Raw genomic sequence first — 576,716 nt, 5'->3', positions numbered from 1 at the left:
TAGGGACTTCTCAACTGGGCACACAGCAGAGGGAAGGATGGGATACATGCACCCCCACAGTGTCTGCTGTGTTGTTAAGTTAGGATGTTTCGTTTTTCTAATCTCAGGGAGGAAAGCACAAACTTTGGAATGAGCAAACTTCCTTTAGGGAACAAAACCCTCCAGATGTATCTATCTTCTAATAAAAGGATTGGTAACTAAGTACTGCTGCTGGAAAAGGTGCTAGGCACAAATTTGTCCAATCCACTCCCTTACTGTATTACTATGGTTTTGCCCAATCTCTGAAAACTCAGGGCTCAGTTATAATTCTAGGTTTATTAAAAAAAAAAAAAAAAAAAAAAAAAAAAAAACTATGCATTAAGTCCATTGTTGGCATATACTTTGAAAAAAACAAAAAACAAAAAACAAGGAATGTTATTTTTCTCCTGAGAATTGGATTAAGGAAGCTGGGTCTTTGTTAAAAGAAACCTAGCTCCTTATAGAGCTGGAGTCTTAACCTTCAAGACTCAAGAGTAATGTTTATATTCTCATTGGATCCTGGTACTTCCTGTGTTTTATGAGAACATGCTGAGTTTTTATGCTGGTAACTGAGGGTAAAACCCAGGTAAATAAACACCATAGAAGGCTGAAATTGGGGTGGGGTTGGGGGAGACGTGACTTCAAGCAGGAAAGCACAATTCTTTTAAAGCAGGAAAAGAAAGAAACAAAACAAATGCCTCTTAAAAGCACAAATGGACAAGTCATTAACCAGCTCCTTTGGTCTTGTGTAACAAATCCCTTCAAAGGATTAGATGGGGACTTCAAAGGAATAAAAATTCAAAACCAGACAGCTAATGACTCTTAAAAGGGCATTTGTGTTGAGGAAAAATGATACCTTAAACACCCCTTACTCCCCACCTTAACACTAGAGAATGGGTTGGGATATAGGTTGGGAATAGAGAATGTTCAATCCAAAGCAGTAGAGGGTTCAAAAAATAGCAGCACATGCTCATTAGAGCTCTGGTTCCCCCACCCCACAAACCTCTGAAAGTATGACTTAAAAAATAAAAACAAAAACAAAAACCCCAAAACTTGTGAGACTTCGCTCCCCCCTCCCCCAATACATCAATACTACACAAAATGGGCCACTAATTTTCAAGGTTCATAGGCCCTCATGGATGGATTCCGGGTGGGGGGCAGTATATATACCCAAATTAATTCCGGATTAGCTGTTCTAGAAGTCTCTGGGGCCCAGAGCAAGCTCCCAGGTGAACAGGTGGACCCTCTCACGCGCGGTTACCCGCGCTGCTGACAGCCGCTCCACCTGCGGACCCGGAAGGGGGCCGTCGGGGACTCCGGAGGCCTTCACTAGAAATGTCCCCCTTTCCAGGACCAAATGGACAAAGAGAAAGGGAGCCGAGAATGAGCAAGAAGGGAGAAAGGAGCAGAATCAAGACCAGAACATTCCCCGGGCTGCACCTGCGCTCCTCCGAGCTCCCCAGTGCCCGCGCCAATGCAAACTTTCTGGCCCGCGGTGGCTTTGGGGAGCGTCCCAGGTAGCCCGGAGGGGGCCCGCAGAGGTACAGGGCCGAACCCGGTTCCTGCCGCCTTCCGCCCGGTGGGTCTTCTGGTGCCCCCAGAGTCACTCGTGAGGAAGGGGGAGCCCCGAGCAAGGCAGAGGGGTCCAAGGACACTATGCGGGCGCGCACCTGGAGCCCCTCTCGGGCCGCCGGCGCCACCCTGCTGCTCCGGGGCGCGCGGCCGCGGACACCGTGGGTGGCAGGGGCAGGGGAGCCACACTTACTCAGAAGGGTCCAGGCTCTTCCTCTCGATGGCCGAGGACATTGGGGAGGGAGGCGGCGTGCCGGGCGGCGGGGGCGCTCCCTTTGTGGCGCGGGGCTGACCGGCTGCCGGGACTCGGACCCCCTCGGGTGCTCGGGCGCCGCCGCCGCCGCTCCTGCGCCTCCTCTTGCTCCGGCGCTCCGGCGGCGAGCTCGCCCCTCCGCGCTCAAGGACAGTCACCGCGCTCCCTTCAAACGCCAAAGAGAGAGAGCGAATCACCGGGCTGCGGGCGCGCTGCGGCCGAGGCGGGGGCCGGGGAGCGCAGCCTGGCCCCGGGCGGCTGCAGCAGCTGCTGCTACTCAGGACTTAACCTTCCATCCCGGTCCCGCCGCCGCGCCGCCGCCGCCGCCCGGTCCCGCTCGCGCGCTGTCGCCAGCTCCGCGTCGCCCGCGGGGATGGTGCGCGCCCGCCCGGCTGCCGGGAGCCCCTCGCACCTTCGGCCAGGGTCGGGGCGCGCCGCTCGCCGCCGAGGGCAGAGAGGGGGCGGCGGCCTGGGGGCGGGGAGGGGACCAGGCGTCTCTCCCCGGGCTTCCTCCTCTCTCGGGAAGGTCTATTTTAGCTCAGCTTCCCTCTGTCTCTGGTTTCATTTCCTTTTTCCTGATCACCATTCAAATACAATAGAAGGAAATCACATTTAAAGAGACAGCTGCCCGTCCCCCCTCCCCTTTTTTTTTCTTCCTTTTTTTTAAACGGGGCTCCTGGGGATTAGCAATACAAACAGCAGCAGCAGCAGGACTGACTTGCCTTCTTAAAGGGGCCAGCGTTGGGGACAGAGTCGCTCAGTGAACACCTATCCTTGGAGAGGAGGCTGGGCTGCACTAAATCATTCTTGAGGGTTTCCCCTCTTCCGCGTTTCCCTTTTGGTTTAACTAAGGCTGAAAGTAACCACCCGGCATCTCAAGCAAGAAAGAATGTGAAATAAGCACCTACAGAAATGCAGGCGTTCCGAGTGGCTCTCTCGTGCGCCCGTCCCGGGTTCGAGGTCCCAGGTCCACGGTCGCGGTGCGCGCGGATGCCCGGGACAGCGCGGCTCTGCTGGCGGCCGGCTTGTAGCTGCGTCTGCGCTCCACAGAGGCAACTGGAGCTGTGCGAGCAGGGAACGCACCGGCTGGGTACGCCTGAGCAGTGCTGGGGACAGCTAAGCCTGTAGGGAGGGTGGCTGGGAGGGACCACGTCGGTCTGGGTCTCCTCTCCATCTGCTGGCGGCAGAATTCCCTCCCTCAGCATCTTTCAAAGAGCGGACTCCTGCGGTTAGACTGGCCCCCTGTAAAGTGCCAGTAATACCCGACCAGAGAAAGTGTTTTTCCAAAGATCAAGAGCATTAGTTGAGAGATGATTTTGCTCTAAGTCAAAGAAAAAGAAGGCAGGCCTCATTTGGGGATTCAGGTTTCTCCTTCAAGCTCGAGGTTAAGTTCTAGGAAGAGAAAGGAATGCTGAAGGGGAGAGGGGGAGGCAAATAGGCTGCCCTTCCTTGGAGAAAAACTTGGGTTCCTCTGGGCCTCAGAGTTCCGTGAACATGTCTGCGTTCAGAAATTATTATTCATGGCCTATTTGATGCAACTCATCAAGCTTGTAAAGAGGAAACGACCAAGTACTTTCAGAATTTGTAGTTTTTGTTTGAATAGCTTGGATCACAGTCACAGACATTTTATTCCCATTTGAAGCTTCATCTTCCCTGTTCAGAACCAGGTCCTCACATTATGACCTGGAATTACCATTGTCTTTGGGTTCTTATCATTTTCTTCTCTCCCTGTGCTAAGGCTTGGGTCCCTAATGGGTATGATTAAAATCTTTGTGTATGTGTGTCCAAGGAAGCCTCGCCTAGGCAACTTTGGGTCCAAGGTGGACCTTCAGAATATAAAATGACAATTTCCTGATCAGACCTTGCTTTCAACTTAAAGAAAATCTGTAGAATTTTTAGCCAAGACTAAATCATGCGATAAACATGTAAATATGATAAACAGGTAACCACTCTACCTTCATTTCTATCAGAAAGGAAAATAAACATATAGGTTGTGACTGGCACTCTACTTGTAATCAGTCAATGTGATAATTAAATATCAGAACTCTGGAATCAGGCTACCTGGATTAGATTTAGGCTCTTAACTCATCAGCTAGTGTGACCTGGGAAAATGACTGATAAGTGGTTGAGTAGTCCAGCTGACTCTATTCTAACAGACTTTGTACAGGATCCTAACAACAGGATCATCATCTATAAAATGAGAATGACAGAATTAATTGAATGGGTTGCTGTAAAAGTTAAACACAAATTAATGTGTGTAAAGTGTGGCACCTAGATTTGTAATGGAATTGGGGTAATAATTGTTACAAAAAGAATTGCATGGAAAGCATTGGACATATATTAGTGATCATAAATGGCTATGTTCTACCAAAAAATATCATTGAGATAACTTAAAACAAGTTGAAACTAAATGTAAAGTTTAAATGGGGATTTAAAATAATTTCTCACTCAAATTTAAAAAACAAAAACAAAAACAAAAAACAACTATTCCCTGGTGGGTTTCTGTTTTTGTTTTTGTTCTTTTTCTTTTGGTTTTTGAGACAGGGTCTGACTATGTTGCCCAGGCTAACCTCAAACTCACTATACCCCTCCTGAATAATTGGAACTACAGGCACACCCCACTGCCCCCAGAAACTTATTCCCTGTTTTTTAAAAGCAAATAGAGCAAGGTCACTTTGCCTCATTCCCTACTGCTCCAAAAACATAAATGCCTTTTCCTTTTTAATGCTCATTAAAATGGAACGACTAGATGCTGTGTGTGCATCTGCTTGCTTTTATTAAACCTGATAAAGTTGTTACTTTCTTTGCTACAGTTTTCCATGGGGCTCAAGTCGTTGTTAAAGTATCCTTGGGTTCCACCAGGTAACCTCAAAATGGCCAACTTTTGGGCATAAACTTTCCTTTTAATAATATGCTTCTGCTTTGATGAGTGTGTAAAGAGAAAGAGATGACTGCATATGACTTTGGGTCAGTTTCTTATCTTTCACAACTCTTTGGGGAGAACTTCCTGGGGAAGGTGCATATTTGAAATGGTATCTTAAGATTTCAATTTCACACACGGTGGTTGTAAGAAATAACTTCCTACTGACGGGATTTCATTTCTATTCAACGGGCAATTAAATCTCTCAAATTTAAGTTTAACATTTAGAATCAAGTCTCAAAATGTGTTTTTATTATGAATAATTTTAAAGCAATCATGACCTTATTGTATCCTCCCGTAGCAACCAGAGCCTTCTTTATGCAGCAGAGAGAGTCAGTCACCATGAGGCGATTTGAACATGTAAAATGGTTCTTGAGAGTAGAGGAAATCTGTTCTTGATCCCTACACAGTGGGACTGAAATTTAATTCCTTCTCCCTCTCCCCTGACTCCTTGCAAATCTCAAATACCCTGAAATTTAGAAATGTCCCAAGTTTTCCTTCCTGAATAAGAATGTTGGAAGAAGACCGAATCAGTGTGCATGATGAGTCTGACCCCAGATGGATTATATTTGTCCCAGTGGGCATTTGCTCTTCTTTTTTGCTTATTAAATTTACAATGATTTTCTAGGGAAGAACAGTTTCAAGTGACTTAAGACTACATTCCTTTGCTAAAGTAGACTTCTGATAGAAATGCAAATGCAAATGTCATTGCGAAAATGCTAACGATGACAATGTACCTCTTTTTTCTCCAACCATTAGAAGCTAAGTTGAGCATATGCCTTGCTAGTAGTTACATTCACAGAAATAAAAATATCTTTTAGTGTGGCTGCAGCTCCCATGCAAAATTCTTTAAACTATCAGGTTGTCCCAGGCAGCTGGCTCCCGAACTCATTCAGAACATTTCAGGGTCAGTTGATGGATGTGTTTGCACTAAATGTTAGTTCTATTAGTAACCTCAGTGATAAATAAAGTTTGGTTCTCTATACAATAGAAAAGAACCCTGAATAAATCTTCTTAAAAATACCCACATCAACTGTTAGGAGAATGAGTACAGGAGTCACATAGCTAGAGCTCAACTGTTTACTTGCTGTGCGATGTGGGAGAAGTTCCTTCACCTTTCTGAACCTCAGTTTCTATAGGTCACATGGATATACTGTAATAGTAAAACTCAGCAGAGCCAGAACTAGGGTGAACCATGGGGATGCCTACTCACCTCACAGGAGTTTTCAGAGGATTCAATATGATAACCTGTGTAAAAATGCTTTGCCCAGCAGTGATGCATGGAAGATGCTCAGAAAAGATAGCTGTTGCCATTACCCCATATTTCAGAAATAATCACTACTGTATCAGGAAGCAACAATCTCCCAGCCAATCAGGACATCCGCCAGAGAGTGTTAAGACTGGAGATGTAGCAGAAGAACCAAAGCGAGCCTTCAGAATCTGGGAGCTCTATCTTTCAGCCATCAACTTAGCACTGTGCCCAGCTGGGCCCTGGATAGGCTGCTACAACTTCATTACTTCAGTCACTTCCCTGATTTGTTCGTATGATTTTCTCCCTTCTAATCTTTTAGGATTAAAAAGAGGCAAAACCAAGTGCTAAAAGAACTTTCCCCAAATTCACAATGCCACAGCCAGCTCTTAGCTCATGGCATGTCTTAGTGGCAGGAGCCTGAGAATGTGATTTCCTAGCTGGCTCCTTGGAACAGGAGCTCAAAAGCGCCTCCCTCCTGGGCTTCACCCACCCCTTTTCCACATGCAGCAGCTCTGGATTTATTGACCTTGACCTCTGCACTTTAGCTTTCCCGTCTGTAAAGTGGGAATATTCAGCGTATTTATCTCACAGAGCTTTTATAGGACTCTGTGAAATGAAACAGATAAGGTGCTCAGAGAGGAAACAGGCATAGAGTAAGTTTCTATGGAAATTTGGAAGCTTCCATAGCCATCTTTTATGCAATATCTTAAAGAGATTCCAGGTTTAAGATAGTTGAACTCCCACTGATAATTCAAACCCTTTGATGGGCGAGGCAAACGAGACATAGAGTCAACAGTTTCCTCTTCCGATGTGGCCGCCATCAAACCCTTTTCCACTCTCTTTTGGGTACTGGACCCTGAGCTTATTTGTTGTTTTGAGTTCCAGTTGAGAGTCACAGCTGGGTGAGCTGACTTATGGAGTGGAGCTATCTCTGTGCTCTGTCTTTGCAATCTCCCTCTTCTCTGTAGCCACGTGGAGGCAGACACACCCCCCCCCCCTTGAGTGACACCCCACAGTGTCTAGGACCCTTGATCACATATTTGAGATCCAAGCTCCTAACTGTGGCCTGGCAGGCCCTATCAGCTGGTCTCTCTTATGCTTCTGATCTCTTCTCCAGCACATCTCCTCACTTCCTGCAGGAATCACACTGGCCTTCTTCCTACTCCTTAAAACAAACGGAGCTGATGTCTCCTGGACAGCTTTCACCTTTGCACTTTTGTCTGCCTCAGATACTCTTTCTCTACATCATTCCATAGCTCTCATGTGCTTCATGAAGGTTTCTGTTCAAATGTTTTATCCTCAGAAGGGCCTTTTAAAATCCCACTTTTCATCATTTGCTAGCCCCCTAATTCTGCTTTACTTTTTCTCCCTATTATCACCATGACTTCCTCTTCAGTACATATGCATTTGTAGGGTTTTATTGTCATCAGGTTTTGTTTTGGCCTTTCTTCTTGATGAGAATGTAAATTCCGTGAGGATAGAAATTCTTTCTGATTTGTTTCCAGCTGGGTCTTTAGCACCCAAAATCTGTCTAGCTCATGACTGGCCCTCAATAAATATTCATTGAGTCAATGAATGAATGAATGTACAAATGGTAGCCTTCCCCCCTGGACAAAGCATGCCAGAGCAATGCTTTTTGGGTAAAAGTGGAGAAGGAATCTAAAGGTACCTTTTCTTTTTTGAGCATCCTTTTTGGAATAAGAACACAAGCCCAGATACCATTAAGATTTGGGCCTAAGATGGAGTGTGTGTGTGTATGTGTGCGTGTGCACACACGTGTGTTACTGGGGATTGAACCCAGGGGCACTTAATCACTGAACCACATCCCCAGCCCTTTTTTATATTTTATCTAGAGACAGAGTCTCACTAAGTTACCTAGGGCCTCACTAAGTTGCTGAGGCTGACTTCAAACCTGTGATCTTCCTGCCTCATCCTCCTGAGCCACTGGGATTACAGGCATGCGCCACTGCGCCAGGCTAAGACTGATTTTTTTTTTTTTTTTTTTTTTTTTTTTTTTGACAGAGAGCAGGCTAGGAATGCTGAGGCATTGTCAGAAAAGATGGCATTCTGACACATGACCCTCTACTGCAGGCCCCCCTCCCACAAAGACTCATGTAGATGACAATAAATAATACATGCAAAAGTACAGGCTTCCGAGACAGGCTTGTGTCTGACTCTTGGCTCCTTGACATGGTTTTAGGCAAATTATATAACAGCTCCGAGCCTCAGTTTCATTATGTGCAAAATAGGGATAATGATCTCTTTATCACAGGGTTGTACGAATAAAATGAGATCATGCATGCCAAATGCTTAGCACAGTGATCAACATGGAGTAAGCGCTCGATGGTGGCAGCTATTATTAGAATTAATTAAGCAAAGAGAACCTCAGTCAGGAAGAGAGTCAATCAGGGCAGGCTATTCTTGGCTGGAGATATATGGATGATGAATTGTGCCACATGGGAGCTCAGCCCAAGCAGGGTGGGGTCAATGTCCTTGCTTGGGGTTCTTGTCTTACCTTTCCTGCTATGGCAGCTTGTGGGACAGGTGGGTTAAGTTCATAGAGGCCTAGCTCAGCCAAGTTCAGGGAGGCAACATAAAGAGGAGGTCCCAGGAGCCAAGAGTCAGGACCTCTGGTGTGAGACACTGTACCCTGGACCCCTGGGACCAGGCCACTGCTGGGGAAGCTGAGTGTCCCAGCATTCCTTCATAACTGAGGGCACTGAGCCTGCCAGGGGAAGGCGACTCTGCCCTTCATGAGGACATCTGCCTTTGGCAACCTGTCTCCACGTCTTCCTGAGTGACAAACCTCAGTGAGAAGGAGCAGAGCTAGAATCTCATGTATGGTGCTTTCTAGAAATAACCATCAACTGAGGGGGGTATCCTTCAGCAAAAACCAGGAAAAGAGCTGTTTGCTTCCTCATGCCCGTTTCCTCTGCTTCCTTCAGGCCCCTCTCCTCTGTCTTACTGCTCAACTCTCTGGAATACCATTTTCTTCCCTGTCAGCACGCAACTCAAGGATTTGCAATGATTCCCTATTGCCTGTGACCATTCACGCGTTGCTTAACCTCTTGCGGCCTCAGTTTTCTCTTTTTCCTAGAGGGAAGAGGTGGACTAGAAGGTCAGAGCTGAAACTCTCTAGGTGATTCTGTCAGTCTAGCAGATCAAGGCCCAATTGCCCATGCTTCCATTAAGGTGCCCATAACCCTGTGCACTACACAGGCCCAGCTTTCTATCCTGCAAGTCTAGACCCTGAGCCCTGGCATCCTGGTCTCAGACTCTGTGCTTCTGTCTATTTCTGTGTGTGGCCTACTCTTTTCAACTTCGTCCTTGTTTCATGGCCTTGGTGCTAGAATAATAGAATGACTAAGTGTAGAGGCTCTGATATAAATAAACCTGATTTCTGAGTCTATACTTCAGAACTTACTGGCTGAGTAATCTGAGGCAAATCTAAGCTTCAGTGTCTGCAATGATAACAAAGAGGCAATGACAAATACAGGATTTGGAGTGGTCATTGAGATGTACAGTGGCAGAACACAGTGCCTATCACATAGTAAGTGCTCAGTAAATGGCAATCGTTACTACAGTGGATACAAAAGCAACCCTCCCCCATCAACCTACACCCAGCTCAAGCTACATCTTGTTTTGCTTTTAAAAAAAAAAAAAATTTCATATATATTTTCAGTTGGTGATGGGCCTGTATTTTATTCATTTATTTATTTGTGGTGCTGAGAATTGAACTCAGTGCCTCACACATGCTAAGCAAGTGCTGTACCACTGAGCCACAAGCCCAGCCCCTCAAGCTACATCTTTATCCCTAAGGTTTCTTGTCCCTAAAGCTTGTGGTGATCACTTCTTTCTGAGCTCTCACAGCTCTTGGCTCTGGGACCTGGTTAGGTTTCATGTGTGCACAGTGTCTGTCCACTTCAAAAGAGGACTCTTGCCTTGAGTTCTTATAGAAGAGAAGTCATGATTTTTATTTTTTGCTACCTCACAGGATACTGATATAATTTTTTTATATATATTTAAACATTTTTTATTTGATATAATTTTAATACATGAGTGCATGTTCAATATTTTTTTTAACCAAAGGACAAATGATCTCGCTGATATAAATTCGAAGATACTCAATACTTCTTTTTGAATCAAAGGCTTTCAATATCATACCATGTTATCAATTCTTGTTTTTAAACATTTTTTTAGTTGTCAATGGACCTTTATTTTACTTATATGCAGTGCTGAGAATTGAACCCAGTGCCTCACACATGCTAGGCAAGCGCTCTACCACTGAGCCACAACCCCAGCCCCCCTTAATTCTCAATTTCTATATTCACAGAGACATTCACAAAGACCTAAGGGTATCCACATTAGTGAGGATGGTCTCCCCAGAATCAAGACTGAGGATGGTTCATCATTGTTAGTCACAGACCTCTTACAAACCTGGTAGCTAAAATTGTAACACTCCTACCAGAAAACAGGGAGAAAGTTTCATGACATTGGATTTGGCATTGATATCTTGGATGTAACACTAAAGTCACAGGCAACTAAATTAAAAATGGACAAATTGAACTATATCAAAAAGACTTCTGAGCATCCAAGTCTACTTTACAGTGGACTGAAAAGGCAACTCCTGGAAAGAGATCACACATCTACAAATGATCTGTCTGATGGGATATTAAGATCCTGAACATAGAAAGAACTCTTACAACTGAACAACAACCCCATTAAAAAGTGGGCCAATAACTTGAATAGACATTTCTCCAAAGAAGACATAAGTGGCCAATAGCAATGTTGAAAAAAAAAAAAATGTTCGATGTCACTAGCCGTTAGAGAAATGTAAATCAAAACCACAATGAAGCCTGCGGTTGTGGCTCAGTGGTACAGCACTTGCCTAGCATGTGTGAGGCACAGGGTTCGATTCTCAACACCGCATATAAATAAATAAAGAAAAATAAAGGTCCATCGACAACTAAAACAAAAATATTTAAAACAAAACAAAAACCACAGTGAGATAACACGCCCATTAGGATGGTTATTATTTGAAATAAAAAATATCAAAATGAAAAACAGGGGTTGGGGGTGTAGCTCAGTGGTAGAGTGCTTGCCTCGCATGAGGTCTTGGGTTTAATCTGTGACACCGAAATCAAACAAAAACCTAAAACACACATACACACACACACACACAAACCCAACAATCAGAAAATAACAGGTGTTGGTGAGGATCTGGAGCGATGGGAACACTAGGACACTATTGCTGATGGGGATGCAAAATGGCAGAGCCCCAATGGATAAGAGTATGGCAGTGTCTCCAAAACTTAACAATAGAGTTACCATATGATCCCACAATTCAGCTTAAAACAGGGACTCGGACAGATGATTTGTGCGCTGTTGCTCATAGCAGCATTATTCACGATAGACAAAATGTGGAAGCAACCAAGAGTTCAGAGAGGTGAATGAATTAGCAAAGAGTGGTGTCTGTGTCCAGTGCAATATTATCCACTCCAAAGGGGAGCAAGTTCCAATACATGCTACACATATGGATGGACTTGAAGACACTGAGCTAGGTCAGATAAGCCAGGCAGGACAAACTGTATGATTCCACATTTCTGAGGACCCTAGAGTTCCTAAAGATAAATTCTTAAAGACAGAAAGTAGTATGGTGGTTGCCAGGGGCTGGGGGCAGCGGGGACTCAGGGTTGAATGGGTACAGCATTTTAGTTGGGGAAAAGAAAAAAAAAATGCTCTGGAGATAAATGGTGGTGATGGTTGTGCAACCATGTGAATGTGATCACTGCTGTACTTGGGAAGGGTTAAATGGTAAATTTTATGTTACATGTGTTTTACCACCCGCACCAAAAATACCTGGTAAAAGTTAAGGACTATTCCCTGTGTGCACCTGAGTCCTAGGTGCAGAATTTCACATATGTCAGGAAGCCCATAGCCTCACGAGTTCATGCATGGACCTTCTTAGCACCCGCAGGGTTATGGCAGGGCCAGTCCCAGGAGCTCTGACACATTCTTCAGGTCCCCAGTGGTGATCTCTGCCCACTTAAGTCTTTGTGAACAGTGCCAGTCCTTCGCGCCTGAAGAACCTTCCTTGTGGAAGAACACTGGGCTCCAAGTACAGGGACAAAGTGTGCGGTTTGTTATTATGTAAAACCACATCATTAAAGGAACTCAACACTCTCTCGTGTGTCTGCTCTCTCTGAGAATCCCAGAGCGCAAGTGTAGCGGGCACTGGCTCCATTGTGGGGCAGGGGAATCTTATATGTAAAATATCTTTGTGTGTGTGTGTGTGTGTGTGTGTGTGTGTGTGTGTGTGTGTGGCACTAGGGATTGAACCCAGGGACCCAGGGGTGCTCTGCCACTAAGTATATCCCCAGCCCTTTTTATTTTTATTTTTTTATTTTGGGAAACAGGATCATGGCTAAATCGCTGAGGATCTCACTAAGGTTGCTGAGGCTGGCCAGGAGCCTGTGACCCTCCTGCCTCAGCCTCCCAAGTCTCTGGGATTACAGGTGTGCACCACCACACAAGCTGTTAAAGTGTCCCTAATGCCCTTTCAGTCCTCAGCCCATTTCCAAAGGCAGCAGAGCTGCTCAGGGGCCAGCTGAACTTCTCTCACGCTTTCAGGTTGCTATGCCTCCCCATCTTATTGCAGAAGGCACCTTGGGCCATATCCTGCAAAGGATGAGCTATTTTAAAATATTCCGTTTGTATTTACTGCATGGCCCTCCATCTGGAAATACCTTTTATCTAGCAACTTTTGCAAAGCGAACTGAATCTTGAAGGAGGTCCTGGCAGTTTTATGCTGGCTCCCCTATCATTCCAACAAGTCGTTTCTGTCCTGACCTTTGCAAGGGTCGAGCTATCGTGACTCGGTATTGGAAACGGGACTGGCATGGAGTGGCAGCAAGTCTTCTGGGTCCCAAGAGGCATCTTTTTAGCCCTGAAACACCCACTCCGAGGACATGAAGTCTGGCAGATTGCGGTACACGCTCTCCTGCGATTGAGCATTACTTCCTTAGGCAGGTCCTCCCCACTGTGCCTGCCATGACTAGGTCAGGACCCACTGTACTGATTCTGCTCCAAGTCCAAGTCACAATTTTTAATTCCCCATTTCATCATTGCTAGATTTTGTCTGACTCCCCCCAAACCTGCAAGCTCCTTCTGCTCAGAATTGAACCTGTAGCTCAGTACAGGGCACACAGTAAATACTTATTGAATGAATGAATAAGTTAAGCAATTAAATCCATCTTACCTGCATCTCCACCTGTTACTTCAAATCCAGGTTGAAAAATATCTTCTTTCCAGAAAATGATAGGAAACCTCTGGTTTAGGAAAAAGAGAAAGAAAGGGGAAAAAAGACTCCTTATCTTCAGTTGGAGGAGTGTTTCCACAGGTCCTTGATAAACTAGGGGAAAATGCCCTCAGGGCTTTCTGATAGGGGACAGTGTCCTTGATACAGCACTGGGTGGGGCAGGCGGAGCTTTGGCACCAGGCTAAGGGATGGATTCTAACTGTCTTCTTGCTGGTTGAAGGGGCTGCTTCCTGCCCAGCTGCTGCTGCTGCTTCTTCTTCTTCTTCCTCCTCCTCCTCCTCCTCCTCCTCCTCCTCCTCCTCCTCCTCCTCCTCCTCCTCCTCCTCCTCCTCCTCCTCCTCCTCCTCCTTCTTCTTCTTCTTCTTTCTTGTAGCAGCTCAGCTTACAAGTGGGAAAGAGTAGCCCCCTCTCCATATATTGGGGGCAGCCTGTCAGGAGTTGTCCTTATCACTACTATGTGGCCTTTCAGTTGGATGCTGCCTTAGGACGGGTTCTGTTTTGTCTCTCACATCCCTTTGCATCTCAGCAATCCCCTGCTGGGGAGTTGGCGAGGGCAGCTAACTTCCCATTTGATAGGAGAGGAAATTAGACCAAAGCCTTTCAAATCTTAAACCTGCCTAAACTCAAGAATCCCAGGGCACCTACTCATTAGACACTGGCATTCTTCTCTTTGAGAATTTATTGAGATAAAACTCAATACAGAGACCACATCACCTAGTAAGTGGCATTTGTTGGGTTTGCCTTTTGAATAGTTGGGACAAAAACTAACAGTTACAAATAGATATGTCTGTTGTTAGATAATAGCTACCTTTTTTTCAGAACTTATTATGTGCCAGGCAATTTTTAATGTTTTGTCTTATTTAATTCTGATAACAAGCTTGGTGGTTGTATTAATTCCAACATTACAGGTATAGGAACTGAGAGAGAAGTTCAATAACTGGTCTGGGGACCTACAAACTGCACAAGTACAGGAGATCCAATTTAAGCCTAAGTCTTCTGACTCTATACCTCCACTGTCTTCACCATGCTGATGTCCCCTGAATTTCCTACATTTGCCTGTTAACATATTCTTAGGCCCAAGTCTACCAGATGGAAAACCTTCAGAGGCCTCAGAAGGCCTTTCCCAGTCTAAAGCAGCCTCCCCACCAGATACAAACACACCACTATTTTATTTTCATTGCTACACTTACCACTATTTAATGTTTTCTTTTTCCCGTATTTTATATTTTCTGATTTATGTATTTGCATGTTGTCTTTCTTATCCACTAAGGAGTAAGCTCCATTAGTACAGAGACAAGACATCCAAATTTTTCTCTCCCAGATATTGAACACAGCGGGGTACCTAGTAAGTACTTAATATACAGACATTGAATAAATTAGTAGATACTGTCCAAAGCACTGTGTAAAGAATTATGAGTGTGGATCCCAGACTCCAATGGGGGAAAAGAAGATCATAGAGAACACCCATGTGTCTCCTGAGGCTGTGGAGAGGCACATGTTAGCACACAGGCTAGGTATTTTCCATCCTAGAGAAAGAAACTCAATCCTAAGAAAGTTGAGTCCAAGCCAGGAGCAGTGGTACACACGCGTAATCCCAGTGGCTTGGGAGGCTGAGGCAGGAAGATCTCAAGTGCAAAGCCAGCCTCAGCAACTTAGTGAGGCCCTGTCTCTAAATGAAATATTAAAAGGTCTAGGGAGTGACTGTGGTTGAGGGCCTCTGGGTTCAAACCCTAGGACCAAAAAAAAAAAAAAAAAAAGAAAGAAAGAAAAGAAAGTTAAGTCCAAGATGACATGGCGAATCAGGAAGAGAGCTAGGCCAAATGCGGTCCTTTCCTTCGAGGACATTTCTCTCTTACTTGGGAAGTCAAAATGAGCACACATGTCATGGAGAACAAATGCATGATGCACAGCAAGATTCTAAGACTACAATTAGAGTCGGGTAAGGAGCAGTCAGAGAGGGAGGGGGCCTGGAAGCCACCTGGAGGAGGTGGCCGTGGACCTGCCCCTAGATAGGTGAACACGCTGGAGTTCCTCATATCAGGCTGTACTAAGATCTTTGCACAGCGTTTTCTGTGGTCCTTACCACCCCCAAAGAAGTAACTATTGTGATCATAGTTCTGTGGCCTAGAAAACTGAGGCTCAGACAGGATAAGAAACTTGCTCCAGTTCACAGAACTGTCAGACTAAGGAGGGATTAACAGTCGGTGACTTCTGAACTGGCTCTCTCTTAACCAAACCAGCAGGCAGAGGAGGTATGTTTGTCAGAAAACAACCTAGGTAAGGATGCGGGTGTGGATTGGGGGCTGGAGGTGTAGCACGGGGTGATGGAATAAACCATCCAGGACCACAAATTGACCTGATGTTCCCTCCTTTTTTTTTTTTTTTTTTTTTTTTTTTGCAGGGAACCAGGTTTGGTAAAATCAATCAATGCCCTTTCAGTCTGGCACAGCACAGGAGACAGCGAGGCCTAAGCCAGTATCTTTTGGTATTGCGGGGTTTCTGGCACACGTGAGGGAGTGGCCTGTTCATGGGGGAAGACAGCAGACCCATCATTGCATGAAATCCAGCTACTGGAATGTGGCCTTAGCCAGGTGTATCTACAAATTCGCCCGGTGACAACTTTCAGCAGCAGGCTTGCTTTGGGAGGCCCAGGACGAGAAGGAGGTTTATTATGCCCAAAGGAGAGGGGAAGGGAGGAGAGATTTATTATTTTTGTCTGTCTGGCAGCTAACTCTCTCAGATATGTGACATGCTGCGTGGGGTGTCCCACTAAGGAAGGATGCTTGTGCCCTGGCAGGGGGCACTGTGGTGGATGATGCCGTCTTCCTCGGGGTGTGATTGTCTGGGCTGTGGTCATCACCTGCAGTGGAGCAGGGGACTTCCTGGGCCTGCACAACTGTTAAGTCACATGCAGGTCAGGAGGCCACAGGTTGACCTGGGGAAAGTTGTCACAAAGATGTGCAAAGGAGATGCTTGGGGGCACATTTAGCTCTGCCCCGAGCTGTCAACAGGCATCCTAACTGTGGTAAAGGTAGCTGAGCAACCTGGAGGTATCTAGAAGTGCAGGCCACACCCCTTTTGTTTGTCCTGATGGCCACTCAGGGTCATGAAATCCTGCTGGTCTGAATATACACGGAAGAAGAGTTGTATATTTCAAACAGACAGGGGTGCCACCATGAGGGCAATATTGCCCAGGTGTCCTGGCATTGTATAGGGGAACTGTCCCAGACCCAGGCCATCAGCTATATCAGGCATGGCCAGGTAGTGTTCACCGAGAGACTCCTAAATCACATTTTTAGGTTTTAAGTCTCCATAATAGCATTTAGGGCTGCCCATTTACAATGACAAGGGACATCTGCATCCCACAGCTGTGAGTGGCTGTCCACACTTTGGCATCTGTGGTAGGAACAGATAGCCTCAGGCGTGCCGTTTTAGAATATTGGTGTTGGCAACCAGGAACTCTTTTGTCTTCTCCAAGATCCACATGGTGATGGGTATCAGTCCAGGGGCTAATATTTCTGTCCCCTGTGTGATGGTTACTGGGTTAGCCAGCCTGAAATCCATGATAACTCGTGGATGTTTTAGGGGACAGTAGTACCTGCTTTCCAGACTGGTAGAAATGTACTGTCAGGCATTTTGCTCTTCCTTCTATAGCCAGCAGATTTTTAATAATTATCTTCCCTTAGTCTGGCACTAATCCTCTGTGAGTAAAGCTCACATTCTAAAAGGCTAGAGAGTCACAGTGGTGCACGTCTGTAATCCTAGTGGCTTGGGAGGCTGAGGTAGGAGGTTCACAAGTTCAAAGCCAGACTCAGCAATGTAGCTAGGTCCTAAGCCACTTAGCGAGGCCCTGTCTCTAAATAAAATATAAAAGGGCTGGGGATGTGTGTTTCGGTGGTTAAGCACCCCTAGGTTCAATCCCTGGTACCAAAAAAATAAAAATAAAAACAGGAAAAAAAAAAAAAAAAAAAAAAGGCTAGAGGAATGGAGGAGCAGAGGAACTTGAACTTGGAGCAGACAGTCAGATACAGGAACTCATCACTTGGAGCCTGGCTAGGGCACACAAGGTTGCCCAGGGAATCAATTTGCTATCACAAGTGCAGGCAGTCCTGCTGCCATTCTGCTGGGAGTGGCATATTGTGTCCAACTCTGTTTCTCCATAGATCTGCTATATGTCTGGGGTGGCAGTAGAAATGGGTGGAAAGGTAACGTAGCATGGTCTTGTGGGAGACCTTGAAGGCTGTCTCCAGGGTGTAAATTTAACGAGTCATTAGTCCGATGAAGATTTTGGGGGCGAGGAAGGACAAATGGCATTGCACTTGAGTTGGACTGGAGTGGGGAGCGGTGGGAGGCAGTGCCACCATGCAAGGGCTTCAACATCAGCGAAAGGCTGAGAAGGAGGTATGCGGCAGAGGGCATGACTGATGGGCAAGGGCAGGGGGGACCCTGTGTAACTGGCCCAGACTTGCCCTTGGAAATAAGGCAGGTGCAGCCAGCACAGCCCTAGCAGCCTCCTGGGTTGAGCACTTACCCTGTGCCAGGCTTGTCCAAGCACATTAGTGTATCATCTCATTTGTTCCTCACACTAACCCTGGGAGGTACCAATGACTGGCCTCCTGCATGTGTGTCAGCAACACAGGCCATTCTCATGCCAATGCCAGAAGACTTCTTTACAACCTATGTCAGATCATCTCATGGCTCTGCTTGAAGCTTTCGAAAACTTTCCTTCAAGTCAGAGCAAAGCCAAAAGCCCTGCATGTCTGACCCTGACCCCCTCTGGGCCCCCTACACTCCATCCTTCTGCTTCAGCCGCACAAACCCCATTAGTGATCCTTTAAATGATCTTTAGGATTTTTCTTTTCTCCTTCTCTCTGGAACATTCTCCCCAGGTGCCAGTTGATCTTGTTAGAAAGGTCTTCTTTCATCACCTGAATAAGATGCTCACAACCCTAGTACCTTTTCCCTGGCCCTTGCTCTGCCCACCTATGTTATTTTTGACCACAGCGCATATCACCTTCTGACATACCATATGTTTACTTGCTTATTCATTCAGTCTGTCTCCCTCTAGCTTGTAAAACTCCATTCAGGCAAGATCAATGTGTACCTTGTTGACATCTATGTGTCCCCAGTTCCTGGAATGGTTCCTGCAACATATTAGGTACCCAATAAATGCTTGCTGAATGAATAACTAAAGTAATTGTTGTCATCCTGATTTGATGGCAGGGGAAACCGAGGCTTGGGAAGGGTAAGCAACTTGACCAGGCAGGACAGCTTGTGGTTGCCAAAGCCAAGTTTAAGCTCAGAAAGTCTGGTCACTGGTCTGAACTCCTTTCCATTATGGTGGAATACTCTCAAGGAATCTCAGACCTTCATAACTGAAAAAAGAGGTGGCTAATAAACATAAGTGGGAAAATTGAATAGGTTTGGGTGATGATAAAGGAAAGATGGTAAATTCATGTGGGACTCTGCTCCTCTGATTCTGGCTAAACCTCAGAGTCAGGGGATAGCCATCTGAGCACTTCCTGTGTGCCAGGTGTGATGCTGGACACTAAGGATTTAAGAATAAATAAGACTGGTCCCTTGAGGACAATGACACCTTACCCCTAGACGATGAAGTGTCAAAGACACATTCACTGAGTTCATGGTGCAGTAGTTAAACACTGCCAGCAAGGAGACAGGCTCAGAGCCAGACCCTACAGGTCAGACACTGACTGGGTAGCAGCACTGAACTTTCTGCATTTATTCAACAGAGCAGCTACATTGTGCCAAAGTAGGGACAATGAGAGATACAGAAGCAGATCAGACAAGGGGCTATACTCAGGAGCTCACAGAAGTGAGGTGCAGACAAATTTAGTCATGTGCCACCTAAAGATGTTTCAGTCCACAATGAGCCACATATGTGACAGTTGTTCATAAGATTATAACAGAATTGAAAAATTCCTATCACCTACACTATATTTGCATGTTAAACGGTTTTATTCCTAAGAAGTCAAAAAGTTTAAAAATGTTCAAGTTTATGGAGTAAGAATATTACAGTAAGTTGACAGCTATTTTACGCAAGAAAGAAATGTTTAAGTAAACTTATCATAGCCTAAGGACACAGGGTTTATAAAGTCTACAGCAGTACAGTCATGTCCTGGGCCTTCCCAGCCACTCGCGACTCACTTAATGACTCGCCCACAGCAACTTCCAGTCCAGCAGGCTCCACTTATGGCGAGTGCCCTATATGATAGCATCAGTTTTTATCTTTGATGGCACATTTTTACTCTAACTTTCCTGTGTTGAGATACACAAATACTTCCTATTGTGTTACAATTGCCTGCAGAATTCAGTACAGTCACGTACTGCACAGGTTTGTGACCCAGGAGTAAGAAGTTACCTTTGACCCAAGTCTGTAGCAGGTTGCATCACAGGCTTGGGTAAGTACTGTCCACACAATGATGTCCACACAATGATGGAACTGCCTGGTGATGCGTTTATCAGAAACTCTTCCTGTCGTTAAGTAATGATTGGTTGTACCTTCATTGATTCCTCCATTTACCAGCTAGGAAATGAGTGCTCATCATGTGCAGAACACACCCAGGCTCTGGGTATAAAATGATGCAAGGAATTTACAACCTAGGGGCAAGTCATTGCAATAAGTGATATTATTATTATTATTATTACCATTCTTCACAATGACTACAATAACTAACAAGGACTAAGTGCCAGCCACTGTCCAGGCCTTTGCTTGATTTCTTTCACTTATTCCTCAGGAAGCCTATGGGTAGCTCCACACTGTGTCACAGATGAGGACACAGAAGCTACCATCTCCCTGAAGTCCAAAACAATTTTCCAGGAGCACAACAGAGAGCTTCACTCATTTAACCAGATAAAATCAGGAAGGTTTCATAGAAAATTCCACTTTCCAGGTGACGCCTAAGGAGGATGGGTTTGTCTAAGCAGAAACATCAGAGCAAGACCCTGGAATAATGAAAGTATGATATATTTTTCAAATGGGAATTGTGAGATGTCAGCAAGATAAGATATGTAAAACCTAGCACTGTGCCTGGACAGGGTAGGGGTACCAAATGTGTGCTCCCCTTTACTGGTCCTCTGGGCTGGCTGCACCTCTCCATTGTGTGTGTACACACACAGAGACACTGTTGCTAGGGAGATCGTGGTAAACACCAGCTTCTCTTTTGGATCAGAATAATTGAGTGGTCTCCCTTTGTGGTTGGTATGGAGGAACAAATTAGATGGGTAAATTGGCAGTTCCCAAAGACATTAGCAACCGCCAGCTAGCACAGCGAGCGCCGGGCACGCTGTGGGCCTCTCCAGTCTCAGTCTGTGCTCTGTCTCCCTCCACAAGAGAATCCAGAGTGTCCAGAACGCCATGGGGGAACCTTAAAAGCATGTGCCCCTTCGGAATCTTTTTATTTTAAAAGGCAATTTTAATTACTACTTCTTCTGGCTCCTTGGAGAAGAAAGGCATTCCCTTGCAATCCTCCGTGAGCGGGAAAATGCTTGAAGCCTGCTCCCCAGCAGAGGATGCAAGCCCAGCGGTTCCTCCATCCGATGGACGCTGTCTACCCCCCTGACACCTTCTGGGCTCATTGCCCTGCTTCGCACCTGTTCCTTCTTGGGGGGCACTGGCACCCCAGCACCTGGTGCCAGCACCACCTCTTTTCTTTGCCAGGATCCCTGCAGGTCCCTGCGGACAGCAAAGTCCACTCTACAGCCCTGGGGAGGGGCATTTTGTTCTCACTTCTCAAGGCTGGGTGCTGTTCTTTGAGGGTGTGCAGACCCAGAGTTTGGAGGGCTGGACCTGTCAGCAGTGGTGAGCCTGTCCATCAATAGGGTGGAGCCTTTGCCCGTGCACTGGGCTTTCTTGGGCCAGAAGCTCACTGTGCCAAATCCCTAGGCCACTGGAGAAACCCGATGCTGTGCCAGACAGCAAGCCCTGCATGGCCCAGTCTAACTCAGTCCCTCCTCCTCTGGCTCAGAGTGTGAAGGAGTCTCGGATCCTCAGCTCTGAAGGGCTCCAGGGGATCCTGCCCTTCTCAGGAAGCCATCTTGACTCTGCTCCCACGTTGCTCCCTTTCCCTCCCAGGCCTCCTTCCTCTGGCCGATGTTACTTTTCCCTCTTGCTCAGTGTAGCACTCTATTAATTTGGTAAAGAAAAGCCGCAGAGTCTTACCAGAAAGTTCAGAGACTCATACGGACTTAGATTGAAATCTTGGCTCAGCCGCTTACTAGCTGGACAAACTTAGATGAGATACACAGCCTCTGGAAACCTCAGCACACTCTCTTGTAAAACAGGGACAACAGTGCCTACTTTGCAAGGTCGTTGAGTGGCTTAAATGAGCTGGAGAGTTTGCCCAAGTGCCAGTATTATGTAATACATGCGGCATTGTCTTACCCAGTGATAATTTCAGTTTATGGACTTGATCATCTCTTAAATAGATATTAAATTCTTTTACCTTGATGCTTCTTTTGACACCCTCAGGGTCTGAAGCAGTTATAAATGTGTAAGAAGTCGCTCATAAGTAGTTGCTTCTTTATTAGTTGAATAAAAGGAGACTCTAGACTTATTTTTTTCCTCTTGCCTTCATCACAAAGCTCTTATCAGCTGTTCTCTGGGACCTGCCTCCTTGATCCTAGACTTTGGGGCTGGTGCAGACTCTCCTTCCTCTGTACACTTCACCCCACCCCCACCCCCAGAACTCCCTGGGTCCTGAAGTCCTGGTGTGCACATGATCCTTGCCATTCTCTGAAATGACGGCCTCATCTTCTCAGCTGCCTCCCCTGCTTACGTTGTCTGTTTGCTGGGCCAGGCCCTATCCCAGGGTGACAGCTCCCCCAGTCTCACCCCCAAGTCTCTTCTAAGCATTAGCAGCCCACCCTGGTCCAAAGATAACTTTTAGAGTTGATCTCTGATGGCACCTCCTACCTTCCAATTAGGAGCCTGTCAACACCTGGGCCATCACTCTTCCTGCAGCGGCTGACAACAGAGGCTTCCAGCGAGGCTGTGCTGGGAGAGTCGAGCAAAATTATTTCCACGTTGGTGACGGCATTGAGCACAAGAGTTGGAATCAAGGTGAATCTGACGCTAGTCCAGCCTCCTCCTTCTGCAGGGAGGGATTTTATTCCTCTTTGAATCTGCAGTGTAAATGTGGCACCTGGCACATGGTAGGTAGGTACCCGGTCCATGAATACACAGGAATTGGAAAGACACATCGTTAGCTAGGGGATCCCCTTTCTCAGTGTCTGCTGAGGTCCACTTTATCTCTTTCTCTTATATAAGCAAATAAGAAAGTTAACTCAGAAGTGATCTTTCACCAACTTTCCTCTCCTTGACTTCTGTGGCTGAAAATAAACTTACACCAGAAGAGAGAGAGAGCCCCTTTGTCCCCCCCTTCCATCCTCTCTGGATCCTCAGGTCATGGTGAGGCGCTCTGACATTCAGAGCCATTTTCAGAAACTGAAGCTGTGAAGGAAGTATGACACAATCCAACATTTTCTTATCTGGCAGTGTGGTCTGGTGGTTTGCATGGGGGCTTTGCAAGTCGGAAGTCTGGTTTTCTATTTCTGGGGCTGAAGGGAAACCGTGTAACAACAGTCTTTGTGGATCCGCTTGCTTGCTTTCTCTTTCTCTGGGTCCATGTCACGAACCTGCATTGGATGTGCTTATAGGTCGGTATTCAGGCAAGACCGGAAAGCCACCACCCTTCTCACCCTGCCTCAGCCTTGAGTGAGGCTGGGAAGCCTAGTGGTAATGGATTCAAGATAATGCAAAGAAATGGAAATTGAGGTTGCTGAGCAGGAGGGTGTGAGGGTATGACTGGAGGACTCCCTCCAACACTACCATTTCTCCACCACCACTAGTGAGCCTGCAATCGTGGGTGGCTCTCAGAGGTGGACCTCTGACTGGTTAAGGAGCATCCTGAGTTCCTGGCAAAGACACTAGGGAGGAAGCTAACCTGGTTTTGCCCTCCATGGAGCAAATCCAGAAGTGAGGAAATGGACAAGTTCTTTGATCTGAAGTAGAAAAAGGTGGGGAAGAAAGGATCAAAAACAAGAGTGACCACAAATTCAATGGCATCAGAAAGGGACGGAGAGAGCAAAGAACATGAATCAGGACCTCCGAAAGGCGAGAGCTGTAATGACACACTTTCTTTATTGCTGGACCAGGACAGTTTACACGGAGGCTTCAGAGAGGCCTACAGAGGGGTTGTCTGCAGAGATAGAAACAGAAACCTCCAAGGAACTCTGTCGCACCCCAGACTTCGAAGTATGTAGAGCTTTGAACAGCCTTGAAATCAATAGAAAACTTTCAACATTTGATCCATCAAATTATTGCAACTATAACTACTCGAGATCTTGGGCTTTCACTAGAAAGAACAGGGCGAGATGGGGGAAAATAGTCATTTAAACATGCCATTTCCTTCCTCATTTTTACTCCACAGATCTTGAGGTCTCCATTCCTGCTACGGCAGTTGTTGTTTTAACAACCAGAAAGCTGTGAGTCCTTTTTGGGTTCTCTTAAAAGTAAGATCCTGCAGAAGTTTTAGGCTGACACTTGGGCTGGGTGATCTGTGGCATTTGCTATGGGCTAACGATTGCTCTGGGGTCCTGAGCATTTTTCTCTCCATAAGGAAGGTTTGTACACTATGCCTTCCAGGTTAACTGCATGTGCAGTACAAAGAACATCAGGCTTTGGTGGCAACATTGGGTTGTGTGGGATCCCAGTGTTCATATCTCAGCAAAGGCCAGCTGGCAAGGTGCAATCTGGGGTGTTTGGAAGGAAAAGCAATTTTCTCTGAAGGGGTGACATCAAGAGAAAGATGCTAGCTTTGTAATCAGAAAAACCTGGATTTGAATTTCATCTCAGCCACTTACTCTTTCCACCTTCACTTTTTTCATCAATAAATGGAGATTATTGCTAAAAGAATTTAGTAATCTATACAATATATATAATTAGTAAAATTTTTGGTATATCTTGAGTTTTAATATTTTGCCCCCCTGTCCCAAGTGTGTCCTGAGACTAATTTTTTTTTTTTTTTTTTTTTTTTACAATTTTTATTCATTTGCTATGCTGGTCTTATTATGCTACCCAGGCTAGTCTTGAACACCTGGGTTCAAGTGATCTGCAGGCCTTAACCTCCCAAGTAGCTTGGACCATAAGTAAGGAAACCACCATGCCTGGCTCAAAAATTAATTTTCAAATACAAAAAAAAAAAAAAGTTTATACTGGACTCCCAGCTTGTTGATATTCATGAAGAAAAAACTTTCAACTGTTGGCTCTCAAAGTGGCTGAGCTGATTTCAGGATAGTGACCATGCCCCGTGATGTCCTCCTATTAAATGGAGTCCAGCTGTGTTAAGCAAGGACCCCGTGCTGCTCTTCTGGACGGTGGGCAAGAACTTGCCTCCTTTGCTTTCCAGTGTGTTTCCATCTTTATTGACAGACAAGGTAGCTTTAGCTGGGTCTAGACTTGTCTGAACCAAGCTGGATGCCCACAGGGCACTCTCCACACCCCAGCAACTAATTACTGCAGGATCGGGGGACTTTTCAGAGGACAACTTGTCCTAAGGAAAAACAAAGTTGAAGGGGGCATTTGTCTCATTTGAGGACAACAAGGAAGAACGGAGGGAGGGCGGAAATGTTTCTGAGTGCAGCTCTGGGGCCCCGTGGAGTCCTGGAGCAAGTAGCTATAATAAGAGGGAGTGAAAATTGAATCAAAGGCTGTTCACTGACACGTCCGGGGAACAGCAAGGCACAGGCATTGGGGCTGGCTGCCGGGCTGTGAACAAAGACGATGGCACTGGTGGCTTCAGAAGATGGTGCCCTGAGGGCCAGGTTCAGTTGCCTTGGCTTTGGGCGACAGCACCCAATTCTAAGGTCATCACCGACTCACTGACAGGTTCATTCATTCTTTCAACACATTTTTTGACTACCTGTTATGCTCCAGGTTGGACATCAGTGCTTTTGGTGAAGAAATCAGGGCCCTTGATACATGTGAGTGTCCATGAAGCATTCCTGGGGATTTGCTCCCCAAAACCATAGGGGGAGGAGGAGGATGTGATGTAGGGTCTGGAGTACCCACAGAGCAGGCACCAGGGAACAGTCAACTCCTGCCTGGTTACTATCTCTGCCAGACTATTGTTATCTCCTGGCTTGTGTGGTTTAGGGCTGACCCATGTTGCTCATCTGTAAAATGAATTGGCTCCATTATGTTGGCTCCTAAGATCTATGTTGTATTTAAACTCGAACAGATTGGAACTCCAAGTCCTTATCATAAGCAATAATGAATTATGAACCAGGCATTTTAAAAGCAGCTGATATTACCTTGTGATCCTGCTCTGGATTACCAGTTTCTGGAATGATCCGCATCCTCGTTCCTTGCTTTTCCCCCTCTTTGTGGTAGGATCACGGGTTTCCTTACTTCAGACTCTTGCTACCATGCCGATTCACAGGCTCAGAAATAATAGCCAATCTGGATTTCAAAGCAAATTCTTCTAGTTTTTAAGTAAGTATTGGCAAATAATTTTTAAATCTTTTAAATTATTTAAGCATCCTTCCTCTACCCAAAACTGCCCATCCCATCAAATCCTGCTAACCCTTCAGGCCTAGATCAAATGACAGCCCCCTACATTCTCTAGGTGGACACATTGACCTGTCATACCACTCTTAGCACCGATTCCAGGCGGGTATTGCCTTGGTGTCTCTCCTGCTCAGGTGTGTCAGCGAGCAGGAAGCTCTTTCGTTCATCTCTGTGCCTCTAGGGCCTGTGTTAGAAAGCTGCAACTCTGAAGGGAAAATCTCAACACTGTCATTGAGTGGGTCCCTTGTGTAACAATATTTCAATATTATTAATCTCTTCTAATAATTTAATTTTCAATCATTCAATATTTTTCAATATAGTGCCTCAGACGCAGAGTGCCCGGTGCCTCTCTGAGCCCTGCTAGGTGGGTCCTATTTTCTCCAACTCACCACTGAGGGGACAGAGGTCCCAGGAGGGGCAGTCAACTACAGTGGCTGAGCTAGGAAATGGCAGAGTGACTTGGACAGAGATCCTTCTGACCCTGGGGCCCAGGTGCCACAGTAAGTGTGGTACCACAGCTCCGTTTGCGTACTCTGGGCAGGATGAGGAGTGCCGACGGGCAACTGCCCCTTGGGCACACGGATAAACGCCTTTTTGCCGCTGGCAACCCCAGAGGAGGACAAGGCTGGAGAGAGGGTGTGTCCCTGGGAGTCTTTTGCAAGCTTCGTATCCAGCTGGTGACCCTTCCCTTCTTCTAACTGCACTGGGGAAAGGCACCTTTGCCTCGCTGGCTGGGGACACGTTTCCCCAGCTTCTGCCTTTGCCTGGATTTCAGATCGGAAGCTCGTCTGGGTCCACAGAGGCACAATTTCCACAGTAGGGCTAGGAGAGCTGGTTGTTTTTATGATGACAGTTAAAAAAATATCTTTTTCCTTCCCACAAGGAGCTTTTAGCTTGACTGTCATAACTAACGCTGGACGTCTTGTTACAAAGCTCTTCCTGCCTGGGGAGAAACGTTTTGCACTCAAAACTCATTAAAATGAGTGGGGAAACCGGGGGAGGGGAGAGGAAGCCCCAGTTATTGAGCACAGCCTGTCCACCCGCACCCCACGGTTGCACAGGGCTCTGGGGGCATCGCTGAGGGGCCACAGCAGTGAGTGGCCGTCAAAGCTCAGGCCTCTGTCCTCCCACCTGGGCTCTCTCTTTTTCTGCCCTTGTCCTCCTTCCTCTTTGAATTCTCATTTTCTTATTTCCCATTTTCTCTCACCTCCTCACAGGCCTTAAATCTCTCAGGCATTGCATGGCCCCACTGGGGGTACTCAGCCCAGAAAATATTTTGATGTGGTTTCCGAGCTCCAGCTGACCACGTCGGGGGCCCCCTCCCAGCCCACAAGCACCTTCCCCATTAAAGGCTTTGAGGTCCAGATTCTAGATGAAGTACAAAAGGTCAGAGTCAGGAGTCAAGACCCACATTTGAAAAGGGAAAGGCTTGCCTTTAAAGAGCCAGGTTGATCCAGAGTGATCATCTTTCTCTCCAATCTGCCCTGTATCAGTTATTCTAACCTTGGCTTCCTGATTCTGAGCCCCTGTATTCCTGGTCTGACTCTGTCCCAGTTTGTGACATTGGTTAGAACTAATCTTTTTTTGTGTGGGGGGGAGGTATTGGGGATTGAACTCAGGGGCACTCAACCACTGAGCCACATCCCCAGCCCTATTTTGTATTTTATTTAGAGACAGGATCTCACTGAGTTGCACCGAGCTTTTGCTGAGGCTGGCTTTGAACACACAATCCTCCTGCCTTAGCCTCCAGAGCCGCTGGGGTTACAGGCGTGTACCACCACATCCAGTGGTTAAGACTAATCTTTAGGTTAAGACCAGCCTGAAAACAGTTGCCAACTCCAGGAAGTGCTTCTGCTTTGGTTTGGCATTTTCTATCTGGGACTGTTCCCTGGCTGTTTAAGCCCTTTAAAGGATATCAACCTCTGCTCCTAAAACTAAGCGCTATAATGGAGAGGTTAAGATTGAACCCAGGCCAGGAGCCGTGGTGCATGCCTATAATCCTAGCAGTTCAGGTGGAAGGATTGCAATTTAAAATCTAGCCTCAGAAAAAGCAAGGTGCTAAGCAACTACAGTGAGACCCTGTCTCTAAATAAAATGTTTAAAAGGGTAGGGGATGTGGTTCACTGGTTAAGTACCACTGAGTTCAATCCCTGGTACCACACACACACACACACACACACACACACACACACACACACACACAAAGAACCCTGGCAAGCTCTACCACTGAGCTAGATACCCAGCCTTTTTATTTTTTCTTTTGAAACAGGGTCTCACTGAATTGCCCAGACTGGCCTCAAACTTATGATCCCCCTGCCTCAATCTCCCAACTAGATGGGATTACAGGTAAGTGTCACCATGCCCAGGATAATATCAGCTGTTATCCTCTTTAGAGATATTTTCTTTTTTTTTTTTAATTTATTTTTATTGTAAACAAATGGGATACATGTTGTTTCTGTTTGTACATGGAGTAACAGCAAACCATTTGCATATTCATAAATTTACATAGAGTAATGATGTTTGATTCATTCCATTATTTTTTCCTCCCCCCCCACCCCTCCCACCTCTCTTTTCCCTCTATACAGTCCCTCCTTCCTCCATTCTTGTCCCACTCCCACCCCCCATTAAGTGTCATCATCCGCTTATCAGTGAGATCATTCCTCTTTTGGATTTTTGAGATTGGCTTATCTCACTTAACATGATATTCTCCAAATTTCATTCATTTGCCTGCAAATGCCATAATTTTATTATTCTTTATAGCTGAGTAATATTCCATTGTATATATATACCACAGTTTCTTTATCCATTCATCAATTGAAGGGCATCTAGGTTGGTTCCATAGTCTGGCTATGGTGAATTGAGCCGCTATGAACATTGATGTGGCTGTAGAGATATTTTCAATACTTTATAAATAAGAAACTAATTTATTCATTTTTCCTGAGATCTAAAAGTTTTTAAAAGATGCTTTTCATGGAAAACCTACCACTAAAGGATTCTGAATTTCCCTGAGATGAAAGACAGATGGAGGGTCTTGCCCATGTAGGTGACATTAGAGAGAAATAGTTCATGGCTGCCCCCTGGGCCTCTGGGAAGGCTACAGTGCTTCTGCTTGCTTCCACCTGGCTCAGGTGTTTTCTGCACCTAAAGGTACAGCATCATGCTATGACCTGAACTCAGCACCTGCTTTCTTCTTGGTACTCGGTGTGGTTTGCCTTTCTGGTGATACAGTCCTTGAGAGTCCTTGGGGTGCCAACCCTTTCCCCTATCCTCACTCCCTGTGCTCTGGGTGGAGTTCCCACATCCCCACAGAGATGGCCATGTGACCATACCTGTCCAATCACAGCCTTGTGTGTCCCCAGTCACTGGAATCCATTCAGAGAACAGTCACTTGAGGTAGCTGATGTGACTGCAGCCATATTGCCACCATGTGGTGCCAAAACTGAAGGACGAAGAAAAGCAGAGTCAAGAGGAGAGGCAGAAGAAGACCAGGTCCTAATGACATTGTTGGAGCTTTTAAATCCAGCTGTGCCTGGAGCCAGCCCCTGCCCCTGGGTCTCTCAGTGCCGTATGTCGATGCATTCCCTGTTAGCTTAAATCAGCTTGATTGAGTTTTCTGTGACTTTTAACCAAAAACATCTAACTGAAGGTTGAAGTAGTTGAAGAGAGCCTATTTCCAGACCCCATTTGCTCATTCATAGAGAGCAAGTTCCTGGGGTACTATGAGGCAATGTCCATGGTCTCCGTAAGCCTCTGACAGCAGGTACCTGACATTACTGGGGGCACTCTGGCAGGTCTTTGTTAGCAGGGCAGTGACCAGGAATACAGAAAACGATGGTCTTCCTGATATCTTTCATCCTTTCTTTCTGCTCTAATATTTCCATCTTCTATTGAAGAAGTTCAGTTGATCAGCACCATTTTGGAGGACATGATGAACAATTACACTTCACTTTCAAAAAAATATCTGTCTTTCATCTACCCTATCTATATTGCCATGGAAGAACCAAGATGGAGAAAAGTGTCAATATGATCCTACTGGGAAAAGGCAAGCCCCGGGGGCCGGTCATAATGAGCACCCCAACTCCTCTGAGCTTTCTCATCTACGACAAATAGAAGGAGTCACTGCTGTTAACTAGGTTATTTTTCCTCATTTCTTCCTTCCTACCAGCATAAAGTTGAAGATCTAGTTGTTATATACAGTTGAATTAGGATAACTAGTGAAACAACAGATCTCAAAATGTATAACGACTCAGCACGATTGAAGCCTACCTCTTGTTCCCATAATGGTACTGAGTTGCCAAGGAGTTGGCAGGGTGGGTTTCCTCTGTGCAGTCACTCAGAGATCCTGGCTGATAGAGGCTCTGCCATCTTCAGCATTGAGGTCCCCTCCTTTCCGGTCAGTTGTGTTGGGAAAGGAGCACAAAGGAGCAGTGTATGGGGCCAGACTTGAAGGTGATGGGTATAACTTCCAATCTCATTCCATTGGCCAGAATTTAGATGGCGGCCATAACTGAATGCAAGAGAATCTGGACAAGGCCTGTGTGCCCAGGAAGAAGAGCAAAACATGGATCTGGTGAGTGACTAGCAGTCTCTGCTATGCCGGATGACGTTTCTTTTCTGAATCTGACAGATGCTTGAGCTTGCAATTTCTTTTTAGTTTTTTTCTTGAAGAATGCTAGCTAGATTTGGGGTGATAAGGCCCACCCTAGAGAAGCCAATTATTTCCTTTTTTGTACATTCAGGTGGATACTCAATTCAGATTTGTTGAATGGATAAGTAAATCCAAAAAGATAAAAAGAAATGGAGCTTGTTAAAGGGAATATGCTGTTTATCAGATCAAGCTGTTTCAGTTGTAAATAACAACTAGAAATCTACCTTTCTTTGAATTTTTCCACAACTGGTTATCTTCTTTCATCATCTTAGGTTTTTTGGGGGGTAAGGGGGCACTTTACCACGAAGTCCTTTTTATTTATTTATTTATAATAAATAAATTGTTGTTTGTTTAAATTTTAAGACTGGGTCTTGCTAAATTGCAGAGGCTGAACTTGAACTTGGTATCTACCTGCCTCAGTCTACCAAGTTGCTGGGATTACAGGTGTGCTCCACCAGACCTGGCACCATCTTAGTTTTATAGATACATAAATATTATAGGAAGAGTTAAAAAATGTAAAGCAGGTATAGCTGTTCTTTGCTGTTAAACTCATCTATTACCAAGTACCTTTCCACTGGGGTATTTCTTTGCATATCTAAGGAAACAGTGCCCTTTATCCTTGGTGCCCCCAGCATAAAAGAGCCCTGAACTCTCAAATGATTAGAGTCTCCTGTACGCCTGCCAGGGCTAGGATGTTGAAAAATCACATGTCCCTGCCTCCCGCTCCTTTGTGTTTATCCACAAGAATTAAGCCAGCTTACTTTAGAGATACGCACATACCCACGCAGCTCAATTCACGATAGTCAAGTTGTAGAACCAACCCAGGTGTCCATCACCAGATGAATGGATAAAGGAAGTATGGTCTAGACGCACAAGGGAGTTTTATTCAGCCATAAAGAAGAATGATATTATGTCCTTTGCAGGAAAATGGATGGAACTGGAGAACATAATTTTGAGTGAAAGAAGTCAGACTCAGAGAAAAGTATGATTTTTCTCATAGGTGGAAACTAGAAGAGACAGGGAAAAGGAAGATGCCATGAAATTAGAAGAGAGACCATCAGGGTAGAGGATGGGGATGAGGAGGAATAAGGAGGAAGGGTGGCAGAGGTAAGGGAGAGTGATATTGATCAAATTCTGATATACAGAGAGATAGGTATATATCTCTATATATCTGATATATAAATATACCTGATATATAGACATATATATGCCACAATGAAGCCCATCATTCTGTATATGTACCAATAAAAAACAAATTTATTTCTCCATGTTTTTATTGGTGCATTACAGTTGTACATAATGATGGGAAAAAAATTAATTTAAAGACCTTTTTTAAAGAAGTGTGTTTAATTTCCAAATTTAAAAAAGAAAAAGAAAATCTGCATGTGGGCTTTTCAATAGCATGATCTCCTCTTGCGATATTGGCATCTTAACTTCTCATTCTAAAACACTGGCTTAAATGCTTTTTGAGTTGTTTTTATAGCCAGGATCTTATTCAGTCCTCAACACCTGTGAAGGGGATGTGAGGTCATCGTGATTGCCAGTACCTGCAAGGTGGCTGGGGCACGCGCTGAGGTGGCCAATGAGCTAGAGCTAACCTAAGTCCTCTGCCTGCCCACTAGACCAGGCCCAGAAGAGGGCTGCTGTATTAATATCAGATCACCACCCCACGCTGCCCTCAGTCCTTACTCCTCTTTTCTATCCTAAGTCAGAAATAGAAAAAGAAAAAAGACCAAAAAAAAAATCAAGATCAAGCTAGCCCTCATTTCCTCTACTGAACACAGCATCTGTATCCCACCTGGAAACCAGTCCCCTCCAATAGATCAGGAGTTTGTCCACTCAACCTCCTGCCTACCTTATTTATCAACGAGAAATTTGCATGACTTCTCCTTCTTGTGAGCTCAGAGCCTTTCTATTGTTATAGGCTGCCTCTCACAGAGTAGACCCATTTCCCTCTAAACATTTAGAAACGTATTTTGAATATAGCAGAACAGGGTTTTGATTTGATTTGTTTTTTAAATTACACAGTGGCTTCTTCACTTCTATAATCACAAGTCACTTGTTGGCACTGTATCACTAGGGGCTTACAGAGAGAAACTGGGTGATTTCAACATAATGATCCAAATAAAAAAGAATGAGAAATGAACCCTGAGCCACCAAGCCCACAGCAGTGTATATAACTGGTTTATGTTTAGCAGCGACCATGGCAAGTTTCTCTGATTTGTGAGCACAAAAATAAAGCATTTTTCCTATGGATTATTTCTAACCTGCACATTTTTTTCCATAGCCAGATTTGCCTTGACCCCAGGAGTGAACCTTTAGAGAGCAATGCCTCTCACTAGTAGTTCCCATGATGCTATTAATCCTGTTGTAAGGCCAACAATTAATTATAACAATGAGAAAGACATTATTCATCCAGACCTCCCTTCCTGCTCTTAAATGCATAAAACTCCCTGATACCCGGACAGCTGTTGATGCGTGTTTCTGTGTGTGTGTGTGTGTGTGTGTGTGTGTGTGTGTGTGTGTGTGTAGCATGCATGCACCCAAAATAACCCAAATAAAATTGGGTGTAAAATACCAAGTGAAAAACTGAAAGAAAAAAACATCAAAATAATGAAAGAGGCTGTATAAAAGTGATACTGTTAATGAAAGATGTGTCTTTTACTGTGCTCTCTTTGTCTAAAATAATTGCATTGTGGTTTTATTACTTAAATAATGAGAATTAGTATTATTAATTTTAGATTCATTCAGCACAAAAAAATTTCAAGCACTTTATTATTCCTTCAGTGTTAATTGAGTATCTACTATGCACCACGGTCTCCATGGTAAAGGGGCAGGGTACATAAGACACAGTTCCTTCACTTATGAGGGTTCTACTCAAATAGGGGAGACAGGTCATAAACAGTGATTAGGTAATTAATTAATGTAGTCAACAAATATTTATTGAGACTCTACTATGTGCCCAAAATGTCTTTAGAATTGCAGATCAGCAATGAACAAAGCAGGCAAATACCTTTGCCTTCATGGAGTTTGCATTCTAACACATGAAGATATTGTTGATTCTCAATTAGAATAAGAACCATGAAAATGAAGCGCTTGGCAACCTAGTCTGAAAGACCAGAATGAATTCCCCGGGGAAGCAACAATGATTTTTTAAGGACTCAGATAAAACAGGACTTCATTTTGCAGTCCAGGACCGGAGAGCTCCCGGGGAAGTGGTGGAAGTTCCAGGGTGATTGAATCCTGAGGGATGCTCCCTGCTGGTGTCTCTGGGTTCCATCCGCTGCAGAGGAAAGCCTGGTGCAAGAGCTGCCCAGGGCGACACGTGGCCTCCAGGCCTTGGGCTGGCAGTGCACAGGGGGATTTCGGAGCTGAGCTTCCATTAGTAGTCTCTGTCCATTTTTGCCACAGTGCATTGTTTCTGGGAAGTCCTGATACAGAAACCAGCAAGGCTATTCTTCCCTGGCAGCGCAGACAGTAACTAATGGGCCTTCCTTCCGCAGACGGGAAAACTGGAGCAGAGAAGACAAATCCAGCCTGAGCCGGGGGCCTCTGCTTCGCTGGTCAGGAGCAACTCGATTTCTGGTCTGCGTCTCCGAGCGCAGAGCTCTGGGTCACCAGCCTGAACCGCTTAATGCACATCACGCCTGGGTCTACTTGGAAATGGCTGAAGGCGCTTAAATGGAACTCCCAACCTTTGTCCTCAGCCCCGAAACCACAGGTAAGCATTTCGGTCTGTGTCGTATCGATCATGCCTCCCACCGGCACCAGGAAAAATGCTATGAAGCAAGTCAACTTCCCAGTGACAAGGGAAGTCATTCTCCTAATCCGCTCTCACTGGACAATCAGGTTGACAAAAACCATTAAGTTTTCTGAGATTAGAAATTCACTGTCAGAGGGAGCCGTGTAGAGAGTTTTCCACTCCATTACACCCAGGACAATAACCAGAGGCCAAGTGACAGGAAAAGGCTGGGACTTTTTCAAGTTTCCTGTGTCCTTGGGTAGAAGGAAATAAATTCACAAGTGTCTCTTTTTGTACGACAAGGGATATATATTCTCTCATTAATCAATGCTACAACCGGTGAGGTGGGGTCTATTTATTGCATTTGACAGCAGAATAAACTGGGGCTCAGCAAGATCGGGGGGCTAAGAGCACCCCAGCTACTTCATGGAAGACAGGGCTGAGGATCAGAATCACTGGACTGGAGGAGCCTAGAGGCTAATCACCTACTTTCCTCTAGGCAGACCCACACTTTAACTGCCCTTGAACCTGCTGCCCTTTGAAAGATTCTGCAATTCTGTAGCAAGTCCAAGCTGGCTGGGAAGTGACTAAGACCACAGCTGTGATGACTGCCAGATCTCTCTGCCTCCTGCTGTGTGACTTTGAGCAAGTTCCTACACCTCTCTGAGCTTCCTCTTCTCTCTCTTACTCATGAGGTGATAATAACCTAAAACATAAGGGCTCTGAGAATTAAATGAGATCACGTAAGCATTTCTCATACTGGCACATGGCAGGTACTTTGAAAAGGAGTCAGTTGGTAATAGGAAGTGGCTTTGCTGCTCATATTTTTGCTATAAACTTATATAACCACATAACTGAACGTTTGGAAAATACAAGAAAGAAAAAAATCACCATTTTCATACCAACTGCTATCATTATGTGCTATTTCTTCTCGTATTTTTTCCAGCAGATCTATTTTCCACAGATAATTTTTTTTCTTTGTAGCAATGCATCCTGCTCTTTTTCACTGAGCATAGATTAAAATCACTTATTCAGGTTGTTTCCATTTTTATCTTAATAGCTGTACAATATTCCATCCTGTGGATATTCCATAATTTACTTCTCTACCGCCCCATTCCCTGACATTCAACTCTTTCAGGTACGTTCCCTCATTGTAAGTAATGCCTGGATGAGCCCTTCTGTGCACCTGGTATTTGCACATTCCTCTATCTGAACAGGTACCACACTGGATTGGAATGGTTTGTTTGTATGCTGCCTTCTCTAAGAGACTGGAAGCTTCTGGAAGCCAGGAGTGAGTGGGTTTCCTTATCACCGTACCTCCAGCATTGAGTACAGATCTGACGCTGAGCCTGAGAGTGGGTTGAGTCAAACATTTTCCCCAAAAGGCACACTCATATATTGCTGGTGGAGTTGCAAATTGGTGCAGTCACTCTGGAAAGCAGTGTGGAGATGCCTCAGAAAACTTGGAATGGACCCACCTTTTGACCCAGCTATCCCACTCTTCAATTTATACCCAAAGGACTTAAAATCAGCAAACTACAATAACACAGCAATAACAATAACACTACAATAACACTGAGCTGCTATAAACATCAATGTTTATAACAGCTCAGTTCACAATAGCTAGATTGTGGAACCAACCTAGATGCCCGTCAACAGATGAATGGATAAAGAAACTGGCATATATACACAGTGGAATACTATTCAGCCATAAAGAAGAAAAATATTATGGCATTTGCAAATAAATGGATGGAATTGGAGAATATCATGCTAAGTGAAATACGCCAATCCCAAAAAATCAGAGGCCGAATGTTTTCCCTGATAAGTGGAGAATGATATATAATGGGGGTGGGGAGGGTGGGGAGTAAGAGGAGAATGGAAGGAAATGAGAGGGAGGGGGGTATGAAAAGTGGTGGAATGAAACAGCCATCATTACCCTATGTACATGTATGATTACACGGATGGTATGAATCTACATTGTGCACAACCATAGAAATGAAATAATGTACCCCATTTGTGTACAATGAATCAAAATGCAGACGTAAAAATTTAAAAGATAAATTAAAAAAAATAAAAAGAGCAAAAAAAAATAAAAAGATCAAATTATCCAAAAAGGAAATTAAGAAAATTTTATTTACAATAATATCAAAAAGAATAAGATATTTAATCAAGGAGGTTAAAATTTTTAAAAATTTTATTTCTCCATTTTGAATATTGACTTCAGATATTTCACTCATATGGGTTCCCAGAAATAGGATTACTGAATCAAAATATATGACCTTTGGGAAGAAGTGCCAGAATGCTTTTCAAAGGGATTGCATGAATTGACCCTGTCACCAGTTAGGAGTGACTTTTCATGTTCTTTGTGAAGAAACTAAGCAGGGGGAAAACTTCCAGGACCAAACAAAACAAAACCCTAAAACACTGTTGAAGAAGAGAAGAACAAGGTGAAAGGACTTGCTTTACCAAATTTAAATGCATATAAATCCATCATAATTAAGTGTATGTCATATTAGCATAAGGATAGATAGAGAAACAAGCATGATTGAGCAGAGAGCCCAGAGATAGACCTAAATATATACCAATATTTGCTTTATGACAAAAATAGGCCTATAGAACAGTGGGTAAGGGGTGGTCTTTTAATAAATGGTGTTGGAAAAATGAAGTATCCACAAAATAGAATTGGACCCCTACCTCACACCATGCACAAACGTCAACTCCAGGTGACCTAGGCCCTAAATGTGAAAGGTTGAATAACAAAGCTAATAAGAGATAATAAAGAGCCAGGCACTATGGTACATGCCTGTTATCCCAGCAACTTGGGAGGCTGAGGCAGGAGGATGGCAAGTTCAAAGCCACCTTCAGCAACTTTGCGAGGACCTAAGCAACTTAGCAAAAACTTGTCTCAAAATTTTAAAAATTTAAAAAGGGCTGGGGTTGTGGTTCGGTGGTTAAGTGCCCCTGGGTTCAATCCCTGGCACTAATGAATAATAATGGGCAATATTTTTATAATCTCAAGGCAGAGAAAGTTCTTAAACAACACATTAAAAGGCTTGAAGTTTGACTTTAAACTTTGAAACTCCTTTTCATCGAAAGACAAGATGGAAAAGCAAGCCCCAAAGAGAAGACATTGGCAACATTGGCATATCAATGACCAAAGAATTATATCCAGAATGTGCAGAGTAAAGTTTAAATAACCCAACAGAAAAGGGGCAAAAGATTTGAACAAGTATTTCCTAAAGTAGAAATCCAAATAGCCGCCAGACATGATGGCACACGCCCATAATCCCAGTGGCTTGGGAGGCTGAGATAGGATGCCAGCCTCAGCAATTTAGTGAGATTATAAGCAACCTAGTGAGAATTCTGTCTCAAAAAATTAAATAAATAAAAATAAAAAGGGCTGGGGGAAGTGGCTCAGGGGCAAAGCTCCCCGGGGAATTTCAATCAATAAATACTTGAGCTTGTTGTGGTGGCCCACGAGTGTGATCCCAGCAGTTTGGGAGGCTGAGGCAGGAGGATAGAGTGTTCAAAGCCAGCCTCAGCAATGGTGAGTCACTAAGCAATTCAATGAGACCCTGTCTCTAAATAAAATACAAAATAGGGCTGGGATATTGCTCAGTGGTTAAGCACCCCTGGGTTCAATCCCCAGTACAAAAAAAAACCTTTTTTCTTAGCTCACAGAAGATCTAAGGCAGGTGGTGAGCCAGGATTGGCTTGTGGGCTGCAAGTTGCTGCCCACAGAAAACACCCCACTGTCCAGTAACAGCAAAATGACCAAAGCAGTAAAATAGATAAATAGAATAATATTCAGTAATTTAAATGAATAAACTAGAGCCTATGCAATATGGATAAATATTTAAAAGATAATATTGCTCCTGGTCCAGGGATCAGTAGCAATAATGATTGCTGAATAATTCTTTGGAAATGAAAACTTCTGGGTCCCACCCCAGACATAACTGAGTCAGAATCTCTAGGCAAAGGACCAGGAATGTGCATTTTTGCAAGCTTGCTGGCTATTTTCATGCACATCGAAGTCTGAGAATCACAGCCGGAGAGAAACTCATAAATATGTACACAAGAGGATATATATGTACACAAATGTTCCTAACAGCCTTATTTGAAATAAACCCAAACAGAAAACACCCCAATTGTCCAGGAACAGTAAAATGTCCAAAGCAGTAAAATAGATAAATAGAATAATATTCAGTAATAAAATGAATAAACTAGAGCCTTATGCAATGTGGATAAATATTGAAGAGATAATATTGAGAACAAAGAAATCAAGACACAAAAGCATAGTGGACTTCAAGATTCTGTACAATATAAATTTAAAAAGTAGATAAACTAAACTCTTATCATTTGAGGATGAATACTTAAGTGACAAAACAAAAAAAAAAAGAGAGAGAGAAAAGGAAGTTATCCTAACTAAAGTCAGAATCATTATCTTGGCAACCAAAGAGGTCAGGGTTTAGAGGGGGACATGGAGACTTTGTAAGAAGCCATCACTGTCCTATTTCTTGTCCTGAGTGATTGCTGCATGCGGATTCGCTTTATCATAATTTGCTAAAGTGTACAGCTATGTTTTATGCGTTTTTGTATGTGTGATATATTTCACAATAAAAAAATAAAAGGAAAAAAAATAACTGCCGGGAATGGCAACTTTCTGAGCTAGCCCTGTGTGTGGAACCTGCCAGATCCACTTCACACCTTGACTTCCTGCTTGGCCGATTCCCCATAGCCCACCCAACTGCAAGTTGCAAATTTATAGGCCAACTGAGCCCAGATGGTTTCCTGCGATAGCTGCTAGGGGCACAATAATGAATACGCGTCTCCCCGCACGTTCCTGAATGCGTTTTGGCAGGATTTTTACTGCAGGCGGTAAAACCTTGTTACAAAGTCCCTTGCTGTCTCAGGGGCTCGGCCACACTGCAGTTGAGCCACACTGCCTCCCGTTACTGGCAGCCTGTCATCCTTGTCCCACATAGCATCCTTGAGAGCTGGCTTTTGCTCCATTGTCCTAGGAGGCTGTTTGATTGATTGTTACTAATAATCATTGCATTTCAGAAACCCCGATTCCTGTCCTCACAGCTGGAACTTCCTCTTTGCACTAATTGGAAAAACATCCTCCGGGAAATGGGGCATCTTTATTGAGTCAGTCTTTGGCGATGACTGCATCAACCGGCAAGATGAAGTGTGCAGCAGGGAGATGGAGACACTGAAACCCTCCTGGTACACTAGTCCCAGACCTGAGTCCAGGAAGCCAGGCCGGCCCGACCTGTATCCAGACCCCCATTAGGAGAAACTAAGGGTCACATTAGGGAGGGGCTGGCTAGAGAGTCTCAAGTCAACCCAGGAGTCCAAGAGCCACCCTGGCTAATGGTTTCCCAATATTCTTCTCCTTCTTTCTTATTAACAGTAGCCTTGAATATTAGATGCATAATTAAAACCACATTTCCCAGACTTCCTTGCAGTTAGGTATGGTCATGTGACTTAATTCTGACTAATGAGAATGCAAGCAGAAATGGTACATGGAACTTCCAGGAAGAGTCCTTAAGGAAAGGACCCATGACCTTCTCCCTTCTTTTCCTTGCTGTTGGTTGGAATGTGACTGGAGTTTTAGCAGCCATTTCGAACGATGAGGTAACTTTGAAAATGGCATCCATGCCAATGGAGAGCAAAGTGTCATATTAGCCCTGGGCTAACTTCCTGAACTTTTGCAAAAGAGACTCTTCTACCTTCTTTAAGCCACTGCTTTGGGACTTTCTCTGTCACCTGTAGTTGAATCCAATCTCAACTGATACAAAATTTTTTTTTTCCTGCACTGGGATTGAACCCAGTGCCTCATGCATGGTAGGCAAACACTTCACCTCGGAATTATTTCCCCAGCCCTTTTTTTCAAAAAGTATTTTTATTTTGAGACAGGATTTCATGAAGTCGCCCAACCTGTCCTTGAACTTCCAGTCCTCCCATCTCAGCCTCTTGAGTAGCTGTGATTAAAGGCATATACCACAGTGCCTGGCTCTTACAAATGTTTTTTACAAGAGTAAAGAAATGGAAACAACCTCCATTTGGTCCACAAGAAAGGACTGATTAAATTTCTTCACTCATCTGCTTATGCATTCATTAAATTTTTAAAGAGTGCCTACCATGTGCTTTGCTGTGATCTAGACTCTGATCTATTGGGGATATAGTGGTAAAAGACATCTTGTCTCTACCCTCAAGAACTGTTAGGAGGCAGGAGGCATAAATAAGTGGACACCTTCAATGTAGCGTAATTAGTGGAAACATAGAGGCTGAGTAGTTAAAAAATATTTTAATGAGATAGGGAAAATGTGGGTGGCATATTGCTGAAAACAGCGGGTTATTAAAGATCATGCACAGTGAGTCCAATTTGTAAAACAGCATATATATGATTTGCAGGGAGAAGAACGCTGAGCAGATGTAGACTTCGCCCAAACACCTTGCATGGCGCCAGCACTTGGTAGGTGAACAATAAACGGTTCATGAATAACATAATCTATTTCAGGATGGAGGGCTATTTTATTCTCTATATTTTTTCAATACTTCCCCAAAGTTCCCCAATAAGTATGTATTACTTTTTAATAAGGATAAAATATCACCATTGGGAAATGGCGTGAAGGATGAAGTTGGAGATCAAGGCAGAGTTCGCAGGGTAGTGATTTTCATTAGAATGCAATCTAAGTGGTGTTAACCAGGCTCAAAAAAGAAACCCTAGCCTGAGGTGTGAGTTGGGCCTCCCCTGGGGGCGGGAGACTGCAGGGTCTGGCTGCCCACCCCATGCAGGGTCTGGAAGCAGGCAGGGAAGTTTGCCATAGGCTTTGTTCTACATTTTTAGTGGGGCAGGGCCCACTGCAGCCAAGTTATTAAGCGCTAGCCCTATCACTTCGCTTCCCATAGCTCCTCTCCCTGGGCCCCCGGCCCCCGCCATTAAGGCAGCTGTTGTTGTTTTGTGGAGGCTAATTAACTCCACACTGCATGAAGCCAGACACTAATTGGCCCACTCACTTAATCAACTTTAATGTCTCTCTTCTGTTGGACTCGGCTGCTGCTTTCTGTTCCCCTGATCACCAACAAATGCAATTCCAGGGAGCAGCAGCAACAGCCTTCAGTGGGCACGGGCAGCCTACCCCTGTCACCTACTACATTACGAGGTGGCAGCGAGACCATTTTGACTCTTCCTGAGCTCAGTGGACAGACCCTTATGTTCACGATCACCGGAGCATCTTGGGACCTGCACTTATTGCTTCTCCTCCAAGCATTGCATGATGATCTGAGTCATCAGATGGTTGGTTCCTTCAGAGAATTGGCCTCATCTCTGTCTTTGCTGACACGTATTTAAGGCTCTAAAAACCTAACTAACTTATATAACTACTACAACTACCTTTTGTCCTGTGGGGTTTTTCTCAGCAACAGACACAGGTCAAGTCCTTTCTGATGCAATGTGAACACAGTGTTGCACAGGGTAGCAGCTGAAGTATCCTATTTGTCAGATGAAGATTCTAAGGAATAAAAATGTTTACATCTGTGATTTAAATGATATGCATTTTCTTATAAGATTAGGACCAAGAAGCATTATAATCTCCATTTTGGGGAGAGGTGAAGGTTATCAGAGAGAAAAATGACTTCCCAAAGGTTATAGAGTGTGGTAGACAACCCTTTTATCAAATCCTAATCCCTAGAAGCTTGGATATGTTATCTTACGCGGCAGAATGACGTGGCCGTGTGACTAAATAAGGATCTGAGGATCCTTATTGCCCTGGGTTATAAAGGTGGGCCAAATGTAATTACAAAGTCCTTATAAGGGGAAGACAGGAGAATTAGAGTCAGCAAGAGATGTCAGAACTGAAGTTGAAGTCAGATATAAGTGCTAAGCTGCTGGCTTTGAAGATGGAGGAAGGGGCCACAAGCCCAGGAATGCAAGTAGCTGTTAGAAGCTGGAAAGAGTAAGGAACAGATTTCCTCTGAAACCTCAGGAAGGAACATAGCCCTGATCACACCTTGATTTGAGACTTCTGATCTCCAGAAATGTAAGCAGATGAATTCATTGTCTCATTTTTGTGGTAATTTGTTATAGCAGCCACAGGATACTAATACTGATTTTGTTACAGAAGAAATGGAAAATGAACATACTGTAAACAGAAGAGTTAAAGGACTTGAATTCTAGGTATCATGACATGAAATCTATTTTTGACTGAATCGACAAGATGTTCCCCATACCTAATCAGTCCATGCTAATTTTGGATTCTAGCTCCCATAAGACAAGGGTAACTGTGCAGGTGGAGCTGGGACCTGGCTTCTCCTCCCAGCCAGCATGTCAAATGCTTTCTTCCCAGCTCATTCCAGACTTGCCACCCTTCTTTGATTTCTTTATCTTTCTCCAGCATCTAAAACCCCCTCACAATACAAACATCTGGGAAAACCATGGCCTGTATCTGAAGATCAGCTTTGAATCTCAGAACAGAAGGAATCACAGAGCTTGTGGGAGTTTGGTGTTTAGGAGAGTTGGGCATTTGGATTCTAACCACCTGTTTTGGTTTGGATAAGAGGTGTCCCCCAAAACCTTCTGTGTTAATGCAGGAATATTCAGAGGTGAAACGATTGGATTGAGAGTTGTAACCTAATCAGTCCATGCTAGTTCAAATGGACTAACAGGGTGGTAACCATAGGCAAGTGGAGCAAGGCTAGAACAGTGGGTTGCTGGGGGCTGCCCTGGAAGGGCTCATCTTCCCTGTGGTCCCTTTCCCCTCTCTGCTTCCTAACTACCAGGAAGTGAGCAGCTTTCCTCCACCCTGCCCTTTGGCCATAATGTCCTGCCTCACTGTGGGCCCAGAGTAATGGATTTGGTCATGTATGAATGGAACTTTTAAAACTGTGAGCCCTAGAGAAACTCCCTCCTCTATGCTTTTCTTGTCAGGTATATTGGTCACACAATGCAGAGCTAACTAAAACACCACCCCCCATGGCTTAAAGCACTCCTCCACTTCATCTTCTATTTAAAGGGTTATTGTAAGGATGAACCAAGGTAACCCACTGTAGGGAACATTCCTCAATGTTCCCTACAGCAGTCGCTGACACCATGGTCTAAGTAAGCCAAACAGTCTGGACAGAGAAACTGAGGTAATGGTAAAGACTTGCCATGGAATGAAGGTCTTTATAACTGTTGAGGCTGAGCTAAGAGCTGAGGGGAGGCCTCGTTCTGACATGCATCACAGAAAGCTGTGATGTGAGCTGGCCCGCGCTGCCTTGCCTCATGCTGTGTGCAGGAGCTTGCCATTCCCCCAGTCCTTTGTCTCAGACCTGTTGCTGGGCACAATTGCTTAGGCATGCTTGGTTTGTTTACACTACCTGGACCCTCGACGTATAGTTCACCTATAGGCTGACTCTGTTATACTTTAACAAGCGTGTTAACCTGATTGGAAAATGTGTCTATATATGTCCTGTGCAACCTTAAATAAAATGAGATCCATGCCTTCAGAGCCCGATCTCTGATGCCTGAGTAAGCGTGCTGGGTAAGGGTAGGCATCGTTCGTCCTCACCCTTGGCAAACCCGTCTCAGAACATCTACAACCCACCTCTTATACTTAGCTAATATTGCAGTGATAAATATACAGCAGGTATCGGTAATAATAACATGGACTCAAGTCAAGCTCCTGGTTCGTGGAGTCTGAGAGGGATTAAGAATCTAAAGCAGTAGTTCTTCAACTTTTTATTATTATTATTATTGTTAGTAGTGTGTGGGGGTTTTTTTTGTTGTTGTTGTTGTTGTTTCTGTTTGTTGAATTTTGAGGGAGGGGGTCACACTGAGGATTAAACCAAGGGGTGCTTAACCACTGAGCCACATCCCCAGCCCTTTTTATTTTTTTATTTTGAGACAGGGTCTCACTAAATTTCTTAGGGCCTCACTAAGTTGCTGAGGCTGGTCTTAAACTTGTGATCCTCCTGCCTCAGCCTCCTGAGTCACTGGGATTACAGGTGTGTGCCCCCACACCAGGCTAATGGTGCTTTTTTGGTATTATTTTTGGCACTGGAGATTGAGCTCAGGGTGCTCTACCACTGCTATATCCCCAACCCTTTTTATTTTTTGAGACAGATTCTCTCTAAGTTGTGACGAGTAGCCTCAAACTTGCCATCCTCCTGCCTCAGCCTCCTATGTGACTGGGATTACAGGCATATGCCTGGCAGTGGTTTTCAAATTGTCACACTCAAGATTCACCTGGAAGGACTGAGATCCACTTCCAGAATTTCTGATTTCGAAAGTCTTTAGTGGAACACAAGTATTTGCTTGTCCGACACATTCCCAGGTGCTATGTTCTGGGTGTGGTCTGTCCCTCAAAGGTTCATGTGTTGGACATGTGGTCCTCAGGACTGTCATGAAGAAGTGATGGGATTTTTAAGGGGTAGAGTCCAGTGGGAGTTCACTGGGGAAGCTGTTCTGGAAAGGAATTTAGGTCTCATGGAACCCCTGAGTTAGTTCTCTCAAGAGCAAGTTGTTATAAAATCCTGACTCTGACTCCTGAATTACTCTCTTTGGGCTTCCTGTCTGACCATGTGATTTCTCCCTCCTGCATGTGCTCCCACCGTTGTGATCCCATCTACCATGAGGTTCACCCTAGCTGTACTGATGCCTGTGCTATACCCTTGGACCTACAGAACTGTGAGCTAAATAACTCCCCTTTCTTTATAAAGTAACCTGCCTTCAGCATTTTGTTACGGTAACAGAAAGCAGACTAATACACCAGGCAATGGGGATTCAACTGCCCCAGGGACCACACTTTGGGAACCACTGATTTAGAGCTCAAAGATGGTACCTTCTTCACAATTTTTCCCTAGTGCCAAGCACAGTGTTTGATATATAATGGGCACTCAACAAATATTTGTGGAATGAATATGTCTCCCCCACCCCCAGCCCTGTCTCCCTGAGGCTTTAAATGTCGGGAAGCTGCCCTTCACCATAAAAAAATTCCATTCTCTATCTTTTTTATCACCATCATATTTACTACAACTTGGCGCCGACAATCTCCTCTTCATAGACTCCCTGTTTTCCCCTTGAATACCCTCCATTTCCCCAGTGAGTGTCTCTCCCCTGGATCTCAACCTTTTCCATTAACTCCATGCACTGCACAGTCTGTTCCAGGACATCAAACTTTAATTTAAACAGAAAATAATCAATAAGCTTAGCAAATTGCCCATGGCAACCTCTGCTGAGTGAATCAAAGGGTTTTATAGGTAATTTAAAGGGTGTCTTCACTCATCCCTCAAGGTAAAGCTTAGTACATTGACAAGAGCCCTTTTCCGCCCTGGCCTAGGAAGCCCTGGAAGGAAACGGAAGAAAAAGGACTTAGGTCCTTGGGCTGGGGGAGGGTGGGCCAGGAAAGAAAGGCCTGTCTTTTAGGATTAAAAGCTTCTAAGAAAAAAAAGCACTTGACATTCAATATTGAACCCTATGTGAGTTTTTTTATTTTTTGTTACAAGCAAAAGAGACAGACTCAGATAACTTCAGAAAATAAAAGTAATGTCAGACTATAGGATGTAATTGAAGAAAAAAGCTTATAAATAGCTGGGTCTCAGACATATTAGAAGACAGAGTCACTCTCATAGGCACTATTGAGGGAGGCACGCTGCTCTTTTCTGTCTCTTATCTTTTGATTCAGGATTCATATTCCAAGCAACCATATACCCGTGCAGTCCCACCAAGAATGTAAAACAACAACAACAAATGTAAGTGGAGAGGGAGGGCTAGCTCCCAAAAGAATACCAAGGTGTGGAATTAAGGTGTGGAGTTATTGAAGAAGAAAATGGTAAAGACAGGTCGGCAAAAGCATGTTTCTATGGTAGAATATTTCTGGTGGTTGTGAGTTAACTTTTTCCAAGTGAAAATGCCCAATCTATGAGGATTTGTGGGCTCCTGGGGTCTGTGTTGACTTTGAAGGGCCATCAAGCACTCAGCCTTGTTATCTGCCCATGCCAGAGAAATGTCTACCATTTTCTGAGATTCTCTTCAGCCTCCTCTGAAGAGATTGTCCAACTTCTAAATTCTTTCAGGCCAGCCATTCTTCTCTTGAGGGTGATATTTAAAATTTTCAAAACTGGTTCCCCATGAGCATGGACTAATCAAAATCATCAACGCTGTTAAGAACCCATAAAGCCAGACTGGGAACTGCTAGCTTTGTCCATTTTCTGTTGCTAGCACTTAATTCCACAGACTGGGGAATGCATAAGAAAATAAAAATTTATTTGGCTCAATGTTCTGAAATTTGGGAAGTTCAAGATCAGGTGATTACATTTGGCGAGGTCCTTCTTGCTGATGAGGACCCTGCAGAGCCCCAAGATGGCACACGGCATCACACACGTATGCAAGAGGGACTGAGCATGTTAATTCAGGTCTCTCCAGTCCTTCTTAAAAATTCACAGTGACATTGAATTAGAGCCCCACTCTTACGGCCTCATTTAACTTTCAGTATTTCCCAAAGGTCCCACCACCCAATACCGTAGTCCCGTTAAGTTTCCACCCTCCTAATATCCCACAATGGAGACTTAATGTCAACAGGAGTTTGGGTGAGGACATTCAAACCAGAGCACCAGCTGACCTTCAGTTTGGTGTCTCCTTAACCTAAGTGGGGCATTGAAAACCTGTCCCTTCTGATCTCCACAGTGGATGCCTAGAATAGCTCCTCGGTCCTTGGGAGAAGTACTAGGTTCTTCTTTCCTGACTCCGAGCTTTAAAATCTCCCAAGCAGAGCTGCAAGGAAATACCATGTAATCTGCTACTTTCTTCCACCTGTTGGGTTCTGGAGACACATTGCCTGATTTGAAACCCTGCCCTGCTACATACCACCTCTGTGATCAAGGGATTCATCCCCAAAGAGCCTACCTTTTCATTTTTAAAAGGAGGTGATAATAGGCCTGCTTCATAAAGGTTGTTGTAAGAATTAAGTGAATTAAAGCTTAAAAGGTCATAGTTGAACTTGGCTCAGTTGTGCATGCCCAGCAGCTCGGGAAGCTGGGGTAGGAGGATCACAAGTTCAAAGCCAACCTCAGCAACTTAGGGAGGCCCTGAGCAACTTAGTAAGTTCCTGTCTCAAAAGAAAAAATACAAAAGGTTGGGGATGTGGCTCAGTGGTTAAGTGCTCTTGGGTTCAATCCCTGGTACCAAAAAACAATGAAAAAGGTCATAGTTGGCATTCAATAAATGCTACCTGTTGTTACTAACACTATTAACATTTATCTTCTGAAATCATTAAGAGCATAGAGTTCCAGAACTGAAAAGAATCAGGGTCCTCAAGAAAATTGGTGGGGCTGGGGTTGTGGCTCAGTGGTAGAGCGCTTGCCTGGCATGTGTGAGGCCCTGGGTTCCATCCTCAGCACCACATATAAGTAAATAAAATAAAAGATCCACTGACAACTAAAAAATATTTTAAAAAAAGAAAGAAAGAAAATTGGTGTTGAAAGATTCTTTTGAAATGAATGTATTCAGTCCCTTCCTTGGGTAGAAAGGACACTGAAGGCCAGGGACAGTGGCACACATCTGTAATCCTGGCAGCTCAGGAGGCTGAGACAGGAGGATTGAGAGATCAAAGCCAGCCTCAGCAACAGCAAGGTGCTAATTAACTCAGTGAGACCCTGTCTCTTAAAAAAAAATACAAAATTGGACTGGGGATGTGGCTCAGTGGTTGAGTGCCCCTGAGTTCAATCTGCAGTACCCCCCACCCACCCAAAAATAAAAGCAAAGAAGGGACACTGAGGCCCTGGGCCTTGAGTCATTTGCCTAAGGCCACACAGCCAGTTAATGGAGTACCTTGACTTTGAACCAGCCTGCTGCACTGCATAAGCAGCACGTGGGCATACAGTGGTGTTGGAGGTCTGGGGGGCCTGATAATGGAACGCACCTTGACACTGGCTGTCATTGTACCCTGCCGTCCCAGCGTCCCCTGCCACTCCTGGGAGAGGTGATGGGGAAGGCGAGGTGGGCAGTGAGAGACCCCAAAATTAGAATCAGAGAACCTGACTGCTCATCCTAATCTAACTTATGCCAGCCACATCCCCATGGTGCCACTAGCATTTCCGGCCACCGTTTTTCCTCTCCGTGTTTTCACATACCCTATCATCTTATTGAATTCCACTCCACCTTGCAAGATTACATATTATTAGTTCATTTGAAAAATGGGAAGGATGTTTAAGTGAGTCAGATGTAATCCACTTTTTAAAAACTTTTTTATTTTGGAAATTTCTAGATAGGCATAAAAGAAAAGAATCTCCATTTATCCATTCTCAGCTTCAGCAATGATCTCATATGGCCACTCTTATTTTATCTGTGTTCATCTGCCTCATGCTTTTTCTCGCCTACCGTAGAGCAAATTCCATACATACCATTTCATCTATAAATATAACTCTAAATGATAAGGACTCTTCTTTAAAGGTTACCACAGTACCATAATTCTTTTACATTGTCAAGTAACTTTCCTCTGGTACTTACATACTCTTCTAATTGTTTTCTTAAAACAGTAGTTATTATTTTAACTTTATATCATTAACATTTTACTCTGTCACTAAACATTTTTCTAAAATGAAATATTTACGTATGCCTGTTATTAATGGATTGGTTATTAAACCAGTCATGTTTTTAGGTACTTACATTTTTTCCAAATTTTAACTACTAGAAGTGCTTCAAATAACCACCTGTGGTCGACTTCTAGGGGTCTCCAACTATACATTTTCCCCTTATTTCTTGGAGTAAAACCCCAATTTTATTTGGTGTGACAAAAGATAACTTAAAAAGATTTGATTTCCTCTTGTAGTTCACTAAGGCCAAGTGAACAGGTGTCAGCCAGTGAGATATAAGTATAAGGGTAAATAGCCCTGAGAAGGCTGCTTTGAGGGACTCGCCCAGCTGGGAAGTACTCTATTTTTGTCTCCCTCCCCTTCTCATTCCTACTGCTTAGAATACTAGTGGAGTGTCTGGTGACAGTGGTCAGGTGCCATTTTGAGCCATTTCAATGGAAGCCACATAATAAGGTGGTTTAGCAGAAGGATAGAAAGAACCTGGGTCTCTGATGACCCCAGTGGCAGGGGTCTGTTTACCTCCCGACCTCCTCTATGTGGGATAAAGCAATAGACATCTCCTGTGTAAACCTGTGCTTATTGGGATTCTCCTTGGTATGCCATTGAACAAAGTTCTGACAAATTCTTTGTAAGTGTCATGATTATTGTGTATGACTCCTCAAATTCTTACTTTGTGCAGTTGACCTTCAAACAACATGGGTTGGAACTGTGTGGATCCTCTTACACTTGAACTTTTTTGGCAAAAAAAAAAAAAAAAAAAAAAAGTTTTTAAAAAACTTGCAGACAAACCACATAGCCTAAAGTATCAAAAAATTAGGAAAAATTAAGTACTTCATGAATGTATAAAATACATGTAGAGAAAAATCTATTTTATCATGTACTACTATAAAATATAACCAAGTCTATTGTAAAGAGTTAAAATTTAGCAAAATGTATGCACCCACACATGATGCCATTCACAGTCAGATAAATGTAAAGATTCAGTGTTAAATCATTACTGCATAAAAATAACTGTAGTGCATACTATACTGTAATGGTTTTGTAGCCAACAACCACTGTAGTAAGTTCAAGTATTGCCAGTATCCCCTGAAACCATCCTGGGACAATGATCATCTCCCCATGAACAGTTCATCTCTCTAGCAAATTACATATGGCAGTAAAAAGTAATGTCTCCCCATTCTCACATATTTTTCACTGTATATAATACATATCCAAAATATGAATGAATCAACTGTTCATGTTATCAACAAGGCTTCCAATATACTAGTAGTTACTTTTTGGCGAGTCAAAAGTTATAAATGGATTTTTGACTGTGCTGATGTCACCCCAACCCCTGTGATATTCAATGGTCAAGTATATTATAGATACTTATGTTTTCATCTACCTCTCCCACTAATCTGTAATCCTTGAGGAGTTTTATCTTTTTATCCCACATAATACCTATTGCAGTGCTTTGCACAAAATAGAGGTTCAAAAACTTTTTTTATGAATGAGCATATGAATAGGGGAATGTGTGACCTTGAGCAATTGATTTTAATTTTCTTAACTTTAAAAGGAGGTATCAATGCCTACTACAGGGACTTTTGTGAAAACTCAGTGATCTGTTATTGAAAACTAGACAGACTTTATCATGAAGGGAGACAAGAACTCTCAGTGCAGAGTACTGTGAAGAGGTAGAAACACTCTGGTCTCCACACAGAACAGCAGGACCGTCATGTACCTGGAGTAGAGTTAACGAGTGGAAGAGGGGCAGGTGTGAGATCGGAGAGGGATTTTGCAGACCATGCCAAAGACTTCTGTGTGTGAACTTGCCTCATAATGACATGAACCTCATAGACTCATTACGAGAGAAGTACCTGACAGCGCTTACCATGGCCCCTGCCCCAGTGTAGGTGTTTAAGACATGGTAATTATTGTTATTCCCATGACAGGTGATAATGTCATCACTAACAGGGAGATAGAACTGAAAGAGAATGGGACCAGGAGTCAGAAAACTTAGCACCACTGTTCAGTTGGGAAATTAACAGTCTCAAGACACTAGCCAAGTGGAGATGCAGACGACACAAAACCAGATAAATGACTGCCAAACTTACGTTAGCCTCAGGACCCTTGGCTCCAATGGAATATTTCATGAGCAGTGGATATCAAGAGATGAGAGTGAAGTGATTGAGGTAGACAAGGGTGTGGGGGTCTCGACTATCATTGCCACCTGCTTGGTATTCCCCTCTTCCTCACCTTGGTGGGCCCTCAGGGGGCTCTTAAGGCCCTGTTTAAACCAGCAGACTGATGCTGGATGCCAGTCATTGGAGAGATGCAAATCAAAACCACAATGAGGCAAAGCACGGGATTTTTTAGGGCAGTGAAATTACTCCTATAGACTAGGATGCTATAATGGTAGAGACATGTCATCATACATTTGTCAAAACTTGTGGAATGTACGACACTGTGTGTGAACCCTCATGTAAACTGGATTTGGGGTGATAATGATGTGTCAGTGTAGGTCCCTTGATGTAACAATGCAGCACCGTGGGGAGGGGTGTATGGGAATGCTTTGTATTTCTGCTTAATTTTTCTGTGAACCTAAAACAAGCTCTAAAAAGTAAAATGTATTAATTTTCTAAAAACCCATAATGAGATGCCTCTTTACATCCCCTAGTGTTGCTATAACAAAATTTTAAAAAGGAGGAGGGGATGAGAAGTTGGCAAGAATATAGAGAAATTGATTGGAACCATACCACATGGCTGGTGAAAATATAAAATGGTTTGGCCACATTGGCCAGTCCTCAAAAAATTAAAAATAGAATAACCATATGTCCAACAAATCGACTCCTAGATATATGCCCAAAAGAAGTGAAGCAGATATTGAAAGAAAAAAAAAGCATGTACATAATGTTCATAGCATCACTATTTGCAGTAATCAAAAAGTGGGGAACAACTCAAATGTTCATGAAGAGACAGACAGATAAATAAAATCTGGTATCTATATAGTAGAATATTATTCAGCAGTAAAAAGGAAGGAAGTACTGATAGATGCTACCACATGGATGAACCTCAAAAACATTACGCTAAGTGGAGAAGCCAGAGACAGAAGGTCACATACTGGATAATCTAATTTGTGTGACATATCCAGAATAGGCAAATCCATAGAGACAGAAAGCAGATTAGTGATTAGCAGCCATGGGGGGAAGAGGAGGAGGAGGAGAAATAGCTACATAATGGCTATGTTTTATTAAGTTTATTTTGACTAATAGTCAAAATAAATAATAATAATTAGTGATTATCATTAATATTTTTAATATTATTAAATATTATTGATATTCATAATAGTTATTATCATCATCATCATCTCCCAAAACCTAAGGGTAGCGCCCTGAGGGGAAAAGGATCCTGGAAAAGTAAGTTTTAAAAGGGTAAAGAAGATACAGAAAAGACCATAACATGAAAGATGGACAGGTATAAATGGGGGTTAAGTGGGGTGGGGTAATGGGCCATACCTGCAGGCCCTGGAAATTTACCGGATACCATCTCTGAGAGTAATGGAGACAATTATATAGTTGGAAGGCTAAACAGAGAGCTAATTTGTAGCCAGATCTGTAGGGCTGGGCTCTTCATTGCCAATGAAGGTGCAAACGAGATATCCTCCAGAGCTCCAAGTTGTAGAGGAAGGACTGATAGAGAACTCTAGATCTTGCTGTCTAATATGGTGGCCACAAACCACGTGTGGCTATTACGCACTTCAAATATGGCTAGTCTGAATCAAAATTTGCTATAGTATAGAGTAGATGCCAGACTTTGAAGACCAAGAAAAAAAAAAAAGCTTGTAAAATAGCTCATTAATCATGTCTTATATTGATTATATGTTGAAATGAAAATTTTTAGATATAGTGGGTCACATAAATGTATCATTTAAATAAATCCCACCTGTTTCTTTTTATTTTTTATATGGCTACTAGAAATTTCTAAATGACACACGCACCTCATATTGTATTTCCATTGGACAGCACTGCTCACTAGCATTGCGTTCTTCCTTCAGGGCAGAAGCGGCACCGTCCAGGGCCGCTTGGCAGAGTCTATCCAGCCGGAAGTGCCACCTGGGCATTCACACTTCCCACATGGTTTCTGGGAACACATGGACACATTCCAAAACAACACAACCAACAGGATCCATGAAGCAAATCGAATTTTGCTTGATTGTGGATATGAACAGGTGCATTCAAAACTTAGCCTTTTTGCTGGATGCAGTGGCGCATGCCTGTTAATCCCAGTGTCTCGGGAGGCTGAGGCAGGAGGATGGCAAGTTCAAAGCCAGCCTCAGCAACAAGCGAGGTGCTAAGCAACTCAATGAGATCCTGTCTCTAAATAAAATACAAAACAGGGCTGGCGATGTGACTCAGTGCCCCTGAGTTCAATCCCCGGTACTAGGGGGGAAAAAAAACTTAGTCTATTTAAACAATCTATCTTCTCAAAAGAATGGCGTGAGTATAAATGTAGTCTCCTTCGAGGGGAGAGGCCCCATAACACCCTTCCTCCACACCCCAATATGTCTTTCAGAGACCCAGAAGGATAAATGGAATAGAATTTGCAAAACCACTTGAGATCAGTCAGGAAACTGTGAAATATTTATTCTACGGCAGAGTAAAGATTGCACATTTTCTATCAAGATAGAAAATAAGAACAAAGATACAAATAGCCAGTCCCCTGAACCACCATCTTAGTCATAGCCTGCCTGTGCTTTTGGCTATGTTACAAAATGAAATAAATCCCTTTATAATCCTTCACACTGGCTCCCAAATATATTTTCACAAGCACCAGAGCAGACCCTTTGGGCATTTCTTCCCATAAATGCTCATCTCCACTCACTTCCCCCCCAACCCCTTTCCCCATCCTATCCTTTTACAAAAAATGGTGAACTGAAATGATTCTTTTGCAGATTGTCAGAAGGAAATGGGAAGCGGGGAAATGGCAGTGGTCCAAACAGAAATCACCCTCTCACGCTCAACATCCTTCCCAAACTCTCCATAATCCTCTCCAGATCACACACCTTGCCCAGTTTCTCCCTTCACTCAACACATTGAATATCCCATTTTCTGCCTAGCGAACATTCTCTTGCATTGTTTAACCCCTGAGTTGTTACTCAACACTTCACACAGTTCCTAGGGTCTTTGAATACTGAGACACTTCCCATTAACCTTCACCCCTGTCCCTAGCTCAGTAGGACTTCACAAAACACGCAATAAAAATTTGTGGAATGACTGAATGGAGTTGAATCTGATATTTGCCAACTCTGATAAAATAGAGGAAATCAATGTCAGTTTTTGCAGCTAGATAGGGAAACAGGACAGCTATATAAAATGATCTGTAGGAGAAATTGCTTCCAACACTTTACTCTCAGTTCTCTGAAGGAAGCTGTTATAACAATGGACTATAAATACAGGGTGAATGCTATATCAGTACAGAAGCAATTCTAACCATGGTCTGGAAGAGCCAAGAAAATCCAGCTTCTTCTCCTCACATATATACACAGGTGCGCAGAGAGGAATGAAATCCACTTAACTTGATTTTATGGACAGTGATTCATGCAAACTCAGTTCCAAACTGCTCAGCATGGCTCAGTTAAATAAATTACAGCAAGAGTAAGCCAGCCAGCAGTAAGGCAAAAGACAGAAAATAAACTCGAGGTGGAGGATTGAAATTTTAGGAGTGCCTGGTGTGCCAGAATCATCTTTCTTCTGGATGTTCCGAAGGGATCTTGGAAGTCCTTCAAGGTCGAGGCCCTGATTTGACTCATGGGGAAACTGAGTCCCGAACAGAACTGCATACATGTCCAAAGTCACTCAGAGTGTGGCTCAGACTATTACACTGGCAGAATCACCGCTGCTGGGTCACAGGTTGGAGGTTTTCATCTCAACAGGACCTTGAGTGTCTTGTTCACTGCCACAGTGCCAGGCATACCTGAGAAGCTCATCAAAGTCTGAATCTGCCAGGCAGGGGACAGCAAGGGTCAACCTGAAGGTTAGAGAGGGGAAGACAGCTCTAAGATGGAAGACCTAGCACAAATTTCCACATGTTCAGCTATGGAGGGTCCTGCTCCAAGCAGCCCTGCCCAGACCCCCATCTTCTAGCCTTCACCCCAGGGAGGCACAACCAGCCACACTTGGGGCCTTTGCTCTGCTGCTCTGTGACAGACCTACCATAGTGTCCCATCCCCTCCCTGGAGCTTCAGATCTCTGGTATCACTGCCCAGGTGTGCTGATACATCAGCAAGAGTGAGTTTCCCTCACCAACCCCTCAGCACCCACCGTCACTGAGCACGAAAGGGGACTACAGTTGCATTTTGGAGTGCTCTGTCCCATAATAAGGCAGGCTTATAATTGTCTATGTCTTTTTTTTTTTCATGCCTTAGCTTGAATTATTTATTGTTTTTCCATTGAAAAGATTCTTACACAAAGGAAATAGTCTTAGCAATTGGAAAACCTGCTAGATAAATGTAATGCATGGCAGTTTTAAAACATGGCTGCAAATTCTTTGATAATTGTCCCGTCAAGAAATGCAGTCTCGGGCTGGGATCATGGTTCAGTGGTAGAGCACTTGCCTGGCATATGTGAGGCCCTGGGGTCGATTCTCAGCACCACATATAAATAAGTAAATAAAAAGAAATGAGGTCTAAGACTGGGCTCAGAGGTGCACACCTGTAACCCCAGCAACTCAGGAGGCTGAAGCAGGAGGATCACAAGTTTGAGGCCAGCCTGGGCAACTTAGTAAGACCTGTCTCAAAATAAAAAATAAAAAGGGTTGGGGATATAATTCAAAGGTAATCATCCCTGGGTTCTATCCCTAGTATCAGAAAAAAAAAAAAAAAAAAAAGGCGGGGGATGATCTATCCTCTCCCCTGGAACCTGGGTATCTGGGCAGCCTGTGGCTCTCTTAGAGTCTGGGAGAGGTAAAGGTATATATGAGTTCCAAAAAGGAGTCATGAAAGATTACAGAATTCACCTTGCATTTCTAGATCATCCATTCTTTTTTTTTTTTATTAGAGTTTTATATTTTTACACAGTAGTTGGATTCATCCAGTCAAATTCATACTTGCATGGAATTTGACTTCAGTTCATGACTCCTCCTTCCCCACAGATTTTCCCTCCCATTTCTCTTCCTTTTCCCATGCTCCTTCCTCTATTCTACTAGACTTCCTTTTGCTCACCTATTAATTTATATTTGATTGGTTATTTCTACTTATGTGTAAAGATAAAGTTCCCAGTTGTATATTTACAATGCACACAGCATGATTTTTTTCTTTTGAGACAGGGTCTCACTAAGTTACTTAGGGCCTCTCTACATTGCTACGGCTGGCTTTGAACTTGTGATGCTCCTCTCTCAGCCTCCCAAGTCACTGGGATTTCAGGTGTGTCCCACACCGGGTTCATAACATGATTTTTTAAGAATTCATTCTGCATTGTCTCCCCTTTCCTATCCCTCCACTCTGCTTCTTGATCTCCTTCTTCTACATTACTGATCTTCCCTTTATCTTTATGTTATCCTATCCTTCCCTCCCCCTTTCCTTTATTTTACTCTAGCTTCCACTTCTGAGAGAAAACATTCAACCTTTGAGTTTCTGTGTTTGGCTTATTTCACTTAGCATGATATTCTTCCTTTTCATCCATTGACCCACAGATGCCATAATGGCTGAGCAGAACATCATTGTGTGTGTGTGTGTGTGTGTGTGTGTGTGTATCTCACAATTTTTAATCCATTCATCTATTGGGTTAATTCCATAATTTAGCTATTGTGAATTGTGCTCCTATAAACATTGAGATGGCTGCTTTACTGAAGCATACTGATTTTAGATCTTTGGAGAAAATACCAAGGAGTGGGATAGCTGGATCATATGGTGGTTCCATTCCTAGTTTTTTTTTTTTTTTTTTTTTTTTTTTGAGAAATCTCTGTACCGCTTTCCAGAGTAGTTGCACTAATCTGCAGTCCCACCAACAATGAATAAGTGTACCTTTTCCCCCCACAACCTCACCAGCATTTATTGTTGTTTGTATTCTTGATCATTGCCATTCTGATAGGAGTGAGATGAAATCTTAGTATAGTTTTGATTTGCACTTCCCTGATTGCTAGAGATGTCAAACATTTTTTCCTATATTTGTAAGCTATTTGTATTTCTTCTTTTGAAGAGTCTCCATTTAGTTCTTTTGCACATTTATTGGTTGGGTTATTTGTTTTTTTGGTGTTAATTTTTTTTAGTTCTTTGTACATTCTGGATTTTAATCCCCTATCAGAGGAGTAGCCAGCCAAGATTTTCTCCCATTCTGTGGGCTCTCTCTTCATGCTCTTCATCATTTCCTTTGCTGGGCAAAAGCATTTAAGTTTGATGGCATCTCGCTTATTTTATTTCTTGTGCTTTGGGGTTCTTGTTAAGGAAGTCCATTCCAGCACCTATATAATGGAAAGTTGACCCTAACATTTTCTTCTAGCAGTTGTAAAGTTTCTGGTCCAACTCCTAAGTCTTCAATCCATTCTGATTTGAGTTTTGTGAAGGGTGAGTGGTAGGGGTCTAGTTTCATTTTTCTATATATAGCTATCCAATTTTCCCAGAAGCATTTGTTAAAAAGGATACCTTTTCTCCAAAATACATTTTTGGCATCTTTCTCAAATACCAGACAGCTATAGGTATGTGGATATCTGTGTTTTCTATTCTGTTCCAATGGTCTTCATGCCAACACCATGCTGTTTTTGTTACTACAGCTCTATGCTATAATTTCAGATCAGGTATTGTTATGCCTTCTGCTTTGCTTTTCTTGCTTAGTAACACTTTGGCTATTCTAGGTCTTATTCTTCGAAATGAATTTAAGAATTGTTTTTTCTGTTCTGTGAAGAATGCTAGATTATCCATTCTTGACACACTGAGCCACCAAAGAAAAAGTCTAACTATCCTAAGACCTTTGGACTGTGAACATACTGTCAACAGTGCCATGAGCCCAGCCCAATCCAGGTACCAGGCACATGTGAATGAAGAAGCTCCTAGGTGATGCCAGTCCCTGCCATTCAAGTCTTCCCAGTTGAAGCCCCAGACATTCAAGAGCAGTGACTAGCCATCCCGCCATGTCCTCTCCAAATACCTGACTTGTAGAGTATACAAGCAGAAGAAAAAAGGTGGTTGTTTTATGTCTCTAAGTTGGGAGTAATTCATTACATGACAATATATAACTGAAATAGAGAGGTATAAAGGTGTATGAAAAGGGTCAAGCATAGGAAGCATGTTTAGCTGATGTACACAGTAGAGGATAGTGGAAATGCCAGTAGGAGTCTACAGATCTCAGACGCTGGCAGTCTAGAAGTGTTAGCAAAGCAGACTTGTTTTGGAGGGGCATTGCCTCCTTTGGTCTACACATGGGCCAGCTCTGGAAGGAGGTCCTCTCTAGGCAATGAGGAGGCTGACAGAGAAGAACCAGCCTGCCCCCAATGTGTCTTCTAATCCCATGCCAGTGATAGAAGGACCATGTGCTTCAATGGGTCAAGGGTGGGGGAACAGGGACATGCTATAGTCTTTCAAATGCTCCTATCCATGGAACCCAGACTCTTTGGGTTGCCAGGGATAGAAATTCAACCCAACCAGTGTGACTAGTACATGACACAGAGCTTGTGACCAAAATGAAACTTTATTTCTCCCAATCCCTTTAAACCTCATTCAGTAAGAGGTGATGGCACCACACTATTCCTGAGTGGTTCAGCAGTATAAGGCTGCTGTTTAAATGAAATCGTGTCCCCATATACTCAGGGAACATAGATCTTACATGCTTCAGAAAATAGACACTTTCCTAAGTGGCAACTTGACATTTTGCTGTATTGAGGCCACCTTGTGCTCAAGTCCATTCAGCATTTCATGACCTACTGGTTAGTGTGGCATCCATTAACATAGCCACCGCAGTAGGCATCAGCTAGCACCACAGTCATACTGCAAGGTGACCACAAAGCCTCGGTGACATGTAACAATTAACATTTTTCTCCTGGATCTGTGGCTTGAATAGGTGGTTTCACTGGGGTTAGAATGATTGATGCATCTCCAGTCACCTGTGCAGCTCGGTGGGGGAGCACTCACCTAGCTTTCCTGAGGCCTTGGGTTGGATCCCCAGCTACACGCACACACACACACACACACACACACACACACACAAGGTGTAAGACTATAGGCTACTTAATGATGCAGAAAGGATAGTGATGATTTATTGCTTAAATAAGCAAGACACTGACTGTGTATATGGTGGTGAGCTTTTTTGGTTCTTCCACACTACCCAGCACAACTGTAGGTGTGCCACAGGGTTCAATAATTCCTTGTTGGTCAATACAGAACTTCAGGAGCGGAACTCTAGGCTATCTCCTCTCCCATTAAAGTATCATTTTCCTGATTTTAACAACTTTTCAACTTTGGTCTTCATCTTATTCTAAAGCCAATGGAATATTATTCAGCAACAGAATAAAATCATGGCATTTGCAGGTAAATGGATGGAATTAGAGAATATCATGCTAAGTGAAATAAGCCAATCCCGAAAAAACCAAAGGCCGAATGTTTTCCCTGATAAGTGGATGATGAGACGTAATCAGGATGGGAAGTGGGGGCAGGGGTGTAAGAGAAGAATGGAGGAACTTTAGATTTTGTAGAGGGAAATGGGAGGGTGGAGAGAACGGGGTATGAAAGATGGTGGAAGAAGACAGACATCATTACCCTATGTACATGTATGATTACATGAACAGTGTGAATCTACATCATGCACAACCATAGAAATGAAATGATGTACCCCATTTGTGTACAGAGAATCAAGATGCAGTCTGTAAACATTAAAAATAAAAAAATCCAATCATGAATAAATGTGAAAAAGTGCTCGTTTTCATGAACAATCCAAGACAAGCAAATCAAAGCCACACTGAGCTTTGATTTTCAACACTAAGTACCTGCTGAAGTGAAAAAGATGAACAGTAGAGAGTGTTGGTGAGGAAATGGAGCAGTATTCACTTAAGAACACCTCTTGGAGAACAGTTTGGTTTGAATCATAAACCAAACATGTACACCAACTCCATGTAGGACCCAGCAGCCCACTCCTGGTTGATACTCAGCAAAAATGTGTGCACATGGGCACTAACAGATACTCGCAGGGACACTCGGAACAGCCACAAGCTGGAAACCACCCATATTGCCCTTTACAATAACATCACTAACCTGAGTTACGTTCAAGTGCACAACACTCTGTAATAATGACAATGAGTGACGTACAGCTTCAAGCAAGCAACAGAACAAAGTAGGACAAAAGAAGACCCATGTTAAAATACATATACCCACATATTATATAGTTCTGTGTATATAAAATTTTAATACCTAAAATGAAACCATAGTATTAGAACTCAGCAGAAGTCATCTTTGGGGAGCTGAATGAAGTGGTGATTGGGTAGGAGCGAGTGGGCCTTTTGGTATGCTGCTGATAATCTATTCTAGATGGAAGTCACACGGAGTTCGCTTTATAACTCGTTGAGTTGTATACTTAATAATCCATGTGCTTTCTATGAATAAGTGATATACTTTGTGATGCATTTTGAAATATGATAAATTAAAAGTCAATCATACAATAGACATGGCTTTACAACACTTTTTAGGAGTAAGTGCCTAATACACCAGCATTGACTGTCTTTTCTGATCCTCAGAGGACAAGCAGGTGTCCCTCTGTGAGTTACCTAAATGCGTAGGAACCTTGGGTGCTGCCTTAACAAGAGGCACAGCCCAGCTCCTGATGGTAGAGCCCAATCTGGCAGCAAAGTGAGACCAGCAGAAATCCCAGTTGGGGAATTTCTGCAAGGAGCACAAACAAGGTAGGAGACCCACCCTATGGGCTCTGGTGGCCCATGGGAGCCCATCTCTCTACCTGGGGTGGAGATAGGCCAGCGTTTAGAATTGAACAAAGCCCCTACCAGCCCCCACTGAAGGACTGTTTGTTTCCAAAGGCCTGATGGAACAACTAACTGTAAGCTAGGGAGAGGAAATTACACAATGGATGTTGAAATGTGGGCTTGTTGAAAAGTTGTCACTCGAGTAATGAATGCCCTATTTCCTGTTTTTTTGCCGAAAGTTAAATGTTGGGCATAATTAGCTAGTAAAAAAGCAAGCTTGGCAGCAGAACAAAAATAGCACATTTTGGGAGCCCAGGCCAATTAAAATTGTTTATGCAGCCATTTAGCAATATTTTTCTCCAAACTATTATGACTGGGAAATATGCAGCATGAGACTGTAAGGCAAGTTCCACAGAAGAAAAATGGCCCACACACTGATCCTTTAAACAGCCTGCTGTTCTCAGGGGATTTGATAATAGGAATGAGCACTTCCATCCTCCTGCTCCCTGGGCTTCCTCAAGATCTGGAGAACGGTATCACTCACTCTGCAGCGGCTAGCCCTCCACGAGGCACTGCAACCTGCTAATGTTAAGATTAGCCAAGCTCCCTGATGGGCCAGAGAGGCCAACGATTATGGATTTAGCTGCCTAATGCAGCCATTTAAATCATCTGGCCGATGCCATCATCAGACTGAGTGTTCGACGCGTTTTCGTTACTAACTGGACAGTCTGGCTGGCATTAGGATTAGTTGCTAGAACTCAGCAAAATTGCCTTTGGCCAAGTTTGTTGCCATGCCAGCTCCTTGCTCTCTCCACCACTTTTTGTGCCCCTGACAATCTTCCATCTCCAGTGCTCAGATTACATCTTTCTTTCCCTCTCCAGCCTCCCTGTCAAATCCTGTTTTCAGATTCTTCATTTATAGTAGGGTGTAATGATCTGATAACAGCTTTAAATGTTAGTGATCACAGCTTCTAGCTAAGAGATGAAGCTTTGATTATGGACTTCCAGACATTATCTAGCAGGCTCAAGGGGCAGGGTGGGCAGTTTGGAGGCAGGGAGTGTCTCAACATCCCTAAAATTTTATCCAAGGGAAGTGACCTATTTTACTTAACTTACAAGGTTAGCCCACTTGGCTGAACCCCACTGATGGCTGATAGGGGAGAGATCTCTGGAGATCTTTACTCAACTAGAGATGTCAAATGGCCCAGAGGCTCTGGCACACTTTGTCTTAGCTTGGCTATCGCCCCTGCTGGAACTCTGGAAGGCAGCTCACAGGTAGCTTCTCAGCCTAGAGGCATTGAGAGCCACTCACCCTATGGGCAGGGGTGGGACTCACTCTTTAAAGCCTTTTGTCTTTATAGTATTTGACAGAATTATTCAAACAACACAATCCGTCAATCAGATATATATATGTCAGAAACAATAATTTAGCTCGATATGAAGGGCTCTCCAGCCTCCCTGACTACTTTTTTCCTTTTTTTGTCAGAAACTTCTGGCAGCAGAAGCACACACTGTACTTTTCCACTTTTGAGCCTTGTTCAGGCTCTGTCCCCTGCCTGTGCTCCTTTCTCTGCATGACTCCAGATCTCTCCCATCATCTAAGGTCAACCTGACCCCAATTCTTATCCTCAAAGACACCTCTGGCCACACGGGTCTCCTACTCATCTGAATTCCTGAAGCAGTTATTCTTCAACCTGCCTTAGTCAACAGCTACCCTCCACATGTCCAGTATTGCTATTTAACACAGTTTTTGGTGGGTAGGAAGCATTGTAGAGGGTCAGCATTCCTCCCTCCACCCAATGAACATTTGAGTCAGAAGGGGACCCTGGTCAGCAGTTCCAGTTCAAAACTAAATGAAGTTCCTGTCTACCCTCGCACCCCTGGGTCCCCCACAGGAATTTCCTGTTAACCAGCACCCCCCCTCCTATTTCCTCTCCTCCAGGCCCCACTGCTGAATCATGAATTTCCCTGTTGGCTTCTCCATTCTCTCTCTCCCTCCACTTCAATGAGAAAACCTTAGTAGGTTCATTCCATAGACCCAAACAAGTCACCAAGAGACTTTATTCTGGTTCTTCAGGGAGACATGGGGCAGAGTCTGTAACCCTTTATAATCAGCCAACCAGTGAACCTGGAAGGTGGTCAGTCTCCTGTCATTCATTCATTTGTTCATTCAGAAAATGTTTCCTGAACCTATCTGTGTGTCATTCTCTGTGCTGGTCCCAAAGGAGATAGCAGTGAACAGGTAGCCACTGCCCTCCTTCTTCAAGGCGCTGGCGGTCCAGTGCATGATCCAGGTGGGTAAACAGGCAGTCCTCGGACAAGTTCTGCATGGGGGTGCTGGGAGAGGGCTAAGGTCTCCTATGCCCATGAAATTTTGTCTTGTTTCCCAGTACCTGTCCACAATAGGGTCCACATGCTCTTCTATAACATTTCTAGAAGCTGGAAGTTCTTCAAAAATCTCAGGTTGTTCCCATAACCTGTTAAAATTAGCAGCAATCTTAAGAGAAGCGGGGGAAAAAATAAAAGGTGTTGGTCACAACACGTAGAGGATTCTTCATGATTTCAAGACAGTAATTGGGTCATGCATCTAGTCTTCTGCCAGGTGCCTTAACTGCCCAATGTTTAAAACTATGTGACAACAGCAGTAATTTGAGCACTAATGCCACAGCTATCACTTACTGAACACGTATGTGTCCACTGCCAAGTGCTCTCCCCAGGTCCTTTCACTTCCCATACAGGACTGGCAGAGGGCGTCCGATTCAGCATACACCGGACCAGACACCTCCTTTGGGCCTCTGTCCCCAGATGTTCATCTACCAATGAACTTCCCCTGCCCTCCTCTTCTGGTCCCTCACTCACCTACTTTAGACACACACCATCTTAGTGTCCTGTCATCCTTTGGCCAAAGGGAAAATAAGTAACCAGAACTAGACACAATCAATGTCCTCTCCCTTGAACTTGAGTCCTGAGAAAGCTTGGCTCATGCTGATCTAGCCTCACTACTGAGTTCCAAACAGACTTTCCATTCTCTCTTCCTTTGTTTAAGTCCACAGAGCTGCTTTCTGTTGCTTGCAACCAACAAACCATAACCCAAACTGTCACTAATTACAACCTGGTGCTGACAAATACAAATCTTATCATTCTTGTTTTGTTCTGAAGAGAGAAAGCCTGTGCTGTCTAGAATTTGCAAACTCCCCCTCAGTGCTTTGTGGAAAAAGGAAGATTCTGGTGCCAGGGCTGTGGACCATGCAACGTTAGAGAGAGGAACTGCCTGACAAACAGCAAATGTGCCAGATGAACGCTTTCAGGGAAACAAGGGTTGCCTGAACACTATCGATTCAGGGTCCACTGATGGTTCAGACTGGGAGACTGGGTGTGAGAGCTCAGCCTCGCTCAGTGCAGTAACACACCTTCTCGTCAGGCCTGTTTTCCAGTGTCAGCAGGGAAATGGGAGACTATTAAGGAAGCACCTTATCAGGAACTGAGTTCAGTGTCACTGGGGAGACGGTGGCAATTAGTATGATGGAAGCTGTGAAGCCACCCAGCTCCTCTTGGCCAGGTGCAGAAGAAATTAGCAGGAGGCCTCTTAACTGACAGATCAGCGTAGGCTCCACTAAGGTAGGGGCCCTGGGCAAACGCTGTGCTCCGTTTTCTCTGATAGAGAAATAGATTCCCACCTATTCCTAGCTATCTTCTGATCTGTTCCCACACACACATTTGCTGATATCTACCTACATCACCCTTATCCCAGTTGCAAAAGCAATGTAACCTCTGTCATCTAAATGGTACTCTCACAATTAAGCAAGGCATACAGTGTGGTTAAGGACCTAAGCTTTGAAAATCAGAGTATCTGGGGCAAATGGGTGAATAAGAAAGACACTGTCTTTACCTGTGGGGCTTTTCATCTAGAGGAAGCTAGGAGAGAATGTGTGAGTAATCTTGTTTTGAAGAAACTCTCACATATGTGTCATTGCTTCTCTACCCTCCCATTCCAAACACACATGATATAAAGGAAGTAAAACTCATCTACAAACTGGAAGACCCATTTCCTGCCCTGCAGGAATTCACTGTGTGACCTCAGAAAAATCCCTTTGCCTCTCTGAGCTCTGGTTTTTCTGAACTATGAAATGAGGCAACTTCAATGTTCTCTGAGTTAGTCCTGCTCCCCCAAGAAGCAGAGGCCAAGAGGGGATTGGACTTGTGAGGATATAATAAGGGGAAAGGCCTGTGTGAAACACATGGAGGAGCAAGAAGATCTGAGAGAGCCTCAGACTGTGATGTAGGCCTGACTGTGAGTCACAAAGAAAGGAGGAATAAGAGGAAGCACCTTAGACCACCCTGTAGTTTAAGGAAGGTCCAGCAAGGCTCTCAGGGAGACCTTAAGTCAAAGTCAGCTCCCAGAGGAGTCTGGTGTCACCCAGGAGGAGACTTGCCTCAGAGTCTCCCTGCTACACCCTGAGATCCGGGAGCAGCCGTGTAATGTGTGGCCTCTGAGCAAACTCAGAGATAGGTCTGGAGACCTCCTATAGTTCGAGGTTAGCAAGATGCATTCTTCTGGTCACCGTGATCTCTAGGCTTCCTGGATGCTCTGGAGTTCAACATGCCAGCAGACCCAAGACCCATGGCGGTCTCTGAGGGTCTGACTGCACACCAGCCAGCGGGTGAACTCTTGACCAGCCCCTGCAGAGCAGCTGCTCTCGGGCACTCCCTGATGGCAGAGTTGGCAGGATGTTTATGTTCACTTGACACTTTGGGATCAAATGCTTCCTGTCTCTACTATTCTGGGCCTGGCTTTGGTCTTCAGAGAAGGGAAGTCAGGAGCTTTAGTTTTCCTCCTGTCGTCTTTGTTTGAAGTGAAGCCAAATGGAAGAGGCTGTACCCTGATCACATCTGTCCTGCACTTCCTGGAGACCCCCAAGCCCTGCAGCACCCATGCACGTGTCCACACATAGGAACTTCTAGATGGGTCTGGGCTCAGAAGCACCTGGACTTGGGTTTCTGCTCCACCACTTCCCAGCTGTGGAACCCTGGACAAAGATCATCTCAGTGAGCCTTAACTTTCTCATCTATAAAACAGAATAGTAGTACCTGTCTCAGAGTCGTCCTGGGGATTGAATAAGGCACAGAAAATCTTTAGCACAGGGTACATACTCAACAAACGGCTCTTATCAGGGGTGGCACTTCCTACCTACCTCCTATCCATCTCATCGTTATAACCTTCAGTATTATCTGAGACGCTGCTGTCTCAGAAACTCCTCCCATCCTTGGGAAGCATGCAGAGTAGGACAAGGACACACAGAGAACCACACTGAGATTAGCTGCTGGGACTTGCAGGGTTGTCTTGGAGAAATCTGTCACACTCAGATCTGCCTCATTCATTTCTCAATTTCAGCAGGACTTTCCTCTCGTGTCTGCATCTCTGATCTCCTGTGCTCATCTCAGACCCAGCAACACTGTAACGTGTGGAAATGAGATCAGGGGCACAGAAGGCATGGAAAGAAGAGTGGAGGCAAGAAAGGCAAAACAGGAGACAGAGGTGGGCCACCAAGTCCAGGTGACGAAGGACCTCGTAGACCACATTAAAGAACTGGACTTGATTCAGAAGGTAATGGGGGTGCTCTGATGGGTTTTCAGTAGGAGAGTGATGTCGTCAGATTTGTCTGATGGCTTCTGGTCAGTTTGCCGATGTTAGTCCCATGCCTTGGGGAGAGCTTGTCCCCTGGAGAGGAAAATATGAAGACAAAGTCCTGGTATGCCCCCACCCCTTAAAACCACTGCCCGTTCAAACTTTCCCTGACCTGTCCCATCTGAACAAAAGCCACTGGGCCAGCTGGAGAGGAGCCTTGTTGATTACTTGTTGATGACTCACGATTCCCTTCCCGAGAGGACAGGCGCTGATGTGTTTTCTCTTGATAACTCTGGCTCCTTTCGAGCAATAGGACTTCCTGTCTGATCCGAGAGCAATTGCTGTACCTCGGAGGAGAAAATGCTTTAAGCAAATCCAGTGATAACGGGGGCATTTGCTCAACCATTAGCACTGGGTTTAAGAAGAATGAGCCTCTGGGTTGTCCAGTATCCAGAGCAGTGTTTCTAGATCCATTTGGTGAAAGATTTCAGTGGCCAAAGGGAACCTTTCCCCCAGGGAAACCAGGACTTATGCTCGTGGCTCCTCTGATCCCACCCCCAGAGGCTGGCTCCAGGGGCCTGTGGATAATAACCCCAAAGTTTGTTCTACTTGAGGCAAGTCTGAGCTACTCAGGTCAAACTCTGTACTCCTTGATCTATGTGAATGAACCTTCAGGAAATCTGCATGAAGACAACAGCAGAGTGACAACTGCCTTTTTCCCTACCTTGAGAAATTTGGAAATAGAAAACTCTACCTCCAGCCAGACACAATGGCACACACCTGTAATCCCAGCAGCTTGGGAGGCTGAGGCCAGATCGTGAGTTCAAAGCCAGTCTCAGTCACTTAGTGAGGCCCTAAACAACTTAGCAAGACCCTGTCCCAAAATAAAATATTAAAAAGGGCTGGGGATGTGGCTCAGTGGTTAAGTACCCCTGGCTTCAATTCCCAGGACTCAAAAGAAAAAAAAGAAAGAAAGAAAAGAAAGAAAATTCTACCTCCATATGAGTGTTCCTACCAGAAACCATTAGTTGTCAAAACTGTAACTTTCTGGTATCTTCTAGAATATTTCTATTAAAATAGCAATATTCCTTGCTATTTTAAGACTGAGAAAAGGATAAGAGGGGGACAAGAACATTAGTGGACTCTTACACGGCAACATACCACTGTTCTAAGCACTGTGCATATGCTACAGCATGTAATACTCCTGACAATCCCACCCCACAGTACTATTTTTATTCCCATTTTCAAATGAGGGAACTGGGCACAGAGGGAGAGGGGTTAAGAATCTTGACGTTTCTAGAAGGCAGGAAGTCATCTTGCTCATCTGTGCCTCCTTGGCACTTAGCACCTAGTTGATGATCAAAGTATTTGCTGAATAAATACCATGATTTGCTGAGCACCGACCAGACACTTGACCGCCTCAGAGTCTGGGCCCCCTGTTTAGCACTCTCCCGGTTGTGATCCTGTGCTCATTACTATTCTCACGAGTGACCACTTTGTGTGTCAGCAGAGACCATAAGATTCTGTGGTCTTCTTTGGCAGGAAGTTCAGTCCAAAATAGATGCTTCATCGGTGCTATTATCTGACATTTTATCCACTTTCCTTTGTGCTGGGTGCAGTGGGTAAAATAATGCTCCCCCCAAAATGTTCTGATCCATAGAACCGATGGACACACTGTGCTGTATAGCAAAGGGGGATTACATGTACAGATAGAATTAAGGCTATTGCTCGCTGACCTTGAGCTGGGAGAGACTGCTGGACAAGTTTGCTTATAACTGAGCATAAGAGTCAGACCTGAAGACGGTACATTGCTGACTTTGAAGATGGAGGAAGGGGTCATGACCCAAGGAACTCAGACAGTCTCACTGTCTCCCAGGGGCTTCAGAAGAATACAGCCTCTGACACCTTGGTTTCAACCACATGAGACCCATTTCAGTTCTAGAGGCCAAATGCTTTTGTAAGATCATAAACTTGTGTTGTTTTAAGTTGTTAAGTTTGTGATCATTTTTTACAGCAGCCATAAAAATAAAAACTAACATGCTGGTACTGAATATACAGTGATGCACAAAATACACATGGTCTCTGTCCTTAGAGACAGCTGGTTGGACATCTCCAATGTGTAGGGACCCTGATCTGGTAACCATCCCTAATGCACATTAGGTTCCCGGAGCATATCTGGGGAAGTGAGAGATTTTCCCTTTCTGGGGCCTAGAGCCTATTGGTGGCACCAGGGCTTGCCTAGACCTATCTGACTTCTCTCCTTGGACTGCCACTCATTATTTTCTATTTGGGTGACTACACTAAGTGTTTTGCATACGTATCTAATTTCATCCTGTTCACCGTGCTCTGAGAGACATTTTAATCTCCATTTACCAAATGAAGAAACGGAGGCTCTCAGAAGCCTCCGTGACTTTCCTAAGAGGTAGCAGGTTGTGACTCCAAGACATCTGACTCTTGAGCCACACGGGCAGACCAGCTCCACCCCTCCTCCCCACCCCCATTCCCATCTGTAGACAGTTGCAGGGCCCACTCGCCAGTTCCAGTAACAGGGTGGAGTCCTTTGTTTGGGCAAAGGCTGTTCCCACCCATGTGCACAGAAGCTCAACAGAGGCTGAGATAAGCTTGAGTCAGGACAGCTCATGAGGAGCTGTTCTGGATAAAAATCCCTGGGTAGAGTGGGTGGGCCAGGGCAGCACCCTGCAGTATGGAGATGCATGCCAAGCTTGTGACCAGGGAGAAGGGCTCTGTTTTGGGGAGCGCTGACCCAGGGAATGGCCCCCAAGGAAGCTGAGACTGGAAACTACCCTGTCACCCCAGGCTGTCATGGCCAGCCAGTCTCATCCTTCCCCCGCCTTCCTCCGAGTAGAGTCAACTTGATCCAGCCCTCTGTAGACTTGCTTTGGGGGAAATAGGAAGAAATAGTTAACAGCAGCAACAACACCAATATAATAATAATAATAATGATAATAATAATAGTAATAATAGCTTAGTTAATAATAGCTTAATAATAATTGTTAAGTGTTTATGCATATTAAAGTAATCCCAGTCAATCCTCAGGAGTATTTGACATAGTCTCTGATCCTCCCTACTTGACAAATGGGGAAACTGAGACTCAAAGGATGAACTTCCCAGAATCACACAGCCAGCAAATACAGGGGCTGGTCTCCTTAATTCCAAAGCACATCCTATCGTAGGTGTTGAGGACACACTTGTGATTGCTTATATAAGAGATGTGGGAGGCTACTCCATTTCTGCCTCCATTTCTCCCATGATCCTAGCTGTGGGGAGGCTCTTGGCTGCCCCTGTTTTAGAACCTTGCTGTGGGACTTGGGACTCTCTGGTCAGCAAAGGGTGCATGTGACTAGGGGCGAGCCACGCTATCACACTGAAGTGGAGTGGAGAGGAAGTGACTCAATCATCAAAGGCCTGGTCTTCCTCGGGGAACTGTCCCTAATCATAATTATCCCACTACAATAATACCGTTTCAGAGAGGCTGCGAGCCGGGGCACTGTGTAGCCATGTAAACTGCTTCCTGTATCTGCCAAACCCAACAGCATTCGGCAATTAATAGAATCCAGCTAGGCCAACTTCTCTGATAAGGCCAGAGCCATGCTGTGGCCGGCCTTGTTGTTCTAATGACAAATCGTCCTCATGTTGCAAAGTCATTCTCAGCAGCCTGGGGGCTGGGGAGGCCAAGGACAGTCTTGCACATTCTGTTTGGTTTTGAAATTTCATGAAAAAATTATTTTCATCCTCCTGCTAAAGAAAGTTCGTGACTTTCCAGGCCATCCCCAAGACCCTGGTGTTCAATGAACACTGGAATTGAGCAGGACTCCTGCAGATCCACATGCCAGGACTCTTTATGAGGGTTTGAGGGAAGAAGGGGTAGAACAGGTTAATACAGCATGGTCTCTGGATTGTATCTGGGACATTCAAGATCCCTATAGTAACCTGCTTTTGGGGGCCTAGAGAAACACTGGAGAAAATGACCTAGCCCCACAGAAATTCTTTGTGTTGCCGTGGATGCTGTTGGAAGGCCACTTTCCCACAGTTCCAGGGCCTCCCAGAATCTCCAGTGGGGATGTAGGTTGACTAAAGATGGCAGCCGGACGCCGCTCTGCTGCCCAGAGCTCAGAGTCAAAGCCAGTGGGAGTGTGTTACTGCCACTCTTCCCATTTTCCTATTTTCCTTTGGTGACCAGCGCCCTCATTTCTTGTCACTGGGTGGGGCATTCTCATTTTCTTGTGGAGGGTCAAGTGTCCACATTCTCTTGGGGGAAAGCTGACTAATTTGTTTGACTCGCTTCAGACCCCTAGGTCACATTCCCATGAAGTCACGCCTGGTCAAGCAGAATAGGGGGTGACTCTGGTTGTCCTCTCAGGGGAGCGACTTCAGGGCTTGCTCACTTTCCCCTCCCGAGAACAATGCAAATGAAGGTGGAGGGGTTTTCGGTTTTCGACTGAGCAAGGCCAGAATAACCTTTGGGGAGGAGGGTGAGGCCCAGAGGATGTGGGTGTTTTAAAATTGGCCCTGGCTTTGCCGGAAGACTCTCTTGAAGTGATTTGCAAATAGTACCCAAGCAGGGTAATTTCCTCTGATTTAGGCCTTTTGTGTGGCTGTTCTATGTTGAGCCCATTCTGATGAATTTTCTTGGTAAAAATCTCTCTTTGAAGCTCTTTAGTTTTTCTGCCCTAATAGAAGGGAGTGGAAAAGGAAAGTGGAGACAGAAGTAAAGAAGATACTTCTGCACAATAAGAAGTAATTTGGCTGTTATGAGTTAGGTCCCAGTACTTCCTGCAGTGTGACCCTGGACGAGTCACTTACCTCTTTCCATCTCGGTTTTCTTGTCTACAGCATGATGATAATGATCAGGCTCACTGCACAGATTGGTTTTGCTTGGTGCATATAAGTGCTCAAAACCAACTAACTGAGCTACTAATGGCTTTTAATTTTTATGTTTTATTAAAGTGTCTTTCTCCTTAGCCCTCAGTATCCAGACCTTCCTCAGCAATGGCCGGTTTATAAAAAAACCCCTCACTACATGCTTAGTAGGATGGAAAATACAATTCATACCCAGTCTAAGCTTGAACACCTCCAGGGACGGGAGACTCACTCCCCTACCAGGTGGACCATTTTATTTTCAGATAATTGTAGTTGGTAGACATTTCTTCCTTTCATTGAGTCAAAGGATATATCTCTGGAGCAATCATTTTGTTCTTGCCAAGCTCTCCAGAGAAACAAGAAATTTAAGTCTGATCATTGTCCTGAATGGAAATTCTTGAAATATTTCAAGAGAATTGACACACTCCTGGGAAGTCTCCACTCGGAATTTTTTTTTTTCTGTGCTGGGGATTAAACCCAGAGGTGCTTTACCACTGGTCTACATCCCCAGCCGCCCCCTCTTTTAATTCTTTTTAGTTATAAATGGCAGTAGGGTCAATTTTGACATAGTTATACAAACGTGGAGTATATCTTATTCTAATTAGAATTCCAGTCTTGTGGATGCCCAGTGTATTTTTAGTTTTTATTTTGAGACAGAATCTCACTAAGTTGCTTAGGGCCTCACTACATTGCTGAGGCTGGTCTCAAACTTGTGATTCTCTTGCCTCAACCTCTTGAGTCACTGGGGTTACAGGTGTGTGCCACGGTGCCCAGCTCCACCCAGAATTCTTAAGAGTCCTTTCCTGAAGTTGGCCATTTTTATTGGAGCCTGACCCCATTCATCAATTTCATGGGACGATGAGTGAGATCAAAGAAATCAGAAGACTCATCCAGTTGACAGGGAGAGCTTTGCACATTTCATGTGTCTTCTTATGGAGGTGAATCTCCACTCCCATGACAACAAACCGTTGGAGGTGATTGATGGGAGGTGGCTCTGGAGACCAAGCCCACCCTAGCGCCCCTTAAACGGGTGGAGCATTTCCTTCACCAGAAGTACTGAAGGTAGCTTTGATGGAAAGATACAGGGCCCCTCTGAGGTAGGACTATGGCTCAGCTCCCCCAAGGCCAGGCGGTTGGGCCAGATAACAACTGGGTAGAGGCATCAGGGAGCCACAGGAAGAGCAGCACTAATCTCTCAGGCCAGGTTGTGAGCAACTGGAAGGGGATCTGGAAAGGGATACTATGGTCTTTGATGCCCTCGATTTGAGCCCAGGGACCCACCCACACCCTTCTTGCAGTTAGTTGCCTCAGAGGATGATCTTTAGACTCTATCACACCAAATTCAAAGGGAAAGACTGACTTTGACTTTAAGTTGCTACCTAATAAAAATTGCGTCCAAATCTTGGTTTGTTGTCATACTAAACAATCATTATTATCACACACATTAGAGCCTTAAGTTACTTTGGTGTTTTATATCCTGAGTACTTAGAAAAAAATCTATCCATCCATCCATCCATCCATCCATCCATCCATCCATCCATCCATTTACTTATTCAACAACTTGCTTCTGAGTCCCCACTGTGTAACAGACACTGGTAGTAGGCATGGGGTATTACAGCAAGTAAAACCAGACAGATTCCTGCCCTGGCAGGGTTTAAGATCTCTAAGTATTGGAAGCATTTATCGATTCAACAAATATTAAAAAAGTGTACACCACAACAAACCAAATCAAGTGTTATGAAGAAAAGGAACAAAGTTGAAGGAGCTATTCACGAAAGATCCTATGGGACTGTGGGAGTCAGCAGAGGTCTTGCCGAGAAAGCCCCCACAGAGACAGTGTGTGTCTAATTCACTCATTTCCCTCATTTCCCAGGAGCCTCGGATAGTCTCAGAACATAGTGGTATTTGATAAATTTTCATGATGCAGGAGTTCGTGCATGCGTTGACCAGTTACGGTTACTATAGTTAATAGGCTGAATGAAGATTTATATCCATGTTACTCTCTAAAGTGTATATGATTTTATGTGCATAAGTTTTTGATCCTCAGAATATGCTGAGTAGTGGGAAAGATGGGTATTTTTTTCCTTGTTTGATGAGTAAGAGAACTTACAAATTCCCCTGAAGGTGGGGAAATATGGTGGATAAATTGCTTTTGAATATGTCTATGAGCGTATTTTTTGATGAGATTGACGTATGAACTGGGTAAAGCAGACTGAGTAAAGCATATAGCCCTCCCCCATGCAAGTGGGCCTCAGCCAATCCGTCCAAGGCCTGAATAGACCAAAGAGATAGACCCTCCTGAAAGTGACAGAGAACTGTCCCTTCAAACTGGGCCATGGGTTTTTTTTCCCAGCTTTTGGACTGGAACCACACCATTGGCAATTCTGGTGTCACGTCTTGGCGCTCACACTAGAACTCACACCATCAGCTCTCCTGCTTCTCCCCCTGTTGACCGCAGGTCATGGGACTTGTCAACTTCCAAACTGTGTAACTGTAAAATAACTCCCTCTGACCTGTGTGTTTGCCCTCTTTCTTTCTGTCCACACACACACAGACACAGACACACACACACACACAAAGGGTATATAATCCCTATATCTAAGTTTGTCTCTCTTGTCTATAGCTATCTATCTCCTACTGGTTTTGTTTCTTGGGTAAGCCACCCTGACTAATTCACCTCCCTTACAGATAAGGAAAATGATGCCCGGTTCTTCTCAATTCATCCCAAACTCAAACCATCATCTTCCCTCCTGGCCACACCCCCCTGGGAGCTGAAACTAAGCATCCTGCTGTCCTCCCTGGATCTCTTTGATCTCCCAGATCTCAAGATTATCTGCCTTTGAACTTCTAGTTTTTCCTCCCTCTTTTCACTCCTGCTGTTGACCCCCACTGCCAGATCCTCAGCTCTTCCCTCTGGGTAGAGAAGGATTTTCATAGCTGCAGACCCTCCTGACCACTCACCGTCAGAGTCATCCTGAAACTCAGCTCCTTTCTATCCATGTCTTGTCAGCCATCAGGGCTTTGAATACCAGGCCTAGGGCCTACAAGTTTTTGCAGGGTCCCAACGTTTTAGGTCTCAAAAAATGTGTTTCAGCTGACACCAAACATGAAAAGAATTGAAATGAATAAATGTTCAGATAATGCCAAAAAAAAGAAACCCTGATTTACTAAACTTTATGAAATTTCACCTTAATAGAAAATATGTTCTTTTTTTATCACTTGAAAAAATTTCTGAGCATGCGTCATGATTATTGAGTCCTTACAGATAATTGTAAAAGAAATGTGTTTGTAACTAAATAATTTCATGAGTGACAATCGCCAAAATCTTGTCTGCTTTTTCTACAGGAAAAAAAAAAAAAATACATGCATGTAACGTGGGATGTGACATGCCCAGGGCGTATAAAGCTCCTAAAATACTCTCTTCATCTCCAGCCTTCTCTGCTTCAATACCTACTGCTGTCACTCCTGCACATGCTAGGCCCCTGCCCATTTTTATCCACCTCTGGTATTCAGGGTCCTCCATAACCAGCCCATCCTGGCCTGTACCATTCATTCATTCAACAAATTCAGTCGATACTTGTTGTCATGGATATTCTGACCGGGCCTGGTTCTAAGGAGGATACAGCACAAAGCAAGACCAACATATTTCCCACTCTCCAAAATCTTTCACTGGACTGGGAGGCCTACAAGAGGAATAGAACTGGAGACAGCCAGTAAGCAAATAAACAAATAATGAAAAGAAACTATCAGGTTCATTTTAAGGAAAATAAATAAGGAACTTAGGCAAGGTGAGAGGGCAGGGACCCTTTTTGGAGTGGGTGGCTAGAGAAGGCTTCTCCAAGGTTACAGCACTGAGACAAAGACAAGGATTAAACCAAGGAACCAGCCAGGCAAAGGTCTGAGGGGAGAGAGTTCTGGGCAGAGGGCACAGCCAACACAAAGACCCCGAGGTAGATGTGGGCTTGGCAGGTTGAGCAAAAGCCAGGCCGCCAGGGCAGCTGCAGCCAGAGCGAACAAGAGGCCAGTGTTAGGAATTGAGGTCAAAGAGCTGGGGTGGAGGAGGCAGGATATGCAGGGCACTGGTCAAGGCTCAGCTCCCCTGCTCTCCAGTGTGTTCCTTCAGCTGCTCAACTTGCAAATGCTGCCATGGTGTGGGAGGCACTTTAATGGCTGATTGGTTCATTAAGCAGCAGCAGCGGTTCGCAGAGCCACAGGGCATCGTGGATCTGCCAACACCTCCCTGCGACAGGCATCTCTGTGGGCCGGGCTAGCCAGGCACAAATTACCTCACTAAACAGCCACCACCTGCCAATTGCAGCAAAAGCTTTCATGGTCCCCCTTGGCTTTGTTGCCCTAAGAGTCCCACTTGATGCCCACTGGTTTCCTCTTAAATGCCAACTGCCCCATCTATGTTAGTCCCCATGACTAGGAGCCTGCTGTATTTTGCCTTGACTGGTATCACAGCGGACAGGCCAAACGTGGCTCCTTCGTGGTCATATTCGGACTTAGTATTCATGATTCTTCAAATGCAGCAAGAGTCAAATGAAAGCAATATAATTCAGCACTCTCCTGGTTTAGAAGTCTGTGGGGACTTGTAAATATTTTTCTCGTGGATGGAACACATTTGGCTTCTATTGAAAGGTGTTTGGGGTTGGATGAAATGCAGCTAAACTTGAGCAATGATATTAGCGAAGCACCTCAGTGTCAGGCACGGTGTGAGACACTGATGGAACAGTGACCAAGACACACCAAATCCTTCTGGAAGGAACTTTCACACTGCAGGGAGAGAAACAGCCAATGAACAAGTAAATAATAAATGATCCAGTATGTTTTAATAGTGATAACCCCCATGGGGAAAACGAAATGAGATGAGAGATGGTGACTGGAGAGTGGGGGCTGTCATAGGTGTGGGCAATACCTTAGATCTGGTGGCCCAGAACAGCCTCTTTCAGAGGACGACGTCCCAGAGAAGACCTCAAGGAGATCAGAGAGACAGCCATGGTCAAGACTCAACACTTAAGGGTCAGGAAGTACAAAGGCACTGAGATAGGAATGGCTTAACCCTTGGGGAACAGAGTGCCAGTGTGATCGGAAGGCAGTTGACACAGAGGAGAGGGTTAGAGAGGAAGCTGGAATGGGCACCCAACCCAGGGCTGGGCTGTGCAGGGTCTAGTGGGTCACGGTAAGAGGTTTAGATGATTTTGTTTTAAGACAGGGTCTTGCTAGGTTGCGCAGACTGGCCTTGAGCTCCCAGACCCAAGTCATTCTTCTGCCTCAGCCTCCTAAAGAGCTGGGACTACAATCCTGTGTCACCTCACCCAGCTTGGATGGTAAGGCAAGAGGATCCCTGGAGGGCTTTTAGCAAGGGACTAGTTTGCTTAGTGTTTTAAACATTCTACTATGAACATTGTACAGCAACAATTGGACCTTCTATTTATACAGTGCTTTATTGTTTACAGGGACCTTTAATGTTTGCAGTGCCATTAGCATCACATTACAAATGAGATGAATAGAATTCTTCCTGTCTTACAGATGAAAAACTGAGGCCCAGAGAGATTTATGTGACTAAGTCAGTTAAGAGAGCCAGCAAAACAGGGCTCAGTCAAAAGTACTTAGTGCAGGGCTGTGGAGATAGCTCAGTTGGTAGAGTACTTGCATTGCAAGCATAAGTCCCTGAGTTTGATCCCCAGCACTGCGCAAAAAAAAAAAAAAAAGTACTTAAAAGTTCCCTGGATATGGGTTGGAAAGAACTTGACAAGCAGTGACAGTTCTACCCATCTGCTTCTTTGCTGTGGCCAGAAACAGCACAACCATGGCTGCCTTGTTCTTTTGGCATGCCGTCAGCCAGAGGAGCACTCTCCTCTTCCAACCACCCACCAGAATGTATATCAGGATGCTTCATCATGGTTCCATAAGGAGACCCTTGTACTTTATATCATACCCATACTCTGCAGATGCCCATCCCCCCAAATTTTGTTAGTACCCACAAACACAAAGATAATTCCTGGGATATACCTGAGCATGTAATAGGTGCTCATATAAAATGCAAATCTTTCCATTGAATTAGTTATCATTTCCCGAGTGCTTCCTAGCTGCCAGGCACTAATTGTTAGTATCTTCCCAAAATTATTTCAGTTAATTCTAACAGCAACCATCTTTGAGAAAGGGACTATTATTATCACTTAATACATGAAGAGACAGAAGCTCAGAGATGTTAATAAGGAGCAAATGACTCCAAAGCCCATGCTGTTAATCTCTGTTGTACTTCCTTCTTATTGGAAGTACAGTATCTCTGTTTATTCAGCCTTGATACTTGAACTTTAAGTGTTAGAAGTAGGACTTCAAAAACAAATGGAAGTGTTTTTTGCTGCAAACACATGGGAGAGTATTGTGAAACTCCCTGAGATTAATCATTAATCCATTGATCTACACATCTGTCCATCCATCCATCCATCCAACCATCCTAGAAATCATCTTTCCCTCTGATTTATGCCAAATCTTTGTGAAAAATCTAGGTAATCCCTTTAGATCATAGGTGGAGTAATAGGGGAAACATGAATGATCTCTGGTTCTTCCATACTGCCAGCCCCTTCCTAAATTAAACCCTTCACATCTCTGAAGAAACAGAAGATTGGTGGCAGCCATGTTGAAAAACCTCCTCTTCATTATTACTGCTCCTGAAATCTGTGGGATGGGTCTGTCTGGAGCCTTTGCCTAATTTGTCAGCCCAAGGAGGCAAAGTATATCAGAAGCTCACACTCAGAAGTGCAATCTGTTGCTCATCTGGATCAGTGGTGCCCAGCAAAGCAGCAAGGACCGCAGGTGCAGTGCAGTGGAGAGGATGTCCAAGTACCTCATGGCATCTTCATCCAGCAATCCACCTGGTCCAACTGCTAACCTCCCAGCTTCATTTTCTTCACTTGTTCAATAGACTATTAGGACAGGATTTTCTCTTTCCCTCATCTCCTTTGTTTTCTCCAACACCAAGCCTCTGATATGAAAGAGGACTTCTTGTAAGATAAAATAAAGATGGGGACTTTGTTAAGCTAATACCAAGACAAAATATGACAAGGATCAGTAGGAGCTGGCAATATTAACAAGAGGCAGGTTTGTAGATTCTCTAGCTACTAATCTCTACACTGAACAAGTAAATCAGAGGAAGCAAACTAAAACATCTGGAAAGAACAGGCAGGTAAGAGAAATGAGTAAGAGCTGCGTCTCGCTACACAATAGGGATTTGATGAGCTGGGGTACATGTACCTGCAGCTCAGCTCCAAGATTCAGTGCCATATAGGTACCCAGGTCAGTGTTAACAGATCATCCTGGCTTTTCAAGAAAATCCCTAGATTCTGATTATATGCAAAATATCCTTTTTTCTATATTACCTGGTAAGTCAGCTTTTAAAACATGATATGGGTCAATAAAACATAATGTATTAAGGGAAGGTATTTATTCCCTTCTTGATGACTCCTCATTAGAAGAGATTCTATAAAGGCAACACTCCTGGCCTCTCCTGACTCTTCACTCATCCCTCTCCCAATGGGGTACAGTACCTTGTGATTGATGGGCTTGGAAGGAGAAACTGGCACCCATCAGAGTGCCTTCCTCACCCCTTCCCCTTGGGTGCTATGTGCCCACAGGAGACATGAGTTCAGTCCCGAAGAGGACCACCTTCCCCAGTCCAGCATGGGTAAGTCTGCCTAATTCTAGAATTCCGTATTCAGACTGCTATTTACTTACAGCTACAAGCTATGTTTTCCAATATTCATTTTCTTACTAAGGTAAACCATCACCTCCATCAGATTGCTAGCTAGTCTTATTTCTGAGTTGTTTCACAATAAAGGCAGAGAAAGGGGGCTCTACTCATTGGCTCTACCTCAAGACTCCAAGAGTTAGCTCTGGTCTCAGAGCTAACTGAGAGGTCATAAATATGCCTCTTATGACTATAAATAGAAGCTTTGGGTGCATGATTAGGGCCTGTCCTCAGCCATCCCATCATGGCAAAAGCCGAGTCCTTCTTAGAGCCTTGAGTATCTTTTGGTGGTTCTCCAGAATGGACCTTGAAGGAACGGGGTAGAAAAGATCCAAGAGATTGTGAAAGATAAGAAAAGAGGAAGGGGAAATACAGAAAGGGACATCTAGATACCTATCAGAGAAGGGCATTATATGGATTGAAAAGTGACTTGATGGAGAGACAAAAGAATGTTTTGCACCATCTCCTGAACATCTCGTGGGTTTGGAACCACCTAATAATGTTATTTTCTTTTAAGTAATAGTCTGTACCTATTCACCCTTCTTAAAGATAACACTAAAATAGTAACATCTCCCATGCTGCTTCCCAAGGTTGAAAGGATCAAATGAGTTATCTTTCGAGAATCTGATCATAAAACCCTTTTATCTGTATCATCAATAACATAATTCAAGATGCCAAGAAGAGTCAAAATCGCTTCTTCTAAAATTCACTTTCCAAAACCCCAGAGCCCTAAAATCATATGTTCTTTTCTTGAGGAAGATTTAACTGCCACTGGGAACAAGAGAAACTAAGACGGAGGACAAATGTTAAATAGCAAAATAAACCATTTTGAGGCTGATTCATCAGACATTTATTGAGTATTTACTACGTGACTATAACAGGTCTGTGAAATGGAGATGCAAAATTGAATAAGTTCCCTGAACAAAAAGAGTTTATGGTGGTGGCAATTTCCGGCAATTCAATGTGCTATGTTTTTGTTTTGTCTTATTTTAACTGAAAGTATATTTTTAAAGATGTTTGGGAATTATAGCCCTACAATAAAATATGTTTTGTTTCACTTCCTTTAGCTGTTATTTTATGACAGCACTGAACTTCTGACCAAAAGTGAAGTTCTGGCCTTTCTAAATATCCCATATTGGCTGGGCTTAATGGGTTTTCAAAATAAATGGATTGGATTTTTCAACCTGTCAAAATACAGAGCACAAGGGCTTTTTAAACTTGAGAGGCCTGCTCTGAGTGCAGATTCAGAGTCCACCCATCTGGCGCAGGGGAGCCAAGGGCCAGCTTATCAGCAACTTGTTATTTTTGATGGAAGCAGAGGTGACCAGAACAAAGAAATGAGCTCAGGGAGGTCAAACCAACTTAAACAGGATGTCACCTGGGGTAATCAAGGCATGAGATGCCCTGAACTCTCTCAGAAGGGAGTTTTAGAGGATTTTAGCCCAGACAGAAACCTAAGCTCCTGACAGCTCCTGCAGTATCAGCCTGGGAGGAGCCCAGGAGGGGCCCAGGAAGAGGGGGTGAGGTTGCCAGGAAGATGATCCTTGGTGCCCAGTGCACCTTAGAAAGGGTTAGCTATAAAATGATGCTCTGCATTGTCAGCAGTGGAGAGAGGGAGAGATGCTTTGGCATTGAGCCTGTCTGGATTTGTACCCAAGCCTCACTACTTTCTAGCCAGGTGACCTTGGGGAGGGCCTCAGTTTCTCCTTCAGTGCAAGGCAGCTGAATAATTGTCCCAATCTCAAAGAGCTGTCGAGATGTTCAATGTAACAGCCAAGTAGAGTAATTCCTCCCATAAATAGGCACCCAAACCAGCACCTTCTAAGTATCAGCCCGAGTATTCCATGGTCATGTCCAGGGCCTCGCAGAGGGCCAGGGGCTCTTTACAAATCAGGAAACATAAAAATGGGATCAAAGGGAAATTGTGACGCTTCGATGATTGAATTCTGCCAGTGTGATTTTGTGTCTGCATCTTAAATTCATATGCTATAATGTATAAAGGTGAATCCAAGGCCACCGGAAAAGACCCCTCCCACCCTCAGACCCTCTTTTCTCTTTGTGTGTGAGAGGACTTTATGACTTTAAGGTCCGGCGGCTCAGACCTTCTCCTCGCTACCTTACTTGCTGTGTAATTTTTAAAGACTTGATTCCAGAGCACAGGGGAAGGAGGAGGAGAGGATTCCAGAGACCATTTATGATACCACAAGGGACAGAAAAGCCTCACCAGGAGGGAGCCTCCTCTGCAGGAAGTGCCTTTATACCATTAGCAAAGGGAAAGGGAAGCCTTTCTAGAGTATGTTTCTCCCTCAAGGCCACAGGAGCTAAACCTCTTTGCCACTCAGAGGTTAAATTCATTGCTCTGAATGCATTCTAGGAGCCAATTACTCTGTGACTATGTGCTTCCTCTATTGGAACAGACTCACTGGTACTATGCCCCTTTCCACGTGAGCAGGGACTCTTGTCAAGGTCAATGGGAAGAATCCTATTTGATGAAGACCTAGAATCTTCATAAAGGGAAGTGGATAGGGGATAGCAGGCCAGACAAGAAAGGGAGGGAGAGAGAAAGGGAGTCAATTACTAACTCTGGTCGCATCCAACAGTTCATCCTATACACTTGCCAAATGGGTTGGGAGATCATGGGCACAGATCGGAAGGAGGTACATGAGAGTCCTGCTCAGACTAGGCAGCGTAGGGGGTGCAAGAGCCCAGCGGGACAATCCCACGCTTCTCTTCTGCTGGCTCTAGGTCCTAGCAGATCATTAAATGAACATCAAGAGCTGTCCCAGGTGTTGGGAATTATAGGACAGAAGGGTTTCCCAGCCAGGATGTGAAATAAATCATGGAATGAATGCCCACAAACAAAGGGAAGCACCTATCAGCACTTGGCCAGTGAACAACCTGGGAGCTACAATGGCATAAAGCAGAGAAAGTTGATGTTGCCAGTTTATATTGCTTCTGTCTAACTGTTACTATGAATTGCGGGCCGGGGAGCAATGTCAGGAGCATATTGAACTGGAAAAGCATAGTCCACGATGCTCCCAAGTTTGTCTTCTTTTTATTCTTTATTATCCTTATCACCTTGACCTTCACCAGGAGCACAGTTATCATCATTATTGATCATTTCTATCGTCATACCTTGCTGTGCACAATCTCTCACAGTTTATAGAGAACTTCTTCATCCACAATGACAATTTGATCATCACAGTAACTCTTCCAAGTGGAAAAGGCAGTATGAGTATCCCCATTTTCCCAAAGTGTAAACCAAGGCTTGCAGAAGGCAAATGGCTAGCACCAAGTCACACACAAGTTCAGGTCTTTAGTAAGTACTGTCCATTTACAACACTAAAACTTTACTCTGAGAACATCAAAATATTTAACAATTGATAAGGCATGGGTACCGACCAACTGGGACAAACACCAGACACAAGTCATGGATGTGGCTGTTCTGCTTCATGCACCTGAACGTCTCCCAGATGTTTGACTTGAGGCCCCTCCTCTAAACACTGCTATGGTGTGTCTTCGAATCCAATCTTCTCTGCCATTTAACATAAGTTCCCAAATTGAATAGCAAAATGAGGCATTAAGGGGCAAGGTAGTGGGTTATCCTAATAAAGAGGTGGTTTTCAGTCTGTCCTCTTTGACAGTCTTTGGACCTGGCAGTAAGAGAAGGAGGCATGTGGAAGGGGAGGGTAATGCGGCTATGTCATGGGTCTTTGAAGACAGTTCTTCAAAGCTGCAATGTTGAGTTCACATCAAGCCTTAAGAGTGTCCTGAGGGAACCACAGGGTTTCAGACAGAAAAACCCAGGAATCGGGAGGCAGGTGGAAATGGGACTGCAGTGAGAGCCAGACAAGAACACTATTACCTCATGTACACACATGAGTGCATGACTGATATGATCCTACAACACATACATTTAGAAAAAAAACAGGAATTATACTCCATTTATGTATGATTTATCAAAATGCATAAAATGCATTCTACTGTCCTGTATAACTAATTAGAACAAATTAAAAATTTGATTTAAAAAATTTCATGCACTAAATAAAAGGAAAAAATGAATGAAATGAGGAGCCTTTCTTCCCCACTGGAAAATAAGTCTGCTATTGCTTCTCCTAGTATCCAGAAAATGGACATATCGATCTGGCTCAGATACAGGGAAGTGGGTGGACAACAGGTAGTTGGCACTTTGATCAAAGCTAACAGAGAGGGGCTGGGGTTGTGGCTCAGTGGTAGGGTGCTTACCTAGCATGTGTGAGGCACTGGGTTCAATTCTCAGCACCGCATATAAACAAATGAATACAATAAAGGTCCCATCAACATCTAAAGGAAATTTTTTTCTAAAAAGCTAATAAAAAATGGATACAATATAAACTCATAAGTGACTAGAAGATAGTCTGCTTCAGAAACCACTCCTATTCTCCATTAATGTTACTCTCTGTTTTCATACCTAGTTTTAACAACTCCTCCTAGGTATATTATTTGAAAAGGATCTTATTCATCTCAAAAGTAATATATATTCACAGTGAGAAAAAATACAGATAAGCAAAAAAAGAAAATTAAAATCATCTATAATTTCTCTATCCAGAAATAACAACTTAATATGTTTAGAGACATCCTTTGAGACTTTACCCCATGCATAAAATGATCGTCATCATCATGATGATTTACAAAAATTCAGCTATTTTATGCCTAATATTTTGTCTACCTACTGTTCCTGAAGTTCAGAGTCACTATCTTTCTTTGACAATGTGGACTTAATACCAGGAATCTGAAAATATTTTATTGCTTGGGTATCTTGTTGATATCATAAAATCAGAGGCAGAATAATATTTATTAGAAATATCCAAGCCCAGGGCTCAGAAACAAATCGCTTGTGCCTGAGCAGCATTCTGTGTTTTCAAAGTGGCCATGTAAAACTCAAAGCTCAGTGGAACCATATATCACTACTACATAAACAATAATAACAATTCTTGATTTATATCTTCATATTTTCTGCCTTGTTCTTGCAGAAAAGTTGGTAAAGGCTGATTAGACTGTTACACCTACTTTTTTAGAAGACGAAAGATAGGAGAAAATATTACCACAATGAAAGGAGGAGAAAGCCCAAAGGAAAAATCTGTTTTTTAAAAATTGAGAACTTGTCAGCGTGATACACAGCTCTGAAGATTAGAGCAAAGCAAAACAAATGTGTGAGTTATTTCTCGGATCAAAAGTTTCAATCATCTTTTGGGCTCACTTCTTAGATATTTGGATATCTGTGAATGATAAGCAAGATGGCAAACTGAAAAGAAAATTCCAGAATGAGACTTTCAGGTGAAAGGGTCTTTAACCATGTTTCTGGCTGCAGTCATCCTCAAAAGCGTTTCTATCAGTGGGGGGGAGCAGAGCTTAACATTAAGATGAAGGTACGTTCCTTTTATGATGATAATCCTGCGGAATTGATAGGAAGCAGAAATGTGTGCAGAGATATGTCACAAAGCAAAGGGCCCCAGCCTCTCCATTTAAGCAGACAGTCACCTGTAAGAAATTATTCTGCAGGGTTTTTTAGATCACATTATTATGTGATGACTTCTCAGAGAATTTCTATATGAAAAGGATTTGTTAATTTAGTTAATTAAATTTCGTATGCCGTAGGGCCGGAACAATTTCCGAATCCATTCATTTGGAATTTATGACATTGGAAGCATAGCCTACCTGAGTCTTATTGACTTTTTTAAAGTGTTGATGATAAACCCCCTAGTGTTTATTGGGGTTTGTTTGTCTGGCACTCTGTCAGTCACAGTCTGAGGTGAAAAAGAAATTCAGTTTAGTCTGCATCTTCATTAAGAAGAAAAGTCATGTTCATATGAAAGCAAGACCAAAAGAATACTATGTTGAGTCTCTATTGAGAAAGTTTCAGAAAAGAATAATAAAATTGGTGAGGGCTGAGGAGCTGAATCCAATACTGATTCTTACATGCTAAAAGCAATAAGGAGAGAAATGAAAAGAAAAATAAAAAAATAAAAATAAAAAAAAAGTCAAAATCAATGTTCTACTCCATTGTTTCATATCCCATGAAAACAAGCAATGGAAGAAAATTCAGGCAAAAAGCAAAGTCAGATGGAGGTGATAGAATCATAGAAATAGAAAAAAGTGGGAAAGGTTGCTGAGAACAGAAGAACCATTTATAATACTCATTAAAACAAATATTTACTGAGCACCTATTAGGTACCAGGGCTAGGCATAAAGGTTAAGGAGGCAGGCGTGGCCCTGGGCCCTCCCATGAGTGGGAGGGACAAAAAAACCAAATAATCAAATCTGTAGACAAGGTGAACGTGGCCTGGGTAATGACCTTGAGAGAATCAAACAATCACGTGATGGGGAAGAAGGGGCAGTGGGGAGCCTACATTCAATAGGGCGGCCACAAAGTCTCGACAAAGAAGGTGCTTTTAAATCTAAAGAATGAGAGTAGCACCCTGACACTTTGTTTTAGGTACAGGGAACGGCAGTGCAAGCACATCAAGGCGGGAAAGGGTAGGAACTGTTAGAAAGCAGCCATGAACACAGTAAACAGGGAGCAGGAGTCCGGGAGAAAGAAGATCTTGCACTGAGGAATTTGGATTTCATTCCAAGAAAAGTGGAAGGCAGTAAAGAATTTAAACAGGCGAGCTCCAGAATCTGGTTTGTGTTTTTAAAAGATCACCTGGCCCTACATCACACCATATGCAATAATTAACTCAAAATGGATTGTAGACCTGCCGGAAACGGTGGCACATGCCTGTAATCCCAGTGGTTCAGGAGGCTGAGACAGAAGGATCAAGAGTTCAAAGCCAACCTCAGCAAAAGTGAGGTGCTAAGCAACTAGTGAGATCCCATCTCTAAATAAAATACAAAATGGGGCTGGGGATGTGGCTCAGTGGTCGACCCTGAGTTCAATCCCCAGTGGGGGGGGGGGGGGGGGGCGTATTATAGACCTAAAGTGAGAGCTAAAGCTACAAAATGCTAGAAGAAAATACAGGAGTCAATTTCTGTGACACTGGTTTAGGCAATGGTTTCTCAAGTATGGCATCAAAATTCAAGCAATAAAAGAAGAAATAGATAAACTATTGTTCTCAAAATTAAAGAATTTTGTATACTGCCCAGAAAGTAAAAATAAAGCCCATAGGATGGGAGATAACATCTGAAAATAATATACCTGATAAGGAACCTGTATGCAGAAAATATAAAGACTTCTTACAATTCCATTATAAAAAGACAACTCAATTTTAAAAATGGGCAAAGAACATCAGATATATGAATGGATAATAAGCACCTGAGAAGGTGTTCCATGTCATTAATCATTAGGGAAATGCAAATCAAAATCACAACACAGCACCAATTTATACCCAGTAGGATAGCTATATTAAGACAGCCAGGCACAATGGCACACTCCTGTAATCTCAGCTGCTTTGGGAGGTTAAGACAGGAGGATATCAAATTCAAAGCCAGCCTCAGCAAAAGCGAGACACTAAGCAACTCAGTGAGACCCTATCTCTAAATAAAATACAAAAATAGGGCTGGTAGGGCTGGGGATGTGGTTCATTGGTCAAGTGCCCCTGAGTCCAATCCCCAGGATCAAAAAAAAAAAAAGATAGGCAATAGCTAGTGCTGGTAAGGATGTGGAGAAATTATAAAACAGTACAACCACTTCGAAAAGGATTTTGGTAGCACTTCAAAAATGTCAAAAAAAAGGGATGGGGATATAGCTCAGTTGGCTCAGTTGGTAGAGTGCTTGCCTTGCAAGCACAAGGCCCTGGGTTCAATCCCCAGCACCGCAAAAAAAAAAAAAAAAAAAAAAAAAAAAGTAAAAAAAAGCCAGATGTGGTGGCACATGCCTGTAATCCCAGCAGCTAAGGAGGCCAAGGCAGTTGGATCATAAGTTCAAAGCCAGCCTCAGCAACTTACAGAGTCCCTAAGTAAGTCAGCAAGACCTTGTCTCCAAATAAAACATTAAAAGGGCTGGGGATGTGGTCAGTGGTTAAGCACCACTGGGTTCAATCCTGGATACCAAAAAAACAAGTTAAACATAGCGTTATCATATGACCCAGCAATTCCACTTCTAAGTATATACCCAGAAGTGAAAACATATGTCCCCACAAAAACTTGTACAAAAATGTTTATAGCAGCATGTTATTGGTAATAGTCAAAAAACTTTTAAAAAATTCAAGCATTCATTGGCGGATGAATGGACAAAATGTGTTCTTTCCACACATGAAATGACCATGAAAAGGAATGAAATAGTGCCACATGCTACAACATGGGTGAGCCTGGAAAAAGCAGACACACAAGCCACCAGTGATGTTACTATTCACATGAAATGTTCGGAATAGACAAATCCACAGAGAACAGAAGTTGATCAGTGGTTGCCAGTAGCACCAGGGAAGGAGGAAGAGGGAGTGATGGCTAAGGGGTATGGACTTTCTTTAGGGGGTGCTTAAAATGATATAAAATTAGTATTGTGAATATATACTAAAAAAGCACTGAATTGTAGACTTTAAATAGGTGAATTTTATGGTATATTAATTTTATCTCAATAAACAACCAACAACAACAAAGATCACCTTGCTGATCTATGGAGAAAATGGAAAAAGCATCCTTGAAGGAGTAAAGCAGAAGCAGAGTGACCCACTAAAAATCTACTGCAGCTATCAAGGTCACATGTTCACAGAGGGGTGGGTGGAGGGGAATCGTGGGGTTTCTGCTTGAGTGGAGGGTGGTCCATTTACCATCCTCCATTGATAACAGGATCAAATTTGGGTCCAAACAGGGAAAACCTACATTGAATCATGTTCCTGGCCCTAGGAGGTGGGTATGCTTGTCCCCATTTATGATTTAATAAATGTGGCTCAAAGAAGTTAAAATAAACACCCTCATAAGCATCAGTGTGATGACTAATGACACCCTGATTCTGACATGAGAAATGGGGAAAGATTTTTAAAAGAAAAAGGAGGGAGAGAGAAAGAAAGGAAAGTGATATTAGAAGGAAAGCCAACAAGGAAGGGTCAAGCATCTGTCTGGATCACTTGGGCCACTTAGTTTTGGCCTAATATCTTGCATACATTGCTGTCAGGGACAGAGGATCCAACTTTTTCCCTCGACTTCCAGTCTGTAACCAGGTGCTGTTAATATTTGCTGAATGAATTTTCAGTTAGCAGAAGATGGTTATTCATTTCTTCAATAAATATTTAGGGGTCTTCTGTGTGGCCCAAACTGTTTGGGTGCTGGCACAAAGCACTGGTGAGACAGATGTTCGACCTCACACATGGTGAAGGAACCCCTCCTCCTACATTCCCACCACATGGCCATCCCACCTCTGCTTCAAGATATGGTAAGATCACTACACTAAAAAGTAACACCTTTTAATTTTAGATAGCAACACCTTTTATTTTTAGACAGTTCCTAAATTATTTTTTTCTACAAGAGACTGGCCTCCTCCAGCCTTCTATCTGAAGACACACAACCTTGTTCTAGAATTTCGTGCATATGACAGCCTGTTGCATATCTGAATGTGATTCTTATGTCTCTCTTGGGTCTTTCTTCTAGTCTAGACTAAATTCCCTTGGTTCCTGCATCAGTTCATGCTCTGACATCTTTTCTACAGGAGACACTTTTCCTTCCCTCATTCCCTCATTCATTTAAACTTTACCAATGATTTACTAAGGCACTTTGGCTAGACCTCATGAATGAAGAAATGAAGGGCATAGTCCCTGCCTCAACAAATGCACGTTTCATGGGGGGAAAGAGGCATTTAAAGAAATAATTCGAACGTGTCCTAGGTGACAGTGCTATTATGGGGACATGGTGCTGCTGAATGGAACTACTTAGCTCTACAGCTGAATTTTAACCTGTGCAGTCTAGAATTGTTCTGTTTTGCCACATTCATATTGCATAATGACCACCAGAACTAAAAAGATGATAGGAATTCTGAAAAAGAATACCTTCACCACCCAGATCTGAAAGTTGTAAATCTACGGCTGCAGGCCAGGACCATAATTAGTCAGCTCTCCATATCCATGGGTCTCCAACCTTTGGAAGCAACCATGTACGTAGCATTTCATTCTATTAAGTATAATAAGTAATCTTGAGGTGATTTAAACATACAGGAGGCTATGCACAGGTTACAGGTAAATACTATGCAAACCTGAGCATTCATAGATTTGGGTATCTGCTGCGGGTCCTGGAACCAATCTTCCATAGATATCAAGAGACAACTGTAATTTATTTAGCAGGTGGATAACTAAAAAAAAAACCCTGGTATTAATTTCATGAACTGCTATCAGGCTCATCTTGTACTAATGAAATGAAAGAGACAGAGAGAGATAGATACAACCATTTTTATTTATTTATTTATTTATTTATTTATTTATTTTGGTACTGAGGATTGAATCCAGGGGCGTTTAACCACTGAGTCACATTCCCAGCTCTTTTTATTTTTTATTTTGGGACAGGGTCTCGCTAAGTTGCTTAGGTCCTCACTAAGTTGCTGAGGTTGGCTTTGAACTTGTGATCCTCCTGCCTCAGCCCCCCAAGTTGTGGGAATTACAGGTGTGCATCACCATGTCCAGTCATTTTTTCATTTATTAATCTCTGATAAATACCTTCTCATTTTAGTCTGGCAAAGCTCTCAGAAATAAACACCAGGCCTAGGAACCAAGGTTGAGTTTCAAGTTCTTCTACTTCGAGCTGCAGGACCTGCCTCATAGTCTGTTCAGGGAATTAAGAGAAATAATGAATAAAAGTACCTGGCATATTTGCCAGTCCCGTGGCTGGTGCTCAGTATATGCTGGCGATGTGTACACTTGGCTTCTTGGTTCCTTAGGATTCTTTAAAACCGGGGTCTGGATACCCAGTGCACGAGGTGTGCCTCAGCTTCTGGCCACTGCAAACCTTACAGTGTCTTCCCATTTTCAATCACTCCACCCCAACTCCGGCCTCATTCACATCTACTTCCCCTCAATTCCAGGCGATTCTTGGCCCATGCTTCGAGCTCTCAGAAGGTTGACAAACCAGCATCGCCACCTGGAGGACAGCATTAGAATCTGGGTAGGAAAAACAATTTCAGGGCACCAGATACACCAACTCAGCTGTTTTGAGCTGGCTCTAACGAGGCCAAGTTCACAGGTTCATCCCCAAAGGGGCCAATTAACTTTACTCTTCAGAGCGCAGCCCCAGCCTCTGCCCTTGGCCCCCAAGTCACACGTGTGTGGCTGTTGCTTAGAAAGTGGATTCATCAGGCTCAGCCCGTTCTTCATAATTCTTTAAGAAACCAATTGTAAAGCGGAGTGGAAGCAACAAAAATGAACAGGACTCACTCCCTCCTCTTAAGGAAGCATTAGGCTACAGTGGCAAAGAGTCCTGCGCCATTAATAGGAGGTCTGAGGATAAATGACTCCGGTGTTAAATTAGTTGGGAAAATGTTAATCTAATCAAGTCAAGTCAGAGCTTTTGACATGATTTTTACACATGTCCTGCTAATTTTCCAGGAAGGAAGTGTAATGTGCAAATATTCCAGATTTGGACAGCCATAGGCATCTCCCCACACACACTAATCCATCTTTAAAAAAAAAAAAAAAGAATAGTAATGAATCGTTTGGCCCAGAGCGTGGCTATTTCTACCAGAATGTCTATTTTAAGAAGCAACTCATCCACAGGGAAAGATTTATGGTCTATTGCTAAGGTTACAAGTTTTTAAAAGCACATTATAGAACAGTATCCCATTTTGAAAAGATAGAACAAAGATGTATGTGCACTTGGGAAGAAAAAAAAGGGGGCATAAGCTAAAATGTTAATAGTGGTGATCATTTTGCTTCAGTGGTGATTGTTTTCCCTTGCTTTTTTTTTTTTTTTCCCCAGATTTCTGCAGTGAACAGACATGTAAAGTTTACAATAAAACCACAAAGCATGCATTCTAGGACAGTACACGATCTCCATGTGATTATTACCATAGAACACTCTAAGAACTAACCTTTAGTGAAGGATAAGTATGGGCATGACCCATGAATTGCCAGACTATCTCATCTAAACCCCACATTTATCCAGTGAGGTATGATAGCATTTTTGCCCCAATTTAATGATAGAAAAAAAAAAAATGAAGAAACAGAAATAAACCCTCCAGAGCCAGAATTTGCACCCCTTTCATCTTTGCCATTTGTCCTCCAACCCCCAACAGACATAAATGCACATGCACACACAAAACTGTTTTGACATATATAAACATGTAGATAGATAACAGCTGGGCTCTAGCCCTTTAAGATCTGCCTTCTGCAATAATGCTTAGGCCACCTCTCTTCTCCCTCCCTTACTGGCCACCCAGATCCTCCCAGAACTATGTCTTTCCCACATTTTATTAGAGCAATTCAACCCTCTCCAGCCTCTACTCCAGTCCCCACTTGGTACAGCCAAGCACCATCCATGTGCTCCGTTAAATAGCAGCCCTGTACCCAGGCATATGCTAGTTCCTCCCACCCCCGGTTTTCTATCACTCTAGGGAAGAGCATCAAGGAAAACTCTATTTCCCCACTGATATCAAGCATGCCCACCTCCCTTAAAAGGCAGAAGTGGCTATTGTCAGTTTGGGTTTTAAATGCTGTTTTTCTTTTCCATTACACATACCTTATGCAGACTCTTTCATTACTTCCATTCTACAGGTGAGCAAATTGAGGTCAGGTAACTTGCTGAAGGCCCAATGCAGGTACATGACTGAATTGTTGTTTGAACCTCATGTCTCCATATCTCAAGTCATCAAGATTTAGAGAATGAGGACACTAAACTTCAGGACACAAAAGAAGCTGTTGTAATATGAAAAATACCTCAGCTGACTCCGTTTAAACTTCAGTCTAAGCAAGGACCAACTCATTGAAAGAGACCCGACTGAAGCAAGCATGCAGTTCTTTAGCCTTCAGGCCCATCAACCCAGTGTTTTTTATTTTTAATATCAGATATATATATATATATACACATACACTTTTATATACATACTATATATATACTTTTATATATATATATACACTTTTATTTTATTTATTTGTACGTGATGCTGAGGATCAAACCCAGTGCCTCACATGTGCTAGGCAAGTGCTCTACCACTGAGCCACAACCCCAGCCACTCAACCCAGTTTTTAAATGATTGCTTTATTGTTTACCTCCCTGACAGCAGTTGGTCCTCTAATAGAAAACCCCTCCTTTGTCCTCTGCCCTCTAACCTTATTCCTGTTTCCCCTTTTGGAGTAGGGCAATCATACATATCCAGAAATGACTTCGTTATGTTTTATTCTTTTTTAATTGTGGGAGATCCTTTTCTTTGCCCTCCTTGGGTCGGAGCAGAGGTGGTCACTAGGCCCTTTCCTTCCCTGTGTGGCAACTTTTACCCCAACCCAAGGCCCCATTTTCCTACCAAGTTGAAAAGCAAGTGTTTTGTCCTTCCCTGCCCCCTAGGTGAGCTTCCAGCCGACTTTTCCCATCAGCAAGGTCTTAAAGAGTGAACAGGGCATGGGGCAGAAAGCATCACAAAGCCATCTTAGACAACATGTGTCATTACATCTGCAAAATGCCACCAGCACCTTTGACCAAACGCTAATACTGCATGACTTTGACATCTTGTGATGTAGTAGAGTTTGAGAAATAGGACTGAGGGTTGATTGGGGTCCCCAAAATAAATCTTTTCTATTGCCGTGAAGCAGTTACAGTTGCACAACTGAAATACCAGCCCTTCGGAAAAGCTATCAAACCCACTCATGCAGTTGGGTAATAGCATCATCCAAGGCATTTCGTAGATGCCTGATCTTCAAAGCACAGTACAGACGGAGTTAAACAGACACAATCCATTATGTGAGACATTTCCAAGACAGGATATATGTTTCTGGTGCTAGCAGTGAAACGGGCTCAGACAGATACCAAAGTATCCCTCTCAGAGGCCAACATGGTATATTATAATAATAACTAACATTTATTGGGTCCCTTCCATTTGCCAGGTCCATGCTACATGTCCCACATATATTATCACATAATCCTCGGAGCAAACTTTGAGGAAGAGGCTATTATTACCCCTGGCTTTACAAATGGAGAAAAGCAGACTGCTAGCTGTTAAGTAACCAGCCTAAGATGACAAACCTGTAAACCATTGAGCAGATTCCAAGCCAAGTCCCCGGCAACGATGGTCCACACCTCGTTCACAGCGGCACACCTGTGTGTGATTTAGGTAGAGTGACTCCAGAGTGAGCTTTGGAGTTGAATGGCCATGGATTCAAGTTGTGGCCTCCTGTCTCCAACGGACCACATAGAGAACCTCTCTATGATAGTTAGCCTTCTGTTTCTGTAACAAATACCTGAGACAAATATAGTTCAGTGGAAAACCAGCTTATTTGGGCTCACAGTTTTGAAGGTTTCAGTCCATGGTCAGTTGGCCCTATTGCTTTTGGGCTGTGATGAGGCAGCCCATCATGGTAAGGGAGTGCATAAGGCAACAAAGCACTCATCCCAGGACTGGAAAGCAAAAGAGAGAAAGGAAGGGGGAGGGTCCCATGATCCCTACAAGGGCACGCCCCCTTGGGGAACAGAAGATCTCCCAGTAGGACTCACCTCGTGAAGTTTCCACCCACCTCCCAATTGCACCAAGCTGGGGACCAAGCTTTTAATACATGGGCCTTTGGGGGACATTCCAAATCTAAATTATAACACCCTCTAAACTTTAATCGCATTTTCTGCAAAACATGGTTACACTAATACCTAACTTGCAAGGAAGTAAATAAAGAGATATTTTTGCAACCATATCAATCCAAAGTCCCACGTGGATCAGTCCCAGAACCAAATCCTTTTTTGAAGTGCATAGCAGTAAGAAAAAGTCTCCTGTGTCAAAAATTGTTGTTTTGCTTCATGTACCAAACCTCTAATCCACAGTAGGCACTCAATTAGTTGTAGCTATTATAATTCTTATAAGGGAGGAAAGAGTTCTTCTCAGTGATTTTTTCCACATGCCAGGCAGTCAAAAACCAATGGGCTATCCAGAAAATTAAACTACTGGGATGTGGCTAAATCTTTCTTGACCAGAAAAATTGTCTGACCCTGGAATGGTACTTCAACCTCATCTGGGTGGTGGCTCACTGGGCCAGTCTACAATGAATGGGCTGTAACCTGTTACACAAAGAAAGCAATATGAATGCCAACCACCACTGCTACTATCCTGTATCAAATGTCATACTCAGTACTAGGTGTCAAGGCTTTATGTTCATCATCTCACTTGATTTTCACAATAAAATTAAGGTAGGTAATTATCCTCATTTAACAGAGACAAAACCAAGGTTCAGATGGAGTTGGAATAATTTGCTCAAGGTCATACAACAAACACAGAGAGTCTGAACTTCTGACACCAAAGCCCATACCCATAATCCTTACCCTCTAAGTCTTTGATTATGGGTCTCTTCATCCCAAACACACCAAATCATAGTCCCCTAAGAACTAGTACTTTTTTCTTATTCATCATTCATATAGCACAGGAACTGACACTTAGGTGGTCATTTTTGTAAAAGCATTCCTAATGCGATTACATAAGTGTTATAATTTATACACACCATAATTAATAATTATTGTCATAACACAGCACTGATGACTTTCCTTACTCCTGGCTATTTGAACTATTCCAATCTATTGATTGATCCTTACTGGAACCTAAAACAGGAGTGAGAAGTAGAAAATGAACCTAATAAAAGAAAAACAACTTCTTCTTTCATGACACTGTTCAGGGTGAATCCTGAGTTATATACTAATTACAAAAAAAAAAAAAAATAGAGAAATCATTCTGGAATTATGATGACAAAATTAACAACCTTTTCTGATAAATTTAAATATCACAATTTTCATGAGAAAAACACTCACATTTAATATATTGTAAAATGCTCACATCCTTCTCTCTAGACAAGATACAAATATTGTTCAAAAGTGAGGCAGTCTACAAATGAGAAAATACCAGAATGCAGCAACTTGGTGGTGGGGGAACGTGGCCATCTTTGAGTAAACTGAATTTGGTTAGTAATGTTCCAGAAGTGTGTGTGTGTGTGTGTGTGTGTGTGCTCCTATATCACTTTAGATCTGTGGTTTCTGGCTCAGATTTTTAAATTTGGTTACCCGAGTGTTTTTGCTAGATAACTCTCAGATGCCCTCTAGTGGAGGATATGAAGAACACTTTGGAGTTCAGAAATTCTCGAAATGAAGGAACCAATAAAGCAAATTAAAAATTCAATGGAAGGCATCACCAATAGACTAGACCACTTGGAAGACTGAGTTTCAGGCAATGAAGACAAAATATGTAGTCTAGAAAATAAAGTTGACCATAGGGAAAAGATGTTAAGAGACCATGAACAGAACTTCCAAAAATATGGGATAACACAAAAAGACCAAACTTAAGATTTATTGGGATAGATGAAGACTCATAGATACAAACCAAAGGAATGCACAATCTTTTCAATGAAATGATATCAGAAAATTTCTCAAACTTTAAGAATAAAATGGAAAACCAAATACAAGAGACCTACAGGACCCCAAATATACAAAATTACAACAGACTCACACCAAGGCACATTGTTATGAAAACGACTCACATGCAGAATAAGGATAGTATTTTAAAGGCTGCCAGAGGAAAGCGACAGTAACATTTAGAGGAAAAACAATCCGGATCGCAGCCGATTTCTCAACCCAGACCCTTAAAGCTACAAGGTCTTGGAATAATATATACCAAGCTCTGAAAGAAAATGAATGCCAGCCAAGAATCCTATACCAAGTGAAGTTAAGCTTCAGAATTGACAATGAAATAAAAACCTTCCATGATAAACTAAAGTTAAAAAAGGTTAAAAGAATTCACAACGAGAAAGCTTGTACTACTAAACATACTCAATAAAATACTTCATGAAGAAGAAATGAAAAATAAAAGTGAAAAACAACAAAGGGAAGAACTACACTAGAAGAATAGTTAATCAAAGGAGAAACTAATTTGAATTAAAAACCAGAAATAAATCAAAATGACAGGAAATAAAAACTATATCTCAATAATAACATTGAATGTAAATGGCCTAAAAGATGTAGACTGGCAGATTGGATTAAAAAACAAGACCCAACAATATGCTGTCTCCAAGAGTCTCAAGTCATAAGCAAAGACGTACACAGACTGAAGGTGAAAGCATGGGAAAAAACATATCATTCATATGGATCTTGTAAACAAGCAGGGGTTTCTATCCTTATATCAGATAAAGTAGACTTCAAGCCAAAGTTAATTGGAAGGGACCAAGGTCATTTCATACTGCTTAAGGGAATTATACATCAACAAGAAATAGCAATCATAAATATTTATGCCCTAACCAATGGAGTATCTGTATGTACCAAACAAACCCTTCTCAATTTCAAGATGCAAATGGACCACAACACAATAATACTAGGTGACTTTAACACACCTCTCTCATCACTAGATAGATCCTCCAAACAAAAACTAAATAAAATAACTATAGAACTAATGATTACTATTAATAATTTAGGCTTAACAGACATATATAGACTATTTCACCCATCGAAGACTGAATATACTTTCTTTCAGCAGCACATGGATCCTTCTCTAAAATAGACCATATCTTATGCCACAAAGCAATTCTTAGCAAATACAAAAAAGTAGAGGTAATACTTTGCATTCTATAAGATCATAAGGAGTGAAATTAGAAATCAACAACAAAATAAAAAATAAAGCTACTCTAACACATGGAGACTAAATAATACACTATTGAATGACCAATGCATGGTGGAAGAAACTAGGGATGAAATTAAAAAATACTTAGAGGTCAGTGAGAATAGTGACACAACATATTAAAATCTATGGAACACTATGAAGACCATGCTAAGAGGAAAGTTCATTGCACTGAGCACATTCTTCAAAAGAATAGAAAGCCACCAAATAATTATATCTCAAAGCCATAGAAAAAGAACAAATCAACACTAAAAGCAGTAGAAGATAGGAAATAATTAAAATCAGAGCCAAAATCAATGAAATTGAAACAAAAACAATGATTTCAAAAAATAGATGAAGCAAAAAGTTGGTTCTTTGAAAAAAATAAATAAAATTGATAAACCCTTAGCCAAGTTAATGAAGAAAAAGAGAAAACTCAAATCACTAAAATTTGTGATGAAAAAGGAAATATCACCATGGACACTATTAAAATTCAGATGATAATCAGAAACTATTCTGAAAATCTATACTTTTTGGGAGTTGCAACTGAATTTTGGGTTTTGAAACTATCCTGTGATAGAGGCAATGCCTCTCTGAGAATACTCTCAATGTAAGGGCAACATTTGAGATGGCCCAGTTGCATGGGCTAAAAGGAGGTTTAAAAGGAGGTTCTGTGCTAGTCACAGAGCCATTCAATTCTTGGCCTAGAGCTCAGACACCATGTCCCAGGGATAGAGGATTCTCAACATAGCAAGATAACTACAATGTTTCACCAATGCTGTAACCTTCAGGCCTGCTCTCTTAAAATAAACTTTGGACAATGGGTTTCCTGGGAGCAACAAGAAATACCTAGCACTGCAACAGTAAAATAGCTATAAGAAAGTTTCTAGCCCTATAACTTTCTATTGCACAAAGAACAATGCCTCTATATTCTTTAAGTTCCTGATTATGAGACCCTATATAATAAACTTGCTGGACCAGCTCTGTCACTATTTCTACATCAGAGTGCAGTGTTCCACCAGATCTCAACTTTCTTTCTATATGTGTGTGTCTTTCTTAATCCCCCATCGCCCCTCACTGGTTTGTAGGGTTTGGCCGGGCAGGTCACAGTGCATACTCCAATAAAATAATCATGATGACATTAACAGATTTCTAGAGGCATATGACCTACCCAAATTTAAACAGGAAGACAGAAAATTTAAACAGATGAATTTGAAGTAATGAAATTGAAGACACCATCAAAAGTCTACCAACAAAGAAAAACCCAGGACCAGATGAATTCTCAGCCAGGTTTATCAGGCCTTCAAAGAAGAAGTAATACCAATAACCCTTAAATTATTCCATGAATAGAAAAAGGGAAAACCCTTCCAAACTCAATTCTATGAAACTAGTATCACCCTGGTACCAAAATGAGACAAAGACACCTCAAGGAAAGAACATTTCAGACTAATATTCCCTCATAATCATAGGTGCAAAAATTCTTAATAAAATCCTGGAAAATTTCTTACAAAAACATATTTAAAAGCCGGGCACAGTGGCACAGGCCTGTAATCCCAGCAGCTGGGGAGGCTGAGACAGGAGGATCACAAGTTCAAAGCTAGCCTCAGCAACGGGAGGCACTAAGCAATTCAGTGAGACTCTGCCTCTAAACAAAATACAAAATAGGGCTGGGGATGTGGCTCAGTGGTCAAGTGCTCCTGAGTTCAATCCCCAGTACCCCAAAAAAAATTAAATTAAAAAAAATGATAGTGGGATGCAAGTGAAGCCAGAATTGAGGACAGTTAATACAGAATAAGAAATCTGGTCGAATGGAGAAATGAAGGCCATCTGAGTCTGGGAAGTTGGAGACAGCCCCTGGGAGATTGGAATGTCAGTGTCTCCAGTGTCTTTTTGATCACCAAGATTACCTGCCTAACTACCCTTCCCCCCAAAAAAAACTACAGGCAGAGAATTGCTAATTAATGCCCCCTGGGTCCCTACCTGCCTGAATCTTCCCTCCAGGCCCTCCCCCCCTGCCATCTGCTTCTCACCTTTTTTGCCATGTCACCTTTTTGCATCTCCTGGGCCTAGTAACTTCCTGCCTAGTAGGCAGGAACTATAAAGATAAGAGGGAGAGAACAGGAGAACAAAAGAAACCCTAATCTATAAAAGATGTAGGGTGAGCTCACTTCTTGGGATTCTAGAACATCAGCCAGAACTTTCTTCTCCCTCCTAGGAGAAGTCTGTATTATTACCTTTAGATAAAACCTTAATATGCTTGCCTTGGTGTGCTTCTGTAATGTTCAAACTTCGACATTTAAGGAAACAGAACTGGTCACCAATAAACAGCGGTATCACAAGGTTGGTTCAACATACGGAAATCAATAAATGTAATATATCACATCAACAGACTTAAAGACAAGAACCACATGATTATCTCAATAGATGCAGAAAAAGCATTTGACAAAATTCAAGCATCCTTTCATGTTTGAAATACTAGAAAGACTAGAGATGGTAGGAACATACCTCAACATTGTAAAAGCTATATATGCTAAAACCAAGGCTGACATCATTCTAAATGGAAAAAAATTGGAAGCGTTCCCTCTAAAAACTGGAACAAGACAAGGATGCCGTCTTTTACCACTTCTATTCAACATTGTCCTTGAAACCTTAGCCAGAGCAATTAGACAAAAAAAAAAAAAAAAAAATTAAAGGGATACAAATAGGAAAAGAAAAGCTCAAACTATCACTATTTGCCAACAACATGAGTCTATATTTAGAAGACCAAAAAAAGTCCACCAAAAAGCTTCTTGAACTCATAAGTGAATTCAGCAAAGCAGCAGGATATAAAATTAACACCCACAAATCAATTGCATTCCTATATAACAATGAAAAATCAGCTGAAAAAGAAGTCAGGAAAACTATTCCATTCATGATAGCATTAAAAAAAAATACTTGGGACTCAATCTAACAAAAGAGATGAAAGACTTCTACAATAAAAACTACAGAAAAGTAAAGAAAGAAGTTGAAGAAGACCTTAGAAAATGGAAAGACCTCCCATGTTCTTGGATAGGCAGAATTAATACTGTCAAAATGCTGTACTACCAAAAGTATTATACAAATTTAATGCAATTCCTATTAAAATCCCAATGACATTCTTCATAGAAATAGTAAAAGCAGGGGCTAGGGCTATAGCTCAGTTGGCAGACTGCTTGCCTCTCAAGCACAAGGCCCTGGGTTCAATCCCCAGCACAGAAAGAAAGAAAGAAAGAAAGAAAAGTCATGAAATTCATCTGGAAAAATAAGAGGCCCAGAATAGCCAAAGCAATTTTTAGTGAAAAAAAGTGAACCAGGAGGCATCACAATACCAGACCTTAAATTATACTACAGAGCTATAGTAACAAAAATGGCATGGTATTTGTAAGATATAAAGCCATCTTTCTCTCCCGTGATAGGAATTTCCCACCTCCCGACCACCTGTCAATCTGCGTTTCCCCGCCTCTCACATTACAGGAATTTCCGGCTTACGTTGCTTCCTGCCTCCAGCATTACGTACCACTATGTCATTGGCCCATCAGTCAGTCTGTAAGAATTCTCCTCTGCGATTGGTTCCTCTCAGCCGGGGAAATTCCTATGTCTGAGATGAACAGTACGCCATCTTCCCTCTTTGCTTTTCCCCCTTTCCCCGTGCAGACGTGAATTTGTCTGCGCAAATAAATGGTTCTTTGTATGAGACCTGTATCTGTGGAGCGTTTCTGGGAGCTAGCGACGAACCATAACTGCATGCCTCTTTTTTCCAACCTAACAGTATTGGCACAAAAATAGACTTGAAGACAAATGAAACACAATAGAAGACACAAAGACAAACCCACTTAAATACAGTTATCTCATGCTCGGCAAAGGCACCATCAACATACATTGGAGAAAAGAGCCTCTTCAACAAATGGTGGCTGGGAAAACTGGATATTCCTATGTAGTAGATTGAAACTGAACCCCTATATCTCATCCTGCACAAAACTCAACTCAGAGTGGAACAAAGACCTTCGCATTACACCAGAGACTCTGCGCCTACTAGAAGAAAAAGTAGGCCCAACTCCTCATCGTATTGTCTCAGGAACAGACTTCCTCAATAAGATTTTTTTTTTTCTTTTTTTTTTTTTTTTGTGCTGGGGATTGAACTCAGAGCCTTGTGCTTGACAGGCAAGCACTCTACCAACTGAGCTATCTCCCAGCCCCTCAATAAGATTCTTAAAGCACAAGAAGTCAAATCAAGAACCAATAAATGGGATGGCATCAAACTAAAAAACTTCTTCAGAGCAAAGGTAACAATCAAGAACATGAACAGAGAGCATACAGAATGGGAGAAAATCTTTACCACTTGCACCTAAGATAGAGCATTAATCTTCAGGATATACAAAGAACTCAAAACACTTAACACCAAAAAAACAAAAACAAAACAAAACAAAACAAAAATAATAAATAAATAACCCAGTCAATAATAAATGGGCAAAGGAAATAAACAGGCACTTCACAGAGGAAGAAATACAATCGATCAACAAATATATGAAAAAATGTTCAACAAATTCAAATTACACTGAGATTCCATTTCCCTCCAGTCAGAATGGCAATTATCAAGAATACAAAGTAACAAAAAATGTTGTCAAGGATGTGAGGGAAAAGCTACACTCTTACATTGTTGGTGGGACTGCAAATTGGTACAACCACTCTGGAAAACAGCATGGAGATTCCTTAGGAAACTTGGAATGGAAGCACCATTTGATCCAGTTATCCCCCTCCTCAGCTTATACCCAAAGAGATTAAAATCAGCATACTACAATTATGCAGCCACATCAGTGTTTATAGCAACTCAATTCACAATAGCCAAGCTATGGAACCAACCTAGGTACTCTTCAACAGATGAATGGATAAAAAAAATGTGGTACATATACATAATGGAATATTATTCAGCCATAAAAAAGAGTGAAATTATGACATTTTCCAGTAAATGGATGGAACTGGGGAATATCATGCTAAGTAAAATAAGCCAGTCCCAAGAAAGTAAAGGTCAAATGTTCTCTTTGATATATGGATGCTAACCCACCACAAGGGAGGGTAGAGTTCATTATATTAGACAAAGGGGAATGAAGGGATGGGAAGGGGTGAGAATAGGAAAGACAGTAGAATGAATTAGACATAACTCTCCTATGTTCATATATGAATACATGACCAGTGTAACCCCACATCATATTCAACACACAGGAATGGGATCAAAATTATAATGGGTTGCACCCCATGTATGTATAATGTCAAAATACACCTTACTGTCATGTATATCTAAAACCAACAAATAATTTTTTTAAAAAAGAGAAAAAATGTTTAAAATTTCCCTTTCACCACTTTCTTTTAAAACATGAGTTTAAAAATGGATGGTTTTAATCATTTAAATAGGTCATGAAGCATCTTTTCGAAGAACTCATATGTAGGTTAAAGAAAACTATTTTCATCCACATGTAAGGGGGAAAATAAAGAAACAATATAATCTAGTCATAATTTGTGTGTTAAGGAAACCTCAAAATGACATAGAAATCAACATTGTCCAAAATGTGATCTGTGAGATACTTGTCCCCAGATGGTATGTCCTCTTAGCTGACAGACTGCAGAAAATTAACTCACCTCCTCTGTTTTGGTTTCACATTCAGATCATGAACTTCTAATAATATGTCTTTTTGTGCTACTCACTCATGAGAAGAGAATGATCTGGTTCACAAGGCACAAGCTTTGCAGCTTGCTTTACAGTTCAGGTTATATTTGTGAATTTAAATGTCAGCATTCGTATTTATGCAAAAACCTCTATGCATGTGTTCTTGTATACATATTTAGTTGTTTAGCTAGTGAGTTAGTTAATAAAGTCATAATAAACACACCCAACTCTTAAGTGTGTGTTCCGTTCCCCTTTGGGGGGAGTGGTGCATGACAGTGAATAACACAGGGAACTTTCAATTTGAAAGTCATTATTTCCTATAATATTTGAAATTTTTACATTAGTCATGCTTAACTTTTAAAACCATATATGTATTTAATTGCTGTATTCAATTACAGAAATTGAGAAGTTAAAAAAATTCCTCAACAAAGTCCCCAAATGCATCTCTCAAGCTCCCACATGCCCAGACTAGCAGAAATAAAAAAAAAAAAATCTAATTTTCCTAAGCACAGTCTATCCACCGGCAAACCTACTTCTCTCCAAAACTCCCCTGCCTGTGCTTAAATCCAGAAGACTAGCCCCAGTTGGATGCTGGTTAGTCCCTAGTACCGAAGCTTTGAGCGCCCCCTTGAGGCTAAAGTACGCCACAGCGCTACCCAGCTCTGGCGGTTTGAGAAGATGCGACCCACAAAGTGATTTGGTGTCAGAGCTGAGACCCGACAGCCCCTTGAGACCATCTTGTCACTGATGTTTCTGGTGACCTTCAAGTTCTTTGTGAAAACAGTTGCTTTTACTGGAAAAAAAAATATAAAGGTTATCCTTACCAAACTCTAAACTACTAGTTCTCCCTCTCCCTCCTTCCTCCCTCATCACCCTCCTTGAGTTCATCTCTCTCTTAGTCCCCCTCCCTTCTACACACACACACACACACACACACACACACCACTGATGTCCAGTATTGTAAGCACACCCCCAAATTTATAGCTTCACTCTCAGCATGCTGACAAAATCACATTTCCACACCTACAGAATGAAGAGCAGACTCCAGGTCAGGACCAACTCATCAGTGTAAATACTATCCCCTGGGGCTCTGTCTGCAAGCTGGGCAAATTCTCCTTGTGACATTCTCTTTGTCTCAATGTGCAACAAGAACCTCATCTCGAGACTGTGGTAAAAGCTAACATTTATTGAACATTTAACATAGGCCAGGAAATGTTCCCCGAATTTATTTTTATATATTATTCATTTAAACTTCACAACATCTCTCCGAGATAGGTGCTATCCCTCTTTTCATTTTCTAGATGAGAAAACTGAGGTTCGGAGAACTTAAAGAACTGGTTCAGGTTGATGCCACAAGAGCGCTCAGCTTCTTGTAAGAAAGGGGAATGAGAGTCGGGCGTGGTGGTGTACACCTATAACCGCAGCAGCTCAGGAGGTTGAAGCAGGAGGACCGCAAGTCTCAGCAACTTAGTGAGGCCCTAAGCAACTCAGTGAGACCCTATCTTTAAATAAAGTATTAAAAAGGGCTGGGGATATGGCTCAGTGGTTAAGGAGCCCCAGGGTTCAATCCTTGGTACTGAAAAAAAAAAAAAAAAAAGAGTGGGCATGACATTTGTACAGGGTGATTCTGTCAAAATCACCTACTAGAGAGCTTTGCAGTCTGTATCTAGGATGGGTGAAGTCCAGGCTTTTCGTGCTGGGCTGCACATACTTCCTGGATAGGCAGAGTGCCATGGATTAGCCATGCTATAAGTAAATATGGTGGGTGTATCATTTGGGAGTATCAATTTTCCTTCAAAACTTTTTCAGAGATTTTTTTTTTTTTTTAATTCTATTTAGAGACAAGGTCTCACTGCGTTGCTTAGCATCTCACTGTTACTGAGGCTGGCTTTGAACCTGAGATCCTCCTGCCTCAGCCTTCTGAGAATTGTTATTTTATAGTAAAGCCAATTGATGGTTGAGGAGTACAAATGCAACATTTGAATTTTTTAAATAAAAATAAAATAAAACAAAAGTGAAAATATCCCCCTGGTGAAGGGTTGTATCATGGAATCTTCCGGGACAGTACTTCTCATTCGTTACCATGCATTCGTGCATTCGTACCACCTGTGGGCAGGGCTGGTTCCATGGCTGTGAGACTTGTGTAATTGTAGCCATACTTACTTTAATGCTCTGCTGCTACCATCTTGAAAATCTTGTGAATGTTAAACTGGGGGCTTTGCATTTTCATTTTGGATTGGGTCCTGCAAATTAGACAGCTGATTCTATCAGGGGATCTTGTTAAAATGCAGATCTTGATTATGAATATTTAGGGGAAGATTGAATTTCTGCAGTTCTAACAAGCTCCCAGTCATGCCTGCTGTTGGTCCAGGGACCATGCCTTGAGTGGGCAAGACCTGGTCTTTCTCTCTGCTCCTTTATTTGTAGTAATCAACTGGGGAAGAGGGAAGTGAATAACAGTGTTCAAAGTCACAGAAGTTAAAAACTTGGGTTTTTACTGCCACTTACTCTGTAAAATTTCACAAATTCATTGTCCTTTTTATGACTCAGTTTCCCCAACTGCAAAATGCAAACAAGAGTCACTTCGTAGGATAATTTTGAGGATTAAATGTGTGTGAAACTTTTCACTTTCAGAGTGCTTTTCACTTTCAGAGTACTTTAAATGCTTTAAATGGCAGCTAAGCTTAAGACCACAAAGAAAAAGAAAACACAATGACAGAATAACCTCTTTCATTTTCCAGTCTTTTCTCCTTGCATCTGGGAAAAAATACTCTTAGAAACAGCAATACTGTTACAGAAAGCTCACAGAACTGCTTATACTTTATGGAAATCCACTTTACCCATTCCATGGTAAATACAATCAGTCACAAGAGCTATAAATTCTGTGTGAGTTTGCTAGGATCGTTATAACAAAGTGTGCCACAGAATGGGCGGCTTAAACCACAGAAATTTGTTTTCTCATGGTTCTGGAGGCTAGAAGTTCAAAATCAAAATATTTGGCAGGATTGGATCACTCTGGCCTCTCTCCCCGACTTGCAGATGGTTGTTGCCTTTGTTTGGGATGCTGTAACAAACTGGCATTAACTGGGTGTCTTAGATAACAAACACTTACTCCCCAAATTAAGGAAACTGGGAAGTCTAAGACCAAGGTGCCAGTAGACCCAGCGTCCGGTGAAAGCCTCTTTCCTGGCTTGCAGATGGCTGTCTTCTCATGCTATCCTCACATGACAGAGGGGCAAGAAGAGGAAACAAGCTCTCTTGTGTCCCTTCTTATAAAGACAGTAATCCCAACATGAGGACTCCACCCCCAGACTTAATTACCTCCCAAAGGCCCAACCTCCTAATACCATCCCTGGGCATTAGGTTTCCAGCATGAGAATTTGGAGAGAAGACATGTGGTCCATAATAGTCACCTTCTTCCTACGTCCTCACAAGTTCTTCCCTCTGTGCATATCTGCCCTTATCTCTTTTTATTGTAAGGACACCAGTCATTTGGATTAGGACCCACCTATGTGACCTTATTTTACCTGAATTGCCTCTTTAAAGGCCATATCTCCAAACACAGTCACATTTTGAGTTATTAGGGGTTAGGACTTCAACATATGAACTGGGGAAGGGGTGCAGATACACAGCTCAGCCCATAACAAATACAGAACAAAACCAAATGGAAATAGTATCAGTGGGCCAATAGGAAAATCATTCTTAATTGTGGCATTCATTGCTGCTTATTCTTAGGTGAACACTACCTTTTAAGGATGGGAAGCTCTTTCATGGTAGCATGTGCAAAGGGCTTTTGAGTCCAACACAGCTGGTTTGGAATCTCTGCTTGGCCACCAATCACTGAAAACATGAACAAGCTACTTTTTGTGTCTGGGCCTTCATATTCTTAACTTATAAAATGAAGATAATAATACCTACTTCATAGGGTCATTGTGAAGATTAAATGAAATAATCTATGCGTGACAAATTTTTTTCCTTTCTTTCTGATTTGGCAAAAGCAGCTGTTGGCAGTTTGGTGTAGACAAACTTTGAAGATCTCTTTACAGTCTTCCTTACCTAAGGAAACACCCAGTGGGCCTGCAGTTTAATTAGCAAAGGAGATCCCTCCTGGTTTACCGGGCTCTGGGGGCAGACGGAGCTAGGCACCAGTTTGCAGAGCAAACTCAAGGATATTCTCAGGGGAAAAACTATATTCCCTTTCCCTCCTCCCAAACCTTCTCCCTGAGATGTGGGATTAGAGGGATATAATGGGGTGAATGTGGGCAACCCAAAGATAATCCCAAGAGGGAAAAGGCAATGGATCCCAGGAGGTTAATAGGTATGGGACTCATTGACAATAAACCAGAAAGGACAATGTAAGATGGCGATTCTGGGTGGGTCCTTCAAGTGCTGGATGCTGGACTGAATCTGGCCTGACTCTTCGGGTCAGTATAGTTGATAAATAAGTTGGTGGCTAAAAGCAACCCTAGAGGCTCAGCTCTATTAACGGTGACAAGGGCATCTCCACTGATGGAGGCAATTCCCTGGAAAGCTGCTAGTGAGATGCTGAGCTGGTGAGTTGGGGCCCCACTTCTGCTGCTAGGCTCTAGCCCCCTATCACAACAAAGGATCGCATCAGCCCTTCTGTGACGCTCTCGTGAAGTTCTCAAGAAGCTGGGCATCTCATCACCGCTACAGAGCAGGCTGGTTCCCTGAGGACATTCCACAAAGGAATAAGAACCTTGGGTGAGAACCCTGGCTATGAGCCCACTAAGTGAGTGTGGCCCACCTTCGAAGAGTTCCTCTACCTCCATCCACAGCAAGGTCTACATCAGCAACTGTGGTCACTATAGGAGCTGAGAACTGAGGACTTGGATTTGGCCACTGTCCACCATGGCCAGCTTCCACCACACTCAGTTCCCTTCACTGCAATCAACCCAATGAAATAAAACCAAACCAGTCTGAGCTTCACCTTGAGACTCCTGTCAGGGTTCTTGGGTTCCAGGACACCTAGAGGAAAAGGAGAATGGAGCCATGAAGCCGCGTGGTCAGGGTAATTGGACTTCAAAACTTCCAGTTCTAGCCAGAAGGTGGCGCCTCAAACAACGCAAACTGGGAACAGACCGAGAAGATTGTATCCAATCAGAGGGAAGCTTCAGCACACAGCCACCTCTCCCGCACAGTAGCTAACCTTTGAAAACCTGGTAGCTATTACTATGAGAAACTCAATTATTCATGCAATAACCTTCTCTCCCCTCCTCCGCCACCTAGTTTTCACAAAATGAAAAGAAGGAATTTCTCCCCAGTAGTGGCAGAGTGAAACTCCAGTCAGGAATAGAATTTCCCCTCAACTTTAAGGGATTGGGTAGAAGCTAGGGAAAGTCCTCCCTTGCACTTTCTCACCTCTCCTTCAACCCCCTACTCCTTAGGCTTCAGTCGCCCACCATAGCTATAACCATAGCAACCCAGCTGGTGGGAAATGATGGCAACTCCTACTCATTCTTTGAGATTCAGGTAAGTCTTTACCTTATCTGTGAAGCTATCTCTAATCCTGCCCTTCACCTTTGGAGGAGACTATTTCATTGTGGCCACATTGAGGTCCCATGCACAGCTGTATTAGGACACTCGTCTCATGGTTGGAGAACGCTGTTCACTTGTCTCCATCCCTTGTACCACGGTTTCCTTGTTCATATTTCACCCTCAGTGCAAGCAGTGCCTGGGCACACAGGACCTACCCAGAGCATTTCCCACTTCACTCGTGAATGTTGTAAACTTCAGGAGGAGAGGAGGTGACTGTATGTACTGGGGTGGGAAGGACTGGGAGTCAGGTTGTCCCAGGAATGGAGTTGAGCCAGAGTAGCCTAAGAGGGGCAGAAAAGACAGCCAAGAAGAAGATGGAAATCATCCATAGCCAGGAAAACCATGTCTGGCATGCAGGCTGCCCAGGAGAACAAAGGGAGGTAAGAACCTGGAGAAAGCAATGAGGATAGAAACCTGGGAGCAGAAGCAGGGGCAGGGCGGAGGGGGCGAAGTTGAAGTTCAGATCAGCCTGCAGGATAAGAGATTCATGACTGAGACCTGGTGAGAGGGGGCGGGAGTCCGCTTTTTAAATGGCACCAGCTGGATTGTGGAAGGAGAGATGGAATCTTGCAGGACTTCACAATAAAGTCAGGGAAAGACATCTGTGCCAAAATGTTCTTCATTGGCTCAGGGAGACGAGAAAGGAATAGATTCAGTGTGAATACCATATAATCACACTTTTTAACCTTTTAAGTGACTAAATTACAGATGTCATCTAAAAGCAGTGTGGAGTGATAGCCCAGCTACCTGGGCTCAAATCCCAGGTTTTCCACTTATTGTTGATGCAAATTTAGATAAATCACCACACGTCTCTGAGCTTCACTGTTTCCTGTAAATAGAGGATATTAAAACCTTCTTCAAAGGACTAATGAGAAAATTGAAGATAAGGTATGTAAAGTGCTTAGCACAGGGCCTGAAACAGGGAGCCACTTAACGCTAATTCCATCCATCTTCTGGTTCTTTCTTTTTGATGCCAATCAGGGTTCCTCCAATGTTTCTCCCTAAATCCATCTAAACTGCACCAAATCTTACCAGATGAGGGAGGTGAGCATTCAATATGATTGCATAATTCAAAATTAGGACAGATGTCCCTTTTCAGAGTTTGCAGAAGACCGTGTGGGTACTAGCTAGCCTTTGAACTCCATTCTTCTCTCTGTCATCTGTTAACCTGGTGGACGCAATGGATGCAATCTGTGCCATTTTCCCCCTGTTCTTTCACCTTTGAGTGATGAGGCAATAATCATTGCTGCAGGAGCATTTACTCAGCCAAGCTATTTCACCAGCATTTCATCCTCAAATATACTCTTTGTTCCCCAACTGAAAATTGGGCTGTCTTTCATGAACAGAGATGACACCGTGATACTCTCCACCTTCAATGGGCTTTGTTAGCTCTCTTAGGATAACAATAGGTAGTGGTGAGCTGTCCATAAACTGATTCCCCTGGGATCTCAACCTTATTAGTCAGAAACATGATTGGAAGGCTGAAGCAGTGGGCTAGAAATTTGTGCAATTACAGTTCCAACCTTAGCCATAAAACTGTCCTGCATCAAAGGATAGATGGGTGAACGTATAGACTGAAACTTCAAATAAGAAACCTCAAGGATGATATCATCTCTTTGTATGATAACCATCTTACCTAGGGATGGAGGGGATATTCTCTTATATATTATATCATTATCTACTCTCAGCACATCACCTGTTGTTTGTCACTCCATTATAGTAAAAATGAGATTCTGTAAGCACACTGGGACATACAAGGTCTACAAAGAATCAGTTTTCAATACATGGCCAAAACTAAGGGCAAAAGTCACATTTTATTCAGTTTACCATTGAGAGATATTTGAGGATACTCAGTTGTTTCTCTCTCTCTCTCTCTCGCTCTCTCTCTCTCTCTATTTTTTAGCTCTCTCTTTGTTAAAAAATACATTTTTAATTGCAGAAGGACACACAATATCTTTATTTTATTTATTTTTATGTGGTGCTGAGGATCAAACCCAGTGCCTCACACATGCTAGGCGAGCACTCTGCCACTGATCTACAGCCACAGCACTGTAACTCTCTTTTTGACACAAATCTGATCATTGAAAAATACCCAGTGAAGCTGGGCACAGTGGTTCAGGTTTGTAATCCCAGCAGCCCCAGAGACTGAGAAAGGAGGATCATGAGTTCAAAGTCAACCTCAGCAAAGGCAAGGCACTAACTCTGTGAGACCCTGTTTCTAAATAAAATACAAAATTAGGCTGGAAATGTGGCTCGGTGGTTGAGTGCCCCTGAGTTCAGTCCCCAGTACCCCTTCCCCAGAAAAAAAATTACGCAGTGAAATGATCAACATATCCCAATGAATTAAAGTCCACACATGCTTCATTCCCAAATGAAGGCGGGTCATATATGGATTTTGCCAGTTGTTAGACACGTGACTTTAGGCAAGTCACTTAATCTCTCTGAATCTTAGTTTTGTCTATAAATTAAGAAAAATAAGTAATAAAATAGAAAAAGAGCATTTTACAAACAAGGTACAACTATAATACTAAACAATACATATTTAGAAAGAAAGAAAGGTTAAAGAATTTTCAGGACCTTATATTTTCTAGGAATGAGATGAGTTTTGCTAAAATACTTATACCTTTTATTGAATAACCAAAGAAAGAAAATAGAATTTGTTATGGTTTGGGCATAAGGTATCCTCCAAGAAGCTCATGTGATAGACAATGTTGCAATGATCAGAGGTGAAATATCAGATTATGAGAGTTATAACCTAATTAGTGACTCAATCAAGTTTATGGATTACTAATTTGTAAGGACTACTGTACTAGGTGATAACTATAGGCAGGTAGGGTATGAGTGCCTTTGGGGTTTTTATTTTGTCCCTGGCAACTACATTGCCCTCTGATTCTGAGCTCCCACGAGCAGAGGTACTTTCCTTTGCCATGTCCTTTTACCATGATGTTCTGCCTCACTTGGGCCCAGAGCAATGGAGTTGGCCAATCATGGACTGAACCTCTGAAACCATGAACCCAAAATAAATATTTCCTCCTGTAAGTTGTTCTTGTCAGATATTTTGGTCACAGCGATGAAAAGATGATTAACATGCTATCTAACTTTTGTGTGAATAGAAGGGAGGGATACAGAAAACTCTGTCAACTCAATAAAGGTAGGAATTGAGTAAAAATAAGTGAACAAACCTTGGTAAGGAAAAACAAAATAAGATGATAGATGTGATATTGTGAAATAAGCGTTCGGTCTTCATTCTGTTTCCTGACATACAGCTCCAGAAATGCCAGAGTGATAGGAGTATCTGTTCTCCGCTAGTCAGTACACTGATGGTGGAGACCTCTACATAGCTTTGGGATGAGGGCTGCTCACTTGAAAAAAACAAGCAGTGATTAGAAGGTGGGGACCTTGAGCCCCACCTCCAAACCTCCAGGGAGGAGAAAGAGGCTGAAGGTTCAATTGATCACCACTGGCCAATGACTTAATCAGTTATGTTATGTGGGGAGCCATCCATGTCTAGCCAATCAGACTTGGCCGAGCCATGGAATACAGAGGTCTGACACCCAGCAACTGGCAGTCATGGGAGACTGTTTCAGACCACCCAGGAGTAAGTGGCCCTGTATATAGTGGCTTCACATCTGAGGATATGCTAATTCTCTAAGCAAATGACCTCCCTAACTTCACCCCAACCTGTTCCTCACAGAAGAAGCCCTTTCCAGTCCGGGCCCCTTTACCTATGTAACTATAAATAAAGGTGAAGGTGGGGTCCTCCATCTTGTTGGAGGCCAGATCTTGTATGGCCTGATCTGCTACACCCCCTTCCATTTGAAAAGAGTATTGGCTCTTGTGTTTATTGATTAGATAGGTTTATTAGTAATTGATTAATAGCCAGTACCGTCCTCCGACAGTTATCCCTTCTCTCATTCGCTGGACATGGCTGAAACCCCCACAATGTTACATGATGAGAAAAAAACCCAAAAGATTCAGGGAGCTTCCAGATAGCTGAACACATGAAGGTGTCTAGAGAGTAGTGTGTCCAGAGAGGGCATGGAAACTCCACATCCCTTCTACCGTATCTCATACGATTCATCTCTTCATTTGTCTGTTTATCTGTACCTTTTCTAATAGCCTTTATAATAAATGGGTAAATGTAACTAAGTTCTGTGAGTTGTTCTAGCAGGTTAATCAAACCCAAGGAAGGAATCATGGGGTCATCAATTAATAGCCTGTTGGTCAGAAGTACAAATCACAACCTGGGGCCTGCAACTGGCATCTAAAGCGTGAAGGAACCAGTTTTATAGGCCTGAACCCTCAACCTGTGGAATCTGAAACTATCTCCAGGTAGACAGTGTCAGAACTAACCAAGATTAGAGGATATACAACTGGTGTCCTCTGTAGAATCCACTGGAAAATTGGTTTGTATGTGGAAAAATAATCCTTACATATAGGGGTAAGTATTTTGTGTTGATTGTTGAGTTTAAGAACAGGAAAGATACCACCTTGGTTGGTTTTTCTTATGTCATCATTAGCAGAAATAACCCAATACATGTCAGTAATAGCAATAAATGGAAAAGGATTAAAACTTGCTAGTTGAAATGTAGAGGTTGAATGATAGATTTTTTAAAAGAAGAAAAAAATAACCATTTGCTCTTTAAAAAGAAATGTCTTTTAAAAAAAATAAATATCATTTTAAAAGGATGGAAGCTACTTACCTAAATAAACTACCTAAAACTAACTCTGTGGGTGTGGGGGTGCATGTGTGTGTGCATGCATGTGTGCATATGTGTTTTGCTTGTGATTAAACCCAGGACCTCATGCATGTTAGGCAAGAGATTTACCATTGAATACACCCCCAGCTCCTAAAACTAACTCTTGGACAGAAGTAAACTGAAAGAAATCTGATGTAAGTACTTTTTTATCACACAAAATAGACTTAAAAAAGTAAAAGCATCACTAGGAAAAGGCAGTATTATCATGGAGTGATAAAACAAGGAATTTACTAGATAGTTATAAACATTCCTGAACGTATATGTACCTGCCAATGTGACCTCAAAATACTTATGACAAAAAAATGGATAGAAGTACAAAAATAAATTGATGATTTCCAGTCATAACCTAGCAATTTTAATATGCTGCTTTCAGAAACTGATCTGAAACTCATCAGTCTCTGCCACAGCAGCCATTGAAGTGCAACAGCCCTGGCTCTGCACACCCCATGGTCATGGGTTTCAAACAGGGCTACAAGGTAAGCAAGCAGTGAGCAGACTGACGCACAGATGCTACTGCAGGCACCTGACCAGGCACAGCCAAGTTTGTGTGGGAAGTGGTCAAGAAGTGTGTGACTTTGCCCTATATGAGTGGTGTGCCACAGAACTTCCTAAGGTCTCTGAGGACAAATAGGCCTTCGAGTGCAAGAAAAGGGTGGGGACACACATCTGTGCCAAGAGGAAGCAAGACAGCTCAGCAAGGCTGGCTGCCATGAGGAAAGCATAGAAGCCAGAAAGCAAAGAGAGAAGGGGCTGGGATCTTAATATTCTATCAAGGGCACACCCAATGATCTAACTTTCTTCCACTAAGTCCTTTCTCTCAAATGTTCTACCACCTCCCAATAATTCTATAGATTGGTAACCCAGACTTTAACATAGACCTCTGGGGATACTTATCCAAATAATGACACCATATTAGAGGTACAATTTGATAAAATGATTGGTTATGGTTTTGCTAAAGGATTTCTAATTTCATTGTATTTTAGACACATAATGTAGTTTGAATGAAAGAAATGATTTTGTGCTTGTTGAGATGTCTCTGTGACCTAGATTTGGGTCAATTTTTGTAGATGTTCCACATATACTTAGACAGAATATATAATAATGAATTATTGAGTATAGAGTATTATATGCATTCGATTGAATTAATTTAATATTTAAGCATTCTTACTAATTTTCTTTTGTCTACACTATCAGTCTTTTGCTTTCTTCTCTTTCTCTCTCTCTTTCCTGTAAAGTTTTAATCCTTTTATCATGTACAGAGAGGAGATGGGGCTTAATTCTTCTTGGTGGCTGCTTTCTCCACCACATGCTTCCACCATGATGTGCTTTCTGGCCACAGGCTCAAAAGCAATGGACCAACTAACTAGTCATGAGCTGAAATCTTTAAAACTATGAGCCAAAATAAATCTTTACTCATTTTGATTATCTCAGGTATTTTGTTACAGTATCAGAAAGCTGACCAACACATGTAGTTAGAAATCAAATGAGAAATCATGATGGGGCTGGGACGTAGCTAAGTGGTAGAGTGCTCGCCTACCACCTAAAAATAAATAAATAAATAAAATAAAAGTATTGTGTCATCTACACACAATAATTTTTTTAAATGTAAAAAAAGAAATCAAGATGAAAATTTTTTCCATGTTAGTAACTAAATGAAAATCAAGGTACCATATACCAAAGCAATTAAAGTGCTTTTGAAGAGAAATTTATATGCTTAAATTTATATGTTAGAAAGATTAAAAAGTAATTTGCACACAACTGAAGAAATTAGGAAAAGATCCACGAGGTCATGTGACATAAAAAGAAAGTCTAGAGATAGGCACAGAAGTCAAGCATAGTGGTGCATACCTGTAATCCCAGCTACTCAGGAGGCTGAGGCAGGAGGATTGTAAATTTGAGGCCAGTCTAAGCTATTTATCAAGACCCTATCTCAATATTTAAAAAATTTTTCAAGAAACTGGGAAGGTAGTTCAGTGGTAGAACACTTGCTAAACATGCATAAGGCCCTGATTCGATTCTCAGCACCACAAACACACACACATCAAAATAAATAAATAAATAAAATAATAATAATAATAATAATAATAGGCACAGAAATTAATGAAATAGCAAATAAAGAATAAGAATATCAACAACACAGATTGTTTTGTTTTTGAAAGACTAATATAACAGACAATAATAAATAAACAGTATCAGAAGTAAAAACATATATGTAACTGTTATGGTTTGAATCTTAAATGTTCCCCAAGGCCATGAATTTAAAAGGCTTGCTCTCCAGCTTGTGGCACTGTGGGGAGGTGGTGGAACCTTTAAGAGGCGGGGCCTAGTGGAAATAGGTGAGGTCATTGGAGGTGTGCTCTTAAAGGAGATGTTGGGAGCCTGTTCTCTTCCACTCTCACTCTTTGCTTCCAGGCTGCCAAGTAGTGAGCAGCTTTGCTCCACCACCACGATGTGCCTCACCACAGGCCCCAAACCACAGTGACACGTGACTATGTACTCAAACCTCTGAAACTGTGAGCCAAAATATACATTTCTTCCTTTTAAGTTATTTATCTCAAGTATTTTATCACAGTGACAGAAAACTAACACAATAATTACAGTAAATTTTAAAATAATGAGAAAATACCATAACCCACTTTATGACAAGATATATGAAAGATAAATGAATAAGCAACTTTTTAGAAATATAAACTACCAAAATTGAATCAAGAAGAAATAGAAAATGTCAGTGGACATAAATCAATTTAAAAAAATTGAGTCAGTAATTTAAAAATTACCCATAATAAAACACTGAGAAATTATTTCTTAGTGGTCAGATGAACAAAAATCAAAATCTCTGACAATGCCAAGAGTTGTCAAAGACAAAGGGAAAATAGAATTCTCAAACTCACATAATGGGAATAAAAATTGGTGCCATCACTGAGAAAGCAATTGGCAATATGGCTAAAATTATACATCTCTACATACACTATGCCCAAGCAAGTCTACTTCCAGGAATTTGTTCTAAAAAAAGTCTGGCACATGTCTACAAGAACAGATGCACAAAACTAGCCATCATAGTTTCTTTTGATATGGTCAAAGAAAAAAAATAGAAAGTTATGTTACTTTCTATCAGGGGACTAGATGAGTAATACCTACAGTTAACTCTCTGTATCCATGGCTTCTACATCTGAAGAGTCTGCCAAGGACTGAAAATATTTGAGAATATAATTACATCAATATTGAACAGGGATTGACTCTTTTCTTGTAGTTATTCCCTAAACAATACAGTACAACAACTATTTATATAGCCTTTATACTATAGTAGGTATTATAAGTAGTCTAGAGAGGATTAAAATGTACAGGAGGATGTGTGTAGGTTATATGCAAATACTACACCATTTTATATAAGAAACTTGAGCATCTGCAGATTTTGATGTTTCTGAGGGGTCCTGGAATCAATCACCTGCAGATACTAAGGACAACCAAATACGTAATATATATGTACATGTTTATATATATATATATATATATATATATATATATATATATATATATATTGCACAGTGGGGAGGACACTATATAGTGGGTGAAATGAATGAACCCAGGGACATATTTCAACATAGATAAATCTTTTTTTTGGTACCAGGAATTGAACACAGGGGTGCTTAACCACTGAGCCACATCCCCAGTCCTTTTTTATATTTTATTTAAAGACAGGGTCTCACTGAGTTGCTTAGGGTCTTGCTAAATTGCCGAGGCGGACTCTGAACACACAATGCTGCCTTAGCCTCCCAAGCTGCTGGGATTACAAGCATGTGCCACCACGCCTGTCTCAACATAGATGAATCTTTAAAACATAACTTTGAAAAATAAGTTGCAAAAGGGCACCAACAGTATATGTGTATAAAAGTGTTAAGAACACACAAAATAATGCATTATGGATTCAGATAAACAGATAAATACATAGATAGTTTTAAAACCTGGATTGGAAGATTCAAACCAACTCTTCAATAGTGGATTCTCTAAGGAAATGGGAAGGAAATGGGATGGGAAGGTGTTCACTCACATCTGTAACATTTTATTTCTTTAAGGAAAAATAAATGCAAATGTGCCCATTTATAGCAGTGTTCATGCATATCCTTCATATGCTTGAAATGTTTATGACACATTTTAAAAATAGAGAAAAATAGTACCTGCTCTGTCTTCTTCTGTAAACATCTAGGATATTTTTTCAGTGTTCTGTAAACAGCGATCCTGACAGTGATGTCCATGACAGAGCCTGGGGCAGGGTTGGGAGCCAAGCCTGAGCTTCTCTCGCCTGCAGTTCCCACAAGGTCAATGTTAAGATCATTTCCAACCCTGCTGACATGAACTCACATGGCATGTCCAAAATGAGTATAGCAGAAGTATGGACAGCCACTCCAGAGCTAAGAAAGGGTCCAAAAGGAGATACAATGTCCCAGGAAGATGAAAATGAGAGCCCAAGGATTTAAAGAGGCAAAGAGGGAGGCAGAGAGAACAAATTCTGGAGATGAAGATGGAGGTCAGTGACAGGCAGATTGGAGGGCAGCTCCGTGGAAGGAGCCAGAAAGGAGCAGGCAGGGGACAGAGTTGTCACTCGCTCTGTGAAAAGTGTTACTTTGCAGTTTTGTGACATTAGTTTCTCTTGTTCGGGTGGCTTCATTGATGACACTTCTTGCTCTGGATTCTCAGGCTGCCTTTCTCACACATTTTGCTTTGTGTTATAGAGAAAAAAGAAAAAAGGTGATATTCCTTGTTGATTAAGAGCATGGACACCAGGGTCAAACACACTAGAAGTTGAACCCTGGCTCTAAAACACAGTAGCTGTGTACTCTTAGCAAAGTTGTTTAATTTCTCTGAACCTTCACTTTTCCATCTGTAAGATGGGGTAATAGAGAGGCCTCCAGCGCAATGATGTTGAAGAAATAACTAGCAGCGTGGTGCTGGCACGCAAAACACTGAATAAGTGTTGACAGTTTTCTGTGAAAAGTAATGATCATATCATAGATCTATGAAGACTGTGAGTCATCTAAAAAGAAAATGTATTTCACCAAATGCAGACTTTTTTCTTGTTCTAGAGGGATCATTCTAATGACCCAACTAGCAAAAGGTAATTGGTCCTTTCCAGGCCAGTCCCTTTGCAAACAAGTGCTCGCTGTGGGTTTCCAGGCAGCAGGGCCCTCACCTCTGCTGTTAGTCACAAATGATTACGGAAGCCTCGTCAGACCAGTCGATCAGCACACAAGGCTTTAAGAAATCCTTTTATAGAAAGAAAATTTTCCTTTTCTACCTAGCCAAATGTATAAACTGAGGTAACGGAGGAAGTTGGCTCTAATGCTCGATTAAAAAAGAAAGAATTAAAAGAAACTACATATTCTGGAACTAGATAGTGGTGATGGTTACACAGCATTGTGAATGTATTAATGTCACTAATGATAAATTAGTTTATAACACAATAACAGAGAGAGAGAGAGAATGATGCCAAGTTAACCCCTGAAACCCACCAGGTAGAGACACAGAATCTAGCTACAATTCCAGTAAAAAAGCAGAGGAGCTAAGTAGTCATGTGTGAACTAACGGAGATGCATGAAAAATATAAATAAATCATGCATATAAGACAAAAGTGGAACTGGGTGCAGTGGCTCACACCTGTAATCCCAGCAACTCCAGAGGCTGAGGCAGGAGGATCACAAGTTCAAGGCCAGTCTCAGCAACTTAGTGAGGTCCTAAACAACTTAGCAAGGTCCTAAACAACTTAACGAGACCCTGTGTCAAAAAAAATAAAATAAAATAAAAAGGACTGGCAATGTGACTCAGTGGGTAAACACCCCTGGGTCCAATACACGGTTAAAAAAAAAAAAAAAAAAAAGTTTGGGTAGAACTTACTTTCCTTAAGAACAGCTTAAAACTTACCAACTCCCCTTTTCCTAGAATTAAAGTCAGGCATGGGTTATATTTGGCTTCACATATTTGAACTGGAAACAAGAATATGTTAATTAGAAAACTTCTGACACGTAAGATCCTTTGCTACATGTTAAAGTATATCCAAAGCGACCCAACCTGGATTGGAACCTCACTTTTGACCTTCAAGGTCTAGCTCAGGAAGAAAAATCTCCGTAAGGGAAAGTTTCCAAGTCTGTCTCAGCAGAATCATGTGTTGCTTAATGAGGGGGATACAGTCTGAGAAATGCATTGTTAGGCAATTTCGTAGTTGTGTAAACATATGGCGTGTACTTAAGCAAACTAAGATGGCCATGACATGACTAGGCGATATAACCTTCCAGGACCACCACTGTGCATGTGATCCGTTGTTGGCTGAAATGTCATTTTTCAGTACTCAATTATATATGCAACAGTCATTACTGAGAGATTATGCTGTGCTCAGTCTTTGCTCAACTCATTACAAATGTTCTCACATTTCAATCTCACAATAATTGTAGGAAGCAGGTACTTCTTTCATTCACATTTTACGAGTCTGAGTCTGGGAGCTAGTAAGCAATTTTCCAGAAGTCTCAGTGGCCAAAAGCAGCAGAGGCGAGATTAGAATTCAGGATGCTATGACTCCAGATCTTGCGCTCTTAACTCTAGCTGTATGGCCTCTCTGTCCTCCGGAGTGGAAAATAGTTTGACATTTTTACTCCACCTCCTGGCTCTGCTTCCCTCTGGGTTGGCTTCCTTCTCACTCAGTCTTTGTCTACCCAGCAGCAAAATGGCCCAACAGCCTGGAATTGTGTGATTCTTAGCATCTGTAGTTTCCAGAGGGGAACAGGAATAACGATAGTGCTGTGGTAGGTTCCCTGCAAAATAGATCCCAGCAGTTCTTTCCTGTGTGGGCACGCTGCCCCTCCCATCAAAAGGTGGCCTCTATTTCCTTTTCCTTTGAACCTGAGAGGGTTTCTTTGACCAATACTCTTTCTGGAACGACTCAGGCCAGGCTTTTATAAGACTGGTAGCCTCTGTTTCTGCTGCCTGGGAACCTGGCTGCGGTTCCCTAAAGGAAGTCCATTATACCACTGGAGAAAAGCCACATAAGAGGTCTGCCACATGGATGGAGACTCGCAGAAGAAGATTGAGGCCGCTCAGCTGTCATCACCAGAGCCCCAGAATTTCCACTCAGCCCAGCCACCAGCTGAGCGCAGCTGTGGAGTTTACCCAGCCAATGCCACAGGGGCAGAAGAGCACTCCATCAACCCCTGGCATCAGGAGAAATCACAAATCAATGTTGTTCGAGGTCACCAAGTCCTGGGGTAGATGGTTATGCAGCAATTGACTTGGCATGGGGAATGCACCTGTTTCTACCTATCACAGTTCCTAGAGCATGCAGGATTTGGAAAAGATGTTCTTTACTTGTGTCTTCCCTTGAAACCTCTGTGAGTATCCACAGAATGCTGGGTAGATGGAAAGAAAACAAACCAAAAAACCTGTGTGCCCTTGTTTTCTGTGGGCCTCGGTTAATATAGTAGAAAGAACAAGGATTTGGAGCTCAAAATTCCTGAATGTGACTATAAGGCTCTTCCTCTTTCCAATATCACCTTTCTGTGTCTTTCTAAAAGCTAGGAATAATCTGAATTTTTCCACACAAGTTTCTTTTGCAGAGATGAAGATCTATTGCACAGATATTCACTGACAGGAGACCTGACACTATTACCTTGTAAGCTCTTTGAGGACAAGTTCTTTGTGCCATCCCTTTTTCTAAAGTTCCAAAAATAATTTTTGAATGAATGGATCATGACAGATTCTGGTGACAGAAGGCTAAATGCAGAATTGATTTCTGAAAACTCAGAGTTCATGGTAAAGAATGTGTACAAAACTACAAAGTGATATGCAAAATTTAATTATTATTATTTAAACTTTTAAATGCAATAATTCCTTAATTTATTCATTAATTTACTAACTCTTGCCACCTTATTCCAAAGAGGATTCACAGAAGTTTTTAAAAAAATCCTTAAACATAAAAGGAAAAAATGTAGATAAGAAATTAGGGCAAAGGCAAAAGAAGGGTCAGGAAAATGTTATTAATTTATAACTTAATTGCAACATACTCTGGCTTTTAACCTTAATTTTCAAAAACCAACATTCATTGCATTATTCTTATTGCAACACTGATTGTTTTAAGCTGGTACCATGACTTAAAATAATTAATCTGTTACTAGTGCCAAGATTTCTAGAAGTAACAAAGTCAGTTTAAATTAGCCAACTGTAGTTGTGCTATGAACAAATCCACTTGGATTTCACTGCACGTTTCAATTAATTTCACTTGGTAGGAGGGGTCCTGGAAAAACCACCTCTCCCCTAGTTGGGTTAAATTGGTCAGTTCAGGCTAGGAGTCTATCCACTGTGTGTTTCAGGATCAAATGGGAACCAGTAGAGACTAGTAGGTTAAAAACAAGGAAGCAGCTAGCTAGAAAACAAGCTTCAGACCCCTTCCTCTATCACTTACTAGATAGGCGACTCTGAGCAGGTCACCTCTCCAAGATTCTTTCCTTGTCAGTAAAATGTATAATAATAATACTTACATGATAGGTTTGTTACAAGAATTAAATGAAATATTCTGCATAGAACATATACTACATTTTCATAAACATTAACTTTTATTCCCATTGTAGTAGAGAGAGAATGGATTATAGAAGGATCTTTGGTTCTTGGCAGCTGTAACTTTTGTGCAAGTCTGAGCAGGTGGGTATTAATTAGGACACTGGTAGCAAGTGGATTGGAGGTGTTACTGGTAGTTTGAAAATTATTAATGTGCTTCTATATTTGGCTTGCCAGAACACATGGTTTTCACCCTAGTCTTCCTGAGAATCCTTCTGCCTAGGGAGATTTAAAGTGTTCCAGAAGAATGCAAAGAGAAAATCTAGCTTCTGTCATTCAAAAGGGGGATTTTTCTGCACCCCTCAAGCTCTGCAAGTCTGACATGAAGGAAGGATTGCATATCTTTCTGCACCTCCATATTTATTTACTGGGGTCCAGGTCAGTGCACCCCAGAGTTCCATACAGGAGGATGAAAGGAAGAAAGTTTGCCTGCCGCTTCCTGGTACCAGAGGTGTGGTGGGAGGAAGGATAAAGAAAAGGAGGTAAATCATGCATTTAAATGTGGATCCCAGTTTTCCCTTTCTGGTTTCAGCAAGAGTCTTGTGCCACATCATCTGCCTGGGTCTCTGGGGAAGAGACCTTGAGGGCTGATCTAAAGAACAAGCAGAGCAGTCACAGCCCTTAAACCTGGGGGTTCAGCTGGGTCAGGCAGAGGTGGTCTTGAAGTTTTCAGTCTTGAAAGTTTCAGAGCTGCTGTCAATCAGGGAGCTGCAAGAAACTTGTTGTCGTGGAACAAAGCTATCCATTCTGTTGCAGAAGCTGGTGGACACTGGTAGGGACACTTGGCTGGGGGCCAAAAGGAGAATGAGGCAGAGGCTCAGAGGTCTGCAGCCAAGAATGAAGAGAGGAGGCCAAGTCAGCAAAGTCAGCAAGTCACCACAACCTCCACGGCCACCTTCCAGCACCCTCTCCATAATGTGGTTCAAAGAAACCTATTTCATAAGACCTTGGATAGACCCCTTAGCCTTTCTGAGCCTCCTACCTTGTTTCAAAAATGAAGAAATAGATGGCAAAATCTCCAAATCTCCCTCTAGTCATAAATTTTGATGATTCTACAATTCAAGCCAACATCAAATCTTATCCTCATGCATACTCTTGCAGGATTAATACAACCTGCTAGAGACCTAAGGTCAAAGGCAAACCCGTTATCCCAAGAATTGCAGCAGCATCATAAAGTGTCATGATTAATGAATCTCAGATACTACCTCTGACAAACCAACCTGTTTATCATGTTCAAGTAAACGATTAAACAGAATTAACACGTTTCTACTTTATGAAGTTCAAGATCAGCTATTAAAACTACATTCCTTATTACTTAGTAATAAAAAGAAACAAACTATTGATATAGGTGACAACATAGATGAATCTTGAAATAATTATACTGGACATAAGAAAGTCCACGCCATCTAATTCCATCTGTGTAACACTTTCTGCCTATAGTGACAGAAGGTAGCTCAGTGGTCCCTTGGGGAGGGAGGTTGAAGGATCCAGGGGCAATTACAAGGAGGTATGAGGAAATTTGGAGGTGATGGATGTGTTTACCATCTTGATGGTTGTGTTTCATGGGTATATATCTATGTCAAAATCTATGAAATTGGACACTTTAAATGTGTAATGTTGATTAAATGCCATTTGCCTGATAATAAATCTGTCCTTAAAAAGATTAAAATTTAAAAAGTGAAAAAAAAAAAAACTTTATGTATTCCTTCATTTGTCAATTGCAATAGCTAATATGTACTAAAATCTATTTAACTATTTAGGGTAAAGGGAAAAGAAGGGTCAGGAAAATGTTATTAATCTATAACTTAAATACAATATACTGTGACAATTAACTATTTAATGATTATTCATAAGAGGAAATAAAAATTTAACTATTATTCACAAGAGGAAAACCAGTAAGAGAGAGAGAGCATGTGTGTGTACAGAGAGAGAGAAGGTCCAAGAAAGGACTGAAACCCCCACACTTTTTTTTTTTTTTTTTTTTTTTCAATGCTGGAGATCAAACCTATGACCTCATGCATGCTAGGCCAGTACTCTACCATTGAACTACATCCCCAGCCCAGGACTGACCCTTTAATAGGCAAAACAGTGAAATCCGATCGGCTAGACTCGACTAGAAAGTGGTCATCACACAAATTAACAAAATGTTATGATGGTATTTATCTTCTATTTCTCATGTATTCATGGCTCAAGATATTTAAAGTTCAAGGATTTAAAAAACAATTATCGTCCTTTGTTTAGGTTTCACACGTCAGTAAATGAGATGCTTTTATTTCCTTCGTATGCTTTACCTGCAACTAAAGTATGCTGTCACCAATGAGCAGTTATGTCTCAGTTATAGGTACAACATATAAATGGCAATTCTCCTACCTCAGGCTTAGTTAACCAGGAAAAAGCAGGAGAAATGAGGATTTGCCTTTAAAAGACTAAATGAAAATTCTTAAAAGTGATATTTATCAATATCGGTTATGATCATTTGTTTTAATTTAAATGGAATAAAAATTTTAGAAATCAATACTGGTTCAATCAGTAATGGTATTCTTTTCTTGCAAATTCTTAATTGTTTTATCTTTCAGTCCTCTCCTTCAGAAAGGAAAACTGTTAGAAGAAAGCACTATAGCTCAACACAAGAGCATGAAAAAGTGTGTCAGAGTGGGTGAAAACAAAAGCCCCTTGTTCTGGAGAGATCTGTGGATTCGAAAAGATTATCAGAAGACCAGCTCAGTTTATGTAAGAGCACGTACTCAATGTTAGTGAAATATGCAAGATTCCGTCTTCAAGGCACTGAATTGGTGTGCAGCAGGATTAGGGCCATTATGACAGCAATGAGGTAGTGAGGTTTTCAAAGCTAAGTTTCAGGGCACATGGTGACAACTTTTGTGGGATGGGTTGACAATTCCAGCTATATCTCAAATTCAATGAAGGACCCCTTCATTAGGGAGTAGTTGAAAACATAAACTCTTTTCTTTTTTTTTTTTAATTTGTCAATGGATCTTATTTATTTATTTATTTATATGTGATACTGAGGATCAAACCCAGGGCTTCACACATGCCAGACAAGCACTCTACCACTGAGCCACAACTCCAGCCCCAAATGTAAACTCTTAGGGTCAGTGACTATCTAGGGTCTCATCTTCCTGTCATTATATAAGTACCAATGGAGCTGGTGCATGACGCTTGCCTATAATTCCAGCAGCTCCAGAGGCTGAGGCAGGAGGATTGCAAGTTCAAAGCCAGACTCAGCAACTTAGCAAGGTCCTAAGCAACCTAGGGAGAACCTGTCTCAAAATAAAAATAAATAAATAAATAAAAAGTACTGGGGATGTGGCTCAGTGGTTAAGTACCCTTGGGTTCAATCCCTGGTACCAAAAAAAAAAAAAAAATACCAGTGGAGACTGAGGCCAGAGTACCACCTAGTGAGAAGAATTCACTGGAATATGAATGAGGAAGAAAAAATGTGAAGTCATTTCTTCTGGGATGGTGGGTGGTAAGAGGGCAGGACAAAGCGTTTGCAATGAACATTTCCTTTATGAGTAATAACTCCAGGTTTTGCTTATAAGAAAGCACTCTTCCCCTATTTCAGTCACTTGCTTTGGGTGGGATGGATCTAACTCCAATTCTATAATGAACTATAACAGCCTGAAGGCAGTTACTGTGCCCCAGCCCCCTTGGGTACTGTGGTCTTTCCAAAATAGGACCACAATGTAGTGTAAGACAACTAGACATAGGAGACATGGGGACATCTGGGTCGGGGGAGTTTCCTTTCCCACAGTGGGAGGACCACGAGACACCCTGTTCTCCCAAGGAGTGATTATGAGGCCTAGAGCTCTGACCTCTAATGGTTTCTTATTTGGACTTGTTGTTTGTTTGTTTTTAACTGAAAGCAGAGAGCCTGGAGCTGCCAGGAATTCACTTTGTGGGTAATAAAATCAGTGCAAGAGTCGGGGTGTAGCTCAGTGGTAGAGGGCTTGCCTAGAATACTGATTGCCCTGGGTTTGATCATAAAAAAATAAATAAATAAATAAATAAATAAATAAATAAATAAAATCTATCCAGCACAGGGCAGAGAAAAAGAATATGAAAAGAAACAAGTTCTTAGTTGAAATGACTTGAGCCGTTGGATTAAAACATACTCCGAAGTTAAATTCCACTGCACTTTCCTTAAGTAAACCAATAAACCCCCCTTCACTGTTTAAATGAATTTTTAAAAATGTGAACTATAAGGAGTTCTAAGTAACCACTGATTATTTTATGAGTTGTGTACAAACCTGAAAATCCAAGACAAAAATGGTAAGAATGGTAAGTTTTTATGTTATGAAAATTTTATTGCAATTTGTTAAAATGCTGCAGCATCTGGGTAGAAATGATGGGCAAGTTCATGTATCTGGAGCTTCTGAGTACCCCTAAGTCCCTGGAAAGGTCACACAGTTGTTCAAAACCCACCTTTGCATAGTCTTCCAGAAAGAATTTTTTTCTGAGCTCTGCATAGTCATTCCACCTTAATGTAGTGGCTCTTGTTGTTTTATTATTTCTGGGCCATTTGGGCAAGGGGAAGAGAGAGTAAGAGTGCTAGCTTTCAGTTAGGTACTTATTCTGTACCAGGGACTGTGCTGAGTAATTTCTGTGTATTATCTGTTTCTTTTCGTAGCCACTATGATCACCACTCCTACTCTGTAGATGGAAACACTGAGGGTTAGAGGAGGTAAGGAACTTGCCCATGCTCACAGTTGGCAAATAACAGGACTAGGACTTGAACTCCTTTGGGGCCACGTTCAAGGGTAAAGGCTCCCTTAGTAATGTTAGTTATCGGTGGAGGAAGCCAAAGAGGCTGGTCCAAAGTCTCTGAGGCATACAGAAGCTCTAGCCAACGTTTCCTCCTCTCCAGGCAACAAAAACGGAAAAACAAACAGTGGTTCGCAGCACATTTACTTCTGCATCAATTATATGAAGCTCCAGAGTCGTTCATTTCTGATGAGAAATTTCCCAAACAATTCTGCTTTGGGGAGGAAAAGGGCTGAGAAAGCTTCTGCATTAGCTGCTTTCAGATTGTCGCTGTATATGCCAAACTGAGTCAGCTTTGGGTAAAGAAGATGGGGGTGGGGCAGGACAAGAATAGGAAAAGGGGACAGAGAAGAGGCTTGAGGGATTCTGGTTGGCCTAAGGGCTCTGGGTTTTGGACATGTGCCCTGAGAACAAGGGTGAATGTGAGATGTGGCACGAGTGGCTCTCTAAGGAGATGGATGGGGGATGCCCCAAATTCTAAAATGGGCTGATTATAAATCTAAGAATAGGTAGAGACTGGTGTCCAGATCTCCAAGTCTGCCAGGAATGGCCTATCAGAATGTCCAGGCTGGGACTGATATCCACATGTCCTCACCAGAAAGAAAAAAAAAAAAAAAAAAACTTCAAGGAGCATTTGTTGAAATTGTGGTTAAGTGTGGGCACAAGGAAATGTCAACAGTGCCTAACATTTGAGATACATTTGGTGTGAAGTACCATGCAAGCTTTATTTGCTTTATCTCATTTAATCATCTTCTGCAAGGTCTGTATAGGTGAGAAAAGTGAAGCTGGGGGAGTCCATTAGCTCACCAAGATCTTCTCCAGTCTAACTATAGATACCTGCCTCTTAATATAATTTTCCTAGGGAAGGAATTGAGCTGAGACCTTGAGACTGGGAATAGCACCTTGCCTTGTTGGTCCAGGTATAGAAGCTTGAGACTGCTATGGTTTAAAACTTACCAGAGTAAGTCAGATTCTGAAGGTTCCATAATTGCAAAAGCATAATTGATTCCCTGAGTAGTCATAACTTTCATAATTTGGTCAAAAAATAATTGCTCAGCAGTATGATAACTAATACTCATAAATGATGATGACTTTGAAACTTTTTCCATCTTTTGCATCGTGTGTAGACAAATTGATTCATTTGACAAATGTTCACTGATGTCTTACTATGTGTTGGGTACTGTTCTGGCATCTAGGATTACAAAGATAAACAGGATACTCCCTGTCTTCAGGAAGCTTATCATTTACTGGAAAAAAATAAAATACTATGTATCAAGGGCTAAAAAGCGGTATATGAATAACTCTGCTACAGAAGCTTCACAAAGATAATACTAGAGCTGGGTCATGAAGAGTAAGTAAGAATTCTTCAAGAACAATACAGGAAGGAAAAATCTAGGCAGAGGAATTGGGATCTACAAGCACATGAAAGAATGCTGTCTGTTTATAGAATAGTATCATAATTTCTGAAGAGTATAGGATACTTAAAGAAGGACTTGGTGGGAGTGGGACAGGATGGAGTAGGCACAATTCCAGACCAATTCTTATGTCAAGAGGACGTTGAAATATATTCTCAATCTTTTTTCGATTGACTGAGAGGTAAGAGCAGGGTATAAGTTACGATTTGTACCAAGGTATATCAGTCTATGTATAATCAGGAAAGAGAAACCATATAGTAATTATAGCATGAAAGTTTAATATAAAATATGACCAGTGTAACAGAGGACTGAGTATCGAGAAGAGAATGCTAAAGAATGTAGGAAAAGGAGATATACTATATAATGGCAATTCTCATATATCAAATAGCCATTACCCCTAGGGCTGGGTTAGATGAGGGACACCAGGGAGTGAAATTGATCCAATTGTGCTTTTTTATATGTGTGAATATACCAAAATGAAACCCACCATTCTGAAAACAGATTTTTTTTTTTCTCTTTTCTTTTGCGGTGCTGGAGATAGAAGCCAGGGCCTCACACATGCTAGGAATATATTCTACCAGTAAGCTACATCACTAGCCCCGAAAAATACCATTCTGTGTGATGGAGATGAACCGATTAAAATAGAGAGAGAGAGAGAGAGAGAGAGTCTTGGGAATTGGTCTCCCAAGTTGACCCCAAGAACCATTTCTCCTAGTGACCACACTCTTGCACAGTCCCCACCCACAATGAATCTGGGCTGTCTTTACTACTTGCTTTAACCAATGGGATGCAACAGAAGTGACACTGTGCCACTTCTGGGCCTACGCCTTGAGACTCTGGTAGTTTCGGCATTCTACATTGAGGGGCTGAACATCGCCATGAATAGCATTCCTACTGCCCTGTTGGAGAGATCACACAGGTAGATCCCCTGACACTATGGACAGGGAGAAGCCAGGCCCTCCCAGCATGCCAACCAGACCCAGGCTTCCAGCCATCCTCGGTAGTGAGCCCTCTGAGACACTATAGCCTGAAGGAGGCCCCAAATGATCACAATCCTAGCTGTTGATTGTCTAGACTTAAGAAAGCGATGGAGAAAATACGATTAAAAGCAGGTGGTGTCTATAATGGCCATACTGTGAATGGCACAGAAGTTGGAAGGAATATTCTTCTAATATTCAAAAACTACCATCTTACTCAATAAAGAAGTTGCACATATCACTGAGAAACAAGTGGAGTTTGGACATAGGTTATCACTGTTTTAATTTCTTCTCACTAGTTAATGTAAAGGAAAATGATTGACCACTGTCCATGCTGGAGCTATGCTTGCCAGTTGTAACCACTGTTAAGAATTGGACAAAAATCAACAAAAGTATTTTGCGACAATCAATTGGCTATATGGAATTTTAAATAAAAGTATTATATGTATCTTGTTTTTAAGTTATTATTCATTACATTAAAATATAAACATATGCACACACATACATATGAATGTATGTGTATAAAGACACACACATTCTAAGAAGATAGGGAAAAACAGTTTTTCCTACCCTGCTGTCTATTCTCACATAGTCACTCAACACTTCTGGCATCAGATGGGGGACAGTTTCCCACACACTAGGCAATTCTGCATATTTGCCAGCAGAATAGGTGGGTGCCCTCTAATTCAGTGCAACTGTAACAGTACCTAAGGATAATGTCAGATCTCACAGATTGAGGCCTCAGTCCCATAAGACATCCCTCACAACTTTGGCTACTAGTCCCAAACACATTGTGACCTATGCTTCTGACCAATCAGCCGTATGTTAGGGTTCTTATGATCCCTTCCTCGGGTTCAATTAATTTGTTAGAGTGGCTCACAGAACTTGGGGAAGCACATTTACTGCTTTGTTAATAAAGGATGTATTAAAGGATGCAGGTGAATAAGCAGATAAAAAGATATATGAGGTGAGGTATAGAAGTATCCTGCCTTCACAAACTTCCCTTCCAATGCTCAGAGTTTTGCAAACCTGGAAGCCTCCAAAACCAGTTCTTTGGGGGGGGTTTATGGTGGCTTCATTACGTAAGCATGATTGACTAAACCATCGGCCACTGGTGATTAACTCAACCATTGGCACCGCTCCCCTTCCTATACCCTAAGAGGGTGGGGCTGCAAGTTGCAATTCTCCCATTACAAGGTGACCAGCTCCCATCCTACCCTATCCAGAACCCACTAACAGACACCTCACTAGAACCAAAGATGCTCTTGTCACCCAGAAAAATGACAGTTCTTAGGAGCTCTGTGAAAGGATGTGAAGACAAAGACCAAACATCAGAACAACAGGATTCTCCTAGTGCCCCTACCTATGAGTGTTTCAGGGACTCTAAACCAGGAAATGGGAACAAAGATAAAATACATATTTCACAATATTACGTGTGTGTACATACTTCTCCCCCAGAGCACTGGCTGTTAAACATTCACCAGCCCATTGCTCTTACAGTCTCTTAATATACCTTCCAGGACTTGTAGCAAAAGATCAAGTCCTCAACCTTTGTAGTCTAAACATGGATGTTCATGAGACCTTCCAGGGTAAACCTGAGTGACATTTACAAAATGCCTGTGGCCAGAAAGACAAAATAATAATAATAATAATCACTGTGGCAAAACTTCCCACGAAGATAAAAAGAACCTGAACAATGGGCTCACTTTTGCAATATGCAAAAGAAAACGAAGGTTCTAAGTCCATGAGGAGATCTGGAGTTTCAAGAAATGAAGGTGTCAATGACTCTGAGGAGCTGCGGCAGAGGGAATCCAGGGTGATCTTGGCTTAGAGCACCCAGGGTATTTTTTTTTTTTTTTTAATTTTTAATTTTTTTTCTTTTTTGCAATGCTGGGGATCCAACCCAGGGCCTCCTGCTTGCAAGGCAAGCACTCCATCAACTGAGCTGTCTCCCCAGCCCCACACCCAGGGTATTGACCATCAGTCCTGAGCCTACCCTGCCAGAGTTTAGGTGCACAGAGAAGCCCCGCTCCAGGACAACAATGTTGACCAGTATCTTGTCTTCACAGAACTTGGGTTTCAGCTGAGCAAGCAGGCAATATATAGGAGCAGATGTAGAAAAAACTGGGTTCAAGCCTCCTTCAGTGTAAAGTTCAGTTCCAAAGCTTTGGAAGCCAAGCTGTGCTAACATCCCAATTCCAGAAGGCTTTGGGCTCTAAGTTTCAGTGTTAGCTGAGATTTGTTTTCTAGTGAGGCAGGAGAAGTTTAGTTTTAAAAAGGAGGAGGGAAAGGGAACGCTGGGGTGGGGGATTGGATCTTAAGCTGGGTTCAAAGCTAGCACCATGGTAAAAAAAAAAAAAAAAGTGACAATTTTAAGATAGGATGGAATGATAATGAGGGTTCTCACCTATACAAATCTTATTAGGTTGCCAAAGGCAGTGTCTCACCAGAGGTAGGGAGATAAAGGTAGAGAATATTTCCTAAAGGAAAGAAGGTACTTAAAACATAGTCTTTTAAAATAAGAATAATAAAAAAAATTTTGCCCTAAATTTAGGTCCAATCTCAGACAAAGCCTCAGATTCTCTGATCTAAATAGTATCTCTAGATCTTAGCTAAATTACTTAAATCTCTAAATCTCCGTTCTTTATTATTGGTAAAACGGGGAGAAAAACACCTTGCTGGGTTTTTGTGCAAATGGGACCATATTTGAAGAGCTCAGCACATAGTAGGTGGACAATACATGGTAGTTGTAATTATTTCCACTTTGGCCTCTCAATCAGAATCAGGCCATCAATGTTTAATACCAGATTTTTTTTCTTAAGGGTAAGAAAATAAGACTTTTCCTAGGGTTCATTTCTTTAACATTTTCCTCTAAAATTAGTAACTGCTTCAGTAGTGATTTTTGCAGAAAGGTTATTGGGAAAGTTTTATTAGAGTAGGTTACCTAGGACCTGAGAAAAACATCTGGGTGAACAAGTACCATCATCATTCATCATTTTTATATTACCTAAATTTCAAACATGATGTATAGGAAGAAATAAATAGCCTCTGAAGGACTGTGCAAAGCAAATGCATAAAAATATCTGTATATTTTGGGAAAAAAGTGTCCCTGGAGATTCTGATATGTGTCCATAAATATTTATTTGAATGAATGGATGTCCGATCCCTCAAGCCCCACAGTGAAGAACCTCTGGGAACATATTCAAATTCTGTTGCCAAGTTGTGTTTACTTGCCCTAATTTCCAGTTAACTTTAGCTTGCCCAGAGGGTATGTGGTACTACACTTTCAGACCTTCCAACGACTCGCCAGACAAGATGCTTCATATCCTGGTGGGTCCTTGGCTCTGTAAGGTCTGCTCTACCCTAGCTCGGAGCCAGAATACACACACACAGGTATTTGTGGGTGGCCCCACTTATTTTCCCACGGTCAATTAAAGGGAAGGACCCAATATAAATCCAGTCTCATCTTGAGAAGTATAGAAGCGGGGTTAGTTCTGCTCTTTTAATGAGAGCAAAGTGTGTGTTAACTTTGGGTTGTTGGTCTCTTTTGAAGACCCCACAGAGACTGTTGTACCCTTTCAGGACATTGGTGACAGAGGGGGAAGTCTACCCACAGTCCCCAGAGATTGACTGGGCTCTGACTCAAAATGCCACTCATTTCTCTACTGTAAGTCCTACATTTTGCTCAGACTGAATTTTTCACATTCTTCTTATACTCTAGTGTCTGCCTGAAGCACTGAACATATGACTTGACTCTCCACTAACAGCATAACAGCAAACGATAGTCAGAAGTGATTCATGGAAATGCATACATTTTCCTAGGAATTTCACAAATGTTAGGAGAAAGTGAAAGTTGAGAGATGCCGTCTCACCCTCACATCAACGATGGCGAGCCTAGAGCTTTGAGATTCTGGAGTCAAGGTTCACAAGATTCCCAGAATTCTAGTGAAGTATAAATGAGGCTACTCTTGTGAAAATATTCCAAATTTCAGTTCTACAACCTCTTTCCAAATATTTCAAGGAAAACTCTGAAACACCTACTATCAACTGGGTAAGGTCTAGAGCATCAAGATTAAAGGTATTGACATAATGGTGACTTCATTCACACTCTAGCTTGTGAAGCCTGAGACCTAGGAGTTATCAGCAGCTCTACATTATTACTGTTCTAATCTGGTAGTCTGTGCCTGGCAGTCCTTGGTTGCTGCAAATACCATTGCCACTTGTCAGTGGAGCCACATGCCTGATTATATCGCTGCTGAGATTTCACAGGCTAAGCTCTGACAAACTCACCAGGGTACAACTTTAGTCTGACCTCTAATTCCACTGGACTTAGTATAAATACACTCCAATTCACAAGGTAGCAATGTTCTGTGGTAGACTCCTGAAAGGGATGTTGCCTAGTAAAGATTTCTGAGCCCAATGGTATATGCTCTGGAACTCAGGTGGTACCAGTGGAATTCAGATCAGACTTCACACCATTCCCAAGCTTCACATACGGAGGCCGTTGGTGTCAAGTCAATATCACTACCAGCAAATGGAGCCAAGCCCTGTCCATTGGCCCAGGACCTACCATCCTTCAGGAGATGGTTGGGACTTATCCACTCTGGCTTTTCATCCCTGTTTTCATTGCCACACTCATCACTGGTCTTCCATCACCTCAGTTGTCTGAAAGTGTGGTCCTTAGACTAGCAACACCCATATTACTTAAGAACTTTTCATGAAATTCTCAGGCTCCGCCCCAGATCTACTCAGTTGGAAACTCTGGGACTGGGGCCTAAGAATCTGTGTTTTAAAAAGCTCTCCCTGTAATTCTGATGCACATTGAAGCGTGTGAATGACTGTAACTACACCATCAATGCTACAGTACTGGCTTGATCTTCACTCAGCTCCTCACTATCCTCCTGCACCTCCTGTGCATGTTCTGCAGCACCTACTCTGTGATCAGTGGATTCCCCTGTACCCTTCACATCTTCCGGGAATGTTCTCCATGCCTGCTTGCCTTTCTTGCACCTGATCTCTGTGGATGTAATTCTGTATGCAGATCTATTTACTACAGGACAGACCCCTGTCTCCTTTTCTAAAGGACCAATATTTCTAAACTATTACTTGTAAAAACTCCTATTCCTTTGAGGGTCATGTCTTGTGATGATTAATTTTGTGTGTCAATTTGACTGGGATCAGGGATGCCCAGATATCTGGAAAGATATAATTTCTGGATGTGTCTGTGAGGGTGTTTCTGGAAGAGATTAGCATGTGAATCAGGAGATGGAGAAGAGAAGGCCTATCCTCACCCAGGTGGAAGGACATCATCAAATCCATCCAGGGCCCAAACAGGACAAGAATGTGGAGGAAGGGCAATTTTTCAATGTTCTGTCTTTCTTATGCACTTACACCTTATACTTAGAACTCTGTTCTAAGGGACACGGGAAGTCATTGAAGAATTTTAAGCAGCTGCTGCAAATGGCCTTTCTTTTGAAAAGAACTTTGGCTTGTGTGTAGAAAATAGAGTGTGTAGGAGGCATGGATGAGGCTGAGACACAGTGAAGAGAATTCTGTGGTCCGACTGGGAGATGAAGATGCTGGACTAGGGAGGTAGTCGTATGCTTCCTCTGTGCTTTTCTCTGAAAGCATGGTTCCAGAACAAGCGGACTCCAACCTCAGGGCAGATTCTCAGGCCTTGCCCCCCTCGCCCACCTACTTTCATTAGACTTCTAATCTTTGACGTCCTCTTTTTCAAGCAAATAACCTTCACCTCTAACTTTGGGAGGAGGGGAATAAAAACAAAAAGACTCCATTGTGCAGAAATTCCTACCATTTCCAGCCCCTGTGCCTATAAATAGCTACAGATGATTTTCTTTGGTCCATTCATTCTAAAGAAGTATCCCTCCTGACCATCACCAAGGCCTCTATCTGTGCTTATTTTCATGCTCAAATCTCTGCTTACATATTTAAAAAAATGTAAATAGGGGCTGGGGAGATAGCTCAGTTGGTAGAGTGCTCGCCTCGCAAGCACAAAGCCCTGGGTTCAATCCCCAGCACCGCAAAAAAAATAATTAATTAATTAATTAATTAAAATAAATAAATAAACAAAATAAAAAATGTAAATAATCCTCCCCCATCTCCATCTGTCATTCTGTTTGTCCCAAAGTCAAACACCCTAGAAGAAATTTTCTATAATTCCCTCTCTTTACTCTCCAATCACGTCTCCAACCTTTTTGATTCTTTTTTGGCTCCAACAACTCCACTGAAAGACCTCTCGCCAGGGTTTTCAGTAGTGTGCTCATACTTCCCGTGAAGTTGTTGAGATGCTTTCGTACCAGTTTTAAAATGGACTGTTGTCCAAAATCCCTGAATACCTCCTTCTGCCCGCTGCCTCAGACACACCCTTTTAACTCCCCAGCATCAGGTGAGTAAAGAGTTACTGCAGCACAGCAGGCTCCTTCCACCCTGCTCCTGTGTCCTGCGAACACTCACTCTAATTGGTTAGTGTCCGAGCCACACCGTAGTTAAATATTTTCAGTAAAACCCACCTCAGCTAAAACCAACAGATTTTCCAGTCTCCATCTCGCCTGTTCAAAGTTATTTAACACAGTTCAGTCTTTGAAACAGTTTCTTCCTTTGATTTCTTTTTTTTTTTTTTTTTTTTTAATTTCCTTTATCCTGCACTTCTGTTTCCTGGACTGCTTTCTTCTATTATCAGAACCTTTGAGTGTTGGTGTTGTCTTAGGTTCATTTATCTTTTTTTTTTTTTACTTTTTTTGTAGTTGTAGATGGACTGAATGCCTTTATTCTGTTTATTTTTTATGTGGTGCTAAGGATGGAACCCAGCGCCTCACAAGCGCTCTGCCACTGAGCTCCAGCCCCAGCCTCTCCTCTTATCTTTACTATCTCAACAGCTCTCATTTATTCTCACCACAAGGCTTCTAGTACACTCTATCTGAATGATTCCCACATTGAATGTTTCACCAAGACCTCTCCTCTGAACTCTATGACCTGCCTCAGTTGTGTGCTTGGCAAATCCATTTGGATGTCTCATAACGTGAATAAGAGTGAACTTCCATTTCCTAGCACCCCATCTGGTCCTTCTTGAGGGATGGTTCTACCATCCGCCCAATGCACGAATCAGAAACCTAGGCGTCATCTGTGACTCCTCTCTCTTCCTTACCACCTTCCCACATTCAGTCAATTACCATGTTCTATTTATTCCACCTCTGAAATACTGTATACATAATATATATACATTAACTCCCTTGAAATCTCTCTATATCTTCTGTAGCCCTTGGTTCACACTACCATTGCCTCTATGATTATAGTGGCCTCTTGTATTCCTGCATCCATATCAACCTCCCTTTAATCTATTTTTTGCAAAGCAGCCAGAGTGATCTTTTAAAAATGCAAATCTGATTAGACCAATATATCCTGTTTCACTCTCCTGAGGTTCAAAATGAGGTCACATACCTCTCAATGTTCAAATCAGATGACTTGGAGCCTTCAACTTGTCTCCCTTGTGTGATAACTTCAGATTCCAAAGGTTCAGGTTGTCTTAATAAATAGAACTGGAAATTTTGCTCAGATTCTTTTTGCTAGTTGTGACAGTAAAACACAAGATTCTACCTGTTTCTCTCTCCTTGTGTAGTCCTTATTTATTGCTGTGTGATCTGCTGGGACCAGACACAAATGTCCACCAAATAGCTCAGGGCAATCCTTGTTCAGTGAAAGTATTTTGATGATCTGAGGGCCCAGCAGAGTTTCAGTACTAGAAGTAGGAATAAAAAAAAAAAAAATGTATTTCTAAGTGTTACATTCAGTTATAATGACTCAGTGCCACAGTATACCTAGGATCCAAATGTTCAATCTCTTCCTTACATATCTCTTTTAGTTCAAACACAGAGACAAATAATGCTGGTAGGTGTCAGAATTTGCTTTTATTTTTCAAGGCAAAGCTTTAATGGCTTTGTGAATTAGGGCATGCAAATTGATTTGTTTCTGCCCAAGTCTACTCCAGCAGCACACAAAGCCCAAATGCATATGGCGCCACAGGAGACAGCAGACTGGGTCCCAAAACCCAGCATCAGGGGCCCTGGAAGCCTATGGAGTCAGGGTGGAGTCTCCTTCTTTCCAAGAAGTATCTATGCCCCAGTTCGTTTGTAACTGAAATGTCTCTGGTGCTTTCTAGTTTCTGTCTTTGCTTGGTGTCCTGACCACTAACTCAAGCTAAAAACAAGAACCCCACAGCAACCTCCCACTTGCCTTTTTTCTTTTTGGTGCTGGGGATTGAACTCAGGACCTAGCACGTGGCAGACAAGTGCTCTACCAGTGAGCTATATCCCCAGCCCTGAGCCCCTAATTCTTGATGACCCTATTTATGAATATCCTTAGGTTTCTGTTTTGATACTGCTTAATTCAAGCCTTTATTTGTTCTTTCACCATTTTAATCAGTTCCTATGGGTCATCCTAACTTAGTTTCCAGTTTAACTTCCATAGTGCATTCACTGGTCTTTCTAACTGATCCTGCCACTGTTCTTGAAGCTCTTTAATTAATCCCTGTTATCTGTTGCAAAGAAAGAATTCTTATTGTGAGATCCACAAGCCAGGAGTCCATATGTAAGCATCAGAAGAATTGTGACTTATTTGCAGAATTTTGTATTTGCATTTTCCCAGGGACATGTCCCTTAATTTTTATGAGAATATAAGGGGAATATATTTCCATTACAAGACTAAGAGCTACAGTTCAACTTCAAGATGTTAAACAGGATGAAAGAGGCTTTCATGATCTTGTCATTGGTAGGTCTCATCATCTCCCTCCTGAAATCCCTCCCCAGTTACTGCTCCAACAATATGGAATTGCTCGTGATTCCTAAAGCATACTGTATGATTTTATGCCTCCTTGAGCTTTAGCATGTTGCTCCCTCTTCCTGACTTGCCTCATCTCTTTTCTTTACTCACTTTTGTCTGTTTAAAAAAAAAAAAAACAAAAACTTTCAAAACCCAGCTTTGGCAACACTTCTGGAAAGTCTTTTTCTGATTCCCTTCCATAAAGAGTTAAGCACTCCCACTTACGTGCCACATCTGTTCCTGGTAGAGGCTTTTGGTTTTGCCCATTAAAAAAGAAAATATTTTAAGTTGATGTTTTAATTGAAGTATGACATACCTATACAAGTGTGCAAACTGTAAACAAATAGCTTAATTGAGTTTTATAAAATAAATACATCTGTGTAAATACAACTTTGATCAAAACACAGAATATTATTAAGCCCTCAAAAGCCTCTCTTCTCCCTCATTCCAGTTGTTACCTAACCCCAGAGGTAACCACTGTTCTGATTTTTCTTGCTATAGATTAGTAGTTTACCTATGTTTTATTGTTCTGTGTTCTTATGTGTCTAGGTTCTTCATTTGACATTATATGTGTTGTATTCATCCACGTCATTGCTAGTAACTATGATCTGTTCATTTTCACGGCTGTATAATATTCTATTAAACAAATATGCTACCTATATCCTACTATTGATAGACATTTGAGTTGTTTCCATTTCTGGTTACTAAGAACAATGTTACTATAAATATTCTTGTACATGTCTTTCATTGACTGTGCATATGCATTTCTACTAGATATATACATACAAGTGGAATTTCTGTATTATAGGATACACGAATATTCAAACTTAAGAGATAATGATAAATACCATTCTAAAATGGTGTGGGCAGTGTATGCTCCTACCTGCAGACTATGAGACTTCTAGTTGCTCTATGTTCCTTGTACATTTCAATTTTTAAAACTTTAACCACTTTGGTGACTGTGTACTGATAACTCATGCGGTATACTATCCTGAATTTTCTTTCTTTATCTATCTACTTTCTTCAACACTGATTTCCTCAAAGCCGTGGAGTTATGTCTTATTCAACATGTGAATCAACATGTATGGTGACTGACACACAAAGTGCTGAGTGCTGTTGAGTAAACAGACTTGCAGGAATTGGAGAAGTCTTCCTCATGCTACAATCAAACTTTTAGGCAAGCAATCATCTATCTTGCCTAAATTTGAGTCAAGTCCTAATTATTAGACATGCTCCCGTATCTACGCACTGCTGGTATATTCTCCTGGTACTCTCTTCCCAAAGCCTCATCACCGAGGTACTTTGTAGCATTGGCTGGCACTGTAGACATCAGAGCCGTGACAATCCTGATTTATAAAGTAAGAGACCTTGAAATTTAACTCTTTTTCCTATGTTTTCTGGTAAAACCATACTTAAATCACCCAAAGAAGGGGAAGAATCTAAATCTTGTTTCAAAATAGCCAGCATAGCAGATCAAAACCACAGTGAGATACTACTTTTCATTGTGATATACTTATTAAGGGTTGGGGATGTAGCTCAGTGGTAGAGTACTTGCCTACCATACACAAGGCACTGGGTTCAATTCCCAGCACCAAAGAGAGAGAAGAGAGAGAGATACTCATTAGCACAGTTAGGATACAAAAAGATGGATAATAACAAAGGTTGACAAGGATGTGAAGAAACCGGAACCCTCTTGCATGGTTGTTGGGAATGGAATGGCACGGTCACTTTGGAAAAGACTTTGGTAATTGCTTAAAAAGTTAAGCAGAGTTACCATATAACCCAACAATTGTACTGTAGGTATAAACCTAGGGAATTGAAAACATGTTCACACAACAAACTTGTACATGAATGCTCACAGCAGCCTCATTCATATAAATCAAAATCAAAAAGTGGAAACAATCTACATGTCTACCAGCTGCTGAACGGAGACACAGTATTATCAGTACAATGGGATATTGGCCATCAAATGAAAAACATGCTTCAACATGGATGGATCTTGAAAACACTGCTACATGAACTCATCCAGACACAAAGGCCACAGATTGCAGGGTACCATCTATATAAAGTGTCCAAAACAAGTAAATTCATAGAGACAGCAAATAGACTAGTGAAAACCTGGGGCTGGTGAGTGATTGCTAATGGAGCATGTATTATTTTGGGGGATGATAAAAATATAGCAAAGTTAAATAATGGTGATAGTCGCTTTATCCTTCAAATACACTAAAAACTACTGAATTGTACACTGTGGGGTGAATTTATGATGTTACATGAGAATAAAGTTATTATAGAACAGTTTTACTTTTTGCACAATTTATTTCTTATCTGAATTATCTGCAATATGTGTGTATGACTGGCAATTTTTTAAAAAGCAGAGGTTTAAAAAATAATTGTGATTTTTTTCTGTGAAAAAGTTACACAAATGTGTTCCTTGCCACAGTATCTTCTCTTCTTTTTCTTCTTTTTCTTCTTCCTCTTCTTCTTCTTTTTAAATTTTCTTATCAAACCAGCCTGGACCATCCTAAAGAATTGTACTCTGTTTTTCTTTAGGTGAATAGGAGCACAGTATTCATGTGAATTCAGCTTTAGCTCCAAAGAACACACAGGAATGTAATTTTGCAGTAGTACTACAGGACTGTCAGAGGCTTTGGGATTAGACAAGGCCTAGAGAAAAGGTTGCTTGTTTCTTCTCTCATTGCCCTCTGAAAGCAAAATCTGAAAAAAGCACGACTAACCTGTCCAATATAAAACAAAAACCAGCAGAAGAAAGTATTATTTTATAATACACTATATTATCTTGTATTACTTTTAAAACAATGTCTTCCCCTTAGGTTTTTCCTTACTCCTATAGTAAACATTTAAAAAAAATTGCTCTAGTTCTCTAGTTGTTAAAATGTGGTCCCCAGACCTGCAGTATCAGCATCACTATAAGACTTACTAGGTTAAAAGCGCATCATATGCAAATGTAAGCCCCGCCCCGCCTCAATCAGAGGCTTGCGGGGCGGGTCCAGCTAGCCGGGCTTCAACTAGGCGGCCCGGAGATTGGTGGAGATTGGAGGGACTCTGCGGTCTTCACGGAAGGCTCCAACCCGCCCTCCTTTTTCTTGCCTGTCAGCTTTTCCAGTGTGATGTGCCTTAGTGCGCGGCAGTCTTGCTGAGTCACCCTTCCCTTCCCTCACCCTCACCTGCTGTTCTCCATTCTGAGTGCATTCTTCTCGCTGCATGTTTCTCTCCACGTTCTCCCCTCCCCCATCTTGGAATCCATTTGCTTCTTCCGGAATCAGTACTCGGGTTTGCGGTCCTTTTCTACCTGCCTCGTCATTGTCAACCTGCCCTACTTAAGAGATTCTCTCCATACTCCCTGAGAGATGAGAAGAAACCCTGAAAAGAAGAATTTTGTTTGAATATTCTTAGCATTATTTTGTGTGTGTGTGTGAAAATGGCATGTACAGTCTACTTATATGGAACAGAGATTCACAAACTCGAATGTGCAAAGGGGAATTTGATTTTTAAAATGTATAACCCTTGATCTCAGATTCTGAGATGTAGACGCGCTACCTGGAATGGAGTTCAGGAATCTTTATTTCAACAAGAATCCTAGGTGATTTTGAAATTGGTGATCCTTGCCTACTTTAAGAAGCACAGCATCAAGGATGAAAATTAGTGAGTGGGGCTTGTCTATCTCTCCCCTTTGTAAATTTTAATCCACTGGAACTCTATACAAGTAGGAAAAAACCAAATGTAGGACCTATGTCTTTCTATAGTTTTTCATGTCGCTACAGCTCAGGGATATAGTTTCCCTGGGTTCAATTCCCAGTACTGGGGGAAAGAAGTTATTAATGCTTGAAGGGTAAACTATTAATATTGGGAGCATTGTGTTGTTATTCTCATTCTGAAATAATATATATTCTGACTAGTTGTAGGAACAATCTTGAATAAGCTAATGTCTTTATATACTCTCCCACTGTGTAACTTTGGGACACATGTTTTAATCCTCACAAAATTTGTGGAGCAGTTGTCACTTGAAGGCAATTATTTTTCTCAAATTATTGTTCACAGAGAGTTGTATTAGTAGGAGAAATGAATACATAGTACACATGCTGCCTGAGAAAGACCAGGATTAGGCATCAACTGCCAAGATGCAGGATGATGATGATCTTTTCATAATTCAGCTTTATGTTATTTCACATTTTATTTCTAATGAACTCCCCCACCCAATGTCATCTCAGTGTTTTTATTTGTGAAGTGCTAAAATGAATGACTATTGTTTTTGGTCTAAAAACAGAATAGACATTCCCAACCTTGGCATTATTGACATTTTGGCCTGAATAATTCTATGTGGTTTGTTCTATGCATTGTAGGATGTTTAAGGAACATCTTGGCCTCTATGTACTGGATGCAATTAATATCATCCTCTCTTTGATAATTATAAATACCTCTGGACATTTCCACATGTCCCTGAGGAGCAAAATCACCACAGGTTAAAGACCACTGAAATAGAAATGTGAAGTAATTACATGGAAGATTTTCGTACTATTGACCAAAGTATCTTTTTTTTTTTTTTTTTTTTGCGGTGCTGGGGATTGAATCCGGGCCTTGCGCTTGGAAAGCAAGCATTCTACCCATTGAGCTATCTCCCCAGCCCATATTTTTCTTTTAATATTGAAAAGTGTCTAGTTTTAAGACTGTTCATTAAGAAACAACAGTATTGTTGGTTATGGTTGTGTATGCCTGTAATCCCAGCAACTTGGGAGGCTGAGGCAGGAGGGTTGCAAATTCGAGGCCAGCCTCAGCAATTTAGCAAGGCCTTAAGCAACTTAGTGAGAAAATAGTATTTGGTGAAATCTGAAAAAACTCTGAACGTACTGTTTCTCTACAAAATATGAAGCTCTATTTCTAAGTGTAATATTACAATTAAGAAGAGGTGGTTTCACCAGTCTGGACAGGGGGTGTGGGGTGAAGGGATAGGGGATGGGACTGGGAAAGACAATAGAATGAATCAGACATAATTCTCCTTTGTTCGTATATGAATACACGACCAGTGTAACTCCACATCATGTTCAACAACAAGAATGGGAAGTTATGCTCTGTGTATGTATGAGATGTCGAAATACATTCTACTGTCATCTATAACTAGAAAATAAAAAGTGGGCATAAGAAAATATAAGTGGAAAGGAATGCTATCTTAGCTGATGATCACAAAATAAGAAACCAAAGAGACAGTATGGATCAATTATAATAAAATCAACACTGCACTAATGTGTTAATACATAGACAGTATTTGACAAAATATTTGTGTCAGGTATGCTATTGCCTCTGAAAATATAGAAAAAAAAAAACAGAACAAAATAATTGCTGTCTTCCCCTTGAAAAGCTCAGGTTAATGATGGCTCATGGACACATAGCTAATTTGGTTAAATTGTCACAGAAAAAAGCAGTACTGGAAAAATTACGACAGAAACATCCACTGATGATTTGTAATAAAATTAAGAACAAATCTAAGAGGTGTTAAGAGCCTTAGTTGTCTGAGCAGTATGGTTCATACTCTGGCCAGGTTTCTTGCTGTCAACCATAAGCAAAGATGCACTTCATGTAATTTAGATGAAAAACCTCTTTTGTCACAAATAAATTTGGCATTAGTTAATTGAGTGATTCAAGTTGAAGTTCGACTATTTTGCCAAAACTATCAGAATAAATAGTTCAATTATTCACTTGGTGGAAACTTTAGAGTGCTATGGACTAAGGAATTAAACCAGTGAATGTCAGTTTGGGAGACTGACATATTCATTAAAATATAATAAAAGTATAAAGAATTAAAGTATTGTGCACATTTTAGTACTAAGATTTGGAACACTTAGGAAAGTGTTTCCACTTACATGTTCTGTTTTCTCACTTGTTTGCTGAAAAATCCCTTTAAATGTCCCATTGCTTCAATGATACAATGACCCCAAACTACTGCCTGGCTTTGCATTAGGGGAAAAAAAAAAAAAAGTTAAGCTGGGTGTGCTGGCACAAACCTGTAATCCCAGCGACTTGGGAAGCTGAGGCAGGAGGATTGCAAGTTTGAGGCCACCCTTAGCAGCTTAATGTGGCCCAATGCTAGTTTGCAAGACCCTGTTTCAAAATACAATAAAACATAAAAAGGGCTGGGGATGTAGCTCAGTGGTAAAGCACCCTTGGATTCAATCCCTTGTACCAAAAAAAAAGATTAAAGCATTAAAAAACTCACAGAAATATAGCGTCAGTCCCCTTTATTTCAAATAGGAAATAGTCAAATTTGGCTTACTGAGATCATGGCACTGAGCTGGGAAGGAAGTCAGACTGAAGACACAGTTTTGCATTATACTGGTCTCCCTGGACTTGCTGACACTGCAAGAATGTCACAAAATCAAGGAAATAGGATCAAGATGACATACTATAGGAAGTGAAAGCACAATAGCTATATATATTCACTAGATATTATGGGTTCATCCAGTTTCTAACAAGGCATCTGCTAGAATAGCATCTCTTGATCCCCTTATGGTTGAAGGGGTAATGTAACTCTGGCATACACTGTCTACCTGTCTGGAGCATTTAACTACTAGAGATATTCCTGAGTTTTCTCTCCTTATGGGCACAGTTACACAGTTAACAGCAACACTTGAGATATGGCTTCTCCTCAGTTTGAATCTACTGAGTGACCACCATAAGCAGAGCCCTCTGCTGAACTATGATGGATGTGTGCCAATTATTGCTTTATGCCAAGAATTTGTGAACTCTCTCGGTAAAGGAAGAGATGGTATTTTGTCATGAACACCCTATCGTCTGTGTCACAACTATTCAACTCTTTGTGTGGCATGCACTTGATCATATTTGTACCTGATGGAATGTGGCTGTATTATTTACAAAAATAGATGCAGGGTCACTTGGCTACAGGAATATAGTCTGAGGGTCTGAGGATTCCTGTGTTAAGTCACAGAACTTTCAGGGTAACTACTGTGGAATAACTTAGCCTACCTTGCTCTCCTATGGGTTGTGAAATGGTCCCATTTGATATGCCATGGGATAAGTTGAACCCTGCAAGGTGAATCTTTATGTTGACTCATTTTGCTTCCCCTTAAACATCTTTCCTTTTTCTTGAAGATCCTAATTTAACTACCATGAGTTTTTACCTTGGGTAACTGCTACTGGGTTAAATATCAAGGAAAAGCAGAAAGGGCCTTCCTTTGGTACACCTTATCACAAGCCCTTTTCAAATCAAACCTGAAGTATTAGAGATCTCTTTGGTACTCATACTATGGCATGCATCAGAATCACCTAGTGGGCTTATTAAAATTGCTGGGCTTCACAGGAATTTGATTTTGTTGGTCTGAAATTTTGTCTACTGGACTATATCGGATTTCAAGAACATCGTCAAGTTCCGAGGAATCTGATTTTTCAAACTTTAATGTACATAACTACCTCCTAAAGATTTATTACAATGCAGATTAACTCAGTAGGTCTGGCCTGAAGTCTGAGTTAGTGGTGATGATAGTTGATAGTGGTTGGGCTGAATACAGTTGGAGTTGCACTTCTTGTAATCTTTCTTTCCAGCCTCTAGGCTAAGTAAGCATAACTGTTTATCACAGTGCTAAGTATAGTTTAGGTCCTTAAATCTTGAATAACCTTAGATCAACTTTCACTTTTCTCATATCTGACAACTGGTTAGCAAATCTGCTGCTTTCACTATTACAATATATAATGAATACATTCATTATATATTCCTACCCCTTGTCATCACCTTCTCGGTTTGACCTTGCCCCCAGCTACTATATGTGGGCTGGATTATTTCAATAGCCTCCCACTGGTTTCCTAGCTTCTGCTCTGCTCTACCCTCTCACCTCCAAAACACTTTCTGTAAATTCTTTACTCTGCAGCAAGTGTTTAAAACACAGGTTGACCATGAAACTAAGACTCCCTATTTCAGCAAATGCCAGAGTCCTGCCACTAGCCTATCAGGCTCTATAAGACTGGTTCCTTTTTGTCTTGGACTTCAATCTCCTACTGTGCTTCAGCCATGGTAGCCTCCCTGCTTATCCTCAAGCATTTCATTTCAGATCTTGGTACTTTGTGTTTCCTGTAATGAAAATTCAAGGTAACTGCCTGACATTATTTCCTTCAGTCCTGGTTCTTACATCACTGCAAAGCTTTTCCCTTACCAATTCACTGACATGTACCTGTCTTCCCCCTACTTCATGTAAACTAGAGATTTTGATCACAATTAGCATACAGTAAGGTGCTCAATAAATACTTGAATGCCTATATAACAGACTTTGCAGCTAACTGGAATATCTCAAGGCCAGCGACTGCTGTTGTTTCCCTAGGATCCCTCAGGATGCACCGTTGCCAGCCAGTATTACTCATTTTATTCCCAAGGGAACAGTGGGTTTGGTAGAACTTTCATCTAAATCCTTTTCATGGAATTTAAATTACAAATTGGTAACTTACTGTTTGCATACAACATTATGTTGCTGAATTTTCCACTGATTATGTTCCTTTTTAATACCTACCCCTCCAGCAGTTGGTTTCTCATTTTCTGTTTTCTGTCCACAACCACCCCACCCCATCCCGGAATAATTCTCTTGGAGGAAGAAAGGTATTTCATTGAACATTCTCAAAGTGCTAGGTCAATCTTAAATGAAATGCCTAATAATTCATAATATTAAGGCCTACTAGACACATGTCAGCTCAGAGTGGCTGAAAATGCTTTTTAACATGAGCCCGTAGTTTTACGACTTCAAAAGCCAGCAAGTACGCTCATACAGAGAACTCCTGGGTTACTGGGTGATTGTTTTGTGGGGAAGCTGCGAATTGTCCTTTTTTTCAGAAGACCTCTCGGGGTGAGAAAGTTCGCTTGCTCTGCGTATAGAAGGAATTCTAGAAGCTGGGAAAGCACCACCCTCCCACCCCCATGTACCCCTTTACTTGCAGAAACCTTTGCCCCCCACCCCCACCAAATAAGGGATCTTCATGGGGCAGTCGCCAGCCCCACAGCAGCTGCTTGGCACCTATTGTCCCCGTTTGGACGTCAAGCGACTTCGCCTGAAGGACCCTAGCTTCGATTTCGCTCAAAACGCAAAGCACCGCTCCCACGGCCTCCGGGGGCCGTTCTGACTTGCGACGTGTGGCCGCCCCCCGGCGCAGGGGCTTAGACCGTGCGGGGAGGGGGCAGGACGGGCGCTTCCCAGCAGGCATTCGCTCCGGGCAGCCCGACGGCTGCGAAGGCCCCCGCGCCCCGCTTCTCCCGCCCCCCGCGCCCCGAGGGCTGGCTAAGTCCCTCCCGCTGCCGGCGCTCGTCTCACTAGGAGCGGCTCTCGGTGCAGCGGGGACAGGGCGAAGCTGCCTGCGCCCACGGAACGCAGCGCCACCCTCGCCCCCTCAGCAGCCCACTCGGGATCTCCAGCGGCTCCGCGCGCGCACGGTGAGCGCCACCCGGACCGAGGCGCTGAAGGGGAAGAGGGCCGCTGCACCCGAGTGTCCTTTACCTCCGGACCGGCCGGAGCGTCGCGAGGGGCTTGTCCTCAAGTCCTCCCCACCCCCCCGACCATTTCCACCCCTGGCCCTGACCTCTCCCATCCCTCGGGAGGCGACGAGTCCCGGCCCAACCCCGGTGGGACCGTTGTACTAGCCGTTGGCGGCCGCGCTGCGAGGCCCCGCCCCCGGCCCGAGCTCGGTGCCCCGGGGCGGGCGGGCCCGGCCGTGGCTCGCGCGGGGGGAGGGGCGGGGCAGCCGGGCGCCCCGCTGGCGGGTCGCGCGCGCACCCGTGTTCTCTTCCTGCCGGCGGCGCGCGCCGCCCCCTCCCCCACCGCTCGCGCAGGCTCCCGCCGGCTGCGCGTTTTGTCCCGCGTCTCGCTCCGTCCGTCTCCTGACTCGCCGCTCTTGTCCTTCCTCCCGCTTTTTCTTCTCTCTCCTCTCGGTCTAAAGATGCCCTCGGCCACCAGCCACAGCGGAAGCGGCAGCAAGTCGTCTGGACCGCCACCGCCGTCGGGTTCCTCCGGGAGTGAGGCGGCAGCGGGGGCTGGAGCAGCTGCGCCGGCTTCTCAGCACCCAGCAACCGGTACCGGCGCTGTCCAGACCGAGGCCATGAAGCAGATTCTCGGGGTGATCGACAAGAAACTTAGAAACCTGGAGAAGAAAAAGGTGCCAGAGTTGGCGGGAGAGGGAGGGCTTGTGGCGCCCGGGCCCAGCGCCCCCCGACCCTGCAGCGGCAGCCTTGCTTCCTCCCGTGTCTGGCGCTTCACCAGGTCCCGCCGCCCCCACGCCGCGTCTCCGCGGTGGACCGGCGCTCGGTGCCGGGGAAACGGGCTCCTAGGGGAGGTGCCTGTCACCTGATGCGGACGCGCACTGCCCCAGGCCTCTTTAGTCCTGCCGTGGGTCTGCTGCTCGGCCTGCGGGGATGGGATGCCAAGGGCGGGGGCCTGTCGCCAGGACCTCTCTCCTTCTCCGAGGCCGGGTGTCTTTGACGGGGCTGGTGGGGAAGAAATGGAGCAGGCCGGGCGGGAGGCTCGGGCTCAACCGACTGCCTCGTGGAGTTGGGCGGCCTGCGTCCCCTTCCCCTTGCCGAGGGGTTTGTCCGCTCCGTTACCGGCTCCTCGAGGCCTGAGTGGCCCCAGTGCCACCCGGCAGCGAAGTGTGTTTGGAGCCTGGAGTAGGGTCGCTTTGCCGTCGGCCCGGTGGAGTGGGTCTTGGATGCGGTCCCCCGCCCCCCTCGCTGGGGGGCTCCCCTGCGACTCCCTCTTTGTTTCAATTGTGTAGGTTCCCCCCCCCCCCCAGCCTCAGACTCGGGACTGTCGCGAGATGATTTTCTGCTGCGACTTTTTGCCCCTGGGAGATTCTTAAAGGGGCAGGGGGACTGCAACGATTGAGATTCGTCGGGGGGTGGGTCCAGGGTAGACTTGAGACGGTGGCTAGGTCTCCGGGCACATGGAGAGTGTCTAACATGGCGGCGGCTGCGGGGAGAGGGAAGCGCTCTACAGGAGCTGCATTGTGAGCACAAAGCGAAAGCAGAGGGGGAGGGCAGAGACCAGCAGCCGCCCCGTCTGGCCTCCCTCGCCCCCCTCCAAAAATTCGAGCCACACCCACAATTTTTAAAATTTAATTATTTAACCATTGTAGGCCATACAGGGAGATATGTCTTCAAGTCAGCCTTTTGTTTTATTCTTCCAGCTCAGGACAGTGTACCAACTGTGTGTGTGTGAGTGTGAGAGAGAGAGAGTGTGTGTGTGTGTGTGTGTGTGTGTGTGTGTGTGTGTGTATGTGTGTGTGTAGCTAGGTGGAGAAAGGGTCTTGGCAGAATAGTTTAACTTTCAGTAAGATTAGCGGTGGAAAGGGAGACACAAATAGGTAATATTAAAAAAAAAATGGGGTGATTACATCTGAGTATCGTGCTAACTTGCCTTTTACCTTAAAAAGTAAAATATAACTTTGCTCTGACAGTTTCTGGTTGCTTGTCTACAGTACATTTAGTGTAACATCTTGAATTGTAAAGAAATCACATTAAAATGCTTATCTAGTCGGCCACCTGGCTGTTACTTCAGATTTTGAGATATTTGGCTAAATTTGGGCTGTGGGAAGTAAATTGGAAAAAAAAAAATGGTGGTTTTAGGTCTCAGTTACTTTAATTGCTTATTTACTGATTTTACATTTGGGGGAGAGTTTTAAAACAATAAGCTTTGAAATAGTCTGTCTCATTTTCTTCAGTATTGAAGGTTGGAGATTTTATTTTAATTCCCTGGACTTTATTTGAAATTGAGAGATACACTAATCTTGAGATCTAGTTCTTTTGATGATTGTTTTGGTATACAGATATGTTTTATTGTAAGTAATTGAATAATGGATTTATGTTTATTATTGAAGTAATTTTAAGTATCTGCATTCAAATGTGGAATACAATAAGCATACCTAAGACAACTATCTTTTGAGTCTTGCCTTGTGTTTTAGCTTTTGCTACCCTATTTGAAATTGAGGCTAACTTGGGTATCTTTAAACCCTCTTAATGCAGTAAACATTTCTGCTAATCTGGCTGATGCTTGAATGACTTAACTTCAGAATTTCTAGGAAATGTCTATTCTAGAATGGGAATATTAATGATGTAATATTTTAAGTACAGAAATTCATATTCTTCAAAGGCATTCATATAAAGTCAGATACTGACTAGCAGCCAATCTATTCATGAGGTGACTTTTGTATACTAGTGTTTAGCTTATCTTAAAAAGTATAAGGTAGCTGGTTTATAAGCCCCATAGAGAACTTGAATCAAATGATCAGTGGTGTATAGATGTGTATTACTTACTATACATTGGCAGGAGAAAGTAATGTACTTAATAGTAATTATGGAGATGATTGATGGGGATTTAACAAACTGCATAAAATTAAGGTTTAGTATCTTGTTTGCTGTCTCAGTGTTTTGGGGTGCTGAGTAGAGTTAGAAAGGTCAGGTTACAGTTTGGTGAGACTTCTTGATAAGCCACAGACTAAACTACCTACTTTTTAAATAGTTAACTACTCATAAGGCTTTGCTATTAGAACTATATATTTTACTTTATGAAAAACTCAAGGCTTTTTCCTAATTTAAGCACATGGTTTTTTGTTTAATATTTTTTTAACTAGATGATTGCTGTGTGAGATTTTAATACATTTTTCAGTAGGAGTGAGCACTATTTCTAATGCACCTAAAAATAGGATTTGCCTTACAAATCAGTTTTGAATTCCTTTTTAGAAAAAACTCTTACAAAGTAAAGTAATACTCTTTTCAACTGGATTTTTTTTTAAAGTCAATTTAATTGCACCTTGTGTTTGAACTGCATTTTATTCTTACCAGTTCATACTAGAACCTTCTGGACCAAAATGCTGGATTGTAAAATCCAAGTATGTTAACAGAAATAACTAATAGATGATATAGTATCATTTTAAAAGAGAATTGAAATGGTTGTATTTCATTAGGAAAAAAGTTAGTTATTTTCTAATTATTTGAGCCATTAGAGGAAAGCTAAGCATCTGTTCAGTAAAAATGCATGCTTAACATTGCTGAAATATGATCCTATTACATAATGCAAGTAAATGGCTTGGTGGTTTTTGAAATTTGGGCTAATAAAAAGTACATGAATGTTTAGTGAAGAGAAAAATACACCTGTGATAAGGAGAAATCAAATGTTAAACTTGATTTTCAAAATTTCTAACTGATTAAAGTACAAGTAATATTGAATTGAGTGATTTACTAGTTTTCTTCATCAGTTCATTTGCATAGAACTGGGCCTTAGGCTATGCAAGAGGTATTTTGGTATTTTGAAACCAAGTCCTAATGTTACCTGAAAAGAAAATTCATTTGCTATTATAAGATGAAATCAGGTTTGAAGTAAAGGATATGTGAGTAGATAACAATTAAGTGTTATACTCCCTAATATAGTAGGTTTATACTCTAGTGACTTTGGTAGGTGAAAGATTAACCAGTGTTCTCTTGCTTTAAAAAATAAAATAACTTGTCACCAAAACTGATGCCAAAAGTTCAGTGTTTTTACACCACTCCCTAAAGTCTTTAGGTACTCTGTGTTTGTAGTTAATATTCACAAAAAAGAATGAGAGTTGTGAGTGAGGATACTTTTTAGAACATTTTCGGTGTGCCTCTGCAGCTGTTGTACAGGATTTATTTTAAGTATTTTGAACTAAACCCATTCTTAACTATTTTATAAGTAAAATCTTTTTTGGGGACTAACATCTGAAGTTTTTCTTGACATTTAGGATGATCATTGTGTCAGCTTTTCCATTGGTTGCAAGAGCTATTCCTCTGCAATGCAGAGGGCAAGGTTACTTTGTTTTGCTGTTCACCTTGTCTCAGAAAAAAGGCTATAATACTTATTTTGAGGACAAGATTACTTTGTTTTGCTTTCACCTTGCCACAGGGAAAAAAGTTATATTGCTTAATTTGTTTCTCTCTCTGTATGTATGTAACAGGGAAGTATTTTAAAAGGTTAAGCTGTGAATTCCTATGATAATATAGTTCTCTTTTTCTGGGGTGAGAGCAGAATCATAAGTATTGTAATGAGAATGGATTTTTTTTTTTTTTTTAAACCTGGCCAAAGTATTTTACTCTAGGGTACTTTGCATGTGGCAAATATTTGAATGAGAATATATTTTGTGTGATCATTACAGTGAGCATACAGTTTGCCAAAGTTATAAGTAATTTCTTAGTTTATATTTAGGGATATGTGAAGATTAGTTTAGTACTATTTCATGTTTAAAAAAATTTTTTTTACTTGTAAAAGATTAAACTGACAACTTTGTCATTTTATTACCGTATTGTTACAGCATCTTTAAGTTCTTTTTTAAAGGAACTTTAAAAATCCTTAGCTTTTAGTCTTAACTAATTTTATGGAAGAGGTAATTGAGATGCTTATATAAAATGACCCAGGTAGGAATGGGTGAGTTCCAGTGTCTCTTGTAATGTTTTATGGGGGTAATTAGAATTTTTGTAGTGTTTTACATTAAGTGTAATTCTTAATGTTTAATTGTTGTGTAGAACCAAGTAAGACCATTCGTTTCAAACCTTTAAATTAGAATTTGTTTTAAAAAGCTGACTGAGAAAAAAGCTTTTCATTTTAAAATTTTTTATCTTTATTAATGTCCTTTTGCTGAACTTTCTAGGTCGTTCATGTAATGGGGTTCTGAGAATATTAGTATGGTGAAGCCCCATTGTATCAGCTGTTGGGAGACATTGTTGTAATGAAATTAACTTGTAAAGTTGAAATCGTGAAGTTTTTCTTTTTGCTTAGGTAAGCCCCCAAATGCACGTTTGCCAGTTTTCCACTGAAGCCTGGTATGTTGTAAACCAGAAAAATTCTGGGAAAGAATGACCAGTGGAGAGAAATAGCAGGTGTGACAACCTTTCCATCTCTGTTCTTGGGTTCCAAGCTCCTGGATATCTTCTAGTAATTGGTTCTTTTTTCTGGGGGAAGTAAATGATAGATATACAATAGAGAAGAGTGAGACAAGTATCACTAGGGAAGTTCAGCCAAAGTTTGGAAATGAAAATTGCTTGGCTTGAATTCATTTCTTTGTTTTCTACCAATGGTTTTGTTAGGTAGAAATATGAGTGTAACATGGGTAGAAAGAGAACTTTACTGGGCAGAGTTCAAAATTCATACTTCCTGAAGAGGGGAAGGTGTGCTTTTTGACCAAGCTCAATTAAAGTAGTCTGTTTCTTTAACAACTTTTACTACCTATGTTCTCTATACTTCCTTGACATTTTTTGACTACTTTTGTCTTAACCTTACGTGTTCTTCTGATTGGTGGTAAGCTGATTAGGGGCAATCTATCAGTTGTATTGCATTGTGTGTCAGTCCCAGTATTTCCACTGTGCCTTGTTGCACATATGTACTAAGTGTAATTCCAAGTTTGATTGTCACTGTGTAGAAATATTTGTAGCGTCATTAACAAAACCCTGAAGATGGAAGGGAAAATCCATTAAAATAGATTTCATCCATGAGGGTAAAAATGCTTTTTTATCTTTATATTTTTAATTTTTATTTAGAGACAGGGTCTCACTGAGTTGCTTAGCACCTTGCCATTGCTGAGGCTGGCTTTGAATGTGCAGTCCTCCTGCCTCAGCCTTCTGAGCTGCTGGGAGGTGTCCTTTGACACTACATGTAATCTTTAAGTCCACAAGCTTTAGACTGTTTTTTGTGTTGCTGGGAATTGAACCCAGGGCCTTGTTCATGCTGGGCATGTGCTTTATCACTGAGCTACCAAATCCCAAGCTTTAGACATTTTTTGAAGTTTTTTTTTTTTTTTTAATACCTGGGATTAAATCCAGAGGTGCTTAACCACTGGGCCACATCCCTAGCCATTTTTTAAAAAAAATTATTTTATTTAGAGACAGGGTCTTATTGAGTTGCTCAGGTCCTCACTAAGTTGCTGACATTAGCTTTGAACTCAGCCTCTCTTGTAGAGCTGCTGGGATTACAGGCCTATGCCACCCCACCCTGGAGACTTTTTAAAGATATTATAATTCAAAATAGGTGATACTAGAACTCTTTCACATTGCTTTTTCTAGCTAGGGTCAGCTGCTTCCATTTATTCAGATTTACCTGCCTGGACAATGAATAAAGGTTTTACAGGATTGTCTTCTTTCTTTGGTATACCTGGGATTTAACCCGGGGCCCTTTACCACTGAACTATAACTGAAGCCCTTTATTTTTTTGAGAAAGGGTCTTTACCAGGTTGCTCAGGCTGGCATGGATCTTGTGATCCTCCTACCTTAGCCTTCCAAGTTCCAGAGATTGCAGGTGTGCATCAACACACCTGCTATGTTTTTTTTTTTTTTTTTTTTTTAATTGTTAAACTCCTGGACACTTAACCTGCATAAAGTTATCCTATAATAAGTTCATAGATGAAATCTAATTTAGCATTCTTTTACTATTCTCAGTGATCCTTAATCTATCATTCCTGACAGATGTTCATTTATCCTCTGCTTTAAGTAGTTTTCTAGAGTCTGGCAAAAGCTCATTTCTGAGTGTTTAAATTTTGGATGTTTTTTGAGTTGTTGGTGTTAGAGTTATATTCACTCCCACCAATCTTAAATACTTTCTTGTGTTCTGGAAGAGCAGACTAGTAGTACTTGAGTATGCTTCCAGCATTTGAAAATGGTTGTTATGAATTGTCTATGGGTTGTGGTATATGTTTCTCAACTATCCTTTTAAAAACTGATGAAACTTCTACTTGTTATCTTTCTTGTCTCCTATGATTTTTTTTTTTTTTTTTTTTTTTTGCGGTGCTGGGGATCGAACCCAGGGCCTTGTGCTTGCAAAGCAGGCACTCTACCAACTGAGCTATCTCCCCAGCCCCTCCTGTGAATTTTAATAGTTACTGATTCTCAGTTTAATTAGTAGAGAGTAAATAGAAAGCAGATTCAATTGTTTGTTACTTGAGCAAAGTCAGAATCAGTTCTGTTTCTGTAGGTGAAGGGTGGGGTCTGCAGGCATTGATGGCTTGAAATAATGTCTGGTAATGCCACTAAAGATTATGGAATGTTGAGAGGAAAAGAAATTTTTGTCTTTCATTGTCTGCATTTTGTCTTTCTGTGGCTTCTTACTGTATGTACTCTAGAAGCTATTTGACCTGGATACTTAAAAGTATATCTAGGTGCTCTTAACTCTTTTTTATTTTAGGCTTCATTTTTAATTATTGTGTCCCAGTTTAGAGGTCTCCTTAATTAAGAACAGGAGTTATATGGTTTCCTTGGATAGCAAGATTAGTTTTTTCAGATTTTATTTCTTTCTTTTCTTGTGACTACAGTTACCTAGATGAAGAACATTTTATTTATGTATGTATTAAAAATTTTGGAGTGTCTCATCTCTTTTTAAATACATAATTTTTTAAATGTATAATTTAAAAACAATCCATTACTTATGGAATTTGTTGAATATAACAGTAAAGGGGCAAAGCTTGGGAGGACACCTGTCTTAGATACATCTATCTTGCTGTACTGACTTAAAAACCCATTTCAATGATGTAAGTTTGGTGATGAAAAGCTCTGGGAAGACTGGAAGATTGAGAGGTACCATGATTCAGCAACATAATCTAATTCGAGAAAGGAAGGGAAGAAAACAACTCACCAGAAGCAGAAATGAAATGCAGCAACAGCTGTAATCCAGAGTAGCCTTGCAAGAGGGGAGGAATATTGAGGGACAAATGGTTTTTCTGTGACCTTAGGCAAGTTATTTACTGTCTCTTAGTTTACAATAAGGTGAAGTATGACTGATAATAGTGCCTCCCTAATAGGGTTAGCTGTCTGATAGTTTAAATTTGAATGTTTGTTACTTAGTGAATCAAAGGAACAGGAGATAGAGTGGGACTAGGTAGCACTTGTTGGGGTAATTATTTTTTAAAACCTTTTGACGTCTGAGTGTAGTCACACCTCTCTCTGTTCCGTGATTTCTTTTCAAAGACTCTGGAAAATGACCTTATTTTTATCTTGCCCAGGTGGTGTTATAAATCAATTTTTATAAGATACCCAGGATGGTCAGTAGTTGAAAAAGGAACCCTAAATTTAATTTCTTGATAAATATTTCAAGATAGAAAGGACAGAGAAGTGTTGTCAACGTTCTGGTGGGCTTTCTGAAGACGCAATCGTTTGCTAGGAAAATAGCTGGAGAAAAATTCTCCAGAGGAAAATGCTTAATATTCATTTTATGTATTTGATAGGAGTAGTTGACCAATTAGTTATCATTATTATATTTTAGGCAGACAAGTTCTAGCTTAGGGAAGAACAATGCTGTGTTTGAAGTCATTTTCTCCTGTCTTCCCCCCTGTTTTGGTTGATGTTAATGTTGAACCTGTCAGTGTAACAAGCAAGTCCTTCTATGTTGACTTAGTTCACACTATAAGTTTGAAATCCAAATGGAAAGATTTTCCAGTTGAATTTTATGTAAGTCACTTGAATATTATTTAACAAGAGGAATAAAGCCACTTAACCTGCTATCATTTGTCTCCCAGTACTCTACTCTTAAAAAGATCAGGCAACTTGTAGTATTTGGACCAGTGCAAGCCCATATCCTTTCCTTATCACCTCTCTGTTTTGAAAAGTAGAAAATCAGATGAATTGGTTGTCCTAAGAAGCTTTTGGCTTTTAGTACAAATTTTCACATTCATCACTGAGTTTAATCATAAAATATTTTTTCTGGGGTTAAACTCATAGTGCAAAGATTTAACAAAAGTACTGCTTAGGGATAGAATGTAGTAACCCTTCAGTATTCAGATCACAAATGGATCTTATGCAGGTGTTACTAGGTTAAATAGATTTATCAGCAGGCTGGACACCACCAGTCAAGTTTTTATTTATATATATATATATATATATATATAATTTATTTATCTTTTTGCTACTGGAATTTTAACGCAGGGACACTTTACCATTGAGCCACATCCCCAGCCCTTTTTATTTTGAGACAGGGTCTTGCTGAGTTGCTTAGGCCTCAGTAAATTGCTGAGGCTGGTCTTGAATTTGTAATCATCCTGCCTCAGCCTCCTGAGTTGCTGGGATTGCAAGGTGCACCATTGTGCTCGGCAAGTTTTCTGAATTCTTTAGAGCTGAGCTTCTAAGTGATGTCTTTCCAAATGGAGGTTGCCTTGTGATTTCTAAGGTCACAAATTTTCTTTTTTTTTTTTTCAGTACTAGGGATTGAACCCAGGGGCACTCAACCACTGAGCCACATCCCCAGTCCATTTTTATTTTTGAGACAGGATCTCACCAAGTTGCTTAAGGCCTTGCTAAGTTGTTGAGGCTGGCCTCGAACTTGTGATCCTCCTGCCTCAGCCTCCTCAGTCCCTGAGATTACAGGTGTGTCACTGTGCCTGGCACAGTATTGCATGTGTGATTCAAAATAATACCTTACTTCTCAGTATTATTAGTTTTGCTATTACAAGGGAGTTATTTTTTATCTATATTGAGTGTTTCTCAAAATTAGGTGTGCACAGTCACCCATCAAACTTGGTAAAATATAGGTTACTGGGTCCTAATTCTGGAGTTTCTGATTCAGTAGATTTAGGGTTGTGCCTGAGACATTGCATTTCTGTTTCCCAGCTGTTACTGAAGTTGCTGGTTTGAGAATTATGAGAATTACTGATTTAGACCAGCACAGAGTCTGGCTATGTAGAGATCTGATTATATGTAGCAGTGAACAGAGATTTCATCCAACCTGATTCCTTGGCATACACCTCAACAGCCAGGAGATCCTGTATTATACAGGTAAAGAAAAAGGGAGTGTCCTCCAAACAGTTTTTTATGCGATTCAGTAGTTTTATTAATGAGTTTTGCTTATTTCTTCAGTGAGTGCTGTTTCTTAGTAATTTTGGCCAGGCTTAGAAACCTACTTTTCTGAAGCTTGAGCAAGGTTCAGGGGATAATATATGTATAATAGATTAGAGCGTATTAATTGTTAACTGAAGAACTTTCATAATGCTACAATGAAACTTTTTATTGTGATTAGAAAGTATATTTCCTGAAAGACCGGTAGCTTCCATCATTTAGTTTCCTGCATCTTTTGATTGGGAAATTTAGCTAAGTATAAAGAACTGTGGCATACTTTTTGGAAATCTCATGTTAGAGATTCTTGAGATTGTTCAGTATGACTTACATAATTCTTCCATCACAGTTATAACTCATTTGTTGTGGTAGTAGCCATCCTCCTCACTTTAAGAATCTTGGCTTTCAAATTGTTATGGGTTGGAAAACAAAAAATGTTAACAATAATTAAAACTAAAGTCAAAAGGTACATAAGTTTAGTAAAACACATCTTTGTTTTGTCTGTGCAGAGTTCTTTTTGCTTTTTGTTTGGCAGTAGTGAGGATTGAATCCAGTTGTGCTCAACCGCTGAGCTACATTCCCAACTGTTTTAGAAATTTTTAAATTTTGAGATAGGATCTTGTTTAATTGCCCAGACTGGCCTCAAACTTGAAATCATTCTGCGTCAACCTCCTGAGTAGCTGGGATTTCAGGCATGCACCACTTGGCCTCACTTCTATTACATAGTTTGCATTGACAGAATATTATTTAAAGATTCTTGTGTACCATGAAGCTAGAGTTTGATTTGGTAGCTACTTTTTATTTTCCTTTTAACCTTGTTCCAGTTATTACTGTGTAAGACTAATCCAAAATTTAAGGGCTTAAGGGCTGGATTGTAGCTTCAGTGGCAAAGCGTCTGCCTTGCATTTGCAAAGCCCTGGGTTAGACCCCCCAGTTACAAAAAAAAAAAAAAAAAAATTTAAGGGTTTAAAACCATCCATTTTATTATATTCACAGATTTCTGCCTATCAATTAGGGTTGATGTCTTTGTTCTGTGATGCCTGAGAAAAACTAAGACTTTTTCACTCATATTTGATGCCTGGGGTAGGATAACTTGAACACAGTATTGCTGAGCAGAACTCTTAAATGAGACCTCTTTTCATGGCTTACTTCATTTTAGCATGGCAACCCCAAGAGTTATTGGATTTCTTGTGTAATGGCCAAGGGCTCCAAACAAGTGATACAGTGACCAGTAAACAAGGCAGAGATGGATTGCTTTTATGACTTGGCCTTGAAAGTCTTACAGGATCACTTATACTGTACTGGTTTGAGCCCATACAGGTACAGTACTAGGGGAATTGGACTAGTTCTTAATGGGGGAGTGCCAAGGTCACATTGTAAATCGCATATGGTGCTGCAGATGTTGTAGCTATTTTGGGAAAATGTAATCTGCTGTAGCTCTCAGGTAGACTGAATACTAAATTTGTGATTGTGTAAAAATTTGGACCTTTTCTGCTATTGAATAGCTTACCCTACTACAATAGTACAGGCTCATGGCTTTTGAAAGTACTGACAATACCCTCAAATCTGTCCATCTTAACATCTTTTATATTGCATATAGTTATAACCATTTTTTATTATGTGTTCATTGCAGAATATTTAAGAGTACTAAACATAAACTCTACCCTGTGAGAGATACATAGTATACTTACTGTATATTCTAGATTTAGCAACAGTTTCCTTAAAAAGTATAGAATAGTATAGGAAAAAGGAAGATAATAAGGAAATAGGCACACCCCCCACCTTCCACCACTGTGTACCATGTTTAGTTCAGATTTTTTGCTATAAATTAGTACTGAATTTTAGGCATGCCTATTTGCAAATCTTTTCTTGTCTTTATGTGTCTTTGTTTAGGTAATGGGTATTGAACCCATAGGCACTTTATCACTGAGCTACATCCTTAACCCTTTTAAATTTTGTATTTTGAGATAGGGTCTTATTGCCAACACTGGCCTTGAACTTGGTCCATCTGGCTCGTCTCCTGAATTGCTGGGATTGTGGGCGTATGCTGTTGCACCTGGCTATTGTCTGTATGTTTCTAGATTGAGGAATTCTGACTATAATTCTGTTACATTGGAATATCCTGAGTCATAAATTAAAAACAAAATTTCAGTGTCTTATTCCTTAAAAGAAAAATAGATGCTGGCAGCAGTGGTGCATGCCTGTTAATCAGTCCCAAAACTCTGGTAGCTGAGGCAGGAGGATCACAAGTTTGAGGTCAGCCCCAAGTGACTCAATGAGACCCACTCTCAAAGTAAAGGATAGGGATGTGACTGAGTGGAAAAGTGCCTCTGGGTTAAATCTGTAGTTCCAGGGAAGAAGGAAAATAGTCTGTTCTCTTTCAAAGGGAATGAGCTGTTTTTGTTAACCCTTAGAGTGTTCTGAGGTAATTGAGCATGTCTTTCGCACTTGGGGTTATGCTCACCAGATCAGTGTAAACTGTTTTTCAACCAGTAGACTTGAATTTGTACCTCTTTAGCTGAGGGCTTATAGGTGGCATGAGGTAGTTAATCTAAATAAAATTGGAAACTTTTAATTGGCTTTTAATGTTTTAATAATTATCTTGTTTTTATTTACATCCAGTGTGACTAATTGTATACCTTTCAGTTCATGGTAGGATGGTTATGCAAGTTGACTTGTTTCTGGTACAAAGAAAATGGATCATTTGACTTATAAAAACTTGACTACCATTGCTTTTAACCTGGTTTCTGAAGCTCTGAATGTTCTTTATTAGTATGTTCCTTTGTATTTGGCTTCTTAATGTTACTGTTGCTCGCTACATATGTTCAAATTTTACTATGGTTATTTTAAGTATTTTCTTCTTAGTATAGATTTGTTTTATTTCCTATCTTCCAACCCTTAACTTCAGTAACTTAATTCTTGACTCTTTTATTACCTAAGTATCCTTTTTCTTTGGAATCTTATCTAATAGTAGTAGTGTGGGAAACCTTCAGAATTTTCAATTTGGCAAATAGAGGTGATCTTAAGCCAGAGGGTCCTTTTTTTTCACCCTTATCCTTAAGCAAAACTCTTGACTAGTGTACTGCCCTTAAGTGAAAACAGTAACTTGGAAATATCTGATGTTATTCAAGATAAATAAAGTATATCAAAGACAATATATGCCTATGGGATTATTTAGGAAAACACCCTCTTTTTATACTATCTATTCGTGTGAATCCTTGAAGGGAGGAAGAAGGGGAGAGAGGCCATAAAAATTCGATATTGTAAATGTCTGATATGCTTACTTGGGTAGAAACAGAATCCTAACCAAATTGTGACCCTCTCCCATGTGATTAGGAACTGTATGCCTGGGCCTTTCTGCTGCTTTTCTGAGTACAGTAAAAGATAAGTGATGTTTCATTGATTTATAGGTATTTGATATCATTCAGCTGTGATGATTATTTATTTTTAGTTCACTATTAAATTTAGTGTTTAATTTATTACTTAATCTGGAGTATTATCTCAAAAGTATATTTAAGGCAAAATTTGAGACATTTTGATGATTGCTTGGGTTTTGTCATGTTTACATTAAACTGGTACACACTTCAAATATAGAATAATTTTTTTTAAATTTTTTTTTAAATAGGGTAAGCTTGATGATTATCAGGAACGAATGAATAAAGGAGAAAGGCTTAATCAAGATCAGCTGGTAAAGATGTTATATTTTTATGCTTACTATTTTGAATAAGCAAATGAATTTACAATTCTTGTGATTCTAATAATGTTGGGTTCTGTTTTTGTCATTTTAGGATGCTGTATCAAAGTACCAGGAAGTCACAAATAATTTGGAATTTGCAAAAGAACTACAGAGAAGTTTCATGGCATTAAGTCAAGATGTATGTAAAAGATAATACATGTGTTTATGAAATGCTAAAAATAGGGTTAGAGAAAAATTTGTGTTTTGGATTTTAGTCCTTCTGTGCATTTATAAGCTCTCTACAAGGTGAGCAGAGTTAATCCAATTGTATCTTTTCTTTTGGTACCAGGGATTGAACCCAGGGGTGCTTAACCGCTGAGCCTCTTTCCAAGTCCTTTTTTATTTTAATGTCTTATTTTGAGACAGGGTCTTGCTAAGTTGCTTAGGGCTAATTGCAGAGGCTAGTCTTAAACTTGAGATCTTCTTGCCTCAGCCTCTGGAGTCGCTGGGATTACAAGTCTGTGCCACTGGGCCCAGAGGATCAGATTATATGTAAGATGCCTTGGAAGCAAGTCTGTGTAGTTTGTTGTAACACCTGAGAGATGTCTTTTAAAGGACTTAAGCTTTGAGATAGGACAAAAGTCATATAGTAAGTTACCTTAAAGATCTCATTGGTGTAAAAAAAAATAAGTTTTCTGAATAAGTAGTTTATTTGAGGAAAGACTAGTAACATTGAAATTATAGTTATCTCTGACAGTCTGTTACATGAGAAATAATGCAATACAAGGATTAATAGATCTGATTCAGGAAGCAGATTGCCTAGGTTAAATCTGATTCTATCACTTGTTTTATGACCTTGGATGAATTACTTAATTTCTCTGTTCCTGTATTAAGATTTTCTGGAGAAAATAGAAGGGTAAAAGAAAGAGGCCATCATAGCATATCAGTTTTCTAATCTATAGTGGTGATAATAGTAGTCCCTACTTCATAGGACTGTGCTTAGAAGAGTATTTGATACATAACTAATATATTTTAAGCACTTAATGTTAATCTTATTATATTTGATGAAGGAAAAATTTTGACGATTTTCCCCCAAACAATATCTTAGTCTGTTTTGTGCTGCTATAACAATACATAGACTTTCATAAAGAGCAAAAATTTATTTCTAAGCCAGGTACAGTAGCACTTGCCTGTAATCTCAGTGGCTCCGAGGCTGTGGCAGGAGGACTGAGAGCTCAAAGCCAGCCTCAACAGAGTGAGGTGCTAAGCAACTCAGTGAGACCCTGTCTCTAAATAAAATACAAAATAGGGCTGGCAATGTGGCTCAGTGGTTGAGTGCCCGGGAGTTCTATTCCCTGTAAACCCTCCCCACCCAATTTATTTCTCATAGTTTTGGAGGCTGGAAAGACCAAGACCAAAGCACCAGCCTCTGGTAAGGACCTTCTTGCCATATCCTTTTATGGTGGAGGTAGAAAGGTAAGAGGGTGAACCCACTTCTGCAGTCCCTTTTAACAACAGCATTTATCCATTCATGAGCTCTTACGACCTAAATAGTCACCCAAAAGGCCCTACCTTGTAAGACTGTTATATTGAGGAGATTAAGTTTCCAACACATGAATTTTGGGGGACATATATAGACCATAGTAGACCCAGGTAGGGGTTTGTTCTTCTTGGCTTAGATCAGAATTTCAGGCTTGATGAACTGTACTCAATTAATTCTTTCTTTCCTTTTCATTTTCTTTTTCCTTCCTTTCTCATGGGTCATAGAAGCAGTGTTGCCATACAATTTAATACAGCATTTCTGAAACCATTGTCACTGAATAAGTTATATATCTGTATTCTTTGCTTTTATTTTAACTCTTTAGTGTTTTCAGGAACATTTGTCTGAACCTTTAACTTCATTGGCAGTGATTTTTTTTTTTTTTTTTTTCCTAAGCATTCAAGAGCTTCAGCCTACCTTTTCTAGTTTTCACCTTATTCCTTAGTTGAGGTGCTGTTTCATCAAAAGTAGCTTTCTTCATTATCTTCTTTTGCATCTCACTTCCTTTCATATTCTTGCTTCTTCTCCCCCCTAAGATTGAAAAACTCATTCATTTTAATGGGTGTCACTTTCTCCTTGAAAGCTTTTTTATCCATCCTAACTAATATCTTATCTGTCTGTTCATATATATTATTCATTTCCTTTCCATTTATTGCTAACATATCATTTGCCCACTCTGCTACCATTATGGTTTTGTCCTCTTGTAACCTTCATCATTCTTCTCAGGTCTTGTCCCTTTCCCCCTTATTGTAGATATCATGGGTCCTTTTTTTTTTTTTAAATTGTACTGGAGATTGAACCCAGGGGCGCTCAACCACTGAACCACATCCCCTCAGTTGTTTTTGTTTTTTTAAATTTTGGGACAGGATCTGTCTAAGTTGTGTAGGTCCTTGTTAAGTTGCTGAGACTGGCTTTGAATTCTTGATACTCCTGCCTCATCCTCCCAAGCTGCTGGGATTACAGGCATGCGCCACTGTGCCTGGCTATTTTTTGGTTTTCTCTGGGTCAGTTCATCGCTGTGAGGTTTGAGAAAGGGGAAATGTGGAAAGGAAAACACTGCAATGAGTTTTTGAAAAGACTGACCTTTCTGTATCCCCAAACTGATGCTAAACATTAAAAAAGGAAGAGAGAAATATTTGAGTATGACTGATGCTATCCCTTCAACCTTTCCAGGGAAGAAAAAGTGTAGTAGGAAAAATAATTCATGCTTTTTTAATTGACTCAGTTTAATTCTAATTTTTATATGTTCTAGTATCAGAAACTTTCAAACATATAAAACTTAAGAATATGTCGAACATCTCTGTACCTATCCATAGCTTCTGTGGCATCTATCTCATGGGTAATCATTTCATATGTACCCATTCCACTTCCTTACTGTCCTTGTCTGCTAGATTGTTTAGGAACAAATGCCAAATACATTAATTCATTGGCAACAGTAGTTATATTACCATTTAGAAAAAGATGTGTTCGGAATTTTTAGCAGCTGCTTAAGACATATCTTATGTTAAAATAGATTGGTTAAATTTGGAATCATTCTTTTTTGTGGTACTTAGAATTGGATTCAGGAGCCACTCTTACCACTGAAGTACATGCCCAGTCCTTTTTATTTGAGACAGGGTCTTGCTAAGTTACCCAGCCTGACCTCAAACTTGGATCCTCCTGCCTCAACCTACTGAGTAGGAATTATAAGTGTGTGCCACTAAACCCAGCCATATGAAATATATCTTATTTACATTGGACCTGAAATTGAACTAAATATTTAAGTTTTATAAAACTCTTCCAGTGTCCTCTTATTCATAAAAACCCATCACTTTTAGTTGTTATTTTCAGTCAGAATGCCTTTCTGATAGCAGTGGATTGTTGGGTGCAAGGAGACACTGGATTTTAGTATCCCCTTGTAAGTTGGTGGAAGGTACTTAAAAGGTTTTAATTTTGGTGTCTTACAGTTTGTATTCTTTTATAGATTCAGAAAACAATAAAGAAGACAGCACGCCGGGAACAGCTTATGAGAGAAGAAGCTGAACAGAAACGTTTAAAAACTGTACTAGAGCTACAGTATGTTTTGGATAAATTGGGAGACGATGAAGTGCGAACTGACTTGAAACAAGGGTTGAATGGAGTACCAATATTGTCTGAAGAGGAATTGTCATTGTTGGATGAATTCTACAAGTTAGTAGACCCTGAACGGGACATGAGCTTAAGGTATATTGCTGTTTGATAATAGAAACTCCTAAATAATTGCCTCTAATTAACAACTAAAAGGTAATTAATTAGTTGTTTGTTATTATTGTAAGGTTGAATGAGCAGTATGAACATGCCTCCATTCATTTGTGGGACTTGTTGGAAGGGAAGGAAAAATCTGTATGTGGAACAACCTGTAAGTATCAAAAATCACTCTGGTTTTGTAACTAAATTAAAAAGAAATTTTTTTTTAAAAATATTTGTTATTTTTATGTGGGCTGAGGATTGAACCCACTACCTCACACGTGCCAGGCAAGTGCTCTACCACTGAGCCACGACCCCAGCCCCTAAATTTTTAAAATTTCGTTTTTTCCTTAATGTTGAAGAAAATTTAGAAGTGCGTAAGTTACATTCATCCACTGTTTCACTTTCCTGTTTCCTTTTTGGGCATGTTTGTGGTATGTGTTTTATGTAAGTCAGAACTAGTGACAGCTGGGCACCATTGCACATGCCTATAATTCCTGCCCCTCAAGAGGATGAGGCAGGAGGATTGCAAGTTTGAGCAACTTAGCAAGATCCTCTCTGAAAATAAGTAATTACAAGGACTGGGGCTGTAGCTCAGTGGTAGAGTATCTCTTGAGTTTAGTCCTCAGTACCCCAACAAAATAAAAAACCATTAGTGACAGTCTGTAAAGATAGGAGTCCTAACTTACATGGTTTTGTGTTTTTTTGTGGTGCTGGATGTTAATCAGCTTTCTGTTACTATGACAAAGTACCTGAGTTATTAGGAGGGAAAGTTTTTTGGCTCATAGTTTCAGAGATCTCTGTAAATGGTCACCTTGCTCTGTTGGTTTGGGGATTGTGGCAGGGCAGACCATTGCGGGGAACCTGTGGTGGAACAGAGTTGCTTACCTCCACACAATTGGAAAGCAGATAGGAGGGGCCTAGGGTACCAATATTTCCTTCAAGAGCACACCTCCAATGACCTAACTTCTTCCACTAGATTTTGCCTCTTACTGGTTCCCACCTCCCCATAGCACCACAGGCTGGCAACCAAGCCTTTGACATGGATCATTGGGGATACTAGCACTAGGTATCTAACACAAGCCCTTGGTACATTGCTAGCTAGGCAAGCTCTCCACCACTGAGATATATCCCAGTCCCTTGACATAGTTTTACATAGAATTTTAACTGTGCTTAAACTAGATAGATTTGATACCAGATTGACTTTCTGAAGTTTATGTTATTAGGTAGGGGCTGGTTTTTCCTTATGACTGAAGTTTTACGAAGAACATTTCATCTTGTACGTTCCATTTGTCATTCCTTTATCTTTTAATTTTTAGTTCTTAGACTCCTGTTAATTGGACATAATGTATCTCATGTACAACTAGAGTTTTTTTTTTTTTTTTTTTTTGGTGCTGGGGATTGAACCCAGAGCCTTGTGCTTACAAGGCAAGCACTCAACCGCCTGAGCTATCTCCCCAGCCCTAGAGATTATTTTTAAAAAGGACGTTTAAATTTCACAATCTCACTAAATCAACTTTTAACTGTGGTAAATTGGGGTGATTTGGGGGAATGTACTAGGATTGAATCAAGGGGCACTGCCATACCCCTAAACTTCATCCCAGCTTTATTTATGTTTTTTTTTTTTTTGCTTGTTTGTTTGTTTTTGGATACCTGGGATTGAACCCAGGGATGCTTAACCACTGAGCCACATCCTCAGTCCTTTTTGTATTTTGTTTGGAGAGAGGGTCTCAGCCTCCTGAGCCACTGGGATTGTAGCCACTGTGATGGGCTGGTAATGGGTTGTTTTTTAAAATATGTTTTTAGTTGATAGACCTTTTTTTTTTTTATTTATATGTGATCCTGAGAATCAAACCCAGGGTTTCACATATGCAAGGCATGCGCTCTACCACTGAGCAACAACTCAAGCCCCTGGTAATAGTTTTATTCGGATTGATTTTAGAAAACTTTGATAACAAGTATGGCCCTTAAAGTTTTATTTTTCTGTACAGTGACCTATCAGGGAATGGCCTTCCTTTATACAGATTTATATTACAAGGCCTGGAAATTGAGAATAATTCTTTTGTATACCTCTAAGGCCTTTTCAATATCCTAGCATACCAAATTTGACTATTTTCATTTGCCTTTTGAGTCTACTTTTCTTTTTATTCTATTTTTATATCTTTTTATCTAATACAGTTGCTTACTGAATCTACTTCCTTTCCCCTCTTTAAAATCTCTAAAAGACTTCTTTTTAATATGTTTTACATGCAGTTTTTCCTAAGGGCATTCACAGTCTGGCCTTTATCCAGTCTTCTGCAGCATCATCTTTACTCCTATGCTTTTTCTTCCTCCTGTGCTCCAGTCACAGTGGTATCCTTTTCTTGAATTTGGCATCCTTCCTTGCTTAGGACTTTATAAATGCACTTTCCTCTTCCTTGAAACACTTTTACCCACCTTTATTCATCTCTCTCAGCTTTTGTAGCAGTTACAACAGGAAAACCCCAAGTGATCTCCTCTGACTAGGTCCAACCTTTTGGGCCTGTGTACTATTCATGATGTAATTTTCCTCCCCCCTAACCCCCCATAAAGCTTAGATAGGTTCTTCTTTTTCTTTATCACTGTGTAATACTTCTCAGTGAGATTAAATCTTATGTATGTTTTTGCGGTAGTTGGTTAGGTGATTTTCTCTTTATCACAGTACTTGAGAATGTTGAATCTTTGTTCATCTGATACTCTTAACTTTCTAATTCATATTCTTTTTTAGATAAAGCTCTAAAGGAAATTGTTGAGCGTGTTTTTCAGTCAAACTACTTCGATAGCACCCATAATCATCAGAATGGGCTGTGTGAGGAAGAAGAGGCAGCCTCTGCACCTATAGTGGAAGACCAGGTAGCTGAAGCTGGTGAGTACTTAGGGAAATATGAGCTTTAGTTTAGGTTCTGAGTCTGACTTTCCTTTGCTGCAAGTTATAAAATAGAATTTTTGTCTGACATGCGAACTTACTGCTGTTTATCATACCTGTGTATAGGATGAATTTTTTTTTTTTTAATGATGGGAGGATTATAATACCGTAATTTTGCCTTATTAACATCTCGATGGCAAGGTCTTTTCTAAATGATTTTAACACCTATCAAAATACTCAAAGTTGCTAGTTACTTAACTATGACTACTTTTTAAAATGAGTAAAATTGTGAGTACAGTGTACGTTGTCAGAGCATAAATTTTGTAATAGTAAAGGCATGGATTCTAGAATCAGACTACCTGGGTTCAGATCTTGGCTTCAGTGCCTACCAGCTATAGAACTTTGGACAAGTTATTGAGGCTTTTTGTACCTCAGGTCTTCATTTAGAATGTAATATGTAAAGTGTATATGGAGTACCAGGTTCATGGTAATTACTGTGTAAGTGTTAGTTCTGAAGTTGAAACCAGAAGAGAAGATTGTACATTGTTGAAATTTATAGTAGCAGATAACAATATAGGGCAGTGTTTTTATTTTTCCTAATTATGTTAAAATGGAGAATAAGATTTTAATTTGTGTGCTGCTTTATACTATAACTTATGGAAACAGAAGGATTTTAATGTGGTAGTTCTGTATTTATATTACACCCCATGTAGAATAAACTCTACTAATACTAATTTATTTTGCAATAAAGGTAAAGAAAACTTTCTAAACATTACTGTAAAAATGGTAAAATATAGGTGAACTATTATTTGGATTTTAAAAAGAATTGTTGCATTTTTTACATGATTTAAAAAACTAGAGTATTTTTTAGAGCAGTTTTAGTTTCACAGGAACATTGAACAAAGTTTATAGAAATTTTCCACTTTGTCCTACCCCTGCACATGCATACCACCTCAACTAGAGTGGTACATATGTTTCAGTTGATGAACTGCCTTTGGCATGTCACCCAAAGTCTAGTTTAGCAATAGGGTGCACTCTTGGTGTTGTATGTTCTGAGTTTGGACAGATTTGTGAATGACAATTATCCTCCATTCTAGTATTAGATAAACTGCTTTCACTGAATTGAAATCTTGTTTGTTTTTTTTTAATACTTTTTTAACCTCTTAGAACCTGAGCCAGCAGAAGAATACACTGAGCAAAGTGAAGTTGAATCAACAGAGGTATGATTTTTTTTTTTTTTTTTTTAGTGCTGCCTCTACCTTTCTTTCAAACAGATGTCTCAAACATTTACTTTGCTTTGCAGTATGTAAATAGACAATTTATGGCAGAAACACAGTTCAGCAGTGGTGAAAAGGAGCAGGTGGTAGATGAGTGGACAGTTGAAACGGTTGAGGTAAGAATTCTCTGTATTACAAGATTGTTTTTGTCTTTAGTAATTTTGATCTCTCCTGAGGACCAATTAAGATTTTTTTTGTAGCGTTAGTATATTTATTATAATAACAAATTCATTACACAAGACTGGTAAAAGATGATTCATTTATTCCTGTGACTATGTACTAGAATTGCTGCTTGCTGATTTGATTATAAAAATTATTTTATACAAAGTTATGAGTTAATCTGTCAAAAGTAGAAAATTATGGTTTCTTATATCAGGTTGATCTGTTAAAATCTGGTCTTCCATATTGATAGTTTCAGAAGAAGCAACCTTGTAGGAAGTATGACCTTCTTCACCCTAATGCTGTTTTTTTAGATATGAGACTTTGGATTTCCTCAGTGTTTCTTGATGTTATCTCATATCTCATATTAAGCATTTTTTTTTCCTCCAGGTTCTCATCTCTAGTTCATTGTTCTCCTAATATTTTTCCTCTCTGCCTTTAGACCATCCTGGCATAAGTTAATTAGAGGAAAAGTTAGCTTTGATTTATTTACTTGTACTTGAATTTCTTTTTGGTGTGCCTTGCAAAAGAGTTTAAAAAAAAAAAAAAAAAAAGCCTTACTGGTTGGTCCTAGCCTTCTGAGTCTTTTCATGTCTCCTTTATACCTCCAAAGTGTAGGAAGTAGTTTTAAGCTTTGGGTAATATACTTTTCATTATTCTGCTATCAGGGTCATTCTCCAAAGGTATAATTGCATCAGTACCTCAGCTCTGTGTTGAAGTATCAAAATGTACAATGTTAATAGAATGGGTAAAGAATTGGGCCTTTACACCAGAAAGTTACTTAATAGGGATGAAAATACTATTCCCACGAAACCCTAACAACAAAATGTGTATATTTGCCAAATAAGAAATGCATTTTAAAAATGTGACGGGGGTTAGGCGAAAAACAGATAAAAAAAATCTGTAGTATTATGATTTGTATAAGAGATGTGCCAACTAGTTGTACTAAGTAGACTTAATTACATGTTTTTAGTGGGATCAGGTAATTATATTTTAGCATGGATATTGAAGTAGAAGTGAAGGTTGGGCATGGTGGTATATCTCTATAATCTCAATGATTCAGGAAGCCAAACAAGTGCTAGACCAGCTTTGGCAAATTAGCAAGGTCCTATCTCAAAATCAAAAATTAAAAGGGCTGGGGGATATAGCTCAGTGGTAAAGCATTCCTGGGTTCCATCTTCAGTACTTTATTGTGTGTTTGGGTTGGGAGAGGGAGTAGAAATGAATTATTAGCATAGTTGTTTTATTAACAAAAAGATTGGGAACTAACATATAGTGCTTTGTGGTTAAGTATTTGCATTTTATTTGACTGATGTGCATATTATTGTACTTAAGCACTGTGCTAATGATTTGTTCTTAATATCTGCTGGGTGGGTCTTTTAAGGGCTAACCATATAGGGTTCTAGGAATTTTTGGAACATCTGAAGTTGTTAGCAGACAGATAAGTTGGCTTTTATGATTAATAGCTTAGTGATTTTTTTTATCTCAGTGTTGTTTATAATGGAAATAAGATGATTTCCCCAGACTCAACAGATAGTAGTTTTCATGGTCTAAAGATCCAGAGAATATGAATTTGATGTGATACAGTAGTGAGAATTTCTAAGCAGACCAGAGATTTGTTAAGAGCAATAAGGAAGAGAAGGAAGTTATTAGAGTTGGGGAAAAGACTGGTAGAATGAACAGCTTTCATAGCAGTTTAGGTCGGGTGGTGAGAGCTTAATCCTGCCATGTTATATTGGCAGAGAAAATAGAAGAATTCCAAATTTTAATGCTAATAGTAGCCAACACTTCTTGAGTGCTGACTAGATACCAGGTACTGATATGTATATTTGATATAGATCTCATAGATCCAGTTGTTATAGAGGACATAATAGTTTAAGCAGAATACATTATTTTTGGAAGAAAGCACAGGCAATCTCTCTTTGAAAGCAGTTTATAAAGTAAATTTGAGATGCTACATAGTGATCGTGAGGCATTGAGAATAATGTAGAAGTGATGCCATTGATCAGAATGTTAAGTTTGGTATACTGTGGTCTATTTGAGTAACTACTTCAAAGCCTGTTGTTCTCTTAGCATTATAGATGGCATATGTAACTTGGGGACCAATTGATAGTAAAGAGTGGAGTTTTATTCTTCCACTTTCTCTCTACTTCAGGTGGTAAATTCACTCCAGCAGCAACCTCAGGCTGCATCTCCTTCAGTACCAGAGCCTCACTCTTTGACTCCTGTGGCTCAGGCAGATCCTCTTGTAAGGAGACAGCGAGTACAAGATCTTATGGCACAAATGCAGGGGCCTTATAATTTTATACAGGTAAGTATGTTTTAGTAAAGCACTATAATAGAAAGTTTAAGTGTTCGAACTATTTGACTTACTTTCATTATATCCTAACTTATAGGATTCTATGCTGGATTTTGAAAACCAGACACTTGATCCTGCCATTGTATCTGCACAACCTATGAATCCAACACAAAACATGGACATGCCCCAACTGGTTTGCCCTCCTGGTTAGTAATTGTACAGTTTTATGTGAGAGATAAAGTAAATATAGAACCCACTAGTGCTTACAGGTTTTACAGAGATTTTTCCTTTTAATGCTTGCTTAACTATTGATTCTTGTCTTTTAGTTTGAAGAGAAATGGTAATTGTTTTTGCTACAGGAATTGTAATTCCATAATTTTTAAAATTTTTTCATGATGTAGAGACATACAGAAAAATGCATACACATTTGATGAACTTTCACAAACTAAACATACCAGCATCCAGATTAAGAAATGGAACATTACTGGAACTCCAGAAACTTGTGTCCCCTTTCAGTTATTAGTTATCTCTTCTCTAACTCCATGGTAACCACCCAGTTTCTTCCTGACCCTGCAGATCAGTTTTGCCTGTTTTTGTAATTTGCATAAGTGCAATTTTACTTGACTTTATGTTTCAAACTTAATCTTGGGAATAAAAATAGTAAGGTTGATTTTTCTCTGGAATCTTTTTTTAAGAGGATTTCTGAGCATTTGCCTACATCAGCTCTTAACATTATTTGAAGTAGCACTAAATAGCGTCAGGGCCTTGTATTGGTTTAAGTGGATCTTCTCTCTAGAACTGTTAGTGATTTTGAGTCTTCTTGTCCCCCATCCCCCCGTCCTATACCAATGTTAGTGGCACAGAGTGGTGTATACACAAACTGTTTCATAATCCCAAATGTCATAGAAAATTGCTGAGTACAAGCATGTTCAGTGACACAGTTAATTTTGGTAAGGTAGTTAGAGGATTTCTCTATAGGAAAGGAAGCATATATCTCTACCAAGAGTTACAAAACAAACTTTAGGCATACTAGAAGATAGCCACAGTTTTTAGTGTTCATTTTCTGAGCTCTACCAGAGAAATAAGGTGTGTAGTTTTCCTAGCCTGTAAATTGTGTCAAAGTCAGCACCTGTAGCATGGACACAGCTTATAAGGTTGTTTAGATATTCAAGTAATGCTGAGTTTGTTAGACCCTCTAGTGGAAGCTGGTGGTTTCTAAGTGACTAATCAGTGGTTCTTTATTTTATTTTATTTTTTGGTCCATATCTCTCTTTTATATTGCTGTTAATTTCAAAGTATTAATGATATTTAAAAATATTTTTTTAGATGTTGGTAGACCATTATTTTATTCATTTATTTATATGCGGTGCTGAGAATTGAACCTGGTGCCTCACATGTGCTAGGCAAGCGCTCTACCACTGAACCACAAACCTATCCCCTGGTATAATTGATATTTTGATGATCTATTTAACTGTGGTTTGGGGAACAGCATGGGAGAGTGGTGGTGATTATTAATAAGGGTCAATTAGATAATCTTCTTTTAAGCATTTCGTTTTCTTTTTTTTTTCCCTTGTGGAAACTTTTTTGGGGTGCAGTAATGTGGATTGTATTCAGGGTCTCATGCATGCTAGGCAAGCACTCCACCACTGAAGCCCCAGCTATCAGTAAACCAAAGTGTTCTATTAAAAGCAAAAATATCACCTGTACTTCCCAGTTGTCTTGATCACCAAAATATTGTTCATTATTTGGCCATAGAAATCTGCCACTAGGAGCCACATTAACGGTATTTAGACATCTCTTAAAAATTTTGATTTTGTGTAAGAGTAATTTTCCTTTCAGTTCATTCTGAATCTAGACTTGCTCAGCCTAATCAAGTTCCTGTACAACCAGAAGCTACACAGGTAAGAGTGATCAATATTTTTTGAAGTTTATTTTTTAGGTCTCTTTCTTAGCTTATGAAAATCAGGCATGCATTTAATCAGAGCCAAGTCTTGTCTTAGAAATTGTGTTGGCATGAGTAGTTACCAGTCTTTATTTTCGTGTTTACATTTATTTCTCTTTTGATTATTTTTTAGTTATAATTTTTGTGTATAATAGTTTACTAAAATAAAGTGTGCTTTCTAAACCAAGTAGATTTTTAGAATACATGGTTTAGACACAGTTCTAAAATTTAGAATAGTTTTTGCAATCTTAGAAACTGGGGGAACATACTGAACTGTTTATTTTGAGATTTAAAAATGTATGTATTTTTTGCAGTTGTTATGTTTTATAGTCTATAAATGCAGAGATGTGACATTAATTTTTCTTTTTAGAAGTGTATCAGTTTTTAGCCCGGTCTATATCAGCGTTGGTTTATTTATTTTTAACATTTATATATATATATATTTATTTTTTATTGTAAACAAATGGGATACATGTTTTTCTCTGTACATGGAGTCAAGGCATACCATTTGTGTAATCATAAATTTACATAGGGTAATGTTGTTTGATTCATTCTGTTATTTTTTTTCCTTCCCCCCACCCCTCCCACCCCTCTTTTCCATCTATACAGTCCTTCCTTCCTCCATTCTTGCCACCCTCCTTAACCCCAACCTTAAACCTAACCCTAACCCTAACTCTAACCCCTCCCACCCCCCATTATATGTCATCATCCCCTTATCAGCCAGATCATTTGTCCTTTAGTTTTTTGAGATTGGATTATCTCACTTAGCATGATATTCTCCAATTTCGTCCATTTGCCTGCAAATGCCATAATTGTATCATTCTTTATGGCAGAGTAATATGTATATATTTTTTGATACTGGGGATTGAACCGTGGGTGTTTTACCACTGAGCTACATTCCTAGTCCTTTTTATTGTTGATTTTGAGACAGGATCTTACTAAGTTGCCCAGGCTGGCCTTGACAACTTGGAATCTTCCTGCCTTAACCTAGTTGCTGAGATGACAAGTGTGGGCAAACACACTCAGCATAGCAGGGTTATTTTTTTGACAAGTCAGATTTGTAAGAAGAAAGAAACCTTGGTTTCTCAATTTCTGTCTAGGTTCCTTTGGTTTCATCCACAAGTGAGGGTTACACAGCATCTCAACCCTTGTACCAGCCTTCTCATGCTACAGAGCAACGGCCACAAAAGGAACCAATTGATCAGATTCAGGCAAGTTCTATAAGACTCTATAATTTATTGAAGCATTTATTCCTGAATTGGGCAAAGGTACTTTGCCATTCATACTGTGACCCTTCTTTTTGAACCTATTTTGCTTTCATGAAATAGTTGACTTGTTGACACAAAAAGTTTTAAAACCACTAATTGTTTATTCACTCCGTGTTTAGGCAACAATCTCTTTAAACACAGACCAGACTACAGCATCATCATCCCTTCCTGCTGCTTCTCAGCCTCAGGTGTTTCAGGCTGGGACAAGTAAACCTTTACATAGCAGTGGAATCAATGTAAATGCAGCTCCATTCCAGTCCATGCAGACGGTGAGCAAATTAATCCAACCAATATTAAGTACTTAAGTATGTACTAAAGAATCATGTTACATTGTCAGCAAAGAATATGCACTTAACAGAGCTTGGCCTGCATTTGCTGTTAATTGTAGGGTTATATTTAATTGAACATAAACTGTTAGAATTCTCAAAGGTAAATCTGAACTTAATGTACTTGCATTTTCTTGTTGGCAGTTTTCCCTTTTTGATCTGATTAACTAAGTTCAAATGTACAAAAACATCTATACAGTCATATCCTATATTTGATAGTTGATATTTTGCCCTAGATGCTTAGTCTTTTTGTTTTAGTGAGGTATTTCACAGTACAATGTAGAAGTTATATTTTACCATGATTCAACAAGCATCTTGAAATTGGGAGAGATCCTATAAAATAATGATAATGAAATACTATAACCTGTGTGATACAGCTAAATCAGGTCTCAAAGGAATGTTTAGAGTTTAAAGAGGAATGTTTAAATACTTAAAATATTAACTTGATTAAAATGTGAATAAAGTAGTTTTGAAAAAGTGAATTAAATATTCAACTCAGTTAAATTTATAATTTTCTGCAAGTGGTATTGCATCAGGAACTAAAAAAGATCTTACATATCTAAAAAGCTTAAGGCTGCTGTTTGCATGTTAAGTACAAACACTTAAGTGCAAACACAATGCATACATGTGCATATACATTTATTTTTTCCCACATTGAGGCTCATTGAGGGTTATTTTTTTGGGTGATATTTGTGTTTTTGAAACTTCTGTGATTTTCCTTACTTACATTTGAGGGGAAACCAGCATCATCAAGATCTGCCACATTCAAAGAAAGGAATGAAGGGAGAAACTAATCATTTATCCAATTTCAGGTGTTCAATATGAATGCCCCAGTTCCTCCTGTAAATGAACCAGAAACTTTAAAACAGCAAAATCAGTACCAGGCCAGTTACAACCAGAGTTTTTCCAGTCAGCCTCATCAAGTGGAACAAACAGAGCTTCAGCAAGAACAACTTCAAACAGGTAGTGAAAACAGTGTCCCTTTATTGGCTGCTTGCTTTCCAGCACAGTTATTGATAGTATTAGGGCAGTTTAAACTCCAGAGTACTGGTACCTAAGAGTTTTGTTTTGGTAGTAGATCATATGAATTTTTTTCATTGCTAATCTTGATTGAGTCTATACTTAGTGTGAATTATATGCAATTTTGGAGGCCTTATGCCTTTTTTCCTTTGATAACTGAACTTTTATAGATATACTTGTGTGCATAGTTTTACTGGCATTAATCTGGTTTGAATTATGATAAACTTTTATATTTAATTATTTTTACCTTTTAATTACTGCTACCTGCTACCATGATATATGGCAATAAATCAGTTAAATAAAGTTTAGAATAGGGAATTGGCTTGATTCTTCTTAGTAAAATTTGTGAATAGATCTCACAGTGAGTTTATTTGGTGGACAAGGTTGAAACAAAATCCTTTTTGGCAAGTAAGTTCATTATATGGCCAATTCTTATATATATTTCGGATTTCTTATATTTGTAAGGCATGACTATCCTCTTTAGGGTTTTGGTTAACTCCTAGGAATGTAAGTGGAATCCTTCAACAAACTAACAAATCTCCTAAAATCATAGGAGTTAATTAATACCTTAATTTTACCAGACTGATTTAAAAAAAAAAAAATCTGAAATTTTCTAATTATTCAATGTTGTAGATTTTTTCAGTAGTAAAGGCTTATCAAATCCAATAATGTTAATACTTGTAATTAGTGTGGAGGTGAATCATCTATAATCTGGTAGAAATTTGTCAGTTATGTTTATACTCAGCTTCTGAATGATGAACCTAGGGTTCTTGCTCTAAGGCTCCTTTATCTACTTTATGGCTGTGTACCCATAAGTTATGTGTGGTACAGGTTTATTTTAAGCTTTTCAATATTACCCTAATATACTTACTTTTTAGCCATCTTTTTAGATGATGTGATGAAATTAATTACTATGTATCATTTGACTTGATTAATTTTGCCCTTTGTCATTGGATTTGAAACTGTCTTGCCCCCTTGCATTCTACTTGTATTTTCTAGTTGTGAGTCACATGTGAGTCACATGATTTATTGTTGGATTGTGGTACTGGGGTTTTAACCCAGGGACACTACCACTGAATCGGTTCCCAACTCTTTAAATTATTTTGTTACATATGACTCACATATCCCTTGACCCATATACCTTGATTTATTGATGGATTGTGGTACTGGGGATTTAATCCAGGGACACTACCACTGAATCCGTTCCCAACTCTTTAAATTATTTTGTTACATATTTTGAGACAGTGTCTTGCTGAGTTGCAGAGGCTAACCTCAAACTTGGAATCCTGCTTCATTCTCCTGAGTAGCTGGGATTATAAGCATTGTTTAAAATTTTTTTTATGTTTTTGGTGCTAGGATTGAACCCATGCTAAGCACATGCTTTACCATTGAACTGCACACCCAGTCCCTACCTTGTTCTGTTGAACATTTTCATACCACCACTAATAATCATGGCCTATCTGGACTAATACAGTTGTCACCTAACTTGACTCCCTTGACTGCTCTTTCAGCCTGCTGTATTTTCCACACAGCCAGAGTGATCATTTAAAAAATGTAAATCAGATGTCTTCTATTCAGAATCTTTCAGTAGCTTCTTATTACATTTATAAAAGATACTCAAACACCTTCATTTAAAAGATTGTATCTGATCTGGGCCCTATCTTTGTTCTAGTCTGTATCTTACATAGCATTTTTTCCCTCTGTATCCACACTAGTAACTATCATAGCAAGTTCTCGCACCCTTACATTTTCTTTTTAATCTGAAATTATCTTCCACTGATATGTGTATGGTTGACTTGCTTCTGTTAAAAAAAAAAAATTGTTAAAGTGACCCAAGAATGTATATAAGTATGTATATATGTGTCATGTAGAACTTGGATGTTTTGAAATATATACACATTTTGAAGCGGCTAAATTGAGCTAATTACTTGTATCATATACTTCCTACAGCTTTTATGATGAGCACACAAAATCTACTTTTAGTGATGCAAGAATACCATACAGTGTTATTAACTATAGTTACCATCTTGTATAAACTTATGTTCCTGCCCTGCTTGCTTCTTGACTTCTTTCAGGTCTGTGCTCAAATATCAACTCACAGAGACCTCTTTTTGTTACTCTTTCCAAACAGCTCAGTCTTTTCGTGACACATTTATCCTATTTTATTATCTCTCATGAGAAAAAAGCTTCCACGTGGATAATTGTAATAAGGAACAACATGAAAAAAAAAAAAAAGAATCTGATAAAGATCTTTGGGTTTTCCTTTTCTGTTTTTCTTTGCTTTCTTTTTTTTTTTTTTTTTTTTTAATTTTATTTTGAGACAACAGTCTTGGTAAGATGTCAAGGCTGGCTTCGAATTTGTGATCCTCCTGCCTCAGCCTCCCGAGTAGCTGAGATGCAGGTGTGCATCACTGCACATGGCTTGGCTTTTCTTTATAGACTATTAAGGTTATATTTTACAAATACTTACATAGGATCTGTGCTTTTTAAAAATGAAGGTCACACTTGAATTGTTCTGCTGTGAGTTTCTTGGAGTGAGATTTGACCAAAATGAATAAAATTCTTGTTGATAAAGTGATTTGAGTATTATTTTTTTTGACTATGTGCATATGAATGCACTTTTAGATAGAAAATTTTATGGGTATTTGGTATTTGCTTGTAATTTTAAATTTGGGGAATGTATTAAAAGGCAATCTATGTAAGAATGTTATATCTTTTGTTTGTTTTTGTTTTTTTTTTTTGCGGTGCTGGGGATCAAACCCAGGACCCCGTGCTTGCAAGGCAAGCACTCTACTGACTGAGCTATCTCCCCAGCCCCTTAATATTTTATCTTGAGTAGTATAGTTGGGGCAATAAGGAATTCAGAAAGAGCCTATCTCTTCTAGGTTATTCTCTACCCTTCTCATTGCAAAATAGCATTCTAAAAACTAAGAGAGTATCTTGAGTTTCTTGAGTGTAAAATAGCTCAGCTAAAGATTTTCAAAAGTTATAGAATCTTTACTCTCTGTTGCAAAGTGAGAAATCTTGGCAGGCTGTTGACCATTGTTCCTGGGTTGTGGACTTTCCTTTGTCTTGTTAACATTCCTTAACTCCTAGACACTTCTAGCATTTTGTTTTTTATTCCCTGTGAAGGTTGTTATACCTGAAATGTGCCTCAGTATTTAGTTTTCCACACTAGAATTTTTAGTGTGGAAGGGAGTGGGTGTGTGCAAGGTAATATGAACCTTCTAGAAGCTTACCTTTAAGTGGGTTGAGTTGCTAGTGTACCATTTAACTGTTTTCTCAATTGGCTGTGCTTATATTTCAGAGATATTGAAATGGGATCACGCATTATGGGCTATGAGTTGGGGGCATCTGCTGATTTAGCTGTGTTATGGGTGGCATATTCTGCCATATTGCTGCTTAGTTATGAGAGAGCATGGATTTGCATGTTTCATTCAGTTCCACGGATAATTTGAAAACAAGAAAACTTATACTAATAAGGAACTTTAATGAAAAGAAGTATTTAAATGGCACACAGTGGTAATTATCCTGTTTTAGCATATAAATCTTACTGTGGGTTTCTTTTGCTAAAACGTAGATGCCTTTCAGAAGGTGTTAACAATATGTTGCCTTTTCAAATCATTTGTTTGAAAGGATAGAATTGTATATCTTGCTGTAAACAATTTGGAATCATGTTGGAGAATTTTACCCCCCTCAACTTAATCTATGGGTAGGAGAAAAACAAGAATTTCATTAATGTATTATTTTTCCTATTATTAGTATGTAAATTTATTTAGAAAACAATTAAACTTTGAGAGGCTAGAAGATAGTGCTTACAGAAAGCATGTGGGAGAACAAATGGTAATGAGCTCTGTGTCTGTGTTTATTGTATAATATTTAAACTATTTTTCTTACTATAGTGGTTGGCACTTACCATGGTTCCCAGGACCAGCCCCATCAAGTGACTGGTAACCACCAGCAACCTCCTCAGCAGAACACTGGATTTCCACGGAGCAGTCAGCCTTATTACAATAGTCGTGGTGTGTCCCGTGGAGGTTCCCGTGGTGCTAGAGGCTTGATGAATGGATACCGGGGCCCTGCCAATGGATTCAGAGGTAAAAAGAAAAGGGGGGGTGGAGAAGCAGGTTTGAAACACTTTTTATTGTTTAGAGTTCTCTGATTTGTAAAATATATATAAATATGATTTTGGGGAAAAGGTATATATCCACATTAGCCTTTTGGGTATATTTTTAAACAGGAAGTGTTTATGTATTCAATTATTTAAATGACAGAATTGAGAAAAACTTCCTCGTTTTTGTCAAATCACTGTCTTTTGAGAGAGAATTGCCTTATGTATTACTAGAACTTATGGGGATTTGCTATTTTTAAATGTGTGTGTCTTTACACAGTGGGTGAAAATTGGAAGTTCTCAAGCAGTTTGTACTTACAGATTCTTTAACACATTGGATCAGCATAAGGGATTAGAACTAGCATGACTTATGGTTTTCCAGTTTTCCCCTTTGTCATTAATAAGAAAGTAAAAATTACTGTGAAGAAATTATTAATATTTTTTGTCCTAAATTCTAGGAGGATATGATGGTTACCGCCCTTCATTCTCTAACACTCCAAACAGTGGTTATACACAGTCTCAGTTCAGTGCTCCCCGGGACTACTCTGGCTATCAGCGGGTAGGTAAATATAGGCTGGATCTCAATAACTAATTGGGGATTAATTTTACAATGTCTAAGATATTTTGTTATAGAAAATGATCACTTTGGCTTTTCTTAGCAATCAGTATAGATTGTTTAATATAGTCTGACAGTGAATTTCAGGAGCAGAGGTACATACCTCATTCAATATTTTTGAGAATAACAAGTACAGAAATTAAAGTATAACAGCTGTGATGTTGAAATGTCTTCAAATAATAAGAATTCTGTGTTATGCAAGTGTTAGATTGTAAGAATAGAGATAGATGGGTAAGCATTTTTAAAAAACTACCTTTTCTTTTCAGTACTAACGAGCTTGTCTTTTAGGATGGATATCAGCAGAATTTCAAGCGAGGCTCTGGGCAGAGTGGACCACGGGGAGCCCCACGAGGTAATATTTTGTGGTGGTGATCCTAGCTCCTAAGTGGAGCTTCTGTTCTGGCCTTGGAAGAGCTGTTCATAGTCTGCATGTAGGTTACATGTTAGGAATACATTTATCTATTCCAGACTTGTTGCTAGGGATTAAATGAAATGCTCTGTTTCTAAAAAATATAATCTTGAATCCAAATTTTAATTTTTGAATGACTATCCCTGTTACTATATAAAACTGTCTTGAAAATGAGAACATTTTCTCTTCCTCAGAAAAAGTGTTTTTCCAACTGGAAATTATTTTTCAGGTCCTAAAACCTGCTAAATGTTTTTAGGAAGTACTTATTGAGACATTTTTGTAAGACATTTTTGGAATGAGATTGAACATTTATATAAATTTATTATTCCTCTTTCATTTTTGAAACATGCATATTATATTTTAGGACCAGAACCCCTTTAATGGCCAGATAAGCCATAGTTACATTTAGAGAACCATTTAGAAGTGATAGAACTAATTAAAATTTGAATACCTTTTAGACAACTATTAGTGATCCAAAATATCAAGTTATTTCCATCTTTAAAATGGAACCCCCAAATCCTTACTAACTTACTGAACTGCACTTCAAAATTATAGGTTTTATGAGTTTTTTGGTTTTGTTTGTCTTTTACTATTGGAAAACTACTTCGTATTTGGGCAGGAAGTTCACCTATTTCACAGTTAGAGCTAGCATTTCATATAATCTGAAGTTCTAAATGGTTCTCTGGTTTGAGGAAGGTTAAACATCAAGTAAGTTTCCTCTAGCTATTGGCCATAACATGTATAAAATGTATATTAAAGAGGAATTACAAAGTACTTTGATTTGAATGCTAGTAGTGATTGGCCAGCAAAAAGGTGCATTTTTTTTTAAAAAAGTTACTGGATCACTTGGGAATTACTGACTTGATTAGAAGTATCAAAGGTTATTTGCATGTGAATGTGGGTTATGTTCTTCTTTCCCACCTTGTAGCATATTCTATGAAAGTTGAGTTAATTGATAGCCAAAAATGTTTTAACAGCATGTAAAAAGTTATTTTATCTGTTATAAGTCATTATACAATTTTGAATGTTATGTAGTTTCTTTTTAACAGTTTAGGTAATAAGGTCTGTTTTCATTCTGGTGCTTTTATTAATTTTGATAGTATGATGTTACTACTGAAATGTAAGCTAGAGTGTACACTAGAATGTGAGCTCCGTGAGAGCAGGTACCTTGTCTGTCTTCACTGCTGTATCTATTCCCAACGCCTGATGACAGTGCCTGGCATATAGTAGGCACTCAATAAATACTTGTTGAATGAATGAATGAATGAGTACTGGTGGAATACTCCATTAGCTCTACTCTTCTTTTAGCTAGAGAACATGAGCAAATTTGCGCATGACAACTTCCAGGACAGGTGAAACTTGAACGCAGAAGAATTGACCTCTTAAACCTAATAATGTGATGACAAGCTGCCCACATGCTTCTTGACTTCAGATGAAAATCTGCTTGAAGGCAAAACAAATAATATTTGAAAGAAAAATCAAATGCCATTTTTGTCTTCTAGGTCGTGGAGGGCCCCCAAGACCCAACAGAGGGATGCCGCAAATGAACACTCAGCAAGTGAATTAATCTGATTCACAGGATTATGTTTAATCGCCAAAAACACACTGGCCAGTGTACCATAATATGTTACCAGAAGAGTTATTATCTATTTGTTCTCCCTTTCAGGAAACTTATTGTAAAGGGACTGTTTTCATCCCATAAAGACAGGACTACAATTGTCAGCTTTATATTATCTGGATATGGAAGGAAACTATTTTTACTCTGCATGTTCTGTCCTAAGCGTCATCTTGAGCCTTGCACATGATACTCAGATTCCTCACCCTTGCTTAGGAGTAAAACATAATATACTTTACGGGGTGATAATATCTCCATAGTTATTTGGGTGATAATATCTCCATAGTTATTTGAAGTGGCTTGAAGAAAAAAAAGTTTTTGACTTTTTGACATTGGATAAAAGCTACCAATCAGCCCTAGAGTTATTTAATTCAATGCTAATTGACAAAACTAAAATATTTTCCTTGAAAGGAAGATGGAAGGAGTGGAGTGTGGTTTGAGAGAACAACTGCATTTCACAACTTTTTCCAGTTAAATTGGAGCACAGAATGTTTAGATGCATACCAAATTATGCATGGGTCCTTCGTCACACATGTAAGGGTGGCTACCAGCTTTGACATAGCACTCTTCATCTGGCCAAACAACTGTGATTAAAAACACATGTAAACTGCTTTTTAACAGCTGATACTGTGTAAGACAAAGCCAAACTGCAAATCAGGCTTTGATTGGCACTTTTTGAAAAATATGCAACAAATACGGGATATAATCTGAACGGGCTGCTTCTGTACTTAATGTGAAGTATTTAGATACCTTTTGAACACTTAACAATTTCTTTGAGACAATGGCTTTTATAAGGATTGGTAATGTATCATTCCTTATGACATGTACATTGTCATCACTAATCCCTGATAATCTTGTATTGTCACCTAAATTGGTACAGGTACCGATGAAAATCTAATGGATAATCATAACACTCTTGGTTACATGTTTTTCCTGCAGCTTGAAAGTTTTTAAAAAAAAAAGATATCAAATGCCTGCTGCTACCACCCTTTTAAAATTGCTATCTTTTGAAAAGCACCAGTATGTGTTTTAGATTGATTTCCCTGGTTTAGGGAAATGACAGTCAGTAGCTTCAGTTCTGATGGTATAAGCAAAACAAATAAAAACATGTTTATAAAAGTTGTATCTTGAAACACTGGTGTTCAACAGCTAGCAGCTTACATGGGTCACCCTATGCATTGTTAGTGCATTTTATGGTTATCTCCAGCAGCTGTTTCTGTAGTACTTGCACTTATCTTTTGTCTAATTTAATTCTAATTGAATTCTCCTTTTTTCATGGAGGCATTTATGTCCAAAGCAGTGATTCCTTCCTTAGATGCATAGGGATAGCCTCAAATTTGATGGAGATGGACAGTTTAGTAGTGAATTAGCCATATGTACTACATTGGAATTTGTGCTAGCAGTATGAGCACTAGTTCTTTGTGCCTATAAACGTAATGCTGCTTGTTGTCCCATTCCACGTTGACTTTATGGAGAATTAATCCCACCTATTAAGCAAAGGCTTAATTAAAATTTTATTTTTTAGCCTTTAAAAAATTTTTCCAGCAGGTACTTAGCTCCTTAAAATCAAAATTATTCTCAAAACATTCATCATGAGACAACTGGAGTTTTTGCTGGTTTTGTAACCTAAAATGGATAGGCTGTTGAACATTCCACATTCACAAGTTTTGTAGGGTGGTGGGTAATGGGGGATCTTCAATGTTTATTTTAAAATAAATAAAATAAGTTCTTGACTTTTCTCATGTGTGGTTGTGGTACATCATATTGGAAGGGTTATCTGTTTACTTTTGCAAATGACTATTTCTTTTGCTAGCACCTCCCCTTGTGTGCTTTAAATGACATCTGCCTGGGATGTACCACAACCATATGTTAGTTGTACTTTAGGGGATGGGTAAAATTTTCATGGTTCTTTGGCTAATCCCTAGATGATGTGTGCTTGCAATCCTATATAAAACTAAATTTGCTATCTGTATAGAAAATAATTTCATGACATTCAAAAGTCAAAGTAAACTAGTTCTTTATACAGTGATCAATCAGTATGAATCAGTTTAGAGATGGGAGAAATGCCAACTAGGTTTCAGACTTCTGTGCATCAGTGCAGATGTGAATGTGTAAAAGAAAGGTATTCATAGTTTGGTAACTTATGTATTTTTAAAAAGAATTGTTTGTTCCTTTCAAAATAATATGGGGGGTAATCCTGTTATCACATTTTAAATGTAAACCTTTTATTTGTTAATTCAGACAATATTTTTAAAGGAATGTTTGGTGGGGCAGAAAACTTCAAAAATCTCATCAGGATCTGAATCTTGGTACTCAGTATTCTGTATAATATGTGAATGCTTGTCTTAGATACAGAAGGCCTTTTATTTGCTCCAGTGAGTATTTTAGCAGTAACAAAGGAAGTGATTACTATATATAGTATCTTGGTATAGCAAGAACACATAAAATACTTTAGTACATGCACAATTTTAGTCATTCACATGGATAATGAAACTTTTTTTTTTTTTTTAGTTTAGGTAGAATGTCATTGATGACCTAGCCTAATTAGGGCCTTTTTATTTCCAGATTCAATATTACTAAAGAATATGGAAGAGTTTTCTGATCATTGTATCTTGATATTAAAACAAATAACCTCTCAGTGTTTTAAATTAACTTTAAACCATTCTTTTGTTTCCCTGTACATACAACTTTGTTGTGTGGAAGGCTTTCCACTTAAACACAAGACATGAGAATATGTGCTTATTGTCAGATTTATTAATTGATTGAGGTGCTCAGTTGACAACCATTTCATTTTTGTAGAATGTAGTTGAGCAGTGAGCTTTCTAAGTGTTTTAGGAAATTTATACTGTTCATTGTGTTTTCAGTGATGTATCTAATTAGAAGAAATGAAATGCAGATAAGCACTGAATTTGTACCCTTCATTTCAGACTTAAGCTCCCAAATCTGCATCCCACTGGAGTTCTTTTTAAACATATTTGGTTTTATTGACTTTAAATTTTAGTTCAAAGAATCAATATTGCCCCCTGAGCTTGTCCCTCTTACAAAAAGTATATGGGGAGAAGTAATTCCTAGGAAAATAAAAACAAATTGTTAGGGTTTATCTCTGCCCTTTCCAAACTCCCAGGAAAATAGAAATAAGCCTCATTTCTATGCCTTTTCCCACTTCTAAATTACTGGAAAAGACTAGTGAATGCTTTAAATCACATTAGATAAAGTTATATGAAAACTTGATTCCCAGCTGTCTTTGAGCCTTTAAAGTCTGCTTCAGTTATATGTACCATCTAGTAAAGCTTTAGGTGAAGAAGTGCTTGAGAAAGAAGAAAAGGCTTAAATATCTAGAAGTCTCATCTTCTAAGAAGGCTAGTCTTCTACTATCTTAGTTCTGAAGCCTTATCCACTTCCAAGCAGCCATCTGGCTTGAGTGCTTCAGAAGTTTGTCTCTGGTCTACCGAAGGCATTTTAAAAAAGCATTTTGTGTTACATTCCTGTAAGTACTTTATTTATGTTAGACACTTAACTACTGAACTAAGGCTTCATTCAGAAGATTTGGGTATCCTGCGTCAGTCTTCATGCTAGGCACTAGCCATTCAGTGGTGAGAAAAATCACTGTGGTCCCTGCTTCCATTGTACTGTCTACTTAGAGACCCAGACACAAAGATGTAATTGTTGTAGCAACATGGTTGATAGATATTAAGGCCATGAATCCTGTATAGCCTAGTTATGATAAGTACTCCATTGAAGGCATAATTGAGGAGCTAAGACTTGAAGATGAGGAGTGGTGAACTAGACAAGGGGAAGAAGCATATCTAAAGGTCCAGTCTCCATTGACTGAGAACACTTGACTGACTGAAATGCAGGGTTAAGGGTTAATAGAGGTTGGATAAACCAGTAAGGACTATTGTGAACAGTTTAAAGTTCCATGTTAAATTTTATCTTTTAAGAACAAATGGAAACTGTTGAAGGTTTTAAAGCTGATTTTTCAGGGTGGGGATAGTGGGTCACCCAATAAAATTGCTATTTAAAGGACATTCATTGCAGTGTGGAGAACAAAATAATGTGGGCCAGGAGATGTAGGAGGTACATTTTGTTGAAGTGTAGCTTTCTACTCCCATGTGAGAAATGATTGTAACAGGACCTGAAGTGCTAGTAAATGGATACCTTAGGTGTCTTACCACTGGCCACTGCTTGGTATTTAGCAGGTTTTTCCAGGCTTTCATCTATATAGACTTCATCTATAGGCTAATATTAATACCCAAGTGATCTCATCCAATCCCATTTTGTATATAATTAGTATTTCATTTGCCTCGTTTGTAGTTCATAAACCCCACACTAAATATCTTGATTTTTGAGTGTCTTAGGTATTTCAAATTGACCATTATTACCCTTCATTAGCTGCTTTCCATTTATCTAGTTATTCAGGGCAGTTAATTTGGGTGCCATCTCTTTTTCATACCCTTTATCTAATCCTTAAGCAAATTCATGTTTCTACATGGAATCCGTCTCCTGAGTCATCTAATAGGTGACCACCATCATTAACATTGTAGAACAGGTAAAAGCTATGTTCCTTCTCAGTTTCTAGCCCTCCTGTGATGTTTTTTTGCACGGCAGCCAAAGTGACCCTTTGAAGAAGGCAAATCAGATCTTATTCCCTTGTCGCCCCAACTCTAGTGGTTAGAATTCAATTCTAAATCTGGTCCACATTCTAACATCATCTGGGCTGCTTTCCTACCATGTTTTCACTTGTTGCAGTGCTCTGGCCGCTTTGGCTGCTAAGAGTTATTACCTCCTTGGAGCCTTTACGTGTACATTTTTGGTATGGGAAGACTTTTCACTAATATTCTTAAGGCTTATTCTTTCTAAACTTACGTCTTTGTTCCACTATCGCCTCTAAAACAGTACCCTTAAGTCACCATACTGAATACTTAAAAAAAAATTTTTTTTTTTTTTATAATTTACCTGTAATTTAACGTAAGGAGGGGTAGGAACATTATGAACTAATGCCCCATGAACGGAAGTGTCTGGCATATTGATATTTGTTGAGGGAATTTACGAAAATTTGATGATGAGTATTGGATAAATTCGTTGTAGTATTGCTAATTACATTAAAATCGGTCCTGCCTATTTGGGAAAGGAACTTGAGAGTAAGAACTATGAGCTCGGTTTCTGACTTGTTTGTGGTATCCGATAAAGGAATGTCAAGCAGTTACAGGTGCTCCAAAATGTGAATGAAACAGTAAGTGTGGGTAACCCTTATGGTCACGTTCTTGGACGAGTTGCACTGGGGAGTTTGGAGGGGTATGTAACGAGTAGAAACCCAGGGTTAGTCTTAGAAAACGGGTCTGAGGGGACCCTGCAAAGTACAGCGGAACCGGGTGGAGAGTCTACAGAACTCCAGACAGGTTGATGAGGTCAGTACCACGAGGGTGGGGGGTCAAGAAAAATGAATAAAAAATCTGCGGTCTGAGTTTCCTCAAGTCACATCAAAATGACCAAGTACTTTAAATACTCGCATGTCCCTGGAGCCATCGCCCTTTGCATAAGGCCAGTACTGAAAATGCTGAACACCACGTGTTTCACCCGGCCTACGGAGGCGCTTAATGCTGACAGTGGCAGGCGCTGAGGGTGCAGACTAATAGGCGCTTATTTTGCCTTGCGTAGCAGGCTTAGTTCTCATGCAAAAAACTGCGCCCAACGTCAGTCTCTGCCAGTAGTAACCTATAAAGCGCAGGGCGGAGGGGGGGATCCAGGCGTAGCCCCACCTCCGGGGTATATGACGCCATCGCTCGGCGACCGCATTGAGGAAGGTCCCATTGTCGAGTCTTTAGTGTGCTCGCGCATGCGCTGTCTGCCGGCGCCTGAGCGGAACACGCGGCGGAGCGAAGCAAACTCGGGCCCTTGCTAGGGTCTGCCTGCGGCGTCCTCGGTTTCCCCACGTGCTTCCGCTTCGCCGCTGGGTTGCCGGCACAGGTACGAGTCGCGAGCGGTGCAGGGCGGCTGGAGATTCACACTAAGGTGGTCGTTAGTGTGGTTCCTGGGTCAGGACGGACTGGCCGGAGGACCAAGGTTCTGCATCTAGGCTGATGCGCGATCCGCGCCCACCGCCCACCTCGCTAGGACGCTCCTGCAGGGCAGATTCCCCCTTCTGCGGGACGCAGCGTTTTGGGCGTGCTTCTGCGCCCCGCGGGGTTGCGTGGCTCAGTCTCCACCATCCAGGGACCTCTAACTAGGACCTAGTGGAGAATGGGTGGGTGACAGCACTTGCTTCTCGCGGAACTGGCTCTCTGTTCGTGCTTGTAGCCTAGGCTTTGAACCGAAGCTCTCTGATCCAAGATTCTCTAGTGCCCGTAAGTATTTAACTATGCACTTGCATTTATACTGTGTTCGGTAGTCCCATTCAGGAGTTTATTTTGTTTGACAGTACATCTAAGGTTGCCTGGCACGTAGTCATGTGTCGATAGACGAACGAATTAATGAAAAAATAAACATCTTTGTGTGTCGTCCAGGCCCTCCTTATCCATTACGCCTTCCATGACAACTTCAACCACAGTAATCTCAGATCTTCATCAGACCCCTTACTGTAGCTGCTATTTGTACGTCTGATTTATCTATAATTGTCCTTTATCTTTTTTCTCTTAGTATCCCCTTCAGAGAGAATGAAAACTTGAAATCACGGGCCTTGTCTGGTACCTCTGGGACTTCCATAATAACCAGAACAAAAAGCAGTTGTTATTTATTTTTGTGAGATCTTTATGTGTCTAGCAATATAGGGCCTACAAACTGAGTAGGGTGGCAAACTGCAAAGAGCTCAGGCTTTGGAATCAGACAGACTTTAGTGTGAATCTTATCCTGTCACTTTTCTGCTTTGGGATACTTGAATTTTTTTTTTTAATAGTAGTTGCCTCTTTACTAATAAATAGGGTCCATTGATTTTGACAATGTTTAATAATAAGACATGCTTGGGAGATTAAAAGGGACAGTTAAAGCATAGTTAAATTTCCATTAATAGCTTTATGCTTAGAATTGAGCCGGCCCAGGAGTTTCTAGGAGGTGTGGTACCCCACTTTCATTTTTACATTTTAGTAAAGTAATTGATATTTCTGATGTTTGGTGTATTTATTATGGCAATGATGCAGTATTTTTTCACAGGTAGTCACATAACAACTGTATGTGTGTGTGTTGTTGGGAATGAACCCAGAGCCTCAAGTATGCTAGGGACTCACTCTACCACCGAGCTGTATCGAGATCTGTCATTACAGAAGCTTCACTTTTCCCCTCACTTGAGGAAACTTCTGTTTAATTTGACAGACATACAATCAGTTGAGTTTTTAAAAATATTTTCTAGTTGTAGATGGTATTTTATTTTATTTGTTTATTTTTATGTGGTACTGAGGATCAAACCCAGTGCCTCACACATGCTAGGCAAGTGCTCTACCACTGAGCTACAGTACCAGCCCTCAGTTGATTTCTTTTCCCTGACTTTATGAGCAGCACATTAAAAAAAGAAATAAAAATGAGACCATTCAGAAATACCTACTTTGCAATTTGGTCTCTTTTTAAAAATTTTAATCTCTGTGTATTAAAATGGTATACCTACTAGGACATTTTCTCATAAGCATTTATATTCATTTTTTTTTTTTTTTTTTTTGTTTTGGTACCTGGGATTGAACTCAGGGGCACTCAACCACTTCAGGAGTCACTTCCCCAATCCTTTTTTGTATTTTATTTAGAGACAGAATCTCACTGAGTTGCTTAGTGCCTCACTATTGCTGAGGCTGGCTTTGAACTCGCGATCCTCCTGCCTCAGCCTCCCAAGCCACTGGGATTACAGGTGTGTGCCCCTGTGCCCAGCTTATATCCGTATCTTGAGGTAGTTTTGAAAATACCTTGGATATATCATAACATTTTATATTCCTAATTTTTTGAATGTTCAAGTCCTGATTTCTTCACCTCCTAAGCCTGTTTCCTGATTTTAAAACTAGGCTGATGTCTTCCCTGTGGAAGATAAGATGATACTTTAATAGGAGGCAGTCAGCTAGTGCTCCTTACCCATATTCTATTGTTTTGTCCAGTTATATTTGCTTTCTTTCTCTTCTAGCGATAGTCTTTCACCATGCATCGGAAGAAGGTGGATAACCGAATCCGGATTCTCATTGAGAATGGGGTAGCTGAGCGACAAAGATCTCTCTTTGTTGTAGTTGGGGATCATGGAAAAGATCAGGTAAGACCTGGTGAATGTGCTCTTACTTTGTGTCCTGTTCCAGAGTCAGTATGTTACAGGCCCTCTGGGGTTTTAGCATGTCATGGCATTAAGATCCCTTTGTCTGCTAAGGTGCCTGGTAAGAACCTTTGTTTAATTTCCTAGGAGTGGTAAATTCTCTCTGTTGAGATTTATTAGCAGACAAGCTAAAGGTCTTTGAAACTCAGGGTGGTGGATTGACCGTCAGGCTCAGTGTATGTGACTTAGCTTCTAGTCCCCATCTGTTCTCTACTTGCCTGTGATCTTGGATGCCTCCCTTCCCTGGCCATCAGTTTAGTTTCTAATCTGTCAAATGAGGACTTGGGTCTAGTGGTCTCCATGTTCCCTGAGGTTCTGACTTTTTTCTTTGGCAGGTGGTAATCCTCCATCACATGTTGTCCAAAGCAACTGTGAAGGCTCGGCCTTCAGTGCTGTGGTGCTATAAGAAAGAATTGGGGTTTAGCAGGTAAGCTTGGCTCTTAGGCGTTCCAATCCTCTTACAGCTCCTGCTTGTTAATTAAAAGCCAGGAAACAGTTCCTTGGCACAGATTTTCAGGGATCTTCAGTGGAGATGACTTTCCAGAGGACATTTCTAAGTGGGGAAAAGGTGGAGCAGATATCCTTTCTTCATTCCCAATAATAAGTTTCAAATCATTTTCTTATTCTTTGGAAAGTACCCAGCCCAGTGCCTTGCATTATGTTCTCTTGCTGTTTTTCTAAGCTGATCAGCCCATCTGAAGCCCATTTCCTTCAGTAGCCTTTTCTTCCTTCAAATGTATTCCACCTTTTCACTCTCCTTTTTTCCTTTGCAAAGGGGGATCCCCCTCATTCCATGTCCAAGGAAAACCCTTTGGTCTATTCTAGGTCCTCTCTCTCTTTTTCAGGACCTTTACTGATTTTCTTCTGCAGGCCACCGCTCATCCCTTTGAAATTTCTTCTTTTGCCTGTAAACATGCTCTGTTTTGCCCATGCTCAGAAAATGACTAGCTGCATACCAAGCCCTGTCCTTAGTCTAGCATTGGCCTTCAGTTTTACTGCCATGCCCCTTAAAACAGAGCCTCTTTTACTTCCTTCCTACCTTCTTTGCGGTCTGGCTTCTGAAATGTGCTTGTAGACACCCCTGAGACCTGAGGCCTAGCACAGCCAGTTTTCGTCCCTCTCTCCTTTCCAGAGCTCTTGTCACGCTTCACGGCTCTGTGCTCACACTTGTTTGCTGAAGTCTTGATGGCCATGACTTCTAGCTGCGAACACCTGACCTCCAGCACAAATAGATTCAAGCACCAGGGGAACACGTTGAAGTATTTGGCTGTCATTTCAGCTCTGCTCAGGGGTGGTCTCGAGCCAGAGTGCCCTGCTTCTGTTCTTTCCCCCTGTGTGTTTGCTCTGTGCTTTTTCACTGCAGACCAGCTTTCTGTTTTCTCTTGTCCTCCTGGCAGAAACAGAACTTAAGCTTTATGCGCTTCAGGTCTAACCATGTGGAAATCAGGCTTTATCCTACAATTCTTGTAGAAAGTTGCTTGCAAGGTGGGGCATCACATAGTGATGGGGTTGGTGGCGTAGTAGGAACCTTCTAGTTTCCCTTACAGCTCAGTTTGAAGACGTTTGGGATGGAGTACTGTTTCCTGGCAGAGGACCCATTCTGTGGTCACTTTAGAATTCTTCTTTTTTGGATCACCTTCTTGCCCTCTTCACTTCCCTATCATGTTATCTCCTACCCTAAACCTAGCTGGCATCTGTAGTTCTGTCCTTGGGTCTCTTCTCGCTCCTTTATCCTCATGTGTTCGATCTTTGATGTTGACCCTCAGATCCTGTCTCTGCCTCTGGCTGCTCCATGCTACCTCAGACCCCCTTGCTCTTAGCTCATACTCTCCCCTCTGCCTGGTGTGCCACTCCACCTCTGTTACCACCTACTGACATCCTCCCCAGTTTTCGGCACCTGCCTCCTTCATGAAGCCTTTCTGAACTCCTCAGTCATACCTGATGATTCCTCTGCTGTCCTCAGTGCTCGTCCTCATCTTAAATGATTGTTACCATGCTCTTGCTTTGGGATTAGTCACTTACATACTGTGACATATGCGTATCTTTTTAAAATTTTTAAAAATTTTTGTACTTCCAGGTGATAAGGTCATTAAGCTAGGAGTCTTATCTTTATATTTTTTTCCTTTTACATTTTCTAGCATGTTTGTAGCGGGCATGCAGTTAATATTTGTTGACTTAGGTTTATTGTTAACAGGTTCTGAAATTATTTTATTTAAAGAAACTTAAGCTGGGTGCTGTGGTGCATCCCTGCTATCATAGTGATTCAGGTAGCTGAGGCAGGAGAATCGCAAGTTCAAGACCAACCTCAGCAACCTAGTGAGAACCTGTCCCAAAGAGAAAAATAAAAAGGGCTGGGGATGTAGCTCAGTAGTAGAGCATCCCCAATACCACACCCACACATAAAAAGAAATTTGCTTCTGCCTTAAAGAAACCAGATTTTGAGAAACTAATTTGATCTTTTTAAAGTTATAAAACTCTTATAAGAAATATGAGCTGGGCACTGTGGTGCATGCCTATAATCCCAGCGACTAAGGAAACTGAGGCAGGAGGATGGCAAGTTCAAAGCCAGCCTCAGGGAGCTGAAGAAATAGCTCCTTTTGGAGAGCGTTCGCCTAGCATGCGGAAGGACCGCGGTTCGAATCCCAGGCCGCTCAAATGAGAAGAAAAAAAAAAAAACAGACCTGCAAAGCCAGCCTCAGCAACTCAGCAGGACCCTGTTTCTAAATAAAATATGAAAAATGGCTGGGGATGTGGCTCAGTGGTAAAGCACAATCACCTCTGGATTCAACCCTTGTACCAACAAAAAAAAGAAAAAGAAAGAAAGAAAGAGAGAGAGAGAGAGAGAGAGAGAGAGAGAGAGAGAGAGAGAGAGAGAGAGAGAGAAAGAAAATGCAGAAAAACAAAGATAGACTGGGCATGGTGGTGCACACTTGTCTATAAATCCAGCTACTTGGGGGTGTCTGAGGCAGTAGGATTGCAATTTTAAGACCAGTCTGGGCAAAATAGTGAGACCCTGTCTCAAAATAAAAAAGAAAGCGCTGGGGAGGTAACTCAGTGGTATTGTACCCCTGGTTCTATTCCCTGTTCTGAAAAACAAACAAAACCAAAAAAATTAAAATAAAAAGCACTCATGATCTTACCATGTAGGCCTTGAGAGCATTTAGGTGTCTCACTGGTGTGTAGTTGTAAACCATAATCTATATTTAGTTGTGCATAATTATTCATGTAAGCATTTTTATTTATTTGTGGGGTACTGGTGATTAAAGCTTGAAACTTCTGCATGCCAAGCATGTCAGTATCACTGAGCTGCAGCCCGGCTCTAGCATTCCTTTTTAATATAGGTTGAAAATAATGACAAGATCTCTTGCCTTTTTTTTTTTTTTTGAGTACCAGGAATTGAACTCGGGCTATTTCTCTAGCCTCTGTTGCCTCTCTTTGAATTTTGTTTTGAGGGCTTCTGATTCTCAGTATTTTTTATTTGGTAAATGCAAGGTGGGTGTGGAGTCAGGCAGTTCACAGTGTTCTGGGCAGTTTTGCCTTTTACAGTTAACCCACCTGGTCTCACCTTTATAAATCTGTGCCTCTTGTAGCTCTTCTCCCCTCCTTGTCTTGATCTGGCAGAACATCATGTCCAAGGCGTGGACCTACAGGCTGAGCTGGGAGGAGAGGCTGGGGTCACCTCACCAGCTGTCTCTGCTCACGGAAGTGGAGGCCTGCAGGGGGAAGGGACTTAGTTTTAGCTGTAAGTTAGAGAACTGTGGTAAATTTTTGATCAGTTAAAAGCCATCATTCTGGAACTCTCTTTCTGTAAAGGAAAGGTAAATATCAATTGGATATTCAGGGCTTTTAAGACCAGAAACAGTTCAGGGATTTCTGAGTGATGTCCAGCTTCCATTTCAATCCTCATATCCTGTATCGTTATTGTTTTGGATAAGAGCTGCCCTGGAGGACATGAGCCCCTACTCTGGGCGTGGAAGTAGAGGAATTCATCTAGGAAACATGAGTACAGTGACCTGCCATCACCCCACCTCTTCTAGGCCCTCTGGGGATTAGCAGTGTAGTTGAAACATTGGCTTGAAACTAAGGTAACAAGGCCACCTAGATTTGGTTTCAAGCTGTGGCCAAAGGCAAGGTTTAAGTGCTAGTTTTAAAATGAAATAATTTGCTCAAGGTCCAGCAAAATACGGGAATAGTTCATACATAGGCTGATCTGTGACTTAATCTTCCTGCTCCAATGCCTCTCCATGTTCTTCTCTTCTGAAGTGAGGAGGTTCCAGTTCTACTAGCTCTGAAGGACGAGGGTGATTGCTGAGCCTCTCCCCTGTTCCCATCTCTTACTTCTCTGGTTAATTGTCCTTTATGGGATGGGGGGCGATTGCAGTCACCGGAAGAAGAGAATGCGACAGCTGCAGAAGAAAATAAAGAATGGGACCTTGAACATAAAGCAGGATGATCCCTTTGAGCTCTTTGTAGCAGCCACGAACATTCGCTATTGCTACTACAATGAGACCCACAAGATCCTGGGCAATACCTTTGGCATGTGTGTCCTCCAGGTGAGTGACTTCCTCCAGCCTGTGTAGGAAGGGGTGTTGTACTGCCTGCTTCCCCACTGAGAACAGGTACGATAACAGGTTCACACGTCAACTCCCACCCCCAAAACACGACGCATTATCAGTGGAAAACTTGGCCACTTTGCCAAGGAAACCAGATCACTTATGAAAAAGAACTTTCTGCTTCAGATAGCAGCTGTCTAGAGACCCCAGAACTTACAGTGATGTGCCAGCTAGGTGATCCTAAATTAAAGCTGATAAAGCAAGCACAGGGAATTTTGAGTGACCCTGGAACTCCAGGCACTTATGGGCACATATGGAGACTTCCCTGACACATGAACAGTGTGGAGTTTGTTTAACCAACTGGGTATAAACCTGTGCATCCACTTCGTCCTCGCCTGAGTACTTGGTAGCATAACCCTTGAGCCCCCATATACCTTAAAATCTCTTACTTCCCCCTCAGAGAGCTGCCTGGTGAATTTCTCCTTGGTGTACATTCTCTTGCTAGGAAAGTTAACAGACCAAGTTTCTCATGTTTCTTTTCATTTCTGGTGGTTATTTGTTGTAGTCTGTAATTTTTTTGTTGTTGTTATCCATGACCGTCCTCTTAAAAAAATTTATACACAGATTCATGTGTTTTAATATGTATTATGTTCAGGAACTGTGATCATGATTATGTAAATTATAAATCATACTTAAAAGAATATAAATTAAGAAAAAAAAGGAAAATCAAGAACAGAAGTTCTCTCTCTCTCTTTTTTTCCCCCCTGCATTCCAGTGGGTTGTTTAATACACTGCTAGCTAGAAAAGAGAGCCTCAAGCTCCTCTGGGAACTCCTTTGTCTTGATCACTAATTATTTGCGAGTGCTGTGCTCCCAGCCATTACCTGGTGCTGGAATGAGGGCTACTTTAAGCACCAGCTCCCCCGTGTGGTGCAGTTGAGTTTTGCCCAACAACTTTCATCTGTAGACATGTTAGAAAATGAATGTTAAGATGTTTCTGTAATTTGATGAATCGATGAAGTTTGGAAGACTTACTTCCAAACAGGATTTTATTAGCGATTTTTAGAAACATTTTTTGTATATAAAACCAGGTCTACCTACCTAAAGACCAGGCTTCCTTCCATCATGCCCCTACGTAAGGAATTGTGGTGTGTGTTTCTTGGTGAGCCAGGTGGGAGGTATGGTCTTGGGTTTGTACCCAGAGCCCTCAATTTGCCTTATCACCTGGCCTTTGGTTAAGCATCCCTGGGGTGCTGTTTGCATTACCAACCCTGTAAGGTCTCCTCCTAGGATTTCGAAGCCTTAACTCCAAACTTGTTGGCCAGGACTGTAGAAACAGTGGAAGGAGGTGGGCTGGTGGTTATCCTCCTGCGGACCATGAACTCACTCAGGCAGCTGTACACGATGACCATGGTAAGAGCCTATTTTTTGTTTTTATTTTCTTTTTTTAACTTAATCGTGGAGGTTCATATCAGTCTGATTTTGCTGTAGTCTGCTTTCTTTAAGATTTCCTGTTGGGCAGGACCAGTGGGTAGACAGCCTCTGGGAGCTCTTTGACAACGTTTAATGAAAAAGTCACTGCAGCTGAATCTCAGGGGCTGTGGGTATGCATAGAAATCTCTGAATTTCACATTTGTTCTCAGGCATTTGCAGATCCTGCACTTGTGAGATTCAGATAGGATGCAGTTTTATGTAATTAAATATTAAATATTCTGAATAGAATAATAATAAGCCAGACATGGTGACTTAATTCCAGTGGCTTGGTGGGCTGCGGCAGGAGGATTGCAAGTTTGAGACTAGCCTCATCAATGTAGGGAGGCCCTAAGCAACCTGGCAAGACCCTATCTCAAAATAAAAAGGGCTAGGGGTGTGTTCAGCAGCTCAGTGGTTAAGGGCCTCTGGGGTCAATCCCCAGTACCAAAAAGAAAAAAAAAATTTTTTTTTTTTTTTTGTAGAATAATATTCTGCAAAGGGCCATGACAGGGCTTATTTGTGTTTTGCAACAAAGGGGCCATGGGTAGAATTCTCATTGGCCCTCATCTTCTAAGAGTTATTGAAGGAACATTTGCCACTTCTGCTCTCAGTTTGGCAAGAATTTCAACCCTGGGAGAGGTAGTTTACTCCCCAAACGATACTCTGACTGAGGACATGGTTCTGAGTGGAAATGTATTTAAACAGATGCAGAGCTTGTCTCCTGACCAGTGTTACCACATTGGTGTTCTTAGAGGCAGGTTTTAAATCACGCCCATGATCCAGCAGCTCAGAAATGGTGTCAGGATTGGCCTCTGGGTTTAATGAGCTTTGTTTTTCTGGTCAGATTGACTTTCCTCAAATCTCAAGGCTGCTTCCTGCCATTATCACTCCTGTTATTTGCTACTATAGCCCCTCTGGCCTCTTACATGACCTGCACACATTCACCCCAGGCCTTTGCACTTGCTGTTTCCTTTGGCATACGCTCTTGTGAATATCTTTATAACGCACATCCTTACTGCATTCAAGTCCCTGCTTCAGTATCACCCCAGCAGTGTGATCTTTCTTTGTTTAGAAGTGGTGGCTCCACCCGTAACTCCTTAATCTCCTTTATTATTCTCCAAAGTACTTAACAACTACCTGAAGTTACATATTTATTCATTTTTTATCTGTCCTCCTATATTAGTCTGTTAACTTGATGGGAGCAGGGACTTAATTTTTTCGTTTTGTTTTTTTAATTTTTTTTTTAGTTGTAGATGGACACAGTACCTTTATTTTATTTATTTATTTTTATGTGGTGCTGAGGATCGAACCCAGTGCCTCACATGTGCTAGGCAAGCGCTCTACCACTGAGCCACAACCCCAGCCCCAGGACTTAGTTTTTCTTACTGATGTTTTCCCAGATCCTAGGAGAGTGCCTGCCTGGCATGCTGTAAAAACTCACTAGATATTTGCAAATGAATGAACGACTTTGTGCCAATATCACTTTGTTCTTCCTTTCCCTCTTGACACAGCTGCCTGCTTATCCTTCCACCCTCAGCTTATCATCTCTGAGATAAATAGGTTCCCTTGTTGCCGTATATAAACAGGTTCCTTGTGTTGCTTTCACCACACCCTGTATTTCATTTGTAGCATTTGCCAAAATGTCTATGTATTTACTCATTTGTCTTCCTCCAACCACTGTGAGAGCAGAAGTCTTGCTTCATTCATCCGTGTGTACCTAGAAATCTGGCTCCCCTAGTGAGCAGGTACCGTTTATTGAGTTAGGGTGCTGGGTAAAATGTGAAAAATGTCAAAGATGAGGTGAGGGGAAGTCGATCGGGGTAAGAAACCTTGCATTTGGTGTCCGATCCCAGTTCAGCACAGCAGGTGGCGGTGGATTTTCTTTCCCCTGGGGTTGCTGATGTCTCCTGTGATAGAAGTTTGGCTTTGAACCCTGGGTGTCAGTGTTATTTGGATGACTTTGCTAATGGATGTTGTCCTGCTTCCTTAGGATGTGCATTCCAGGTATAGGACCGAGGCCCATCAGGATGTCGTGGGACGATTTAACGAGAGGTAGGTCTTTAGGACACTTCTCAGTTCCTTCCAGGGGTTGCAGAGCCATGGTGGGAGGAATATTTTTATCTTGGACCCAAATGAAAGCTTTTGTGTCAGGGGAGGCAGTATAGGCTTGAAAGGTGGTGCAATTCTTCAGCAACCGCAGCCGCGAAACTACCTGGGTACAGTGAAAGCGATGGAAAGCTGGGGCTGGGACACGCAGACACAGTCTTGCTGCTGGCCCTGACTAGCCCAGTGGCCTTAGCTAGGTCCCTCTCCCTCTCTGCCTTTAGCCTACTCATCTTTCAAAGGTCGGGAGTGATCTGTCTGGATCGCCCTTCCCTGTATTTCACAGAACACTGGTCTTTTAGAGGGATCTCATGACAAGGCAACTTTTTGGCCCGATGTGTGGGACATGCTGACATTGTTTTTCCATTATGAAGAGTCTCACCAACCTGTTCAAGCCTCACAGAAGTCTTGCAACAGGTGGGACCTGTGATTATTTTCCCTTTCCAGATTAATTTCACCTTAGAGTCTCCTTTTAGGGACCACCGGTTAGCAGCCTGTGCATCACCTTGAGCGACTGGCCTAGATCAGTGGTTTCCTCAGGATAGTTAGCAGTATTGGGAGACATCTGTCGACTTTTGGGGTGGTGGGGGAGAGAGCTACTGGTATCAAGTGAGTAGCCATGGATGCTGCTTAAAAGAAAAGGATTATTTGGTAAAAATGTCAGTAGTGCTGAGGTTTAGAAATCCTGGCCTTGGTGAAACTGGGGCCTCTGATTTTAACAACTAGTCATGCTTTGGCTCAGTAGAATGAGGGAGGAGGAGCAGCTGCGTGTTACTGAACAGGACGAAGCCCGTGGAAGTAGGGAAGGCCCTTTTCTTGCAGCGTGGAGGATGTTTGAATTGTGTAGCAAGTGGCATTTTTCTGCATACCGGGAATTCAGTGTCGTGTTTTTTCAGGGTGCTTTCTTTTCTCCTTATTTGTGGCAGAGGGACAATTCATTTGTGTATGTGTGTGTTTCCCTGTGTGACTGGTGACCATATGGGCTTGGTTGTGGAGTCAGACCACTTTAGTGCTAGAGGACCCCAGATAATGAGGAAAGGGCCAGATGACCTAGCAAGATCAATCATGGTTGTGCATCGGGGACCTTGGGTGGATTCTCAGGTTTTCTTGATTGCTACGTAAAATGTGTTCAGGTGCCTTATAGAGGAGGCTCTGAATCATCTCTAGGTGGGTTCTGGCTTTCTGAGACACGTGGGGCCCAGTGATCTTCCTGAAGAAAAGTGACTTCTCCCCTCTTGCCAGCATGGTCTGCCTCCCTGACACCTCACTACAGCGGTTTTGTTCCTCAGGTTTATCCTCTCTCTGGCGTCTTGTAAGAAGTGCCTTGTCATTGATGACCAGCTCAACATCCTGCCCATCTCCTCCCACATGGCCAGTATCGAGGCCTTACCCCCACAGGCTCCAGTGAGTCTGGGTCAGGGATTTGGGGGAGCTGTGATTTTTGTGGTGACCTCACGTGGAAGTGGCAAACCTCCTCCTCTTTTCTGTGATAGGACGAGAGTCTCAGTCCTTCTGCTTTGGAGCTTCAGGAGTTGAAAGAGAGCTTGCAGGACACCCAGCCTGTGGGTGTTTTGGTGGACTGCTGCAAGACCCTAGACCAGGTGAGTATGGGTTTAGAACTTCCCATCCCAGGGTCAACAACACAAGGATGAAACATAGTGTGCAGAGAGCAGCCACAGCCAATTTAGGGTGAATCAAGACCAGATCCTCCCCAAGAAGGGCCTTTTTTCTAGCTTGTTCTAGGTGTGCTCCACAGCCACAGGGCTGTTCTGCATGTCTGGGTTTGCAAAGCAAGCAGTTCAGTGTTATGGGAGATGGACAGGTGACATTTTAAGAATAATCTCCTCACTGCTTTTTCCACGACAGGGTATTTGTAATAGCAAAAAAGCTGAAAGAACACAGAATGTACCAGTGTCCTTAATTTCAGCTTTGTTGATGTATAAAGGTTTTGCTTAGGGCTCCTGTAGAAGTGAGAGGAAAGGGGAGCGTGAGGCCTTGTACTTACCCCGTTCTAGTGTGAGCCCGCTGAGGGCCCCTGGGGCTGTGTGAACAGCAAGCCGGGTAGAAGCCACTGCTGCATTTCTTTGCTCCGAGGCAGCCAGCACTAGTAAACTCAGCTTCTCCAGTGTCTTCCCGCCAGCTGGGCCGGGCCAGAGGACTTCAGGCTGCTGGGCATGTTCAGGATTTGGTCCAGCCTGAGCCAGATGAGTGGCACAGGCTTCTTAGCACTGGGCTCTGCCCTCAGGATGGAAAACAGCTGCAGTGACCCCGCCTGCTCGGGACTGAGTCCCAACAGGCTCACTTTCCTTTTCATTCTGGAAATATGATCACTGGCTACGTAGCTCTGTGTGCAGTCCAGGCTGCAGGCTCTAGGCTGCTTTGAACCAATTCTGGTACCCTCTGTATCACCAACCAGAGGGGAGAGAGAGAGGAAGGGGAAGAAACTATGGTACTAGCTATAGTGTTAAAAAACAACAACAGGGCACTGTAGGCTGGTGGGCTAGTGGGGATGGCAGATGAGGAAGAAGACCCGACCTTTGAGGAGGAAAACGAAGAAATTGGAGGAGGTGCAGAAGGTGGGCAGGGTAAAAGAAAGACTTTTTTCTAAAGAATTATGATGTATGATGTATGGATTTGGGGATGACCGGAACCCTTACACTGAGTCAGTGGATATTCTTGAAGACCTTGTCATAGAGTTCATCACTGAAATGACTCATAAGGCAACGTCAATTGGAAGACAAGGTCGAGTACAAGTTGAAGATATGTCTTCTTGATTCGAAAGGACCCAAGGAAGTTTGCTAGGGTTAAAGACTTGCTTACTATGAACAAAGAGTTGAAACGAGCTAGAAAAGTATTTGATGAAGCAAACTATGGATCTTGATACTTTTTGTACTTTATGAAATTTTGTTATCTTCTGTGGAAATCATATAAAATAATTGTGTATTTTCTACAGTAATGTCCTAATACCTAGGCATGTGAATGAAAGATGGAGAAACAAAGTTTTCGGCCTTTATTTTCATGTCTTTGATTTTAGATCGATACTTGAGCCTTCAATTGCCTGCCTTTACACAACTATACGTGAATTACTTACTGAGTTTTAATGACTACATGTGCGTTAAAGTATCTTGAAAATTATGCAGTTCCTTCTGACTTTTGACTATCTAAAGGATAAAGTAGTATTTATGTATTAGATATATTTGTGCCATTATAAGCTATACTATAGCTATTTAATACGTGAAATCTAAATGTCATTTCGACTGTGCCAGCTGAGACATATGCCTTACATATTCTGAAGTTTTTAGACAACTGTAGTCTAAGAGGTTAGTAAAGATAGTGAACTGGTTTGTGTTTCTTTTAAGGAGATGATATTTGAAACTACAAGTTTTTCTAAGAATGTTTATGTTGTCTTAAAAGATAATTCATTTTAATATTCTTTTCTAAAGAGTGATTTTTTAATTTTTTTTAGAAACTTAAAGTTTCATGTTGATGCTTCCATGTTGAAAGGCCTTTTTGATTTAAAACCTTTTGGGACTTATATTACTTTTTAAGTTTTAAAACTCATTTTTCCCGATCATCCATTTTAAGTAGCAGGAATGACAATGTTCAATGAGTTAATGGCAGGATAAGCATTTGGGGTAGCATTATTAACATATTTGTAAGTACTCATGGAAATGTGTCGTTGACTAAAACCATATGTAACTACAGGAAACACTGTTGTAGTTCAGAATATACAGGTTTTGTGTGTAGATTGCTTATTGCATTAAATTATTTACCTTAGCTTAAAATAAGGATTAAAATTGCATTTAAAGAGATCACTGAATGTTACTATTTGTGAAACTGAACTTTTTGATTCCACTTATAAACTGTATCTATAAATCAGTACCTGGGAAGATTTTACTTTCTTAACCTATTGATACAAGAAATAAAGTATGATAAATTAAAAAACAAACAAACAAAAAAACAATAGATGGTCAAGCAAAACAAACAACATCAGTATGAAAAGTACACATTGAAAAAGTGGCATTTCCACTTGGCAGTCCCACTCTGCAGAGACAACTCTTGTTTACAGTTTATTATGTGTCCTTCTGGACCTTTCCCTGTGCATGTAAATGGATATTTCACTCCATAGGGTGAGTGGCTCCTGGTAGACATTTGGGTTGGTTCTAGCCTTTTTGCTATATAAATAGTACCGTTAGGAGTTCTCACAGATACATCGGTGGGCACTGTCTCTCAGACATGCTTCTGAAAAAGAAATTGCTGGGTCAGGGACTGTGGGCATTAGAGTGGGAGTCACACAGGTGACCGAGCTACTGACAGTATACAAAAATGCCTCTCGCTCTGCAGCCCGGTCTGCTCTGAGTGCAGTGAACTTGTCAGTCTTCACAGTCTCATGGGAACATCTGATAGTTGCTTTCATTTGTTACTCTCATGATGAGGGAGACAGGTACTTTCTTCGTCTGATCGTAGTCATCTCTATTTTCTTTTTTTAAGGTGAATCAGTATGCTTTTGGCTGCCTATTTGTTAATTGGGTTGTTATTGTTTTTGTGTGTGTTGGTTTTTCATTTTAGGATGCATTTTTAGTTGTTAGGTTTAGTCAGCATTTACAACTTGCCTAAAGTAAAACAAAAGATACGGCTTTTAGCGAAGGCCAAGTTAAGACAACTAGCACCTGGATCCCCTTTGAGTGTTTCCATCTGGAGAGACTGACTTCCTGAAGCTGCTCCCGTTCCTCCCTGTCCGTCTCCCCATCCATCTGCTCGGGCCTGTGTCTCTTTAGCTTCCTCCTAGTGTCGCTGCCTTAGTGAGACTGCTTCCTCAGGACTGGACAGGCCAGGCTGACCATGCACCTCCTTTGCAGCCTGGAATCAGAGTTTGGCCCTGAGTAGTACAGGGTCACCTCTCTTGAGTGCCCCTGGCTTCTTGCTTCCCCTCTAGGTGTGAGGCATTTCTGGGCACTGGGCTCAGGAGTTAATGAGAGACACCTGCTTCTCGGAGTGTGCCTTCTCATGGCTGAGATAGGCCTTGCTTAAATGAAATTAGCAAATCATGTGGTGGAGTAGAAGCTGTATAACAGAAAAAGTGACCCAGAGGGTTAGGACATGCCAAGATGGGGGTCTTGTAGTTCTAGGTGCATTTGTCAGGGGTGGCCTCATTTAGGCGATATTTGCGCCAAGCCTTGAAGGAGTTGGGGAAGTAGCCCTGTGTCTCTCCAAGGGCGAGTACTTCAGCAGAGGGATCATCTAGTGTGTAGGCCTGAGGCAGGGGTGCAGCTCGGGTTCTCTAGGACCAGCAAGGAGCTGACAGGAGCTGAGGAGAGAGTGGAGGGTCATGCAGGCACCCAGGGCTGTGGCTCTTACACTGTGAGAGATGGAGGAGGTGGTGGTTTTACATATAGTCCCCTCTGGGCGCAGCTTCCAGAGTCATCCCTGGAGCTGTACAGAATGTAGGTGCTTGTACCTGAGAGTTTGGAGTGTGGGGAAGAGGTCTGGAATGGAGGTATGAAATTGGGAGTTTTGAGCATCTGATTGCTATTTAAGGCCTTGACACTGAGATGAGATTGAGACAGGGACCATCATACTGAGGGCAGGAAATACACTTTTGGGTCTTGGCTCATGGTCTGACAGAAAACCCGAGGAGCTTGCTGTGAGCTGCCCTCAGCCAGTGTCAGCTTTGCATCATTGGCATCCGGGTGCCCTGGATATTCTCTTGAACAGCTGCAGTAGCTTGTCTCTAGCACAGGGCAAAATGCTTGAGTTGAGTGCCAGCGAACATGCCCGCCCCTGTGGGTAACCAATAAAACGAGCGTCCTGCTCTCCTGGGAGTCAGTCTGATAGGTGCCTGTTGGGGTTGTGTCTCCCTAAATGGAAGCCCTGGTTGCCTGCGTGTTTGCTTGCTTGGCTTAATTTCATTTTTGTGGTGGTTTGGTCAAAACATCCCAGTGTCTGGCATCATGACTCGGAGTAAAAAGTCCAGGTCTGAGCAGTGCCTTTTGGCCTGTAAGAATCGCCCCGTACCCTTTTTTGGGTGGTAAGTGGTTGAAGCTGGGCCTTTCTCAGCCCATCTAATAATGTTTCTCTTCGTCTCGTCCAGGCCAAAGCTGTCTTGAAATTCATCGAGGGGATCTCGGAGAAGACCCTGAGGAGTACTGTTGCACTCACTGCTGCCCGAGGACGGGGAAAATCTGCGGCCCTGGGATTGGCTATTGCTGGGGCGGTGGCATTTGGGTAAGGAGTTAATGAGGGACACCACCTATAGGACCTCTGGGCTTTGAGGGGATAGTATGCAGGTTTTAGAGTCAGGAGACTGGCAAAACTGTTATCTCTGGTTCCTCGTTCTCAGCTGGTTCACTGGGCAATTTCTCTAAGTTTTGGGTGCCTGGATGGAAACAGCAAGTCTTCCCTGGGACACCCAGAGGTGCTGTGTGCACTTGGGCCTTTGTATTTGCTGCTTACAGTTGAACAAACACAAGAGCAAAGGATGTGGGGTAAGAAACTTTAAGAGTGTGAATGTATGCACTTTGCTGACCGAAGTACTAGTTGGATATTTTAATGATCTTTTTTAAAAAAAATCTTAATCATCTTGATTAATCTTATGCCAAGTGCAGTGGTGCACATCTATAATCTTAGTGACTCAGGAGACTGAGGCAGGAGGATTGTAAGTTTGAGGCCAGCCTTTGCAACTTAGCAAGAACATGTCTCAAAAAAGGATTGTGGATATAGCTTGGAGGTAGCACCTCTGGGTTCTATCCTTAGTTCCAAAAGAAAAAGGTCAGATGGGTATGCAGTGTAGCTCTGTGGTAAAATAGTGCCTGGTACTAATGTATTTGAGGCCCTGGCTTGATTTCCCCAGTCCAGCAGGTGTTGGGGGATAACGTCTGTTTCCGAGGAGCTGCTTTTGAGTATGTTACTTTTTTTTTCTTTAGTCCTGGGTGGAAGATATGTGCAGTTGCTAATATAATATGCTCTCCCATGCAGACATGATATGGACCTAGAATTTTCTGTGCATAATCTTCCTTGGCCCTTATTTCAGCTTCATGGACATTTTATAGTTGGGTGAACTGAGGCCCAGGGTGTTCCAGCGACTCGCCCAGGCTCCCCTATCTTTTCACTACTGGTAGAGCTGGGGCTTAGCCTTAGCTCCTGGCTCCAGCTCTGCTCTTCCTGCTGCTCCAGCCATACCACTCAGCCTCTTGGCTGTGAGCATCCTTTGCACTTAGTGGGGACTCAGGGGTCATATGTGGCCTTGATCTGACTGCCGTTTGGGTTCTGCAGTTTGGAAACCTCCACGCAGCTAGTGCTGAGTATGAGGCTGGGCCTCTTGTCAGGACACTGGACTGAGGCAGTTTGCTGGTTCTGCACACTGACAGTTGTCCCCACAGTGCCTCCTGGGCTTTGCTGTGACAGATGTTGGTAGTTGGATGCCACCTCTTGCTACCCGAACCTTGTTAACGTATTCTCATTGCCTTGGGGAGAAAAATTGACTCTGGTCTGGAGATGTTCTCCTTCCCTGGTAGGCATCTGCCTTCTTCCCCTGCTGTTGTCTGGTTATCACCAGTGTGACAGGAGCAAACACAAAGTTCCTTGTTTTTAATTTTCTTTAATTTCTTAATAGTTCCCCTCTTCTTCCTGTAGGTACTCCAATATTTTTGTTACCTCTCCGAGCCCTGATAATCTCCACACGCTGTTTGAATTTGTATTTAAAGGATTCGATGCTCTGCAGTATCAGGTAAGAAATCGGGATAATTTCTTTTGATTTAAATCCAGGTGGTCTTTGGAATGTTCGCTTGTTTCTTAATATTGAGTTTCTAAAGCTCATCATTGGTTTTACTCCCTGCCCCCAGGAGCATCTGGATTATGAGATTATTCAGTCTCTAAATCCTGAGTTCAATAAAGCAGTGATCAGAGTGAATGTGTTCCGGGAACACAGGCAGACCATTCAGGTGAGGCTCCTGCTCAGACCCTGCGCTGTGAGACCGGTATTCTGCGGGATGTAATGGACTCTGATGTTTTCTTCCAGCTGTTCTGTGTACGGCGTAAATGTGTGTCAACAGTAATGTTGTCTTATGAGAAACCTTTTGCAGATCTTCAGCTTTTTCTAAAGAAGGGCATTAAGTGAACAAATGTATGCGGTCCAATTGAAAAGTTGTAGTTCTGCCCCATGAATATGGACCAAATGGGATTGAGATTACCTGATGAGCAAAGAAAATCATTGTTCTGACATCGGTTCTTATTTTGTTTTGTTACTGCAGGTTTTGAAAAGGTGCCTCTGTAACTAGAGCAATAACTTAACTATTTAAAAGAAGAAAAAACTTTTTAAACTGCACTTTGTGGTTTAGCCATTGGCCCATTTTCCTTCTTAAACAGTATTTTCTTTCCCTAAAGCTCCATAAGTCTCGGGTGCTCTGTAAGCTTGAATGCTCTGCTCTTGGTCCAAAGGCTGCAATTTTGTTCAGTCTCTTAAGGCATCTGTGTGAAGGGCTTATGGAAAGGATTGAGTCCGCCAGGCTTTTACCGGAGGGGGTTCAATGACTGTTTTTTGGAGTTGGGGTGGGTGGGAAGTGAGCCAGGTGAACTGGCAGTTTATGTCCTTGAACTCAAATGCATGTCAGAGCATATGATGTGCCTGTTGAGGAGGACTCTTTGCTGAGAGCAGGAAGGACTGATGTTGGTGTGTGTTGGGGGTGGGCCTGGGGGCAGGGTGCAGGCTATGAGAACACAGAGACCACTAAAAAAAATCAAGAAAAATTACACTAATTGAGAAGGAAAACCTTTCCCAGAAAGACCCTGGCTCAGCCCTTGCTCTTCCTCAGATTTGTAATTGGATACCCTGTCCAGTTACTGGAGTCCTTTTGTCTCTAGACTAGAGTGTAAGCACAGAGGACGTGACTCAGCTTGTGAGACTCCATTTATGTTCCTTTGAGACATCTTTCTTCTTGCTGGAGGTGGAGAATGCCATTAGATTAAAGCTGGCCATGACCCCTGGGCTGCATTCTATACTTCTGTGACGTGCTTGTTTAGTTTCTGCCCTTGAAAGTTGAGACATGGGACCTGTTGAACATGTGACCTGCTGCCAGAAATGAGTAGGCTGGTCTCCCTGACCCAGAAGGTTCTAGCAAACAGTTAATGGGATTTGGGATGAAATACTCTGCAAGTGCAGAGACCAAAATAACACAGATGCCCAGCACCCAGATTTACGAAATGTTGGCAGTTGCTGATTTCATAATTAAGAATTGTTTTTATTGTTGAGAACTTGCACATCAGATACAGTTGAAGTTCATCTGTGCCCCTTCCATTTCCTCCTGTTGCTCCTTATAGGTAACCAATTCTGAAATTGTTTCCTTTCAGTTTGTTATGTAATCCCACGTCCACGAACAGTGGTGTTCTGTACTTGTCCAACATAGCGCGCCTTTTCTTACTCACCATTGACTTTCAAGATTTGTCAGGTTGAAGCTTCTAGATCTGATGGATTTGTTTAAGCAGTACAGGAATGAAACCCAAATTTGTTTCTAGAAGTGGAATTGTTGGGTCTTATGGTGTACGTAGATTTTCGGCTTTCTTTGATTTTTGCGAGATTCTACTTTTAAGTAACCATTGACCTTTACATTAGTTTTCTTTAGTTTACTAAATCCTCACCAATACTCCGTGCTTAACAGCAGTTTGTTTTTTGTGTGTGAAATGGTGTCCCCTTTGTCTTCAGCAGTTCACCAGTTACTCATGAGGTGGAATTATCTTTGATTATGTTAACTGGCTATTCAGATTTCCTCTCCTGTAAAATACCTCTTCCTGGCAGTTTTTTAAACCACTTGGAAAATAGCAGGAAGCCCTGAGGAAACTGAAGGGGTGTTTGCATAAGGACATGAGGATGAGTTTTAAGAATAGTCTGGAAATTTTTCCCCCAGTGCAGGGGGATTGGTGGGTTCATGCAGTGGGTGCAGCACCCGAGAACCTGAGGTCCACCTCGGGGTCACACTGTGCCACTGGCTCCCTGATCTGAGACTGGGGAGAAATGGCACAAAGAGGGAAGGAAAGGTGGCCACCGCCTGTCAGCTGTGCACTAGGCAGGGCACTTCCATATTATTGTCTTATTTTTGTCTTGAGCAGCCATGGGTGGTAGGTACTTCCTGTTTTACAGAACGGGAATCCGAGCCCTGTGATGAAGTGACCTGTCCAGGGCCACAGCGAGTGGTTGAACTGTTAGAACCCAGGCATCTGACCCCATGCCTGTTCCATTCTCCCTTTGCAAAAGTAGAGAAGAGAAAGGGAACGGGAGGCGGGCGCGAGTGCCTCTCTCGGGAGTCGCCAGTACTCGCCGCTGTGGCTTTAGGTGGCCATATTTGTAATTGCATTCTCTCCCACAGTACATACACCCTGCAGATGCTGTGAAACTGGGTCAGGCCGAGCTCGTTGTGATAGACGAAGCCGCTGCCATCCCGCTCCCCCTGGTGAAGAGCCTGCTGGGGCCCTACCTCGTTTTCATGGCATCCACCATCAATGGGTAAGGCGCCCCGGGTAGGAGTGGTTACTCTCATTGTAGGTTCTTGCAGATCAGGTGGCATGTAATGAGTGTGGCCTGGACCTGCAAACCACGCCTGAGTCCTAGTCTGAGTCTCTAAGGCTGCTTCATTATTTCCTGGAGATTCTCAAACTGGAGCTGACCCCTTAATAAACTTTCACTCCCCTGTGGTCTGACATTAAATGAGCAGCATGAGGCTGGAAATTTTCAGAACCTGGGGGCTGGGACTGTAGCTTGGCAGTAGAGTACTTGCCTAGCATGGCTTTGGGTTCAATCCCCAGCATCGTGCCAAAAAAAAAAAAAGAGGGGGGATGGAGATGGGCTTGGGCTGTAGATTAGTGACTGGGTGTAGTGAGGCCAAGGCAACCCAGCAAGTTCATTTACAAAACATTTAGGAACCTTGTGATGGGTGTTTCTTGTTTGTAGGTGTTTTTTAAAAAGAACACAGATTGAACTAACCTCTGTTGTGCCTGTAATCCCAGTGGCTAGGGAGGCTGAGGCAGGAGGATCACAAGTTCAAAACCAGCCTCAGCAATTTAGGCATTATGCAACCTAGACCCTGTCTCAAAGTGGGGGTGGGGGGAAAGCTGGGGATGTGGCTCAATGGTGAAGCACCCAGGTTTAATTCCTGGTACCAAAAGAAAAATAAAAGTACATGCATGACAATACCAAATCATATCTTAGAATTATGTGAAAATTCTAAGAATTATGTGAATTATGTGAGAATTATGTTAAAATAGCACAAGAAAGCAGGCTTATAATGAGACAAGAACTGTTTGAAAATTTGAAATGTTTAACTGGTTTGCTATGGAAAGATTAGAAAATAAGTGAAGGAAAAATCGTGGGTTGTGGATGTAACATGCATAGAGCATGTGCTTAGCATTCATGAGACCTTGGGTTTGATTCCTAGCATCAAATAAAAACATCTTAATCCAGCCATCCAGAGATGGCTTCTGTTATTTCTTTTGCTTTGTTTCCTCTGCATCTATTTTACTTTGGTTTTGTACAAGGAAAACACTTTGTATTGTTGTAAATTTGCCTTTCTTATGTGATTCTTTTGAGATCAATAAATATGTATTTTTATTTTATATATGTGTGTGTATATATATATAAATATTTGGAATCAATATCTTTATTTTTTATGTGGTACTGAGGATTGAACCCAGTGCCTCACGTGCTAGGCACAGTGCTCTTCCACTAAACCACAACCCCAGCCCCAATATGTATTTTCAATATTGGAAAGATTTCTGAATGGAAATCACATCTTGAGTTAATTTTTTAGATTTATTGTGACCATCCACAATGGGCAGTATTATGCCCAGAATATTAAAATGGATTTTTACCTTTTTAATAGCTTTCTTGTGCTATAGTTGATGTACCATATTTACCGATCTAAATCAATGTTTAATAAATTCAGTTGTGTGACCATGTGTACCACAATCAATTCTAGAACACTTTTATCACCCCAAAAAAGACATTCTATTCTTTACGTCATTCTCTAATCCTGCTATGCTTCCCAAATCCAGGAAGCCATTATCTCTTTGTCTCTAAAGATTTGCCTATTCTGGACATTCACACAAATGGAATCCTACAATGTATTTTTTTTTAACTGGGGGTTGAATTCAGGACCACTTTACCATTGAACTGTATCCCCAGCCCTTTTTTTTTTTTTTATTGAGGCAGGGTCATGCTAAGTAGCTGCAGGTTTTGATAGGTTGCTGAGTCTGGCCTTCAACTTGATATTCTCCTGCCTTGGGCCCCCCCGAGTTGCTGGTATTATAGGCTTGCACCATCACATCTGGTTCAATACGTACATGGTCTTTGGTGATTGGCTTTTCTTCACTCAATCTGGTGTTTTGAAAATTCATCCATATATTATCTGTTAACTCTTTTGTGGATGTACCAGTTTTATGTATCCATTCATTTGTTGGTGGACATTTGGGTTTCTACCTTTTGACTCTTGGGCACAACGATTGTTCGTGTATAGGTTTTTGTGTGGCATGTTGTCAGTTTTCTTGGATGTATGCCACGCAGTGAAATTACTGGGTCAAATGGTGACTGTGATTAACCATGTGAAAAACCGCCAGACTGTGTTTCTAAGCAACTGTGCCACTTCAAATTCCCACAAATAAGCAGTGCTTGGTGGTCCCCTACCTTGAGGTTTTCACTTTAACTGTAGTGAACTATAGTCCAAAAATATTAAGTGGAAAATTACAGATATCATAATTTAAAACAACTTACTAGAGCATATTTTTATAAAGTTTTGTTAATCTCTTACTGTGCCTAGTTTATAAATTACTTTATTATAGTTATGTATGTATAGGAAAAACCATGGTATATCTTTATAGGATTCAGTACTAGTTTCAGGCATCAAGGGACCATCTTGGAATGTGTTCCCTGCAGATAATGGGATGATATTATAGGACTCTAATTCTTCCATGTCCTTGCCAATACTTGCTGTGGCTTGTTGATGATAGCCATTTCCAGTGGGTGTGATGTAATAGCTCATGATTTTTATTCGCTTCCCCCTGGCAACTAATGATGTTAAGCATCCTCTACTTATTTTTCTAATTGGGTTGTCTTTATTAAAATTTGAGTTGTAAGGTTTCTTTTATGTTCTAAGTACAAGTCCCTTCCTTACCAGATACATGATTTACAAAAATTTTTTCCCTCGTTTTGAAGATTTTCCCACTTTCTCGATAAACTTGTGCTTGAAAGAATTTTTTTTTGTCATGCTAGGGATTGAACTGGGGACCTCACACATGCTAGGCAAGTTCTGTACTACTGAGCTACATCTCCAGCTCCAGTTTTTCAGGTTTTGTGCACATATGTGTACGTATATACATACATACGTATGAGATACGTGGATCTCCTTTTGAGAGAACTTTGTTACATGGGATGGGGAGGAATGAAGCACTTAACCTAGCTTTTGGATCACAATGTAAAAGAACTTAAGTATTTTTTTGTATAGTCCTCAGTGCTGTGAAATGATGTAATACGAACACATGGAACGGAAAACCTGTGGAATAGCGAGTGCCCTGCAGTCACACATTCTTGTGACTAAAAGCAAGGAGGAAATGCTCAAAAATGAAGAGCCGGGGGCTCAGTGGTAGAGCGCCTGCCTAGCACGTAGGCAGCACTGGGTTCAATCCTCAGCACCACATAAAAATACAGATATTGTGTCCATCTACAACTAAAAAAATATTAAAAAAATGAGCTGGTTCCATGACCAGATTATAAATGATTTAACTTTTTTTTCCCCCCCCAAGTATTTTTGTCCGCTGTTTTATGTCACCTTTGAGTAGTGATGGAAAGAAGCGCTTGGGTAATGGGTTTATCTTGAATTCTCAGTTGGGAGCCGCTCCTGGTTCCTCAGCTCTTGCGTGTTACTTTGAGTAGCAGCTCCCCCCATTAGTTGACATTTAACTTTGTACCACTTTCCCTATGCTAAAGGCTTTAACTTGTGTCATCTTTTTAGTCCTTACTGTACTGGGGATTGAGCCCAGGGGTGCTTAACCACTGAGCCACATCCCCAGCCCTTTTGTTTAATTTTATTTTGAGACAGGGTCTTGCTCTGTTGCTGAGGCTGGCTTTGAACTTGTGATCCTCCTGCCTCAGCCTCCGTCCTTGTTTTCTTGATTCAAGACTTGGTCCTCCAAAATGTGTAGAATAATCTCCTTGGGAAGCTGAGAGATCTCTTTCCTTGCCTGAATGGCTCCATCAGGCTGCCCTCCGGATGTGTGCGTGCTGTGCAGAAGCTCAGATGAGCAAGACCCTCTTTGGGGAGCAGACCCTGGTGTTTCAGCAGGCGGGTCCCCATCCCCCACCCGGGGTGGGCTGGGGTCCCTGTGCCTGACTGCCTGTGTGTTTCTCCTAGATATGAGGGCACTGGCCGGTCACTGTCCCTCAAGTTAATTCAACAGCTCCGTCAGCAGAGTGCCCAGAGCCAGGTCAGCACCACTGCTGAGAACAAGACCACCACGACAGCCAGACTGGCCTCAGGTACCCTCAGAACCCTCACCAGGCCCTCAGGTTCATAGCAGGTCCCCTCAGACTCTCATGCTGGACCCTTGCTTCCCTTGCGACCTCTTGGCAGTTACCAGACTTTCCTGTCATCAGAGAAAGGAGTCCCCAGGAGGACTTTTTTTCAGAGTATAGCTGTCCAGGGATCACGTGGGAGCCTCACTTGGGCCCTCTGGTGACTGGACCCTTGTTTGTCCCTGTCCGGGCATGATTGCATTAACTTAGTAGAGCCCTGTGGGATTGGTATCATGGCAAGGTGACTGTCCACCAGAACAATTTCAGACTACTCCCTTTAAGTACTCAAGACTTGGGTGTCTGGGCACCACGTGACAAAGATAAGGGAACATCCTTGCTCTGTTAGATGGTGCATTTTAATAATCGTTTCTGATGGTGTGTGTCTGACTTGAATAGCACGAACGTTGCACGAGGTTTCCCTCCAGGAGTCGATCCGATATGCCCCTGGGGACGCAGTGGAGAAGTGGCTGAATGACTTGCTGTGCCTGGATTGCCTCAACATCACGCGCATAGTGTCGGGCTGCCCCTTACCTGAAGCCTGTGAGCTGTATCCTCTGGGCCTCGGTGGCCTTGTGAAAGGGAAGGGTGGTGCAAGAATTAAAAGGTTCCAGGAGAGGTACACATGGAGCATTCTTGCTGGGCATGGTGTCGCGTGTCTAGTCCCTGCCTAACTTGGGAGACTGAGGCAGGAGGGTTGCTGGAGCCAGCAAACAGTTCACAGCCAGCCTGGTAACATAGTGGGACACTGTTTCTCAAAAAAAAAAAAAAAAAAAAAGGAACTTTCTCGCTTTCCTTTCTCCAACCTTTTGTCTGCTCAGGATGCTGGGCTCTTCCTTGCAAGCTGAGGGGAAACCTATACTTCCAGAAGTCCTGTTGGGCCCTCTGTTTGTTTTGGTTGCTTAACTCCCGACCAGCTACTATGTTAACAGAGATACCCTCTTCTGCTACCACAAGGCCTCTGAAGTCTTCCTCCAGCGGCTTATGGCCCTCTACGTGGCTTCTCATTACAAGGTAACCTTGCTCACCCTGCAGCGTGCTTCTGCCAGGAGCGACTAACGCTTGCGGGGCAGCCCTTATACTTGTCTTTTCATACCTTTTGTTACCCAGTGGCTCAGGTGACCTTTCCACTGGCACTTCAAATGTCCTGATGGTGGTGAGGTCCCATGGTCTTGCTGGAGGGGTTGCATACCCAGTGTAGTTGGTGTGGCTAGTGCCGGGCTTCTGGCCTGGCAGAGGGTGGAATTCTTCACGTGGTTCTGCAAGTGGGAACTGGAGGAGGTGGAACGCTCCTGTTTTTAAAGGGCACTTGTATTTCTCACCTGCCTACTAACCTGATAGGTCGAGATGCCATTGTACTTACTATAACCCAGCTGGCCTGGGACCAGCTTTGTATTGCTGAGCTGTTTTGTTTTTAAGCAGTGAATCTGTTGGCTTAGAATATCCGAAACTCTTAAAAACTAATGGGCAGGCTGGGAAGGATACTTTTGAATGTCTATGTGGTATTTTTATGGACAGCCTTTAATGGAAGGCTGAAGAGTCACTTCATGGTGGTTTTTCTAGAAATAGCAGCCTCTGGAGAAAGCTCACTTACTGGCCGTGAGGTAGTGCTAAATCTCTTCTTGTGCTCTGTGGCCTCAGCACTTGGCCTGCGACGACAGTAGGCTTTGGAGGCTCTGTTCCACATAAGCCATCAAGAGTCTTGGGCCTGCTGTGATGCTAGGAAGGCGCCTGGCTGGGTTCCAGTGCCTACTTGGCTGTGGAAAGGTGGCACTGCCGGCACCCCATGATTCCAAAGAAGCATTGAGTCTCGAGTCGAGGACGAGAGGAGGTGAGCACTTCCCGCTGACCTGTGCCCGTGCCCCGCAGAACTCTCCCAACGATCTCCAGATGCTCTCTGATGCGCCTGCTCATCACCTCTTCTGCCTTCTGCCTCCCGTGCCCCCGACCCAGAATGCCCTTCCTGAAGTGCTTGCCGTTGTCCAGGTACAGAAACAGAGGTATCCTTGTGGCATTGGTTTAGGGAGCATTGGGACATCAGTGTGGGAGGGGAAGCCGCTGACTGCTGACCTTGAGCCAAGTGATTGGGTCTGATGAGGCAGGTGATTGGGTATTGATGTTCAGCCTCTGGAGCTGGCTGACTTCACTGCCTTCCTCAGGTGTGCCTTGAGGGGGAGATTTCTCGTCAGTCCATTTTGAGTAGCCTGTCTCGAGGCAAGAAGGCTTCCGGGGACCTGATTCCATGGACAGTGTCAGAACAGGTAAAGGGCTGTCCCTCACACATCTGAGCAAAGCTGGTAGTGTTGGAAGATGTTCACGTTGCTAAGTTACTGCTCTGTGTCTCTTACATAGTTCCAAGATCCAGACTTTGGCGGCCTTTCCGGTGGAAGGGTTGTTCGTATTGCTGTTCACCCGGATTATCAAGGGGTAATATGTCCATCCATATGCCTCGAACCTGGTGTGCTGTTAGTGTTGGTCATGTTGCTGGCAACTCTTTAGGGCAGATGTACTTGGTTACCTGAATAAGCTGGTTAAAAAGTGAAGTTCCAGGCACTTCTCTGCTCTGGAGAGTTTAGCCAGTGTGTGGGGGCCCCAGTGGACAGGATGATGGTATATGCTTCCTCTTGAGAATGGGGGACTTGAACCAGAAGACTTTCTGTAATTATCCTCTGTCACTTGAAAAGCTCCACTGAGCAATTAGTTGTAGAAACTTCCCCATCAGTGGCCTAGAAACTGTCCTTTGGGGCTTGCTAATCTGGAAACTAAACAGGACAGACAGCTATCCTTGATCTCAAGTGGCAAATGGGCTGTTCTTGATGGGCTAGACGTCTGTAAGTATTGGGGGGGGCGACACTTTTTTCCATCTTGAGTTTTAGCTTTAACCACATTGAGGGATTTCCTTAGTACCCTTTGCCAAATGCAGTTTGACCAGGAGTGAAGGCTCTGGAAGCAACATGGGGAGTAGAAATGGCTTCGACTAAGAACATCTCTTCGCTTTGCCCATTTGCTCATAGATGGGCTATGGCAGTCGAGCTCTGCAGCTGCTGCAGATGTACTACGAAGGCAGGTTCCCTTGCCTGGAGGAAAAGGTCCTCGAGACATTCCAAGAAATCCACACTGTAAGCAGTGAGGTGAGTATGTTTGGGCAAGATCCCTGTGCTGGGCATGGGAGGGTAGTTCTTTGGGACTTGAGGGGTACCATTGAGAACTGTCTAGAGGTGTGGGTGCTTTCCCTTTTAGGGAGGTGACTATTTCTCCAACCTAGTGCTTGAGTGGAGATACTGAGATCAGTACTACTAGTATCACCTGGAAACTTGTTAAAAATGCAAATTTGTAGCTGGTTTCAGTGGTGCATACCTGTAATCCCAGGGACTGAGGAGGTTGAGGTAGGAGGATGGCAAATTCAAGGCTAATCTCAGCAACTTGGTGATACCTTGTTTCAAAATTAAAAAAAAAAAAAAAAAAAAAAATGGAGGTGCCGTGGTGATCTAGTGTAGTGGTAGAGCACCCCTGCGTTCTGTAGGGGGAATTGTGGTCCACACCCAGATGTGCTGAATTGGACTCCAGTGTTGGCTCCCTGTGCTCGCCAGCGACTGATGCATGTCAGTTTGAGAAGCCCTGCTCTGCAGCGTTCTCCTTGTTAGCACTGACCCTGAAAGTTCGTCAATCCTTGCTAAGTGTGATGGCAGTTTTCCACATGTACTCACTGGTTTTCACAGTGTGCTTATGTGGGATCTAGGAAAGGGACTTTGATTTAATGTCAGGTATAGACATTGTCATTTTCCAACGTCCCAGAGCTGTCAGATGACAGAACCTGAACTTGAAGCTGGATCTTCAGAACCCTACCTCTGTGGATTCGTGACTTCATTAGATGTTGCTAAATCGGCCCCTTTCCCAACTTTCTTGACTCGGCAGTGTGATTGTACGCATGCCCAGGTGTTTGGGATACCTGGGAATGATCACGTGACTCATTGAAATTGTTTGAGAACTACAGGGACAAACCAAGAAATATCTCCTGGTTTTGCTGTGTGATGTGTGTGGGGTGCTTAAGAATGTCACTAATGCCCTTTTCTTCTGGGTGGATGGTGTCCTCTGCCTGTCTCTCCCTAGGCTGTCAGCTTGTTGGAAGAGGTTGTCACTCCCCGGAAGGACCTGCCTCCCTTACTCCTCAAACTGAATGAGAGGCCTGCCGAGCGCCTGGATTACCTGGGTGTTTCCTATGGCCTGACCCCTAGGCTCCTCAAGTAAGTACCTGGCCTGTTTTCCTGGCATCACCCCCTCGACATTGAAAGACTTCTGTGGACCATATGCCCCATGCAGCCAGTGTCTGTGTCTGCCAACTCCCTGTTCCTCCTGGCCCTTGTCAGAAGGTACACATGATGACCTGTTTTCCTTTCTGCAGGTTCTGGAAACGAGCTGGGTTTGTTCCTGTCTATTTGAGACAGACCCCGGTGAGTGAGGCTTGGGCAGAGCCTGGGTTGGGTATGTGATCACCATTGACAGCAGGTCTCTCCTTGCACAGAGCCCTGGTGCCTACTTCTGTGCCCTGAGCAGGTGTTCCTGTGCCTCTGCAGAGGGTTTTTTTTTTTTTTTTCTTTTCTTTTTGGGGTGATGGGGATTGAACCCAGGGCTTTGTGCTTACAGGGCAAGAACTCTACCAACTGAACTACACCCCTAGCCCAGGGATGTTGTTTTGAGGGCACTGAAGGAATCTCCTTGCGAGGCCATGTGACACATATACATTGGGTATGCCTAGCACATGTAAGCTTCATGCTTCCTGATAGAACAGCAGAGGGTACCCATGGACTTTTCATCAGATTGTAGGATCCTGTAGACTGGGGGCGGGTGCCTCAATTTTAGGAGTGCAGTTGAGCAGACTTGTATTACAGGTTGACATACGAAGGAGAGATGAATGTATGTGGCTGGCAGAGCTGCTGGGTTATCAAGGGAAGGTGTGAGGATTAGGGACTTCCAGTTCACTTAAAAATGTGTTAGCACCTGCAGAGAATCAGTTTAAAAAGATAACCTTGAAGCTTATTTTGTAATGGGTGTAAATGGCAGAAAGCTGAACACAAGCTCTCTTCAGAGAGTGGTATGTGCTGTGAGGAAAACCAGATCCTAGCACAACGAGGCACCAGGTGGAGGGACAGCCTTCGCGCTGCATCCTGAACCCACGCCACTCGACCACGGGGGTCCAGAGCTGAAGGAAGCAGTTGGGGCTGGAGGTGAAGTTTGGAAGGTTAGCCACATAGTCATACTAGAATATTCTCCACGAGATCAAGGATTCTTGGGTCCGTTTTGTTCACTAGTGGGTTTCCAGCACTTAGAATAGCATCTACTGTATGGTATGTGTTCAGAGAATGGATGTATATTGTCGAAGCTACTGGAAGTAGAAGGGGGTGAGGCCTTGGGCTTAATGTGTAGAAGGATGAGCAGAGAGACACATTCTGGGAGACGGAGAAGGAGCAGCCTTGTTAGAAATCGAGAATAAGAAGTGTTTCCAGGAGGGAGCCTGGTTGCTGTCTGATAGTAAGAGGACAGAGAATTGATGAGTGGGTTTGCCAACGCTGGTGATGTGAATGGGGTGAAGCTTGCCATCTGATTGGAGACAGTGGAGGGTGAGGACACAGAACACCAGTGGACGTCCTTTCCGATGTGAAAGGGAGCAAAGAAAACGGCCAGAGGGAGGCAGGTGGTAGGGAGGGTTTGTCAGGTGGGAGAGTCTCGAAGCATGCCTGTGTCCTGCAGAGTTGGTGCCCACAGCGGCCCAGGTGGAGGGGGTGGGACTAAGACACGGGCAGATGGGCAGCCACCTCATCCCCACAACAGGGGGGCAGGCCAAGTGTGTGGGTACAGAGGTGCGAGGCAGCATTTGGGAGGGTGGATTCTTGGATTGCTTGCTTCCCCGGGAGGCGAGCAGCTGAGGGAGTGTGGGAAGTGTGATTTGGAGTGTGCAGAACTGGTACCCAAGGGTCATGTAGAGTGTCCACTTGATGGTTCAAGGTGGACCTGATGAAGACTGTTGGGTGTCCAGCCACTTGTGTGGGGTGCGGACCAGCGCAGGCGTGGGCTGTGTCCTCCTAAGTGTGCCTGGTCCAGCCTGGGTGGATTTGGCATTGAGGGTGGTGAGCTTCGGTGCAACCTGCCCATGGCCTTGTGCTGCTTGCTTGTGACTTGGTGCTAGTGTTTCGTTCCCTGAGTGCTCTTCAGTGGGACGCCACTAGGTATTTTTTGTGCTGTGGGGATTTGTTGTTATATAGTAAAAAACTTAAAAACCTGTAGTCGCGCCAACACTGTTAGCCTGAGCTCCCATGCCAGCTGCCAGCTTGGGACTTGGTTTGACCTTGGATTCTGCTTCTAAGGCACCAAAGCCACATTGACTGGATCAGGCTGTGTTTATGCTCTCGTGGTCCTGAGTTCAGAATCTCCCTGAAAGGAGCAAGTCACTCGCTTCCCTGGCACCTTTAGGGAGTTGTGTGCAGAGTGATTTTTAAAAGCTGGGTGTGAACTAGGCGCCATGAGGAATGAGGGCAAGGCCTGCTCTGGAGGGTCTCTGCTGGCTGCAGGAGGAGGCCCAGAGCGCCAAGCCTTCTCAGTGTGCTTACCCGCTAGCACCAGTGGACCCTTCAGATAAGGGGTTCTTGGTGCCAAGTAGGAATGTGTGTCTCCAGAATGACCTGACCGGGGAACACTCGTGCATCATGCTGAAGACTCTGACTGACGAGGACGAGGCTGACCAGGGAGCCTGGCTCTCGGCCTTTTGGAAAGGTGAACGCCCACCGGTGGAGTGGGGAGGGTGCAGTGGGGTGATGGGCTGGGATGCCTGCAGCCCACTGACTCCACCCGACTGTGTCCCGCAGATTTCCGAAGGCGGTTCCTGGCCTTGTTGTCCTACCAGTTCAGCACCTTTTCTCCTTCCCTGGCTCTGAACATCATTCAGAACAGGAACGTGGGGAAGCCAGCCCAACCGGGTGAGCTGGGTAGGATGGTGGAGAAGGGAGCAGGTGGGCGTGTGTCCCAGGACAGGTGCTCACCTGGGGCTGCGGGCCTGGTTCCCACCCACCTCCTCCTGCACCCCAGACTCCTGCTGTGTCCAGGCTGTGCCCTAGGCACACTGTCACACATGCCATCTTCCCTTTCATGACTGGGCTCTGGGAATGTGACTAGATGGGAGCATTGTCAGAAGTTCAGACAGCAGCTAGCTGTGGGACCTGATTTAAGTCTTGGAATCTAGGGGACTCCCTCAGATCCTCATTTGTGACATTGTGCTTAGGGTGTGTGGCCAACCTGTGGAGGTGCTTTACGTGCAATATAAATATTTTAAAACTATTCACGGGATTGTTAACATTAACAGCTGTTTGTTATATGTATGTACGTATTTATGTGCGTATACACGTAACACATGTCTATGCTTTTTTTTTTTGCCAATTGCATTTTGATGGAAAAATGCGAGTCCCTTTGGCTGGGCGGGGCATGTGTACTCCGTGAAGCTGGATCCTGAGGAGCGCTGACGGGGAGAAGGGTGGTGTCATGTCCCTTTGACCCTAGGACACAGGGGCCTTTCCTTAGTCCTTTGTGTTGGTGCGGGGACTCTGAGCAAGTCACGTACCAGCTATCCCTCTGTCTGGCATGGAGCTGCCCCCTCCTTTGGGAGGAGGGTCAGTGCACGGTCAGCCCAGGTTGTGTTGGGTCAGGGTCCCCTCGGTGGGCTCCTGGAGGCCTGGCCTCTGACTTTGGTCACACCTGCAGCCCTAGGCCGGGGGGAGCTGGAGGCGCTCTTCCTCCCCTACGACCTGAAGCGACTAGAGATGTATTCACGGAACATGGTTGACTATCACCTCATCATGGACCTGATACCAGCCATCTCCCGCTTGTATTTCCTAAACCAGCTGGGGGACCTGGCCCTGTCTGCTGCCCAGTCGGTAGGTTACTGGTACTTGTGTGTGAGCAGAGCAAGGAAGGCTAGGGGGCTGTTTGGGCGCTGGGCGTCAGGTTGGGCCGGTCGACATAGTCTGATGGAACCGGTGGGTGCGTCATGGCCTTGTCCTACAGATCTAGGGTCGAACGCTGTACCCAGCTGTGCGTTTAGTCAGTGGTCAGCTGCACCTTGGGTCCACGTTCTTCCACCCCACCACATTGCTTTGATGCCCAGTTGTGCCTTTCCAGCATCAGGAAGCCTCAGACCTGGTACAGTCGTGCAGTAGGGGTTTGTCAGGATAATTAAAAGGAGATTGGGGATTCCAGGGGAGAGTGTTTCTTGAGGGTTTCAGTAACGGGATGAAAGAGATGCCAGAGTAAACGGTAGGCACAGCCCAGGGCTTCTGAGATAGGTTTGGTTAGAAAGAGGATAACTGGTTCTCGGGCCCTTTTAATGGGCCAGGGACTGTCCTGGAAGCAGCTCCAGCTGGTTTTCATCTCCTAGGCTCTTCTCTTGGGGATTGGCCTGCAGCATAAGTCTGTGGACCAGCTGGAAAAAGAGATCGAGCTGCCTTCAGGCCAGTTAATGGGCCTTTTCAACCGGATCATCCGCAAAGTGGTGAAGGTAACTGGCCTGAGAAGGGTTTGGGCTCTACAGTAATGGAACAAACCCACTCCCTGCTCTGCGTCTGAACGGCTGGTAACGGGTGGCTGTATTTACTGCAGATCTACGCATGCATGCACGCATAGATATTTGGGACGTTGTCTGAATCTGTATAAAGTTCTGGGTTCTCTCCTGAGGGTCCAGCATGGGGAATTTGAGCTCTCTATCGTGTATTTGTTCTGACTGCGCCCGAACTCTCTAGAGCACGGCTCTGCGTCTTGGAGATAGACCTTTTAAGACACTCAATGCTTTGGTGATGAGGGACCGAGTCCTTGCTGCTGCCCCACCTTCTCCATGTTGTGTTTTGTAGCTGTTTAATGAGGTGCAGGAAAAGGCCATTGAGGATCAGATGGTGGCGGTGAAGGACGTGGTCATGGAGCCCACGATAAAGACCCTGAGCGACGACCTGGTATGTCCTTGCTTGGGGCTTCAGAGTCAGAGTTCGTCCTCCTCAGCGTGGCCCGTGGTTGCGGGATGTCTTCCCATCCTCTGAAGAGTCCCTGCACTCCAAGCCCAGCGGCGCTCTGCAGGTCTGAGCCCGTGTGTCATTGCACCTGGGCTTAGGATGGTGCCTCCTGCTGTGTGCGCGGAAGCGCAGGAACCCAGCCTCTGTTGGTGGGACCGTTCTGTCCCTTGGGTTCTCTTTAGGTAGTGTTCTGTACACATAGGTCTCTTGGAAGCCTAAGGGCGCCTGTAATGGTAAACCGAGAAGGGATGTGTTCTTGTCCTTGTGCCACTCTGCCCTCGCTTGGCCTGCTCCTGTGGTTTGTTCATCCCTTGACTGACTTGCCGTCTGGGTCCTTGGCCACAGGATGAAGCAGCAAAGGAATTCCAGGAGAAACACAAGAAAGAAGTGGGGAAGCTGAAGAACATGGACCTCTCCCAGTAAGGCCCCTCTTGCTTGTGGGAAGGGTCGGCCTCAGGGCACTGGGTCCTTCTGCAGGTTTCCCCTCAGCCACGCGCAGGTGCCCTGGGAACTGTTCGGGAAGCTGGTTTTGGGAGTGCTAACAGCTCGAACCCTGCTTGACTGTAATTTTGGAGGATCTGGTTTTCTGGGTCGCTTCAAGTTGCACTCAGATCCCTGGGGCTCCGTGTCACGCCTCGGAGGCCCTTCCGGGGAGGGGATGCTGAGCAGATGAGCACCCGCTTTTAATGGTCATGTCTGTGTATTTGACTCTCCGTGTGAATTTGAAGAAAGGGTTTTATTGTCCCAAATCAAAACTCCCTGCTCGATAGCCCTGTGTGCTGGCGTCCTCTGGAGCTCCGTCTTTGGTGTCATCTCTCCCTCTACACCTGAAGGTTGATGGATTTGACAGTCCTGCACATCAGGACTGATACCTCTAGAATTAATGGCCCGTGAGCCTTTGTGCCACGTTGTCTGTGACCGGATCATTAGTGATGGGGCTGGCGTGAGGTGGAGGTGGCCAGGATTCCTGGGTCAGCATACTGAGTGAAGTTTTTGCCCTTGCCTTTGCTGTATCCATATTCGATGTGCCAGGACTGTTGGATCCAAAAGGGGCAGGTCAGCAGGGGTGGGGCAGAGCCCTGGGCAGACACCTGCGGGTAGCAACGAGGAACAGGGTTGCAGGGGCTGGTGGCACTTCATGAGAGTCTCGTGAGAAGCCAGCAGGCTGCCCTCCGTGTAGGATTGTTCTCCCACTGGTGCCTGCTGGCAGCCCTTGCCAGCCCCGTTGCTATGACACTTCTGTCCCGTGGAGCGAAGCTACACATCTCAGCCCAGCCACGTGCCTGTCCCCTTCTCTCTGATCTTCAAACCTTAACGCGGCTCATCGGGCTTTCACGGCAGGAGCTGTCTGAGACTGTCGTCCCTGACCTCTTTTCTTTTAAGCGGTCCTCTCCCCTCCAGGTTTCGACATTTCCCCTCTTTTGTAGGTACGTAATCCGTGGGGACGACGAAGAGTGGAATGAAGTTTTGAACAAAGCTGGGCAGAATGCTTCCATCGTCAGCCTGAAAAGGTGAGGGCCGGAACTCCCACCCACACCTGACCCCTGACAGGAGCCTGGCATAAATGCTTTGAGAGAAGTCATGGCTTGACCTTCCTGCTGAGAGTCTGCTGGGGCCACCTTTGCACAGAGCTGTCTCTGGCCTGTGTCTCTTCACTCCTTGTGTACACTGGGGATCAAACTGCCGCTGGCCGAAGGCAACGAGGCTTCAGTGCCACTGCCTCAGAACAGTGGCTCGAGGGCTGTTTCATTACCATCGTTGCTGTAACGATGCAGTAACGAAGTCTGTGTGTGGCTCACTTCCCAGGAGGCACCCAGCTAGTGAGGTCCAGAGCGAGAGTTGGGACCAGGTGTGTCCATTGCAAAACCCAAGCTTTAGCTGCTGCCCATCCTTCCTCTAAACTAGCAGTTCTCAAAATTTGGGTCTTAGAGTTCCTTTTTATCTTTAAGTGAGAACCTTTGCTTATGTGGGTCATATTGGCTGCTGCTTCTCATGCTAAGAATTAAAAACTGAGAAATTTAAAAAATGTCTATTGATTTGAAATTAACAGTAGACTCATTATAGGTTTCTTGTTTTTCGTATTTTTGTGCTGGGATTGAACCCAGGACCTTGCACATGCTAGGCAAGTGTTCTACCACTGAGCTATACTCCCAACCCTCATTGTGGTTTCTTGCTTTGAAAAATTTTTTTCTTCCACCAAAATCTGTGAAGCCAATTGGGGCCTAGCAGTGACACCTAACAGCGATGCTGTTCCATCTCGGGTTTAGCATCTGGCTTAGTAGAGAGCTGCTTTTGCATTTACTCTGTTGGGCTCTCGTGTCTCCTGCCCTCTGCCAACAACATTTGTGTGAGAATGAAACAAAAAAGGCAAATGATGTTCTTATGAAAACAGTTCTGAGCTCTAGACTTTCCCAGTGGTCCCTAGTTGCTCTTGAAAACCTTCACTCCAGGGTTCATCTGCCAAGTACGTGTTTACCATGGATAGCATGCATTCTTGACCTGGAACCTTCTTCCAAGTTTCCCTTAGGAATAGCATGAGGCCGCCTCTGCTCTCGCCAGATGAGACTGGAACTGCTGGTTTGGGGTCAGTGGGGAGGGTGAATTCCTTCCCCCCCCCCCCTCCCCCTCATCACTAGAGATTTAACCCAGGGGCATTTCACCGTTAAGCTACATTCCTGACCTTTTTTTGTATTTTGTTTTGAGATGGGCCTTGCTGAGTTGCTTAGGACCTCACTAAGTTGCTGAGGCTGGCCTTGAACTTGGGATTTTCCCTAAGTTCTCAGCCTCCCAAACCACTGGGATTACAGGTGTGCACCACCATACCCAGCAAGGGTGAATTCTTGGCATTGCCAAGGTTACCAATGGCGCTTCCTTTAAGAGTTTGTATTTGGGGGCTAGGGGTAGAGCTTGGTGGTAGAGCACTTGCCCAGTGTGCATGAGTCTCTGGCTTCAGTTCCTAGCACTACAAAAAGAAAAAAGAGTCAGAAGCATTTTGAAAGGGGGAACCATGGACTTCATGTAGTGTTAATGGTGTCTGAACTGAACTGCTTACTGTCCTCAGAGGGAGTATTTATTCCCAGGGCCAAATGCCAGGAGAGGATCTTCTGCCTCCTTCCCTGGAGGGCAACTGTTGGCTTGAGGGATCCTGTGCTGTTTTAAGTGAGGCATCCAGGGGCCAGTTGCCAGGTGGAGCCCAGTAGTTCTTTTTTATTTTTCTTAAGTAGAAGAAAACCCAGAGTAACAGCACATCAGAAATGATGGCAGGTTTTCCTTGGAGACTCGTACTTTGTGTTAAGAACTGTCTTTGGGATCATGGGGATGATCTGTCTGGTTTCCATGGTAACTCGAATGGCAGGAGGGAGTCTCCTTTGTGGCACCTTAGGTGTTTCTTGAGGTGAGGGCTTGGAGAGGAGGCGAGGCACCCCGAAGAAAATCTTGAGTTCTGGTGTTAAGATGCAGACTCGAGCCTCAGTTGGGGCAGGCGCTGGGGTATGGTGGCATATCCTGGGCCCCGGCACAATGCCTGCCTCTCCAGGGGATAGCAGAGAACATTTTGCCTGTCTGGGTGTTCCTGTGTCAGTTGCAGATGGCAGAGACTATTTTTTTTAGACAAAGCAAAGCAGACTGAGGTGTTTCAGGTCTGTGCTACTTCATTGTTTCTCTCTATTTCTGGTGTGTTTTTTCCTCCAGTGACAAGAAAAGGAAGTTGGAAACCAAACAGGAACCTAAACAGAACAAGAAGTTGAAGAAAAACAGAGATATAAAGAACAAAAGAGATATGACACTGAAGCGGAAGAAATAGTGAAGAAAAACGTGGGTTTCAGTGGCCTCCTGTGAGGAGGGGCCCTGACTTCCTGGCCATCTCTAGGTGGCAGCTGGGACGATTAGAAATCACACAGGCCCAGCAAATGCACAGGTTGGCTGTGAGTCAGTCTGTGGGCCTGATTGTGCCCATCTGTGGGCCCCACCTGACTGAAGGCCAAGTGACTCCCAAATGGTTCTGCTTCAAGCTTGGTGGCTGGGCCACCTCCAGCATCACCAGAGGTGTCTCTCCCAGCCTCATTCCTGGGCCCTCCTTTCCCATAGGTTTGGATTTCACTGTGGCCAGCTTCTTAGTCTGGTTTCCCGTGTGTGGGAAAGCCATGCTGCTGTCCCTTCCCAGGCCCTTAAGTACAAGCTTTCTGGTGATGCTCAGGAGGATGCTGACTGCTGGGTTTCATCTTGGACTTGTCCCAGTGCCCTGAGGCCTGGAGAAATGGACTCTTGTGCACTCAGTGGGGTGTGGCTGGTCGCTGTTGTATGCACCAGAGTTTGTGAATGCCACATCCTATTCCACTCCTGGCCTGGGCCCGCTGCCCTCAGTGTCTCAGAAAAGCCTGCGCCCTTAATTTAAGTAGGATGTGATATCTAATTCTCAGTACCATCATTTGGGAAAAATGTTGGGAAAGGCCCTTTTGCTGGCAGGGTGAGGGGAGGAGGGAGAGAGAATCCATTTTTTAATAAATAACATCCTGGCAAGACTCTGCCTGTGAGTACTTCTGAAATCCATGTCTCTGAAATTGCTTGTTGCCCTGTTTCTTCTGGTGCATCCTGGCTGCTGGGTAGAATTTGGAGGGTTTGGTATCAAGGCCAAGGGTAGTAGGCAGCATGCTAGAGCTCCCAGCCCAGGAGCCTGTGGGAGAATAGGCAGGTTCAGAAAATGGTGGCGTGGGGCAGGAGTTGGCTAGATGCGCCTCTTTGCTTCCTAGCTCCTGTTAAGTTTTCTGGCCCATCCTGTTTGGGGACGTAAATTATCTGGTGTATTCACACATTCCCTGATGTACATCTGGTTTACATGGTCACCTCAGTGGTGCAAGTTAGTTGTCTAGGCCGAGTCCAGACTTCCTTGCTCAGCTCTGGACATGACCTGGGCTGGGAGAAGTCTAATGGAAGAATGGTGGCTGGCCGTAAGGATGCTAAATTCAGGACCCCTGAGATGACTCCTGGTGGGAGAAGTGCAAGGTTCTGTGCCTGTCCTTAGGACTGCTGTGACTCCTCTCTGGGACAGTCCAGGGCCTGGGTGAGGGGGCCTTTGTTTCCCAGATCTGCTGTTTCCTGCTGCAGACCTTGTGTTGGGTCTTCAGGAAGGTCTGCTCAGAGGAGCCAAGAAGATGCTTCATCCGTTTTCTCAGGTAGGTGCCCGAGCCTGCCTGCCTTAGAGTGACCCCAAAGCAGTGTCTGAGCACTGGGTGGTCACAGGATGGTTTAAGTTACCAAGCACATCATCTGCCAGGTAAGGAGGCCCTTGTTCAGTGTCTCTAGCTCCATAGCCTGTCAGCTGGCTCTGCTCTGGGTACACAGTGAGAGAGGCTTTGAGCCAGGTGCCCATAAATGCTGCCCTGACCCTCATGGAGACCTTGGGCACTGAAGGTTCAAGTGTTCACACCAAAACTTGCGTAGCAGTTTTAATCCCCATTGTGAGGTGTGGAAGAGGTGGTATTGTAAAGAGCAGGTTCAGTCTGGAGGGCTCTGCCCCGGTGAAGGAATTAATCTACTCGTGGATAAAGGGGTTATCTCAAGAGTGGGTCTGTTACAAAAGCCAGCTTGTCCCTGGATGAGGCCCCTTGCCATGTGATGCCCTGTTCTTCCTCAGACCGTTGGGTCTCTACAGCAAGCAGGCACTCACCAGATGCGGCCCCTCAACCCAGACTTCTCAACCATCAGAACTGTAAGAAATAAAGTGGACCAAGCCAGGCATGTGACCTCACTGCCCGCGCTCCAGGTCCGTGTGCCACGTGTGAGGGGTAGTGCTAGAACCACCTCCCAGCTGAGGAGCAGGTGGGGGAGTAGACGGACGAGCTCAGCACAGTATAACTGGCACAGCAAAGTGCCACTGTCCAGCTCTACTGGGGGAGCTGCTCAGCCACATGTTGGCTCCAAGACAAATGTCTGTTTTCTGAACCATCCTGAGCTAGAAAGAGTCCACGTGGACAGCAGAGCGTGCGCCTTGCTGCTGGACCTTTTGGTTCAGGGTGATAGCTCCATGTCTTGGGAAGAGGCACCTAACTTCTGAAATGGCCTTCCCCTCTGCACACAAAGGCAATCGGTGTCCCACCAGCTGGATGGAATTCTGACTCTTCTGTTTGCAAAGGGAATGTTCCTAAACCGGTCTCCTGAGTTCTTCAAACCTGAAAGGGCATGCCTCCCCCAGACCTCACCATCTGGCCCCTAGACAGAGTGACATCTGTAAGCTCTACAGTGGCGGGAGATATCGCTTGCAAAATGAATTCAGATAGTCCATCTCTGAATGCTGTCACGAGGAGGAGGAGGACAGGGAAGAGGCTGAGAAGCCTGAACAAAGGATTCCTGAATAGCCTCCCCCACCCCGAGCCAGGAGGGGCTGCTGCTAGCCTGCTTCCAGGCTTCCACAGCTCATCTGGTCCTGCCAGTCCCAGGGGACTCGGGAGTGACCAGGAGACACAAAGGGGTTGCTGAGCCTAGGAGGTGGGGGAGGGACAAATAAGTGACCGTCACCTTGGGAAAATGTAGGCTCATTATCTGAGGCCTTTACAAATAGCGAGCAGCCTGGGATAGCTGGGAGGAAGGCCCTGGGGTCTGAGACTGGGGAGGAGGGATGCTCTTGAACAACTGGTTAAACGTGCAGTTTCTGCAAAGGGCTTGAAAGGCCTGGGCTTCCTGGCTTCGGTGAAAGCGGTGACCATCCTGCCTCTGGCATGGGGGACATCTGCTGGGGAGGGCTAACAGGCAGCGTGCAGAAAGCAAAGTGAAGTACCGGAGGCCACACCGCCGGGGAGGAGGGCGGTCTTAGTGTTAGCCAAGGTGCCCAGGGTCGACTTTGGCACCCATGGTGTCTGGAGAGGGGCCTCCCTTGGGGCGAATGCCCAGGTCCCTGCTGCTCGAACGCTGCCCCATCTGCCGTGTACTAAAGCGACTCCCTGTACTGAGCTGATGCTTTCAGCCAGAACCCACGGGCTCCTGGAAGGAGCTCTGCTCTCCCTGCAGCCACTCTGGCTGTTAGTGGCCTGAAGCTGGCAGCTGAGAAATCCCCGCCATGATCCTGAACAGTGGCCTTGAAGTACAGGGAATCCAGCTGCCGGGTAAGTGATCAGATACTTCCCAGCCCCTGGGAAGAATGTGTGAATTTTTTCCCGTCTTAAACGTTAGTGTGTTCCTGTATACCTAGGCTCAGGGGTCCTTTTAGCCTCGCTACCCCTCTTCTCCCAAGAGAACCACTCTGATCCACACCTGGAGCCAGAGCATAACTAGACCTTGCCTTTGAGGTCCTGCTGGGGTGGGAGGTTGGACTCTTGAAGGTAGCCACTCTGGCTCTCCAGAACACCCCCTCTGCCACCTTCAGGGCTTCTGTACCAGGTGGTGCTGCTGTGTGCCTCCTCCCTGTGGCCCCCAGAGGGCGCTGTGGTCAATGTGGTACAGAGCTCCCTAACCCTGCTGGGTCCAGGGCCCCAGACTGGGCCTCAAGCCACCCTGCTTGGCCCCAACCCCAGAAAAGCTGGGAAACTGGCCTTTCCTGGGACTGGGACTGACTGCTGGAGGTCACTGTTCCCAACTCTGAATCCTGGTGTGTTACCGAACCACAGCCACCCTGATTCAGGTTCCCAATGACCTTAGGAGTTCTTGCTGCTTTAGGCGAGGAGCATCCTAAAAGGTTTCTGCCTGGAATTTGCGCGTAAAACTACAACAGGTCTTGGGAAAACCCTGGGCCCAAGTCACTGGCCTACCACGCTCCCTCCAGTCTGCCAGGGTCTCTTTAGTCGGACAGTCTACTGAGCGAAGCCTGTAGGCTGCAGCCTTCACCCCGGGGGCAGGTACTTGTCATCAGGCCACCCCTGCATGGAGGTGTGGTGTGCGCACACATCTGCAACTATGAGCTCCTCATCCCTCCCAGGGAAGGGCCTGGGCTCAGGTCAGGAAAGCCCTGCAGCGCTCCCATTCCTCAGCCTGGCTTCTGGCAGTCTAATGGCACATCTGTGCTTAATAAACCATCATCTGCCTCATTTTACAGGTAAGAAAACCAAGCCCCCGTGAGGGACAGAGCAAGGTAGAGGTCCAGGGGGGAGGTGAGTGTGGCCACAGCACCGCTTTGGAAGGGGATTTTTTTCCCCACGGAGAGACCAGGAAATCGGTTCTGGGTGTTTGACCTGCTCTTGTGGCCCCTCCCTAGTTCTGACTGAGCAACCCTCTGCCAGGAACAGTGAGGCTGGAAGTCCTGTTAATGAGTATTTATTGTTAATAAAACCATGGTACATTTACAATAAGTGACATTAATATACAGTTACTGTATCATACAATATTACAGCAATAAAATAACACCTATTCCTTTGTACATCCAGCTCAAGCAGCTAGTTGAAAATATTTTCTAGGATTGTAAGCCCCGGGCCTCTTCAGGGTGAGCAAGTGACATCTCCTGAAAATGCCTGGGGCTTTTGATGAATAAATAGTTTCTAAGGTGCAGCAGGCTCCACCCGAGCAAGCTGTCTTCGACGCTGCCCCAGTGTCTGGTCCATAAACAGGCCAGGCGGTGGGGCCCACTGCCTCTACCCCAGGAGAGCCCAAGCCTGGGAAGGTGCTGGGGACCTCCTGAAGGGCCTCTTCTCCCAGCCCTTCCACCGCTGCCCTGTCCTTTTTGCCCAAGAGCCACAGTGAGAAGTGGGCCCTCCCTTTAGTCCTGAGTTAAAGGAACCTTTCATTTGAGAGGCTCAGCCAGGGAGGCGGAGTAGGTGCTGCCTGACCAACAGGCAGCCTAGGTCTGGGCCTGAGGTTCCTGAATCCATCCCCTTACTTTGGACCCTAACAACAGCAGCCAGAGCTGAGGTCATGGAGCTGACACTACTGCCAGCACCCTGGCCTCAGAAGCCGTGAGCTGGAACTGCAAGTTAGCAGTCCTAAAGTGAGGGCCTCCGGAGGCCCAGACTCCATAGAAAATGGAAGACTCAAAGCAGGACCCCGCCAAGCCCTCCAAAGGCACAGCCTGAAGGATAGGCAAGGGAATTTGGGCAGCCTTTCCCCTGGATATTTGGGCAAATACCAGCTTTTGCACTGAATGGCCTGGGGCTCAGGGGTTGTATCTATACATTCATCAGGATGCCCACGGTCCCAAGAGCCCCAGCTGGGAGGTTGGAACGGAGGCCCAGTGGCAGGCAGAGCTTGGAGCAGGGTAGATCAGGACTGCTCCTGAACTACGAGAGGAGAGGGCATGCGGTGGGGGTGCCGGAGGCCCTCAAGGTAAAAATGTGCAGAGAAGGGCCGCGCCCCCCTTTGCCTGTCACGGGTTGGTAAAACGGTTAGCGCTGGGGTAGAGGGACGAGGCTGCCAAGGATATCAACACCAGAGCGGGTGCTGGGGAAGGCAGGGAAGCAGCCCCAGGAGCCTGGCTCCAATAGGGCCTAGGCCTGCTCTCCGGGGGCCCTGGTGGTACTGTTTCTGGCACCTCTTTGCACCCCGGTGGTGCAGGCCAGCTGTTCCCCCGTGTTGCCTCACACCCGGGAAGTGACGTAGACAGAGTGCACACGCTCGGCCAGGGTGCTCTGCAGGTCCTGCAGCGGGTCCAGGCCCTGCACTTTGCTGCTGCGGCCATAGATGAGCTGCCGGAAGGCATCCTGCTCCAGCAAGGCTTTCATGTGCTTGAGGAAGAAGCCCTCGCAGAACAGGGCCAGTTCTGGGGCATTGTGGATCTGCGGACGGACAGGAGGGGTGAGGCCACAGTCCTCGCACAGCCTGCTGGCTCCCCGCCCTCGCTCCCGATGTCACCCGCCCAGGGCCAAGGCCCAGCTTAAACTCTGCCCTGGCCCCCAGGGGAGGTGTTCCCTGTCTGCATCTTGAGGCCACCTCCCCCATGAGTCCCTTCCATAGCACCTTCTGGAAGAAGGTCCCATTGGGGTTCAAGTCCTAGCTGTGCTACCAAGACTATTACTGAAGTCTTGTCCATGGCCCCTGTCATTTTCTTTGCCTATGTCACATGAATGACACCTTATTGAATGGCAGTCATTCCCCCTGGTTTGGAAGCTGCTTAAGAAAAGGGACTGTCCAGTTTCCAGCAGGAGGCTTAGCACAGGAGTGCCCACTTGGTGGGTGCTTATAACCTAATTCAACACACCAGCCGCTGGCTCTGGGCCAGGCACTGGGCAGTAGGTGCTGAGGTCACGTCTCTGCCAGGCTCTTAAGCTAATGTTCTGGTATGAGGGAGACAAAATCCAAGGAATCAGCCAGATAAGGTAACTGCAGACAGTGCCCAAGGCTGTGAAGGAGATAAAAACTGACGTAGAGTGACGGGGTGGCTTGTGGGAGGCCTGAGGACATCTGCTGATGCAGACAAAGGGCTGAACTTGGGAACAGCTTTACAGGAAGAGGGCATCATTGCCACAGGAGACCTGGGAAAACTAAGAAGGCAGGCTGGTGTGGTTCCAAGTGAGGGGGAAGCGGGACGGGGGTCCTGGGACCTTGTCAAGCATGGTGAGGGTTGGCTCTTCAGTTTGCAAGCACTGGGAAACCTTTGAAGGGCTCAAATAGGGGAGTGACGTGGTCTTTGGACTTTCAAAAGAACTTTGTAGACTGCAGAAGAAAGGCAAGGAAGGAGGGGAGGCGACCAATGCAATTGTCTGAGACAGAGATGAACTTGCAGGGTGGGGACAGGAGAGGGAGGGAATGAGAGAGACTGCTGATGGCTATCAGGGGTAGATGACCCAGATGTGGGACATCTTAAAAAATCGAATAGAAATAATGGGTTTTGAGTCAAGCAGATGACAGTATTGTCTGCTGGAATGCGGAAGACGGGTGTGGGGAGGAAGTCGCCTGAACACTTGTGGAATTGATTTGACACAGACTTTACCTGCCTGGTCCACAGAGCTCCGTGGCGGGGCCACGCTGGAATGTGAAACTGTGCCACAGCTTGCAAGCCCAGCTCCCGAGCTGCCAGGTGGCAGCCAGGCAGTTGATCGCGGGCTACTTAGTGGATTGCTGCTAACACCCCAGCGCCCTCCACTGCCCTTTGCATGGTGTGGCCACAAAGCAGAGCCTGTGGAGTAGCGTGTGAGTCGGAGGTGGCTGCGGTGCTCACCTTGGCGTATTTGTAGGTGTTCACGGCGCTCTCCACGCTGAGGGTCTGTGAACACAGAATCTCGCAGTGCCTCTGCAGGGCGTCCAGTTGGAACAGGCTGGCGGCGGACAGCAGCTGGAAGGGAGGAAAAGCAGGCTTTGGATACTTGTGACCAGGCTGTGGCCTGGGCATCAGAGAGTCGCCCTGCTTCCTCCCAAACCCAGGCCCAGCCTTGCTGTTCGGTCCAGACGTGATGGCCTGGATTTGCTCTAGGTCATCTGGGTATTAGTGGGGACAATGTGGGAGGCACAGAATGGGTGATGAGCGATGTCAGGTCTGAGTCACGTGCCTCATCTACATGAGCTGCTGAGCCAGGCCCCTGGACCACCAGTGCCAGGCGAGTGAGAGGCCCCATCCCCATGTGTCCTTTAACCAGTGGGCTCAGTGGTGCACTCAGTTCCTAGTCTCTGAACAGAGGAAGGAGCCCACAGGGAACCATGAGGTCCTCACAGATGCCACCTTCCTCTCCTCCCACCCCTCCAAATTCTGCTTTTGAGAGTGGGGCTGGGACTGACAGGTGTCTCGAGCTGGAGAGCACAAATGCAGACAGGATGCGGGACGCTGGTCCCCTGCTCACCTCCAGGATGTCGGCAGTGGGGATTTCCATGGCCTCTGTTCCTCCGTAGTACAGGTACTGCATCATCATCTGCACAGAAGAGGCCCTCGTGAGAGCCACGCAGAGTGTGCAGGTCTACGCCCAGCCCCCAGGGTGCCACACCGGTGCTCCCCTGGGCCCAGCCTGCCCCTCTGCAGTCCCCTAACTTTGTCTCTGCTCAGAGTGACTCTCAAATGCTGTTTTCTCCAGACCCTCTCCTGAGACCTTCCCCAGATGATGGGCTCCTGTCCCCAGGGGGCTTCCCGTTCCAGCCTCATGCCAACCCTGTGAGCCCTGCAGAGAACAGGACTTGACTGAGTCACTTGGGCCTCCTGGCTCCACAGCAGGGCCCGCCCATCCCAGCAGGCCCCACACTGCTCTTGGCTGGTGTTGTTTAAATTCTACACGTGGAGCCAGGAGGGAGGCGAGTCTCTGAGGGGACAACTGTAACTGTCCACCCTCAGAGGGTCATATCTGACCACCCTGGCAAGTCTGTTCCACTAAACACCTCTGGAACCCACCTCTCTGCCTGGGGCGCTCAGGAATCGGGGAGGGGGGCATGCTCTGCCATGCTACAGGAAGGGGAGCTATATTTAGTTTTTAAATCTAAGTTACAAACTCTGCCGTCACACTGGAGCCTGGTGAGGTTCCCAGCTGGAAAAAGAAAAACAAATTCTCTGGTTGGCTGAAGAAACAGCCCCAGAAGGGCACTGGCAAGCGACTTGGTAAACAGGCTCCAGCCAGAGCACTTGGGCACTGTTAGGACTGGCCGTCAGGCTGAAGAGGCACCAGAGGGTCTGGGAGAAGGGCCAGTGGTGGGAAGAGCAGCAGCTTGCATGGGGGACACCGGCTCTCCCCAGGAAAGTGAGCCTCCTGGGCCTGGAGGGGGCCTGTGTAGCCATCGCATAATTGTGCTTCCAATGTCTGTCGTGGGATGGTGCATGTCTCAGCCCTCTGTGCTGAGTGGCAGTGCCAGCAGGACAAGCCACGTCTTTCAGGACTCTTTGCAAGGGATGGCCTCACGCAGCCCCTTGGCAAGGGCCTGGGTTGGGGATCTAAGCAGCCAGCTTGTGTTCCCCTCCACAGCCTGCAAGGCCGCCTCCTGCTGGCTTCTGGGAGCTGATTCTGCAAGGCCCTGTCATCAGTAGTGCATGCATCTCCCTGAGGTCTCCCCAGCGCACATGGTCCTCAGAAGCCAAATCGGAAATGCTCACTGGGAGCCTTGCAGCCCCCATCAGGTGGGGCGCCTGCCTCCCAAAGGGCTGCCAGAGGAAATGCCACAGGCAGGACCAGCTGTGGAGGGACAGCAGGCTTTCCTTGTGCCATGAGTGGGCCACCAGGAGACTGTAGTACAGGAATGGGACCTCAGAAACTGTCAGAATGGCAGGGTTGGAACCTTCTGGGCTGTCCTTCAAAGGCCTAGGTTTAGCTGACAGTGACCTGTCTTGGCAAGTCTCTAGACCTGTACCATCCGATGTGGCTTCTAAGCATTTGAGATGTGACTGGTCTGGATTAAGTTGTGCTGTGTAAATACACACTGGATTTTGAAAACTTGGTAGTATATAATTACTGAGAATATTTTCTAAAATTAATTTAACCATTTTTGTTTTTTTTTTTTTGGAGGCGGGGTGGCAGGTACTGGGGATTGAATCAGAAATGCATTACCACTGAGCTACAGCCCCAGCCCTTTTATTATTTAGATAAAGGATCTCACCAAGGTGGTGAGGCTGATCTTGAATTTGTGATCCTCTGGCCTCAGCCTCCTGAATTTCTGGGATAACAGGCACAAAGCACCCCACTCACCTAATCTGACTAGGATATTTTAATTTATAGTATGTGATTCCCATTATCTTCATATCAGACAGTGTTGCTTAGATTGCTCAGGTCTGTTTCTTCCAGAAAACAGAGGATGACCTCCCTCCTTCCCTCAGTGCTATGAGAGCCAAGGCAGTTGGGGCTGCTCTGAAACTTCCTGCCTTGGTGGCTTTAGGCTGATCCCTCCAAGGGAACCTGGAAATCAGAAGTGGGTGTTTGGAGGCCCCTCTGAGGCCCACCCACTCCTAAGGGCAGAGTCTGTATCCATAGACCCCAGGGAATAAGGCCAGTGCCAGGCCTGAACCACCATCCAACCTCCGATGCCCCTGTGCACCACAAATGGTGATCCGGTTCCCACTGACCCCCTCAACCAACCCGGCTGCTAAGCCTGTCCTGGCACAGATGCCCTCCCTTGGCCCAGCAGGTAAGCAAAGCAGCTTTGATGGGCAGCAGCAGGGTCACCCTGCCCCCACTCTCCACCAATCCCTGCCTTTGCTCCGGGACCGCCTCTGTTACGACTCCACTGCGTGCTCCAGCTCACCTGGACTTTGGGTTTCTGGACCAAACAAGTATCTGAAGCTGCCCCTGCCCCAGTGAGTGTGACAGGGGATGAGAAACAGGGAAAAGGAGACGCCACCATTCTCGGGCCAGACCCCGGGGTGCTCCCCTGCTCCCCGCCAGCCCGTCAGTTACTGAGTCCATCCATTCTCTGGTCCACTGCCCTCCACCTCTCCCTGGTGTTCCAGGTGCCCAGCAGCACTGGCCTGGCCTCCACGGCTCCTAACTGGTACCCTGGGGAGAGTCGTGCCCTCTTTGATCATTTCCTCACCTTTCTAAATGCGCGCCCCACCACTGCACAGGTCCGGAGTCAGAATCCTGGCTCTGTGGCTTCCCAGCTGTGTAACCTGAGCCAATACTCAACCTCTCTGCCTCATCTGCCAAAGGGGGTAACAGTACGCCTATGTCCCCCAGGGCTGTGCTGTGGTGGGAGCCCATCCTCCACTGCGTAAAGCCTGAGTCCTTGGGTTCAAGTCCAAGCCCTTCATGCCCTGGCTTACTCCTCGTGGTTCTGGGTTGAACATGCCATGGGCTCTGGCTTCTGGGACTTCTCATGTGCTGTTCCCTCTTCCTGGAGCTCCTGCTCACAGGTCCTTGAGACCTCAGGAAATGCCCCTCATCTCCCCCAAACGTGGGGAGAGGCCCATTTCCAGCACCACCAGAGCGCAAGCATCCCCCACTTCAGCTGTCATGCTATTTCATGTCTTGTCTTGCTGAGACTGTGGCTCTTGTCTGTTAACTATCTGCAGTCTCCATAAATACTAAATAAGTGACTGAAGGAGGCTGGGAAAGGGAGTAAGCCATTCTGGTGGTGCTCCCAGTGTGTCCATGCAATGCTATGCTTTCTGTTTACTCTCTCCTTAGATCAAACCCTCCTGGGAGGGCATCTGTGCCAGGACAGGCTTAGCAGCCCCTGGGTGATGTCTCTGGGTTGGTTGAGGAAGGTCAGTGGGAACAGGACCTGAAGAGTTATCCCTGAATCCTGTGGCCACTTTCTCAATAGGAGCTCAGCCAGGGCTCCTCCTCCAGACCCTGCCTAACCTGGAGTTTTGCTGCATAACCTTTCATGTCCTGCAAAGCCCTGAGACTTATCCTCTCTTACCAGGGCAAGCTCCTGTTTTCCTTTGTGGCCATGGTGGCTGGGGTTTGATGCTTGGGATAGGAGTACAACCTACACCAGCCCTTCCACAGTTGTACTGTGTGAGTGATCCACCTGGGCATCTTGGGAAGGTACAGGCTCTGGAGCAGGAGGCCTGTTTCCCGCAAGCTCTCAAGGATGCTAATTTGCTGGGAGCTCACACTGATACACAGGCCCATACGCCATGTTGGTGGCATATGGCTTTCTGAAGACAGCCCAGACCCCTGGTCCAGAGCTTCCAGCTCAGGATGCATGAGACAGGCTCTGAAGCCACAGCCCCACACTGGATGCCTGCCTGTGTCTGCACAGGGGAAGACCTGGACACTCTCACCTGACCACTGACTCAGCAAATCAGAGGGCACCGGGGACAGTGGGAGAGCAAGGCCAACTGGCAGCTGCACCTAAGCCCAGATGGACAAGGGGGGGCTGCAGGGGAAGGCACCCCCTTCCAGAAGAGCACAGCACTGAGGCACACACCTGAAAAATGTGGTACTTCATGTCGCTGATCTCGATGGTTTTGCTGCTGTCCCCATCTTGTTCTGATTTATTGGTCATTAGTGTCTTGAACCTGGGGCAAAAAAGATGAACCTAGGAAAGGCTTGAACATGACTTCTCACTCCATCATCGTGTGCTGAAGGCACCGTCTGTCACCTGACCAGCAACTGGAAGACGCAAGCTCTGTAAAATGACTGCTGTGTTCCCAAAATAACTTGAGGCAAGTGACATTTTATATCATCCCGGGATGACAGCTGGCCTGACGACTGTGGTGGAACCCTGCCTCTTCATTCCAGAAGCAACAACTCGGCCAGAAAGGACAGCCCCTCCCCCGAGCGCCCCTGTTGCACTCTGGACCCCCGTGCCACTGTACCATCTCTCCAACCTCCTTCCGGCCTCCCTGGGGGAGGACCGGGACTCTGCGGTGACGGGCGGAGGCTGCAGGGTACTGGCCGCTTTTCTCTAGCACCTCGAATCTGAAACTAGCTGCTGCTGTTACCCATGGCTGCCTACCTGTTAGAAGCTGTCACCAGCAGGACTTTGTGTGCATAAAACAGCTTTCCTTCCACCAGGAAGGTCACATCTGACATCTCCTTGTTGTTCAGAAAGTGAGGGTCTGTGAAAAGGGTAAGACAGGAAGTTGGCAGAGGTGCCCACCTCCAGGGGTCCCAAGTGTGCTGGGGAGGGGCACAAAGGAGAGGAACTGAGGCCAGGACCTTAATATGTAGGGGGAAAAAAGGAAGAGGGGACAGGCCTCACCTAGTCTGGCCGGCAGGGTCTTCCGGATCTCTGGGATACTGGGGATGGGGCTGCTGCCATAGCAGTGCGTGAAGATGGCGGCCAGCTGCTGGATGACGGAGTCGTTCTGTGGGAGGGAGAGAGGGCCCTTCAGCTCATCCGCTGCCTCCTTACTGCTGCAGATACGTCAGCTTGTTTGAGTTCACTGTCTTGTTCCTGCTGGAACTGGCTTGTCCAGAGATGCCTGTCCCTCCAGCAGCCAGGCTCCAGCCCAACAGATCCATGGCCTCTGCCCTTGCAGCCAGGCTGAACCAGTCTGGGTGTTGGGGTGCTGGTGGCTTGGTCACTCACCTTGCTGGTCTTGAGGATGTCAAACATGAGCTGCAAACCCTCGGTCACCAGCTCCTCATTGTATTCTTCCTCCTTGATGGAGCTGAAGTCCCGCAGCAGACTCTGCACCACCGAGTACCTCGACTGGGAGAAGGAGGTCCGCAGGGACTCGATCCAAATGTGCAGCTTCCAGGGGACGCCTGCGGGGGAGGGGAGAGAGGCGTCATTCACCTCACAAGGCACTTCAGCACAGACCCTGTGACAGGCTGTCAGCATGGTGCCCCACCTGGCCACCTGCACCATCCCTGTGAGCTGAGCGACCCTCCTTGCTGGTCAGCCAGAGGGTCATTTCAGGTTCTCCTCACCTGAGGTGGAGGAATGGCTTCAGCCCCATGCAGGGGACCCAAGCTCTAAAAACCCATCACCCAGCCTGTGGATTTCTTTGCCCCATTGCTTGTTGGCCCCTGGAATTATTTGCTGGGGAAGATCCACTAAAGCTGGAGGGGTGGCCAGGAGGACTTGGATACCCAGAAAATATGCAGGGCATTCAAGGGCACAGGGCCCCATCCTGTACAGAAACCTGAGGTGAACCCCATCCTATCACAGAGGGGTTCCCGGCAGCCAGGTCACGGTACGTCAGTGTGCATCCAGGATGTATAATGACTGTTTACCAGTTCCCCAGAGTGTGTCAGCGGGGCCACAAGTAATTTAAAACTGCTACGTGAAGTTCAAGACAAAAAACAGTCATATTCCTGGCAATTAGAGCGATAGCCTCTCACCCCCCAGCCTGACTGGATTAAAAAGGCCCAGTGGCATTGCCCGGAGACCCCAGGAGGTGGGCGGGTCAGCGTGCTGGGTGTACTGACTGGGCAGGAGGGATGTCCCCAGTTTCCAGCAGAGCCCGCCTCACTGCTTTTCTGGCCCAGCCCTGAGGGTTTGTGCGTCGTGGCCCTGGGTAATAACAACATTGTTGTCACGGACCAAGCACTCACAGTGGGCACTGTGCCTCTGTTTTGGGTGACGTCATCCCATTCTTAGTTGAGGATCATCAGCACTGAAGCCACAGGGGGAGAGGCATCTGGGACTCAGGTATTGCATGGTGTGCGGCTAACCTAGGACCTGGCCCAAGTCTGTCTGTCTGACTAGCCGCCCTGGAGGGGACACAGTCCTCAGACTTGTAGACCCAAGGAGTGAAAGGCTGGGCAAGCAACAGGACCTGGTGATTCACTGTGTATAAATCCTTGGGGTATCTCAGAAGCTCCCCATGCTGTGTTCCTGGGCTGTGACCAGAGGCACTAAAAGGCATGGGCCATGACCTCCTGACTTGTCACTGCCAAGGAGCATCTGAGGCCCAGGGCATCTCCTGTCCTGGTCAGGCCACAGATATGCCCCAGTCCCTGCCCTGCCCTCAGCTGCCCAGAGGCCTCAGTCCACCCCTACCGGTCTGGGCCCTCTGGCCCGAGGGTGACTGTGTGTGCCGTGTGCAGGTGCGGGCCTCACCCAGTGCCCTCAGCTCCATGGTGATGTCCACATAGCCGTGCTCAGCGCTGTAGTACATGGCCTCCTGCAGGGCCTTCGTGCGTGTTCGGCTCAGCCGCACGGGCCCCTCACTGCCACTGCCCTGGCTCGCCGTGTCGCTTTCCTCCACGCCCTCGGCCAGGATCTCCTCCAGGGACAGCACATCTGCTTTGGCCTGCTGTGGCTGAGTCAGGAGCTTCCTCAGGACATTTCTGTGGGCCAAGGGACAAAGGATGAGACCTAAGGTCCCCTACACAGACGGGCAGTGCCCGTCTGAACTGCCTCCTAGTGCCCTATGGCCCAGGTGGGCTGTTGCAGGGCACCGGAGGGCTCAAAGGGATAAGTCCCTTCCCTTTCCAGGCAAGAAGACCCAGCGGTGCTGGCAACCCCCATCTCCAGGCACCCGCCAGAGACAAGGGAGGGTGTGAGGGACTCTACCCTTCTGATATTGGGTATTACTCAGGTGTCAGAGGCTTCAGGCTGACCAGGCCCTGCCATCCTAGATGTGGGAGCTCACATAGGCTGACTGAGCCCTGACTGCTTTGTCACCTATAGGACAGGGCACCAGCATCACCCTCTCCAGGGGTTGACGGTAAGCCATCACAGGCCGGACACGTGGCAGCAAGTCCTATACAGCAGCACACGTACTAGTGCCTGAAACAGGACGTGCCTCGGCAGCCCTCATTTGTTCTCCTGTTAGTAGAGGAAGTGAGTAGGACCGTGTGTACGCAGTACTGGCCCCCATGCCGTCCTGGGTGGAATTCGTACAACTGTACAACGGGAGGCTTGGCAGAGCACCTTCCCATGAACTGCTGCATTGGGCCCTGAGAGATCCCTGGACATCACCCTTTACAGGTGACGACCACATCTTGCTCAAGGCCACACTGGGAGCAGTGCAGACCCAGCCTCCTTCTGTGGCCTGAAGTTCCGGGTGGGTGGTTACAGCACAGCCAGACTCAAACGTCACCTGGGGGCTGGGCCTCCTCCATACCTCTCCCAAGCTCACAGCACAGAGGCCCCCTACAAGGACCAGGGTCATCCCCAAAGGGCCAGCTGGTTGTAGGTAGCTCCTCATTGGTGACTTGTTAGCTCTGGAGTTTACAGAGCTTCTAGTTTGCACCAAGCAGTGACATGTAAGGGCAAACTGGCCAGTGTCTGTCCCAAGGATCCTGTGTCCCAGAGAGACAGAGGAGCAAACAACTGCACACAGGGTGGAGAGGCCACCGCGGGGCAGACACAGGGCAGAGTGGGGCAGGGAGGCCATGGCAGTGAGGGACAGGACGGGACCTGAAGGGGAGGTGGACTGAGGTGGGTGGGTACAGAGGACAAGCACCATGGGGCCAGGCACTGACAGAACACAGGTCTTGTGGAGAGAAGGTTCCTGAGAACTGCAAGTAGCTGTCCTGCCCACCAGCCCTTCTTTTCTGGCCCCTTCTCTGCCCTCTGATGACCTCTGGTTCCCCAGGACTGTCTCACAGCCTGAAGCTTCAGCCTGCTGATGCTCTGTTAAAACCCCAGGCAGCTCCACTGCCGTTTCTGGAGCTGGAGCAGGATGTGACTTCCTGCAGAGGCCCAGAAGCCTCTACGTGGTGAGCCGTGTACTGTGTGAAAGTCCCTAGGGTACCCTGCAGCCACCACCAAGCACCACCTGCTCAGTGGTCCTGAGCAGGCCCTGCAGTCCACCTGTCTTATGGGAAAATGGGACCCAGTTCCAGTCTTGGGACCCCCACTTTAGGGCCTCTGTGAGCCACCCACCGCCAGTGTCCCCAGGCCTCCAATGTCTCGGGCCCCTGTGAATCCACATATTTCTCATGACACAGACCCTGGCTTCTGGAAAGGCTGCTCTCCTGCTGCCCCTGGGGAGTCCAGGCTGCTGAGTGGTTATTTCAGTACCCCCAGGTCACGTGGTACAGGCACCCTGGGGGCAGGTACCTGTGGCCGTGGGCAGCTGAGTGGCTGAAGCAGTTCATGTCCTCGTGGAGGGAGGATGCCATGCCATTGGCCTCCAGCATGCTGAGGAGGGGGTCAGCACCTCGGCCCAGCAGCAAGCTGACCAGCTCGTAGTTCCCTAGGAGACAAGGGACCCATGCCAGGGACAGTGAGGTGGCGGCTGACCAGGAGTGCCGAGGCAAGGGGCGGGGGAGGGGCTCTGTGAACTCTGGATATGGCATGGGGAGCCATGCTCACCGCCTGTGGCGGAGATGGAGGCAGGTGAGGGAGACAGGAGGAAGGCCAGCTGTGTCCTGCCACCACCTCCCCTGCACGCCCTGTCTGGGTGCCACACTCAGCAGGAACGCCGAAGGATGGGGGCAAGGGGAAACCCCCAGTGGCCCAGAAGGAGGGACTTCAAGGGTCCCTAAAGGGCGTGTGTGGTCACATGCCCAGCCTGGCGCTAGCACAGGGTAGATGGAGCCTCCCAGCAATGAGAGGCCTGGCTGGGCAGGGCAGTGGGGTACCTACCCGCCGCAGAGGCCAGCTGCAGGGGTGTCTCCGCGTAGCTGTCCTCGCCACCGTTCACTGCCGAGCCCTCCACGTGGGCACCAGCATCCAGCAGCAGCTGCCAGGGCACAGAGGGAGGACATCACTCAGTGCACAGGGGAGGCGTGGAGGGGGCCCAGGGGTCGATTCTCCCCAGGCCTGTGCTCAGGACACAGCTCATCCCGAACGGAAACCTGAGGACTCCTGGCTACCCTCAGGGCTCTGAAACGCTGGATAGACCCTCCACCTCCACCCCCGGGAACCTGGGCTATGAACCTCTGAGTTACTGCGCTTTTTCAAATGCTTTCCCAAATGCTTCAGTTATCTTTCCAAGAACTCACACAGATGGGCGGAGTAGAAAGTGTCACCCTGGACCTTCAGGGGGAAACTGAGGCCCTGGGGGGCAGCATTTAGAAAGAGTGGGGTGCAGTGCTGGCCCCTGACCCATGAGTGACCTGGGGCAGGAACACCAATACCCTGAGCTTCAGTCTTCCCTGCCTGCAAGGTGGGTGGAGAAGCCTGCTGTGTGTTGCTAAGATGTGGTGAAGCGATGCCCAGCACACTATGGGCTCCATAACTAGCGGTTTTTAGGCTCTTAGAGGTACCCCAGGCTGGCAAGTGTGGAAGCTGGGCAGAATGTCACGCACAGTCCAGGACAACAAATGACCTCTCCTTGCTCCAGCCAGGGGCCATGTGGGGCAGGGTTAACAGATACCAAGCAGTTCCAGGTGGGCTGGGTCTGCCCTGGCCCTCAGGCAGGGAGGTGTCCAGGCTGAAACCCAGATCCCCTGGAGGGTATGGGGTGGGGGCAGGGAGGCCCTCTGCTGGAGGCTGGTCAGTCAGAAATCTGTCATTTTCCACTGCCCGGGTCAGGGCTGAGGCTGTGGAGGCGAAGGCCTGCCTGACAGGATGAAGCTGGGCACCAGTCCAGGCAAGCCCAGGGCACATTCCACAGGCCCTTTGCTCAGGTGCTCATAAGGGCAGTAACTGCAGAGCAGGCCAGGTGAGGTAGCCAGCCAGGCAATGACCACTTTGAGTCCCTACTAAAGGTCAGGGCTGGGTTGACAAACACAAATAAGCCAAGATACCATCTGTGCCCTCAGAACTTCCAATCTAGCAGGGGATAAGAACATTATAGGGACTTCCATGAGGAAGTGCTAGGAAACCCTGCAAGCCCCAGTGACCTGAGGCTGAGGACCTGGCAGTTGAGTGGTGTGTGGCCAGTGTGCCAGCTGCCCTGCCCATAGCTTCCACACCTGGAACCTGCACCCCACCATATTTGCCAGGGAGCTTCCCCGGCCAAGGAGGGTAACAATGTAGCTTGGCTTGACAGCTGAGCTGGGCCAGCTGTCCTCTCAGGAACTGGGAACAGACCAGGCCTATTCACAGGGAGAGGGCAGAACTGGAAGGACACCATGACAGCCAGCTCTGCCGTGGAATACAGGAGTGGGAAGAGCACAAAGGGTCAGAGAGGGGGTCGGCGGTGAGAACACTGAGCAGACTTGCAGAAGCCCCAGCACGTGCTGGGACGCAGGAGACCCTGCCTGACCCTGTTCTGCTTGGGTCTGGTTCTCATTTCCCACAATTCCACACGTATCCTTCTACTCCTTTCTTGAGGCATCCTGGGCGGGTTTCTGCCCTGTTGATCAGGGATCCGGCCTTAAACAGTGTTTCTGAGGTCTGGCTCACAGCTCCCTTAGGGGTGAGACTGGGGCTATGCCCACCTGGGAAGCAGGGGCATGCTGTGCACCTGGCAGGAGCTCACCTGGACTACAGAGATGTGTCCATGTAGCACGGCAAATGTCAGGGAGGTCCAGTGCCGGCTATCAGGGTGGATGGAGGGGTGCCTGGGAGAGTTGCTTGGAACCTGGAAAACACAACAATGATTAGGGTAGGTGACATTCCTGGGCAGGTGACACAGGCACCTTAATGAAGGGGATGCCTTGCAGGGATGGTGAACAGGAGTCAAATCAAGTGCTTTCTACATTCAATTGGTAATGTCTGCCTGGAGCACTGTGTGGATAAGGTTCAAAAGGAAAGGGTGATGTTCAATTAACAATGTCTACTCTGGGCAAAAGGTGGCAGAAGATGACCACATGATGTCTCAGAGAGAGAGGGAGAAGTAGTTGGGTATAAGGGGGATGTTGGGATTAGTTGGTAAATGGGGAAAGGTTCTCCTGCTCAGCTTGCCCTCCCAGACAGCCCAAATCTTAAGGACACTGTTCTTTGCTGTGATCTCTGTGCATCTTGTATTACTACCCTCTTGAGATTTTTCAGTTGTCTGAAAAATCACCTGTAGCCTGGCTGCTGGAGACCTTAGGGTGCTCTTGCCAAGTTAGGGCCTGGCACAATCTCTGAGGCTTGCTCACCTGGATGTCCAAATTTGCCCCTGCGTCAATCAGCATCTGCACCATGGCTTCGTCCCCAGCAGCACAGGCGTACATCAGTGGCGTCATACCCTGCACGAATCAAAGGCAGATGCTGAGCGGTCTGGAAGGGAACCCAACACCACGTATCCCATAGGCCTTTGCCTCCGAAATGCCAGATGTGGGTCTCCTGCTTGACCCAACTGCTCACCCCCAACTCCCCTGCACCTTGTGCTTTTTAGGCCCCCTGAACACAGGGCACCAGAAGGGTGAGTAGGTTGCAATCCCCCAAGACACCAGAGGGAAGAAAAGCACAGGCCCTGCAGCCAGACTTGGGCACAAAAGCTACCTCTGCCAAGGGAACCGTAAACTTTGTACAGTTACTAATCCTCTCTGTGCCTCAGTTTCTTCATCTTTAGCTCAGGAAAAACAGCAATGTCTACCTCACAGGGCTGCAGTAAAGAGCGTGGGTTAATCTGTATGAAGGGCTTTGCACGCAGGGAGTAGGCTGACCGCCATTCAGAGCCAACAGCACCTGCACGGCCACTGTTACAGAGGGGCACTGCCAAGCCCACCCTCCCAGGCCAGGCCAGAGCAGGGCATCGCTGCTGGGTGGTTCACATACAGCCGCTCATTTTGTCACTGGGCTCTTCCCATGAGGGAGGCTCTCCTATGAGCTCCGTCTCACAGATGAGAAGCTGAAAAGGGGGAATTAACTGCAGAACTGGGAGAGGAACCCAGGTCTAGTGAGCTGTGAAGCCTGTGCTTTGGGGAGACATAGGAGAGAGGTTCGAAGTTCATGTTTTGCACGGCTGAGTAGTCCACTGCTTTTCTAGAAGCTGCCTAGGGCTCCCTCCCGAATCTGGTGGGCAACAGTGAGGGCAGAGTGGGAGTGCAGACTCCACAGCTGGATCCCGACGAGTGTTTGGCGTCCTGCGATGTATTTATTAGGTTGTTTGTGTGTAGACAAGATCTCTTCACCTCAGAAATTCTTGCCTCGTGCCCAGAGATAAAGAAATGGCCTGAGATTAATGACGGGGCGAGAGGCCTGTTTACCTACGCATCATTCTATTAATATCAAGTTAGGGAACAACAAGACTGAGCCTTTGTAGGGAAGTCAACAGCAACCTCATGAAAATCTGGCTTGCTTCAGCCCTCTGCGCACACACTTGACTTTTGCCTCCACACATCTGTACATGATTCTAAGCTAAAAGCAGGTTCGGACCTCTGGGGAACTACCTTTTGGGTTGGTTCCACCCCACTCCAGGCACATCCAGAGGCTACAAGGCTGATGGACAGGCGCCAGGGAGCATTGTCATTTTGACAGCAACATGGTAACAATCACATGAACACAAAAAACCCAGAATGAATATTCACTGAGCACGTACTAGGTGCTAGATGGAAAATTCTCAGCGACCATCCCATCTTAGAGGTGGGGCCACACTCCCCTGGGAGGTATTGTGACTTGTCCACGATGCCACGACTCTGAGGCGGTGGACTAAACCCTCAGTCTGTGGGAAGCTGAAGACCGTGGGCTTCAACGCTGAATGCCCAGGGAGGAGGACAGCAGCCAGAGGAAGGCTCCTGGGAAGCCCGGGCACCTGTGCAAGGCCCGCCTCCCACCTGTCCCCCCGCAGTGCTCCTGAAGCCACCATCAGCCTGATCTCCCTGTGCTGCGGCTGCCCCGCCCCAGCTCTGGCTCTATCACTCCTTCCCTGGGAATGCCTTCCCTGTCCCTCTCTCCAGCGGGGGGAGGCCCATCGTCATCAGAGCCTCGTGTCTTGTCACTGCCTGGGTCGTGATGTCATCTCATCTCTTTCCTTAACCTCTCCGTTGTCACTGAGCTTGTGTGTGATCAACCTGGTGCCATTACACACTCTGTAACGGCTCCCAAGACAACGTCCAGTAAACAAATGGACTCTTCCACAGAGGCTGAGCAGCTCTGTCCTTCCTCACTGTGTGACTTCAGGTAAGGCAACCTCTCCCTGCCTCAGTTTCCCCAGCTATAAAATGGGGACAATAACAGCACTCGTCAGAGGCCTGTGGTCAAGGTTAAGTGAGCAAGCCACGTGAAGCGCCTCGGTTGGCACCTGAAGTACAGCACCTGCTCTGCGAGTGCTAGCTGTCCACAGCAAAGACAACAACCACGAGCAGAAACCCCACGCTAAGTTCTCTCTGGAGTTACGACTCACCTCTGGCATCTCCTACCCGTTCTCCTGCTCCATTTTACTCCTCAGTACTTCTCATTTTTGTTAACGTAGTTTATATTTCATGTTGGTTCTTTTTTTTTTTTTTTCCAGCACAGGAGATTGACTCCAGAGGCACTCTACCACTACTTCATCCCCCAGCCCTTTTTGTTTTTTATTTTGAGGCAGGGTCTTCTGAGCCTGGCCTTGAACATGCCACCCTCCTGCCTCAGCCTCCCACGTTGCATGCGTTTGCCTCTGGCAGCCTGTCTCCTCACTAGAATGTCAGCACACAGAGGCAAGGGTTTCTATGGGCCTGGCACAGGTAGGCACACACACACGCCCATGTGTTGGGGATCACTATCCACAGCTTGATGTTGATGTTGAACTGACTCCTCCAGACTCTTTCCCGGCCCTCTACCTGCTGACCCGGTCACCAGCCCTCCAGCCAGGGAAGCAGAAGCCATATTTCCAGGGTTGCCCAGGCTGGTATTCTACCTAGAATGGGAGGCAGCTCACCTCTCTGAAGCACAGAGCTGAGCAACTCTCAGGTTCCCGACAGAGGGAATTACGCTTCTGACTCCGGCAATTTATGAATTCCTGATTCTGGTCCCTGAGTCCCACCTCATGGAGCTCTCAAAAGTTACCTGATCATCCATAGTGTTCACCCCATCTGGCCCCAAGGCCTCGATGGCCTGGTTGATGAGGTCTGTCCTCCCACAGTTGAGCATGCGGAAACCCAGGTCCTGGTTGAATTTTTCAGTAGCAGCTCGGGCATCCAGCCTCCGGAAGGAACTGAAACAGCACTCAGGCCTGCACAGCAAAGACCAGGAGGCGCATGAGCATGACCGTGCTAGACCTTGCCTGTCAATGACTCACGACACAGCTGGACCAGGTTGACGTGGGCAGACAGCATGGGTGAGGTGGGGGAAGGACTGGGACTAACACTCGGGTCAGGCATGGTGGTCTCACCATGTTCTGTGACAAGAAGAGCACACATTTGTTTTTCTATAAACAGGATAAAGAAGTATGCTGAGCTCTTGGGAGTTGTCAACTGTTAGGGAACAAACTCTGAACTAAAATAGCCTCTCAGGGGCCACTCTGAGGAGGAAGCACTGGCTGCTGGGTACCTGTGCTCAGAGAAGGCTGCCCTCTGTCTAGAACATGGTGATGGTGGCCACCAGTTCTAATTTGCTGCTGTGTCTCCCTTTAAGGGTTCCATGTGAGGCCCAGAAGTACCAAAGGTAGGGAAAGGCCTAGAATCCCACTTGCAATCAAGGAGAGTTGCAGGTAAAACGTGCATCCACAGAGGGCACATAGCAGAGGCCCAACAGGCAGCGTCTGCTGCGATTCGTGGTTGGGTCAGTGTAGAAAGTTCACATCCGGAGCATGGCTGAGGCTCGGGCCGTAGGGAGAGAGGAGACCATAACGGGTTTGGGCATCTTCAGAGAACACCCTCGGAGCAGCTTGAACGGGCTGCAGTCCCAGCTCTCCGAGCCCTCCCAGCCACAGAGGAAAAGGGAGAAGAGGCTGGACATGGGTACAGACTTGAGCTGTCGGGGCTCGCAGTCCAGGCCAGGCAGCAGCAGGCGGGCTGCCTGCCGGATGTCGCCACTGTCCACGGTGAGGCTGCGGCGGTGTTCTGCATAGGTGATGGCTACGCGCATCCACTCCATCAGTGGTGGCAGCAGCATAAAGGGCCTGTGAGCAACAGAGAGAGGTGTCAGGTCTAGAGGGGCGCTTCCTGAAGAAAGGGGCCCCTTCGGTTCATGTGGGTCTCAGAAAATGGCCATGAAGTCTAATCACCCCATAAGCTGCTGGCTGTGAGGTGTGGAGGCAACCTGATCCTTCCGCTCAGAGACCTCGCTTTGTCCCCCATTCCACAGAAACCTTGACCATGTTGGCAATAAGCAGACTTCAGAGTCCTTAAAGGACCAATGAAAGAGGGGTTCTCCCAGAATTCAGAGAGGGTCCAGGTTTTCCTCTCTCCAGAGGAAACCCCTCTGTCCCCTGAGTTGTGGGGTACAGAGCAAAGTCTAACAGACTCAAGCTCGAGACACTCTAGTGTCACCTCGTCATCCCACACACCCTGTCTTTAACTGCACCACAGTGAAGCATGGCTCCTAGGGCTGCTGGGAGGCTAAATGAGACCAGACACGTCACGCTACACACACGCACAGTCACAGCCTTTGCTTCCTTGGCTGGAGCCCAGGCCGAGGTGGTCCCTATAGCTTCCTGGGCCAGCCTGGCACTCAGGGAGGAGTTGCAGTCCAGAGTCCTATGGGAAGAACAGTCCAGGAGGGCTCTGTGACATCCAAGACCCAGGCCATGCTGCAGGATGGCTGGAGGGCCGTCAGTAAAGCCTCTGGGTTGCAAGCTCCAGGGGACACCTTCCACAGGCATGCTACAGGCCACCAGGGGACGCCATTCACATGGAATGGGCAAACGCCCCTTGCACGATACTGCCTTGCAGACCCTGCCCCAATGGCCTTCCCCTGCCATTGCCTTCAGCTCCTGGATGCAGCCAGAGGAAGCATGGAAGGCTTCCTCTTGTCCTCTGACCATCCAAACAAGTCTCCCATGGTGAAGATCCCTTAGCTGAGTACTTCACAGTCCAACTGATCTCTCAGCTCTGACAGCCTGTGTTTGACTTTATGATTCAGTGGTCACCCAGCTTGCTCTGTCCATCCAGAATGGATGGTGCTCTTCCCCCACAGGGTAGCCCTGGAACCCCGCCTCTCACGGCTGTTCTCTCTGATGACAGCCCAAGAGTTGGCCTCCTGGCTCCTGTCTATGTCTCAGCCCCTCCTGATACCCCATCCCACCCTTCCTTTTAAGTTAAGCCAGGGAGCAGGCTCCAGGCCAGGGCAGGCAGCCAGGCCCCACACACTCCACTTCCTGATACCCGGGGCTCTCAGGCAGTGGGCCTGTGCCACCATCTCTCTGCCTAACACACTCTAAAGCACTCCAGCCAGGAAAAAGATGTGTTCTCTCCCTGCTCAGTTTCTACAGGTGACCACCAGAGACTGCCCTGTCACTTATCCCATGACTCTAAAACCTCAGGTCATTCGTGTAGTTTTAAAAGTTTCTCTCCTGGAGGGCAAACATGCTTTTATTAAACACATGAGCACACGCGCACACACAGAGTAATCAGATGTGATCTTGAAAGTGGCTCTTTGGGGAAGTTATTCTGATGCTCTGGTTCTGCTGCTGCAGAAAATACATCTGGGTTTGTGTCACTGAACTGGCCCACAGTGTGTTCCCCTGGGCATGATGAGGAAGCCACAGGCTGGTGAGGCCTCGCGGGGTCCTGGCTATCCAGGGGGCCCAGAGCCTCACTCGACTGTCTCTGGCTCTGATCAACACCTGTCATCAGGACACAGCAGACCAGCAGCACTTGAGGTTCTCCAACCCACCCCGCCAGTCCCGTCTCCTCATTGGAGGGATCGGCTGAGCTCTCCACTCCGTGTGTCTAGATTCTATCTGTCCTTCAAGGCCCCATTCCAATGTCACCTCTTTCCAGAAGCCTTCCCAAATTCTCTCAAAAACACCTCTTTCTGTTCTAAGCCTGCCTAGACCTCAATCTTCCAGCAGTAAATGTGTTCCATTTTCCTGCCAGTCAGGAATGGTGCCTTCCTCATCTCTGTATTCTCCAAAATATGCCCAACAGATCCTCCACAAATTTTGCTGAATGGCTGAAAGTAGGGATGAGCTTCGGTGTAACATATCCAGGTTTTCAGTTATGGGCCAAGTCACGTTTCTTCCCAGAGAAGAATGACGTCTGATTCTGAAGGGCACAGTGTTGACTCATTAGAGTAGGAAGTTGGAACTTTATGGGGGAAACTTGTGTAATCTAGAGAGGAAAAACAAGTCGTTCATGCATTATCCCTCTGTTTACAAGATCTCCCTTGATTATAACTGCTCATTTGAATTCCCCCCAAATATTTTTGAATTTTACAATTCAGAAATTCATTAAAGACTGGAAGACAAGCTCAGAGAGACACTTGTGTATATCAGTCCTCCTAATCTAAGGAGAAGACTTTAGTTAAACCATTACCATTGGTGACTGATGCGTAAATAAAAAGATAATTTGTGCTTCTGCCAGCCATTCTTTCCTATTGTGGCCAGCAGCCAGGATGACGTGCCAAGTGCGGCTACTAAAGCTCTAAGTGGGCATCTCCCAGCTGCACTATGGGAAATCCAAGAGGGAGTCTGGGAAATCATGAAGCCTAACCAGATGGTGTCTTGACTCATTCTCCTGCTTCATGCCTCTTAGAACTCAGCACGTGAGAAAATGCAGTATTGATAACCCTGGTGGGTGTAGGCTGGGGATGGGCTCATCTGCTTCTGTTGTATCATCTTGCTTAGATGCTGGAAGGTTGAAAGCTAATACTTTCCAGACTCCTTTGCACTTGGGGTTCTAGATTCACATTGGATTTTCCCATTCAGATGCTGCTCATGAGTGAATGTGAGGCCACCTTTGTGTTCCCTTTGTTTTTGTTAGTAAATGAGGTCATGAAAGCATGCGGTCTTTCTTTTTTTCCCCCTACCTACAGAACACAGAACATTCCAATGTCTAGTTTCTTTCTTCCTGGTGTTCCAGAGGCAGTGTAGTGGTGGTAAAGCAGCAAAGTCCTTGCAGCCATTCCTGGAGGCTCAGTCTTGAATCTGAGGCCCTTCCCATCATTCTGTTAGTGCCCAATACCCTTCATGAAATCCCTTTCTACTTAAAATGCCTAGTACAGTTTCTGTTTCCTGAATTAAACACTGATCAATACTCTTACAATACAGAGAAATTTACATCATCCCTTTGGGTAGTGGTTAGTGCCTACCCACTTCCAAACAAGGCTGTACCCGCCCAGTCCCACTTTGCCAGACTTTTCTCCTTAACCTGCCTGGCCTGAGGTCCTGGAGCAGGTGAAAAGAGAAGCAGGAGATTCACAGGCTTTCTCCGCAGCATCCCCCTGTGGGCTGTGGGTTCCAGGCTGCTGTTTCCTTTCTGGTAATTTCAGCTAGCCCATGGAGCATGCTAAGAGCTGGCCTACATTACTGGCCATTCTGGAAAATCCCTATAAAAACTCCCATCTGCAATGGCCATGACTGTTGTAACTCCAGGGTGAAAGGGCCTGGAGGAGCAAGGCTGAGAACAACAGGCATGCGCTTTCCTCAGGTCTCTCTGCTTTGTTCCTTCCTGAAGCAGAAGGCCGTTTCCCACTTCTCGCCTCTGCATGGGCCTGGTTGCTAGTCTCTCTGTGCCACAGTGCAGGTGTCAGGACCAAGAAAGCCACCTTGCCCAGTTCTTCTGCCTGCCGGGTTTCTCTTTGGCTGGTTCTGATAAATCCAGAGTAGTGATTCTCAGATGGTTTTGGTTTCAGGACACTTTTTATACTCCTAAAAAATTATCAAGGACCTCAAAGAGATTTTATGTGTATAATTCTATTGATGCTATCAGAAATTAAAGCTGAGATAATGTTAAAATGCATGAATACATAAACACACATCCCATTATTTGTCAGAATATCATCGTCATCGTCTGGAAACCCCTCTTCCCTACAATGAGAATGAAAATGCAAATAATATCATTTTTTTGTGGTATGGCAAAACCTAGGACCTAGGATTGAACCTAGGACCGTGCACATGCTAGACAAGTGCTCTACCTCTGAGCCATGTTTTATTTTGAAACAAGGTCTCACTAAGTTGCTAAGGTTGGCCTTAAACTTGCGATTCTCCTGCTTCAGCCTCCAGAAGCAGGAGAGGGCCAGTGCGCCTGGCTATAAATACCTTCTTTGGAAAACAGGCTTGACACAGTGGACTCTTGGAAAGAGTCTCTGGAACCCTGGGACCACACTTGAATGACCTCAGCCTTAGAAGACTATGGCAGGTCCCTAAGACAACAGTGGAGTGGGCAGGCAGCAGTGGCTCGGGGCACCAGATCTGGTGAAAATGCTATGGTGGCATGTGGTTTGCATGCACTCCTGGCACAGGGATCAAGGCTCCTAGTCCCCTTCTTTGACGCTTCCTCCCGGGGAGAAAGTTCTAGCTTCTTCAATACAACTGAATTTGGGCATATCATTACTCTTCTATTAAGGAAGTGGTGAGGTTAGTGGCTTCTAGGCTTTTTCAGTGACGAAAACCTCTCTGTTCTTGTTTCACTGATTCCACATGGAAGTAGCTGTACCTTCATGCAGAATTCAAATGCTTGGACTGTGGGGGGGAAACTACCTGGGCTGAAGTATGGAGCATCCCCAATGAGTCAAATGGAATGATTCTGTGCAAGTCAGCTCGCCTTTCCCAGCCTCAGCTGCCCTGTGAGCAAAAGGGGTCTAAATCAGCGGACTACCTCCCAACACAGCGGGAAGCGTTACTCCTCAAAGTGCTGAGCTCAGCGTTTGGAGTGTGGTCGTTGCCTGCAAACCTTAACTATTATTGCTAGTTTAGTATCTGCTGATAGAGAGAACACATAATAGCAACCAAGGCCATCGGAATCTGGTTCTGTTAAATGCCTCGGCCCCAGCCCTCTCCGCGTCCAGCCAACCAGCCCGCCTCCTCCCTGACAGCAAGTATAAACACGCACGCCAGCAGCAGCCTGCCCGCCAGCAGCCCGCCAGCGCTCGGCCGGCTCGTAAACCAGAGAAAACAAATGCGACCACTATGCTGGTGTGGGCTGCGGGCTTTCTGGCAGCACAGGCTCTCCGCCTTGGCAGCAAAGAAACAGAGACGTGAGACCCAGGTGTCACTACTGGTCGGTTTCTTTTCATCTCTCCCCTGACATGAGTCTCATCAATGAGCCTGACGGTATCGATCTGAAGGTTTCACAAGGCCCCTCAATAGGGCCAAAGCTGCAAGAGCCATTTTCCCCCCTTACAAAAAAAATGGAGAATAAACTTCTTAAGGTCTTGGTTTTAAGAGGTCCCTGCAGCCTGGAAAAAAAAATAAACCCTGCCTGCTCCACAAATGTATGATTTATTGGGATTATAGTCCTATAAGCAGTGTCTTAACAACATGGAACAGGAAACGCCTCGGATTTCCAGCTTAATGCAGGCTCTGTTCTCTCTTGAGGTGGGCAGGGCCTCGGGGCAAGAGGCAGGTTGGCAGATGGGCAAAGGCCGGCAACTGAAGGCCAGGTAACTGAGCCCCAGGCAGCAGAATGCCTTATGCCTCTGTCCCCAACTTAATGGGCTGAGAATCTACAGCCAGCAGGTTTGTCCCCCACCGCGCCTGAGAGGAACTGGGCACAAGGGCTGATGTCGGCTGGGAAGGGCCATGAGACCAGGCCCGTGCTCAGGCCTGGGGAGGCAGGGCCACCCCTGGTTCCACTTTTCACCGCAGGGGTGCGGGCCTGGGTGGGGAGGCACATCACACCTTGCTCCCTCAGGATTTCCCCATCAGCCTCTCAGCTCTGCCCTGCCCCTCCTGAAAGCATCCTCGGCGCCCAGGAAAGGATCAGCCAGAGAAGCACAGATGACGATCAAGGGAGGGGGCCTCCCCGGCGCTCCCACCCTCAGACCTAAATTCTTCCACCGACCTTGCTCCGCCTCCAGTGGGTGTTAGAGGCAAGCTCGGGGTTGAGCGGGGTCAGGGCCCCTCGAGCTCCCCGCTTCTCTCACATCTCTCTGTGAACCGTGCTGCTCCCACGCCCCTCCCCACCTTGCTGTCTGGGCTGGGTCTGGAGGTGGCAAGTAGCACCGTGAAGATGGCCCAATTTTCCCGATCAAGCGGGGCTCCACAAACAGAGACTTCCCTGGGAAGGTCAGCGCTGGCTCAGCGTGCTGGCCCCCAGGCCCTCTCCACGGCTTCCCTGAGATTTCCACAGAGCCACTGTGGCCCAAAAGCAAGCCAAAACATCCATGTAGAATAAAGCCAACATTGTCCCCACTGAAGTCAGATTCCACTCCCAGCACAAAGGAAGCAATTCTAGTCCGGCTCACATCTTGGACTAATTATTTTTCTAGAATTGCTGGGTAAACCAGAATGGTTTGGCTCAGCTTAGAGTCGGCATTGGGCACATTTCTCGCTTCAGACCCCCAGGCCTGTCTCACCCTGCCTCTATCAGGCTGCTGGGCAGCTGATCTGTGACAGAAACTCTGTGTGGGGTCAGGTGACTTCTGCTTGAGGTGGGACTTTGGACTTTCTTTGGGGAAAATATACTTTTCTTATTAAAACTCATCGGGTACAGATTAGAGGTGCTTGATAAAACTCGCCCAGATACACATATGATAATGTCTAGGTTTTTTCCCCTGCTGGAATTGAACCCAGAGCCCTGGGCATGCCAAGCACTTATTCTACCTTTGCCACATGCTTGACCATATAGGGTTATTTATTTATTTTGGACAAGGTCTCACTAATGTTCAGGCTGGCTGTGAACTCCCGGGCTTGAGCGGTCCTCAGACTTCAGCCCCTCTAGTGGCTGGGACTACAGGAATGCACCACCATACCTGGCTGGGTACACATATGGAGATCCATTTAGAACACACCTGAATCGCGATGCGCCGGGAGCCAGGGCCCTGCCTTTGTCCCACAAGGGGAGCCTGACTGCAGTGGGATGGAGGTCAACTGTGCGACAAATGGGACATCCAGGAATAAGAGAAAACCACTCATGACTAACGCGTACAGAGCGTCAGGACGACCTGGCACTGTTTTACATCTATCGACCAGTCTACTCCTCATACCCGCTTTGTGAAGCAGGTACGATCACAATGCCTACGTTCCATCTGGGGAAACCCAGGGCTAAAGAGCTGAAGAGATTGGCCCCACATTATGCGCCCAGGCAGCGTGCCTTGAGTCAGAGGCCCTGAATGGGACGAGGGTCAGTCCCTGGGCCCCGGTTCGCTTCCTCTTAGAGACGACGAGTTTCAGGCACAGTAACCTTATGTAGTAACTTAGGATGGCTGGACTTAGTCTTGCGAATTTTGGCTGGGGCAAAAGTGCCCGTACAACCATTCTTTTTAAACTTTTAGCACGGTACTCAATAATCAGACACGTAACCCTTCATTATAAAACAGGTTTTGTGTGACATTGTTCTGCCCAACTGTGGGCTTGTTTAAAGTAGGCTGGGCTAAGCCAGGATCTTCAGGAAGTTAGGCGAATTAACCACGACACGGATTTGCCACTTAGAGTAGTTCCAATGTACAGTGGGTTTATCAGGATGTAACCCATTGCCCACGGAGGAACACCCAGAATATGTCATCCACAGTGGACGGCTCCTCAGAGGGAAGAGGGGTGCCATCACCACTGGCACCAGGACCACCAGGAATGAGTAGAACCACTATGCCAAGGCAGTGTTAGGTCACTTGGCTAAAGTGCCTTGGCCCCCAGGTCCCTCTGCCTGGCCATGTGGCCCTCAGGCAACAGGCGGTCCTCTCCCTGCCGCAGGGCTCTGCAGCTCCCCACTCTCTCCTCCAGCACTGCACCCTGCTGCCGCGCAGGACCAACCCAATTTATAACTCTTTCGTTTGCTTGTGTGGGTTTTTGTCTGCTTCCTCCTCTAGACTAGAATTTTTCTGAGGGTAGAGGCGATTTTGCCTACGGGTGACTTCCCATCCCTCAGATGGGAGCCCATCAGGAACTCGATTTTGAATACATAATAAGGCCAGGCACGTCTGCCATCCTGAGGACAGAGCTCCCTGGCTGCCAGCATGTGCTCGGGCTCTGTTCTTACTCCGGGGCTGTCTTGTGGAGGGAGAACTGCTTCAACTTTGGTTCCTGGAGGCTTGGATTGACTTGGATATTGGCAAATGATTTTCTTCAGATAAAATGAAAATAATTCCCAGATAAAAAGGGAACCGTTTCACAGGAGAGCTTCCCATTCAGGAACAAGTTCCTTGGGGAGCTGACAGCCCAGGGCTAAGGCAGTTTCTGGGAAGGTGGCTAGGATAATGAGATGGAGTTTTGCTGGGGAAGGAAAGAGGTAGATATGGTTGTGCTGATGTCCATGAGGGCTTGGGCTTGGTGTAGCCACACAGCCGCCCTTCCCTGGTGATTGGGACTGACTCCGGGTGGGTGCGATGGGCGAGATTCCACATGCAGGCCACTTTCCCATGCAGAAGGCAAGGCCTTGCCTGCGCCTTGCAAGGTTGGGGCACCTGCCCCATGTCTCAGGCCAGAACTGCCCAGCATGACAGCCTGGAGGGTGGGTGACTGGTCCAGCAGGCCAGGGTGTCACGACTTCCCACACACTGGATGCAGCAGTGTAACAGCAGGCCTTGCTGGGAGGTGGCTCTCTTGGCTAATGGGTCACACCTCACCTACAGGGCCCCGCTGCTGCCACAGGTCAAAGATCTACTTTCTTCTTCCATGCTTAGGGTCTGTGGACACTAACTGGAAGCCAGAGAGGCGAGGGCCTCTAACCTGCTCAAACACTTTTACCTCCCATGAACACTTGCCTCTGCCAGCAAGGCAACCTTGGGAGAACCCTGGGCCTCACCTGTCCTGCTTTATTCATCCAGTGGACACCTGCTAGGCCATGGGACAGAGTGTGGGGTCTTTTGCACAAGTTCTAGAAAAGGGTAATTCTGTTCAAGTTCAGTTAAATGTAGTCTTATGGTCCCTCTATCTGAGGCAGAAAGATGACCAATGTTACATGAAGAGTTTCTGGAAACTTCTGGGAGGAAACAAAAGCATATAGCTCTTGAGGATTATATATGTAAGAAATTCTTAACTGGAAACTAGTGGCTTTGTTGATAAAGATGGGGCGCTGGGAATGGGGTGTGTATCAAGAGAAGAGACAAAGCAGACTCCCAGGGTGGGGCCTGACTCTATTTTCTGCACCCACATCCCAACTGCAGCTTTGGGTAAGGCCGCAGCATGGGATTCTAAGCAGCACACTAACACTGCCGGGATCTGCTGAGGGCCTAGTTTGTGCGAAGAAAGCACGAGGCCACTTACTGTATTATCTCAGATCCTTAGAGCCACCCTGCGAGGAAGGCTTATTATTAGTATGTATTTTACAAAAGTGAAAACCAAGTCTCTGAGAGGTTTGCACACCTGACCAAGACTGGTCAGCTAGTCAATGGTGGCTTGTCTGGCCCTTAAAAAAACAAAATGAGTACCCTAGGATCTGTCATGATACCAACCTGCAGAGGAAATACTGTGAACCCCATTGGCCAGCAGAGAACCGGAAGGAGGCATTACGGAGCACCTATACCTTGGGCCCATGTCACCAATCTGGCCAAACTCTGGCTTTTGAACTCACAGCCTTATTAGGTCCTGAACTTGGCCTGGGACTGCCAAAGCTTCAGGGATGCACCCCAAGTATAAGAAGGCTTAAGAGCTTTCTTCCATACTTGCCAACAGTAAAAAGTGGGGCGGGCGAGTCACAGCTATCAGAGGTGGCTGTTGTTGGGGGAGGAGAGAACTCTGAATTGCTGCTTGGCAGGCAAGTAGGAGCAGGCCAGAAAGCAGCCCAGCCTAGCTCCTGACAGGCCTGAGTTCCCATCCTGCCCCCAACCTCAGGGGCTGAAAAATCTCCAGTTCAGCCTCAGAAACTGCCTTAAGAAAGCAAAATCAATTCACTTTAGAGCTGGGATTTCCCTGCACCGAAGGCACTCTTAGAATCCTGGAGGACTGTAGACAAAGGGGATTGTTCCTGCCTATGTTAGAAAAACACTCCAAAACCACGAAGCCCGAGCTGGCAGTTCCCAGTCTTCTTTTTTGTGAGGACTAGTGGGTACAACAATGGGACAGGAAGTTGTATGCAACGGGCAGCCCCCCGGGGGCCCTTGTCAGGCCGGCCAGGATCCTGTCTTGTCTTTGTGCTGTTATCTGGCACTGCCACTTTCTTTGTCTGCTCCAAATCCCTGGCTTGCTCCTTCTCTTATGCTGGGCAGATGCCCACACTCAGGCTGGCCACCCAGAGACAGCAAACTCAAATCTGATGGGAAAGAGGCCCCAAGTTGCTTGGGCACTAGATGCCCGGGGCACACCAGGTAGAGGAAGCTCCTGAGACTGAACCTCTCTGGGAGGGGAGGGATTTACCACTGTAGACAGCGTGAATAGCCTAATCAAACATTTTGCCTGAGCTCAGCTCTGCCTTTTCCCAGCTGTGACCTTGGGCATGCATTGTACCCTCTGGGGCCTCAGTCTGCTCGTTCATAAGTGGGAATGGAAGCAGCTTCCCCTAAGAGCTTTGGTGTGGATCTGCTAGGAAGCTGTGTGAAGTGCTTCACAGGCAGTAAAGCTTTGTCTCGATGCCTCTAGTCCATGCAAAATAAACCAGATCATATCACTCCCGGGCGTGTGATGGCTGCCCATCATGCATAGCCAGCATGGTCAGACCAGCAAGCAGGCACCAGGGACATGATACACTATCAACTATAGAGAGTGCCTGACACTCAGTCTGCTTGGTGTTTGATCCTATGGCAGGGGAAATCCAGGTTGTATAGTTCTTTGAAATCCTTGGGTGATGGGTTATGATGAATCTAGTTTGTAGAAATCTTTGTTCAAATCAATCTCTTGGGGACATCTGGTCTACCTCTCCCCGTCCCTCACCAGGTTCCTGGGCTACCATCTGAACCGAGTTAAGATGAACATAAGGGCAGGGACTGAGAAAGGAGGTGTATAGATAAGGGAGAGAAAACGTGCATTCTGAGTAGATACAACTTTTAAATGTTTTTGGATTATTGGTGCATTAAACACGATTTAGCTATTTTAGTCCTTCTATAAGTTTGCAATAATAGTAATGATACTGATGTTAGTAGGTACCATATATGGGGAGCTTATTCTGTGACAAGCCCTTTTTCATGTATTACCTCATTTGATCCCCACAAAATCCTTTGGAAGTAGGTCAAGTCATTTTCTGCTTCAAGCTGAGGAAATGGTAGCTTGGGAAATTAAATAACTTGCCCAAAGTCACATAACTAGTAAATGGCAGAGCAGAGACCCCATATTATAGCCTGACTCTAAGGAGCTGAACCATGAAGCTCTACTGCCTATTTTGTGAACCAAACAAAATATTTAACTGCCTATTATATGCCAGGGACTGTTCTATGTGCTGAGGACCTCAGGAACAAGGCGGATCTGTGACCTTTTCATTCTAGGGGTGGGGGACGGAGAGACAAGTAAACAATTACTTAAGCAAGGCAGTTTCAGAGAGAAAACAAGAGGGTAAGGTGATGGGGGAAAGCTGGGGTAGTTGGGGTGGCTCCCTGGGTGCACTGCACACTACCAACAAGACACTTTGGAAGTTACTGGATGTGCCAGCCCGGGGAACACATGGAAGCAAGTTCTTAACTCACCCAATAGCTATTATTTCATTTACTTCCATTTTGGGTAAACAGATGGAAATTTAATGCACAGAAAGGGGGAGAGGAAGAGAAAAAAGAGCTTAACATTGCAAATCTGCTTGAAACGGTATTTAGGGGAATCACAAGTCAGTAGCATAAAGCCACCACTGCTATCATCTCTATTATTTGATAAGAAAACACTTTCGCAAGCTGAGCAAAAGATTAACGAGCGTGCTTCTTCAGACTGAACGCACAGCCTATCGGTGGGTGCCTCTGATTTATGTAAAAAGCTTTTCAAGGGGAATATTCCCCCTTGTGCATCTGGAGGGGAACAAAGAGGTGTCTGTCCTCACTGTGGGGTCTCACTTGTGTCAGGGACGCTTGCCTAGAACTTGGGGATCCACCAGAGGAAGCAGACTTGGATCTCCACTTTAATGAGAAAAAAATGAAGGCTGACTTAATCAGATTAAGAGTCAGAGGAGGAGGGGCTGGACTTGAACCTCAGATCCAGCACTGTGCGGATGCGCTGCTCCACTGGAAACCTCTGACCTGCAGCCTGACCTTGAACCATTTGCTCAACAACAATCAGCACTGGCTTGGGGAAAGAACTACCTGAGATTTTTGGTTTTTGTTTTGTTTTTGTGGTGGTGGGGATTGGACCCAGGAGTGCTCTACCACTAAGTTACATCCCCAGTCCTTTTTATTTATTTTGAAACAGGGCCTCACTAAGTTGCCCAGGCTGACCCTGAACGTGCCATCCTCCTGCCTCAGCCTCCCGAGGAGAGTTGCTGGGATTACAGGCGTGCACCACTGCACCCGGTTAAGTTTATGTTTCTGAAGTGTGGATCCATTTCTGTCATGAAATATGTGCTTTGAAATACTAGAAGTCCTTCTGTGGCTTTTGCTGCTGAAGTTGCCCCACCTGTCTGAATCTCCTGTAGCTGTCCCTTAAGGCCCCAGGTAACCTGCTCTGACATCCCTCCCCCAACTATTCCCAAAAGACCCTCTAGAATGTGGTGGTGATGAAGATGATGACCACAGAGACAGACTGTACCAGACACTCTTCTAAGAGCTTTATGCTTATTAACAATGAACACCACCCCACCTTGCTGAAGCTGGCACAACTGTTCCCATACTAAGAAGCCACTGGGGCCCAAGGGCCTAAATGACATGCAGGAGGCATCCAGTTCACAAGCGGCTGGGCTGGGATTTGGATCCAGCAGACTGAGGGCCAATCTAATAATGCTCTGTCCTGCAACTGAGCTTCCTCTTACACTGGCTGTGGCTTGTGCTCCTTTTTTTTTTTTTTTTGGTGCTGGGGATTGAGCCCATGGTCCTGCGTGTGCGAGGCAAGCACTCTACTGACTGAGCTATATTCCCAGCCCCTCACTTTTTATTTCTGCCTTGTTTTTGTCCCCCTCATTAGGCTGCAGACTCAAACCTTTAAGTCATTCTTTAAAATTCTCTTTTATCCCTTCTCCACTGCTCAACAGAAGTACAGGAGAAATATGAGTTAATAAGTAAAGCACTTCCAACATGTCTGTCCTTAATGTGTGCTCTCTAATGGTGGCTGTGACTAGCTGTTGTCATGGTGCTTGTAATAGTGGTAATGCTATTCCTAGTTGTATTATTAATCATTATTAGTGGTAGTGGTTATATTAGTAGTCCTACTGTAGTAGTATGAAGAATTGAAGTAGCAGTCTTACTGACCCAGATGTCACCTGAAAACCGCATTTTAAGAACTGCCACACTGAGCTACATATGTCTGGATGCTTGATATTGGACACACTAAATAAGGCAGATCTGTGGTGAAAAGATGAATTTTTTAACCTGAGCTCCGACTGGAACAAAACCCACATTTTAAAGTGAGGTATATAGCAAAATTTGGGCATTGAATGGATAGCTGAAGTTCATAAGAACTGTTCTCTATTTGAGGTCTGATAATTGTTCTGACCTTTTAGTGAAACATACTGAAATATTTACAAAGGACATGATTTCTGGTGTTCTGTTTCTGGGTATTTGCTCTCCAGGCACCATTTCCTGGCTAGTTGGTAATATTAAGCGATTATTATTAATTTTGTGCAGGTGTGACAATGGCACCATGGCTGTATTTTTTAAACCTTATCTTTTAAAAATACAAACTAAAATATTCATAGATAAAATATGATGTTAGAATACACTGCAAAATAACCCAAGGAATGGGAAATGGTTGAATGAGATTATCTATGAGTTGATAATTGTTCAAAGTGGGTGACAGCAGTCACATAGGTGTCTATTATACTACTTTATCTAGTATATGTTTGAAATTTTCATAATAAAAAGTTTAAAAATAAGAAAGCCTGTTCTGAATATCAAATGGGTCATCCAAATGTATTTATGATCATTTTAGTAATGAGGAGGAAGACGGTGGCCACCATTTAATCAGCCCTTTCTAACGTGTCAGGCACTGTACAGCCTCATTTAGCCAAAGTAGCCAGCAAGCACTATTTCGCTGATGAGGACACAGAGGCCCAGAAAGGCAAGCTGACTGTCATGCTGCTAGAAGACAGCACACCTAGAATCACCCAAGGGGCCTGTGGAAGCTTCCATTGTTGGCCAGCCTCAGAAGCCACAGGTGTGGGCTTCAGGTGGGGTGGTGGAACCTGAAAGGGCTGACACCCACGTTGGCTCCAGGTCTTCCAAACTCTGTCCACAACGTGCTGGAACCTTCTTGGCCAGCATGACGTGGAACAAGGCAGCTGAGAGCTGGACCAGACACACATTTATCTCTTCCCCAGGATCTCACCTGGACTAAGACCTCGACTTCTGAGTGGGCCCCAGAAAACCCAGCAAAAAGAACTCTGTGAGAAATGGGAACTCTGATTAGTCTTGGAGCAGCTTCATATCCCTCCTGAAGCTGCCTGGTGGTGCGGGACCACATCGCACTGCCCTGGGCTGCGTGTCTGGATGGGTCTTGGTGGGGCCTCTCCCTATAGCACCCAGGCACACAGTGAGGGAGAAGCTTCCGGACCCTCTGCTGCTTCCTTTCCAGAAAGGCTCACAGTCTGAGAAAAGGGAAGAGGGGGGAATGAAATCCAGCAATCGGAAACAGCTGGATTAAGGGGGTGAGACCTTCTTGGCCACAAGCTCAGACCTCTCCTTACTTTGGTCCCCAAAGCCCTGCCTCTCTGGAGCTTCATTCTTGGCCACACTGCCCCTTGCCTCTCCTGGGTACCTGTTTCTTCTTACCACATGGTCCCTGCATGGTGGCTCCCTCTGCTTAACATAGTTCAAGCTAATGAGCACAAGAATGAATTCGTAGCGAACACTGTCCCAGGACAGTTCTGAAGGTATGCTCACTCGCCCCTCTCACCTCAAGGGTGGTTGTGAGCACTCCTGATAACTGTCCACAGAACCTGGGCCTTGATGACGTTAGTGACGGGCTGGAGGTTCTACAGAGCAGCAAGGTACGGTGCGGAGGCTGGCCTTGGAACAGCAGTTCCCTCCTCAGGGCTATTCCAGCTGGCCAAGGAGTCATGACACTGGATAGTTCTAGGCTCCATCCCAGCCTGGACTCCCCCAGCTTATGTCCTGGACACTGGAAGGCCCCAAGCCTCCCTCCCTAGAGGGTCACCATGCAGGACTGGGACAGGTTGGGGCTTAAGCTAATGGCCACTCCTCTTGCCTGTCACTCCTTCGGCGCCCTGGGCTCTGAAGCAGGGGACCAGTTCACCTCCCATGTACTTCATCCCTGTACCTCTAACCATGTGTTTTTCTCCCTTCTTGCTGCTCGATGACACTGTTTTCCAGGTAGTTTTAGGGTATCCTGCTTTTAGTACTAAAATCAGAAAAATTCGAGTTTTTCTCCCTAATGGTGATTCCAATTTTCTATGAGTCTAATACTCATTTGAAATGATTCATGGAAAAATACCTTTGCAAGCAGTTGACCTGTGCCACAGGTCGTGTGGTTTTAGATAATTCGGCATCTAAACGCACACACGTGTACGTTACCAGGAGTGCTCAGCTGCGACACCACGTGCAGATAAGCCACAGAGAAGGCTGATGCTGCTGTCAGAGCGCTGGGGCTGAGAACTACTGGGGAAAGCCAGAAGCTACTCTCCAAAGGGACAGTGCCACTTCACAGCCTCGGGGCCAAGAAGCCCAGCCCAAGGCAGCGGGCCTGGGGAGAGCTCTTGTCTTCTTCTCCCAGCCATCTTTGCTTAGGTGGGTGTCTGTGAACCTCTGCTCCTTCCCAGATGTCTGCCTTGCCCTCTCTCCCTCCCACCCAACCCCTATGACCACAAGGCTGTTGCTTCAAAGCAGAAAACAGCTGGAGCACGGAGCCTGTGCCCTGGCTCCGCCTCCCACTGGATGATCCTTTCAGAATGCCTGGAGTTCCCTGCAGCTCTAGTCCTGTGTCAGGCCCGAGTGACCTTTGTAGCCTTGCATTTACCTTCCAATTTCCCCTGGAAGTTGGATGATGACATCCTAATGACATTGGTAATAACAAGGTAGCACCATTTACCAGGAATATATACCATGCACACATACCAGGCCAAAGTTGCTTTATGTTTCTCCCAGTGACAGATGGTGTGGTGCAGGTTATGAGAAGCACAGTCTGCGTGGCCTTTGTTAGTTACCGAGTCTCTCTGTGCCTCCATCAACTCGTCTGTAAAACGGGGCTATGAAGAGCACCTCTTTTCTGGTAGTGCATACACCTGTAGGGTGCTCCACGCAGAGCTAGCACCTGGGAAGGCTCCACTAACACTGCCTGCCTCCGGGCAACCCTCCCACCTGCCTCCTCACCCCTCCCATATTTATGGCTGAGGAAATGAGGACAGGGAAGCTTGGGAACCTTGCATAAAGGTCTCAGGTCTCTGAATGCCAGAGTTATTGTTTATGCCAGGCCACTGGACTCCAGGGTCGCTGCACTCCCAGCTTTTGGTGTTGCTGTCTGTCCACAAGCTTGCCACTACTTTTCCAGTGGCTATTTTCAATGAACCACAAAGCAGGAATTTACCTTAGCTCCAGTGCCTTCTCTGACTGAGGGGACCCTGGAGAGGAAGGTCTGGCTGTGGAGCGAACTCCAAGACCATGGGCAGCTGGGGCAAGGTCTCAGGCCACCTTCCTCCAGATGGCCTCAGCTGGGCCCTACTGTGTGGTGAAATCTATGCAGATGGGGCTTCCTAAGCCGAGTGCCATCATTCCTGCCACCTGGACCATCAAGCACACAACTTCCGGATGTATCCGATCTTGAATGGCCATGTAGTGGCCTTTAGGTGAGACTCATGCCAACACATACGAGATATGGGGCAAGTCATCTAAAAAGCATAGCCTGTAGGAAGAAGATTTTAAACAGGTAGCCCTCCGAGTGGATCAATTAGAAAAGATGTCCTCAGGCCAACACGGTCCTCCTGGGTCCCCTACCTGAGCCCCTCACGGGGCCACCCTTGTGCAGTAAACAGACTGTTTGTTCTTAGTGGTCCTGTCCTCAGCTGGGAAAGGGCTGGGGGCCTGTGGAGACAGCACACTTGGATGCTGAGGGTATTTAGCCACAAATCTGATGGAGATCAAAGAAAGGCCAGGCCCTAGTGTTCTGATCTGTAAAATGAGTACATAGAACAAAATGTGCCCAAGATCCCTAATGAAAATGATGACCAGTGTGACATCATCAACCAAAGAGGTGACAGTACCAATGACAGAGCCAGTTGCCAGTCAGCTACTGTCCTAGGTACTTTTTCTTAAGGTACTAGCTCATTCAATTCTCAAGCAGAGAAGAATATCTCATTTTATTAATTTTTTTTGTGGTAATGGGGATGGAACCCAGTGCCTCAGATGTCTCTGAGCTGCATCCTCACCCTGTTTTAAAATTTATTTTGAAACAGAGTCTTGGTAAGTTGCCCAGACTTGAACTTGTGATCCTCTTGCTTCAGCTTCCCAAGTAACTAAAGATTATAAGCACATGCCACCAAGCTGGGAAGAGTATTTTGTTTTTAAAGGGACAAATGAGTTTCAGAGAGCCCAGCTAGTGGGCACTAGAGCTAGCGCACATAATGCTGAGGCTAAAGCCCACGGTCTGAGCCTTACTGACCCCACGCTGCATCTACCCTGGGTAATAATTAAAAAAAAAAAAATCCCACTGCACAACAACCAGCCCCTCATCCATCTAAACTCCCAGGCCACCTCCTCACACTCAGATGCCCTGCTCCAGGGCCCTTCTGGAGTCAGCTGTCAGTCAGTCAGTCAATGCACATTTGTAAACACATCCTACTAGGAGCTCCATCCAAGGACAATCCCTACCGTTCATTGTTCAGGGTCATTCTTGGGGGATCCAGGTTGGGATTCTCCATAGACTCCATCTGTGGACACCGCAGGAAGTAGTAGAGTGTGTGGAGGGCATCTGGGGACCAGGTGATGGGCTGCGGCGGCTGGCGGGCCTGGCGGGCGGGGCTGGTGCCTGGACACAGTGGGTGGCGCCCCTGCATGTGGTGCATGGCTCGAGAGACCAGGTCACCTGAGGAGGGGCGGGGGAGAAACCAAAGACAAAGTGAGTTCCCACCCCACGTTCTCCCAGGGAGAACCAGCTCCCTTCCCTTCGTGCATAATTACTGTTTACCCCAGAGTCAACAGGCGGAGGTGGAAACTGTCACCTAGATGCACAATAGCAATTTAGTTTCCCTTTCATTTCCAGTCTTGCCCTAACAGTTAAACACTTGGCAGGGCTGGTCTCCTCCAGAACTTATGCTAATGTGGTTTCTTTTTCAACATCCCCACTCTCTCCAGCACCCCAGGGGCCTTTACCCAGCTCTTTGACCAAGGCAATCTCGCTGGGTCTCTCCTCCCAGCCTCAAACAGTGACAAGCTCTGGGGCAATTCTCTCCTGCACTGTCATGTGCAAAGTCCCAGGACTTCAGAGCAGAGAGGTCTTTAGAACCTTGATCACCTCAACGCCAATGGCCACCATCATCTGTTAAGTGCCCACTTAACAAGGGTTTGTGTGAAAAGGGTGCAGTTCCCTAGAAATATGATTCAATCCTTATGATGCTAGGGAGTCAAGTGTTATTCCCATTTTACAGATGAAGAAATTGAGGCTTATTTGATGAAAAAACATTCCCTGACCCCGTGCATTCTCCTGGTCACAGGGAAGCTGAGGTGCACATAGGTTGGGTTTAAGCTATGGTCATGTGGCTAATGATCAGAAGAGCCTACATTTGAATCTAGGCCTGTTTGACTCCAAAGTCCATGAACTTCACTGTGAACTGGGCTGCAGCATGCTCTCTTGGAGTCTGTGGGGGTCCTAGGCCCCCATATCCTGTGTTGCTTCTGTCAAGTCAAATCTTTTCAACATCCCACCAGCCCTGGACAGGAAATGTCCCATCATTGTTTGAGGTCACAATGCTGAGAAAGGATGAGCTGAAATAGCCCCAGACACCTGCAGGCACCTCTGTTCTTTGAAAAGTGGCGCCACTGCATTCTCCTCGGGCCTGAGAACTCTGGGGGCTTCCCTTACAGGTCATCATGTCCTGCTTCCAGGGTGGTTCCTCACAGACCCTTCCACAGGAAGTCCTGGGACCTGGCTTACCCTAAGGAGGCAGTCGTGAACAGGTTGTAATTTGACCGGTGGATTTTCTTTAAATGTAGAGCAGAGCCAATCCATTCATTTTATCCAATTAATCTTCATTATGTAGCTCTAGGAGTCTGGGGCTGCTTCGTAGTATCCCTGGAGCCCTGCACACTATCCCAGGGTCTCTTGCACACGAGGTGCTCAGGAAACATTTGGAGGGTGAACAAAGAGAGCCTTGTGCATGCATCTCATTTGTAAAGACAACTCTGGTATGGCCTGACTTAAGCTTATTTACTGCCAAATTTTCCCAGGATGAGCATGGGGATGAAGTCTGGCTTCCAGGTATGAAAGACACTCCTAGAATTAGAGCTCTCTCCAGAGTCCTCCTTGTTCCCAACTTCCCCCTGCCTCCAGGTCTCCACTCTCCCCAAACTGCTCATCCCACAGTTGTAGTTAGCTGTTGGGGTGCTCCTGGTAAACCCTAGGACTGAGATAGCTGGGGGCAGTGAGGTGCTGACAGCCAGCTTGTGTCGAGACTGACTGCATGGGTTCAGTCAGGATTCCAGCATCTGGAATTTGTGAAAGTTCTCTTGATGCTTCTAATGTCCATTCAGGTTTGAAAGTCATCAGGAAAACTGATCAGAGCCTAGATCCCAGAGTCAGATAGGCGTGGCTTCAAATCAGGGCTCTGCTCCTCCCAGCCATGGGCCCTAGTGTACTTACCAGAGCCTCAGTTTCCTCAGCAAAATGGAAATGACAATACCTATCTGCCAATTTCTAGGATTCAAAGAAATAATAAACCAAGCGCTTTACAAAGCGTTTGGCACAGAGTAAGTACTTGGTAAGGATGAATATAACACTAATATTATTCATTATTAATTGTTGTTATTCCTCTATCCTACGGTTACCTCCTGAGGAGCTCTTTCTTCCAGGATCACTGCCTGTGGTCAAACCCTGTCCCTCGTTTCCCAGGACGGGAGGAGTCTGAGCCCTGACATGCTAGATCCCAGCCCTGCCTTCAGGCTCCTGGGTGGCAGAAACCAGCATTGCAACCAGCAGGCCACTGGCCTCCCACAGCCAGTTGCACAGCTAAGCTGAAACCTGGCTCCTGTTTCTCCAGGTCTAAATGTCATAACATTTGGCAGGACCACAGGATCATAAGAAGGAGAAATCAAAGAGTCTGCGATACCATCAAAGAGACATGCTGTTGAAAAATCATTCCAAAGGCTCGACAAGATAGAAGTCATTATCATTAATTATGTTTATTGTTGTTTTATTGTTATTGGTGGAGAACCCTTTGGCAGCACATTTCTAGCTAGAATGCCAGAAAGAAAGGGAAGTTGCTCCTAAAGGTTTTCTAGCAGGGAAGCTGGGAATAGAGAGGTTCTCCAGAGCTTCAGGAGCACTGTGAAGGAGGCTGGAGCTGGAGGCTCCTATCTTCTTCTATCCAAACCTCACTGTGAATGGTTTCTTTCTAAGACCAACAAGATTAGATGCCTGTGGACAACTCTGATCAGACTTGACTAAAACCTTACACTGCTCTGCAACCCATTTATGGCCAAGACAGAAGCTTTGTTTGGTGATTTTTCTCCCTGGCTACTTTCTATCTTCGGGTTGTGTGATAGACATAAAAAATAGACGAACTCTCATTTAATCTCATAACCACCTAGGAAGAGAGGCATTCTACTTCAGGGAAGGAAACAAGCTCATGGAAGGCCGGCGATCTGTGCCAGTTGTACTGCTAGCAGGTGAATCAGCTGGGGCTTGAACTCAGGTCCCTGCCTCCCATGTACTTGCTCCAGACCACTGTGCCCTGCTACTGAAAGTGGTCTGAACATTGGGACAGGTCCACAGACTGTTACTGGTTCACAAGTTGACTTCAGAAGTGGACCGTGAATTAAAAAAAAAAATCTATAGCAATTTGACATGAGTAATTTTATGCCTAATAATAATTTTAAAAAATTGGGCTTGCATTTCACATGGCTGTCAGTTTCCTACACATTCATTTTTATTGTATTTTACTAAGTTTTGATCTGTAACAGAGTGGGGGGCATGCCATCCCTGGAACATCCGCAGGGCGAGTTGTGACGCTCCGGTTCTGCTGGGCTGGGCTCCTGCTGGCGCACAGGTGGCTGCTTCCTTAGACTTGAGAATCAATTGATCCTAGGCTCAATGAAACCTTGGTCTGAAGCCCAGAAACACCCACCAGGCAGGGAAAAACAAGCCCTCGGCCCTTGTTAACCATGAAAGACTTGATTAGAGGTGCTACGGGTTTCACTCTGGTCTTTCCACCCTCATTATGAGCCATCAAATAAAAACAGCAGGCGAGAGTCTGGAATTTAGCACTGTCTTCAAAATGAGGCCTTTAACATCTGGCCGCTTTTAAAAAGAAGTGCTTCCTTTTGTTTATTTCTTATTCCTTCCCTTTAAAATTTTCATGGGTACAGAGGGACAGAGCAAAAACATTAGGACCCAGCTTCTCGGTGCAGCTGGACCTTATACAAGAATGAAACCTCTTAACCTACCTGGCAGGCTGGTCTTGACGGGGTGCAGAGAGTGACTGCATGTAAAACCCAGGGCAGACTTTAAGGTCCAAGGAGCTCGTTGCCAAGTATCACTAGCCTCATTAAGTTTTTCAGTCTCAGAGAGAAAAATTACAATACCTGCCTCCACCTCTATCTCCTCCCTCCTCCACAGCAGGTTAGCAAAACTTCTGGTTTCAGAGGGAGGGACCAAGGGAACATGGTGTGTGATATAGCCTGTCCTGTTCTCTCTGAAAAGATCTCCGCAGTGTTTCCTCTCTGTGACCTAAGGAGTGACCAGGACAGGATGGGGACCACGCCTGGCCAGGGTTTCGGAGATGGACGTTGGGTAGGATAGAACTCATTTTTTCTAGTGCACACATGCACACATGCACGCTCACAAGTGCACACACTCAACATCAGGTGCTGTTCTCTGGGCCAGGGACTGTTCTCTGCACCGGGGACAAAGCAGTGGACAAAAGAGATGGCGTCTCTGTTCTCATGGAGCTGATGTTCTAGTCAGAGAGGAGAAAGGATCAGCTATTTACAAGTAAAGACGTGTGTCGAGTGGTGGTCAGCGCTTTGAATAACTCACAGGGCAGCAGAGGGATGAGGGCGGGAGCCGAATTATACAGTGCCATTTGTGTGGAGGCTTGAAAAAGTGAAGGACCGGGGTGTGTGGGTGACGACATGGCAGAGTGAACAGTTGGCTGGGGGTGGGAGGTCACTTGGCCCAGGCTGGGTGGCTGCAGTGTAGTTGAGAGAGAAGTGTGGCAGGGGAAGAAGCCAGATCATACATCAGCTCGTGGACTATGGTGGTGATTTGCACTTTAATGAGTGTGCTGGGAAGCCATTGGGGGAAGGGACCGATTTCAGCAGATGAGTGACATAGTCCAATGCATGCTTTACATGGCCTTGGCTTGGGCAGGGTTGGTAGCAGTAGAGGTGGTGAAAGGGGAAGACCAAAACCTTGGGATGGTTTTAGGAGGTAGAGTCAACAGAACTTAGCCCCTGGGCTGAACAGTAAGGACAGAATGATGTGAAGTCCTTCCTGGGGGAGGCTTCTGAGTGCTGCCCTTGTGCCTGACTTGGACTGTAATGGGTACCATGAGAAAAGCAAAGGACCAGAGCCTGATCTTGGCCTTGCCTGTCATCAGATGCTGGGGGCTAGGCTGCTGGTCACACCTGGGAAGTCAGTAGCCCTAAGCAATGGGAAGCACACAGAAAGCCAGACACCTTGGGAGCTTAGTGCAGCTCTGATGTCTGTCCCTGTGACAGGGGGGACACCACTTTCCTTCACTTCCAGGACAAGCCTGGCCAAGTTGTTCTGAGGAGTAAATGAGATAAGTGGCAGTGGCTGGGCCTTGCACAGGTTAAACCCTCAATTAATATTCAATGGCAAAAGGAACCCAAGCTGCTCTCCTGTGAAAAGCGTGCTCACTGTGCTCTGGGCAGGAGAGCTCATCAGAGCACAGACTGTGCGTGGCCCCAAGACCGCTCACTGTCCAGGAGATATTTGTCAAGGTGGAGATTGAACCTCACCCCAGAGCCCACTTCCTGCAGGGTTCCTCCAGGGCAGGGAACCTAGGCCGCCATGCATCAGTTCCGTCAGCTGTCGGAGACAGGAAGATGGAAGTCCTCTGTGACCTTGAACCAGGCACCTTCATTTCCTGTCCTGGGATGTGGCAAGAATAGAGGCAGGGAGGAAGCGGTATTGTGGAGGAACAGAAAGACTTGTCATTCACTGTTCAGGGGCCAGAAAGTGAAATAGAACCCTCACAAGCAGAGAAGGCTGGAGCAGAGTGGAGCTTGCTTTGTTTCCCATGCTGTGACCCTTGGTATGTGTCACTGTTCTCCACTGGGTGGTCTCAACAGCGTAAGGGAGAATTGAGGAGGCAGAGTGTGCAGCTTGATTTCTTAAATAACTGGGGTAAGGAGAGGGAGAGCGCAGGATGCAGACTGGATTCAAGAGTACCGACTGTGTTCCCTAGAGCCCCGAGGTCCTGGCAGATGCCACAGCCAGCCAGGCTGGGGGCAGAGCCATGGAGCCACACCCTCCTCTGCCAGCAGGGCTCAGCAGTTCCCTTCCTTACTCTACACTGAAGCTTCAGAAAGAGGACTGGTTGTAAATTCAGAGGTGTTTAGGTCAGGCAGGTGACATGAACAAAGAAGGCCAGTTCTGTGGCAAAGGGGAGACTGCAGGCCACCCAACTAACTGTAGCTTAGCTGCCAGGCAGGACTAGGGAGCAGGGCTACTAGTTTGTCTGACATTTCAAGAGAAACCAGAAGTCCAGATTTACGTGTGGTGATGACCAAATCTTACATGTCGGTGGGCCACAAGTCTGCCAAGGATCTAGCTTTCAGGGGGGCAAGTGTGGAGGTGGTGGCCAGAACCAGATGGCGGAGTCTTCTTTGCCTCCTCCCCGGGACCCCTGCTCTACAGCCCAGCCAGACGCCGAGGCCGACTTACTCAGTTCCGAGATGCTGCCCACGCAGGTGGCCAGGAGAGACTGCTCCAGGGTCCGGAGCTCCAGCTGAGCATAGGCATCGGCTCGCTCATCGTGGCCCAGGGACCCTCCATTGTAGGGACTGAAGTACGCAGGGAGGGAGAGGACACCTGTGGGGAAGCAAGAAAGAGAGGTTGCACTCAGGAAGGCAGGAAAGCTCCTTGGGGCTCGGTCGCTGTGGCAGGGCTCAGCCCACTCCTGACTGGGCCCAGGTCTTGTGTGATGACAGAGACGGTTTTGTTTCCATGGTTCTCAGGGGTGGCTGAGTCAGCGGGGAGTGACTGTCCTGCCCACCCAAAGGTCCTCTCACTTCCCCAAGTTACCCCTTTCTTCTTTAAGCCCAGAAGGGGCTGGGAGCCGCCACTGAAGAGGAACGCTGCCCTCTCCACTCCAAAAAAGGGACTGTCCCAGCCCTTGGCCAAGTCTAATTAGCGTTTCTCATTAGCACTTCAACAGCCAGTGAGCAGAGCTGTCAGCATCAATCCCAAGGGGTGACAGCGAGCAAGTCTCTCCAACTCATTGTGTGCCTTCTTAGAAAGCACCAGAAAAACACAATCAGGGTGTTTTAAAATTACATGTTGCTTCTGTAAAGCATGTGGCCACAGAGAGTCCAGTTGCAGTCAGAGCCTAAACCCGGGATTCCCAACTTCTGGTAAATGCTGTTTTTCTCAATGTTTCTTTGTCCAAACCTCCCACCCCAATTTTTAATTTTTCTTAAGAAAAATACCCACAGGAATTTAGTCACCTTTGGGGGAAAATCTCTAAAATTTCTCGAGATAATGGGACAGCCCCTGGGCTGTGGCCAACTCTGGGTTAGAACCCCTGTCCTGCACCCATGTGATGTGACAAGAGCTCCGGGTGGCACAACAGAGCAGGACGACAGGCCTTGGAGTGGAAGGCTGGGCTCACAGTTACCGGCTGCAGCTCCGGCAGCGGTGTGAGCCAGGGAGGTTGCTGAGCTCCCCTGCCTCAGGCCATTCTCTGCTAACTAGAGGTGACAAGAGCCCAGCCCATGGGGACTGGACGTCAATACCTGCACCAGCACCTGGCTCAGAGCGAATGCTTTCCTGGTGCTGCCGCTATTATTTCTACTTTGTGCTGGGAACACAGGCTTTATTTATCTGATTCATTCTCCATCTTCAATTTTGAAGGACTGACACTGAAAAGTATCAAGAACTTGCTCAGGTAAGCCGTGTTTAACTGAGATTCAGATCCAGGTTGGGATGGCGCTAGAATGTGTACGACTGACCCCCGCCCCGGCTCCCAGCTCCATGAGCCCAGAGCCCAAGGAACAGGCCACCAAGGCTCACCCATGGCTGGCCCTGTGTGGTAACCCATGGACACCCCCTCCTGACCCTTGGGTGTCTCTCTCTGGGGCAAAGGTGCAGGACGGCCTTCCTCTAGCCCAGGCCCCAGAATGCCTTCCTTGACCATTCTACAGCTTCAGAGATACATAGCTGCTCTTCCCCCAAGCCAGGCTCTGTCTTCCTTCACGCTGGAGTGACCGATGCCTGCCCGCCATGCCTCCCTTCGCTCCTCCTGGGTGACAGCAGCCCTGCCATCCCAGCCAGCGCTGACTCTGCAAAGCATGGCATCAAAGCACTTGTGTCCCAGGGAAAGCTGTGTTTCCCAGGAGGAGGAGGAAGAGCACGTGACTGGGTCTCCCCCGACCTCCTACCAAGGCCCTGTTCCTCAAGCAGAAATTCTCCCTGACAGCTGAGTGACCACACAGATTAGGAAGGGCTGGAAAAACAAAAGAGAAGGCCACCCCAACCACATGCTCCAGCCCACAGACAGGCTGACCGCTGCCGGAGACCTGGCTCAGCCCAGCTCCGCCCCTTCTCTCCCTTACTCCACTATAGAAACAGCACTGGAGACATGTGGATCGAATTTACAGTGCTTAGGGCAAGGGGACAGGAAATTCAGCTGATTTGTCAAAGGATTCCCAGAGAGAAATATTATGTCAATAGATCCAGTAACAGGAGCTGGCAGCCCCATTAATACCCGCTTCGTGCTCACAGTCATCACCCACGCAAAGGGGCCTTCACTTACTACCGTGGCAAACGTCATTATGAACCTAGCATTAATAATAGCAATTGATAGCATCATCATTTTTGTGTGCCCTTTGCTTTTAAGAGACTTCTGACATCTAGTAACGAATTCTTCTAGTGAGGGAGACGGGGCAGTGGTGACGAGGGATCCCCACAGCTGACTCTCACTGAGGGCTTGTTATGTGCTAGGCACTGCAATAGCAGTTTACATAAGTCACCACCTTTACCCCCAGGACTGCAGAAGGTACTGCCCTCACCCATCTCACAGATGGGGAAACCAAGGCAAGACAAAGTTCAGTGCCTTGCCAAGGCTACCGAGGTAACCAGAAGCTGAATGGGGCTGGAACCTCAATCTCTTTGTACTTGAGCTCATGAAGTGAAATGACTTCCTCATTTTGGCTACTTCCACGAGTTAAGCCACCCCTAGGATATTTCAGGACGGTGCCTTTGGGCCTGAGGTTTGAGGGGAGGATATGCAAAGCGAGACCCACAGATGAGACTCCTGGAGCCTCCCATGAGACTCCGAGGGCAGGCTCTTCTCTTCCCTCCCATCCTTCCAGAACGCAGTCCCACAGCTGGCCTTCCCGACCTGCTCCTGAAGAAAGCTTTCTTCACATCAGCCCTAAGTCATTCTCTGTCCCACGTAAGCGTGTTGCTCAGCAGCTCTGATTAAACATGGAACATATTTTCTTCCCAGTCTCACATTTTGCCTCCATGTCTTCTTTCCCCAATTCCCACGTGGGCCCAGGGCAAGGCCATTTCTGGAAAAAGGGATTTCAAGAACAAACAAAAAAAAGAAAAGGCATCTCTTTTCTTTCATTCAGTAAAATCCTTATGAAATTTTTTTATTTATTTGAGTCGTGATGGAAAAGCAAGCGTGCAGGAGTGCTTCCCTTCACTCCTTTGTTAATTAATGAGGACACCCCGTTACAGAGGAGACCCACGCGCACTGGGATCATTGCTGTGCAATACCTGCACCAGGGTGAGGCAGTGCGCGCGACGGGTCGTCTTCTGCCTCCCCCTTTTCTACAAATTCTGCATCTCTGTTGGGACGGCGCTCCCGGCGCGTGCTCCTGACAGTGTGCGAAGCCTCACACTGCCCGAGCGATAACCAGAGCCATTATCTTCACTCAATTTTTCTCATTCTGGTTGCCTGACCTGTGAACCTCCGAAGTCTAATCTTTTCTCCTCCACCGTCCGCTCGCTGAGTGCAGCACTGCATCCACCCAGGTGCCCAGCAAGAGCCTGAGTCGCCCTGACCTCCTCCAGCACCTCCAGTCGACCACAGAGCTTTGCTGCTTTCGCTACCTCAATCTCTCAAAAATGTGTCCCTCATTCTGGCACACTGCTCTTCGTAGTCTTCCAGGCTCCCCACTGCCCTCATAATGAAATCCAAATGCCTTTGCACAGGTAAGACTATGTGACATCTTTCCTGCTCTTGAGTGTAAGGAGGAAAATAATCCTGCCGGTAAACTGGAAAATCTCCAGCACCTCCCAGGACGCGGGCAGGTAGGAAGCCCAACACACCAGAGCCTTGTTTCTCTAAGCCGTGTTCCAGGTTTGGGTTCTGCTCCAGTCCCTGGGTTGGGGTGGAGGTGGAGATGGGGTGGTAGGACAGGGGTCAGCCCATTTTCTTTCCAGGTGATTTCCCACTAGTGCCCAGAGAAGGTGCCACTGAGGTGGGCAACCCGACTGGTCCTGGAAGCCACCAGCCGGGAATTTAGCCTGGATTTCTGCTTGCAGAGGTACAGCCTCCTCCCAGCACGCGCCAAGCCAGAGCAGATGGCCACACGCTGGGTCGACTAACCAGACTTTCAGAGCGAAGGAATCGATGGTGATTTCATCTATGTGTCTGCGTAGATGGGGGGTGAATTTGATGTCCAGCCCTGGACTCTAGGTTCCCACTGATCTGGGACTGCTCTTGCAGAAAGAGGAGCCCTAAAAGCATTTGTCCCTTATTGCCGCCATGTTTAACTTCTGAACTGTCAGCAGTGGGAACAAACAGACCTGCCTGTTGCCATTTCCTATAGTTTCATTTCCCGCCCAGCCGTCACACCCACGCTCCTGTGTACGCTTTTAAATGTAAAGACGTCCTTTCTGTGCAAACTGGGTAGGGCTGCAGGTCAGCTTTTCTGACCATTCGTCAGGAAGCCTTCAAGGCTGGAACCCAACTGTCCTCCAAACTCAGCTGCCCATTACCGGCACGGTCCCCAGACTCCTCAGTGCTCCTGCTGGGGATAATGACCCCAGGTCTGATGCCTCTGAGTCTGTGCTCAGAGCCATTGATGTCCCTCTGCCACAACCCCCACTAGAGATCTGCCAGCTCCCACCCCCCACTGGCAGGGAGTTCATTGGCCAAGGCAGCCAAGGCCACTGCCTGTCCCACTTCTTTGAAATGAAATGAAAACCAGGATCAGAGGATTACTCTTCTATGGCCCTTGTGAGGAAAAGCACAAGGCAGGGCCTCTTCTGCCAGTTTTCTTAGGAGCTGGAAGCTTGGGTGGAGTTCAATCCGTAAGCTTCTGAAAATAAAAATTATACTGCCCCATTGAATGGTTTCCAAACAGTCCACATGATCCAACTCTTTTATTTTATTTTTTAAAAGTGTTTCCACCCTCTGATCTGGAATTTTATATATAGGACATTTAATGCCCAATTGCTGCATATTAGTCATCCTAGATCACAGCACTGAAAAGCCAAGGATGGAGATTCTTCAGAGGGACACGAGTGGGCCCAAGGACAGCTCGCTGAATGGGTTTCACTGAGTTCAAAGAGGCTGGGCACATGGGGTCAAGGCAAGGGGACAGTGAAGGAACCAGGGGGAACAACCTGGATGTGCGATGAAATATGCCTGATCAGCTGCCATTATCTGCCCATCAGTGACTCATCAAGAATAATCAAAAGCACATCTAATTCCTGGGCACAGCTATTGCCTGGCGATGCGACCGCTATGTTGTGATGACCAAGAGTTCAAGTGCAGAGAAAATGTTAGGAGATGGGAGGGAGGGGAGGGGGTAGGGAGGGGGTAGAGAGGGGAAGAGAGGCGGGGTAGAGTGTGTGTGTGTGTGTATGTGTGTGTGCAGGGGACTAAAATGAGTTGGGAGGCACGTTTAACCATTGGGGCTGGGGCTGGGGCTATGGCTCAGTGGTAGAGCACTTGCCTAGCAAGTATGAGGTGCTGGGTTTGATCCTCAGTACCACATAAATAAATCAATTAAAGGTATTGTGTCCATCTAAAACTAAAAGAAATAATAATTTAAAAAAATGACACATGGAGTTGGGCTCTCACATACAGGGATGAGAAGAACAAGCACTGGGACCCCTACAAAGATCCCAGCAGGGGCTGCTATTACAGTGCCCCATTTGCCTATGAGGGACACAGGCTTCCATGGGCTGGGTCGCTTGACTAAGTGCGTAGCTAGAAAACGGCAGAGGAGGGATCCAGCCCAGGGTACCTGCCCCAGGAGTCCCCACTGCATTCAGCACAGCACACGGCCTCTCCCGAGGAGGCTCGGGGGCCAGCTCAGGAAGGGAAAGGGCCCTCTCCCTAGTCATGGGTATAGGGTTCTTCCCTCCTACCAGCCACCCACCTCCCACCAGAACTGCGCTTCCCCCCTCTTTCTAAGGGCAGGAAATTAAAAGCAAATAATAACCATGCTCTGGTTAACACCTCGCTCTGGCTAAGTTACCAGAACACCACCAGTGAAAGGTGGTCTTCCGACACAGTCCGGCCCCGGGCCAGGAGCTCACCATTAAGCAGTAAAATAATAACACACGTTTATGACTGCCCAGGGAGCAGGTGGCCAGAGAACCCAGAGCGAGATCAAAGGGTGACGAAGCACAACGTGCTCCTCGCCAGCAACCCCTTCCTCCTCAGAGTGGTACAAAGCAAGGTGGGCTGGGATTTACCTGCCTCTGGAGTACTCTCTCCCCCTGGGCTGCTGGTGGAGTTGCAGGGGGCTGCCCTTCTCATGCAGCCAGCTCCCCCAAATCTCAGAGAAGCTCCAAGCGGGACAAGGATTCGGAGCGTGAGAGGGGCCACCATAAAACGAGATGGCCACACAAGTCAGTGCAGGTGATCTTGGAAGTGCCCCTGGGCATGCTGTTCGGTGGCCTTAGGGTGATTCATTTAATTAGGGTGAATATCAGTTCTCTCACAGACCTAGAAGGTGACTATGGGGTGCTTGTAAAAACAAACCAGTAGAGATCATGGGACTGCTATCTGATTTTTTTGAAGCAAAAACTCAATAAAATGCAGTCTGTTCCCTGCTGTTTCTCCATTTTTACAAAAGAGTCAAATAAAGCCAGAGTAACCATGCAGATCAATTTCAGGAAATTAAACCTAAAGGTGAACTCTGGAAAAATCAGCAATCATCACAACACTGGGCAGTGTGGGGCAGAAAACCAACATTTGAGCTACTGAGCTTTTTCCAGTGGAAAAAGGTCTCTGTGTTATTCTGAATACTTTTTAAGAGATTCTGGGTGGCCTCGCTCCAAAGGATTGATGTAACGCACCAAGAACTTGAGTGACCCCGGAAGCAGGAGTCTTGGAATAACCTCCCCCTAAAAAAAGGCAAACCGGCCACATGACTACAATCCTTTGTCATAGACTGTTCTTGACCCACAGCAGTGAGCGCACTAACTCCTGGAGGCCAAAGACAACAGTGAGTCACTTTTGTGTACCGACAGCACATTTAATAGATGCACACAGGGCTGGGAGTGTAGCTGCACAGCGGAGTGCTTGCCTAGTACACAGGAGGCCCAGGGTTCGATCCCCAGCACCACAAGAAAACAAGAAAAACAGTCATACACTCCGAGAAGAACGTGCAGAACCTGAGAATGGGGCGGAGCAGGACAGTTAAGAGTCAGACCTAATGTATCAGCCCTTTCCCCAGCTGATGCTCCCAGCTGCCCAGGTAAGGCTGGCACTCGCCACGCTGGCATTATAATGATGCTTTTTGAATTACTATGCTTTCCAAAATTTATGAATATGACCTGTGGGTGTAATAAAAATGGTTGTGGTGACAGCTGGGAGGGGAGAGACCTGTCCTCAGAGGCTGACGAGGTGACACGGAACGTTTCTTTTGGAACAAAGTTATAGCCTTCACTTCCAAACAAGTTATTTGAAGTTAAATATCAAAATAAAGTGTTAAAACACTGTTATCTAGTTACCTGTACAGAGCTCAGAATGGAGGTCATCTAACATCAAAGATGATTATTTGGGCAAGGTAGAACTGTACATGACCCCCCCCCCCATTAATCTTCAGACTTTTTAACAATTAACCATTATATTACTACAATCACTGTGAGTTCATGGAGGCAAAAAGAAAAATAGAGCAAATAAAAGGAAAGCCTAGTTGTTTCTGTAGAGACTTTACAAATAAATAAGTGATAAAAACAAATAGGTAAGGAAAGGATCCACCTGCTAGACTCAGGTAGAGGCAGTTCCATGCTAATAGCCAGGAGGTGAGGTTTATGTCTCACCCCAGACTCATCCTTGCTGCAAGCCAGCCCCTTCACCTGGCCCCAGGTGGCTGTGACACCGGCCTGGGTCCCCCAGTGGAACTTCCTGCTCTGTGCCTGTGAGCTAGGCTGCAGCCACAGGTGGCCTGACCTTCCTGCACCACAGTGGCCTTTGCAGGTTGCAACATGCTGAGGTCTGAGAACAGGCAGAGTCTAGCCCCACAGCCCAAATCCCTGCTGGGAAAAGGGAGGCTGGCCCGCCCTCCCTGGGTGGGGAGTAGGCAGGACGGACATTGCCTCAGTGATTCTTGAGCTGTATCTCTTGCTAGGGAGCAGGTCAGTCAGCTGGGAAAGGAGGGAACAGGGCCAGGCCTCCAAGCATCAGCTCAGACAGGAAAATAGGGACGAAAGTGTCGCATACCCATGACAGACACAGGTCACTCCTTGGGGGTTAATAACACTGCAAATATTGCAAGGTCCAGGGCAGATGGCCAAGGTATTTATTAATAGAACATGAGTGTGTTAGTGAGAAATGTACTGCACTGGAGTCCTGCTCACAAACAACCAGCTTCAATCTGTTTCGGTTCCAATTTCAAAGGGGTCTGAACATTAGACTCCCCAGAAAATATAAGAATAGGAGTCACAGAGATAAGGGTTTGAAACCCAGGTCTACTACTTAGTAGCTGTGTGACTCTGGACCAGTTACTTCACCTCTCTGAGCCTCCATTGGCTCATCTGTATAATATGCCTACTGATAGCTCCTGATGTACAAGAGTACATTAAAATAAGTGATATAGGAGTGTGCTTGGTGAAAGACCTGACACACAGGAAGCATACAGTAAACAGAACTATTTTTATGAATGGTCTCACTGTCAAGGGCCAGTGGCTTTGGGATAAAGCCATGAGATACTATATAAAAGCTATTAACGCCATGGGGGGAAGGAGGAGCCCAAGGCTTCTGACCCTGTTTTCTTAGAGGTCACTGTGGCTCACATTCATACAAAGCCATGCTGCACTCGCTGCAGATGGGCCGCTTGTTTTGCATTTGTTCACTCATTCATTCAAAGCTGTGTACTGATTACCTGGTGCCCGAGCAGCAGCTGTGCTCTGGGGACAGGAATAAAGGGGACAGAGGAGGGCCTCCACCCTCAGGACGCAGCCTGCCTGCATAGTGAAGGCGGGGCATCTGTACTGCACTCCAAGGCTCCCCCAGGGAGCCAGCAAGGAGGGAGGGTGGGAGGTCCCTGAGGCAGACCATCCTGGCGAGAGAGGAGGGGGAGGTGGGCGTGGGAAGGGAGAGGGGAGGGGAGGGGAGGGGGAGGAGGCGGCTTGGCAGAGGGGCTGGACGGTCTTCCCTTCTTCCTCAAAGGTCACAGAGGAGTTATTTTCAACCTTGTGGACTATGCCATCTCTGTCACAACCACTCAACTCTGCCAGTGTCCTGTGACAAGACAAACAGCTATGGCTGTGTTTTATGAATAAAACCGTGGACACTGAAATTTGAATTTCACATCATCTTCACGTGTCACGAATATTTTTCAACCATTCAAAAATGTAAGATTCACTCTTGGCTGGAGGGCCTGTACAAAAACAGGCAGTGGGTGGGACTTGGTGCCAGGAACCCTTAGGAGGACTCAAAGGGGGACTCAGAGGGACAGCCAGAGTGTGACAAGTTACAGGCACAAAAGCCTAGGGACTCAAATTCTGCCCAAGAACCTGGAGAACCCTGAAGGGGTTGAGTGGGTGAGCCACAGGGTCATCTGTACACTGAGGCAGAGGAGGCCAGGGCTTGGGAGAGTGGCATCCAAAGGGCCTACTGCTGGCTGGGGACACGTGCCCTGCGATGGAATTCATGGAGCAAATTCCACTGGGCAGGCCCCTGCCTGCACTCTCTCCATCCAGCCGACCATTTTTGTCAATGTTTGTGCTAAGCGCTGGTCGCATCCACGGTTTAGCAAGTATGAATGAAGCTGCTATAAATATCTGTGAGCGGGTTTTTGTGTGGACATAAGTTTTCAGTTCCTTTGGGTAAATACCAAGGGATGTAATTGCTGGATTGTGCAGAATACAGTTCATTTTGAAAGGAACTGCCCAACTGTGGCTCATGTGGCTATACCATCTGGCACCCCAGTAACAAGTAAGAGTTCCTGTTGCTCCACATCCTCAGCAGCAGTTGCTGGTGTCAGTGTTCAGGATTTCAATCGGTCCACCAGGTGTGCAGTGGTGTCTCAGTGCTTTTTATTTTTATTTTTTGTTAGTTGTAGATAGACAGCGTTCCTTACTGCATTTATTTTTATGTGGTGCTAAGGATCGAACCCAGTGCCTCACCTGTGCTAGGTAAGCACTCCACCACTGAGCTACAGTCCCAGCCCTTCATTGCTATTTTTTTTTAAATTTTAAATTATTTTTAGTTGTTGATGGACCTTTTATTCATTTATTCATATGTGGTACTGAGAATCTAACTCAGTGCCTCCCACATGCTGGTCAAGCACTCTAGCACTGAGCCACAACCCAGCCCCCTTCCACTGCTGTTTTAATTTGCAGTTCCCTAATGACAAATGATGCCAGGCATTGTTTTCTGTGCTTACTTGCTACCTGTCTCTTCTTTGGTGAGCTGTCTGATAAGGTCTTTTGCCCATCTTTATTTAATTTTTATTGCAGTGCTGGGGATCGAACCCAGGGCCTAGAGCATCCTAGGCAAATGCTACTGAGCTATATCTCCAGCCTGGGTCCATTTAAAAACTGGGTTGTTTTCTTCCTACAGAATTTTAACAGTTGCTTGTGTATTTTGGATAGCAGTCCTTCATCAGTTCTGTCTTTTGCAAATATTTCTTCCTCATTTGTGTCTTTTCACTTTGAGTTTCTCTTTCTCACAGAGCAGAAATTTTTAACTGTAAGTCCAGCTGATTCTTTCATGGACTGGGTTTCTACAAAGTCACCCCCAAATCCAAGGTCACCTCAATTTTCTCCTAGGCTGTCTTCTAAAATTTTGTAGTGTTGCATTTTACATTTAGCTCTGAGGTCCACTGTGAGTTAATCTTGGGGAGAGTGAAGGTCCAGTTCCAGCACCATCTCTGGGTTACTCTCTCTGCCTGTGCTCCTTTATCAAAGATCAGCTGATGGTGTTTGTGTGGGTCTATTTCCAGGCTCTATTCTGTTCCACTGATCTATTTGTGTAGAAATCGCTGTGCTGTGCTCTTCTCAGCATCCACCCACTTATTCAAATATCCATCCTATGCCCATCAAGTACAGAGCTTGGTGCTGGGAATACAGAGATGAATGAGACCTGGCTTCCTGCCCCAGGGAAAGGAAAACCACGTGGGCAAATAAAATGCACCATGATAAATACCAGAGGGGGCCCCTGCAATCGGACTAGAAGGATAGAAGGAGGGCCCGAGGACAGGGCTTTCGCTGTCATCGTCAGCAAGGGAGGAAAAGTAACAGGAAGCCCCCACCCCCATTTACTCAAAAGACTCTAAAGGGACTGTACAGAGTTCAAGATGAACAGCCACTCCCTGGTCATCGCATGGCTGAGCAAACTGCACGATACCAGAGTGGGTGGCAGGGGTGGAGGAGTACAGGGAAGCCAGCTCTTTTATTGAGGTTCCTGTGGAACGTTCATTCCCAGAGGGCACGCCCCTCCCAGCATGCACTGTGCCCTGCCAGGATCTTGGAGGGCACCCTGATCTTTCCCTGCAAAGATGTAAGAGAATGGTCACTGGACTCGAACTGTGCTGCCTCTCTCAAGCGATCTATCCAACACCTCCTCCTCCTTCCTGGCTAACAGAACCCCAACACTGTCTAGAATGGTTATGCAAGATGACAGGGGACCTGGCAGACCCTTCCCAGGCTCCCTAGCAGATGTGTGACATTTTAAGGACAGTGAGATATCAAAGACTTTGGGGGTTTTGGAAAGTGTTGTTTTTTTTCTGATTAAAGGGGATAGGTTTCCTGGATGGCAGGGCTTTTGTTTTTCAATTGCCTAAACTGTGATACATTCACAGAAGAAGGTGCAGCAGCAGCCACAGTACCACCAGGAGGCAGGACCATGCTCCACCACATGAAGGGATAAGAGGGAGACCAGAGTGTGGAGAGGCGGGCAAAACAAAAGGTAGGAAGAGCTGGGTCTCTTGATGGTCTCACCAGGCAGCTAAGTCACACTGTGAACTTAGTTTACAAGTTCCTGAACTTGTTTACAAGAGACAAGTAAGCCCCTCTTTGTCTTAGTTGTCAGGACTATGGAAACGAAATACCACTGACAGGGTAGCTTAAACAACAACAATGTATTTTTTCAAAGTTCTAGGGGCTCGAACCCAGAGGTAAACCAAGGTCCCTCCTGAGGCCTTTCTCCTTGGCTTGCAGATGGCCATCTTCTCCCTGGGCTTCACGCATCTCTCTCTGTGCTTCCCTGTGTCCTCACCTCTTAGAAGGACACGAGACATTTTGGATCAAGACCTGTCCTCATGGCCTCATTTTACATTCACTGCCTCTATAAAGGACCCAGATCCAAATGTGGTCACATTCCCAGATACCAAAGGCTAGGGTTTCAGCATCCGAATTTCACAGGGAACAAGACACAGTCCGAAACAATTGTGCTTGCTATGCTTTACAGACAAAGTGATTCTCTGATACGAGAGAGTTGCTTGCTTATTAACCAGTAGCTTAGTAAAACCAAACAATTTCAAACTCTGGAATCCTTTGGTTAAACAAAATCAGATGAAGGGGCCAAAGGTAAAGCAGACCCCAGTCCCAGGCCCCAACATCTCCAAGAGGCAGGTTGAAAATGACACTCTAAGTTCACTGTCCGGTCTGGCTGGAGTGGGTACACCCTCGGCCTCCACAGAGAACAGGAGGCTCTGGCCGGGCCTCAGAGACTCAGATGGCAACTCCAGGGGCAGCAGAGACGGAGGAGCAGAGCCACCTGCCCCTGTAGCCTCCCAAGACTATCAGGCGCGGCTGGGAGGCCTGTGAACCCCACTGCCCATGCTTTAATTTTAAAACATCAGACAGAAGAGGAAGATACAGACCACCACGATTTACCACTCTGAGACTGCACGGACATTATGGTATGTTGCCCCCTCAGACTTCAGGCTGCACACCTGTACAGGTAAGTTTTAAAAAGGAACCCCTGCACTTGGTCACTTGGTACCGCATGGCTGTCCTTCCACAGCTCCAAATGCTACTCCTATCTCTTCCAACGGCTGCAGTGCTTGCCATGCTGAAGGCCCACAGCACACACTGCTGCTACCTGGGGAGTCAGGAGGGCCTCTCCAGTGCCGTGTCATGACGGGTGGGGGTCTCGGAGTCACATCACAGCCCAGGGCTCCAGCTGAAGGAGCAACCGCACGGGAAGCGAGGTACCTCACCTTCCGCCCGGGCCCGGAGGCAGGTGAGCTGTGCAGGCTCCTGACAGACATCCTGGGCAGTCGTAATTTGAAAACCACCCTCCCAGAACGGGAATTTCTTACACAGTGCCTTTGGACAACAGGCTCTTCTGCCCAGAAGACTCTGAGGGTCTGAGGGGAGCACTTGGGGCCTTCAGGGGCACACAGGCCTGCTCCCCAGAGGTCCCTGCCTCCCGTGGGAAAGCCAGGACTCTCCTGTTCTCCAGGGAGGTCTTCTAGGGGGGAGACAGAGCCTGGAGCCAGCATCCTGGAAGGGTGGGCCTTCCTTCTCTGGGGAGCCCCGCTGTCCCGGTGCCCTGGGCATGGAGGAGCCCCTGCCTGTCTGCAGAGCTGTGTGTGACCCTGTGTACTCAAACTGCAACTTTGGGCTTTGGCCCGAAGCCCCTCGCTGTTTGTTTTACAAACTCCTACTTACAGTCTCAAATTAGGCTCATTAAAAAGCCAGCTCCCTGTGGGGCTATAAACGTCACATGGACAAGCGGAGAGTGAGTTTACGAGGCTGGCGTGTGATCTGCCCACCAACACTGCCGAGGAGGACCGAGTGGAAACAGTGAATCAGCCTGTTTCCCCAGCACCCCTCTCCCTGGCTGAACGGGGGTTGGCAACCTGCCAGAGAAAAGGCGGCGGGTGTAGCTTCCCTGGATCTGAGCGGTACAACTGATAGAGGGGACGTTGCTCTGGGAAGGTCTCCTCTCTTGCCCCTGTGAAGCCCCCCAGCTCCACTGCCATCCCCCAGAACCATCACGAGCTGCTCTGGCTCATGCGCTGAACACACCACCTTATCTTTCCACCAGTGTTTCCCCTGTGTGGGGGCCCCCGTCCCAGCTGGGCCACTGACACCTCTGCTAGTCATTTCTATAGTGCAGGGTGTCCTGCCTTGCGGCCAGAAAGTGTCCAGCTCCCCAGGTTCAGTCTCATTACTTGAATCATTGACCCAAATTACACGGAGGCGGAAGCAGTGCTGCCTCTCTGCCTCTCGGATCCTACCATCCATACCCCCGGCCCAGTCAACTGCCCGTGGCAAAGGTGGGGTGGAGTCGAAATCTTTTAATCCCCTTGACTAAGTCTCAGCAGGCAATTTCTCTGGCTCAGGGCCTTAGTGTCTGTCTGTCTGTCTGTGTGTGTCTCTCTCTCACACACACACACACACACACACACACGAGTCCCTGCCAAACCCAACCCAGAACACACTCTGTATAGCCACAGCTGGAAGGGCTACAGAAAGCACCCAGCCTCTGATCCTGCTTGAGCATGTTCAGTCATGTCCTATCTTTAATATGCTGTCATTGTTCTCATATCTGTCCCTATGATACCCTATGTGGCTGAGGGAGGACACAGTACCAGTGACCAAGAACTCAGTCTCCCTAAGAGAGCTCATCTGCAGCTCCAATTGCTAGAAAAGTTCTCCACTGAAGCACTGAAGACATTCTGTCTTCTGGAAGCTCCCACGCCTAGTCCTGTGTGCACACCCTGCAAGGTTAGCAGTCTTCCTGTGGTGGGGCCCCCGAGTCTGTTGTGGCCCCTCACAAGTCGTGGCTCAGCCCTGCCTAGCCTGCTCACTCCCCGTCAGATCCAGGAGCTCAGGACCTCATGCACCACCGGGGCGTGCTGTCTGGGCAACCCTGACTGGGGCAGGGAGTGAGGACCGAGCCCTCCCTGGACACTGGAGCACTCATAACCACAGCCTCCACTCTGGTGGCTCCCGGCTTTGCCATTCTCTTTCTACCCAGAGACTCTTCTTCCCCAAACTTCCCTACAGTGCACAGTGGGGTTAAGAACACCAGCTCACAGGTTCAATGCACCCCCGTCTTACTTGCAGGGTGACCTTGGACAATAACATCTTCTCTGGGCTTCACCTTGCTGGTCTGTACAATGGCCACAGTGCCTGCTGTTAAGAGTGAGGACCGACCCAGACATGCACGTGTGTGCTCAGCACCGTGGGCACACGGTGGATAGGTGGTGTCCTTTGTCCTTGGGGGCTTGTGTGACCTCTAATGGCCTTCACACTCTACCCCTCTCTGTGGTTCTCAGCTTGAGGTAGGAGCAATCTACACACGGATTACAGAGGCCAGAAACTATATTCTTCATCTTACCGCTTCCTTTACCCTACAATCTCTGCAGTTCACATAGCTCCAAAAACGCGGCAGGTGCTTACAAGTCTGAAAAACTGTTCAGAAAGGGTGGGTTGAGGTGAGCCTTAAGCTTCAGTAAAAAATTGAGATACTCTCAGCAGTAAAGCAAACTAGATTAATGGCTTTGTCTTCAGATGGCATTGTAAATTAAAGGTAAAAAATATATACCTTTGACATAATCTTCTCCAACTACACATATAGTGTGGAGGTGACTGACAGGGAGGGCAGAACTGCCTGCTCCAGTGTGGACTTTAAACATAGGAAAAGAGAGGCCTGTCAGTCTGGCCTCCAACCCAGGCCCTCCTCAGCCCTGGTCCTGAGCCAAAAGATGGCCCTGGAGAGCAGAGCGCTGAAGTGTCGGTCTGTGAGGCCCTGCCACTGTTATGGCTGATGTCGCCAGCTGCAAACAACAGCTCTGCAGAGCTCAAACTAACTCTTCTATGCCTTTCCCTTAAAAAGAAAGCGGGGGGGGGGGGGGGAGAGAGGAAAGTACACACATGAAAAATAAACACCCATGCCATGCAAGTGCTCTGAACTTCGAAGTCCCCTGATGTTTCCATAACTGCAAGCTTCAGCAGAAGCCACTATTTGGCTTGTTCTACCTCAAACAAACACTGGAAATGGTTAGGCAAGACGGGCCATCACTGCCTCCCCTCCAACCCTGGAACCCAGCCTCTTAGAGGAGACGGGGTTCACAGAGGTTCTCCCACAGTGGGAGAAAGCAAAACCAAGACCCCCTGCACAATGGCAACCCCGTCTCCGTAGGGAGCAGCTGACCCTGCAGGGGAGAAGGAGCAGCAGCAACAGTAATGGGCTCAGAGCAGACTGTCCTGAGGACTCTATGACTTAATGGTGTCCCCACTTACCATAAGATAAAAGACGCCCCCAGGGTTAAGCAAACTGCCCAGGACAGCAGAGTTGGCAAGCGGCGGCCCATGTGTCCATGCCACTACAGGGAAACAGGCCCGGCATTTATGAGTCCAAGTTGGTAACATTTAAAAAACTGAAATATAACTCACATGCCATAAAACCCACCCCCTTTCAAAAGGAACAACTCAGTGGCTTTTAGTCCATTCTGAGCTATGAAACCTTAACATCTATTTGATTTCAGAACATGCTCATCTCCCCAAAAGAAACAGGCACCCATTTGCACTGATCCCCATTCCCCGCCCCTGAAGCCTCCCATCTGCTTGCTTCCTACTCCAAGGGTTGGCCTATTCTGGACATTCACATGCGTGCAATCACACAGGGGTGGCCTTTTGTGTCTGGCACCTTCTACCCAGCCTGTGTCGAGGTGCATCCACGCAGCAGCACCTATCAGTGCTGTGCGACTACTTTTTGTGGCTGAATGACGTTCCATTGCATAGACACACTTCACGTTGCCTCTCCAACTTTGATGGACATGGGGTTGCTCCCACTTTTAGGTTATTATAAAGGATGCTGCTATGGGCCATACAGTTTTTGTGTGAACGTAAACTTTCACCTGTCTTGGGTATATACTTACAAGTGGAACTGCCGGGTCAGGTGGTTAATTCTGTATTTTGCTTTCTGAGGAGCCACTAGATTATTTGCCATAATGGCTGCACCATTTTACATTCCCACCAGCAGTATGAGGGGTCCAATTTCCTGTCATCCTTGCTAACACCTCTCAGTCTGGTTACAGCACTCCTAGTGAAGTGGTATCTCATTATGTGAGAGTTTCAGAAAATTATTTATTCCTTCCTGCTCAATTGGTAATGATTTCTGTGCTAGAACACTCTTCTTTAAAAAGAAGTGCCACCACAAAGGACATGGAGACATAAAAGCACCTTTAACAAGAAATCAGTTCAGGAGATTGACAACTCTTACGCATTAAGCTCTCTCACTAGCATCTTATTAAATTATCATTATAAGAATAATTAATGCACGTTTACTGCAGCAAATATGGTCAAGAGCAAAACAGAATAAAAATCACTCAATTCTATCAAAATGTATAAATGCTTTCTACTGTCATGTACAACTAATTAGAATAAGATCAAAAAATTAAAAAAAAATCACTCAATTCCATCACTTAGAAGTGTTGTGGATATATTTTTAAGCCTACAGTGGTTTTTGTTTCTTTTATTGTATCAAAAAGCATTTTTCTGATGCCATCATATGTCTTTGAAGGTCACGGCCACCCGTCTCAGATCTCCTAGCCCACAGCGTTCCTGTTCCTCCAGAGGGGTTCACCTTCCTCTCTGGGGAAGATCAGCTATGTTCAGTGCTCAGTGCAGGGTCCCTGGTCAGACCCACCTGTCAACCGGGGAGGGGGCTAGAATCACTGCAGCAGCCCCTGGAGAGCCGCAGGTGGACCGGCACACACACATCCTGCATACCCTGCCTTTACATCTCCCTGTGGTGGTTGCTGTGATGTGAGGAAGCACAGCAGGGGCAGCAGTCCATTCCAGCCCTCGTACTCACGCCACTATCCCATGGGGACTGAGGCATTTCGAAGCCAACACAAACCATGCTAAGAGGCAGCACAGCTCAGTGAAAAATGTGAAGGTCATGTTAGGGTCCGAGTGTGAGTCTAGAGCAGGGCCTCGACACAGGGTAGGCTCAAAAATGGTACCTGGGGCAGGAGGTGGGCAGGGAAGGCTCTGATAAGTTGGCAAAGGGAGGACAGTCACCTCACCCAAATGACAGCAGCCCCTCCCTAAAGCATTGGTGGTCACTGACTTGCCTGGTTATAATACCCTTGCCCTGCATGCAGGGGCCACAGACCTTTGGCCATGTCTGCCAGATGACAGTGGACTCAGTGCCTCTTCCATTCCTTTCTCTTCTATTTTCATCAGAAGATCTTAGTGCAGATATGGCAACTCTTTCCCCAGCTTCTGAAATCCTTCTCTGCGTCTGGAGAAGGGGTTTTCCCTATGCCTGCCTCCTCCCTGGCTGGGGTGGGGGCCAGGTAGGCTCTCCCTGGAGAAGGTGCTCTAAGTACCCTGTGAGTCACCAGGAGGAGCTTCCGGTGAGATCACATGGAGAAGCTATTTGTGGACACCTTGGCAGGCCAGCTGATCGCTGACTCAGTGAGGCAGAGGGAAGGGAGGGGGACTCCCAACTCTAGTGGGAACCTGGTGACAGCTGATAACTAGAACGACTATGTTATCCCCTCCCTGGCCTTCTAGAGAGAAGAGGCAGTAACCAGAACCTCGGAGTTGTTGTAAATTACCCTGGGCTTCCCCATCAGGAGTTTCCTGCATTACTTTCACTGATAACAAGATTGACTACCACACCCAGGTGAGGCTGGCAAGGGAGGCGCTGGGGCTGGCTCCATTCCTCAGAGGAGAGACGCAACACACTCCTGAGCCAGCTCCAGAGCTCCTCTCACAGAACTTGGGCAAGGTGCTTCATGCACAATCTTTTCCTAATGAAGACACATAGCTGTCAGGCAGTGGTGAGCCTCGGGGATATTTAGGCAACACTGCCTAATACTGCCCTTATCCCAGGTTAACAGGGCAATGCTTCCTGTTTCTGCTAGACCTAAAGACTCTGGGAATCCCAGTTCTGCCAGAGGACAGGGCCCTTTTTACTCCCTCAAAATTAATAAATACTAGCTCCTCATGGCAAGCACTGACTAAACAATGTTAGACATATAGTAGATGCTTAATATCTTCTGGAAATAAATGAATGCCCTCAACCAGTTGCCTGAACGTGAGCCTGGATGAGTTATTAACCTATGGGCCCAGGTTCCTTCATCTGTAAAATGGATATGGTTTCTTTCAGCAGTTATGCACAAATCACATAAAGCACTAACCCCGAGGCCTAACATATAACAAGAGTTCAATAAATAAAAGGACTCCTTTATCACCACCATCAGAAGGGATGAGGATCCTGAACCATTTCGTAAACCGCTACATCCCAAGTATTTAGTGAATTAGCCTGGCTTGATGAACCGCATGCAATGGAGCGGGATAGGAGAGAGGAAGATCAAAAGGAACTGGTGGCTACCATCCACCTTCCTAAGAGGATTTGCCTATCAGAGCAGTTCAGCATGCTGAGCAGGGGTCCCCTTGGCTTCTAAGCCACAAGCTAGGGTTCCTGCTGACACTACTCTCAGGTGGCAGCCACAGGCAATCCATCACTAATTGCCACATTGCTGGACTTTTCCTGACCCTAGCTAAAGGAGATCAGCATTAGTTAATTGAACAGTTTCTGTGCCCCAGGTAAGGAGACAAGGCCTGGAAGGCCGAGAGGCATCAGTCCTCCTTGAAACAGGCCTTCCAGGTAGTGTAGACTTGAATGGGAAAGAGAGTTATCTGAGCAAGATCTAAGGAGAGAAAGTGCATGAGCAAGCTGTGGGCAGGGCCAGAAGAGCAGCTGGCTCCCCTCGGCCCAGGCCCAGAGGCAGGCTGACCCCGGAGAGGCGTGGGCAATGGGCGGGGATGTGGTGGGTAGAAGGACATCCCTGCAGGGTTTGGTGAGGACAGCTCTACCGGGAAAAGGCTGGGTGGGAAGTCCCTGCAGATTCTTGTTGGGAAAGGAAGATTAAAATTGGAAAAAAGAGATAGACTGGAGATGAGGGGAAAAGACAAAATAAAGAATCGAAAGATAGTTTTTCCTCCTGAAAGAAGATGTCATGGGAATAGTCTCATCATTGGAAGTGGAAAAAGAAAGAAAAAAAAGGAGAAAGAAAGAAAGAAAAAGTGTTTTGAACAGCTGAGAAAATATGGAAATTTTCTCCTTTCTTTGCTCTTAGAGACTGTCTTCCACCTCTGGCCTTGTGCAAAAGGCAGAAAACACAGAACTCAATTTAATGTACTTTTTAAGAAAAAAAATTCTTCCTGATTTGGGCTGGTTCATCTTATGGGTTCAGAGAGTTTAATTCTAGTGCTGAAGGACCCCGGGGCTCCAGAGTTCCTGATGACAGCATTTTAAGCAGCAGATTATAGGTAGCTGACAGCCAGAGGATCTTTTGATGCTCTCCCTGGCGCACCCTCCCCCCCCCACCCCCCCAATTTACTGATTTACTCTGGAGGCCTCGGGGCTCAAGGCCAGGCTGGGATCTCCAGGGGAACAGAGTGATTGGGATGCCGACACATCAGGCCTTTTGGCCAGTTCAGGAGGGAGGCAGGAGGACAAAGAGAGTTGAGGAGCGGGGCAAAGCCATCCCCAACAGCCTCAGAGCCCTCTCTTCTGGGGATCTGCACCCTCCCAGCCTAACCGTTCTGGACAGCGTCTGTGTCTGGGAACCCTCAGGTACCCCCATCCTTTTAAAAATATTTGGTGGAATTTTGAAAATTCAGTCTATTCTCCAAATAGTTGGTGGAGATGGTCTGGAAGCAATGGCAGCTATTATTTGTAGGGAAAATGATATTCTCTCCTTGGTGATTCTCAAGTTTATGAGAGAGGAGAATATAAGCATGAGGGAAGTAAGCTGTTTAAGAAATATTTTATGGAGTCGTGGCCAACAGCAGAGACTGTGAGGGCAGACTGTCCACCTCTGGATCTTCTTGGATGAGCTATAGACAGTGTGTTTGGAGATTTTCCCAGCTGTAAAATGGAGCCCACACCTCCCTCAGGCTGCTCTGAGAATGGACCATGCTAATGGATGCAGAGTGACCTTTCGGGGCTGGCATCTCTATAATGATTAGCATGGCTGTACCTTCATGGTTCTCCTGGATGCTGTGATTTCAACTTGTTTTCCTCTTATCTCCATAAATTCCTTTGCCAGATTATGTATGATTATGATTGGAACATGCTCAGTGTGAAGGATATTCTCCCCTTCTGAATGACCAGTTGTATAAATCTGAACTTTTCCAGCTCAGGCAGCCTGGGGCTCCCAGCTGGGCAGTAACAAAGAAGCCAGAGCGTCACCTTAGAGGCAATTCACGGACTCTAGCTCCCTAGCTTGTGGGATAAGGATCTAAGCACAAGTGCAAATGACGTGAGGCCTGAAGGAGCGGTGATGAAGTCCCCAGCCAAGGAATGCAATGCTGCAAATGCCCTTCCAGGACACAGGCCCTGTCCACCCATGTTTTTTAAAAATTTATTTTAAATTTTTTAAAATTTGTTTTAATTAGCTATACAAGACAGCAGGATGCATTTATGCACTGATATATCTTACATAATGGGGTACAATTCCTCCTTTTTCTGACTGTACCTGTGTGGAATCACATGGGTCGTGCAGTCATACATGTACAGGAGGTGATAATGTCTGTTTCACTCTGCTATTCTTCCTGCTCCCGTATCCCCTCCCCTCCCGTCACTCTCCTCCACCTAATCTAAAGTAACTCTATTCTTCCCTAGTGCCCCCTGCTTACTATGAATTAACATCCGCACCCATATTTTTGTGGCTCTCCTCCTGTTTAGGAGCATAAAGTCTGACTTCGACTGGGTTATCCTTGGAGACACTCCAGCTTCCTCAAGAGGAACTGGGAGGGGACCTGGGCACCTCAGGGTCAGGGTGTTGTGGCTGTCAACAACTTCCTCTTCCCTCCTGGGAGGGCAGGTCAGGGTGGAAAAGAGTAGGCTGCCTCTACCCAGAGATGGATGGGTATCCCTAGGAGGTTACTCTCCATCTTCCATCTTCCCTGATACCTGTCCAAGAGACCATTAGCACTCGCCTGGCTTCCTGCAATAACCTTGCTGATCTCCCCATTTCTATCTTTGTGCTCTGACCCAACAGGACAAAGACTACTAAAACCTGTTAAAATCAAGGAGTCTAATCCGAACATGCCATTCCATTTGAAGTCCTCCTGTGACACCCCTTCCACCCCAGGCCACACTCTGAGTAAAAAAGTCTTCAAATTGGCCTCAAAGCCATCTCTCTAGCTATACCACACTTGTCTTACTATTCGCAGGCATACCAGGCATGCTGCAGCCACACGGCCTTTGAACTTGCTGCCCTTTTCTTGAATTGTTCCTTCCCCATATATCTGAATGGCTAGGTTCCTCACCTCCTCCAGGGCTTCCCAAATGCCACTTTCTCCGGCAGTCTCCCCAGCCCTGTATCTGCTTGTTTCTGGCTCTATTTGAATTCCCTGCAGGATTCTCCATAACACTAACACCATCAAGCACGCTATGTGTTCTACCTGATATCTACCTACCAAAGCACAGGCTCTCAGCCACTGAGAGGGGCCCAAGAGCAGGGCTTTGCTTCCTTCACTGTCCACCCACTGTCCACAGAAGATCCCACCTGTCAGCACTGGAGACGACAGGGACAGCAAAGATGTCTAGTAATTTACCACAGGTATTGGGTGGACAGGTTTAAGTCACCAAACTCCTACACCCCATTCCCATGGAAGAGCTGCTCCTGAATGCTTGGGCGACTTTAGTCAGAGTTGCCCTTTTTTCTAGAAGGGCTGCATTACGGCATGGTGGTTAAAAGGAGGACTGAGTTCCACGCTCAATTCTACAGTCACTGTGAGGCTCTGGGCAAATTCTTATCATCTCTGCCTCAGTTTCCTCCTCTGTACAGGGGGAACAGTTAAAACTTCCTTCCTGGGGAATTGTGGGAATTAAGTAAGTTAATACTGCAGCTTCCAAGGCTGTCCGGCAGGGAAAGGAGAATGCAGGCCTCCTGAGGGCTGACCAAGGGGACGGGGAGGAGGTGGCAATCATCTGGGGCCAGTCCAAGGGTTCCTACCTCATCCTTTCCAACGAGATGATGTCCCTGCTGCCCAAATACCATGTAAGGGGTGAGGAAATGGAGGAATGGAAGAAGGGAAGAGAGCCTAGCAGTCTTATTTTGCTTTTCCCGCCTCCAGAGCTCCAATGTTGGTAATCACTGTTGTTTTCAGATGTCAATCTTGTATTCATCTTTAGGTAGAATGAAGAATTGGTGATCTCCTGTTCTAACATATAGGCATCTTTCCCCGTCCATCATCAATGAACAATGCCAAGCTTCTAGGATCCAAGCTGAGTGTACACTGGAAACAGGTCATAGCCTCCAAAAGGCTGCCGGGAAGAGCTGCCCTCTTCTGAGGTGCCTGGAGATGGTTTCGCAGGTTGGGCTTGCTCCCCTGCCGCTTGTGGGCTCCATCGAACAACAGAAGCATGATGGAGAAGCTGCAAGGAGATACCCTGACCCTGCATCTGAAATCTCTCTGCATGGCCACTATTTATGGTCACTGCGCTACAGGGACCCTCTCACTCTGAGGTCACAAGAGACTCTACAGTACAAGGGAGCTTTTGTCTTTTACAAATAAGATCAGGCCTCATCTGTGCATGGATGATGCCACTTGCCTCTTGTTAGAAGTGCAGATCTGTAAAGCACCTTGTGTCACCCTGAGTCAGAGCTGACTACACCCTCTGGCTGAGGACATTAGTGACGAGCCAAGAGGGCTGAGGGACAGGAGTGAGTAGGAAAAGGAGGCCAAGAGGACAGCCACTTCCCAACACTGGGAGCACCCAGGCTGCTTCATGACTCTGGGAATCTTATCTCCCCATGTGGGCTGACTGCCAGGTGCTTAGTGCATAGGGTGCGGCAGACACACAGAGGCAGCGGTAGGAGCGAGGATGGCGACGGCAGGAACGCTTTCGGCATCTTCACTGCGTGCCACTTGCACAGGCTTGGGCAGCAGTGGTGACTGCGGGCTGTGGTTCTTTTCTGGGGGGAATGGTGGGGTCTTGTATGAGGGAGTCCTCCAGGAGTCATGCCTGCCTTAACTCTGAGATGAATATCTCGGTGTCCTGGAGCCGCAGGGGAGTGTGTGTGTGTGGTAGGGGGCAAGGCCGGTGGGGGTCTCCCCATCATGAGGCTGTGGGATAGATCTACCAGTCACCATAGGCTGATAGCCACCAAGCCCTTCCTTGGCACTGAGCTAGATGGCTCACGTGAGCCCCGCCCAGGATGATCTTCGGAGTCTCTACGGGGCGGCACACTGTCTCCATTCTCCAGAAGAGGAACTGAAGCTGAGAGAGGTCAAGCACTCAGTCACAGCCGCAGAGGACCGAGGCAGAGCAGTGAGGAGGCCAGGCTTCTTTTAGACCAGCTCTCCCACTCCAAAGCCCAGCTCACCGGCCATCTGCATTGGTGCCTGAGCAGGAAGCAGGGGAGGTGCCCATGTTGGGACCTTCTAGCTTTCAAAAACCTATCACGCCCAAGATCACCTTGCCTTCTTCAGGCCACCCTGGGGCCCTGGGTGGGAGGCTATTATCGCCACAGTGACCAGGGAGGAGAGGAATGGGAAGATGGACCCACTTCAAATCCTGCTCCTGCCAAGAGCTGACTCCAAGGGCCAGCCTCGTGACCGCAGGAAATCAGCACAATCTTAAACTGCGATTCCTCCCCCATTATCCCCTCCTCTAGCAGAAGTCACTAACATCTAGAGATTTCTTACTGCATTCTAGCCCCTGCCAGTATTTGTTCCATATGGCATTTAATTTGCAAAAATAAACCTGGGGGATAGGTCCCAGTCTTACTCCTATTTTACCGATTTATTATCGCTCAGTGACAACGGGAACAGCATTATCGATTTCCTTATGAGGCTTCTATGCAGATTCGGTGAGGTCATTTATGGAAAATACTTGGCACAGACTCAGCATTTGAGAGGTGAAAGCTTGAAGCCCGTGGGCAGACACCAGAACCCAGCCCCGAGACATCCAGAGCAGGGTTCTTTCTGCGAAGACACACCCTAAACCCAGGTATCAGGGCGGTGACTCAGCAGCGGGCATTCCTGGCTTGCAGAGTTGTTTCAGAAAACCCCACCTGGCTGTGACCAGGATTCTCTGTACCCTAGGAGGAAAGGATGGGATTTGAAGCACTGGCTTTGAGTTCGCACAGCAAATTGGCCCCACTGCTGAAACCACCGCTGTTTCTTTCAGCACCTGTCCCGAGCCAGGCCCTGTGCTAGGCCTGGAGATACAGAGAGAAAGGAGCTCAGCCCCTGGTTAGGTAGCCACCCTGGGCACCTGCAGGCCACAGCTGCCTGGAAAAGGGGTGCTGACCCCCAGAGGTGTACCTGCTGACCACACAAGATGTTTTTGTTTTTGTTTTTCCTCTCGTGTTCTGAGAATCACTGCCAGTTGGGAAATGAATAAACAGCTCTAAACACTTAGGAGATGAGAGGGCAATCTCTCAGGACCCCTCTGACCTTGAAAAACTCACAGTGAAAACGCAAGCAGGCCCAGGCGAGTGGTGGGAAAGCAGACAAGCAGCGGCTTCACCACAGCACAGAGACCAAAAGCCTTGCACATTTTTAGCATGTGACTAGAATAATCCACAGCTGGGTCCCTTCAACAAAATGCAGGATGACAACGCACACAGAAAACAGGGATCCCCAGCAGCCTTCGTTGTGACTGAGTGAGCCCTTGCTGGGCGCCCCGTAAGCCTTCCTGTAGATCATCTCATTTAATTTCATTCACTCTGCAGCAGAAGGGCACAAGCTGGGCTTTGGGCCAGTCCGCCTGGGTTCATCTGAACCCCTCCTCCCCGGGCACCAGCCCTGGGACCTTGGCTTCACCTCTTTGGGCCTCAACTTCTTCCTCTGTGAAACTGGGACACTTGAACCTGCCTGGTCAGACTGCTGTCAGTTCATTATGTGAAAAAACCCACATAAAACTGCACTTAGGATCTGGGATGCAGGCCCTCAATGAATGTCAGCCACAGTTGTCATGCAATCGCTGTGACACACCCTGACTGACCTGTGGTGCATCCATCTCCCTGGCCATAAAACCAAACCCGAGACTTGCCAAGGTCATGACTAGGGTAGGCCCTGCTCTGTTTCCTCTCCAGGATGGTGCCTCTGCCCCTCAGGCCACCCTGCCTCCCTGGCCAGAACTGAGGGACCAGAGGAGCTCCCTTCCACCAGATCCTCCTCAGCAGAGGGCCACGGAGGGGACATCACCTGGCAGAGAAGTCCCCGGGTCTTGGACTAGGCATCCGACCACCTCAGCTGACTAAGGTGCTGAGACAGCAGCTGCCCTGTGTAGTGGCTTCTGTTTGTCTTTTCCCTCTGATCTAGGTGAGGCTGGGGTGGGGGTGGGGTGGCTCACAGGGATACCACTCTGAAAACTCAGATTCTTGCAACACGTGCACACTGTCTCATCCTGAAGAGAAATGGAAGCTTTTTGGTGGGTTACTTCTTCCACCTGAGCCTTGGTATGGCCGAAGGCCCAGGTCCCATCAGCTTCCCTCAAAGCTGCTCCCAAGGATGTGGAGCAACTGTGTATTGTGGACTACGTGGTAAACCCAAGGAGTAACATGGGTCCCTGGTGCTGCTGCCACAGAAACATGTGCACCCCAGCAGAGGGAGGCCTTCCTCACCTTACGGTCACAAATGCCTGTCATTTATGGTCAGCCTTTGCTGCAGCACCTGGCAACACATGTCTGCCAGCAGCCCTCCTCCCCAAATGGCCACGGAAGGACAGAGGGCTAGCTGGAACCCAGGCTTCCAGCTCTCTGTTCCCCCACATGCTGAGCTGAACCCCCTAATCACTCCCAGAGTGCTTCTGCTCCGGATGGCCTGCACACCTGTTTGAGGACATGGTGCCTCGGCCAGACCCGAGGCCTCAGCACCTAGCCTAGGCCTGGGACATGGCCAGCCTTGGCAATGCCTATGAGCAGCAGATTCCCCAACACACAGAACATAAGCCGGGACCACGTAAGCCTCATGCAGGGCTCCATCCCCACAGGTGGCTCAATGCTGGGCAGAAGGTCCTGTTAGGACGTGCAGGGTGTGGTTGGGAAGTGTAGGATCCACCAGGAGTCTGAGGGCAGCAGCAGGCCTTGTCTGCTCCTCAATCCCTCTTTCCTTTCCTAAGACAGAATTATATTCAAATGAAAACTCTTTGACCAAACAAAAAAGCAAAAGCATTAGGCAGGCAATTCTGGGGCTCTTAAGCCAGTTAGACAAGGGTAGCCCTGAGGGGACAGGTTCTTATTCCAGATGCAACAAAAGGGCTCTCTTGGTTGGTCTTTAAGAGATGAGTCTTGTTTCCCCAAGCCTTGTTCTCAGTATCTGCATACGTGGCCATTCCAACTTGCTTTCAACCTTATTATGACAGAAAGCCTCACTTATTTAGGTTTTTTTTTTTTTCTTTTTTTGAAGTTCATATGTATGACATGCAAGTGAATTTCTTTGAACTGAGCCTTGGGAAGCTCTAAAAATCACTTTTTTGCCAGAAAGTCAGTTTCTTAAAAGCTGGGCCAACACCTCCTGTGTGACTGGCTGGGCCTGCAGTCACCACTGTCACTGGCTGTGGGCTTCCTTCTCAAACCAGTCCCATCTCTGTTCCTCTCTAGGATTCTGCTGCAGGTGAGTGTTGGAGACAGGTCTCCTGTGGAATCAAGGCTCAGTCCCAACCAAAGAGCAGGCCACAAAACCTTAGCAAAGCATCCACTCTCACCATGATCACAGCAATCGCTGGTAAGCCATAGTGCACTTACCAGGAACCCTGCAAAGCGCTTTAAAGCACCATTGCATGGAAACCTCGCAACAGCTCTATAAGAAAAGCCATTCTTGGCACCATTTTATACCTGAAGAAATGGGTTCAGAGGCACAGGAGAGAAAGACATTGTTGAGCATCTCATGCCTTATGCAAGTTAGAAGGCACATGATCAGCCCTCGGTATCTGCTGAAGATACCAAAATCTGCCAATGAGCAAGTCCCTCATACACAATGGCACGGTAGTTGCACCTAACCTACACACATGCTCCCATATACTTTAAATCATCTCTAGATCACTTAAATACAGTGTAGACACTATGTAAATAGTTGTATCCTATTGTTTAGGGAAGGAAAAAGTCTATACATGTTTAGTACATAATTCTATTTTTTTGAACATCTTCCATATGTGGTTGGTTGAATTTGCAGATGCAGAACCCACAGATATAACAGGTTGAGCTGACTGCATCTGCTAAGCATGTGACACGGGTGGGTACAGAGAGAAAGGAACAGCTACATGTGGTGGGCTGAGGTTCTTGCCCAGCTCATGAAACCCCCGGGCAGGGGGACCCACGTTTCCACAAGGGGTATGCAAGGAATAATGATCCATTTTTTAAAAAAGGTTTAACTACAAGTATCCTATAAAAAAGAAACTTGGATCACCTTTAATTATGACTCCATTTCCATTCTGCAGTCCTAGGAAACAGAATATCCATTAGCCAAGGTAGGAATTGCTAAAAAGCAGAATTGTGGTCTGGTCCATTCCAGGGGGGGCTCTGCCTTCTGAGGGAATCTGAAGGCAGTGCTTGGCACCTCTCACCCCCTGGGCTTCCTTAAGAATGTAAAACAAGTGAATTAGCTCCCAAGTGTAGACTTTTTAAAAGAGAGGCACAGTGAGACTGGGAGTATTTCAGCTGCAAAACCCCCATAAGGAGGCATGATCTGTTGCCTAATGTGGAAAACCATCGAGGTTACATAAATGTGAAAACACGTGAATCCAAGGCGGTCATGCCTTGGACCCCTGTGAATGTGCGCCTGCTCAGGTTTGGTTCCTGCATAACCCCCAGTGGCCCATGAGTTAAAGATTTGGTTCCCAGGGTAGTGCTGTTAGGAGGTGGTGGAGCCTTTAAGAGGTAGGCCAGTGGGGGGTCTTTAGGTCTTTGCTGTGGAAGGGAATTGTGGCCCTCTGTCCCCCTTCCTCTATTTCTCTTTTGCTTACTGGTGACAAGGTGAATGGTTTTGGCTCATCACATGCTCCTGCCATGATGTGCTATCTCACCACAGGCCAGAAGCAACAGGGTCAATCCATTATGGACTGGAACCTCCAGAAATGCGAGCCAAAACAAACCTTTCTTTCTCTCTCTCTCTCTCTTTTTTTTTTTTTTTTTTTGGTACTGGGGATTGAACCGTGGGATCTTAACCACTGAACCACATCCCCAGCCCTTTTTAAAAAGAATATTTGTTTAGAAACAGACTAAATTGCTGAAGGCCTTGCTAGATTGCTGAAGCTGGCTTTGAACTCACGATCCTCCCGCCTCAGCCTACCAAACCACTGGGATTATAGGTGTGCGCCACCATGCCTGGCAAACCTTCTCTCTTTATAAATAGATTAGCTCAGGTATTTTGTTATAGTGACAGAAAGCTGACCAACACAGCACCATGGGGAGAAATCAGAACCAATGGGACCAGGGCTCAATCCATGACAGAAGCTGAGCTTGTAAGAGTGAGTTTCAAAGTCTGACCTGCAGCAGTGCTACTACACAGGTATTAACCAGCAACTGAAAAGCTGGTGAGAGTGGTGAAATAATAGCTTCACATAAAAAAAAAAAAAAAAAAAAATTCATAGGTGAATGAAAACTTAAATCCGGTTCTACAAAGCAACCACTGGCAAGTGGCTTTGACCAGAATAAGCCCCGAAGGCTTCCCAGAGAACAAAGCACTTTGGGAATACCCTCTAACACAACGGGCCATGCTGCTAAGGCCTAGGGCAGTTCAAGAGGGCAGGGCGCCTGGGGAACTCATTCACACTTCTGAAAGAGCAGGCTGCCAGAGATGGAGCCCCCTGACCTCTACTTCAGAGCATCCTCCCACTCAGATGACTCTCTCCTAAGCACCTGCGGCTGTACGACACCGGGAAGGTCCAAGAGCCCAGCCGCAGCCCTGTTCTCACAGAGCTCGCGGTGTGCTGCGGAGGCTGAGCCTCTACCCGCTCTGGAAGATCACCCCTGGCAGTGCCCAGTGACATGACGGCTGGTGAAGCCCTGAGCTGGACCTGGAAGGAGATCCGGGAAACGGCAGAGAGACAGGAGTGGGGATGCTGCACAGGCAGAAGGGCACAACTCCGGCATGGGGAGAAGAGGGGCTGGGGGCTGATGCGATGATGGCGGGGGGGTAAGGGAAGGCTGGAAGGGAGGCAGAGGCTGAGGTATCAGGCGGCAAGGACCCTTCGCTGCTGACAATGAGGTGTCTCTGAACGAGACCACACCCAGGTCTCTTGAGGCCGACGTGTCCTCTAGCCCCACCAGACTGTAAGTGGCACAGGGGTGGGGTTGCCTGGTACCAGGGCAATGCTAGCACAGGTGTGCATGAAGTAAGTGCTTGCTGCATAAAGTCAGGATACCCAGGAATCCCAAATTCCTGCCTTTCCTGCCCAAACAGCTTCGTTTCCGGTGAAGGGGAAAAAGTGGGATTTATTGGCTTCACACATGACAGTTTTGGCAACTGAAACTATTTCTCCAATGACCCCTAGGATCAGCTTTCTGCCAACATAGACATGAAGCGTGGTTCCAGAGGAGGGGCGGATGTGGAAGGGAATGGTCACAGCAGAGGGATGCTTCCTCACCCCAGGCTCCCTGCCTCACCCCAAAGGCGTGACTGAAAGTCTGAGAGAGACAGCATCTACCCAAGCTCCTTCCTGTCTCTCTCACAGAGCTGCGGCTGCCACTGGCGAGACCTTACTATGTGTAGGGAAGGACTTTACAAATTTCTTCTGCTCAGTTAGTCCAGGATAACATGGGGAGGGAGACGTTATCATCCCCATTTTATAGATGAAAAAACTGAGTTCTAGAAAGGTTAGAGGTTAAGTAACTTGTCCAAGGTCACACGGCTAGTTGCGGGTAGGGCAGGACCCACAGCCAGGTCGTCTGTCTCATCTCAAACACGTGTTCCCACTCTCTGCACTATCCCCTCCTGATCTCTGGGGCTACTCTCATGGATAGGGACACAGAAGCTGGTGGGCTAGGACATCCATATTCTACAGCCTCAGAGCAGCCTGGCTGCTGTGGAGGGAAGGTAGGAAAGACTCTCAGAGGCGAGGAGAGTGGCTCCTCCCTTCTTCTATGACAACCAAACCCAAAATAGATCAGGCGAGGCTGTCCAGGGGCGTGGGCTCGGAGCCTTGACTTCAGAGGGCTTCACCATGAATCACGCCCGGGTGGGTGCTGCCAGGTTCTGTTCTGTCTGGGTGAGTCGCAGCAGGAGAAACAGGGATCCTGGTGGGAGGGAGACCTCAGAGAAACCCAGGCAGAAACTCCCCCAGGTTCCACAGGAACGTGGGGTGGCTGGCTCCACCGAGGGAACTCACTCCTCCTCCTTCCCCTGGGTCACCCTGGGTCACTGTTGATGAGGGGGCCTGTCCCATGGCTGCAGGTGTCAGAGTCACTGGGGAAAACCAGGCACCCTCCATAAGACAGAACATGGTGCTGCTGAAAGGGCCAAGAATCCTTCCCTTACTGTATCCAGCTGCATTGTGAGCGTCTGCGTGAGACTCCTGAACCTTGTTCTGGGGCCAGGTGTGATAAAAACAGGTTGTTCTTCAGAGTTACAAAGATGTAAGACATTGAGCCCAAAGAACTGAAGATGGAGTCGAGGACACATCTGTCCTTTAGGAAGCTCTCCAGAGCAATGCAAGACATCTGCAGTAAAATGAGACGTGATGCACTACGGACCAAAATGAAAGCGGCCTTTGAAAGGAGAGCAGACGGAATCTCCCTGGTTACTGTCTCTGCTCCTGCATGTGGGAACTCAGAAGCCAGTGGAGGGGGACCTTTTTACCCTATCCCACCCTGAGCACTCTCAGTGTGCCGCGGGCAGGGCACTCAGGGACCCAAGAGGCCACAGCCCTCGCTCACAGTCCAGCCAGGGAAGAGGAGGCTTCCACGAGAGATCCAACCCTGAGAGCAAGCCCCAGAAGGAGGCCCTGGGCTCAGGCTCCTCATTTGAGGAGGTGAGCCCCATCATCGGGTGACCACCTGATGTGGCTGTCCTCACACAAATGTCGGGCCAAAGCCCCACACCACCATGCCTGGGAGGGAGGTGGCCAGAGCCACCATGCACCTGGATCCTGGCGTTCCCCCACTTCTGCCCATTCCCTGAAGCAACCCCATCTCTACCCTTGCTTAGGGTTGACCTCCCTCTAGAAGTGGGCACCTTATTAAGTTTTGGAGCCACTCAGAGTGACCACTGCTTAACCAGCCCTCTTCAGTCACAGTGACCAGGTGCCACCTGGATGGCGTGACCCCTACCGCGTCACCGACACCTGAGTGGATTCCAAACCTGTGCATTTGCCATGCCCTTCAATCTCCCAATCTGCCTTGTTTACAAAGAGGAAGACAATGAGGAGGAGGAGGAGGAGGAGGAAGGAAGAGAGACAAAGACACACACACAAAGACAGAGACAGGGAGAGGATGAGGAGGGCGGCGGAAAGAGAAGAAGGGAGAGGAAGAAAGATCCTCCCAGGCTTTGTCCCCAGCACCTACCTGAGGCTCAGAAGCTCTCCTGCCCTTGGGCCCCACCTGCTTCCAGTAATCCTCTTCCGTTTTATTTCTACCTTATTCTCAGTAAGGTTTTCATAACTTGCAACCATGAGCGTCCTCCCTAATTGGGTGCTGGAGCCGAGGAGACTAGCAGCTGGCCAGAGAGGAAGGGTGATCTCCAAGGAGCCCCTGGTGACCAGGTCCTCTCCTGCCTCAACCCCAGCAGCTGCTGTCTGCTGGTGCATGGCTCAGGGCTGGACTCCACCCCTCTATCCACCCTGGCCTGGCTGCTGCCATGATTTGTGCTGGCCTGAGCTCCCACCTCCACCAAAGGTGGAGTTCCCTCCTTGGCATCCTTTCAGCAAGCTGTGCCTGCTCTAAGTCAGAAGTGCTGCCCGGCGCACTGCAGACACCATGAGCTGGAATATCTCTGCCACCTTCTCCCACCTTACCATCTGCACCCAGGCCACTTGCTGTCATCACACGGTCCCACGTGCCCAGAGGGCACACCTGGGCCAGGAGCACCAGAGACCTGGAATTCCTTCCGAGAGGGGGAAGCACCATTCGGGAGGCAGTGACTTCCCTGGCCCTGTCCTACTGCACACCCAACTCGGAGAAGCATCCCTGCTTGCTCTTAAATTCCTGCTTACAGGGGAGCCTCAGAGGAAGCAAAAGGCCCATGGCTAGCACAGCTCCTTCCTGCCTGGAAACAGTGCCTCCTCCCTCCACCTCCCTCTGGCAGCGAGGCCCTCCCCTTACTCTCCCAGTGAAGGGCTCTTTATTCTGTACTCAGGGAACTTACAACAAAACTACTTTGCTTGGTCATCACTCTTGTGGGTTTACAACAACCCCTGTGCCTTCCCAGGGGGACATTTGCTGGTCCTTCCCCAGGTGACCGTGAAGGCATCATCTGTGTGGATCTGCGGTTTCCTATGTGGTGCACAAGTGGTGGCGACAACAGTCCTGAAGCTTATTAAATCATGACTTAGTGACTTATTAAGTTATTTAGGCAATTATCGAGCACCAGACACTGAGCCAAGGGCCTTGCAGACAGGATACTGCTGAACCATCGTGGCGCCCCTCTAAGGAAGTACAGACGGGGAAGGTGAGGACCAGAGGAGAGAGGCAACCTGCCTGCTCCCTCCAGGGCCTGCGGCTCCCTCCATCTCCCACTCGAGAACCCTCCTCAGACCGTCAGCGCCAGAATAAAGAGAAGCTCCCTCGCCACCTGCCTCTTACAGCACACCCATGACCGCGCTGGACGTAGCCACAGTAGCCGCCAGCCCCTCTCGAGCACTTCAAACGAGGCTAGTGATGATTAGGAACAGAATTTTTGCCCTGATTTCACTTTGATTAAGTTTCAGGAGCTGCATGTGGCTGCCACAGTGGCGTGGGTGGAAAGCTGTATCTTGTGTGAAGAACTTGCCTCCACGCTGCCTCCTTCCATTTTCGCAATAGAGAAACAAGGCCCAGGGGCAGAACCCCATTTCCAGAGAAGGAAACAACGAGGTTTGCTCAGTTGGAAATGAATTAAAGCCTTCACTTCTCTTTTTCCATTGTGTGACCTTTACCAAACATGACCTCTGTACCCAGGGTCTGTAGCGACTGTCCTGAGAAGGGCCATGGGCCCCAGGAGCACATCAGATTTGCAACTTTCCCCTGCTCCGTGTTGGGAAGTAAAAGGGACAAATCACACAGTGGAAATGTTCCAGAGAGTCTGGAGAACACACTGGTGATACGAGTCCTCTCGGCTGGTTCTAAGTGACTTTTCTACAAATGAGGACAGTGAGACAGAAATTAGATACATTATTTTCCTGCTGGAGCCCATGATGGGGAAAAAAGTGTGACCCCACATCAGGCTCGAGGACATTCTGATGACTCTTCAGATGAAAGCTAACTCCTGCTCCTTGTTTTTGGGTGTTGCTGTGCCTCTCAGCCTTGGAACATCATCCTTCATCCAAGGTGGTACCATGTTCACCGGGTGGGTATTTAGGCCTGACAGACCTCCCTGTGTGGACCCCCTGCTCATTCCTCTTCCTTTGTGAAAACCAACTGATGAGTCTCAGCTGACTGTGATGCCCATACTCAAGTCAGTTTATAAACTACTGGGAGGAGGAACATCTAGAGACAGAAATAAATCACACCAGGAAAAAGTGAATTTAATAAAATATGTACTGAAAATAAACCATTACCCTGCCCCTGGTGACCAGTGCAATGTTGTTGGGTTTTTGTCCCCGCCCCGTGGTCCCTGGTGAGTGCCCCAATTCTGGGAAAGGCTCCCCCTCGTCTTCTGAGTCAGGCTTGAAGGAATACTGCAGTATTTCAGCCTCAGGTTTCCAGCGGGGAAACAAACCCGGTTTTGTCATATATTTTCTGCACCTCCGCTGTAATAACACATCATTTGTGGATCTGTGCTAAAGCAAACACCATATGGTGGCTGTGTAAAAAGCTGTCCGGGGTTCTGACCTTCCAGTTGGAGGGGGTTTGTTTGGGAAAAGGAGGCAGTGTGGCAGGGGGAGAGTCACATCAGTAATAAGACCCAGTGCCAGCAACCTGTACAGTGTGGCATTTGGGGGTGCATGCTGGAAAACAGGGCTGGCATCAGGTTCCAAACTCTCAGGTGAGGTCACCAATGACATTTTTTCTTTCCAAGTGAAAAAATCGTTCCTGAAGTCTATTTTCCCATTCCTTTTACATAAACTCTCTCTCTCTCTCTTTTCCTCTCTCCCTGCCTCCCCAGAGGGAATGGTATAAGGGAGCTATAGCTACCCAAATATCCTGAAAAGTCTTGCTGGCAAGTTCTCCATTTGGTGGACTGTCACAGTCATGCAGCTGCAAGAACAAGACAGAGACTGCCCTGTCCCTGGCCCAACATTTCCTGGGTGGCTCTGGCCGCCACATCACGGGTCACCCAGACACAGCCTCACAGCAGTCAAATGCCTTCTCAGCAGTTTAGCTATTAAAGCAGGGACTCATGAAGTTAAAAAATTCTAAATATACAATGTAACTTCATTATTCCTCACACACAAAATGATCCCAAGAGCCAGTATGGAGCAGCTGGCCATGGTCCCGTTAAGTTGGTTTATTAAGACAGGGCTCAAGGCTAGCCTCTGAATTCTGACTTGAATAAGTCCATTCTGAACACACTTGGAGGACCAGTGTTCTAGAAAGACCTAATACCCCTTGTCCTCACCTGGGAGGGAAAAATGAAAAGAAAATCGACTCAAGAGTCAATGTATGGAGTGGCACCTGAGAAGAAAACAGGAGTGAAGTGTTTAGAATTGGTTTTTGTCAAAAGCAACCCAAGCACCTAACTTTCCAGCAGGCCTCTGGGACTCCAAGAGGTGAAGGGGAGTTTTTAGATTAGAAGGGGCCACAGAACCCAGCCTACGAAAGAGCAGGCGTACTGTCATATACCCAGAAAGATCTGGTAACCCCTAGAACTTTCTGTCATGAAGAAAATGTCTGTCAAACACAGTAGTCACTAGTGGTTACTGAGTACTAGAAATGTGACTCATAAACTGAGGAAAAGAAATATTAATTTTAATATTAAGATGTAAATTTAAATAATCACATGAGGCTAGTGGCTACCATATTGCACAGCACCAGAAGGTCAAACTGCAAATTCCTCTTTAAGAAAAAGTCCAAGAATGATTTCCAACAGGACTGACAGTTACTTTTTTTCTCTTCTCAAAGTTGCTGGGACCCCAGGTCTTCAGCCTTGCCAGCCAAGCACACACCTTCTAACACCTGGACACCTGGTCACCTCGTTATAAGACCCAGGACAGCAGCTATCTTCTGGCCACTATGGACTCTGACATACACCTCTAAGGGTTGTAATAATCCGTGGAACCACTCGATCCCTCCCGAACGCATCCCAACTAATCATGGCCAGCGCTTCCCCTGTCTTCCCAGTCAGACCAGAATCCCTCGGGTGAGGTCAGAGCAGACATGCCTGCCTTTCAGGGCCTTCGGGTGGAGTTCTCTTATCATCCCAGAAACTCTACTATCAGGATCCATCTCACAAGCCCAATTCTACTTCACCTTCACAAAAATCTCAAGGTTAAGGGCCCCGTGTCATATTCGATGGATTGTCACGCTGACTGTAAACATCCTTCCACTGGTTCCACCAGACATCAACCACTACCATGCAGCTTTCTCAGGCTTTCCCCATAGCTCATTTGAACATGGAATGATGGTTTACAAATTTCTGTCCCACTTTATTATTTTTACTTAATCCCACAAGGACAGAGAGGCAGAAGGAAGTACTCTCACATCTGATTTTTAGATGAGAAACATCTGTCAAGGATTTACAGAGATGGAATTAATGACTGGATAGAAAACTAAAGATCATCTTGTGTTGCCAGTTGTTCCACCTCTGGTGCTTCCATGTCACCTATACCATGGAAACAACAGCAGTACCTGCCTTGCAGGGTTGCTGTGGATTAAAATACATACGGGCTTTGCAACTCTGCCTGGCACCTAGAAAGCTCTACAGAAGTGTGTGCTCCTGGAGGGGTCTGGTGTGTGTGTGTGTGTGTGTGTGTGTGTGTGTGTGTGTGTGTGTGTATGTGTCACATCACTTATGTTTACTTGCCTGGCTGATTCTGGTGTGCTGCTCTGCTCACATGATCGTATGTGTGAAGAGTTTAATGCATTTATTGTGCTTGGCAGAGTCCAAGTTCGCTACTATTGTCAGTCACTGCTATTGATACTGTTAGGCAACTGTTCTCAGCCTCAGGCTTGTTAAAAGTTTGTTCTAATAGCCCTCCGGGTCCCCTTTCTGTACCACCCTGTCCTCTGTGCTCCCACAGTCCTGCTCTGTGAGATCACAAGCCTGTGCCTGGACTGGGTTCCTCTTGTCACACCACTGAACTTGAACGAGGATGGAAAGGTCAGATTCAACAGCTTTGGAGTGAAATAGGTGTGGGGATTTTATAGCAGGACCAAGGCAGGGAAGGTCAGGGAGGAAGTGTACTAGCAACCATAAGCCCTTAAAAGTAGGAGGGGCAATGGCCAAGAACAACCACGGACACTTGCAAAAGTCCAACAGATTTTTGTTTGGGAGGGGTGGGGAGGAGATGTACAACTCTGTTGAAACCTTCCCCTACCCAGTTCCCTTCCTTCCTGGACACAAACAGGTCCCTCTGGGCCATGTGCAAAGCAGTCTTTTGTTGACATTAGGGGACACGTGGGCTGTCTCTTTCTCCCCCTTTCAGCAGGTGGGCTCTGGCCTGGAATCCTACAGAATGGGGACTGGTGACACTTCTAATGCTGACGAATTAGCCCATCAATGGCTTTTCAGAATTGGCTGGGTCACAGGGTCATGTTTACAGCTCAGCAACCCTACAAGACCAGGATGAGGCCATGAATCCCCAGACAGCTCCCCAAACAAGCTTAAAACACAACAAAAACAAACAGGGTCTCCATTAAGATGTCAGTCCAGGCTTTGAAACAACTGCTTTCCTGGGTGCCCCTGCCCAGGTACAAAGAGGGCAGAATTACACTCTATCATGAAATCTCCAGGGGTCCTGAGAGCCCAGGAACGTGGTCAAGTGGAACAGGGAGAAGCAAGCTGAATACAGAAGGAGGACTTTCTGAATCCAATCACCCACCTGATCCTAGCTGACACAGTACCTGTGCTCAGCAGGACAGCGGGGTGCTCCTAAATAATAAATATGCAAAGCCCCAACCCTTCATCATGGTGTAATTCAATGAGGGCAATTCAACTGTTCTCTGATGAGGACACGTCGGCACGCTGCAGTCCAGCGCTCGGAGAAGGCAGAATTCCCAGACGCAGCCACTCCCTGCAACACCAATCCAGAAACACAGGCCGGCCTCCTGCCAGGGATGAATCTTTACTGATAAGGGATTAAATGGACATTTGGACCAGGACTGCCACATTGGAAGAATTACCTGTTTCTATTTGTATTGGAGCGGTTACCTATTTCATGGATTTTCTTAAAGCATCCTATCTCATGCGCCCTCATTTTACAGGGAGAAAAACAGAAGCCCTTGGAGACCTACCCAGAGTCATGCAAAAGGCAAGGACAAGGCTTAAAAAATATCTCACATCCTCCAACATTTGGGGTTTATACCAACTGCATTGTGTAAAAAAATGTAATTTTTTTGTCTGATTTTTTATTCCTGAGAAATGAAGGTGATAATAATGAGAACTAAGGAAGGACAATGATCAGACTCCCATCTTATAGATGAATACAGAGGTCAGCCTGAGTGGGCACGGTGGCATATACCTGCAGCTTCTGCCGCCAGGGAGGCCGAGGCAGGAGGTACTTTGAGCCCAGGAATTTGAGGTCAGCCTGGGCAACATGGTGAGACTCCATCTCAAAAAACAAATAAATAAGAAGAAAGAGAGAACAGAATTGTAAACCTGGAAGGAAGAGACCTCAAGGAAACCCAGTGCTTACTCAGCTGTCTTGAGCTAATCCAGTTAGATCTTCTGCATAACGGGCATTGTAATAAATTTATAATTATCAGCATTTTCACTCTTTAAAATTCTATCACACATTCTCCTCTCACTCCCCACACAAGACCTAACCATGTTCACAATTTGGTGAATAAGCTGCATTCTTCTGGCTCTTAACAAGCACCACACAGTGCTGTCTGTACCACCCCCCAAATTAAGTCAGACTTGTTGCAACACAGCTGCAGCTACTGGCTGCCAGCATTTCGGAGGACAGCACGACTTCCGACTTGGCACGGTGGCTGCTGGTTTTCAGAGAGCTCTTGCAGCCCCCAAATGCCACCACACCCCTGGTTTGGTGAGCCCAGCATCCAACGAGAAAACAACACCCGCTCACACCCACACGTATAAAAAAAGGGTGAAGCAATCATTTTCACACTCATTGACAGACAAGTAACTGATATTCAGAAATACACGGCGTGGTCCCCGGCACACAGTGGCCTCTCAATAGATAGTGGCAGTAGGTAGGACCAGGCCTGGCATTTGGGTCCTCTAAGGAATACATAGATGGTTCTAGCAAGTCCTCTTTCATCAGTACTCTTATCATTTATTTTTCACTCCTCTGATCACCAATCTGCGTACCTCCCCTGCAGATGTAAAAGGCTCAGAAGTAAAGGAATCTATCCAAGGTCGGGCGGCTGTGTTGGAGCCAAGATTTAAGCCTCAATCTGTCTGATTTTTTATTCTCAGAGCCTTCGAGGGGCTCAGAGCCAGCGGAATTGACAAAAGAGGGGCTGGAACAGGCCTCTTAAAACAAAGCTAACAGGGATGCGTGGCGAGGCTGTGGGCATCTTCCAACTACACCTCCAGCATCGATTGCATTTATCCCCAGCCACGCCACCCCTTCCCCACGACATTTCCCCAGTGAATTTTTCTTCCTCCACTGGCCTTGATGAATTATAAGGCCCCTCGGCAGGGACTGTTTCTTCCTTCTACTTTGTTTGGAGAATTGTCCTAGCAAGGCTCAAATAAAGGGCTATTATTAATGGTGACAATAATGCAATACTGTTTTCTCAAAGGCCTCTGCCAGGGCTTGCCAGATCAGCACCATGCTACTTCCTGCCACTTCTTGCTGGTGACTTTTACCTGTGGACCTTCAGCTGCTCTGAGGCAGGTCCCCAGCACTGCCCTCTACATCTTGATATCTGAAGCTCTCATCACATTCTCATGGGCCCCAAGACTGGACAGAGAAGAGAACCCCAACAGAGCATGTCAGAATGCCAGGAGACATTTAAGGAGGCAGCCGCAGGAGATGAGACCAGGCCAAGTGGGGAACAGGGTCCAGGTTTGCTGTGGGCTGAGCTTGCTCCCAGTCCGGGGCCGTTAGCGCTAAATGACTCTGAGGCTCAGCACCAGGAATGCTTTGGTGGGGACTCTGGTTTTCAGCAGGCTCCTTGGGCTTTGGCTACTCTACCAGTAAGGGGTCACCTCTTGAGAAGTGCTATTTTTGGTGGATGCAAAGGGAATACAGAGGGGAACCACTGTCTGTGCCAGTGTTTGCATGAGAGTCAAGTTCATCCTTCATGTTCCTAAACTTTGGGTTCTGGTTAGAAATTCATTAATAAACTCTCAGTGAAGGAAATAACATTGTTTTTATTGCAAAGAACATGGCCAGAATGATGAGGCAGGGTGGATATGGAGAGAAAGTGGGGTTTAAACACAGAGTAGATCCATTTATTTGGAGTTTCAGTTTTCAAAGTTTTAATATCCACAGTCAACTATGATCTGAAAGTATGAAGTAAAAAATTCCAGAAACAAATAGTCCATGTTTTTAAATTGTGTGCTGTTTCAAGCAGTGTGATAAAAGCTCATGCCATCCCGCCTGGGATGTGAGTCATTTCTTTGTCCAGTGTATCCGCACTGTATATGCTACCTGCCCTTTGATCACTTAACAGTCATCTTGGCTATCAAATTGACTGTTCATCAGATTGACTGTTGAGGTATTGAAGTGCTTGCAGTCACATAACCTTTATTTTATTTAACAGGCCCAGAGTGCAAGAGAAGTGATGTTGGCAATCTGGATGTGACAAAGAGAAGCCATTAAAGCACTCTGTTTAAGTGAGAAAGTGGAAGTTCTCAATAAGGAAAGAAGAAAAAAAATCACATGCTAAGGTTGCTAAGATCTATGATAAGAACAAAATCTCCTACCTGTGAAATTGTGAAGAAGGAAAAAGAAATTTGTGTTGGTTTTGCTGTCACACTTCAAACTGCAAAGTTACAGTGACCGTGCTTAAGTGCTTAGCTAGGATGGAAAAAAAATCTGTGTATATATTTGCAGGAAACAGAGTATACATTTGGGCTCAGTACTATGCATGGTTTCAGCATCCACTTGGGATCTTGGGTGGATCTTCCATGATGGGGAGGCTGTAAGCCCAGCCTGGTGAGGTCTCTGTGGGGTCTGACATTTGATTGGCTTTCCTTTGTAAGATTAATGGTCTACCAGAGAAGTCTCCCAACAACTTCTTTAAGGGAGGTGGTAGTCTTTACCAATCTTTTCCAGCACCAACAGGACAGACATCACACACCTGATGTGGAGGGGACCCTGAATCAGAAGTAGAGAGGACAGGGCTTGTGGCAAGAGTCTACTGAGGGATCTCCCTTGGTGGAGATCTCTTTAACTCTGTCTTGGGTCCTTCCTCTCTGAGACAATCTTTTCAAGTTATGCTGCTATTGTGGTTAAAAGGCAGCAAATCAGGGGCCTGAGACGATGCACAGACCACAGCCCCTTCCCAGCACTGTGGATAGGAAGAGGGATGATCAGAAATATGGATGCAGCCAGCATTCCTGCCACAACGCAGGGGAAGCAGGAGTCAACTGACACCTCTAGAGAGTACACTTCATGGCCCGAATCCATGGGAATTTGTCCAGTTATTCCTGGGAGACCTTTTAAACTTGCTCAGAAAATCTGATTTTGTTTGGACTTTCTGCTGCCAACATTTAGCTGAGTCGGTTGGTTACTCTCCCTACCTCTCAGTTTTTCTCCTCAAGTTGTTCACAGAATCCACATAGAGACAATACAATAGCCAACTAAATGCCCTCGCTATTCTGGACCAGTGGTGGGCATCCTGGACTGGCCATTCCTGGGACACTCAACTGTTTCCAGTGTGTCCCAGAGTTATGGCCAGGGAGGACGTGACACTTCTGCAGGGTCCTGGCCAGGCCTCTCCCACCCTCACCCTGCCTGCTTGTCCTCACATCAGGGGCCTGGCTTCCTTCTCCTCTAGAACCTCTTCCAACCCAAAGACTTCAGAGGATCTCCCGTTCCAGTCTTGGTCATGGAAGTGGGAGGGAGTGATGGAGCATGAGAGGGGAACGGGGAGATGCATGTGGCTGAACCAGTTCTTCCACCAACTCAGGACTTCACCAAGTCACCTTACTTCCTTGTGACTCAGTGGCCTCATCTAAAAAGCAAATGGAAGAAAGGGGATCTGGCCTACTCCTCAAAGGAAGACGCAGGGACAGAAGAAATGACAGGAACAAAAGCCACATGCTTCAGAGGCAGGCCTCTGGGGGGCACCAGCAGCTGACCTTGTGCAGGGCCAGGTCAGGGTTCCCTGCTGGGGGAGGAGCCGGGTGGGGAAGGCCCTACCAGCATTCCCAATAAGCCACTGGGGGCAGGGAGAAAGACAATGGGGACAGGATGCTAAGGCAGGTGCCCTCAGCGGGTGGGTCTTCTGACATCTTGAGGACACCATGGCAGCTCTTAGCCCATGAGCTGATGAGCTTTAAACCCAGAGGCAGCCCAAGGGGGTCCTGTCTGCCAGGAGCTCCAAGCAGACCCACCAGCATCAGGAAATACCCGCGGGGAGGAGAGAACACTGACTGGGAGGCGCGGAGCCCAGGCATCTGGTCCCACCTCTCCCACTACATTCTATGTGACTCTGGGGCAGTCACATCCCCTGGGCCTCAGTTTCCTCATCTATGAGCTGAGCTAGTCGATGAGATCCAGCCTTCTAGCCCAGGGCCCTGCACTTCTTCAATGGGCAGGGAAACAGTGGTGCGTCTTGTTATTTCTGAGCAAAAGCCCTAATTGTTCTCAACAGCATGAACTGCTCTATCTAAAACCACAGCCTCTGCTCGCCCCTTCCTCCCCCTGCACCCCCTTCCTCCGAGGCCCACAGGCCTGTTACAGAACATTCATTTATTTTTCTTTGGTGCTGGGGCTGAAAACTCTGATGACTAAGCCATTGAATTTTAATATGCTACTGTGCTCCTCGGAGGCTTCCTGCATTTCCCAGTCCCACCTCCCGCCCCCTGCGCCCTCTGTGGACATGTGGTAGTCGTTAGGAACAGTTTGATGAAGTTCAGGTTTTCAGGGTGGAGGAGAGGTGGGGGAGGGCGGGTGGCGGGGCATGATAAATGGACACAACGGTCCAGAGGGCCATTTGGAAAATAAACATAAAGCTCCTTTTGAGCCAGCCCACTGAAAACAAATCGCCAAAAAGCTTCTTCCTTTTTTGGTGGGGGGAGGAAAGGAGGGACACGGGGTGCGGGGGTGGGGGGAAGGCGGGGTTTCTCTGGGTGTAAACAAATGCTGTTCAGAGCAAGAAACGACTCTGTCCATTGGCAGCAACCAGAGATGCCCATCAGGCACTGCCAGCCACATGTCACAAATGTGGCATCCTCCATGGCTTGAGGCTGCGGGTCCAGCTCACGGGTGCCTGGGAGGTGGCAGCCCTGGGAAGAGCCAGCCAAGGCGAGTGGAATTCCATGATTGCCATGGCAGGGGGCAAGGCAACTGGCCAGGAGCACCCTACTGGGGCTCCATCTTACCAACTTCTAAAGCCCCTCACAGTCAGAGAGGACCTTCTGGAACAACCCTGGCCTCCTTCCCATCCCAGTAGAACTGCTCACCCACCACCCCTGTTTACCTCATGTAGTTTGAAAACCCAAAATGTTGGTCCTGAACAGGACGGAGTAGACTGACACCAGAGAATCACTGTTAATGTTCTTAGGTGCCATAATGATGCCTTTGTTTGTTGGTTGGTCTTGTAGTGCTGGGATGGAACCCAGGGCTTGGCACATTTAGGCCAAGCTACCACGGAGCTACACACATCCCCAGCCTGATGCTGATATTTAAAAAAAAATGATATGCACCGCAGTATAAAGGGGGAAATTAACATGGAACACTTTAGCAACAAGAAAAAGTGATAGGTGGGGTGGGACAGGCTTGGGACAGCTGGTGAGCCTGTAAGAGGCTAGGTTGGAGCTCCCCAGACAACTCTTTACACTTCCTGGGTGATTGAAAATACTCATAATTACAATCCTAGACTTCTAAAAGTAAGATTCCACTTGCAACCTACTTCCTCACCAGTGGGTGAGCTAGGCATTTTAAAGGAGCCGTCCCTGTGGGGAGAAGCGGTGCCTCTGCCGTCTTAGGTACAGGTGTCAATTACTTGCTGCTCAGAGCATGGCCAGCCAGGAGCTACCTAAAAAGGAAGAATCGGTGTTCTTAGGCTTTCCAGGAGGCCCCTGGAGACCTCCCTTATTAAACCCACTTTCCTCGGTGGGATTTTATTTGGAGTATCTCTCCAAGGATCTTTTAGATACATTCTTCAGATGCATGGCAAGTGGCTAAGAAAATGACAGTTCATTCCTCTCTCAATTTCTACTGTAAATAACACACAGATGTATGCAAAACATGCCCTTCCATTTTTTTTTCTTTTTTTTAAAGTTAGCAACTGATTTTTCCTCCTCCACATTTTCGAGCTCAAGTAAACAAGTTCAGACGGCCACAGTAAAGAAATACTCTCCTCGGAGCTACGAGAAACACAAGGCAGAAGGCGCCATCGCTGTGGGATCCAGCCCCTTCCATGTTGGAGGATGCTGGGGATCAGCCGGAGGAAAGACACTGTTCTTTGGACAGCCCATCAGAGCAGCTAGGAATCAGAGGCCTGATCTGAGTCAGTTCTGCCACCAGTCAAACCTTAGGCAGGTCACTGGGATTTGCTGAGCCCCATTTGTAGAACAGGGATAGTGCCAAGTGCCTCAAAAGACACTAATTCGCTTTACTGATGGGCTGGGCAAGCGGTGATACGAACTTCCTGGGGCTGCAGTAACAAGGTACCACAAACTGGGTGGCTTTGAACCTCAGAGATTTCTTCTCCGACCCTCCTGGAGGCTAGAAGTCTGAACTAAGGTGTCAGAGGGGCTCTGCTTCCTTCAAATGCCTGGGCAGAAGCCCTTCGTGCCACTTCCTGGCTTCTGTAAGGCCATCAACCTCTGGGGCTTGTGGATTCTTAACTTCAATCTCTGCCTCCCTTGCCACCCAGCAGGACCCCTGGGTGCCTCTGGCTCTGTTCTCCAGTTCCTCTCCTACTATCAGGACACCAGTCATGTTGGATGAGGGGCTCACTCCACTCCAGTGCAAACTCATGTCACTCACTAATTCTACTCCCCACTGACTCTAAGGTCACGTTCTGGGGTGTGAGGGATCAGGACTTCAGTACTTGTGGGGGGAGGGGTACACAATCTAGTTCCCTGGCGCTGCCCCCCCAGGCTTATCGGAGCAGCAGCTACCCTCTGGGTATCCGGATGACAAGAGGCTCTGCAGACCAGGCCTGCTTGGCGGTTAATACCTGGAGCAATGCCCACTGGGACAGGAACAGCCTCTTCTCTTTTTGTGGTTAATGCTGAAAGGGAGATTGGTTTTACAAAAAGTGCTGTGGTTTCCATCAGGAAGGGCCCCTAGCTGGAGCCCAAAGGATACAGGACGGTTGCTAGATGGGAATTAAGCTGAGTGAATTCCCGGCTTTGTCATGAAAGGCAGATGTGTTGCGGGCCTCAGGAGATTTGCCTGTGTGGCTTTCAATCTGGAAATACTCCTCGGGCCATATTCCTGCAGCAGCACGCGCGTGGAAATGAGGGCCAAGTGGGGGCATCGGGCCACTGCCCCTCCACCCTACCCCAGCTTTTCCTGTCGAGGGTCAGCTAGCATTTTGTGCTCTGTGGACTGGATGTTCCCTGTCGCCACGAGCCATCCTGCTGCTGTAGCCTGCAAGCTGCCACAGACAATACATAAGCACTGAGTGTGGCTACGTTCCACAAGCTATATTTACGAATGCTGAAATTTAAATTCGCACAGATTCTATATGCCGTGAAACACAGTTTGTCTCTTGGATCTTTTTCAATCATTTCAAAATGTAAACAAACCAATCTTAGTGGGCAAAATTTGGCCCTTGGGCCACAGCTTGCCGACCCCTGATCTACACACTTGATTATCAGAGAGGTTGTGGGCTCAGCCACAGCTCGGCACAGCACTGTAGGCATGTCGCCTAATTTCTCAAGGCAAATTTATAGTTCGTTACGTACTTCTACAGAACCACATGGCCATCCTCTTACCCACCGCACTGCTAGGCACAGTAGACTGACAATCCCTGTTTTACAGATGAGAAAACCAAGAAAAGGTCAGATGGCCATTTAACAAGTGGCAGAGTGAGACTGAAACTTGTCTTCTGACTCCTTATCCGGTGACCCGGCTAAAGGGCCACATCACCCAAATGCACTCCAAACCAGCTCCCCACCCACTGATCATGCACCCCAAGTCCCAAATCCTGCTGCAAACAGCGCAGAGCTGGGAATTCTCTAAAATCCCTAATCCCCACCCTGGAGGCCCAGGTGTCACTCTGGCCTAAGAGAAGGACAGGCTGTGAGCAGCTTTCCACTGCTTGGCTACCTCCATACGGCAGAGGTTCAGGGTCACCAGGGCCCAATTAGCTCCTGAGGCATCTACTCTGCCTCACCTCTGGAGACAGGGTTTTCCTTCATTATATCAGAGGGTGGCAACTAGGTGTTTGTGGAGCCAGGAATATAAGGTCAGTAAAGTTTGGGGAATAAGGGAGCCTACAGAAAACTGAGCTAGCCTTTGCCACATCTAAAGAGGGTCAGATGCTACTCAGCCTTTGCCAGCTGTTACCAGATCTGAAACTCTCCCAAGCCTTATAGCATAAGGTGTGTGTGCATGCATGTGCACACATCCATGTGTATTCTGTTAAAAGAATATTAGGTCAAAAGATGTCCATAGCCAGGCACAGTGGCTCACTCCTGTAATCCCAGCAGCTGGGGAGGCTGAGGTAGGAGGATCTCAAGTTCAAAGCCAGCCTCAGCAAAGGCGAGGTGCTAAGCAACTCAGTGAGACCCTGTCACTAAATAAAATACAAAATAGGGCTGGGGATGTGGCTCAGTGGTCAAGTGCCCCTGAGTTCAATCCCTCTGTTGTCCCCCCAAAAGAAGATGTCCACAGGCCCCTGTAGGAACCCTGTGCCCTGAGGTCTATATCTAGATTTTAGGTTGCTGATACTGCCTGGTAGTATGAACACCAAAATGATGACCTGGGGCCTGGGGATGTGGCTCAGTGGTCAAACACTTGCTTGACGTGTGTGAGGCCCAGTTTGATACCAGCACTACAAAAAAAAAAAAAAAAAGCCCTTTCTTAAAAACACTCATTGCTGGCAACCAGAGGGAGAGAGGAGACAGAAAAATAAGCAACCACATGACCCTCATAATGCAGGAGGGCACCAGGGGTGGGGAAGCTTGGTGTTTGGAAGCAGATGAACACTGAATTATTCAAAGCAGATTCAGCTCGGGGCGGAAATAGAAAATAAGTCCTTGCTATGTCCTGATTCCAACTAAATTGAACTTGACGATACTCTGACACAAGACACTTTTGATGGAAATGAAGATGATAATCGCTGATGCTATCCAACCTGGTGATTGATAATGCTCCCTCTTCCAAATCCCCACTATGTCCTTGAATCCCAGGAAGGTGCCTGGCTTGAGTCCAACCATCCAGACTTTGGTTCCAGGAGAAGCGGCTCTGGGTTATGTGAATCTTTCCTCTGGTGACACATAATGACTTGCTGGTCAACAATGGACCAGACACACAACAGTGGTCCCCAAAAAATCACATCTCTTGGAGACATCATGGTTGTCTTAGTTCGCGTAAGTATACTCTGCGGTGTTCACATATAGACGAAATCACCCAAAAGGCACGGGTTTCAGTAACCCTGTTGTCAACCGATGCACGACTTGCCTTTGGCGCCATGAAGTCCCCTCCTTCCTAGGACAGGCTGTGGTCAACCTTGTTCCTGGCATCCCATGAGCCAAACTGCAGCAGAGCCTTTGACTGGTTGATCCAGACCGTGTGTCCCTAGTGGTACTTAATGTGTGTTGACAAAACATACGGAAATTCATGACGCTTCCGTGTTCCAGGTACTTTTTCCTATATGTTATTTATGATAAAACGAGGAGGTGGGTATCACCCAGTACTACCCTGGGTACTACCCAATGGCCTCCCTGCTTCCTATCCATGCTACCCAACTTATTAACCATGCCAGTTTCTAATGTTAGAAATGAATAAAATAATGAATATAAAGTATTTAGTACAGTGCTTGGCATACAATAAGAAATCAATACAGTGTTGGCCATGGTGTGCTTTGCTTGTTTGGACATTTTTTCGTGAAATAATTATAGATTCCTTGAAAACTGGCAAAAAGAAAAAGTACAGAAATGTTCTGTGTGTCCTTTGCCCAGTCTCCCGAGATGTTCACACCTTATACAACTGGATTAGAATAGCAAAGCTATGAAACTAACCTTGGAGTGATGTGTATGTATGGTTCTATGCTATTTTTAATCACACCTATATAGAATATTTTTATAATTACAACTATTTTATAATTTATACTTATCATGACAGGCAGCACAGGGCTGTGGTTAAGTGTGCAGTGTCTAATTCCAGACTGGGTTCTAAAACTACCATGGCCATTACCAGCTGGGTGACCTTTAGCAAGTTATGTAACTGCTCTGTGCCTTAATCCCTTCGTCTATAAAAGGTAACACTAATATGGGAAGAATGATTTTTTTTCATGGGGTTGTCAGGAGGATTAAATAACATATGTTAAGTGCTTAAATAGTACTGGCACCTAGGAAACACTATGATTTTTTTTTTTTTACTTTAACTATATTTACTATTGTTATTATTCAGGGTTCCAGGAAGGGAGGTAGGTGAGAAAATCTTGGTCTGACTTCTGTATCAGGGCTCAGATCCTCTTTTCCCTTGGTTAATGGTTGTGATACCTAATGGAAATGAGACAAGGAGACACCAGGGGTCTGCTTTTGTTGTTTTGTTTTGGAACAGACCTTATTGCAGTTTGGAAAGAAAAGTGAGGCTGCTGGGTGTCTCTGTTGGGAAACCTTGGCTAAGTTTACTGTTCGGGAGAGTAAGCTGGGGAAGGGCGTGGCTCTGGCTCTTTTGTCCCACAGAAACCTGCATTTGGTCTCACATGGTGGCATCCCCAATTGCTCGCTGGACCTTTTTTGTTTTTTGGTACTGGAGACTGAACCCAAGAGTACCCTACCACTGAGGCTACGTCCCCAGCCTTTTTTAGACAGGGTCTCCCTAAGTTTCCCAGGCTAGTCTTGAACTTGTGAACCCCCTGCCTCAGCCTCCCATATCGCTGGAATTACAGGAGTGCCTGGCAGGTCCTCCATTTATCCAAATTGTGGCCCCTTGATGGGCTTCACGGTTGAGCAACACTGGCAGATCTCAGAGGAGAGGGAAGAAACAGGATCCTTCCGTGACAAAGGGTCTGCTAGAGGAGGACAGTGGTGGTCACACCAACCGGCTTCAAACTCAAATTTCCTAAAACGTTACGTCCCCTTACGCACCGTATTGGAGCAACAATCTAGAAAAGAGGAAGGCAATCAGACACTTTTGGCCCCAAATCAAGCTGTTGCTATGGGGAAAAGGGATAACAATAATTATGCTAACAGCTGCCACTTACTAAGCACTTACTTTGTGCAAAGTGCACTCGATTCTCAGACTAATTTATGACGTGATACTATCAGCCCTTCTTACAGTAAGAGAGCAGAAGGTCACAGCTAGAAAGCCACAGAGCCAGGATCCCAACCAAGGCTGATGGACACCCTGGCTCTGAACCATCAGGCTGTATTCCCTACCGGAGGCTGCAGTGCCCCTTACAGAGAACCTCATTCTGGTCTTCATGAATAATGCTATGGTCCACTTAGTTGGCTCACTTCTGATTATTGTTATTCTAGTATGATCTTGTGCATACAGATATATCTTGGGTCATACAGTTTTTTTTTTTTTTTTTTTTTTTTTTTTTTTTTTAAGTGCACCTTGGAGGAAGGAAAGAAATAAAACAGATAGGTACTTCTTTTTTTTTTTTTTTTTAGCCAGGCAGGCCTCACTGTGTTCTGGTTGGGAGGCACAAGGTCAAAGCAGGGATTTGCAGAACCCCATTTCAGTCCTAGGATCCTATTTGATATGCAGCTCAGCCATACAGACTTGGCTGGGCACAATACTGTTCACAATGCAAACGTGCCTTGAAAACCCAGGCGAGTCCCCACCCTGGAAGCCTTTCCTGCTTTTCCACTTCTAGCCAGCTCTGGTCCTCAGGCACAGGCTGCCAGTCATTCTAGACTGCGTGGGGTGATGACGGCAGAGGAGAACTGGACTAGCAGCCTTGACCGTCTGACTCTTCCCTGGGGCCCCTCCCTGCTGCACAGAGGTGAGGGATGTTTCCCAGGTGGTGATGACTCACCTGGACTCCAGGTGGGCAAGGCCTGCACAAGACCCCTCGTTTAGCTATCTGCATCTTAACCACCTAGGAGGTACACCATGGGGCCTGGCCACATATCACACCAGCTCCCTTGACGCAAACCCAACAGGAAAAATTCAATCCCATCATTTGGAATCTATTTGGCTTGGGTCCATGACAGCATTCCTTACTCAGGACCTGACTCAGAACAGGGTTGTTGCCCGAGGCAGAGGCTGTGCAAAGGAGGGTCTCAGTTACAAGCAACGTCCTCACCCTCTTGGACTTGGGGCTGTAAATGATGACAAGAGGAGAGCTTGAAGATACCCCTCCCACCCTAGCCAACATGGCCCATCCCTGCTGTGGAAACAGCAGACACTAGACTTTGTCCAGAGACAACTGTGGGAAGATGGCAGGTCACAAGCTTCCCCTGGAGACTGGCTGTTTCCTTTTACCCTGACCTAAAAGGGACAGAAATAGCAACCCAAATCTCTGATTTCCTGCCTTGAACTAGCCACAGATGGCAATGGTACCAACTGCAGCCATGGCTTTTATGAGGACCCCAGTCTTCCCCAAGTCAACTCCACTTATGAGGCTCCTCGTTCCGTGCTTCCCTTTGGGATTGCCTTCCACGCTTTTACTAGCCAGTATGACCAGTTTCCCTGGGCTGCCAGGTCTAGGTAAGGGCAGTTGCTAATTATGCTCAGCACGCAAAGGCATGATCACACATTCTGCGTTCCTTTCACGTCAAGGACACCAAACTTCCAATTCAGAGCTCCCTGCACTGGCACTATTCCTACCAGGCCAGCTAGACATGCCCTGAGATCCCACAGGTGGGAGAGGCTGTGGACAGAGAAGGCAATGGTCCCACTGGAGGTGACACAGGGGCGTCACTGCTCAACCCTCCAAGCAAGGCAAGAACTTTGCACATTTAGTTCACCAACTCACCAACCTTCCAGAAACTACCAGTGGCACTTGGGCATTCCCAGCGTGGTAGGGCTTTGAACCAAGAGTTCAGAGGTCAGAGCCTGTTTCTCAGGGGAGCCTTCTGAATGACACAAAACTAGAAAAATGCCATGTTTCAACAGAGAGAGAGAAAAAAATGCAATATTAGAGGGCCACGTCAAAAATTCTGACTCAGTGTGACCGGTATTCCCAAGGCCACAGTGTTGAAGGTCCTGGCCAATATAAGTTTTAAAAAGCATTTAAAATAGATTACCTTTCTTCTCCCCAAAACTTAATCAGTTATTCTTGGCTGCAAATAAAACCAATGCTGGTACTTACTTGAAAGTATACTTCATAATCCGGTTACTATTCTTAAGGGAAAATATTAATATATAAAATCCTACTTGGTTATATATACCATGTGGAAAAAATATAGGGCAACAGGATTCTTCCACACACACCCTCCAGTTCCACCTCCGAGCCCCTCCTCTGCCCCAAGCCTGCCATTTCATCTCTGTTTTATTGGCATGCACATCTGGATTACATAAATTTCAAGTATGGTATTCAATATTAGTACCGCTTAGGGTTACAATACTTGACAAATCTTGAATGCTAGGATGTCAAATCAAATTAGCTTGACCAGTCGCAGAAGAGAAAGGGTGAGGGATGTGGGAGTGGGATTCTGCAATAACAAACAAGGGCTTACAGCTGATCCATCATTTCTTGTTTAGCTGGCGCAGAGATTACAGAAGTGACCTAATAAACTCTCAGATCCAAGATGGTGTTGACCTGCAGACCCGTGTCTCCATCCCTCACCAGAACAGTCTGAGGATGTGAGCAGTAAGGGTTGTGGGGAGGCCTGGTAGTGCATCCCAATTTCCACGGTACAGCATCATGAGGATGCTTGCGTTCTCAAATGAATCTTGTCAAAGCAATTCCACTTGCAAGGCAGTTTTGCAGACAGGTGCTATCTCCAAAATCAAAGTATGTGAAAGATATTTTTCAGGATAAATCTATCACCCTGGGGTTTTCATACTGCTCATCAAACTTCCAGTCAGAGTTGAGACCATCGGGGTGGGAGGAGCCAGCTCTGGAGATGCCCGCTTGGTTGAGAAGAGAGTGTTCAAAGGCTCCAATGAGATACCTGGGATGCTGTCCTGGTTAATAAGGGTTTCCCACCCTTGAGAGTTCACCTTTATTACTCCAGTTCAGGTCTCGCCCCAATGGAGTCAGCTTTTATCGTGCCATAACCCTGCAGGAGGGCAGTGGGCTGGTGAGAGAGCTCTAGGAGCACTTTGCAATCACACCTAAAACTGAGTGGCTGCCAAAAAAATCACCGAACACTTTTAAGTCCACTTTCTGTCTCAGGAGAATTAAATAAGTAACAGATTCTCCTTTCTTAATATTCACATATTGTTTGTCATACACTCTTGAGATAGTTAAACAGCCCAGACTTTCTTCAGTTTCTCCTAGAGATGATGATAGATGGCATATGCAAAAAGTGCCCATGGTGAATGATTTGGGCACCTCTGGGCTAAACAATGTTAAACTTATTGCAGGACCTCTCAGAGCTCTGAATGTGCAAATGTGTTATAAAAGGTTAAGAAAAAAAGTGCAATGCGTTTCCCAAGCATATTTAGCTATGGAATCCTTTCCTGTAGTACCAACTTAGATGACGAGTCCTGAGAACTATTTTGGGGATTGGCTGATACTTAAGTCCTCTAATAAATAACCATTATTCCCCACCCCGTGATAAGGAAACAAAGGATGTGCAATGTGCTAACCTCTGTTTTGACACAATGAGGAAACAGGTGAATGTCCCTGTCTCTGTGGGTGCGTGAGGAACAGAATCTGTGCCCCTTTTTGGCTTACTGCAGCCCACAGGGTCTCAGCTTGTCAGTTATGTTGCTTACTGCCTTCCAGGCTTCCCAGAGGTCCAACACTCTGCCGGAATGCATGCTTTACAGATGCCTTCATGACAACTAAATCACTGCACACATAAAACCGAGAGCTGGCATTCCAAGTTGGAAACACCTGGGAATCATGCTCCAGGCCAGCTACCATGATGCAGGCTGAGAAGAGGCCCAAGGAACCCAGCACTGTTGAAGTGCAATCACCCCAAGACATGATTGACCCCCAGAGTGGTCTCACATCTAAAGGTTTGAGAAAAGTACATACCAGGATGCAGCTTTATGGCACACTGTGTCTGCCGAGGTGTCCTGTTCACTTCCTAGTGTTCTAACAGTCACGGGGGAAAGATAAACAGAAACCATCTTCTCACTCCACAATGAAGCGTGAACAAATGTGTGAACCATCCAGTCAGAAAGAGCATCACGGAGGCAGAGTTCCTGCACCAGCATCAGCTCTGCCATTTCTCGGAAATTCACTACTCCTGTGCACTTCGCAATACATTCTATTAGGTCTCAGTATAATTCTAGGAGAAGTCTAATCTTTCATTTTACAGATGAGGAAGTAAGGCAGGAGAAGTCAAAGATAAGCACAAAAGGCCAGAGAAATCAGCGCCATAATAAATTAGGGGCAAAGCCAGGGTTGGAACCCAAATTTATCAGGTGTCATAGCCTGAGCTTCCCCCGGCTATCTGTTCAAGAAGCACTCATGAACCCTTGTTTTGCAGCACCTACCGGGGTGTTTCAATGGGCCCACGGGGGATACTGCTCTCAAGAAGAAAGACGTTACTTATGATTCAAGGCCCGAGACACTGAGCTTGAATCCCCAAAAGGCACTAACCCACACTTACAAAGAAAATGCCTTTGATAGCCAGTCACTATTCTAAATGCTTCTCATAAATGAACTGATTTGATCCTAATGAGAACCCTATGTAACAGGTACTGTTATGCTCACTGTACAGCCCAAAACACTGAGTCACAAGGAGGCTAAGAACTGCCTGAGGTCACACAAGCAGGACAGAGCTGGAACGTGCAGGCTTCACAGCTACACTCCACAGCATGGCAGAAGAGGGAGGAGGTGAGCTGGGTGCTAAGACCAAGGCCAGACCAAGTTCCTGGCTGCAGCCCTGCTGTCTGCCTACTGGGCTGGGCTGGGCTGGTTTCAACAGCCATCCTGGAGGCCACAGCACCATACATTCTGTCCAATCAGAATGCCCTCACCCAAAGCCTACGGTGACCAGTGCCTTCCCAACTCCAAAGCTCCCCTTAGCTGCCCCTCTGCTTTTTTTCTTTCTTTCTTTTTTTTTTTTTTTTTTTTTGCCAGTTCACAAAGTCATGAGCCCAGGGAATGCACACCCTTCCAATGTACAGGTTCAGATGTCACTTAGTGCACACCTGGCAAGAGATCTTCAAGATGTTCTGCTGAGATTCTGGTTCCACCCAGGCTGGCTCTCAAATCCCCCTCTGCCCCTCAGTGTTCATTCTGGCTCCCAGCTCTGCATGGCTAGAAACTACCTGGAGTTCCCTGTCCATACCATTGCCTCAGATCCGTTCTGGCTCCCATTGAAATCCAGGGTGCGGTCGATGTGTAAATACAGCATCATGCTTCCCGCCCACTTTGAGGAGTCAAGTACCTCCCCGTCTGTGGAGACGATCCTACAATTCACCAATGTTTTGTCAACCATGCCTCAAAATTCTAGCACAGCTTTCTGCAGCTTCCTGCTGGGCAGGGACAATGAGGGCCAGACTGAAATTTTATTTTTCTAAAAAAATTTTAAATTTGTTCTAATTAGTTGTACGTGACAGTAGAATGCACTTATACATTTTGATAGATCATACATAAATGGAGTGTAATCTGATTTTTCTGCTTATACACATTGCAGGATCACATGGGTCATGCAGTCATACATGTACATGAGGCGATAATGTCTGTTTCACTCTACTATCCTTCCTACCCCCATACCCATTCTGCTCCCATCACTCCCCTCTACCTAATATAAAGTAACTCTGTTCTCCCCTAACCCCCGGGCTGCCTTATTGTGAATTAGCATCCACATATCAGAGAAAACATTTGGCCTTTGGTTTTTTGGGTTTGGCTTATTTCACTTAGCATGATATTCTCTAACTCCATCCATTTACCAACAAATGCCATGATTTCATTAAAGCTGACTAATATTCCAGAGAGAGAGAGAGAGAGAGAGAGAGAGAGAGAGAGAGAGAGAGAGAGAGAGAGAGAGAGAGAGAGAGAGAGAGAGAGAGAGAGAGTGTGTGTGTGTGTGTACACACACCACATTTTCTTTATCCATTCATCCGTTGAGGGGCATCTAGGTTGGTTCCATATTTTAGTTAGGGTGAATTGAGCTGCTATAAATATTGATGTGGCTGCATCACTGTAGTATGTTGATTTTAAGTCCTTTGGGTATAAACCAAGGAGTGAGATAGCTGGGTCAAATGGTGGTTCCATTCCAAGTTTTCTGAGGAATCTCCATACTGCTTTTCATAAGGGTTGCACCATTTTGCAATCCCACCAGCAATGTATGAATGTACCTTTTTCCCCACATCCTCGCCAATGTTTACTGTTGCTTGTATTCTTGATAATTGCCATTCAGATTGGAGTGAGATAAAATTTTTCTTTTCAGAAAACCCTAAATGATTCCTAAGAGCCATGTGCCAAAATGAAGCTATGCCACTAAGCTCCAGTTTGCTGACAGCTTATTCATCTGAAGCTGATAGTGACAGACACAAAGCTCCATTCCAGGAGGAACTAAATCCTTTACCTTCAGCCTTATAGCTCTTGGTACATTGTTTCTCCTCTTCTGTTTAAATGTTACATTTTAAAACTATATATTCAAAAACTTATCCTAAATAAACCAATTTAACCATGTGCAAATATTTTGGTACAGATCAAGTTCACAGCAGGGCTGATAAGAGGAAAAAAGCTGTAAACCACCATGCCCAGTAACAGGTGATGATTGCATAAATTCAGTACATCTTTGTCCATTCAAGCTGTTATCACACAAAACCATAAACTGGGTGACTTATAAACAACAGAACTGTATGTCCCACAGTTTGGGAGGTTGGGAAATCCAAGACCAAGGGAGATTTGGTGTCTGGTTCACAGATGGCACCTTGTAGCTATGTCCTTACATGGTGGAAGAGGTAAGGCAGCTTTAGGGCCTTTTTTTTTTTTTTTTTTTAAATAAAGACACTAGCTCCACTGGTGAAGATCCCCTCTCATGACCTAATCATCTCCCAAATATGCACTAGTACTGCATGCTGTTTAGGTTGCTAAGGTTACTATTTCCTAACGCCATCACATTGGTGCATAGGTTTTAACATAAATTTTCGGGGACACAAACATTCAAACCACAGCACTACAGAAAATCCCATATAATGAAATACTTTGCAAAGCATTAAAAATGAATATGTGGAAGAACTGTATTTATTGACTTGAAATTATGTAACATATTAACTGAAATAAATATATACACACACACATATATATGTGTATACTGCTGGGTTATAGGTACATGCCACCATGCCCAGCAAGTGAAAAATAGATTTCAAAACAGTAGGGAGAGCAAGATCACACTTAAAAAAAAAATAAAACCCCTATAACATATATCAACGTCTTAAAAAAACAAATGCCAAACAATGAGGTTATACATGATTTTAATTGTTCTTGATTTATATTCCTCAAGGTCATCCATGTTAAACACGTTAGTTGTATAATGAAAGTTACTAAAAAGTTTTCTTTTGTAGGGAGGGAGGCAGGGGATGGAAAGTAATTTTAAGGGTTTTTTGATTAAAGAACAAGTACATATCCACTTAGCAAATATGGAAATATATACTGAGGAAAAAATATTGTCCTATAGATCTAAGTTTCAAATTTAACCAAAGACAACTAGTAGAAATTTAGAGCAAGGGTCAAGACAGAAAATTCTAACTAAATGTCATCACAAGGTGGCCCTGGAGGACAAAATCTATTTTTTTGTAAGTGGTCTTTCAATAGAAAACAATTCCCCAAGAATAGGGAGAAGCAGCTGCCAGGAAACAGTCCCAGAGGCTTAAGACCCACATTTGGTTAAACCATGCTTTAAACTGGTTTTCTCTTCTTTCAATAAGGTCCCTTCCAAAGCCAGAAGGGAGGGAGAATTCTTCCCTGGCTAGTTTATAGAAGTAAGCTGCTGAGGTCTTGCACCTCTTGGTAGCTCTAAAGGGGAGCTTCCCTGGCTTCACAGGGCCTGGAACAGACCCTCTCAAACTCTGCCATGCCCCTGAATCCCTGGGATGTGGTCAAAGCACACAGACTTTGATACAGGAGGTCTCTGGGGTGGGCTAGAGGCTTTGCATTTCTAACAAGCTTTCAGGTAATGCCAGTGTGGCTGGTCCAGAAACCATGCTGAGTAGTGAGGTCCTATCCACTGTTTCTCAAACAGGAGGATTGAGCTCAACCCAGGAAAGGTGAGCTCCAATGAGACAAGGGGCCAAATCTCACCATCAGGAGAGCAGCAATGGCTCTGCTTCTGAAAACGCTTTAAGCATCTCAGGCTACTAGAAATCAATTAGCAAACGACCCAAGTGGAGCCCTAAAGGACCTGGATGATTTAATGTTCCTATTAAAATGGGGTTATTTGCCACAGTGACCAGCAGAATGGGTCTGATGTCTGAACTGCCTTGGCTTTGTGTAAACAGTCTCACCCTTGGTGCCTGGAAAAGGTAGGCAGAACCAATATTCTGTTCAGAAACAACACTAATAATACAAATAAATCAAGTTCCAAGTCATTATTGACTGGCATCTATGAAAGCTAATGCTGGAAGAAAGATGGGAAGACAGGGGAGGAGGTCACATTTAGGGTGATCAGAAAAGGGTGAACAAGAAATAGGGGATGAGTAATTACAACAAGAATGGAGAAAGCAGAGGACAATAAAAATGGAGAGAGAAGGCCCCAGTTGCAGCTGCAAACCTGTCCTGAGGATCCCAGAACAATGGCAGGAGGCTGTGTTTGCACACACCCCACTTGATACTGTCTGGACGCAGAGGGGCGTTAATGAGGCTGGGTGGAGAGGCAGACTCCATTTTTCATCGCTGACATGCAGACGGGCAGTCCTCAGCCCAGGACCTGGGCCAGTCAATCAGACACCAGCTCTGCTGGGTATAAACACCTTCCATCCTCAATCAGCAAGGGAGGCAGGTGCTGGAGATCTGGTCACGGTCAGTTGGACAATCTGATAAAGCCTTCCTGGGGTCGCTGTGGTCTGAGAATAGACCCAGCATAATTAGACCAGGCAGAGGGGCTGTCAGACAATCCAGGCGGAAATAACAGGGTCTCTGCCAATCAAAGGGAAACCCCACCGAGGGAGTGGGTGGGGAGGGGGGCAACTGTCGTATGAGTGGATGGTGGGGGAGGGGAGGTTTCCCTGAGGCTGGCGGGTGACTCTGGCGGGGCTGTGCAGCTCATTATGCGAGCCCCAGAGCAGGGCGGGCGCTATCGATCACTATCGGGGGTCTCTGGGGATTCATCATTATGCGGCAGGGCCTGGTGCATGCTTTGCTCTGGCAGTAATGGAGGACATGGCAATACATCCTTGCCAATGGAAAAACAAGGTGGCCCTTGTTCCCCCTCTCTTGATTACCTTTCAGGTCTCCTACCCATGAAGGTGCAGAAATGGATAATCACAATAAAAAGACCCCAACAGGTTTGTGGTTTACAGAGCCTTTCTATAAGGGTTCCCTGGGGAGGCCAGGTGGGGGCTGGCTGCCCTGCCGCTTGATCCTTCGGTTCCTCCCTGCATTCTCCTTCCAGGACCCATCTCTAGGCTCCCTCTTCTTGTTCTTGGTTCTCACCGTCCCCCACCATTTTCATGCTCTTTCTTCCTTTCTACTCACTCCCAGCAAAACAAAAGCCTTTTAACCATGTGATTCTCAACATGTCCCCTTGGAGGCTGAAAACATATTCATGGGCATTATGCTGAGTGAAAGAAACCAGCCTCCCAGCCTCCAAAGCTTATCTACCGCACAATTCCATTCAGATGATATTCTGTTATGATGGAGAACAGACGTGGGTGCCAAGGGGTGGAGGAGGGGAGGGGCAGCGAGACAGCAGAGCAGGAGGGAGCTTTGGGGAGTGATGGTGCTGTACCCTATCTGATTAGGTGGTGGTCACACAAATGTATACATGTGTTAAGTCTCATAGAATCATACACAACCCCAAAAGTCAATTTTACCCTATGGCAGTTTAAAAACTACATATACCAGTAGAATGGATCTCTTCCAGAGATGGAGGTGGGGAAATGCTATAATTATGAAGCATCAGCTGATCCTAGCCACACAATAGAGTCGCTTCTTTAAAATTCATAAAAGTTTTGAAGACAGCTTTCTATACAACACAACCTCTGCGCACACACCAGGACTTCCATGTGTATTACTTGACTCTAGGGCCCCCCCTTCCACTGTGTGCAACGGTGAATGGTACTCAAGATGCTCAGTGGCAGTCTGCTGCAATCAGAGGAATTTTCCAGAGCTCTGCATGTGAACCTCTGGGAACCTCCCTGACCCATCTCCCAGCCACTCCCTGCCTCTCTCAAACACTGGCCTTGCCCTTCCTTGAATACCATCAGGTGTCCCTGCATGATGTGTGCTGCAGAGAGGATCACTTTGTTCCCCATGTTATCCATGTCAACTAGAACATCTGGGGGTTCTCCAAATGAAACAAGTAAGTCAAAGAGAAGCCTGAGCAAGAGGGAAGTAATGGGACGGGGAGCAGTAGGTGGAATCCCAAATCCACAAAAATTCTCTTGCCATTTTCTAGAAGTTCTACATCCAAATATTTTAACTTACATTCCCTAATATTTTATCATTAAAAATTTCAAACACAGCAAAATTGAAAGCATTTTAGAGTGGATTCCTGTATAACTACTGTCTATAGAGTCTTTCATTTACAATTTGCTATTCTTTTATTATCACATATTTACCCATCTGTCTCTTTGTCCATCTGATTTTTCTCCACCAATTTCTATTTAATCATCTAAAAACATTCCATTGCATAAACAAAGACGACAAACCAGAGAGAAAGACATTCTCTATAGCAGTCCTGAGAACAAAAATAATCAAAGACTTCCAATACCTGGGTCTCCCAGAAGCCATCTTCCCCACCCACATTTTCTGAGTTCTTTGAATCAGGTCTGAAAAAATTGTAACAGGACAGACAGAACACACTGGGTGGATTATTTTCCCACTGCCTCATTAGTCTTCGTAGTCATGCTTTCAGCCCAGGGGGATGATGGTTGGGCGCTCACAGGCCCACAGGGAGATGACAATGAAGGATGACCCTCTGCAGCATTTCCAAGGCCACTCCCCTTCCCACCAGACTTCTGTGTTGCTGCAGAAGCCACCCCCAGGTGTGAGGAGGGCGGAGGGACTCAAGGGAGTATACACGGAAATGCTGTGTTTTCTCTTCTTGTCAAAAGGCTGGCCTTCTGCTGGGCACTCCTGCATCTGGTCGTGACATCAGCAGGGACCTTCACAGTCCCTCTGTGGTTATTAATCACATGCTACCACCACCACCTCTGCCTCAAATGGACATCAGCAATGGGGCCATTTTTACTGAGGTCCTGTTCGTTAAACAGGAATCTGCTTCTCAAATTCTGCCATCAGCCCTGCTTGGGAAACTGGTTCAGGCCTTGAAGAAAGTGGGTCAATGACATAAACCTGTGATCAGTCAAGTTCTGACAAGGGTGGCAGGAGCTAATCTAACATGGCTCTTACACTCCGCAGTCCAGGAGGACCTGCTTGTTACTTCTCAAACATCCGAGTGCTGAAAAAATGTACCCAGCATCCCTTCACATCAGGGTGAAGGACCACTCTATCATGGTCCCATTTAGAATCTGATGGTGGGGCAATAGATCCTCCCTCCAGGAAAAACAGTGTACATGAACCCTACATTTTGCTGTTAATTTGAGGGGTTCACCACAGCACATCCATAAAGTGCCTAAGTCCCAATGGCCATGGTTAATACTAACATAGATCTTGCACTGTGCTTTGCACTGTGCTGGGCACTGTGCTAAGTGTTCAATCTCACAACAACCCAACTATCATTCTCATTATTATCCCCATTCTCAAGATAGTGTGTGGCTTAGAGAGGCTCAGCAATTTGCCTCCTAAAGCTAGTAGTTTGTAGTTTTCTCTACCTCACGTGCCAGGATTTCAAATCCCCTGTCCTTGTTTCTCTCTCTTTAGGTTTCCCTAAGAACTCCTCCTTAAATAGAGAGTGTACAATTTAGGTCTTTTCACCATAGCCCAGTGTTATGATGATGGAGTCCTGGTGCTGTGGTGGTAAGGCATCTATCTGCCTCCTAGAACTACACAACTTGTAAGGAGCAGAGCTGGAACCTATCCAAACCCGAATGCAGGATCACTGGAAAACTCATGGCATTCTCAAGAGCACACAACTCAATTCTGCTTGGGCCATAACTTGAAGCTACCTGACCTTAAGCCTTCCTTCACATCTAAATGACTTGTTCTGGAGTGTGAAGTCAACTGATGAAAGCCCTCCCAGGCAGGCCAACTGAGTGAGTCCCCAGTATGAGCCAGAAGCACAAGGGAGGTCTAGGGGCAGGTAACTAAAACCCAAGAATGGCAAATCCACCCCCACAGGCAAAGTATATTCCATAAAAAGCCAGCTCCATAGCAGATGTCAAATTGCACATGTGGACCTAATTCCAGTCAGATGTCTGTTGTTTGGTCCACATAGACTTTTTAAAAACATTTAAATATGAACAGCTTTTAGGCAGAGTTCATAGCTGACTGTAGTCCTCACTATGCCCAATTGTCTTCCATTATTCCCAATTGTTTTCCTTCCAACAGCTTCATTAAAACAAATTAACACCGATCAGGGGCCCAGCTCTGAGGGCAGTCTTCCCTCAGGAAGAGCAGTTGTAGAAAGGGCCATTGTGAATTACAGCAAAGCAATTGTACTGACCCTGCAGCTATTTTTTAAAGTGGATCCCCAAGAGGGTCCCCCGACTGCCTTGGGTTTTATAAAACCCCAAAGAGCCCCACCCCTGAATTTTTCAGAATACCAGTTTCCATGGTAGAGAAGCTCACACTTCTCTAAGCACAACAGTTAGCACACAAGCAGGTGGATATTAGCTCATTCAATTTTTGTTTTCCAAAGGTCAGAAAAATGGAAGTTAAGAAAAGCCTTTGGCTATGAACATTTGTCATATGTTAATATGAATAATAATGAATAATATAATTATATCACAACGATTTTAATATAATATTCATTATAAATTTTTCATACATACATAAAAATAGAATTTAAAAAGATCCCACAAGGATTAATGATAGAAGTGGTTATGAAATTCCTGTTCTTCATGGAGGACTGTAATCCATTCCTTGTCATGTGTAGCCTTGGATGGTTACTTGAATCTATGCACCCTTGCATGGTTACTTGAATCTATGCACCCAAGTATTGTTTCCTTCAACAGATTTCGGTCTTCATTAGAATAAAGACCATTACTAACAACAATAAGTAGACAAAATTCCTATTCTTAAAAAAAGCAAGTAAATAAGCAAAAACCTATCCATCTGGTCTTGTGCTAAGAGCTGTGAAATTTATGAATGTTAACAGTTTATTGCACAGACATGGCAACAGAGAGAAACTGTCTTACTACAGAGAAAGTATGTAGTGCACAATCTTGCTTGTGGTTAAGGGTGCACACTACACAGATTAACTAAGATACAAGGAACCTGCCCCCCAAGATGTGCTGACTTGGCAGGCTATTTTGTGCTGAAGGCCCCTGGGGAGAGCAGTTGTAGAAAGGGTCGCTGGAACTGCCCTTTCTTACTTATAGCAAGCCACGAAGACTCCCGAGAAAGAGATGCCACTCTAGAACCAAGATGAGAAGGAAATCCTACCACCAGTGACTTGAAATTGATGTCATGATGGATCTACACACAAAAATTTCTTAAAATAACCCTTAGCTTCCGCTACCTTTTCATCCTTCTGTATACCTCCTAGTGACCTTCCCTAGAATGTACTGCCCCTAACCTGGATCCCATGGTCTTATAATTTTCTCACAAATTTATCATTCTTTGTCCACAAGGTAGGAAAACTTTCTGTTCTATTTGGGTCTTTATTCTCTTAGAAGGGTCTTCATGGACATGTAAAAATAAAATGTGTATGCTTTTCTCTTGTTAGTCTGTCTTGTGTCAATTTAGTTCCTAGACCCAAAGATCTCAAATTAAGAACTAAGAAGGGGGCTGGGGTCGTAGCTCAGTGATAGAGCACTTGCCTAGCATGTGTGAAGCACTGGGCTCAATTCTCAGCACCACATATAAATAAATGAATAAAATAAAGGTCTGCCAATAGCTTAAAAAATATTAAAAAAAAAAAAAAAAAGAACTAAGATGGGTAGAGGTGATCTTCCCCTACTTATTAAAGATGGTCTTCTTTATGGTTCAGAACTAATGGTTCAACCCGTAATTTTTGGAGTTTACAATGGCACAGAACCAATATTCAATTGCAGACACCATACTTTGAATTTTGATCTTTTCTGGGCTAGTGATATGTGGTATATTTGCTTATGATGCTAGGCAGCAGCAGCGAATCACAGCCCCCAGTCAGCCATGTAATCATGAAGGTAGCCACTGACACTCTACAATGTACCATGTTGCCAACCAGGATGTTCAGTAAGTTAGGTGTATTAGTTTTTGACTTACAATATTTCAACTTATAGTGGATTTATTTGGATGTAACCCCATCACAAATCAAGAAGCAACTATACAAAGAAAGAAAAAAAGATGTGCAATGAGATATCACATCACACCTGGCTACTATCAAAAAACAGAAAATAATAAATGCTTGCAAGGAAGTGAAATGGGAACTCTTGTGCACCGTTGGTAGGACTGCAAAATGGTGCAACTGGTATGAAAATAGGACAGTTCCTCAAAAAATTAAAAATAGAACTACCATGCAATCTAGCAATTCCACTTCTGGACATACATCCAAAAGAACTAAAAGTAGGACCTCACATCCAGGTTCACATAAGGGCTTTTCACAATAGACAAGAGGTGGAAGTAACCCACATGTCCCATCAACGGGAGAATGGGTAAACAAAGCGTGAGTTCTGTGTTACATATCAGGGAAGCTGTTGTTTACAGGTACAGAGTTTCTGCCTGGTAAGATGAAGTTCTGGAGATCTGCTTCCCTTCAGTGCAAGTATACTTAACACGATCGAACCATATACTGTGGGCTGGTTAACACGCTAAATGTTATGTGTTTCTTACCACAATTTCTAAAAAATATTTTAAAAATAAAAATCTTTTAAAGGAAGAATGGATACTTCTAAAGTTTGGTGCATTCCTGGAGTTAGAACTGTGGGGTTCTATTTGCTTTCTAATGCTTTCTTTCTTGCTGTGATTGAATGCTATCAGGAGAAAATCTGAAGACACTTTTCCCTTTGCAAACAAGAAAGTAGAGTTTTAACAGAGTTCTAGGGGTAGGAGACAGATTATACACTAATAGCAACTACCTGGGTGAGGGGCTTTCTGCATGAGGTAGCAGGCAAGAGCGGTCCCATCTGAGATATGTGGGCCAGAGTGATGGCCATTAAATTTGTGATTTGAAAAAGAATGAGAGCAAGAGAGATGAAAACACGTGTATCACAACAGCCCACTGGATTGAATCAAATTTTTAACAGGCACTCTGTCTGCAATCTAAATGTCTTTTTTTTTTTTTTTTAATTGTAAACAAATGGGATACATGTTGTTTCTAATTGGTGAACAGTCACATGGAAGAGATGCATAAGACAAGGTGTGGGAAGAGCTAAATGTCTTAAATGGCATGAAAACCTAATGATTCTATTCTTTCTAATCTTTATTTTGCTTTTATCTTTAACAATGCTTCTAAATGTTCTATTTTTATATTCTGAGGGGTCCTGCAAATTCCTCCCTTTTGTATAGCAGTATAATGTGCTTATCTATATGTTTTTATCTTGACCTTCTACATTTCTGAAACCAGAATGGGGTTTATGCCAGGAGTGGTGGCCCACTCCTGTAATTTCAGCTACTTGGGAGACTGAAACAGAATTCTAGTTCAAGGCCAGCCTCTACACCTTAGCAAGACCATGTCTCAAAATTTTTCAAAAAAAGGGGTTAGGAATGTAGCTCAGTGGTAGAGCACTTGGTCAGCCTGTGTGAGATTCTGGTTCAATCACCAGCACTACCAAAAAAAAAAAAAAAAGAAAGAAAGAAAGAAAGAAAGGAAAGAAAGAAAGGGATTTACAATTTATGTGTATGTTACATACACACTTTCTGACTTCCCAAAGTTATTCTAAATCATTAATGAAGAAGAACAGCACATATATTAAATCACTAAAGAAATATTATACTAAGTGCAGGGCCTGGGAATTTAGTGGTACCTGGAATAACATTAAACAAAATCTTTTGAATAGTAATGAAAAATATAACAAGCTCACCAAACCCATAATTTTACAAATAATATTACTAAGAAAAAGGCTGAATTTCAACAACCTATTTAAAAAGAAAGATAAGGAAATGAAGTTAAGTGATTTTTAGTTGTGGATGAAATCATGAGGTAAAACAAATCATTAAATGATTGAGGTATAGAATACACTGAACTAGGGCATGTGTCTTTCTGAGTGGAACTAGGTTTGGGCTAATGTGGTCATCCTCCCTTGTCAATTCCATGTATCAACCACATTTTCAAGATGGCAGCTGGAGTTAAGGTTTGCATCACAGCCAGGAAGAAGGCAAGGCTGACATATCTTCTGCCAAGAGTACATCTAACTCCACCCTGATTTCAGCAGTCCATGCCAATTCAAGCTACCCCAGAAAAATACTTTCTAAATTGTAAAAATGTAGTCCTTCTCTGTAACGTGTGTTAGTAGTCAAAGACAGCAGATACTTTAAGTAGCTCATGAGACATATATGACCAACATACAAATCATCTATACATCACTCAGGGCAGGCAACCTTTAAAAACATCAGAGGAAGAAATTCTATGGAACAAAAGAAATATGTGCTGAAGAGGACAGAATAATTTTGACTTGAACACAGATGGAGAAGTATCTCCAGGAATTCCACAGGCAGGACTAATAGCTAAAATTACCAGCTTAAACTATTTCCCATGTTCATTCTCTGAAGTGCTATAAATGGAAACAGTTATAAAATTTTTTTTCCCAATAAAGTGTTCACATTCTTCTTTCTAAGACACCAGAGACTAACACTCGTTTAAGACCAACTGAGGATAAATAGCATTTACAGCCACTGTGCAAATCCTGAAAAACTTCATCTGCCGAGTGGAAACAGAGCAAGTGGCTCCCGGGTTTCCCTGGCTCCCTACACGTGTGAGAGACTGGGGTCTGTCATTATGTGTGCATACCAATGAGTCTCAGATCTAAGTCAATGCCACAGAGATCCCCAAGGAAACGGGCTAAGTGTTCGTAACAGCCTGAGAACTTTGGGAATTAGAGGACAATAGTATCTTTTTCTAATTGGATCAGAATCAGCTTTGATGTCTTCATCCCAAGTGGACCAGCTCGGCATCCCTGCCAGCCGTGAACACTGGGAAGAGGGGTCTGCAGTCTGGAAGGAGAGGAGCTGGAGACCCCTTTGTCTGTAGAACACCTGGGGGGTCAAACAGGCAGGTCTGCACTCCAGGATCACAGGGTAGGGCAGAGATGGCACTGGACTCCCCGGGGAGGGACAAAGGACTGAAAACTGTTCCTCCAGCTGCTCTTCAATATGTTTATTTTTATTTTTAAGAATTGTTTTTATTGTTATTATTTAACATAAAGGGGCTGCTTTGGGTTGAACAAAATAGTACAAAAAGAAACACCCCTGGTGCGGGGTTGTAGCTCAGTGGCAGAGTGCTTGCTTAGCATGTATGAGGCACTGGGTTCGATTCTCAGCATCACATATAAAAAATAAAGTAAAATAAAGGTCCATTGACAACTAAAAAATATTAAAAAAAAAAATCCCTGCTTGTAGCTAATGAGTTTTTTTTTTTTTAAATGCTTTTACAGTGGCTTACACAAATGACACAAAGGTACCATTTAATGGGTGCATGAGAAATCTGAACTCAACTACACATCTAAGACATAAGCCATATATATTAATTTGCCATGTCCTAACTCACCAATATATTTTCTAGATCTACTGAACGGGGGAAGGGGAGACCGATTCTAAATAGACCTTAAATCAAGCATACGTTTCATTCTGCTTGTGACCCTGGCCTAAGGCCACTGGATCCAAGGCTGCATTCCTTTCTCTTTCTCCTATAACCTTGCTTTCTCCCCAGAAATGAAGGAAGGAAAAGCCACAGTGTTCTGGGGAGAACTGGGAGTAATTTAGAAAGAACTCACTTGGAAACTTCTAAACCAGCTGCAGAGCTATACGCCTCGTGGCACAAAGATGCTCTTTCCTCCTTTGCATTTCGTAAAGTTTTTTTGGCTTTAACCTGAAAACAGCTAGTTTCCGTGGGGATTCTTTTAGTCATGCTCTGTGGAGATGGCAGTCCAGCCAGGGCCACTGGGATCTATGCTGGCCAGAAACCAGTCAGTCATTTTGCCTTTGCTGTACTGGGTTGTCCTTTCAACAAATACTTCAGAAATACTTCCTATGGGTCAGAGAGAAACAGACAAAAGTTCCACTTGAAGGATCTTCCTTTCTATTGTGGGGGGATGGTGGAAAATAAGCAAATATATATACATAGGATGGAAAGAAGTGGTCAGTAGGAAGAATATTGAACAGGAAAAGAGAAAGGAGAGGGACTGGAAAGATGAGCTTCCCAAAGAGAGGTCAGAGAAAACTCCTGGAGCAGGTGGCAGAGACTCGTATTAGTGAGGGAGCCTACAACAGGGCCACCTGGATGCTGGTTACAGCAGGTGCAAAGCCCCACTGGGCTTTGGAAGTCGCTGAGGAAGGCAGGGTCTAGGTCACAGAGAGCTTGGATTTTGCATTCGGAAAGGGCTTGGATTTTAAGCTAGGTTTGATGAGAGGTCTTTGGCCAGGGGACTCTCATGGTAAGATTTACATTTTTAAAAAAAGTGGATCTGGTTTTCAGGGAGCAAGAGTGGCAGCAGGGAGACAGGTTAGGAGGCTGCGGATGTGGTGGAGGAGAGAGGACAGTGGCTCAGATTACAACTGCAGTGGAAATGGTGTTCTCCTGGCTGATGACTGGGTGTGGGGTGTGAAGACAGAAGAGTCGAGAATAACTACTAGGTCTGTAGCAGCGCAGTCCAAATGTGCCATTCCTGATGTGGGGGGCTCTGGGGGACAAGCAGGGAGGATGAAACCAGGAGCTCATTTTGGGTCCAGTGGCACTGACAAAGAAGATACGAGAAGACAGGTGGAGAGTCTGGGGTAGAGGGAAGTGGGCCAGGCTGGAGGGGCAATGTGAGCCCTAGAACCAAAGCATAGCACCCAGCAATTGGTCTAGATGAAGAAGGGCCAGAGCAGAGCCACCCCAGAGTGGAGCCTGGAGAGCTCTGCTAGCCCCCATGGGGAGGAGGAAGACTGAGCAAAAGGGACCGAGAAGGAGAGGACTCCGAGGGAGGAGGAGAAGCCTAGGGAAGGAACAGCTGCAAGAAGGCACCAGCTGCATCATGCTGTTGAGACACCTTCACAAGGTGTGGAAAGGACACAGTGAGATGGTACGATGGTCACAAGGAAATTCTATGTTACATTCTTGCAACTTTCCCTATGCCTGAAATTATGCCAAAAAAAAAAAAAAAGGTTAAAAGAAAAAAAAAATGTTTTGGGGAGATCCAGGAAGATGAAGGACTGAGCAAGGACCACTGAATCTGATAACATAGAACCTGACGATATAGGTTGATCACCCTGAATCCAAAAACCTGAAACTGAGAAGCTCAAAACTCAAAACTTGTTGCACGCCTGTGATACCACAAGTGTAAAATCCACACCTGACCTCATGTGACAGGCTGCAGTCAAATGCAGGTGCTTGAAAACACTATATAGAATTACCTTCAGCCTATGTGTGTAAGGTGTATAGTATACATAGATTTCATGTTCAGAATTGGGGGGCACCCTGACCCATAGGCAGGTCCTGGAGAAATAAAGAGCCACCACCTGCTAAGGCTATAGGGGCAGTAATGTTCTCCAGAGAAAACATCTAGGTTGCAGTTATGGCAAAACAAAGTAAATGTTTATTGGAAGGAGGAGGAAGAAGCTCAACAACTCTGACCTGCTCAGAGATCTAAAAAGAAAAAAAAAAAAAAAATTACCACCATATCCTACCGATGAAATTTAAGACGACTTTCATCTAGACTTTTGATCATATGTATGGCTTAGCCAAAAAAAAAAAAAAAAAACAACCATGCAAAAGACACACTTTTCTTTTTCTTTGCAGGATTGGGAATAGAAACCAAGGCTTCATGCATGCTAGGCAAGTTCTCTTACCACTGAGCTGCACTCGCAGCCCAGGAAACACTTTTTAAAGAAAACCCACAACACACAAACACACAGGAGATTGAACACAGGGATGTTCTACCACTGAGCTACACCTCCAGCCCTTTTTAATTTTTTTTATTTTTGCGATGCTGGAGATTGAACCCAGGGCCTTGTGCTTGCAAGGCAAGCACTCTACCCACTGAGCTATGTCCCCAGCCCTACTTTTTAAATTTTGAGTCAAGAGCTTGCTAAGTTGCTGAGGCTGACCTTGGATTTATGATCCTCCTGCCTCAGTCTCCCCAGTTGCTGGTATTACAGGTGTGCACCACCATGCCTGGCTCTCTCAAGGTATTTCACTAAGGAAAATGGATTTTGTCTTGGCACTTTATGTACATATTCCTTTTCTCTCCCCACTTCTCAGCCCTTACCTGGCAGTCAGCAGGTGTGCCAGGAGCTTATGAATGAATCTACTACTCTTCTTTAAAGACCCTTGCTTCTCTTTTAGCTTTTATACACTGTTCGTGCTCCAGTCTTTTCAACTATGTATTTTTAAAGTGGTGGGTAAGAATACCAGCCAAATCCTGGTTAACTTTCTCTAATATGTTCTAGAGTAGAATACCCTAAAATTAAAATATACACTAAGATATTTTCAAGTTTGGTATAAATGGACAATCTATTTGCTTTGTTTCTCACTCAGACTCTTTGAATGTACTCTTTGAATGTGTCTTCTCCAATGTTTCGGTCTGCTGATGTCATGGTATTAAGAGGTGAGGCAGCCTGGCATGGTGGTGCACACCTGCTATTCTGGCTATTCAGGAGGAGGAGATAGGAGGATGGCAAGTTTGAGGTCAGCCTGGGTGACTTAGCGAGAACCTTTCTCAAAAAAAACATAAAAGACTGGGGATATAGTTCAGTGGTAGAGAACTTGCTTAGCATGTATGAATCCCTGGGTTCAATCCCCAGCATTACGGGGGGAGTGGGGGAAGGAAAAAAAAAAGAGGCGAGGTCTTTGCAGAGCACCTAGGACACGGGGGCTCCTCCCAGGTGATTGGGATTAAGGTCCTCATAGAGAGGCTTCACTCTGCTAGGTGAGCTGGGTCTTCCATTCCATCATGTGAGGACATGGTGTTCTTCCTCTGGTGGATTCAGCCCTCACCAGAAAACCAAACCTGCAGGTACCTTGATCTTAAGCTTCTCAGCCCCCTGGCTACAAGAAATAAATTTCTGTCCTTCATAATTTTCCCAGTCTCAGGCTCCTATTACAGCAGTGCAAACAGTCTAATGCTCAGAGACACTAAGCGATTTGCCCAAGATCACAGGTGGTGTGTATGAGATGGATCACAACCTAGGACCACAGGCTGCAAGCACTCCAGTGTATGTCCCCAACTCACTGCAGGCACCCGCTTAGCATGGAACTCAAGCCTGACTCTCTACCTCTAAAGTACAGAAGATTACGGAAAGAAAATTGGAGCCGGGGGGAAAATCTCACGTCTTCTTTTAAACCAATTACTTTAAAAAGCCATTTTACTTTCTGGTCTTCCCACTAAAAGAAAAAGGAAAAGAAAGAAAGGGGGAAAAAAATAAACCCAAAACGAAGATACTATTAGGCTTGATAACACCAAAGCAGAAGAATTTAGCCTTTCCTATTTACAAACTGGGCCTGTGCAGATGCTTAAATTAGTTAAGATTCCTGTTCTAATTTCTGGCTTGGTGCTTTCTCATCCACTTTGAAATTCCAGCCCTTGAACGGTTTGAGTGATTGAAGATGCAGCTTAAGGTTTCATAGGAGCTTTTCAGGGACGTCTGCATTAATCCTCTGCTCCATGCAATGTAGAAAACATTAAGCAAAATTGTCTGAAGTTAAAATATGTACTTAATTCCCACTACAGGGGATGGATCTTTTTAACAGATGTTTTTCTGGAATGGCTGGTGATTGTAAAATAGGAAGAACTGAAAGAATCAAAGTAGGTAAAGAGGATGGATTGGGCAGGGGCTGGGCCTGGGAGGCAGGAATGGCACATCAATTAAATTTCCAGACTGTTGCTTATGAAAAATAAGCTGTCTACGGATCGTTTCTGGGACATAGCTATATACGGTGGTCATGGACCAGAGAAAACGAACCCAAACTGATATTAAAAAAAATATTCATTTAAGTAAGACATTCCTCTGATGTGCAAGCCAAGGTCTCCAAGGGTATTGGGTTCCCTTGTTTGGAGGGACTGTTTGGGAATTCACGGCAGTTTACTCCTTGTGGAAAACAATGGAGGCAGTTGTCTGCCAAGCCAAAGGAGCCTGCAGGCTTCTGGGGGTGGCAGCTTAGCACATCCTGCTCCATCCGGGACCTGCCAGCCCACCACTCTTGATGGGACATTTTAGACCAGCAAATGAACCCTGCATGATACATTTTAGGGGCATGGACCTTTTCCTTCATTAACCGGCTTCTCATTCCTTCGGCTCAAACTGACAGCAAGCATGGGGGCCTCAAACCAAAGGCATCTGGAGTTTCCCCTCTGGGGCTCCTATTCTGCATTGCTCTTGCATTGGAAATAAGAGGGTTATACAACTACCGTGAGTGACCTGGGAAGCAGCAGAGGGTGCCCAGGTTAATATCCTGGCTCCACCGCTTCCTGGCCCTCAGAACTGGGGCCAGCCACTTGACCTCTCGGTGCCCCAGTTTTATCTCTGGTAAACGGAATGATGTGACTACCTGCTTCACAGAGCCAGAGGGAAGAATGAAGGAGACAAGATCAGAGCGGGTGGCACAGTGTCTGGCACACAGGGCTTTCTGCTTCTATACATGGTAAGTTGAAGGCGAAGGATGGGAACACCTTGAAAAGTAAGGAAGGGGTCTCTTTAATGGCTCTAAAATATAAAGTGTTTTCTTTTAAAGAAGTCATTTTACAGCCCGCTGAATCTAACCCACTCTGCTAGCTCAGCATGAATACCCCCCATTAAGAATCATGTCACACCCTTGCTTCGCAAGTGGTGGAAACCCAAATCAGACGGCATTCAGCTTTGGGTGGTGGGAGACATACTGAAGGCCTTTCAATTTCCAAAGCCATGATCAGAATGAAATGTTCTCGCATCAGGCGTTTCACATTTTAGAATTCAATTACAAAGCCCTACCATTTAGCTTGTTAGGCTGGCTGCTCCACCCCAGAAAGAGTGACAAAAGACAATCTTTACAGCCAGGCTGCAAGTTCCAGTGTTATAAATCACTGGTTATCAGGATGGAGTGGAACTCATTAATACAAACGAGAAGCCTGAAAGGCACCCATTAGCATGCTATTAATTTGTTTGACGATCTACAGCATGGCAAGAGCTAAAATAGTTAGGCTGGGCAAAACGGCGTCTCATACAGAAGAAGAATCTGGTCCCATTAATTTCTGTCCTGGGCTTGCCAGACGTAATTGGGCATAATCAGACCTCGCACATCTCCTCATAGCTTTTTCATCCTCTGTGCTTTTCGAAGGAGAACTCAGGGTGGGGGATGAGCTCGGAGTCTTGGTGCTCAGTAAAGGTAACCAAGAGAAGAGCTTTTAAGGTGGGGCACCTGTTAAGGACTCTAAGTGCGTCTACCTTTTGTGTGTTTGCTTTTCATGAAATGAAAATGAAAAATAAATTCTTTTCCAATTGGGTTAACTTTATTATACATCCACCCATTCATCCAATTTATTGGGGTGTGGGGCAAGAGAGGGTCTCATTGAATGAGATGGACTTATTCGATCTCTGTAGGTAGATAGGATTTTCTTCCTTTTTTTTGTCAGTAGTGAGGGGGCTTGAGGGAGGGAGGAAGACCAAAGATGCTTTATCGACATCATTGTGATCTTGTGTTTTTCTGCCCAGCTGCAGGACATTTCTGTGACTGGCTGGCCTTTCAGCCCCCAAAGAACTTACTGAAAAGAGACTCACCCTCAAAGGGCTCTGACATCATCCTTGCTTACCTGGGTCACTACTGTTAGGAGGGAAGTCAGACAGGGGAGCTGCCCACATGCTCTAAACAGATCTCTTTTTTTTCTTTCCTATAGTAAATGCTGTTCAAAGGGCACCATCTTGCCATCAAATAAATGGAAGAAAAGAGCCATTTCAGAATTGCTCAGAAACTGGAATTGCAGATAAAGGTCTATGAACCTACACTGATCCTCCAAATGATCACTTAACTATTTTTTTAAAAATCGACATCAATGAACATGTAATTTTCCTGCCCAAAGTTATCATAAACAATAAGCCCACATAGACTGATGTGATCACATCCACCAACAAAACACACAGGCCTGACCTCAAAGCTGAAAGGCAGGGAGGAGGGAAAACGATGAACTTTGCTACCCTGTGAACACACTGCTTAACATCACCCTCTGAGCACTCAAACAATTCAGTTTTTCCTCAGTACAGGACCCTGGACATTATTAAACATTTAAACATAATCTGTGCTCAGGATATAACATTTGGTAAGTATTATAAAGTATAAAGAAGAAAAATATCATTGTGTTTCTACCCCTTTGAGAGGAAATCCCTTGGTGTATTTCCACACACATGACATATGTGTGTTTTTAGAGAACCGGACCACAGCATATATACAATTTCTTGTCTTCACTTTCTTTCCCAAGCATGGATATTTGGGAAATATTTTCCTATACGCTTCTTTCAAAGACAACCCCCGCCCTGCACTGGGGATTGCACCCAGGGGTGTCTACCACTGAGCTACGTTCCTAGCTCTTGTCAGTTTTTGAGACAGGGTCTTGCTAAGTTGCTGAGTCTGGTCTCAAACTTGCCATCCTCCTGCCTGAGCCTCCCGAGTTGCTGGGATTATAGGCATGCGCCACTGTGCCTGACTCAAAGATGTAATTTTTAATAGGGCTGCATAAGTTTCACTATATCCAAGCACTATGATTTATTTAACCATTCTCAGATGACACGGAGATGGGATTTTAATCTCTCCCTGGCATCTCTACTAAAATTAACTCTCACCGTCCTGTCTGAAGCCCATGATCTGACAGATGCAAATCCATCGAGGAACATTCTCCTTGGGAAACTTGAGAGCAGGAATTCTGGCCATGAAGGTCTCTGGTGTGAGACGAGCTGCTCGAGCTTTAGGCCAAGAGGCCAGAAGGCTCCAGTCACAGCCAGAAAAGACAGCTGAGATTAAGCCAGAGAGGCCAGAGATCAAGAGTTGGCCTGGACCTGCTATCTCTCTTGCCAGCTTGAGCTGGTCACTGAGCCTGTGGCCCTTGAGTGACTCAGTGTTTGTGGCCTTGAAACTGCCTCAGGGAAGCCAGCAAAGCAAGATGTCCCTGTGATCAGCTGATGCCAAGGAGGCTGACAGATCCAGATCCTGATCTCTTCACCCAAGTTTTAATACTGTCCCGGGGTGAAGAGGTCAGGCTTCTGAGGCCGTCAGCCTCCTTGGCCCAATCAGGAGGCCAGCTGGGAAATTCCTGGTTTATCACTCAGAAGCTATTACAGATTTTTCACCAGGCGGGTTGTGGGCTCCTCAGGGTCTGGATGTGAACAGCAGCCATACCTACATTATGGTTGATGGTACATCTCTCAGAGGACAGGTTGAGATCAGCACCTGATAACACACTTCCATCTCGATTTCCTGGCTCCGGCAGATTTTTTCCTGATGTGGTTTCATTTTCCACATTCCTGTCCTCTGGGCCTTTGACATACAGCAGAGGCCACAGGACACTTTCTTAGGTTGGAGCCAAATAAAGATCACACAGTTAGCACCCCCAGTTTCCATAGTGCTAAGGGCAGTTAGGAAGACCACAGCAGACAACTCATTTGTTTGGTCAAGAAAGAGAGAGAGAGAGAGAGAGAGAGAGAGAGAGAGAGAGAGAGAGAGAGAGAGAGAGAGAGAGAGAGAGAGAGAGCGCGAGCGAGCTCGCGAGCCTTCCGAGAACCCAGGAAGAGGTAGAAGGTCACCTTCTGGGCTGAGCACGTCCCCAAGAGCAGCAGCAGCCACAGGCCAACCAACCACTGACCATTCTGGGTAGCCCCAGCTCACAGGCCAACCAACCACTGACCGTTCTGGGTAGCCCCAGCTCACAGCTTACAATGTTTTATAACTCCACCTTCCATTTTTATTAACATATTTTACTTTACACTCTGACTAGAGGATCCGAAACAGCTTTCCCACCTCTAAGACGATCTTAATTAAATGCAAGGAATACATGAGTGGCGCTGTGTGGAAGCTTCCAGCCAGAGGAGGAAGAGACCTCATGTTTTCATTTTTAACTGCCAGCTCCAGAGCACGCTCTACCCTTTAGAGAGCACTGCACTTTACATGCATTTAACTAACATGAACGAAAACACCAGCAATACTTACATGAGACTATGGACAGCACTTCCTATAAACAAACTTGTTTGCTCCTCCTAACAGCCTATGAGGTAAGCACAATTCCCATTCCACAGGTGAAAAAACAAAGGTCAGGTAACCTGTCTACAGGAAGCTCCGAAGTGGTAGGGCCAGGATTTAACCCAGGCCATCCAGCTGCAGAGGGTTTGCACAGTGCTCTGATTGAAGTGGCACGGGGATTTTGGTTGCCATTCCACTCAAAAGTACAGGCCCCAGAGACGATGGGGAATAGGAACAGGAACCTGCTCCCTCGCCAGCCTCAGTTCCCAGGCGCCTCTCACAGTGTACTTTATGCCTCTCGGGTAATTTCAGCCATATGCAATTTCAGCCACATGTGCCAACATCGCAGCCTAGCACCTGAGTTGAGTCAGACTCCTTGGAGCAGCGTCTGGAACAGCACAGCCCGTCAGTGGGACGATGGACTTCCACATCAGGACTCACAGCTTGGGTTAAAGAAAGCATGGTCTCTGAATGTGCATATAGGTGCACTTGAGCTAGAAGACAGCCTTGCATCCTCTGGCTGCAGATCAAAACGTTAAGCTGCATCTGCAGACCAAATTCAATGGCCCGTGCCCAGGAGGCTGCACGGCCCACATGGTGACTCTGGCAGTTTTCCTGGCATGGGGGTGGTGGAGCCTTTACGGGACAGGCTTGCTCCTTCAGGCATACGTTTGCTCTCACACACGGCATGTTTCTCTCCTCAAACAGGAAAATCTTGCAGTCTGAAACATTCGATGTTCATGAAGGTACAGCCAGTCACACACCACATGGGCCACTTTCCCAGACAACTGAAAAATTTGGTCAATGGAGCAGTTGTTGAGATTTTGCCTTTCTGGCAGAAAAAAATGACCTTGCACTTGGTAAAAACACTCCACTTGTGGCTTGGGGCTTGCCTGGAAATGTGTGGAGTAAGGGGATAAGAAGCAAAAGCCATGATAGTTCAATATATTTCACTCATGATGATTTCTACCTTCAGAGAGTTAAGAAAGAACAAAAGGAGAACTTCCCTACAACCTTTCTTTTTTTGAAAATGTTCAGACATACAGAGAAATATAAAAGATAGCACAATGAACACCCCAATCCCTTCACCTGCATTTGCCCATTGATAACATTTTGCCACATTCATTTCTAGTTTTGTGGAATCATTTTGAAAGTTGCAGGCACGTGGCTTCTTTTATCAATATTTCAGCATGTGTCACCTAAGATAAAAGACACTCTTCCATATGACATTTCCATTCTTAAGAAAGTTAACATTGACATAGTAAAGTTATATAATATCAATTTACATCATTATATTAATTTTTAATACTATTAAGAGTCAGCAAAACCTGAATAAAGTAGGATGATACAATTTAGATTCAATAAATTTGTTAATAAAAATAATTCTAAAATGTATCAGAGTCTACTTTCTAAGAACAGCACAGTGAACAAAACTTAACTTTCTTATGAAAAGAAAGTATTTCCAAGGTCTCAGCAACATGACTCTAAACTAATTTCTTCACTATACAACACTGGATAAAGCCCAGAGCACAAGAAGCCCAGTGTAAATCTAAGAATTTTTTTGTTTTGTTTTGTTTTGTTTTGTTTTGTTTTAAACACACAGTACTGAGTTTGTGTTCTTGCTTTGTGCACGCAGGAAAAGTATTTCTGCTTGAGGAAGGAAAGACTGGAAGGTGAGCCATGTTGTTGTTGTATCCTAATATTTCTTCCAAACAAATATTACTTTCTATAATTCTTCAAAGAAGGTTTTAGAAAATTCTGCTATATAACAGTTGCAATGAAGTCAACATGTAGCCATCACTTAAAAGTGCCTAATGACAGAACTGAAGCTATTGCATATTTGGTTTTCCAGCCATGGCAAGCAATAGCAATGACGGACGGACGGACGGACGGAAGGAAGGAAGGAAGGAAGGAAGGAAGGAAGGAAGGAAGGGAGGAAGGAAGGGACGGAGGGAGGGAGGGAGGGAGGGAGGGAGGGAGAGAAAAGGAAAAAAAAAAAAAGAGGAGAGCAGAAGAAATTGAGAAGACTCAATCTGGGGCCATTGAGCATGGGGTGGATCTCCCTGCACGAATCCTTGAGTGAATACTTCAGAGTTTGGTGTCTTAAGAATTGAGTCACAAGGATGCCCTGAGTCACCTGGTCTCCTGCAGATCTGTGCTGCTTCACTGGCTGGCATCCCTTCCTGGTATCAGGAGAGCCAGCCAATAGCAACCAAAGCCCACAGGTCTTGGAGAGGACAACTCGTTAACTAGGTCACAAAGTGAAGTCCCAAACCACTAGGTTATTTCTCTAAAACACCCCCAGAGCTGAGAAATGACCAACCATGTTCTCCCAACCAGATCACATGGCCTTTGTCACCACTGCCTCCTAAAACTCTTGGAGAACTGACACCTCATATTCTGCACCCAGCTCTTGAGCAATCCACCATCCACAGAACTCAGCGGTGACCAGGAAATGACGAAACTGTGCACAGTCAACAGAAATGCCATGGACGCCAATCATGGCTCTCCCAGGAGAGCTCCCCAGAACTCACACGTCTTCCTTTGCACACACTTCCAACAGTGTCATTTCCTTGGGGACACAAGCTGCACTCATGGTCTGATTCCTTTATTACCCATAGCCACGAGTTGGGCCCCAAAGTCAGATGAGGCTCTCAAAGTCACAACACAGTGGAATAAAGAAGGTGGATGTATTGGAATCAGGGTCCTCAGGCAGGTTACTTAATTTTGCTAAGCCTCAATTTCCTCATTCTGATAATATGGCCTGTTTAAAGTTCCTTGGAGGATACTGTGAGATGAGAGACGGAGGCACAACCTCTCAGGAGTGGGGTCCCCAAGCCAGACTGCCTGGGACTGAACTCTTGCCTTGCCACCTCTCCCTCCATGACCTTGGGGAGGTTTCCTCACTTCTCTGTGCTTGGTCTCCTCACCTGTAAGATGGGGATAAAAACAGAAGTTTGCCTCACAGGTCACCACAAGAATTGTATGAGTGGACACATGAACTCAGGACACCAGAGACAGAGCAAGCCCTGGGTGGTGTTCATGACTATTAATCACTGTTGCTATGGTTACATTTCCTGGCCCATCACTCCATCCATACCAGGTACTTTTTTTCTGGCTGAAATAAAGCTGGATGATTTTGTCTCTCAGACCAGTTTGTTCAAAGCAGCAAGAAATGATAGCAAAAGGCATTAACAGACTTAAAATTTTACAAAAATGGAGAGCAGCCATAAAAACTTCAGACTATAGTGTGGGGCCATTTAGTATTAAGGTCAACATCTGGATACACTGTGGGGTCCCTCGGTGAATCACCCCCTGACCACCCAGTGTTGTAAAAACTGTGAGTCATCAAAGCCATGTTCACGTCTGCTCTGCTCATGGTTTAAGGAAACAGGAAACTGTGTGGAACACTTCAAATGCCTTAGTACTACCTCAACAGTTAAAGGTTTGTGGTAAAGATAAAGGTTTGGTACTTACAGGACATGAATATGCAGCTGTCCTGGATGTCTCTGCCCCTATGGTCTGAGGAGCTGAGATTTTAGCAGAGGCAGATTTGCCAGGAAGCTTCAGGCAACTACCCCCACACAGCTTCCTTCCAGAGTCTTGCAGGGGCTCTCACGAGGTATTCACACTGGACACGTGTAAGATGGACCACAGTCAGTTAGGACCACTATCTCTCTCCACTCCACCTGACCACATCTCCCTGTGAAAGAAAGTGGGCATTCCTAGCACCTGGGTGAAGGGAAACTGAGCTGGGGAGACAGTCAACTGGGCTCAGTGACTGGCAGTCACCACCACATGGAGTTACTATGTCACTAACCATCCCAGTGAGCCAATGACATCCAGAAGTACACCTATTGCCAAATGTGTCGCGAACCCAGGGTGCAGGGCCAGAGGTCATATCAGAATGTGTATTTCAGTGCTCAGCACCAGAAGCAGGCAAAGAGGGGAGGAGAAACAAATGCAAAATGCAGGGAGTCAGAAGTGAATCTGGAAAATTCTTACAAATTTCACAGCTCATAAAAGATGTGACTGCAGTTTCTCTAAATTTGACAACAATCCTATACAACACTTGACATCAACAATAGTGAATTATGAAGCTAAAATACAGTTTTTAAACTGTCAGTGATAAAAGAAAAGCTTCAACTTTTGCCTACCTATTCTAGTAGAAGACTGAATTATACCTTTTAAAAAAGTACAGAATCACTGTCACATGAAGAGGTTATCACACTGAAAGAACGTTGGAAAGATATATTATCCAAGTATGTCAGGGGTTAATAAAATGATATGTCTGGATTGTGTGACATGTGTCAGCTTTTAAAAATGTTTTGTAGAGGCTAGGGTTATGGCTCAGTGGTAGAGTGCTTGCCTAGCATGTGTGAAGCACTGGGTTCAATCCCCAGCACCACATGAAAGTAAATAAAATAAAGGTATTTTGTCCCTCTACAATAAAACAAATTAAAAAAAAGTACTGTAGTGTTTTTTTCACTCTGAATACACATTTGCTTTTATCCCTCACTTTGCATTCGTAATTTTTTATTCTTCTTAACTATAGAAACTTTAGGCCTCACAAAACCTGGGTTGTGCCTGCCTGTGGCCTACCATAAGCTGCCGGTCACTTGGGCCTGACCAGGAGACTGATCCACAGCGTGCTGTCGGGGGTGCCTTACTGCAGTACTGCATGCGGGCTGGCTCTTGTTTCTAAAAGGGGGACAAGCACAGAGTGTCTTGTCTCTTGCTTGTCACTGAAATGAGATAAGGCATGGAGAGGGCCGAGAGCCAGGAAGGACTGAGGACTTCCTAGCCCTTACTTTTTAGGTTTTTAATTACCGCTCTGTCTATCCGACAGATACCTCAGAATGCCTTTTCCCCTGGCATTCTGGGGAATTCCTCATCCTGGTCCCTCTCCTCAATTAATGCCTCAGCATCTACCCTGTGTGCACGCCAGAAGCACGAGGCCTGATTGACTGCTGCTGCCCCCACGCTCCCAATTTCCAATCAACTTCCAAATCTGTCACCGTGGCTTCTTTCCAAGGCTCCCAGACCTTCTCCGCTTGCTTTGCCTCTCCCCTGGAGTGCTTCATGGCCTCCGTTCAGGTCTCTTTCTGCCTCAAAAACAGATTTTAGAACAAATGTACAAAATACTGTGATTTCTGGAAGGCAGGTAATTCCTTGGAGATCCTTCTTTTCAGCCAGGGTCCTGCAGAACACCAATTGGGTTTGCATTGACAGTCTGGGGGAACACCTGGTGGGGCCACCTCTATTACCAAAGGGCCCAGGGTGCGGCCTGGGCCCCTCCACTGCCCTCTGGTTCTGATGGTCTTGCCTCCTGAGAAGCACTGTTTGGTAGCTCTGCCCTCCAGCACTCCACATCTCCACCGGGAAGACCTGGCAGGCCTCATGCACACCCTGGCTTGTCAGGCCCCGGAAGGGCTGCCTCGATGGGGGAGGGAGGCTGACAGGAACACAGCGCTTCCATGCTGCAGACCCAGAAAGGCACATCACAAGTGCTTCTAAATTTATCCACCTCCAGGAGGTCTAAAAATACTGAAAGTGGGGCTTAGTCCCATGGACATCAGTGCAGCTTGGACAAGACTTCAGCTGTCTTCCTCGTTCCTTCAAGGGACACTTCAGATCCATCCAAATAAATTTGCTCTAAAATCTCCTGTGATATAAATGATGCTTTGAACCAGTCCCTCAGCTGTGCCTAAAACCAGGCGAGGCAGAATATCACCGAGAAAGACCTTGGTGATACAGTTATGGGAAAGAAAACATTACTTTTAGGGAGAGCAGCTGAGATTGTTCTCTAGGGCTGAGTATAAAAAAAATTGGGGGGGGGGGCAGTGAATTAGGGACTGAACCCAGGGGTGCTCTGACACTAAGCTACATCCCCAGTCCTTTTTATAAATTTTGAGACAGGGTCTCACTACAGTGTAGAGGCAGGCCTGGAACTTGCAACCCTCCTGCCTCAGGCTCCCAAGTGCCTGGAAGCACAGGTGTGCACCCAGCAAGATGTCCATTTTTAATAGGCGGCAATTATTTCAATGCAATCCTGGTTATTGGTGTTCTGCCTTGGGATAATTATTATGCCATTTCTCTTTTGCCTACAGTAAAGGAGGGAATAAATGCTACTCTGCTGGGGCAGGACTTCCGATGAGCCCTTCATTCAGAGGAAGGGCTCACTACAATCTGGAAGAACAGACGGCTCTGCCTGCCAAGGCACCTTCACACTGACTGCACGTGTCCAGATGCCCCTACACAGTGCCGTTTTGGTTCAACACTGGAATTCCAGGAAAACCTATGCCATCTACTCATTTTTTGGAGGATTTCTAAGAGGTGAGAAACGCTAGACTTGATGTGGAAGATCTGGGCGCAAACTGACAAAACTGGGTATTTCCTGCACTACTAACGGGGGTGGCGACTACCTTCACGGGCTGCCTTGAGGGCTATAAAGTGAGCTCCATGAAAACGACTCGCCAGGCATTCACAGGGGCTGAAAGATATTTGCTGCTGGGGAGCATTTGGTACTTTATCATTTCTACATCAAAAAGATCATACTCTAAAGTGTACCAGTATCAAATAGGTTTGCAGTCCTCAGAGTTCCCATTTTTTTTCTTTCTTCTGTACTAACTTAAGAAAAATAGGCCCTCCCTAAGGATATTCCTTTATCTCAGACTGGCAGAAGCAGCAAGAGCACTAATGTTTATTGAGCACTTACTATATACTATGAACTATATGCATATGCCTCATGAATTAAAAGTCAACCCTCTCAACTTTGTGTAATAAATAGGTTCTATTATTCTCATTTTATAAGAGGAAATAGCCTCAGAGAAACAGTCATTTGTGTTAGGTTAAAGAACTAGCCAGTGGCAGAGTAGGGCCTCCAACCTTAGGCCTGAGCAATTCTAAAACCTGTGTTCTTTAAGAAGAAAAAGAAAGAAAGAAAAAAGAAAAGCCCATATGTTAGCAAATAGAACTACATATGCTAAAATTGAGACTATATTCTTGATTTGGAAATGGGCCAGGGACTGAAAGGGTTAACAACAGTTCATTGTCAATGAAACGATTTATACAGGAGCCCATGTGCATTTTCTTGCTCAAGAAGTTCTGGAACCTTCCCTGTGATGAGGTCAGCAGACGGAGAGCAGCTGGCAGTAGAAAGACAAGGAAGAAGATGACCAGACACCCTCAGAACACACTCCTGGCACTGGCTCGAGGACTGGTTAGCAGACAGGCCGTCCCATTGGCTGGCTCCTGAGCACCTCGGCGGTCTCCTGGGTAGGATATGGTCTGACCGCATTCTCTGAGTCTGGTAGCTCCTTGCAGGCCACTGGTGCAGAAGACAAGCCAGCGAGGAGCTGCCTGCACCCCTATCACATTCACCAGAGGGGTCCTGACTCCTGGCCTACTGGGGCCAGGCCTTTCAGGTTAGGTTGAGGCCCCTTCTTCTCCTATAACCGACCTATAGTTGTAACCTGGGGCATTGGACAGGCTGAAGTCTGGAAAACACTACCTCAAACACCCCAGAGGACAAGGAGGAGCGTCACCCCCACACAGCACAGAGATGATGCTATCGGCCATGCCATAGAAGTGAGAGAAAAGACATCGAAGGCTCATGTGCCTCCATTTCTTCATCTGCAAAACAGTAACAGCAGGACTTTGCAACTCCATGGAGAAATGAGTGGACAGGTGGAAAGCCCCAGAACAGTGCCTGGTGCTCACCAAACACCCAGCAGGCGCTAGCTATTACCACGACCACACCCTATGAAAAGTGGCCCGAAGTCACAGCTTCACTGTGTAAATCTCACCCACCAGTCCTTGAGGGGACTTTTCTCAGTATCTCTGGCTGATGTCAAAGCTGAATTCTCCCATGTGGGGACAGGTCACAAGGGCATGACCTGGCTCTGACATGATGCTGGGGTGGTACTGCCCGTGGTGTAGGGAAGGAGTGGACTTGCTCTGGAAACTGAGGGTTCAAGGTCCCAAAATTTACAATAGTAAAGGAGTGGGGCTGGTGCTGGTGACAGAGAAGAGGAAAGACACTATCAAGAACATGGATCTTTGATATTCAGTACCCCCAAACCCTGGAACGCCACGTGGAAGCCCGCCTGGCTGGCTAGCCTTGGGTGGCGGTATGCATTCGACAGTATTTGTTGCATGAAGAAAGGAACAATTACAGAGGCCGGACAGATGTGTGTGTTTTTAGGGGCCTACTATGTGACATGCTTTGTGCTAAGTGCTGCAGGGCCATGGGCTTTTCTCTTCTGCCCAGCAGCAGCAGGAGAGAGGTGGGGATGGCTCTCTGCAGATGGACAGTGTCCCTCAGCCCTAGGGTTCTGGTGGGTGCATGGCAGAGCCTAACCTTCAACCCAGGATCCACCATTGGTGCCTGAACCCTCTTGGCAAGACCACCCTGGGCAAAATGAGAAGGGTATGGGGTGGCCTTGTTCAGATAAGACAGTGACAGTAAATCATTAAACCAGGCAGAGCCTTCCAAGTAGGGAGCCTCGAGTGACCACCTAGCTCATATGCCAACGAGGCCTGCCCTGCTCTGAGAAGCTGAGGGGACACCAAGTAGAGGTGTCATTGTGTCCCACAATGGTCCCCACAGTTTTCATTTTGCCAAGTGCCAGCTCATCTGTGCAATGACTTCTCCAGAAAGCCTGTGTATTATCTTACCCTCCTTTCAAAATACAAAGACTGGAAAAATCCCTGCCAGAAGAGCTCAAAATTCCACATTACAGAGAGGCCTGCGCTTGAGCGAGCCTGTCTTCAGGACAGGCTGCATTTGCATGTGGCCACGTGAGCAGCAGACACTCTATCCGTGGAGGCAAGCTCGCCTGGCATTTAGCAACCTAAGTGGGACCAGATCCTCGGTCGAGGATCCCCAGTTACCACAGAGCAAGCTTCTGATTAAAACCAGCATGCTGAGGTTCCTGGATTTCACTGAATAAACACACCCCGTTCAGACTGGCTGGCTTCTGCTGACGGGGAGAAATGAGTCTCTCTGAAATTACCTGATTCGGGGTCTTCCTGACCTGGGCTCTGAGGGTCTGGACTTAACAGCCTGTCTTTGGGAGACTCCTGAGATCATGGATAACTGTGTTTGGGCGCCAGGATGCTTTGGGGAACACAGGCCTCAGACGCTCAGAAGGAATGGAAACAATTATTTTGATTCCAGGGACGTGTTCTGGGTTGCCATTCTCCTCTCCTGGTCCAGCTCCCTGTTCCCCATCACAGCTCACCCACGACACATGGCAGGGAAGGAAGGGTACATTCTTGCTGGTACGGCCCCGAAGCTTGTTCCTGAGATGAGCCTAGTCCTTGTGTGTACAGGTCTCCTTAAATCTAGATCCCTTTTTCTGTTTTTAGAGTCTTTCCTGACAAATCTCAATGCTTCTGCCATGGACAGAATTCTACCACCTCAGTAGCCAGCTGGGTGGGGATCACCTTCCCTGCACAGGGAAGGGACTCAGAAGGCTTAGGATAATTTACCCCAGGCCAGCTGACATAGCAACTTCTAGCCAATCTACATCAAGTTGCTAATTAGATGTTTCCAATAAAGTTTTCAGGGAAAAAAAAACTGTTTTCCTTTGACCCAACACTTGACGTGACAAGAACCAACTTCGGGACCAAGTGGTCAGACTTGTTAGACCAGGGCTGAACACCCGACACTCCTCTGCTTACCCACGTGGCAGGATGGAAACGGATCTCCAGCCTCTGCGGGCTGCTCCGTGGGGAGGTGGTAGGGAGGGGAGAAGCCACATGGAAGACAGCAGGGGGGACAGTTCTCAGCTGAGGGCACCCAACTTGAGGCTGTGTTTCATGGTCCGTCCCACCCTCTGGCTATTGTAGAACCTGTGACATGGATAGCTGAAAAGTTATAAACCACTCCCTTTTAGCCTTTCCCCCAAACCATCAGCAAACCAAGATCCTCTGGATAGACAAGAACTCCTCAGAGCAGGGAAACTTTCACTTTCTAGAAACAATTGCATTTTAAACTCGACTTCAGGTCTAGCCCAGCTGACGGGTCTGAGCCCTCAGCTCCTGCAGGAGGCAATAGATACTCTTGGGATCGTACTCTGCACTCTATTCATTTGCTCCCCCAAAACCCACAAGCTTAAGTCAGTGACCGAGTGCAAACATGTGTTTACCACAAATATTTCATCATCAAGTCCCAGGCTAAGCTGAGAAATAGCAATGCCAAGTTACTTTTCCACTTGTGCTGCTAAAGCCCGATTTTACAGAAAATCTGTGAGCTCCAGAATGTGTGTATGTTTTTTAAATACACTATACTTAAATGTGATAAAACTGCAACAATAAAAAGTGCCCACAAAGACTTTCCAAGAATAAATAATGTTTGGCTGGGCCTGTTCTAATTGACTATATTAGGGTACACAAAGGACCTATGTGTGCCCAAGGACTTAGAAGCACTAAAAATACATAGGAAGTTTATGATATGGGTCTTACCCTTTCCATGCTAATGTCCTCACTGGGGAAGCCCAAAAAAGCACATAGGAAAGAATGTAAGGATCTGGCAAACTGCTTGGGCACTGTTGCTCTTAACTACAGAGGCCTGATGTATGAAGGACCCAGGGTGGAAGAGGCCCTGGTGCCCCTGCCAGCAGAAGGACCATAGTCTCCAGGGCACCTCTTCTTCCCAGAATGGGGCTGGGCCCACAGCTTGCTCAATAAGGAGGCAATGACTGGCAGAACAAATGCAGATGACTGACGTGCAGGGAAGTGCAGACTTCACGCGCTGGAAACCTGGTTCCCTGTGCAGTGTTGAGAGGTGGGTCATGAGGGCACCACCATTATGAATGCATCCATCCATTCATGGATTACTGGGTTCTCATGAGTGACTGTTAGAAGAGAAGGCTCTCTCTGCATGCTGGCTCTGTCTCTGTGCTGCCTCTGTTGCCATGCCTCTGCCACGAGAAAGCCTTACCAGATGCTGAGCAGATGCTGAGCAGATGCCAGCAGCATGTTCTTGGACTTCCCAGTCTCCAGGACCATGGGCTAAATAAACCTCTATAATTTATAAATTATAAATTAGTGGTACTCACAGTAATAAAAAACAGATAAAGACACCAGTGGTCAATAAGATTAAGAATCCCTTATTTTAAAGGCAACCTAGTGACCACCTAGAAAAATCAAGCCCCAACACTTCCCAGAGCAGAAAACATGAACTCTGAAGGTCCAGAGGACTGGCAGAAGGTCACTCAGTCAGCTGGTAGATAAGCCAGGAAATGACTCTAGAGTCTCAGCTCCTAAATACACAATTGTGTAGTCATCAAAATTCCACCTTAGCTTTCTGGGCAGTCCAAAAGAAGGTGGTTTTACCAGATTGTGACTCACCCAGTAAGTACCGAGTCCAAAAGCCCAGGGATTAATTACCTTTTAGTACCAGTTGAGGAGTCAGAGCTCAATGTTCAGCATCGATAGGTGACCCATAATGTGAGGACCCAATATGTGGCTCCCAAAACTTTCTTGGGCAGCATAACCAGCTGTCCAAGGCAGTCCACAAACCCCACTATTTAGAGAAACAAAATGTTTTAAAGCAGAAATACCAAGAAGTATCATCTCAGGGCTAAGGAAGGAAGGCCGCATACCTTTCAAAGGCATTGCCCTGGTTATTAGCCTGAGTCAGCAGTATTGCCCAAACATCTCTTTTTAGCTTGACATCCTGGAGCCAGAGAGCATCACTGTCTTAACAAGGCTGATGGCATAGGCTCCTACAGCTAGGGAACAACATTGTGTCAGTCCCACAGAACGACAGGAGCTGAGATCACACCAAACTTCAGAACAGATGACCTGGGGTGAGGCAACGGAATGAAACAAAATGCTTGGCTGCCCAGATCTGACACACAGGAAGCCTTGGCTCAAACTTCCCTTCCCACAATCCCACTAACTTCTGGCATCAGAACATAGCCAGGTGGAGACAGTCACAGAGTCCCTGGCAAAGTTCATTTGCCCTTTCTTCTAACTTTGTTGCAGAGGGGCAAGTTCACCCAGGACCAGGTAATACCTGGAGGCAGGGGAGGGGAAAACAAGTCCAGGCCAAGGAATGGGCTGTGGACAAGAAAGGAATGGCCAGCTACACACCATGCGGCTGGAGGGCCGTCATCTTCGTGTGGTAGTTAGTGAGGTGGGCTCTGGAGTTGTCTGGACCATCACTCTTCACCTTGTGGGAGATGATTTAACTTCTCCTACCTCGGTTTTGTCATGTGGAAAATGAGACACTGATGCTTCTTAGAGAGCAAGTATATTAAAATAAACTCAAGCACACGCCTGTCATCCCAGCAGCTTGTGAGACTGAGGCAGGGGGATGGCAAGTTCAAAGCCAGCCTCAGCAAAAGCAAGGTGCTAAGCAACTCAGTGAGACCCTGTCTCTAAATAAAATATAAAATAGGGCTGGGGGTGTGGCTCAGTGGTTGAGTGACCCTGAGTTCAATCCCTGGTACCTCCCTCCCCCCCCAACACACACACACACAAATGAACTCAGGTATATAAAGCATTTAGCCTAGTACCTGGAACCTACTAAGCCCCCAAACATGCTTCCTAATTTGATTTTCATTCTCATCCCATGGCTCACTCCCTGGGATCTCTATTAATGGAATGGGACATGATTTATGTCTGTCTATTTCAAATATATATGCATGGATGACCCAAACAGGAATTTAGTTCTGGCTTTGGGAGACAGATTTTTATTTGGAGAAGGAGCATTTTTTCTTTAAGGATGTTAGACTTGGGTTAATTTTTTTAGTATTTTGCACTTCCTGGGTAATCAGTGTCAGAAGACAGGGTCCTAGAAATCTACTTAGTGACCAAAGCAGTCCAGCTGATAATGAAAACGTGTCCTGGTTTGACATATCATGGGCATTTCAACCCCCAGACTCCCACAGCTATATAGAAAACTGTCACAAGTCACTTACAGCAGAACCTTTTCTCCAAAGCAAAGTAGACCCTGGAAGCTCAAGGGGCCACTGGGTGGGTCAGATTGAGTGCCTCTTCCTTTCTCTCTCCTAACCTGAGCACCATCTCCTAGCGGGGCAGACAGGCACCATGTGTCCATGTTAGGAAGTGGCTGAATTCTCTGGCTTGCTCTGTTCCCTCCCGAAAACAATGTACTTCTACTAGCTTATCAATCTTCCCAACACCACCTGTACCTTCCTTTCAGCCATATGCCCCCAAAATCTTCATGAAGTTTAAGCATTTAAAGATGTTTTATCTCAGATTAAGTCTTTGTAAGGAGAGAGGAAACAGCTTCACCTTCCCATTCTATGGCCATAAAACCTTCCCAAATGTTTCTGGATAAATCATAAGTGTGCCCTGTTCAACAGGAATATAAATGGAAAAAGAGAAACTAACTGGACAATGTGTGGAAGTAGAGAGTTTAAGCAGGAGGACAATAGAGTTTGAAAGTTGAGTCTTCCTTTCTGTTTCCTCCGAAAGTGAAAACCTATGAGGGATAATATCGCATTACCCAGAAAGATACCTGTGAACTAGGAGAGTATCATTTGGGATGCCAACAAAAAGTGGTTTAAACAGTAAGGGGGCATTATTATTTCCTATAATAGGATGTCCTAGGTAGGGTGGTTTTAGGATTGCTTAGTTCTGTGATTAATACTGTTATTGAGGACCCAAGATATATCCTTTCCCCCACTTGGTCTGCATCACGATGCTAGATTTTGTTTGATTTTCCCTGTAGAGTCACTAGATGGCTGCAGGTATAGCTCCAAATATCACATCGCCATTCAAACTTGGGTCATCCTTTTAAGAAAGTTAAACTCTTTCAGAAACCCCATCCAGCAGACTTCCCTCATGCCTCAATGGCTTGAATAGGTTCATACACCCATACCTAAACCAATCACCATCAAGGAGACTAGAATCCTGACAACTTTCAGAAGAGTCAGGCCTCAGCTGTGGGCCAACAGGGAAACCCAGGCTTTGACACACACTGCTTTTGACTTCTGATCAGACCACGCTGTGTTAGCAAGAATGAAGGATGGGGCAGAAGGTACCGAACATCCATTCAGGAAGCAACCTACTAGTACCCACAGTAGTACACAGTATTTCAGGGCTTTGATCAGAAAGGCAAGTGAAAACCACCCAACTGTGGGTCTATTGTCAAATACCTTTCTTGTTATTAAAACACACTTGAGTTAATTATCACATGCAATGTGTGGGCCTTGTCTGGAACCTCTGGAATCTAATTCAAACTAACGAACTTATATGTTGGAGGCAAGCAGGTAATTTTAAATAAGGACTAGGTCCTAGTCTATAATAAGGACATTGTGGGAATTCAATGTAAGATGTTACATTAACATGTAAGCAAATGCTTATTTTTCAAAGGATACATACTGAAATATTCAGAGATAAAATGGCAATGATGTCTGGGATCTGCTTTTAACCCACTTCAGCCAAAAAAGGGAGACAAAGACAAAGCAAATGGTACAACGGTGGTTAACTGTTAAATCTGCATGATAGATATATAGCTGGCTGTTATTTTAATGCTTTAAGATTTTTCATGATAAAAATTTTAAAAGCATTTACTACATAAGGCATGCTATCTCTGATCCTGCCTTATGAAAGCTTACCGTGCCTTGAAGTTGGTCCTCCTTATAGCCTTTGCACTTTTCCTTCCCTCTTTCTGGAATGTTCCTCCAGATCTTTACATTATTGGCTTCTGCTCATATTTAGGTCTCTGTTTAAATGTCACCTTCTCACTGGGTCTTTCCTTCTTGCAAGTCCTCTCTCTTATGAGTCTGATTGATTTTGCTTAATACTCTCTCCCCCTAAAGTTATCCTATTTATTTACTAGTTTTGTCTATTTCTTCCAAGTAAGACAATCTCCATGAGAATGTCTAGTACATCCTGCACATCCTTTCCTTTTTAAAATATTTTCTTTTAGTTGTAGATGGATACAATACCTTTATTTTATTCATTTATTTTTATGTGGTTCTGAGAATTGAACCCAGTGCCTCGCATGTGCCATGCAAGCACTCTACCACTGAGCCACAACCCCAGCTCTCCTGTACAACCTTTCTCCAGTGCCAAACCAGTGTCAGGCATTAAAAAAAAAAGAAGGCACACAAATGTTGGAATGAATAAACTGAATTTTCTCCTTTTAGAAGCCCTCACCAACATTAAGCAAAATGATTACCACTTAATGAGCACTTTACACATATTCTTATTTAATTCTCATAACAATCCTACGATGGAAGGTCTTATCATTGTAACATAACTACAATCCAAGGACTGCTTTAATCCCTATGCTAACTGTAAATACCTGCCAGTCATGTTTCCAGTCCTATTCCTGGGCCCCGAAAGGCACGACCAATGGATCTCTTTCCATTCTTTCTTCCAGGTCTGGGTTCAATACATTGCTCCAGACAGTTATCATCAGTTGATCAGGTCTAGTCCACGAAGTGACATCTATTTACCATCCCTATACTCAGTCATGCTATGAAAAAGCAGGTGCCAGTTTGACTTGAGTTACCTCTTCCATAGTTCTTCCTAGGTCTATTTCTGCCTCTTCAGGAAATGCAAAACCTAAAGCTACAAATAAACTTCAGCCTTGGCGAGCAATATTGCCAGACCACTGGATCAGTCTCCAGAAGGTTATTAAATAGCACAGCCCAGCTGCCAGAGCCTTCTGAGGCTTGGCATGCAAAGAGGGGCTCCCCTGTGGGGACCGCTGGCCGTCTCTGTTCAGCTACAGATCAGAATTTCCAGCTCTGCTACTCTTCAGCTTCCCACACCCTTCTGCTAAGAAGGCACAAGAAGCACAAAGACTCCAAAGCAGGAGTCGGGCCTGCACCCAAACCAGGCCAGGCCCAGCCTCTACGGGTGTGCCCCCAGCAGGCTACTTACCTCCTTCCCCCTGTGCTTCCACATCTGAAAACTACACTGATAGGCCACCTTCAGAGTCCCTCACAGTCTAATATCAGATTCAAGGTCCATTTTCAGAGCTTTGGTATTATATGTGTAATCCCTGGCACAGAGAAGGTCTCTTATAAATGTTTACAGGAGGACAGGAAAGAATTGGCTTGGGAAAAAAGCCTTTTAAATGGACCAGTGGACCATCAGCATGCTCTAATAGAGGGAGGGCTGGACGTGGCAGACAGCATGAGCTCCCCCAGGCAGGACTGGGAGTTTGCCATACTTTCCAATGTGCATTCTTCCCCCATGGAGACCCTTGGATAATGCAAAGATGAAATCAGTGGGTCCCAAGTTCTGCTGATTGCTGGCTAGGCAATCTTGGGTAGGTCAACCTCTCTGTGCCCTTGTTTCCTCACTTATAAGGTGTAGATAATTATAGCACCTACAAAAACAGGACTGCTGGAATAATGACATAATGTCTATAGAGAACTTAGAACATGGCAGACAGTAACTGGTCAATGAGGTTAGTTATTACTCTTACTACTAATGTTGGTCTATAGATAATACAACCCAGAAGGGAAGGGATTTTTCTACCCAGTCAGATGTTGGATACATGTTTACTAAATGAATGAATGAGGTAAAGTCAACTGTTCATTCCATCTAGGTCTTTCTCCTTTCTCTGCACTCTGGTGGGTTAACATAATCTCCTACAAAGCTAGATTTTATACAGAGGGTAAAGGGACCTACAGGGTGGTGAGCTTTCTATCCATTCCATTTGTATTAGGAAATCACTGATTTTAAGTTCACTCTGGAAACTCAAGTATTTATTTTCTAATCCTTTCACTACTCATTTGAAAAACAATCATGAAGAGATACAGTCAAAACACACAATGGCTGGATTTAAATGGGACACTAAAATGCAGGCAAATGATATGAAGTCAAGAAAGGGGAGAGAACAAGACAAAGAACAAATAATAAAATGGTAAAGCCTAAATGTAAGTATGTCAAGAATTACAATAAATGTAAGTAGTCTAAACATACCAGTTAAGATACAGATTGAGAATAGATAATAACGAACTACAACTATATGCTATTTACAAGCCATTCACTTGGGATATAATATAGGCTAGTTAAAATTAAACATATGGAAAAGACGTTATGCAAACATATATCAAAAGAGAGCCAGAGTGGCTATAATTAATATCAGATAAAGGAGACTTCAGAGCAAAGAAAATTACAAGGGATAAAGAGGACATTACCATGCCAGCTTTTATATAAAGTATCTGAGGAGACGAAGTTTCCAGAGGGTGGAGTGAGCAACTCAGGAAGACCCCTGGCCCAGCACTCCATGCCTCCAGCAGCCCAGGGCCCCAGGAGCAGGAGAGACAGTGCCTGGCGCTCACCCCCAGGCCTCAGGCACATTCAGTTATCTTCACTCCTCCGATTCCTTTCCAACTGCTAGTAGTTTTTGAAGGAAAATAACCTCCAAAGTGACAGGAGTCAGGGAACTTGTTGAAAAAGCCATCCTCAAGATCATACGCTCGCTCTTTGGGAGTAAATTCTCAATGCGACAGCATCATGCTGTACTTGGGACTATGTCCATGCTGATTAGAGTTTAAAAGACAATCTGTATACAGAAAAACAAAAAACAAAAAACAAAAACCTTTAAAAACCAAATGATCCTGCCCAGGAGAAGTTCTGCATTATGTTTTCTGCTCCTGGATGTTGGCAGGATCTGGTTTAAACAAGCCCCCAGCAGCCTGTGTGCACATTAGCAAGCACTGTCTGCCGTCTCGCCTCACAGACCCAGCTCCTCACGGTCTGTTGAACACCTGCAAGCCCACATGCTCAAAGGTGTCATCTAGCACGGGGTGTGGAAATACTGAGAGATTAGGGTGGCCATAGCAGCTCTGGGCAACTACAAAGTCTACCCAATTCCAAAACGAAGATTTGGTTTGTGGTTGGCCTGGTCCCACTGTCCGTGTCGCAGAAGACTGGACTGGCAGTGAGAGCCAGAAGTCGGACAGATGGAGTGATCACGTGGGTCAGAGAGGCTGGCAGGGGGCCCACCTAGTGTCCTCCTTCTGGAAAGGCTTTGGCCTCAGCAGTCAGACAATCTTCTTCCCTCCCAGGCCTCCAGTTTCAGGAGTGATGAAATCTGTTATCAGGGGAGAACGTGCTTTTTTTCGGTGAGGAATTCTGCAACGACAGTCTCCATCCACGGTACTGTGGTGAGGGACATGGTCCTGGCAGCTGGAGTGAAGCTGGCTGTGACGCTCACTTGCTCGGTGACTTGGGGCATGTTGCTTAACCTCTTCAAGCTTCTGTTACTTCCTTAGAAAAATGAGTTTGCTAGTACATGCCCTCTGCCTGGTATTGTGAGGATTAGATACAACAACGCATGCAAAGTCCTTAGTGTGTGCCAGCACGTAGTCACTGCCGAGTAAAGAGTTTTGGTTGTCACTGCAACTGGGTCATTCCTTCCTCCAGAGCAGAAAGTACTCCTTTGGTGCCCTCTGTGACGACTACTGTAATGCTGGCCACAGGACAGGCATTCACAGAGACCTATTGGCTCAACATCTACACCATCCGGATCTACCTAGTTGTAGGTACTTCAAAAGGCACCTTTAATGACACCCCTCCTTGTCTGGTTTAGTTTATGAAATGGAAAGCAAATTAGCCATTTAGCCACCCAGGATCCTGAAAACACTCGGTCCCTAATATTGTCACATCTTCCACTTGTATCTGCAGTTGATTTTAAAAAAGGGATCTGTGAGGTGAACATTTCTGTAGTATCTGACATCATGCAGCTTGAACAGTCTCACTAAAACTTCAAGCATGTCAAGGTGGCATTGAATCAGAGATAGATTGGAAGAAAAGAGAAGAGGCATTTTAATCCACCTGGCATAATTTAAGAAACCATTAAGTCAAAAATAAATCCAGTCTTTGAGCTATTCAGAACCTAAATGGCTCTCCCCCTCGAACCTATAATCGGAATATTTAAGAGGCACTCTAAAGAAGTGCTTTTCTTCTAGAGAGGAAAAGTTCCATTAGAATAAATGTATACTGAAATTAGTGAACCTAACAAATAATACTTGCTCTAACAGAAGCATCAAAAAGATATTCTCATTAATGGTCTGTTGAAACTCTTCCAATAAAGAAGTCACCCTTACCCAGCCTAATGAGGCAGGTGTGTTATTCTATAAGATTTGATTTTCCCATTTTATTTTCCCCTCCAGATCTCCCAGAATCTTGTCTTCACAGCATCCATCCTTCCCTCTCTTACCCACAGCCCAGCCAGGGGTCTCAGACCATGAGGGTTCCCAGCCCTCCCTTCCAGCATGGGGTGGAGCCTGTGACCCACACTACAGTGGTTTCCTGATGGACACATGACCTAAGCCAGGCCAATCACAGTCAATGAAACACAAAGGCAGAATTTTTCTTTGAGCTTTCCCCCCTAGTGGGCTTCAAAGCTAAGGTTGCTGCAGTCAGTTTACAATCATGGGGAAAGTCTGCCAAAATGGAGGCAATCAAGGAGCAAAATTCAGAGGAGAAAGCAAGCAAGATAAACAAGGGTTTCAAAGACACCACTAAACCCCTGAATCTAAGTGCACCTGAAGCCAATCGTACTTCAGGACTTTTAAATAAGGCAGTAAATTTTCTTTGCTTAAATTTGTTTGGACTGTCTGAAACCTGCAAAGAATCCTGTTTTATAAACTTGAAACAGAGTGCATTTTAATTAATTAATTGTTTTTGTGGTACAGGGGACTGAACCCAGAAGTGCTTTATCACTGAGCTACATTCCCAGCTCTTTAAAAAATTTTAAGACAGGGTCTTGCTGAGTTGCTGGGTCTGGCCTTGAACTTGCAATCCTCCTGCTGAGCCTCCTGAGTATCTGGGATTATAGGCATGTGCCACATGCTCACCCCAGAAGTATATTTGTAAGCAACTACCTATGGCTTCTCATTTTCAGCTAAATCACTTAGAATATAAAAATGTTGTACTGAATTCTCAGAACTCCACCTGCCCTGAAGGATGAGCACAGGACTGACCATTTTTGTTCAACTGGTTGCTGCCTCAGAAATGCCAGGGACCCCACTCAGGGCCTACTGCTCAGGTCACCAGGTTCTGGGTAATGACAAAACACTGGTTCCTTGTGCAATCCAACTTCTGATTCCTGCTGGGTCACTCCTTGGTCACAGGACCCCAACTAAATCCTTCTGTGCCTCATCTTCTTCTTAAAGACAATGAAGCCTTTGCTCTAACAGAAAGAAGAGGAGGCAGTACTATATGGTATTTAGGAATATGATCTCCGATACAGGAAGAGCTTGGCTCAAATTCCTACTGACCCTCAACTAACTCTATGATCTTGGGTAAGAGGCTTAATCTTTTCAAGCTACAGCTTCCTTGTCTATAAATGGGAATAAATCTGAGTATTATTGTATAGGGCTGATTTTAAAGATTCAATAAAGTAAAGTTTGCAAAATGTTTAGCAATGCACCTGGGATATGTAGTAAAGATATAATAAATGGTGCCCATAACAACCGTGATATCAGAACAAGAATGAATGTGAAAGCAGTCTGTAAAAGTCACAAGGCACTCCACCTATATTAGGGATTATTGTCATCGCCTCTCTCCTAAACTGGCTATAGTTACATGTCATAGTGTGAAGGAAAGGCAATAAATTCAAAGAAGTCAATTGATAAATTGTACTCAGCCAAGCAGAGAGAGTATTTGTCAATGGGGCAAAGGGGTGCAAACCCCTGCTATAACTCTCATTTCGTCAAAAGTTAAGCACACTCCCAAAGATATACGTCTGGGCGGTTCATGGAAAATGCTATCAATAGCAACCTGTTAAATGTCTCTCTGGAGACCTGGAACTGTTCCCGAGCTATGCACAGTTAGGCCCCTGCTGAACTTTTCCAGAGCTACATCTGCAAAAATAGAAGTAAGATCCCCTTCCTGATTTTTCAATTTCTTTTAACACCAATTTCATGGGCAGGATGCAAATGTGCTTCTTTCTGAATGAGAAATTTCAGTTGCTGGACTTGGTGGCAGAGATTTCCAAGAAAGCCAGCCTTGAGGAATGCTGCCTTATGGCAGGGCCTGCCTGTTTCCACTGGTGCACCCCATCAAATGAGGAGTGCTGGATTTCGAATGGGCGGCTCCCAGCAAAGGGACGGCAGTCATGGAACCCAAAGGATATTCCTTCCAGGTGGCTAAAAAGTCTCCCCAGCTGAAGGGGCTTTGGCTCTCTTCGTTTGGAGACTTAAAAACACATACACAACAACCCTAAGAAGTACTCCCCACGAACATATAAAAGGGTCACTTCAAATCACCGAAGTATTGCTTAATGTGGAAAAAATTAAAGCTTGAAAATCAGGTCCATAAAAATGTAAGGAGTCTTGGAAAAACAACCCCATTTGACGCTGCACTCCTCGCTCAGGAAAATAGATAGACTGTTCTCTTACTCTCTTTCCCAACTGCAGCCTGTATACCAGCCGTGTATATTTTGGATTCCTTCCCATCCTACCATGATTTCCTGTCTAAGTCTGGGTCCCATGGTAACTGGAGAGATTTGGCATGCTGGCTCCCCGTGCATTGGCTGGACACATGCGGGATGCCAAGCAGGTATCTCTTCCACAACAGACATCGCTCTCTCTTCCAAATCTGTTAGCAGGGTTATGTTCTTACTCACTAACTCTTACTAATAAAGTCTTTAGTTTCTAAACAGATCCTCCCATCCAGCCTCTCTCACCTACTTCAGAGGGAAGTGAAGATCTCTTGCAGAATCAGAAGACCCTTGTTTTCAAAATTACACTGCCTGGGGCAGCAGAGCTGCAAGGTCCTCAGAAACAAATCAATGGCATGCCAACTAGAGAAGTGTCCAGTAGTTCAGGAAGAGCAAAGCCTTATTTAGGGATGGGCAAAATTATCCTTAGCAATGTACTTCCTGGTGAGAGTCCCAAGGAGGCACCAACATATATTTTCCACTGGTGCACCCCATCAAACGAGGGGTGCTGGATTTCGAATGCGCGGCTCCCAGCAAAGGGACGGCAGTCGTGGAACCCAAAAGATATTCCTTCCAGGTGGCTAAAAAGTCTCCCCAGCTGAAGGGGCTTTGGCCCTCTTCGTTTGGAGACTTAAAAACACACAACAACCCTAAGAAGTACTCCCCACGAACATATAAAAGGGTCACTTCAAATCACCGAAGTATTGCTTAATGTGTAACTTAATGTGTAATTGCTTAATGAATAACGTGTTTCAGATGTCTGAGACCTAACTTCTAATTATCTTTCAGATCTCAACCCATATGGCACTGCCTCCAGGACCATGATAACCCCATACCCCCGAGGTGGCTTAAGGGCCTCATCTTTCAAGCATAGCACATTACAGTCTGCACTGTAACCTCCTGCTCTCCAACTCAAAGCTCCTGATAGGCAGGGACTGTAACCTCTCACCGTTCTGACATAGCCCTTGACATAAACTAAGCGTTCGGTGAATGTGTGTGGAATGGACTGTGGGCAGACCACAGTCCAGATCACATCACAAATTCAGGTAATTTGCCCTCATACCCTCTCTGAGCCTCCTACCAATTGCACAGTCCTAATTCCTCCTTCATGAGGGCCTACCCTCAGGAAAAGATGTCATAAAAATCACTGGGATTGAAGCCAAATGGAATCATACATCGTAAAGTCTTACCTTCCCCAAATGCACCCCACTAACTCAGGTGTTATTCCCCACCTTGACCTAAGGAAATAAATTATCATTATAGCATTTCAGGCAATCACAGCTATAGGAGTATTTTTGTTTGTTTGTTGTTATGGAGGAGCTAGAAGTGGCCCCTTCTGCTGCTGACAAAACCACACAATGACCAACCCCTGGCCCTGCAGCAAACCTGGTATCCAGGGGACCCTCCCCACCTCCAGCCCAGGGCAGCAAGGGCAGCCCAGGCTGCTATTCAGTAATGCGTCTGTTGATTTTGCTAATAGAGCAAACAGACCCTCTTTGAATCAGAGGCAAAAGCAGCAGAACTCGGTTTTTCCTGCCCATTTCCTCTGCTGTATTAAACAAGAACCAGTTTCAGTAGGAACCCTTGAAAGCCACAGATAGAACAATCTCTGAAGCGTGTTTAGAGACTCTCAGGTCATGGAGGGACACAGAGGGCAGGAGTCACATGAATTATGACTGGCACAAAGGAAGGCCTGCTTCTCTAGGTAAGAGATAGGCCCAGTCCCTGAAGCCAACAATGGCGATCCCAGAGAGTACGCTGCTTTGTCTCATCAAATATCACCTGCTAGATGAACCTTCCTTAAGAACTTCCACGTGTTGTGGCATTAGACACTCCCAGCTGGACTACAGAACCACCCTACCCTCACACTTTTATACACAAAGCAACTGAGGCTCGGAGAGGTTTAATAATGCGCGCCCCCCCCCCCCCCCCCCCCCCGAAGAACAGGCAAAACTAATTGGTGGCAACAACAGTTAGAATAATGGTTACTTGGGTGTGTGGGGAGTGCTAACGGGGAAGGGTCAGGAGGGCACCTCTTGAGGTGAAGGGTTTTAGATCTTCGCTGTGACCTGGGTAGTTTGCACAAGTGTGTGCCTGGGAGAAAATTCACCCAGCCGTGTGATCAAGATTCTGCACCACATGCACTTCAATTTTAAATCTAGAGAAAGCAAATAATGCCTCTACCTCAAACCACACAGTGAAGAGCCCAAGGTCGCCCTAACTCCAAAGTCTATGTTCTTATCTCCTCTGCTTTATCAAGTTCACCATTTATTTATGTTTGCAGTACTAGGGATTGAACCCAGGGCCTCGTGCATGCTAGGCTAGCACGCTACCTCAGCTACATCCCCAGTCCTGCTTTGCCAAATTCAGATGAAAGGACCAGAGCATGAGGGTCATTTATGCCCAGATGCCACAGACCTGGGACCAGGTGATGGGGGCATCTCAAATGTCCTCTATGCTTTCCCATCCATTAAGGGAAGGGGACTACGGGTAAAGAAATGCCATAGGCAAAGGTCATGCTGTTTGGCGGTGGCAATGAAAGCAGAGAGGTCTAAGAGCATCCCAAGGCAAACACCGTCTGATCCAACCCAAACGTTTCCTTCCCTTGGAAGGAAAATCTCCTGGCTAACGTGAATGCTCCTAAAGTGACTCTAATGAAAGCCTTCCATCTGGCATGGCAAGGACAAAAACAACCCTGTCTTTGTTCAGCTGGTTTAGACTCACACGGGAGTTTATGCCCAAGACCTGCACCAAACCTGAGACAGGCAACGTAAATATCCCTACTGTTCTGTGTTCCCAATGTGGAAGCCACTGTGGCCGGAGGAGGAAGAACTCGGTTCTCAGCGTTTTTTGCACAAATGACAAGCAAAATCCAAAGGCCTTCATGGTGGCTTAGAGCATGGTCCAGGTGGTTCACGGCATACTAATAATAAATAGCTACCACCTATTGAGAAACCACTAATTTTTTAGCCTTGGGTGCATGACTTTGATTTATCGTAATCCTTGGCTCATGACCATTTTTAATTAGTCATAATAATGTCAGCTCAACTCCCCAAACAATAAGCTAGAGCCCCACAACCATATAACCCATCCCATCCGCCTCCTCTAGTCCGGCCCCTCCCTCTGCCCACGAGCCACCGCCATCCCCCGACCTTCCCTTTCATCCTGAACGTACTACCTGTGTAACACACTCCTTCGGTTCCTTTTGGTTTTTAACTTCACAAGCACTGCATATGTGATCTCCTGGGCTGAGTTTTTCACTGCAGTTTTGCTACGGTGCGTTCAGTTCACATTTTTCCTCGCAGGCATTCACCGCCATCGGCGCCCAGGCACGCTGCGAGAAGCTTTGCTTCTGCATTTTGCCCTTCAGCACCGTGAAGCAGGTACTACTTTCGACAGACTAAAAAACAAACCAAACAGGCAAAGAGACCAGCCCCGCATCACATTAAAAAAGCAGGGTAAGTGGGGGTTGAACCCAGATTTGTCTCCAAAGCCCAGATCTCTGCCCTGTAATAATGCTCAGCTGCACTGGCACGTGGGTGAGCTCGCTTCCCATTCCAAGGGGAAGGTCATCAAAAGCACTCCCCTCCTCCCGTAGTAACCATCATCATGGCCAACTCCTGGTCACTCATGTGCCAGACCATTTCATCCATTTAACTCCTGCAACTCTCAGGACAAGGTAGGCAGCACCACCTCCATCCTATAGACAAGCAGAACGAGGCACAGTCATTTGTCAGAGAAGTGGACCCAGGATCTGAACCCAGGCAGCCTAGCTGCACACACACTCTCAACCCAAAGTCCTGCTGCCCCAGCTCTCAGGACAGCCGTCCGAGCAGCCAGAGTGTCCCTGGGTGGTGACAGCAGCACCCCCAGGACCTGACCTATTTATTGAGGCGGGTCAGGCACTGGCCTCCAAAGAGGAGGGAGAAGAGTTGCCTGCAGGGGCTGAGTAGGGAAGGGGGAGGGATGAGGAGCAGCAGCAGCAGCAGCAGCAGCAGCAGATCATCAGCACACAGCCTCAAGGAGGAGCAGAGCTCACTGGCTGCTGGTCTTAGCCTGGGTCTGGAGGGCAGTGAAAAGGCCCTGAAAGCCAGGGCAAGAATGCCCAGTGGGCAGTGCCTTGAAGGGGCACACAGCATCCTACTTACAACACAAGAATCTTACTTAACCTGTTTGCAATAGCCTAATGGTTTTGATTAAAATTATCAGCACAGAAGGCATGGGCTTTGAGGCCTGACCGCACTATCCTCAAATGCTGGCTGTTCCCTGCTTGTGAGTGACCTTGGGCAAGTCATTTTAATGTTCTTCAGTCCTCAGTTTCTTCATCTGTAAAATGGGATACATACAGAACCTTAAGCTGATGGTTATAATGAGAACTCCATGAGATGAACCCAGGCAAGTCACTAGAGTCTGGCTCATCTCATGAAAGGCACTCAATAGATATCTCATGTTTGAGAAAACTAAACCAGATGACTGGCTTCCGTTATCTTTTCTAAGGCAGCACCGCTCTCCAACTGTCCCTGGGCAAGTTGCTCTGACTGGATTTCCATCCCACCACTGAGGAGACCCTCAAAGGCCAGCCTCCAATGCCACCTCAGCCCAGTCTCCTTTCCCAAGCTGTCCCCCCTCACGGGAGTGCTCTATCTGATAAACGATCTTAGAGGAGCCCAGGAAAAAAACAAACAAACAAAAAACCAAAAACACCCTGACTCCCAGAGAGGTAGGATTAGATTCCCAAATCTGCCTATTGATCTGAACCACCTCAGGAGCAGTAAAACAATACTGTCCTGCTCTTCTGCCTCCCTTGAGTGGATTTAACTTAACACAGCCAGGGTAAGTTCCAGAATGTAGATTTCTTAAGTGCCTCAAGATGTTTCCGTAACCAGTGAGTCCTGGAAATGGCAAATTTTAGGGCCTCCTGGGTTTCGGGAAGGAGGAAGAGCTGTGCAGGGTCTGGCTGCAGGTCCACACCCACGTGCACGTGAGCGCGCACACGGACCCTCCAGAGCTCTGGGGCTGCGCTGATAAAGAGGAGCCTGCAGCAGGTAACCAACAAAGCAACTGTTTGGCAAGAAGAGTTCGAGTTACCCATTAGCCATGAGTGATCTGTCGGTGCCAGCGGAGCCCCACAAAGGACAACGAGCGGTCAGCCTGGGAGGGCCCCACTGTTCCACAAATGACAACACAGTGATGTCATATCCTGGCCTCACGTCCTTCCTTCCTTTCTTCTTCTGGAAGCTTCTCTCCAGGAGTGGGGCCTCCCTCAGTAGAACCACGCACAGAAGTAGAGGGGGATAGCGTCATTTCTCGGTGGCATTTGGATTTCCCCAATTTAAACTCATCTCTTGTAATGATTGTGATGAAAATTACTGAATTCCCTACAAATGGTTCCAAGTTATTTGGAGTTCAATACAAGTGGCAGATTTAGCACATTCTGGGTGTGGGCAAATGAGCGGCAACTGCATAAACACATGGGCACTTCACACCACTAGCGAATCCTATAGAAAGAATCCAGCTCTGAGCACACTGTGTGCTGGGGTGTGCTCGTCACCCAGCCCAAGTCAGCAGAAGGGAAGTAGGCTGTGGTCCCCATGCAAGGTACTGAATCGACAACTGTACTGTCATGCTTTTATCTACACATCTGCAGGGAAGAGAGAAAAGAAAAAGGACCACATGGAGTTCAAGATATGCAAATTAATTTACACATTCACTTTAAGTGCTAACCACCTTTGGATCAACTTTTTCTGACTAAACCAATATTACATGCTCAAGTAGAAAATGAAAATAACACACAACAGAAAGCAGACCACACGCCATCACGGGGAAGCAGAGATGACGAAGATGGCAGGAGCAGCTCACGCCTGGGGCTTGCTATGCATCTGGCCAAAGATTTTATTTTGTATCATCTCATCTAATCCCCACGACCACTCTGTTAGGTGGGTCCCAGTATTCTCCCCATCTTATAGGCAGGAAAACTGAGGCATAGAAAAAGCTAAGTAATCAGCTGTGTGATGTGAGTGAGTGGCAGTGAAGGCCCCAGGTGTGGTTGGATATCCTCTTCTACAGCTCAAGAGAGGCCTCTCTTGGTCCTCACTCTTCTCAAGGGCACTTCTCAAAGCCACCTCTGTCAAGATTACACTAAGGGCTGGGAGGCTCAGCTCTCATAGAAAGGACGCAAAAGGATCATAGGACACACAAAGCACGAGAATCTGAACCTTCTGGGTAAACTTCACGTTCCCAAAGCCCCAGATTCTGGCAGTAACTCCCAGGGGCAGTCCTCCAACCAACAGGCTGGCTTCAGGCAAAATGCCTCTGGAAAGAGTTGACCTCCAGTGGTGGAAGGAACAGACAGTTCTGAGTGAAAGGACTCAAGAGTTGCTGGTTCAGACAAATACCCTCTGCCTTGTGATGGGAAAGTCATTCAACAAGGCCCTGAGGAAAGACCAGAAGCAGCCTAGCAGCAATGCCACTCCCCAAAGTCTGACTCCTGCCCTGAAGATGGCAGCAGGATCTACCTCTGGAAGATACTATGCAGCTCAAATGAAAAAAATGCATGTGAAACTTTATAACACATTCAAATTCTTACTATGTATCAGACATTGTGCTCTTTTATACACATTCTGCTATTTTGTTTTTTAATCTTTAAATGGTACCTATAAGGTATTTTTAAAAATCACCATTTCACTATTAAGTCAACTATTTCAGAGAAGCTAAGTGAGGTACTCTAGCCACACAGCTTGGAAATCATAAAACATGTCCTTGCATCAGGGCTCCAAAGCTTAGAGTCACAAAAATCAGTGACCTTGATCTCCACTTCCACAAGTCTTCTTGCTGCTGAAAACAGCTTCTAAGAAGCTGGGGAACGGTTAAAAATTTCAGACCTGTGAAAGCTCAGACAGCCGGTCCCAAGCGACTGGCTGGTGACCCAATCTAATGGTCCAGAGAACTGTCTGCAACGATGCAGATGTTCTACATCTGCACTACCCAGTACGGCAGCCACTGGGCACATGCGATGATTGAGCACTAGAAATGTGACTTGTGTGATGAAGAGAAGGCTTCTTATCCTTGTTGAGTTTTACTAAATTTAAACTCCATTAGTCACACACAGCTAGGGGCCACGTTATCGAAGACAGCTTTTCTCGCCACACGTCAGGTTTCCTGGGCACCAGAGGATGAAGCTGCAAGGACACCCACAGCTTTCCAGGGCAGGTCTCAGAACGAATGCCGAAAGAAAAAGTTCTCAGACTGGAGTAAAAGCCATTGCTACGACTTGGAACCTTTGCAGCTGGGAGAGAGATGGATGGCCAATTCCCAAGCAAATGGCCTCCTAGGTTTTTATTTTTATTTTTTCCTTTTAAAAGAAAAAAAATTGAATGTATTAAAGGGCCCCAACTAAATTACCTCAGAAAGGCTGCCACTTTTCCCTGGGACAAATGCCTTTGGCTTATGATGACACATGGGCTCAAATATGGTAAAAAGGAAAAGCCAGAAGGGTAAACAAGAAGAGGCCCAGCTCTCTCTGAGGTGTCATAAATCGAGAGGAAATAGACTGAAGGAGCTGGAAGCTTCCAAACATTCTTCCTCTTGAACTATTTTAAGCAACCGATACACACAATTTCTCAGAGCTTATTTCATTCACAACAACAGAGAGAAGCAATGTGCTTCACAGGATATATTTTTAAACAAGCAGAGCAATAAATACCTACACCACATGCCCTGTGTGTCCCGTTGGCACCCCACTGAGTGGCGCTGCTATTTTAAGGCACCTACAAGGCTCAGTTGATGAGAAGCAGCAAGAGATGCGTTGGCCTTGCTTCAGCAACCTTCGCGCCCCGAGACCAACCCATTCATTTCTTGCTCGGGAAATCATTGCATATGCTCCGTCTCCACCCAGACCACTCCTGAGGACAGGAGGGGACAGCAGGGTGACTGAGGACTCTGGAGCACAACGTCTGTCTCATACTAGCTACATCACGTGGAGCTCCCCAAGCCTCAGTTTCTTCAGCTGTAAAACAGGAATAAGAACACACATGATAAGAATTACGTAACACATCGAAGACCCACAGCACAGGGCCTGGCACTTTGTAAAGGCTCCATTCATGTTGGGGCTGAGAGTTGAGCCTCTTGGTTTTCTGGCTGGGGAGAGAACATATGTGGTTGAGCAGTAGAGAGTCTGGAGGAAGGCCACCTAGGTTTGTTAAAATCTTACCATGTATGACTGGTGTGACCTTAGGCAAGTTACTTAACCTCTCTGTACCTCTATTTCCTCCAAATAAAGATGGATTTAATAGTACCCACTGCATTTACCAGTGGGGTAAGAATCATGATCACGTGCTGCCTTTCCATGGAGGTCTAACTTTGCCCTCCCAGGCAATTCGGGTTTCTCTTGGGGTTCCACAGAGATGCCTGCAGATGAGGCATGGGCCAAGCAGCATAGCTGTGAACTGAAGGAAAGCCACCGTCCTGGGTGGGGCAATGAAAGAGCACTCCAGAACAATGATGCTTTTACCACTAATAATAGCTAATGTCTGAGCGCTCGCTGTGTACCAGACACTCCCGAGAGCTCTACCCACACGGTCTGGGCCCCACTCCAGACCATTTAGTTCAGAATTTCTGGAGGTGGGGCCTTCAGACAGACACGCACTTTTATTTCCAAGCTGTCCAGGTGATCCTAACGTGGACGGACAACCACTGCAATGGCCACACTGTGCGACAGGAACTACGGCAACCCCATCTGACAGAAGAGGGAAACCGAGGCCCAGAGACACCAGGGAGCTAGCCAGCAGCAAGACAGTGGCCACTCCTCCAGATTCTCCCCTCGGTCACTCTGTGCCCCTGCCCGTCCTGAGAAGCAGCAGTCAAGCCACCTAACGGGCTCTGGGATACTCCCACGCCATTCTAAGACTCCTCCAGCCTTCTGAACCCACCCGGGATGGGTCTCTTTCTGGTTAAAATTCAGGCTCAGACTTGACCTCTAAGCATCCAATCCTGCCTGAAAATGGCCTTGCTTTCCAAAACTGAAGGACATTCACACAAAGTCACAGGGATTCACAGAACAACTGGACCTAATTAAGCAGACCCCACGCTAATGACAGGAAACAGCAGAGCTGATGATCTTCATTGAAGGCTGCTGGCCGCCTGCACGGAAGCGAGGAAGCAGAGCTCAGGCCATCGACTGAAGAGATCACAACCCTGAAAATTAAATTTCTCCGAGTCTCTGCCCCGCCCTGTTGGGATGGTGCCCACCCCCTGGAGGGGGAGAGGAGGCAAAGTTTAAACCCACCATATGCTTAACGAAGCCCCAGGTGGCCTTGCCTCCCAGCCAACCTCCTATCTGATACCTCTGGGCTGAATTTGGAACAAGCAACCCAAACCACACAAGTTCTCTGGCTTAATTCCGCTTCTCCCATACCTTGACCAGTGGTCACTTTCTTTATTTTAATCAACAGCTCTCCCTTCTTTCAGTTGCTCAGATCTCAAACCTTGTCACACGAATTCTCCTCTCAGTCCTCACACATCCCAGCTGCTGGCAAATGCCATTGGCTCTAACCTCAGAACACATCCTTGATCCTCTACTGCGGCCCTGGTCCCAGCGCCCATCCCCTCTCACCTGGGTTATTGCAAAAAACCTAACTATCACCTTGCTTCCACCCTTGATGTTTCCGTCCATTTCCACTGAGTGGAGAGAATGACCTTGTTAAAGTGCAAATCAAACCATGTCACTCTGCTGAAGTCCCTCCAACGGTTCCCAGTTTGCTCAGGTTTACACAACAGCCTGCGAGGCCCTGCCTAACCACCCCACCATTTCCTCTCCCCCACGCTGGTCCTGCCCCCGCCACACCTGCTACTCCCTCTACTTGGAGCTGTCTTCTCCAGTCACACTGGCCTCAAGGTGACTCCTCCAGCCTGTTTGCTCTTCCTCTTTATTGGCAGAGCCAGCACTCTCCATTCTTCTGGTCTTTTCTTTACTTGTTTTATTGCCAATATTTGGAACAGTGCCTGCACACAGTACATCCTCAGTCAATATTTGTTAATGAACAAACTATACTCCGAGACTCTCCCCTGCTTGTAATCCAGAGACCCACCCACCCTAACCACTGCCATCTCCTCAAAGAACAAAGTGAGCTGGGCATAGTGGTGCACATCTGTAATCCCAGCAACTCTGGAAGCTGAGGCAGGAGGGTCACAAGGTGGAGGCTGGCCTCGGCTACTTAGCGAGATCCAGTCTCAAAACAAAAATAAATAAATAAATAGGGCTCAGGATGTGGCTCAGTAGTAGACCACCCCAGGTATTCAAGCCCTAGCGTGTGTGGCGTGGGTACAGCGTAGAAGACAGAGCCTAGGACACTTTATGAGTATTCACCGGACAGGCAAGGGGTCATTCTGATGCCTTCTCAGAGGCAGCTCGACCCCTGAGGCCCCGGCACCTGCTACTCAGCTAGGTCCCAGCACAGTTCTGGCCTGCCCGACATGCCCTGGGAGGATTAAGTCCAGAAGAACAGCTGCAAGCAACTCGCTTCCAAGTCGAGTCCCCAAGTACAACTTGATTTACCCAGCTACCGAAATGAGTCAAGGAAGAAACCACAGGGTCCCGTTTTCATGAAGCAACTCTTTTCGGACACATGTTCTGCTTCTCTAGAACATGCCACTGACTTTCAGCTTCGGATCTGGAAGTTAGAGAGGCTGGTGAGGAAGAGGGCCACACAAGCCATCCCATTTTCTTTGCCTCTCATCCCACCTTCCCAAGTTCTGCCCGAGCCTGGAGACCAGGAAGGAAATTTAGAGTCCTGCGCACCTCAGAGCACCGAGCAGCATGTCTCGGCCTTCAGAGTTCCTGGCAGCCCGTCATCCTCAGTTGCTCTCATTTTCCCTCCTCTTTGAAAAACTGACCCTGCCAACTGCAACAAACAGTATTTAAAAATATCTTGCTGGATTATACAGCACTGCCTTCTACATTCCTCACAATGCCTGTCTCTGTCCCACATAGGATAAAGAAGGGTGTAGCATATTTAATTTTTTTTTTTTTCTCTAGCTGCTTCCCAGCTATAAATATCCAAGTCTGGGGAGGCGGGCTTCAAACACTGGCTGTATGAAGTCACCTCGGAGCTGGATCTCGCCACAGTGCTGGCCTGCCAGGGCCTGGACACAGCTGTCAAGCGCTTTAGGTCAGCCAAAAGCACACAGAACTCATCTTCAGGGCAAGGAGAAGCGAAACTCTAAGTACAGTGATCACAGTTGATGCTAACAGAAAAACCAAGGCGCCCGGTCCTGCTACCCAGCTGGGTCTTCAGAGAGCATATCCAGCTCCATCCTGGGCCGTTTCTTTCCCAAGGATGCTAATCACAGGGCTTGACCTGAGAGAAATGATTTCACAGTGTCCTTGTGGGGTCCAGAAACATTATCAGAGACCGAAAGGCCCCCGGAGAATCTAGCTCAACCTCCTCACAACACAGAGAGCTCCAAGAAAATACAGTGATTCACTCCGGTCACAGAGCGGGCAAACTTCAGCCCAGAATTTTCTGGATCCAAATCCACAGTTCTCTGCACTGGATTGTCCTAGACACTTTGCACACATACTTGCCTGGGATGTGAGCCTTTGCTTGGTTTTCTAATAGCTCTCCTCACAGCAAGTACTCATTTTCATACTCTAACTAAAGAAGGGGAAAAAAAGTTTTCAAGTTTTCAACCAAATGGTCTGTGGGCATAGCTCAGTGGTAGAGCACTTGCTTAGCATGTGAGAGGCCTGGGTGGATCCCCAGCACCATAAAAAAAAAAAAAAAAAAAAAAAGTTTTCAGTGAGAGTGTGGCCTCAATTGTAGGGATGGGTTTTTTGACTAGAAGGCCTGTTTTGCACTTCATGGGCCAAATTTAATCTCTCCCAAAACCTAACCTTATAGCTTCAGTATTTCCAAGTTGTTTTCCTATTTAGTTTTTTCCCAAGAGACTGACTCTTCCTAGCTCACTTTCAAAACAGTGGATCTCAAATCACTAACTATAAATGACCCTGTATGTACTTTTTGCAATATGTTCATGGAGTTTATCTTTTGAAGTGACAAGAAAATTCCTTCATAACACTGGGGTCAGGGAAAGGACACCCAAGTTATTAGCTAAGCCACTGATGATCTTTCACATTTTGCTGTCAGCAGAATCTGGCTGGACCCAAGGGTGTTCAATCCAGATGAAAATGAGCGGTAGGGTGGTCTGCAATATCAAGCATTTCATGTGACTGAAATCTTTCTCGATGCTCTAGAAATACCTGAAGGAAGAATTAGCAAAGGAACTAGACAGCTGAGAATTGAGATGTCATTTGATAAGCCCCACACTGGAAATTAAACGTATCAAGTTAGATTTAAAATCAAAAAATGTTCTGGGATGCTTTAATTCCATCTTGTTTTACACCGCTCCCTACTTCCACGGCTGAGAATCCTGCTTTGGCAAGATTAAATTTAATGGTCTCATTTAATGAGTTTGCCAGTCCCAACTTTGATTCTGTACTGGGATTGCTCTGGCCTGAAATGCTACGCTCAGGGCCATGGAAGAAATAACCAACTCAGAAGCCAAATTCAACAGGATAAGTAAGGCCGATCGAAGGTTCTTCATGCCTCCTGGCCTACATTTGCTCAGGTCAGCTCTTCTCTATTACTCTTACTGTGGGGACAGTGAATGGGCTCATTTTTGAGGTCAAGATTTCAGTCAGCAAGAGGGGTAATGGAAGGTCTGGAGCTGTGGTCAAGATGAGCTGGGGAGCAGACACACTCAATTTCTGATTTAAAAAAATAAGTTTTGGAAAACTCTTGTTCTGCACTCTGGCAGGCTTCTTAACATCTGGATAAAAGATGTGGGGAAGTTTTCATTTTTCCTGTGTTATCTCCCCTGCTCCTTATTATACATCTGAATCTTCCAGCCAAACAGAGTTACTTGCTATTCTCCAACACACACACGTTGGCTTCCACATCTCTGGTCACACTGTTCCCTCTGACTAGGGACCTCCCCATTTCTGTCACAGCTCCGCCTGACCCAGTGTCCAGTGGCTCATACTCTGTACCCTCCACAAGAAGCCCTGACTCCCTCCCACTCTCTTGGGTGAGTGGGATTGAGATCACTCTCAATCAAGTTTCAGGGTCCCCATTTATGTGTTGAAAAACATATCTACCTTTTAGAAAGGCTGGAGGTTGAATGAACTAGCTCAAGTAACACACCCATGACAGGTACCAGATGCAGTAAAGGGAGGTTATCAGCATTGTATCCCTCACTGTTTGAAGCACTGAATACAAACTTCTTTACAATTATCCCCGATGTGTTTGCCTCCCCTATTAAACTCCTCCCCGGGTGGGCGAGGACTCTTGTCCTCCAGTCTCCCCTTTGCCTTGCACAGAGCTGGTATTCAGCCAGTGGTAGGTTAACGAGGCTGGTGTAGCACTTCGTGGGTTTACTTGGGACTTAATCATCTCCTCCCAATCCAGCGGGCAGATCCAAACAGCCAAAGCTGCAAAACCATTTAGGCCTTTTTAAAAACAATCAAGTTGACCACAAAGTATGTTTACATGACACTCCAGCAAAACACAGAACACCTGCCACCCCTGTGGCTCTTGACTTGGCGGCTGTAACAAGCCCGGTCCAATATCCACAGCTGAATTGCTCCCTGGGGGCCTGGAGCGTTGAATCCACACAGTTGCTGTCACTCTGGCAGGGTGGGCCCGAGTTCAGTGGGAGCAGTCTGACCTCAATACCTGCTGCCAGACCACTTTGTCCTGGGGACCATCAAGCCATAACTGACCAAGGTGTCAGGGTGCTTTTTCCAGATTCCATGACATGCTCCCCACCTCCACACACCAACTCTTAGTCACCAAGAAGAGCCTCGTGACTAATACTTGTCACTCTGAGATTTGGGTCATGGTTTCTCCCCTGCATAAGAGGCTCCCACTTTGGCAAAAGCAAACAAAATTAGTGCATTCAACATTTTTGGGAAAAAAAAAAACAAAAAACTGACAACTAATATTTTGTGTTTCAGACACAATGCAAAGTACCTCACAACCATTCTATGAGTTGGATACTATTTTCAGTCTTATCTTAGTAGTATTTCTCTATCAGAGTGACACCTGATCCTCAAGAGACATGTGGAAATTTCTGGAGACATTTTTGGTTGTCACAACTGGCGATGGGGAGAGAGTGGTATGAAACATCCTAATGCACAGGACCCCCCCCCCCCCAAAAAAAAAAAAAAAAAAAATCCAGGCCAGAATGTCGACAGTGCTGAAGTTGAGAAACATTGTTTTAGAGAAAGAAGCCACGGCACCCAGTTCAACAGCTTGCCCAGCATCACACGGGTCACAAGTGAAGTTTGGAGGTGTCAACCCCAGGCAGCCCCACCCCATGCTGCACTCTCCCACCAACCCAGCAGCTTCTCTAACATCCCTAGAGCACGGAGTGCATCAGGTGCAGCTGTCCTGGGCAGCAGAACCGCCCCTCATTTCTTGACAAAGGAGGGACCTGGACTGCAGGAACAGGTCAGTAACAGGTAGAGCAATGTGGGACCCAAGTTGGTCTCCAAAACCCAGGCACCACTATTATGCGACTCATTCTGCCCCTGTGCTCCTAACACCAAGATTTAGTCAGCAGCCAGATATGATGGTGGCATCTAAGCAAATCAGTCCCACTTTCAAAAAGGCTCTTCTCCCAACTCCTGGAGAAGTTTGCTGAGCTCTCTGAGATCCGGTGGCCCAAATGCAGGGTCACTTGGAGGTTTCCATCCTTTGCCTGTCCACCTTGCCGGCTCGCCTCTCCTACAGAGGAGGTTGTCCCTGTAGCTTTTCCAGTCAGCCTGAGCTTATTGATCACCCAGAAGCTGCCACTTATAAGGCCCTCCCTGGGCAGCAGAGCTCCCTGCCCCCTCAGGGGCCATAATAACAGCTCCTTTTGATCAATGGCACCTCTAGGGCACACTCCCTGGGCCAGGAGAGTCCTTGCTAGCCTAACGAACTGGAAGTGCCTGGACGTGGTAGGCCATTAACGAACAGGATCTATAGGAAGTAATGCTATTGCCACGAGTTTTACCCTAACTGTCATTTGAAGAGGGCCGAATTCTGACCTGTTTCTTGCTACCTTTGATTCTGTGGATCTTTACAGAAGAAGGACAGGCTTGGAAACTGAACAAATTAGGGCTTAATCCTTGCCCAGTCATTACTGAGCTGTGAATTCAGAGCCCCTGGAGACTCTTGGTGAAAACACATCCCAATCACTTGATTTTTATGGGGATCCAGCAAGAGCATAGATGAGAAAAAGTGCACAGTAGCACAGAAAAGTCAGGCCTATTAGTGCAGCTGAAAAATCATGGAAACAGGCCAAAGCGTCTACCTACCATCTTACTGGCAAAGTATATATCCTGATGGGGAGGTGAGAGAAGGATAAACCTGAGGATCAGTAGTAAAGTGTCTCTGGCTTGTTTCTGAACCTCAGATGTTGTTTATGCAAAGTAGGAATTGATTATCTTGGGTCAGTCTGTGGACAGAGGGCAGATGGGTAGGCCACAGGTGCAACTTCGTTGGACCAAGTCATCAACAGACACTGTTCTCTGGGGCCACTGTGCTGGCAAGGGAAGATCAGCATAGTGTTTTTTTGTTTTGTTTTGTTTTGTTTTGTTTTTGTACCAGGGATTAAATCCAGGGGTGCTTAACCACTGAATCACATCTCCAGCCTTATTATTTTTAATTTTGAGACAGGGCTTCACTAAGTTGCTTAGGGCCTTGCTAAGTTGCTGAGGCTGGCTTTGAACTTGCAATCCTCCCGCCTCAACCTCCCAAGCTCAGCCTAGCTATATTCTTAAGGAAACCTTCACTTCAGTCCTCCAGTTGACTTATCTGCTACCTGTTGGATTTTTGCCGTGAAACCCTTCCACTTTGAGTTCTGCACATGAAAGGCAATCTCCTAACTCTAAAATTCCCCAAGCTAACATCTTACTCATCACAGACAGCCTTGGGGAGCCTGCTTGCAATGAGGGTATCAACTGGTTGAATGAAGTCCCTATGATGTGGTTACCCCCAAATTGCTGCCTCTACTAGTCAAGAACCATTTGAGATTCTCTGCTTTGATAAAGGGGGGAGGTTCTTTCAAGGTATCAATGGAATTCAAATGCAAATTCTGGAATGAAACATGTATGGCAAGAACTGTCATCTGCCAAACATTTACAGAACACCTACGATGGGTCAGACACTGTGTGAGACTTGGGAGAAGTGATGAAGCCTATGAGGTCACAGTTTGATGGGAGAGACAGAAAGAAACAGGAAATGATTCAAGGAGATTCCCTGGGCGCTATGGGAATTTCAAGGAGGAGTGGCTCTTCCAGATGGGCGTGGGGAGGTCAGGTAAAGCCTTCTGGAGAAAGCTGACTGACTCCAGCTCGTTCCTGACTGCTTAAGCCTGGGGTTGCATTTCTCAAGCAAGGAAAAAAGAAAGTTTTCATTTCCAAAGCTTGCCTTGTTTCAGTTTTACTGACTCTCTTGGCTTCAATAAAATGGTCAAAGGGAAGGGGAGCTGCCTTCCTCTCTCACACTATCCAGGGTGGAAACTGATTAAACTGCAGCTCACAGCTCAATTAACCCCTGCTCCTGCCCTTGATTATCTCAGTGGAAATCCATCCTGCAGTCTCCTTGACAAATGAATCCTACAACCAGAAGAGTTTTCACCCCAGCTATATAGGGTTTTCAGCCCTTTTATTTCTTGCCTGAAAATGAGATGTTCTGACTTGCCTCAGTTGATAAATCAGTGAATAATTCAGAAAAGTCCTCCGTCATTATTTGTGGCTGGAAGGTCTTTAGATAGTTGTATTGATATTATTGGCCCTTACTAATGAAACTTCAGAGAGGACTTGTTCGTCATATGAATTAGCCCCAGTCACACTATCCTATCCTATTACCCTGTCCTTTAAAAAACAAAAACAAAAAAAACCACTACTAAGAGTAAATTCTTATTTACTTTTTCTTGTTTCCTCCACTGGATTATAAACTTTATGAAAGGAAGACTCCCCTTGCCCACCACTTAATTCACAACACTTTTTCTTTCTTTCTTTTACAGTGCTGGGGGTTGAACCCAGGGCCCCACACATGCTGTGCAAGTGCTGCACCACTGAGCCACATGCCCAGCACTCCACAGCACTTTTAACCGTGGTGGGCACAGGGTCAGGGCTGAGTACATATTTGTTGAATGGATTGTTACAATTTATTGAGCATTTACTATGTGCTAAGGTCTTAAAATCTATGATCTCAGCCTTCATATCAATCTTATGAGTTAGGTATTATTATCCCCTATTTTATAGATTACCCAACTGAGACTTGGATGGTCAAGAAATTTCCTCCAGGTCACTCATATAAATGGTGGAGGTAACTTCAAACCTCGTGGTGAATTCAAAATCTGTGATACAGCAACCCTATGTAGACCCTGGGTACTGATCTGGAGCAAGAACATTCTCATCAATATCCCATTGTTTAATCGAAACTCTTGAAATTGAAGACGATTTTATCCAATACCAGATAATCATGAAAGTTCAGTAAGAAAAATGGCCACACTGATATTCTGCATCAAACTCACATACAGGGAGTTTGAGAAACAGAAGAATGTAGAGAGGGAGTGTAAGGAGCAGTTTCTACTTTCTTCCAGCTCCCTGTTTATAAATACTACTCTATTAAAGTGGTTTCTCTGCCTCCCATAAGGAAGTCATGAAGATACCATCGTTTAATGACATTGCCCTGGGATCCGAGACATCAAAAACAAATGAGCAACAATATATAACTTCTGCTGCTCTATGAAGCTGGGATCATGTTTTATAAACACTACATAACTTTTTATCATTCATCTTGGGCTGAGCAAAACCATATTTGTCCAGCATTCTGAGTAATGGACAAGAATAGATGGATTAGGGCTCTTAAAATTCCTCGTTGGAAGACATTAAAAGTTTAAGAGCCCTATATAGCTGAGTCAAATGCATGTGCCCATGCTGTATAATTAGGAGGCATAACAACAATAAATATATAATTTAAAGGAAGACCAGCAGGACGAGAATACTAACCAGCACTCTCCCTCCCACATGTGGCCATTCCCCAGTTGATCTTGAGCTGTGTAAACTGTAACCTTGCTGGACTTGGAGTAATTTTAATATAATAAAGGTCTGGATCTTTCCATTTCTTTCCTAAGCAGTTTATGCTTCTCTCTGAAATCAGCTTTCAGGCATAAGCAATTCATTGCTCCTCAACTAGATATTAATTTCACATTGTCTAAAGGAACTTAATAAATCATCCTAGTTATGGTTTTGAGAGGCCACCCCCTGGTTTTCATGTATAAGAAATGAGCATTCATGTCACTAAATGAAAGCAAAAGCTCATCTTGCCTGTAAGGGAGTTCCCTGGAGACTAGTGATCGGAACAGAGGGAGCTGCTCTGGCTCTTAACACCTGAGTAGCTTCATGGTCTGTCACACAGAGAGTCCTGCTGCCTCAACTACCATGACTTAAGGACTGTTTGGGAGTGGGGGTAGGGAAGAGTTAAAAAGCAAAAACCCATCCTGTAGAGAAAAATCCCAAGGAGTACTGACTCTTGAAAAGCTATGGCTCTTCGGTTGTAAGCACCTTAGATGAAGACACCTGTTTGCTAGCCATATCTGACCACTTTGCATTTTCAGGTTACCCTGGAGAGGCAGCTGCTCTTTCTAGCCTCAACTTTGCAGTTGGAAAAAGTTTCCCAATGTACTGAGCACAGCTAGGAATGAGAGGCATGCTGGTGTTGTGCTTTGTTTTGACCCATTGTTCTGCCTGTATTCTAGTTGAGTTTATAGGGTTAGGGCTATGGTCTTTACTCCTAGGACCTTTGAGTCCAGTCTGGGCCTCCCTTCAGTCAAAAGTGCAAAACGCTTCCCTGGGCTGTGACAGCTTGATGGAAATCCCCCTGCCCTCCACTTCCTCTCCAGAAGCTGGTGTTGAAGCCATGAACTTGGAGGGAGAAGCATAAATACCAGCTGTGACATCAACTGAGCTTCTGGACTGACCTTAACTCTGACTTAAGAGGAGGAAACTAAAAGTCAAAGTCTCTTCTGTTGTAGGCATCTCCTCTGGCAGTGCCAGCACTGAAAACCAAAGCAAGGGATGTTAAAGTGAGTTGCACCCAGTAAATAAGTGTCTTCAAAATGGACTAATGTGTTGATTGCTCTCCTTGGAAGCTAGACTAATGAAAACCAAGCTGTTTCCTCTCCCCCAGTGGCTAGAAGCTTACCTCTCCGGAGCATGCCAGGGTTCAAATTCCAGTTTTGTCAATATCTGTACCTTGGGCAGATTTCTCAACTGCTGGAGAGCCTGGTTTCCATATCTGTGCAATGGGGTAACACTGTAGGTACCTACTTACTGGAAAGTCAACCATGTTTACTCCATTATTATACCACAATCAACACAGCAGACTTCTCTCAAAAAGTGTGGGAATGTCTTCTCACCAGCAAGCAATTCTGCAACAACACACCAACTGGGTATCCTCTAAGTCAATTCCATTCTGACACTACGTGAGAGTGTCAAATCTCATGAGTTGAGGGTGCAGTTTCCAATATTCCCTGCCATTGTTTCTTCTGAGCAGTTAGCTATAAATGGGGGTTCATATAACCCCCTCCCCAGGTTTGACTAATTTGCTTGAGTGGCTCACAGGAACTCAGGGAAACACATTTACAGGTACATTATAAAGATATTACAAAGGATACGGATGAAGAGATGTATAGGGCAAAGTATGGCAGAAGGAACCCCATCCTCTAGGAACCTCTACTGTGCAACTACCCAAAACTCTCCAAACTATGTCCTGTTGGGTTTTTATATAGACTTCATTCCTTAGGCATAGGCATATTCATAGGCATGAATTCCATTCATGGTGATCAGCTTAACCTTCTGCCTCTCTCCCTTTTCCACAGGTTTAGGAGATGAGGCTGAAAGTCCCAAAATTCTAAAGTCTCTCTTTAGTCTTTTAGGCCAGTGTCTATTCTGAAGTTACTAAGAGGTGGCTAGCCACTGGTCAACTCAACTCATTAGCATACAAAAAGGCACTATTGTCTCTGAGTTGAAGAATTTTAGGAGTTGTATGCCAGGAAATGGGGATGAAGAGTAAATAATATTTCACAATCTCACAGTAGCATATAGAAGGAGCTAACATATAAAGGGCTATGAACAGTGACACATTGAGAGCCGTTTTAAATTTCAGCTATGATTATGTTAAACTACATTTGATGTTGGCTCCCTTTATCTCTTTCCAGTACACACCGGGCCTCTTCCACTGCCTAGCTGCCACTGAGAGCTGTACCTAAAATGACTTTCTAATAAGAGTGCAAGGATGTTTGACCAGAGTACCATTCTAAATAATTCATGGTGCCAACTTCCAAAACTGGAGTCTGAGAGGCAGTTTGCTGTTGAATGCCCCTCACACCTTAACCTTACCAGGGAGAAGGTCAAGTGCTTTGCTTTCATCCTTTGCACTGAAGCCATGTCATCTTTCAGAGAAATGCAACTCCCGGGTGGTTCCTTTTCTTGATCTGACACTGCATTTGCCCATGTCCCCCACCCCTTCATAATAAGGTGGTTTATTGAATGGGTCATTGTTCCTTTTGGGAAAGCCCAGAAAGTTGCGCATTTGATTCAACATGGGATTTCAATCACTCACTCACTTGGTTAATGACAGCTTGGACAAAGCCCTGGGAGCCAGCTTCTGGTTCCCTTTCTGGGAAGGGGTTTCAGGAGTCACCAGATTCCAGGACCTCTGGGTGCATAGTGTTAAGAACCAGCCACTCCTCCTCCATTGCCCATGAGAGGCCCTGAGTCTGGGTATCCTTTAACCCAGTCAAGATTAAGGTTCAGTACCAGCTCCTGGCTTCCCACTCCCCTCTGCCTGTTCCACTTATGCAAGACTTGGGTCTGGGAGTTTGAATCCTTTGGCTGCTGCTATTGGCCTGAAGAAAACCAGAGATAAAACCGTTTATCTGCCCAGTTGTTGGGGGAAAATAACAACTAGAGACCCAGCCAGGAAGGACAAATAGCGGCAGGCCAGCCAGTTTCACTTCAAGAAAGGTTCAGGAGTGGCTTGGTACAAAGACTTAATCTCATCCAAGCAGTGGACATAACCTAGAAAGTCACAATACCACGCAGAACATAACGGAGATGATTTGCCATAATTTTATCCTCCCAAAGTCAGACACCTACGACAATCTCTGACAAGAGATTTTAATGAACTCCTCCACCCTCAGACCAAAGGCTTTCTCCAAGAGTCCTGGCTCACGTCCTAAGAAATTCAGTCCCTGGGTAGGTTGAGGCTGGCACACTTACCATTGGCGTTCTTGCCGCAGATGAGATGCTCATACGGCTGCAAGACACCCCAAAGCTCGGCGTCGTTGTTGATGACCATTTCCAGGGCCTCAGCTGACACCTCCCCGCCACCTGCCCCGCCGCCGTCGGGGCTCTGGCTGGCCAGCACCCTAGCCCGAATCTCCTCCACCAGGTTCTCCATGCACGCGGTAAGCGAGATGGCCGCGTACTCGTGAATGCGCACAGAGATGCGAGTATCCACCATCCAGCGGAAGAAACGGCCCACGGAGAAGGTGAGGCCGCAGCGCGCGGACTTGCCCCGGCGCAGCCCGTCGCCTGCACTCATGCTGTATAAGGACAGTGCCTTGACCGCGGCCAGCGCACAGCTTTCCGCCAGCGCCCAGCTGTGCACCAGGCGCACAGCACTCTGCACCTCGAAGCGGGTGCATTTAGCGTGCAGCACGCTCAGGCGCTGCGCCTCGCGGGCCACGCGGATGAGAGCCCTGCGGAGCAGCCCAGCCAGGCGCCTCACCGCCTCGGCGGAAAACGCTGGCAGCCGCCGGCCGCTCGCACCTTTGCGAAGCACCCGGGCCACGTCTCCCTCGGTCCAGGGGAACTCCTCCAGCTCTGGGAGCCGCGGGCACCGCGAGAAGAGGTCAGCCACTTCGGGGTCCTCGGGCAGCACTGTGTTCACCGTGTCCCAGCTGTTGTGGCGGCTGTTCATGGAGCCGGAGTAGCACCACCAGGCCGCCCCGCGGTGCTGCTGCGCGGAAGAGTTGAGCGCCTGCGAGTTGGACTTGGAGGACGAAAGGCTGAGTGAGCGGCACGAGTCCCCGGCCCCATACCCGGAGTCCAAGGTCAAGTCCTCCAGCGTCTTCAGTGTGGAGCTGTACGTCCCGGCCATGGGGGAGCCTGCCGCAGGCGGCCTCGCCGAGCGAGGAGCGCTCACAACTCCATGCCCCCTTCCCCGAGTGGGCAGAAACAAGCTCTAGGCTCTTCGAGGCGTCCTCCTTCCTCTCTGCGCCGCGGGGTTCGGTAGCCGCATCGCCCGCCCGAACGCAGGGGGAAGGTGGGAGAGATTCGCGGAGAGCCGGAGCCCTAGGAGCACGGCGTCCGGACTCGAAGCTGTCACTTGGAATGGCTCCCGGCCGCTCCTCCTCTGCACTCTCCTTTGCCCACCTCAACTCCCCGCAAGCAGAGCTTCTATACTCCACAGAGACGGAATCTCTAGAGAATCAAGCGGCGACAGCGTCGGCAAAGGAGGAGGTGGCGCAGGGTGCAGCGCTAGTCCGGGACCAGCCGGCGAGAAAGCGCTCAGCAAACTTCTGCGCTGAGCCGGACGCCAGCACAGCTGGGTACCCGGCTGCGGCCCGCATGCAAATAAGCCCAGGGAGTTCACCAATCAGGAATCGCAATGGGCAGGAGCTACAAATGACATCCGAGAGGGGCGGGCACTATGCAGATTTTACTCCGCCGCGGGTGAAACCCGGCGGCGGCGGAGGCGGAGCTGAAGGCCGAGGGTCTTGAGAAACCTCCGGGTGGAGGAGGGGAGAGAGCGAGCCGGTTGCGAGGTGGGGAGCAGAGGCCCGGAAAGGAAGAGTCGAAACATAAGACTCCAGAACTATTTAAAGAACAACGTAAAGGAAAAAGCCCCTGTGCCCTATCTCTTTCCCGCCATTTAGGCTTCGGGCGTTAGTAGCTCCTGTTCAAGCCCTCCGCAGCGACCGCCGGGGGGATTGGGAGTGGGAGGCGGGAGAATAGGAAAACAGGGAAGGGGATCCAGGCCAGGAGCTCCACCTCTTCCCTAGATTTTCCGCCAAGCCCTTCCAGGTTTCTGAGATGAAACGCTAGTTGGGTTTGGAGCGGGGAGGGACGCCCCTCTTCTCCTAAATCCGTCTGGTTTTCGTTACGTTGCCTTTAGGCTCCAAATGGAACAGAATTTCTTCTTAACCTGGGCTCTGATAAATGGACGAGCTCCAATCGCCTCCATGGCACCCCCGCCCCCAAAGCCCTTTTTAGTTTCACACCCAATTTGCCGAGTATAACTTTGGAGAGAGATTCTTAATTTATCAGATTCTCAAAAGGATCCAGGACTTCCATGTTAACTCTGTATAATACCATTTGCTCTCAGGTGGATCCTTTTGGTCCATGGCGGGAGAACGAGTGCAGGGTTATTACAGGATGAGAAAGTGAGAGAGAGGTACCTGACTGGCCTGCGTTCGAACACCTGGCCGAATGCAGGTGTTCAGCTCTTAATGGTGAACCAGTGGGGTGCCGGGGTGGGCGAGCCATATGCCTCCTCAGGACTCAGAACCCTCCTTGGGGTAAAGCGAGAAGTTGACCCTCTAAGAAGGGCGGTGGTAAACCTGGTGTTGGGGCGAAGGTCCAGCAGCGGCTAGTCAGAGAGCTATTGGTTCCAGCAGAACCACGCCCAGCCCACGCACGTCCCACTGCAGCCGCATAACTGTTCACACATAACTATTCACACACACGTGCACAAACGTAAATTTGCCCCCTCCAGCGGAACCGCAAAATCAAGGAGGGGATTGTGCTCACGTTTCCTCCAAGTTGGCCTCCCCCACTCCTGAATGGCTCCTTTGTGTTGCATTTTACACAGTTTTGACCTTGGACCGTGAGTTGGATACGAACTAGAAATGTCTCGTAAGTCTCTTTCCTTCTTAAATTAATGGTCCTTTCCTCTGTGAAACTGCTTTTTATTTGGCAGTTTAACTTAATTTTGCTTTTCCGCGAGTCTTTATTTATGCAAGGTCGCCGCCTGATGGTTGCCATTGGGAACGGAGTCAAGGATAGAAGTTATAGCAAAGACACAAGTTGGTATCAAATTAGCAGAGGAGAACACAGTCATGTCTTATAGAAATGAGAGGAGAAATCAAAGTTGGTAATGAGGTTCAACTTGTCAAAAACACTAAAACAATTGATGCAATTTAAAAGGAGTCAGGAGAAATATAATAAAGGAAATATCGCCCTCTAATGGATATCTAGAGGAAATGAACTTCAAAAAGGGATTTTCTTTTTTCTTTGTCTATACTCTTAAGAATTAAAAAAAAAAAAAAACCTACTTAACTGTAAATGTACAAGGGGAAATTATCTGGAGTGTTTCTTCAGGGAAAAAAGCATTGGGGTTTATATTAATATATTTAAATTACTTTATGGTTTAAAGCGTAAAGATAAGTATGCCTTCACCCGAATCTCAGAATCCCTCGAATGTTAAACCCCATCCCTAGGATATATACAGCAAGTTCAATATGGGGAATGCTACCAAATAACTGAATTTCTTTAACAAATAAATTGCAAAGAAATGAATATCTGGTGATGATCTCATACAGTAAAAAAGACAAATATATTAACCAATTACACGTGTGGGATTTATTTGGAATTTGGACTTTACAAAAGTTAATAAACATTTCACATTATGAAACCAATGACATTTTGTTTATTTGCAGTAGTAGGGATTGAACCCAGGGCCTTAGAGCATGCTAGGCAAACACCCTACAACTGAGTCCTTTGAAACTGTTGGAAATCAGAACACTGCCTCAATATTTGTTTACAAAATGATTGGTAACTTTTTGATATGGTCATGGTATTGTGGTTACATTTACTAAATGTTCTTGTCTTTTAGATAAGTGCTTTGTAACTTTCTCCATTAAAAGGGGGAAGATAATCCCTATAGAAAAATCAAGTAAAGGGACTAGAAAGTCATGAAAGACTATAGATCTCTTAACTTTAAATTTTTTCCCCAAGTTTTCTAGTTAACTGGAGGACTAAGGTATGAAGTAAACCCAGACTGCATCTGTGTTTGTGTTTTGAGTGATGTGAGAGAAAGAAAAGGAAAAAGAGAGGCAGAGATGGGAAAAGATGCATCTAACTATCTTAGAAGTGAACCAACTACTTGATTCAGTGAACCTTTTGGGAGGTTAGCAAGCAAAGTAAAATACAAAACCTTGGTGTTTTGAGTAACATACCTTGCTTTACTTTACTTTGTTTTGCTATACTTTACTACATGGAATATTATATGAATAATGCAGTGTTATGTGTGACTGTGCAAAACCCAATGATGTTACCCTGAAAAGGTGTAACCAATTACAGACAGTTTAGAGCAACCACTTCCGACATCCCCAGTGCCATCCACCTTATCAAGCCACAACAGACACAAGAAGAACTATGAGAAGACAGAACATCAGAGAGCTGAGGACACCAGAGAGCTGAGATCCTGGACTAGCTGAGCCCAGAACTGACTGGACCAGAGGAGACACTGGAGAAGACAGCTGCCAACCTCTGCTTCCCCACTATGAGAATCCTCCATGCCCCTCCAGGTCAGATAGACTCCCAGCAAAGCTGGCCTTAAGACATGTCCCATGGTGAGCCCTGGGATGCTAGTGTGAGACTAGAGTTAGGATAAGACTAGAATTAGATCAAGTAAAGTGTGATTATGTGCAGTGAATAAACTACCTTACTCTCATGTCTCATAATTTAACTGCTCTGACACTTGGAACAAAAAAAGAAAGGACACAGCTTTGTGTGTGTGTGTGTGTGTGTTTAACTATGGCAACTTGGTGATAGTGTTTAATTTTAGGAATGCAGATTTAATTAGAAGAAGGGAAAAATGTCATCCTTCCTCAGACCTGGACCAAATATAATCCTTGAAGGACAAGAGCTGTCATGTAGATGAACAAATTGAACAGATAAAAAATCAGAAACAATCTGGAATTATGGGACAAAATATCCTAAAACTGATCCGAAAGCAAACTGATTATAAATCTAGCTATTTAAGCACAGACAGAACTCTCTTACAAGAAAGGCAGATTATGGCCTTGACTTTGGAGAGTGGCCAAGTTTTTGGTTTATGGATCACTGTTGAGGCATGGGACATATATATCTGGTGTGTGTTTGTGTGTGTGTGTGTATGTGTAAAACCTCTGCTGGCCAAGAAGGCATATTATCAAAGAGCTCTAAGCAGGGGAGTGACATGTTCAGGTTTAGGGAAATAGATCTGAAATTTATCAAAGAAAATTGTTTGTAGTGTAAAGAGCATTACCTCCTTGTTAGTTTGTGGCCTTTCTTTCCTACAAGAATGAGCTCCTTCAGGGCAGAGATCTTCTCAGCTGTGTTCACAATCTTTCCTAGGTCAATGTGAGCATACCAAAGGAGCTCAATAAATATTGGGTAAATGAATAAATGAAACTAACAGGAAGAGTGGGACAATTTAATAAAAGAACATGTTTCTTCTTAAGCTGTTGAGGAAACCTCATGTGCTTAAGAATTTGTGTTAAGGGGAAATTGTAAGTGACATCTGAACGGATGCTTTCCTGGTGCTGGCCTCCCTTGTAAAACTCCCAGAAAACCATCTGCTCCCTGTCCATATTAGAGAGGGGTTCCTAATCAACGATTCAGGAGGGAGTATCTGAACTAGAGGATAGAATCTATACTGCCTCAGCTCCAAACGGCTAGATGAGACACACAAACAACATGAAAAACAAGGGAATGAAGTGCCTCAAACAAACCAAGATGTTCCAACAATAGAATCCATAGACAACACAGTAGAAGAAATATCAGAGATGGAGTTTAGAAAATTCATAGATTGATCTTTGAAATAAAGAATGGTATTGTAGAGAAAATACAGAAAGTGAAAGATCAATAAAGAGACAGAGATTATAAAAAGGAGTCAAGCAGAAATCCTTGACATGAAGGAAATAATAAACCAAATTAAAAATTCAATGGAAATTATTACCAACAGACTAGACCACTTGGAACACAAAACCTCAGGCCATGAAGACAAATATATACTCTTGAAAATAAAGTTTACCACACAGAGAAGATGCTAAGAAACAATGAACAGAACTTACAAGAAATAAGAGATAACATGAAAAGACCAAATTTACGATTTATTGGAATAGATGAAGGCGTGGCGATACAAACCAAAGGAATGCACAATCTTTTCAAATCTAAACTTCACAAATCTAAAGAATGAAATGGAAAATCAAGTACAAAAGACTTACAGGACGTCAAATGTACAAAAATTACAGCAGGCCCACACCAAGGCACATTATAATGAGAATGACATACAGAATAAGGATAGAATTTTAAAGGATGTGAGAGAAAAAAAATCAAATTACATGTAGGGGGAAACCAATTCAGATCTCCCCTGATTTCTCAACCTTAAAGCCAGGAGACCCTGGAATAATATATATCAAGCTCTTGAAAGAAAATGAATGCCAGAGATCAAGATGTTGGCCCCCCACACCAAGGTCGGACCCTGTCACTGAGCCACCCGCCCTCCACCCCCCACACTGAGGTCGGAGGCCGGTAGCTGAGCCTGCCCACCTGCCCCCCTACTGCTGAGGGACACTGCGCCTGCCTCCATGCTGACTCAGCACACCCTCACTGGGGCTCCCCAGCTTCTTTGGAGGCTGGTGCAGGCATTTTGAATTATTCCTGAGGGCGTGGCCATCATCATGGGAAGGATGACTCCCTTCCTGAGACACCTACAGGAGACTGGAGGCCCTTTGACGGTACCTCTATTTACTCACTTACATCCTACACCCTTTCCCATCCTCTTGTTCACAACTAGAAATACTATAAATAGTAATGGAGCTGATCCTGTTCATTACAAAAATGTTAAAGTTTTTATAGGGGCTACCTGGTTCAGGGATGCATTTTTTCTGTATTGGGTGCTACTGGTATTGATCTCCCCTTCAAAGGAGAGATAGTGGAAAACTGCAGGGTCATAATAAGCCTGTGGGGTTGGGGGACTTCAGTATCTCTGATCTTCACTGCTAGAGGAGAATATATAGAAACAATATGAAAAAACAGGGGAAGAAAGCATCCCTAACAAACCAAGATGCTATTGCGATAGAATCCAATGACAGCATGGCAGTAGAAATGACAGAAAAAGAGTTTAGAATCTGCATAATTAAAATGATCCATGAAGCAAAAGACCAGATAAGAGAGCAAATGCATGCAATGCATGACCTTTCCAGTAAACAGTTAAAAGAGCAAATGCAGGAAGCAAAAGAATACTTCAATTAAGAGATAGAGATTCTGAAAAAAACCAAGCAAACAGAAGTACTTGAAATGAAAGAAATGATACACCAAATTAAAAACTCAATAGAAAGCATCACCAACAGAATAGATCTTGTGGAAGACAGAATCTCAGACAATGAAGACAAAATATTTAATCTTGAAAATAAAGTTGAACAAACTGAGAAGATGTTAAGAAGTCATGAACAGAACCTCCAAGAATTATGGGATATCATGAAAAGACTGAATTTAAGAATTATTGAGTTTGAGGAAGGCACAGAGATACAAACCAAAGGAATGAACACCTGTTCAATGAAATAATATCAGAAAATTTCCCAAACCTGAAAAATGAAATGGAAAATCAAATACAAGAGACTTACAGAACACCAGGTGCACAAAATTACAACAGACCCACACCAAGACACATTATAATGAAAATACCTAACATACAAAATAAAGATAGAATTTTAAAGGCTGTGAGAGAAAAGCGTCAGATTACGTATAAGGAAACCAATATGGACATCAGCAGATTTCTCAGTCCAGACTATAAAAGCAAAAAGGGCCTGGAAACGATATATTTCAAGCTCTGAAAGAACATGGATGCCAACCAAGAATCCTATACCCAGCAAAATATTTCCATGATACACAAAAATTAAAAGAATTTACAGATAGAAAGTCTGCCCTGCAGAACATTCTCAGCAAAATATTTCATGAGGAGGAAGTGAAAAGCAATAATACAAGTCAGCATAGGGAGGAACTACCTAAAGGAAAAGCCAATCAAATCAAAGGACAAGTCAAAAACCAAAAAGAAGCCAAAATGACCAGGAACATAAATCATATCTCAATAATAACCCTGAATGTCAATAGCCTAAACTCAATAATCAAAAGTCATAGACTGGCAGATTGGATTAAAAAGAAGTACTATCAGAAAATTTTCCAAACCAACAATATGCTGCCTTCAAGAGACTCATCTCATAGAAAAAGGCATCCACAGACTAAAGGTGAAAGGATGGGGAAAACCATAACATGCACATGGACCCAGTAAAAAAGCAGGGGTCTCCATCCTCATATCAGACAAAGTGAACTTCAAATCTAAGTTAGTCAGAAGGGATAAAGAAGGACATTTCATACTGCTTAAGGGCAGCATAAAATAGCAAGATATAACAATTTTAAATATGCCACAAACAATGGAACATCTATGTATATCAAACAAATCCTTCTCAATTTTAAGAATCAAATAGACCAAAACACATTAATAGTGGGGGACTTTAACACACCACTCTCACCACTGGATAGATCCTTCAAACAAAAACTGAACAAAGAAACTATAGAACTAAATAATACAATCAATGACACAGACTTAATGGATATTTATAGAGTATTTCATCCATCATCGAGCGAATTATACTTTCTTCTCAGCAGCTCATGGATTCTTCTCCAAAATAGACCATATGCTATGCCACAAAGAAGCCATACAAAAAAGTAGAGATACCACCCTGTATCCTATCAGACCATAATGGAGTGTGATTAGAAATGAACGATAAAATAACAAGCAAAAACTACTTATACACCTGGAGACTAAATAATATGCTGTTGAATGATGCAATGGTAACAGAAGTCAAGAGGGAAGAAATAAAAAAAAATTCTTAGAGGTAAATGAGAACAATGACACAACATATCAAAATCTCTGGGACACTCTGAATGCAGTACTAAGAGGAAAGTTCATTGCATTGAGCTCATACATTAAAAAAATAAAAAGTGAACAACTAAATGACCTAACATTACATCTCAAAGCCCTAGAAAAAGAAGAACAGATCAATACCAAAAATCGTAGAAGACAGGAAATAATTAAAATCAGAACTGAAATCAATGAAATTGAAACAAGAGAAACAATTCAAAAAATTGACAAACCAAAAAGTTGATTCTTTGAAAAAGTAAACAAAATTGATAAAACCCTAGCCATACTAATGAAGAGAAGGAGAGAGAAAACTCAAATTACTAGAATTCATGATGAAAAAGGAAAGATCATGACAGACACCATTGAAATACATAACATAATTAGAAGCTACTTTGAAAATCTATACTCCAACAAAATAGAAAATATCAAAGACATTGACAGATTTTTAGAGATATATGATTTACTGAATCAGGAAGACATACACATCTAAACAGATCAATTTCAAGCACTGAAATAGAAGAAGCTATCAAAAGCCTACCAACCAAGAAAATCCCAGGACCAGAAGGATTCTCAGTCGAATTCTACAAGACCTTTAAAGAAGAACTAATACCAATACTCCTCAAAGTATTCCAGGAAATAGAAAAGGAGGGAACCCTTTCAAATTCATACTATGAGGCTAGTATCACTCTGATACCAAAACCCGACAAAGACACATCAAGGAAAGAAAACCTTAGACCAATATCTCTGATGAACATAGATGCAAAAATCCTTAACAATATACTGGCAAATCACATACAAAAATATATTAAAAAGATAGTGCACCATGATCAAGTGGGGTTTATCCCAAGGATGCAAGATTGGTTCAATATCCAGAAATCAATAAATGTAATTCATCACATCAATAGACTTAAAGTTAAGAATCACATGATTTTTTTAATAGATGCTGAGAAAGCATTTGATAAAATACAGCACCCCTTCATGCTTAAAACACTAGAAAAAATAGGAATAGTAGGAACATACCTCAACATTGTAAAGGCTATCTATGCTAAGCCCACAGCCAACTTCATTCTTAATGGAGAAAAACTGAAAGCATTCCCTCTAAAAACTGGAACAAGACAGGGATGCCCTCTTTCACCACTTCTATTCAACATCATCCTTGAAACACCTGCCAGAGCAATTAGACAGACCAATAAATTAAAGGGACACAAATAGGAAAAGATGAACTAAAGCTGTCACTATTTGCTAATGACATGATCCTATATTTAGAAGATCCAGAAAATTCTACTAGAAAACTTCTAGAACTAATAAATGAATTCAGCAAAGTTGCAGGATATAAAAATCAATATATGTAAATCTAATGCATTTCTATTCATAAGTGATGAATCCTCTGAAAGAGAAATTAGGAAAACCACTCCATTCACAGTAGCCTCAAAAAAAAAAAAAAAAAAAAAAAAAAAACTTGGGAATTAATCTAACAAGAGGTGAAAGACCTCTACAATGAAAACTACAGAACATTAAAGAAAGAAATTGAAGAAAACCCTCAAAGATGGAAAGATCTCCCATGTTCTTGGATAGGCAGAATTAACATTGTCAAAATGGCCATTCTACCAAAGGTGCGATACAGATTCTATGCAATTCCAATTAAAATCCCAATGACATTCCTCATAGAAATACAAAAATCAATCATGAACTTCATCTGGAAGAACAAGAGACCTCGAATAGCCAAAACAATCCTGAGTAGAGAAAGTGAAACAGGAGGTATCACAATACCAGATATTAAACTATACTACAGAGCGATAGTAACAAAAACAGCATGATATTGGTACCAAAATAGACAGGCAAACCAATGGTACAGAATAGAAGACACAGAGACAAAACCATATATATATATACAGTCACCTCACACTAGACAAAGGAGCCAAAATATACAATGGAGAAAAGATAGCCTGTTCAACAAATGGTGCTGGCAAAACTGGAAATCCATATGCAGTAAAATGAAATTAAACCTCTATTTCTCACCTTGCACAAAACTCAACTCAAAATGGATCAAAGACATAGGAATTAGACCAGAGACCCTGCACCTAATGGAAGACAAAGTAGGCCCGAATCTTCATCATGTTGGCTTAGGATCAGACTTCCTCAACAAGACTCCCAAAGCACAAGAAATCAAAGCAAGAATCAATAAATGGGATGGACTCAAACCAAAAAGTTTTTTCTCAGCAAAGGATACAATCAAGAATGTGAAGGGAGAGCCTACAGAGTGGGAGAAAATCTTTTCACACACACTTCAGACAGGGCACTTATCTCCAAAATTTATAAAGAACTTATAAAACTTTACACCAAAAATACAAAGAACCCAATCAAGGCATTGGACAGATACTTTACAGAAGAAGACACACAGGCAATAAATAAATATATGAAAAACTGTTCAACATCTCTAGTAATTAGAGAAATGCAAATTAAAACATCTCTAAGATTTCATCTAACTCCAATTAGAATGGCTATTATCAAGAACACAAATGATAATAGATGTTGGTGTGGATGTGGGGAAAAAGGTACACTTTTACATTGCTGGTGGAGTTGCAAATTGGTGCAGCCACTCTGCACCATTTCTCCATTTCTTGTGGAGAATCCTCAGAAAACTTGGAATGAACTCACCTTTTGACCCAGTTATCCCACTCCTCGGTTTATACCCGAAGGACTTAAAATCAGCAAACTACAGTAACACAGCCACATCAATGTTTATAGCAACTCAGTTCACAATAGCTAGATTGTGAAACCAACCTAGATGCCCTTCAACAGATGAAGGATAAAGAAACTGTGGTATACATACACAATGGATTACTATTCAGCCATAAAGAAGAATAAATGGATGGAATTGGAGAATATCATGCTAATTGAAATAAGCCAAGCCCAAAAAACCAAAGGCCAAATGCTTTCCCTGATAAGTGGAGAATGATATATAATGGGGTTGCGTGGGTGGGGAGTGAGAGAAGAATGGGGGAAATTTAGATTATGTAGAAGGAAATGAGAGGGAGGGGTATGAATAATGATGGAATGAGACAGACATTATTGTCATTACCCTCTGTACGTGTATGATTACATGAATGGTATGAATCTACATCATGTCCAACCATAGAAACAAAATGATGTACCCCATTTGTGTACAATAATGCAGTCTGTAAAAAATTAAAAGATAAATAAAAAAGAAAATGGATGCCAACTGAGAATTTTATAACCAGCAAAATTAAGTTTCAGATTTGAAGGTGAAATAAAAACCTTCCATGATAAACAAAAGTTAAAAGAATTCACAACTAGAAAGTCTGCATTACAGAAAATTCTCAGCAAAATATTCCATGAGAAGAAAACTTAAAATAAAATAAAATAAAAACCAGCAAAGGGAGAAATTACACTAAAGGAAAGGTCAAAGGAGAAACTAAGTCAAATTAAAAACCAAAAATAAACCAAAATGACCAGGAAAACAAATCATATCTCAATAAAAACCTTGAATATTAATGGCCTAAACTCAGCAATCAAAAGACAGACTGGCAGATTGGATTTGAAAGAAAAAAAAAAAAAAAAGGACCCAACAATATGCTGTCTTCAAGAGATTCACCTCCTAGGAAAAGACATCCAAAGACTGAAGGTGAAAGGATGGGAAAAAACATATCACTCACATGGACTGTGTAAACAAGCAGGGGTTTCCATCTTCATACCAAAGTGGACTTCAAACCAAAGTTAGAAGGGATAAAGAAGGACATTTCATACTGCTTAAGGGAATCATATACCAACAAGACATAACAATAGTAAATACATATGCTCCCCAAAATGGAGCATCTATGTACGTCAAACAAACCTTTCTCAATTTCAAGAATCAAATAGACCACAACACAATAAAACTGGGTGACTGTAACACACCTCTCTTATCACTGGATAGATCTTCCAAACAAAAACTAAACAAAGAAACTATAATATTAAATGATACAATCAATGATTTAGACTTAACCAACCTATATGGAGTATTTCATCCATCATCGAGCAAATATACTTTCTTCTCAGCAGCACATGGATCCTTCTCTAAAATAGACCATATGTTATGCCACAAAGCAACTCCTAGCAAATACAAAAAATAGAAATACTACCCTGTATTCTATCAGAGCATAATGAAATGAAACTAGAAATCAACGATAAAATAAAAAATAGAAACTACTCCACACCTGGAGACAAAATAGCATGCTATTGAATGATGAATGGATAAAAGAAGAAATCAAGGAGGAAATAAAAAAATACTTACAGAGGTAAATGAGAACAATGACACAACATATCAAAATCTCTGGGATACTATGAAGGCAGTACTAAGAGGAAAGTTCATTGCATTGAGCTCATACATTAAAAGAATTAAAAGTCAACAAATACATGACCTAACATTACATCTCAATGTCCTAGAAAAAGAAGAACAAATCAACACCAAAAGCAGCAGTAGACAGGAAATAATTAAGATCAGAGCTGAAATCAATAAAATTAAAACAAAAGAAACAATTAAAAAATTGACAAAACAAAAAGTTGGTTCTTTGAAAAAATAAAATCGATAAACCCTTAGATACACTAACAAAGAAAGAGAGAAAACTCAAATTACTAAAATTCATGATGAAAAGGAAATATCATGACAGATACTACTAAAATACAGAAGATAATTAGAAACTATTTTGAAAATTTATACTCAGATAAAATAGAAAACATTGAAGACATCAACAAATTTCTAGAGACATTTGATCTACCCAAACTGATTCAGGAGGATATACACAATTTAAACAGATCATTTCAAGCAAAAAAAATAGAAAAAGCCATTAAAAGTCTACCAACCAAGTAAAGCCCAGGACCAGATCGATTCTCAGCCAAGTTCTACAAGACCTCCAAAGAGGAATTAACACCAATACTCCTCAAAGTAGTCCATGAAATAGAAAAGGAGGAAACCCTTCCAAACTCACTCTATGAGGCTAGTATCACCCTGATACCAAAACCAGACAAAGATACAGCGAGGAAAGAAAACTCAGATCAATATCCCTGATGAACATAGACACAAAAATTCTCAATAAAATTCTGGCAAATTGCACACAAAAATATATAAAAAAGATTGTGCAGCACAATCAAGTGGGGCTCATCCCTGGAATGCAAGGTTGTTTCAACATATGGAAATCAAGAATCATGATTATCTCAGTAGATGCAGAGAAAGCATTTGACAAAAATACAGCATCTTTTCATGTTCAAAACACTAGAAAAAAAGTGAGATAGTAGGAACATACCTCAATATTGTAAAAGTTATCTATGCTAAACCCATGGCCAACATCATTCTAAATGGAGAAAAATTGAAAGCATTCCCTCTAAAAACTGGAACAAGACAGGGATGCCCTCTTTCACCACTTCTATTGAACATCATCCTTGAAACCCTAACCAGAGCAGTCAGACAGATGAAAGAAACTAAAGGAATACGAATAGGAAAAGAACTCAAACTATCACTACAACATGATTATATATTTAGAAGGTCTGAAAAATTCCACCAGAAAACTTCTAGAACTCATAAATGAATTCAGCAAAGTAGCAGGATATAAAATCAATACCCACAGATCAAATGCATTTCTATACATAAGTGACAAATCCACTTCAAGAGAAATGAGGAAAACTACCTCATTCACCATAGCCTCTACAAAAATAAAATACTTGGGAATCAATCTAACAAAAGAGACCTCTATAATGAAAACTACTATAATGAAAGACCTCTATAATGAAAACTACAGAACACTAAAGAAAGAAATTAAAAAGACCTTAGAAGATGAAAAAATCTTCCATCTTGGATAGGCAGATTAATATTGGATAGGCAGAATTAAAATTGTCAAAATGACCATACTAACAAAAGTGTTATACAAGTTTAATGCAATTCCTATTAAAATCCCAATGACATTCTTCATAGAAATAGAAAAGGCAATCATGCAATTAATTTGGAAAAATAAGAGACCCAGAATAGCCAAAGCAATCCTTAGCAAGAAGAATGAAGCAGGAGGCATCACAATACCAGAACTTAAATTATACTACAGAGCTATAGTAATGAAAATGGCATATTGGCACCAAAATAGACATGTAGACCAGTGGTACAAAATAGAAGACACAAAGACAAACCCACATAAATACAGTTATCTCACACTAGACAAAGGTCCCAAAAATATACATTGGAGAAAAGATAGTCTGTTCAACAAGTGGTGCTGGGAGAACTGAAAATCCATATGTAACAAAATAAAATTAAACCTCTATCCCTCACCCTGCACACAAATCAACTCAAAGTGGATCAAATACCTAGTCAGCAAAACAGAGACCCTGTGTCTAATAGAAGAAAAAGTAGACTCAAATCATCATGTGGGCTTAGGACTTGACTTCCTTAACAAGACTCCTAAAGCACAAGAATTAAAATTGAGAATCAGTAAATGGTAAGCTAAGAAGCTTCATCTCAGTAAAGGGAGCAATCAACAATGTGAAGAGAGAGCCTACAGGATGGGAGAAAATCTTTACCACATGCACTTCAGATAGAGCACTAATCTCCAAGATATATAAAGAATTCAAAAAATGACACCAAAAAAAAAAAAAGAAAGAAACAAACAAACAAACAAACAAAAAACCACAAATAACACAACCAATCAATAAATGGGCAAAGGAATTGAACAGACATTTCACAGAAGAAATACAATTGATCAACAAACATTTGAAAAAACGTTCATCATCTCATGCAATTAGAGAAATGCAAATCAAAACTGCTCTGAGATTTCATCTCACTTCAATCAAAATGGCAATTATCAAAAATACAAGCGGTAATAAGTGTTGCAATAATGTGGGAGAAAAGGTACAATTATACATTGTTAGTGGGACTGCAGATTGGTGCAACCACTTTGGAAAGCAGTATGTGAATTCCTCAGAAAACTTGGAATGGAATCACCTTTTGACTCAGTTATCCCATTTCTCAGTTTATACCCAAAGAACTTAAAATGAGCATACTACAGTGGCACAGTCACATTATTGTTTATAGCAGCTGAATTCATGATAGCAAAAGTATGGAACCAACCTAGATGCCCTTCAACAGATGAATGGATAAAGAAAATGTGTACATGTACACAATGGAATATTACTCAGCCTTAAAGAAGAATCAAATTATGGCATTTGCAGGTAAATGTATGGAACTGGAGAACATCATATTGAATGAAATAAGCCAAATCCCAAAAACCAAAGGCCAAATGTGTTCTCTGACCAGCAGATGCTGATCCATAGTGGGGTTTGGGTAGGAAGGAATGAAGGAACTTTGGATTGTACAGAGGTGGGTGAGGGGAGGGGTGGGGCACATGGGAATGGGAAGGATGGTAGATTGAGACAGAATTTATTACCCTTTATAGATGTATGAAAAAATTAAAAAAACATTTATCACGATCAAAAAAGTTAATGAAAAAAATGAATAAAAGTTAAAAAAAGAAGATTGGAGAGTGTACCTTTTAAAAGTACACTCATACATTGCTGGTGGGGTTGCAAATTAGTGCAGCCACTCTGGAAAGCAGTGTGGAGATTCCTCAGAAAGCTTGGAATGGAACCACCATTTGACCCAGCTATCCCACTCCTTGGCCTATACCCAAAGGACTTAAAATCAGCATACTACAGAGATACAGCCACATCAATGTTCATAGCTGCTCAATTCACAATAGCCAGATTGTGGAACCAACCTAGATGCCCTTCAGTTGATGAATGGATAAAGAAACTGTGGTATATATATATATATACAATGGAATATTACTCAGCCATAAAGAATGATAAAATTATGGCATTTGCAGGCAAATGGATGAAATTGGACCATATCATGCTAAGTGAGATAAGCCAATCTCAAAAAACCAAAGAACGAATGATCTCGCTGCTAATCAGATGATGACACATAATGGGAGTGGGTGGGAGGGGTTAGCGTTAGGGTTAGGGTTAGGGAGGGAGGGCAAGAATGGAGGAAGGAAGGACTGTATAGAGGGACAAGAGGGGTGGGAGGGGTGGGGGGAGGGAAAAATAACAGAATGAATCAAACAACATTACCCTATGTAAATGTATGATTATACAAATGGTATGCCTTTACTCCATGTACAAACAGAGAAACAACATGTATCCCATTTGTTTACAATAAAAAAAAAAAGAAAAGAAAAAAGATTGGCGAGCACAAGCCTATAGCTTTTGTGAAAATCTCAAGGGGGCTGAAGATTTTCAGAGGAGAAAAACTCACTGACTGTGTAAGGAATAAGGCTGCAGCTATTTCTCCCCTAGTTCTGCTCTCTCCCCACACACCATATTGTAATCTAGATTGTTGACTTTCTTGTCGGCCATTGGTCCAATTAACCCGTGGGCTTTCACTATTTAAGGGTAATTTTCCTGCTATTTGCTCTCTTTTCTCTTTCTCGCTCACTCTCTCGCTCTTTCTCTCTCTCTTTCGCCCTTAAGAGCAGACATTCTGTTTGTCTGCTAATAAAGTTTCTCGGGTGAGTTCCCGTGTCCGGAGTGGTTTCTGGGTGTTTTCCAACGAGGCGGTCACCATGGTCGGAAGCCTCTCTGAAATGTTGGTAGACTGCAGGGGCAGTTTTGTCAGGAAAGGGTCTTGTGTAATGAAGACGACCTGGGAGAGGCATGTCCACAATCTTCAAAGGAATGTGAGCCAAGATGTCACAGATTGAGTTGAAGAGGTGGGAGAATATGTGGGAAGGAGATGGACTTGTCCCAAGGATGGCAAAAGACAGCGCAAGACCAGGAGACAGAGAACCAGTTCCTGTGAATGTACACAGTGCAATGTACACAGGGACTAGGAGGTGCTTCTATCTATTTAGGTATTTATAAGCTTAGATTTTAAAGACAATCCAAGCCTGGATTTGGCAGAGATGGTAGGTAGGTTGACCGGATGGGAAGGAAGGAGGGAAGGAGCCAATCGAGCTAGGAATAGCTCAGATTCAAAAATCAAACAGGCCTTTAGGGAGTGATAAAGCTGGGACCAGGCAATAGGAAAAATAGTTGGCATGCAGGGAGCAGGCCACAACCAGAGTGACTGGTTTACCAAGCCCTGGTATAGTGGGCAAGGAACTTCAGGACAACAGGAGTCAAGACAGGGGCTCAGTGACTGGGACTGTGTGGCCCAAGGCAGGGGCTTGGGCATCAGGTTTCAGAGAGGACAAGAGTAGTGGGCAATGTGATCCAGCCCTGAATCCCTGGGGTGCTGGCCTAGGTCTGTTTACTTACACCCAAGCAGGTGCCAGGCTTGTCCCAGAGTCTGGGATGGGGTGGGGCTTACACAGCCCCACCTGCAGAGGCAGAGGGTCACTAGCAGGGAACCCAGAAGGTAATCATGAAAGACTTGATTCTACACAACTGCTCAGGTTCCTGCATCTCTTAACACCATGTGCCTAGGAGTGGTGAGAATTGAAATGAGTGGTTTTCAGATTGCTTAGTAGAGAGATTCTTTTGTTCAGTCTTACACAGGACATTATTTGAAATACAAAGGAGGAGAGGACTTGATTTGGGGTTTGGAGTGGAAGGATCTAAAACCACACCTACTCTCTCCCTGTTCCCAAATTTTCAGACAGCCTCTGAGGAATTCCATGGAAGTGTCAGGGCTTTGCAGGACTTTTGACAACCACCAGCCTTGGTCCATTGTTACTTCTTTGACTCACTGCACAGGTTGGTGCATCTAGGGTAGGAATGGTACAGAGTGGGAAAAATCCTTTCTAGAATGTCAGGAGAGCTAAAAGGTTGGTAGGTGAAGAGTGTGCCATGATTAGCAGATCGGCTTTGTAGTAAAAAAATAAAATAAAAAAATCAAGTAGGACATTCAGTTGTTGAAAGGGGAGCCAATAGTGTAGAAATTCTGAGAAAAAATCTTCATTCTAGGCAATGCAAATTAGCCCGCTCCTGACGCAGGTATTGCTTCTGGACTTCAAGACTAAAGAGACATACAGATAGTCAGCTCTCCAAATTCATGGGTTCTAAATCTCAGATTCAATCAACTACGGATAGAAAATATCCTTTAAAAAATTGTGTCTATACTGAACACCTACAGAGTTGTTCCCTAAACAATACAGATAACATCCATTTATAGTGTAGTATTTATTTATTTATTTATTTATTTTTGGTGCTGGGGATTGAACCCAGGGGTAATTGACCACTGAGTCACATCCCAGCTCTTTTTTATATTTTATTTAGAGACAGGGTCTTGATGAATTGCTTAGGGTCTCACTGCTGAGGCTGGCTTTGAACTCATAATCCTCCAACCTCAGCCTCCCGAGTCTCTAGGATTACAGGTATGCTCCACTGCGCCCCTCTAGGTATTATATTTAAATAGTTTTAGGTATTAAGAATAAGTAATCTAGAAATGATTTAAAGTACATGGGAGGATATGCAAATCCTATGCCATTTTATATAAGAGATTTGAGCATCTGCAGATTTTAGCATGGTGGGAGGGGGGGTTGCTGGAATCAACTTCCTATGGATACTGAGGGATGACTGTACTTTGAAACAAAGAGCCCCCAAGGTGGTCATGGAGAGGAAGAGAGTACACCTCCCCAAAGCATATCCTACAGAATGGTCACTCTCATGAGATGGGCTATGAAAAAGGATGTTGTGGTTAGTTTGGGAAATTTTGCATTTTATTTCTCCCTGTAGTATTTTTGTGATGTACAGTATTTTATTTATGGCTCTACTAATGTTTCTTTTAACTCACTCCCAGGTGTAGCTGGGTGAGGACACTTTTTATTTCGTAGTGTTGCCTAAAGTAACCAGGACTCTTTATTTAACTTGCAGAAGAGAAGACAATAGCCTTCTCTCATGGGTCTGCTCAGGCAGTTGTGGTAGGGCAGGACTCTGGGAAATCCAGAGAGATCTTAGAACAGGTCAGGTTCACCCTCTGACCACTGCAGAAAATGGAGTTTCATTACTGTTGAACAAAACTGTGATTCCAAAGGTAGTTCCAGACCTAGAAGGAAGAGAGGCAGGGGTGGGGGTGGGGAGCAGTGCAAAGGTTTAACAAAGATTAAGAAGGTTCGTAGAGCACACAAGACCGGGTGTGGGGGGGTTGTGGGGGAGTTCTCCCATCATGTAGCTAGCACCACAGATTTGTTAACTGGTTTTAGAGACAAAGCCATTGGGAACTTGAGACTGAAGGGCAAGACTTTTAGGGGCCTGACTGGATCACAAAACTACAGAGCTAGATAGGACAGAAGCCCTGGGAACCACCTGGGTATGGGAATGGTGCCGAATCTCCGCAGGTAGATGTTCCATATATAGTTACCAATGACCTGCAGTTGTGCTTTGCTATCCCGAAACAGAGAATCAGGACAGCAAGAGTTAACTATGACATTCAACTCTGTGATATTTACCAAATGCCCATCTTTGGAGAGTCAGCTTGTACTCTAATTAAAAATCAAATCCCAGGCCTCTTTCTTCCTTTTTCTGGGACTAGGGATTGAACCCAGAGGCACTTAACAACTGAGTCACATCCCCAGCCCTTTCTGTTTTTTTAGTTTGAGACAAGGTCTTGCTAAGAAGCTTAGGGTCTCAATAAATTGCTGAGGCTGGCCTAGAACTTGCAATCCTCCTGTCTCAGCCCCCTGAATCATTGGTGTGCACCACCACACCCAGTCCAGGCCCCTTTTTTGGAGATCCTGATTCAGTGAACTCAGAGTATGAGCCAGGTAAAAGTATCCTAAATAAGCATTCCCAGGTGATTCTTAGTAGGTAAGTTTGAGAGACATTTGTCTCTTATGCTTAAAATAACCTGAAAACTTGCTTAAAATACTACTTATCAAGCCTCACCTGCAGAGATTTTAATTCAATAGGCCCAGAGCCTGTGAATCTTTATTTTTAACCAACAGGTCCCAGATGATTTGAAGTCCAGGCAACTTGCTATTTAGTATGCAAGTCGATAAATTTAAGATGTTACCAGCAGGTGGCGCTACAAGCTCTCACCTGAAAAATCAAGTTCTTTACTCATGAACTCAAAAAGAAAAAAAAAAAAATGTTTTGAATCTCCTAAGAGGATAGATTTAGGATCAAATAACTATTACTATTGATAAATTCTTCCCCAGATCTGAATGTATTTTTGCCCTTTAATTAAGGATGCTCAGTATTATGGTTATAAACAGTCTCAAACCAGGGATGACTGAATTGCAGACAAGATCAGAGGAACTTCAGACAGTGGCCTCTTTAGATTTTTCAATGCAGAATTTAAGAATGATTAGAACTACCAAATTGTGATGAGAGTTCTTAATTCAGTCACAAAGGGTTAAAAACTGAAGACTTAATCTTTTAAAAAAATGCTCTAAATCAAAGTAAGGCAATTGAAGAGATTAGCAAAATTTAGGGATGAACCTATTTAAAAAATTGGTACTTAATAGTTTTACATAACAATGGGATCCATTGTGATATATTAATACATACACAACTCACACTTTGGTCTGTTTTATTCCTTCCTACTCCCTCTTCCCCACCCTTTCTCCTACCCCACATCCCCTTTCTCTAGTCTACTGGAGGGGTGACCTTATTTTACAGATGAACTTTGGAAAACAGAATTTTCTTAACAAATTTGGTCAGCAAACCAGAATCAGAGACCAGATTAATAACCAGGATTTGATTTCTAATTCAATGATTTTAGTCATATACTTAAGATACACACACAAAACTTTTTCTTACTGAAACTTTCAAACACATATGAAAATAGAATTGTGTAATAAGTGGCCACATACTCATTAGCCAAATTTAACAATTATTCAACTCACGGTCAACCTTGTTTGTACTATAACCAATTTCCCCCTCTCCAGTATTTTTTAAAGCAAATCTCAGACATTAAAACTGGGGAAAAACCTAAATAAATCCTCTGGACTATCCATTTCACCAGCTCTTAATCCCTTGCTTTTCTAAACTTAACTTCCTTCATCTGTACTGTTACTTGCTTTTAGTTGACTACAAAGCACCAATTTTGGAGGCATAGACAGCACCTCTATATGTGGGTGATGGTAACTGTTGATGAAATTTGATTACATGTACACAGGCCACCAAGTACTTCCTGGACTCCAGTTATCCTTCCCCAGGCCTACACCCATAAATATCCTCAGCCCAGTCCTGAGGGATATGGGCTTGAGGCTTGCTTTCCCTTCTCTATGCTTAATCACTTGGCCACCTCATAAAGAAGACCTTTCTTTTCTGCAAAACACAGAGTTTCAGAGATTGGCATATTGCACAGATGGCAAACCGGCCTGGTTTTGGTAGCAACCTCAGAACATTGAGCAACATCCATCTGTCTGAGTCTGCGTGGCTGCCGGACCCAGTAGATTGGAGTGGTCCAAAGGGCCCCCCTGATAATTTGAGTTCTACTTTCATGTAAGGAAAACATATTTATGGGTTACAGGATGTAGCCCTGGTCCCAAGAAGATATTTGAAAATGGGACTCTGCTTTAACTGAGGGGGCTCAGAGTATATCTGCCTAGGAATTAGTCCCCTCTCTTCAGTGAAAATAACTATATTACCAGTAAGAATAATTACTATTAGTCTGTTTTCTTTATTTCCAGAATAAACCAATATACTCCATTAACTTTTATCAAGGATCTGTTTTTAGGACATCGAAGGGATTAACTATTTTTTGTATGTATTTTTGTTTTTATTTTTAAATTGTTAGTCCCCAAAATTGAAAAAGGAATGCTCTGAAAAATTATGTTAGGGATCAAGAGTAGCACTTTTATTTTTATGTATTTTTTTGTTTAAAAATTATATTTAGAAAAATAAAATAAGCAGTAACCATAAACTCACCACTTAAAGTAGGAAGTAAAATCCTTTGTTTATTCCATTAGGCTCATGCCTCTGATGCTGGTGTTGAGAATCAGGCTTGAGTCCTATTCCCCTGGTGTTGAAGAATGAACACCCAAGAAATGCTAAGGCAAGGGCAAAAAGTTTTATTTGAAGGATAGAACAGAGAGAGGGAGATAGAGAGAGAGGCTCCTCTGCAGAAGAGGGGGACAAGTTGGTACCCGAGGGAGTGGGGTGTCCTGACCCTTTTATACATTTTAGAATTTTGTTCTCTTGCCCCCTCCTCCTCCTATCCTGCCTATGTGACCCAAAAGGTGGCGTGATCCAAGGGCAGGAACAAAGCTGCCCAGGGATACATGCAGGAAGGGAGTCACCCAGGGGCTTACTCATTGACAACTCCTATCAAGGAGGAATGGAGAGCGGTGATCTAAATCATGGCCTGTCTGACTCTTGTGGCTGCATTTGTGCTGGGAACTGCCTGTGCAAAGTGCAGGTCAAGATGCCCCAGTAGCTATGGTAATGCCAGCCAGGAGTGGCTGTGTGTGAAGATATACAACTCTATTGTCAAGGCATTGAGTTCAGCACTTTTTCCCAGGGATACAGAATTCTGAGCAAAACAAGATGACCCTAACATCTGCATCCTTCAGATCACCTGCTTTGTTGAAACTTTCCCACAGTTAACCTTTTGATGAAACCTGTATGATAAACTTGCTGAGTTAGCTCTGGAGTCAGTCAGTGAAGCCTCACCAGGGCTTGGCTATCCACCTGGCCCCAACCTTTTTTCCCTATGTGTGTCTGTTTGTCTTTTCCTTATCTCCCATCACCCCTGTGTCTGGTATGTCCCTTAATTAATGGCCCTGACTGAGAGAGATGAGAGTTTCAGGGCAGTTGGCACCAGAACAGGGACTAGAGAAGCCCAGGCAGGGAGGACAATTCCTTGGAGGCAGGTAACCTTGGCAACAGGTGGAGGAGGGGGGAGTGCTCTGGAGGTGTTAGCATTTTATTTCCTTTTGAACCAGCCCACGTCTTCCTGACCCAAGCATTCATTACCTACACTGACTGCCCTTTTGTCCCCTGGCCTCAATCCCCCCTCTGATAATGAAACTCTTACTGCTGTAAGGGGAAATGGATGATGACCACTTTGGCAGCTTTGAGCTGAGAAGGGTGATGAGGGACAAGCAGCTTGCGTTTCCCTTTTAGGAATGTTTTGGGTCAGTCAAGGGGTCTGGGGCAAAAATCTGATTTGGAAACAACAGGTTGTAAAGTCATCTGGGAGGTGGGTGCTTCTGTGAGAAAAACCAGAAAATATGAATACTGAAATGCAATTAATACAAAATAAATCTGAAACACGTCAATGCATATCATGATGATGATAGCAACCAGTAATCTCTCGTCAGGAGGTGCAAGAGCTAAGAAGTTGTTCCCATGACAAGACCGGTGAGGACATGGCCTCTATTTAGGAATGTAAATCTTTAACATTGCCAGAGTCATCAAGAATGTAAACATTGTTTTATTTTTTTAAATTATTTTATTTTATTTGTTTTAATTAGTTGAACATGACAGTAGAATGAATTTATACATTTAGATAGATCATATATACATACAGTATAATCTCTCATTTTTCTGATTATACATATTGTAGGATCACATCGGTCATGCAGTCATACATGTACATGAGGTAATAATGTCTGTTTCACTCGACTATCGTTCCTTCCCCCCATACCTCTTTCCCTCCCTTCACTCCCCTCTACCTAATAAAAGGTAACTCTATTCTTCCCTATTCCCCCCAACCTTATTATGAATTAGCTTCCACATATCAGAGAAAACATTCAGCTTTTGGTTTTTTGGGACTGGCTTATTTCACAGCATGATATTCTCCAACTCCATCCATTTAACAGCAAATGCCCAAATGTCATTCTTTTTCAAAGCTGATGGAATTACCACTTAGTTTTTATAATGTCATAGATGCCCTTTTAAGATATAGTTAAGAGGGTCCAATGACCCTCATCTTTGCAGCATGTGCACTGGTAAGCTTCCTGTTCTCCAGGGTCTCATTAATCTCCCTGATTTAGAGGTCATGTGGCTTGGAGTTGCAAAGTCCTTAGAGAGTTCCCTTGTTCCTTGAGGTTGAGCTGAACTTAGAGGGCGAGAACCAAATATTGAGTATTTTTTCCATCTTTCTTGACCCTTTTATTTCCTTAACTTTAATCTCTAAGCTTTTTTTAAACATTATGTATGTTTTCATAAATAGGTAAATTTAAAAAAGTTTGAGATTTCTTTGTGTGTCTGTGTCTTCACTAAAACAGGTTACTAAAAGTTAAGATTCATGTAATTTATATGCAAAGAGTATAAGAAGTTTCAGTTGGGTTTCAATTAAAGTACCATAAAAACAAAGTTTAAATATATTACCTTATGGAATTTTAAGAAGTCAAGAGTTCTTGATTATATATTTAGCAGTTGATGTTTTAGCACTTTACCTTTGTAAATTAATTAGATGTCTCCTTAACAAACACATTTATAATTAAGCCTATTAATGTTAAATCTAATTTATTCATTTCTAACTGTAAAAACTAAGATATCACACAAGTATAGAGAACAGTCCTAGTCATCTCTTCTTGGTTAAAGAAAAATCCTAGAAGCAATGGATATTACATTCTAGACATTTTGTAGAAATTCTCTGACCACTTAGAAAACCTTGTTGAGTTAGTAATTTTAAAGAAATCTCTACTCTCATCTGTTTACCTAATTTAAATTGAACCTTTCCCTTTTTTAATGGTATTTGGATCCATTGCCCATTTAAATTTTGATTGATGAGTGCTCATTTACCTATACTAATTTTAATACCAGGTACATGATATAGGGACATAAGCACAAATGTAGAAACACAATGCAGTACAGGTGTGTACAGATATATAAAACAGACAGGAAAAAGATCTTATAACTTTTGTAGATAGGTCTCCACAGGTAGTAGGCAATGCTACAGATGTTTATTAAAGCCTCTATTAGATTTAACTGTTTAAGAATTAAAACAGAGCCTATCAGACTTTTACATTATGATTTAAATATAGGGTAGGACTTTACAGGTGGAAATGCTAGGTGTAAAGTCTAACAGTCATGGTGGACACTGAAATCAAAAGTTAAGGTGACTACTTGTCCTTGATGGCTATCAGATTTATTCCCAACATCGCCATGTCTATGTCCTACTTAGGATTTTGTAAAAGGAAATTTTCCAATGTATTTGACAACTAACCCCTGAAAAATTGACCTCTAAACAAAGAATGTAAAAACCTCTATAGATAAATAAAATAAGAATGATCAGAAAAATATATTATTTTAAGCATGCAGGATCAAATGTGAATTCATCATAAAACCATGTGCTCAAAAATATAGAATTAAAAAAAACATGAGTTCTAAAAAAAGGACACAGTCATAATTACTCTAGTAAAGGAGCATGCAGAACATCTTTATCAGATAGTTGTGCACTTTTGGCTCAGATTAGAATCAGTTTAGATATCTTCCTTTCTTTGCAGTACAAACAATATTTTGATAAACTTTTTTGTATGTGAATCTTCCACCCACATAACTTTTTCTATAGGGTAATGCATTAGTTACCTTTCTAACACTACAATGAATCCCTGAGATAACCAACTTATAAACACAAGGATTTCCTTTGGATCACAGTTTTGGAGGTTTCAGTCTGTGATCAGTTGGTCCTGTTGCCTTTGGGCCTGGGAGAGGCACATATCTGGTGTGAGTGTGTGGTGGACCAAAATTGCCCACCTGATGGACAGAGAGCAAAACAAAGAGCAGGGAGGAACTGGGATCCCACAATCCCTTGCAAGGGCACACTACATGGCCTTAAAATTTTTAAAAAAATGTATATTATTGGAGCTGGGGTTGTGGCTTGGTGGTGGAGTGCTTGGCTAGCATGTGTGGGGCACTGGGTTCAATTCTCAATACCTACATATAAATAAATGAATAAAATAAAGGTCAACAACATCTAAAAAAAAGATATATGATTAAAAGTTTCCCCCAAAGTTTCACCAGTTTATTGGATAACTTCTTAAATCTGCTCTGCTATGTCTAGTTATCTTCCAAGACAGAGCAGAGTTCCTACTCTCCTGGCTTCCTGTGGCAGCCCAGCTTATTTTAACCTGGAACTTTCTAAAACCACTTATGTGGGGAGCCGTGATTTGAATCAGATCATGGCCTCTGACTCTTTCATGGCTACGTTTGCACTGGAAGCCGCCTGTACAAAAGTGCAGGTTGACATGCCTCAGTTGTGACGGTGACACTGGCCTAAAAAGGCTCCGTACTAAAGTGCAGAGCTGTTATCAGTCAAGGTTCTGGGTTCAGACACCAACTCCCAGGGATACAGATTCCGAGCAAAGCAAGATGATCACAATGTCTCACCAGTCCTGCGTCCTTGAGATTGCCTGCTTTGCTGAAACTTTCCCACAAATAACCTTTTGATGAAACCTATACAGTAAATTTGCTGAGCTAGCTCTGGGTCACTGTTCCCACTTCAGAGGACGGTGCCCGCCCAGCCCCAACCTTTTCTTTCTATGTGTGTGTCTGTTTGTCTCGTCTTCATCCTCCATTATTGTGCATCCAATATCTCCTGAATTAACCTCTGTGCTCCCCTGGTCACCAGTTGGTGCTTGATCAGGGATCGGACAGGGACTGAACAGGGACCAGACACAGTAGAACTCCTCCTCACTGGTCAGATGGGAGATGCTTCTGAGACCATGTGGTAGTCAAAGGAAGGGGAGGAGCACACGTTTAAACTGGGTGTAAAACATGAGACAGCTGGGATCCAAAAAAGGGATCTCTATTGCTTTCTTAGCTTCTGCTAGATCTCGATCTCTCCTGGGTTTGTATCTAAAATGCAAATTGCAGAGAACTGGTTTGACACCAAAAAGAAAAAAAAAAAGAAAAGTCACTTTTAAGTTCAAGCTGCTGCTGGCTGGCTCTCTTGTCTCTTGCTGGCACTTTGCCATCCTGCTTTCTTAATTAGTTCCTCCCTAATCTAAGCCAAATGTAAATTCTTATTTGATAAATGCTGTTAACTACATTTATCTTGGGTTTTGGAGTTAAAAAATGAGTAAATTAGATTTAACATAAATGGAATCAATCTTCATAAATGTGTTTGTTAAAGGAGACATCAGATTCATTCACAAAGTTCAGGTGCTAAACATCAATTGCGAAAGCAATATTTTTAAATATTAAATGTGTTTTCATAAATTGGTAAATGGAAAAAGGCTTGAGACTGCTTTGTATCTGTCTTTACTAAAACAGGGTCACTAAGAGCTAAGATTTTATCAATTGTAATTTATATATAAAGTATGAGAGATTTCAACTAAAGTACCATAAAAGTGCTTCAGGATCCTGACCGGCCCATGTCCCACTTCAGGACCAGCCTGCCAGAATGCTGCCCAGACTTGGTGCCGGCTATGGCTCCCCATTTACCAATGCATTCTGAAGCCAGTGCAGCCATCTTGGATTATCCCCAAAGCAGAAGCCACTATGTTTATGTGGGGCAACTCCCATCCTGAGATGCCTGCTGGAAACTGGAAGCTCATTGTCAGGTACCTCTCACGCAATAGTCTACTGAAGACTGGGAGCTTTGAATACTATATGACTGTTACATTGTAGAATTTTTTTCTTTTACATTTTTAACTTTTAATTTTTAAAAATTTTCTCACTCTATTTTCTTTTGTTTACCCATTTCCTTGGAGTCTCTCTCTCTTTTCTCATGCTAACAACTAACTTCTTTTGATCCCACTTTCACTCTTCCTAATCTAGTACATCTATATGTTCTTCTTATACCATTAACAGTTACATCCTGTCCACAATTAGAAATTATAGAGCTCATTGCAAACACATTGGTTATACTTTAGATAATAATCAACTCATCCTCTCTGTTTGTTACAATGCTGTTAACATCTTCATAGGGGCTATTTGACTTAAGGCAGCATATAGTTTGTATTGGGTACTGCTAATATTGATTTTCCCCTTAAAGATGAGGTATTGGAAACTTATAGGGTCACTATAGCCCTATGGGGGGAAACTGCAATACCTCAGATCAGCACTGCTAGAGAGGGGAAGACATGAACAACATAAAAAAACAGGGGAAGAAATTGTACCAAACAAACCAAGATGCTATATTAATAGAATCAAAATACAGAATGGTAGAAGAAATGTCAGAAAAGGAGTTCAGAATGTACTTAATTAAAATGATCCATGAAGCAAAGAAAGAGATAAGAGAGCAAATGCAGGCAATGAATCATCATGCCAAGTTAAACAGTTAAAAGAGCAAAAGAACACTTCAATAAAGAGATAGAGATTATGAAAAAAAAGTCAAATGGAAATCCTCGAAATGAAGGAAACAATAAACCAAATAAAAAACTCAATAGGAAGCATCACCAACAGACAAGATCGCTTGAAAGACAGAACTTCAGACAATGAAGACAAAATATTTAATCTTGAAATTAAAGTTGATGAAACAGAGAAGATGGTAAGGAATCATGAACAGAACCTCCAAGAATTAAGGGCATCATGAAAAGACCAAATTGAAGAATTATTGGGATTGAGGAAGGCACATAGATACAAACCAAAGGAATGAACAATCTATTCAATGAAACAATATCAGAAAAGTTCCCAAACCTGAAGAATGAAATGGAAAATCAAATACAACAGGCTTACAGAACACCAGTGTACAAAATTACAACAGATTCACACCAAGGCACATTATAATGAAAATGCCTAACATTCAAAATAAAGATAGAATTTTAAAGACTGTGAGAGAAAAGCATCAGATTACATACAAGGGTAAACCAATATGAATATCATCAGATTTCTCAGCCCAGACCCTAAAAGCTAGAAGGGCCTGGAAAAACATATTTGAAGCTCTGAAAGAACATGGATGTCAACAAAGAATCTTATATCCAACAAAACTAACCTTCAGATTTGATGATAAAATAAAAACCTTCCATAACAAACAAAAGTTAAAATAATTTAAAAATAGATAACTTGCATTACAGAACATTCTCAGCAAAATATTCCATGAGGGGGAAATGAAAAATAACAATGTAAGTCAGCAAAGGGAGAAAGTACCCTAAAGGAAAAGTCAATCAAAGGAGAAACCAAGTTAAGTTAAAAACCAAAAATAAGCCAAAATGACCAGGAATACAAATCATATCTCAATAATAACCCAGAATGTTAATGGCCTAAACTCATTAACCAAAAGACATAGACCGGCAGGTTGGATTAAAAAGAAAGACCCAAAAATATGCTGCTTTCAAGAGACTCATCTCATAGAAAAAGATACGCACAGACTAAAGGTGAAAGGATGGGAAAAAACATACCATGCACATGGATTCAGTAAAAAAGCGGGGGTTTCCGTCCTCATATCAGATAAAGTGGACTTCAAGCAAAGTTATCCAGAAGAGATAAAGCAGGACATTTCATACTGCTTAAGGGAACAATAAATCAATAAGACAAGGATTGTAATTACTTATGCCCCAAACAATGGCCCATCCATGTACATCAAACAAATCCTTCTCGATTCCAGGAACCAAATAGACCACAACACAATAATACTTGGGTGACTTTAACACACCTCTCTCACCAGTGGATAGATCTTCCAAACAAAAACTGAATAAAGAAACCATAGAACTCAATAATACAATCAATAACTTAGAATTAACATACATGTATTGAAAATTCCATCCATCGACAAGCAGATACACTTTTTTCTAAGCAGTACATGGATCCTTCTCTAAAATAGAACATATGTTGTGCCACAAACCAACTCTTAACAAATACAAAAAATAGAGATACTACTTGTATTCTATCAGATTATAATGGAATAAAATTAGAAATGAATGATAAAATTAAAAATAGAAACTACTCCAACACCTGGAGACTAAATAATATGCTATTGAATGATGCATGGATAGCAGAAGACCTCAGGGAAGAGATAAAATAAATTCTTAGAGGTAAACAAGAATAACAACATAACATCAGAATCTCTGGGACACTATGAAAGCAGTCCTAAGAGGAAAATTCATTGCATAGGGTGCATACAATAAAAGAGTAAAAAGTCAACAAATAAATGGCCTAACATCTCAAAGCCCTAGAAAACGAAAACAGATCAACATCAAAAGTAGAAGACAGGAAATAATTAAAATCAGAGTTGAAATCAATGAAATTGAAACAAAAGAATTCAAAAAATTGACAAAAAGTTGGTTCTTCGAAAAAAGTCAACAAAATTTATGAACCCTTAGCCACACTAGTGAAGATAATTAGAAGCTATTTTGAAAATCTGTACTCCAACAAAATAGAAAGTCTTGAAGATATCAACAAACTTCTTGAGACATGTGATCCTCCCATATTGAATCTGGAGGACATACACAATTTAAACAGATCATTTTCAAGCAATGAAATAGAAGACACCATTGAAAGCCTACCAGCCAAGAAAAACCCAAGACCAGACAGATTCTCAGCTGAGTTCTACAAGACCTTCAAAGAAGAACTAATATCAATACTCCTCAATTATTCCATGAAATAGAAAAGGAGGGAACCCTTCCAAAGTCATTCTATGAAGCTAGTATCACCCTGATACCAAAATCCGACACAATATCTCTGATGAACATAGATGCAAAAATCCTTAACAAAATTCTGGCAAATTGCATACAAAAGCATATTAAAAAGATAGTGCACCATGATGAAGTGGGGTTCATCCAGGGATGCAAGGTTGGTTCAATGTCCAGAAATCAATAAATGTACTTCATCACATCAATAGACTTAAAGTTAAGAATCATATGGTTATATCAATAGATGCAGAAAAAGCATTTGATAAACAACAGCACCCCTTCCTGCTCATAACACTAGAAAAAATAGGAATAGTAGGAACATACCTCAACATTGTAAAGGCTGTCTATGCTAAGCCCACAGCCAACATCATTCTAAATAGAGAAATACTGAAAGCATTCTTTCTAAGAACTGGAGCACGACATGAATGCCCTCTTTCACCACTTTTATTCAACATAGTCATTGAAGCACGAGCCAGAGCAATTGGACAGACCAAAGAAATTAAAGGGATATGAATAGGAAAAGAACTCAAGTTATCACTATTTGCCAACAACATGATTCTATATTTAGAAGATCCAAAAATCTCTACCAGAAAACTTCTAGAACTCATAAATGAATTCAGCAAACTAGCAGAATATAAAATCACACTCATAAATCTAATGCATTTCTATTTATAAGTGATGAATTCTATGAAAGAGAAATTAGGAAAAGTACTCCATTCACAATAGCCTCAAAAAAAAAAAATACTCTGGAGTCAATCTAACAAAAGATGTGAAAGACCTCTACAATGAAAAATACAGAACACTAAAGAAAGAAATTAAAGAAAACCTTAGAAGATCGAAGGATCTCCCATGTACTTGGATGGGCACAATTAATATTGTCAAAATGAGCAGACTACCAAAGGTGCTATACAGATTCAACACAATTCCAATTAAAATCCCAATGATATTCCTCATAGAAATAGAGAAATCAATCATGCACTTCATCTAGAAGAACAAGAGACCTCAAATAGCTAAAACAATCATGAGCAGAAAAAGTGAAGCAGGAGGTATCACAATACCAGAACTTAAAATATATTACAGAGCAATAGTAACAAAAATGGCATGGTATTGGCATCAAAATAGACAGGTAGCCCAATGGTACAGAACAGAAGACACAGAGACAAAACCACATAAATACAGTTATTTCATAGTAGCAAAGGTGCCAAAAACATACAATGGAGAAAAGATAGTGTTTTCAACAAATAGTGCTGAGAAAACTGTAAATCCATATGCAGCAAACTGAAATTAAACCTCTATCTCTTACCCTGCACAAAACTCAACTCAAAATGGACCAAGGACCTATGAATTAGACCAGAGACCCTGCACCAAATAGAAGAAAAAGTAGGCCCGAATCTTCATTTTGACTTAGGACCAGACTTCTTTAACAAGACTCCCGGAATGGAAAAAATGAAAACAAGAATCAATAAATGGATGGATTCAAACTGAAAAGCTTTTTCTCAGCAAAAAAAAAACAATCATAATGTGAAAAGAGAGCCTACAGAGTGGGAGGAAATCTTTGCCACACACATTTCAGATAGAGCACTAATCTCCAAAATTTATAAATAACTTATAAAACTTTACACCAAAAACAAAGAACCCAATCAATAAATGGGCTAAGGAACTGGGCAGACACTTCACAGAAGAAGATATACAGGCAATCAACAAGTATATGAAAAAGTGTTCAACATCTCTAGTAATTAGAGAAATGCAAATCAAGACTGCCCTAAGATTTCATCTCACCCCAATTAGAATGGCTATTACCAAGCAATAATAGGTGTTGGTGATGTGGGGGAAAAGGCACACTTTTACATTGCTGGTGGAGTTTCAAATTGGTGCAGTCACTCTAGAAAGCAGTGTGGAGATTCCTAAGAAAACTTGGAATGGAACCACCATTTGACCCAGGTATCCCACTCCTTGATTTATACCCAAAGGACTTAAAATCAGCATACTACAGTGACACAGCCACATCAATGTTTATAGCAGTTCAATTCACAATTGCTAGATTGTGGAACCAACCTAGATGTCCTTCAATAGATGAATGGATAAAGAAACCCTGGTATATATACCTAATGGAATATTGTTCAGTCATAAAGAAAAATAAAATTATGGCATTTTCAGGTAAATGGATGGAGTTGAAGAATATCATGTTAAGTGAAATAAGCCAATCCCCAAAAGCCAAAGGCCAAATGTTTTCTCTGATAAGTGGATCATGATACATAATGGGGGGTCTCCTGGGGAGGATAAGAGAAGAATTGAGGAACTTTGGATTGTGTAGAGGGAAATGAGAGGGGGAGGGGTGGAGAGAAAGATGGTGGAATGAGACAGACATCATTATCCTGAGTACATGTATAATTACATGAATGGTGTGACTCTTTATCATGTACAACCATAGAAAGGAAAAGTTGTATCCCATTTGTATACAATGTTTCAAAATATAGTCTGTAAAAACAAAATTTAAAAAAATTAAAAATTAAAAAATTAAACAAAAAAGTACCATAAAAACCATAAAAGCATTTCATCTTATTAAAGTGATTTGTTTAAATTCAAAAATTTCATAAATGTTTTCAAAATGTAGATTTAAAAGGAGGGAAAGAGATATAAGGTTTATGAAGAGAAATAGATAAAAGGCTTATGAAGGGAAAGAGATAAGGTTTGTGAAGGGAAAAGAGATATAAGGTCTGAGTAAGTGGTAAGAAGATGTCTGCAAGTGACAAGAAGTCTTGTGTAAGTGATAAAAAGATTTGTGTAAATGACAAAAATGTCTGTGTAAGTGAAGGGTAAAATTCAAAAGTTTGTGTGTAACTAAATTGGTTATAGATCATTAGCACAATCAGCTAAAGTCATTCAAGGTTTTCCCTAAGATCAAATATTAATGTACTGATATAAACCAAAGTTTAATCCTCTATGTGCTTAGGTAATAAGGATTTCTTAAAACATTAATCCACTCTTATCTATTGAGATCATTTCTTAGCTCTTACACCCCCTGGTTAAAAAAAAAAATTACGGGTCTCTAGCACATTATCATATTCATTTATTTTGTATTAATCTCATTTCAGTACTCGTGTCTTTTCTCACATTCCAGATGATTTACAACCTGCTGTTTCCAAACCTGAATTCTATCACAGACTTTTCAACTGACCGAAACATTCCTGAGGGGAAACCCAAACTGCTCGCCCTACGTCGCCCCTCTCAGCCTGAAGTAGCCAGGGCAGTCATCATCCATTTCCCCATTCGGCAGAGGGGGTTTTCTTACTCAGAGGGAAAAACAAAAGATGGTCAACCACCCACTCATCTGAGCCCAATTCCAGCACCTCAGAATAGACATACATTGGTTACATTTAAAAAATAAAAAAGGGGGAGTTGTGGAGAGCGTTGATTTGAATCAGATCATGGCCTCTGACTCTCTCATGGCTACGTTTGCACTGGAAGCCGCCTGTACAAAAGTGCAGGTTGACATGCCTCAGTTGTGACGGTGACACTGGCCTAAAAAGGCTCCGTACTAAAGTGCAGAGCTGTTATCAGTCAAGGTTCTGGGTTCAGACACCAACTCCCAGGGATACAGATTCCGAGCAAAGCAAGATGATCACAATGTCTCACCAGTCCTGCGTCCTTCAGATTGCCTGCTTTGCTGAAACTTTCCCACAAATAACCTTTTGATGAAACTTATACAGTAAACTTGCTGAGCTAGCTCTGGGTCACTGTTCCCACTTCAGAGGACAGTCCCAACCTTTTCCCTCTATGTGTGTGTGTGTGTCTGTCTCTTCTTCATCCTCCCTCACCATGTGAGTTAGTCTGATTCTAGAGGAACAGAATCAACAGGAAGTATGGTTATAAAAAGGGAATTTATTAGACTGGCTTACATAACCAGAAGCTGGATAGTCCACAATGACCGTCTGCAGCTAGAGAGCTGGAAGAACCAGCAGCTGCACAGTCCAAGAGGCAGAAGCCCCAGAACAAGGATCAACAGTACTACCCCAGTCTAAGACCAAGGCTTCTGGAAACTACCTGGAGAATCACTGGCAGAGTCTGCTTTGGGAAGGTGAAGAAGCGAGAGTCCGACATTCTCAGAGGATCAAAGCAGCAATCAAGAACCCGTTCAAAAGAGTCAAGGTTGCATCTGCATCTGCTTCCTTGTTCTTCCAGCTTTTATTCCATCCAACCCGCCATCCTATTGAGTGCTGCTGCCCAGGCTTAGAAGGGTCTCCACTTCAGTTCACTATCCCACGTCCCAGTCATTCCTAGACACACCCTCATTGACACACCCAGAAGCCTCTTAATCATCGGTATCTCTTAATCCAATCAGGTTGACAATTCAAATTAACCATTACACCACACGTCTGGTATCTCCTGGATCAACCGCCCAGGCACGAGGCCTTGGTACACTTAACACTCTCATTTCATCCATGACTGGCCTTAAAGCAATGTCAGAGATTTGGTGAACAAAACTGTGCCCTTCCCCTTGCCCTCCTCTTGTGTTTTCCCTGCCTCAGAACAGAAACTGCCGTTTCTCCACAGGGCTCTGGTTCCTCCTAGTGGGACCTCCAGGAGCCAACTCCTTTCTGAAGGTTTCCATACCCTCATAGACCCCCACTTCATGCTTCTGCCACAATCACCTCTCATCCCAGCCTGACGTAAATATTATTGGTTTGTGTGATTCCCCCCACCACAGTTTACCATAAGCGCCTTGAAGGCAGAGGTTTTATTTCATCTAAATGTGTGTCCTCAGTTCCCACCTAGCACAGGCCTGACCCATCATCAAAAGCATTCAATATTTCTGTAGAATGAATGAAGGAGGGACATTATCATGTCCACCCAACCATCAAATTGTTTCAAAGGTATGTGCCCTTCTGGTCCACTGTCATGTTTCTTGAAAATATCAGTCTGTGTTATATCTCTTCCTCCACATGCTTGTCTCTCCAGAGCCTAGCAGTATAAACCTAGAACAGACACTCGATAAATACTTGTTGGATTAAATTCAGTTGAGTTTAACTGAATTATGCCTTACTCATTGATTACAAATAGAAACTCTGTTTGTAGGCTTTCACACATTTTGCTTATAAAGATGGTGTGGCAAAGAATCTGTGTATACAAAATGCTGCAAATTTAGAACGTTTTGAACACTGTCCTAAACCAAAAGGATCAAGATCAGGTAGATTAGCTAGAAAGAAGCTAGAAGCCAGAATTCTAATTTGGTACATCATTTAGACTAGCAATGGGGGAAATGTTGTCTAAAATCCACAACTGAAAAATACCTTATGACCTCACTATAAAGGCTGTATATTCCAAGGTGAAGAAGAAATAGAGCCTGTGCGATTTGTTCTTGCTTATTGTCAGTGTGATATTACCTAAAGTATATCTGGGTCACTTCTTAGGTAGCTTACTTCTTGACGTAGGCTGAGGCTGCCTCAATGACTTCATGGCATCCTAGACAAGAGTGACTGCCGTTTTGCTCATCCCCAAGTCTGAAGTAGCCTGCTTTCTGAAATTCTCGAGGGTTGCTTGATGTAATACTTCTGATTAGGCGACTCTTTTTGCTGCCATTTGCCTTTTCCAGGTATTAGAAACAGAAATAAAAGAAAATATCTCTTGCTCAAACTTAGCCTGGAAACTAGGGACTAAGGAGTCCTAATGGAGTTCTTGGGATAGAAGCTTGGGAACCTTGTCTTTTAGTTCTCAGTAACATGACTCCAGGGTTATTTCTAAAAGTTGATAACTGTGTTCTTGGATTGCATCCAGTAATACTCCAGGCAAGTCGAATTGGAATCACTTTAAAATATGCTGTCACAGAAACCCTGGTTCATTACGTGTTCATCATTGAAGGAATCTTCCATCTCATTCTCCTGCTTCTTATTTTCAGTTCTTTGTTTGAACATGGATAGCATGAGGATTGTCTACCTGGAGTCCATCAACATCATGTACACGTTCGCAGAAGAAAACGCACCTCTGGTTTTTGGTAAGCCCTGGCTGAATGTGGCCAAGCAGAATTTTGCCAAGAATGCACTTAGATAATTTGCCAATGCCTATATCATAAAAATATCAGAAGGAGGTAGTCTGCAAATTATCCCAGGCAAACTGCCAGTCAAGTTTCAAGCAGACATCACACTTCAGAATGAATAATCATCCTGTAATTAAGAACAAGAAGATACCCTCTAACTTGCTTCAGGGGTAAAAGTTATCAAATTCCAGCCCATGTCACATGCACTTTTTAATTTTTTTTGATAAATAACACTATTTTGATTAGTTATAAGGAACTATTATGGATATACTCCAGAGTTGCCTTATGCCCTGCACCAAAGTTTCCCTATCATTAGCTTCCTACACTAGGATAGTACATTTGTTATAAGAAATGAACCAATATTAATACACTTAAAAATTCTTTGGGCAATAATCTGTGTGGTTTTTTGAGGTATAATTCATACATAGAAATTGTATATATATAATGCCTATGACTTGATTTTTTGGGGAGCAGTGATGGGCATTAAACCCCATGCCTTACATATGTGTTATGGTTTAGATATGAGGTATCCCCCAAAAAGCTCATGTCTGAGACAATGCAGGCAAGTTCAGGGGTGGAATGATTGGGTTATGAGAGTTTTAACCTAATTGGTGCATTAATCCACTTGAATGGATTAACTGGGAGGAAATTATAGAAAGGTTGTGTGTGGATGGAGGAGGCAGGTCACTGGGGATGTGCCTGTGGGGTTTCTATTTTGTCCGTGATGAGTGAAATCTCTCTCTGCTTCTTTGTTGCATGTCCTAAGCTGCTTTCCTCCTCCACACCTTTCTGCCATGATGTCCTGCCTCATCTTGGGCCCAGAGCAATGGAGTTGGTCATCTGAAACCCCTGCAACTGTGAGCCCCAAATAAACTTTTCCTCCTCTAAAATTTTTCTTCTCAGGTCTTTCGGTTACAACAATGAAAAAACTGACTAAAAGAACATGGTAGGCAAGTGATGTACCACTAAGCTACATCCCTAGTCCTTGACATTTTGATATATGGAAACTCTGTGGAAAGATTGTCATGATCAAGCCAACCTACTCATCACCTCATGGACTTACCCTTTTCTTTTCATGTGTGTGTTGAGGATGCTTATGATCTGCCCTCTTAGCAAATTTCAAGCACACAATACAATATTGTTGACTATAGTCACCATGCTGTACTTTGGACATCCAGCGTTTATTCATCTTCCATAACTGGAAAACCTTTCATAACTGCGCCGCTTAACAACATCTCCCTATTTCTATCTCCTCCAATTCCCTAGCCATCACTTTCTTATCCTTTGCATCCATGAGTCTGACTATTTTAGATTCCAGAGATCAAGCAGTATTTGTCTTTCTTTGGCTAATTTTATTTAGCATCATATCCTCCAGTCTCATCCATGTGGAGTTTCCTTATTTTTTTTTCTTATTTTTCTGTGTGTGTGTGAGAGAGAAAGGATGGGGAGAAGGAGAGAGATAATGAGATAGTTCAGATTTGGGAAGTATTCACTTACTATTTCTTTAATCTACTTTCCCCCCTGTCTCTTATCCTTCTTGGACTCCGTAACGTGTATATTAGTTCACTTGATGGTATTCTATAAACCCCACAGGCTTTCTTCACCCTCATTATTTTTTCTCCACTGACTGGATTAATTAAAACGATGTGTCTTTGAGTTCACTGATTCTTTTTTTTTTTTTTTTTGCTTGATTAAGTTTGCTTTTAAGCTCTCTATTGCATTTTTTATTTCCTTGCATTTTTTAGCTCCAAAATTCCTGTGTGCATGTGTGCGTTTCTCCACGTTGAATGGGCTTCTTTTGTTTGTGTGTTCTTTTCCTAATTTCATTGAGCTGTCTCTGTTTTCTCGTAGCTCACTGAACTTCTTAAAAAACAAAACAAAACAAAACTACTTTGAAATCATCACCAGGCAAGGAATAGATCTCTGTTTCTTTGGGTTTGGTTACTGGGAATGTATTACATTTCTTTGGTGGAGTCATGTTTCCCTGATTTTTCAGGTTCCTTGTAGTCTTGTATTTATGTTTGTGCATTTGAGAAGCAAACACCTCTTCCAGATGTCTACATTTGATAGGAAATGATCTTCATCTAGAGGGGAGTTCCAATGGGTGGGCTCTGCATTGGTTCCTGCTCTGGTGTGGATGTTCAGCAGCAGGGATTCCAGGTGGCCCTGGCAGCTGGAGTTCCTCTTAGTGAAGGCCCTTGGTGGTCAGAGGATGTTGTGAATGTAGATAATGACCACTGGGTTGCTGCACAAAACACTGGTGCTCTCTTGGAGCAATTTTTCATATAAGGAATTGTTTTCATGGAGGTACACAGGCTGGGATCTCCTGGTCAGCCGTGTTGCTGATGTCACTTGGTACATGCAGCTTGATCAAGTTTAATTTACAGTAATTATGACTAAAATCCAAGACCAGAAAAAGCAACTGACTTGGGGATTATCTATTATGGTCATTGTCTCTAAATCTCACTAAAATATTTCAAATATTATATAATTTCATCTCTTGTAATTGTGGTAAGAAAATAAGAATGAGGACACATGGTCAGCAACAATGACAAAAAAAAAATCCATTACAGTATTGTTAGTAGTGATAACAATATAGAAACAACATAAATGTCTAACAGTAATAGATTGCTAAAATAGTAATAGAATATCCATATAGTAGAATAATATATGGCTATTTAAGTGATTTGCAGAAATAAATCTTTTATCTTGAAATACGTTCATGACAATTAGATTTTAAAAGATTATAAAACATATATGTTTTGATTCCACTTTAGTAGGAAAAAAGCTTAAAATATGATATGCCCATAGAGGCTCAAAGCAGATGAGATTACGGTTTAAGGTATCTTTTTCTTTGTTTATTTGCATTTTTCTGTTCTTTTTGAAATGAGCATGTGTTGCTTTGTTAGGGAAAAAAAAATCCCACATTTTGAAAATAAAGATTCAGGGTCTGGTTCTATTAAATATTATAGAAATGAATGAACTAAAGGTTATTTAATGTTCAATTTTTCCCTATATGGTAACTAGTGCTATCATGACATGTAATAAAAAATGTTTTATAGCATATTTTGTGTTTCACTGTGACTTATCTGTTTAACAATCTGCCTCTCTGAATCTTAAACTCCTCCAGGTTAAAGACTATTATTATTTATCTTTAAATTTCTAGCACATAGGTCATGAATTTTGTAGGTTAAAAGTGAATGCCAAGTCATTGAATAAACAACACATAGAGGAGTTTTGAAAGACTTAGATTTTAGTTTCAAGGTATGTGGTGACAATTATACCATCTGTCTTGCTATAGTGTAGGAATGTAGTTATGTTCCTTTATTTGAAAACAAATTTGTTTTGAAAAAAAAGTGGCTCTCAAAACTAGCTGATAATCAAAATATCTCCACTACCACAAAACCAAATCAGAATATGCTCTAAAGAATTTTCAGGGGCTGGGGAGATAGCTCAGCTGGTAGAGTGCTTGCCTCGCAAGTGCAAGGCCCTGAGTTCGATCCCCAGAACCACACACACAAAAAAAGAATTTTCAACTATGTTTTCTAAGGAATCTCCACACTACTTTCGCTAATAAGTGGATGAGGACACATAATGGGGGGAGGGAGGGGTTAGTGTTAGGGTTAGAGTTAGGGTTAGGGAGGGGGGCAAGAATGGAGAAAGGAAGGACTGTATAGAGGGAAAAGAGGGGTGGGAAGGGGGGAAGGGAAAAAATAACAGAATGAATCGAACAAGAATACCCTATGTAAATTTATGATTACACAAATGGTATGCTTTTACGCCATGTACAAACAGAGAAACAACATGTATCCCATTTGTTTACAATAAAACAAACAAACAAACAAAAAAAAAGAATTTTCAACTATGAAAACATAGTGGCAAAACTCCAATCCATTGGGGAAGTTCTTGAGGCAAATTTAAGGTAAATAGTCAGTGGCCACAGTATGTAAGCAAATAATTCATTGAAATCACAGACATCTCATGGGGGCTCTATATGAAAAATGCTATCAGTTTGGTCATCTTAGGAAGCGTTACAGGAAAACTAAACAAAACGAGTAGTAATTCTCAGTGCTTTCAAAAGGGATAAGGAAATAATGGATACTTAAAAGATTTTTTTTTATTTCCTGAAGGTCAATTTAAACATACTCATCAAAGTCTTAAAAATATGCATAATTATTTTGCAGTGTTGGGGAGAGAATCCAGGGCCTCCCATGTGCTAATCAAGCACCCTACCCCGATTTACATCCCTAGTTCTGTGTGATTTTTGATCTGGCGATTTTACTTTGAGAATTTATCCTAAGGAAATCGTCAAAGATGTGCATAGGAAATTAGTTCTAAGGATGTGCTTCATAATGCCATCTATAATAGCAAAACCCAAAAAAAAAAAAAAAAAGAAACAAAAGTAGAAACAGCATCATGTTTAATAGCAGTGAGTCAGCAAAGTTAATGATAGAATACTCATTTAACAGACTGTCTTAGCAACAATTAAAAAGATTCTATAGAAATATATTTATAGATGTGGAAAGAGGTTTATAACATAGTTAAATTTTTAAAAATACATAGAGCACTATGCAGGATATATCTCATTTTTGTAAATGAGAATCTGTAGATGGATTAAATATAATATGTTGGCAGTGGTTTTCTCTATAGAAGATAAAATATGGATTATTAGGAGTTATTTTAGCTTTCTCTGTCTTTTCTGATTCTTTGTGGAAAGTCTGTTGCTTTTAGAATAACATCTTTTGTATTCATTAATTGGTTTTGGTGTGATATTTCCATACATGCACACATCACGCCCTGATGAAATTCCATCTCCTTTCTCCCACCTCCCACCCTTCTTGTAATCACTATTGTACTTTCAGGTTTACTTTTTAAAATTTCCATCTAAGAACATGAGGCATTCGTCTTTCTGTGTCTGACTTATTTTATTTAACATAATGTCCTCCAGTTCAGCCATTTTGCTGCAAATAATGGGATTTCATTCCTCTTTATGGCTAAATAATATTCCATTGTGTACATACACAACATTTTCTTGGTCCATTCATCTGTTGATGAGTACCTAGCCTAATTCCATACCTTAGCTATTGTGATAGTGCTGCAATAAATATGGGCATGCAGGTATTTCTTTGGCATACTGATTTTATTGCCATTGTACACATACCCAGAAGTAGGATAACTGGGTCATATGGTAGTTATATCTTTAGTTTTTTTAAGAAACCTCAATATGGATCTTCATAGTGGCTCTATCAGATTTTTTACCCAATTTTAGTTGAAGTACTTGTTTTTGTTGTTGTTAAGTTTTCTGAGTTCCTTAAAATTTCTGGATATTAACCCTTTGTCAGAAGAGTACTTAGAAAATACTTTCTCCAATTAGAATAAGAAATTTAAGACACAGAAAAGGAAAACGTTCCCTAAAACATACATATATAAAAGTATAATACCAACATAATCACAGAAAGCCTTTAATGTTTGAAGCCAGATTTTTTTTTTTTTTTTTTTTTAACCCCTGGTACTGGGAATTGAATCCCGGGTCTTGCATGTGCTAGGCAAACACTCTACCACTAAGCTACACCCCCAGCCTTTAAAAATTTTATCTTGACAGAGTCTTGCTAAGTTGCAGAGGCTGGCTTCTAACTGTGATCCTCCTGCTTTGGCCTCCTGAATAACTGAGATTACATGTGTACCACCATGCAAAGCCATCTCTTATCTAGCACTTATTAGATACCACATGATTTCAAGCAAGTTACATTTATTAACTTGCTTAATCCTCATCAAAATTCTATGATCTTTTTACTGATGAAGAGATTAAAGCACAGAGAATTCAAACTTGCTTAGCTCACAGTTAATTAGAGCCAGGATTTGGCCCCTGGGGTTGTGGTTAGTCTAGCACCTGTGCTCCTAAGGAGCCCCCTACTGGTAGGAGAGGAATCTCAGTCTGTGCCTTCCTTCATCACATCTCCAGGATGTCCATTCTTCATGCATCCTTAATTCTGGGCAAGCTGGTGGGGAGAGTAGGTAGGTCAGCTTTAATGACACTAGTGAAGATCTTCATGTCCTTTGGGTGTTCGCTTTGAGATGGCTCCGAGGCAAAGTGCAGCAAGTGAATCTTACCTCCAAGTGCCCTGCTGTGCTCATTTGGTAAGTTCAGGGCTTTCGCCTGCTTAGTGATGCTAACAGTCCACTCTCAGTGTCTGGAGTCTTCTGAGGTGTTTCTCCTGGGTCAAAATCCAATTATCCTGCTCTCTTGACATTTGGTTTTGTACTAGGCAACTGCTAACAAATCTTCAGACACAAATTAGTGGTATGTCACCTTTCTGGACAGCACATACGTATACATGGAGACCTTCTAGAAATCATTCTTAAAGCCAAAGAATTCCCTCTTGCTTTGGACATTTTTGATATTGCAAGAGGTCTTGTTGGCATTCAAGCTCAGCTGACTAAGCTAACTGCTGTTTGCAATCCTCCCGTCCTTTGCCAATGTCACGAAGCCTAAAAAGCTAAATGTTCATGCTCACCGGCTCCTTGTGGCAAGCAGGGGGGCAGGTGGCACCTTCCAGTCTGAGATATAGGCAGTGGTCTGATGCTGTGGGGAGAAAGGCTTTGATTTTCCTGATAAAAGCCACACTTTGACATTTGCCCTGCAATTCTCATAATGCCCTCCATCAGGTGCCTTCAGCCTGATACCTGGATCCGACTTGGTCATTTGTGACTGGGAGGAAGCAGCTGAAGAGTCACAGAGATGCCAGCCCTGAAATTATAGAGCCTCTACATCAACACAGTTGCCTTCATCCAGATCTATCTAGTGTGTGAAAAATAATCCCCGTGGGTTGATCCAGATCATCTTTCACCTTCAGCTGGAACCTTCCTGACTGATACATACATTTTTAAAAACAAACCACAGTTCATGTCCACGGCCCTAGTTTTACCCAGAAGCTTAAAGTGCAGCTCCAACGCCATAAGAAGGACCACAAACTCAAAGGCCCACAAGCCCAAAGGCCCACAAACTCAAAGGCCCACAAACTCAAAGGCCCATAAACCCAAAGGCCCACAAACACAAAGGCCCATAAACCCAAAGGCCCACAAACACAAAGGCCCACAAACTCAAAGGCCCACAAACACAAAGGCCCACAAACTCAAAGGCCCACAAACACAAAGGCCCACAAAAACAAAGGCCTACACAATTGTGTATATTTACAGCACACAAGAGCATGGTATGTATCTTTATTTAATTTCTGGTTACTTTAAAAAGAAATAGATTAAAGATAAACTGGTAGAAGCTGCTATCCAAGGTTCACTGTGGGTAAAGAAGTGCAAAATATAACATAAAAAAAAAAACCTATTGTTTTACTGAGGTGACAAAAACATTTGAGAACATCCACTGAGTCAGACTTCTGGGTGCTATTTTTCAGTTTTGATAAATCCCAGATGCTTATTAGAACAAAATGCAGGAGCTAGCTACAGGTGTGTTTTCTTTCTTCTGTTCCCTTCCTTTATGTCTTTCCTATTTTAGTTCCTTCCTTCCTTCTTTTCTTCCTCTCTCCTTTTTTTTTTTTTTTCTTGGTGCTAGAGATTGAACTCAGGGCTGCCCCAAGCTAAGCAAGTGCTCCCTGCCTTACCACTGAGCTATAACCCCAGCCTTAACCTTTCTAAAAATGTCAATTATAATCCTACATAGAAAAAAAGAGTGCAGGGTAATAAATATTGATGCAGCACACATCTAGCTCAAGAACCAAGTGCGGGTTGTTCCTGTCTCCCAGGTGCTCTCCCCTCTGACTTTTGGTTGGGGATGTCGAGGCAGTTGAAAGGAAAGAACCAAGACTGGAACCCAAATCTGTTTCTTTCAGATTTTTTTTTTAACATTACCCAACCTTGCCTTTTTAATTGTCTAACTAATAAATACAAGGGTGTTCAAATTGGTGAATCTAATTTCCTAAATTTCAGCCCCTTTATCTCATTCCAACAGAACTTTTGAAATCTATCCCTGAATAATGCTTTGTAATTTAACATATCCCATAGGAGCATCCAAGCAGAATGGACATGGGGAGGCAAATGAAATGAAGGTCAGTACCAATTTGCCCAGCTGCTTGGCTTTCACCGGCAACACAGGTCCCTACCTGAATTCGTTATGGGGCGCAACTTAAGAATAGACCGATCACCGCTGACAAGTCCACATTTGTGAGTCTTCTGACTGTCTCACACAATGCCCCCAAAATGGCTATTGGGAGAACAGTCCCAACCATAGGGTTGTAGGGGTTCTTATACCAAAAATCACATCAGTCATAAGTGTCTGTTGCTGTTTCAAAATTACAAACTAATATCATGAAATCATTAGCAGATGGGGAAGTGGGTCAAAATGACCCTTACCTAGGTACAAACTAAAGAGTGGTTACTTACATCCACACAATCATTGTTGATATCACTGTTCACATGGTGCATTGATTAGGAGAAATAGGAAGCAAAAGAGAGCAATTTTTCATCATATAAGAATTGTCATCATATGTGTTGCTAAACATGTCATGCCAAGTAACTGATGATGGGCACAGAGGTGGGGCGTTCCCATGGGAGAAGCTCATTTCCTACATAACATGGAGTCTCAGAGCAAAATGGAATCTGTTTAGTCATTGCCTGTATAGCCTGGACTGTAACTTTTCCATGGAGCCAAATCTGTCAGCCCATCACATTCACACCCTTACCCTTTCAGTGCAGCTACCCGAAGGGGGAATTTTGTAGCATCTGGTGCCTCTGAGACCACCCATGGACTGGATTCTAACAGGTCTCCCATGACCTGCCTTCTCTGGTCTCCGGTTGTTGGTAACTGGTAGGAACGACTTCTTAGGTAACTATGATATATGCAGAACAAAAATACAAGACCATGCAGTTATCCGCACACTGCTTTTTTTTATCAAGAAAGGCTTGCATAAAAATAATTACTGGATCACTGAGCTCAGGGTTCTGGTTGATTTGTATACTGGAGCAGACACCTTACCTCACCACATAGCAGTAACCAACAGTTCATGATCTGGCAGGTGTCCTTGGACCCCACTTTGAGTAGCCCTGATCTTGTCCGGTATTGTTCCCCGGATGACCCACAGACTTACAGAAGAGCCATCTGTCTGTCATGCTTATGTGGAATATAGAAGCTGCCAGCAGGGGGCCTGGGAACTGGCAGTCTTTAGTGAGCAATCGGGTGACTTTTATGCATATCAACATTTGAGATTACTGACCAAATCCAGCCCCTTGTTTGGATCATACAGCAATTCTATTCTTAGTGTTTTGAGGAATCTCCACATGGTTTTCCATAATGGCCGTACAAATTTATAGGCCCTTCGATAGAGTGCAAATGTTCCCTTTTCTCTACATCTTTGCCAACACTTATCTGTTATATTTTTGATGATAGTCATTTGAAGTGTGAGAGGATGGCTCACTGTGATTTTAATTTGCATTTCCCTAATGATTAGTGATGTTGAGCATTTTTTCATACACCTATTGACCATCTGTATGTCTTCTTTTGAGAAATATCTATTCAGTTCCTTTGCTCATTTTTAAGTGGGCTTTTGTTTCCTTGCTATTAATTTGTTTGAGCTCCTTATATATTTTGGATACTAACCCCTTGCTGGGTGTATGGCTTGCACATAGTCCCTTCTGATCCAGATGTTGTCTCTCTGCACCGTTGTTTTCTTTGCAGAGTTTTTAAGTTTTTAAGTGGTGTAATCCCATTTGTGTATTTAAATGCTTTTGTCATCTGCACTTGGGCAAATTAAAAAAACATTATTGCCCAGACAATGCTGTACTGTTTTCCCATTTCCTTCTAGAGGTTTCACAGTTTTTGATCTTACATTTAAATTTTTAATCCATGTTGAAGTTATTTTTCAAATGTGTGATTTAAGGGTCCAATTTCATTCTTCATTTGGATATCCACTTTTCCAACACAATTAATTAAATTAAAGAGACAATTAATTAATTATAGAGACTATCCATTCTCCATGGCATATTCTTGGCACATTGTCAATGATCAGTTGCTCACCACACGCATGGGCTCGTTTCTGGGCTTTCCATTGTGTTGCATTGGTTAATGTGTCTGTTTTGTTTTTTTTTTTTTTTTTTGCTAGAACCATGCTGTTTGTTATTATAGCTTTGTAACATATCTTAAAATCCGAAAATCCAATACCTTCAGCTTTGTTCTTGTTCATGATTGCCTTGCCTATTTGGTTGTATGTGTGGGATTGTGGTTTCATATGAATTTCAGGAACTTTTGTTCAACTTCTATGAAAAATGATGACATTATTATTATTTGGCACTGGGGAATGAACCCAGGGTTGCTTTACCTCTGTACCACATTCCCAGGTCACTTTTTTTTTTTTTTTTTTAAGACAGGGTCTTGCTAAGTTGCTGAGTCTGGTCTTGAATTTATCTCAAGTTGCTGGATCATAGGCATGCATTGCTATGCCTGGCATATTGTGATTTTGATAGGGATCCCACTGAATCTATAAATTGCTTTGATACTATGGACACTTTAACAATAATAATTTTTCCAATCCATGAATACAGGGTATCTTTCTATTTACTTGTATCTTTTTCAATTTCTTTTATCAACATTTTATAGTTGTCCGTGTACAAATCTTTCACCTCCCTGGTTAAATTTATTTGTAAGCACTTTATTTATTTATATTTTCTATTTTTTATTTTTTATTATTTTTTGATTCATCATACACAAATGGAGTACAACTTTCATTTCTCTGTACACAGAGTCATACCATTTGTGTAATCATACGTGTACATAGGATAATGATGGGTCTCATTCTATTATCTTTCCTTCCGCCCCACCCCACCTCAGTCTTTTATTTTATTGTATTATAGCTACTATAAATGAGATTGTTTTCTTGATTTGGGGAGGTGTCTATTTATTTATTTATTTTTGTTTGTTTGTTTGTTGGTACCAGGGATTGAACCCAGGGGTACTTAACTGCTGAGCCACATCCTCAGCCCCTTTTATTTTTTACTTTGAGACAGAGTCTCACTATGTTGCTTAGGACTTTATTAAGTTGCTGAGGCTGGCTTTGAACTTGAGATACTCTTCCCTCAGCCTCCTGAGACACAAGGACTACAGGAGTATACTATCATGCTCAGCTAATTTGTTAATGTATGGAAGTGCTACTGCTCTTTGTGTTGATTTTGTACTGTGCAAATCTAGGTTTTTGCTTACAAGTTCTAACAGTTTTTTGGTGGAATTTAGGGAGTTTTCTATATGTAATCTTCTGTCATCAACCAACATTGACAATTTCACTATTCTATTCCACTGATTTCCTTTCCAATTTGGATAACTTTTCTTTCTTTCTCTTGACTAATTATTCTAGAATAATTAATTCTTTAATTAATAATCTTTAATTTAAAGATGAGCCACAGAGAGTCTTATGATTGACTCCCCAAGGTCACTTGCTTATTAGCAGAGAAAGTTGAGATTAAAATCCGGGGGTCTGACTCCTGAATCAATGCTTTATACTTCATGCTGCCCCTAGCCAACCTGTCTGGGCCTGGTCTTTAATAGTCTCTGAATTTAGCCAATAAGAAAAAAACTCTGATAGGTATTCAAAGTGAGCATGTTTCAAATTTGACTGGTCAGGACTTTCTAACTAGTGTTTTTGTGAAGAAAATATTTGGTATTGCGGGTTTTTCTGTGTATACAAAGGTGTGTTTGGTTTTGTAATCTTATCATAACTGTCCCAAGTTAAAAGTTCAAGTACAGACCATTAAAATAGTATTTGGTAATTCGCTCCAGTTTTTGCCTTCTCTACCAGCTGGAAAATTAAAATAAGATGCAATGTTTTAGATGTCGTTTAATCTACATTCTCTCTTGTGCTTCAAAGTATGGAACAAACTTTTGCTAATGTATTCATGTACACATTTGACTGTTGACATGCTCATTTGACTACAAATTTTCTGGGGGTGAGGCCATCATTTTCTCTAGTAAATCTCAACATATTTTGCTTTCTCATATATTGATACCTTTCAAATATTTAAATGTAACCCAGATGTCAGCTTAGGCCTCCCATTTACACACCCTTGCCAGGATTTCTATACATTCCTGGTGAGACTCTGTTCTGGATGATTCCAGTTCCTGAAGGACTCTTGTTCTGCCTTGAGGTGCTTTGTCTTTGTACAGACCTGCCCTGATATTTACAGAGCCCACAGAAGAATAGGGCAGGACTAAGAAGGGAGGCTCACAACCCCAATGACTAAATATACAACAAACTATTAAAGAAATGTACTGTTTTCCTCCCTTGGCTAATACCCCTTCATAAAAACTTAGAAGGCTAGGTTGAAATTCAGAATTCTTGAACTTCTAGTTCCCCACTGGAGATAGAGTGAGGCAGACCTGCCCACCAAACCCCTCCCACCCTTGTTCACCCCCTTCTTTTCATCCCACCTGTCCCCCCAGACTATGTACATTATGAGGGGTCTCACAAGCATTCATGAATTGCTGGACATGTCCAAGCCCTGTCCACTTACTTTCCAATAACCACCCCTTGGGCAAACAGTCCTAGTTGTATGTGGATAAGCAACACAGGCTATAATTGGGAGGATGGACCCTGGACACAGGCTTAGGTCACTTGGGCAAGATGCCTGGAGCATGGTCTATAGGAGGAGAGTCAATCCTCTCAGCAGCAGCAGCAGCAGCAGCAGCATCTAGAAGCTTATAGGAGAGGCAGGATCTCAGACTGCACTACAGATCCACTGAATGTGAATCTGCCTTTTGACACCACCCCCGGGTCAGGGGAGTCCATTTATACTGCAGTGTGAGCAGCCCTGTTAGACCAGGGTGTGGAATCTGGGTTGGGTCCTTCTGGCCCAAGTGTCAGAGTAATACTGTCTTTTGCTGTTACTCTTCTCTCTGCTTAGTAATGACCCAGACATGCAACTCAACCATTTTTTTTTTTTTTTTTTTGTACTAGAGATTGAACTGAGTGGCGCTTAACCACTGAGCCACAGCCCCTGCCCTTTTATTTTTTAACTTTGTGACAGGGTCTCACTAAGTTGCTGAGGCTGGCTTTGAACTTGTGATCCTCCAGCCTCAGCCTCCCAAGTCACTGGGATTATAGGCATGCACCACCGCAACAGCTCAACCATGTTTTCTTGTGTCTATTACTCCAATGAGAAAGAAAAAACTCATTTGTAGAATTAGACATTTACTGAAAATTTGGAGAAAGGGACAGGTTGCTTCAGCTACCGTTATATCCAGGACTTAACAAAACCGAATCACGTTCTCTTGTCCTTCAAAATTCCCTCAGCCATTTCTAGGTTTCTGCCCTTCACTGCCTCCACTGTCCCCAAACTCAGGCCCTGACTCCCCAATTTACTTGGCTAAGGACTTACCCATGCTTCTGCCAAGCTCTAGGTGGGGCAGGCTCTTCCTGGTCACTGTCTGCAAGGGGAAGAATGTGCCTTAGAGGCACCAAGGAGCTTATACCTTCCCCAACTGTCTTAGGAGACGAGAGGACAATTAATTAAGGTTTTTCATAATTATTTTCCTTTCTGCTAGGTAAATTTGAGGAAGACTTCTCCAGATTCACCACGTCATCCTGACTCTTTCCCATCTTACAATCCTTCACAACTTGCAATGCATCTAATTGCTAAAACCTCATTGTCAAGTTAACTATCCACCTTCTGATCTCAAATATGTGTATGTTTTCTTTCTAAAATCCTTATTTTTTTTTTTAGTAATTTAGGATTTACTTTTGTAAAAGCATGAGAAATATTAAATGTTATATTTGCATTTTGAAAATTGTAACATAAATATAAAACACGAAACATCCAAAGTTAACACTGATATACCACACCCAACTTGGATTTAGATACTGAGCATTTTATATTTTATAGAAAGAAATTCTCTGTTTTGTTAATGCTTATAGTATATACTACAATTCCTGCCAAAATCTTCATGAAATTTAAAAGGTTGGTATTAAACATAGTTATTTCTTTTCTTGAACATTCTAAAACATGCCATTTTGGATTAACCTTCAAATTATCAGGGCAAAAAAGATATACAAATAGAGCATATATTTTAACACAGGATAAATCTGTTTACAATTATGACAAAAATACCTTCAATTTTCAGACATTAAAATAAAAAAAAAAAACCTAAGCAAATAAAAGGTATTTTGGGTCAAGTTATTTCTTAGTACAAATAATATATCATGTCAAACAGTTTTTCAGCCAACAGCATTAAAAAATTTGCCATTATTAATTGTTAAACAATACATTTACATGGTGAAATAAGATATAAGACAACTTACAGAAACAAAAAAACTCAAAAGTATTCCAACTCCTAAAATAAGAAGTAAGAAATCTACAAATTAAAAAATTTAAAATGTTTCTTGGAAAATTTTTATGCCTTACTTGTACTCTCAAATTCACTTGAACTGCTTGACATATATAGTTTAATACTTAAGAAGACTGTAGCTAAATTATTTAATAATATTTATAGAATGTTACCTCTCTGGGTAGACATGTTCCACACAATAGTTCTTAAATAAGAACAAATCACTTGATAGTTTTAATCACAACTTATGATTGACTGATAAATGGATTAACAATCTATTCAGTAATTTAGACCAATACAAGGAATAATCTGATAAATGCTCACTGTGCAATTCTGTCAACTGGTAAAGTCAAGAATTTGACAGATATTTCACTCAGTTGAATTACATGTTTCCATGTGTGTTAGGTTCAACAAAAATAGGTATACAATGTCAAGCTTTTTCCTGTATCTTTTTTTGTTTGTTTGTTTTAAAGAGCAGTTCAATGATTTGGTGGGGGGCGTTGGTTAGTACAATACAGAGAACAGGAAAAGTATAAAATGGCACTTAACATCAATGCCAGTTCTTATCTCATTAGGGCAATAACTAAGGATATTACCAATTTTTGTGTTATTTCCTTTTCTTTAGAACATAAATCAAAGTCATTAAATTGAACTTGAGATATGTACATAATACATACACAACCTTAAGGAAAATACTTTTTTTCATAAGTAACATGACATTTAAAATATTGGAAGCAGTATCTGTGCTGATTTGTATTTTGACTTAGGAACAAGAGAACAACATTCAATTAGGGAGGGGTATACTGATAATAAAGCTCTTAAAGTTCAAAACATCTTCCTCTCCCTTTGTACTTACCACAGGCTATACATTGTCCTGAGAGGATTCATTGAGAAAAATTTCAATCACAGCTTTAATAAAGTACTTTGGAAGGAACTAATGAGAAAGCAAATTGGAAGGTGAGCCTTCATCTTGTTTTCAAATAAGTGGTCTTAATTTTTCTTCTTATAGAAAAAAATTGAAATCAGTTTATTATAAATATATCTAAACCATTAATTTTTGCAGCTTTCAGGTAAAGTCCAGCACTTTGTTTATGCAAAGTCTATGAGAGGAGGTCAGTAGAGATCATCTAATCTTAAGTCGCAACATCATCCATTCAAGTCCTTGGCATAACCCCTCGCCAGTAAGAGCACAGCACGCCTGGATATGCCACTGATGATCTTTAATAGAAGTTAGCTTCAAAAACTGGGAGATTTCTGCTACACTCATGCATTCTTTAACATCTTGTTTATTAGCAAAAATCAGTAATCCAGCTTTTCTTAGGTCCTCATGTGCTAACATTTTGTAGAGTTCTTCTCTAGTTACAGAAATCCTCTCTCTGTCTGTACTGTCCACAACTACTATTACAAACTCTGTATTAGTATAATAAGTATTCCAGGAAGAACGAAGAGATTCTTGGCCACCAATATCCCACCTTAGGAAACGTGTATTATTAATCACTATCTCTTCTACATTACTTCCTTTCGTAGGGGATGTATGTACAACTTCATTCATAGAAAATTGGTAAAGGATGGTAGTTTTTCCTGCATTATCCAATCCAACAATGATAACTTCGTGCTCCTGGTGATTGAACAGTCTCCATATTCTGGTGAAAAGAATTCCCATTCTCGGGCAGCGGAACCCCTCCAGCCTGGGCCGCCTGGCCTCCCCTGGCTCAGGCTAAAGGATAGCGAGACGCGCTGGAGCCTCCGCCTCTGCTGCTGTTGCTGCCGTTCCCGCGCTGGCCGCCGGCCGCTTCCAGGGAACCCGAGGGAGGCCAAAACCCAGGCCGCCCTGCCGTGCGCGAGGCCCCGCCGCTGCCGCCGCGGCACTCGCCTGGCTTGCGGACATCGCCGCCGCGTTGTCTGCGACGAGCCTCGCGGGCAACCCCCCCCCCACCCTTATTTTTAATTATATTTCTAGACATTCTTTTTGGTGGTACTTGCTCTACCTCTGAGCTGCATCCCCAGCCCTTCGTAATTTTATTTTGAGAGAAGGTGTCACTAAGATGCCCAAACTGGCCTTGAACATGTGATCTTCCTGCCTCAAGCCTTCTGCGTTGTTGGGATTACAGGTATGGCTTTAGACATACTATCTTAAAATGCCATCAGTAGAAAACACTTCTTTGTACACCACAGAATCAATTAAAACAGTTAAAACATGTTAAAACGTGTTCAGAAGGCACAACAATGTGTTCAAAAGGCACTATGGAAGAAGGGCTATTTCCTGTTTTCTTATGGAATGAATATTATCAGCCAGTATTTTTTTTCTCTTCAAATATTTATTTTATTTGTAGATGAACACAATGCCTTTATTTTATTTTTAATTTTATGTGGTGCTGAGGATCCAACCGATGCCTCACGTGTGCTAGGCAAGCGCTCTACCACTGAGCCACGACCCCAGCCCCAGTATTGTTTCTTGACTCTATGGTAGAGACTTCTAAGAATGAAGAGTTTTGGGGGCGCATTCTATTCTTTATACAAGTATCCTTTGCTCTCCAGATGAATTCCTTTCCTGTGTTCAGAACATGGGAGTTTGGAGAGAGTTTGAATAATGAGAGAAACCTGTGCTGTTTTAGCTCTGAAATCAGAAGTTTTATGACAGGCAGGTCACTGTGGCTTTAACCATTAAAATTTGTATCTCTTCCAATCCATTCGGTGGTCCTATTTCCTTAGGGAAAAACTCAGATCAGAGTCACATCCCTGTCTTCTGGTTCAGTATTTTTAGAGTTTCTTGTATTTTTAAGTTGAGCAATGAGGAAAGGTTCAAAGTCACTCAAGTGGAGGAGTTATGTCATGCTCTGGGGGTAAGTACTTCATTTTAGACAAGTCTGCAAGAGGGAAAAAATGAAGTAATAATTGAGTATGATCATTTTATTATAATATTAAAAATTTTTTCTTGAAGGTTACCATGATCTGTAGAGGCCTCAATTACTTGTACAACATCGTTCCCTTCCTGTGATGGAAAATGAATATGATTAATAATAATAATACCTTTTAGAAGTGATTCAAAATTTATAAAATATTTTAATATTACTTTATATTATCTTGTTTGAGATCTAGGTCTGTGGTCTCCGGTGGAGCTTTCTGCATGGACAGAAATGTTCTCTTCTGCTCCATCCAGTAAGTAGCTACTAGCACCTGGGCTGCTCAGGGGAGGGGTGGACACTCAGATAAAAATCAGGATACTTCTACCAGCAGATAAAATGGATGCATGGGCATCCATAATAGCAAAATAGCAGATGTTCACCGAGAAACTCACTCCACAAGACAATTTCAAATATAACAAAATTCTGTTTACTCACTGTGCACTGATTTACATAATTTATTAATTATGTAAGAATGAAGCACACAAGCTTGAACGAAGTTTATAACTTTAAGCATTGTTTGAGACATTGCTTCCTGTGGCTGCTGAGGCTTTTGCATATTGAGAGGCCATACCATCTGAACTCAGCTCAGCTCACTCATTTATGCCACGTGATTACTCTGCACTTTTCTGTTTAAATGTGGTGGAACATCCTTTGTATATTTCACCTTGATGTCAGTTGGCATTATCTGTTGTGAAAACAGCAGGTATTAAGCCTACCTATTCTCTCGTCATTAATGTGCTGTAATAAAATGATGTGTTATCATGATGTTTTCATGAAGTTGATGTTAAACCAAAGTCTCTATTTAGCAGTGTTGCCAAAAGTGACATGGCGGGGGTGGGGATAGTTTAGTGTTACCATGATCTCTACTCGCCCCAGTCACTCCAAATTAACACATAAATTAAATTAAAACTGCATTCACTTTGTCAAGGATTTTCAAGAAAATTTTCATTGTTCCTCATTCTAATCCAAAAAAGCCATTAAAGTCTCTCCTGTATAGATGTTCTAAAGTTTCCTCTGTCTTGATAGATTAAATCACCTAATATTCTAATAATCTTCCAGCTGTGAATTATCATTACAAAAGAGAACTATGGTATTACAGTCAGTAAAAAATTAACACTGAGTACAAATGCAGGAGAATCACGGTCATTCTGACATGAGGACATGCCAGACCAGTGGTGGCCAAATGTGTTTGCCAACACACTGAAAGTCAAATAAACACTGTTATCAGGAGTATAAACTGGAATACAAATACCTGCGCTGAAACCTGATCACATTACTTGGTCATCCAAAATAGACTTCTATTCATTTCTAAGTATTATCTTTAAAATAAAAGTTCAAAATTTAAAAGTTCTTGAAGATCAGGCTTGTAAGTATAGACCCAGAGGATCCCAGAGTCTGAGCAATGCTGAAATGATAGAGCAGTGCTTGGTACTCGCTAAATTACAAAATGCTCACTCTGTTACCCTGGGGCTCAGGGCAAAATGACCTCACCTTTCTGAGGCAACTTCTTGATTTTGAAATTGCAAATAACATCCATTTCAGGGGAGTTATTGTGAGCATTAAATACAATGTTGGATATGCCATGCCTGAGTGGTAGAAAGCACGTAGAATTCACAATCAGAAGAATGTAAATGAGATCGGGCTTTGCATTTCTGGTCATGTGACTTGGATAGGAGACAAACTTGAACTTCAGTTTGATATGGAATGGTATCACTGTCCTCTCCACGGGATCGAGAGAAAACATGGAAGTAAACTTCAATACTGTGCACATGGTACATCTGTTTACTCTTTCCTTCCCTTTCATCTCCCTACTTCTCTCCTGCACCCCCCAGCCACCCTTCTCGAGACACTTTCCTAGGGCTGGGGATATAGCTCAGTTGGTAGAGTGCACGTGCACACGGCCTTGGGTTCAATCCTCAGCACCACTCACACACACACACACACACACACACACAGACACACACGCACGCACACACGCAGAGATACTTTCCTGGTGTTGCTTACGTTCGTTGTAAGCATTCTAGCTTTGTAGTCACAGGGTTTTTCCTGGGTCTTCTTTTTGAAAAATAAATTCTTTTCAGATAATTAGAAAAATGACTACTTGTTAATTTTCCCATGAGTTCAACTGTTCTACCTGGTACAAAAGGACAAAAGATGCTGAACTCACTGGATCTCTGAAGAAAGAAAGAAAGAAAAAGAAAAGAAAAGATAACCCTCACAGAGTTTAGCTCGTCTTCTCACTCCTAAAAATATTTCACAATTTTTTCTGCCCAGAACATTCCTTACATCTCTGATCCAAAGGTTATGTTAAGTCATTTCAGTAATCCTGATAAGCCAACTTAAGGCATCTTTCATGTTTATGAAAGGTAAGCTTTGATGAGACTTTCCTTACACATAAAATAATAAAGATTAATGCTTTTATTTAATATTCACCCTTTAAATTCACCCCTCAATCAAAATCATAAGTGAAATGTTTCCCATGGGTTCAGCCTTCTATTGGACTTTGGTTTTGAAAATAGAGAATGTTTCAAGAAAAACAAATTTATGTCACAATTGTAGTTTTAGACAAACAAGATATTTCCTTTGCCAGAGTTGATAAATCAATGTTCCTGCATGGGTCAGTAGACATGTACTGTATAAGTGCTCCAAATGTGAACTTAGGCTTTTTTTTTTTTTTTTTTCCCCAGGGAGGTGTTGGGGAAGAAAAACCCAAGATGGAAGGTCTGGGGGTTAGTAAAGCTGAGTTCCAGTACTGCCTTTCTAGCTAGATTTGAACCTCAGATGTCCATAGTCATTTTTATTTTTGGTGCAATGGGATTGAATCCAGGGCCTTATACATGCTAAGTATGACCATAGAGCTACATTCCAGCCCCCAGTTGTTTTAAAATTGAGGATATTGGATAGTTCTTCCCAGGTCAGTCAACTGTCTTTTGGAAAAAGTTGATTGAGTAATTCCTCCCTGTGACAGTACTAACTGGAGGAAGATTAGACTGTAGGGTCCAGAGGGCTGGGATCATGACCATCTTATTAACTATTGAACACCTGGTGCCTGTCCATATAGACACCCAGTGAAACTGTTGAACATGAACAACTGAGGAATGACTGGGTAATGGAATTTGATTGCTTCCAATTCAGAGCTAGCTCTACTGAAAGTTCTTAAGAGCTAATAATCGATGCACATTTGGGGGAAGCCACAAATGGAATTGAATGCTGCAATGATGGCTACCATTGATGGTAGGGCTAAGGACTCTGACTCCAGCCTACCATGTACAGGATGGATCATTTTATGACGTACCTGAAGAGCGTGACTTATACTGACAGCTCCGTAAGTTAAACAAAGTTCTTTTCTAAACAGAACGGATGTCTATTGTGCTGATGTTGCCTGATCTAACAATAACTGACTTCTCTGGTGGACCCTGGTTCTTTGTTCCCTCTTACTTTTGGACATCTACCACTATTACCACCCCAACACACTACTGGCAATTTTTGGTGGGTCCAGAATAAGTTCAAGCCCCAGGGTGGGGAAAAAAAAGGAAAACGGGGGATTATGTTGTTGAGGCACCCTGCTCTCAGGTTGGCAAAGTGCACCACCAGAGATCCAGTTTAACTGGAAGTTCCAGAACAAGGCTCCTCAGTGGGCTGGATACTGCCCAGGAAGGGTGGGGAGAGTTACAAGAGCCATTTCTGTTCTCAGTCCAGATCCACCAGTAAGCAGCAGAGGGGAGCATTTTTCTTGAATTCCATTCTTAAACTAGGTGAACTTCTCTCAGCATTTCATAACATTGTTTTGTTCCCAATTAGTTTTCTTGCTTAGAGCTTGAAATACTCTCGTGGAACGTAGTTCAGTTCAGGTTGTCCACACATTTGCAGATCCTTTCAGTTCCTCGTTAATGGAAAGTTGGGGATCATTACTATAATTTTACAGGAAGCTTTAAAATGCCTCAGTGCAACCACATCCAATCTTTGAATGATATTAGGCAATACGAAGATTGAGAGTTCTACTTTGTATATTAATTTCTCAATAAAAAATAGTTAACTGCGTTATATTTTTTCCTTCTTTTTTTTTTATACCTTTATTTTTTTAATCCGTTTATTTTTATGTGGTGCTGAGGATCGAGCCCAGTGCTTCACCTGTGCTAGGCAAGTGCTCTACCACTGAGCCACAACTCCAGCCCCAAAGTTTTCCCTTCTTTTACTTTTCTGATACCCTTCAGAAGTGAACTTTAACACCAGGGCATTGACTGTCATTAACATTCAGATGGACTATACTGACTTCTCATTAGCTAACTTCCAAAGTGACCAGAAGGTAGCTGTGATTGCTTTTAGTAAACATTAGACTACAAATCAGAGAATTTAAATATTTTAGTATTACCAATATTTTTAGTTCTTTTGTTCAGACTTTTCACTTAGTAGTTGAGGAAACTGTGTTTTTAAAAAGTAATTTCTTTTGGAGCACACATTGCCAGGAGGAAGCATTTTTTTATTGGTGCATTATAGTTATACATAATGATGGGATTTGTTACATATTCGTGCATGCACACAATATAACAATATCGTTTGGCCAATATCACTACCCAGCACTTCCCTCTTCCCTCCACATTTCCTACACTCTGGATTCTAACTCTCAAACCAGTGCCCATTTCTCTGTTCCCAAAATATGATTCCCAAAGTGTGGTCCATAAAATGCTGCTGTTCTCCAAGGCTCTTTGACTCAGTGAGGTCCAAACCAGCTTAATAACACCAAGTTGTTACTTGCCTCTTTGTGCTCATACTCTCACGAGTGCATAGTGAAGTTTTCCAAACTTACACGATATGGTATTGCAACAGAGGGAACGCAAAGGCAGATATGAGAATTTAATTGTCTTCTGTTTTGTCAGACAATAAAGACACATACAAAAATGTAAAACACTATCCTGATTCTTGGTAACATTTTTGGAAAATATGGCTGTTGTTCATAGCAAGATGTTATTTATATTAACATATAATGGGTTTATTATTTTTTATTATAGAATAAATCCTTTAAATTCCTCAGTTGTCATTTCTAACTATGCATGCACATGCAAACACATGCACGCGTGTGTATTAGGTGGATGAATAGATACTCTCTGACATTAACAAAAGAAAGCTCATTGGAGACCTTGATAATTTAAAAAAAAATATATAGATCGTACTGCCCCAAGTTGAGAACTGTTCCCCTACACCAAGCTGGTTAGACATAAGCGCAGGCCATTCTGACTGGAATGAGATGAAATCTCAGTGTAGTTTTGATTTGCATTTTCTCTAATTGCTAATGATGTTGGACATTTTTTCACATATTTGTTGGCCATCTGTATTTCTTCTTTTGAGAAATGTCTTTAATTCATTTGCCCATTTATTAATTGGATTATTTGAATATTGGTGTAAAATTTGAGTTATTTATATATTGTAAATATTAGTCTTCTGTCTGAAGAGTAGCTAGCAAAGATTTTTCTCCCATTCTGAAGGTTCTCTCTCCACATTCTTGTTTCCTTTGCTGTGCAGAAGCTTTTCAATTTGATGCTATCTGATTTGTTAACTCTTGGCATTTTCCCTGAGCTCTCGGGATCCTGTTGAGAAAGTCATTGCTGTGCCTTTTATGCTGGAGTGTTGACTCTACATTTTCTTCTAGGAGTTGAATAGTTTCTGTTCTAATTTCTAGGTCTTTGATCCATTTTGAGTTGATTTTTGTTCAGGGTGAGAGATAAGGGTCTAGTTTCATTTTTTTTTTTACATATGGATAACCAGTTTTCTCAGCATCTTTTGTTAAAGAGTCTATGTTGAGGATTAGATGAATGTAGAAGTTGGGTTTGTCTCTATGTCTTCTATTCTGTATCATTGGTCCATGTGTCTATTTTTATGCCAGTATCATTTTTGTTCCTATAACTTTGTAGTATAATTTGAAGTCAGGTCTTGTGATGCCTCCAACATTGCCTTTTTGGCTTAGAATGGTTTTGACTATTTTGGGCCTTTTATTCTTCCAAATGAATTTTAGGATTTTTTTTTCTAGTTCTGTGAAGAATGTCATTGGTATTTTGATGGGGACTGCACTGAATATGTGTATTGCTGTTGGTAATATGATCACTTTAACAGTATTAATTATGCCTATCCATGAATATGGGAGATCTTTCCATCTTCTGAGTTCTTCTTCGATTGCTTGCTTCAATGTTCTATAGGTTTCATTGTAGACATCTTCATCTCATTGGTTAGATTTATTCCCAGATATTTTTTTTTTCTTTTGAGGCTATGTGAACAAAATTGTTTTCCTCATTTGTTTCTCAGTAGATTCATTGTTGGTATATAGGAAAGTCATTGGTTCTTACAACCTGCTACTTTGCTGAATTTGTTTATTAGCTCTAGCAGTCTTTTGGTGGAATTTTTTTTGATTATAGGTCACATCATCTACAAACAGTGATAATTTGATTTCTCCTTTCCAAATTCATTTCTTTCTCTTACCTGATTGCTCTGGCTAGAGTTTCCAACACTATATTAAACAGGATTGGTGAGAATGGGCATCCTTGCTTTGTTTCAGATTTTAAAGGAAATGATTTCAGTTTTCCTCCATTTACAATGAGGTTGGCTTTAGACTTTTCATCTATAGCCTTTATGATATTGAGGTAGGTTCCTTCTATCCCTAATTTCCTCAGTGTTTTTTTTTTTAAATCATGAATAGGTGAAATAAAATTTTCTATATTTTGACTGCAAACTCTTTTTATATACAAAAAGTCACAATTTTTAGTAAAAGAGTAGGAAGGTAATTTAGTTTTTCTTCTATCATCATTTATCAAAACTTCTCTGTGTTATTAATAGTTCAGAGAAGTTTTCTTTCAACTTTATAACTTACTAGTGGTAACAAAACTTAAAATTCATAGACCATTGTCAAATTTGGGTATATAAATACCAAATCTCTTTCATATAGATGTTGTAAGATTTTAGGGCATTTCAAGTTGCTTGTGTGGTGGCTAATACTAAATACTCTTTGAACTGATAATATATATTTATCATTTTTGCTGTGATATGTTTTATATTATTGTCATCAACATCAGTATTTTTTCTTAAAACAGCAAGAAATAAATAGCAGTTAGGTACTTGTGACTGGATAAGACCATTCTAGGACAAGAGAAGAGTATTGCAACACGTGGTTCAGCAAAGGTACGTGCTACCTTGGTAAGAGTGAGGTGTGCAGGCAGAGCAGTGGTGGAGGTTAAGACTTGAGTGACAAGGACAGAAAAATGTGCTGCGGTCTGATAGGGAGGTGGGGAGAGAGTGCCAAGTGTTGGCAAGCAGTCGAGGAATCAAAGGCTCATTGATGGTCACCAGACCTAGGAAAGACATTTGGCATTAGTCAGACAAAGCTCTACTTCTTTCTAGCCTCTGAAACTTCATGAGCAATAACTTAACCATACATGGAAGAGACTGTGAGCCCTATGATTATATTCAGATAAATCCAACTAAATGACTTTTCAACTTAATGTCTCCTTAGCTAGATGCCAAATATACACACAGCTACTCCAGTGACACCAGGTAAGTAATACAATAAGAGAGAATTTAGAGTAGAAAGAGATGATGGTCATATTAACTTGTCCTTAAAATTTCTTGCATTTTAAGTTTCATAAGATGTAAGCATGTAAAGAGACGTTTGGAAGCAACACCGGCAGGTGAAGAGCTCTAAAGTTCAAGCTTCATTAACTTCATGGTAGATGCATCCTTGGCGCTTTTCTCCTGACCTCCACCTCATGCTTGCTTCCCCCTAGCTGAACCCATGAGAACCCAGGGAGCCCTGGAGCCAAATGCACGATAAAGTCAAGACACCTGGAGAAAAGCTTCCTGGGGTCTCGGCAATGACTTTTTTTGGACTTGACTCCAAAAACAGGCAACAAGAACAGAAACAGACAAACGGATATTATATCACACTTAAAAGCTTCTGCACAGCAAGGGGAACAATCAATAGAGTGAAGAGACAACCTACAGAATGGGAGAATATATTTGCAAATCGTAGAATCTAATGAAGGATTATCATCCAACATGTATAAGGGACTCAGCAACTGCATGGTCAGAAAACAAATAACGCACTTAAAAATGAACAGACATTTTCAGAAGAAGACATAGTAATGGCCAACGGTATGTGAAAAAATACCGAACATTGCTGGTCATCAGGGAAATGCAAATTAGAACCATAATGAGATGGTTAGAAAGACTTATCAAAAAGATGAAAAACAACAAGTGTTGGTTAGTGTGTGGAAAAAAAGGAAACCTTTGCACACTGTTGGTGGGAGTGTAAATTAGTACAGTTATGGAAATTTGTATGGAGGTTCCTCAAAATTAAGACTAGAACTACCACTATATGATCCACCATCCCACTTCTGTGTCTTTCCAAAGGGAATGAAATCAGGACGATAAGGTGACATTGGCACTTCCATGCTCATCCCAGCACTAGTCACCACTGTCGAGTTGTGGACTCAACCTGAGTGTCCCATCACCGAGGAAGAATGAATAAAGATGTTCACATACTCAAGGGGGTACTCTTCAGCCATAAGAAAAGATTACATTCTCTCTTTTGTGACAACACGGAACTGGAACTGTAATAAGCCAGGCGCAGAAAGAAACGCCACATGATCTCACTCAAATGTGGCATCTGAAAATGTCAAACTCACAGAGGAAGAGAGTAGAATGGTAGTGACCAGAAGCCAGGGTGAGGATTTGGGGATGTTTTTCAAAGATGTCATCAAAAGAGACTCCTGGAGTACCTAGGAGCATGGAGAAGGCTGGAGACTGGACCTGGAGGAGTAAGCAGAGAATACACGGGTGTCATGTCAAACTGCTTAAGCTGTGACCCGGAGAGAGGGATTCGCCATCCATCCAACTCAGGACGAAAAATGGAAAGAATCGCAAGGCCCAGCATTGAGCAGCGGAGGTCTGGAGACAAAGGGCTTCAACATAAGGACACATACCCAGCAGAGGGTACAGGAATGGCGACTGACATAAGAACTGCTGGAGAAAACGCATCAATTACTGGATACCTGAAGGGGCACTTTTTTTTTTTTTTTTTTTTTTTAAATTCATTTTTACTTTTTATTTTTTTCTGTAAGGTTCTCTAACAGGTCTGGTTGGAACCCAAAAACATTCAATTCTGCTGCCACCCAAGAGAACCATTAACTAGAGAGAAGAAAAGGTTCTATTTAGCAGCCAGCCACAGGTTGGGAGGTGAAAGGTCAGCACTGGGGCTGGTCTGGCTCGGCACCACTGAGAGAAAGTTTATATAGTGTTCTTTGTGGGAATGTCACCTTGGTTTCAGGCAGGTGGGTGCCAGGGTAGTTCATTACTCTTGAGAAATGGCCAGTTCTGGAATATGGGTGTGGGGTTCTTATCTCAGCCCCACATCACCAAGTCATCCTGGATCTCTGAATCTAAGAACAATTGTTTAGAGGTTTGCCCTTTGAAATCTGTGGTGGGGTTCTGTTCCTGCCGCTCTCCGCCCTACACTTTTTACAACTATCTTTTAATTGGGACCGTTGCTGAAACCTGGGGATGGGGAGTGTGCGGGAAAAGTGCTAGTGCTTTTAACTAACTCCACCGTTAGTCATTAAGATAAGGAGCAGGGTGTGGGGAGAAAACAGTCACGGCTCTGAATTTGAAATGATGGGAAGAGAGGAGAAAGAAAAAAACTTTACTAGGGGTGCAGCTTCATGGTGACTTGGCAAACTTTACTAGGGGTGCAGCTTCATGATGACTTGGCAAAAACTCCTGGTAGTCTGGGCTAACTCCTTTCATTCACATCTGATCTTGGAATAGTACCCATTCTGCCAATAAAGACACGAAGAAGACTTTCTGATGACATCTGGGTATGTGGCTATTTGACTGAAAGTTGAAAAGCACACATTCAAGGAGAAATGAAAAACAAGAAAGAGAAAGGAAGGCAGAGAAATGAGCAGAGAGGAGGAAGGAGCCATGATTAGAGATTCAGCATGTATTTTTTTTATTATTTTTTTTAATTTTGCAGTGCTGGGGATTGAACCCAGGGCCTTTGTGCATGCAAGGCAGGCACTCTACCGACTGAGCTATCTCCCCAGCCCCTCAGCATGTTTTTATAAATAGCACCACACTCGGATGGTGGCAAAGCAATGGCACGCCCCCCCCCCCCCCCCAGCCAGCCTGACCACAAGTAGAGGACCAACTTATACCTCGAGAACTACCTCTTCACAATTCCACCACAGACTAGCATCAAGGATAGTAGCTTATACCTGCTGAGTGGCAGAGCAAAACTAGCTGTCTTCAAGAAATAAACATGGGAGAGAGATTCAAAATTTCCTCTCCTGAAAAGCAAGTCAGAAGTATTATTTTTTTTAAAAATTCTTTTTGGAGCCAACTTTTAAAAGATAAAGTGGACTTGGAAGGGGAAATGTCATAGTTTAGACTATATTTGATGTCACCTTGTCACATAATGCATACCAGTGAGTCAAGTGTCCTTGGGTAAATGTGACAAAAGAACAGGGTTTCCCTCCCTGTATTTAAGCATATTAATGCTTCAGATACTGAGAAGATGGAGATAATGCGGAACTCAGTGGGACTAATGGTTTTATATCTTAAGACAGTGCTACCAGTATCTCTTTTTGGAAATCAAAATATTAATTTACTTTGGGGCAGATGTTTTGGAAAAAGCTTTCAAATGGATTCCTTTACTTATTCAACAATCTGAATGGTAGTATTCTAGAGTAAGATGTCAAATGTTATTGTGATATTGTGATACAGTAGGAAATATATATTTGGTCTCTGCTTTGGTTTCTGGCACACAGTTCCTAAAACCTTGGAATCCCAGGAATGATGAGTGTCTTTTGCATGCTAATGAGATGACTGATAGCTGAGGCTCCTACACAGCTTTAGGATGGAGGCTGGTCACTAGAAAGACCAGGGCATGGTTATAGCCTCAGCCCACCCACTTCTGGGGAGGAGGAAGGTAGGGGCAAGGAGCCGACGGTTGTGTTGATCACCAGTGGGCAATGATGTAATCCACCATGCCTGCATAGGGCGTCAGTAGTGTAAGGAATCTGACTTCCCCCGCCACCTGTCAATCTGCGTTAGCCTGCCTCTCACGTTACAGGAATTTCCGGCTTACATTGCTTCCTGCTTCCAGCATTACGTCCCAATATGTCATTGGCCCATCAGTCAGTCTGTAAGAATTCTCCTCCACGATTGGTTCCTCTCAGCCCACGAAATTCCTATGTCTGAGACAAACCGTACGCCATCTTTCTTCTTTGCTTTTCCCCCTTTCCCTGTGCAGATGTGAATTCGTCTGCACAAAATAAATGGTTCCTTGTGTGAGACCTGTATCTGTGGAGTGTTTCTGGGAGCTAGCGACGAACCATAACTGCACGCCTCTTTTTTTTCCAACCTAACACGTAGAATTCCACAGGGCCTGGGTTCAGAGAGCTTCCAGATTGCTGCAGACAGGGAAGCTCCTGAAGGGTGGCATGTTCAGCGAGCGCTCGGAATCTCCCTTCCTGCATGCCTCTCTTAGTCTAACTCTTCATTTCTATCCCTGTCATACCCTTCGTCATAAATTGGCAAACCTAAGTGTTTAACTGAGTTCTGTGATCAGCTGTAGCAAATTAATCAAACCTGAGGAGAGGATTGTGGGAACCCCGATTCATAGCCAACTGGTCGGAAGCACAGGCCACAACTGGGGCTTACAATTGGCATGTGAAGTGGCAGCAGACTTGATGGACTGAGTTCTGAATCAGAGGGATCTGATGCTATCTCCAGGTTTTTTAGTGTCAGATTGAGTTAAACTGTAGCATATCTGGCTGGTGTCTGCTGAAGAATTGTTCATCTGATGTCAGAGTGTCCTAAGACTGAGCATAGGAGAAACATGTTGGTGTTTCCTATCCCAAATAGTTAAATTTTGGACTCTTGTGTAGATCTATCTTTAAAACCATGACTCTGGAGAGGTTTTTTCCCCCCTAAATCTTGAATATGAATGCTCTATGCCTAAAAATTACTTCTTAGAAGATGTTAGTAACTTCTTGTCTATGTTAATAGGAGATTAAATAAAACCCAGATTAGGATCTGAGATGGGGACAGATAAGGAGGGACTACATAGTCCGATTGTCTCTACTTCACTTGGAGGAAAGACCATGAAAAAGTTCTGGTCGTATTTTCGAGCTCAACCTGGACTGAATGACAGATAGTCTACATAGAGTACTAATTAGAACTGACTAGCCGATTTTGATAGATTCACTATGGAACTTTTATCATTTTCTGATCTGAGTCATGGGTTTGATTATGTCTCTCCTGGGAAGAGGGAGGTGAAATTTTCCCTTCAAGGAAATGTTCCCACCATTGATCATCCTAGAGTAGAAAAGGAATCTTGAACTATGGAAAGGATGGATTTTCTCCCCTTTGGGGGCTCTGGGACATGATGGGAAGAGGGATATTCCTCTCATAGAGCTGAGCAGGTTCCTTGCCAAATGGACTTTCGTGAGTTAGGGCAGGATCCACAGTTCTATTTTAGATCCACAGCCCCAACTTCTAATAGTATTTGACATTACTGAAACCAGTGTATTGAGCCAGATGCTGTGGTCAAAGCAAGTTTGTTTTTGTCTCTCTCTAAACCTTCTCAGTAGGAGTGAATTTTTCTCTACTCCTGGATGAAAATTTGAGCAGTCAATAGTTACAGCTAATAAAATATAGGGTCACTTTAAGCTGTAAATTTAGTCTCACTCTGGTTTTGTGCTTTTTCTCTTTCCCCAGTTAGGGCTGCTGTGGACAAGGTCACCTGGGAAGGAGGGACATGATGGGCTGCTTCTCTTTCTTGCCTTATTCTTTCTAATGCTCTTCTATGATGAAGCAAGAGGAGGGAGGAAAGATCTGGGGATTGAAAAGTTCTTTCTTTCTTTCTTTCTTTCTTTCTTTCTTTCTTTCTTTCGTTTTTATTTATTTTAATTAAAAATCATAAATTTACATAGGGCAATGTTGTTTGATTCATTCTGTTATTTTTTTCCCCTTCCCCCCCACCCCTCCCACCCCTCTTTTCCCTCTATACAGTCCTTCCTTCCTCCATTCTTACCACCCTCCTTATCCCTAACCCTAAACCTAACCCTAACCCTAACACTAACCCCTCCTACACCCCCTTATATGTCTTCATCCACTTATCAGCGAGATCATTCGTCCTTTAGTTTTTTGAGATTGGCTTATCTCACTTAGCATGATATCCTCCAATTTCATCCATTTGCCTGCAAATGCCATAATTTTATCATTCTTCATGGCGGAGTAATATTCCATTGTATATATATGCCACAGTTTCTTTATCCATTCATCTTGATGAGACATATCATAAGATTGCTTTAGGTTCTCTGCACCTGGCAGATATTTAAATACAAATCTTTCTCTCCTGAGCACTTTCAGTTTCTTCAGGGAAACCCCACTGGCTGCTTTGACCGCAGCTTCCCTGGCACAGCTGTTCTAGATTCCTGTCAAATCTGGGCTTCACATCCTGTTCTGTGTTTGGAGGTGAGTACCTGGCTTCCCAGACAGTGCTTCTACTCTCTTGGCCCTTGGGCTGCTTTAGCTGTCTTATATGTAAGCCATGCATCTTAACGCTCTGTGTCTCTGAACTGTAGGGGATGCACAGGATGCTGTCAGGGCATGGCCTTCTTGAAGTCTCTCCCAAAGGTTTCATTTGTTACTGGTTTCATTCCTCAGCATGGGCTCACTTTCTGTTTCTTGCTGAAGCATAACTTTAGGTTGTTCTTTCATCCCGCATCTGTGGAGTTCTGTAGGTTTTGAATGTCTTTATTATGCCAATTGGGGACCATTTGTCATCTTTAGGTTCTTGTTTACCAAGCATGATTTCTCTGGAAATGCATAGCTTAATAAAAAGCTTCTGCCTATTACTGCTTCACTGTAAGGCAAAATAACCAAAATCTAGAAAGTTATTAATTCAATAATCCAAACTGAGAATTTCTCTCATATAAAAATAGGATGGTTCTTTGCCCGTATCCTCATCCTCTGTTGAACTTGGGCTAAAGGGTTTTCCAAGGCGGAGCAGTATTGTCTTCAGGCTCTTTCACATGGGCCCATTTCTATTTCTTAGTGAAACTTCACAGAAGGTTGGATGATTTTAACATCCTGCATGTTTCCTATCAAGAACACTATTGTTGAGAAGTTTAAGGAAGAATTATGTGTACTAACTCACCTCAGTGTAGCTAATTCCACCTCTTTGAATCTGTCATTTAAATGCCCCACTCTGGGTATTTCTGTATCAATGAAGACTTTTATGGTTCTGAGTGATCCCAAAACAAACAAAAAACCTCAACTCAAATTGACTTACACAAAGAAGAAAATGTGTTGGCTAACATAAATAATAAATCCAAGGGGAGTACCCATGTAGATCAGGCGATACTGGACTTAGGACTTAAAATATATCATAAGCACTTCATGATATATTTCTTACCTCTTTAAATGTTCAATTGTTTGCACTGTGCTCATTTTATTCGAAGAATGGATACAGATATTCTGGTCGCATGTCCTCCAAATTAAAAGAAGCCTGTTAAGAAAGAAAGTTTATTTTCTACCCAAAAGTTAGAGAAAAGTCCTATAACTGAATCTCACTTGATTCTGACTGGACTAGGTCAGAGCACACGTGTTTCTCTGGACCACGGGATATGCTCATTGGCTTAGGCTTGGCTTTGACTTGCAAACTTTGGATGTAAATGAGAGGTAGAATAGAGAAGCGGGTAACTCCTTCAAGGCAAAAGTATGGTATTATTACAAAATACGACCAAGAGTAGGTATAGATTGCAAAAATAGAAAATGTGTATTGCATGCCTGATTAGAAAACCTCAGTGTCAAAGCCAGTAAAATGTCTACATGTGACCATCAAAAAATACCATCCTGTCTCAGACCAATTGTATTGCCAACCTGGTGTCATTAAGGGGCATTTATGGGGGGACCGTGGTGGTTGTTTTTCTTGTCATTGGCCTCATATATATGTATAACAACCCAGACATTCTTAATATCTCCTTAAGACCTCACTGTTGGATGTATCATTGTTGAATGTATCTAAATCTTTCATGTCTATAAGTACTTGCATTTTTGCCAGAATGAATTTTGACTTTGTAGAATGTAAAGGTCAGGCCCTCTTAGTCTTCTGTCCTTTCATCTGACTGTAAAGGGGTTTTGAATTTCATAGCTACCTAGGGGATTCTTTCTAAGGCTAATTTTGGTATTTTGTAACAACTAGAGAAAACTGGTGCTAGAGATATTTAAAATTCAATCTCCAAACCTAGAATTAACAGATTCAATGTTATCTTCTATTGTTATTTTAAAAAATTAGTTCATTAAAAGATGAGTCATGAACTCACTGACATAGTACCAGAGTAAACAGAAAGTCAGGACCGTCACCCACTCATAGTAAGATGGGTAAAATAACAGTGATTCAAAAATACTGCAAATAAATGAAAGAAATACATACCAAAAATAAAACAAAGGTCTAATCCAGAAATAAAATACTTTTCTTTCTTTTGATCACTTCCTTATCCTAGGAGGTGGTGCATTAGTAAAATATTGCCTAACACTTACCTGGGAACATGATCTCGAGTAAGAATGTGATGAGCTTCTCAAAATGGTGCAAGAAACATGAGCTTTGGAGTCAGGGTGACCTGGCTTACATTCTGAGCCTCATGCGATAGTGGGGCATACCCCCTCCTCATCACTGAGCCTCAGTTATATCATCTCCTCCCTCTGGGAACTGTCAGAGAATAAAATGAGATAGAGTATGAAAAAGAACCTATCAACATGCATGACAGATCGTTGGCACCAGTTCGTCTATTCCTCCTGATGAAGACACCTGACAGAAGTTACCCAATGAAGAATCTGTTAGTACAGTTCACTTTTCAAAACATCTAGAAATTCCTCCTGTCTAGCACTGAGCACTTGAAGCAATGAGGCAAGGAGTCAAAACTAAGAACAGGGATGCTAAGAAACCATCTGGTCTACTTTATGACTTAAAGTTACTCATCTCACTATCTATCATTTCTCAGTAGTCTTTCTCAGACCACCATTTTGAAAGTTCTGTTAATAGTCATGGTACTAATTTTTGCTTCTTTTTGCTTGGTCAGATCTGCTGAACACAAAACCAGTGACCTGTGCAATTAATGTGACCAATTAGAGGCAGTGTGTGGATCAAAATTTGAGGTGGGGGGAGGATGGGTGCTAAGGCTTGGTCTAGTGTCCCACAGAAGACTTTGGATTAAAGGCTTGATTCCTAGAGTGGCACTACTGAGAGGTGGTAGAATTTTTGACAGGTTGGACATAGTGGGAGGTGCTTAGGTCATTGGGAATGTGCCTGTGCGGGGGATTGTGGGACCCTGATCTCATCTCCCTCTGCTTCCTGGCCTATTTGGTGAGTGGTTGTCTCTGCTATACATTTCTGTCATGATGTGCTTCACTTGTCAGAGGCCCAAAGTGATGAGGCAGCTTGATATGAGAATGGAACCTCCAGAACTGTGAACTAACTAAACTTCTATCTTCATAAAGTTAATTTGCCTCAGGTATTTCATCATAGTAAAGGAAAGCTAATACAGTGGGGATAGAAACAGTGGATGCCTGCTTTTAAGACCAGCACGATGGGTATTTTACCAGTGTGTTATCCTATACAAAATAAGAAAAGAGTGGTATTCCTAAGAGAGATTTTTGCAACTCAATTTCTAGGAATACATTCTATAGGAAGCCTTACAAAAGTACCCCGAGTTGTACCTGCAAAGATGTTCATGGCAACATTGTTTGCCAAAGTGAAAATTGGAGATGATCTCAATGTCTTAGTAAGGAAATATGGTACTATGTTGCCTGCTATATACCCCAAATCCTCAGAGAGCCCTCATGGGGCAGTGTGAGGAGAAATGGCTTTCACTCTGTTGGTGACATGTCATAGAAGCATTGCCTGGGCTCCAATGTGTTGTAGGATATAGAAAAATAAGTCTTCCATCTTTTACTTTTAGGACTGTCTCTCCCTTGGAATTAAACTTGTACCTGAAACTTGCAGAGCTCCCATGACACTCTCAGATCACTCTTTTTCCAAACTTAGGCATTATTTCTGGGCTCAGCAATTCATGCTTAGGTTCTTTTTCTTTTAGAACAAGCTATTTTCTAGGAGGTTTATGAGGGTCTCTGCAAAGATATTTGTGTTGTACCTTGCTACCAGTTTATTAGACATGTCCACCTACATATGACTCCCCAAAACATACACTTGGTGTGTGTTCTTAATAAGAGACATCTTAACTTTCAAAGAGACTTCCCTTGGGCCTGCCCCACCACCTTATTGGAAATACTATGTTAGTTTTCCATCACTATAATGAAATAACTGAAATAAGTAACTCCCATCAGCACGTCACGGCAGGAGTGTGTGGCAGGGTATTCTGCTCACTTCCTCACCAGGAAGTAAAAGAGAAAGAAGAGATTGAGATCCCACAATCATTTTTGGGGCATTCTCCCAATGACCAAAGGATCTCTTAATAGGCCCCACCTTCTGAAGTTTCTACCAACTCCCAAGAGTACCACACTGGGGCCAGGTATATCCCGAGGATACCTTTGGGGTCTATTTATCCAAATGATAGCATTTCACCCCTATCCCCCAAATGTTTGCATCTATCTCACAAGACAAAATGCATTCAGTCCACCCCAAAGAGTCCCCAAAGTCTTAACCGTGCCAGCACTGCTTAAAAGCCCAAGTCCAAAGTCTCCTCTGGGACTCAAGGAAAACTCAACTGTGAGGCATTAAAAAAAAAAAAAAAAAAAAAGAAAGAAAGAAAAGAAAGAAAATGGCATATTTCAAGATACAGTGATGGACAGGCACAGTACAACATTCCTATATAAAAAAGGGAAGAATTAAAAATGGTAGGGAGGGATCAACCCACAGCAAGACAAAATCCAGCAGGGAAAACATAAAATCCTAAAGCTCTATGCCCAGCAAAGGGGCACACTGTGGCAGAAGGTGGACTCCTAAGGGCTTGGGCAGCCCCCACTCTTCTGGCTTTGCTGCTTTTAGCCCAAATGGCCTCTGTCTTGGGCAGGTCCTCCATGCTGCTCGCAGCTCCCTTGGCATGTATCGCATACTGCCAGCAACTCTTCTTTCCAGGGGTCTCCTTGCAGCTTTGGCTTCACTCCCACAGTGCCACACATACTGGTAGCAGCTGCTTGCAGGAACTCTGTCCCTGCAGCACAATGCTTGGCCTCCCAGCTTTCCTTGGAATTTTCGATGGAAGCTTTCACGACCCCGTAACTCTTGCACTGTGCATGCCTGCAAAACCAGGACTATGTGGACAATGCCAAGGTCTGCTGCCAGTGAGAGCTGCATCAGGGCCTGCTTGAACCACAGCTGCAGAGTGACCTCAGTCAGAGTGACTTGCCAGCTGAACAAGGGGAAACAACTCTCACGGCTGTCCTGGGCATACAAGGCCCCCTGGACTCTCTAAGCACCTCCCCCAAGGGCCTTCCCCCTAAAGGCTCACAGTACTCCAAGAAGCACCATCCTGGGGACCAAGCCTTTAACACATGGACTTTGGGGGACACTTATGCAGACCGTAGCACACACCTGGACATCCTAAACTAAATATGGACTTGTTTTAGGCAAGTATTCTGTTTATAAATGATTCAGTATCATCACACTGATAGAAAGTTTAAAATTATGTAGATCCCTAAGTGTATGATTTATGGAGAATACATGTTTGGCTAAATTATAAAGAAAAGTAAGAGGAAGGGAGGACTATACAAAAGACTTTACCCATATTGCTCATGTTCCACGTTTTAGGCCAAGTAGTGGACTCACAGATGTTTGATGTTGTTATTCTTTGTTAACATGTACATGCATTCCATATATATGAATTCTATCATATTCAAAAATTTAAGTATGAAATATCTCCCACTTAAAACTTTGTCCTGATCTAAGAAGACCCTGACATATTCATTTGCCCCCGCTGCATTATTGTTGTTTATACTTTTGCTTCTTCCTTTCGAAGCTTTTCTCCTTTCTATTATTTACTATAATCTCCACATTTTAGAGAGCCCTCTGTATATTTGCTTTCTTCCTTTTATCTGAAGTGTTCTTTTAAGATTTCGCCTGTGCTTCTTTCCTGGTTGCTAGTATCCCTGTCCAGCTCTTTTGAACTGCGTTCACCTACTTGGACTACACGGCCAGCATTTGGCAGTGAAGTTACTTTCTCCTCTTTGGTTTTCTTTTTCAGAAGCCTTTCCTGCCTATGATACGTGAGTCATTGTCTATTAGACCAATGAGCCTCTGGGTTTTCTATTCCCCCCCTTATAATCAAGATGTGCTTTTAGATATTGTATTTTATAGACTACTCTTTAAATTATAGTGGCAAATTAGAGTTATGGTTTCATTAGGGGCCAATGCTACAATGAAATGAAGATGATCCTTAAGAAAACTCAATACTTCCCTCCTCCTTCTCTCTGCTCTCCCTCTCTCCTTCCTCCTGCCCCCTCCCTCCCGTCCTTCTTTGTACTGGAGATAGAACCCAGGAATGCTTTACCACCAAGCTACATCCCCAGATCATTTTATATTTTTTATTTTGAGTCTTCCTAAATTTCCCAGTCTGGCTCTAAACTTGGAATCTCCTTCCTCAGCCTCCTCAGTTGCTGGAATTATAGGCAGATGCCACTGCATCCAGCAAAAATGTGCTTTGTTATCAGTTTCTCTTGGGGAAATTTTTGCTACTACCTTCCTAAGTGAAACACCTGGAGTAAGCTTCCATGGGATACATGTAGGCATTAAAAGGGATCATGGAGATTATTATTTATCAATAGGGGAGATGTTCATAATATTTGGAAGTGAAAAAAGAAGCTATTATAGTATAGACATAATATTTATACACATGATAACATTTTTATTTAAAGCCTTCTATATCTAAGAGCAAGTATAGCTATAAATAGAAGGATATACATCAAATTGATACAAATACTAGCAGTACTTATATTGGGATAGTGGGATTTAGTGTGATTTTAGAGGTTAAATTTATGTGATTTTCTAAATCACTCGAGGTGAACATATATGGATTTTATAAAAGCCAGCAAATTAATCTCAATTTTGATTTTTTTAAAAGAGAGCTTTGGGTGAGATTAAGAAATGTCTCCTCTAAACATTTCATTTCTTTCTTTTTCAAAAATTATCTGAGGCCTGTCCCCCAGCTCGCAGCCACCTGTTTGCCTTCTGAAGTATCCCCAGGGCGGGGATCAAGGGACCACGGGGTTGTAGGCCAAGGACAGATGAATGGGATGAATGGGATTTCTCTAAATGCTCTCGATGTGGAAACACAGCAAGAAAGTCTGTGAAAACAAGAATGTGAGGAAAATGGTCGTCCCCAGTCATGCATCCTCTCCTCACCGGGGGAGACGGTGGCACCTTTGGTTCCCACGGAGGGCCGCAGGGCAGGCGAGGGCAGGCCTTAGATGGTGTGGGCACGGGGCACTCCACCCCTGGCTCGCCGAGACTAGAAACTTCTGCCGCTGGGACAGACATGCAGCCATGGCCCTGCTCCTACGTGTGTTCATCGTTGCTGCTAAGCGAACACCCTTTGGAGCTTATGGAGGGCTTCTGAAAGATTGCACTGCTACAGAATTGACTGAGTTTGCTGCCAAGGCTGCCCTGACTGCTGGCAAAGTCCCACCTGAAACCGTGGACAGTGTCCTTGTAGGCAGTGTCACGCAGAGTTCTTCAGAGGCTGCATACCTGGCGAGACATGTTGATCTTCGGGTGGGAGTCCCGAAAGAGGTTCCAGCTCCTACCATCGATGGGCTCTGTGGCTCTGGCTCCGGTCCATTGTGACTGGACGTCAGGAGATGTGTGTTAGAGACGCTGAAGTTGTCTTGTGCGGAGGAACTGGAAGCAGGAGCCAGGCTCCCTACTGTGTCAGAAACGTTCCATTTGGAACCAAGTTTGGAACCCATATCAAGATGGAAGATCGTCGGTGGGGAGGATTAACAGATCAACATATTCAACTTCCTATGGGAATTACTGCAGAGAATTTTGTTGCAAAACATAAAATAAGCAGAGAAGAGTGTGACAAATATGCCCTTTGGTCACAGCAGAGATGGAAAGCTGCTAATGATGCTGGCTACTTTAATGAGGAAATGGCGCCAATTGAGGTGAAGACAAGGAAAGGAAAACAGACAATGCAAGTGGATGAGCAAGTCCATCCCGAACGACCCTGGAGCAGTTACATAAACTTCCTCCAGTGTTCAAGAAAGAAGGCACCGTCACTGCGGGGAATGCATCCGGGAGTATTGGATGGTGCTGGAGCTGTTATCATAGCTAGTGAAGATGCTGCTAAAAAACATAACTTCACACCACTGACAAGAACTGTGGGCTACTTTATATCTGGATGTGATCCCTCTATCATGGGTATTAGCCCTGTCCCTGCTATTAATGGAGCACTGAAGAAAACAGGACGGAGTCTTAAGGACATGGACTCGATAGAAGTGAAAGTAGCTTTTGCTCTCCAGTACTTGATTGCTGAGAAGAGTTTGAATCTTGACCCAAATAAGACTAATGTGAATGGAGGAGCCATTGCTTTGGGTCACCCGTTGGGAAGATCTGGATCAAGAATGGTGGCACACCTGGTTCATGAACTAAGGCATCAAGGTGGAAATATGCCGTTGGATCAGCTTGCATTGGAGGTGGCCAAGGCATTGCACTCATCGTTCAGAGCACAGCCTGAGGAGAACAAGAGGCCCACCTCTGCTCCACCATGCTTTACTTGGCTGGGCCACAGTAAAACAGGTGTCCTCCAGAGCCATTGCCACAGCTGGCCAACCCTTACCCCAGAAACAGTGATTGAATTTGATTGTGCCTTGGTGAGGCAAAAATTTATCATGAATAATAGCCCATGCCATCAGCAAGTTCTCGCAAATTTACACCAGTCTGATATGATGTATTCCTGAACTAAAATCCAATTAAGAAAGTCCTTAAGAAAAATGGTGTCCTTACCAAATATGCATCACTTATGCCTTAGATAATATAATTATGAAGAAATTTAATAAATGTTGCCTTAAGCTAAAAAATTATTTGAAAATATTCTTTTCCTACCCTTTCGCATTTAAAATAAAACAGTAGCAGAATTTAAGGGAAAAATGTGAGTATTCTGCACACTCTAGCAATGCACACATACTGGACCACTGCAGTAAGTCATTAGCACAGTTCCTATCATGCAGGCTGTGTGGTGAAGGTCCTCCCCAAATACAAGGAGATTGGTGACATGGCAGATTTGACCTGGAGGTAACACAGCTGTGGGGAGAACTGATGGATAGAGAGCAGACGGGGGAAAGATGGTGCAGTCTAACAGGGTTGCAGAGTTCCATAGGGAAATGGAGGCATATGTTTTCCCAGGGGCTCCAGCAGGATACTCAAGGCAAAGGGAAAAAGTTACTTCAACATTTTTTCTTGGTTCAGAAGTATGCTCCACGTTCCCATTTTGATGCTAAGACACAAGCCAGTGGCAATGGCAGCTGCGACAACTATGGTGGCAGGGTAACCAACTATCCAGGTTTGCCACTGGTTTTAGCACTGAAAGCCCATGTTCCAGGACATCTCTGCGTCCCAGGCAAACAGGATGATTGGTCTCCTTATTTGATGAACCCATCAGCAGTGACCGGGAGAGGTAGCTGGTTGGGTGGTAAAAGATTGTGGAGGCAATGAGACCAAGTGAGAGGAGGTGGCTGTTGCCATGGCAACAGTGGTAGGGTCTACCAGAAGAGATGGAAGGATATAGTGATACAGTTGGCAACAGGGACCTGGGCTCCCAGTGAAGAGTCATGCTGACAGCTCTACCAAGGGCTTTCCAGTTTTCCCACCAGGAAATCCAAGGTGTTGAAATGGAGGTGGGGCCCAGAAGTGGTGGCTGGGATTCCAGGAATTACATTCATGATTACGCATCTCTTCTTAAGGCTGTGCACTTACATCCCTCCAGCTTTCCTTAGGATTTGGGACTTGGAGGCATTAGCTAGTGTCTTCCAGACTCTACCTAGATTTAGAAGGCTTTCTGAGGCTGAAGTCATCTTTAGCTCTTATACATGTTACATTATACCTTACCTTTCTTTCTAAAAATTTCAAGTCTTTGTTTGTTTGTTTGTTTGTTTTTAACTTGCCAGGCAATGGAACACACCTTAGAGAAGAATCTGAGTAGTTTTGCTGAGGAGGAAAAAACAGGGATCAATTACTACAGATTAAGAATTGAAAACTAGCTCTGTGACTAGGAAGGAAGGAGTCCACAGGCCTGAACGCTGATTCCAACAAGTCCTGTGTTTCACTGATCAAGAAAATTTTCAGTTGGATTTGAGAGTCTGGCATACCAGGGTCACTCCAAGTATGTGGTCCCAACCAGCTGCAGCTGCTTAGAAGCAGTTATGGTGAAACGCCTTGTTCAGTTTTGCTAGGCAAGTATTGCTCTAAGTGGAAATATTTCCTCTTGACAAATAGGAGCCTCTTGACAGTCAAAAGCCTATTGTGCCAATAGAGCAGAAAGGCCTCCATAGCCAGGTCTTCCCTCCTCTGCTCCTCTGTCCCTGGAGAGTTGTGCTTTTCCTGCAGCCATGTTAATCCCTGCCCCATCCACTATTCCCTGGACTTTGCTCCTACACATTCCCTCTTTTTACTTTGGACAGAGTTTTGTGGTTTTTGTTTTTTTCTTTTTCCCCAAGCCCAGTATTTTTTTAAAAAAAAATTTTGGGGTTCTTTTTAGTTATACATGACAGTAGAGTGTATTTTGACATATACATACATGGAGTATAACCTCCCATTCTTATGGTTGTACATGTGGAGTAACACTGGTTGTGTATTCACATATGAACGCAAGAAAGTTGCGTTCCCTTCAGTCTACTGTCTTTCCCATTCGCTTCCCTTCATTCTCCTTTGTCTAATCCAGTGAACTTCTATTCTTCCCTTCTCTTATTGTGGTAGCACAGAGATCTAGTCTTGATCAACATTTCTGTTTTTCCTTTCTCTTTTTAAAAATTTTCTTTATTTAGTCGTAGATGACACAATACCTTTATTTTACTGATTTAGTATACATGGTGCTGAGGATTGAACCCAGTGCTTCACATGTGCTAGGCAAGCACTCTACCACTGAGCCACAACCCCAGCCCTATTTGTTTTTTCTAAATTCTATCTTTTTTTTTTTTTGTAACCTGATGATGAGGGCAGAGTCTCTAATGCCCATCAACTCACCCTTATCTCTTGGGTTTCCTTCTAAATCTTCCTTTCCAGCCAGGTCTTCACAGCTCAATCTGTCCCTCAGCCAGACTGTGTGGCTTTGGGTTCTTTCAGGGAGATACTGGCTTCCATCTGGGTTTTTATTTATTTTAAAACCACGATAGTGTAACATAATTCCACACCTGCATTGAATTATGGCTCAGTCTTCCTGGCTCCACATTCACAAATTTCTAGTGCTTTGGAGGAAGGCGTGTTTGTAACAATTGTCGGCTGCGTGACCGTGTTGCCATCTGCTTTTCATTTCCTAGGTAAGCACAGATGCAGGGGGAGTGGAGTATGGTACAGATAGGGCTCTCCACGTCTCCACTCAATTTTTTCCCATTCTTGTAGCTTCTATCTTCAAAAACGTGTCTCTTGAAAAAAAAAAAAAAAAGTCCACTGGCACAGAACAAATAGAACTTTGACTTTGGTTTCACAATTTGTGGTCTGATTTTTAGACTCTCATATTTCATGTTATATAATATTTCTGAGAGTGACAATTTTTTTCCGTCTTTAGGTCATAGAGCTTTCATGCTTGTATGCTTCAGAGGAGCAAAGAAATGACCTGGGGGCTATGATGTTGGCAGGGCATGGCCCTTTCTGGCATGAATCACCAAGCTCCCCTGCCCTGCCCAATGAAGTACTTCTGACCGTGTGTTGAATTCCCTGTCCTAGTAGCTGTGGTTAGCACTGCTGAGTCACGCTCCCAGTTGTTATGCTCTTTGTGGGGTTCACTGTGCCATCCTTAGGAGACTTGGTGGCTGATATTTTTGGCAGCTTTAGTTTATAGTGGGTCTCAGTGATCCTGTCCCTTCCCAACATTATGACACTTTTCTTTGCTCCAAGTTCATTCTATGATTGATTATTACTGTAGACACTTGGGTAACAGAAACCCAGAGGGAAGCAAGTTACACGGCAGGGCACTTTTCCGTCATGTAATCAACCTCAGACATCAAGGCTTGTATTCTCAGGGTTTCTGCCAACAGAACAATATACAAAATAATCTCTAAACCTAACAGCATGAACCTATAGCAAGGTACATTGTGTTCCAAACATAACCAAAGGCAGCCATAAAATCAAGGCCTATTAGACAAGATACTAGCTGATATTTACTAAATGGATAGCTAATTATACAGTAATGACAAAGCTAGAAACAAATGTCAAGTAATTCCTTATCGGTAATAATACAGGGCAAACTCAGAGCACTTTGTGGAATGACTTGAAGGTTTTTCAAGTATTGACACACTGAATCTCATACTTATATCTTCCTATTTTTAGCTTCTGTTTTGGTGTCTATTATTATTCAGCTTTCCATTGCTGTGACAAAATACCTGAGCAAAACAACATAAAGCAGGAAAGATGCATTTTGGTGCATGACTTCAGAGGTTTCAGTCCATGGTCACTTGGTCCCATTGCTGTGGGTTTGTGATGAGGCCGAACATCATGGCGGAGACTGAGTTGGCAGAGCAAAGCTGCTCACCTCAATGTGGTCAAAATGTGGAAGCAGAAAGAGAGAAAGAAAGAAGCTGGAGACAAGATATGACCTTCCAGGGCATGCCCTCTGTGACCTAGTTCCTCCAGCTAGGTGCTATCTCCTACAATTTCCACCCTTCAGCTATGAACCCGTCAATGGATTGATCTATTGAGGAGGACAAGCCCTCTTGATCCAATCACTTCCCCAAAGCTCTCCCTCTGAACGTTGCTGCATTAAGGACCAAGTCTTCAACACATGAGACCTTGGGGGACATTCCAGATGCAAACTTTAACTGTGTTTTAACTTGTTCCTAGAAAAAACAAATCACCAGGTCCTGCCTGGGTGAAATGGTGATGCAGGCAAAGTTTGAATGCTGTTCCTTTCTCACCTACCTTTTCCCTTGCTCTTGCTACTTACTCCCTTGTAAAGCCTAACCTGGGCCCATCCTGTCTCTCAGACCACTACTGTATGACTTAAAATGAAGGTATTACCTGAGAAAATGGTTACATGTGACTGCCCCAGGAACATATTTATACACTGTGGTACATTTTTTTTTATATCATACTAAAATTGTAGAATATTTCAAAAATAGTATGAATAACTCCAGTTTGCCTTTTACTCAGACTTGCCCTGGTTATCATTTGATTGCTATCTTTACATGTGTGTTCTGCAGATATATGCATATTATTTTCTGACCCATTTGAGTATAATGTGCCTTTTTAAAAAAAAAATTACAAATTGACCTTTGTTTTCATGAGGCAGTCACTTTTGACCCTAGGCACAATTAGAATAATATTGCTTCATGTCATAAAGTCTCAGAGATGAATTTGTTTATGTCCACCTATTCTGGAGCAGGAGCTGCATATAAGTGGTAATCCAGGCTAATGGATCCTCTTGCCTGGTGGAAACTGTCTCTGAATGGAGCTGTTTTCCCAGGGATATTCATCCTATAATTTTAGAATCCTGCCTGCATTTTGCTGAAAGGAAGAAGGTATGGCTAAAGATCTTCCTCGTTCCCCTGCATCCCTGCATCTTCTCCAGCTGCTGCTTCTCTGCCGCTCTTATCACCTTGGCTGTTCCTCACTCCCATGTGGTTCTCTAGCCTGCTGTGCTCTGGAGTCACAAATCTGTAACCGCTCACTGTTCTTTCAAAGAGCCTCGAATGTCATTTTCCTGTGGTCTTTCTCAATTATGTGGATGTGAAACATGGAATTCACAATTGGTTTACAGCAGTGTGCTTCCCACAGAGCAAGGTCCTGGGTGCGCAGGAAGTGGAGCAATGATTTAGGTGTGTTCTAAGAGTGGGAGCACTCACCTGGATCTTCCTGTCTTCCCGTCCACTCTGTTGCAGGCAAAATAATGTAGGAGTTGAGAAGTCATCTCTGGAGCCACTGCTTGGTCTGAATCCTGATCCTATCATTAACTAGTTATGTGGCTTTGGGAGGTTACTTAACTTTTGTGTTCCTCAATGTCCTCTATGTAGGATAATAAGGGTTGATGCCTTATGGGATTGTTATATGTATTCGATAGGTGAACACTGGAAAAATCCTTATGTGGAGCCTGGGCATAGCAGGAGCAATGTAAGCTTTTGCTAAAATATGTTTTGAGAGGATGGTTGGTTGGGATGGGAGGGTTTGGTTTAGAACCCTGGTTGTTCATCATACCGTGACCCTGCAGCCATATGTGAAGTGGCAAGAGGCAATCTTTTAACTACAGTACACTCTAGAGGGATGAGAGTAACATAATATCTGGGCACAAAGTCTGTTGCATTTTCTCAGAAGCCGAATCAGTCCACAAGAGTCGCAGAAGGCTCAAGAGAAACGGTCATTCTCATAACTGGGATACTGCCATCTATGTGCGTGCCATCTCCCTGAACCCCAGGAGGTCAGCGTGGCACGTGGCACGCTCCCTTTCTTTTATAATAGGATGCCTGAGTTTTGCCAAGCACATGGTCACCCAAACAGTGACTCCATTTCTCAGTTTCCTGCAGAGTTAGGCATAGCCACTAAATTTTGGGCAATTCAATGTGCATAGAAATGAAGAGTGTCATTTCTAGGTTGGGCCCTAAAAAGGAATGGGTATGTGCTCCACATGCTCCTTTGTGCCCCTTCCCACTGACTAGCACGCAGCTATGATTATATGAGCTGGAGCAGCTACTCTGGACTCAGAGATGGAAGCCTGGTATTGAGGGTGGCAGAGATGACTCACCAGCCCTCTTACAGCAGCTTAGGGTATAACTAAGACAGAGGCTGCTACTATCTCCATGTTACAAAAGAGAAATGGAAGCTTAGAAGGATTAAGTGGCTTACCTGAGGTCACAAAATTTGTCAAAAGTCACTAGGTTCAATCCCAAGGGCTCTGATGCTAGTGCTGGGACTTTTAACCGTGTACTATGCTGTTCTGCCTCTTGAAGTCCTGCTGGGTTATGATCTGGGCTTATGAGAAAAATGGCGAGGAGAAAGATGTCTCCCACTCCACCTAGACTGGCATCCCCAGCTGTTTCCAGTGGTTCCCCCCCAAATACATACATTTTGTAACCACACTTCTCCATAGCTACCTCAGACCTCAGGCTCAGTGCACATTGAATGTGTTGGGTTTGCCTGTGAGGTTTTTTTTTTTTTTTTTTTTTTTTTTTTTTTCATTTTGGGAACTGTCAGAGTGTGAGAATTCACATCTGGTTCTGCACACAGTTAAGTCAAGAGCACAGGAGCAACACCAGCACATGAGAGAGGCAGGCAATCAAGCACCTTGGAGACAGCAGCACTCGGAAAGAACTCCAAGCCAGGCATATCATCCCAGTCGCTAAACACGGCTGGTTTACATAGCCCAGGCAGGATCGCACAGCAAGTGGGTAAACAGCAGGAGTCAAAGCCAAAGTCAAGTACACAGGCCAACGTACCTGAGCAAACTTGAAAAACCTTAACCCCAGCTGTAAATATTTTCTTACTCTCCCAGTTCTCCTCAAGACATCACAATACCATCATGGATGAGGTCAGAATTTCAAGGAAAAATGCAGACATTTCTGGTACCTAACATCTATTTATTCTTCAAGATTCACCTTGCTGTTACTTCCTCAAGGAAAGCCTCCTCTGACCTCTCAAGTTCAGGCTAGGTCACCTCCTTTGGTACACCCTACATCCGCTGTACTTCCCTTTTAGTACTCCGCACACTTTCTTGCCTCACCATTTGCTCACATGTATTTCCTTCACCAAAATGTGTTTAGTAAAGTGACAGAGGATAGGAGAGCAGTTACTGAGATCAGGGGTCTCTGATGCCTTCATGGCTGTGGCATGCCCAGTTCCTGGGAATGTTTCTGTGCAAGGGCACAAGATGCCTAGCTACTGTAGCAATGCTCTGTGCAAGAGCCCTGTCAGTTCTAACCTTGATCTCAGGCACACAGCTCCTGAGAAGAAAGGAATTCTTATGCTAGACAACCACAATGTTTTACCAGCTCCACTTCTCTCCTTCCTGCCCACCTTCTAGCAACTTTTAACAATGGACTTTCTTGAGAGCTACACAAAGCTCCTAACATTGTACGTTGCAACTATGGATTGGTACTGTGGAAAAGCTACATTGATGTCTCGTTTCTGCAACAAAGAATAATGATTGCATAGTCTTTAACTTGATAATGAGACATATAAATAAAGATTGCTGGCGTAATTCTTCAGACCTGCATCTCCATCAGAGAGCAGGCTCCACCTGATCCCAGCTTAATCTTCAAGGTCTGTGTCTGTGAATCTTTGTTTTCCAATTCCCCTTTGCCCCTCGCTGGACCCGAGAGTTTGGTCGTGTGGGTTATGACAGCAAGGCAGAGGGCCCAGGATATGGCAGCATTCAGTGGCTAACTGAATCATGTGGGGTTGCCAAGATGGCTGAACACAACATGGGTTCTTCAGTTGAAAGAATCTAATGAAATGCATAGCTTGTAAACATATAGAAGCCAGTTAATCACCTATATTTAAGATTTTATTGCCAATCCCACTCTAGGCCAATGAGAGTTTAAACTGTTTCAAGTGTTGCAGAGCTCTTGTTGTCACAAGAGCCTTAATATATTCAAATGATTTGAACTGAAAACTACTTCTGAAAACGGATCTTAAAAGAAGCAAATAAAAAATGCAGAGGAAGGGTATCACTATACTGCCACAGTAGAAAAAAATTTAAGCATTCCTGGTAATGGAATGAATGTATAAACAAACAGCTATTTTGTTGCAAATTGTACAGCCATGGTGTGGGAGAGATTTCACATTTTTTTTGAAGAATATTTAATGACTTGTGAAAAACTTCATTTTATGATGTTAAGTGAAAAGAGAAAGGACATAAGATTGTATCTTCTTTATAATCAATTATAAACCTCTCACACACACCTCTATGTATGTGTGTGTGTGTGTGTGTGTATATATATATATGAAAATATTGGTAAGAAATATCTACTTATCACTTACATATGATGATCTGACTCAGTAGTCTGCATTTTCAGGTGTCTATTAGTAAGTATATATTACCTTTAAAATCAGAAAACAGAGAAATCAAGGTAAAAATAAATTCCGACTCTTGTTTCCTAATACATTTCTTTTTCCTCACTGAGAGTGTTGCATGGCACATGAGGTGGGGGTGAGAAAAGGCATAAGAATTTTTTTTCTTCTCAAGATTGTTCCAACTATGGCCATATCAGACATCAAGGGACATCTGGGCTACTGTGGCTAGGATCCCAGAGCTGTGGCACTGTCCCTCAGATAGTGATTCATTCTGAATTGTAAACCGCTCTTATTATGTCCTTTCCCTTCCTCCCTCCCTCCCTCCCTCCCTTCCTCCCTCCCTCCCTCTGCTTACCCCTACATTTTCCCCACAAGGACATAGTGAAGACAATTAAAATATGTACATTTTCAGCCTCTCAGAGGGTGAGAAACAGAAGGTAAGAAAATAATTACCTTAGATTCTGTTCCTGCTCCTGTGACTTGGTACATCTGTCATCTAACAAGTCATAGAGTTCATTCCATTCTTTTCTTTCAGTACTGATGAAAGAAAATTTATAAAGCTCCCCAGTTGAGTGCCCAACCTTTTCCCTTGAACATTTAAGCTTGGTTTTAGATTTGGTGGTATCAGGATTAATAACATTGTTTTGTGCCAGTACATTTTATTTCATCAGGTTCTGAACAATTGGAAAATAGCACTTGCTAAATAACAATACCAACCTAATACGCATGTGTTCATATGAATAAAATATTAAAACTTGGAACCAAATATGTTTACTGACCAATCACTTGAAATTAACAGTCAAATAGATAGGTTTCCAGGATTTGTAAAGTAGGCCTGATTTTTAGAGGTATTTTCACTGAAACTAAAATTAAATTATAATAGAAAAGCCAGTAAATAGAAAATTCTACCTATGTACCCAGTATGAATTTATTGTCATTTTAAAATAAGCATATACCTTATTTAAAACAAGATATTACAAGATCAGAAATTGATCTTGTTTCTCTATTTCTCTTTCTCTGGAAATAATTTCTTAGAAATCCAAACCAACAGTAACAGAAAAAGAAATCAGAATAACAACAAATGAAAACTCAAACAGGGTAATGTTCATATAAAGAACAAAGGTTAACATGTGACTGATTCGAGGTCTTTTTTTTTTTTTTTTTTTTTTTTTTTTTTTTTTTTTACTTTGTTGGTATTTATCCTAGCCGAGGAAGAAAATGACTTGTTTGATTCTTTCAACATTTACTTTTTCAACAAGCCATGGGTTCTGGAGATGGGGCTAGAATCTTGACTCTATCCCTTCGTAACCATGTAACTTTGGGAAAGTTATTTATTGAACCTCCCTATGCCTCAGTTTCCTATTCTGTAAAATGAGGATAACATTGGTATCCAACTCATAGTAAAATTAGTATTGTAGCCTGGTAAATGATAATCCATGAATAAGAAAAAGAGTATATAAGAAAAAAGCACCCATGCACCCTTCAGTAGCAAACAATACTTATTTCAGGGCAAGGCACAACTTGGTTTTGCACGAAGGAACTCAACCCAGGATTCTCTTCGGAGCTGAGCGAGCACGGTCGCAGCACTCCACCTGTCGCGCCCCCAGAGCGCTTCCCTCTTCACCCCCGCCAGTCCCTCCGCGTCCCCCCGGCCCGCCTCGCTCCACGAGCCCCTGCTCCTCGGCCCACTGGCCTTCCAATCCCATTCCGCCTAGAGCTCTCGCGGCCAATCAGGAGGCGGCGGGAGGGGGGCGGCGCCGATTGGCGGAGCCTGAAGTCTCCGACCTCAGCCGCCGAGCAGTAGACGCGAGCGTCTGCCGAGGGTGGGGACGCGCGAGCCGAGGCTGCCTGCCACGTTCTGCAACGCCAAGCCGATACCATGGCGGACAGCCGGGATCCAGCCAGCGACCAGATGAAGCAGTGGAAGGAGCAGCGGGCGGCGCAGGTACACCCTGTGCGCTCGGAGCCGGCGGGTCGCAGCCGAATGGCGGGGCGTGGGCGAGTAACGGCCCCTGCTGCCCGGCGGCTGCGTTGCGCCGGGCTGTACCACCCGCCCCGGGCGGCGGGGGGCTCTCCTTGGGTGGAGGGACTGTTACCTTCGCTGGGTGCGGGGGCGCGGGACTGTTGGTTGGCCTGCAGGATTTGTCGTTGGCGACTGGTCAAGGGTGGTTGGCTCAGGATTTTGCACTTTAGCCAGCTGGGACAGAGGTCGCAGCTCGAGGGCGGAAGGAAGACGCATGGAGAAAGAGGCAGAGAGCTGCAGCTTCCAGAGAGGAAGTCAGAGGAGAGTGCGAGCAGGCGTTAGCTTTAACCTTCCTAAAACAATATCTGCGCGCTTTCATGTTTGTGGGATATAAGGAACTGTGTTTTATGTTGATGTCTTCAGCAGCAATCATGGTGACATGTGTAGTATGTACAGCATTAAACGACTAAATAAAAGAATTTTAAATCCATTATTTCATTTGCATTGTGCTGGGCCAAGGTGTATAAATTCCAGTGAGGCAAGAACCACACCCTTGAGAAGTTCAGAGTCTAGTCTGGGAGACAAGATACAAAACCAGTGTGATGAGGGGTCTAATAATTACCCAAGGACTGTAAAGGTAATGAACCATTTGGCCGCGAGACTCCCCAAAGCAGGTGACGTCTGAACAGAATCTTTTAAATGAGAGGGATCCAATCCAGTGGTGGTGGGGGAGGCATTCCTGGCCTGTTCTCAGGGGTGCAGAGTCTTAAAGGGCATCTTTGAGGAGACTGCATTTGGTTGAGTTTGCTGACTGGTTGAACCAGTGTCATGCCCAGTTTTAACGTGGTAGAGAGGGCTACTAATGCACTTTTCCCTATCCAGCCCAGTGCTTTTTCTCAAAACTGTGCTAAAATCTTCATGAACTGGGGCATTGATGCCAAGAGCTTATCCATGGATTGTGTTAATGGTTCTCTGTTTGAGAGAAGGCTGTAATTCTTCTCTAAGCTTCCAGTCCCATTCTTTGTTATATATCACTAAAATAGCTCTTTTTTCCTAAGTTTTTTTTTTTTTTTTTTTAAATACTGGGGATGGAACCCAGTCCTCATGCATTCTAGGCAAGCACTCTACCTTTGAGCCACATTCTCAGCCCAAGATGTAAGAGTTTTTTTTTTTTTTTTTGCTGGTTAGAGGGTGGGTTACTGAGGATTGAACTCAGGGGCACTCAATTGCTGAGCCATATCCCAGACCTATTTTGTAATATATTTAGAGACAGGATCTCCCAGAATTGCTTAGCACCTTGCTTTTGTTGAGGCTGACTTTAAACTTGTGATCCTCCTGCTTCAGCCTCCTGAGCTACTGGGATTACAGGGATGCGCCACTGCACCCTGCTGAGTCTTAATCAAGGATATGCAGTTAGGTGGTGGCAGAGTCAAGATTAGAACTGAACTTCTTGAGACCAGGACTTGTTGCATATAAAGTGATTGCTGTTTCCTGGTTCACACTGAAGTCTTCGTGAATGCTTGGCAAATTGAGGAAATTGTGGATGATGTAGTGAGATTTTTATAAAACAAATGTATTAATTTCTAAAGACTTTTATTTGGAGACTGGCTTGTTGTTTCTTTGTTTGGGAGAATCATTAACTTGTTGAATCCTTAAGTCCCTGGCATAGTTGCCCATGTGAGAAATAGGTGGGCCACCTGGGTGTCTCCATTGAAATGTTGCTGTCTCCCTTTGCTCATGGTGTCACATGTACTAAATTGATAGTTATATCAATTTATAACTCCAGATTGATAGTTACATTGATATTTTGTTTTCAAGTTTTTGCTACTGAGTGAAAATTGCTTATTTTTCCCCTCCAGAAGGAATTTTGTACATGCCACATAGCTTATGTAATTTTCAAATGCCTTATTGTGGAAAAATTCCAAACATTCAGAAGAGTCGAAGGAATTTTGCAGCATATACTCATATCTAGATCCTATAATTAATGTTTTGCTATATATCTTTTATGACAGGTTATTCCAACTGTTCATCCAGTGGTCTATTAATTTATTTAGTGCACCTTAAAGTAAGTTGAAGACATCAGTATGCTTTATTCCTGAACACTGGCCATGTGAATTAGCAGTTCAATGTGTGCTTATGCTTTTAAGATGTTATTTACATACAGTGCAGTGCACAAATATTGTCTACTGTTCCACAAGTTTCAATAAATATATACACTAGTGAATCTTAAACCCTTATGAAGATATAGATTACCATCACCCTGAAAAGTTCCTTCTTATTTCTTATTTCTAGTTTTTGGCTATTATGAATAAAGTGTCTATGAAAATTCTTTTATCAGTCTTTTTGTGCATCCATGCATTCATTTTTCTTAGAAAATGCCTAGGAGTGGATTTACTGGGTCATAGGGTAAGTGAACGTTTTATGGGAAACTGCTCAGGCTCTTCCCAAAGTGGCTGTACCATTTTACACTTCCATCAACAGTGTATGAGATAGTTCCAGTCAGTCCACTTCCTACTTTGGGTGTTGTCATTTTATTAATTTTAGTCCTTGTGGTTCTGAGCTCTTATCTCGGTGGTTTTAATTTGTATTGCTTTGATGATTAATGATGCTGAGCATCTTTTCATGTGCTTATTGACCATTTGTACGTTTCTTTGCAGTGTCTCTTTGTCCTTTGAAAAATTGGTTTGCTTATCTTTTTATTGTTGACTCATAGCCCATGCTATAAGTTAAATCCTCTGGGGGTTAGATGCTGTAATAATAGAATCCAACATGTATAATGATGTAAACATATTAGAAATTTATTTCTCTCCTATAAGAGGACCCAAAGTGGCTTGAGATTGTAGGGGGCGGGCAGATGCTCTGCTCCCCACAGTTATTGAAGGCTCCAGGCTGAAGGAGGCTCCTCTTTGGTCAGCACATGGCTTTTAAGGTGCCGGAGGCCATTGCTGTTCAGCCATAAAGGGTTAGTCACAGAGGAGGGCATTTGGTAGGATTAGGGACTAGAGTCACTTCCATTCACATGCCTTGGCTGGAACTCTGTTGCAGGACACACAATTGCAAGGAAGTCTGCAAAATGTAGTCTACCTATGTGTCCTTGAAACTGACTCTATTATATTATCTAAAATATACATTCCATATTTGGTGAAAATTTGGCTAACCATTTTTCTTGTGATACGGTGATGGACTAATAGACATGATCTCTTTTTAACTTTCTGGCATTAAAATACTTCTTTTGTTAGAAAAATAGGCTGGTAACATATGATTTAAAACAAACAACCAAACAAAAACATGTCCCCATGCTTGGTAAATCCTGATGAAAGTGGGTAGCTCTGTATCAGTATTCTCCCTTCTGTTCCCCAATTAGTTTTGATCTTTTACTGAACTTTGAGAGCTTTAGATTTTGGATCTACTATGGAAGGGCACTCTGTTGTCTCCTCACTCAAGAACCAGCTAGGGAATGCCAAATTGGGTGGATCCTCCTTTGGACCAGAGTCAGCCAATGTGAAAGCAATTTATTGGGCGTGTCTCCTTGTGGTCAGATGTTGTTGCTGACAAGTGAATTGGGAGCTTTGTAAACTTTAATAATGGAGTATTCAATTATGTGTCTTCATAGGCATGATTTTTGGATCCACTTAAAAGTCTTTGTCTCTTACTCAAAATACCTTAGTTGGAGGAAGGCCATTCTATAGCTATCCTAGCCACTTTGAATGGAACTTAGTAGGTACTTTATTGTTCACGGCCTAGAATGCAAGGGCTCTTCCTTCAGGATGCTTAGGTTTAGTAAGTAGTCTCTGATCCTGTCTGATCAGGCAGGAGAATCTGAACATTTCAAGCCTTACCTTTTTATTCAGTACCTTGTTACCTGGGAGAGAGGTTGGGTCTTAGCCCATCCATTTCTGTCACTGAGTTGTGTATGATAGCCCATGAGGGTCTATAAATTTTAGGGTAACCTGAATAATAAGTGTTGATGTTTCACTGCCAACATATGGCATGGAGAGGGAGTGACTGAGTGACTTAACTCTTTGTGTACATGTGCTTTCGTTTTTCCCTTCTGTCTCTTTCTGCAACTGGGGATTGAATCCAGGGCCTTGCACATGGCTAGGCAAGTGCTCTGCAATGATATACATCCTTGATCCATGTTTTATTTCTTATGGGAAATGTTTAGAAGCAGAATTGCTAAGTCACAGTATGTCAGCAGGAAAAACATGAGAGGTGGAATCAAAATTTCTAAGAATTCATTTATACTTCCTTACCAATATCTAGACCATTCCACAATTTTTCTCCAAATAAGAAAGGAGATGATTGCAAAATGTAAAATAAACAAATACTAGTTTGTGTTTATTTTCTAATTTTTTTATTTTTTAAGTACAGTACTACTGTAGCTTCTAATACAAAAAATAAAGGAATCTCATTTGTTGAACTTCATTTGTGAGCTAATCTCTCCAAACTCTCCCCTCCCTCTCCAAAACTACCTGTTTTTGGAAAGATTGAGGATTAGACCTGATCTCAGTGCTACCAGATTTACTTAAGACACTTGTAAGACAGAAAAAATATCTTCTGCAATAGCAATTTTTTATGTATTTTAAAGTTTTATTTTCTATAGGATTATTGTTTTTAATTTTTTTTTTTTTCTTTCTGTTTCTGATTCTTGAAAACTAGTAGCAATGTTTCAACCATTTCTGACTGAAAACATTGTAGTTGTCAGGTAAGTGACTTGGCAGTTTTCCCAGAGGAGGGAAAAATTAGAAAGTATTATACTGTGTTTAGCCTTGTACAAAATAGTATGACAGAGCCTTGCTTGAAAAACAAACATTTCTCACTGGCATGAGAGAGGAGCTGTATTCAGTCACTCTTTTCTTGGAGGTCCAGCACTGTGAGTATGGAGTCTGATATTTGTTCTTTAAGGTGACTTTCTTTTTTTTCTGGATTAAAACTACCTGTGGTACTAGGGCTGTAGCTCAGTGGCAGAACACTTGCCTAGTGTGTTTGAGGCACTGGGTTATATCCTTAGCACCACATAAAAATTAATAGATAAAGGCATTCTGTCCATCTACAACAACAAAAAAAAAAAAAAAAAAAAAAAAAAAACAAAAAGACCCTACCTCCTGGTTCTCTTCCCAGGGGTCCTTGGCACTACTTTGAATCTTCTCTTTTGCTCTCCCTGTCCTGTTGAGGTTACACACCAAGGACATGCCTTTTAGACACCTTATTGCTCTCCCTAGCCCTATGTGTTGATGTTAGCCTAAGGCTTAGGAAGCTGTTAGAATCAAGATAGAATTGCTTGTGTCAAGCCTGACCACCAGCAACAATGCTAAATCTGGAGGTTATGAAGAAGGACTCTCATGCTCCCAGTCCTGGCAACAAGAATTAGTCCCAAAGGCTTCCAGAGCCATGACCGTGCACAAAGGCCACTTCATCCTTACTCAGAAAATGCTTCTGCCAGGACATCTGTGTAGCAACTGTTCAACTTTGGGCTGGTGCCACCTTGTTATTGATCTTTGAACACCCTTCTTATTACTCTTGTGGCCAAGGATCATTGTTTCAAAACCGTTTATGAATTCTTCCTCTTTTATCTTTAAGCTTCTCTTTCCACTTAGAATATGCACAGGGTTTCCATGAGAGGCATGTTCCCATTGCAGTGCTCCTCCCTTGTTCCCCCAGGAAATATCAGTGTTCTTCAGAGTGTCCCTCCATATTTAGGTTGATAGGGTATAAAGACTGTGCATTTGATAGCAATTAGCGTGTTATGAAGACGGTTTTCAGTTCACCCTCAGATCCTATAGTAACCGTGTATGTTCTTTATCAGGACCATAGTTTGTTTTTTTTCTTATCCTCACTAGAACTCACTTGTTCTGTGACAAATTAGTATTATTTCTTGAGGTACTGAGGATTGAACCCAGAGTCTTGCACATATACTCTACCACTGAGCATGTACTCTACCACTGAGCTACTTCCCTACCTTGATGATATATTATTTAATATTTTATTGAATACCTTTTTATTGAATCCTTCAGGTACAGTGTATAGGATAATTTAGGCAATGTATAAAAAAGAATGAAAACTCTTTTTTGCCTTTTGATTGTAGACTAATTCATATGGACTGATACCACCTGTTGGCTTAACCAGGATGAGTTCACTTTACAAGATATATAAGTGCATCTGGTGTTATGAATTCATTGATTTATTTTGTGCTTGAGAAACACCTATCTCCCCCACCCCGAATGCTTCAAGATTGAAAAAAAAAAAAAAAAAAAAAAAAGGCACATCAGATTGAAGGCATGATTTAGTACTGAATGGCCTCGTGGGAGTTAAGGTTTCCACGTAGTCTAGTGATGGTAAACCCTCGGGCAGGAGGCAGTGATAATCACCAGGCCCACTGCTCAGTGTGTATTCATGTGTGGTGTTGAACTCTCCTGCTCGTCTTGATTAAGCGTGTATAGACAGGGAGAGCAGAACAGGGTCTCCTCAGAGCCACACACTCAGGTAAGAGCAGCACTGAAGCAGTCCTCCATTCTTTCTTTCCTTTGCTTCAACTTCTGCCATATATCTTGCATGAAACATTTTTCTTTGATTCTGCATTTAAAAATATTCTATATTACTGTAAATTTAGACCAGTACTGAAGGAGAGGTTAATGTGATGCCCAGTGTAGTGCTTGTCCCTCAATCTATATCTCCTCCATTTTCTGAAGCAAATTGCAGACATGGTATCACTTCCTCTATAAACATTTTAGTGTTTATCTCTAAAAGATAAGGGCTCCTTAGAAATATTCTTGCCCCATCTAGAAAAATGAAGAGTTGTCCAGTCAGTGTGTTTGGTTTCCCTGATCATGAAGAGAAGCTGTGACCATAGCAGGTGGGACACTGCTGTCCCTAGAAAGACCTGCTTGCATGCTTGGCCCTTGCCTGGTGTCTGCCAGTTGGGTTTGGGGAGTGTTCCCACCACCCTGATAGCTATATTTAAGCTGTGCAAATGACATGTTTACACTGCACAGCTGCTGCCCCCCTGGGAGGGTGAGGGGCTATGTGACTAGCCCTTGATTTAAAAATTTGACTGTTGAGTCTAATGAGCTTCCCTGCTGGACATCCTCTCATACACGTGGCCCTGACTCTTTGCTGAAGGGACTGGATGCGACTTGTAGGACTTCACTGGGGGACTCTTGGAAGCTGGCGCCTGGTTTGCTCCTCACTTCACTCCATGAACCTTTTCTCTTTGAGATTTTGCTTTGTGTCCTTTTGATTGTTGTAGTAAGTTGTAGCCATGACTGACTGGATGCTGAGTTCTGGGAATCCTAGAGAGTCAGTGAACCTGGGGATGGTCTTGGGGACCCTTGACACAGTCTGTCTCTTCTCTGTTAAAACTGTTCCAGTACAGCTCCTAATGAATTCACCCATTACGTTGGTTGATATATATCTTGAGTTCCTGTCTTCTTTGAGGTGACTGTAAAAAAGAGCATATAGTGGCTTAGTGTAACCTAGTCAATTAATGCAGAGTCTGTCATTAGAATCAGACAGGATTCAAGTTGTGGCTTTACTACTTGGGCAGATTACTTCCTTACCCTTTGGTTTCCCATATTGAGAATGGAATAATAGTTCTTACCTGGAAGGATTGTTGTAAATTTTCATATATGTAGTATGGTGTTTACCTTTTATTTTACTATGCTACTTGGGATCCTCTTGGCATTATTCTTTTGGGAAGTCCCTTTATGTTTTTTAGGCTTTCTTTAGTGCCTTGCTTATATGGTGAAAAAAAAAAAAAAAAGTTTAAAGAGTAGACAGGTTTATTTTGCCTGAGTTCATTTATTATGTTTGTGTCACCCCAAAGCTCTAGTCTGTGGTTCTAATTCTGTCTTCACTTGGAAATCACCTGGGGCTTAAAAATATCCTGGACCTCACCTAGACTGCTTATGCCAGCAATCTCTGGGGGTTATTCAGGCGTTAGGATGCTGTAAAAAGCCCCCTGACTGGTGTGCAATCAAGGCTGAAGACCAAGGCTTTAGGGTTTTTGTTTGTTTGTTTGTTTGGTACCAGAGATTGGACCCAGGGGTGCTTAACCCCTGAGTCACATCCCCAGCTCTTCTTATTTTTTATTTTGAGACAGGGTCTTGAAAAGTTGTTCAGGGTCTCCCTAAGTTGCTGAGGCTGGCTTCAAACTCATGATCCTTCTGCCTCAGTCTCTAGCCACTGGGATCCCAGGTGTGTGCCACTGTGCCGACTAGGGATTTAGGTTTAAATTGATGGGACAGTTGTGTACTTTTGCTCTTCTTTTGGATTCATTTTCTACTTTAGATGAAAAATAAAATTACACAGGGTCCCACGTAGTAGCTAAATGTTTATCTTCAAAAAGAGACTGCTACACATCTGTCATGATTACTAGAAGAATCTAGAATGCTCGGCTGCTTCTGCTGTCAGGTCACTTTCTCAAGGCCGGGTGAAATGGTGGTGTACATGTGCATGGTATGTGGCCGTGTTTTGCATATGTTTAGCTCTTTTAACTCCTATATTAACTCTAGGAGGTAGTTATTCTGTCCATTTTGCCAATGAAAAATTGAAACTTGCCAGCAGCTGCATAATTGGTGATTAGTGGAGCTGGACGTAGGACCCTGGCTGTAATCCAGCACTCATACTTTCTCGAGACGTGGGGCCCCCTTGACCTTTTCCCATTTTGATGTGAAAATAATTCTAGCAGGCTAGGGGGATTTATGAGTGTGTGTGAGTCTTGTTTACTAATTATGCAAATCTCAAGATCACTTATTCAGTGTCTTTGTTTCAAATAGGTCATAGGACTTTTATAGTTTAAGTTCCCCATCAAATCACCTTCTAGAGAAGATTCAGTATTAACTTTATTTTAATATGCAGGACAGCTGTGCACAGGGAATGAGTATTACATATCCACTCCAGATGTGGAAATACTCAGTGCTTTTTTGGTATGTGGGATTGGTCTGTTGACTTTCGCAATAGACCCTGTTCAGTTGTTCTCCGGGGAGAACGAAACCAAAGCTTAGCCTCTTGATTTCCCAGTGGGCAGGGAAGACACTGGAGAGGCAGTTATCTGTGGCAGTTTCCATATCCCATGTGACTATGGAAAAGGACTGAGTGGGAGCTGTGAGGTATTATGTGAGGCTTAAAGACTGCCTCTCCCACCCGAGAGGAGGGACAGCTTGGGGGCTTCTGATGTCACTGAAATTGAAGAAATGGGTGGATCAAAACTAGTTCTGTAATACAGTAAAATATCCTGTCTCATTTCAGAGACATTTGACATCTTTCAGACATTAATACTATAATCCACCTTATGAAAAGTAAGATATTTTCAGTGACAATAAAATCCACTTTTTTTTTTTTTTTTTTTAAACCAAAAGAGATGTCACAGTGGCTGGCATACACTGCTTGAGAGAAATGGCACCCTCGAACAGCCGCCCTGTAACAGAGTGTTGGTCACTCCGGGGGAAGCACCAGCCATTTCTCACCATCAGTTTGGACATTCGGTGTTAAGCACAAGTGATCCTTTTTGGGGTCTCTCTGCCTGGGGACTTTCCCTGTGGAACCCTGTGGATCACTCTAGAGCCGCTGCCGAGCCAGTTGGCAGGCTATCTAGCTGTCTTTGCTCTTCAGAGCAGGTGTCCTCAGCAGATGGGGATTGAGACTTGTCAAGGACTTCTGAGACCTGACTCTAAATTTCAGGCAGTGGCATTTCTTGAATTATTTCAGTACTTTGGACACAGGAAATTTAAAAAGAGGGCAGAATGTAATAAAAATTGCAAAGTGATGTGTCCCGTGATGGTATGTTGGATCACAGGACTCTCCTACACTTCTTTTCCTCTTGTGTTCACGTAGAAACCTGATGTCCTGACCACCGGAGCTGGGAACCCAGTGGGAGACAAACTTAATGTCATGACTGCGGGTCCTCGTGGGCCCCTTCTCGTCCAGGATGTGGTTTTCACTGATGAAATGGCTCACTTTGACCGTGAGAGAATTCCCGAGAGAGTCGTGCATGCTAAGGGAGCAGGTGAGAGCTTTGTTTTATGGAAAAGGATCATTTCAGAACACCTGGGTCAAAATTTACTTCCTAAAGTGTTGGAGGACCTTTAATAGAGGTGCCAGACCTCCAGAGAAAGGAAAAATGTCTATTGAAAGGGGAACTAGTAATTATGTGGTAGTTGTTTCCTTGGATTGAACATTATGTGTAAAATATTTTATTTTAAAATCAATGATCTTCCATTTCTTCCATCATACTGTCAGTAAAAGAATAAAAATACAAAAATACAGATACAGACACATACACTGTAATCACAGCTAGGTTTAAATGGTGCTCTTACTATATACTGAAATGAACTGCAAAATTGAGCATAACTGTTAGAGTGATAGGTTTGAGATGATTTTTTCCTTCCTTTTTGTCTAAAACTGTAAAACATGTATCTTGCTTTTATGATGGAAACAAAAAATGAGAATGGGGTTTAAAAGAAAGCTGAAAAACTCAGTAGGAAAAAGAGCTCCATGGAAAGAAAGGAAACATTCTCTTGGCCTGCGCCCTTGGACTTCCGGTTAAGATGTCCTAATTTCTTCAGCTCTTTTTCCTAGCTAGATTTCTTCTGTCTTTTCTGCGTTTGTCTTTTCCATCACAATTTAATATGCTAATCAGTGTGATGTTTGGTTCTGAGCGTCCTTAATAACTGTTAGAACTGTTTTTTCCCCTGCATTTTCTTCCTCTCTTCTTGTTTTCTTTCTCTCCTAGGCCCTGCCTGTATCAAGGGCCTCTGAGGTCCTGTGTCTTTGGGTTGACCTTGACCAACTACCTGTAGCCCCACTCATCTCTTCCTTTGGCTCCAGCTGCGTGGCACGCACTTGACCATGAATGATAACTGAGCTTTGCAGTTTACTCCTACTATTCTGTGTTTGGACAGCTCCCCTTCTCCCATCGTATTGGAAGCCCCTAGAAGGCTGGGCTATACCACCAGTTTCTCTGAACACCAGGTGCCTGTTTGAGGCCTGATGGTCTGAGTGGTGGTGTCATAGTGATCGATTCTGTATCTTTCTCATTAGGTGCCTTTGGCTACTTTGAGGTCACCCATGACATCACCAGATACTCAAAGGCAAAGGTGTTTGAGCATATTGGAAAGAGAACTCCAATTGCAGTTCGATTCTCTACTGTTGGTAAGTCATTTGCATGACTGGTATTGTGTAATTCAGTCTATTCTTTATTTGGGATATATATAACTTAATTTCAAGAAAACGTATTAGGAAATAGGAAACAAGCACTTATCCGAAGTTTTGCAAGTTTTATAGTAGAAAACATAGTTGAGACATGTAAGAAATTACTTATATTTCTGTTTGTTGAAGTCTTAGGAAATCACCCTTGTGACAGAGTCATCACTGCAGTTTTGTGACATTTGGGAAGAGCTTTCCATAGTGGTTGCCTCAAAGGGAAGCATGGAGCGAGGATCTTACTCAGTAGTCATGGCACTAGCTGTCCATTATTGAGAATTAAGTCTATGCCTACCATGGTTAGGTGCTTTATAGACATTAATGCTTAGATCTGCTTTGCAGGACAGGGTTATTCAATTTTAGAAGGTTAAGTGATTTTTCTCTTGTTATAGAGTTAGTAAGTATTTAGAAATATGATACTGTATCTCAACACATCACAATGCATGATTAATTTGGTTTCTGTGTTAGGCTTTGTGCAAAAAATAAATCATATTACAAATAAACCTATATTTTAATTGATTTTCTTGATGTTAACCTCATAGTTTTGACAACTCACTTTATCTTTTTAATTATTCTCTTCCCTTATTTTAATTTAAAATTTAATTACTGGTTTAAACAAAGTTATATTAGGTGGATAATCTTTTGAGCTGTTATTATATCTGCTCTCTTATTACTCTCAATTAATTCTTTTGTTTGATTTATAGATCTAATTAGCTGGTGGGTGGTAATTAGACCTACCCCAGGCTTGTAAATGCCTGCTCTACTTCTGGAAATGGATTAGAAACGGCAGATCCTAATGTTTCCTTTGTAACTTGGTTTCTTAGAGCCGGAGCACTTATGCTTCATTTTTCCATTTGACTCTCTTAGCTGGAGAATCGGGCTCAGCTGACACCGTTCGAGACCCTCGTGGGTTTGCAGTGAAATTTTACACTGAAGATGGTAACTGGGATCTTGTTGGAAATAACACCCCCATTTTCTTCATCAGGGATGCCATACTGGTAGGTGATCGCATATTTTATGTTCCACAAATGTTGCTTTAAATTGATTTCAAAGACTCTGTATAGGTTGGCATGTGAGAAGAAGCCCCAGGAAAGGGAGAAAGAGAAGAATTTGGGTTGTCTGGATTGGCCTTTCAAATATATTTTTTATATTTATTATCTTTTTTGTTGGGGGAGGGTTTAATTTGTTTTATTTCTCTTCTAGATCCCTTACTTTCTTTTATTATTATTATTATTTTTTGATTCATTGTACACAAATGGGGTGCAACTTTTCATTTCTCTGGTTGTACACGAAGTAGAGTCACACTGTTTGTGTAATCATACATGTACATAGGGTAATGAGGTTTGTCTCATTCCATTATCTTTCCTTTCCCCCGCCCCCACCCACACCTCATTTCTCTACACAATCCCTCCTTCTATTCTTCCCTTACCATCACTGCCCACCCCCCAATTATGTTTCTTCATCCACTTATCAGAGAAAACATTCGGCCTTTGGCGTTTTGGAATTGACTTATCTCACTTAGCATGATATTCTCCATCTCCATTCATTTACCTGCAAATATTATAATTTTATTCTTTATGGCTGAATTATATTCCATTGTGTGTATATACCACAGTTCTTTATCCATTCTTCTATTGAAGGGCATCTAGACTGGTTCCACAATCTAGCTATTGTGAATTGAGCTGCTATAAACATTGATGTGGCTGTCACTGTAGTATGCTGATTTTAAGTCCTTTGGATATAGGCCAAGGAGTGGGATAGCTGGGTCAAATGGTGGTTCCATTTCAAGTTTTCAAAGGACTACTGCTTTCCCAGAGTGGCTGCACCAATTTGCAACCCCACCAGTAATGTATGAATGAGTGTATCTTTCCCCCCACATCCTCACCAACACCTATTGTTGTTTGTATTCTTGGTAATCGCTGTTCTAATTGGGGTGAGATGGAATCTTAGGGGAGTTTTGATTTGCATTTCTCTTATTACTAGAGATGTTGAAAATTTTTTCATATATCTGTTGACTGCTTGTAGATCTTCCTCTGTGAAGTGTCTGCTTAGTTCCTTGGCCCATTTATTGTTTGCGTTATTTGTATTCTTGATGTAAAGTTTTTTGAGGTCTACAAATTCTGGAGATTAGTGCTCTATCTGAAGAGCATGTGGTAAAGATTTTCTCCCATTCTGTAGGCTCTCTCTTCACATTGTTGATTGTTTTCTTTGCTGAGAAAAAGCTTTTTGGTTTGAATCTATCCCATTTATTCATTCCTGCTTTTATTTCTTGTGCTTTGGGAGTCTTGTTAAGGAAATCTGGACCTAAGCTGGGGCATGATGAAGATTTGGGCCTACTTTTTCTTCTACTTGGTACAGTAATATCTTTTATAAGATCGAATGCCAATGATTACGTTAGTCTTAATTTTGACATTTCAAGATTCATTACCTTAATGGGAAGAGTATAATTTTTCTTGCAGAGTATTGAAGATTAGTCCAAAGAGGGGTTTTGCCCCAAAATATGTAAAGGATGTCTTTACATGCTTGGGTGGAGGTATTTGTAGACCTCAATGGTGTATGTGTGTGTGTATACATATTTTTCTTTAAGGAGATATTTTAGCTGTATATGTTTGAAATACTTTAGGAATCTTAGGTACTAGTTGTATATGCTGAGTAAATTTCATTTTAGGGTTTGACAGTTTAAATTCTAGTATTGTTTAGAATTCTGATCCATTGAGTAGTAGGCAATGTATCATGTAAGACATCATAACTCCTATAAACTTAGTTTTTGGATTTTTTTCTTTTTCTCCATTTAGTTTCCATCCTTTATCCACAGCCAAAAGAGAAATCCTCAAACACACCTGAAAGATCCAGACATGGTCTGGGATTTCTGGAGCCTACGTCCTGAGTCTCTGCATCAGGTGGGAATCTTATTTTTTTGCTATATGATAATACATCACTGGGTTGAAACTGTTAATTGGGCCTTGTGTTTCTCCAGATGGGGCTATTTTATAGGAATTGGCTTCTGACTTTCTTTCTGGGATGCTTCCTCAAATTTCTTGATCATGAAGAGTTTTATAATGACTGATTTTATTTCTCTTCATTCATAGACCTTAAATGTTGATTCCAGATAACTAGAAACATTATCAATTGATACTTAGCAATATTAAGGATTAAAATCTATCCTGAGGTAAAACTCTACTTTAGGAAAACAAGGGGAAAGTAGTACCAAACTATTTTACTGTTAAAGTAATTTTTGAATAACAGCTTAAACTAGTTTTTAGATATATTTTAGCTTCCCTTCATGGAATTTTGAGTCATGATATTAATGACTTATTTATCATTCTGCTTTGAAACTCTCTTCTTTGTTATTTTCTGTATATGAAATATTGATAACTCTTCCCATGGGATATTGGCTGGTAAGTTCTGTGTCATTAAGGAATTTTCTGGAAACTTAGGAATGTCTTAAAAACCTAGGATATTTTGCTTTAAACTGAGAAATTTGAAGCTTTATATTTCTATTCCTTAGGTTTCCTTCTTGTTCAGTGATCGAGGGATTCCGGATGGACATCGGCACATGAATGGATATGGATCACATACTTTTAAGCTGGTTAATGCGAATGGAGAGGCAGTTTATTGCAAATTCCATTATAAGGTACTTGTTACCTTGCTCCTAACATCCACCTCTCCTTACTCCTCCAGAAGTCTGAGCAGGAATTAGGGCTTCTTCCACCTTTCCCTTTCTTCACCCCAGGATGGGAAGTATTGATCTAGTTGATCCGCACTGGGAATATTGTGTTGGCCACCCAACCCAGAGAATAAATTCATGCTGCCCAGCTAGAACTGTTTATAGTCTCTCTTTAGTCTCTTCTTTATGCATGGCCAGAGGTAGCACATCACTACTGTCAACAGTTCAAGCTTTTTTTTTTTTCCCTTCTGGATCCTGTAAGTTCTGCCATAAATATATATATTTTTAGATACTCATTTTGTACTGGTGCTTTAGTTTAATGTTTCTGCTGCTGGCAGGTGCATGCTAAGATTCTTTCTTCTGGAGTGGGAAGATAAAGTTTTGGTGTGATCTCAGAGGTAGGAAGATGGTTTAGGCCTCCAGGCTAGGCAGAAGGAGATTTCTACCTAGGTTATCCCAGCTTCTCGGGAGTTCTTTGTTGGAGTTTGGAGTCAAGCCCTAGCACACAGTGAAGTGTTGTGGGCTCTGCCTTTCCTAGCCTGGAGTCATTGCCCTAAGCGTAGATGTCTTTTAGGGTCCAGAAGGGGATTAAGGCAGATTAGGGCATATACCAATCTCACCATCACTTCAGCATCTCGTACTATTGTTCCAAAATTATTTCTTCTCTAACTTTTTTAGGTGATCCATCAATTTATTTAGCATTTATTGGGGTTGTATTATGAGCAAGGCAAAAAAGTAAAATCAATTACAAATGTCAGAAGATAAAGTTATACTTTTCTTTTTTTAATTTGCTTTCATATAGTTAGATCAAATCAGTTACCTCTGGAGAAGCTTGGGGGAACTTTTTAATCAACTGAAATGACTTAAAGAGCACTCCCTTGGTATGATCTTGGCATTTATTATAATGTAAGTGCTATTTCCAATGAATTCCAGAGAGCTAGTTAAAAATAGAAGCCTGAGAACATCTGTTTTCAAATACTGTTGCTAAAATAGGCAGAAGACAGTGGCCTCCTGATCAATGCAGTGTCCTTCTTAGTGACATCCAAAAGCCCTCTTCTCATGTATCTTTCCTTAGTTTTTATTGAAACAAATTATTTAGGTATATCAAACAGGAAAACTTTTCATCTCTTTTTTTATTTATGATTTGGAACAATTTCAAGAAGCAGTTAATCCATTCGCTTGTATTTGCCCAAAGGAGTCACTTAGAGCAAGACTAAATGATTGTGTGTGGGGCAGCCAGCTTAGTTGGTAGCTTTGAAGTTAAGCTAACTTGAACTAAAATCTTCACTTTCTTGCATAACTGTGACCTTGGGCATGTTATTAAATTCTCTGCATGACAGTTCTTTTCATTGTAAAGTTGGGATATTACTGCTAGCCTTGGAAAAACTAGAATTGTTTACGGGTCTGCTCATCAGGATATCAAGGTAGCTTGAGATGTTCATGGATTTATTAGTTTGAATTTTTTTTTTTTTTTTGCGGTGCTGGGAATCGAACCCAGGGCCCTGTGCTGCAAGGCAAGCACTTTACCAACTGAGCTATGTCCCCAGCCCTGGTTTGAATTTTTTTGACCTATGAGGATTCCTTTCTGAACTCAAGGGATTCAGTAGAAGTCATAAGAGTATTTCAGTATTATTGCAGTTTAATGTATTAGCTCTTTGGGTGGTCTGCACATAGTGACCTTCATGTTTTAATCCTAAAGGTGGCTTGGCTTTTGGACCAATAGTAAGAAGAGTTCAAACTTTGCCACTTACTAGACAGAGTTGGAATTTCTGTGGTAGAGATAGAGCAGCCTTCCAGAGTTGCTTTTTGCTAAGAAAGTCTTTCCAGGACACCTTGCTTGTCTTTTAGAATTGAATGCCTGGTCAGCAGTGTAGGAGCAATGTGCTGTGATAACAGGAGTCCTTGTGAAAGCGACTTAACTTCCTTGGGATTTTTGGTTTGTTTGGAGAGTGAGAATACTAATTCTGTCTGTTCATAATTAGAGAACTGGTTCTGAGCAGCTGTACTAAAGTTCTTTTCGGCTCTGAACTACTATTCTATGATTTCCTTAAAACAAAACAAATCAGGAAGGATGTGGGGATTGGAGGGATACTAGCTAAGCACAATCTCAGTAATTTATTTGAGCTGTTATAAAATACAGGATTTAAAAAATTGCTAGATGTAAAAAAAAAAAAAGTGAAGTCCTTTAATTTTATTAGCCTTTTGCTTATTTTTAAAATACATTTTGATTTTTTTCTGATTAGTAAAGTAACATGAGTGGAAAAATTCAAATAATATAGAATTAAAGGGAAATACAGAACTAATTTTAAATATGAAATATATAGATGGATTTAATTGATTTCTTAAATATGAAATGTATAGATGGATTTAATTGATTTCTTAAAGAATCAGGATAATCAAGTTGAATTTCTTGCTGATAAATTCTCTATTATCAGGCTTAAACAATAAAACTGTTGTAAAGAAAGTTTAGTCTTTGGGTAGTGTTTCTCATGGTAAATAAATGGCTGATTAAATTTTATAGCTTGAGCAATAAGTTTGAGTTTGACCTCATTTTTTCCTTTCTGTAGACTGACCAGGGCATCAAAAACCTTTCTGTTGAGGAGGCAGCAAGACTTTCCCAGGAAGACCCTGACTATGGCCTCCGAGACCTTTTCAATGCCATTGCCAAGGGCAACTACCCCTCCTGGACTTTCTACATCCAGGTCATGACATTCAAAGAGGCAGAAACTTTCCCATTTAATGCATTTGATCTCACCAAAGTAAGTCAGCAACAATTATATTGTTTCTAAGAAAACAAAATAAATCCCAGTGGTGTTCACAACAGCAGGGACAGCACAGGCATGTGGTGGCAGCTCTTCGGGTCTTGTGGCTGTGGGCGAGGCCCCCAGCATCTCAGTTCCATGTGTCTGTTGGATGAGTGCATCAAGTTCCTGTAGTTCCATTTATTGTTATTATCAGGGAATGAATTTTGGATGACTGATGTACTTTTGATGTACTGTTGTGAACATTTTCACTTACTTTCTTACCTTAAAGTCTTATCATGTTTTGTTGGGTTAAAAATTATTTTTACTGACTTGATTATATCTCAAAGTCAATATATTAGGGCATCTTTAATACTCTTCAGTTGGTTGTCTGTTAATTGTGAACATAACATTATTTTCAGGTTTGGCCTCACAAAGACTACCCTCTTATCCCTGTCGGCAAACTGGTCTTAAACCGAAATCCAGTTAATTACTTTGCTGAGGTTGAACAGATAGCCTTTGACCCAAGCAATATGCCACCCGGCATTGAGGCCAGTCCTGACAAAATGCTTCAGGTAAGCTTGGTGGATTGAGATGTTCTCAGGCACACACATGATGTGTGATTTGGCATGATCTCTATACTAGGAATTAACTAGAACATTTACTTAAACTTTAACCTGGGTGCTTAGTTCCTTGTGGAACTCACTGGGCTGAAACATCCTTAGATGGGCATTCCTTGAATAAACCACTTTTAAACCAGAGTCCCTAGTAAAGTTCCTATGTATGTGAAGACATGAACATTTGGTCTCTTAGTTAAAAGAAAAAGACATAATAGAAGCACCTTAGGTATTTGTAGGATAAAGCATGGTTTTAACCTGTAATGGACAGGAGGGAATAATAATTAATTGATTAGAACACCTGGGTCAACTTAAGTTTATCCATTTCCTATTCCACGGTGATGTTTGCATTTTCCCATTTGTAAAAGCAGATCTGGGGACAATTTTTATGAACTAAATTTATGCTGTTGGTGATTAAAAGCAGATTAATCTAGTCATGTCTTGCAGTAGTTGCTAGGTGTTCAGGGCCTGTTTTCAGTCATTTATCAATACGCTCTTAGAGTACAAAGAGTGGAAATTCTACTTTGGACCACAGATTAGTAGGAAAATAATTGGTTTAATAATTATCATGTAAATCAATTTTTGTGTTTTTGAACCATGAGAACGAAGCAGAGGTTAAAGGTCAGACCTTAGCTCAGATCACAGTGACTGAGGGGTGCTGCTTATGTAAGTTCTGATTCCAGGGTGGTGTCAGTCTCCATGGAGTATAAGCTAGGATTTCTGTTTTGTTTTGTTTTTTTTTTTAATTGACTTTTTTGCTGTGACATTGGGGGATATCTAAGGCTTTTATAGAAAGTATGCTTTGCTTTAGTTTTTGGCTCCTTTTAACTAATGAGTATTTTTCTATTGTGTATGATAGACTTGTCCTGGATTCTATGATGGATATAAAAACACAGGATGATCAAAACATAAGGCAGGGTGCCATGATGAATCCAAAGCTGAAATGTTGTCTGATTAGATGTCCGTGGCAGAGTTTCAGGAATGAGCTAGCTTTTGAGATGGCTTTTGAAGAATGGATGGGATTTTGATTTTCGGCATGTAAATGGAATAGGACAGGCACAAAGGTAGAATATTTGGGGTATATTAAAGCTACATAGTCATTCTTTCTTAACTGAGAAGAATTGAGTTTGGACTGGTTCATTGAGTTTATATCAGGTGAGACTTTAAATGCTTCAGTGGAAATTTAGACAGTTGTTCCTTCTAGGAAAACAAAAAGTTTCTTTGGTTTTGAGAATTGTGGTTCAGTAGATAACAAGTAGAATCACACCTCTTGGTGATAAATAGAAATGAGGGACCTGGCAGCTGAGGATAATAAGTGAAATTTGAGCAGACTACAGAGCAAAAGCAGAAGTATTTGCATTGAAACTGGGGAATTGAGGAAGCTAGGGCAGTGTGACCCGGGCCCCAGAGCTTTCCTGCCTGGGTTTGGAAGAGTGCCGAACTCTATGACAGAGGGACCAAGGCATGAAACTGTTATGGCCAAGCTAGGACTGAATAACCCTAGTACTGAGGAACAAAAGGTCACCAGAGTCTTCTCACAAGAATCTAAGTCACCACTGGTCCCTGGGATCCATCACAGTGAGACGTGGAGGCAGGCAGTAACACTGCGTCACATGATTAAAGATGTAAATGGAATTCTAGGCTCAGGGAAAAGGACCACACAGCAAATATCTCTTCTCTGCAACAAGAGCAAGCCCATGCGTGTGTAAGGCGTGTGTTGAAATCGTGGGGAAGAGAGCCTGGGGTAGGTGACAAGTGAAAGGCAATCTTGTCATTTCTACTAGAGTTGATTTTAGTTCTGACAGTTACATATTTTCAGTTTAGTATGCTCTCTTTAGTTTTTCCTAGTGGGTTTTTCAAGCATTTGAAAGAACTTCTCTAAGTTTTATCAGGTTATCCATCCTAGCCTAGCTTCTCCCATAACTTCTCAGGTCATTTAGCTGTGAATTCTCATTCCACAGAATATTTTAGGAGCTGTTCAGTTGGGGAAGGACGGTTGTCCTCATTTAAACATTTAGTTTAAGGTTTTTGAGTAGGTTAGTGATACAATCTGAGTGGGCTTTAGGAAGATTCTTTGGGTCTGATGTATTGGAGGAGGGCCTGGAAGTGGACACCTGGTTAGGAGGACTTTAAGTGATTCCTGCTAGGAGCCAGTGAAGGCTGAAGCTTGGGCAGTGGAAGTTGGTGTGTTAATGCACAGTGTTCTGATTTGCCTTTTGACAGGCCTTGCTGATAAATTTTAAGACTTTATCCAAAGTGATAAGCCAGACCGCTGTGAAATGAACAAATAGTATAATGTGAGTCACAGAGAGACTGTCCCCTGAGTATCTGACAGTACAGGTGCAGCCTCTTTACTCCCACACTCTTCAGCTGGAGTTGGAGAGGCGGGCCAGTTGCTTGCATGCAAAAGGACTGTTCTGCTTTCTCCTCCAGGCTCAGCAAGGGAGCTCAGGGGCAGGGTCTTGAGTAAGACCTAGATTCAAGTCGGTGTCAGGTATGGCCTCACTGTGCTCATTTCATAACCTCTGTGGATCTCCACCCATAGACAGGCTAGGTCGACATAAAACCAGAACCATGTGATAGAGGCTACATCCAGGAGTTGCTCACAGCTTGATTGTATCTTGTACCCTGTTGATAAGAGTTGGAGCACAACTTCTTGAGCCAAAGGAGGCAACCACCTTTCTCAGCCATAGCTGGGTTTTAGTCATGGCTGCATGACCAGCCATCTGAGTGTTGTCTTAGACTCTCTGAACTGACTATGGGAGTAGAGTTTTCAGTTAAGGGAACATTGTGGGCAGGACTGGGGAACTGGGTGAAGCATGCTTGTAGGAGTGATTTGGTACAGAATTTTCTTAGTTTTTATTTTTGTCTTGTCAAACTAGGGATATAAGTATACTAATGAAGATTCAAGGTCAGTGATAAAGTCAATGAAATAAAAATTGCTCATAGAGGAGAACTTTGAATAGTGAGAATATTTCAGTATCGAAATTGGGTATTAAGATTGATCATAAAGCTTTTAACCGAAAGAAATGTCAAAATGCTTACCACCTGCTTTGGTTAATCTTGGATTTGTTACCTTTGACGTTATAGAGTGACGATTTTGAACCAGTTTTCTTTGTGTAGTACTTTGATTATTCCTAAAAGGTTTCAGAACTCCCAGTGTACTTGAGGTGATTCAGAACGCAATGTGGAAGGTGATTCTTGAAGAATTCCCACATGGTTGGTTTTGTAGAAATGTGCTGCTTTTTAAAAGTGAATAGTTGATTCCTTCCCTAGAGTAGGGGAATGAGGAGGTCTGGAATTAAGTCAGGATTCCGGTTAGTTAGATATAGTATATATATAGTATATAGTAAATATATTGTACAATTTTAAACTTCCTTAGAAATGGGAAATAATATATGACAGGATGCTATCTTGTCATTTGGAAGGAAAAAGGCATTATTTTAGAACAGACATGAAGTTTTTGGGTGACCATGTGGCCTGAATCATTAAGGGTGGTTCTGTTAGGGAGAACTCACTTTATAAATGAGAAGACTCTGGCTCTTTGGAGAGGGGATAGGCAAGGCTTTGTGGTGACCATGTGCAGAGTCTTTTTCACTGTGAATGTTACAGTGACATTTGTAGCCCACTTCCTGTCTCATAAGTAATGGTCTCTGTCATGTTTGTTACCCTAGGGCCGCCTTTTTGCCTATCCTGACACTCACCGCCACCGCCTGGGACCCAACTATCTTCAGATACCTGTGAACTGCCCCTACCGTGCTCGGGTGGCCAACTACCAGCGCGATGGCCCCATGTGCATGCATGACAATCAGGGTAGGCCTGAGGACTCTTGGCTCCCCTGCCAGGGCAGAGGGCACAGAGGGCAGGACGCCAGACCAGTGGTTTTCAGACCAGCCCCACAGGACCTCCTTTGCTGTGACAGTCCCCACAGGTGCTGCCAGCCACCAAGTATTTCTTGCCCAGCACTGATGGTTTAAACTTCCCAAGGACTCTCTCTCTTTATGTCGGCTTTATGTATTTTATTGAGGGTTCCTGCCTCAGATTCTACTTTGCTGTCCATCTGATAGTTGAAGGTTGGGAGAAAGAGCTTGCCCTTTGGCTGTAATAGAGTGAAGCTAATATGGGAGTTAGAAAATGGACAGTTCCTTCAATCACCCTTAGATAACTAGGACTTAGATCCTTGGAAATGCAGAGGCCAAAGCTTGCTGTCTTTTGCCTTGTTTTGTATTTCTGTTGAGGCCATGGAGGGTCTAGAAGGGGTAGGATGAGCTAGTGGGAGGAGAGAAAGGGAGGTGGAGGAAATCAGGGGCTCCTCTCTGCTGAGTGAATGTGGTTGAATTCATGTAAACGGATTCTGGCAGAGCTAAGAAAATTCCAGCCTCTGGTTGGTTTGCACAAACCACTTCATGTTTCTGGGCCACTTCTGTTTAGACAGGAGTGAGATCAGCTGGTGAGATGAGACCCCACTGTATTTTGTTTTTTGGAGCTCATTTACTAAATATTTGATTTATTTCTTTTAATTACTTTTTTGGTGCCATGTATAGTCTTTGAATTTTAATTCCTTATTCTAGTTAGCCAAGCAGAATGCCTGATTCGTGTCGTTTTTTCTTTTACTATTCCACAGTTTAGTAGAGATCTTAGTGTTTTTATTTCCTACCTGGGACACATGTGTTTCAGTAACAGGCTGCTTACATTGATCTCTTTAGAAATTTTGCTGATGATCTATATTTATAGTCATAGATGCCAATATGAAAACAATTTTTTTTCTATGATAAAAACAATGTGCCTTAAAGGAAATTTGGAAAATACAGAAGAGAAGAAGAGAAGAAAATCTATTTGTGGTCCCAGTATCCCCAGGCCATGACTGGCGTTTTACTGTGTTTCTTGCCATGCTTTTCTGTTAATATTTTTTCATATTGAAGATTATTTTGTATATGTAACTTTATGCTTTGCTCATCACCATTGCTATTAATCCTCTCCCACGTATATAACAAGTTTCCATGCTTTCTAACTGACTATAATAGGCGGCTGCAGTATTCTTGCTTCCCGAGGTACTCAGAGGCATGGGTTGTGTTATTGCCTCAAGTAGTCTTCTGTGTTTTCATTCTTCTGTTCATTTTTTTCCCATTCACATTCTTTAGTCCTTTTTTTATTGAAACTGTTAATGCAGAGGTCAGTGTATATTTTGAACTTCACTAATAAATAACTGCTTCATGTTTACGCTTCTTGTTTACCATTATGGTGGCATATTTAAGAAAAAAGTATATGTGGATATATTTGACACACTGCCTGATTTTAGAAGTAGAGCATTTGGGCTGTGTGTGTAAAGTTCCATGAAAGAGCTTAATTGTTCCCAGTAGTCAGTGCTTTAAAGACAACTCCCACGTTGAGTAAAGGTCAGCGATTATTTACAAATAGAATTTTAAAATTACTCAAATAGGCACATTTTAAAGATCAGATTCTTAATGCAGAAAACATTGGTAACTGATTGTTGAAGCATTTTGCTTTCCATGGAGACATGGCTGACCTGGGACAGATTTCTTGAGCTAATAATTGAACTCCATGATGGTATGGTGTCCTCCCCCTGACACTTGGTGCCCTGACCCATATCACACATAGGCATCTCCTAATTATCCACTGTGGATAATGTGCTCTGGTAGTGAGCTAGGTAAAATTCCAACCACAGGCTGGTTTGCGCAAACAACTTAAGTTTCTAGGCTGTTCCTGTTTAGGCAGCGTGGGCTCAGATAAGTCAGCGTCTGCTGTTCTCTTAGCTGAGGCAGAGTGTAATTTGGAAAGCAAATATGCCAGAATTGGAAAAAAAAAAAAAAAAAAAGCCTCTGTCATAGAAAACATTTTGATTATTTTGATTATATCTATCATTCTTTCTTTCTGTAAAGGCCAGATGAATGAATGCTGATATACTATAAATATAAACATTATTTGAAACCTCTTTTTTACTGGTCTGTGGAGTATGAAAGTGAAGCTAGAATCAAAGCCATCATAGTAAAATCAAAGCCATCGTAGTGAAAAATCACATGTGTGTTTGTGTGTGTGTGTGTTTGTGTGCGTGTGTATTTAATTGCCATTTGAATTGTTTTCTTTGCGCAGTGATTGCTTGCCCGCTGGTTTAAGCTTTCCTGTCCCTAATGAGTTTGGTTGCCTTTAAAGGTGGCGCCCCTAACTACTACCCCAATAGCTTCAGTGCCCCGGAACAGCAGCGCTCGGCCCTGGAGCATAGCTCGCAGTGCTCTGCAGACGTGAAGCGCTTCAACAGTGCCAACGAGGACAATGTCACTCAGGTAATGGTTCCTTGCCTGCCGTGGAGGTCACCTGCTTCTTCCCCGCTGTTGATGTCGCCTGTTTTCCCTCTCTAGCATCTTAGATTGAATTCAGGGCAGACTTATCTCTAGTAGTAAACCTGCTCCTTATTGGAAGGGGTGGAGACTCGTATGACCATGCCCTTTGCGTTCCGGGTATGGAGACTCGTTTCAGTTCCCCTAAGCCTTATTGAAGGGATGCAGCTGGGGTTGCTGGGGACATGTGATCTCACAGAAATCTAAGAAATGAGCAAGTACAGCATAAACACCATCAAATCTACTTAGATGGTGTTCCTGTTCGCACAGTGACTTAATTGTTGTTTTAAAATAAGAATATTTCTCTCATTTATAATTTCTGTTTTGGATGATGATTTTGACCAATATCTTTGTACACTTCTTGAAGCCAGTTTAAACCAACTATTGCATATTCTTCAAATTTGTTTTTAAGTAATAATGTTACTAGAAGCAACAAACCTACATAGCACCCCAGTGAGAGATCAGTTGTTGTTCTTCCTATAAACTATTGGTGAGCATAGGAAGGCGATCTGCTGCAACTCCAAGATTTGTCCCATCAAATCAGTGACACATTTTGCTTATACTTCTCTTTTTCCAGAAAGTTAAAGCTACATTCAATCTCAAATTCCTTCTGAACAAAACTTGTACCGTTGTTTCATGGTCCTGAGAAATATCAGGAAAAAAAAAAAAAAAAAAAAAGACTACTGTGCCTTGTTTTGATGTTGGATTCCTGTCTATGAAGACCCAAGTCACTGGAGTTTACCAAATATGTTCAACTATCACGGCATGATTTTTCAGGCAGGTGACCTGCGTAAGCCAGTTCACTTTCCTTGTTCACCTTGTCACAGCTCCCCACTTCTAGGGGACTGTTTTGTATTTGTTTGTTTCTGTAGAAAGGATTTGGAAAGGGATGATGAACTTTCTTTCCGCCACGGGGCTTTTCATAGCTTATCCAGCTGTTCTGTTTATATCAGCGGCCAGCTGTTTTGGAGAATTCATAACCTTCTGCATGTGTTTATTGGTGAAGTTAGATCTTTTCCTACAAGGCTTAATGGAATGATCCTCAGTATTATCACAAAAGCTCTGGTTTTTTTTTTTTTTTTTTTTTTTTTTGCGGTGCTGGGGATTGAACCCAGGGCCTTATGCTTGCAAGGCAAGCACTCTACCCACTGTGCTACATCCCCAGCCCCAAAAGCTCTGGTTTTTAATATTTTGGGTTTCAGATCCATAATCTGTTAAGTAACCCCCTCCCCATTGCCGGGCCCCACTCAGAGCCTTTTCAATGTTGCGTGTAGCTGTTATCTTTTCTTTCTCTTTTTTCTTTTCCCTTTCTTTTTTTCAGTGCGGGGGCACCTTCCACTCCTCTCAATACTTCTGTATCGGATTCTAGAAAGAATCACATGGACTCAGTTAATCTTTTCACCCTGGTCTCTGTGTCATTGGCCTTTGGTCAGCCTGGAGTTAACTGCCCCTGGTCAGGTGCTCATCCTGTTTCCAATCAACTGTGGCTGCCCTAAGGACACTTTCAATAACTGCTGTGAGGGGCTCGAGCAGGGATAGCCCCATGGTAGCCTTGTGTTCAGGGCAGCTTACACCACACACAGCACAAGAGTAAAGTTAAAAATGTAGTTTTTCTAGAGTTCTGTGAGGGTAGTTTATGTTAAGCTTAGTATTTAAATGGGGTTGGAACCTATTTCTAGTTTCTCAGTTTGAGAATGTGGACTCCAATTAAAATATACTTTAAAAATATGAATTCACTGGGAGGATATATTTGAAAGGCATTTGCATGTGTACATGTGTGAGAAACATTATTTTAAGATATAAAACATGTTTAGACTAAAAGTGGCTCCTACAAACCTTTTATATTAACTGCATTCCTTTTAGTAATAAGTATATTGCAGTATACTCCCTCATAAATAAATTTGCCTATGCCAGGTTAATATAGGTGCTGTATGCATCATACAACTCTTACAGAAATTAATAATGAGGCTGTTGTTTGCACCTTAAAATTTACTATGTGATCCTTACTATATTGACTTTCTTTTTTCTGTTTTTAATCCTGAGAGATTTTCTTATCACCATATAGTATGCACATTTCTAAGCAGCCATGCTACTGTCATTATAGATTTAAAACATGATTATATAATGACAAGTCATGTGGGAAATACAGAAGGTGGTTCAGATTTATTCTGTTAAAAATGATTCACTTGGACTTCCACTTCCAGCTATGGCAGACCTGTCCTCTTATGGAGGACATTGGAATGCTGGGGACAGTACAGAAAGCATGTGGTTAAAGGCCTCGGAGAACTACTGAAGCAAGGAGTTAAGGGATCAAGATGTTAGATAGAAGTTCGGGAAAAAGAAGGTGCTAGGCAAGCCTGGTGTTTCTTGTCCTCTCCTCACAAACCATTTGTTAATGTCTTGCAAGCATCTGTCAGAATGCTGAGTGGCGCTCCTGGCAGCCTCGTGCTTCTGCAGTCCAGGGTCTGCTGAGGAGGAGAGCTTCTGGTCAGCTCCCCAGACTTCAGCTGAAACCTGAAAGGCATGTCTAGGAAGAAGGGCAAACCTGAAATAAACTTGCTCTTCCAAGAACTGGAACACAGCTGTGCATCAGCTCAGTCTTAAGGAAATTTGTTGGAAAAAACAGTTCTTCTTCTGTTCTTACACCACCACAATCAAGAGACTTCTGTGACCTTGAAAGGTATGGGGATTTCTCCCCACCAGCAAGCAAGCGGTCCATTCTATAGTGGGCACTGGCTGGGTATGTTAGTCAGCTTTTCAATGCTGTGGAAAACATCTGGAGAAAAACGACCTAGAGGAGGAAAGATTTATTTTGGCTCACGTTTCAAAGACTTCGGTCCATGGTCAGCAGCTCATTGCTTTGGGCCTGAGGTATATAGAATGTCATGGCAGAGAAGAGCTGCTCAGCTCATGGAAGCCAGGAAGGAGATGGAGAGAAGGAGGGAGAGAGAGAGGGGAAGAGAGAGGGGGAGGGGGATGGGAGGGAGTGGAAGAAAAGAAAAAAAAGGGCCAATACCTAATGATCAACTTCCTCCAGCTAGGCCCCAACTTCTTAAATTTCCACCAGCTCCCATAATGCCTTCAAATCATTAATCCATCAGTGGATTAATCCTTGATGAGGTGAGAGGCCAGTCACTTTTCCACATCCCACCTCTGAACATCACTGCATTGGGGAACAGGCCCTCAACATTTGAATTTCCTTTGGGGGAGACTTTATAACCAAGCCATAGCACTGGGTGTCCCCTAATCTAGTTCAGTTCTCACCCCTAGAGAGTGTCAGTCCCACAGTTGAGGCCTCTGACCCTGAGACTGCCCCCCATCCCCGTGCTCATCTTAGGCCTCAAGGGTTTTCTTGTCTGTGCTTCTGATTATCAGGATATGTATTAGGGTTCTCACAAACCTCTCATTGGGGTTGGTTCAGTTAATTTGCTTGAGTGGTTCATAGAACTCAGAGAAACATGTTCACAGGTTTATTATAAAGTTTATTATAGAGTGTACAGATGAGGAGCTGCAAAGGGCAAGGCGTGGAGAAGGACACAGGCTTCCGTGCCCTCTGACAGTACCACCCTCAAAGAAGAACCTCATGTTCAGTTATCTGGAACCTCTGGGAACTCTGGTTTTTGTTTTTAGGTTTTGGGGTTTTTTAAAAATTTTTTTTTAGTTGTTAATTGACCCTTATTTAATTAATTAATTTTTATGTGGTGCTGAGAATCGAACCCAGGGCCTCACACATGCCAGGCAAGTGCTCTACCACTGAGCCACAACCCCAGCCCCGCCCACTTTTTCTTCTGAACTTTATTGCATGTCTAATGCTACTGCTACTAGACTGAGTGGGGAAACCCAGCAAGATCTGTCTGTCCTGATTCTGCTTAGCCTCTCTGAGCAGAAGTCCTCCGTCCTAGTATGAGACTTTCTGGAATGAGGAGGTGTTACCATCTACTTTCAGACAAGAATAGAGAATTTCTTTATGGCAACTCCAAGACAGAGGGGCAGGTGAAGATATGACTTGCCTCAGGGAAGAAAAATTTTATTTTCTGTGGTGTACTTTAGGGAGGAAGTTTTGAGCCAGGAATCATGGCCAAAACCCAAATGTACATACTGTAATAACACTGGCGATCTCTCTGCATTCTGTCTACTTCCCAGAAGCAAACATAAATCTTCTTTGGCAGATAATAGAATCTCAGATTATATCTAGACCTTTTCATGTGTAAATATCCTTTCAGAAATAAATTATCAGGTACACCTAACACATAAGACTTTATGACTGAAAATCAAGGCTCTATGAGGGGGGAAAAAAAAAACCCTGAACTAACAATATGAACAAACCTACTGGAAATGCAGATAATAGAATTGTGAGATGCAGGTTTTAGAATAACCAAGATTAATGTTTTCAAGAAAATAGATGACAATAAGGGGAACTTAATATGATAACTTTAATGTATGAAAAATTGAATAGACATACTGAACTAGAAATTGCAACAATTGAAATTAATAACAGTAGATGAATTTAAAAGGCGATTAATACAGCTGGAGAGAGGATTAGTGAATTGGAAGGCAGGGCAGTAGATAATAAGATTAGTTTGTGAAGAGAGAGAAAGAACTGTTCATCATGAGACACCATTTAGATTTTTTTTTTTTTTTTTTTTTTTTTTTTTGCAGTGTTGGGGATTAAACCCAGGGTCTCATGCCTGCTAGGCAGACACTCTACCATTGAACCATATCCCCAGCCCTATGAGACGCCATTTAGAGATTGAAAAGAAAAATCACAGAATGGGAAAAAATATTTACAGTGCATCTAGCAAATTAATCATATACAGAATATGAGGAACTCCTACAGAACAATCTGAAAAAGACCACTGAATAAAAAAATGAGCAGTGGACTCTAGTAGGCACATCACCAAAGGGGGTAGATCTCCAAATGGCTGAAAAACATGGAATGGTGGTTTACCTCATTAATCATCACTGAAATGCTAACTAAAACCACAATAAAACATTGCTACACATGCACCAGAATGGCTGGAATCTAAAAGATTGCCATATCAAGTGTTGTGAGAACAGGTATAACTCTCATGGGAGTTTAGATTAGTTCAGCTGTTTTGGAAGTTTGTTTGACAATATTGGTTGAGGCTGAAGTTTGGAAGTTTGGAAGTTTGGAAGTTTGTTTGACAATATTGGTTGCCTTTTGACTTAGCAGATCCTCTCTTTAGTTGATACCCAGTAGAAAGCTAGCTATATGATCATCTGAAGTCGTTTACAAGACCATTCATGCCACCCAAATGTTCATTTAACTAAAGAATGGAAAAGTAAACAATCGTATGTTCTCTCAGTGTTTAGTAATGGGAATTTATAAACTATTGCAATAAACCAATAAAATTCTTACTAAATGACTTTGAGCAAAAAGACCATATAAAATAATATAGACTGTATGATTAAATTTTAAAAACAAAGCCTGAACAAATTTATGCTATTAGAAGTAAAACAAATTGCCTTTAGGTAGGAGAAAGGGGATAGTGACTGAGATGGGCTATGGTAAGGGAATTTCTGAGATGTGGGTATTTTTCATCTTCATTTGCGTGGTCATTACATAGTAGTGTTCACAGAAACATTGAACTTCACACTATGTTGGATGCCCTTTACTGCAGGCATGTTACACTTAAATTAAAAACTTATTAAAGAAAAAAATCCTCTCACTTTGAATTGACTGGTAACTGTGACACTTTTCTTTTTATAAAGGAATTTGGTCTGCTACTAAGGGTCTGTGGTTAAAGTGTGGAGCTGATGGAGTGGTTTCAGATTCTTCGGTTATTGATGATAGATGCCTCTCTGCAGTGAGCAGCTGAGTTACAGAGAGAAGTGATTGTTAGCTAGACTTAAGAATATGCAAGTCAGAGCACAGGAGCATCCTCCAGTTTAACTTATTCAGAGTTAACTGCCTTTACTTGAGCAGTAGTGAAGGCTGAACCTGGGTTCAGTGAAGAGTGTCCTGTTCAAGCTGTTCGTGACGTAGTCTAGTTAGTCCACATGCTGAAATAAGTGTGCTGTTTATCTTTGTACATGTGTGGGTGCTTTTAATTTTAACTTCTTAGAATTGTAGGTTGACCAAATATCTGTGAGAATAAATATTTTGGGGGAGTTTATTAGTGGTATGTTGATAAATACTTAACAGTCCAACTCCCTGGGGGAGAAAGTTGTGGTTTGTAATGTTTGTCAGTTTTTATGGAGGGGCTATTCCCCAAGGCAGATTTTACTGCCAAAAAACTACCATTGAACTATGGCACTTAGGAAGTGATGCTTAAAGTGATGTTCAATAATACCACCGTTACATAATATTTCTACCAGAGAGATACTATGATTAAAAGTAATCTTAAAACCATAGGTAATATGTCTTAATTATAAAGTGGTGTGTTTTGAGTATTTCTTTCATTTTTACTGTTATGTCAGTTTTAAGCTGATAGAATTTAAATTTTATAAAAGCCATATTTAATAACTTGTTCACAGAAATCCTGAAATCGTGACAGTCTGCTTTTATGACAACCTGGCTATAGTGTACCACTGAAAATGCAGTAACTAATTCCTTTTTAGTCCAGGATGGTAGATGGAGATGACACAGGAGAGTTTTCATTTTCTTCTCACACAGACATGCTGAATTAACTATATATATTTTTAAATAATGCAGCTCAGTTAAAATGTGCACTAAATTTAAAGAGTAGTGAGGGATCATTGAAGGTATATGTCTCATGGAGGTAACTAGACCTGATTTGCCTCTTACGAAGATATCATGCCTCCAGAGGGTTAGGAGTTGAGGCTGCAGGCTTCATGTGTTGTACAGAGCTAGAACTGAAGTTGGCATAATGACAAAGAGCACCCTGCCATTCAAACTGAAGATGCATCTCTGAAGCATGTGGGTTCTGAATGGAAACATCTAATCCTGAGAAATTGTGAGTCCTTCCTTTCTCCTGTTCTCAAGTGAGTGCATTCTGGTCTCATCTAGAACCATATGAAAGCTCTGAACTGAGAAACAAATCTGTGAACCCTTTGGGCTTCACAGAGATGATGAGAAAGTCATTATATGAAGATAATCATCACATGAAGACATCTTCACAGGACACATTTGGTACTTATGTAGAAGATGACGCCTGTTGAATGTTAGTCATGGGAAAACTACAGTACATAGAAGGAAATCCAGTGGCCTAAGAATTTGCTCATGTAATTGATGGAAGAATCATACACATGATAATCTAAAAGTGGTTTTAAAATAAGCACATATACAAAAGATACAAAAATTAATATCTGTAAGACAAAAATAGAATGTAAGCAAAAACAAAAAATACCAGGTAGATTTGAAAAAGAACCAAATAGAAATTTCTAGAAACAAATAATCTTGAATAAGAATTCAACAGATATTGAATCTCCATGGATATTTATCCCTACAAGATATAGCTAAAGAAAGAATTAGTAAATTGGAGCTATGTCTGAGGAAATTCCCAGGCTGTAGTACTTTGATTAGATTGTGTTGAAAGTCTGCTTTTTAAACTTTGTCAATAGATTTGTATTTTCCTAAAAAAAAAAATAGTATTTTTGGTACTGGCGATTAAACCCAGGCTTTATACATGGTAGGCAAGTGCTCTACCCCTGAGCTATAACCCCAGCCCCATATTCCCTCAAATTAAAAAAAAAATGCAAATATTTGATTACTTTGAAAAATAATATACGTCAAGGTTTTATGAATTTTATAACTAGATAATTGGATGTTATTGGATTTTATAAACATTAACAAAAATATTGCATAGAGCTGAATCTGGCACATCATACGTATTCAATAGATTTTTGTTGAATGAATGAACAAATGAAATGCTAGAATAAAATCATAGCTACAACCTAGAAATGGTTGATTTCAGAATCGAGCAGAGTTTACTAGAATTCATATACTTAATACTGAGTTCTTATTTTTTATTTTAATCTATCAGCCTTTGCTATTGTGGTAAATTCAGTAGTTTAAGCAAAATATCACTATCAGTATCTATCTTGCCAGTGTAACTACAGATATATGTAGTTAAATGAATTTGTTCTCATGGTTCTCAGAAAATTGAACAAAGGTTGTATTATGTACATTTACTTTCAAAGACAACTTGCACATTTTGGGCTTATTGATATTAAAATGTGGGGCATTTTAATTACAGACCTTGTGTTTATAGAACATAAGCAATGACTGTGAAGAACATCATTAAAAAAAACTTATGAGCTATTAGCAAATGAGTTTTTCCTGTGTTGCCTAAAACACACTTGAAGGAAACACAATGGCAGTTTAAATTATTTTAAATTATTCTTAAATTTTAAAAATGGTGCATTTCAAAAGTGGCATATTGGATGTGTGTTTTTTTTGTGTGTGTGATAAATTAGTTGTTTGATTCTTTGTACCTTCTTTTTGCTGAGCAGGTGAGGACATTCTATACAAATGTGCTGAATGAAGAGGAGAGGAAACGCCTGTGTGAAAACATTGCTGGCCATCTAAAAGATGCACAACTTTTCATCCAGAAGAAAGCGGTGAGTCAATCTTTTGTAAGCAGAAGGGTGACATCTACTGGCTGCAGGAGGTAGTGGAGGTAGTGCAGTGATGTGGGAGAACCCTTACAAGAAATGTTTTCTTCTTTTTTTATTTTTTTGATTGGTTCTTAGGTATACATGACAGTAGACTCCATTATTTTGATATATAAGCATGAAGTATATCTTATTCTGATTAGGACCCCATTCTTGTGGATGAACACAGTGGTGGGATTCACTCTGGTGTATTCATATTCACACAGGAAAATTATGTCAGGTTCATTTCACTGACTCTCCTTTTCCTATCCCGCCTTCCTTCCCTTCATTTCCCTTTGTCTGATCTACGGAAAGGGAGTGTCATTTCTATTTCACTTGAGCCTTAAGTAATAATTTACTTTTTTAAAAGTAATAATCCTCCATAAACCTTGATTATTTTCTAGCCTCATTTTATCTGGTGTGCCATATCTGCTGATCCTTAGCCATTTGTCCAAGGCTAATTTAGTTGCGTTCAGGATGAATTCTCTCCTGTGCTACCAAGTTCCTCGCAGGATAGTAAATATAAGTCAATGTCTGCTGTCAGAATATGACTCCTGCCACCGTTTTCTTGAGTTTTAGAGGATAAGGAATATGGCTTACATATCTGGGGTTTGACGCCTGCCCAAAGACTTGATGTATGACCCCTCAGTCCTCCTTCAGGTGTAAAGTAAACAGTCGTCTGCTTTCTGGGGTGAGAACTGGGTGGCTTCCGAGGAAGGCTGCAATTTCAGCTAAGGGCTGAGGGTATTTCTGATGGCTGCTCACGAGCTGTGTGGAGCCTCTGCTTCTGGTTTCCTGGGCTGTCGCGGGACAGGCTTTTTGTGAACCCACAAGCCCTCGCGTTTCCTTGTGCTGCTGCTTGTCTGCCACTGCTTTTCTGTTCATGGGGCAGCCATGTGGGATGTGTTGAAGGCCTAGGGTCAGGAGCCAGCAGAGAATCTGAGGGTGGCGCTAGGATCTGGCAGAGCAGGTTTTATCTCATTTTTTCTGGTGAGAGTGGATAAGAAAACTTGGAGGTAGCAGAGCTGGGCTTGCATCCTTGGCCATCTTCTGTCCCATGCCTGATGTCCCCCTCCTCCAGCCCTGCCATGCTGGAGGGCTCAGCCTGTGGTTGGAAATTCCTGCCCGAAGCATGTGGGCTTGCCTGGCGGGTACCACTGTCTTTGTTTATGTCTGCATAAATTCAGGCAGTGGCTGGCCCATTTCTTCACACAAGTCCCTGTTACTTGTTAAGTACTTTCTTTGAGTTCAGCTCTTTACGTGTAGCAAATGCAACTCATCTCTCGTGTGTTTCTCTTGTAATATTCTATGAGGTTGGTTGTATGTGTCCCCGCCCCCAACAACAAGCAACTCTCTGATTCTCTGACAGTAACTGGGTGTCCCACAGCTTAGGGGGACGGCCCTAGAAGGCTTCCCCACTTGAGATGCCAAATGCAGTGTCCCACCACCCACCTGCCTGTGTGTTCTGACTGCAGATTGAGGGGTTCTCGTGATTCTTCCTTAGGTTTGGTAATTTGCTCGAGTGACTGGAGAACTCAGGAAAGCTTTACTTGTGCGCACACATTTGTTATAAAGGATACAACTCAGGAACAGCCAAGTGGAAGTGATGCAGTGGGCAGGGTGTGCGGGCAGGGCCTGGAGCTCCCTGGCCTCTAGGGGTGCTGCACTGTGTCCACCCACCCAGAAGCTTCTGACCCTGTCCTTTAGGGGACTTGGGAGTTCCATTACATAGGCTTGGGTGACAAATTGTTGGCCACAGGAGACTGCACATTCTCCAGCTCCTCTCTCCTGGAGGCTCAGGGTCGGGTGAGGTTCCAACCTGATCCCACGCTCGGTCCTTCTGCATAGCTCCATCCCGAAGCTCCCTGGGACCCCCCATGAGTCATCTCAGTCCTACACAGAAGACAGTGCTTAGGGTTTCAGGAGCTCTGTGAACATAGGACAAAGACCAAATACTTGCTTTTTATAACATTATGTAGGTCAAATTATTTTGCACAGTTTGGGAGGGGGACACTGAAGCTCGGTAAGTTAAGTGACTTACACCAGGTTGCTTAGTCAGTATATGGCAGTTGTTACCCGACCCCCAAGTCCCACTCCAAGACCTGCGTATAAACATGGTGGTACTGCTTCCTGATGGGATGTCCTTCTTGCCCTACTGAGTAAACCCTGTGAAGCAGAGACGCCAGGTGGCATGGTAAGGGTGTAGGTACTGCTTCCACTGATTTTCATTGGGTTCTAGGTCAAGAACTTCAGTGATGTTCACCCTGACTACGGGGCCCGCATCCAGGCTCTTTTGGACAAATACAACACCGAGAAGCCTAAGGTGAGTGCCGAGCAGCCTGACTGGCAGGGTGTGAGCGCCGGGTGAGTTAGACACAGCTTGCTTTCCACTGCATGCTGTTCTCTCCAGAGCCAGTTTCTTGCAACTAATAGATTTCTTAATCAGCTGTTGGGAAATTCATTTGAGATATAAAGCAGTTGCCTGCAAAACCATACTCTTCATTTTTATTTCCTTTGAGTACAAGTAAAAGTAAATACCAGTTGCTGCCTGTGAGTTGATTAACCTGCTGGTCTTGTCCTTTTAAAACAGAACGCGATTCACACCTTCGTGCAGGCCGGGTCTCACTTGGCTGCAAGGGAGAAAGCTAACCTGTGAGACCGGGGGTCTCCTCCTCCTGCGAGGAACTCTGCGCCTGTGAAGTGAAGCATGGTATTCACGTCTGTAGCCCACCTGTCGCTGGGTGAAGATTCTCCTGTGCTAATGTGCGAGCGAACGCAAGCTACTGTCTTTAAAATGAAAATCCAGGTTTCTATAGCAAATAATGTAACAGTGACTTTTAATGCTGCTTCCTTAGGAGAGAATAAAGGTTTGGGCTTAACAATCATGTAAAAGAAGCACATATTTGCATTTGACATATATTTGCATTCTGGTAACTTAAAATTACTAGAAGTAAAGTTTATAGGTAGAAATATGATTTTATCTGATAAGAAAAATCTTGGTGAAATTAGTATGTTTACATATCACCTCATGGCCTATTAATAAAAATGTGGCTATAATTATATAAGAAGAAAAGATAAAGATGATCCATTCAAATCTTTATTTTTCTAAGGTCTTCATAGGACAAGTACACTTACTGCCAGTGTCTTCAGAGAATAGCTGGCACTGTCACGGCTTGATGTTAATGCCTGTTTGTAATTGATCAGATTCCAGTTTTCACTTGGATTGTGTTTATGCTAATACAGTATTGATTTTGCAACAAGCTGATTTGTAATCGCTTACATTTTTACAATAAAATAATTGGTAAGAGTAAAAGAAGTGGTATTTGATTTATTTTGACTACGTGTAAGACTCAGAAGATGCCACCAGACAATTTGAACATCATCTGCCTTCAGATGCTTGCCTTTACAAGTGAAAGTACCAGTGTCCTGAGGACACCGTGTTATTTTTTTAAATCCATAGTCTCAGCGGCCTTCTGGGACACTGAGAAAATAGCAAATATCCTGACTGTTGAAATCATATTTAGATCTCTTGCCTGTTAGCTCACCTACTTTTTTTTTTTTTTTTTTTTTGCAGTGCTGGGTATTGAACCCAGGGCCTTGTGCTTGCGAGGCAAGCACTCTACCAACTGAGCTATATCCCCAGCCCCTCTACTTTCTATAGAATTTTAAATAGAGAACTATTATTCTTTTTTTTAAACTCACATTTGCCTTATGCTTATAAATCACATGAAAGATTTTAAAGGTAAATTCTGAATACTAAGTGAAACCCATTTTCCTTGAAAATCCCTATTCCTTTCATCTTCAAAACCAGCTTTTACTTACCCTCAGGAATTTCCTGAGATTTGGGCTTCAGAAAACCACTAGATCAATAGTAGATAGATATAAACTCACTTTTTAGCACCAACTTTTTATTCTTCTGTCAAACTCTCCTGTCTAAATTCCCTCCTGCTTTGTGTATGCTTTGGCACCACTCATTTTAGATGTAGAAAGTAAATCTATCCATGTGCACCCAGTGGTGGGTACTATCAGTATGGTGGCTTCACTGCTGACTCTTTGTCAGTATTAGATCTTTAAGATAAGCCCATACAAATAAATACCATTTGACAATAGGGAGGGAGGTTATTTGAATATCGATTATATTCATCAAGACATAGAGTTCTTAGTTTTAGAATTTTGGGTAATCTAAAAATAAGTTGGTAATTAAAACCACATGTATCTAACACATTCTTGTATGTAAACTCCTGATACTTGAAAGTGTCCCTGGTTTTGCTCCGGAGGCCTCTTTTTGAGATTTTCAAAGGTAGGCACTGATAAGGTCAACTTGCCACAGTTGGAGTTTACTTCCTATCTGATCATGTTCCTCTTAGTGATGCTGAGAAATCTCGGGAGAGCTAAGTAGGACGAATGAGTGAGAAGCAGTATTTACTGTGACCGGGGACCAGGCGGACCTAGGTTCACATTCCAGCGCCACCATTTTCTACCTGCGGGGACTGGGCAAGCTGCTCCCCTCTTCTGAGTATTCATTCCCTCATCTCCACGTGGGCCACTAATTGTTATTTCCCGAGGGTTGTGGTGGTCACTCACTGCATTTGACTTTGACATCTGCCTGCCTCGGCCCTCCCAGTGCCCTGCCTCGATGAGCTTTGGCTTTGTAAGAAGTCACTCCACAACTCGGTGGTTCAGAACAGCGGTCACGCGTCGCCCGTGTGTCCCAGGCCGGGCTCCGGTGGGGTGGGTGGCAGGTGTGCCTGTGTTGCCCTGTGTCGCGGGGCCTCATCCTGCTGGGCTTCACCGCGATGGCCGAAGCGCAGGGATGCGATCCCAGCCGCACCAGTGCTTCTCCGGCCTCGTCCTATCACGTCTGTTCACGTCTCGGCGGCCGAGGCGGGTCGCCAGCTGAGCCCCGGCGCGCGCGGAGGGTGAGGCGGTGGGCGCGCTCTGCGCTCAGGTGATGAGGGCGTGGCGAGCCATACTCTGCAGGGGACCTGCCCTCCCACGCTCTGAGCGATCCGGGAACCTGCAGACCACCGGCCCAGCCGCCTCTTCACTCTCCGTCGCCCTCCTCTTGCTCATCTTCCCTTTCCACTGTCTCTGGATTTTACATCATTGATAATGATAATGGCTCTAAAGCCCCACTTGGTAAAACCCGCCTCTCTCCTACTCGGCTCCTGCCCTGGAGAAGATGACGTGGCGGAGCACCGCAGCCCTGCTGGCCGGGTGCTCTCGATCGGACCACAGACTTCAAGTGGCCCTCAGCATGCCTGGAAATCTGCCTCTCCTTCCTCTGCACACGTTCCCACCCCTCTCTCTCTCCAGCCGCCCCGTCCCTCAGTTCTTCCCCTGAGTGTGAGATAACTCCCGCGTGATTTCCAGCAAAGCCTCTGACTTCCTGGCATTGTCTACGTGCTCTTCGTCCTTCACTTGACAGACGAGTTCTGCTCACACTGCAGATGAGCCCTCTGTGTGTACATTCCACTCTTCTGCCCTCTCTGCATCCTCCCTCCTAGCATGCCAACCTGCTGTTCAGATTCTCACCAAACCCTCTCTTGACCTCATAGCCTTTTGTTGTTATTCCATATTATTGTATCCCCTTTATTGAGAAATATCTTGAAAGAGTTCCCTGTATTTGCCATCTCTGCCCTCTTCAGGTCTCTCTAGAGCCTACTCCATCCAATCAGGCCACCAGTGATTCCCTTGCTGCTAAATTCCAGTGATCCAGTGATTCCACTTCTAGTTGAGTACCCCAAAGAATTGAAAGAGGCACAGGTTCATAGCAGCATTAGTCACAATAGCCAAAATGTGGAAGCAGCCAGGTGCCCAGTGCCAGTGGGCAGGTACAGTTCACTTACCATAAAATTCACCCATTTCAGATGTGCCAGCCAAGGTTCTTAATATATTCACAGAATTAACCATCACCGCAATCTTAAGCATTTCCATGATACCCTGAAGAAACTGCCAATTAGCAGTCACGGCCCATTCACCCCTAACTTTGGCCCTCACTCTGGGCTACCCTGAAATCTAAGCTCTTATCTACAGATTTGCCTACTCTGCCCATCCTGCTAAATGGAGTCCACACAGTGTGTGGTCTTTTGCAACTGGCTTGTTCTACTTAGCATAATGTTCAAAGTGTAGCACTTTAAACAATTCCTTGTATTTCTGTTCTGTGATGAATTGTGTCATGAAGCTATGTGCTTAAGTAAACTCTTGCTTTAATGAGTGTGGCAGTTTGAATGATGGTTCCCCCAAGGATGTATCCACGTCCTAACTTCTGGAACCTGTGAATGTGACCTTATTTGGAAAAAAAGAAGAGGTCACCCTGCTTATCCAGGTGGGCCCTAAATCCAGAGATAGGGGTCCTTCTAAGAGACCAAGGGGAAGAAGGAGGAGCAGGTCATGTGAAGATGGTGGTGGATTGGAATTTTATAACCCAAGGGAAGGAACACCAGGCTCCCCCAAAAGCTGGAAGAGGCAAGGAAGGGGTCTTCCCTAGAGCATATGAAGGGAGCCTGGCTCTGACGATGCCTTAGTCTCAGACTTTTAGCTTCCAGAACTATGAAAGAATGCATTTGTTTAGTTTTATACCACCCACTTTGGTAATTCGTCCCAGGCAGCCCTATGAAGCTTATCTAGAGGATGCTGGCTTAACAGCTTTGTGAAATAAAAATTGGAGTTTCAGAAAGGTTAAGTTTTCTGTTCTCTGGATTACTTGATGTGCTGGGGCAGGAGGGAAGGGAGCTGCGTCCCTCAGCCATGTCTTACTCCAGGGTCCTGCTCATTTCTGCCTATTCTGCCCACCCCAGGGCCCGCCCTTCCTGGAGCCTCTTGGTCCTGTTGTGCCTTCGCTACCAAGCTCTTTGCTTGCAAGCTCCAAGTTCCCCACCTTTTAGCTAACTTCCAACTTCCTGGACCATCTCTTCTTTCAACCCGCCCTGGCTTTGCTCCAGTCGCTAAACATAGCATTTACCTTGCCAGGTGACTGGGGCAGGGATCCCAAATTCAAAATGTAAAGGCATTCTGAATGTATGCAAAACTAAACCAAACCAAGAAACTATAGGGCCAGAGCAGAGCTGACTGGTAGCTGAAATTATATCCAGAAGGCAGCAGAAAGTGACCAAATGCTCTGCAGCTTCAGCTTAGCTCCAGAAAATTCAGACCATAAAAGACTAAGAAACCAGTATTGCCAGATTTCTAAAAAGAAGCTAGAAGTCTGGAATTTTTTTTTTTTTTTTTTGGTAGTGCTGGGGATTGAACCCAGGGCCTTTTTTATGCTAGGCAAGCACTCTACCAACTGAGCTGTAACCTCAGCCACTAAAGAAGTCTGGATTTTTATGTAAATTTCTTGTTCTAAGTAAGACTATTAATTGCTGATAAGAAATCAGACACAACTTCAAATCATCAGCAATAACATACATACAGTGTGTATCACAAAAATGCATGTTTGCTATGCTAGCCCATGAACTTGTTTGTGAAGTTGGTCTCTCTTTTATAATGTTAAAGTTGGTGGATAGAATCAGACCATATATTTCTTGCATCTTTTTGGGCTCTTTAAAAATCCCCATTCCACATCTTGTAGGAAATGGATCACTAGGATTTTTATAGGTTGTCAATTCAATGCATTTTTTTTTTTTTTTTCTTTTTGGTGGTGCTGGGGATTGAACCCAGGGACACTCTACCACTGAACCATGTCCCCAGACCTTTTGCCCTTTTACTTTGAGACAAAGTCTTGCTAAGTGGCCTAGCCTGGCCTTGAATTTGTGATCCTCCTGCCTTAGTCTCAGAGCAGCTGTAATAACAGGTGAGCGCACTATGTCTGGAAGAGTTGACAATACTTTGCTGTACGTTCTATGCTGAGACATTAAACAATGCAGAGAGAGTCATATATGTTAAATATTTTATTCACATTGTTTACAAACTATATCCACCTGGAAAACACATGAATCCAAAAATAGATTATCTTACAGTAATTCACATTTTTTTAAAACAAGTTACTTTTGAAGTTAAACTAAGCATGGAGGTCTGCAGCCTATGTTGTGGTTCAGTGCCTCATTGCTCGACAATTCCAGCTGTGGCAAAGTGAAAGTCCTAGGTGCAAGTCCACCTAGTTATAGGTCACGACTGACATACCAGTGAATGATGAGAAAATGTCAGTGCAGATTTTAACCCGTGAACATTTATTGGTGTAAATTCACTGTTGCTATTTTTGTCAAGGAAATATATTTCAGTACTTGAGTACATAACCAGGTAAGAAGATGAAACAAAAGAGACCATTTAATTGTCTACTACAGGTTGTTGGGACATGTCCAGCTCTATAAAGATTGAACGTCTTGACCATAGACAGAATCAATGAGTTACGATTTTATCGAGTTGACCGCTTAAATCACAGAAAAAGCAGGGATTTGGAAATTGATGCAAGTGTCTGTCGACTAACTCTTTGCCTATCTGATATCAGTCTCCAGTCAGGATGAGAGAGGGGATCATCTCAGTCACAGTGAATATTGTGGCTCATTTTAAGTGTGTAACTTCAGAAGGAGGACCATGGGAGTTTTGCTGAATGGTCAAGAAGATCTCTGGTTAAGAAATTTATGACTAACCTATGCTAAATCCAATTATGGGTTAACTCTTTTGTTCAGAAACTTTTCTGCAGAACTTGACTTTAATGATTTAAAACCTAAAGTACATATGTCTTACATCTCATTCTCTCCTACGATGAGCTACAGAGCTAAACATGATTTCAATTTTCCTTTATGAGCTGCCACAGTTAACTGCCTGAGACTACGGGAAGCTTTGGAATGGGAGCATTGGGTGTGTCTCAAATGGCAGAATTAGATCCTTCTCTCTGAGCAGCACCAATGACATTAGCTATTGTGGTTCTGTGACACTTGATTAGGGAAACAATATTTGATCAAGGTACCACCAAAGAGCATCATCCCTTCCTCTCCGTGGGGTAGGGGGGATGTCTTAACGGTCGCTGCCAACACCCCAAGTGGGCAAACTGAGGTGTGGAGAAATTTTATCAGCACATTTGCAGGTTAAAAAAAAAAAAAAAAAAAAGACTTTCAAATGTCTATTGCAATCTTGATTGTTTCCAAAGACAGAAATCCATGCAATGAGCTCGGTGCCTGGAGCAGATCATAGTTTATCTTCTTGCCACCCGTGTGCATTTTTTCCAAATTTGTACACTAACCTTCGGTCCACCCGCTCCAAAATCCCTGTTTTATAGTAGTATCTGTGAAAGCAAGCACAAGAGAAACTCAGGGAGGGTCTGAACCCCGGGAAAACAGCAGTCCTCTCCGGTGACAGGCTGGTCTTTGGTTACTCAGGTACTTTTCACACCCTGTGATCAACTTTCACTTTACCCTTTCCCAGACGTGGAGGCTGAACCTCACCACGCTTGGTTCAAAGCATGTTTTTTTGTGCGTGCGTGTGAGATGGCTGGGTCTCAGAGTGATCCCTGGGGACGCTGCCAAGAACGAGAAGAATGGGGTCGATTTACAAACCACAGTCCCACCTGCAACTAAGAACCCGCATTTGGTCTCATGACCTTTCCAGCATCAAACAGAAGCTGCAAAAACGGGCCGATTTCCCGTGGCTGGCCTCTTCACGTAACTGTCTCTGCCATTCACTCACCTCAGGGCTCGGCTCAGCTTTTCGTACGTCATCCTGTCGTTTTTCTTCCTTTGTCCCCACATCTTTGCCAGGGCTTCTGATTTAACCACTCGAAAAATACCTTGTTCCCTATCTTCCCATTCCAGAATGCCACAGTTTTCTTCGGGAGACAGCAGCAAGTCGCGCACAAATTCCCAGAGATGAGAACTTTGGAGGCCTTTGGGAAGAGGAAGAAAGTTAGTGACTGTTAAAAGTTGGGGTTTTTTTGGTACTGAGGATTGAACCACCCTGGGGCTCTTTACTACTAAGCCACATCCCCAGCCCTTTTTATTTTTGATTTTGAGGCAGGGTCTTGCTAAGTTGCTGAGGCTGGCCTCCAACTTCCCAACCTCTAGCCTCAGCCACCTGAGTTGCTGGGATTCCAGGTGTGAGCCACTGTACCTGACTAAAAATGGCTTTTTTTTTTTTTTTTTTTTTAATTTTAAGGGAAAAATTGTACAACTTTCATTAACCCTTGAGAATTGCTACCCTCTGGGAAAATTTTTCATGGAATGACTGAGTGTTGTACTTGGAAACTTCCTGAACCATGAAACTTCCATCTTCCAATTAAGCAGAAGCAAAACACACAGAGACACAAAATTTACATTGACTGGCAGCACTGTGGCTCACAGAGGTTCTTTGCTCAATGGAACTATGGACTGATTCTCATGGAATGAAGCAACCACTCGTCAAATGATCTTTTTATTCTCCTTTCTGACAGATAGCTTGGTTGTGCTACGATCTTTTCACCTACAAATACCTGCAATTTCATTGTTCATGAAAAGTTGACACTTCTCTTGTCCCATGATAAGTGGGTTGAGACTGGGCCTGGGGTCTGGCTATCTGGTTTGGGTCCTCCCAGCTCTGTAACTGCCATATTTCTATTGACCTTATTTGTAAAGTGGGATAATAAGAGCATCCATGTCTGCGGGTAGGTGAGATGATTAGTGACGCGATACCTGGTAAGTGGCTGGGTCCACGCCTCCCACAGAATGATTGTGCAACTCTGCACTGGGTGGCGCATGCGCTCTCTCTCTCTCTTTTCCCTTTTGGTACCAGGAGTTGAACCCAGGGGTGCTTAACCACTGAGCCACATCCCCAGCCCTTTTTATATTTTATTTAGAGACAGGGTCTCACTAAGTTGCTCAGGGCCTCACTGAGTTGCTGACGTTGGTTCTGAATTCTCAATCCTCCTGCCTCAGCCTCCCGAGCTACTGAGTGGCTCTCTTAATGCTGGGAGTACTTCCCTGAGTACTTCCAAGAGAACCTCAGGGTGGACCAGGACAACAAAACCTTCATTCAGAAATACGACCTGGTTAGCAAGCGTCTTTGCTTCCTCACTTCAATTCTTAAAATTGCTTTGCCAAGTGAAAAGAGGCAACCCGACTCTGATAACATGAATGAAAGCCACCGGCGATGGCTCTGCCTTCCTTGGGGAGTAACTGGTCCTGCTCAGACGTTCAGTTCCAGAGCTTATTGCAGCAGATTGGTGGCCCCAGGGATGGTCTGAAGAAGTCAGACATGGGAAAGGGCGTCTCTGCACTTACTTGTTCGGCTGTGACTGTGACAATCTTGGCTTTTGATGCCACTTGTTTTCAAGCAGTTGGAGTCAGCATCTGAAACAGAAGGACCTGTAGAGAGGCCACACCCAGCTCTCAGATCACACCGGGGAGCAGGTGCTGAGACCGCCCTGAGGGCGCTCAGGAGGTAAGGGACAAAGAAAGAGGCCAATGCAGTGGTGCCTTCGAACAGTGTTTGCGCTCCATCCTGGGGACCTGCCACATGGGGCGTTCTGGAAGATGACTGAAAGAACAGGCGAGGTCCCTGCTCACGGGGAATGGAGGGACTCACTGGCCAGGCAAGACAGACAGCTTGCCCGTTGCTTTAAAGGTAGTGAAGGAAGCAGGACATGAGGGGGCGGGGCTGCGACTCCATGAGGAGGAGCCTATGCTGAGGAGCAGAGGGAGGGGCGCAGAAGCCCCAGGGGAGGGGCTGCAAGCCAAAGCCAGGGGTGGAGGGAGCACCTGGGGGCCAGGGTTCCCTGTCGAGGGGAGGGCGGAGGGCGATGATGCTGGGGAAGTGGGTGGCCCGCAGGCCACCTGGAGACTTGCTCGGAGGTCACAGGGAGGGGTTGGGATTTTATACCAAAGTGCAAAGCAAAGTTCCACACTTTAGGATCTCTCTGGCTATTCATGGAGAACAGATTGGAAGGGGTACATTGACATAAAGAGACTAGTGCTTATGAAGGGAGGAAGTGAGGTGTCCACATTGAGTTAATTATGTCTGACCTATGCTATAAGTGACAGTGTGAGATACCTGGGCCCACACTGTCCCAAAGTAGTATATGATTTTTTGAAATGGCAGCACCAGACCTGGTCTTTCCTGTCCCATATTCTCTGCCTCGTCTCTTGTCCTCTTTACTCCCGTCACTCTGGCCTCTGGCTCTTTCTCAAACCTGCAGGTACATTCCACCCCAGGGCCTTTGCACTTGCTCTTCCCCTGTGCCCAGAATGCTCTTTCCTTGAATAACTGTAGGTCCACACCCTTACCTCAGTCTTGGTTCAAAATCACCTTCCCGTGGGCCCTTCTCTTACTACCTGTGTGGCAGTCACAGGCATGTACCCCATTCAGCGTGCCATACCTACTTCCCATTGCTCATCACCTGAGTATATTATTTGATGCATTTATTTGTGTGGGTCGCTGTCTGTGCCCAGCAGGGGACAGAGATCTGTCTTTCCAGATGTAGCCCATTGGCACCTGGCACGCTGGGAGGCGTAGAGTGGTGCTCTGTGTCACAGAGCAGCCTCCGTGCTACACTCTGCTGACTGTACCTACGGTGTAGCCCAGTAATGTGGTGCGTTGAAGGAGAGGGAAGGGAGGGCATGGTGTCCTGTGCGCACTGTGTGCAGGGCGACTTGTCTCGGTGACACTGAGTCATGTCACTCTCCCGTGCAGTGACCTGCAAGGGTTTCCTGTTGTTCCCAGGATGAGGGCTGTCACAAAGGCCTTTCACAAGCTGGACACCTCTCAGGTCTCCAACCCTATTTCTGCTTCCCCAATTTTTCCCTTCTTTTGGGTCAGATGGTTTCAATAGGGTGTGGCTTTCTCCTGCCTCAGGGCCTCAGGGCCTTTGCACTGGCTCCCCACTCAGCCCTTCTGCGCAGCTGGATCAAGTCCTCAGCTCTTCCCTGAACTTACCCTCAGGGTTGGATCCTGTCTGAGTCCTCAGCACTTGTGAGTTCCTTGGCACCCAGCATTGGTTCCACTCTACTGTAAAAACCCATCTTCTCTCTTCTCTAACAGCTGATATTTTGGGAGCATTAACTAAAGGCTAAGTCTAGTTAAGTGTTGCCTCACTGATATCAACCCCTTGTGATATTACTGTGGTTTTCATTTGATTGAGAAGGCACTGAAAGCCCAGAGTCTTCAGAATTTTATCCAGATAGTGCAGCCAAGACTTGAACCCAGAGAATTCCTGTTTCCAGACTAATGCTGACAACTCCTCCTTTACCATGTTTTTCACGGTAGGTGTTCAGTAGATATTTAATGAAAAATCATCAGCTAGGATTTGTTGAGCATTGGCTATTGCCTGACAGTCGGTCTCATGGACCCTTGAGAAGTCTGTCTATTCCTATGCCCAGACTTATCCGTTGTTTCGACTAAATCTTCTAGAAAGAGAAAACAAATGGAGCCATCAGGACAGACAGAGGTGAGTTATTAATTGTGGGTAGACAATAAGCTTTCGTTGAAATGCCGCCCTTCTAACATGTATGGTTTCCCTGGTGTTCTGGAAGGAGGGCATTTGGCCTGACGGGAGGAAGACGGTGCAGGTCAAGGTGGGAGTCATGGGGCGATGGGTCTGGCCAGAGGTCACCCTGTTCTCTGTTTTGGGTCTGCAGTGGTGACTCATGGGCTGACAGGATTCAAGGCCTCCATTGGCTGGTGGTGACAGTGGTGGGGGTGGCTGGGGCGGAGGAGCTGACTCTTCCTTACTGGGGTGTCAGTGTTAAGGCAGGTTCTCAAATCACGCCCTCCACCAGATCTGCTGGTGGGTCTTCAGCGGATCTTTAGGTTTCTCTGCAAACGCCAGAGGTGTTCCCAGGCGTGGGACTCCCTGACTCACAGCAGTTCGATCTCAGCTGTGTCCCTGGTGTGTGGGAAGTGGTGGCATGGCCCGGACTCTGCTCCCTGTGATTTAGAGAGGCTTGGTGGCCTGGACCCTGGGAACTTGGCCAAAGGGTTTACTCTCATTTGTTGATTGAAATCATAGCCAAGTGTTCCCTGGAAGCTGGGACGGGGTCCTGAGGGGTGGGGCGGGAGTTCCAGACCCAGCTCATCCCATTCCCTAGCACCAGCGGTCCAGCCATGAAGTCTGAACTCCAGACTGGACGGCGCGGGGAGGCTCTGAGGCTCAGGAGCAGGGAGGTGCCAGCAGGGCATCCAGGACTGCAGGACTTACTCCTGGGCGTGTGGCCTCCAGGGCTGTATCTGCAGTGCAGCCGTGTGGGAGCAGGTGGAGAGAAAAGCCAAAGCCAAGAGGGTGGGTGGGTTCACTTTGGCCGGCTCTGGTGGCTTCATAGCTTGGTGGGCCTTTGCACCTTCAGGGGGTGCTGAGTTGGTCTCTGGCTGGCACCTCAACATTGAAAGGCAACCTCTCATTCTGGGGTGTGTGAGACCATGAAACACCACCCAGGCTCTGTGGCCATATGTCCTGGATTTCTGGAATAAGCCACCAAACTGTTGTCTTCATGCCTACCCTTATGCCCATCAAACTCTACCTTAGGCTTCTATTTTGGGGAGCATAGCCATCGGGGCTGCAGAAGAGCAGGCCTAGGCCTCAGGGGTCCCTGGGAAGGCTTTAGTGTCTGGTCATGGCAGTGCCTGTGAAGCTGGTGTTCAGGTGGGCTCGTCAGACGCCGTAACCCTGAGTTCAGTCTAGAAATCAGGTCTCTACCAACTGGAGCAGACTAGGCAGAGGTGAGGGTAGCAGCCTGTCTCCATGGGTGTGTGCTCCAAAGATGCTCACCACCAGCCCTTGACCTACCATTTCTACCTTCAGAAACGTCTCTCCATCTCTTCCCCATCCCTGGTCTGGGCTATCACCATTTATGTCCTCAACTGAAGCCTCCTGGCTACACTCCTTTCTGCCCCAGACAGAGCAACTGAGAGATCTTGAAACACAGGTGGGATCTTAACTACTTCCATGCTTACAACCCTTCAGCAGCTTCCCCACCTGCTCAGAATGAAATCAAAACTCTGCTTCCCATAAATCTGCCCTATCCTCCTCATGGCTTCAGGTCCTTTCCCTCTTGCTGCTGGTGCTGTTGAGGTCGGCTCTGCCAACACTGCCTGAGAGAACTTGGTGATGATGAAATCTGAGCAATCCAATATGGTGGCCACCTGTGGCTACTGAGCACTTACAATGTGGCTAGTGCTACTGAGGAGCTGAATTTAAATATTATTTTCTTTTACATGTGGTGAGTGGCTACTGTATTTGACAAGTTAAGGCCAGACCCCTGACCTTCTTGGGTTGTTTCTCAAGGATCAAGATTCTTCCTACCTCAGGGCCTCTGCACTTACCGTTCATTCCCTGTAACTTTTCCTTTCCTCTCTCCTTGAGAGGATCAGGGGTCTATGGAGCAGAGGGAGGAGGGGGAGGGCTGCTTAAACCCACAGCATGGTTCCTGGATTTGGCTATTCTTGTGCTAGAGCTCAAAGAAAAAAACCAACAAAGACCCAACCCCCAATTTTTGATAACCAGGAGTTAAATGATAGGGACCCTAGGGAAAGAAGAATTAAATCTTAAGAAATGGTCTCCGTGTGTTGCCCAGCTGGCTCAGAGGCCTTGAAAGTCACATGGGTCGGCCCTCTTTGCAGGTGACTGAGCTGGAGTCCACAGGGAGAAGGATCACGTCTCCTCCTGGTCCCTGGGCCAGGGCCTTTGTGTGAGACTTAGTAACTCATAGCAATGATCATCATCATCTTTAAAAAGTGGAAGCTCCAAAGTGTCCTTTCCTGAAACTTCTGTCTGTGCAAGTGAAGCAGGCAGGGCTAATCTTCAGGATCAGCAAGACCATCTGCGATCCTTCATTATCTCATGATTATGAATTCCACCTACTTGGTGAGCTCAAGTTGTTCTGAAATGTTATCAACACAAGGCCTCTGATGACAACTAATGGCTACGGGTTTTTGGAGCATCCACATGGCTGGCAGATACCAGGCACTTTTGTCAAACTCACCACAACCCAGCAGGGTCCTGGCATTTTTGGACGGGGAGACGAAGTCTCAGGGAGGATGGAGACTCCACAGGTCCAAGCCAGGGCCCCACAGAGCCACATCCACGCTCTCTCCGCCTGGCTCCTTCCCACTCTGCTCCCCAGGTCCTGGTTTGTTTCAGATCACCAAAGCCCCATTGAGCCCCTGTGCCCCACAAACAGTCATGGCATAGCCCTGGGCAGCTTGAGTTTGGTTACTTACAGTCTTTGATGGTGGCCTTGGTCTCTTCAGTGTCATTGAAAAAGGAGTAACCTGGGAAAGAAAAAGAAACACAGAGACCGTACCATCCAGTCCTGGTTTGTAGGGAGGAGGTGTTGTGGGGAGGGGAGTGACTGCCCCCCTCTGGAGGGTGACTTATTTCAGAAGGAAGCTCGGAGACCATCTGGTCCTTATTGAACCCCCTGAAGCACCTCTTGGAGGTGACAATCTTCTCTCAAGGGTCACTTAGAAGGAGTAGCTGGAGCCAGGTGTCCGAGCAGTCTTTGGCGCTGAGTCTATGATCTCTGATGTGGTATTATAATCCCTTGAGGTTAAAATGCCTGTTATGTGATGATTAAAGGGGAGCACGGGCTAAAGAGGCCTAGGGCAGCATCAAAGCCTGCCTGAGTGCCAAGTTTTTACCCAGGGTCTGAAAGTCCACAGCCTTGCTTCCTTGTGGTACAGCCTGGGGCCGGCTAGGATTGAGTTAGGAGTTTCAGATCATGTTTTCAAGTTGGTGTCCGACATGAGGACTGACCGTTTTTTGACCTGGCGTCCGCCAGGAAGACTGGTTTCTGTTCACAAAGGAGGTGGGAACAGGGCACGTGTGTGCTTGCTCTTAGCCGGTGCTGCTTCCTCATTTGTTTTGGGCAGCCCTGGTCCGTCAGTTGATTCCACCCAAAGCCCAGACTAGGATGGGGGATGGACAAGAGACTCATTGCTCTCTTCTGCCTCCCCTTGGCCTTCCATCTTTCTCACTGACCTCTCCATCCAGCGACCACACCCCCATGGTTCTGGGTCCTTAAATCCTACTCTAATACCTACTCAGCCAGCTGGGGGCCCTAGACCCCCCCGGCTTCTAGCTCCTCTCCTCGTCCAAACTTCCTCGTCAGTCCTGTCCCCTAATTTATGGTGCTAACACAAGGCATAAACTAAAAAATGACCTCTAATTTAATTTATTGTCCAAATGGAAATGCATCTGAGAGTGAAAGCACGAATAATAATTATTTCAGGATGGTAGATGAGAACAGTGTCCTGGGCAAACTGGGGCTGTGTAAACTTTGGTCACAGTACACATGTACCCAGACTTTCTGTAGAAACACTGAAGGAGGGACTTCCAAATGGAGCAGGTTGGTGGAATAGATTTCTACTGCTCAGTGAGAAGCCCTCTTGGTCTGGAGAATGCCTTACATGCCACTATGGGTGGTAGCACTGTCCCTCCAGAGTTTCCTTAGGAAAAAAGAGAAGTCACCAATGGTCTATTAAAAAGCGTCAGTTTTTAGCCTATTCATTTTGCCCAGATCCCTGAGCTAATGGGACCAGGAACAGGTATTTTTTGATAAAACAGTTGCCAGGGAAAGGAGTTGCCCATGATAGGTGGCCCCAGCCCAGGGCCTGCTTAGTGGTGCCTGGAGACACACTTGGCATCTGGCAGTGCCAGGTAGTATCCTCTTCCAGGATGGAATATGCTCCTCTCCATGGCCCTAGGATTCCCGTGCAAGACTGCTCGCTCCGAAGATCCTGAATGAAACCCTGAGCAACTGCTCCCAGAGATGCTCACCCCCCGTCAGGAAATGCACAGTCTAAGCACAGGCCACTGTCGCGGCTCAGGGCACAGGCTCCTCAAGGGCCTGGTGTTCCTGTGCTCTGGCGGCTGCACTGGGCAGGAGCAAATAAAGGTAAAAGAATCAGAACTGGAAGGTCCTGTGTGGTCTTTCTGTAGAAACAGAAATCCCTGACACAGCACCCACTTCAAATAGGGGCTTGACTGCTTGATTATCTCCAGAGCTGGGACCTTCCTTCCTCCTCTATCTCCTGATGTAGCCTTTCCAAGAGGTGCTAACTCATAGAAAGATCTTTGTTAAAATTGAACTGAGATGGGTTTCTTTAGTTTAAAAATTTCTGCCGCTTGGTGATATTAATGAAGATGAAAATATCTCCATTTACTTCGTTGGCTTCCTTACACGCTGTGCCTGGCAGTATTTCATTAATTCCTCTCTGGCGGCCCGTGGAGGTGTGTATCGTCACCCCAGTAAACAGATGAGGCCATGGAGGTTGAGACTGTCAGGGAAATCAGCCCTGTTCGCTGTGAAACCTTAGGGAAGTCACTTAACTATTCAGGATATCAGTTCCAGTATCTGTGACACTGCTACCCAGAATTAGATGTTTTCAAAAAGCCTTTCCTGTTTGAAAAAAAGTTCTCATCTCCATCCTGCTCTCAAAAGGTGTTCAAATCAAATAGTGTTAATGGCGCCACCTCCTGGCCATTCAGTGCATGACCATTAGGAACGTGACAATGAAATGCCAATTATTTGAATTCTCCTTGAAACAGGAAAGGGTCTATTTAATATTTCACCCTTACGATTAATGTGAGGTGAAGCAGAAATATCTTTTTGTCTACCCTGTTTAGTTTCACATCTTTATGAACATCCTGCATTATTTTGTTGTTATCAGCCTGGTTCCTGGGCTGTTTCGGCAGTGTTTTTAGCTTTTTTTTGCTTTCTAAAAATATACTCAACTTGCTTTCTTGTAACTTACTCCCTTTATTTAAAATGTCCATCCTGAAGCTTCCAGTTATGGAGAGATTTCGGCTGAGGGTCCCAGCTAAGTGTTTCAGTGCAAGACCCGTGGAGGGGAAGGGCCTCTGGTGCCCCCCAGGCGCTCCGACCCTGACCTGACCTTGTGTGCGGATGTTCTGGAGGATGAAGTACAGGTACTCCCCGCAGATGCCCGCGGCCTCGATGAACTCCTCCTGGGTCATGCTGCACAACTGCAGGCCACTGATGTTGAAGTGGCAGAAGGAGATGCAGTTGGTGTCCAGCTTGTACTGATCGCAGCAGAACTGTAGCCATTCCCAGACGTGGCGCTTAGTCCAGTATTCAGGGGGGACCGATGTCCAGTAGGAGTCACAGGCTGCAGCAGAGCAGAGGGAAGTGAGGGACAAGAGCTCCAAGGACCCCCAGGTTGTGTTAATACCCTCATCCCTCACCCAGTGGGTTGACAGGGCCTCCACCCCTGAGGTGCCCTGCAGGGCCCCAGGCCACCTTCAGCTATGAAGAGAAAACCAGAAGGACTGGATCCTGCAGATGGACTTTGCAGCCAGAGAAGGAATGAGGGAGTGAGAGATAACAGACCTCATTCTGGTACTTAGAAAGAGGGTCCCGTTGGGCGTGGTGGAGCTCGCCTGTAACCCTGTGGCTCAGGAGGCTGAGGCAGGAGGATTGTGAGTTCAAAGCCAGCCTCAGAAACTCAGTGAGGCCTTACGAAACTCAGTAAGACCCTGTCTCTAAATAAAATGCAAAAAGAGCTGGGGATGTGGCTCATTGGTTAAGCGCCCCTGGGTTTAATCCCTGGTACCAAACAAACAACCCCCCAAACCCCCTCCCCCGCCCCCCCCAAAAAAAGGAAAAATGAGGAACCCAGTGAAAGAAAAAAATTAAAAAAGCACTCTTCAGCTATTTGGTTTCAGACAACCTGGTACCAAGAGGGCAAGCTCAGGTGTCCAAAAGGCCTGAGTTCAAATCCTGATTTGGCTGCTTTTAACTTGGGCAAAGTCTACAGCCATTTAAGTTTCTGTCTCCTCCTTTGTAAAATGGGGACAATAGGATTAACTCCCAGGGCTGTAATGGTGTTTGAGGTTAGTGTATGTAGACTTGTACATAGACCAGAACCAGTCAATTCAACAGTTGTTAAATGCCTACTGTGTGCCAGACACATTTGAAAAATTTGAAGCTGGTTTGTTACCCTCTGTTTTAATGGACAGCTGTCCATGCTGGCTACTTGTTAGTGCAGTCTCTGGCCATCTCCTGCCAAGGACTTGGGCTCAGAGTCTAATAGGCTTGGACCACCATAGCCAGTACCGCTAGAGAAGCAGCATATGGGAGAAGTGGTTGTTGGTTTTCTTATGTTTTTGGTGGCATTTTGAGAACCTTCTGTTCTGAGATCAGAGCCCCTTACTCCTCCAGATGAGCTGTGTATACACCCAGACATTTGTGGGTGTCAGCCTCTCTGGGAAGCTGGGAAGTGGCAGTACCTGGTACAGGGGTAGAAATTTGGAATTCAATAATGTTCCAAGGAAAAATGGAAAGAATGGCAGACAGGGGTAAGAGGTGTGTTACCAGGTACTAGGTCAGACTGTGATGTAAATGATTCATGTCATCCTTATGGTATTCAGCTATCCATCCGTCCGTCCATCCATCCATCCATCCATCCATCCATCCATCCATCCATCCATCCATCCATCCATTTACTCAATAAATGGCTGCTTCAGTTTCTTCGTTAGTGAAATGGGGATAATTAAAGCACCTATATCACAGGGGTTGTTCTGCAGATTGGATGGGTTAATATATTTAAAAGTGCTTAGGACAAAGCCTGGATGATTTTAATACTATGATTAACATTATCATTGTGCCCCTGCTCTGTGTGATGCAACAAAATTTGTGTTAGGGATACACAGTAGATAAGACAGGTTTGGTCCCTTTCCTAGGAGGCCACAGATGAGGAACTGAGGGTCATTGAGAAGTTTCCTAAGATCCCCTGCCAGCATGTGGCAGAGCTGAGGTCTGAATCTCAGTCTGAACTTGAAAGTCATTGCTCTTCCCATCCAATCCGACTGATCTCAGAGGGTCAGCACAGCGAGAGAGAGAGAGAGAGAGAGAGAGAGAGAGAGAGAGAGAGAGTGGGGAGACAGGGGTGAGACAGAGCTAGAGAGGAGATGGCTGAGGGGAAAGGCAGAGAGCAGAGGACAACTCAGGTGGCTGGTTCAGGCTGTGCAGACAACAGGCAGGAAGGGTCACTTGAGTTGGACTGTACAGCAAATTAGTGCTATTGCTATTTCCACTTTAAATCCTACATTCACTGTCCACTGTCCCCACCAGAGCTATGCCACTTTCGATCCCAGTGAGGGAATGGTCTTCCTGACTTGCCAGGGCTACCGCTCACCAAGCACCCACTGCACATCACAGAGGTCCACATGTCATTGCTGATACCATCTCAAGTCTTTCAAATTCTCCCAACAACGGGGCTTTTCATGGAGGTGGAAACTGAGGCTCTCTCTAAAACTCCGAGCCCTTCTAGAAACTTCTTTTCTCACCATGAAGTGGACTGAGGGGCAGCCAAGCCTAAAGAGTAGATTCGTTTTTAATTTACTTTAAAATTTTAACCAGAACTTTACATGCATGTGGATGAAGGCATCAATATTCCTCCGAGCTGGGGAAGGCTGATGTCATCGTCCCTACCTGGTGCGGGGAGGTGGCTGGCAGGGCTCAGGCTCTCTGGCTACTGACTGGGCCCGCCTGCCAGGCCCTTGGCCGGCACCTCACGCACGTGGGCGCTCCTGAGATAATAGGGGCCCTTCCCAAGTCAATTCTGAGCTTTCATCTACTGATTTCTGGCTTGAGTAAACCTGAGGGGCCTTTGGACGTTGCTGGTGTTCTGGTGAGAGCTGTTTATGAGCCTTGACATTCTTCAGCTGCTGGCCCCCTGGGCCCTGGCTGGCTGAGATGGCTATCGGCGTGTGACCGTGGGAGGCCCCAGCCTATGCCTCCTCGTGGAAAGGTGCCACCGAGCTCTCCTCTGCCCTTCCCCGCTGCCACCCCCTTTCTATTTTCTTTGGCACTCAAAGGGGACCATATTTTTTCTGGAAGCCAAGAGGGCCTCACGGATTCGGAGAAGGGCCCGGGTGGGGGTGGGCACCGACACGAGGCAGGTGCTGCTGGCCGGGCTCCGGCTCTCAGCTGCTCCGGGAGGGAGGCTCACCCACAGAGCAGGCTTTGTGTGCTGCTTGGACCCTGGCGGGCAGCTGGGGGCCAGAGCCAAGAGGTGGCTGGCTCCTTGTCAGCACAGCCTCCCACGGCCCAAGAGCCGAGAGGAAGGCGCTTGTCCTCAGGGGCACAGAGGGAGGGCCATAAGGCCAACGCCCAGGGGTGTTTTGGTTGTGGGTGTTTCCGTGGTCCCATGCTTGGGGAGGCTGAGGGAGGTGGGAAGGCCCTCTTCATCCACCCTGCTGCCCGGCACTCTCTGTCACGGCCCGCTCCCCTCCTTTGGGATTCTCCACGGCTCAGCCTTTCCACAGGTGCTTCTCCTCTCCTTCTGCCATCTCTAGTGCAGTCCCCACATACCCCTTCCCCTGAGGTGCCCTTCTCAGAAGTCCTCAGAGGATTCATGGCACCTCCCTCCCCAGACCTAGGGCTCTGCCTGCTCTGTGCTGGGAGCACAGGGCCTGACCCAGCCCATGGTCAGTGCAACTGGATGACCATCTCCTCATTGCACATGAGGAGACTGAGGTTCTGGGAAGTCACATATCCCCCTAAGGTCACAGCGTGGTCAGTAATGGACATTGGGCCCATGCCAACCAAGGGGAGTGCACATCTCAAAAACTGACTAAAACAAGAAAGATAGATCTGTCTGTCCGCCTGTCTATCTATCCCAGATTTGAAAAATCAGAAAGAGGATGAAGAGACAATGAGGCCAGTATTTCCAACCCCAGTGGATGACATAAAGAAGACCCTTGGAAGAAATGAATTCTGGGAAGTTAAAGGATGAGTTTGTACACCTGCAAGTCCATCACTCTTAATAGGTCGTATGTGATACTGCATAGACTTCTCAACGCAACCATCGTCTGTAAAACGAGCTACGCTTTGTGGGGAAGCAGCTCTGAGGCCCTCCTGATGTGCTTTCAGTTGAGGCTGGCCAGCATCTTGTGTCCACAGGCAACTATTAAGCAGCAGGCTGCGCTAGCTCCTTTGAAGTCGGAAGTGGGTCAGGAGACTTGTTGGAGGGCCAGGTGCAATGGGAAGAACATCCGGGGAGCTAGAGGAAGTTTTGGCAATTCTGGGAGAACTCTCATGGTGGGCCCCTGGGAGGTATTTAAATTTGGAAGGATTTTAGCTATGGAGCTGGGCTGGTTCTCCAGCACTCACGATGTTAGCAGGTAGCATCCATGTCTGAAGGGGCCCAGGTGGGGACAGTGGGACCCAGAAAGGCCGACAGTCGCTGTCCAGCTCCCCTTGCAGGGTGACATGGGTTCTCAGGGGAGTACGTCTTCCTGGGTCTAGCCGAGGGATGACCAGAACAAAGCCAGCTCAGGGCTTGGTGAGGGGGAGACAGACAGTCTGCCTCAGAGGAGGCCTGAGCTAGACAACTTCAGCCCATAATTACATGATTTATTAGCATAGGGAGTTGGGAAAGTTTTTTGCCCCAGGCGGCCCTGAAGAGCGGTGGTGAGTGAACTGGGCAGCGCAGGGAACCATCAAGTGTAGCTTTGTCACTGAAAGGAAGGACTTTAGAGGGAAAACCTGCACTGATAAACTGCTTCCAGGTTTCCTCCCGGGGCCAGGCCAGCCCCCTCCCAGAGCCAGGCTAGCCCCATCCAGTGGCCTTTCTTGGTTTTGCATCCCAGACTTTGGCGTGACTCAGACCAGGAGCCACGTAGGAAAGGGATGCAGGAAAAAGGAGAAGGGCTGGCTGGGATCTGCTGAGGGCATCCACCTTTTGGAGGTGAGCTAGGGAGGTGCAGAGAGGACCAAGCCTGAGTGATCCGGGGCCATGCTGCCCAGCAGGAAGCAGAGGTGAGGTCCCTGGGGTGTGACTGCTGCCACAGGTCGTCCCAGACCTTCAGATGATTTTGTGTTTGCTTATCTGATTTTGATGTAGAAGATCTTAGACTCTTACCTTTGTATCTGCTCTCTCTACCCAAGCACATGAATCTTGTTTAGAAAAGCCTGTCCAAATGCCTCTCTCCCCGATTTTCTGGCTCCGTGATTTTACCTTTTTTTTTTTTTTAACTCTTATAATAAAATCTCACACTTGGTCATAGTGCTAGCTCACATATTTATGGATGCGTCGTATGTACCTGTCATGCCCAACACTGTTTCCTCATGTTATACTCAACACACGCTATGAAGTCTTGTGGGGCAACATGTTACAGATGAAGAAAGTAAGTCTTTGGGGTGAACTTTGGGGGAAGGGGCAGAGCTAGGAGTGGGTCATATAGGTGTTTCTAGCTCCTGCAGCCAAGCCTCAGGATTTGAAGCTGTACTGTCTTCAGGAATCAAGTGGAGGAGACTGCTTGAGGGGCTGGGGGAGAGGGTAGAGCTGGTAGAGTCGCCATCACCAAACTCTCTTCTACGGTGTACCCTGAGGTCCCAGGAACCCCTAGAGATGCCCCAGCCTGGAAACTTCTGCTACAGACACAGTGAGATTCCAAAGCACAGAGGCCCCTGGTGGTGGCATGGGAGAGGGATGTGGGATGTGGGATGTGGAGGTCTCGGGTAGAGCCCAAGACCTCGGGGCGAGGCTGGAACACTCAGTGACTCATCACGGGATTGGCTACTGGAACTTGACTGGAGACTAAAAATTTAAAAATAGTGTCTGCATGTGAAATACACGTGTCCCTTCTTCTTGAATATGTTTTTACTATCAATAATTCTTTATTTTGAAAAGGCCAAATTCAAGGTCAGAGCGAGTCAGTGCAATTCTAGAGAATTTTGCAATCTGCGATTGTCCCCTTCCAGTCTGCAGGGCAGTGCCACAGAAGTCCTCTTCAAAGGTTAGAATCGTTTGTGGGCAGCACATGGGGCAGTTTCAGCTGCATCTGCTGAAGCCATTTGGGGTGGTTTCCTCCCTGTCTTCTCCCAGACATCAGCGATCTAGGGAACATCGTTTCTCTCTTGCTTTCCCTCCCTTTGGTCTCACTGTACCTACTCCGTCAAAAATTCTGACTTGGGAAGGTTGTGATAGAGACCTGTGTGGCTTTTGTCCAATGTGAAGAGGAGAGGTGAGAGAGGGCTGTTCCTGCACCGACCTAGGGGCTAAGAATCGTCCCTCTGTGTGACCCAGGGCTGGTGCCCTGCTAGACACTTTGTATACGAAATCTCAAGCCATCTTCACAACACTAGGAGGCAGATAATATTTCAGCAAAGAAACATGTATTTCAAAAAAAAAGCACACTTGTTGGAAGACACTTGGCTGGTGAATGGCAGCGTCAGGACTTGAAGCCAGACTTGAACGGGAAGCTGCTGTTAGGACCATACCAGGCAAGCTCTGAATTCAAGATAGAGAGGTTCCTGTGAGCTGGGTGGGTGAGGACTGTGGAGAGATGCCTCAGCACTGAAAGTCTGCAGAGAGGGCCAAGAGCAAACCTGCTTCCTTGATGCTTCCCCGGTAAAAAGTACTTTTGTGGAAACTCGGACCAGTGCACCACCTCTCTGGGTGGCAATGTCCTTGTCAAAAGAAGACCAGAAGGTACCTCCAGGTATTCCTCCTACCAGTGGGACCCTGAGGAGAGCCAGGAACAGGGGGGCTCACCTGGTGTCGGGCATCTCAGAGAGGAGTTCACTTAGACTACGCTTATATGCTCTGCTTTGACCTTTAGGAAGTCATCTTCTGAAATCCAGAGGGCCAGGTGGCATGTCAAAAGTCATGTGTATCCCAGGGAATGTTAGGAACCCAGGCCACTCCTGAAGGATATTTTGTTGACATTGGCCTCATACCTTGGTGGAAGTTTCTAGTCTCTTAAGGGCGGAGGGAAGAGAAGAGAAGGTTTTGATTGTGATTTGCCAGATGCAGGATTCAGAGAAGCTTCTGGAAGGAATCCTAGCCATGACCTGGTCCTAACTTTTATTACACTAATGGAAATGCAGGGTCTGAGAATCCAATACTTGGACAGATTTAAGCCACACTGGCAATTTCATGGGTAACCACTCCTTTTAATTCTTCATTTTTTAAAATCAGGGCAAAATAGCCAGAACACGAAACTTCCCATTTTAACCCTTTTTAAGAGTACAATTCAGTGACGTTAAATGCATTCACCTTGTTGCACAACCATCGGCACTGTCGGCTCTAGAACTTTCTCATCATCCCAAACTGGAACTAATGCCCCGTTTTGAAAACACTACGTGTGCTGGCCACGTGCCAGGCCATGGCCCAAACGCTCCACAAATATGAACTCATTTCAGGCTCATCACAACTGAACCAGGCAGTTATCCCCATGGCGCAGGACACAGAGGATAAGACAGTAAGTGTCAGAGTCAGACCTCACCTTTAGAGCACCCGGCTCCACGGCCAGAGCTCTAGATGGCGATTGAACGTGCAGCTCCAGAGCCGGGGCACGGTGCCTGCAGGCAGTTGAGGCTGTTGCCCCCACTGACGCCCCAACTGCCACCTAGGAGAACAGGCAGGGAGGGGGTCCTGCAATGGCAGGTCTGGGAGACATGAGGGCTAGCCTTACGCCTAGGTGGAGAGGACAGGAGCTGGGCCTTACCACAGTGGGACATGTGGGGGAACGGGACCTGACAGCCGTCATTTTCCCCTTTAGATTTAACCTCTTCACCCAATTTCAAGGGTAGGAGGTGGAGTACATTTCTCATTGCCTTTCTGGGAAGCCATGTGCTTCTTAGGTTTGAAAGAGAACTGTATTAGGTATCCGAATGATTCAAATCCAAATGCAATGATCTAGAGCTTTCTGAAGACAGTGAGAGATGTGAGCACGTGTGTGTGACAGCGTGCACCAGGGTGGTTGTGGGTACAGGACTGCATGATGTAGGTGAGCTCCTAATTGTGTGTCTGCAGCCCTGGCCTGGCCTGTGGTCCCAGAGGCAGGGGCTTCCCTATGGTGGTGGACACTGTGCAGCATCCCTGGAGGCTTGGCCCTCCTGGACACCCCCTGCCTGTGGACGCTGGCACACGTGGGGTTAAGACACACAGAGGACTGACAGCTTGGAGAGTGCTTGCATCACTGCCTTTGGGGTGTGCACCTGCAGGGCCAGGTTTGCTGTGATGTGCAGTCACCCAAGCTCTCGGGGACAGAGGCCCTCAGAAGATTTCTGGGGCAAAGCTCAGCTGGCCTCCCTCTCAGCTGGCAGGAGATTTGCATAAGGTGTCAAGCTTCCTTCTCAGCTGGAGAAAACTGGGCTGAGAGAGAGGAGGAAGGGGGAGGAGGGAGGCCTGGGAACAGCCAGGGGACTCATGTTTACTGAGCGCCTGATACTTCACTGGCATTTCTAGGACCCAGCACAAACTTGTCACCTGGCCAAGGCCAGCACCTCCTTCTGGAGCCCCTCCCAGCTGCCTGAAACTGGCCCCTCCAGATGTACGTACCTGTCTGATGCTCGAAGGCAGGATAATATTCTTCATTGCTGAACAGGTCGGTCCACGACATCAGGGGGTCGCAGAAGGACGTGTTGGGCAGGAAGGTGCTGTGTGTCACTGAGTCCAACATCACCCTGCAATATGGGAGAGGCTGTGAGGAGGCACGGTGGGTGGGTCCCACGAGTCACACCAGGTGGGAGCTCCCGGCAGGGCAACCCTTGGTTTTTGAAAATGACATTTGCCCGGCAACCCTCTAAGTGCTGTTCACAGATGGCACAGTTTGATCCTCTCCACATCCTGCTTATCTCCATTTTATAGATGAGAAAACAGAGGCAGAGGGGTACAGACAAGTAACATAGCTAGAAAGTGGCAAAGCTGGGACTTGAGGATGGAGGCTCTTGCTGTGCAGTTGTGCCCCTTTAGTGACCTTGGCTGACCTCTGAACTCTGACCTATGCTAAGCTTCTGAAAACAGTGCAAGAATTGCTATGTATGATTATATCCAAAATTCTGAAACCCTTAAAGGGTTAACAACTGAGAGAGAGAGTGTGCGTGTGCATGTGCGTGTGTGTGTGTGTGTCGGGGCACAAGCACATGCATATTTGTCTGGTATACATATTTTCCAGCAAAAACAACACTTAATTGATGATATATATTTTTATAATGTGTACATATAAACACACATATAACGTACATAAAACTATATTATTTAGTTCTCTAACTAGTAATAGTTTTATTTTTTCCGGTTAGTGACTAGGATTCACTGCAGCCTTAGGAATGCGTTGGAGTCCAAGTCCCTGAAGTGTGTTCTGTATGCTGGGGTGTGTGCACAGCATTACCTTCCTAAGACCCGAAGTCTGCTGAATTCTGCAGCCCATCTGGCCCCCAGTCTCAGAGAAGAGCAAGTGCCCACTGTACTTTGGGCTCAATGTACTGTGGGCACATTAGTGTTCTAGCTTCATGGCTCCTGGGGGCCTCAGAGCAGCTACTCTGAGGTCCTGGAAGTGGGGTGTACTAGATGAGGGGTGGAGGCACTGAGATCCCAGGCAGCAAGGGCAAAATCAGCCAAGTGACAGGTCAAGGAATCTGAGGGGCAGCACAGGTTTATCTCTTTAAAAAACTCATGGTCCTAATTGCTGAGTTCTTCTGAAGCACATGGAGTGGGAGGAGCTCCAGGGATGGGGTCTGGGTGGGGCTGGAGAGAGGGTGGGAGAGAACGGGCCATTCCTGAACGCTCTTACCCAGGCCCTTGCCCATATTCCCATTACTACCTCTTTGCTGCTTCCCATAATCCCTCAGTTTGGTGGGAAAAAAAAAAAAAAAATCCATGCTCAGCAGATTAAAAAATCTGTTCACCCAACTTCTCTGATTCTTGGATTAATGTTAACGAGACAGGCCTTTCCACCTCCGTGACAGAGGACGCTGCAGCTCAGGATCACTGCACAGTAAACATCAGGGAAAAGACTCGATTCCAAGTCCTCCAATATTGAAAGATGGAATTTTAAGATAGTTTTTATCCATCATCTAGTCCAATGGCTTCAGTCCAGACTTTGGGCATTTGCTACTGTAATTTCACTCCATCTATACACTACTGAGCACAATTATGTATTTAAAATATTAAACAATCCACTCCCTTTTTAACGTGAATATGTTTATTTAAAAGGAAAATTTTGTATCAGCACTATAAATGGAAAGTTAGTGTTCTTTCAATGTACTTAAAAATAATACACAAGCACTTAAATAGGGATTGTTTATCTCTGTACCTCCTATATCAGATGTTAATAAACAATAGCCTGCAGGACCAATCCAACCTACCACTTGCTTTTGTGTGTCCTGCAGTCAAAAATGATTTTGTATTTTAAAAAATGCACCCATATAATATCATTAATTTTGTTGACTGGACTGCATATCCTAAAATCTTTGCTATCTGACTCTTTGAGAATAAATTTGCCGACCTCTGGCCAGAATCATCTTGCCGATGATTTGAATACTGGCGTTGGAAAATACTGCATGTGTCTAATCTCTCCTCTCACCTGCCATTTTGCAGGGAAGGAGGATGGAGCCCCAGGGAATGTGTGGAACTTTCTCAAGGTCACATGGGAAGAGAAAGTAGAGTTAGGTAGGTGGGAGGTCCTATGTTTTTGGACTCTTGACCTATCTGCCTCCTTGCTAAAAACGGTTTCATAGCAACACCAAGAAGGGCAGGGATTGTGTGATTCTGGCGCCAATTCCTTGGGGCTGTTCACAAATCTACCATCATCATCACCATTGTTGCCCTTTATGTGCACAATAAGTGCACTCTGCACAGAAATAAGAACAGAACTTGGATACCGCTTTATGGGCCACACCCACGAGTCTCCCCAGGCCCCAGCAGGAAGACTTGTCCTCCGTGCCTGGACAGGGTTATTGGACCCAAAAGGTTATCACGACTGTGGATCTCCCTGGGGAGCTATCACACACAAGTCAAGGTAGCCCGGGTCTTGAACTCCGATGTTCCCATGGATTGGCCTGTTTTATATCCTAAGGGAGGGTGGAGTGTGAGAGGGTCTTTGGGGGACAGAATGAAGAAGAATGAAGGGGGTACCATGGAGGGAAGGGCCCCTGGAGTCCAAAGTCATTTCTGCTTTTGGATTAGATTTCAGAAAAGTTCCTCCAAGTGAAGGTTAAGGATGAAAACCTCCCCATTCCCTCTGGGCCAGAAGGCTCAGAAAACTTCGGAGAAGGGTGGCAGCCCTCAGACATGACCTTCACTGAGTTTGGAGAAGGAGAGGAGGACCCCAAATGGAAGAAAACAGAACATAGTCCTCAGGCCTTCCATGTCCACAGGGAGTCCTCCAAATACAGGACGTGACCACTACTTCCAGTGAGATCTTCCTCATCGATGACTGACAAGTAGCTCTCAAATGTTATTGGGTATTTTTTTTTTTTTTAAAGCCATTAGGTAAGTTGAAATTAATCATAGAAAAATTAGGGATTTTTTGGATCAATAGGGTATTTACCTCCTTGAAGGATTTTCCCTTTCTAGTCCAGCCCACTCACTTGATCTATAATCTCTCCAGCGCTGTGCACATGCCGTATCTGATTCCCGATGGTAATTCCTTCTATGGCAAATTATACCCATTAAGTTTTCTTAAAGGGCTCTCTCAAGTGCACAACATGCTATTTTCCTTCCACGGTTATTTCTTGCCTTATGGAAGAAAATGTCTTTTATGAATGCAGTGAAGTTTTTTTTTTTTTTTTTTTCTTCCCTTTTCTTCTTTCTTTTTGTTTTGCTGTTGTAGTAGGAGGAGGTGCTATTGAGTCTGGGCTCAGCACAAAAGACCTTGGCCTCTTAGCCAGCATGCACCAGGTGGGCAAGTTCAGGAATAATGCCTGCTTTGTGTCCAGCAGCTCCTCTTCTTTAGGCCTTCTAAGATCCTTGCAATAATTGGACGTTTGGCTTTTAAAGACTTTCGAATGTCTTGGTGGAGCAGGTTGGGTGGGAAGGAGCAGGGGCGTGGGGCCCCCTTTCTCAGTGAGGACATTTGAGACCCAGGGATGTGTAAGCTGAAGTCTGAGGTTAGACCAGTCATTCTCCAGGAGGGATGGTGAGAAAAGGCTCATGGACAGAGTGAAAAGAAGGTTGAGAAGCACTGGGCTAGGTAGACCCAAAGTCTGCACAGAACAAGAAGGGAAGGTCTAGAAGATTATTTGGCCTGTGGGTCTAGCAACACTTTGCTTTCTGAGGCTGCTTGTCATCATGGACTGAGCCCTGAACTTGGATTTGTGATTCTGCTCCTCGCACTTCTCCAAATCTTAGTTCTTCACCTGCTAGATGGGGACACAGACAGGATGGACCCCCTGGTTGACCCAGGTTTGGGATTGTCTGCAGCCTCCACGGGATTGAGCCAACACTTGTGTGGCACACCCTCCCACCCGCACCTGCATGTAGACTGATTATATTTGGATACTGTGGTCAGACTTTACTCACCAAAGGCGGGTAAATCTGACTGGTACAACCATAGATCAGACTCATAGCTCTCAAAAAGCTCTCTGATGGCCTCTTACCCTTCTCTCCTGTGCCCATTACCTCCTGTCCCAGTCCAGTGCTGGAATCTCAGGACAGCTGGGAAGACTTTCCCTAGGGTAGCAGGGTGCTCTGCCTGATCCGAACCCCTACTCACTGCCCACCAACAGACGCACAGCAGTTAGAATCCGTTTTCCCCAAGATTAGTTACTATTCCAGCGGCCGGGTCAGTAGGAAAGGATCAGACATGATTAAGACAAGGTGGAGGAATCAGGCATGAGAAGGACTGGCTTCAGGTACCTTTGGGAGTGAGACAGCGATGGCATGCAAACTGAGGTCCCCCGATGCCTCCAGTGGCTTCCTAACCCGTCTCAGAGCCAGCTCACACACGGAGCGCACACACAGAGGGTTCACTGGCTCAGGATAGGCCTGTGTGCGTCTCACCTGCTCACCGACCAGAGGCAGCAATAACAGTCGCAGGGCCCATGGCCTGAGCGCCCAGGCCCTCTGCTCAGCCTTCCAGAGAGAGGCGAAGGAGAAAACCACCCAGCCTTGGCCAGTTTGCCAGAGGAGGAAAATTCCTTCCTGACCCTGGAGGGGATCATCAACTTTGCTCCGGGCATGTGACCAAAAATCTACCCAATTAAGCACCTACACCTTGGCCGTTTATGTATCAAAACATCTCTGGGCATTACAAGGGCCACACCAGGTGCAAAACACGGAGAAAGGGGGCTGAGAGGACCTTCCCCAGTCTGACCATCTGGACAGTGTCGCTAGTAAGAAATCCCAAATCCCAAATCCCTGTGATACCTGAGTGTCCACTGGGTCCTGAGCCCCGTGGGTGACGGGGAGTCAACTTCCTACTCTTCAGACCTCCTTAAGAAGGGCAGACTGGGGGACATTCAGTGGAGTATTTCAACACTTGCAGTGAAAGGATTGTGGGTTGGGTGCTTGAGTGTTTGTTCTGGGAGAAACCACAGCCACCGCGAGAGTCTCGCTGGTGGCTTATCAGGTGAGTCCTCAGTTTTCTTCAACTTGCTTAGGGAGTTGGGTTGTTTGTTTGTTTTTAGCTGCTTTTTTTGGAAGGTGCAGCAAAGGCCCATGGAAGGTACGCCATATTGCTTGCTGTGGGGCTTCAGTGCAAAGTCCCCCGTTTTTGCATGTGGGGGATTTGATTCTACCTCTGCTACACTCACAAGGGCACATTTCCTACTACTCAGTCTGCTGAAATTCTTGATTTGCTTTTTCATACCATTGTGCTATACAAATATTCATGACCATCCCTAGCTCCTGTTTCCTCATCCTTAAAATAGGATAAAATATCTACGTCCATTCCTGTCCCAGAGGGAAAAATCAACCACCGCCAACATTGCTACTCTGGCAATGTTGGAGAAAAGAAGACAACTGAACAGGAAACTCTGGTCAAATAGACCTTGAATCATGAAAAAAGATTCTTACAGGGAACACGAAGACAAAAATATCCAGCTTCCATGCCAATGAGCAAATAACCCATTTTCCTGGATCTTTATACTAAACCACAAAGCTGTCTTCCTAAGTCACTGAGCCTCTGGGGACCTCAGCTGTGAAATGAAGAAGCTGTACCTAATAATCTGTGACACCCCTCCCAGTTTATGAAATTCTCAGCCCATCCGTGCAGATGCAGGTCCCCAGCTTGGGTCAGGAGGGAGCATGTGCTACCAGTTGCTGCCAGCAGGGGGAGAACCCACAGGAATCCCACACACCCCAGGGAACACAGTGGAAAAAACCCTTCACCATCGCCTTTCTGGAAATGTACTACTCTCGGGGTGTGAAAGGGCAAAGTGGGATTCCTTTAAACTCTTTTGTACAGAAAAATTCCTGAAAAATGCCCCAGACCATAACAAGGCTGTCCTCTGTGTCTGAGCAGGGAAGCAGGCCAATGGAGATTTGAGGGGTCAAGTCCAGGTGTGGGGTGGGGGGCTCTCCTGGAAGCTGAGTTTTTGTCTGTGTAAAAACAGCTTTAGGAAGGGCAGAGGGTGGAGCCCCTGCCAGCATTCTCTCTCAGTTCCCCTTGCTTCCTTCAAGTGATCCAAGGAAGTGGGGGATAGAGAGAGGGGGTGGGTGACCCCATAGCCTGAGAAGAGAAGAATGTCCCTCTGAGGCAGGCAGTGGCATCTGGGTCAAACAGCTCCCGGGAGGCACTGACCACCCAGTGGAGGGGCTAGTGCTGGAACTGGAGTCTGACGGAACAGTCCCAGGCCCCTGGCTGAGCCTCTGAGCCCTGATGCCCCTTGCGATTCGTCTAAAAGAGTAACGAAAAGGTGCTTACGTGAAGACAGCGGTGGCAGATCCAGAGACAAGGCTTTCAGGGCAAGAGAAGGCAGGCGCTCCCGGCACCAGCAGACGGTGGAAAAAAGTCACCTGTAGCCTTGTGATATAAGTGACACCTACAGACAGGTTCGTTTGGTTTTTCAGGTTTATGCACAGCCCCTTTGATGACGGTGACATACAGTGTGACATGCTCCTTGGAGGGGGGGGAATGGTTCTCACATGCAGAAAGTCTACCTTTATCCTGCTTTGTACCCGGCTCTCCACCCCCCTGGTCCAGGGGATTCAGTAAACAAGCAGAGAATTCTTGCCTCTGGGAGATTCGTAAGATCCAGCGTTTGCTGGGGAATTCTTTGGGCGAGCTGGAGGGGAAACTCAGAAATCCAGCCCCGGTCCCTGTCTGTGCTGCCTCTCCCCTGGGGCTGGCTGAGTCCTGTGCCTTAGTATGTCACATCATTTTGCCCTTTTTTCCTGTGTGATAAAAAGGAAGGGTGTCGTGGAGTAGTTTAAGGATGCAGGTTCTGCTGTGAGATGCTTTGGATGGATCCAGAGTTTGAATCCATTTTCTAGCTGTGTCACTTGGAATAAGTTAATAAGCCTGTCTGAGTGACATCAGCCAGTGCAAAGAATGGCATCTGTTCTTGGGCTGTTGGGAGGACCACCTGGGGCGATGCCAGCGGAGCACCCGCAAGCCCTTTCTTAGTTGCCATGCTTGCTGCGCTTCCTTCACCCAGCACTTTGCTCTGAGTCCCTCTTCTCCACAATTTCTTCCAACCTGCCCCTTTCAGCGAGGTAAAGGGCACAGGAGACTTTCAGGATCCCTGCTGGGCCTTTCCACTGTGAGCGCCAGCAGGACATGGACCACACGAATTTATCCACCTTTGGAGACAGGGAGCCACGTGGTAGCTCTCTCCCTAGCCCATCCCGGTTCACAGATGGAGAAATGGAGAGGCGTGGAGGCTCAATCGTGCGTCCTCAGTGGGTGGGCCAGGGGCCCTGCCCTGGCTGCGTCTCTCCGCTGTTTCTCTAAGAACTTACAGCATTTTAGGACTTCCCCAGAGAGCAGAAACTCCACCTAATTTAGATGGTGAAACAGCCCCGGGTCAGCTGCGGGGCGATGTTTACAGCCTCTGCCTTTTGCACTGGGCTTCCAGCAATCCTGAGCAGCCAAGACATTGTGTCCGAACTGCACACTCCAAGCTTTAAAGGGAAAAGAGGGACTGGTTTGTTAGGTTTTCTTGGGAACACTGGGCATGGGTACAAACACGCAAACACACGTATGATCTGGAGAAACAAAAGGCAGTTCATTCAAGGACTTAGGTGTCATCATGGAAAAGTTGTTAAAGAAAGATAAGGGGACAACCTGGGCTGCTGGCATGGCTCTGTGACCTCGAGCAAGTCAGGCAGCTTCTCTGGGCTTCATTCTCTCCCGTGGTAAAAGGAGGAAGGGGGATTGGGATACCGATTTTCAAAGTGGGTCCTGAGGAACCCCAGGGGTTCCCCAGAGACCTCATAAGACTTGTTGGGGGTGAGAGGAAGGATGTGGAGAGGGGGTTAGATTCTGGGTGCCCCTCCCCCTTGCGACTCAGTAACAGCATCTCAGCTTTTCTATAAATCTTCTGGGTAAGATTTCACTTGAACAAAAGAATCTGCACTTAAGAGGACTTTGCAAATAGCTGGATTAGATGGTCTTTGGATTCCTGTAAGCTTTAAAGTGCTGCGACTTTTCTTCCTGCTTGGTCTCTAGGGGCCTCTGTCAGTCCTACCTGCTGGGCACTGTCCCATCTTCTCTCTGGCATCTGAAATGCTGCTAGGTGTTGATTTTTCACAGTGGAGATGTTTTGGAGGAAAACATATTAGTCTGATACTGTTTTTAGAAAAGAGCCTTTTGGAGAAATTACATTCTTACTACATTCTCTGGGCTCGATTATTTGCCAGGAAGCCGTTTTCTGGCAGAGGATGTGTTATGATGGTAACTGTCTCATCGTCCCAAATGCACAACACAGCATCTCTGGGTGACTGTGTGAAATGACAGGCTTCCGGCCAGTGCATAAAAGGGGTGATTAAGATAAAACCAAAATAAGAGAGTAATTGGACTCTAATTAAGTTCAAGCATCACGTTTAATCTAAATTTGATTGGAATGGAGATCTTGGGTGATCTCAAACACTATGCTTCTCGAAACTGCGTGATGAATGTTGGATGAAGATAAGAGATGGGGCCTGGGGAGGAGGGCCGAGGCCTGCAGAGGCCGGAATGGGACATGTCAGATTCCCCAGCCCGTTCTTCTGGTGTCACCAGGTAGCAATAAACAGGCAACATTCACGGGCTTCAACTCATAACAGAGTGATTAAATGGCCAGACTCTGGAGGGAGACTCCCTGGGTTTGAATCCCTGCTTGGCCATTTGCTGGCTGGGTACGCTGGGAAGCCGATGGAGCATTTTGGAACTTCAGTTGTCTCATCAGTAAAATGGGACTACATCTCCTGCAGGGTGGTTGTGTAACTTAAAATTTATAACACGGGGAGCGCAGAGAGCCCTGAGTGTGGCTTATCTAGGTTTTGGCTTGTTACATTCCTTACATGAACTTTTCACAAATCTTCAATGAGGGTGTAACATCTCCATTTTACAGATGAGAAAACTTAGGCACAGAGAGGATAAGTCACTTGCTCATGGTCACACAGCTAACAAGGGGTAGAGCAAATATTTTATTCTAGACTGCCTGCTTCCAGGGCCCATGCTCATACCAGTTCCTGGGTGCTCATTGGCTAGTTCTTTGGGAGTGGCAGAGGGGATCACCTATGTATGGAATGTCTACCGAGGGCCATATATTGTGGCTCAGCTGTCTTATCTCGGTTATTTTTACTAAAACCCTGGAGAATAGCTGTCATTTTCTTTTTAAGAAGAGGCAACAGAAGAACCATGCTTGCTGGGGGCCACACAACTGGTTGGTGGCCAACCCTGGGTTGACCTCAAGTCTGCTCAAGCGTTAAAACCACACTAGGGAAACAGCCCTCTCTGCTTTTGCTCTGGCCTTGTTCTTGACTCTCTGGACCCCTTCCTCTCCATTGGCTCAAGGTCTGTGTCTCACAGTCCTTGCCAACACAGTCCGTCTCTGGCTTAGGGTGGAAATCCTGGGACCTCACTGGATCTCGTGCCCGTCCAGTTCTTGGAATAAAGGACACTTGGTACAGACCTGGATCAAGGAATCACGTGTTCAAGGGACCCGGCACCATCCAACAGGGCGGGGTCCCATCTAATGTCCCACCTGGTTCTCTGCTGGATGCAAGGGGTTCCATGTCTCTGCAACTTCTAGAACCTTCCCTCCAGGCCAATGTTTCTTCTTCCCCCAAACCTGCCACATTCATCCCCCACCACCCCAAGGCAGTGGGCGAAAGAAAGGTTTAAGTAAGTCCATGGAAGATGCTGTTAGGAGGGCGAAAGATGCCCACAGTTTTGGTTCTGTCTCCTGCCCCGACCCTGATATCATTTTAGAAAAGAGCCGTCTGGAACAGTTATATTTTTTTCTTATGCTCTGTGGTCTCAATACCTAAGAATGAAGTTTTCTGTCAGCGGATGTGTGTGACCGCCAACTCCTGGTACCCACGGCCTGCAAAGCATTAGGTGGGGATCCTGATGTCTCAAGGTCTCGGTTTTCTTGTCTGTGAAGGTCCTGCCATGATAACCGGTTGATTTGCATACATGGCAGTATGATCATGGGCTATGGAGAGAGATGCCGATGTTGATTGAGATCCCTGACTTTGGAGATTACCATACCAAATAGGATGACGTTGCTTTGCCACCATGAATAATCCTAACAGCTGCCGTTGGCTGGGCATTTACTGGGTGCCAGGAACTGTCTCGGCATGCTGTGTGTATTAAGTCATTTAATTCTTACAGCATTCCTACGAGGTAGGTATGATTATCATCACCTAAAATGTGCTGATGAGGAAATGGGCGCAAAGGGTTCAAGTCACTTGCTTAATATCACACAGCTGGTAGAACATGAAGCCGGATTTGAGCTGGGGTAGACCAGCACCCCAGTCCACTAGCTTCACCACTATGCTATCATTTGGCACTTCTGGGGGAAGCAGAATCTAGGCGGAAAACATACCAATGTTTTTGGTTTATCCCAGATGACTGGCAGGGCCTTTGAAAGCAAGGACAAGAGTTGTGGACCTTTTGTGCCCTTAAATACCAGGCACAGAACTGAGCACAGATAGGTGCTTCAGCAATTCTGGATGTGCTTTCTCAGACTTCTTCCTTTTCTTTTTCTTTCTTTGTTTCCTTTCTGGGCATCTTCCTTCATCCCCCTGTGTCCAGCTCACTCAGCTCTCCACACTGCCCATCCTCCCGTCCAGGAGTCCCTATTCACTTGAGAGCAACAGTAATGTGGCTCCCTTAATTAGCAACCCTCCCTTGGCTATGAACCTTCTAGAAGTAATGGATCTCCAGTGTTGACAGCGTCACGGAGGTCAACTATGGCGAGGTGAACGGTTGGCAGAGACTTAGTGAAAATGAGAACTCCTGTCATGAAGAATGGCAGAAGCTGATTTTATTAGGATCTGTAACGGAAAAACAGTGATTTCCTACGGTTTCATTCTGATGTTTGTGGAAGGGTTGGCACAAGGGTCTGACTCTATTTCCCGTCTCCTTTTCTCTCAGTACTGAAGGTCAACCTGCCGAGGAGCTCTAGGTTTTGAATCAGAGAAACAAATCTGAAGCCATAATAGCTGCGCAACAGCTTAGATCTGAGAGGGTCTGTCCGGGGAACCCTTCTCAGGGGAAGGTTTCTTGAAGACAGCGTTTTCCTTGGTCTGTTTTCCTATTAAACACCAGTCCCTTAGCAGGCATGGAGTGACTGAGAAACGGGTGGCCTTGACTTCCATGGCTGACCCTTGTTGTCAGTTAGAGGGCGAGATGGTGCCAGTGGTGTCCCCATTGAAGTAGCAAAGGTGCCCGTCCCTGCAGCTGTGGCTAAGGAGCTCGATTCATCTGGGAGCCCCAAGGATGAAGGTTAACAACGGATAACCGATCATACATCATTAAAGGCTGGATCGTCCTACAGGCAGGCTGACACTGAACTTGCTGTCAAGTTTCTGGACCCGTTCGCTTAGCTGCCGAGTGGGAATGAGCACTCAGGTAGACTGGCCTTCCTTTCCCCAGACCGAGCTCCTCTCTCCTGTCATCCAAAGGCATAGGGTGGAAGGTCCCGGGGACAAAGGGTGGCAGGTGAGGAGGGATGACAGAGGAGTTTACAATCGGATCCATGTGGATCTATTCTCAGAGATTAACCAAATGTTATCTCTAAGATGCTAATATTCTTTTTTTTTTTTTTTTTTTTTTTTTGTGGTGCTGGGGATTGAACCCAGGACCTTATGCATACCAACTGAGCTATATCCCCAGCCCTGATTATATTCTTCACCATGTTTATTGACTTAAATAATAATCTTAGGGAGGGAACACACTGTTAAATGTGCAGATGGACTAGGAAGCTTATCTTGGTTACAGAAGTGCATATTGAATATTTGAATTTGGTAAATATAGCCATAAAACCCAATAAATACAATAAGGTAGCATTATATTTATAAGTAAGAGCAATATAAAAAAGAGTAAGTCCTAGATATGGCCTTCAAGGAAGAGATACCTTAACACAGAACTCAAGAGGAAACATTTAGAGGTAGAATATAATTTCAAGACATATTTTGAGTTAGGAGTTTGTAAGACTTCAGGGAAGAGGAGGTTAATAAAGGCTGGGGCAATCCAAAAAATACTTCTTGTGGGATTTGGTATTTGAGCTGAATGACGAAGGGTTGGGATAACCTGCTAAAAACGGATGCCAAGCTCAACAACTGTAGCAGTAGGGGCTATTATTTCCCCATTTTACAGAAGAGGAAACTGAGGCTCAAAGAGCTTCAGTAATTTTCCCAGGGTCCTCCACCTAAGTATCTGTACCAGGATTCAATTTTGGGATCACCTGACTCAAAGTTCAGGCCACTGACCCCTCACTGTGCTGTGTGGTGTCTGGGGTCACCAGAGGGGAGGCTTTTTCCACCCAGGGGAACCTGGAGGTGTAGGGGAGGAGGGGAGGAGTGTGGCTACCCAGACACCTACTCAGCCCCCCCCCCGTCACCACCTGGCAACCCTGGATAGTGTCCACTCATGGTGCCCTTATGAATGGGGACCTCAACATCAAGGAAACCTCAGATTTTTCACTCTTCAGGGGCAAGTTTGTCTAGGACAATAAATGGAGACTGGATCATAAACTTCTGAACTTAAGATCTATTCTTACTCTTGCCTCACTTTTGTTTCTCTTTTTCTTTACGTCTCCTTCCTTCCTTCCTTCCTTCCTTCCTTCCTTCCTTCCTTCCTTCCTTTCTCTCTCTCTCTCTCTCTCTCTCTTTCTTTCTTTCTTTCTTTCTTTCTTTCCCCCTAAGAGTCATACTGATGTTTGTTATGAGGTTTTTGCTTTGTTTTCTTCTTCAATTAACTCTGAACTAATGATTTCTCTCTTCCATAGTTTCATTTGCCATGATAAGTTCAAAGGATAGTGGTATAGGCCTGTAAGGCCAGTGGCTTAGGAGGCTGAGGCAGGAGGATCATGAGTTCAAAGCCAGCCTCAGCAACTTAGGGAGGCCCCAAGCAACGTAGTGAGATCCTGTCTCTAAAATCAATTAAAACAAGACAAAACAACAACAACAACAACAACAACAACAACAACAACAAAACAGGTAGGGATATGGTGGTTAAACACCCCCAGGTTCAATTCCTGGTACCAAAACAACAACAATAACACAACAACAACAACAACAAAGTTCAAAGGAATAAACTGCACTCTGAAATTTCCTAAGATTAGTGCTGATCAGAAACTAATTTGGAGAACCAGACACGGTTGAAAACAGAACGGGGTTAGATTGTAGGCATTCTGTTTTTTATAAAACTTCTATGAAGTGTTTTGATTTATTACTTTAATACCGAGTTTGCCATCATCTCCCAGGGGAAATCCAGTGGTTCCTGGTAAGTCTGAGGGGACAGCCCTCAGACTGGGCTGCTCCCCAGTCTCTCCATCAACAGGGCCTCGTTTGGATCTTGAGCTTGCGAACCGAGTGGAGCTCCTCTTAGGAACCCGACTGCCCCCAAGGTGCATGTCCAGGCCCTCAGCCTTGGTGTTATCACTGAGCCCACAGAGTTCAAGTGAGGACAGGTGCCTTCAGAATCCTGGACTTCACTCTCACCCGCACCCCTTTTTATAAAACTGCATTTTAATTCCTCCTCAGTGTGTGCAGGCAGATGGGTGGGACAAGGCTTCATTTGGTGTTGTCGGCTGGCCCTGTGACTCCCCTGGGGACAAGATAACCGAACAGATAACCATGGTGTTGCTAAGAGTAAAAGCCAGATGAAAAGGCCACTAAGAAACAGTCAGTATTAGAAAGAACACTGGACGTTAGTCTGATAGATGTGGGTTCCAATTTCAGATCTCCCTTCTTAGCCAAATCACTTATCTTCCTGAGCCTCAGTTTCCTCATCTGAAATTAAATGATCACTCCATAGAACTCTGGTGACTGTTAAATGAGATAATATAACGTAAGAACTACTTAGCCTGGTGCCCAGCACATATTAAATACTCAAAAATTATTATCATCATCATAATAAAATTATTATTATTATTAAACCAATAGAAGTCTCAGCTTCCTAATCAGCAAAATGAGAATGATGTTAGCTGCTCCCTAGATCAACCAAAATAATATGAGCATATACATCTGGCACATAATAGATACTCATATATCCATTTCTTCATTTTTAGTTTCTTATCTGGAACTCGTCAAAAGTTTATGAACCTGGGAGTAAGGAGGTCACTATATTTGGCCAATTGTCCTTAAGTAGCTTAAATGGAGCAGGGGTTTCCTAAAACATTCATTCCTTCACCTCAACTTTTCTCCTCTGTATTTCAAAGAAGGTTCAGGAATGCAACAGATCACCACAGAGTCACCAACAGAACTGTCCCCTGACTGTGACAAATCCAACTGGCTCCACTTATGTCCCTCTGTACAGGCCCTGGGTGGGGCTTTGGTGAGGTCCCCTTTCTGAAGTGGCCATGGGAGGATGTGTGTCCCTGCCTCTATGGGAAGAAAACAGTCACTTGCGATTTCTGGCTTTCAGGTTGTGTCCACCCCAGATTGCAGCTGTCACTTCAAGAGAAGTTCAAGGCAGACCTTTGCACCAGGACCTCAGGTGGGAGGTAGTGGTGTTGGGGGGACGATTCTGGTCAAATATTCCAGCCCAAGTGAGCGGTGAGTTGCACAGGCCAGCAGACAGGGGCAAGCCCCAAGAAGGCTCAGACTGGCACCCAGTGCTTCCAGGAGGTTGTGAGCGAAGGGCAGGGTGCCCAGATCAGCTCTGTGCCTGTTCCACAGTCTCCAGCAGCAACTGCCCAACCCTCAGTCTCACTTTAGGGGACCCAGCCTTGGAGTGTTACCCAACACCCACCTCATCTCCCATGCTTCCTAAAATTGAAGTCGGCAGACTTATAGAGACAACTTTAGCATCCGGATCCCACAAAGTTCATTGCTCCTGCCCAGGGTTGAGTGGAGTTGACTTTGGGGTCAGTTCAAACAATATTGTGGAGGAGCCCTGCCCTTTCAGGACCCCTCAGAACTGACAAAGTGGTGTAAGGTGATGGACACTTAAGCCAAGTTAGGTCTGAAGACAAAATTTGAAAATTTGACCAACAGTGACCAAAGAAGATTCCTGCCGATGAAATTTGCAAACTGGAAGCTCTGTGGTCCCCAGTTAAGTAAGAATAGGGGAAAGCCCTTTTCTGCGGGGTGGGAGGGTGATGACAGATCCAAGGTATAGTGGAGAAACAAGAATGATTTCAAGAGCAACTGCGTGAACTTGGGTAAACACCACACACACATCCTCCGTTGTATCACCACGCACAGTCCTGCATCTCTTGCATGGAACCCACTTGGCATGTAGACGTTACTCCCAGCCACATGTCTGTCACTCTGTCCTTGGATCCCAGTCCCCTCCATCACATAGACCACACACAGCAGATTCCCCCTCCCCCTCTCCCATGCATACATTATACACACAAGCATCAGATAAACCCAGTCCCCTTAGGAAGCTGATTAATAAAACTATTTTATCTATAATTACACTTGACTGATAATAATGTCCTGAGAGCCTGCATGGTTAGATGGTAACATCCAGATTAGGACTGAACTCCCTTTGAACTCTGGCCACATGGCTGGTCTCTCCAGCTGAGATTGAAAACGGCTCTAGGTGGATTCACCCCATGGAACCAGGAGGTAAGTGGAATTCCAGCTCTCCTGGCTCCTCTTTTCTCCCCAGGGTCCTACAGATCATATCTCTGGAAATAACCAGGCTCCAACTAGGAGGAAGGCCCCCATCACACTCCAACCTCCAGCCCACTGTCCTGGACCTTGGTGGGTCTGCTTTCAAACCAGGTTCAATCTCAGACTCCTTGGAGGAAACTGCTTTCAGTTCCTCTCTTGAAGATTGACATTCGAAAATAAAGAGTTTAATTCCTGGGTCCCGGGCTTTTGGGGACAGACTCCAGCGAGCCATAATTAACTCTTTCAAGTCTTCACAGTGCCGGGTGAATAGTAAAATATCTGCTTCTTTATGATGTCAGGCTGAATGGAGGCAATGAGGAGGCCTTTTGGGCTAATTACATGTTGGAACGAGGTTAACGACATGCCAGAGATTCTTTGCATGGCTCCTCTGACATTGACAAGTCACTTGGTAACACGCGCTAGGGCTGAAAACACTCACTTCTTTTAAACAAGGCAGGGGCTGGAAACTGAGCTACACAGACCTCCACCGTCTTCTCTAACCTAGTCCTTCTCCTGTCCCTGCAGTTTCCAGGAATTAAGAGATCTCCATTTTAAACTGCCATTCAGGGTTGGGGGTCCAGAGATTTCCATACACATTCTCGTGGATCTCAGCCCTGTCGTATGCATTTCCCAACAGCCAAATTTCACCAAGGAAGAAAAGAAAAACTCACTACTCAAGCAAGGCTTCTGGGCCAAGCAGAAGGCATGTCTGTACAAATCAGCAAGGTGGCATTGGCATGAACTGGATCACAGTAAAATGCCAAACGCTCGGAACGAGTTCTGAGACCAGCCAACGGCGCGTCCCCGTGCTGAAGATGGGCACACCAGCCTTTCAAAGTCCTCAGCTCCTCCTTTCCATCTGCCCTGGCCCAGACCCCTCACACCATGCACAGCTGTCTTCAGGGGAGTCCGGCCCAAGCTCAGACGCCAGGTGCAGCTTTGCAGACACCCCGACCTTCCCTGTCTGGCTGAGATGGGGTAAAAATGAAGCTACAGTCAAGCGGGAGGGGAAGCAGTTGCAGAAGACCATGGTTCTCTGAGGAGGTTTGCTCTGCCCCTTCAGAGGTCATGGGGCTGGTTGGCACTGGGGCAAACACAGCTTTGCCCATTGGACACCAGTGTCCCTTCCGCCCCCAGGTGCCCTCTCTTCTTCATGCCCACTCAGACACCCACCTCAGCTCATTTGTCCCACCAGGCTGGGCTGGACTCAGGTCTTCCGATGTTGTCATCGCCCTGGCCTGTGACGGCCCTGGCTGCATGGGCCCCTCCTCCTCAGCGAGGACACCGCATGGCTGCCTCCAGGCAGGTGACACCTCCTCTGGGTGTCCCGGCCCCGAGCAGCCTCCCAGGTGCAGCAGGGTCCTGGAATGGCAGCTGGCAGCTGGCTCTTCCACCTCCACAGTGCCCAGGTGTCAGCAGAGGGTTAGGTGAGGCTCTTGCTTGGACAGGAGCTTCATGAGAGAGAATGAGTCGGGGAGCTGGAGAGGGACGCTGGACTGGGGCTGCACGTTGCGAGGCCTGAGCGTGCTGCCGACTGGCCTGAGCTCTCCGGGAGGCGAGGCTCGGCGTCCAGAGGAGCCAGGGAGAAATGTGTCAGACAGAGCTTGTCAGCACCTCAGCACCCCTGCCAAATAGTAATTATCAAAGCCTCGTGCCACCCAGGAGAGGGAGGGCAATATTTTTATCCCCATTTTATAGAAGGGTAAGTGGAGGCTCAGGGAAGTCAGACAACCACTTTAGCCAGTCAGTCAGAGGCTGAACTTGGCCCCGAGGGGAGCTGACTCAGAGGTTACCACTGGAGCTTGGGTGAAGCCAGGCCTCTGGGGACAGCCACAGGCAGGTCTGCTGAGTAGCAGCTGGGGGTTCTGACACTTGTGGGACTCTCCCGCCTTCCTTGGGGCTGAGCAGGAGGCTCTGTGGTGGCTTCTTTATCTCTGCCAGCTCTGTCTCCTTCCCACCCTTATCTACCTTGCTTTTCATTCTGGCCCATTTGGCTTTTGTCCAGTGTCCCCTCCAGGGAGCAGTACCTGAGATACTGTGGGACTTAGACTTTCCTGAGGTCGCTGGGTCAGGGAGAAGCTGCTGTCCGTATTCCCTGTGTGGCATTCACAAAGTGTATTAGCTTATTAAAGGCTCTGAGCCATCTTTCACCCTAGAAAGCTGTTTGATTTTACTTAACCCAGCTTTTCCTGTACTTCTTTGGTAAATTTTCTCTAGTAACATGCATTAGCCTACCACCCAGCTAGGGCTCTACAAGAGGCATGTTGGGAAATTCTGATTGAGACGGTCATCTCCCCAGGACAAGGGACTGTGCCTTCTTATGCCAGTGAGTTCCCTGTTCTGCCCGCTGGTGTGTGTGGTAAAATGGAGTGGCATATTCATTTCCCAAGTTTTTAGGCGTGAAGCTCGAGGTCACCTGTGACGCTTGTTCCCCAAAGCCCTTGCACGAAGCCAGCCACCAACCATGACAGGGAGACTGTGGTGCTTCCCTCATGTTTTCCCCTCTCTCCTGACAGTCGTGCCAAGTTGTCTACCACTCCCACAGAGAGGCCTTTCCTGATCACCCTCTCTAAACAGCTCCTCAGTCATGGAGGCCATGCTGCTTGACCCCAGGGGGCGCCATTGCCACAGACCACAATACCAAGGCTTTCGGGACTTTGTCTCCATTACTCTCATTCCCCTTCTCTTTAGTTTTCTTCTCAGTACTTTCCAGTCTTTGGCTTCATATTTACCCTTATATTTCTTTGCCACGGTTCATCTTCGAGATGTCAGCTTTTTGTTATGCAGGTTGCTCCCTGTGTAAGAGGGCTGGGGCAGACATGGCCTGTGTCTTTTTGCTTCATTCCTGAATCCACACCTGGATTGCGACTCCCTGCCCACAGCAAGGGAGTGGAGGCAGAAATCCACCCTGAACGCCACCTGCCCGGCCGAGTGGGCTGGAAAGACCAGCATCATCCCACAGAAACGCCTTTATTTGACACACACAAGGGAGATAGCTACTTGTCCAAATGTGCTCCTGTGGGCTATGTCACCCCGAGGAGGACCCTTGGTCTAATCTGTACAAAGGTGTCATGTGGGCTGGCCTCATGTTCTTTTCCATAGCAGGTAAGTGGCATGAATTGGATGACTAGTTGTTATCCAAACCAAGATAATTTTGAAGACAAATATAGCACACGAGCTGAGTGACCAGTTATTATCCAAACCAGGACAGTTTTGAGGATAAATATGGCACTTTCTAATAGGTACGTGGAGGCAAACAGACAAATATTGGTACTGCCCTGGGCAAACCAGAAGCTGTGCTTCCCTGTCCTTGAGGGATGGGCTTGTAGTTCTCTATCCCTTTTGTCCAGAGCAGTGCCTGTCACATCCTGTTTATGACATAATGATTGAGGGAAAGGACTCTGCTACATCCTTCAAACTGGGTTCTACCTTCCAAGTCTCTTTCCTCTGCTAACCAGCCCTCTAAAGTATCAGCATGTTTGCGGAAGTCCCCCAGTCCAGCATCTCTAAACCTTCCATCTCCTGTGCTCCACTTCCCAAAGTGTCTCCAGGAAGGCACTGAATCCAGAGTCACTGAGAAGAAGAAGAAGAAGAGTAAGAAAGAGAGGAAGAGGAAGAGAAAAAAATGAAAAGAGAAGAAGTGCGAATGAATACTCGGGAACACTTGGATATCCACGAGGCTGCGGTAAGAAAGAGCGACTGAAAAGACTCTTGCTCAGCTTCGTTTAATTCAGTGTTCCCAAACTGCACTTGGACATGGCATTGCTCTTTGAATCTCATCCATCCTGGGTGGGAAGCGCTTTGAGAAGATTTTACGGTAGACCCCTTGCTTGGTGTGACATCCAAAGGCACCCACATATTCTCCACACTGAGGTCCTGCAAGGTCCCCAGGAGGAACCGTGGATCCACCCATTCCTTTCAAAGTATTCCCTGAGCAGGTCCTTCCATGGAGCCCCCGGAGGAACAAATCATATAAGTCCCTATCTTAGCAGAGCTCGCCGTCTAGTGTTTGGTCACGTTTTAGCTGGACTGGTCAGGGAAGGCCTCTCTGAGTGGGGGACATTCCTGAATGACTTTGGAATTAAATATGTTGGTTTACTTCTGTTCCCTGAGGACATCTTATACATTCTTGTGTGCCCCTGAGCTTTAAACCACACTCTCCTTGAAGTCTTTTTTTTTTTTTTTTCTGTCTTGTTATTGGTTCTTTTTAGTTATACATAACATTAGGATTCATTCTGACACAAATACTAAAGCATGGAATATACTTTGCTCTAATTTAGTCCCCAGCACTTCCCCTGCTCCCTCCCTCCTCCCTTCCCTCTGCACTACTGATCTTTCTACTGTAGTCTTTTTTAAATCAGTGTCTTGTGGATGCACATGGTGTGAGTGTCACTGTGGTATATTAATAGGTGTACATAGGAATGTTAGGTCAGATTCGTTCCACTGTTTTTCCCTATCCCATTCTTTCTCCCTTCCCTTTGTCTTCTCCGCTGATCTTTCTTCTATTTGTTTTTTATCCCCCACTTATTTTGGATTAGCTTCTACATATCAGAGAAAACATATGACCTTTGACTTTTTGGGACTGGCTTATTTCACTTAGCAAGATAGTCTCCAGTTCCATCCATTTGCTGTCAAATGCTATAAAGTCATTCTTCTTTATGGCTGAGTAATACTCCATTGTGTATCTATACCACATTTTCTGTAACCATTCATCTATTGAAGGGCACCTAGTATTCTTCGTGCAATGGTCCCTTTTACACTGACTTCCTCCAGCAGCTTTCTTGGACCCCTCCTGGGTCTCTGCTGTCAGCTCAACTTCTCCAGCATGGTGACTGCATGATGTCTTTTGGCTCTCACCCAGGCTGCCTGGCAGCACCTTACAGACCCCTGCATACATTCAGAGCACACATCCCTATCTACTGTTGGTGATGGAGGTATATTCTTCAGCACAGTGTGGTTGAAGAAGGGCACATGACTTTCATTTCATGTGCCCCATTGGACAGATGGCCACTGCTACCCAAGGAGCTGTGTTGAGAAGGATCCCGATGCTGTGTGTGTGGAATGTTGCATCTGTGAACAATGTTTCCGTGCATGTGTGTGTGTACCAGGCAGAGTGTAGGGACATCTATTTGCCACCCCTAAGTTACAGCCTGTGGAGGCTCCGTGTGAGTAATGGAGGTGGAATTAAGGAGTGCAGGGCGAAAGGAGCTTCAGGCAGGACCCTGGGTGATACATCTTGGTGCCCAGCCTCTGGGTGTGGTCCTCATCAGTGTTCCTGTGCCAGAAGGGAGAAGGCACAGGGACAGGACGGGGCCTTTCTTGAGAACCTCCTGCTGCTTCGTGGGGAGGGAGCTGCAAAAAGAACTGGGCCAGGAGGGCACAGGACAGGAGTTTGTCATTCGCTCCGCCTTTCGGGATCGAGACTGAGTCAGGAAACCTCGAGCTGCTTCTGTGCTATGTTATTGGACAGTAGGGCGGTTTTAGCTTCCTGTTTTTAGAGGGACGAATATCCAAGTATAGGTTTAAAAAAGAAGGAAATGACATGTGAAATCAGGAGTAACAACAAAATAAAGAGAAAATAAGTCACCATAATTTCCCACTCTGAACATGGTACCCTCTCTGGGCAGTTCATGAATCTCTTCAAAAACATACCTATTTGGGGTCTGTCATGAGCCAGGCCCTGGGCACTGGGGTTCAAGTACCATACAAAGTTGTAGCACCTAAAAGGAAAACATAAGACTTGATTACTGTGTACTGGGCTGAAAAAGTAGCTCTCCAAAGACAGACCCAAGTTCCAATTTCCCCAAGCTTGTGAACCTCACATTCTGTGGTCGGGAGTGAGTAGTGTGTGTGAAGCAGGGTCCTGAGACGCAGAGCGTGTCCTAAATGCCGTCACAGGCGCCCTCAAGAGAGGCAGAGGGAGTTAACCACAGTGCATGGAAGAGGAGGTCAGGGGGCAGAGATCGGAATGCTGAGGATCCAAGCCAGGGAAGGCCAGCAGCCACCGGAAACAAGAAAGGGCCGGGAATGAATCTCCCCTAGATTTGGCCCAGGGAAACAGCCATGCTGGTATTTTGACTTAGAATTTCTGGCCTCCAGAATTGTGAGAAAATAAATTTCTGTTGTTATTATTTTATTTTATTTTAAATTTTTGGTGCCGGGGATTGAACTCAGTGGCACTCGGTCACTGAGTCACATCCCCAGCCCTATTTTGTATTTTATTTAGAGACAGGGTCTCACTGAGTTGCTTAGTGCCTTGCTTTTGCTGAAGCTGGCTTTGAACTCATGATCCCTCTGTGCCTCAGCCTCCCGAGCCACTGGGATTACAGGTGTGTGCCACCACGCCCAGAAATTTCTGTTGTTTTAAGTCACCAAATGGTGGTAATTTGTTCTGGCAACATTCAGAATTAAATACACAAAAGAATGTGTATTCTCTATAGAAAATGCAGACGAGTCCAAAGAAGAAAAGTCCAAATCTGCCCTTTCCTGTCTATGCAGGGCTGTGTTAGATGGTTTGGTTGTTTCCAGTTTTTCACTATCACAAACGCCATCACCTGATATTTTTGATGGTAGCTCAGGGGGCAGAGGGGGTTCGAGTACTCCCCACCGTGTGTGGGGTGCAGACTCAGTCTCCCAAAGCCCAAACCTTCATCACCGATCGGTGAGAGTCTCCAAGGGAGGAAGAGATCCAGGCAAGGTCAGGTCAAGCTTATTAGCATGAAGGAATGGCTTCAAAACCCACAATAGTTCCTCCTTCTCCTCCTCCTCCTCCTCCTCCTCCTCCTCCTCCTCCTCCTTCTTCTTCTTCTTTTTTCTTTCTTTTTTTAATGAGTAGGATTAAGGAAAGATTTATGCTCCAACTGAGAACAGTAGGGCGTTTTCAACTTTGGATCCAGAGCGAGATAGGAGACAGTGGCAAGCGTAGATTTATGGACACACAATGGTTCTGTGTGGAGTAAACACTGGTTAGAAGCTGCCTGTTCTTCAGTCATGCCCCACCCCATGGGCTAAAGTGCCAAGGAAGCCGTTTCCTGCATGAAACACATCCCTCCTCCAAGGAGCCATGGGTGACCAAGTGGCCTTTAGAGGAATTTCGAGTGATCACCCAATGTCCCATAGAAAAGAACATGCATTACTATTATTTTGTATAGGAGATTGAACCCAGGAGCACTCAACCACTGAGCCACATCCTGAGCCCTTTTAGAAAAATATTTTATTAGGAGACAGGGTCTTGATAAGTTTCTGAGGCTGGCTTTGAACTCGCAACCCTCCTGCCTTAGGCTCCTGAGCTGCTGGGATTACAGGCATGTGCCACTGCACTTGGCATGAGTATATTTATAATCAGGAAAAAGGTAATTTGTGCTTCTTTTTTTTAATGTCATTGCAGTCTTGTATGTTATCATGTCTCTGTGTTTTGGCTCAGTGGTGAAGTTGGCCTGAATCAGAGGAAGGAACACAGCATGAACTTGAGCTTAAAATGAATCGGTCGGAGAATGTAATTCTGACACAGGCTACAACTTGGTCCTTGAGGATGTGACGACAAATGAAATAAGCCAGACGCGAGCGAACCAAGATTGTAGGACTCCTCTTACGTGAGACCCTTAGAATAGTCAGTGGTGGTTGCTGAGGGGGACTGGGGTGGGGGTTGGTATTCAATAGGGACAGAGTTTCAGTTTGGGAAAATGACAAAATTCCAAAGGTAGATGGTGGTGATGGTGGTACAACATTGGGAGTACATTTAATGTCACTGAACTGCACACCTAAAAATGGTTAAAATGATAAATTTTGCATTATGTGTTATCTTACCACAATAAAAGAGACAAAGTAAAGGTCACAGTTTATCTAGGAATTCTGGACAGAAAGGTAGGAAAAGAACAGAGGGTTATAGGGAGAGCCAAAGGGCCACCATGTACCCAACAGCAGAACTATTGTAATCTGTCACAGACCCTGCTAAATGCTTTGATAACTATCTTGTGAACATCACACACCTCCATGATTACTCCCCTTATTTCAGAAGGAGGGACTTGAAGTTTAGCGAGGTCTAGTAGCTCCCCAAGGTGGCTTTAAAGCTGGAATTTCAACCTACATCCAATGTACCCAGAGTCTGCTTTAAATGCATTCTAGGGCCTCTGCTACTCTGCTACTATGGGGGACGGGGGGTGTTGCATGTTTGTCCCGTGTGATCCACCTAGCAGCTGGCTCAATTTGTCATTTTCCCTTTTGATAGGAAAAGAAACTAAGACTCAAAGGGTAAGAGATTTTGCATTTGAACCCAGGTCTACCTGGATTAGTCATTTTTCTATGGCTTAGACCATCTCCAGGACAGTTTCTCAAGAATGCTTATTTCAATCTGACGCTCCTCTATATTATGGTGGGGGATTATTTGCCAGTGTTGTCTTACATTCTAGTTCTCTGTTTTAAGATGGCTCCTGGCTCATAGGGATTCTTCTTCAACTTTCTGAGAGGTTGAGAAAGTTCTAGAATGCCTGCTTTCATTGTTTTTTTGGAAGACTCCTCACACTAAAACAACCTTTACCCAAGAAGTCAAATGCTTCCTGAGATTGTATTACAAGGATTTATTGACTCATCTGTCTTGTCCACCAGGTTATAAGCTCTAAGTGGGTAGGGTGTGGGCTCTTTCTGATTTATGTCTATGTCTTCAGTACCTAGAACTCTGCTAAACTCAAAGGAGGGACTTATTGAATATTTATCGAAAAAAAACCAGAGAAGCAGATGAAAAGTTTTTTTTTTTTTTTAAACCCTTCAAGATAAACCTTCTCTGGTTCATAAATGAAATTGTCTCTGAAGACATAGGTTTTGCTTGATCTTGATGTCCACATCTATTCATCTGAGACCTAAGGAGTGAGCCCTTGATGGGTGACTGGGAGAAATAGCAATACATATGATCAACCTCTGCTCTTAAGGAGGTCTTGGTCTAGAAGTGGGTAAGGCAGAATTATACATGAATTCCATAAATGGTGTCCCATTGAGTATCATGAAGAGAGATGAAATTTCTGGAGAAGGATCAAAAGAGAAATAGAGTGAGGTTCTTAAGACTCTGGACCTTAGCATCTAGTCTCTTATTGACTGTGTGACCCTTAGATTACATAAATTACCCAAGACAGTTTCCTCATGTGAGAAGTAAAAGGGAGTTGTATGCCCCCAAAAGATGGGTAAGTTTTAAGCTCCCATACCTGTGAGTATGACCTTGTTTGGAAATAGGGTCTTCACAGATGATCAAGTTAAGATGAAGTCATTAAGGTCAGTCTTAATCCAATACGACTTGTGTCCTCATGAAAGAGGAAATTTGGACACAGAGACAGACATACACAGAGGATGGAGGATGTAAGGGAGATGGGAGAAGGTGTCTATCTGCACACCAAGAAGACCTGAGGCTGCCAGCAGTTCTGGCATGGAACCGATTCTCCCTCCCAACCCTCAGAAGGAACCACCTGGGCTGATGTCTGGATTTTGGATTTCTAGACTCCAAAACTATGAAAGGCTAAATGGCTATTGTTGAAGCCACCCAGGTTTTGGTGTTTTGTTACAGCTGGCCTAGCAAACTAACCTAGGGGGTTATTTCATGAACTGTGAGGATGAGATGACAGGGTGGTAATGTGCGCTGGGCTCTGCTCTTGGCCCACAGGAAGTGCTTAGCAACGGCAAGCAGGATGACCACTCTTGACAGTGGGAATCAGGTGGGGCCTCACAGAAGCAGTAACATCTGGATTAAATGGCCCGTGCTTTCCTACTTGCTCTGTGTACACAGAGGTAGCATTTATAATATAAATGATGTACACGAAGCATGTTTGGTTGTTGTACATAGAAGGAACTTTGGGAAGCAAATTATCCAGTAAGCAATGAGTCTAAAATTGTAGTGCAGGGCTTCTCTAACTTGGATGTGACTGTCACTCACCTTCAGATCATAGTCTCCAAACACGGCTGCAACAATGTGTCAGACACAACATGCTCTTTCTACAATGTAACATCGACATGCTTCCTGTTGAGAGTTGGCCTCTCTTTCCCCTCTCCTTGAATCTGGGTAGAACCATGACTCCAATGGAAGCGACACTATGTGACTTTTTGAGATGCTTTAGAATTCAGCCACTCTACCATGAAAACTTTATCTTGGGATCTTTCTTGAAGTGATTAAAAGGATTTTTTCTTCTGTTTGCAACTGGGAAGGTGTAAACTGGCATCTGCTGAGGCTGTATCATGTGTTAGAAGATGACTTAAAAGAGAGACCCACATATAGGTGAGCAGAGTTTGCAGAGTGAGAGAGAGAGAGACCAAGTCCTGTTTATTGTTTGGACCTGTGATTCATCATGCCTGCATTTTCCTTCAACTTTTCTGTTAGAGAAGTCAATATCCCCTGTCTTTTCATTTTTTTTTTGGGTGCTGGGGATCAAACCCAGGGCCTTGTGCTTACAAGGCAAGAATTCTACCGACTGAGCTAGCTCCCCAGCTCCTATCCCGTCTTTTTAAAGCTAGTTTGAGTTGGATCTCTGTCAGCTGTATCAGAAGAGCTGAGATCAAGACAATGAACAATAATCTTAGCAGCAGTGCTAAAAGCCTACTCTTTGACACTGTTCAGTGCTAACCCTGTTCCCCTAAGAATACCCTTGAGAAGCCGTGTCCACCAATGGCTATCAACAAGCACATCCAATTTCCCCAGGCACCCCCATCGGGTGCTTCTGCCCTATTCCCCCATCACCCCTAGTTTCCCAGGTGGCCCTGTTCCAGGGTAGTCACCCTACAACCTGCTCCCAACAGTCCTTGCTGAAGATAGGCCTGGCCCAACCCACGGGTACCCCTTGAAGCTTCTGAGTGACTCATCTTGAACAGAGCCCCAAGTTTGCCTGGGGACTCTGCTGTTGTATGAGAAACTCTAGAATTTGCATGAATACATAAATTGGGATTTGGTGCCAATTTGGAAAGAGTAAAGGATCCTGTGAGAACTGAACTTCTAGAGAGATGTATACACTTCTATTATATAACCCCCTAGATTCAAATGGGCAGGCTCTTTTGATCTAACTACCCACGCTGGCCCCTTGGGTTTCTGGCATGCGCCGAGCTCCTTTATATGGTGGACCATCCCCAGGTTCTTTTCTATCACCCTGCAAATTTCTTCTTAGCAATTCCCCCAGAGATTTGATTCATGGCCTGTGCTGGTTAGTCTTAGTACGTTGAGACCTGACCCTGGGTCTTGACAGCAGGTATGAGGAGGCAGGGGAAAGAAATTCTTCCTCCGAGTGAGTTTTTCCTCTCCTTTCTGTTGGCAGGATGTGGTGATGTTGGTAGCTTGCTTTGGTACATGCTGTTTCCTCTGTTTGAAATGTTCTTCCCTACGTGTCTCTTCTCTCCAAAGCCCATTCTTCTTCTAGGCTTGTCAGAGGCCACCTTCTCTGGAAATGCATAGCTGCACCTGCTTTCCCACTTTGGCCTGTTCAGTTCTTACAGCTCTGGAGCCTCCAGAACTCTTTATACATCCTTTTGTTAATGAGTTTTGGGGCACAGTGCTCCTTGAGCCCTTGGGGTGATGCTCTGGGGTTCAGAAGTAGCTGCTTCCACTCACATTTCTCTGGAACAGCCTCTAAAAACTGCCAAATGGGACACTTTGGAATCCTACAGGCTCCAGGTAATATAGAAAGTCAGGAACTCACTCCCCTCCCATCCCAGAGGGCAGAGTGGCCAAGCTCTGAAGACAAGAGATCAGGGCTGGAAACCTGTTCCATCGCTTTCTAGCAGTGTGGTCTTGGGCATGTATCCAATTTCTCATTACCTCACTTTCCTTATCTGTACAATGGGAATAATAATGAACCCATAGCTCAGCACTGCTGTGAAGATTAAGTAAAATGATGCAGTTATTGTTGCATGAGAAAAACCTAGTCGTGATCAGCTGTGGCTCTGCTATTATAAATTCACGAAAAACTATTGAACATTTAGTAGGATTCAGGGCAGAGCTTTAAGTTCCAGCCTCTGAACTTCACATGGACTTGACCTCTTGGCAGCTCTAAGCAGCATCTGGACCTTGCCTCCCACAATGTGCATAGTTTAATCATCTCACTCTCAGCTCAGCAGATACTCAGCACCTGTCTACTGCATGGCTACAATATTTAAGCTACTCCAGGTCTCACAGATGCCTTATGGGAATCCGGATTAATGCTGGGAAAATATTTTGTAGTTTTGGCTGAAGGATGGATTAGTATTCTACACGACTTATTTCTTCACTAGAATTTGCTTTGCCAGCTCCCAGCTATGTGGTCAGGGACAAGAGATCTTTTGCTTCTTTCGAGTGGAATTCTAAGGGTGTAAATAATACTCCTGTTTCTGCTCTTTCTGAAACAGAGGGACTGTAAAGGAAGCTTAAGAGAGGAGTGTATTGGTTCAGACAATACTTTCTGGCTGGTAAGGATTAGGAGGTACATTGACATGAAAAACACACATACAAAAAACAAAAACAGGAGCAAGAAATGGGTTTAACTCTTTATGTGCTGGCTGACGTTCAGTATTCACGATCCAGTCTTTGGCTAGCATTAGTATAGCATTCAATAAACATACCTGGTGGAGGGTCTAGCAGGTATTGTGTTCAGAATACAGAACACTTGTCTGACTCCAGGAGGAGCATTAACTCTGTGCCACATGCACAAAGGCAGGGTTCTATAAACAGAACTTTCCCCCCTTAAATTCCTTTTTGCCTCTTAGATTCTTAAAACTTTATGCCCCACAGATTCTGCCCAATGGTTAAATGGCAGGCGCCATGTGAAACCTGGCAGGTGGCCGTTCAACATGCAAAATGCTTCATCTGATGGGAGTTCCAGGTTGATTGCTTATATTTTTCTATGAAATCAGGGTGCTATTAGCATTTTGGGGAGGATGAGTCTTCTTTTTTTATTTTTGGTACTAGATATTGAGCTCAGGGGCACTCGACCATTGAGCCGCATCCCCAGCCCTATTTTGTATTTTATTTAGAGACAGGGTCTCACTGGGTTGCTTAGTGACTTGCTTTTGCTTTAGGCTGGCTCTGAACTCACGATTCTCCTGGCTCAGGCTCCTGAGCCACTGGGATTACAGGTGTGCACCTCTGCACCCAGAATAATTCTTCTATTTTTGGTGACACTGTCTACTGCATTTCTGCTATAAGCTAGCTATCACATCAACTGAAAATACCTCCTCCATTTCTAGAACCCCCACAGAGGGACAGCACCACCCCTACTGAAGAACCACTAGTGATACAGCAGGTCTCCTTTTTTGACCTTGGTGTGAAATTGAGCATAGAATCTTCCCGACTGTACGGGAAGACTGAATGCTATGAACTGGGCACAGACCCATGCCAGATTTTATTCCCTGTTATTTTTGGTGCTTGGGACAAGGTTTGACCTGGTAGGCTCTCAATACTCTTGTTGGCTTGATGGAAAGACTTTATAAATACACACATATATACTATAGTAATCAAAGCATTAACTCCACATAAGTGTTGTCAAACTGAACTACAGAGATTTTCTTGTAAGTAGGTGTGATATTCAAACTATTCAACATATTGTACTTGGACTAATACTGACCAATCAGGAATCACCCTGAAAATTAGGAAAGGCCCTGTGCTGGAACATCAGCATTTAGTTGTTGGTCATGGATAGTTAAGGGGATTTCAGGGATAGGCATCAGGAAGAGTGAAGGATATCACTTATTTGTCAACAATTATAACAAGGTTAATACTAGAATATATATCTGCATATATACGGTTCTGCCGAGTATAGGACGAAACATTTTCAGGCCACCCTGTTTAATCTTTCTTTATAGAAGGTTCTCTTCTGGACAGGTGGTGCATGCCTGTAATCCCAGCTGCTTGGGAGGCTGAGGCACTGTGATCACGAGTTTGAGGCCAGCCTGGGTAACAGTGAGACTCTGCCTCAAAATAAAATAAAGAGGCCTGGGATGTAGCTCAGTGGTAGAGCACTCCTGGGTTCAATCCCTAACACCCCCAAAGGGGTGTCCGAAGGTTCTTTTCTGGCTTTCAGTCTTTTATCACTTAATTTCCAGAAGTCCCTCTTCCCCTTGCTCAGTCAATGGAAGCCAGATTATTCAAGAAACAAGTGAGAAAGAATTGGGGTTCTTCCTGTACTTCATGGAAGTAGTCCCCCACGCCCGTTCCTCAGGAGCTTGACCATGGTTTGGTACACTCACACAGCCTTCTAATCCCCATTGTTCCTGCTCTTGAACCCCTGTCCTTTGGAGGGGTGGTGCTTTCAGTGAGTCTCCTAGGCCTTGGATGAGCAATTGCTCCTGAGGGAAGCAGGGGATAGTGACACACGTGTGGACTGCAGTCCATCAGGAGCCCTGGATTTCAGTCCTACCTCTTTCTTTACCAGCAGAGCATTTTGGGCAAAGAGAGCAAAAGCACACCATAATGGTGCTGTGGCCAAATCATGTAGACTTTCTGGGTTGCAACTGATATCAAATTGGGGTCTGCGCTGTCTGCTCTCTAGTGCTCTTCCAGCCCGGAAGTCTTTAGACCCATTTCCTTTGTAGTCTTTGCGGGGTGCAGGTGGAAAGCTGCTTCTGTTTCTGTTTCCATTTCTGCTGGTCAGCTCCTTCCTCACCTGAGGCTGGCACTTTGGGAATCCTGGGCTTCGTTGACTTTCTTGGTTTTCTGGGTGCTGGGGCCTCCATCTCTAGACCTCAGTCCAGGGATTTCCCCTGGGATCCATAGTGAGTCTCCTGCTTTCCTCCTTGGCTTCCGGCCCGGCCCTTGGCTTTTTCTCCTGCTGTCTCATTGATGCTCATGTCTTCCTCTCTTCCCTCTCTTGTGCTCCCTTCTCCTTTTCTTCTTCACACCTTAGCCCTTGGTCCTCGCCAGCTCGCTGAATTTGACTCCAAGGACACCAAAGGGCTAAGGCCCCGACTCTACAGTTAGATGGCCATTTCTTACTGTGTGTCCTCGGGAAAGCTGCTTCCACCTTCTCCTTGCTTCTGTTTCCTTGTGTTTCCTTGTGACATGAATTCCCACCTCAAAGGTTGTTGGGATAATTAGATGAGCCGATATGTGGAAAGTACTTACAGCAGTATTGGGCAAATGGGAATTGCCCAATGCCAGTTATTTCTGTCTCCCTGCAGCCAGCTGACGTGGCTCATTGATTCCATATGGGTGTGATAAAGTTAATTATTAATCTGCACTGCAGATTTGCATTATCTTTTCTTCAAGCATTTTGAGCAATCTGCTTCAGGAATTGACTCATATGGCTCCTCCTCCAGGAAGCCATGAGTGACCACTGCCATACCCAAGGCAGAGTTAGATCCTTGTGTGTGTGTGCATTTTGTAGATAGCATTTTATCCTACAGAGGCATCATTATTTCTGTTTATGTATCTGTCTTTCTAAATGCAATTCCTTGAGGGCAGTGGCTATGATTGACCCATGATTTTGTTCTCAGCACCCAGTCCAGGGTTTTTGGTGCATATATGCTTTGTGAACGTCAAATGAAAGAAGATGGCAAGAGGCCTCCTGAGCATCCAGTAGAGAAGTCACAAGACATTGTCCTAAAGGACACTTATTTTACTGAGAAAAGAATGTCTCTAATTCTATTTGTTCTTACTTTAGGCACAATTTTAACAAGATCAATTTTTTTTTTTTCTTTTTTTAAATCAGTGAGTAGGAAGAACAGTTAGAGGAGCAGAGGAGAAGCTGTTGGAGATAAGCCTGGTCCTCATGGAGACAGGAACAGAAGCAGGACAAAGCACACAATTGGGTGCTGGAATATGGGCTCACTCAGAGCATGGGAGACAACTTTAGGTGGCGAGGGACATTCCCACACATCTGACCATGACCCACAAGCACATGGGACAGAAGCCCCCTACTATGTACGAAAAACTCTGAAGCCTCTTGGGTTTTTCATGGGATGAACTCTAGCTATTGGGAAATGATACGGGACTTCATGCATGAAGATGCACATGGACATTTTTAAAAGTAACACTGGCTGACCTGGAGACCAGTCTGCCATTTCATAGCTGCCTCTGGGTAGGAAGGCCATCTCACCAACAGACAGCAGAATGATAAATGGAAGATATCTTAGGACCTGGGTGGGAGCTGCGCTCTTGAAGATTGGTGCTGGGAACTGTGTCCCTCTGCCTGCTGTGCACAGTTTCCTGTTTCCACTGCAACAGTTTGGGTGTCAGTTTGGGTGATTTGAAGAAAGAGCCCTGAGCTAAAGAGCATGCTGACAGTTTTCCTATGGCATATGGTCTGGATGTCCAGGTACCTGCTCTTAGGAGGCAGCGATGAAGGGCTCATGCAAGGGAACTTGAATCCCAGGTCCAGGATGCACTTCCCTGGACCCCAGTCTCCCCATTTGTGAGATGGGGATAGTCACAGTCCCTGTCTCACTGGGTTCTGTTGAGAATTTAATTAGTTAAAAAATGTCAGGTGCTAAGAAAAGTGCCTAGTGCAGAGCAAATAAATAGTATTTATCACTTTAAAATAATAATAATAGAAAAAGAAACTTCTTGCCTGAGTTTGCCCTGGCGGGAGTGAGGCAAAGCTTTGAAAAGTGAAATTTTTTTTAATTTTTAAAAGATAGGAATTTAATAAAAATAATAGTACACTTTTACTTATGTTAAATGCCTAAAAATACACAAACATGACCCTTGACCTTTAAAGGACTTGCAGTTTGCTTTGAGAAGCGGCATGGGAAAGGTTCAAGTTTGGGAGTTGTGGTGAAGTGGTGGACGAAGGAATAACAAACCGCCGTCTCTAACAGCCTTCAATCCTGGGGCATTTTTTTTTTTTTTTAGTCTTTGAAATGTAGGTCCTTGAGGTATTCCTTTATAAGAGCTACCTGTCCCATCAAAACTGAAATTTGACCCAGAGTGCAGCCTTCTTCAGCTAACTTCTATATCTGGGTTTTGAGGAGTAAGGATATTTGCCGTGTAGAGAGGGGCAGGACATTTTAATTGGAAGAGAAAAGGAGAATCAAGGATCCTATGCTCAGGCACCTGACTGGGAGGTTGTACAAAGGGGATGCATGATGTGTGGCAAATACGTCAGAACCTAAGGACAGGAGGGAGGTGACAGGAGTATCTGCGGGTGGGGAAGTGCCTGGGCCCCATATAGACTAATCCATCTCTCCTTTCTTAGGAGCCTGGACTTTATTCCCAGTGGTATCTTTGAACCTGTCTTAAGTCCTCTGGCAGTGCTGTGGAGGATAAAGACATCAGGAGAAAAATCATGCTAAGTGAAATAATCCAGTTCTAAAAATCTAAAGGCTGAATGTTCTCTCTGATATGCAGATGCTAACACTCAACGGGGGCTGGGGTTGGGGGTGGGTGGAGAGAATAGAAGTTCATGGATCAGACAAAGGGGAATGAAGGGAAGGGGGGAAGGGAATGGCAAAGACAGTGGAATGACTTGTGACTTTCCTGTGTTCACACATGAATACGCAGCCAGTGAAACGCCACATCATGTACAACCACAAGAATGGGAAGGTGTACTCCATGTATGTACGAGATGTCAAATACATGCTACTGTCATGTATAACTAAGGAGGACACATTAAAAACAAAAAGAAAAGAATGAAACCAATGCTGTTTGGGAGGGTGGGGTGTGAGGCAGGGAAAGGGAGAGGTGGAAGGTGGTTCTGGGGTTTCCTGGCTTGGGCAACTGGGTGGATGTGATGCTGTCCATCAAGATAGGGAGGCGGGAGGAGGAGCAGGTTTGGGTGGGGAAGGTGAGGACAGGTTGAATTTGAGGTGCCTAAGGGAAGTTGAGGTGGTGATGCCCAGCAGGCAGTTGATGGCTGAGTCCGGAGTTTAGGAGAAATGGCAAAGCTAGCGATACCAATTTGGAAAACTCCAACTTGTAAATTAGAATTAAAACTTTGGGCGCAGTTCACTCAGGGGAATGAGTGTAAAGCACTAGGAGAAAGTCCCAGTGAGAATGGAAGCTGGGGAAGTCAGTCACCCAGAGCACACCCAGGAAGGGCTTAGCCTGGGGGAGGGGTGGCAGTAAGGGACCAACTGGGATGTAGAGTGGCTTTCCAAGGGGCCTCTCCCAGGACCTGCCTGCCCTGATAATTCATCTTAAAACATTGCTACGAGCAACAACAGGTGTTGGCGAGGATGTGGGGAGAAAGGTACACTCATACATTGCTGGTGGGGCTGCAAATTAGTGCAGCCACTCTGGAAAGCAGTGTGGAGATTCCTTAGAAAACTTGGAATGGACCCGCCATTTGACCCAGCTATCCCACTCCTTGGCCTATACCCAAAGGACTTAAAATCAGCATACTACAGAGACACAGCCACATCAATGTTCATAGCTGCTCAATTCACAATAGCCAGACTGTGGAACCAACCTAGATGCCCTTCAATTGATGAGTGGATAAAGAAACTGTGGTATATATATACAATGGAATATTACTCAGCCATAAAGAATGATAAAATTATGGCATTTGCAGGCAAATGGATGAAATTGGAGAATATCATGCTAAGTGAGATAAGCCAATCTCAAAAAGCCAAAGGATGAATGATATCGCTAATAAGTGGAGGATGACACATAATGGGGGGGGAGGGAAGGTTTAGTGTTAGGGTTAGAGTTAGGGTTAGGGAGGGGGGCAAGTATGGAGGAAGGAACTACTGTATAGAGGGTAAAGAGGGGTGGGAGGGGTGGGGGGAAGGGAAAAAATAACAGAATGAATCAAACAACATTACTCTATGTAAATTTATGATTACACAAATGGTATGCCTTTACGCCATGTACAAACAGAGAAACAACATGTATCCCATTTGTTTACAATAAAAAAAAAAAAAAAAAGGCCAGCCTCAGTAAATTATCATTTTTTTCCTCTGGAGCTGGAAAACATTTTGAGAACATAATGATGAACATCATACTAAAATCTGTGAATTATGCATAAAGGTGCTCTGTCTTTGAATATTTTGCTGGTAAAAGTGATATAATGCTAAAAAAAAAAACAAAAAAAAACATTGCTGCTTTCAAAGGGCAAGAAGGGATTTATAGTCTTGGAATAGGTGTGCTTTAGAGTTGGAAAGAATCTTAGAGATTTTATGGTCCAGCGGTTTTTAAAAAAAGTGCTTAATGGAGACAACCCTTTTAAAAAAAAATAACAAAACCTTGTGTCCAATCCCAACAGAGGATAAAGTGATAAACACAAAACGGCTGCCAGGGAAGCTGGGTTGACGGCTTCTCAGAGTAGCCCACGTAACCCCTCATCTTATGAATATTTATTGGCACCCAATACGTGTCAAGTCCAAATACATGTCAGCTTTAGATGTAACTGTGGACGAAACATAATTTCTGCCCCTGGCTTCACCGGTTCTCAATCTCGGTTGCATATTGAAATCACCTGAGAAACTTTAAAAAATTCTCAGTGCCCAGACTGTGGGCCATGCCAATCAGAATCTCTGGCAGCAAAACTCCGAATATCAGTGTTTTCTAAAACTGTCCAGGAAATTTCAGTGTGCAGCTGAGGAGTAAACCCAAGTATTCCTGCTGAACCCAAATGGTAGAAGCCCTGTCCACATTCCTCATTTTGTCCATAAGGGTCCAGAGTCAATTTGGCCTTGGTGGACCTGGCTTGGGACCTCTACCAGCCTCTCTCTTTCTGCATACAAGAGTGGCCTCGGCCTGCTCTGCTCTGCGTGGCCCTTAACCTGGTTGGTCGCTGGACTCCGGCATTAAGTAAAAGTTCAGTGAATGATCTGCATTGTTCTCTCTCGACTGGGGCTGTCTTCTTTCTCTGTGAGAAACCTGTTGAATTCTTTCTCTAAATGGTGTATTCTTCATGCAGAGGCCACACAATGAGTCCCTTTCACTGGCTATTCAGTCTCTAGTAACAGAGACCATGGGGACTGCCAACAATCTCCTTGTGAAACTGGCATGCTCCTGCCTTTGAAAATGAGCCATGGGCATGACACCTGGAGCCACAGGGGCCCCACATTGTGTGGGAGACTCCCTGAGAGCCAGGGGCTGCCCGGATGCAGGGGAGAGTGGCAGGCAGGCCTCCAGGTCCTGACCGGGCCTTCCTGGAGTTGTTCTTCTCTACCTGTTGGACCAAAAACCTGACTCTGGCAACTCCCAGTTAGACAGAGAAGAGCACCAGAAATGGCTGTGGGAATTTGAGTTAGTGGAGGAACCTCTCTGAGCTTTTCAGGCAGGGGATGTAAGATTGTTGTGAGGCTTAAATGATGTCATATATGCAAAGTGTGGGACATTCGTTACGTATCAAGGACTAAAAAGCTGAGGCCTTTTAATACATAATATATCATTTAACCCATGGAACTAAATCAGCAGACCATATGTTCTAGGCTGTTATCTGTGGTTTGCAAATGAAAACACCAAAGACCAGAGAAGGGAAGCAAGATGTCCCATGTCACACAGTCATGGAAGGAGCTGGGCTTTGAGCGCGGGCCTCCTGCTGTGTTAGCTGTCATATTCTGCCAGATGCCAGATGTTGTTTCCCAGGGAAGGATGACATCGGGGGTGGGGAAGACCTTTGTCATGACTTTGTGGAGGTCGTACCCAGAACCATGACCTTCAAGCCAGAAATTGGGATTAGGGGAAGGGAACCCTGGTAGTTGCTGGGGTCCAATTACACACGAGGCACTTGGAAGCCTTTTCTGTACATAGTTTAATCCATAGGAATAAATCTGCAAAAATGTTCCAGTCCCTGAGCTGGGATGGGGATTCAGAAGCCCCAGGAAGGACCGCAGAGTGGTACTGACGGAACCAATGTCTGCGGGGCCTGAGAAGCCTCTGCCCCGTGTCCACCCTGAGAAATGAGGTCACAGGCTCCGTCTCACTTTTCACTTCCGGGGAGATTCCGTCCCTACTCCCAGGTCTCCTGGGCTGTGTGTGTCCTTGGTGGTCAGGTTGGTGGGAGAGGGCACCAATGTTGATAATAACAACAATGACAATAATTGTAGTAACTGTGGGCCAAACACAGTCCTTGTCCCTGAGCTCGGTGATTCTCCATCTTGGCTGCACATCGATATCACCTGAGAAGCTTTACAAAATTTCCACTTCCCAAGCCATGGGCCATGCCCACCAGAATCCCTGGCAGCGAAATCCCCAGCATCAGCGTTTTCTAAAACTCCCCCGGCAATTTCAGTGTGCAGGTGAGTTTAAACGATCTAGTGAACTAAATGATTTCTACGGAACCCAGATGGTGGAAGCTTGAGCCATCCACGCCCCGCTGAACATGGTGTTCGAGTGCTCAGTATGTTCTGGACACTGTGCCGAGAACTTGACAAGTATTATCTCACTTAATTCTACCACATCCTGTTCAGTTGGGATGATCGTTCTCGCCATCTCAGTAGATGGGAAACTCTGGCTCAGATTGGTTGAGCAACTTGCCTAAGGTCACACAGCTAATCATGGCGGAGCTGGGATTTGAACCAAGTAGTCACTTGGCAGAACTTGCAGGAAGCAGTTGCTGTGACGGTTGCTCCTTCTGAGCTGGTGCCTTACTGACAGCTACCATCAGAGGTGTTCCTGAGGGTGCGCTCACTGGGGAACGACTCTTCTTTCGCTGTGTTCCGAGGAAATGGTTGCTCCTGTGTGGGGGTCTCAGAGTGAACCTGAGAGAGCTCTGACTCAATCATTCTTGGAAGTCTTTGGACTTGGTCTCAGTTTGCTTTGGCTCTGTTGCTCACTCAGGCCTACATGTCCTCCCCTGTCCTTGGAGACCGCAGGGCAGAGTTCTGTCCTCCTTTAATGGAGGGGGAGGCCTTCCTTCCCAGGACGTGGTCTCCTGTGGTTTCTCAACGCCCTGTTCTGCCACACCCTGTCCCTCAGGCTGCCTCTGTGTCCCCGACATGGGGCTGGAGAACCTCGTGTGACTCATTATCACATTATGGCTGAACAAACCCAGCCTGCAGGGAGAAGCTGTGAGCCC

The 576,716-nt window shown here is 44.1% G+C and overlaps 7 protein-coding genes, 3 long non-coding RNA genes and 3 pseudogenes across 18 annotated transcripts in view; 7 read left to right on the top strand and 6 right to left on the bottom strand.

Moving 5' to 3' along the window:
• The window catches only part of LMO2 (LIM domain only 2), a 10,386-nt gene extending 7,984 nt beyond the window's left edge, over positions 1-2,402 (bottom strand). The window contains exons 1-2 of one of the 2 annotated variants that reach the window (XM_079105686.1): positions 2,256-2,402; positions 1,784-2,009 (exon numbers count right to left, since the gene is read on the bottom strand). In XM_079105686.1, the coding sequence (XP_078961812.1) occupies positions 1,784-1,824 (41 nt within the window). In that variant the 5' untranslated portion in view covers positions 1,825-2,009; positions 2,256-2,402. Of the gene's footprint in view, positions 1-1,783; positions 2,010-2,132 lie in introns of both variants that reach the window. The other variant, XM_079105685.1, reaches the window with a different exon arrangement.
• Positions 2,403-33,667: 31,265 nt separating this feature from the next.
• Positions 33,668-35,854, top strand: LOC306640950. The gene is made up of 3 exons (XR_013757972.1): positions 33,668-34,288; positions 35,370-35,447; positions 35,527-35,854. It is a non-coding gene; the product is annotated as an uncharacterized lncRNA (long non-coding RNA).
• Positions 35,855-75,147: 39,293 nt separating this feature from the next.
• On the top strand, positions 75,148-91,113 carry LOC306640951. The gene is made up of 3 exons (XR_013757973.1): positions 75,148-75,223; positions 90,011-90,090; positions 90,901-91,113. It is a non-coding gene; the product is annotated as an uncharacterized lncRNA (long non-coding RNA).
• Positions 91,114-146,631: 55,518 nt separating this feature from the next.
• CAPRIN1 (cell cycle associated protein 1) lies at positions 146,632-184,252 on the top strand. The gene is made up of 19 exons (XM_079105684.1): positions 146,632-146,790; positions 147,294-147,509; positions 160,793-160,855; positions 160,956-161,042; positions 164,347-164,585; positions 164,678-164,760; positions 167,335-167,472; positions 168,640-168,692; positions 168,776-168,865; positions 171,064-171,219; positions 171,305-171,413; positions 173,047-173,108; positions 174,250-174,360; positions 174,537-174,686; positions 175,556-175,706; positions 179,666-179,860; positions 180,333-180,433; positions 180,779-180,842; positions 182,402-184,252. The coding sequence occupies exons 2-19, from the start codon at positions 147,294-147,296 to the stop codon at positions 182,464-182,466; spliced, it is 2,133 nt and encodes a 710-aa protein (XP_078961810.1). The 5' UTR covers positions 146,632-146,790; the 3' UTR covers positions 182,467-184,252.
• A 4,014-nt stretch (positions 184,253-188,266) lies between these two features.
• Positions 188,267-226,451, top strand: NAT10 (N-acetyltransferase 10). 2 transcript variants are annotated; one of them, XM_079105682.1, is made up of 29 exons: positions 188,267-188,858; positions 190,610-190,732; positions 191,125-191,216; positions 195,171-195,342; positions 196,632-196,754; positions 198,805-198,866; positions 200,207-200,321; positions 200,411-200,518; positions 205,009-205,142; positions 206,550-206,643; positions 206,759-206,857; positions 209,276-209,412; positions 213,308-213,432; positions 213,865-214,015; positions 214,383-214,479; positions 215,335-215,451; positions 215,625-215,726; positions 215,818-215,892; positions 216,480-216,596; positions 217,576-217,709; positions 217,868-217,916; positions 220,137-220,233; positions 220,326-220,436; positions 221,215-221,387; positions 221,888-222,007; positions 222,357-222,455; positions 222,858-222,931; positions 223,940-224,023; positions 226,203-226,451. In XM_079105682.1, exons 2-29 carry the CDS (start codon positions 190,625-190,627, stop codon positions 226,312-226,314), a joined length of 3,081 nt encoding a protein of 1,026 aa, XP_078961808.1. In that variant the 5' UTR covers positions 188,267-188,858; positions 190,610-190,624; the 3' UTR covers positions 226,315-226,451. The 2 variants fall into 2 exon arrangements, with proteins under 2 accessions (XP_078961808.1, XP_078961807.1); XM_079105681.1 differs by having other exon boundaries at positions 188,268-188,481.
• LOC306640948 (transcription initiation factor TFIID subunit 13-like) lies at positions 200,525-205,002 on the top strand (annotated as a pseudogene). The gene has a single exon. The product of its transcript is annotated as a transcription initiation factor TFIID subunit 13-like (transcript).
• A 5,542-nt stretch (positions 226,452-231,993) lies between the features above and the next one.
• ABTB2 (ankyrin repeat and BTB domain containing 2) lies at positions 231,994-393,554 on the bottom strand. The gene is made up of 17 exons (XM_079105683.1): positions 392,208-393,554; positions 273,598-273,744; positions 267,342-267,555; positions 249,391-249,543; positions 248,490-248,655; positions 245,660-245,749; positions 245,056-245,157; positions 243,273-243,369; positions 242,745-242,880; positions 240,795-241,024; positions 239,316-239,494; positions 238,986-239,091; positions 238,740-238,842; positions 238,209-238,299; positions 234,203-234,271; positions 233,587-233,700; positions 231,994-232,204 (listed from the first exon to the last, which is right to left on the bottom strand). Exons 1-17 carry the CDS (start codon positions 393,088-393,090, stop codon positions 232,007-232,009), a joined length of 3,078 nt encoding a protein of 1,025 aa, XP_078961809.1. The 5' UTR covers positions 393,091-393,554; the 3' UTR covers positions 231,994-232,006.
• A 49,979-nt stretch (positions 393,555-443,533) lies between these two features.
• Positions 443,534-445,388, bottom strand: LOC306639341 (ADP-ribosylation factor-like protein 5A). Its single transcript, XM_079102778.1, has one exon. It carries the CDS (start codon positions 445,359-445,361, stop codon positions 444,822-444,824), a length of 540 nt encoding a protein of 179 aa, XP_078958904.1. The 5' UTR covers positions 445,362-445,388; the 3' UTR covers positions 443,534-444,821.
• Positions 445,389-446,102: 714 nt separating this feature from the next.
• LOC306640236 lies at positions 446,103-449,045 on the bottom strand. 2 transcript variants are annotated; one of them, XR_013757776.1, is made up of 4 exons: positions 448,882-449,045; positions 448,641-448,734; positions 448,191-448,324; positions 446,103-446,690 (listed from the first exon to the last, which is right to left on the bottom strand). It is a non-coding gene; the product is annotated as an uncharacterized lncRNA (long non-coding RNA). The 2 variants fall into 2 exon arrangements; XR_013757777.1 differs by lacking the exon at positions 448,882-449,045 and having other exon boundaries at positions 448,641-448,814.
• An 18,079-nt stretch (positions 449,046-467,124) lies between these two features.
• Positions 467,125-468,681, top strand: LOC306639383 (3-ketoacyl-CoA thiolase, mitochondrial-like; annotated as a pseudogene). The gene has a single exon. The product of its transcript is annotated as a 3-ketoacyl-CoA thiolase, mitochondrial-like (transcript).
• A 9,925-nt stretch (positions 468,682-478,606) lies between these two features.
• Positions 478,607-515,257, top strand: CAT (catalase). The gene is made up of 13 exons (XM_079103254.1): positions 478,607-478,766; positions 488,616-488,787; positions 489,822-489,932; positions 490,851-490,981; positions 492,779-492,883; positions 493,492-493,617; positions 496,218-496,409; positions 496,814-496,966; positions 500,683-500,821; positions 503,180-503,310; positions 511,801-511,908; positions 514,181-514,264; positions 514,532-515,257. The coding sequence occupies exons 1-13, from the start codon at positions 478,701-478,703 to the stop codon at positions 514,595-514,597; spliced, it is 1,584 nt and encodes a 527-aa protein (XP_078959380.1). The 5' UTR covers positions 478,607-478,700; the 3' UTR covers positions 514,598-515,257.
• Positions 503,319-506,949, bottom strand: LOC306638514 (KATNB1-like protein 1; annotated as a pseudogene). The gene is made up of 2 exons: positions 506,923-506,949; positions 503,319-504,462 (listed from the first exon to the last, which is right to left on the bottom strand). The product of its transcript is annotated as a KATNB1-like protein 1 (transcript).
• Positions 515,258-519,598: 4,341 nt separating the features above from the next.
• On the bottom strand, positions 519,599-556,492 carry ELF5 (E74 like ETS transcription factor 5). 3 transcript variants are annotated; one of them, XM_079105678.1, is made up of 7 exons: positions 555,991-556,492; positions 539,158-539,282; positions 530,740-530,973; positions 528,064-528,114; positions 523,134-523,202; positions 521,569-521,764; positions 519,599-521,167 (listed from the first exon to the last, which is right to left on the bottom strand). In XM_079105678.1, exons 1-7 carry the CDS (start codon positions 556,074-556,076, stop codon positions 521,071-521,073), a joined length of 858 nt encoding a protein of 285 aa, XP_078961804.1. In that variant the 5' UTR covers positions 556,077-556,492; the 3' UTR covers positions 519,599-521,070. The 3 variants fall into 3 exon arrangements, with proteins under 3 accessions (XP_078961804.1, XP_078961806.1, XP_078961805.1); XM_079105680.1 differs by lacking the exon at positions 555,991-556,492 and adding an exon at positions 545,462-545,568; XM_079105679.1 differs by lacking the exon at positions 555,991-556,492 and adding an exon at positions 543,454-543,640.
• Between the last annotated feature and the right edge of the window lie 20,224 nt (positions 556,493-576,716).

This window comes from Sciurus vulgaris, assembly GCF_902686455.1.
Source record: "Sciurus vulgaris genome assembly, chromosome: 11".
Lineage (NCBI taxonomy): Eukaryota > Metazoa > Chordata > Mammalia > Rodentia > Sciuridae > Sciurus > Sciurus vulgaris.
This window is presented reverse-complemented; position numbering and strand designations above follow the sequence as displayed.

What these genes read in the sequence shown, in the direction of transcription:
- CAPRIN1 (XM_079105684.1), top strand. Translation starts at nt 147,294, where the DNA reads ATGCCCTCGGCCACCAGCCACAGCGGAAGCGGCAGCAAGTCGTCTGGA. An exon ending in GGCCTTATAATTTTATACAG is followed by an intron (nt 171,220 to 171,304) that starts GTAAGTATGTTT and finishes CCTAACTTATAG; the next exon opens with GATTCTATGCTGGATTTTGA. An exon ending in CCCTGCCAATGGATTCAGAG is followed by an intron (nt 179,861 to 180,332) that starts GTAAAAAGAAAA and finishes CCTAAATTCTAG; the next exon opens with GAGGATATGATGGTTACCGC.
- NAT10 (XM_079105682.1), top strand. Translation starts at nt 190,625, where the DNA reads ATGCATCGGAAGAAGGTGGATAACCGAATCCGGATTCTCATTGAGAAT. An exon ending in CCTTACCCCCACAGGCTCCA is followed by an intron (nt 200,322 to 200,410) that starts GTGAGTCTGGGT and finishes TTTCTGTGATAG; the next exon opens with GACGAGAGTCTCAGTCCTTC. An exon ending in TCTATTTGAGACAGACCCCG is followed by an intron (nt 217,917 to 220,136) that starts GTGAGTGAGGCT and finishes GTGTGTCTCCAG; the next exon opens with AATGACCTGACCGGGGAACA.
- ABTB2 (XM_079105683.1), bottom strand. Translation starts at nt 393,090, where the DNA reads ATGGCCGGGACGTACAGCTCCACACTGAAGACGCTGGAGGACTTGACC. An exon ending in GGGCAGCATCTCGGAACTGA is followed by an intron (nt 267,556 to 273,597) that starts GTAAGTCGGCCT and finishes GCCCCTCCTCAG; the next exon opens with GTGACCTGGTCTCTCGAGCC. An exon ending in ATGACCCTGAACAATGAACG is followed by an intron (nt 249,544 to 267,341) that starts GTAGGGATTGTC and finishes TGTTGCTCACAG; the next exon opens with GCCCTTTATGCTGCTGCCAC.
- LOC306639341 (XM_079102778.1), bottom strand. Translation starts at nt 445,361, where the DNA reads ATGGGAATTCTTTTCACCAGAATATGGAGACTGTTCAATCACCAGGAG.
- CAT (XM_079103254.1), top strand. Translation starts at nt 478,701, where the DNA reads ATGGCGGACAGCCGGGATCCAGCCAGCGACCAGATGAAGCAGTGGAAG. An exon ending in AGTTCGATTCTCTACTGTTG is followed by an intron (nt 489,933 to 490,850) that starts GTAAGTCATTTG and finishes TGACTCTCTTAG; the next exon opens with CTGGAGAATCGGGCTCAGCT. An exon ending in TTTTCATCCAGAAGAAAGCG is followed by an intron (nt 511,909 to 514,180) that starts GTGAGTCAATCT and finishes ATTGGGTTCTAG; the next exon opens with GTCAAGAACTTCAGTGATGT.
- ELF5 (XM_079105678.1), bottom strand. Translation starts at nt 556,076, where the DNA reads ATGCAGCCAGGGCCGTCACAGGCCAGGGCGATGACAACATCGGAAGAC. An exon ending in GGTGGGACAAATGAGCTGAG is followed by an intron (nt 539,283 to 555,990) that starts GTGGGTGTCTGA and finishes CCCATATTGCAG; the next exon opens with GGTGATGTTGGACTCAGTGA. An exon ending in TCACAGTCACAGCCGAACAA is followed by an intron (nt 521,765 to 523,133) that starts GTAAGTGCAGAG and finishes CTCTTCCCAAAG; the next exon opens with GCCTCCAAAGTTCTCATCTC.